Genomic DNA, 458,238 nt, shown 5'->3' with positions numbered 1-458,238 from the left:
GCAAAAAGCTAATGGTCTCAGCATCTTGGACAATTCAGGCATAAGCCAGAAAAGTTGGAAAACAACCTATCTCAGCGATCTTAAAAATTGCCCAGGCTGTGGCTATAACAAGAGTAAAGAAATGGCTAATCAAGAAAAACATGTTGGAGAGTCTCAAAGAAAGTTTCTTTTGCTGTCATGAAACCAGTGTTTCTCCAGCCTGACTGCACAGGAAAGCTTTTAAAGAAAGAGATTTGGGGGTCCCTGTGCCTGGAGATTCCTATTGAGGTGCCGAGTGGAGCCTGGGCAACGGTAGGTTTAAAACGTTCCACAGGTGATTTGTAGACACCTGCATAAGCTGCTAGATCAATGGACTCATTCTTTAACAAGGGAAAATCACTTCCACAACAGAAATCGTGAATGACATAAAGACTCTGAAAACAGAGAAAGTGTCCATGCAATTTGTGAGAATAGATTTTTTTTAAGGCCAAAAACAATGCACGGGTAATAGATACTCCAAAGACTACTCATTGGAACAAATTGAAAAGCCAGTTCCATGACTAGGTTTAATTCCCAGTTGATTAAGTAAATACTTCAAAACGAACCTATTACCTTCTGTTAACTGTACCAAACCGATCAACTCTCTGGTTATATCTTCACTTGTTTTATGCCCTTCTTAACTAAAAGCCAATTTCTATTTGAGCGCTGTAGAGTTAGTTTCTATTTCCCAAAGTGTATAATGGAATCACCCGGAGAACTTATTAAACTGCAGGTTCCCAGCTGCCCCCCCCACACACACACACAAACCCCCAAACCTCCTCTAGCCTCTCTTGCAATATTTTGAAGCCAATACTGGCTAAATTTGAATCCAAGTTGTACCCCGCGATGCAGAACATCTAAATACTATAGGCAAAATCTCAAGTAAAACTAGCTGTGCTTTTAGTTTTCTTTGCCATACTAGCTAAATAAAAAAGGTGAGTCTATTTTAAAGAATTTAAAGGAAATCTCAATTCTCTTTATTGGGGTTTTACCAAATTCTGTTATTTTGTGAAATAAAGTGATCAGTGTCTGGATCTTGGAAGGCTATTGTTGCTCAGAATTTTTCTATCAAGTGATATTTGCTGTAGTGGAGTATGACCTAGTTTTTAACTGAATTAGTGAGTTCCCCTCAGAACACTCTGCCAGCAATTGCCATCTTGCTAGAAAGTGACTTTATTTGCCACAACAGAAGTATGGAAGCCGATGTGTGAGCCTGAAAACTAGCTTTCCTCTGGCTCTGACACTTTTAAAAAATATATTTCACAGCATTTAAATGGGGGAGAATTTTTTTTTCACTTTGTAAACTTGTAGCTTTATCTACTAGGTAAAATAAGGGCAGTTTTCAGTGATATTTAACTAGCATGAGCAATTAAACTTTTTAAAAATATGTTTTATTGATTTTAGAGAGGAAGGGAGAGAGAGAGAGGAAAACATTGATGTGAGAGAGAAACATCCATCAGTTGTCTCCAGTATGCACCCCAACTGGGTCTGAACCTAAAACCTGGACATGTGCCCTGACCGGGAATCAAACCAGTGACCTTTTGGTGCATTGGACAACGCTCAGCCAACTGAGCCACACTGCCAGAATGAGTAATTTCAATTTTTAACGAGAAAAATAAAGCATTTATGTTATTCTCTGTGAGTGTCATCATTACAAAAAGAGGCAACAAGAAACAAAGAGATTCTTGCTTGAGGAATTTGAAAAAGAACATCCAGGCTGTCATTCACTTTCTGTTTTTCAGCCTGCTTACCTCGCATATAACCCGGCCATCCTATCTCAGGAAATGGATACGTTAGTATTTGATAAAAAACCATGACTCAGCTTAAGCAGCCCCCCTCCCTTACTCCCTAGAAATTGCTTAACAAGATTAGGTATATTTGAAAAGAAAAGAGAGATAAGATATAAGCTGCCGAGTCTCCAGAAATTCACTCATTGCTCCATTACAATCAGAACCCCAATAGACTGCTTTATAATTGCTAATTATGTTTTTATCTCTCTAGCAATAAATAGCTTCCCTAAACTTAATTGATTTCTTTCATGAAGACCTACAGTAACCCAAGATTCTAGTCTTCATTTGTCATATAAATCCAGCCAGGATAACATTTTAAATCTATATATCTGTGTTTTAATAACTGGTACCTTGTTTTCCATTTAGTGTAACTGTATACAGATTTAGCCTAACACATTGGACATATTTAAAACTTTATTATATTTTTATTGATTGACTTCAGAGAGAGGAAGGGAGAGGGAGAGAGAGATAGAACATCAATAATGAGAGAGTCATTGATCAGCTGCCTCCTGCATGCCCCCAGCTGGGGACTGAGCCTGAAACCTGGCATGTGCCCTGATTGGAACTGAACTGCAATCTGGATCCTAGGTTGATGCTCAACCACTGAGCCACACTGGCTGAGCACATTGGACATTTTTAGATATGTTTTTATTCCTTACATTCCTTATATTATCTATAAAGAATATAAATACTTTTTATATTTTATAATATACTTCAGACTTTAACCATGTGTATATAATGATATTATATGCCCATCTATACTTCCCCCAACATTATTAATGCAGTCAAAGCCTCCATGTACCCCTTCCAACAATTTGATTTTCTTAGATGGAGATATCACACTTAGCAAGCTTAGCCACAAAGGAGAGCTGAGTTCATGGAAGGAAACACCGTATTGTATACCTATAATAGAAAGCATAAGTGTAAATGAGCAAAATTTGTACTGAATAAAATGCTTGGAAGTTCTAAACTGATATAAGAAAAAGGTAACAGAGCTGGAAATTCCATGTGGTCCAACTCTGGTGCAGGTAACTTTTAGAAGACAACATGAGTAGTTTGGAGCAGGGGTAGGGTGAGGAGTGCGGTCTCACTCATTCAATAGACACTGCATGAGTCCTCTCTTTTAGCTCATTTTCAGTTCAGCAAGCCATCATAATTCCAAGTAAAAAGGGTTATATTACAAGTGGGGCACACACCACTAAAAGAAAGCACAAAGAAAGATCTCTGGCATGTCTCACCACATCACCTCCACCCCTCACCAGCCACTTTTCTGATTTTATTCCCAGCTCTCTGTCCCTCCATGACTCAGCTCCACACACACTGGCCTTCTTAACTATTCCTCAGATATACCAAGCCCACTCTTGTCTCCGCTGACATTCTGTGCCCCACCTCCATCCCCCACCCCCACCTTGCATTTGCAGGGCCCTCCCTCCCTCACTGAATTCAGGTCTGTGCTCAAAGAACTTACTGTCAAAGAAAACGTCCCAGGTCAAATGATCCAAAGTAGCGCTCCCTTCCACACTGTTCCTCTCTAACCCAGACTTTCTCAATCAGGGGTCCAAGGGAGCATCAAGGCCTACTACAGAAAATGATATCCATGACTGCTTTCTCCCACCTCCAAGGATGGTACACAGCTGGCATCATTCTAGCTGCATAGGAGAGAAGTTAATTCATTGTATATAAAGAGTGCCGTAGGGCATTCGAGCTTAATTCTCTGGTAGAGCTGGTAAAGAAGGGCTGCTCTAAACTATCATCCTAAGTTTTTTCCCCTCAGCTCTTACCAGCATATGACAAATTATTTCTTTTTTGTCTACACACCCCACCCCACCCCTCACTAGAGTGTAAGTCCATGAATTTTGATTCTGGTCCATGCTTATCCCCAGTGTCTAGAACTGGTACACAAAAAAGTATTTGTTGAATAAATCTCAGGATAGATTTGTGTGATGGCTTCTTATACAAAAACGTTTCAATTGTAAAAACAATTCATGTTAAAACTTCTCCCTATAGAAAAATGCATATTATAAATTACCCAAGTGAAATGATAAGACAGAAAATGTTGAATGGAACTAGGAAAGCTGACAACATTTGTCCATGTAATAATAACGGAAGGCTTCAATGATCAAAACACAAAGTAACCAATTGCTTGATCAGGATGAGAGATGCGGGTGGGGGTTGGAGGCCTTGGGCTGGATATTAATAAGTTGAGGACGGCTTTCTAAATCCCACAAGAAGGGCAATAAAACTTTCATCCTAAACAGGTTCAGAAATGGACCCAAGGGATTGCTGTGGGTAAGCCACTAAGCAAAAATTAATAACAAAATTAAATTCTACACCCCCGTGGGAGAGGGGAAACCAAGAAACCCATCCCATACATGCTAGATTTCTAAAAAGGGAAATGTGATAACTATAAGCCCCATTTAGGAGACAGTTGAAAGGGAGGACTTAAAAAAGTCAATAACCCACAAGAAAAGCCAATATACCTTTTCCTTGTTGGCTTTCCATAAAAATCATATCCCAAGGAATGACAATAACAAGCATCAGAGGTAGGAGGTAAAAAGGGAACTGCTAGAGCCATGTAAATTATCAGCAAAGAAGAGGGCATTTCCTCCAAAGTCAGTAAGGGAGTTCACGTGAAGAAAATTAAGAAACCGGGTTAATTATAAATGAGGAGAACAGTAACAACAACAATAAAAAACACTTTGAAGAGCATATTGCAAGTGTCTCTGAAACCAATGAGAGGAGATCATCTTAACACATCAAAGAGACAAAGTCAGTCAAATGGGAGATTTTTTTTAATTTTTTTTTTACTTCAGAATGGTGAGAGCTAAGAAATGGGACAATAAAAATCTCTAACATCACAGAGGTACAGATAGGTTGATCACCCAATTCTGAAACCCTGGAGTGCAGAGGCCTCTTTGAAACTCGAGTTTAGGAAGGTTTATGAAGACAGTACCTCTTCACTCAATGGGTGTAATTTGCGGTACTTGGAACCACTGGGAGTGATGTAACGAAAATATAGTTAAAATATATTTTGTCAAATAGATGAATTATAAAACCATAAATTATTAGCTTTTTTGGTTCACAGAAGATAGGGCAATTGAGCTCCTTATCCCATGCTCCCTAGAGCTGTCTTTGGTAAGGGAATATGCAAAATCCTCCTTGAATTTTGCTTTGCACTGCAGTGCTAACCCTGAAGATCAGATGAGCAATCTAAGGCCTTTGGGTTTCATGCGGTCCACTCCACCTTGAAATATGGCCTGGCGAAAACCGTGAAAGGGAGTAAGTACAAATTGCCAATTATAAAAATAGTCACAGGGATGTAAACTACAGCATGGGGGGAATAGACAATAATATTATAATAACTATGTATGGTACCAGATGGGAACTAGACTAATTCTGGGTGGTCACTTCATAAGATATATAAATGTCTAATCACTATGTTGTGCACCTTAAACTAATATAATATTATATGTCAACTGTAATTAAAAAATAATTTTTTGCCTGCCCGGATGTGGCTCAGGGGTTGAGCGTCGGCCTAGGATCCAGGAGATCGAAGTTCGATTCCCGGTCAGGGCACATGCCCAGGTTGCGGGCTCGATCCCCAGTCAGGGGCGTGCAGGAGGCAGCCGATCAATGACTCTCTCATCACTGATGTTTCTATCTCTCTCTCCCTCTTCCTTCCTCTCTGAAATCAATAAAGACATATTTAAAAAAATAATAATAATAATTTTTTTAAAAAGAAAAAAAATATGGCCTCTAGTCCAAGTACAGAACCAATAACTAAAAATATTACAGTGAGTGAATAATTTACTCACACCTGTTCCAGCTTTGGTAAAGCCCTCCCTGGGCACGGTAATTTAGGCATTCCTGATAACTGTGAGTTTGGGGACACTTCTGCCACCCTGGGCTAAGGCACAGGCAGATAAAACGTGGCCTAAGACAGAGGGGAAAAGGAGTGGGGAAAACACAGCTATGGCTTAAGACAAGGTACTTATTTATTTACTTAATTATTTATTTTTCAGAGAGACTGAGAGAGACATCAATGTAAGAGAGACACATCGACTAGTTGCCTCCGGCACATGCCCTGACCGGGGATCGAGCCTGCAACCGAGGTACATGCCCTTGGCTGGAATCAAACCCAGGACCCTTTAGTCTGTGAGCCGATGCTCTAACCACTGAGCAAAACTGGCCAGGGGAAGGCCAGGTATATGAAACAAAAGCTTGCAGGGCGAGGCAGGTGAAGAGTGCAGCAGAGGATAAGATAATAGGAAGAAGTGGGGATCATGTCATTACTGAGTTGTAACCTATTACTGCAATGTGAGAATGTAAGATGGATCATATCTCATCATTTTTTAAGATCTAATTTTGTGGGGTTTTTTTCTCAAAGAAATTTCGATGGGCCAAGGGAAACATATCTGCAAATCAGATATATCAGATATAGGCCACAGATATGCATAGCCCTTATCTAAAAAGATCAATTCCTCATCCTAAAATCTCTCAAACTCCTTCTCTGAACTATGTCATGTGATCACTGCTTGGCGTAAGGGAAGCTGGGAAATGTAGTGCTGTTTTTTTAACAGGGTACACTGCTGCCATGAATAAAATCTGGATTCTGCCACTATGCAAGAAAGGAGACTACACATGCCAAAGAGGAAAGATGCCCCATGCTTTGCAACACTAGGTCTAAGAGAATTCCACAAACATTCACCTTGTCAGCAACATCCTTTCACCCTGCTTTTGAATGATTCTTGGAAGTGTCTAGATCAATCCATTAGACTGAATATAATGTGACCTGTACTGTTTTATTATAGAACTACATTGCAATAATTGTGCCAAATGTGGCCATTTTCAATATAGCACAGGTCTGTGTAAAACAGACAAATGGGGAGGAAAGATGCTAGAAATTCCAGGTGCACAAATTAAAACTTGAATCCCTGCTTTTGCTAGGGCTTTTATAATATGACAGATAGACTTCTCCTGTCATTGCCTCAGTCTCAAGACAAGTAAATGTGTTAAAAGTCATTAGATTTAAATTACTTTAGGAAATATCCTTGCAGTCAAAAGCTGAATGGATCACATACACATTTCTCGTTATCATGTCAATGACTGTCTTATTTGAAGAGTCAGCTGTATTAATTTTAAAATGCAGAAAGAGAAGGCAATAGTCTTCTAGTAATGATGCAATGGCCATGGGTGAGGATTGATTAAGCCTTCAGGATTGCCTCTGCATTTTTGGAGAAGAATACCAATTTCAGGTGTTCTGTAGTCTCAAGAGATCTGGCTTCAGTGGATTTCACCTAGAATTCATTTTCTACTTATTTTATGATGACCGTATTCCATGCACGGGGAAGAATATGAAATCATTTGCCTACATTTTACTTTTTGTTCATTTCTGGCTTTCGTTTGCTTTTTCATTTTGTGTGTGTGGGGGGGGGGGGTTGATACCTATGATGAAGTGTTCTTGATTGACCATCTCCAGTTATCAAGATTTTCTAGAGCTAATGATGCCTAAGAAGTTTGGAGTTTGTCAAAAGCAACACAAATCCACCTTTGAACATTAAACCCTCAGTGCTGGAGCTGTTGACTGGGCCGCACTGACCAACTCTTCCTGTGGCATCATCTGTTTTCATTGAAGAGGGTTGCCAGCTGCTGCAGAGCCAATATTTGTATCTCCACCTAGCCGAGTCTCTTTGAAGTTCATGCTTCATTACTCTTCCAGCGAGAAATGTCAAGGCCTTGCCCCTTCCTGCAGCTTTAGGGAATGGCTTTTCCTCATCTTTATATTCCAAAGCAGGAATCAGATGAGATCTAGTTTTTGCTTGTCAATCTAGTTTCCCTTATACGGCGTTTGCCTGCAGCACCCCAAGCCAAATCTCATGAAGCAATCCTTCATTCAGGCTTCTCAGCCCATGGGTCAAGATATAAAAGGCCCCTCCATTCTGGATGGGCATTGCTTTGGGCTGAGCCTGTGGGAAGTACAGCTGCTGTGGCTTTAAAATATCCTGTCATGTAACAAGAAGTCCAGAGGTGGATTGGCAGAGTAGCTGCATAAGGTGACTGTTACAGGTCAGATTCTTCTGGAAAGCAACTGTGATGAAGACTGCATGGGAAATTTATTGAGGAATGCCCTTGGGATTAACGCCTGTGGGATGATGAAAGGCAGCAGGATTCAGTAAGAGGAAGAAGTTGGGCTGTGGTGTGGTCACAACAAGGCCTTAGCCAATCACATGGGAAGCTCTAAGGCTGGGCCCTCAGAGTTCTTCTGTGTTGGGGCAAGGAAGCAGGCCTTCATATCCTCTCATCAGCCGGACATTGAATGCAGGCCGTCTGCCGGGAGTGTGACCTGGGATGGGCGTGTCTGTCTTCAGCTGAGGACAATTCCCAGTGAGGGCTGACCACTGAGGGACATCAGCTATCTACAGTCTCAGCAGTGGGGATGAAAGACTTCAGTCCCGAAGCTGATCTAGGCAGTTATAGCACAAGGCACACCACAGTTGTCAGTGTCCCAGACTCCCTTTTCCTTCCTGATCTGCTATTCTAAGCACGTGGCTGTCATGCTCATGATTGCTTCATGATCTCAAGATGACTGTTTCATCCCCAGCCTTACATATGCACACTGGACAGGAACAAGAAGGAAGCAACATGGAAGAAAAGGTGGCACTTATATCAGGAAAGCAGCTATTTCCCAGAAATGGCCCACAATCCTCCATTATGTTTCATAGGCCAGGGCTTGTCACATGGCTATGATAGCTGCAAAAGATGCTAGAAAATGTGTGCTTTAGCCAGACACATTACTGCATTGACCAGAGATCAGGGTGTGTGTGTTTTTAAAAAAGAAGAGAATGGATATTGGCGTTAACAACTACAGTTCTCCCACACCATCTGATTTTCAAGAAGAGTTAACTCTCATTGGCAAGGAATTAGTGACTCTTTATAAACCTTAAGGAATTTTTTCTATCCAGTTATAAGAACTTGTCTATCTTAATTGTATACTATAGTACTACCTCCTTCTGCAGTCACTGGAGGTTAGATTTCATTTTCCAATAGTCATGTGTATCTCAAAATAGTAATTCTTAAACTTCTTTCTGAATGATTCATCACTTCTCTTTCTTGCTCTTTCTGTCTTTCACACATGCACATACACAGACACACACAGTTTCACTACTGCTGTGCTGTGGAGAGAGAGTGAGGATAACAATCATCACTAGGTTCTGGTCAGTGCTGGATCAGCTAAGTTCATCTGGAGATAAGGGAAAAGACTGACCACTGTCAAGAGGAACACACAGAGAATAGAGGTATAAGAAGTCTGAGATGGGGAATCCTGCCAAAGAAGAATCAACCATGAGCAGGGTCACCAGATTTAGCAAATCATAATAGAGGACATCTAGTTAAATTTCAGATAAACAATGAATAACTCAGTATATCAGCAATGGTCTGAATGTTTATTTCCCCCCAAAAATATATGTTAAATCTTAATGTGATGGTATTAGGAGGTGAGGACTTTGGAGGTGATTAGGTCATGAGGGTGAAGCCCTCATAAATGGAATTAGTGCCCTTTTAACAGGGACCCCAGAGAACTCCCTTGCCTCTTTCATCATGTGAGGTTATAGTGAGAGGATGTTCATCTCTGACCCAAGAAGTGGGCCCTCACCAGACACTGCATCTGCCAGTGTCTTGATCTTGGACTTTGCAGCTTCCAGAACTGAAAATTTTCTGTTGTTTAAGTCACCTAGTCTATAATATTCTGTTAGAGCAGCCTGAATGGACTAAGATTATGTCCCAAATATGTCATGGGACATACGGATCCTAAAAATGTATTTGTTATTTACCTGAAATTCAAATTTAACCTAGTATCCTGTATTTCATCCAGCCACCCTAACTAAAAGAACTGGCATCACCAGCACAGGATTAGATCCTGCCATTGTGCCCATTTCTGTAGTCACTGACTTCACCCTTCCCTTGGGACTTTCCCACAAACCTCTAGCCTGAGAACCGCTGTCCAATATTTCTAGAGACTCATCAATCAATGTGGCTAAAGCTGAAGCTCTTTTTGTGCAACAAATTACTTTTCTAATATATCCTAGGGCACAGACCCCCTAGGCTACATGGGTAAGTTTCAAGTGGGTCTCTGAATCTACTGAAATTGTATGGAAAATTTTGTGTGTATGGACTTACGTACATTGTTCTAGGGAGGAGGCCCATAGCTTTTATCCCATTCTAAAGGAAGTTATGAACTCCAAACAGTTCACCCCCAGGCAGAGCAGCCTAGGAATCCTTCTTGGCTATTTTATATGGGGACAGAGATAGAAAAATCAGTCACAGATGCTTTAGAACTCTTCTTTTGGGGAAATTTGGAACAGATATGAGGAGAATCTTCCTCTTCTTGACCAGTCCAAAATCAATTACAGAGCTGGACATTAGTCAGGAGGTGTCTCAGCCAAGCCTCTCGGAAATCACCCACACCGTCTTCTCAGCACCTCTGTGGGCGAGGTTTCTCTCCTTTAACTGTTGAGCTGTTTCAAAGAGTAGAATAGATATGAGAGGTCACCACACTCGCTTCTCAACCCTTTGTCTTTGGAGGGGACAGATTAAGAGGTGTGTCTGTGGTCAAGTCCTGTCAACATGATCTCGCCATGACTTCTTTCCCTTAAGCGTCTTGTCCATTCAAGTGCTTGACAGTGAAGACCTCCTATTCTAATTCTTTGCTTCTAATCTGCTCTTCTCTTTAAGGAAATGCCGCAAAGTAGCCAGCACAGAGGCAGCCTTGGAATCTAATGTAAGAAAGCAGAATACCCCAGGCTTCATTTTCCCTTCAGTTCCCAGGGCCATGGCATGTCTAACCCTCGAAGCACCGTGCTCTCCTGACAGCAGTTTTCCGAATTCCTGTGTTCATGAATGACAGGCTCACTGTACCACGACAAACTGCCAGGAAAGCCCACAGACACATTTGCAGGATTCTCCAAGGGTCCCTGGCACAGCACCATTAACTACATTCCTAAGTGGGTTATGTCCAACATCCCATGGGCATCTTAAGGGAACCACATCTTATTTGACCTTTCCCCCCTGGGTCTAGTTCAGTGCCGTGAGTACAGTAGGGAGCCATAAATGTTCATTGAATTACTGAATGAAGGATAAATGGATGGGTGAATTAATGAATGACTGAAAGCTATATAGGAACAAGGAACCACAAGGAACAAGTTTTAGGTGTCTTGGGTGTGGAATAATGCCAACCTGCCCTCTTCTGGATGCAGGCTTCTCCCCTGAGAACTCAGTGCAGGATGACTCCATTCCTCCCCAGCCTCTAGAGAGAAGCATACTTCGAATTTGTATGCTGCTGAGGGATTTTATTATCTTTCATTTGTAATACTCTGGTGGATTTGTTTGAGAAAGGAGAAGAGAAGAGATTCTAAGATCCTAGATCCAGTTTTAAAACACAGCCTATCAGGGTCACTGACCCAGAAGAGACTTCTAGGTGAAAGTGCTTCCTGAGACATCCCAAATGAACTAGTTAAGTAAATGGAATAATGAGTTTTGGGGCTAGAAGAGAATCCTATGTTCCAAGTAGAGAAATTATATATGGGTGCTGTAGTCCAGGGGTGAGAGACATCTTGGCACAATTAAGACAGATCAGAGTTAGTAAACCAAATTAAGAAGTACTTAGGTGTGGACAAGTTCCTTAAACACCCCCAGTCCTACTTTCATCCCCCTGTCCCCAGATTGGGCCCATGCCTCAAAGGGTCCATGCTTTGAAGGGCCTTTTTTGAAAATTTTTAAGTCCCCTCTGGTGTTTTGGACCAGTTGGGTATGACAGTGCCATTTGGATGGGGCACCCAGAGCCCAGACTCTCTGTTTCTCTCTTCAAAGTGCTTTTACTGTTCTGCCCCATGGGAGGAGGGGACACCAGATGCCCCAGGACTCACACTATGGGGTTGTGTTGGGGCCTCAGGACCAGGCCCTGGTTTCAAAATGGGATTCTGACAAACAGATCACTCCTGCTGGCAGGTGCAGTATTTTTGGGAGGATCACATTGATTGGGCTGCTAGCATGGTGCTCACAGGCTGATTTTTATGTTTCTACAGACAGGGGACTCCCAAAAAAATGTTTTCCCAGGGCCTGTACACTTTATGGGTAGCTTTGTTAAGCAATTTGGACTTTACCCCAAGCATAAGAAGATGAAACTACATTACCCAAACGATCATTTTGTCTAAATCTTTTTTAATTAAAAATATTTTTTATTGTAGTAAAATGTATATAACATAAAAGTTACCATCATCACTATTTCTAAGTGTATAGTCAGTGGTATTAACATTGCTGTGCAACCATTAAACGTCTCATTTGATATAGTAAAAAACTAAAGCCCAGAGAGGCCAGCTGACTTGCCCAAGGTCACAGCTGATCTGGAGAAGAGCTCTGCATTGTGCGGTCAGTGCTTTCCCCGCCCTTCCAATGCACTCATTTTACACATAATGAAAGTGAGTCCAAAAAGGCAAGGTGGCCTTGACCAAGCTAGGAATAAGGCTAGTGAAATCTCCAGGCCTCCTAGGCCAGTGGCCTGCTTTCTCCACCTCAGTACTTCAGGCTGCCCTAACCTCCCTCACCGTTTTCCTTCTTCAGCTCTTTCCACCAGAAATTCTAGGCCTCCTTGCACCAAAATGCGATGTGACTTTCACACAGCCAATTATCACCTAAAAATAATTTTCTAAATTGGTGCTCAGGGGGTGTAAGATCCATTGGCTGCAATATGTCTTCACACCAGACTTTATCAGTTGTGGATTAAAGAAACTACTTGCCACCATTTCCCATCACTGCCAAAGTCCTTCAAACATTGTCCTGGCTGTAAATCAAGTTTAAGGAATTGGTAGAGTAATTTATACAATTTCCAATGCATTATATATACTGGGCTTAGTTTGCTTAAATATATGGTCAGCTAAGAATGTCTGGCATATGGTAGGTAATTAGTAAATATTTGTTGAAAAGGTGAATGTCGGGATGTTCATTGATTTCCCCTCCCCCATTTGAAAAATTAAGGTATAATTTACATGCAGTAAAATGTATCCTTTTAGGTGTACAGTTCTGAGAGTATTGGGAGGTGTTTATAGTGATGTAACTTCCACAACAATCAAGATGTAGAACAATTCTGTCATCCCCCAATTTCCCGTGCCCCTCTGTCGTCAGTCCCTACAACCACTGATCTGTTTTCTGTCCTTCTAGGTTTGCCTCTGCAATAATGTCATATAAATGAATCACAGTAGGAAGCTTTTTGAATCTGGCTTATTTTACTTAGCATAATGTTTCTGAGGTTCTTCTATGTTGATGCTTGTATCAGTACCTCATTTCTGAATACCACTCTGTATTGTACCATGTAGTTCATTTATCCATTCCCCTGTTGAAAGGGATTTTGGCTGTTTCCAGATTTTAGTATGCATTGAATTTTAATTTCAGTTTTTGTTTCAAGGCCTATCAGCATCTGGGGCTATAAGAAGAAGGCTACGTTTAGCTCATATTAGTTTACATGTTTGTATGGTCTGTATTAGAACTGATAAAGATATTAGAGTTAAGACAAAGCCCAAGTATAACTTTCTGACACAGAAGCAAGAGGTAGAAACAGATACTGAGTGGTGCTGGACCCTCATCCTGGGTCTGCTTTGGAATCTTGGTGGCATTTGGCCTTTTTCTGTCCAGCTGGCATCTTGTGAATATCCTGCCCTCACGGGGGGAAACATGCTAAATTCTGAGACTTGTCCTGTTTTCCCAAGTTCCTTTGCAGCTGCAGCACCGTCGCATGACCTCAGATCTGCCAACACGATGCCACAAAGGAGACTTTGGTTTGTAACAGGACCAAGGAGATCCGTTTTCGGGGAGGATGGCAGTAGGGGCGTCTGGCTTCTGGAGGCAGTGATATGGTGGCAGCCTGGCACTAGGCTCGGCATAACTGACGCCCGTTGTCTGTGATGTCTGTGAGCAGTAGCGACACTAAGCTGAAGGGGGGTCATTTATTGCAGCTAAGGACGCTCTCTCAGCAGAAACGGCCAGTAATGGAGCCTCTGTTATTGTTGTCTCTTCTGTAAAATGGATCAAAACTTCCAACTTGTTGAGGGTGTTTCTCCCTATATCACACAGGTATGATCTTTTTGGAGATCCATCTGAAAACTGCACTCAAGTCTCAGTACTTGCTGGGCTTCCCCTATAGATGCGCTTTTATTCTTACAGATATCATGAATCATGTTTGGTGTTTCCCTTACCTTTTGGCTGTTAGTGAGATGAGGCCAAATACATGGCCCAATATTGGCAGTCGCTTAGACCTTAAGACATGTAATTTGTATTTCAAATTACTCATGCTATCATTTAATTTTTCTACTTTCTTTTTAAAGTTTTTTTATTTTTTTAATCTTTATTGTTGAAAGTATTACAGATGTCCCCTTCCTCCCCATTGGTCCCCTCTACCCCGCATCCACCCCACCCCCAGGCCTTCCCCATACCAATGTCTGTGTCCATAGGTTGTGCATATAATCATATAAGTTCTTTGATTAATCTTTCCCCATCCACTCCCCCACCCCCACCTTTCCTCTAAGATCCCTCAGTCTGTTCCATGATTCAGTGTCTCTGGATCTATTTTGTTCATCAGTTTATTTTGTTTATTAAATTCCACATATGAGTGAGATCATATGATACTTGTCTTTCTCTGACTGACTGATTTTGCTTAGCATAATATTACTAGATGAATGAATAAAAAAGCTGTGGCACATTTACTCCATGGAATACTATGCAGCTGTAAAGAAGAAGGATCTTGTACCCTTTGGGGCAGCATGGAGGGACCTGGCGAGTATTACACTAAGCGTAATTTTTCTACTTTTTCAAAATCCTTATTTCTGGTTCCCTCACTTTAAAAAGTTAAGGAAAAAAACAAAACATTATCCCACCACCCAGATAACTTGCTGTATGCAATATATGCACACATATAAAATTATTACCTCAACATACATAATAAATCAAACTGTAATGAAAGGTACAAAAAAAACCCCAAAGTTTCCTACTTTTCCTAAAGTTCATTTTCCCAAAGATAACCATATTTCCTTCCAGGAAAAAAAATGTGCATCTCTGAGCATTTATTTGAAATTACATTTATTTCCATATCTTCCCTGTTGTAAATAATGCCACAATGAACATAGGGGTGCATATGTCTTTTTGAATTAGTGTTTTAGATTTCTTCGGATAAATATCCAAAAGTGGGATTGCTGGGTCATATAGTAGTTCTATTTAAATTTACACAAAAGAGATCATACTCTATATAAATTTTCTGCACTTTTTTTTGTGTACCAAATAATATATCTTGGAGATCTTTTTGATATCAGCATAGAGAGAGGAGCACTTCTTTTAAATATGTTCATAGTATTCCATCTTACTAACCTATCAAAATTTACTTAACTGATCCCCTGAATGAAGAACCCTTTGTTTTTCTCCAGTTTCTTCAGCATTACAAAAAAATTGCAATGAATATTCCTAAATGTATATCTTGGTAAAAATTTTGCAAGTAAATTGCTAGCAATGAAATTGCCAGACCAGTTGATACTTGACTCTATTGATGCTGCTAAATTGCCCTTCAGGAAACTGGCACCAATTTTCACTCCTCCATGTGTTATATCAGCATTATCCCTTCCACATACTCTGATCATCGCTAGATATCATCGATCTTCTACATTTTTGTCAGTGGGGGAAAATGGTACCTCACTCTAGTTTTAATTTCCATTTATTTAATTAAAATGTTCAGAGTTTAAATAAATCTTTGCATGTATATATTTTGGAACCTATTTCAAAGTCTTTTTGAAATAATGTGGACTATTAAATAATTCTATATATTGCATTTATTTAGAGCACTTAAACAGCACTGTCCTGCTTCTAAATCAGTAGTGCTCCATCTTGCTGCACATTTGAAACGTGCTTTTTAAAAATACTTTTGCTTGGGCCTAATCCCAGACCAATTAAGTCAGAATCTTTGGGGGTAGGACCCAGCCTTGACATCTTTAAAAGGCTCCTCAGGTGATTTTACAAGCGCAGGCAAGGTTGAGAACCACTGCTCTAAATGCATTATAATGGACGCTACAAATAGTATAGTTGGAAGGTTTAAGGCTCAGGTCCTCGGTGGTACCAGTTGAATGTATAAAAGTGAAACATTTTCCGAGGGTCTTCTGACATACTCATAATGGTGAAGTGACAGTCCCCTTGCTCAGCCACCCACCCTCCTCCTCTACTCCACTGCACACCCATCTGTGCAGCCAGAATTCCAGTAAGAAATGACAAACTCGCGCTCTACAAATTAATAATTGATATGACCAAACCACCGAGAATCACTGGCAGAATGGTGATTAATATCTTTATGATCAAAGGTGTAAAAGCCCTTCCAGTTGAGCTATGGCTATAATTAGCTCATCCGCCAGTGGAGAAAGGAAAAGATTATCATAAAGAAGGAAAGCCATTGCCACCCCATGTGAAGGAGGCCCTTTAAAGTTTTCCTGTCATTCTTCAGCTTCCCTGGTTCCTGTGACAAGTGTGTCACAAGCTGTCATTTCATTTGCTGGAGCTAAACCATGATGGATTTTTCTGCCAACTCAGCAAATATCTCATAGGAGAAAAACTCGCTGGGGAAATGATCCAGTTTATTGATTTATTTTGAGTTTTCTATGATGTCAGGGAAAGATCAGATAAAGTGATAACAATGACTTCTTACAAGAATTCTGAATATATTTTCATTTTAGAATACAAAATAAGGTAATGTGAGCGCGAAAACAATTTTTGAATTCTTATAATTCAGTTGCTTTTGATTTCCTGATTCATGCTAATATCTATTTTTTCCTGTTCTCTAAAGGAATTAGATTAAATTTTCAAACAAAAGTTGATAATGGGAAGGAATTAGAACATTGAAATCTGTTAAAATACATTGAAGAATTTAAAACTAAGACATCACCACTAATATTACAATTTTTGACAGGAAATATTTGGAATTTTAGTTTCTCTCTTTAATGGAATTGTGTTATGATTTATGTACAGTAAACTGCACATTTAAAGTGTATAATTGAATTAGTTTTTAACAAACAGACTCCTGAAACCACTGCAATCACGATAAAGAACTTATCCATCACTTTCGCAGTCCCTCCTTCTATCGCTGGCCTCCAGGTAATTTCTGCTCTGCTTTCCATCTCTATAGATCAGCATGCATTTTACTTTCATATGAATGTAACTATACAGTGTGTGCTCATTTAGCGTGGCTGCTTTTGCTCAGCATAAAGTCTGGGAAATATATCCAGGGGGCTGCACGTATCAGTCATTCACTCGTTTCTGCTGCAGGGCACTGCTCCATTGCATGGATGTACTCCATCCAGTTTGCTATCCTTTCAGCTGATGATGGGCTTTGGGGTTGTTTCCAGTCTTGGGCTACTGCGAGTAATGCTTTTATGAACAGTCTTGTACAAGTGTCCGTGTGGAAATAAAACAGACAAGATGTTAACATTAGTGTGTATATAGTTTAAGTTTTAATGCATAGATATCGTTTTGTTGATTTGGGGGGCATTTTCTAAAACTCAGATACTGTGATTTTCGTGGCAGATGAGATGCCCCTCGACTCTGCCAGTCCTCTTCATCCCTAAACAAAACACCTTTCAGGTAGTACACGCACGACTCTACCGGGTGCCATTTATATTATGATGTGCCATCTGCTCCACTGCATGTGGCAATGCGAGTCCTTAACTAGTTTTCTTTCAGTGAGGCCAGAATATTTCCCCTTGCCTGTCCATCCCCTGGTATTCATCCTGATGGGCTCATCTTTCTAGAAGTCACTCCCATCATTATCTGTCGTGTTTAAGAATACTCAGAGGCCCGTCCTTGCCACGTCCCCACAACCAGGTAGTGAACGATGGGGCCGTATCAGTCCAGCCTCTCTGCCATCCACAGCTATCATCACATCTCATGGGTGCTTTTCCCAACCCTGCTCTTTCCCTGCCTGTCCAAATTCCTTCAAACCCTCTTCTTGTCCTCACTTCAGTGCCTGAATTTGTGGACTTGGTCTTTCTCTGGATACCTAAAGTCCTGTTATACTGTGCTGTGTATCCTAGCACTTGCTCTTTAGTTATTTCCACACATATGCATCATTTCCTGTATTATATTTCAATTTCCCTAAGGCCATGGACTGTATCACTGACTTTATATAAATAAAAAATGACAAACTTGCAAAATAGATGGGTGTCTGTGTGTTCCCCCGAACCCTTACTACTATACCACTGTCCCAATGGTCACTAACCAGACCATCTTTGACTTAACTTTGAGCATGCGGATGATTTACTCCACTTAATGTGAGATCCCTTTATTTCCCAGTGCTCAGTTAAGCTGGACCGAAATTGAGCCACAAGCCACACTCTAGCTCCTCACTTTGAATTATCATAGCCTCTCCTTGGATGGAAAAGTAAGATGATGATTATCATAAGAGTTTTGCAGAAGCAAAGGCCACTAACAGTAAACCTTTGGAGTCCTTGATGGGCCTGCATCAAGCACAGGTGTATCCCATATCCAGGGAGAGGCAGAAAGGGGGAAGGACAAGGAGGGACCTGCTGATTTTAAGAATTCCTTTTAGCAGAGTGTATCGAGTCCGAATAGATGGAAAGGCTATTTTTAAAAGCCCTTCACTGTGTGCCTGATTTATGGGCAGACACTAAAAATATTAATAAGTAGAAATGGTGCTGATCCACGAACATGATGAGCTTTCAATTTCTGGAGCCACAAGGTGACAGACTGCCACGAAGATGCTTGCATCCTCTTAATATCCTAGAGGGATTCAACTTTTAAGAAGAAAACACTGGTATTTTAAATCCCACTTTGGCATTTAACTGTGTTAAGTCATTCTGTTACATTGGCATTACTTAGATAGCCTTAAAAAAAAGAATTAAAAAAAAACAGATTGTACTATGCCTCACAGAAGCTCTAAAATAGATGCTCTAAGCCCGAGGGAAATTATGTCTTATGCAAATTATTTCCCTGATATTGGCTTTCTTCTGGGTCCCCTAAGCCCAACTTGCATACAGCTATATTGATACAGGTCAAAGGTTGATAAACAATGACTGTATTATTGGGGCCAAGGCAAGAAAAATAATGTATGAAGTAGTGTATCACTGGAGGAAATTTAATCAAGGAAAACAAGAGTTGGCAAACAGAATGGTTCCCATACCAATTTACCAACCTGTTCTTGCCAGGAAGACCAGGTGCAGGCCTAGCCACATGACTTGGGCACACCATTATAATAATTAAAAACAGAGAAGCGCAAGCATGACATAACCTCCTTGGAGAAAGTCTGGCAGTGTCTAATAAGGCTGAAGATACACGTGCCTTAATGACCCAGCCAGCCTATTCCCAGGTATGTACCCTGCGCTAATGTGTGTTAGGTGCACCAAGAGACATATAAGAATATTCACAGCAGCGTTCTTTGTAATTGCCTTTGTGGAAACAACCCAATGTCCATTCACAGGAAAATGAATAAACAAATTGTGGGATAGTCTCACAATGGAATACCACACAATGATATTTTAGGTATGCTTGTTACATTTACAATTTTGTTTTTAAAGAATGAAAAATGGTAATAATTTATTTTGGGATGGTTGACAAGATTATTTTTGCCCTGCGCATGTCAAGGGAATTTAGCAACAAATCCACTGTTGTATATCTATGAGTGTGTGTGTTATTTTTTTTACTTTTTTAATTTATTTTTTTAAATATATCTTTATTGATTTCAGAGAGAGGAAGGGAGAGGGAAAGAGAGATAGAAACATCAGTGATGAGAGAGTCATTGATCGGCCCCCTCCTGCATGCCCCCTGAGTGGGGATCGAGCCCGTAACTGGGCATGTGCCCTGACGCGGAATCCAACCTCGATCGCCTGGATCCTAGGTCGATGCTCAACCACTGAGCCATGCCTGGCTGGGCTGCGTGTGTGTTTTAAAGTTGAACTGTTACTCACTTTTAGAATTCTCCTCGAAAATATCTATTTAGTTCTGTTCTCTAAACAAAGTGATTACAGTTGTCAAACAAAACTTAATAGGATTATAACACGGGAATCTTTTTAAAAATTGAAAACTATCACAGTCCTGTATCTAAAAGGAGGGAAATAAAGGTAATGTTTGGAAGCTGTCACTTGAAAGCTGTCCAAGGATTTACATTTTCTAGACTACTCAGCAGGGACCAGCCTGTGAGACCAGGGACCCTCATGTGTGCCCCTTTCCTTTTAGTTGACCAACCATGTCAAGACACTTCCTCTGTTACTGACTTCTAAGGGACATTGAGCATGAAGAATGCACAGGTCATTGATCTAACTATAGGCCTGAGAGAGGGACACTCCGAGTCCCTGACCCTGCAGGACTGCCGTCTACTGAGTATCCGTGGGCAATACTGATTCAAGGTCTCACTTTTCTCTCCCTTAAATTGAGGTCATAATCTGCTTAGTGTGCTTTGCTATCTCAGAATATGGAATTATTGTGTCAAGACCAAAAAAGTTAATTTCAATTAAAAATGTCTACTTTTATGGGTAGATTTAACACATTCATGAGAAGGTTTTATTTTTCAGCTTTTGTGTCTTGGGCATTTTGAAGGATTTTTCATTTTAAAAACTGACTTCACTGGCTCTCTCCTTTTCTTTCTATATCCTCTGGAGTTTGGAATTATATTTGATGGGTGAGAGAGAAAACAAGAGAGTTTCTACCTAAACAAGAGGGGAGGAGGCAGAACAAGGACAGAGATGCAGATGTTTTTATAGGTGGATGTACTTTGAACTTGAAAGGTTTAGCATGAGACTCTATGATGCCAAGAAAAGATGTCACTTTACAACTTAAAATGACATTTGACTCTCTATACATTTTTTCAGTGCTATTTATGTATGCATCCTTTTTTTTTCTTCAAGATAAAAGGAACAATGTCAAGCTGGGAGAGATCCAAGTTAATTATGCAGAATGGATTCAGAGAAATTATAAGAAACCTCAATACCTTAATATACAGAGTCAAGATGTTTGATTTACAGAAAAAGCTCAGGGATCAAAGACAAACAGGCCTAGGTTTTCCTTTCTATCTACAACCAGTTTTGAGTTATAGACACTGTTGAGGGTCTAAAGGAAGTTGTGAATGGTACCTAACCCCAGAAAAATGTACATAGGCAAAAAATTTTACATGTACTACCAGAGAAATCACAGATATGCTGAAGCTCATCCATCTACTGCAACCCATGGGCTACAGAGCCGAAGCTCTAAAATAATGCCTAAGGTACTCCAGCTGATAGGATGTGGGGACCAGGAGGCATCCCCTTTCCCTTCTAGGCAACTGGGGCAGGTGTTTTGTTAAGAGAGCAGGAAACAGAAGAGCAGGCACCATTTTCCACCTGTGTTTTCCAGCTACGTGAGCTGGGCTCTTCCTCTTTTCTTTTTAAAAATTTATCTTTATTGTTGACGGTATTACAGATGTCCCCCTTTCTCCCCACACTGACCCCCTCCACCCTACTCCCCCCCCCCCCCAGGCCTTCACTGCACTGTCGTCTGTGCCCATGGGTACCGCACATATGCGTCTAAGTTCTTTGGTTACTCTCTTCCCCCCTCCGCTTCCCTCTGCTATTTATCAGTCTGTTGCATGCTTCATCATCTCTGGGTCTATTTTGTTTGTCAGTTTGTTTTGTTCATTAGCTTCTTCTTAAAGATCTGGAGACCTGGACTCTAATTCAGAGAGTCAGTGGGTTGATTAAGACCCCTCCACATCTCTCGCAATACTGGTTCGGGGGCCTCTTCTTATTGCAAGGCACAGTTTTACTCGTTATGGCTCAAGGTGAATTCATGGTGAAAAGACCTGGGGAAATTAGCAAAACAAGAACCTCACCCCTGTGGCCGGCCTCACTCAGCTAGACTGCACACGGCCAAGCCTCGCGGTGTCATGGCCATGGAGACTTATTCACGGGTTGGAGCCCTGGAGGTCCCGTAGGCCTCAGAGAGGCTCCAACATGACCCCTGTGGCTTAGCCCAGTGTGCACCCGCTGAGTGCCTCTGTTTCTCGTCCCACCTCACTGTGCTCTGCTGGTCCACTCTTGTAATCAGCTCACTGACTCTCTGAATCAGAGTCCAGGCCTCCAAATCTGATTGCTTCAGAGGATCACTGTCTGCTGTAGATGGGCGCTCTTAGGGTCAGATTCTCTCCCCTCAGCTAATTGCTTCAACCACCTTTGACTTGGAAGAAGTGTCACAGGAAAGGGCTGGGAAAGGCCAGCCTTCTCAAGTTGGGCCTGTCTTCCATTTCCCCCAAAGATCTCATGACCCTATATGAAAATAACTCTAAGTTTATACCTGTCAAGCTAGGACTTGGAGGCAGTTCTAAACAATATGAAAATAAAACCCGGTTGCACCTAGGGCTACTATATGCCAACAATGAGTCAATGGTAAGCTGAGACTGGAATTCATCATATGGATAGAACAATGAGTTGCAACTGGTGTGCCTCAAGAATTTTTAAAATATGTAGTACCTCACTGTTTAGTTGGAGCCCTCACCTTTTTTCCCTTAGGTTGTCAAAGAAAAAAATGACAACAGCCAACACAACAATAGCCGTCAGTATGAATGAGTCAGAGAATACCTTTATTCCCCCTTGGTCAGATCAGCAAAAAATAATATATTTTTTGGTGTGCTGCAGAATTTTAGTAATTCGTTTATATGTGCCATGACATGAAAAAAGTTGAAAATTTGGGGGAGAGAATATTCTGACTGTGGACTTCTGTGTCCATTATTAGTGTTACACAGAATAGGCCTTTTGCTGAAAAGAACTAAAATGTTAAGCAAGCTTTGTTGAAATATTTAAAAGCCTTACTTTAGTGATTAAAATGTATCAGTGTAGGTCCATCAGTTGTACCAAATGTACCACCCTGGTGGGAATGTTGATAAGGGGAGGCTGCGCAGGTCTGGGGGCAGACAGTACATGGGGAATCTCTTCCTCTCAATTTTATCTGTCAATCTAAACATGTTCCCAAAAAAGGTCTATATAAGAAACAAATAAAGCAAAACAAAAATAACTTTAATAAAAAGACTTACATTGTTATTTTTCCTAGTAGACCATCTATTCTCAACCAATAATATATTACCACTGGTTTTCCTTAAAGTTAAGTGGTATCTGTTGAATTGTACTGAGAAAGGAAAAACAATATGAAGAGTAACTACAGGGAAATCCAGTTAGGTTTTTCCCAAGTAATATATTTGCAATAAACTTTATAAAGTTCTTTAGGAATGGGAAAATTGTGCCTAAAATATCCATGAGAAATGAGAGGGTTTGATTTTAGCTCCTAATGATGTTGGCCAGCAATTCCCAGAATGCGGAAGAAAAGAGTTTTATGAGATTCTTAGAGGGGAAAAGGTGCCCTAAAGACAGAGCCCCTTTCAAAAAAAGTGTAGGAAGTGTGGGCAATTCTTTATGTTCTATGTCCCACGTAGAGCTAATACACATTTGTGTACTAAATCTCTGAACAGCGCTATGGTTAAAAAATATAAGTTGAACCCAGTATTTCCCAACTTCATTTGAAGATCCAGTTTCTCCAAATAACACTGATGAATATATCTATAAATACCCAAAGAACACATGTTGGGAAATACTGCTCTGGATCAATGTTTCTCCTTTTTCCATTGAAATATATCTGTCCTGTGTTCCATTCTTTCAGCTCCACACCTGAGAGCTACTGCCTTGAGATGAAGGGAAGGAGCGCATCTTACAAACTGAGATCTGTATTTCTCAGTTTGTATATTTTCATATGGTCCTCATGAATGAGTCTTCTCCAAATATAAAATGAAGATGACAATCCTCTTGCATATCACATGGCAGTGTTGTAAGATAAGGTACATGGGAGGTTTCTAATTATCAGAACATACAAGGCATTATGATCATCACCTCAGATCAGGAGATCAGCAACCATCTGTTAGAGTCTCTTCAACTTCATTTTTCCTCATTCAATTATCTCTGTATATTACTGCCAAACTAATTTCCTAAAATACACTTCTAAAAATGTCAGTCCTCTACTCAATTACCCATAATTGCTCCTTATTGCCAAACACAGTGTTTGAAAATTGAGTTCTACAAAGCCATCGAGTTCCATGTAGCTGACTTGGATCATCTAAGGATGAGAAAGGTACAGCTAGACCATGGGTCCCCCACTCGCACTCTACCTGTCTATGTATTGGAATTTCCAAATAACATTTCATATCAAAATACTTCATCTTCTAAAAATAAGTCAGAAAACTAGCAAGCCCAAGTTGATCTCTCCTGTGAGATTTCCAAATCTCCAGACCCAACTTTATTTTCCATATTTTTGCAACAGCTACCTTCCTTTCCAGCTGGATATCGATGGATTGGTTCCTCGAGAGGGTGGATCAGTGCTGCATCTGTGCACTATTCTGGGAACACCACACAAAGAGAAGGGAACAGGGGGTTGTGGAATTGTGCAGGACACACAGCAGGGTGGAAGCCATCACACTTACAGACCAGATAGATATGCTGCTTCATTCTTCATTCAGACACCTCTCAGGCTGCAGGGGGAAGCTGATGGAGAGGAGGGGGGTCTGTGTGTGTGTGAGATGGGAGGAGTGGAGCAAGACAGTAATGCATGGAGTTTGAAAGGTATGGGTGATAGCAGACCTTAAATTCTGGTGCCATCTAGGCCATTGACCGATACCATGTTAAATGAATTAACATATGAAAATTACTTACGAAAGTGCCTGGGACCTAGTCAGTGCTATATAAGTGTTAAGGATTGTTATTATCAGCAATACTACTACTGTTGTGGCCAGTATTATTCAGTATAGGGCACGAACAAAATAGGAATGTAGCTCTACCAGAAAAAATTAGCTGCAGTAAGAAGTTGGTGCCTCGCCTTGACCCTGTCTGCACCCTGTTAAGCTCTTTCAAAGCACTTACCACAATTTGTAATTGTATATTATTCAGGGTTTTTTAAAGTCAATATATTATTTATGGTTTATTGTCTGCTTCCTCTATTAGATTTTTAAGTTTCATGAAGCCAAGGACTAGGTCTGTTTTATTCAGAATCCTATACCCAGTGTTGGGCACAATGCCTGGCACAGTCAGCATTTAATATGTAATGATGAATGAATGAGCGAATAGGTGGATGGATGCCAACTGGGTGTAAAGCAGGCTTCCTCCAAGATCCACAGCCTCAGAGGGAGAAGTTGGAAAAATCTTCAATGCCCAAATGTCCCAGGTAAAAGAGAGCCAGAGAGGCAGGCTGAATTCCTGGGTGTTTAAATCCTAGACTGAGGAGAAGACTCATATAGTCCAACAGTGGGGCTAGCACTGTGGGCATCTGGCTCAGGCAACCTGTTGGGGCTCCTGGGAAAGGGTGACAGTGGCCTGAAGTTGCCTGGGTTCTCCTTGCCAATAGATGGGATGGGGTTAGGAGAAAAGCTTAAACTGATCAATTTCTCAAGTTCTTCACATTTTCCTAATGTGAACCTCCTTCCTCTTTGACATAAGCTCAACAGTATAATTTTTGCCTTATCGCCTATTCCACACTCTACTGTCTTTAAGACAGTGACTAGTTTTGAGTCATAGATTGAACTTTAGTTACAGACATTTTGGAAGTTTAAGGATGCCAATTACACCTTGTATGCGGTCTGAGTTCTTAATCAATTGATTAATATAGCAAGGGGCCAAATGAAGCATTGAACTCATTTGGTTTAATACTTACAAGGTTTGATAAGAAAACATGGCAAGTCCTTCTCTCTCCCTTCTCTGCTCCTATCTAGGGATCCGCAGAATCCTAACTTACCCACCCACATACAAATAGAGAATTTGAAAGATAGTCTGTTGATGCAGGTGCCACTGGGTTTTCTTTCCACATGAAGAAAAAACAAAAAACTGCACAAGCTCCAGTTACCTATTGTATGTAGTTTGCCTCAGCCTTTCTTCTAAGGGAGGAAAACTCAGCCCAGTCTGAGTTTCAACACAGTGGCCTGGGAGCTCGCCACACTTTGTCCCTTGGGGAGGAAAGGGTGAGGGAGTGTAGAGTGAGAGATCAGAAGTCCTTTGACACTTTTCCTTCTGGTGGTTGGCATAGATGTCCTCTCATGAGCGTATGCGGAAAGCGAATGAAAGCCCCTTTTGCACTTTTACATCTCACACACATCTACACGCACGCTTGTTTGCTGAGCATCTTGTCAACCCTCTGGGTTAGCCACTATTTCAACATACGCAGCACACTGTACTTTCCAAGGATGGCCACGACACTATCTCCCATCTCCCAAGGCTCTCCTGGAGCCTGGGCTTTCCTTCATCAAGACATAGAATCTACGTCTCTTCCTCTCGACTACCTCAGCCAGCAGAGAGTGGCAGAAGTGACGTTAGGACTTCCAGGGCTAGATCATAAAAACGTCATGCTCTTCTATCTTGTTATTTTGGGACACTTCCTCTTGGAAACTCAAGAGCAAAGCCCAAGCAGCTAGCTTGTAGAGAGGAACTGAATCCCTTCGCCTACAGCCCTGGCTGAATTCCAACCTGACAGCCAGCGTCAGCTTGCCCGTCATCGGAGTGGGCCACCTTGGAAGTGGGTCATCCAGCCTCCAGTCAAACTGGCCCAGCTGATGAGCCACACCTGTCAAGCTCTGCCCACAATTCAGATTTGTGAGCAAAATAAATAACTGGGGGAGGGGGGAGCTGTTGCACAGTAATAAATAACTAATACAATATCTAACCAATATAAATCTTAAAGGCAAAAGTACAAAGATGAGCTGTGGGAATTAGAGTGAGGCATCTTACTGAATAACACGAATGACTTTGAGTACGCGAGAATAGATCTTCTGTCTCTAAAGCAGTCCAACTACTGTTTGATTATTAATATAATAAGCACACTGTGCTGCCTTAAGTTTCAGTCATTAAAAAAAAAAAAAAGGTTTGGGGGGGACTACTGCAATTAGTTCCTGTACTTGGGAACTTTGTAAAAGGGATTTTATTCAACCAGGGATAATAGATGAAGTGTAGAATGTCAGATCTGAGCTCAAAATGTCTTTATTTTTTTCAGAGTGCCTCACAGTGGGAAGTCAAGCGATCTTCTTCACATACCCCAGTCTTGTCACCAAATCCTGCCTGGATAAGGGTTTCAAAAGGCTAACTGTAATTTTTGACTTGTGGGACTTCTGAAAGGCATGTGGCCTCTGTCCTGGGCCATTTGTACATCTCCCTTCCTTGCTTTTCAAATGGCCTGTTAGAGTCCTGCAGGTGTTTGACAGGTCAAGAGAGTCACAGAAATAGACTGTGTGAAAGCACCTCCCTGTGTAGACTGGAAATGACGCTATGAATGATCGGGACAAGAATGAGCCCAGCAGTTTACTGGGAATTCCAGAAGCATCCCACGGTCACCCCTCTGCATAGACCAGAGGGTTCAGAGAAGCCTAGGAAAATTGAGAGGAGAGAATCCATACTTATGAGCCCCCCTGCATCAAATTTCAACCACTATGAGGTTCAACATCATTTTTTCCCCAGGCATAAAGCTGACAACTTCCTCTGCCGATTCCTATCACTGAAATCACCATTTTTTCTCTCTCTCATTTTTATCTAGGTTATTAGTCAGGCAAAATGTCTAAATTCTCCTTAATAATTATTTATAGAAAGGCCACACACACACACACACACACACACACACGCAAGCGTGCACACACTCACACACTCTGGGTTGGAATTCTTTGGTGAGCTTTTAAATTAAAGTCATAAGTGAGAGACAGATGGAATTTCACAGAAGAACCCACCCATATAACCACAGCTGAGATCAGCAAGTAGCATCTGTAGTGCCCTAGAAGCCTCCCTCATGCCCCCTCCCAGCCATTACTCAACACCACCACCTGCAAGGGTGACCAATGTTCTACCAAATGTTAGAATTTGATGCCCAATATTGTCTCCTTCACGAAACAATTCAGTGTAGTGTATGTTTTATTTTGCTCAGGGTTACACTGATCCCTTGGATTACTTCCTCTCTCTTCCTGATCCCTCCTCCTAATTCCCAGGGCATGGGATGCCACCCTTAAATTTCCCTTAGAATTCAATGGAGAATGATCTCGTGAACCAAGACAAAGAATTAAATGTCAGGAGAAGACAAAGACAAAGAATTAAACATCACGGAGAAGAGACAAGCATTTCCACTGTGCCCTTCTAAATTCCTGACCCAAAGAATCTATGAATATAGAAAACTGTTTATTGCTTAAGTTGCTAAGTTCAGCAAGCTTATTACATTGCAGTAGACAACCAAAACACAAGCTCCAAGTAGGGGGACGTGCAGTACAGAACGTCAAGAACAATTTTCTCACCCAGATTACATTTGATCACATTATTACGCGAAACCTACTGGGCAGCTGCCCAAGGTCTGGAGACAGAAACTGTACCAGCATTATACCCGCGTGTAGGAGTATTAGAAATGGGTAATGGCCCTGATTCACTATCTCCCACTTAACCAAAAATAAAACCCCTGCCAACTACTCCAAAAGCCAGATTGAACAGATGCACTCAGCAATCTGGTTCTTCCCTTTATTAGCATTAATTACAATCATTTTGTTTTTACTGGCTTTATTTTTATTAATATCTCCCCAACAAGCCCTCCCAAAAAATAGAACGAATGCCTTCGTACACGGGCAAGCTTCCACGGGCTCAATGATGCAAGCTAGGTACGTCTCAAGATAGGCATGACTTAACCTTCTCCACATACCCAGCACTCGTGTCAAAAATGGGTTGGGACTAAGGGTTCACACTGATTGAGGAGCAAGCGACTTCATGTGTGGACTCATGACCACCTGTCGGACTATGTTCCACTTTGGGATTACGATTCTTGGCTCATCCTCCAACCCTGAGCTATGGAGCAAGCTTCTCATCAACTTCTCTCAGTCTATTTCTCACACTGAAAGAAGAGAAAAATCCACTGAGTGATGACAGTCAGCATTGCCTTATATTCTCAGAGCCCAAAGGAAGACATCAGGCAACAGTTCTGCTAGACATAGAATAGACTGGTTCTCTCTTAGTCCCCTTGTGGTTTGAAGGTTATAGAAAGCTGCATTTCTATTCATCCATCCATCTACCCATCCAGTAAACACTCATCGAGAATCTGCTCTGTGGCAGAACCTTCACTGAAGGCGAGACATACAGGGATGAATACTAGAAAAGACTCCGTTTTCAAGGTTCAGCCCAAACACGGTTGCCTCTGTAAAGTTGCAGTAACAACAGTGCTGTGTATTCATTTCATTTTCCTCCTGTGCTCTCTGGAAAACTAACCTCCCAGTTTCCCTTCCAGTTAAATTTGAGTCATGTGACTAAATTCTGATCAATAGAAAATCTGGTAAATGTGACACCTGTATGACCATCCTAGCCATAAATCCTCTGAGGAGTTCTCCCCGTGCCTTCTTTTCCTTCTGGGGTGGTGCTTGAGGCCATGTGTTGAAGATGGTGAGTTCACATGATTGAAAAGAGCCTGAGTCCCTGAATGACCCTATGGAGCAGAGCCACCCTTTATTCACTTTTATTGTGTGAAGCCACTGAGATCTAATGTGTTTGTTCCTTCAGTTCTTTACTCCCTCTCTGTGCCTTCCCCACAATTAATACGAAAGTTTCTTTAATTGCTTCATGATTCAGAGTATGCTCAGGAGACAGAAATAATACCAGTTGTTTTTAATGGTGGTAAAATACACATAACATTTACTATCTTAACAATTTTTAAGTGTACAGTTTGGTACTGTTAAGTATATTCACATTGTTGTGCAACCGATCTCTGGAACTTTTTCATCTTGTCAAATTCAAATCTGTACCCATTAAACAACTCTCATTTTCCTATCCCTCTGTCCCCTGGGAATCACCATTCTACTTTCTGTTTCTGTGAGTGTGACTACTCTAGCCATCTCATATAAGCGGAATCATGCAGTATTTGTCTTTTGCATCTAACTTCATAGCATAATGTCTGGATGGTTTAGCCATGTTGAGACATATATGTCAGAATCTCTTTCCTTTTGAAGGCTGAATAACATTCCATTTTATGTATATACCACATTTTATTCATCTATTTATCTGTCAATGAATACTTGGCTTGCTTCTATCTCTTGTCTATTATGAATAATGCTGTTATGAACATGGGTGTATAAATATTGCCTGAGGCCCTGCTTTCAATTCTTTTGGGTTTATACCCAGAAGTGGAGTTGCTGGATCATATAGTAACTCTATTTTTAATTTTTTGAGGAACCGCCATACCATTTTCCCTAGCAACTGCTCTACTTTTGATTCTCACCAACAGCGCACAAGGGTTCCAAGTTTCACATCCTCGCCATCACACCAGTTTTTTTAAACAGAGAGAATTTAATATAAAAATTGTTAACTTGGTAACTGAAAGAGTAAAAAGGAAATACTAAGGTTTTAAGAAGGTAACAACTGCAGGAGGCAGCTAACCCCCCTAGGGCACAGATACTTAGAGGAGTCTCCTGTGGGGCCCAGATCCAGACCTCGGAGGAGTGGGTGTAAGCAGGATGGTACTGTACCTCTGAGAGGTGACAGTGAGGCTGGCTGGTTCTTGATGTTGGAGAGACAGCGAACTGGATTCAGCTGCTGCTACAGGAGTGAGCTGCCATTGTCAAAGTGCTGCTGCCGGGCTGAAGAAGCATTGCAGGAGTGATGCGCACAGGAGCAGGAAGCAAGAAGGTGAGGCAAATCCCCTTTTCCTTCCCCTGCTCTGCAGTCTTCCTCTAGCGCCCCCTATTGGCAGAGCCTAACACAGCACCTGAAAAAGCGGAAATGTATTTTGCTGAGTGCCAGCCTCAGCATCAGAAAGCAGGGTACAGGAGAGGGTAAGCAGGGGATAAACAGCAACCAAAGGAGACGACTTTGGGTGGTGAACACACAATGCAATATACAGTTGATGTATTATTAAATTGTACACCTGAAACGTATATAATAATATTAAGCAGTGTCACCCTAACAAATTAAATAAAAATTAGTAATTTTTTTAAAAAAAGAAAGAAAGCAGAGTATGGAAGGGCAGGTTTGAAGCTGAGAGGCAATCGCTTAATAACTGGCCCACCACACCAGGAGTGACCTCCTTGCATTGCACTCAGCACTTTCCCTGCTTTGAATGGGAGTTTATTGGAGATGCCTGAACTCTCATCCCAATATACATTCCTTTAAGATCAGTGGTTAACTGATCTCTGTATATCTTCCTGATGCCCCGGCCCCACCAAAGCCTAGCACAATAATTATACATAGTTGGCATACGATGATTTTGTCCATCAATGATTTCATGATCGCCAGTAAGTAGAATGGCAGTGGTTAAAAGTAAGCAGGAAGTGAGCCCAGATGAAGCCCAACCAAAGCGAAAGTCACTGCAAACTTGTGGATTAAATGATATTTGGGCTGAGGTACTTAAAAATGTTTGTGAAAAGCAAGGTCACACCAACGCTTAATTAGATTTATGTAAGATTTAAGATGTAGCCCAGCCGGGCGTGGCTCAGTGGTTGAGTGTCGACCTAGGATCCAGGTGATCCGGGTTTGATTCCCGGTCAGGGCACATGCCCGGGTTGCGGGCTCGATCAATGACTCTCTCATCATTGATGTTCCTATCTCTCTCTCTCCCTCTCCTTTCCTCTCTCTGAAATCAATAAAGATATATTTAAAAATTAAAAAAAAAAGATTTAAGATGTAATTTGAGGTATCCCAAAAACCTGCAGTTATCTTGGTATTGGAATCTTAACTCTGGCAAGAAAAGAGGTGGAAAGCCAGAGAACAGGGCCTGTCCCAGGGCCCTCATATCCTCACAGGCAGCCTGGTCTTCCCAGGCTCTCTTCATGCTCTATTCACAATACTCCAGGCTGGTTCTCAGACTCTACACAGAAAGATCTGGCAGAGACCTGGGAGAGTTGGTGGCCCTGTTATTATTTCTGCTTAACTAATTATCCCCAGATTTAGTGGCATAAAACAACCATTTTATTATGTTCATGGGTTCTGTGGATCAGGAATTCAGAATGAACACAGTGAAAATGGCTTTTTTTTTTTTTTTGGCTTGAATATGTCTTGAGTCCCAGCTGGGAAGAGTCTATGGCTGCAAGAGACTTCCTGGGTGCAAGCTAGAATAATCTGGAGACATCCTCACACGCCTGGAGATTGACGCTGACCATCTGCTGGGACCCCAGCTGGGGCTGTCGACTGGGGTGCCTACTTGTGTCCTCCTGCAAGGCCTGGACTCCTCCCAGCATGGCAGCCTCAGCATGGTCAGGCTTCTCACATGGTGGCTCCGGGCTGCACAGCAAGTGTCCCAGTAGGTAAGGTGGAAGCTCTCACGTCCCAGCCTCAGAAGTCATGCCATGCCACTTCCACCTCATTCTACTGAATACAATTGTGTCACAAGCTCACGGATATTTAAAGGGTAAGAACACAGACCTCATCTTAATCAGTGTCAATATGACCCACTGCGGAAAAGAGTGTGGGATGAGAAGCACTGTTGCGATGTTTTTGGAAAATACAATCTGCCACAGCTCTAAACCCATTCTCACATTTTCCAGACGAGGGTCCTGGGGTCTGGAGAACTTGGCAAGCAGCTTGCAAAGGCCCTGCAGTCAGTTCTCAGAGGTAGCAGAGATCCCAGCTGTGTTCATTTGCTAGGGCTGCTGTAACCAAGGTCCGCAGGCTGAGTGGTTTTAAACAGCAGAAGTATATTCCCTTCTACTCTGAAGGCTCAACGTCTGAAATCAGGCTTTGGCAGGGCCCTGCCCTCTCTGACTGCTCCAGGCCATAAGGCTTCCTTGCCGCTTCCTCCCTCTGGCCGTGCCAGCACCCTCGGAGCGCCTTGCAGACACTGCACTCCAATCTCTGCCTTGTCGCCACCTGGAATCCTCTGTGTGTCTCCCTCTAGGCATGCCCATCTCTGTGTCCGAATTTACCCTTTTCATAAGAACAGCAATTATATTGGATTAGGGCCCACCCTGATGACCTCATTGCAACTTGATCACCTCTGTAAAGGCTCTTTCCAAATAAGGTCACATTCTGAGGATTTGGGACTTCAACAGTATTTGGGGGGGCACACGGTTCAACCTACAGACCATCCTTCATGAAACCCATGGCACAGGAGAACTTAGAGATTCACCTGGCTGAGGCTGGGAACACAAGCAGCAGCCGTGCTGAGGGAATTTCTCTGCCAGGTAGGCTTGGGCCAAGGCTCTGAAGGGGCTTCAAAGAGAAAAGGGGACTGGAGTTGTTTGAATGCGCTGGCTTCATGTCACTGAAACATCGATGGCAAAAATAAATGGTGGGTGGAGAGTGCCGCTGGAGGGGATGCTGGCAATTCCAGTGAGAGATCAGCTGCTGGGCCCATTCCCCTTCGCCCATGCCCAGGGGTGACGATGAAACTGCAGAAGCCACTGGGGCCCCAGCAGCTCCAGCTTGGCTGACACACAGTCCACTGGCAGGCAGAGGTGGCCGGCGGGGGATGAATAAGCAAAGGCTATTCTTGCGCCCCGGCTCTGACTTGGGAGACGGGCTTTCCCTTCCTTCATCAACACAGTGACACGAAGCACATGACACGGAGGAAGACAGTAAGGCCGTGGGGCTTTAACCAAGCGGGAAGGAGCCCTGGGCTTGGGGGAAGCTGGATTTCACCTTGTCTGCCAGTGTCCTTTCCCCCAGGGTTCAGGGGGATACAAAGCGTTTCGCCACAAGCTCATCGGAAGAAGCACAGCAAGAATGGTTGCTCTTTACTGGGGGCTACCGCGGGCCTCACACCTGCTGAGTGGTCCGTCTACACCGCCTGCGGCTGCTGCAGTTCTCACCGCCCCTCTACCCCCTCTATTGTTTTCTTTCATCTGGCTTCTGGTGTCACTTTTAGTCCCCAAACTGCATCTTTTTGCTTTTAATTTATTGATTTTTAGAGAGAGAGAGAGATGTGAGAGAATCAAATCCAGAACCCTTTGGCGCATGGGCTGATGCTCTACCACTGAGCCACCCCAGCAAGGGCCACATCTGGGTTTTTACCAGAACAGCGGATCGGGAAGAGACGGTCCTCTTCATGTTCCCGTCCCATGACGAGATGGTCCTCTTCATGTTCCCGTCCCATGACACGATGTTTTGGACTAACGAGCGCCCTAGGTCCTTTGATGCTCCTTCCGTTAAAGGCCGAGTAGGGTCTGTCTACCTTCCCCTTGAACCCGGCTGACCCGGGCCAGTGTGACAAATAGATGACAGCAAACGTGACCTGGGAGGCTTCTCGCAGATCTCACACGGCGGGCTTCCTGAGGCACTTCGCACATGCTCATGTTACAAATCATGCCACACATCACACACGCATGGTGTTAACATCACACAGAGCTGCTGCCACGGCAGAAGGCACTGTGCCGATCGTGAGCTTCAGTCAGACGGACCTGGGTGACGTTCACTAGCTGCGTGACACTGGCCAAATTATTTACCTCTCAAATCCAAGTTTTACCTACACACAAAACAAAGATTGTCACAGCAACCTCGTACAGTTGTATTGAGGATCAGGGTAAATAATGAAGAGAGGTGATGAGTAGTTGAGCGAGCATTCAGAAACTACTACTATTCTTACCCAGAAAGCTTTTCCTTTATAAACCAACTCACGATATTATTTATTGTCTTCTACTTACATTTTAATTGGTCTGAAACAAAAATTATGATTCTAAACACATCCTAAAGAACGTATAAATTACAGCACGCAGAGTGAAAGGCCGTGCTCGCTGCTCCTGTGAGTTCACCCGAAAGTAAACATTTGCCCTGTCGCAGGAGAAAGCACACGCCGCACACACACCTCCCTCCACTGAGGCCCCGCCTGCCCAAGAAGACAAACATATTCCATGTAGACCGCGCAGGTCTTCCAGCTTTAGTCTGAGGTCATCTCTTCTGTCCCCAGAAGCTTTTGAAAAGAGAAGCGCAACAGAGAAAGAGGCCTCAGCCATTTCCACAGTGCACTCAATAAGCCAGGGCCGTATTAAGCTGCTTCCATCTCAGGAACCCTGTGTCAGTCCGTCAGCAAAACACTGTCGTCACCAGGAGACTGAGGGCCTGGGCACGGCTGGCTCTGCGGATGCTGAGCAGCATAAATGGCCTCGGGACATCAGTGCTATTTTGGCTTTGAATTTGCTCAGCACTTATACCTCCGAGCTTGACTGCTGAGCAGCATCTGCCCTTCACTTTCTCCAGGGTGGGGGCCAGGATGGAGTATTGGGGTCCAAGTCTTGCTCATGTCTAATTCCCGGCTCTAAGGACAATACCAAGAAAACACTCAATTAATTGTATTAACTGAATGAGAGATTCAATGGATTCATGTGTAAATTATCAGCTGGGCTTTGTTTGTTTTCCACTTACATTGACCTCCACCTCTGACATTGTCACTCGGCACTTCTTAAATTTGGACTAAGGAGTGGGCAGAAAACAGGATTTACCAAGTCCCTACCATCTACACATGGTACATTCTCTCACTTCGTTCTCCCAGCAACTCTATTTTATGATGCAAAAGGGACATTCAGAAAAATAAAGTGATTCTCCTAAGTGCCCACAGATAACGGGTGGCAATTTCAAGATTCAAATTCCAATTTGCTGACTTAAAAGCTCATGATCTCTCCACAATACAGTGACCTTTCTCAGAATTAGAGGGAGGTGCTGGTTGGTGTAGAGAGAAAAAAAAGGGGGCTAACCTTTGAATTAAACTTTCTGCTGAATAGCATCCAAATAACTTTAAAACATATTTTTATTGATTTTTAGAGAGAGAGAGGAAGGGAGAGAGAGAAAAAACCATCAATGTAAGAGAAAAACATTGATCGGCTGCCCCTTGCACGGCCACTAATGGGGATCAAGCCCACAGCCCGGGCATCTGTCCTGACCAGTGATCGAACCAGCAACCGCTTGATGCATGGGACGATGCCCAGCCAACGGAGCCACACCAGTCGTGGCTCCAGGTCACTTTGACAAATGGGAATCTATTCCTGTCACAGACAGTCTGGAATGGGAACAACCATTCACTCCACGAAACTTGATGGAGCAGCCCCTACATTCCTGGCACCGTCTGAGACAGATAAATTACCCCCCAGAATCAGCTCTCAGGGATGGCCCAGGAAAGCTCCCTTGACCTCTCTCTTAAGGAAATTATTCAAAATAAATCTGTGTAACATACATAACATTTTTGCAGCAGTAGCAGTGGTGGCATTGAAAGAATAGCGAGTCCAAAAGAAAATGGATTTAATTTTAGACTTTTCATTCACATCAGAGGAATATGCACAGGCATCAAGATGGCTATCGGACGTGGGACAATGGTAAGAAGGCTGAAATTCCTAATAGTGTCAGACGCGTGTGACGTGCGCCTCTGCAAAGCCCAGATTGCTGACCCGCATGCGCCTCTGCGTCGCTCCTCCTCAGTGTCCTCCTCACACTGGCCGAAGCTCTCATGGCCCATGGCCCGGCAGACTGCTGGCCCTTAGTTGACAGATGCTAAGTGCAAGTCTCTGCAGAGAACAGCACTTGAATGTCAGCAACTGTTACTGGCCCCAATTCATTTCCTGCCTCACCTGAGAAGCTGATGTGTGTCCCTCACATCAATGTTTCTCTCTCTCTCTCTCTCTCTGTTTCTTTCTCCTTCCTTCCCCCTCCCTTCCACTCTCTAAAAATCAATGGAAAAAAATATCCTCGGGCATGGATTAACAACAACAAATAATTAAGATGGGAGGGAGGTGTGGGTGACTGTAGCACAGGCGAGCCCCGAGTGGAAGGAGAGGAAGCTGGTTTTCAACATGAAGGCCCACCGGTTACGGGGGACCACACGGGGGCTGGCTGTCGCCTGACTTTCTGTTGGAAAAGCTGCTTGTGATGTGATGACTCAGCTCCTCTCCTGCGAGTGGATCACTCGTACATTTCAACCGCCGATGACTCTGCTCTGTGCGTTTAGAGCTTCCTCCATTCCAGCCTCATTCTTGGGACGTTATTTCATCCTTAAACTTTCCAGTTTCCTCCCGGTTTCTGCTGACTCTTTCCCCAGGCTCGTATTCTTCAAAGGTGCCTTCCAGTTTTTCATATGCCTTTTGAACAGAACTGAGCCTGTCAAGGAGTTCACACTTTTTTCTGAATCAATGTTAGCAAGCTCCGGGGCAAGTTTTTCCCCCTGTTTAATAAAAAGCTGGCTTTTTATTCAACCTAAATTTCCTGAACAAAATATGAGACCTGGGAAAAATGTGACTTGAGCTCCCATAAGAAGCTGTAGAAGTGAAAGTACAGGCAGGCCCTCAGGCAGCGTGGCCACTGCCTCGCACAGCTTGCCGGGGATCAGCCAGAAGTAAGGCTTCAGGGAGGTTCACAGCCCCTCCGGGGCATCCACACCCCCTGAAATCCACTTTCAGCAGCAACAGGTCCTCTTGGTGGGAACCTGTCTGCCTCAGAGCAGCCTGTCTATTGCCAGCTAGATGACTGCACCCACATCTTTATCTTTTACCCTGGGAGTTTTCTCAGGTGGATTTAAACGTCCTGCCTTGTTAGCATCTCCCTGGCACCCTCCTGGCTGCAGGCCCACCCTCCATGCTGATGTGTGTTCAGATAAGCGAGCTCATTTTAATACAAACATAAGCACATGTAGCGACTTCAGAGCTGAGGCTAATTGGTGCCATTGTTCCACTTCATTGAAATGAACCGTCAGGGTGGATGGACCTGTGCACACTCATCCAATTGAACCCTCCTGGCCGTCTCTGACCCATGAAACTGGAAAGGACTTTCGCTGCAGCCCAGCTACTCCCAGAGTTTCGTGCACCGTCCCTACTCAACACTACACTAGATTTCTTTACTTGTTTGTGTCTTTTTTGATTGTTTTATCCTATAGTTTACCTATAGGATCTTCCTCTTATGGGGTGACCATTCTTGGTCCGCCAAAGCAGCTGGCATGTCCAGTAAACAGAGTGAACAGATTCGGAAGGAGAGAGTGGAGGGGATCTCTGGAGAGAAACAGCACTATCTGCAGGACTGAATCTAAGACACACAGCTCAACGGACGAACAGTCTTTTTCAATTATCTTCCTAAAGGCATATGTCATGAATGTAGGATGCACTGTATGTGTTCAACATTCCCTGAATCCATGAACGAAAAAAATAAATCAATAAAACAGGAGCCCTTCTTACCGCCTGGTTTCACCTCTGCCCTGCAGATCCGTGCCTGCCCCTCGAAGCTAAATCCACTGGGCTCTCACGGCCTTGACCCCCGAGCAGCATTTGACAAGCTGACCGCTCCCTCCTCCTCGACGGGAGTTCTCTTGGCTTCACCGACAGCAGTCTCGCTAGTTGCCTGGCTGATTTTCGTTCACTGGCTGATTCTCCTTCGCGTTCCCAGCCTCCATGGTTCTGAGTGACCCAGGGCTCAGTCCTTAATCTCTTTCTCTTTTTTAATATACACTATTCCCTTGTTGATCTCATCAACGTCCGTGACTGCTGGCTCCTCCAGGCATATCTGCAGCCTGGTCCTCTCCTCTGGACTCCCAGTCTGTTTATCCAACCACCTAGTTCTATTTCCACCTAATGTACAAACTTAACCTGACCATCAGTAAGCTCCTCATCTCTGCTCCTCCTGCCACCCTCCTGTTTCAGCTAATGGCCCCTCCATTCCCCCTGTTGTTCAGATCCTTGGGGTCATCCTTGCCCTCATCACCCAGGGGAAGACAACACCCTAGAGCCCGGTGGAGCCACGTGACAAAAGGAACCCACTTTCCTGAATGGCCCACAGCTGCCCAGCAAGGCGGGGCGACCTGCCTCTGGAATGCGACAGGCAAGAAAGAAGTTCTAAGTCATCTAAACCACTGGATTCCTTCGTCACAGCAGCTTACTTAGCCTGTGCCCTAACACAAGAGGTGAGGGGCTGGAAGTTGTGAAGGTAGAAACCATTCTTTTAAGGAGTCTGAGCATGCAAGGAGGAGAGAACCGAATAAGACTGTTGCTGGAATGTTTTATTGAAAAGACTGTAGGAAGGCTTGGCTCCAGGGGAAGCTGCTGAAATGCAATCAGTTCACTGAGATACAAGCCTGGCTCTGAAACAGTAAATCTTCTGAGCATCCCCCCGAGAATTGGAGCCCCTCGGGACTTTGGGGGTGGAAGGGGAGCTGGGAGGGCTTAGCTATCTGAGCCCTGTTTAAAACTCCATTCCTTCTTGTTGAGGTAATATACACGGTGCACTTTTAAATAGTGGCATTGATGACCCAACAGAAGGAAGCACAGATTGAGGTCTTTAGTCCTTACATGGGTGAGATTTTTGCACTGAACCCTCTGTTCAAGCCTTTAACACATTTCTGTGGAAATTCTAAAAATCCTATCAACCACCCAGAGTAACTCTCCTGGAGATACTGTGTACGGCCCAAAGGGGGCAGACCAGTTTCCTGTAGAGTCTGGGGAGCTGTGGCTGTGGCTGCTCCTCTGCAGGGACCTTTGGAGGTGAGGGAGTTGATATGGAGACATCTGTGGGGACTCAGGGGGACTGCCCCTCCCAGATCCATAGCTGTCCGGGGTTTCAATTGCACAAGCCTTGCATTTCAACACTTTATTTCAGGGAGCTGAGAGCACCCTAGGAATGCATGTTTTGCCTTTCCTAAGGTTTGATCAGCAGTCAAGAAGGGAGCAGCCATGAACAAAAAAGAAAACTCTGCAGGGAAGTGACAACAAAGTGGCAATCCTGACAGATGGAGCAGGAGCGATCAGACCATGGAACACCACATACCAGACACACACACACACACACACACACTATGCAAACGCAGCTGCCCGAGTGGCTGGGCCCCAGGAGTAATTCTACTAAGCCCTTGTGCCTTGGCACTCCTGATACAGGCACCCAAAGGGACATTATGTTCGTATCCTAAACACTGATGGGCGCCACCACGTGACTGCAGCTGCCACCCCCTCTCAAACCTCTCAAACTGAGAGCTGGAGGGAGGAGAGGAAGGTAAAAATGGCAAGAGTTAAACATTTTTCTTTGGAGTAAATGGAACTGTGCCGACTCCCAGAGCTACCTGCGTCGCTTTGACTCATTTGCCAACACACTTACATAGCGGAATTAAGATTAGCATCCTTTCCACTTATTAAATTGAAATCTCCTCTGTAGCCTTCGTGCAATTTGGCACCGATATGAAAGACTGCAGTCAAAGAAGGTGTAGCTGGGTAAGATGTGTAATCAAATGCTAAAGATAATCATTGTTATTAGCATAATGCCAACTATCCATCATAAGGTGATAGAAGTGAAAAGCATGGAAATTACATCCTGAATCAAGGGCCTGACTCTGACTAGACAATGTGAGGACAATTTCACTCTAGAGCCCACGGTCCATCTTAGAAGGATTCCACTGGTGGTGGCAAAGGGATTAAGGTGACAGGACACCCGAGTGGCTCTATACAGAGCACTGAATATGCAGAACGTCTCTTTCAATAACATAAGCCAGTGTTCAAGGCATTACCATGTGTTGAGATAAAAATTTTTACAAAGGAAAAAAATATTCTGAAATTCAGTAATCCTTTGCCAGCTGCTGCAGTATCGTGATTGGCAAAACTTAAGTTGGCAATCACACATTTTTATAAAAAGTAGGGGTTAGGAGAAAAACTATAAAAATGGTATCGATATGCATTTTTAAGCTCAAAATAAAAAGAAGTTCTAGAAAGCAGCCATGTTCCAAATCAACCAGAATTTGTGGCATAATTGGTTCTTTACTCTTCAGAGAACATGGCCATGGCTCTGTGCCCTGAAGAGACAGGAGTGCCCACACATTTTAAGTTACGTGCATTCAATATCTCTGCAAAGTTTTTTGTTGTTTTGTTTTTTGTTTGTTTTTCTCTGCAAAGTTTTAATAGCAGCCCTTCTGGCTTGAAATTGGATGCCTTTAGTACTTGCATTCTTCTTAGTTTTAATTTTGCAAGTCTCAGCAAAATACTTTTGTAATCCCCAGGCAAATTCACAAATTCTGGTACTGCCCAAGGACATATTTTCTGGGCTGACTCTCCTATCCATAAATTGGGGATTGGAACACGAAGAGGCCTCAACCCATAAACTCTCTCATATAGTTTACAGCATGGGGTAGCAGGATTTGTTGTCTTCTTTGGGGACTGTATTAATCAGGGTTCTCCAAAGAAATATAACCGATAATTTATATATATGAAATATCATAGGAATAGGCTCACATGGTTATGAAGGACAAGGACTCCTGAAGTCTGCTGTCTGCAAGCTGGAGAACCAAGAAAGCTGGTGATATAATTCAATTTGAGCTCAGACATGTAAGAATTAGGGGGCTGCTGGTGTAAGTCCCAGTCTGAGTCCAAGAACCAGGAGTGCTGATGCTCAAGGGCAGGGGAAGATGGATGTCTCAGCGCAGGCTGAGCGAGTGAATTCACCCTTCTTTTGCCTTTTTGTTCTGTTGGGGCTTTGGGTAAACTGGGTGCTGCCCATCCATACTGGTGAAGGTTACCCTCCCTATTTAGTTCAAATACAGGTTCAAATACTAATCTCTTCAGGAGACCCCCTAAATACACACCCAGGAATAATATTCCACCAGCCATCTGGGCATCGCTTAGCCTAGTCAAGTTGACACATAAAAATAATCATCACAGGGACTACAGTGAACTGCTCAGATGTTGGCCAGCCCCTTATATCACGAGTTAAAGCCACGCAGCTACGGCTCAGAACTTCTAATTTTGAGGCCAGAGATCTTTTTTTACTATGCCCAAGATGGCAAATACATTTCCTTTTGAGCACCAAATCTGATTGGAAAGGGCTGCCTGGAGCCTCTATGGAGAAGGTGTATCAGGATTTACCAAAAAGGGGCGCTGTGATTGACGGGGGGGTGTCTGGATGGCTGAGCGATAGGGAGCGTGAACAACAGGGAGGGAGTCTATTTGCTGAGCCTAATCAATACTGTCTTCTCTACAAAAGTTATTTTTTCAGTCCAGCCCCCTACAGAACAATTAAACTATGATTTTATTTACAAATAACTTTCCACCAATACATCCAGTTGACTCTTACGTATCCTCTGGATCTGCTCAAACGTGGTTTTTTAGGGAAGCTTGCTCTGACAGTTTTTAGGTCATTTTCTGTTACACATCCCCATTGTACTAGGTTTCAACCCTTTAGCTCCTGTAACTCAGTTGAAATATCTATTCATTAGTTTGGTTATTGGATTAATAACTATGTATTTCGGTCTCCCAAGTAGTGAGCTCCTGAGAGCCAAGGCCACGTGCTGTTTTGTTTACCATTGCCTCCTCCGTGTCTGTCATAGTTCCTGGCACTTAGCAGATGCTCATTAAACGTTTGCTAACTGAATTGAAAAGCAGGCATTCATATATTTTTCTCTGAGACCCAGGCCAGTCATGTTATCTTTCACTGCATATCCGTTCAGGAGACTAAGGCACATGCATCCACACCTACCTGATCCAGGTTACAAACTTGGAGACACTGGAATTTGAAATCCTGGGTTTATGAGTCTCTATTTTGCTCTCAACTACAGTTTCCTCTCTGCCTATATCACACAAATGACCTGTGCTGCTCTCTGAAGGTGCTCATTTTAGGTGACAGGAAATGGTGGCAGAGCCAGGAACAGAAACAAAACTCTTCCCGTTTCAATGGAGGCAACATGGTGTAGCGGAGGGAGGGCCAGACTGGGGTCTACAGACCCGCCCGAATTGGTCACCTCGCCCTGCCAAGTATTAGCTTAACAATCTTGGAAAACTAAATTCATCTCTTTCCATCAGTAAAATAAAGGAGTAGAGTCAGTAGTTCTTAAACCTATTTTTTGTGTGTGGAACTGTTTCTTCCATGACATTTCAGAAATCGCAGGCAGGGGCACAGAAGAAGGGGTGAAGGGGGCTCCTCGGAGCGGAGGCGGGAGGAAGGGGCTGCGCCCGAAGGTTTGCTCGCCGCCTCTCCCGTGCCTCCGGGGAAGCTCCTGGAGCACACACAGGCGCCCCATTTAAAAAAAGTTAACATTTTGAAATGATAAACTGACAGGAAGTTGAAAAGATAATACAGAGGGATCCTTTATACTTCACCAGTTCCCCCCAGTGGGCCCTTTTAAAAAAAATGTTCAGCACAACATTGAGAATGTACTTCATTCCACTGACCTGTATACTTAAAAATAGTTAAAGTGATAAATTTTGTTATGTACATTTTATCACAGTGAAAAATGTAAATGCAAAAGCCCATTGGCTGACTAGTAGATAATCCTCCTAGGCTCGTTCAGCTCCAAATTCTACGACTGCACGGATCCTAAACGTTAGGTCACCCCCACGGCGCTCTACAATCCTGGACTTTCAGGGCTTGAGCGTCACTTAGACATCAGCCCGCGGATGACACAGCTCCGGCCTTCCGCCTCTTGAGGGCTTCTCTCTGCCATGGAGTTTAACTAGAGTCTTGAATCAGGCCTCTAACAAATGTGCTTCACAGAGTGGTTTTTATTATTTCTTTATTTTCATTTTTTCCACTAGTAATTCCCTGTTGACTTTTTTTATGAGCTGCCGGAGCTGGTTCTTCTGGCTTACTTAACTCACTTTGATTTATCTGGTGGCGCAAGTGCACTCTTCTCCATCCCTCCTCACAGTGGGCTTGACAGTCCTGCCTGATTTTCCATTTCCAATGTCATATTACAGAGTTCTTTACGGCCACACCACAGCACACAGGCTGGGCGGAAATGGCCATGGGCTCAGTAAAGCTCATTTCCCTTGTTCTTTTGTTCTTTTCTTTCTTTTAAAATATTTATACATGTAAACATTCACATGTAATTTCACATGGATTCAATACATACTGTTTTAAATGCAGTTTTTAAGTTGGTTTAGCTTTTCCCCTCCCATGCATCTGTACTCTCTCAACCTCCATCATCTCCCCCAGACACAAAGTTGCCCATGTTAGCCACCTACTGTATATGCTTCCATGCTATTCTTTATGCTCATGTATTCCTAAATAAATGACTGCACATAATGTACATACATATTCATAATGTATATATTTATACACATATACATATAGAAAGGTTTTGTCATTATTTTGCAAAAATTGGAACACATATTTTTGAATCTTGCATTTTCTCAACCATAACTCTTTTCTAGTGGCTGCATAACATCCTGAACTGTAATGTGTCCTAATTTATTCAACCATTCTCCTATCGATGGGCAAAAGGTCCTACTTTTTGCCTCTAAAATAATGCTGCAAGAAACATCTCTGTATACATGCTCTATATCTGTGCTTTCATTTCCACGGGTCAGATGCCCAGAAGAAGTATTTATGCTTCAAAATGTATACACATTTTAAATTTTAACTGATAGTATCCGAATGCATTCCAACAACAGCTCAGTTCGTCTTCTCGCCAGCTTTGTATGGTTAGTACACTTGGCCCTGCTTTCCCATCAGCAAGAGAGGTTGTCAATCTTTTTAATTTTTGCCGTCTGAAGTGGTGACACTATATACCAGCTGGAGAAAGCTTTCCTCTATTCCTTGAATAATGGAACCTCTTATTTTACAATGAGTTTCATGTATCCTCTTGTTAATTTTTCATTCTTTTGCATTAGAAATATCAACCCTTTGTCTATTCTCTTGTTGCATATATTTGTTCCACATCTATTATTTATTGGTTGACTTTGCTTATAGTGCTTTTTTTGTGTGATGACACTTACTGTGTGCCAGGCATTATTCTATGTACTGAGGATTCAACAGTGGACAAAACAGACAAAAGTCCCTTCCCTCTAGAATCTCACATTGTAGATAGGAAACGCAGTCAATTAAATTAACACAGTCAGTTAATATGGTTTTTGAAAGTTGTATGTGGTCAGATAGGCCTGGCTTTTCTCATAGCCCTCTCGATTGCCCGTCTCAGTTAAGAATGCCTCTCCCATCCCTCAGTTGTGTGTCTGGTCTCCTAGAGTTTATGGCTCTTTTTGGTTTTAAAACATGGCTCTTGTAAAGGTTATCCCCAGATTAAAATTAGGTAATATCTTTAATTCTGAGAATTTTGTTGATTATTTAATCATAATTATATCAAGCTTTCCCTTCCTGTTCCAGTCTTCAGAGATGCCTCTCTATGTAATTCATCAAGGGTGCTGCCATATATCGGAGTTGTCATGAATTATTAGATTCAACCATATGAAACTGCCATTTTCATAGATAAAATGGTTGACTCACTGCATACATATGTTTCAGTCTATAGATAAGAAGTGGAAAAGGAACATTTTGTGTACAAAATTTTAGTTAATTTCCCCTCCAGCACTTTGAGGTAGGTGGTATTAGAGTCATTTTAAAAAGAAGAAACATTCTTGTAGAATTAAGGCATTGCTACCTCAACGTTATTAAGAGGAAGAACTAGATTAATCTCCTTTGGTTGATACAAAAACCTACATGTATTTCTCTTTGGCATCAGAATTTAATTCAACAGGAACTTATAAAGCACTCTCTCTATAGGACTTGGAATAGCCCTGAGGACTTTATATGCATATGTGCATAACCCCAGGACACAGGCCTTAGTGTGGCCAGGGACTGGGGAGGGGGGTGGAGGCGGGGAGGGGGGTGGAGGCGGGGCGGAAGGGCTCACTGGGGAGAAAAGGGGACATCTGTAATATTTAGAATAAAAACAAAACAAAACAAAAGGTGCTGGACAAGTTTAGTACCTAGAACAGTAACCAGTACAAAGAAATACCCGATAAATGTGGGCTAAATGGAATCCTCTATCCTGTAAGAGGTTACACTGCAATGGGAAAATAAAACATACACAGAAATCAGTGTAAGAGAGATTTCAGGTGTCTGATGGCTGTTATAGATGAAACATGCAAGTCTCCTTTATTTTATTTTTTAGGACAGTAAACATTACTTAGATATATGCATAACATAGTACCTAGCACATAATAGACATACAGTAAATACTGGTTTATTCAATTAATTAAATAAGCCAATTCATTGTAAAAATATTTGGCAAATAACATATAGAAAAGAAAATTTTTAAATAATCTATAATCCCACCATTTACACACATACCGATTTTAAAAATCCACTCCCATCTATTTTTAATTGCATAATTTAGGTAATATAAATATTTTCTATCCATTTTAACTAGACTTTAGATATTAAGTAGTTGTCCATGTTGTTAAATATTCTTATTAAAACGATTTTAACAGCTCCAAGTAATTTTTTGCACAGGTGCACTGAATTTAACTTACTCATCACTTCTTTTCCCCATAAACATCTTAGTTGTTTCCAAATTTTTGTTATCATAAATAATACTGCGATAAGCTTCTTTGGACATAGATCTTTGTCTGCTTCTCTGAATATTTTCTTAGGATAGATTATTTAAATTGGAATGGCTGAGTCAAAATCTATGAGCCTCATTTGGGCTGTTGCTACATATCACCAATTTGCCCTTCAGAGATATGGTACCAAGAAATGATCCATTGAAAAGTATATTGGGATACGGGTATGAATTCTGGAAATACATTTTAAAACCAACTTGTGAATACTTAAATTTACAAAAATCAAGAAGTCATTTCATTTCTCCCTCATCTTGATGCTCCACTCAACTCCCTGTATCCATTCCAAAGTATAAATAACCATCCATTTTTTTGAACCAGTTGCTCTCACGCTGGGATCCAAGATGTGCCCTGACAAGTCCATGGACCCTTGGGTATTCTATACACATTTAGTGTGAGTCTGCAAATGTGTGGAGGTTATTTTCCTCTAGAGAAGATACCCATATCATTTATCAAATTCTCCAAGGGGTCCATGACTCAGAAACAAAGAACTTTACCTCTACAGCGATGTAAACAACTGAGCCATAATCTCAAATTCCCTATAATTTTTGCAGCAGGTGGGAGGAAATGTTAGGTTCCAAAGAATTTCTGCCTTTGAACTGCAGGCTATGTAAAAACTAAAATAAACATGAGATAGTAATAAAATATGTGATTAAACAGTGTGGGCACAAATTGGAGATATTTGCTTGCAGACAAATTGAAACTTGGACAGCAGATTAGTGAAGTAGCCACATTTTATGACCTTCTGGTCTTTATTAAACAGTGCCATTTCCTCCCCCACTTTCATAGAGAGCATTCTTCTTAAACCAGTACTTCAAAGCTACAGGCCTTTTTCTCATTTTACCTCTAACTCAGACTAATTACAAAGAAATGAATATTTTATCATTTTTCTTATGATAACCAAAGGCTATTGAATTTTAGAGTCAGAACCATTTAATTCTATCATTAAAATATACTATTGAAAATGACTCCCTTCATATGTAAAAATGCACGAGCATTTAACAAAATTTCATGATATTTAAACTATGAAACAGGATTTTCTTCTAGAGAACCAGTCACACTGAGACACAATTCAAAAGGCTGAATCCTTCATAGTCACCCTGATTAGGTATCCCTCCTCTTGGCTATCTTCCTTCATGGCTACTTTTTAATTTGTTTGTACCTAAGTCTAAACTTGGCCTGAAATTCCCTCTTCACCCTTTTTCTGAAAAAAAAAAAAACAAACAAAAAAACCACAAAAACCCACTCAGCTTCATCTCTCTGCAGCACAATAGCACCCTTGGGTGTTCTACAGAACCGCAAATGTCCTTCAACCAAATGCCTGGGCAATGCATTGTCATGGGACAGCTTTCTCCTGATACTAATGACAACCTCTGAGGGTCAGGTTGGTGTGTCCCTCCCGGGGAGATCTAATAAGCAATGAGCAGCTCGGATCAGGGCAGCCCGCATCCTACCAGACAAGCTCCAACACGAACTAGCAAACAAACAACAACGACAACCAGAAACACTCACACCAAAGACAACCAACCAAACAAACGAAACCACGCAAGCATCGAGAAAAATTTCCCCACTCAGCTCAACACACCAAATAGCTCCGAGGCAGTCACCTGTCCTGGGGCCTGATCGCTCAGCGCCATCCGGCAGGGACAGGGTAAGAAATCGTGAGGGTGGCGGCAGCCACACACGCCTACCCGTGGGGGTCCCACTTCATCAGCCGTGTTCGTTGCCAACTGAACCCATTTCTTGAGCTCCTTACCTCTTCTGCCTGCACAGCCTCCCGCCTCCCTCTCCACAGGGTCTCTTCAATGTACAGATGTTCTTAAGTGATAAAGCTGCGGGTGAGTTACTTGGTCCTTATGTTATTTTAAGAATATAAGGAGACATATTATGGAAGTCTTGGCTAATGTTTCTAATTTACTACCCAACACAATGTATCACTTCATTCTCAGATGGAAAAATGATTACAGTGATGTGGTTCTGCTTTAATAGTTACTATTTATTTACTTTGTGGCCCTTATATGTGGTTAATGTACCTTGGGTTCATTTAAATCTTACAATCTTGTGAGATATATGTTCTTGTGTCTATTTTACAACTGAGAGAACTAAGCCTCGGGAGGTTAAGGAACAGGCCTAAGTAGGCCAGGAAGCAGCTGACCTTGGATTTAAAGCCGAATCTTCTTGACATTTGAGGCCATGCTCTCAACTCCGACTGTACTATAGCACTTTCCATAGGACCTCACCTCTGGAACTACCCCCCATGAGGGCAGTGAACTGGCAATTTGCCCTGGGTAGGATCGTCCAGCAGAGCGAGTCCTTTGAAAGGGTCCTTGTACAATCTTATGTAGAAAATGTGTCAGGATCCAGTCAGGGAAGCAGAACCATTCTTAACGATGTGGAGTGTGGGATTCGTTCTTACCCCGTTGTGGGATCTGGTAAGGGGTCTCTGGAAGGCTCCTGCCTCTGCAGGCGATGGTGGGCCTGAAGCATCTGCAGATCAGGGGGGCCGGCAGCAGGGAAGAAAAACCGGAGAGAGACGGGGAAGAAGGGCCAACTGGAGTCCACATCTGTCCCACCCCTGCCGACCCTGATGACAGCGAGCGCAGAACACGCCGGGACCCTCCGCGATGCTGCTGCGCACGCCCCTGGCTCGGGCCTTGGAGAAGCTGAAGCCGGGGAGCTGGGGGCGCTGGGGGAGCTGGGGGAGCTGGGGGAGCTGGGGGTGCTGCAGGGCCGGCTGTGAACCCCGGCACCAGATCAGGGGCGAGGCGTGAAGCTGCAGCGAGCGGTACATGCTCACTTGCACTGACCTTGCCGCTTCGCTTCCAAAGCTTATGCAAGTTCCCCTTGCGGCCAGTCCTAACCCAGAGCCATATAAAGGGAATGGGGGGAAATGAAATTCCAGCTCAGTTAAATTGACACAGTACAAAACCACGAGATACTTCCGACGGGTTTCATGATCAGAGACTTCTATTCAGCACACACCCACGCTGCCAAATCACCTTTTCTACTCAAAATGCCTTTCCTCCCCTCCTGAAACCCTACCGACTGCATGAATGAGACAGACTGTCCCTGATATCACGGAGCTTATAAATGAGCCCAGACTGCTCTGAGAACCAAAATAGTAAATCCATACTTAGGGGTGAATTTGAAACAGGCTTATCATGAGTGAAGTCCTTTTAATTCCATGGGGGTGTTAAACACATTGGTGACCACTGATCTGTGTTCTGGGAGAGCCTCCCGCTCTGTCTTTCACAGAAGCCGCGGAGAAAGCACCCTCCCACTGCAATCAGCTTCATTCAAAGGACTGATATCCTAGGTGGCATTTTCCCTCCTGCACGCCCGTTTTGGTAATACATGATGGAGCCTATGCTAACATCTCTAAGTAGAAAAGGTTTCTCTGATTCCAATCAGGAGTTCTCACAAGACGTTGAATGAGTTCAAGCAACGCGAGTGACACGGCTTTGTCTTTTAAGAAGACTTATGTGGGGAACAGGGAAGGGCTCGAACAGGTGCAGGCTGGGGGAGGGCTGACAGAGCCTCGGAGGTTGGATGAGAAAGATGATGGTGAAAATGGAGAGAGGTAGGTAGAGTCCAGGAATATTCGAGAGATAAGAGTCCATAAGATCTGGTGATAAATTAGATATGTCACGGCAGGAGGAAGAGTTTCAAGAGTGGCTTCAAGGTTCCTGGCCCTTGTGAACAGGGGGATGGAAATGCTAGTCGCTGGGATACAAAACATGGGGTTTTGGGGGGAGATCATGAGGTCACCCATGGACATGTTGAGATACTCAATGGGAGGAGCTTCTGAGGCATCCAGATGGAGATGCCAGTCGTAAATCCCGGGCCTGGAGCTCAGAGGAAAACTTTGGGCCGAAGATGTGAACTCAGGTGTCAAGCATAGGTAAGTGGTAATTAAAGCAACGGAAATTAAGGCATTTTCTTAAAAAGAATGTGGAGTGATTATAGTGTAGTGAACTTCTTTTTGGCCGCCTTTTCATTTTGAGGGGAATTATCCCTGCAGGGAAACCCATGGGATTAGGATTCCCTTGCCTACCCCTAGAAGGTTAGGGAGCAGGTAGAAGACCTAGACTCGGCCATAGGATAGTTTAACTCTTTATAGCTTGACACAAAGCTGTAGAGACTGTTGGGAACTCACTTGTAGCGGCGACAGTGGGAGTGGCAAAAGCCCAAAAGTTGGGTGGGCAAGTTTTGCCAGTGCCAGTGTCCCAACCAGCGTGTCCCTGTGGTGTGGTCTTGGACGTGCTCTCAGCTACTTGGTGTCTGTTGGATTCTCCACGTTTTTGAAGCTGGGCCTTTAAACCTCCTTTTGAATCTATGAGTTGAGTGATATCCTATTAAACTATTTTATTGCTTAAGTTAATCAGAGTTGGGTTCTGTGGCTTTCAAATAAAAATCCTATTTATATAATGTGTGTCATACATAGGTAAAGTAATCCCATAGGAATTAAGACATTACATTGCAACGACACATTTATACATCTGCCTCTTACATCAGACTAGTGTTTTAAAACTACCTCTTGATTCAATTAGTGGCTTGTAATATCAATTTAGTGGGTCGCCACCATTATTTCTACCAATGAAATATAATAGCATATTATTAAAAAATTAATAGGAAAGGATGGAATAGACTAAAAAAATCAGAATCAGTATTGTTTTTGGAAACCTGTCTTGGCTCCATGTATTGAATGATGCACTGGTTGTGAATATAAAATGTATTACCATGAGCCACAGAGACTCCATCTTCTCTTAGGAGAGAGGAAGCTGCCAGAAAGTGCCAGTCCTTCCTTAACGATGAGAAAAGGCTGGGTAATCCACAAAATCCTAACTATTCTTGAGCCCATCCCACAGGTGAGGCTGCAAGACAACCATGTGAAATGAATGACAGAGGGTGAAAAGAACTTCAGAAGTTCATGGGACCCATGAACTGATTCCCTTTGGGCAGAGCGTGAGGGAAGGAAGATAAGGTCATTGAGTCCCATTAGAGGACAAGCGAAAGCAAGCAAGGGACGTGTCCTGACGAGGTGGAAGGTGAGTGGAGGCATTTAAATACCCTGCCTGTCATTGGAGACCATGCTGCTATGAGGTCTTCAGCGAGGAGACTACATTTCAACCAGAATAATGTAATTGACAGTTTATTAAAAACAAGATTTATAAACACCCAGGCAACACATGTTTTCCTTTCTACAGAACAGATGTTTTCCCAAAAAGCTGTGTGTAGTAAAAAAAAAAAAAATTAGTAGTAAAAGCAATTTCCCCTCATTGTCATCACTTAGCGATATTTTTTTCTTAATTTCTCACGAATTTTCAGTTCGTGAGAAATTTCTCACGAATTTTAAGATTTCTCTGTTACCCTCCTCTCCAAAATTAATTAATCATGAAAGCATAAGGGATTTTTTGATTGAAGACAATTTTTTCTGTAAAGAGAAATGTTTTTAAAGTTTCTTAATTTATATTTATTATATATATATTTAAAATCTCTTAATTTGTATTATTAAAACCGAGAACATCAAATCTCACATTAAAGAACTATAAGTGGAAATTCTTGGGTAATAACATATTTGTTCTAAATATGAATATTTACACTAAATATGAATCCATTAAGGAAGAAAGAAAATGGAAAGAGGGGTAGGATACATTATTGTGTGACCACCATGTCAGGCCCTGTTTTAAGCTCTCGGGACAGAGCAATGAACAGAGATCATTTTTATTTATTAATATTTGCCTCTTGGGATTACGGTGCTATGGAATAGCCAGTTGGAGACACCTGAAAATTCATAAATGGCCTTCAGGTCGACAGAGCCACATGAGCAAACACACTGAAAATATTCTTATAAACTTATTTCTTGCACAATCCTTATAGCTTAACAGTTCTCTCCTTATTAAGGTATCCCCCTTAATCTACTGTTAAAAGACATGTGCTTTCTGCCCTTAGGAGCTCTGCAAAGCAGCACAGTTTAAAGATCATGCAATGGACAGAGGGAGGGCATGTGTTGTGATCCCTACTGAAGTCTTTTCAGCCCTAACAGCGCAAGAGAAAAATCCCCAGCAGCACAAGTAACGCTCGAATGTGATGCGCACATTGTTGATGTGCAGAGAACACCTGTTAGGTGCGAGACTATGCCGGGCACTTTCACGGAAGCCACCCCCTTATTCCAAAGATGCAACGTTTTCAACCCGCAAATTATTGAAAACATGCCAATGAGGCAGCTCGATTCTACCAGGAAGAAAAATGTGTATTTTTTCAAATGAGCCTTAATAGACACATTCCAGTTCCATGTAATTTCAAAATCAACTTTCAAAGATGGATGCCAATAAAATTTCAACAAGAGGTTACTAATTTTTTTTCTGTGATTAATTATCCTTCTGATATAGAGAAACAAAATCACAAACTAGAAACCAGTGGCAAATTACCAAGAGGTCTTAGCTTTCCCAACACAAGTATATTAACAAGTATATTCAATCTTTTATATGACATGAGCCCGTTCTTGGCTTGAATTTTTGGATCTCTCTGTTACACTTAAGCCAGAAGGAGAAAGCCAAGTCGCAGGACATTCTGTAATGGAATGGAGAGTCAAGGGTCTTTTCCCCTGTGACAGCAATAAAGGAGGTCAACAAAGGGGCATTTTTCAGTTTCTTCTTTTGCTCTTTTATGTTTTACAATTTTTCTAGAATGAAAAGGCATTGCTTTTATAATGCGGGGGAAAAATAAGAAAAGGACAGGACGATGGAATTATTTTGGTAAAGTCTATTAGAATCTCAAATATAAAGACTTACAAAAAACAGTTACTAAAAATCAATTATTGATTTTTTAATGTAATAAAACAACCACAGCTATGTCATGCCTGGACTCCTTCTGCTCATTTACAATCAAAGAGTCCTTCAGGGCGAGTTTAAGGTATTAATTGTCCTTGCTGCTAGCTTTCCCCGTCTCTCTCAAATGGTGCTAATGAAGGTTGATTTATATGTTCAAGTCCATTTGGCCAATACCTGGTCTTGATGTAAGACCTTTTGTAATTACAGGGTTTTTTTAAGCAGCCGTGAGCCTTGACAAGACTGTTTCTCTCAGAGGCAAACGATCTATCCACTCTTTCCCCAAAGACCCAGAACTCTGAATATCTAATTCACCATCTTCATGACTAATGGGCTATAAGAAAGAGCCAAGATGTGTAGAAACATTAAAAAAAAAAAAAAAAAAGAAGCCTGCAAAAGATCAGCTGTATAAGCAGGAATTGAATTCCAATGACTCACAGGAGAAATCTAAAAAGAGTCGAGAGAAATGACGTAGGCTTCGGAGTCAGGCAGGCCTGAGTTTGAATCCCAGCCTTGTCACTTACAGTTAAGTAACCAGCAAAGATTTCTAACCTCTTTGAACCTCAGTCTCTTCATTAGTGAAATGAGGCACAGAACAAAGTGGCTTTGAGGATTAAGTGAGATGACATCTATAGCACAGGCACACACAGATGTAAATAGAAACCTCACTCTCATTTTGGAGGGTGACCTGGGGATTTGAAATGACACACGAAAGACACATATCACAGCCTGCCACACAGTGTATGCTCAGTATATGGTGTGGTGATGAGCGTTCCATAAAGTCCTCAGGTCTTCACTCATCTGGAAGTGGGTAGGCTGAGCCATTGCCCCAGGGGATACAGAAGGCCAATTTCAAAACCCAGAGTTGCTGACAAATGATGTTGGTCCAGGTCTGGCTAAAAATAGCAAAACCCCAGGCAGACAGAAAGGAAATATTCTCTTTATACTTTTTATATTTCTATTTCTATGGGCCTCAGATGAAGGGGAGCATGTAAACAAGTGCCCAAGACCAGTTAACATGAGACCCAAAGCTGAACGTCATTTGCAGGTGACCGAGTCCTACAAACTCTGTCACCTATATCTGATGGTTATACCAGAGCACTATGAGCTCTAAAGTTTAAGGGGCCCTTCAATAGGACCAAATGGAATGAACTGTAGGCACCATCCACCCTTCCTCAGTAGAGAAGGGATGAAAATGTCGATGAGATTTATTCATTTCATCATTTATTCAAACCTACAACCTGCTTATTCTGTGCCAGGATGCCAAAATAGGGATGCTGAGACTTTCTAATGTAGGGAGGCTGGTGAGTGATTTACATTCTCCCCCAAGGGCCCTCTCAGTATAAATGAATGGATAACTATATATGTGACATGGTTACTGTTGCTTATATATTAGAAAATTAAAGTTCTGAAGATGGATGGCAGTGATAGTGGCACAACAATGTAAGTGCACTTAATACCACTGAACTGCATGCTTAAACATGTTAAGACTGTCAATTTTATATTATATATTTATATAATTTTAAAAATTAAGATTCATTTTTCTTTTCTTAACATTATGCATTGACATCCACATAGACAAATAATTGACAATAAGACAATAGTCCTCCCTGACAACAATACAAAACAAAGTTTACATGGAAAAAACAGTCATCTCAATTACATTGAGATGAAAAATAACAGGCATTAGGAAAATGTGGGTGCAATACTTCTGTAATTCCTTGTCAGCGATGTCAGTAAATTTAGGTTTTACAAAGTCAAGTCACCTCCCCCAACATAATCAAGCCTAAAATGGCTCCAAGCTATTGAGAGAACATGGTAGTCGGTACTCAACTGCATATCAGCTATACTTGGCCAAATTTTGCTTTACACTCATTATGAAATTGTAATTTTTAACTAATGCATTTTCATTAGTATAAGAGAATTCGAGATTTCCATTTTAAATTACCCAACGTAAGCAGTGATCCTATTAGTAGTTCCTGGAAGTGCTAATACATAATTTCTATTCATAGACTTATTTGAAAATTCTGCCAGCATCACAGAACTAAGAATACACTAACATTCAGATCCTATCAGTAGGACAGGACACTGAAGGGACACAACAAGGACTCAAACATGTCCCCAGTGATTACTTGCTTGCCAGCACCCAAATGGATCTCAGAACCATTTCCCCTAAAGCTGTACTTCTGGGCAGCTTTGTGTCCAACCCACAGGGCCAGGGCCACATCCCCTGTTCCTGGGTTAGAGAATTTGGGCCAAGTTTGAAGGGGAATATGTGGATGAGAGACTGGAAAAGTCATTGTGGGGTCATTCCCTAGAAAGTTGTATTTTCTCTGCCAATAGTGTGTAGATATGAAAGCTGGCTCCATGTCTGTTTGAACATGGACATTGTTACTTAACTTCCAGATTTATCAAAGTGCATAAACTGCATTGCATTTTATATCAGGAATTTTTTTCCTAAGAAAAATAACAACCCACTGTGAATGGTGAGTAGATTTCTGGCAAGCGAAGAAGATGATCTTTACAGGCTTCGGTCATTCTCAGAGGCCCCATCCATCGCAAGCACAGCTGCGTCTTTCCCCAGACTCAGTTTTTCAAGTGGAGCTCGACGGCCACCACCGTCGGAGCCACCAAGCTCCAACTCTGGCCGTCAGCATCTTCTCAGAACTAATGGTCTCTCTTTTCAGCCCCATTTGATTCTTTTCAAAAAGTCATTGAAATCATTCATAGTGGAAAGGGAGAAGTGTTTTGTCAGTGTTTCGAACACAAAGGAAGAACAAAATCATCCATGGTTTCCAGGACCTGAACTTGCCCCGTTTGTACACCTGCAATTGCACTTAGATACCTCGCCCTTGTGAGATTGCTCATTTTAGTGTTTAGGAGCATGGACATGGAGCCAGACTCTCTGGGTTCAAATCCTGGTCCTACCACTTACTCACTGGGTAACACTGAGCAAGTTTACTGAACATCTTTGCACCTAGATTTCCCCATCTGTAAAATCATGTTAACAGTATCGACCTCACAGGTTGCTAAGATTAAATGAATTAATGTCTGTAAAGTACTTAGAACAGTATTTAACAAGTACTTACGTGGTCCATCATAAGTGTTATAGAAATAAATCCTCACTCCGCCCTCACACAAATCCATCCTACTTTATCTGTTACCGGGTCTCATTGATTTCTCTTTCTCCCCAATCTGTCCTCGCCTTCTGACTCCCAGAGCGAGGGTTTGGTTCAGACCCTCATCACTTCTTGCCTAGGCGACTGCAATCCCCCCGCTCCCACTGAACACCAAGGACACCTTTCTGCAGTCTAACGGCATCACTCTCACGCCTCCAGTGGCTCCCCGTCAACCTGCGGGGGAAGGTTCAGACCCACGCGCGTCACCCCGGGCCCTTCACACTGGGGTCCCAGCCTGCTTTCCTGGACTCATGTCAGCGCCCTTTCTACCACCCTCTGCACCCCAATCGTATCGACCCCTCCCGCACGCCGTGCCCGCCGCAGAGGAATGCTTTCGCGTGCGGGTCCTCTGCCCTGGATGCCAGCCCACGCACCCGCCTGCTTCCTAGCCTCCTGCTGGTGGCGCAGTCCCCCACCGCAGGTGGCTCTTCTCAGTGGAATCATTCCCGACGCCACCGGCGCAGAATCACTTTCTCTTTCTCTGTATCCCACAGCTCTTTCCATCTTGACAACTAAGCTACTTATTACATTGTGATGTAATTACATATCTATCAGACTAGAAGCTCTTTGAGCACAAGGATGTCGCTTTCTTATCATATATTCATTTATCCAATCATAGTAAGTAAAGCTGGGGACAAAATTATAAACAAGCCCCCTTGATCCAAGTCTTTGTGGAGCTTATAATCAAGCCAGGAAATAAATCAGCAAACAAAAAAATGAAATAATTACAAAGTACAGTGAGGACCGAGAAGGAACATACATGCTGACGTGATGGAGAAAAACAGGGAGTGACATTTCTCTGTCCTCAGCGCTGATCACGGTGTCTGGCTCACAGGCCCTCATCAATGCAGCCAGATCAGAAGAGACGTGCGATTACTCATTTTGGATCGATTCCATTTTCAACTCTAATCCCAACTCCCTTACAAATATATCTGTAGCGTGAGACAGAATCACTATGGCAACTCTTTCTTGCTGCTGTGAAACGGTCACACAGCCTGGCCATGCAGCAAGCTAGATCAGGCAAAGTGCTGATGTATTGACCTTGGCATCCGAGTGATGGAGACGTAGAGGGAAATTCCGGCCCTTCAGAAAGGACCGTGAGTCTACATCATAATCAGACAGAAATTTGTGGGTTCTTAATCTTGGCCCCACAGTAGCACCAGATCTGAAGGACATCTGCAGTGAGCAGTGGTTCTCAAAGTGTGGTCCCTGGACCACCAGCAGCATCCCTGGTAAACTGTGAGGAAAGTAAATTCTCAGGGCCTGCCTCAGAACTCCTAAATCAGAAACTCAGTTGGGATTTGCCAGACTATTCTAGAATCTCTCACTTGAATTTGAACTAAGAGGCATCAAACGGACCATCAGTTTGCAATGAGACATAAAGCTGGGAAGCGATGATGTCCCACTCTGTATAATTGTTAGAAGAAAACAAAACTGCTTGAAAAACACTGTATTTAAGTGAGCTATTTAAATATTTATATAGAGATTTGCATTTCAGTATTTAATAGAGGACACGCAATACATCTTAGTGGAAAAAAACATTTTTTAAAAACCTATATAGCTCTTCTTACATTAAGTCTTAATATGAAAATTAAAGCTTAATCCAACTTTGAATTTGTCTTCAGATCTTATTATATGTGCTTTTCTTTTTCTTCCTTTTTTTGTTAAGTCACTAGCATGTACTCAATTATGTCTGGGGCTGGAATGGGTAACGGCAAGATTGTGGATAAAGGGCGCCATCAGCACTGGCTTCCCTCTTAGCTATTGGCTGTGAATACACTAGGTTATCTCTTTTTCAACAGTTTTGAAAATGAGGGTCTGGCCTTTTCTTCTCAACCAGTGGTTACTGATCTGACAGCTATCTTCCCAATATCAACTAGCAAAAGAAAGAAAAGCTAGGAACAGAATGCCGGGCCTGCTCTCCTTTGCACAGCTCTTATCTCCCCTGACCTTTTCTCCAAGCAGCAGGAGGAGCGGAGTGAGCCCTGCAAACCACGGCTCTGCCTCGCGGGGAAAGCTGCTTTCAGCCCTCCGATGGGAGTCATTTTCTACTCTATTTAGAGAATAAAGATGTCTTTTTTCCCTCCTGTAAGGTGTCTCCTGCTGCTCTTCCAGATATTGCTTGAAATGAAATTCAACGGTGGCATCTTTACTGCTGAGGCTGCCCACGCAATTTGTAGCTTTTATGGGTTAGGCCTAAAAAAAGGCTTTTAAGAGGAACTTCAGGGGTTATTCTAATTCAATCATCTTGAGGAAGAAATTTGCTTCTGATACAACTGTTCAGTAAGAGTTCCTTCACACTAATGTTTTCAGTATTTCGAGGCTATACATGTGTGCCCGATGCGGGTGTAGGAAAACATTCTGGAACAGAAGCAGTTCTAAACAGATTTATCAGTGTATAACCACAGGGGCTCGAGCTTTTGTGGGCTCCAGAACCACGTGGAGGGCTCATGACAAAGATCCCCGCCTCACCCTTCCCCTCCCCCCGGCCCCCGTTTCTGATTCAGCTGATCTAGATGGGGGTGGAAATCCACATTTCTAACAAGTTCCCAGGTGAAGGGGGTGCTGGTGTTGCTGGCCCAGGGACTACCCTTTGCGAACCACCTTTCTAGAAGCGCAATTACTCTACCTGTGGCCCAAATTCTCAGAGTCACTGTTACTAACTGCGGTATTCAAATAAATGGCTGTCCGTGGGAATCTCCTGAATGAAGAAAACTCTGAAACCTTAACTACTCTAAGTGCTATCTCCCTTTTTTTCTTCTTTTTTTAACACGGATTTTTGTTGCCTAGGGAACAGACCGAGCTAGAAGAGGGTTCTTAACCAGAATGTTGTCCAGTTCAAACTTTTGTTTCCTACAAGCCCAATAAATATCTTCAAGCAGGTGATTTCTTTTTTCCATGTCTCTGCTACCCAATCTCTATATAGGATTACATATATTCATATGAATATATATATACATATCCTTATCACATAATTCTTTTAAAATAATAAAAATATAATTAAATCATTTTATAGGAATTTAAAACAAGGTAAGGGTGTTACAGGACATATGTTACTGATTCTCACATTTGTCCTTTGTGTGGACATTATAAAATTGCATAGTATTTTATCTTCTCCTCTCTGTGCTTATGGGGAGTACACAGTCAGAAAAGTATCATCATGCAATTAACAGGATATTGTAACCTGGAAAATTCTTAGTATAGGTTTGGCTTTATAAACTAGAGGTGCTTCTAAAAAATTGAGTATAAATGAACCTGGATGTCAAATCCAATTCTCTTACCTTTGTTTGTTTTGAGAGCAAATGAAGTTTATTGTTGACACTACTGATCCAGTGACACAGGGTAGATTCAGATGTTTTCCACAAAGTATTTGTTGATTGATAAAACAGTACAATGATGTTATAACCATAGGATTTAAACACTTTACATTTTCACAAGTGTCTTACCAGTTTTTATTATGAAATTAAAGATAGGCTCCTTTGGGGAATCGAATTAGCTCTAAAACATAATAAACTCAGACCTAAGAATATAATAAACTATTTAAATAGAAAGATGGTAATTTTCTGATAAAAATAGGCATAGCCAATGTGCACCACAGATTATGAATACTAACTAGTTAGAGTCACCCTTATGCGTGATACACTTGATTAAAGGTCAGGGTTGGGGGAACTGTCAGGCTAGCTGAAAAGAATTTCCTGGATGAAAACATCACGATGAAAGTCAGCAATGACAAACTGCAGCAATAAACCGGTGCTTGGGATAGCACATCCATTAAGGACACTCCTGTGTCTATGGAAGGTCAGGACACCTGAAAATGCTTCAAAGCTAGTCAGTCTGGCACAGTTTATCAAGTTAGTTCTTTAGAATTAAAATCTTAATAGAGAATTTCTTTTTATTTATTTATTTATTTATTTTTATTGATTGATTTTAGAGAGAAAGAAACATCAATTTTTGTTGTTCCACTTATTTATGCATTCATTGGTTGATTACTATATGTGCCTTGACCCGGAATGGAACCCACAACCTTGGCATATCGGGATGATGCCCTAACCAACTGAGCCACACAGCCAGGGCTGAGAATTTCTTTTAACAGCAGCACAACAAAGTGGTAAGACAGGCTCATAATCAGACAGCCTCGGCTATATTCAGAATTTTGCAGCACTGAGGTGGCATGACCAGGACCTTGCTGTCACAAACCACAGCCTTGGCATCACTTGGGAGCTTGTTGGACATGCACATGCCCTGCCCCAGCCCAGACCCACTGAGTCAGAAAAAGCAGTTTTTAAGATCCCTGAATGATCCATAGGCACATAGGTAGTGGATGTGGGATGCGCTACCCAGCTCCCCCTTCGGGACGGGGACACTGTATTTCCCAGTGTCTGAGGACACTGTCCTTCTCTGGGGAATGTTTTGGCTACAGAGAGCTGCTTCCCCAAGGTCATGCCCCATTTTCCAGGGGCAGCCGTTCTCCAATGACTGGTCAGTGTGGAAGTCTCGGCCCTTCGTCTTATTTGGAACCACTCTGCAGGGCCACCTCAGCTTCAGATGGTGCTGACGAGCACTGTTTCTAAGACTGCCTTCTGTCCAAGTTCCTTTGCTGCCCAATGCCACTTTCTTCTCTCCCCTCATACAGGTATTTGTCCTGAGAATATTTCTCATTATACTTTCTGCACATAAGGCCCCATCTTGGGCTCTGCTTTCCGGAGAACCCCGCCTGCAATGACGTTAGCATTTGGAACGCCTGAACTGTGGCCATGGACATTAACCTAGCACTCTTCAGTTTCCTCATCTGTAAAATGGGGAGAGTAACAGTATCCTCTCGAGGTGTGCTGTGAGGGTTAAACTGCCTAATATCCGTAAAGTACTTAGAGCAGGGACCGGCTCATGCAGTGTGAGATCGGTGTTAGTTATTGCTACAGAGAGGCCTGTGGATAAAGAGCGAACATCTGTTACGCTCAGATACCTTGTTCAGAAAACACTAACGAGACCCAAGATGGCAACGGGCTGAGTGCAAGCTACACTGACACTCTCCCGGGACCAAGCTGGATTTACAACTAAAACATAGAAAAACCATCCTGAACATCATCCTTAAAACCAACTGAAGACGAGCTGGAGAGCACCCTCATAACCAAAGAGGAAAAGTGGAGACCGCAAGGAGACTGGGAAGAAGTGCAGACGCGAGAGGGCTGGCTGGGCCCCCGCAAGCAGCAGCTGAAGGTCTTGAGGGACATCTCAGCTGTGGGGGTTCCCACTGAGGACTCTGGGGTCTACACCCCAGGCTGGGCTTCCCTGCCCAGAGCACCAGAACTGAGAAAGGTGCCCACATAACATTTGGCTGTGAAAAGCAGCCGGGGAGAGGCAGCTGGAACTGCAGGCACCCTCTTAAAGAGCCATTGCACGACGTTTCATGTGCAGCCACTTACCTTGGGCCCCCGGAGGCGGAGTGGACTGGAGCTGTGTGGGGAGAGTCTGGGGAGAGTCATTCCCCTAGACTGTGGCGGACATCATTCTTGGGAGGTGAACTTTCGGCTTTTGCCTGAGGGGGGAAGCAATTGCCCCACCCTGCCGGAGAGCCTCTTGCCCAGCCCAGAGGAGTTTCTACAGCCTGAGGCTTGTTAAGAGACTGATAACAATCAGCCGCCCCACCCTGTGGAGCTTCTACAGCCTGAGGCTCATTAAGAGGATCAGATTAACAAGTCTGCAGACTGAGGCAGACCTCATGGTGTTTTGAGTTTTTGCCTGATCTGTTTTGGGACCCACGGCTTAGAAAAGCAGACTTTGGTGTGCATCTCCGTCCTGTCCAAATGCATCCAGCCCCAGCAGTGGAGACCTCAAGCCTGGGGTTGTTGATAGCCCCAAATAGGGTACTCAGGGCCAGTCACAAACTGCATCTGACATTGGCCTGTAGCAGAGACCCTCCGAAAAGACTGAGAATCCTAGCAGATCTACCTAACATTTATCCAAAACGGGGAGACCAAAAAACAAGCCCCAAATGAAAGCACAAGAGAAGTCTCCAGAAAAAGAGCCAAATGAAACAGAGATAAGCAACCTCTCAGATACAGAGTTTAGAATACTGATTGTAAGGATGCTCAACAGCATTAAGAAAGATCTGGAAACTATGAAAAATGACCAGTCAGAAATGAAGAATGACACAGTAGAAATAAGGACTACATTAGAAGGAATAAACAGCAGATTAGAAGAAGCTGAGGATCAGATCAGTGAATTAGAAGACAGGGTAGAAAAAAAATCACTCAATCAAAGACCCAAAACCAAAAAACAATTAAAAAACAGGAGGACAGTCTAAGGGAGCTGTGGGACAGCATAAAATGTAACAATATTTGTATTATAGGAGTGCCAGAGGAGGTTGAAAGTAAGCAGGGGTTAGAGAACCTATTTGATGAAATAATGGCAGAAAACTTCCCTAACCTGGTCAAGGTAAAAAGCACACAAGTTCTGGAGGCACAGAGAGTCCCAAGCAAGAAGAATCCAAAGAGGCCCATGCCCAGACACATAATTAAAATGTCAAAAATCCAAGACAAAGAGAGAATCTTAAAGGAAGCTAGAGAAAAGCAAACTGTTACCTACAAAGGAGCTCCCATAAGGCTGTCATATGACTTCTCATCGGAAACGCTACAGGCCAGAAGGGAATAGCATGAAGTATTCAAGGTAATGCAAAAGAAGGACCTGAAACCAAGACTACTCTATCCAGCAAGATTATCAATCAAGCTGGATGGTGAAATAAAGAGCTTCCGAGACAAAAAAAAGGTTAAGAGACTTTATCACTACAAAAACAGCATTGCAGGAAATGTTAAAGGGACTACTATATTAGATGTAGAAATAAAAAGAATGAGAAACAGCTATAAAGAAACAAAATGTCAGTAGGTAAGTATCTTTCAATAATAACCTTAAATGTAAATGGATTAAATGCCCCAATAAAGAGATGTAGGGTGGCTGAATGGATAAGAAAGCATGACCCAACTATATGCTGTCTACAAGAGACCCACCTCAGAAGAAAAGACACACAGGATGAGAGTGAAGGGATGGGAAAAAATTTTCCATGCAAACGAAAATGAAAATAAAGCTGGGGTAGCAATACTCATATCAGACAAAATAGACTTCAGAATGAAGACCATAATGAGAGACAAGAAAGGTCATTATATAATACTAAAGGGATCAATCCAGCAAGAGGATATAACCCTGACAAACATATATGCACCCAATACAGAAGCACCTAAATTTATTAAAAAACTTCTAGAGGACTTTAAGGGAGAGATCGACAACAACACAGTCATACTTGGGGACTTTAACACCCCATTGACTTCACTGGATAGGTTTTTCAGACAAAAAATCAACAAGGAAACAGTGACCCTAAATGACACACTAGTACAGATGGATTTAATCAACATTTACAGAACATTCTACCCCAAGGCTGCAGAATATACATTCTTTTCAAGTGCACACGGGACATTCTCAAAGATAGACCACATGTTAGGACACAAAACAAGTCTCTATAAGTTCAAGAAGACTGAAATCATATCAAGCATCTTCTCAGATCACAATGTCATGAAACTAGAAATCAACTACAATAAAAACACTAAAAGACATTTAAACACATGGAGACTGAAAAGCATGTTTTTAAACAATGAATGGGTTACCAAAGAGGTCAAGAAAGAAATAAAAAACTTCCTGGAAACAAATGAAAATGAACACAACAACTCCAAATCTATGGGACACAATGAAAGCAGTCCTGAGAGGGAAGTTTACAGCACTACAAGCCTATCTCAAAAAACAAGAAAAACTTCTAATAGACTCTTTAACCCTACAACTCAAAAACTTAGAAAGAGAACAACAAGAAAAGCCTAGAATAAGTAGAAGGAAAGAAATAATAAAGATGAGAGCAGAAATAAATGACATAGAGACTAAAAAAACCAATACAAAAGACCAATGAAACCAAGAGCTGGTTCTTTGAAAAGATAAACAAGCTTGATGAACCTTTAGCCAGATTCATCAAGAAATAAAGAGAGAGGACCCAAATAAACAAAATCAGAAATGAAAGAGGTGAAATAACAACTGACCCAACAGAAATACAAAGGATTGTAAGAAAATACTATGAACAACTATATGCCACCAAGTTGGACAACCTGGATGAAATGGATGAATTCCTAGAAAAATACAACCTTTCAAAACTCAATCAGGAAGAGTCAGAAAGTCTAAATAGGCCAATAACTGCTGATGAAGTTGAAGCAGTAATCAAAGGGCTCCCAGCACACAAAAGGCCCGGATGGCTTCACAGGGGAGTTTTACAAAACATTCAAAGAAGAATTAACACCTATCCTCCTCAAACTATTTCAAAAAATCCAAGAGGAAGGAACACTTCCAAACTCTTTTTATGAGGCAAGCATTAGCCTAATTCCAAAACCAGATAAAGACACTACAAAGAAAGAAAATTATAGGCCAATATCCCTGATGAACATAGACGCTAAAATCCTCAACAAAATATTAGCAAATCGAATCCAACAATACATTAAAAAGATCATACACCATGACCAAGTGGGATTTATTCCAAGGATGCAAGGCTGGTACAATATTCGCAAATCAATACATGTGATACATCACATAAACAAACTGAAAGATAAAAATCACATGATCTTATCAATAGATGCAGAAAAAGCATTCAATAAAATCCAACACCCATTTTTGATAAAAACTCTCAGCAAAGTGGGAATCGAGGGATCATACCTCAAAATAATAAAGGCCACATATGACAAACCTACAGCCAATATCACACTCAATGGGCAAAAACTAAAACCATTTCCCCTAAGAACAGGAACAAGACAGGGGTGTCCACTTTCACCACTCTTATTCAACATAGTACTGGAGCCAAAAAACACCCCGAATAGCCACAGCAATCTTGAGAAAGAAGAACAAAGTTAGAGTGATCACAATACCAGATATCAAGTTATCCTACAAAGCCACTGTAATCAAAACAGCCTGGTACTGGCACAAGAACAGACATACTGATCAGTGGAACAGAACAGAGAACGCAGAAATTGACCCATGCCATTATGGTCAATTAATATTTGACAAAGGAGGCAACAACACACAATGGAGTAAAGACAGATTTTCAATAAATGGTTTTGGAAAAATTGGACAGATACATGCAAAAAAATGAAACTGGACCACCAACTTACATCATACAAAAAAGTAAATTCAAAATGGATAAAGGACTTAAATGTAAGGCATGAAACCATAAAAATCCTAGAGGAAAACATAGGCAGTAAAGTCACAGACATCTCTCGTAGCAATATGTTTGCTGATACATCTCCTCGGGCAAGAGAAACTAAGGAGAAAATAAATAAATGGGACTGCATCAAAATAAAAAGCTTCTGCACAGCAAAGGAAACAATCAACAAAATGAAAAGGGAGCCCACTGTATGGGAGAACATATTTGCCAATGACGCATCGGATAAAGGGTTAATATCCAAAATTTATAAGGAACTTATACCACTTAATAAAAGGAAGACAAACAATCCGATTAAAAAATGGGCAATGGACCTAAATAGACACTTCTCCAAAGAGGACATAAAATGGCTAAGAGACATATGAAAAAATGTTCAACGTCGCTAATCATCAGAGAGATGCAGATTAAAACCACAATGAGGTATCACCTCACACCTGTCAGAATGGCTCCATCAACAAGTCAGTGAACTACAAGTGCTGGCGAGGGTGTGGAGAAAAGGGCATCCTAGTACACTGCTGGTGGGAATGCAGACTGGTGCAGCCACTATGGAAAACAGTATGGAGGTTCCTCAAAAGATTAAAAATTGACCTGCCATTTGACCCAGTGATCCCACTCCTAGGAATATATCCTAAGGAACCCCAAACACCAATCGCAAAGAACTTATGCACCCCTATGTTCATAGCAGTGCAATTCACAATAGCTAAGATTTGGAAACAGCCCAAGTGCCCATCAATAGATGAGTGGATAAAAAAGCTGTGGCACATTTACACCATGGAGTACTATACGGCTGTGAAGAGGAAGGACCTTTTGGCCTTTGGCACAGCATGGAGGGAACTAGAGAGTATCATGCTAAGTGAAATGAGCCAGTCGGAGAATGACAAGTACCACATGATCTCGCTTATATGTGGAATATAATAAACAAAATAAACTGATGAACAAAGTGGATCCAGTAACATAGAAGCTTGGAACAAACTGAGGGATCTCAGAGGGAAGGCGGGGAGGTGGTGTGAGTGGGGAGAGATTAATCAGGGAACTTGTATGTTTATGGGCATGGCCCATGGACGTGGACATTGGTGTGAGGAGGGCCTGGGGGTGGGATGGATGTGGGGTGGAGGGGATTAGTAAGGTTAAAAGGGGGGCATCTATAATGGTCTCAACAATAAAGATAAAGAAACATTAAAAAAAAAACTACCACTAATATGCAAAAATTAGGGTCAATTTATTTATTTATTCAGACACTTTACAAGGGCTGATGGAAAGGAAGTACAGGAACACAAACTAACATGGTGTCTGAATTAGGATCGAGAATATCAAGCTAATAAAAGCAAGTAGGTTACACTGTTTTTAGAACATAGGCAATGAAATTCTTATTTCCCCTCAGGCAGAGAACAGTATAAAGCAGAGAAGAGCTCTACGACAAGAATCCAAAAGACAGTGATACATGGAAGCATTAGAATCAAACAATTTCAGGAGAGCAGGAGATCTTCTCTATCTCGTCCAACGATTCATGCAGGAGTAGATAAATCTAGTTGCCAAATCTAACAGATGTGTACACACCTCCTCTTACTTCTCTTGCCTGCTGTTTTGAGAGGGTTGACTGTTCTGCCTTCCAGAAACCAAACATACACACACGCACATGCACGCTCACACATGCACACTCACACACGCACACTCATGCATGCATGCACATGCACACTCACACTCACACTCTTGGAGTTAACGCCCTTGGCCCTGGTGTGTTTCTCCAGGCTTTGGCCCATCCATGCCGGGCTTTACGAGTCAGCTCTAGTAGGAGAGGCGGTTCCTCCTGTCCTGAGGCTCCACTGGGCTGTGAGGTCATATTTGTAAGGCACAAATCACTACGGCTCAAGTCTCCAACTCATGTGATGGTATAATCTAGTCTTTGCCAGATATCCCTTCAAAGGTACTTTTGGGGATTTTCTAATTAAAAAAAAAAATTACTAGAGAACTTCTTAAAAATATAATTGAGAAAGACTCAAGTTCTCAGAATGAGGAAGCGTGCTATATCTGAGGAAGGGTAAGTTTAAAATATGTATAAATGCTGCCTAGTCGCATCATAATAAAATTGCAGAATATCAAAAACAAAGAAATTCTTAAAAATAATCACCATGAGAAGAGAAATTAACTACAAAGGAACAAGCAGACTGACATCAGATTTCTCAGAGAAGAGAGAAAATATTGTTAAGCCGGAATTCTGCACTCAAGTAAACTAGCACTTAATAGTAAGGGTGAAAAGTCCTTGCCGAAAGTTCTTTAAATGTATATAAAAAAGAGAGAAGTAGAATGCAAGAAGAGATGTAGAGCAAAGACACTGGTAGGCATGCGAGTCAAAATAAATAAGCATTGACTGGTAAAATAATAAATAATAATGGAAGTTAAAATAAAAATTCAACTAAAATACAGGACCTCAGTGACATTACAAATTAGAATCAAGAGGTTCTAAAATGTTCAGGAGGAGAGTCGATGCACTGATCAATTTGACTGTTAAGCCATAGGCAGAAAGTAGACATTTGCAATGCACATAATTAAAAAAACAATTTGCACACAAAAAATAGACCAAGAACTGTAAGCTAATAATTAAAAACAATCTAATAGAAAAGTGGGAAAGGATTTTTTTAAAAAAGGCAATTCACAGGGGGAGAAACTTGAATTGCCCATAAATAAAGATACTTGACTTCATTATGAATTCAGGGAATGCAAAATAAAACAACAAGACACAATTTAATGCCCATCAGATTTATAAAAGTTTACAAATCTTTTTTATTAAAGTTTAAAAATTACAGTGGACTTCTTGTTAGGAACAATGCAAGGAAAGTGTAGAGGGAACTATTTAAAGCAGGGGTGGGGAAACTTTTTTCTGCCAAGGGCCATTTGGGTATTTATAACACCATTCGTGGGCTGTACAAAATTATCAACTTAAAAATTAGCTATGAGAAAAGCTCCTAGATTTTTTGAATTTTGAGTCCTGCCTGTGGTTGCCTTGGCAGGGCTGGATGTTCCCCACCCCTGAAAAGAGTTGAGAAAAAACTCACCAGGCTAGAATTCTATAACCAGTGAAATTATCCTTCAAAAGCAAAGGAGAAACACTCTCTCAGACGAACGAAAACTGAGGGAATTCATTGCCAGATCAGCCACCCTGCAAGAAATGTTGAAATGTTAAAAAAAAAAAAAATGTTCTTCAGAGGGAATAAAAATGATGAGTCAGAAACTTAGATCTACATGAAGAAAGACCATCAGAGAAGGAATAAATGAAGATAAAAGCACCTATTTTATTTTTCTTATTCTTAGTTGATCTACTAGATAACTCTTTGAGGTAATGATAGCAACATATAGGACATATATGTAGATTTTTTTTTTAAAGGACAGTAAAGTTGTGAGAGACAGGAGGGCGGAAATGGTATATATCTCAGCACCTTTGCCTTGCTGAAAGAAACTCTTTAACTTTTGCTGTCCCTCACTTTGGAAAATGGACCTTTGTAACTGACTTGATAAACTACTGGAATATTTTCACTTTGGGGTCTGAATTTAGTCTTCAGGGATTTTTCAGACATCCAACCTTTCCTAACTTTGATTTGCAGCACAAGTATCTCCACAATCTTTAAGAAAGGGTCAAATTCTGTGCATTGTCAAGTCAATCTTTATTTCTCCATTTTCCATAATCCTATGTCTGGAAACTAGAAGGAGCTGAAATCTCTGCAACTTGAACTCAATTCTTCTCAGATTTTCTTTTCGTAAAATTGGAAATCAGGTGTGCGTGGAGGTTACGCGTTGTTGGAAGGTTTTAGGTGCGCTACACTCAATTACTATCATTTTGGCTGGATTGGCTATTAGATCGCTTTTATCACTGTGTCTAAACTACATTTTATTACTTCTAATAAATTATCAGTAACAAATCATGTTTATTTAGTTCTCAGTAGAGTCTGGGTGTAATAACATAGTACCCTTAAGTTATTTACACTTTAAGCTTTGAATCAAACAAAGTTACATTTGAACAGTTTCCCTTAGAGCACATTTTAAATTCCTGTTACTGCTAATGATTTACTCTAACTGTTTTATCCACAAATCAAAAGTGGTAGGTAGGCTAGTTTTTCTTTTTAAAGCATTTTTTTCCTTTGTAATTTTCCATAAATAAGAATAGAATTGAAAATCTATCGCCTTAGCAATCTTTAAAATTATATAGTTATTTTGCCCCCATACCAGGGAGACAACATCACAAGCAACTTCCTTTCAAACACCTGCTAAAATATTTTTATTTCCATAAAGGTTATACTTTTTCTGCTGAATATTTATAAAAATAAGTAAACACATACACTACAGTGAGACAGCCTCTTTTCATGAAAACACAAAGGAAACATGCATTAGAAGTAAAACAACAACAATGAAAACAAGACTCCAATTCATTTCATTTTCTGGATGGATTTGTGCAGAGTAATTCACATTTTTAAAAACATACTATTAGCAAATCGACTGTTTATTCAGGAACTTTTCAGCTTTAAATGTTTTTCCCTATAAAATACTGTAAACAAACGGACTCCTTGTGATTTTGACAATTGGTTCTTCATTCTCCATTCCCTAGGACTCAATTAACTAGGTTTTCTACCTCATTCACATGGCACATTATGTTCAGTTTGGAATTATTAAGAGAAGAGGGTTATATTCACCATTTATTGGGTAGTAAATGAAGAGTCCTGCATAGATGTTATTTCAAGTCAGCCCCTCTTAATGTCAGTAATTTGGGGCTAAGTGGGTTTATACTGGGTATTTAGATCTGCTCCAAAAGAACAAATGTCAACAGTGCCTGGCACAGTGCTTGGTTCATATAATTACCATTACAATAAGATGTACAATTCATGGTATAAATGATCATCTAAGGAATACAGGCTGCTTGTCCCCGAAGATCCCCCAGTTGGCTGTATCATTTTGAGGTTTTTCATGGGCAGTGACTGAAAAGTGTCCTGACAGCGCTGGCCCTGGGCTCTGTATCACAGGAACCGGCCTGGTACATTTCATTTCCCAGGCTCCCAGTCAACTGGCTCTGGCTAACAAGAGGCACTGGAGGGAGAAGCCAGGGTACATCTCCCCCTCTGCTTGTCTCGAGCAGCCATACCTAGGCAGCTAGGTCTCCTTCATTGCTCTTGTCCATGGTAGACAGGCCTACTGAGGTTCTGGCTTCTTCCAGGTAACACCATCTCCCTTGGTCCCTCCAGCTTAAGGGTGAGAGTAGCTTCCTGCTATGGCTAATCTCTAGGCTGTTTCCCAGGTTTGGGTTGGCTTCAGAGGTCTTCTTTCACCTTTTAACGATCCCCCGCATCTGGTCCAGAACACTTAAGTAGCTTCAGTTTTGCTAGTTAGAGCTGACTAATACATTGACTAACTTGAGAAGGTAAAAGGCATTTTTATTGCGAGAGTGCTGGAGTCATTTACAAATTGAAGAAAGATCTGAACAAATAAGGCTTGGGAATACAGGAACCAGGACAGTTTTAGGAAATGCAGTGTCAGAAATTCAAGGACAATCTCTTGAGTATTGCCATCATATGACTCAGCTCCAATTACGTTCTGCTCATGTGTATCTCCACTGGAGATTCAAATTTCTAGAAGAGGAAACTTCATCGGTCCAACTTGGGGCACAGGCCTACCCCTATGATGGTGGTGGTTATGACAGAGAGAGCCAAAAATTCCTGAAAAATGGAAGGCAGAACTGTTCCTCAGAGGATGGGATTCTGAACAGACAAAATAAAAGATGTCCATTTCTGTAACCCTGATCTTGCCATGGTCAGATTTTGGTCCTGGACCTTACGGGCTCAGGACACTGATTTTGTGGGCATCCTAAGAATGAGTCCATGTCCCAGCAGCAGACTCGTATTATTAAGGTTTGCAGAGATTGAGTCTGTCAAAAAACTAATTTACTCATTTATCATGAAAACTACAACTGTCAGGTGAACTAGATGTTTACTGTGGCCTGACCAGTGCACTCTTTCTTTTTCAGGCCAACCACATGGAACCCAAATAGGAGAAGATTCACTTGTGAGCATGAACTCAGTCCAAAGATATTATATAAGTCACTTCAAAGAACACATGTCTTAAATGTTGGGACATCCTGAGGGGAGTCTCTCCAGTAATTTGAGATAATGTTGCTGTTGCAGGCTGGGTTCTCTGGCAGCAGATGCTGAGACTGTTTGAGGTAACTGTATTTGTTAGGGATCGTATCTCTGAAAGGAAGAGGGAAGAAGCAGGATGGGGTAAAAGCAGAAGCTGAACTTTGAGGCAGGCCGAGCAAAGCCTTGGCCCACACAGCAGAGCTCCTGGAGGAAGTCCTACCTATCAGAGTTGTCTAGTGTTGGGTGGAGAAATTCAGGCCTTTGCATTCCTGCCTTGCTTGGTCACTGAGTATGGCCTGGCCCAAAAGGGTCAAGACCTTGGGCTGGCAGCTCCCTGTGGTGGAGGTAGACCTTAAGGAGCAGGGTGGCACATCTGTGTGTGTACCAGACTCACTGTGAGCATTCTCTTGGCTCTGGAATCAACACAACTCAGGGCCACTTAGCCAAAAACTCTGCTCCTCTTTTCAACAAAGCCTTCGTGATTTGCCAGCTCTACTTCTTGGATGGTGCTTCCATGGGCCCTGCAATGTCAGCTTTGCACTCCCCCGTTTTACCCCATCTCTTTCTAAAAGAGGGTATACAATGGAAATAATTTGTGCTTGGAAATATCCAATCACTTTGAACTTTATCACGTTGAGATACCTGCTGGACAACTGTGATTAATATTTTGGGTGTTTCCAAACTTTCTACGCACACAGGGAAAAATCTCTTGTTTTACTCTTACTCCTGGCAATCCACCCAGTGTGGTGGGTGTCACAACACTGACTTTGAGGGCAGCTTTGGTTGCACTGACTAAGCATTAAAGATCAGTTTCTTCTTCCCCCCTTTTCCTATTTCCTTTCTACTTTTCTTATATATGGGTGTAACAGAACATTCAAGAACAGGCTGGATCCTGTGATAAATCCTACCTTGGCCTGGTGTCCAGTGGCCCTAGATTGAGGTTGTACTCAGGCTGGATGCTGCATCACACCCTCTGGATTCAGCAGAACCTGAATAAATTATAAAGAAGAATAATCCTTATCACATCAAGACAAAAGAATCATAGACAAACTACATGTGTTAACGTGGTGGCAGTGTTTGCATTTCAAGATACGCAGTCAATGGTAATTCTAGTCACTGTCAGTTTAATAAATACAGTTATTCTTTTCTTATCCATAAAATCTACCATAAAAACCCAAGTTGAAGTTGACACGTCATTACTTGGTGAAGTCATTCTAAACGCCTCAGGCATGATTCACAGCGCAAGTTATTCATGGGTTGCAAAGGGAAAGGGGGGATTGGCTGATTGTATCTCAGTTACTTTCAGAAATCAAATTACAAGCTATAGTACATACATATATGTATGCCCTAGAAGAAAAAAAATGGACTACTTAAAGTTAAATATCAAATTAATATATATTCTATCCCAATTCAGTCCAAGAAGCACTTCTGATGTTGTTATTTCTCTATGCCTGTCATCATCATGAACATTACCCACAATTCAATCTGCCTCCCTTCCCTTCCCTTCCCTTCCCTTCCCTTCCCTTCCCTTCCCTTCCCTTCCCTTCCCTTCCCTTCCCTTCCCTTCCCTTCCCTTCCCTTCCCTTCCCTTCCCTCCCCTCCCCTCCCCTCCCCTCCCCTCCCCTCCCCTCCCCTCCCCTCCCCTCCCCTCCCCTCCCCTTCTTTGTTTGCATAATGTCTTCTTTCCAAACAGCCAATCTATGCTCTTGTGAGCATTTCAACTAATCAAGACAACAAATCTACACCTTGCGGCATTTCCCTAGGCTGAAGGAGAGAAGACGCCCAGGACTAACTTCCTCTGCGATCCGGGGCCCCGTCTGCCTCAGGCTACAGCACACAGGCTTTGCGTGTGTGTGTGCGTGTGTGTGTGTGCGTTCTCTGTTCATACAGGCCTCCCTTTATGCTATTTTGTTGTAGTTACACAGAAGGAAGTAATTTCAAAGTAAATTCAATAGTCCCAGTTCGGATCTGAATGAAAGACAACGCTAGTATTTCGGGAAACTCTAGGCCCTCACATAGAAATAGAAATAGCCAGAATATTCAAAATACTCAATGGCCCTAAATTTTAAAAAATCGCTGCATTAATTCCTCATAAATTTTCTCTTACCATGAACAGACACCCCCTCCTGCAGGCTGGATCTCACCAGCTTGGTTACCTTCTTTCATCTTAAAAAAACCAAAGCCTGTTTCCAACTTTCATCTCTTTCTACTTACTGTCTTCCCCGCCCCTTTGCAACCATCAAATTATTTTCAAAAAGAGCTTTCTACGCTCACTCTCTCAGTTTCCCATCCAATCCAACGATCTTGCCAGTTACTACAAAATCTATACCCAGCAATCCTAAGAGTGCTTGGCCTTTTGGGAAGTGCTGGAGAAAAACTACCCAATGATTAAATGAACCTGGTTGTCTGTAAGCACACATCCTTAATTCTTTCTTTTGCTTACCCCCCCCTTCAGTCGCCCACCAAGTCTTCTGGCTGATGCTTCCTGAAGAGCTCTGGTACCTGTCGCCTTCTCTCCATTCTCGCTGCCATCACCTTAGTTCTAGTTTGAACGACCAGCAGCCCTCACCTTGGTTGTTGTTACAGCTCTTCAGTGGGTCTGCCCACCTCTGGCGTCTCAGAACACAGCAGCCAGAATGGCCTCTCACAGGACTATTTCCCTGCTTTAAAAAATGCTACTTAATGGATTCCTACAGGCTCCAAGATCACATTCAAATTCATTACTAGTATATACATCATTACTCTGCCCTTCTCCCTGATCAGAATCTAAACTTAGAACATACTGGACTGTAATTTTCCACACAGGCCCTGTTTCGCCTGCCTCTAGAAATTTGCACCTGCTCCAACTTCTGTCCAGGTGCCCTTACGCTCCTTTTCCCCCACTCTTTCTACCTGGCTAACGCTTACCTACTATTTGAACTCACTGATTCGCTTTCCCCATGACAACCCATACTCATCTGCATATCAGCGCTTATGCCATTATTTTATAGTTTCCTGTTTGCTTGTTTGACTGGCCTATTGAACGAGTCGAATTTGGCTTTGTTTTCTCCCACCAGTGCCGTCAAACACTGGCAGATCTCCCTTCTCCCTGATAACACCTGGGGCATATCTCACTGCTCTATAATATCTTCAGGTATTAAAGAACAGCCTTGCTTTCAGATAGTAAGAAATGCAGTCCAATTCAGTATCAGTATTTCCATCTTTCATCCAGTTCTCGGTTTCCGCCTGTGGTATCTCCAGGACCGGGGTCAGGAAGAGGAATGAAAAGAAAAGGGGTAGAGATCTATTTATTTAACTGGTACTGTCTGTCGCTCTCCTTCGGCTGTTGAATGCCCACCCCGAATACTGGCTCTCTCATGGGGCACGCTGCTAGATTCCTGAGTGATCCTCGTGGGGATGATCTCACTAACTAAGCTGTTCTGCAAACCTCTTCACCCGTCAGCTTCTGCCTTCCAGCAGGATGCCTTCAGGGATCCCTCACCCTGGCGATCAGCCCTCTGAAACTGGAGCCTTTCACGATGGCCCCAGCTTGGCTCCCTTTCCACACAGTCTGCTGGGCCACCAGCACACCTCCTGCACCCTGCTCTCACAAGCTCTGGAAGTGTGGGCCACTCCTTTTACAACCATCTCTCTTTTTGAAGGACATTGCTATTTCCTCCGGCAGCCTCTAAATGAGGCCCAGAGCAGTCTCTATGCCTGTTGAAGGCCAGGCCACGCATTTCTTGCGCTCCTGGTGCCCCGCAGCTCCAACTTGTCTTCAAGGGAGACAGTAGGTAGCTCCCTTTTCTCCCTCATGGGGAATAAAGAGGAATCGCCATAAAGCTAAGCTCTGTACTCCTATGAATTAGCTTCAAAGAAGATATTTTTTTTCTTAACTATCTAGGCTTCTCTTTAACAGGCTGAATTTAGAAGAAGGACCAGGAGTCACAGGCTTGACTTCGCTCTCTCTTGGCCATTCCCATGGAGACAGCCCTTGTCCTCACTAGAATATGCAGGTACATTGAGGCAACAGGGGAAGTCCTGCTTGACATGGTGTTGTGTCTGCTTGTCTTCCTTTGTGGACCAGGCTGTGGGCAATGGGAGCTTATAGTCCCAATGTCTGGCACAGAGTAAAGCTGTGATAAGTTGCAGCGAATAATAACTAATTGCTATATATATTGTGACACACTTATGATAGAGTCATCAGCAATATGGTTTGCTACACAAGTAGAGACTAGCCAGGTTACTTGAGGATGTTGAAAAAGATGCATAAAAGTGAAATAGTCTCTAAAAGTATGTGCCTTACATCATTCATGAGTCTCTAAGGAAAGGCATAAAGTTTTCTTCTCTATTTTCAACTAGCTTGTTATAGTATTGTTTTGTAGAGGAACACACTGAACATAAATAACAAATGTCTTTTTAAATTCTCCACCATCTCTTTAAAACATCAAAATGAAGAGTGCTGCTCATATCAGACTTGTCTCAACTTAGTGTTTAAAACAGGAATGGTTTTAGTTTCAAGTAAACTGTTATAAAAGGCAATTTCCAAAAGTATTGTCTAGGGCTTTTCGTGGTTGGAAGTAACAGAAACCCCTTGGATCCTGAAAAGGGAGTTTATTGTAAACATAGCAATGGCCATCATGGCCAAAACCAAAGGCAAAAATGTAGCTGATTTAGGAACACACCGGAGCCCAAGACCACTCTAGAATGTTCTGATGAAGGCCCCCAATTTTCTCCCATTCTGTTTCCCAGTTATTTTGTTTGGTAGTCCACATGGCTTAACAGCACTGCTAATGGCCTCTGAGTTGACATATTACTAGTTTCAGCATCCTTAATCTTGCTTGCTCTCAGTCTTACTTCCAAATTCCTGTTTGGATCAACCATGCTTTTGCCTTTACGTAGATGATGGCCGAGGACATTTCCTAGACATAGAAACAGGTGCCTGGACTTCTAATAGATAAATTACAAAGACAGATATTTCAAAGGCTTTGCTCTCTATGTCAAGAACGTTTTCATCTCCGGATTTTGGCTATTGATTTAGCTATTGAAAAGAAATTATATTGACTCTATTACTCTGAAATAACTTATATTCTATTCAAAGATTTGGAAATCTCCTTGCTCCTTAACAAGGAAACTTATTTTTATAATCTCATTGTCACTTCTACCATTAGTTTTTGTTCATAGTTGCTGTTGTGTTTGAAATCAGAAAAGAGAAATAACAACACAATGTCTCTAAGTATAAATGAATCTCAAAAGCAGATTTGAAACTCAGCCAAACTCCAATTTTACTGTGTTTCTTGTTTGATCATAACTTGCTGGAGGGCTCAGCAGGAGTTTAAGCAGAAATTATACTTGACCCAGAAAAAGCTAACCATGTATTCTTTTTCATTTGAGGATATATATAATGTAGACATGTGGCTATCTGGGCAATGATCCTAATACCTTTTAAATTAAATTAGGCTCTATGACTTTTAAACATTAATGAATAGGCTTCTCCTTTGTATCGCCATGTTAATTTCTGTGGAACACGCTTATTTTACCTCCATCAGACTGTTCATTAACATTCCTGGTGTCTTCCTCCAGCTCTCCTTCCTCCCCTGCTGTGCACATATTCGCAGAGCACATAATTCTAGTCTGCACCAAGGAAGCAATGGATCCCAGGGTTTTATAAATAGTGGGAGTGAGGAGAGTTCAGAGAGGAGGGGGGCCCTGGGGAAAAAAGTAGAAATGCTATGGGTAGTTGAAGGCACAGAGTTCTTTCCATTCCTAGTAGGGTTCATTCCTATAATTAAGTTTCTTTTCTTCATTCCCAGGTAAACATGGTAAGTGCAGCATAATCTCAGAAGGTATCAGGTGCTGGGTGAGTGTTACGAGAAGGTACAACCACAGGGGTATGCAATTCTAACAATCTTATTTACACTAACAGTACCATAAATAATGTTTGAGTTAATGAATTTTGTTTATTTCCACTGGTGCAATCAACAAAATGCAGTGTTAGATCAGGACACATTTAACTGCTATACTCACAACATATAGAACACCCATAATTTGCTAAACATGGGGCTGAATGCACAATACCCCCCCCCCCCCGGGTCTTCATGTTGATGAGCATTTGTCTGAATCATTCAGAGCAGTAATAATAGCCATGAAGCCGAACCCTAATCCTCTCAATCATTTGGTGAGCAGACCTGTTTGTAAAATAACAGTGCACAGCCAGTCATTTGAACTGAATCTTTGCTTTCAAGCTTCTCATTCTGATGAATGTAAAGGAGTGGAAATTTTCGAGGAGGCTGTCATTTGTACACTGTCCAGTTACCTGATTTTACAACTTTCGTCTCCCTCTATTCCCCAGTACTCCCAAATGAGAACCTGAAGCTGACTGTAACACACACTGTGGTCTTGTTCCAACACGTTTTCGTTTTTTAATTGTAGGTCAGATGAAGTTGACCTATTTCTATTTACGGGGCATCTGTCACTGTAAAAATCCTGGCTAAGAAAGAATGGATTAGGCTACGGGAGACAAGTCAAGATAAACTAATTTTCTCTCACTTTCTTGGGGCCAAGAGAACAAAATCTCTCCCAAGTGAGAGGGTTAAGGGTTTTTCCCGAAAGAGAATGGTTGTTTCTCCTGCTACTAGTCCTGAGATAAAGAAAAGCTTGAGGGAGGAGGTTTGACAGCCTGGAACGGGAAAGAGAGGAAATGCCTCATCTCTCTGGCCCTGACCCAGAGCCCTGGGAAAGCAGTTACGGTGGAGGGGTGAGGTCGGGACCTGGCAGAACCCTGCTGTCGCCTGTGGCTGCCCAGAAACTATAGCAGGACCTCCAGCACGGAGGAGGGGCCCCCGGGAAGGCCACAAAGACACCTGGTGGTGGACAAACTTCTGGCAAGTAGGCCAGTGGGTGCATATATATATAAAGCTGAAGGTATTTGGGGTATATCCAAATATATATTATTATTTGCTATCATTAGTCAATGCCTACATGAGGATTTTTTAAACCTTTATAAGTAAGTATTAAGACACCATTTTCCACAGTTTATTTAATCCATAAATAATAGATGCCCAAAATCCAAAACTTGCACTGGGCCATCGCCCACTTTAGGCAACACCTTTGGTGAGCTGTCATTTTTATTCAAGGCCAGATTCTGTACTTTATTCCACGAGCATCCTGCCCCTAAGAAGCTTACAATCTTTGAAACTGTGTCAAAGATTGTATTTATGTATGCATGTATTTATGTATGCATGTATACTAGACTGTTAAGAATTTAAAAGTTGTGTAGGAACAATTTCTTTTAAATATTTTATCCAATAGCTGTGATGTGGCCATTAAAATTATGGTTTCCAAGAATATTGGTGGCCTGGAAAAACATGGTAAGTGAAAGAAAAAACAAGACACAATTTTGTGTATATAGTGTGATTCCAATTTCTAAATCAATACTATATATTCATAGGAAAAAGCACTAGAAAGAAATGTAATAAGTTGTTAGTACTGGTTCTTGCTCAGTTGCACAATTAAGATACTTTTTATTTTTTCTTCATATTTTTTCAGTTTGTATTTTTTAATAATAATGTTTTACTCTGTTAACACAAAAAAGTGATTTCTAAAAATCTAGCTTTAAAGATTCTAAGTAAAAAGGTGTGGAAAATAAACAAAGGAGAGTAGATCTAGGAGAAGGTATACTATAAGCTAAACAGCAATTGGATTAAGATGGTGAGATAATAGATGACTTCATAATTTCTCAATTTCCTTTAATGTCTATACCTCTTTTATAATGTAAAAGCCTAAAAAAATAACTCTTTAATGTATTAAAATTCTAATAAAGCATTGAATAAAAATTAAAACAATAAAAACTTCAATCTAATTGGTAAATAGAGTAAGCACCAAGAAAAATTATAAAATTCTTTCTCTACAATAGGAATATATAGGTAATATAACAGAACCACACTACCTCGGCACGGTATCTTGTGAGTGAGGCGAAGTAGCCAGGTACTAAAAGATACCTGGAACCAGGGTGGGAGCATGAGCCAGCACAAGCCCCGGGCCAGCCTACCAGGGCTTCACCTCTGAATCCATCGCTAACTAGCTGAGACACCTTCGTAAATCCCTGGATTTTCCAGGTGCTGTTTTTCTCACCTGGAAGGAGCTGCGGTGGTAAATGCTACTCTCAGGGCTGTTGTGAAGAGCATGATCAGTATATGCGCACAAAAGGGTTTTTAACCTAAGCACATTTTTAAAGTGCTAGCGGTCCGCCACCAACTCCTACATAGTCACATAACTGATACATGCTGAATGCAGGAAAGGTCTCCATCTTCCCACAGCTGGGCCCAAAACTACCCACCATATGGATTCTGAGTATTAATTATATAAAAACTAATTTTAAACTCCATGGTGACTCTAGAATCCTAATTACTCCTGATTTGTTATTTTAATAAATTTAAAAAATTGAGGGGTGTGTGTAGAAAACTGTCTAAACGACATGTGCAAACTCAGTGAATTTTCACAAAGTGAACACACCCCATGTAACCATTATCCAGATAAAAAAATAGCCCTGGCCAGTTTGCTCAGTGCTGAGAGCGTCAGCCAGCGGACCAAAGGGGCCCAGGTTTGATTCTGGCCAAGGGCACGTACCTCGGGGGCAGGCTCAGCCCCAGTCGGGCGCGAGCAGGAGGCAGCCAATTAATGTGTCTCTCACATGGATGCCTCTCTCTCTCTCTCTCCCTCCCCCTTCCACTCTCTCTAAAAGCAATGGAAAAAATATCCTCCTCGTGTGAGGAATAAATAAATAAATACGTGAATAGGTCGCTGCCAGCTCCCCAGCGGCCACCCTCGTGCTCCCTCCTAGCCACTCCTCCCTCTCCTCCCCAGCGGGAGCCATTCTGACTTTTCAGGGCAGAGGCTGGTTTCCCTTTTACAGTGGAATCCTCAGCCTCGCGCTGGCGAGGCTCACTCGCGCCCTGGAGCGGTGGCTTGTTCGCTTCCCTCGCTGTGCGGTGTTTCCTTGTGCGATCGCGCCGCAGTGGAGGCCACCCTCCTGCAGGGGCGCGGGGGTGTGAGTGGCCCCACGCGCAGTGCTGCCGTAAACATTCCTGCGCCTGTCTTTTGCTGGACACACGCACTCGGTTATCTTCGGCATATAACAGGGAGTGGAACTGCTGGGTTCCAGGATATACTTAAATTCATCTTTAGTGGATGCTGCCAGATAGCTTTCCAAAGTAGCTCCGTTTTACTTTTTAAAAGATTCCCCCTTAACAGCCCTTGGCTACTGCCATTCTACTTTCTGTCTCTATCAACTGGCATTTGATTTAGGTATTGGAATCTTTTAAGTATGTTTGGGACAACTTGGGTATGTAAATCTACTTTTCCCCGTGTACATTTTATGAAATCTAAATTCGGAGCAATTATTTCCAACGAAAATTTAGTATCCAAGTTGAGATGTGCTGCAGGTGTAAAATACACAGTGGATTTTGAAGACTTAATACACAAACAAGTAGAATATGAACGATATCATTAATAAGTTTTTATATTTATTACATACTCACTGATAGAATATTTTATTAAAACCAATTTTACCTGTTTCTTTTTTTAATGTGGCGATTAGAAAATTTAAAATGACACAGACAGCTCATATATTTCTATTGGACGGTGGCTTAGCACATTGTAAGCACTATACAAGGTGTTGGTGATCGCTGCTGTGTTGTTTTCTGTACTAATACAGATAACGTTTGCCTAACAGAATCATAAAAGGATGAAATGAGGGGCTATGCACAGCTCTTAGCACAGTGTGGGGCTCATAATAGGGCCTGAGTAAACGGTGCCTATCATCGGTAGGCAGGGAGGGCACTGTGTTCTGGGGTGACAGAACTGGAAAGCTAGTGGGGAGTGCACATTGCAGACAGTTTGGAAAATCTAGCTGAGAAATTGGGGCTTAATTCTCAATGCAGCCGAGAGCCACTGAAGCGCATGATCCGAGATGTGTTTTAGAAAGATAACTCTGACAGCATGTGTCCTCAGAGGGGGGACGTGAGTTTTAGAAACAGTCTAAGACGTTCAGAGAGAAGTCTGCTGAGTAGGTTGGGTGATCAAGCTGGGAAATGCTGTCTGGGGTCAGACACCAAGCCTCAGTTTGACTGATGAGTCTGGTTTCACGGGAAGCTTATGATCCAGCTTCGCGGGCAATTCCGAAAGGGAAGCGTCTCAGGCATTTTTGAAAAGTGACAGACAGCATCGAGGGCTTAAGGAGATCTCCTTCCACTGGGCCTAGTCCAAAATGTGTATGCTTTTGTGTGCTCGCACAATCAAGCAATAAATGGCCTCATTACACTTTAGTTTGTACACCAGATAAAGGACTCCCTTGTTACAGCCTTGATTTTTAAAATGTCATGATCTCAAACACCTGATCAGTCCTCCAAGTTCCTCTTTTGTATAAATTTCCCATCATTCCCTGGGAAATACCAAAGTATTGAAACAAACAATATCAATATCCTTTTATTAGCACTACCCTTAGATCAGGCAAAAGAAGCCCCTGCCCCAGGCCCCACACCTTTGAGGGTTCTGGGATGGCCCTTTTCTGTTGCCCTCCTCTCCTATATTAGTTATCTAACGTGGCATTTTTTAAAAAATCACTGCAAAATGTGGTGGCTTAAAATGAATAATCACTGACATCTTTTATGGTTTCTGTGGGTTGTGAATTTGAGAGTAGCTTAGCTGGGCGGTTCTGGTTCAGGGTCTCTCATGATGTTGCCATCAGATGTCAGCTGAGACTACAGTCATCTGAAGGCTTGACTTGGACTGGAGGAGACACTTCCAAGGTGGTTCACTCACAGGGCTGCCAAGTTGGTTTTGGCTGTGGTCAGAGGAGCTTAAATCTTCTCCACACGGGGAGCTTGCTCTCAAGATGGACTGGGTTCTGAGTACACCAATGGATCATGGCCAGACCATGTAAGATAGCAGAACTCTGACCCACAATACGCAGCAACCAGGAACTGAATTAGCTGGTACCTTGATCTGAGACTTCAAGCCTCCAGAACTATGAGAAGGTAGATTTCTGTTGTTTAAGCCGTCCAGCCTGTAATATTTTGATAGGGCAGCCCAAGCAGACTAACACACTCATTTGTGTACAAGGCCCGCCACCGAACAGACTAGAACTAGGGATGAGAAGAGAAGGGTAGGTGGGCCACTGGCTGGGGCCTCTTCTCCACTGCCATCTCATTCCAGCATGGAACCTCAAGGGATATAAACTCAAACCTGACCTCCAGGTTGTTATGAAGGTATAGATGTCAATATAGAGGAATTTTGCTGATTTTATTTTACAACTTGTTAGCTTGATTGATAACTTTTAAATACTCAGATATATGGTATGTAGACCTCCATTCGTGCTCTTGCATTGGACCCCACAAAAGTTAGGGGTGCACAAGGCTTTAGTTTACATGGTTTCTTACTCTGGGAAAGAAAAACATATGTGTATGCTATGTTGCATCACTATTATTGTTAACGAAAACATGAATTCCAAAGAGAAGGGTGCTATATGTCAGGTTCAATCTAGTGGTACAAATTGGATGGAGAAACTTGCTTTGCCTCAATGTACATTTCATAGACAGAGCATTTTTCAAGACTCAGACTCTAATGCAGATATCAACAGCACATGGCATTTTAAGGAGACCACTTGAGTCCCTGAAAAGAAAAGACGACCTTGGATAGGCTCTGGAATGAGGTACTGCAGTAGTCACTGTTGTGCTCACCTGGATCCCTTGTACTGGGCTGGAACACCCGCCTCTCAGCTAATTCAAGTGTTGGCTGTTCAGTTCAAAGCTTGCCCCCTTCTCTGAAGAACTGCCCTTGGCTGGCAGGAGCCAATTCATCCAGGAGGTTATCTCCCCTACATCCCCCAACTGACTAAGGCCAGTCCCTTCCCTTCAAGATGGGACATCTTTGTGGTGTTAGTTATGGTCCACTGATCCTACATATCAGGCCACAGTTAGACTTCACCCGAGACCACATCTTTCCTTAACTTCTTCCCCTGCCCTATCCTTATGTACTCCACCCCCTATAGGTTTCTCCTGAGAGCACTCTCGCAATAAATTCTGGGACCTGAATACCTGTCTCAGGCTCTGCTTCTAGGAAAAGTGACCTAAAACCATTGAATATGGTAAGGTGCAAGGGCTGATTACTAATAATATCTTTCACATCTGCCTCTGCAAACCCACTTTGCTGAGTTTAAACTCTCATCTAATTTAAAATTCCTCCTTTGTTTGGGTCTAACAGGTTTGAAATCCTGCAATGGGGCAGGAAGATGGGGTAGGGTTGGCTTCATCATGATTTCCACACATTGTTTACCTGTTCTTTCTCCTCTCACCCACAATTCTGCTTCAGGCTTCCCCAGGGGGTGAGATAAAGCAGGAAAATGAGAAAAAAAGATGTTTCTTTCCTTTCAAAGGTACAGTTGCAATCTGGTACCAATGCCCCCTGGCGGGGTGGATGTCCAAATGCTAATTCTTCTCCCTCTTAAGGACATTTTTTGAGTTCCTTAAGACACTTCCTCCACCCCACCTCCTGCTGACACACGCACACACGCTCGCATTCATGTGCAACCTCCAACTGCAATTTTCTGGTGTGCTGCTGCTCCTTCCTGCTGGCCATTTATGACTCCCCACCTCCACCCTCAGTCTTTGCACATAGCAGTCATCCTCCAGCCCCTTTCTGCCCAGGTCACCTCACCTTGGAAGGATACTCCGTTGAGAAGTATCCTTTTCAAGACAACTCATGGCAGGATCCCTTCCATGGTGTCCATACCTTTGTGGGCTCCCTCCCACCCCAAAGTGGCCTCCTTCCCTATGCCCCTCTCTATTTTCCGCTCTGGCCTCTTTAGCTACAGCCTCTCCCCTGTAGATTTTCCCAGATGTGTGTCAGGGAACTTTCCCCACATCCCTAAATTCTAGGAGATACAGGCCAAGCTCCCTGGGTGGCTTGCTTGACACATTCTTCTTACTTGGCTTAAGTGACAGAGAAGTGCCTCTGTTCCTTGGAAAGTGGAAGTTCCGCAGCCTCCAACAACTCTCTCCAAAGGAATCACTCCCCTCCACGTACCTTCAACCTCCCTGACTGGCACAACCAGGCTCTAGCCTCCCCCTTTGCAACACAGATGATCTACACAGACGCTCTAGCTGGTTTAGTGACTCGCATTGGACAGAGGGAGTGCTTGACACCCACTGTTTTCAGCTCAGAGGCCTCAGCTAAACAAACTTCTGAGGTTGTAACATCCTATTACCTATTATAGTAATAGCTAAGTTTATGTCATGTCTGCTACGTGTCAGTCCTGTTCTGAATCGTCTCCCTGCATTAAATCACCTTCATCCCATACTGCTCTACAGATAGGTACAATTTTCACCTCCATTTTACAGATCTGGAAACTGAGGCACAGGGGGTTCCAGATTACCCAGGGTGCACAAACCAAATCAACATCTGAGCCCCAATACACATGCTCTAAGCCACCTTAACAGACTGCCTCCATTCAGAACTCAGCTCGAAGGCCTCACATTCTGTGCTGAGTTTGTTAGTTTCTCTGAGGGTGACTTTTCTTTCAAGTGACCCCTGGAACAGCAACCCTCATGCACTGAAATGCTCCTGGAAACATTCTACTGTTTTTCCACCTGGTTTATCTTTAAATAAAAATGCTCATCAGCAGCTGGCACATGAAGACAGTGACTACAGTTTTTTATAAGTTGAAAAAAAATATTTTGGGCTGTCCTTTGAAAAGTCTCTCTTTCTAGATCAGCGAGTTCTCTGAGGAATGTTCCCTAATCCACAGGGCTGCTGACGGTGAGTACCCGGATTCCTGACCACACAGAAAGCGACCCTTGTGCCTCGGTGACTTTGGGTTGCAGAGCGAGCCATGCCCTTGGCCGGGGCAGCTGAGAGTCCTTCTGGAGCAGGAGAAGGACACTTTTGTCACTCCCTCCTTGTTTGGTTACTATTGTCCGCAACTCCCTGATCCCAAGGGCCTTTGTGGACTTAACACATTGTAAATGCCTGCATCACCTTGGCGACAAAACCAAGCCTCTCTGTCTTTTTCCTTACCCTCCATTCCCACAGATGATCAAGCCTGATCACTTCTTCACCTCTCCACCTTTTTCAGACACCTTCTCCGAGAAGGGGCAGACTCTCATCTTCGCCTACCTGGCGCTTCCCGCCTTCATCGTGTCCTTCCTCACCCGCTATCCACTGTCCACGCTGTCGCCACAGTGGCCGCTCCGAGCTACCGCTCGCTTCCCTGTTCAAAACCATTGGCCGGCCTTGCTCGCTCTCTCCCCCGAAGCGCTGTGCCCTGCCTGCCGGTCGTTCCCCTCCTGGCCCTTCCTCAGGCTAACGTCCCCTCACCCTTTAAGGTTCAGGAGGCCCGTCATTGCTCCCCATTCTCCTGCGAGGCTCCACCACGTAACCCCACTATCCCACTACCCTTTGTACCACTGCACTCAGTGCCTCGAGTTGTAGCTGCCTGTCGCCCTCACCGGGCTGTGGACTCTCTGGAACAGAGGCGTGTTCCATCCCTGTCACCCAGCAGAACGCCTGGCCCATCCTAGCTACTTCAATATTTTAATTCATCCGTATTTTCTCTGGGTCCAAAAATGTCATTGATCTAGAGCAGAACACAGCCATGACCCAGCCACCTACTCTGTTCAGTGAAGCCTAATGGAAATAGGCTGAAATGCCCCCCAGTGCCCCAGACAGATGCCAGGGTCTTCGCTGGGCACCGGTATCTGCATGTGGCAGACACTGAGTTGGGTCAAGTAGATGCTCACCAGCTATTTGTGGCAGAGCCATTCTAACAGCCATTTCTGTTTCCAAGTGAAAACTGCATATGGCAGATGCTACATTAAGATAATTATTTTATACAGAGTGTAATCAATTTGCCTGTATACTTTCTCTCCAGAAAATGATTCCGTATAAAGCAAAGGCTATTATTTTGGCCTGGCTAAGAGGCTTTTTCTGGCATGGAAAAAGAAGTGCTCTAGAAACCTTGCCAGAAATTTCCAAATATCACTAAGTCTTCGAATATTGCACTATGCTGATCGATTTTCATCAACTTCCATTTATGTAGTTGACTCAATTTCTTTGCCAATCATTCCCTTCTTTTTTTTTTTTAAGAGTAGTTTATTTATTGATTTTTAGAGAGAGAGGAAGGGGGAGAGAAAGAGAGAGAGACAGAGAGAAACATTGATGCTAGAGCAGAACATCAATAAGCTGCCTCCTGCATGCCCCCTACTGGGGATGGAGTCTACCAACCTGAGCATGGGCCCTGACTGAGAATCGAACCAGTAACCTTTCAGTGCGCTGGGCAACACCCAACCAACAGAGCCACACTGACCAGAGCGCAAATCACTCCCTTCCTTAGACCCAATATTTCTCCATTTGCAAAACAAAAATGGTGAATGGGTTTTTTTAAAGATCTCTTTCCAGCTTTTAAATAAGACTGTGCCAAGATTTGTATTTATTATTTCACTTTCCATTTGGTTTCTTGTTTTAAGTCAACTGGTGGTAGAGAAATTTAGCAGTAAAATGAATAAATTAGGAAATTATTCTTTGTATAGAAATTATTTGCTGCTGTATAGGATTTACCTTTAAGTATCAAATTCCCTAGTTCATTTAAAATAAATTTTGATGACAAGTACTTGACCTTCACACTGCCTGCATTGCACAAAGCAGCATTTATATCCAGGACCGGCTACATAATCTGTGGGAAGCGGTACAAAATGAAAACACTGGGCCTGTTGTTTTTAAACTTAAAATAAATGGAATCATATGGTATGTCTGCAACTGACTCCTTTAACCCAGAATTATATTTTGAAATTCATCCGTGTGTTGTAGGTCTTCTGTTCTCACTGATATAGTGCTCTGCTGTATAAATATACCAGAGTTGAATTACCATTCCATTGATGGGCATTTGGGCAGGTTTCGTTTTTGGCTGGTCATGTGATTCTATAATTTACTAAAAACTTCCACCATTCCTAGTTCTCAATAATTTTAGTAAGATTGAAATGATGTTTACTTTCTTTGATTTTTATGAACAGTGAGGTTGAAATGTCCTTGCATAGGGATTTCAAAAAGCCTTGTACACATCATTTAATCCTAGAGGGAAGCAATGAGCAGAGGAGAATTCTTGTCCCCCTTCTAGCTCAGCTTCTGCTTGACATTTCAGTCACAGGTGACACTTACTAGCCTGCAGAAGAAACAACTGTCATTGTTCATTAGCATCTGACCCACTCTGTCAGTGATGGCAGAAGTGGCTTCTGAGTATATCAAGAAGAGAGCCCTCCAGGGTTCGGGAAGATAGAACACACCTGGTCAGACCAGGGGATGGCGGAGTGATGGGAACAGGCGACACCTGCCAGGAGCTGCAGGCATTTGTATACTGGACAAGGTACAAGAGATGGTGGTGGTGGTAGGTGGGAGAGAGCACTCCAGGCAGGCAGGTGAAATACAGTCTCAAGAGATATGGGAATAGACCAAAAAAATGGATAAAATTTGGCAATGTAGGCAGCTGGTCTATGGCTGGACAGTTCATCGGAGGGCAGCACATAGATCCTCCCCAGAAGGAACTCAACAACAGAAGTTATGAAATCAGGCCATCACTTCAGAATCTGGGCAGAGGCTGTTCTCAGGGAGAGCTGGGAGGCACTGCTTCCCCCCGAAGGAACTCACAAGAGCAAGAAAAGACCAGACCAATGGACAAGTGACTGCAGCTCAAGGCAGGTTACCCAGGCAAGGACTCGGGCCACCTCCTGGGACCTACCTGGTAAACTTGTCACCAAAACCAAGACACAGAGTAGACTCATTGGTAAGATTAAACAGTGGTGCCGCCCACTAATGCAATAAACAATTATTGAACTCCTGCCCATATGTCAAGCTCTGCACCAGTGGATGGTGGTGAACAAAACATACGTGGTCCTTACATCAGTTAGGATGCTTTTGGCTGCAAGTAGCAGAGTACACAACTAAAAGTGCCTTAAGCAAGGGGGGTTAATTAGTAATCTCATCTACAAAGTCTCAAAGTAGACTGTCCTAAGGTTGCCTGAGTTGCTCACCAATGTCAGGACTCTGGCTGGACTTATCCTCAGTTTCTCTCATGGTTACAAGGAGCCTGCAGTGGCCCTGCAAATCACATAATAGCGCTGAAAGTAGGCAAGAATACAACTTCTTCTTTGTCTGTTTTTTTAATCTGAGAGAAAAATCTTTTCCAAGAGCTTCCCAGATGAATCCCTCTTTTATCACCTTGGCCAGAACTGGGTCATATGACCACAACTAAGCCAGTCACTGGGAAAAGGAATGGGATGACCACAGTTGCCTAGACCAATCATAATGCAAGCCCTGAAGCTTGATGTGCTGTGCCCTGACACCTGAACAAACTCAGGGCCACAAACTCAGCAAGGAAGAAGGATGGCTCTTGGGTAGACCAAAACATTGGATTTTCAAATTCCTGAAAACTAAAGTCAAAGAAAACACTTGTCTTGCTTCTTTGTATGGTACTTGCTTTGTAAGTGTGGAGCATTTTCTAGTTGGGCAAGTGAAAATTTGTAAAATGATTTGGGTTTTTCACATGGGGATAATGGTGTATTACATAAGCCTAATAAGAATAATCCGCAAGTGGATACAACTGATGTGTTATTTTATTAATCATACTGAAGTCTAATATTAGCATAGAATTAGAAATGAAGGAGCTCAGGAAAAAATTCAAATCTGCAACACTATGCCCACATGCTCCCAGGGAAAATGATCATTCATAACCAGATATGTATTTAACGCTTTCGTATAACCCTGATCCTCTCAGCTCACTGAGTTTGGATGACGCTGTTAAACAAATAGGCCTTTAAACAATAGACCCCAAAAGCATAGGTATTCATGGGAAACGTGAAGAATATCTCACTTTCCCTCCATCTATAGAATTTGGGATTGTTGAGATCTGATCATGACCTATTTTGAAATATAAAAATATATGATAAAAACCTCATTGAACAATGTTTGAAAATTGGTTTTACATATAATGTACAGTGGTCTGCATGGGGGACTGGTTCCAGGACACTTGGGGATACCAAAGTCCACAGATGCTCAAGTCCCTTGCACCATAAAACAGCGTAGAACAATGATGCAGTCCGTCCTGCGCATCTGTGCATTCCCAGCACTGTTTGCCATCTGCAGTTGGTTGAGTCTGAGGATGCAGAGCTCACAGATACAGAGAGTCAGCTGTGTTATCCATTTATGCCCCATATCGCCATCTACCATGCTGCCGTATTGATTTGAGAGAGGAATGGTACTTGTGCATTGGATTTGGAAAATTATAAACGTTTTGAAACTTGTTTTCTAAAAAAAAAAAAAAATCAGAATTGCTTTCTCTGTTCAGGTCTTACTGATTCGTGGTCGGGTCTTCATACACTCAAGTAAAACTCAGTTGAGTTTAAAGATTAGGAACAAACCTGATGCCAGAGGTTTGGTGTGTCTACACTTAAGATGCTCATTCCTGTCAAGGACCCTGGCCCACACCCTTCCTGCCGCCTGGAGGGCCCTCCCACCTTACTCTCAGTCTAGCTGAAGCCAGCATTCCCTAAGAGGCTGCTCTCTGGTTGCTTGGCCATAAAAGCTTGGTGAACAAGTTATCTCCTCCTGCAAACCCTAACAACACTCGCAACACTCACGCATCCATAGCACGTCATTCAGCACCTTCCTGCGCAAAGATACATCTGTTACCACGTCAGATGTAGTCAGTCCTATGAGGCAGTTCCGTTTGCTGGGAAGAGGAAGTGGGGGGGGGGGGGGTGTGTATCCAGAAAGTCACACTGATGAGAACGGGCAGGGAGCGAGTATTTCAGAGCAAAAATGTGATTATCTACTAAACCAAAATAACACAATCCTTACAGTCATGTTTTAAAAGGTTGGTTTATACTGACTAAGACAAAGCAATGCTGTGTGTTGCTATGGCAGCCTTTACTGAGGCTCTGGGCTTGGGTAGCAGGGTGCAGATGGCCCTGGCTTTTAGTTTTCTTCCCCAGTTGAAACATCTAATTCCCAGCTTCCAGGCCTTTAAGTCCATTAAACACATAAATGCATCAAATCAATTAAGAAATATTTAAAGATATTCCTTAACATTAACCACCACTGCTAAGCAGCTAACAGCAGTCCATTCCAAATATTTACTGAAGGGCTCCGTACAAAGCCCTGGGGTAGAATCAGAATGTTTAATTCACAGTCTTTCCCTTAGGCATTTTGCAACCCAGAGAGGAGAATGGGAGAGAGCTACAACAGAGGCAGTAAATGCTGCCCCTTGTTAAGAAGAGAACCATGAGATATCAGAGGAGGGCCTGGCCAATACTGACCGGGAAAATAAGAGATGGTTTCACAAAGGAGGTAAGTGTAAAGATGTAGAAGAGAGAATGGGAAGGAGAAAACCAGATTTGGAAAGGTTCAAGCACAACGTAGGCTCCACCTCACAAAGCCAAAGAAGGCATGGATTTCATCGGAAGGGATGAGATGGTCCTATAAGCAAGTCAAGAATAATGATACTAACCCATGGCCACTGGATTTAGTCTTCAGTAAGCTGTTTAATAGAAGTTCCCATTTGAACAGAGAAGTGGAAATAAAAACCAATTGTAAACCAATCCCAGAATTATTAAGACACATTTGACAATGGGAGAGAGTCAGTTCTATTTGTAAGCAGAAGAAAAGAATTTGGAGTCAAGAGAGAGATACAGTGTATACAAAGGTCTGAAAGATCATGTGAAAAGACCACCTTGCTCTGCCACCATTATAATTAAGGGTGCACATTGCATACACAGTCAGAGGGGAAAATACAAGCAAGTTGGCACCATGAGATGACCACAGAAATGAAAAAATCAGAAACATGATGTCAAAAATCCTAGTCTTCAAAATAAACAAATCCTGAGCCCCTTCCTGAAAGTTAAAAACAACTTTATCTCTGACTTTTATAACTTTGATGTCTTCAGATATATAACGATCCTTGCTGATATCATAATCAAGTGAAGAACTCTTTCTGAGCAATGAAAATAATAATCAGACTGATTGCGACTTCATAGTATTTTTCTTTAAATACCCACTTAATCCTTTATTCAGGGTGTCCCGTTCTTCTGAAGGTTGGGCAGTCTTGCAGACATTACAAGGAACATTCCTTATTGCTTGAATCTCCCTCTAGGTTTTCCCTTGACAGTGCTATGTGGCTGGGATTGCCTGAAGTGAGACTAGAGGAGTTCAGTAGGGGTCAGCTCACAGAGTCCTGCAGGTCACATTCAGAAGCCTGCCTTTTCTTTGAGATCAAGGCAGAGGCCATTGTGGGTAGTGGGGACATGATCGCTTACACTCCAAGACCATCACTCTGCCTGCAGGGTAAAAAGCGCATGAAAGAGGGACAGGGAAAGTGCAAGTGGACAAGTTAGGAGGCCACTGTGGCAAGCGAGTTGAGAGAAGATAGAGGCTTGTCCTTGGGTGGTGATGGTGGTGGTGGAATGGACAGAAGAGAATGGAATGGAAAGCCCGTTAGGTGGTGAAATGAACAGGACTTGGATTCAGGTCTGGAAATCAGCTGGATGGTGAAGCCGGGCCCTGAACAGAGAAGTACTGGAAGGGGGGTCTTGTGTAAAGTGTGAGTCTCGCTTTCCAGGGATTGAGGGATTCCTCGAATGAATTTTGAACCACACGGTGCCTTTCCAGCATCCCTGAAGCCTGGTGTGTAATCCATTAAACCCTCTGGTGAGATACACAGAATTCATTCTTTTACCAAAGCCACTGTTGTATCTTCTTGGAGAACTCATACAAATGTATACATCTCCCCAGGGCCAAGACAGATGAGGCACTAAGCCACAATCCTCCTCTTTAAAAAACCCTTTCTGTTTACATGGCATTTAAAAATTCACAAGGTGCTTTAACACAGTGCTATTCAAAGTGTGGTCTCCAGAAGGCAGCATCAGTACCACCAGGGAGCTCGTTAGAAACGCAGACGCTCAGACCTTCTGAATCAGAAACTCGGTGTGTATGTGTTGGGGGGTTGGCAGTCGTCTCTTAACAAGCTCTCCAGGTGATTCTGTTGCACACTCGAGTTTGAGAAGCACTGCTTAGCATATACCATATCTTCCTTGCTTAACAATAATTGTGAATGGTGAATATTATTGTCATCCCTGTTCTAGTAAGAAAGAACTGAGGCTCTGAGAGATCAGTGACCTGCTTAAATGTGCAATTGGTGGTGGCAAAGGTAGAAATCCAGTCCACAGATCTTCTAAATCTACATTTAGAGTCCATCAGAGCCTCTTACTTGAAATGAGTACAAGGACCTTGACTAAACAGATGTATAAGTGTTGATGGGGACTGAGGGTGGGAAGGTGAGTTTAGAAGAAAGACAGAAGAATATCCTACTTTACACCAAATAATAACCAGATTATGTTCTCTTGCCTAGGGAGGGTCTCATAGGTGGGTGCAGTGGTATGCTGGAGCTGGCTGATACTAGGTCATGAAAGCCAATAATGCATATCTCTTCTAAATTCTGTGTTGGGGTTGTGCTGGTAGGTTAGAATAGACTGGGATGGGAGAATTTACACCACAGAAAATGGCAAACACTACAGATCAGGGCTCCTCACCCCTATGCCCAAGAACTAGTTGTTAAATATTTACCAGCACACTCCTGAAGGGGAGTCAGAAGATCTCAGAGACAAAGTATAAGACAGGGAAGGAGTTGATGGAGACATGGGGCGGGTTCACTGTGATCAAGGTAAAGTGTTGCTGATTATTATTATGAACTAGATGTTTCTTCTATGGATTACTATAATTGGCAACAAATAAACCAATCTTAAATCATAAGCTTCTAGCCTAACTAACCAAATCAAGATGGGGAAAAACTTACTGAATACACTTATGTGTGAGACAAAATAACAAACATTTTGATACAGGGGTCTCTTTTTCACTAAATCTAAACAGCAACATGGACAGGATTTTCATAATAGAGAGCACTTTTTCAGTCCCTTTTCCTGGCATCAGCTTGGAGCCACTCTTAAGAACTCTTGAACAAAACGATGACAAGTGCCATTAGCAAGACCCGCAGAATCTGAAGAGAAATGAGCTTTTGCCAAGATCAGGTTTGAGTTACATTTTAGTTAGAGTTCAGATTGAATACAATTCTGAGCATTTTTCTGAAAACCCAAGAAAGAGAAACTGTAATTACATGGAAACATAGATTCATTCTGAGAGGCTCATTTAAAATGGAACTTATCTTAGCTAAAGTTTGAATTATACTTTGATTTAGAAAACCAAGAATGAAGACTTCTGACATTGGGGTTTTAGCTCACAATATCGCACAACTTGGCTACTGCAAGCAATTATAGGAATCACTTAGACTCCCTTTAAGCCTGCTGAGTCTCAGCCTGGGTTACACATCAGAATCGCTTGGTGTTTCAGGCCGTTGTATACACTGTATCTCTTCTTTATGGTGCCTTGGCACAAGCTGTTCCCACTGCCTGGAACAGCCTCTGTCTTTCCCCCTAGTTATCTCCTATTTTCCTTCAGATTATAGCTCAATTATCACTACAACAGAAAAGCCTTCTCTGATTTCCAACCTAGATCAAATCTCCCTAATGTTGCCTTGCATAGCACCATGTACCTCTGCCTTGGGACATTTATCACAGTTAAAGTTTACATTTGCTTGTGTGTCTTAAAACTTAATATCTAATTTCCCCAGTAAACTCATGTGGGAAGAGACTTTGCCTATTTTTGCTCCATCACTGCATCCTGATGCCAAGGTAGAGTCCATGGCCTACAGTAGGTGCTCAAGAAACGATTTGAGGACTTCCACAGCAGAATCCCTTTTGATTGTTATCTGGTTCCCTATAAGGTAGGTAGAACATACATTGTTTTCCACATTATTCCCATTTGACTGATGATAAAAATCAAGGCTCAAAAACATATGTCGCCACAGCCTACATGAGTAAGCAGAGGAATGGAAGCTCAGTCCCTCCAATGGCTCTAAGGTTCTGATGAACCCTTCCCAGTGAAGGGTCAGATGCACTGCAAATTCATATAAAATATTTCCAGGTGTGGGGGAATGAAAGGGAGATGTGGACTTCCACAAGCTTCCTCAAATACCTGGTTTGGAAATGTCAAATCAGACAGTCCTGAGACCTTGAAAAGGCCAGAGACTATGAACTCGCAATTATATAACCAACACAGAAACTCGCAGATAGCTGTTCTTGTTTTCTCTGCTAAACGATACGTGGACATCAAAGCAGACTGACAATATTGCTTCTTGTTTAAAGCTTAAAGTTTAAGGAGTAGGCTCCTGTTTGACTTCACATAATAAAACGTTAATTGAACTCCACAGTTGAAAGAAGTAAGAATACATTATTTGCATAATGGCAGATGTGTCAGGTCTTCAATAAATCTTTGATATCGAGACTCCGTGCAGAGCTCCATGGTTACAGTGGCTGGAACATCTGAAGCAGCATTTTCTCCAAGCTTCCTTTGAAAGTATCAATTCTGGACTTAATCCTATGGGCTGCTCTGTACTTATGGTCTGTGATTTGATGGGGAAGCACAGTTTGCCCTAGTTTTGGCTTCAACAGTGTCTCAAAAACTCTAGTCTCTGCAATTGATATTCACCTACAATGCAAATGACATACACTTATGCTTAATTGCCTCCTTGTGTTGCCCAGAACTTAGTGCCTAAGTTGATTAGAAGGAGATGGTGCTGATCTCATTCTGCTTCAAGAATTCTCTGATTTCATTCCTGATACCTCCCTGCTGACGCTGCATCCCTGTGGGTTCATGGGGGGAGGGGCAAGTGAGGGAGAATAGCATCGTTTTGGATGAGTGGAGACAGGTGCAGTGGGAAGTTGGGGTGCTCCAAACAGTTGTCCCAACTCCAGGTCCCCTGGGTTAGAAAATCCAAGGACATAGACCCCCCCCCAAAGGATAGCATGGGTCATAACAGTTGTTTGGGCATGAACACCCCTTGTCAAGTAATGGGTGAAGTGTACTTCCAAAGGACACTGGGACCTGGTGGGGGCATAGACACAGCCGGCACACTTCTAAGGGCACATAAGCTTATAAAGTAGAGAGGTACCCATAAGGGCCCCTGAGGCACCATGGTCTCAAGGACAGTTTTCCTTAAAATGTTCAAATGACCCCAAGATGCCTGAGAATGTAGCTGCAGATGCAAGTTACACAAAGTAAGCCTTACAAAGAAGACCAAAACCACTATGGGGATGAAAATAGCTGAACAAAGCGTTCAGGAAAGTCTAGAATTTAAATGAAACTGCTTATTTAATTATTATTATTATTAAGGTTGTACTGCTACAGTGTGCTCCTCAGCCACACTCCCCATATATTGTGGGAACTGCCCACCTCCCCAAAATCCGCATGGGGCAGCAGGAGAAGAACCCCCCCACCTGGGCCAGCGAGATCCTTCCTTGGACACGTGGAAGTGAAATGGGAGGTTCCAGTTGGTCTAGCTCTTCTGTCTGTAATTGGGGAGATGCAAACCTGGGAGGTGCTGGCAGTGGTTATTCTGCCATGTGGACTGGAAAATAGAAGACAGGTGGTTTGGACCAAGAAGAAAGAATTAAGCAGATGCGCAGAGCAAAACGGGGACAAGAGACACAGTGGAAAAATTTCCTGGTTCCCAACGGCCTTCTGCTCCTGGGATCCTGCCACCCAAATGGCCCCTGCCCTTGGGCTGTCTGAGATACCTTGAATTTTTATAGTCATTCCGGCTTTCACCTGGGCTAATCCCAGTGGGATTCTGCTGTATGATATTCCTGGTTATAACAGAAGCCAAAGGGTGTCGTTTCTATGTACAATACTGGTTACAAGTCAAGAACGATAGCACTGTGGAAATAAATGAAGACCACCCACTAGAGAACAAAGAGAGGCTATTTATTCAGAGGCTGGCATAGCAAGGGAGTCGGCCACCACCACTTGCACTTGGCAGGAACTCAAAGGCAAGCAGTGGAATAGGAAAGCTTTCTCGTGAGGAAGGAGGACTTCAGGGATGCCCTGTGGGGAGGGTGTCTGCATGAGATGCTGGAGGTGTGCTAACTAGAAACCCTGCATCCGATCGGATTTGTTTGGGGAGCATGTTTGACTTTCTATAGTTGGTCCTGGAGGGTGGGGTGGGAGGAAAAAAAATAGGGAAGCTGGCACTGACTGACCGAGCCTGACGCTGCCAGGTCAGCTACCGCAGAGGTTGTGGCTCGGGGTTCTGTTGCCGTCCATGGTCTGGCCGTTACCTGTTAGTATATTCAGTCTCTCAGAACAAATATCCCTGAATACCTCTTCACTGATGAAATACCTCTTCACAGGCTCGCTCCCGGCTGCAAGTTAGACTCGCCCGGGAAGCTCTAAAAGCACCACCCTGGACCAGAGAAACCAGACCCCGCGGGAGGGAGCCCGGGCATCGGCATTTTCAGCAGTTCCCCAGGCGATCCCAAAGCACAGCCCCGGTCAACAGCCAAACAGACGAAGAGCTGACCCAGCCCCGGGAAGGCTGCTCCCTTCTCCAACCACCCTCTTCTCTGGAAGACACATCACCGGCAGGGCTCACGAAAACTCGGCAGAGCGGGAAAACTCGGAGCCGTGAAACAAGAAAAGTGGCTTTACCAGGCACAGAGTAGCCACTTACTGGTTTTAAAAATAAAAGCATGTTCTAGAATGAACACGTTTCCTAATATTTGTGTGCATTTGTAAGGCTAGTCCCTGCTAGCAAAGGCTCCATGGGATTTTTAGGTCAAGATCTGGAGGATCTTACATACTAAGAGCTGTCGCTTATTTGTCACATTTCATGTTCTAGACATTACGCTGAGCATTTTGTCTGTGCACTATCTCATTCAGGCTAAACCATAATATCTCATAAGTTTAAACAGAAATGCAGATTTACTCCAGAGAACAGTATTTGCTCCCAAATGATCATCGACTTATTTAATTAACAAGCATTTATTAAGCCACTATTATGTGCCAACACAGTAGTCTAGGTTCTAGGGATATGATGGTGAGGTAATCAACATGGGTTTTGCCCTCCTGGAGCTTAAAAAATAGTGTGAGAGATTAACAATAAAATAGTCACATGATCTAGCATTACAATTTGTATTAGGGTTTTGAAGGAAAGGTATAGGGAGCTAATGATTGGCAAGCTTTTCCAGCAAAGGATCAAAGAGTAAATATTTTAGGCTTGCGGACCATACAGCCTCTGTTGCAACTACCCAACCCTGACACTGTATTGCAAAAACTGCCCTAGACAATATGTAAATGAGCAGATGTGGCTGTGTCCCAATAAAACTTTATTTACAAAAAACAGGAGGCTGGCTGGATTTAGCCCAAGGGCCACAGTCTGCAGACCTCTGGATTATAACACTGAGATTTAATCTACTTTGAGGAGGGAGGAAAGATAATTTTTTAAGAAAATGACATATGAGAATTGATTGCAAAACTTGTCTTCAGTATTCTGGCGTCCAGTGTATCTTACAATCTTTAAGTACCAAGATGTTCGCATTGTTGTTATGAATATTCAAGATGCTGTTATGCTGGCATCTTGAGAAAACGTGATGCCAGAATCATATGTCTTGAGAAATACCCAGAGTTGTGTTCTGTATTAAAATTTTGAATCAAAGTTGCAATCACATTGAAAGTGTTCTTTATCCCTCCAGGGTACAAAAGAAAACAGTGGAAATGACAGCAGACAAAGACCCCAAAAAACAGAATAGGAAGGCAGTAGTTTCTGTATTTACAGATAACTTTCCATAACCTATCATCAAGATGCCTTTAGGGGGGGAATCAGCTTCGAATGGGTGACCATCCCACACCTCTGGTCCCCCCACCCCCACCCATCCCCCCACCCCCAGGTATCTCAGGCCCCAGGGGTAGCAGGACCTTGCCTTCCCACCAGTGTACTTTTTCAAAGGGGGCTTACTCTTGCTAAGGGAACCAACCTGTGTATTTTGACTCCTCGATTGTTACAGTAAGTGCAATCTGTTGTGCCAAGCTACGCTCTCCATCCCATTTGCTGACAGGAAATCAGTGAGCCTTCCCAAGCTTCCACGGGGGTGGGGGATCCATTTCATCCCCATAAAGGGGGTGCCTCCAAACCCATGCAGTATTCACCTTTCCTCTCCTAGACGCCCTTACATCACCCACAGAATTCTCACGTCCAAGTCTGACTTTTACCTTTGGATTCTGTTGGCAATGGGTCTTCTATAGGGTGGTCTCCAGACAAAATAAACACGATGCCTGGATGCGACCAGCTAGTGTTGGATGATGCCGTCATTCGTTCACTCTTTTATTCATTCACCAAACATGCTCAGTGCTCACTACACATCAGCCACTCTGAGAGACAGAGAAGAATACACTATACACTCCCATCCCTCCTCAGAAGCTCAGTATTTAGTGGAGGGAAGACCCTTCAAAGGACAATTAAAATACAACAATGACTGTGTTGCATCCTGAATTTTAGATCCTATGTGACACCCTGTGCAATATGTGTTTGATTTTATGGCAAACATTATATTCTACGTGTTTGTAAAAAACATTCAGCATCAAAAATCTTGGTGAACAATTAATTGTTGGGTCTTTCTCTTCCCCCCCAAAAAATGGAAGCTGAAGATAGAGCAGCCACCTTAATATCTGGCTAATTTATCATGTCATGGAACAGGTGTGGAGAAAAAAATGACTGTCTGAAGCAATCAGGAAAACAATCACGTTAAAAAAGAATTAATAAAGGGAGCCCACTGAGAGGACTGAGGTGTTTTATTTTGGCCATTAATAATCATAAATAAATGAGCTGAAGGTTGCCAAAATAATCAAAATGATTAACCTTCTGCCAAGCCAGAAGACAGTCCAACGCAGCTCTTAGGATGTGTAACAAATGTAATTCAAGAGGCCACCTCCAAAGAGCTTAGTTCAAAGACATGAGATGTGGTACTATGAAGAGTTACAATAAATTAAGGTACTACGAAGCGATACAATAAGTTAAACAGCTCCATGTAGACCCGTGGTTCTAAAACCTGAGCCCGCATCAGCATTACCTGGAGGCTTGTTAAAACTCAGATTGCTGGGACAGCTCTGAGTTTTAATAAGCCTCCAGGTGACAGTCTTGTGAAGGCGTAGGGTGGGGTGGGTGGGGGGTGCAAAGCAGAAGGGGTCAATGGGGAAAAAGGGGGACATCTTGTAATACTTTTAATAATAAAGATAATTTTAAAAAAACAAAACACTCAGATTGCTGAATGCCACCCCACGCCCTAAGTTTCTAAATCAGCAGATCTGGGATAAGTTACCTGATTCTGCAGTTGCTGCTGGTCAGGGACCTACTGTGGTTATGGACCACGGGGAGCTTTTTACAAATTTGCAGGCCTTCACAAAACAATTAAATCCTAATTTTTCAGAGGTCTTTTTTGAAGTTCCACAAGTGATCCACTGTGTAGCCAGAGATGAGAACCACTAGGTAGGGTAAATGCCAGCCATAAATATTAGTAACTCAGAAATTATGTGAGGATGATTATGTGGCGAGCAAAATAAAAAATGAGAATTTAAGCCCTCAGGGCCTCAAATCAAAACCCCGAAAGGGACCTTCAGAAATGGGTGTCATATTTTGGGGTAACTTAGAGTTTCAGAAGTTTCCAGTTGAAAACAATTTAGCATAGGGATTTTATTTAAATCTAATTTGCAATAGAGAGAGTGGGGAGTGAATGAGCACTTTGCATTGGGTAGCTATGGAATTAGGTAGCCTGGAAAAAATGGACACATCTCCTCCGAGTCCAAAGGGTGGGTTCCCGAAACATCTCGAGCTGCCCCAGGTCCCAGCACCTCTCCACCTCCTGGCCCCAGAAGCCCAAGCCCACTGGGGGGTTTGCCTGGCAGACCCCATCCGTCTCTGTCCCAAAGGTGCTTTAGAATAACTAGCCCAGCTCTGAGTGACCTGAGCCCCTGCCGCTCTTAGACGAGAGAGTGGTCCAGGTGGCAGGAGCCTGTCCCTCAGGCAGGGTGTGGCTGATGCTAAGACCACGCTTCCCTGTCCCCTCCTTTCACACCTGTGCCCATTTCCTCTGCGGAGCTGCGATGGCATGTTATGGGCATGTCTGGTGTGAGGGCAAGTTCTGTTTGTTTAGGAGGTTTGGGGCCTCTGTCTGTTTCTTTGGCCCTTTATTTTGGGCCCTTTTATACCTCATAGGATTGTGAAGAAGGTGGAGTAGGTAAGGAGTCAGGCATTTTACAGAATTGTGTGTGTGCATGTGTGTGTGCGTGTGTGCATGGGTGTGTGCATGTGTGTGCGTGTGCAAGCACATATACTCTGAAGTCACACTGCCTGGGGTCAAAGCTCAGCCCTACACCTTCCTAGCTGTGTGACATTCAGGAGGTTACTTAACATCTCTGAGAGCAGGGGCTAATAATAGAACCCTCCTCATCTAAGTTGGGAAGCACAAGTGAACTGTTTATGTGGAAGCCTTAGCCCATGGCCTGGTACCGGGTAAGCACTCCATCAGAGCCAGCTATGATTACTGCGCAAATACAATAGATTATTTACCCACTTGAAGGGCTACCTGAAGAGGAATGGACTCTCACAGCTAGAAGTTGGTAAAAGGGCCTCATGATCAGATTGGCCTCTCACTATAGGCCTCTTACCTGTAACTATGAGTTGAGTTAAAGCTGCAGTAGCAGGAAACCATCTGGAACCTTCGGATAAGCAGCAGTGAATCATTTTCTGGCCTCTGAGGGACTCTGTGAGCCTTCATCTAGGAAGTGAGAATGCCCCGTGGGCAATTAAAATACAGTCAAGAAGATGAAAAAAGCTCCACTAATTAAAACATAGCACATGTGGTCACGGGGGACTCATCAACCTACCTGTGATTTCACACTTGCCTTATCTACCCTGCAATTTCAAGCCCTAGCCCTGCCTTCTGGGACAGGATACAGGCATGTGAGGTTCCAGGAGGGGAAAAAACAAGAGAGAAAGGCCCTCCAGACATAAACTCTTTAATTCTGACATCAGGCAGCAAGCAAGCCTTCTTCAGCAAGTGAACTCACACAGTCAAAAGACCTGTGCCAAATCAGTGACTATTTCTGTCTTTAATGACTCCAAACATACAGAAGAGGGAAGACATGGCTATGGGAATGCCTACATTTGCAAAGCTCCTGGAAACAGAGAAGTAGGTCTTCCTAGACCTCCATACATAAAAATCTGGGCTGCCAGTTCTTCTAGATTCTGATTCTTCACATAAAAAATTAAATAATTTACTTGACAAATGCATATTTTACTGATTACAATAAACTTTCAGCATCCCTAAATGGATGGGAGAAAGGTTTTCATGTCTGGATTGCTGAACAAATTAGAATATAATAAATAACATTTTCAGCTTTAAAAATGAGCAGAATAAAATAAAATGTTGCATGACAGATTATAGTTGTTTAGACTAGGATGGTAAGAACTTTCTGTTGGAACTTCCTGTGCAGAAGAAGTGTCCTATATCTGTGCTATCTAATACGGCCATTAGCCACAAGTGCAGCCACATAGGTAGCAAAATGTGGTCACTACAACTCAGACACTGAACACTAAACTTTACTTAATTTGTTGTTGTTGTTGCTAATCCTCACTCGAAGATATTTTTTCCATTGATTTTCAGAGAGAGTGGAAAGAAGGAGGGGAGGGGGAAAGAGAGAGAAAGAAACATTAATGTGAGAGAGACACATTGACTGGGTGCCTCCCGCATGCACCTGGATAGAGACCAGGGATTGAACCTGCAACCTAAGTATACGCCATTGACTAGGAATCGAACCCTGAACCCTGAGCAACACCGACCAGGGTGTACTTAATTTAAATTTAAATAGCCACATATGGCTAGTGGTTACCATTTTGGAAGATGCATAAAGATCAGAGATTGGGTTGAATCAGGTTACCCAATGATGTGCCTTGCATGTGATAGTTCAGAATTAGCACGAGTTATTTACCTATTATTTGTCTTCTCAAAACAGAAAAATAAAGTCAGAATGCCCAGCAGCCACTCCCCAAACTCATACAAAACAAAAACTGGTTATCTGAGCTTTCTGATTAGCTTAGATTTCAGATAAAGAGGCATTTGCCATGTATTTGACTGTCAAAAAGTTACAAGAGTCATAAAATTCTAGAATTAGAAGAGACATTAGAGATAAGGCAAAGTGTTCAAAACTCAGATTGTTTGTAAATATTTGGGGATATTTGGGGTTGTCACAAAGACTAGGAGGTACTACTGGTCAGAGGCCAGAGATTTTAAGCATCCTATAATGCGCAGGACAGCCTCACACCTGGAAGAATTTTTTTGTAACTGTGAGCTGAGCAAAATGCCAATTGCTCCCCCACTGAAAATACTTTCTGTCCAATTGTTTATTTTTAAAATTAGGTATTTGCTAAAACAGTGAACAAAGTAAGCATTTGATTTTCAAAACAATAAAATAAAATTAGGAATTTGCTTCCAAGAAAATTAAGTGATCTGCTCTGAATCCCATAGCTAGGGAGTTTACCTAGACCATAACATAGGAAGCCAGTGGCACCTGGGGGTAAAATGTATTTGTGTAATTGCTCTGCAAGCTGCACTAGATTGTTATGAGAAATGAATGAATATGTAGTAAAAGAAGATGTTTTCTTATAGTTCACTGTCCTTAAACTCAAATTAAAATTGAAAGAAAAATTCTCACACCCAGGATTTATGATGCCTCCATAGACTGGCACCTGGGCATAAGAGCTCAGACCTCCCTTTACTACTATGGCAGAGTTGAGTAGTTGTGACAGAGCTTGGCCTGCAAAGCCTAAAATATTTATACCTGGCCCTTCCAGAAAAAGTTTGTCAACCTGTGACATCAATTATTACTCTTTAGTTAGTGTGTTAATTAAGGTAAATAGCCAAGTGCTATGGGAATCAAGGAATTAGTAACTACATGATCCAAGGAAAGCTTCCCAGAAACTTGTTCTTGAAGGATAAATAGTTGAAGAATATAGTATGTTTGGGCTAAACTGTGTCACCTGCAAAACTCACATGTTGAAGCACTTTAACCCCCAGTAACTCAAAATGTAACTTTATTTAGCTGTATAGGGCCTTTAAAGAGATGATTAAGTTAAAATGAGGCCATTAAGATGAGCCCTAACCAATCAGATCAGTTTATAAGAAGAGGTGCTTTGGACACACAAGGAGACACCGGGGACACACAGAGGGACAACCATGTGAGGACAAAGGGACGTGAAGGTGGCTGTCTACATGGCTAGAAGAAAGCCCTCAGAAGAAACCAAACCAGCTGACACCTTGATCTGGAGTTCTGTTGTTTAAGCCCTAGCAGTCTGTGCTATTTTATTATGGTAGCCCTAGCAAAACAATATAGAGTAGAAGAGAATATTATTATACAGCAGGAAAATCAACGTGGCCAGAGCCTCGGGGAATAAAAAGCTATGACATTTTCAACAAATGGTAAAAATGTGTCGTTGGAGAATTGTGACTACTTATACTGGAAGTGAGGAGAAAGACACAATGGAAGAGGAATTCTAAATGCTAAAGCATTTATTTATCCCCTGCGCAGATAATGAGCTTGTAGGATTTGGTTTCTAGAATGGTGATTCTGACGGTAGATAAGAGAACAGTGCCAGAAGACCAGTCGGGAAGCTTGAAATATAGGCACCAGAGATAAGGAAAACCTGAACTATGGTACTGCCCAGAGGCACAGAATGGTAAGCGAATTTAAGGGACATTTCCGAGGAAAAACCAAAAAGATTTTCTTGGCCCGTTGGCTATGGAAGAAAAGATACAGTAAAACTCTGGCCTCAGTAAAATTAAAAGTACATTGAAACTGGTCCTCTACCCAGCTGTATACTCATTTCTAGCCCAGGAATGACAGAAAATGCTATTTCAAAAGGCCAAATAAACTGTGCTTTTTAAGTTTCAAGAAGGATACAAAATACTGAATGACTTAACTTAAAAGAGTTTCTAGATAGAGAAAATCAGGTCTCTTATAAATTAAAGCAGATTGGTATCTGAGCCCCAGTCCTGCCCTTGAGATCTGCGACACAACACAACATCCTTGCTTCAACTACTGTTACTTGGCTTTCTGTCATTTGCAGCCAAAATAGTCTTCATTAATACAATCAACTTCTAAAATTATTTATCCAACTGCTATATTACTGAAAGATTTCAAAGGGGAACAAATTTGTAATGGTGATTGCTTATGAGTCACCAAAGAAAATAAAATGATCAAAGTAGAACAGAAGATAGAAAGAATTCCATGATGACTAATTACCCACATAATGCAACTACAAGAAAAGGAGTGATTCCAGATTTTCTCTAATTTTTGCCTGTCCTGGCAAAAGGATAGAACCATATGGTAATACACTACTTACTCAGAAGGGAGCAATAGTAGTACAAAAATAATTTGAAGCATGCTATCAAGTGACTAGAATCCCAACTTCAGCATACCTAGTAGATGGCAAAATTTTAGGGATTCCCTCCTCCAAAGCTTGATCTACCAGGACCTTTCAAGGAGTCTACATATTGTATCTCAGAAGTGTCCAATGTGGGGACAAAAGAAGAGCCTTTATCCATCTGCTCCTCTACCCCAATGGTCAAGGGTGACTCAAATAAGCTTTTGGGTTGCATATCTATAAGTACAAAGCAGTATCCCATGATATGATACCAGAGAAGCCATAGGGCAAGAAACTAGAGGTACATGGTCATGGCATGAACCCATAGCAAGTCTCAGTCTAACTGCCCCTGAACAAAGAGCAGATTGAAATCTGCAGGAACTTGTTTCCACAGAAGTAGCTCAAGCAAGAGGTTGACCTCACAAGTATTTTAAGTAATGCACAAAAGCTGTCCAATCAAATAAATAAGATCAAAGAATTTGAAATAAAAAGATTCATATTCAAGGCAACTTTTAGGAATGCATTTTTTGTTAAAAAATGCCATACATCTGCTCATGAACATGCTCCCATCATCATCGTGTTAACTAGAAAGAGGATGAGAATTTCCTCTGTATTGTCTCTGCCACCAAAGAGAAATGTACCAGCTCTGTCTAGCATACTTTCAGCAGCTGAGAGTAAGAAAGACAGATGGCATATTTATAAAAGATGGCTTGACTATTTGGAGGAGAGATAAAAGACAGCATCATGAGCTCAACAAATACAAGATCATGCACGGCTAAAAATATACAGCAGCAAACTAAAAAAAGTAGTAAGAAGGTCTTGAGTAATCATTATTTTTCATAAAGAGCAACTAAGAGTCTCTAGGTCAAACCATTCTCAAGGTTTAAAAGCATCAAGACTCCCTGGGGTTCAGCTTGAAATGCTCTATGGACATCACGTTCATGTGGCCATCCCATAGGAGAGATGCAAATATCGACAAGACGCTCTGTACAAAAATGAGGATTTCTCTTAACACAAAATTCACCCAAGACCTCAATCAATGTACAGCCCAAAGATGTGGAAAAAAAGAAAATTTTTAAAAAGTAAAGTCTTTGCATTTAATCATTTGATCCTTGCCAGTCTTGAAATAAGCCATGGCTGTGAGAAGACCATAAAGGAAAGGAGGCCATGGTGTTCAGGAAAACGAGGCAGCTGGCAGACGTAAAAAGTAAGGAGTGTGTTTCCCATAGGGTTTCCATGGAAATTGGAGGTTAAACTCTGAGTTTACTTTGCTGCAGGTAAATATTTTATACATAGTGTTCCATAGAGTGGAAGGAGCTCCCTGGGTCCATCCACCAACCTGAACCACAAGGATTGACATAAGGGCTGTCCATGCCCTCAAAGGGCTCGCCACACACTGGAGGCTGCTGGACTCTTAACCAAGTGAATCAGCAAGTGACAAGATCAGGCCAGCAGGCAGTAGGCAGAATATCCAGGGAGAAAGGATTTTATCAGCGCTGGTGTAATCACCTTGGAACATGCGAACCTGAGGTTTTGTTCTGCCCTTCCATAAATTACATTCACCGTTAAGACCAAGCCATGAGGTTTACTGACTTGGGCAAGGAGGCAGGCCCACTTAGGGCAAAGATGTCTACAAATGAACAGGAGAGGAACTGGCATAAAGGAAGTTTCCACCAGACAGAAAGGGCAGGTGGCTCCCTATCTGAAAGGGGAAGAAAACGCTGGGGGAGGGGAGAGTGTAGAAGGAAGAATGTGTCTGGTCCCATGAGGGCCCAGTGCTCCTTTCTCTCTGATCCTTACCTCAGGTAGTGGGAGCAGACGGTGAAAGAATAAAAATCTAAGGCAGACAGAGAGGAAGCAATAAGAAAACGATTCAGACAAGCTTACAGGCCAACGGGGGTGGGGAGATGAAAAAAAGCAGCAGAAGATAAGCACTGTCAAGCTTGCGTGGCGCTGCCAGGGAAAGGTAACTCCAGGCGGAGGCTGCGCCGGGGCAGACACTCCAGGCAAGGCTACTGGGTGGGACTTGGCCAAGACCTGAGGTCTGAGGGCCTGTGGAGCATAGAAAATCTAGGTAGGGTTGAGTCAGCAGAAGTCCCAGCCATGAACTTCTGCAGTCAAAGTCAGCAGGGTGTCCAGGGACCAGGAAAGGCACAAGGACAAATGAACTACCCTCTATATCTAGATACCAAGTTGGCTGGGGAAAAAATCCAGAGAGGACTGAGCTTTGAAAAAAATTATGTATGTGTATATGACTATAATCATTAATTGGCACATTTAAGTCCCCTTGTCAGCCTCCAGCAAGATGCAGTCTTGATGGGAGAATGAAAGAAGTGAGAAAACAATGCATTTGCACATCTGAGTTGTCATTCAGGATAGATTAGGTTATGCTGAGGTAACAGCCCCCAAATCTCAGTAGCTTAACACAATTATTTCTTGCTCTTGTGACATGTCCATTTTACATTACCAGGGCCATGAGTGGCTATTACTCTCTAGTCCATGCTATCCTCACTCAGACCCAGATTAGTGAAGGCTCCATCATCTGGAACATTTCAGGCTCTGATGGAAGACGAAAGAGAGAATTGGAGGGTTTTAGAGCAGTAATTCAATACTTTGGTTCTCATGTCATTTCTGCACACAGCCCAAGACAGTTACATGGCCCTCTCTAAATGGAAGATAGAGGGACAAGAGTAACCTCCCGTGGACCAGGAAGAAAGAGAAACAGGACAGGGTTAGCGTGAAGTCTCTACCACGTAAGGCAGAGACTTGCTCTACTACATAAATTATTATTTCAATTCTTTTTGAACGTTTGAATTACCCCAAAATGTAAGTCCACCGCCCACCCAGGTCATCTTTTCTTTTCAAAACTTATTGCAAAACCAGTCTGGGCTTCTTCATCCCTAACGCAACCTCCCTTCCAAATCCCCTCCCCTGTGCCTCCGTGAAATGACCCATTCCTAGGGAAACTAACTTCTCTATTCCTGATTCCTTCACTTCCCCTTGACTGCCAAAAACTTTCCAGCCTTTACCAAGCCAACCTGGACCCTCAGTGCTCTCAGAGCGCTCACCCTTCCCTTGGGTGCCTCTGCCCCTGCAGCCCCCATGCAGCCAAACTCCAACATTTGTAGAAACTTGATAGTTCATCATTCTAAGGTTCCAATAGTCAAAGCTGGTTAAAACAGAGCCAATCAATAAAGTTCAACCTCAGCTGTATACTTTGAAAATGGCAAAAATCGGGTCCATTTTAACTGCATTAAAGTTTGAGATCAATTCTAATATTTTATGACCTAGGTATTTTTTTAGTTTTTAAATAGCTTTCTTCCTGTTTTGTGTCACCTTGCTCAGGAGAGCTGATAGGGAGACTAGAACTTTCTTTGATTGGACTGTATATGGGCAAAGCTGGAAAATATCACCTGATGTCAGCCCTCATAGCCTAGGCACTGTTTGGGATTTGCAATCATCTCCCCAAACTCCCCAAATTTGGTTTGCATATTTGCATGCACTTCACTCTGAGCCTTCCTAACACCAAGGATTTTAGTCATTTCCCTCTCAGTCTTTATCTAGAGCTTGTGAATCTTTTAATCTATCCTCTAACCTGGACCTAGCCACCAATCTCTCCTAAGAATGGGCCCAAGGTACTGACTTTGTTTGTGGTGTAAGAAGAGCTTTCCTGCTAGATCTAAATCTACACAGGCAAATGGTACGACTTAACCTGATTCTCTCTGCACATGTCTGGAGGGAAAATGGTGGAAATTAAGCACAGGGTAGATTAGGGAATTCACTGGTCTCTTGTCAGGGGAACAGACTCATAGGAAAGCTTCTCTCTTATCTCCTATGGTTGATGCCTGCAAACTCCCAAGGGCCTCTGGTAATTGTTTGCAACTCTACCATATGTCAGTTCCCATGTCCTTCTGAGAGCCTTGTCATCCAGTAAACTGTACAAATATTATCCTCATGAGACTGCAAACCTGAGATACAGATACACACAGACCTCTTCCTGAAGCAACATTTTTATGGTCTGCAAAACAGGAAGGGAAAAAATGGAACAAAACATTCCTAAAATTAGCAATGAAAGCTCTTACCTCAATCTTTAATCTCTTCTCAGAGGCATTTACCTCTGCTCTACTTCTCATGACAAAAGCTCTTTGAATCTAAATAGCTTACATTCCTGATAATCACTAAATCTTTGGCAGACTGTATTTTCCCAAAGATAGATACACCACTGTGTGTATCTTATCCTATATGCTCCTCTCACAATGTGATTTACACTCCCCACCCTGAGAGGGAGGACCTATATTTCTTCCATTGAACCTGGGTGAGCTCAAGACTACCCCTACCAAAGAGTAGGGCAGAAGTGATGCTGTGTGACTTCTGAGGGTAAGTGAGACAAAGGAGATAGTGTCCTCCTGTTTCTCTCTTTCAGGATACTCACCCATGAAATCCAGCCACCATGCTGCAAATAAGCCCAAACTAGCACATACAGAGAGACTGCATGGAGAAGCCTATGTGGAAAGGAACTGTGGTCCCAAGTGGCACCTAGTAGCAACTGCTAGTTGAGTGCATGAGCCTTCAGATCATTACTGCTTCACATTTTCTATTTGATGTCCCAGACCTCACAGAGCAGGATAGGCAATCCCTGCTATGTCCTGTCCAAATGCATTACCCACAGAATGTGAGAGAAGAATAAATGTCTTTTTCATTCCACTAAGGTTTAGGGTAATTTGCTATGCGGTCATAGTCACTGGAACAAAGTCTTTGCAGGTATTTCCTCTCTCATTTCATCTTTAGATTACTCTCAGAGTGACTTTTTCAAACAACCTAAAGATTGTATAATAACATGTAGGATAGCGGGAGGATTATTTCTGCCCATCCACCTTTCAACAAAAGAGGATTCTGTTTCTCTGTAAGATGAAGGCAGTTCTCAAGGTCACAGATGAAAACAAAACAGTCGGAATGTTTCTTATCTTTACTTCTTATAGGAAATGGAACTTTTGAACTAAAACTCTGTTCCTCACATTGATAAGGCTCCTGAGCCCACAGAAGATATATTTGTTTTTGTGCCTACTTGGCTTCCTCTTAATTTCTAAAGAGCTGAAAAGAACAGTTTCAAAAGGAGACCAAGAGTAACATCAAGGCCCATTAATTTGAAAGGGATCTAGAATAAATGGTCTGCAGGGCTGGTTTTTATCCAAAAGATAAAATTAGTAAGAATCTCTTTAGTAAGGAAGAGTAGGTGAGGAATAAGTGAGAAATGTCATAAAAATATTAAATAGTAATAAGAGATAAAACCTCTCCAATAACCTTTCTGTAATTGAGAGAAGTTTTCATTTTAACTCACATTTTCATCAGTTCCAGAGAGACTCTAACTGAACTTCTCTCCTTTTTCCCATTACAGCTGACATTCGATATTATTTTATATCAGTTTCAGGTGCACAGCACAGTGGTTAGACATCTATATAATTTACAAAGTGATCTCCCAGTAAGTCTAATTCCCACTTTTCTGTCTACACTCCCAAACCCTCAATGTACTTATCTAGGCTCTAACTTTGAATCTCCTCTCTTTTCTGACAGCTTCTAAATTTGTATTTTCAGCCCAGACCTTATCTCTAAACTCTAGACTCATATAATCACCTGCTATCCAATATCACTTGATGTCTAACAGGCATTTCAAACTCTATTTCTCCAAGGATGAAATTCTGATGTTCCTTCCCAAACCTGTTCCTCTTCCTGCCTTCTCCATCCAAGCAATAGAAACTCTCTCCTTCCACTGTTTCAGGACAAAAACCCTAACATCACCTTGACCTCACTTTCACAAAGCTCAGTCCATCGCTCAGTAAATGCAGTTGGCTTCAGTCAGAATCCAACAACTTCTCATGACCTCTGCCACTACCTCGTCTCTCATCTAGATGGTTGCAACAGCCTCCTAACTGGTCTCCCTGTTCCCGCTCTTGTCTTCCTATGATCTGTTCTTACTCCAGATGACAGAATTATCCTACAGCAATATAAGTTAAATCATGTGCTTCTTCTGCCCAGAATCCTCTAATGGCTTTGCAGCTCACTTATAGTAAAAGCTCAAATCCTTAAAATGGAAAAAAAAAAAAAAAAAAGAAGAAGGCCTGCCATGATTAGTCCCCAAGTCTACTCTCTTATTTGGCTCACTCTGCTCTAGGCTACTGGCTTCTTGACTCTTCCTAAAAGATGCCAAGCACCCTCCTCCCTTCATGCTTTTGGACTTGCTCTTCCCTTTGCCTGGCACACCCTCTACCCTCTACCCTCTACCCCACCCCATCTATGTGGCTTATTCCCCATCTCCTTCAACTCATCAGCAAGGCCTTGTCTCACCACCCTGTTTAGAACAACAAATCCCATGCCCTGGCACTCCAGGTTCCTCTCCCCTGTTTTATTTTTCTTCAAGGAACCTATTACCCTCCACCATTAAATAAGTAAACAGACATGTTTGTTCATTCACTTATAGTCCATCTTCCCCATTTAGAAGGTAAGTTCCATTACAGAAGGAATATTTGGAGGGGGGTGTCTATTTTGCATATTGCTGAATTTCCAGTGGCCAAAATAGTTTTTGGCACATAGTTACACAAATGGCCAGAATAATATATACCTGTTGATGAATGAATGAACAAACAAAGGAATCATTGGACCATCATTAATTCACAGCCAAGCACCATCTGTGCTGAAGGCAAAAGACATGTGGAGGGCTCTGCAGAATGCACACACCTGCCTGGCCAGCTCTTGGGTGCACGGTAATGGCAGCAAGACTTGAGGGTCTTAGGTCACTCCTATCTCCACCCCAGGGAACACGGCATTGCTCCATAATAAGTGCAAGCTTTAGTGCTAGACATCTGGTTGGATTCTGGACAACTTACTTAACCTCATTAATTTTTTGTTTCCTTATCTGCAAAGTAAATATAATATCAGCTATTTCGTAAGAGATGCAATAAAGATTAAACGAGCTAACATATAGGATAACGTTCTGTAAATTATAAAGGGGTAAATAAATATAAAAGGTTATAATTATCTAAGAGAACAACCTTTTTGAGCCTACTTAGCAATTAACACAAAATGACATATTCAGTGTAATTGATGGGTCTGTGATTAGTCACAAAAATGGCCAAATGCCTGGTTGGTTACTGCTGTGAGACTTAGAGGCCCAAAGGGGAGGGGACTGACAATTTTTAGAACTTACAAGTGGTGGGTACTTCACATATATTATTTCATTTTATCCTAATAAAAAATCATGAAAGGTAAATATAATAACAGTCATTTTATTTTTATTACTTTTTAAAGAATTTTTTTATTGAGAGAGATGAAGGGAGAGGGAGAGAGAGAGAAATATCCATGCCAGAGTGAGATATGGAACATCAATCGGCTGCCTCCTGCACCCCCTACTGTGGATCAAGCCCAAAACCTGGACATGTGCCCTGACCAGGAATCAAACTGGCAACCTTGTTGGTGCACAAGGCAAAGGTCAACCAACTGAGCCACACTGGCCATGGCACAAGAGTCATTTTAAACTGTTAAGTGAGGTTTAGAGAATTTAAGTAACTTGCCAAAACTCACATGGTCACGTAGTTAGGAATTACAAAACTATTTCCAAAGCACCAAGCCATTCTCTTAAACTTTTAAAATGAAACCTCTCTACCCATGATTTTTTAACTGTGTTAAAGATAGGTTTTCCACATAAAATGTGAATGGAAGTGACATTATAGAAGAAGGTGAAACCTTTAATTAAAATTCATAGAAAATGAAAAAAGCCTGATACACAAGAATATATACTCTATAATTCCATTCAGATAAAATACTGAAACATACCAAAAAAAAATAAGCTATAAGGATAATATCAAAATAGTGATTGTTGTGTGTGTGTGTGTGTGTGTGTGTGTGTGCGCGCGCGCACGCGTGTGTGCGTGTTGGGGGTGGGGATAGCAGGGATTTATTGGGAAGGGGCTAGGGGAATTTTATAGGGAGACAGAGATTTCCTATATTATCTTGATAGTGGGTTAGATGGTTTGATCAGTCAAAACTCATCAAACTCTCTACTACTTAAGATCTGTGCCCTTCGCTGTACACAAATTGCTGTCTTAGTCCATTCGGGCTGTTATAACAAAATACCACAGGCTTGGGAGCTTATAAACAACAGAAATTTCTTCCTCACAGTTCTGGGGACTGGATGTCCACAATCAGGGTGCAGCATGGTCAGGTTCTGATGAAAGCCCTCCTGTGGGTTATAGACTGCTGACTTCTGGTTGTGTCCTCACATGGTAGAAGTGACAAAGGAGCTCTCCCTGGGATCCCTTTTATAAGGGCGTTCATCTCACTCATGACCTAATCACCTCCCAAAGGCCCCACCTCCTTACACCATCCCATTAGGCATTAGGATTTCAGCATATGACTTTTTGTAGGACACGATCATTCAGACCATAGTAACTGCATCTCAATTTTAAAAATTTAAAGTCATAGAAAAATGATTTTTAGATTTGAAACCCAAGTGAAATATAATGACACTGTTTTAAGGGCTTATATTAAGCCTCAGGAAAATCCAATAATGTAGGTTCAGTAATCAAACTCCTCTTCGAGATGAAGCTGAAGTACACGATATTAAGTAATGTCCATGGCCCGAGCCACCAGGAGCAGCGGGGCTGGGATTCGGACCAGTCATGTAATTAGCCAGCCTGCTACATTTGTCTCTGAAGAGCATGTGTTATGGCAGCAATGAAGCTGGGGGGAAATTTTGTTTATTTTTTCCCCAAATACATATTCTAAGTTTTTAGTCTCAGCATCACATGAATAAAGAGAATGTATGAATGCTAAGTGCCAATCCAGATCTTATTCAAAGAGGTGTCTCAGCAGGAAATTATAAAGAGTGATGACAATCCGTGGAACCACAGGGAGAGAATAGTGATTAGATTTTGTATCCTATGCCACAATCCATTTCCTTTCACCTTACTTAAAATGTTCTAAAAATATTTTATCTTATCTCCACAGGAATAAATGAAGTAAATATGTGGTTTTGAGTTGTAGCAAAGAAGGGACGTTATATTGAACAGCCACCATACCCAAGATTAAGGTCATTTCAAACAAACCCGATTTAAAACTAATATGGAAGCTTTAGCCACATCACATTGTGTGGTCTATTTTTAATGCATCCCCCTATATACAATAGCTTTTATTTAGTGTGGGAGAAGAGTCGAGAACAAAAATGTCACAGAATAGATAGGAGCCTTATTTCCCAATAGTCCCTTCCCTTAGTGATTAAATTCACTACATCTTCCTTAGTAAGGCAAAATGGTAGGTAATTTAAATTCAAACAACCATGCAGGACATGGCTAACTTAGCAGCAGACGGTTGCACAAAGGAACTCATGAGCATCGGGGAAGAAATTAGCCACCATAAAGAAACAACGTAAGATAAATAATAGAGTCTTGCTTACCACACAGGCCTCTAACTATGGAGAATGAATATTTCCTTGATATTTTTCTCAAATGAGACATTAAACAGAAAGGCCTTGGAAGAAAAAAGCATGTATTTGGGTGAAAGAAGCATAAATAAAATAGTTGCATGATACAAATAATGCTAATACCAAAACTTCTGCAAAAACCTAAACTGTGGTGCAAAGGAGTTGAAGTCTTTTACAGAAGGCCTAGCAGCAGTGCAATCCCCTAGATCTTTCTGCAGTGAGAGCAATGTTCTATCTCTGCTCTTTCCAGTGTGGTAGCCACTGGCCACACAAGGCTAGGCGAGCACTTAACATGTGGCTGACGTGAACAAAGAACCAAAAGGGGTTTTTTGTTTTGTTTAGTTCTTTAAAGTTTTTATTGATTTTTAGAGAGAGAAGAAGGGAAAGGGATAGGGAGATAGAAACATCATCGATCGGCTGCCTCCTGCACGTCCCCACTGGGGATCGAGCCCGCAACCCGTGGCATGTGCCCTGACCGGGAATCGAACCATGACCTCTTGGTTCCTAGGTCGACACTCAAGTACTGAGCCACACCAGCTGGGCTAAAAGTATTAATTTTACTTAAGTTTAATTCATTTAAATTTAAATAACCCAAATGTGACTAATGACCATTGAATTGGACAGTATATCTTTAGAAACAAGCAAGTATTTGAAACTGAACTTATCTTCAAAGAAACCCCTGAAGACGCTGTCATTTCCCACACTGACTTTTGAATGTTAGTCAGACATATCCGTGTGCTTAAAAGAGTTCTATTTGTTGCTGACACCTGCTGTTCCCAGGGGGAAACTTATAGCCATGTCTAATGCAAGCTTGCCCCATAGTAATGAAATGGATTATGACATTTGAAAACGCTCTCACTCCTCCTTTTGGCCCATGAGATTCCCAGGGCATGGCCTTACACACAGTTGATGTAGACCTTTATCTGATTCTTGGATTCTAAACCAAGAAAATAACAAGGTCTCCTGGTGGGTTCCTTGAGAAGGAAATAAAACAGGCCTGACAGCCTGGCCTCCCTTCTGCAAGAGCTTGTCACTCTTATTAACAGATGTCTTCCCTGTGGTCAGCTCCTCCACACACTATAATGCTACAGCATATAATCCACTATAATCTTCTAGCCTTCTGCCCTCTTCCAAATAGATCTAGCTCTTGGTGGAAACCACCCGTGGAGTCTAGGCAATGAAATTCACTTCAACTAACAAAAGCACCTTTGTTATATATGAAGTCATAAATATAGCTAAAGGTGGAACGCAGATTTCATTTAATCAACTAATAATAACTGCCTGGGGCAGTTATTAATAATAAATTAATAATGTCCTGAAGTACATCTAGGCTTAGTGGAAAACTATGCTGTAATCATTTAGTAACATCTTCCAAAAGTTCACAAACAGAGACGTGTGGCTTCTTTGTTGTCTACCTGCCATCCCTACGTGAGGCAACGTGGGGATACACAGTCAAGGAAAACATAATCCAAACACATTTGCCAATAAATATCCTACAAGAAAGCATTATAGGTACACTAGGATCCCAGAGATAATAGAGACCAATTGCAACTGGAAATATTGTGGATGGCATCATGGAAGAGGGGGCATTTGAGCTGGGTCTTGAAAGGTGAGTGGATTGTGGAGTAAATAGCGGCGCAAAGGCATTATCAGCAATAGCAGACAGCACGTCAGAGGACGGGCAATGGCTGTGTGACAACAGCAGAAAGAGGTGCACTGAAAGATACTACTAAAAAGAAAACAGGGAGCCAAATCCAGAAAGACAGTGGATACTATGCCACAGACTCTGTCTTGCAATGATAAGCAGCCAGCAGATTTTTTTTCAGCAAAGTTGTAGCATGGTCAGATCTGTATTTAAGAAGACTAGTTTGACTGCCATGAGCAAGATGGATAGATGAAACAAGATGTCAAGTGTAGCAAGTTACTCTATTAATTTACTTATAATAGAAGCTTCACAAAATTCCAAGATTGAGTCCAGAGGGCTTATAATGACATCACTGTTGGTTGCCACCCCAACAACCATTTTTTCTCCTTTATTAGTTTATAAAAGCTTAATTTTGTTAAGGCAACAAAATGCACAAAGAAGTTGGGTCTCTCACCTTACTTCAGAAATTGAATCATTCTTGGTCCATAAAACTCACTGCCCTTCGCTAGTGATTTTTTCAGTAGGCATAGAAAAGGCATTTGACAAAATTCAATGTACAGGCATGATAGAGGATAACTTTTGGGAGTGATGGATACGTTTATTACCTTGATTGTGGTTTCACCGATATATGCATATGTTTAAACTCATCAAATTGTATACATTAAACATGTGCAGCTTTTTGTATATTGCTATACCTCAATAAACTATTTTTTTTAAAAAAACTCCCCTCAAAGCAGGAATAGAAAGGAGTTTCCTCCATCTGATAAAAGGCATCAGCAAAAGACATGCAACTAATGTTTCCCCTGATGTAGGAATACTGAACGCTTCACCCTGACATTGGGAGCAAGGCAAGGGTGTCTACTCTCACCACTTACATTGTGCTTAAGGTCCTAGTTATGCTTTAAAGCAAGAAAAAATAAAGAAAAGGCATAAAGTTTGGAAGGAAGAAGTAAAACTGTCTTTACTGTCAACAAGACTATATGCATAAAATATTTTCAGGAATCTACTAACCTAGCAGAACTAATAAATTTAGCAAAGTCACAGGATACAAGATCAATATACAAAAATCAGTTGTATTTCTAAATTTTGGCAATAAGCATTTAGAAAATAATCTTAAAAATACTATTTAAAGTATATACTCAAAAGCATTGAAAGCAAGTACTGAAACAAATATTTGTACACCCATGTTAATAGCAGTATTATTCACAATAGATAAAAAGTGGAAGCAACTTGAGTACCCATTGATGGGTGACTAGATAAACAAAATATAGTATATACATACAATAGAATATTATTCAGCCTTAAAAAAGGAAGGAAATCCTGACACATGTTACAACATGGATGAACCCTAAAGACCCAAGAAGTGAAATAAGCCAATCACAAAAGGACAAATACTGTATGATTCCATTTACATGAAGTACCTAGAGCAGTCAAGTTCAGAGACAGGAAGTAGAATGGCGGTTGCCAGGAGCTGAAGAAAGGGAACAATTGGGGAGTTATTGTTTAATGAATACTGAGTTTCACTTTGGCAAGATAAAGAGTTCTGGAGATGGCTGGTGGTGACGGTTGCACAACAGTGAGAATGTACCTAATATGTATTTTACCATAATTTAAAAATTAAAATACTATTAACAGAAGCATTAAATTACATATATTCCTAAATATCTATATATAACTTAGGGATAAATTTAGCAAAAGATATACAAATCCCATACACCAAAACCCAAAAAACAATGCTGAGAGAAATTAAAGAAGATCTAAATAAATGGAGAAAAAGAACAATGCTGGAGACTCCCCCTACCTGATTTCAAGACATGGCAAAAGTACAGTAATCAAGACAGTGTGAGATTTCTGAAGGACAAATAACCTTGTGGAACAGATTAAAGAGTCTAGAAATAGACCATACATTTATAGTCAATTGATTTTGGACAAAAGAGCTAAGACAATTCAATTGGAGGAAGAAAAGTCTGTTATATAAATGGTGCTGGTGCAACTGGGTAAGTATATGGAAAAATGAATTATAAACTTAAATGAAAAAGTTGAAACTATACAGCTTCTAGGAGACCACATATGGTCTGGGGTAGAGCCCAAGAATTTGCATTTCAAACAAGTTTACCAGGTGACGTGCATGCTGCCGGTCCAGGGACCACATTTTGTCATTATTTTTTAACAGCATGGTGCAAGAAAAATAAATACAAGTGCTGAAAATGTTTCATTCAAATGTTCCCCTTGAATGACTATAAAGTAAAATAGTAACTCCTTAGGAATAAATTGAAATTATTAATAATTTAGGATTAAGTAGAAATAGTAGAAGCTGTGAAGAAATATGTTTTTCAACCATGCTGAATTTAGGACTAGGAAACCACAGGTTTTTAAGGAGCCTACTGGGATACTCTGCACCGAGAGAAATTTATTATGTCAACGACATGCCTTAACCCAAAGGAAAATAATCATGCATATAATATGTACCATTGCTTATGTGCCCAACATCTTCATGGGCACATAAGATATTCTAATATAATTCAGCCTGGTGGCCCATTCTTGCTAGATCGTGCTTCATGATGAAATATCACAGCCACTTCCTTGTATTAGAAAAAGCCTTCTATATGGAGACTTTCCTGTTACTCTTCTGCTATTTGTTTGCCATTACAATCACTCTCTGTGTCACGCTTCTCTTTGTTATCTCCTCTTAAATTTTAGTCCTGCAGTTAGTGTATGTCCAAAGAGACCATACAGATGGCCAATAGACATATGAAAGGATGCTCAACATCACTAATCACCAGAGAAGTGCGAACTAAAACAGCAGTGAGATATCATCTCACACTTGTTAGAATGGTTATCACCAATAAATCAACAAACAAGAAGTGCTGGTGAGAGTGTGGAGAAAAGGGAACCCTCGTGCACTGTTATTGGTGGAAATGCAGATTGGTACAGCCAATATGGAAAACAGTATATTTTGAAGACAAAGAATTAAAAATGGAATTCCCTTATGATCCAGTAATTCCACTTCTGGGTTTATATCCAAAGAAACCCAAAACACCAATTTGAAAGAATATGTGCACCCCTATGTTCACTGCAGCATTATTAAAAAACAGCCAAGATATGGAAGCAACTAAAGTACCTATCAATAGACAAGTGGATAAAAAAGCTGTGGTACATATATACAGTGGAATGTTATTTCGCCATTAAAAAAAAGAATGAAATCTTACCATTTGTGACCTCTAGATGGACCTTGAGGGTATTATGCTAAGTGAAATAAATGAATCAGAGAAAGACAAATACCATATGATTTCACTTATATGTGGAATCTAAAAAACAATATAAACAAAGAAACAAAACGGAAACAGGTTCACAGATACAGAGAACTGACTGCTGGTTGCCAGGGGGGAAGGGGTTTGGGTGACTGGGTGAAAAAGGTAAAGGGATTGAGAAGTACAAATTGGTGGTTACAAAATAGTCACGAGGATTTAAAGTACAGCATAGGAAATATAGTCAGTAATGTTGTAAGAACTATGTATGGTACCAGGTGGGTACTGGACTTACCAGGGTGATCACTTAGTAAGTTATATAATGTCTAATCACTGGTTTGTACACCTGAAATGAATATAATATTGTATGTCAACAGTTTCTGCCCTCACAAAGCTTAGAGGTCAGCATTCAGGCAAATTATTGCCTGCAGGTAGCAATTTTTAGGGTGGTTCTTAACCTAAACAGCACAATGGAATCATCTGAGAGTTTTAAAAAGTACTGATGCCTAGGTCCCACCCCCAGAGGGTCTGATTTAATTACTGGGAGGTGTGGCCAGGGCATTGGGATTCTTAAAAGTTTCCCAGCTGATTCAATGTGCTGCCAGGGCTGAGAACCTCTCAGAGGGATAGGAGCCAACATGGATAACAGAGTGGGATTTCAACATTTTAGTGAAAGTTATGGATGCAAACCTAGAGAATTCAGTCTTCGCTGTTAACTAAAAGAGATAAACCAAGATGAAAACATGATTCCTTGAAAGGTATTTTTCAGAAAGCTCTGGAGGCTGTCTTTGTAGAATGGCATTCTAACGACATACCGACTGGCAGTCTGACCTGATGCTAGGCAGGTCAATGCCTGAATTCTGCCAACACATAGCAAAATGCTGGGCTTATTGAATAGAAGTCCTCTTAGGAAGGACTTCTAAATGTGAACACCCCTACTACTCTTCCCTTCCCCCGGCCCACAATGCCTGTCTGTTTTTGACCTGCACATCTCACTCAAAGCTAGCATCAGCCTGAGAAATGACCACACACTCAAACTCTGGAGGCCATGGGTAAGAATTCCAGCCCTGGAGCTTAAGAATCAAGACTCAGTGGATTGAGATGCATTTCTTACCTCTATCTTTGCCTTCCAGTTGCTTCCCTGAGCTGTGCATCAAGTGACAAACGCTTAGGATGAAACAGAATCAGAAATACCTCAAAAAGATATGACCCAACAGAGAGTCCAGAGCAGCTATTGAAAAGGAAACAGGCACCACATGCTAGGCTGCAGCTTAAGTTTATCTAGATTCACTGGATCACAGAGAAGCAGCAAAGCACATTCCATCCTCATGAGGGGGATAGGATGTGTGTTTCCAAAACAGTAGCTGATTTTAATGAGAGATTTGGCTTTGACTCTGGAAATCACTAGCGGCTAAAGAAAAAGGTACCGAGCATGTCAGAGCATATTTCAGCTAAGCAGCGTGGAATGTGGCCAAGAAGGCTAGAGAAAAAGTGACTTAGGATTTCAAAACTCAACAGAGACAACCCACACAATGGAAACATCTCAGTGGAAATAACAGAGCCCCAAATCATAATGTAGAAGGCAAGAATTCTTGCCTCTGGTCTGTCATGAGCAGGTGTGTGATCCTGGTTAAGTAACTTCTCTGAACCTGTTTCCTTATTTTTTAAATGAGGGGACTTTGGAGGAATTGAGCAAAGAAAGAAAAAAAGAGAAAGAGCTCCTGGACACAGAGAACAGTATGGTGATTGTTCAGGGTGGGGGCAAGGGGGGAGAAGGTATGGGAGAACAAATGGTAATGGAAAAAAATAAAATAAAATAAGGAAAAAAGTAAAATAAAATGAGGGGACTGGACTTAAATTTATCTCTGATGAGATGAATGGTTGACATGGAATTTAATATCTGTGTAAGGGAGACAGAAACTATTGGAGCCTGAAGATTGCTGGGAGGAAGTAGCCAAAATTTGCATTTGGAGCCCAAAACATTCCTAGGTGATGAGGGTGGGAAGGGATCAAGACCCCTACACTCTGCCTCGGAAAGTAAAACTAGTCAAGGTGGACTAGGGTTGCCCTGAGCAAGGCCCAGAGACAGGAAAGGGCCATAAGACTCCTCAGATAAACTCACCAAGGGCAAAAAATAGGACCGCCAGCTCGGCCTCTGCACAGACTTAGCAGTTCAAAGGGGGGCTGCAAGTCAGTGCATACTGGGACTAGACCCAACCGGGAACCACATAGCAGGCGTGAGTCCTGGAGAAGTGGCTGTATGAGTGAATATGAGGAGCTATAATGATGGGAGTTCAAGAGGGTTTGCACGGAGCCCACCCCTAGATGAACTTGCCCCTGAGGGCTGGGATCGCCTCTCTGGCCCATTGAAGAAGAGCAGTGGCCCAGGCAAGGGTCTATACTAGTGGCTTCTTCTGGATCCACCAGCCTCTGTTGGGTGGCATAGTTCCCTGGCCTTGAGGGAGCCCATCTGAGTTAGGACTCCAGAAGTTGAAATGGAAGTGACCAGGATGGCTCTAGGCATATCAGGAAAAGGGGCTTCCAGGGAAGGGCACTATTTCCTGTTTATTGGGCATATCAGGGCTCACATGCTCAACTTTGGGACCCCACCAGAGTGGTGCCTTCTTCACATCCCAAAGTATAAGTTGAGCCACTCAGTACAGGCCTATAAGATTCCTTCCAGCTCAAATATATTGTGATTTGGGTGTATGATTTGAAGCAAAACCCAAAGACTGGCTTTAACTCACAGTTTAATACATAACTATATCCTTAAGTTGGTAGACAGTGGGACTCTTGTCTAAAGAAATTTGTAAATTAGTGATCTATTTATGACCATTAAATAGCCTAAAATCAACACAGAAGGCACATTACTTATTAACGATCCATGAATTCACCCCATATGCATTCATTAGAGATCATTAAATGAAAGCCCAGAATGCAAAAGATAATTATATAGTTTGAATATCTAAAATTTCTTCCTATAGAGGCCACATTTGTATGTATATGTAAAATAAAAGTGTGTTAGCCTGATATTGAAACTAGGGCACATGCTTGTTTTAGTGGGAAATGATTGCCATATTAATTTCCTGCTTAAAATTGCCTTCAACAATAATCATTAGCATTGTAAATGTATATGCAGTTCAACCCAGGAATCTTACTTGTAGAAATTTATCCTGGTGAAATTTTGCACATGTATACAAGAATGTTCATTATCACAATACAGCTAGCAGGGGAAAAGTTGGAAACGACTGAAATGCTTGTTAATAAGGGATTAATTAAATTATCAGTCATCCATATGCTGGAATATTCTGCAATTACTATAAATAGTCACACATACCTTTACAGCAGAGAAATAATTTTGTGTTAGTTGCAGTGGCCGTCATCCACAGATTGTTTGTTTACCCCAGATCCATTCCCTGCTTTACCTCAAATCTATTTTGAAGTTGAGGCCATCATTGTGCCAGGAGGGCATGGTTATGAAGAGCACTGGTCACAAAAGGACAATTCCTAACAACTGGGACCCAAGACAATGACTTGGAGAAAGGTATTCTCACTTCAAAGGGCACACTTTTGAGAGCGTTGATAACAATGTGAGAATAACCTGGGCTGTGCTGGGAACATAGGGCCATCCTACTTGTGGACCGTTCCCCTCGGGTCACCTCATTTTCTTGTGAACCAAAGGCAAATGTCATCTTTCAGCAGATAAGGGCCTTGCTCTCACGGAGTTGAGGCAAAGGAAAATGGAGACTAGGAAACAATATAACGAACAAGCTCATGGGAGACCCATCAGCCTTCGAGGAAAATTTAAAAACTGGGTGAAGTGATGCGGGGTAGAGCAGGAAGGCCTGCATGAGGGGAAGACGCGTGGCTAGAGACCAGAAGGCCCAGCCAGGGCTGGGCACCCCAAGATAGGGGGACGGAGTGCTGCTCGCAGATAGCTGACCAGCAAGAACAAAGGCCCTGAGGCCTCTGCTGTGTTGAAGAAACAGACCCCGTGAAAGGGAAAATCCACTGGGGGTTTTAAGGAAGGGATGGTACCCAGTTTAGGGAGAGGAATGAGAAAGAAGGAAACTGGAGGGAAGAGGGTGGGTGATGCGGCTGGCAGAGATCACGAGTAAAGGCAGGGAAAGGAAGATGGGAGCCTGGAAAAAACAATCCTTGCCCCTGCTCAGACTAGAGGCGGCTTAGGGTTCCCGAGTATTGACAGCCCCGGGCTGGCTCAGCCAAGGGGAAAGGAGTTTCCCTAAACTCCAGGGAGCTCAGAGGGACGCAGCAAGAAGACCCGAAACTGAAGCCGCGAAGCCTCGTGGAGGGCAGGCTGACGCAGAGGCTGACGCAGAAGTCACTTTTAAACGTGTTTGCTCTCATTACAATTCATCTCGGGCTAAGCCCCTGGGGCTGAGCTGACTTGAATCTCTAAGTAGAAGCGGTAATTGGGGTTGTTGGGTATTTCTCTGAGTGGAAATACTCCACAGTGATGAATATTTGGCAGTTCCATCTTTTCTGAACTCTGCATTGTGTTCCATTGATCTTTGTGTCTGTCTATCTTTTTGCCAGCAACACACTTGGTTTATAAAGACTTTATACTTAGTTTTAGAATAAATCTTAAAATCAGGCAGTGTGAATCTTCCAACTTTATTCTTTTTTTGAAATTGGCCAGGAAGAAGGAGGTTTGATATGCGAGTTGGGAGGGCCAACCTCAGGTGTCTGCCACGAGAGCTGAGGGGAGGTTTTCAAAACAAAACAAAACACAAGCTTGTGATTAAATCTTGCCCCCCCCCCCCCCCCCAATAAACTCAGCAGAGGAGCCAGCGATAGAGCCCAGCTTAAGCCACATCACTGTCCTTCTCAAGGCTGGCTGGGAACCAGGTCAGGGCCTCCTGCTCCGGCCTGTCCCTGCCGCGAGAGTTAACTTCCCCCAGCGCTCCGCAGAACTCACACAGTCCCTGGGAGTCAGACGGACCATCTAGAAAAACAAACCTAGTCTATTGCTTAAGGACAAGAGTGACATTATGATGAGACCACAACATAGCTCTCTTTAATAAATTTAAAAAAAAACAACACCAAAAAAAACTACTGGAATTCAATCCATGTTTATGAATCGCCCATTTCAGTCCCCGAATGGGGAAAATTGGGCAATTCTTCTTTTCTCTCATTCAACAAACATTTATAGGGCTCCTGTGTGCCAGGCACTGGGTGCTTTTATTTCTCTTCCTTTTATTATTGCTCCCTGTCCTGTTTTCTTGAATTATTTGTCTCTCCGTGTGTGAGTGTGTGTGTGTGTGTGTGTGTAAAAGTATGTCAAACCTGCAAAGTCCTGGGCACCACAATTACAGTTTTCTCTGATCTCCCTGTCAGAAAGCACTGCTCATACCCCCTTGAGAAAGCAAGCATGGGAAGGTGTAAAAAATCAGGATGACAAACACTGAGCTACTTCTTACAACTTTCATGTGCTCATTCACACATTATTTATTCAATAAATGTTTACTGAGTCCATTTGCTAGATTCTGCAGATATTGTGGTGAACATATAGACACGGTCTCTACCCTCGCTGAGCTTACATGTGTTGTGGGACGATGTTTTTGAAATATTAACCAATGTTATTTCTCCCAGTAGTTCAGTTTTTTCTTTCCCTGCTCCCACTCAGGTAGCTAGGCTGAGTACGAGCTGTATCTCTGCCAAGGACCCTAGTGAGGAGAATTTGTTTGCAGCCAAGAACCAGATGATAGCCAAGGGTGCATCTGCCAACGCAGCCTATCACCCACACCTGGGCCTATGCCAACCGTCCCTTCCCCGGGCATCCAAACTCCATGCTTGCTTCTTCCTGGGCACATAGTCAGACTCTGTTTCCCAGACTCCCTTGCAGTTAGAAATAAAGCCATATCATGAACCAGTGAGTTCTGACCAATGAAATGTGAGAGGGAGTGATACACACCACTTCCTATCCTGTCCATAAATACTTCCACTGAAATCCTCCATGCTCCTTCCCCTTTCCTGGTCTGCCAGAAAGAAATGACAGGCTCTAAGGACCTAGGGGACGGTGGAGCCAAAAGATGGAAGGAGCCTGGATCCCTGAGTCCCTGCTTGGAAGAGTCCCACTCTGACCAGAAACATTTGCATTTATAAACATAAGTTAATTTTTATTGTGTCAAGCCACTAAAATATTGCAGTTTTTTATAGAAATTTTAATCTACTCTGAAAAATATTCTGAGCCACCCCCAGCTCAAGTAAAACTTTCCTGTCCCTGGACTTAGTTCACTCCTTATCCAACTTACCCATAAGGACAAGCACCCCACTGCAAAATACCAAGACACAGTAAGCACCCCCCAAAAGGAAGGTGAGGACCTCACAATCTGCCATGGTGGTGTGATGGTAAGGAAGGGAAAGGTCCTACTCTTATACTTGTGAAGCAAAAAAGAACCCGCTTAAGATTTTTCCCAAGATAGGAGAGTGATTCAACACACAAGTGTCACAGAGTATAGAAGGGTAGAGAAATCTGAAACAAGTAAACGCAGAGTTATGTGTACAATCACAAATTGTGCTGAGCTGTGGGAGGAATAGTACAGTTAGTCTGGGGATTATAACAAGTGGGGCTATAACTCATATTAGGGAGTGGGGATGAGTGAAGACTTCTGAGGAAGGAACAGTTGAACTGAAACCTAAAGAGGGCATCAGAGTCAAGCAGATTAAGAGTTGGGGGAACAGCATTCTAGGCACAAGGAACAGAATGTGCAAAGGCCCTGAGAAAGGAAAGAGATTGACTCAGCTGAGTATCTGAGAGATGGCAGTACAGCTGTGATAGGGAGAGGAGGAAAAGGGTACGAGATGGGCATGAAGAAATAGGAAGAGGCAAATTCATACCACCCACATAGGCCTGGTTCTTGATTTTACGTATTATTACAAGAGCCTGGGAAGAATTTTAAGCAGGAATCAGGGTGAGGATTGCATTTTTACAATATTGAACTGGTCAAGATAGAGATTGGTTGGGAGGGAGTCAAAAATTAGAAGAAGATGCCCAGCCAGTGTGGCTCAGCAGATGAGCATTGACCTATGATCCAGGAGATCACAGTTCGATTCCTGGTCAGGGTGCATGCCCGGGTTGCAGGCTTGATCCCCAGTAGGGGGCATGTGGGAGGCCGCTGATCAATGACCCTCTCATCATTGATGTTTCTATCTCTCTCTCCCCCACTTCCTTCCTCTCTCTGAAATCAATAAAGACATATTTATTTATTTTTTTTAATTGGAAGAAGAGAACCCATGTAGAGGAGGCTATTTCAGAAATACAGGCAAGAGTTAATGGTGTGTTGAATTAGAGGAGTATATGGAAACAAACAGATGGGTCTAAGGCATGCTTGGTAAGTTAAATGGAAGAGTAACTCTTGCGTTCAATATCTTTAAACTCTAGTGAGAGGTGGGATCAGGTCATAAGTTCTAAGCTGAGCTTTCTAATAGCTGAGAGAGATGGCAAACAGTAGCAGCAGCTTCTCCTATATCTGAACCACCACTCTTTGAGCAGATGGTTTGGAAGAGATTAGAGGAGATTAGAAAAAAGCAGGGCTTGGAGTCAGAAGGCTGTCGCCCAATTGGGTAGGTGACTGTGTGCTCACTCAAATGTGTTGCCATGCCAGAAGGGATAGAAGGATTCTGAAGATGGGTTTGGGCTCAGTGGGGCAAAGGCAGGTGGGCATAAACTGGTCAGTCATGCATTTGTCTCCTCTGTACAAGTACTGAATGCCTCCAAAATATACATATAGATCCTATTGAAAGGAAAGTTGATGCTAAGATTAAACCTCTCTCCCCTAGCTGTCGTGTTGTAAAGTAAGTGCCTTATAATCATGTGGCCTTATTCTGAAAGATAAATCACTCTGCATTGCATCCAACTTAAAATAACAAAAGAAAATTGTAATCATACTTTATGATTTTATAGAATAACATATTCATATTCTAACGTCCAGTTGTGTTCTTTAGACTAACTAGAAGGAATATTATTTGAAGAGTCTGGTACATGAGGGCCTCTAGACACCTTAACACAAGAATTCTAAAAACATTAGGAAAAGATAAAAACCTACTTGGGGAGTATCTTCTCTTCAGAGCTCAACTGGGGAGTCACATCAGGCTAGAAAATGGTTCTGGGATGAAGCCAAGCTTTGAGCTGGCAGGGAAAGGCTGCATTGAAACAGAATTACATCGTCTCTGGGAACCCAGCGTTAATTGGAGTAAACCAACGTCTTTGTTCCCGAATGCTCCCATAAAAAAGAGCATTTTAAATTACCAATGTGGTTTTCTTTTCCTCACCCCCTTTCCTGCCCCCAGTGTGTGTGGGGGAATGTTCATTCTTTTTATATAATTTCTTCTTTATGTCACCAAATGTCTTGTGATAGTATTACACATGATAGATCTGTTATTGAGAAGTTGCCAACAACCAAAAGATAATTAGCTTAGTTTTCCAGGCATATAAAAAAACAGAGTGGATTATGCACAATTCATTGAAAATAGTGTCCACTGCTCATATCTCAGTGAAATTTGCAGGGGTTGTAAACAATCCCATGTCCTAAAGAGTGCTTTGCGCAATAGAGCTTTTTGCTGAAAGGCGATGGGTCCTTAACTTTTAGGGAAAAGAAGAAGGGGAGAACTACACAGGGTATCAACAGACATTCATGAAATGTGTATTTGGTCAGGCACATTGCTAAACTCTGAGAATATAAAGAAGAATGAGACCTAAGAGAATTAACAGCCTAATAAAGAAGGGAGAGGAGACTCTATGCAGCAACCCTATGGTGAGCAAAAAGAGGTTAGTGTATGTATAATAGTAGTTCTCATAGTTGTGGTCCCTAGATCAACAGCTGGGACCTTGTTAGAAATGCATATCCTCAGGCCCTACATGAAATCTACTGAATCTGAAACTAGCAATCATCAGGAGAAGTTTCTCTCTCTCTCTCTCTCTCTCTCTCTCTCTCTCTCTCTCTCTCTCTCTCTCTCACACACACACACACACACACACACACACACACACACAGGAATTTGTTACAGGGCTTGGAAATCAAAAGCAGTCTAGAACCCCCAAACATGAGCTGGAGCCCCATCGGGATGAGCTGAAACCCGTGGTAGTTCTCACTGCCTCTGGCCCTGGTGGTGTGGGTGCCCTGCAGAGCTGGAGCCTCCCTCATTGAGCTGAATACATACATGCGCCTCGCCTAGGGATGGGAGCACGGAGGAGGTCCAGCAGAAGGTAGAGCAGCTGTAGACTGGGCTGCTGCCTCCCAGGCAAGGGTGAGCCAACAGATAAGCAGCAACACGTGAGAGCTATGAAATGGCTGCTGATTCACTTCCACCCTCCAAATCCCCCATGAGAATCTCCTTTGTGGCTCAAATATCTAGAAATAGAAATGTAAGGAAATTCTGGGAAATGTAGTTCAGCCTAGGCAAGTTAACCCATCCCAAAACCATGAGAGAGAGAGAGAGAGAGAGAGAGAGAGATTTAAGAAAGGTTGAGGAGTCAGTTAAGAGGGACAGTTAATGGAGCAATATCCCAGCAGAAGAAGGAAGGGAAAGAGTCTGTGCTTTGATGTTTAAAAGGAGAGACATTCCTTCCAGTAGCATAAATCCAAGAAAGCAGGGGAAGAGGAAAAGGAAGGGTGGGCTGGAGTGGAGAGGGAGTGGTGTAACTTGTGCCACACACACTTGTTGGAAGAAAAGGCAAAAAAGCAGACAACTGGAGACCACACATAGGGGAGCACAGATAGCCCCTCTCAAAGACAAAGAACCAACTTGTGTCACTCTATCATTCCTTTTCCAAATGATATTTTTTTAGTTTTCAATCACAGTTGACATAAAGTACTATGTTAGTTTCAGGTGTACAACCCAGTGATTAGACAGTGTGTAACTCACTAAGTGATCACCCTGATAAGTCAAGTGCCCATCTGAGACCATACACAGTTATTATAATATTATTGACTATATTCCCTGTGCTGTACTTTATATCCAGGGACTGTTTTTATAGACTTGAGGGGCCATCCTCTCAAGTTCTACTCCATGAACTCCCTCGCTTGTTTGATCTCCCACAATTTCTACTTTGTTGGTGACTGAACTTGGGTAAACCATGTTGCACACTTTGTTCTGCACTTAGATCTCTGAATACTGCTGGCTGAATAACAAATAAAAATGCTCATTGTCTTCACGATAATAAATGCACATTTTTTTACCCCTACAGTAGGTTCCCACTATATCTTTTCAATTTAGTACTTTGGGTTTCTTTGAATAAATACCCAGGAGTGGAATTGTTGGGTCTTTCTTTGTCTCCTGTTATATAGCCTTTGTTTTAAAGTTTATTTTGTTTGGTATAAGTATTGCTACCCCAGCTTTTTGTTTGTTTGTGTCCATTTTCATGAAATATCTTTTTCCATCCCTTTACTTTCAATCTGTGTGCTTTTCAATCTGAAGTGAGTCTCTTATAGAAGTACATGTAAGGGTCTTGTTTGTTATCCATCCATTGCTGATAGATATTGATTTATTACCATTTTATTATTTATGTTTTTATTCTTTTCTTCTTCTTCTTAAAGAAGACTCTTTAACATTTATTATAATACTGATTTGGTGGTGATGAACTCCTCTAGATTTTTGTTTGCGGAGCTCTTTATATGTCCTTTGACTCTAAATGATAGCTTTGCTGGCTAGAGTAATCTTGGTTGTAGGTCCTTGCTTTTCATCACTTTGAATATTTTGTGGCAATCCCTTCTGGCCTGCAAAGTCTCATTTGAGAAATCAGCTGGCAGTCTTAAGGGAGCTCCCTTGTAGGTAACTAACAGCTTTTAAGATTCTCTCTTTGTCTTTAACCTTTGCCATTTTAATTATGATGTGTCTTGCTGTGGGCCTCTTGTTTGGAACTCTGTACTCCCTGGACTTGTGTGTCTATTTCTTTCACCAGCTTAGGAAAGTTTTCAGTCATTGTTTTTTTTCACATAGGTTTTCAATTCCTTGCTCTCTCTTTTTTTCTTTCTGGCACCCCCATGATGTAAATACTGGTTCACTTGAAGCTGTCCCAGAGGCTCCTTGTACTATCCTCATTTTTTGGATTCTTTTTTCTTTTTGCTGTTCTAATTGGGTATTCCGTGCTTCTTTATCTTCCAAATCTCTGGTTTGACCCTGTGCTTCATATACTCCATTGTTGATTCCCTGTAATATATTTTTCATTTCAGTTAGTGTATTCTTCATTTCTGACTGGGTCTTTTTAATGTTTTCTATCTTCGTCTTTATGTTTCCTTTCTCTTTGTTGAAGTTCTCATAAGTTCATCTACTCTTCCCCTAAGTTCATTGAGCATCCTTATAACCAGTGTTTTGAACTCTGCATCTAGTAGATGGCTTGTCTCTATTTTGTTTAGTTCTTTCTCTGGAGTTTTGTTTCATTCTTTCATTTGGGACACATTTCTTTGTCTCCTCATTTTGACTGCCTCACTGTGCTTGTTTCTGTGTATTAGGTAGAGCTGCTACATCTTCCAGGCTTGGTATGGTGGCCTTATGTGTTAGGTGTCCTGTAGGGTCCTGTGGCTCAGCCTTCCTGGTCACCTGAACAGGACACTACAGGTGTGCCTTCCATGTGGGCTGTGTATACCCTTCTGTTGCAACTGAGCTTTGATTGCTGTTGACACCTCAGTGGACGTGATTTACCCTCAGGCCAACTGGCTTAGAGGACCACCTGCGACCACCATGGAGGACCAGCTTGCAAGGGCCCACCCCACAAAGCAGGTCTTACTTCAACAGGGCTCTGGTGCCTGCAAAGTCAGCCCCTTGAGAGTGTCTCTTGTGGAGGAGGTTGGATGGTGCTTTGATGTGATCTGAAGCTGTCCACCAGGTGCACTGGCTCTGGAGTCTCCTGAGAGGTACAGGCCAAAGTCAGCCACCACCTGTGCCCTGCCTGTGGCCACCTGGCATGAGCTACAAAGTGCCCTGCAGATGGCTGCTACTTGTGCTGGGCTTGGAGGTGCCCAGGAGAGGCCAAGCTGCAAACCAAGGTTGGTTGTCACTAGTGCCAGGCCTGGGGCCACTTAGTAAGTGGTATGTGCATGCCAAGGCCAGATGTTGCTTGTTTGAGAGATTTTAGGAAAGCCTGTACCATGAGCCAAGACAGGTCGTTGGTATGGAAAAGCCACTGAAAATGGCTTGGGTGGACTCGCAAGTTGGGTGGGGCAGAGTGTCAGGGAATCACTAGTGTGGGGCAAACTGATGGAGACTCAGATATGGCGCCCACCTACCAGCTCTGTGGGGGGAGGGCCTCAGAAAAGAAACAATGGCCTGTACCAACACTTCTGTCTGGGAGAAAGCACCCCTCTAGCTTTCACCCTGGTGCCAGAGTACTTAGTTCCTCCCTGTATGTCTCTGGTGCCCCCATGCTGAAACTCAGAGCAAGTGAGTCCCCACCCTTTCATTCTGAGGGTCCTCACATAAGAAAACTTCCAAGAGCAACCAACTCAAAGGCAATATGCAGTCTTCTGTTTGTGCATAAAGGATGAATTGAGGTTCTTCCAAAACCCAAACTATGACATAATTTTAAAATATGGTTATTAAGCACCTGCTTGTTCATCACTGTGAATTTAAGGACATTTACAGAGGTCACATCTTAGCATATGGTCTGCTTCTTTCTCACTGATGCTGTTGGCAGCAGAGCTGCTCACAGCTTGATGTGCTGTGTTAGCACCAGCATGAGAATTTAAGGAATAGCATGCTGTGCCAGCCAGCCCATCAGAGATTGTGGCAGAGACAGGCCCTAACGAGAACTTTGTGGGAAGGCAGAATTCTTCTTTAAAACTTAAAATTAAAAGTTAAGGATGTACCCAAACATCCACAAAACTGAGTCTATTGTGAATGAATGATTTAAACCAACTTCAGCCAGTTTATACTTTCAGTCTTCAGTTCTTCTTGGGGTAGTGATTTTTCTTAGTTGACTTTCTACGTAAAATAGAACAATTCCTCTTTTTATTAATGTTAATCCTTCTGGTTTGAATCTTCAAAGAAGATCCCCAGTTCTAATAGATAATATTTGACGAATAAGTCCAGTTCAAACTATTTTTATTTGATTTTATAAACTTTTGGTCATGTCTCCATGAAATTGTATTTCTAGACTAGGAAATGTTTTTGTTTTCTCCTGAAAGGATCTATTTGGAGAAAAAAATTAGACTTAAATACAGACTATTGAACTTCAATTCCAGTTTTTCCACTTGCTTGGACAAATTATTATCTGAATCCGTTTCTTCATCTATAAATGGGAATACCAACAAATACCTCACATGATAATTATAAGGGTTAAATAAGATAATACATACATTAGCAGAGTATAGACTAAGCTTCTACAACAAAGAGAGCCTAAAATATAGGGGGGCTTAAATAAGATAGGAATCTTTTTCTTATGTAATAATCCAGAGGCAGTGACTCATAAATACCACTGAAATTTTCATATGAGGTGGGCAACAGTAGGTTTACAGTTGTGAAATACAAGAGTTTATTCTCATATTATTATTTATTAATTATTGTATTATTTCCCATACATATGTAAACCTACTTTTGCCCACCCCTGTATATACCTTTCATTTGTGGATGGGCCATCTCCCAGCCAGCGGTGGAGGAAGGAGAGTCATGGCAAACAGCTTCCTTTTTAAGGTGTGACCCAGAAACCACACACATCACTGTTGCTTATATCCCATTGGTCAGAATGTTGTCACATGGCTGCATCTAACAGCAAGGGAGGCTGGGAAATGTAGTCCTTATCTGAATAGACTTATGCCCAGTTAATAGTGGGGGGGAAGTGTTTTCTTATTAAAAGGAAAAAGGACAGAATGGATATTGGGGGATAATGAACAAGTTTGTGTTAGCTACTTTCTATTACATAGATTTCTTTATTTTTTAAAATTTTTATTTATTTATTTATTTAAACATATCTTTATTGATTTGAGAGAGAGGAAGGGAGGGGGAGAGAGAGAGATAGAAACATCAATGATGAGAGAGTCATTGATCGGCTGCCCCCTGTACGCCCCCTACCTGGGATCGAGCCCACAACCCGGGCATGTGCCCTGACCAGGAATTGAACCCCAATCTCCTGGACCCTAGGTCGATGCTCAACCACTGAGCCACACCCTGCCGGGCTCTATATTTTTTAAAAAACAACACACTTGACATTTTACTTTTGACCTCCCTTCCTACTAACCAAAACCCCCTATATAACCAGCAACTTCGAGGAATAGAAGATAAGTTGTTTGAAGGGACAGAACCATGTCTTATTTATCTCCACATGTTTAGAACCTAACTCAGAATTATTCTGAATAAATGTTTATCAAGCTGAATAAATAGTTTATCAAGCTAAAAGCGTTCACTTGGGTTAAACCCCTTTACTAATATGTGGACTATAGACTTTCCAGTTTTAATGAGCAGTGTCATACCATATATATGACATTGTTGGTTTTACCTACCATATGACCCAATAGGTTGCATAGTGAAGCACTTCAGTATGTTCTTGCTATGTGACATTTTTTAGAAGAAAAGAGCAAAAGCACAAAAACCTGGCTCTCAAAGCAGGGTCATGTTCTCTCAAGTTGAGTATTTAAATCAAACATGACCCGGCCGGCCGTGGCTCAGCTGTTGAGCGTCGACCTGGGATCCAGGCGATCGGGCTTGATTCCGGGTCGGGGCACATGCCAGGGTTGCGGGCTCAATCATTGATGTTTCTGTCTCTCTCTCCCTCTCCTTTCCTCTCTCTGAAATCAATAAAGATATAAAAAAATAAAATAAATCAAACATGAGACCATTAACTTAAAAAGTGTTTATCATCCATTTTCTTGGCAGGCAGAGGAAACCTAGTACAGAAGTGGAAACTGGGAACCATAGCCTGGCCTACTGAGCTCTGGGGTACTATTCTGTAATCCCTCTTTCTTTATAACTAGTCCCAGAATGGAACTGTTTTGCCTGAGGTTAGGCAAACCAACTGAAAGTATTCACAGAATCTCAAATCTCAAATTCTGCCAGTTACCTGTAGTTGCACAATGTGAGTAGTCTCGAGGGGGAAATGACTTCACTACAAAAAAGAAGGAAATCTGGCTGGAGAACAGAAAGGAATTGAACATTACTGGGCACCTACCCTGTGTCTGACATTGTGCTAGGGCCATCCAAACACATTATCTAATTTAGTTATGCTAACAACCTGGAATGAGATAGAAAATGTTATAGGAAACATCTCTTAGGGTCAAAGAAGTTAAATAAGTTATAAAAGATCACTGACATTGCACATTGGGTTCCTAAGAAGCAGATGCTGAGGTGGAGATTTGTGTTCAGAAAAGTTGTTGAGAGTATTCTCAGGGTCAATACCTGGAGGAGATGTCAGGTAGCAGTTGAATATAAAAGTTCAGGGAATAGGTACAGATTGAAGATACACATTTGGAAGTCATCAATGAGTACACAGTGTTCAAAGCCATAGAACTGGATGAGATCATCCAAGGAGTGGTTATAAAAAAAGAATACATAAATGTCGCTCTGTTCATAGGGTCGTTGTTGGTGATGTGTGTGTGTGTATGATGTGGTTTAGCTGGATTAATACCAAGAGTTTTATTTCTTGAGTGCCTAGTATGTCCCAGATGCTGTGCTAAGAACTTTATATCCCTTAACTTACTTAATTTGCTAGTAAGTGAATTATTTTCTCCATTTTTAAGATGATGATACTGAGAAAGTTTATACTTGCTCAACATCATAGAATTAGTAAGTGATAAAACTAACATTTGAACCCAGAGCCCATGTTCTTAACCTATATACTTCCTCTCATATAACCTAATATAAAAATTGAATTTCTGTTGGTCATTCTAATGCATGATACGCACTAAATGAAATGTGTGTCTCCCCCCCCCACGCCACTACGTATCAGCTTGTGCCTTGGACAATATCGTGTTTGACCACGGCTTTGAGATCATCAGTCTCAAATGGGCGTGTTAATAATCATGATGACTCTTCGACCCAACTAATAGAGCCATTATGAGGGTCCAATGAGGGGACGTCCGAAGAAGTGGATCATAGCTCCACACTTGTTAGAGAGCGTCATTGCTCTCACTTCACAATGAGCCTGGGTTTTGTGAATGTGATAGAACCAGGTCAAATGAGTTCTGCCTGTGAAATGTACACTCCAGTTGCACAGAAGTATTGCACTTTAGAGAAATGCTATTAGAATATCTCAACATGCAATTATCTTTTAAGTTTATGAACTACTATAGGAGGATTTTAGTCAGATAAGTATTTGCTTCCCTGTTTCTTTTTTTTTTTAAATATATTTTTATTGGTTTCAGAGAGAGGAAGGGAGAGGGGGAGAGAGAAACATCAATGATGAGAGTCATTGATTGGCTGCCTCCTGCACGCCCCCTACTAGGGATCGAGCCCGCAGCCTGGGCATGTGCCCTGACCAGGAATCGAACCCCGATCTCCTGGATCCTAGGTCAATTGATGCTCAACCTTTGAGCCATGCCGGCCAGGTGCTTCCCTATTTCTTGATTTAAATATTAGGAAATGTTTCTGTACACACTATTCATTCCCATAGCCAGAGGGAATTTGACCCAGTATCTAATATGCTGTGTGTTTTAAGAAGTAAACAGAGAGACAAAGTGCAGAGTTTGAAGTCAGAATGCCAGCATTAAGCTCTGACACACTGGCTAAACCTTTATGCGGCAAGTTTTTCAAATGCTCAGCCTAAAATATTTGTTTCTGCTTTCCATAGTATCTACCCACAGATATGGTGGGGTGTACAACTCAGGCAGGAAACCTCTCTGGCCTTGGGTTCTTCACTGACCACCAATCAGCAGAGTTTTCATTAAGGAACTTTTCACTCAAAACACTATGAGATGGAAAATTGGCTAAACATCCACTGATCCCTAATGATATGTTTATCTTTGTACTCTACACACTAAAGAGATAGAGTTGTGACCCTTTCTCTCTAGCAGCCACAATCTATAATCAAAACCACAGGTAGATGAAAATAAATTTAAACAATTATAAACAAAATTTGAACAAAAATGAACAATATGAGGATGACCATGATTTTTAGCGTGTAAAGGAAACTCATGTATTACAGAATCATCAGAGAAGAGCTCACAGAGGTTAATTGGAGGTAGCTGTGTCCATTTGCACCAGTTTAGCAGTTTCAGTAGCCACAGACATTGGATGAACTGGGACAAACATTTCACTGCTCTGTGACTCAGTTTCCTCATATACCAAACAAAGGCATGCTTCTCGTTTCTTATATAATTCACAGGGTGATCGCTGGGAAACACTGAGAAATATCTCATGGTATTATTGCAGATATAGTTGAGATTAAATGCAGATAAATAAAATTATATGTCACAGACACTTATATTTATGATAATTAAAAGATGACACAATGAGCCAATTTATCTCTGCAGCATAAATTTAAGGTAGATAAAAATAAAAATCTTATGACAAAGTAGATTCACACAGAATTGTGAATGAAGCTTAAGGGTTTTTAAATATTTTGGTCAGCATTTCTGATGTATCAGGAGTGGGATGTTGAGAAATAAATCAGTAAAGTGTTTCTAGCAAGCAAATAAGGACTTTTTTTTTTTTCTGAGAATTAAGTTTTTTAAAAATCAGGTCAAAATTAACTGTGTTGCTGCCAGGATTTTCTGAACCATTTATTTTCCCCTGTGTTAACTAGACAGCAGAAACTCCCATAGTCAATCCTAACTGAAACAAGCAGAAGGAATTCTTCCCTCTAATTCAGTCCATGAGTAGGGGGCTGGGATATGTTTGTCAAATAAATGAATCGGTAAATGAATGAATCAATCGACATTTATATGTTGAAAATAAGCCTGCTCTTTGGGGAAGGAATGATCTGTAATTATTACTGTATTTGTCACGCATTTTTCTGTTCTAAAATTGAAGTTATTAAACAGGATTCTGGAAATTCACTTTGAGACAGTTCCCCAAGGGACAAGTCATCAAACAGGACTTGGGGATCTCAGCAAGCTCAAGGCCTGTCAGTCGGTATCCTCAGCTCTACCCCTGTGCTGATAGCTACAGGACTCCCTCACAAGAAACAGGAATTTACTGTAAGTTTAGTAAGTAGCTCCGGCTGAAGTAGAATGAGACAAGGAAATCTTTGCTGGGGGCAACTAAGAACCAACAAGAAACTGGTAAGGTCCTTGGGATAGGGCGGGAGAGAGCAGAGGTCACCATTAAAGTCCCCTCCTATGACTGGGCTCATGGCCACAGGTGAAGAGAGAAATAGAGCCAGCCTGTGGGGAACAGGCTTCAGCCAGGCTGGACAGGACGGGAAGAAATGGACAGAGGTGACATCTCATGGTCATTTCCTGAAAACCCGGTCTTTCACCTCCTATTGCTCCCTCATTCAGCAAATATCATGCCCATTCTTCCAGTCTTTTAGCTCAGAAAGCTGGGTCTCATCCCTGCTTCCTTTCCCCCCACCTTCCTTTCCCCCACCCTCCAATTCTTCTTAAATCTGACCATCTCTCTCCATCTCCACCAAGACACTAGTTCAAGCCGCTCTCATGTGGATTTAGATGTAGCCTCCTAAACGAATATCCCCTGAACCACTTTTTGTCCCCTATGATCCGTTCTCTACCTGCAGCCAGTCTGGGCATCTTCCCAGAATGCAGATCTGATCATGTCATACCACTGCTCAAAGCCCTTCAGAGACTTCTCACTGCTTTGGGGATAAAGGGGGAGCCCCTTAACGCAGTCTCCAAGCCTGGAGTGCTCTGGCTCCTGCCCGCCTCCCCAGCCCCCTCCGGCCCCACAGTGCCCAGCAGCAATCTGTTCTGGCCTTTGCGACCTTCTTTTCAAGCCCTTTGCACTAACTGAATTCCATCTTGCCAAAGGGCCCTTTCATCTAGGAATTCTAGCTCATCCTTTCAGACGCTAGCTCAAACCCCTCCCCAGGCAAGCCCTTCCTGGCCTCCCTGGCCAGCTGAAGCCTCCCTTTTCGGGGTTCTCCTTATGCTGGGAATCTCTCCCACATAGTTCTCCTCACAGTTATAATTTTACGTTAATTCACACAAGGTTTTTATTACTATTAGTATTCTCTCTAGGTTCTCCAAGATCCGTGAGTGGAAGGTAAGGGTCTGTTGTTTTTCTCACCACTGGACCTCGAGCTCTAAGAAAAGAACAAGCAGTCTGAGCATTGTTGAAAACTAAGTGAATGAATGGCACAGAGATGGAAGCCGGAAAGACCGGGGGACCATCTGTGCATCTGTCTTCCTGTTCCTGGTCTCCTTTATGTGTGACCAGGAGTAATTGTAAAACATAACTTATTTTGTCACAAAATGCTCCCCTAGCCCAGCAACGCCTTGGTGAATGCCCTAAGATTTGACAGATGCAGGGTGAGGCCCCTGGTTATAAAAGGCTTTGGGCACTGTCAATCCAGAATCTTTAGGTCTACATTCATGAAATAAGGATTTTTTTCTCCATTAATGTAAGGACAATTTTAATGGCAGGTCATTTTGAAATGTGTCGAGTATAAAATTTCTGAAATCTAGGACAATGGGAAAATATTCTCATAATAGTGTTTATCACTGTAGGCTAGAATTGAAAGAGGAAAGATATTTTTTAAAGGCCTTTTAATAATATAATTTAGAAGAATCATTGTTAGAAAAAGAATTGTTAATCAAATGTAATATCTACATGTGTTTTCTGATGAAGAAGAAACCCTCTTTCAAAGGTTTTCATAGTAACAGCTCATAAAAGATAGAACAAGTGAGGAATCATATCTTCTCGTTGCTTTAATTCACTCTAATCATGTTTCAGACCAAGACCCTCTATTTTTTTATCAAAGTTCTCATATTATTTTCAAATAATCCACAATAAACATTTATAATATGCTTTCATACTCCTTTGGTTCTAAAGCCAGTGTTTGTTGAATGAAGTCTGCTCTTAAAGCGTTTCTAGAAATTTCAAGAGGTTTTGTTTTAAAGCACTAAATCTATTGAAAAAATAAACAAACATGCTTTTATATGCAAAACACACACTCACATACACATACACACAAATTCACATATCCTCACAGTTTTTTGTTTGTTTGTTTGTTTTTTAAATATATGTTTATTGATTTCAGAGAGAGGAAGGGAGAGGGAGAGAGAGAAATAGAAACATCAATGATGAGAGAGTCGTTATTGATCGGCTGCCTCCTGCACGCCCCCTACTGGGGATGGAGCCTGCAACACGGGCATGTGCCCTGACCAGAAATCGAACCGTGATCTCCTGGATCCCAGGTCCATGCTCAACCACTGAGCTATGCCAAATCGGCCTCACAGTTTTAATGTCATTAATAACTCATTTATTGAGTGTTTTCTGTGTGCCAGCCCCGTGGGTAAGCGCTTCATAGATATTTCCTATCACCCACTGCAACTTTGTGAAGCAGACTATATTTCTGTTCCCATTTTATCACACTTTTTATAATTCTGATAAACTACCGAAGCTTGAAAGCATTAAACAAATTGCTCAAGGCAATATCCATTAAGAGTAATAACCTTGGTTAAATAAAACATTAGCCTGAAATGGAACAATTAATACATGAACAAACTAAATTGTTAATTGTTGATTGGTTTTAGAAGAGTTGCTGAGGGTTTGGCTTTCCCATGCGCACATATTCAAGGTGACCTGAAATACTGTCAGAAGGAAATAACTACAGAACAAACAAGATGCCGATTAATACATCACCCTTTTCATCCCAGATAAAGATTTCCACTTATCTCACTCATATAATTATAATTCAAAATAACCCTGTAGGAATTATCAATTAATAGTTTGCTGTGAATAAATGTTCACTTGGTCTCTGATTAATGTCCTGGAAATAATGAGTTGGTTCCAGTAGAGTGGTCTTTCCTGGTTGCTGAATTTCAAGAGGCGTAATCTAAAGTTCAACATAAAATAGACATAATCATCAGGAAATTGGGTGATGGTCACCACTCTGAATGATCCCTGTCATCCTGGTAGTTTCCATTTCTCACTAGAATTCCAGTTAAATTCTTAAATGGTCTCATATTTGGAAGTTTTGTCTTTCCTGATTTAACAAGTAGCCCCATTCAGGGGCAAAATTTGCAAAGTAGTTACCATGGAGAGGTCACATTACTTCAATATTTGTCAGGGATCATCTTTGACCCTGTAGAACACGTGTGTCCTCATTCCACTCTACCGCTCTGTGCCAGCAAGACCCTTGACGTCGCTCTTGACGCAGTCAACACCATTCTTTTCTTTAAGCATCATACAGCACGTTGCCAAAAAATAATTCTGTGGCATCTACCCTACTAAACTGAGACACATGTCAAGTTAATGTCACAGTTAGACTGGCGATGCACTAGAATTTTAGAATAGAGTCTGCATTTCTTCACTCTCATCATCAGTTATGCAATCATATTTCTGATTTTACAATTCTTTTTTGGGAGTTGGGATATATACTTCAGAGTCCCCTGAGCACTGTTGGAATATCTCTCTTGACCTAGAAAGGCGAAACTATAATAGTTTCCTGCTGACTTAACTCCCCCAAAAAGAACTGTTTCATAAATTTAGTTATTTAACAACATCACTATTTCTACTTTTATTAAGAAAAATGTGACAAAAGGAAACCACCAAGTTTTACCTTTGTCTAGTGCTTCTATAGATGTAACTCATTCTGAGGTCATAGAGGGAGCTCTGGACCAGCTGCCAGAAGTTGAGTTCTAGATGTCACGCACTCTGCCATTTGTCCTTTCAACCTCCTAAAGAACTCATAGATACCCTCCCTCCACAGCCCAGTTTATTCATCTCTGAAATGGGCTCATAGTAAAAAGCCTACACCAACTCATTTACATCAACTGCACAAATAGTTATTAGTCCAAGTTTTCAAAAAACAAACAATAGGCACTTAATTCGATAAAATGTAAACTGTGATTGCCAATGGTAATTGGCGCTGTGGTTTATTCTGCGAGAATGGAAGCTATTTTAATGTTCTGTAGGTGAGCATGATGGGAAATAAGTGGGTGACTTGGCTAAGCTAGGCTCGCTGAGTTAAATATATTGACTGTACTTTCAAAATCCTGTATTCAATATCTTACTTCCTGATTCATTTTCAGAAAGATTCTCAAAAAGCCTCAGATTCCTTTATCTTCCAACATATTTATATGGATACTTATCTATGGATGAAACATGTTTTCAGAGGAAGTAACTGGATAACTAGCATTGAGTTGGTTCATTTTTTAAATTATAACTACCAGAACTATATTTTGTCCAAACAACAGTCCATCTAACTTAAAATAAACCTAGGTGATAACAAGCGTTCCACACGGCCTACAGAAAGGAGTTTATTCCACAAAGTTCAGTGGCGAGGCCCCATTCGTCACGCTCTGCAGTAGTTAACATGAGTGTACATGGCATGCTTATCACTGTAACGCTAGAATGGTGGGGGGTTTTTAATTCATCATTTCAACGACTTAGTTTGTCATAATAAAGCATTGGCTTAAAATGCAGCAGTAAGCTTCCCTTCTGACTTAAAAGATGTATGCAGCTCTGACAATTCTGAGCAATGCTTTTTGCTTTGTTTACCTGGTTCTAAAGTGAAATGACAATTCGTTTTTCACAAGTAAGCTGAAGAGTCTTGCAACAGATAGTTTTCCTTTGAAGTAAATTTAAAAGAGGTTTTCAGATGTACGTATTTTTTCTTAAGTAGCAAATGGAAGATATCTCCAAAAATGTTGCCTTCTGGCATCTGGTAGAAAGCCTTGCAAAGCAGGATCCACTCTAAAAGCAAATGACAAGCTCTGAGCGTCATAACTTGCACCTCTTTTAAACACACAGTTTTCCACATGCTAGAGTTTGGTGGTTTCTTTCTTGTTTATTAGAAACACAATAAAGTCATTGCTTTTGAACATTGCTCTTGAAAGAATGCATTTTTATGCTAAAAAATACAAATTCTAAAGTGTCCTGTTTTTCATTTTGAGGTAGCTATGCTTTTTCAAATTTACTTCCTTTACTCAATATAGGGTTATGAAAAAACTCCAGAGTAGAAGTTAAGAGACTTCAGGTCTGGTCTGGGCCCTAGCATTCGTTTTTAGGAAATTCTAGTCTTTGAGAAAATGATGAAACTCTTTGGGCCTCCATTTTCACAACAAATAAAACTAGATGGATAGTCTTCCAATCTTCCAGGCCTACCACTCTCTGAGTCTATGATTTCATAATCTAAACGAGGCAATTTTATATAAGCAAGATGGTGTGAGTCCATAGGGAATATTAGTTAATTCTGGTAAAACTACCAACAGCAGTAGCTTCCCGTGGAAAGGTTTCAGAAAGCATAGCTGTGTCTGATAGTATCAGGTGTCTTTAGAATGCATTCTCTTCATTAATTAAGACTTCTTTTTCTTCCTCAATTTTCCTAGGGTATTATATACAATGGCAACTGAATCTGCTTCCAATGAACTATCTTTTATTTTAGGGAACTGTTTATCTTAAATATAATAAATTTACTTGTATTATTAAAGTGAAATGATACATGCATTTTTATTAGATTTTTATTTTCTACATGCACATGAAAAGAAGGAAAACGGGTCTATACCTAGCACACAATACATACACTAAAATAGTTTACAAGCATAATATTTTGCGTTGAATTATCCTGTACTATCATCCAGGAGTCACACAAATTTTTGCTATTTATCCATAGGTATGTAGTGTTACCTGGATCTTATACAGGGGGAAACAGGCAGAGGATAACATGGAACCTACTTAGGAATACACAGTACCTCTGAGCAGGTCAAAGGTGAAAATCCCAGTGAAAGCCATTACGCTTAGCTCATCACTGCTATTTTGCCCCCGTCTCTGAAATTTCATAATTGGTATATTTATACATATCTTCATAGCACTGACAAAAATATTGACTAGAACCACTAACAATATCAAAATTCATGAGCACCCCTGGTCGGGTAGCTCAGTTGGTTAGAGTGTCATCCCGATACGCCAAGGTTTCGAGTTCGATCCGCCATCAGGGCACATACCAGAATTGACCAGTGAATTCATAAACAAATGGGACGACAAATCAATGCTTCTTTCTCTCTCTCCCTCTCTCTATCTGTCTCTCCCTCTTTCTCTAACACCTATTTTTAAAATGACAAGCAAACACTGATGATAATATGAGTATGACAAGCAAACACTGATGATAATATGAGTATGAAATAAAACAAGAGAGCAATACCATTAATATACATATTTCTGAACCAAATTAATAGGAAATAAAGGTAAGAGCCCTATACATAAGTCATGGACAAGTGAACAGAGTACAGCAACTGACTATTCAAAAATGAGGAAAACAAACTTAGTATATCTATTTTAAAAGGTCAAACTGATTCATAATAAAAGATACAAATTGACACTGCAAGATAAATAAATATCTTCTTTAACATGTAAAAGGAAAACATATTTACAAGGGCTAATATGCAATGAGAGGGTATGATGAGATAGCTATTTTCATATACTGCTAGAGGGAATTTATGTTGTCACATTCTTTTCTAGAAAGCAATTTAGGAATATAATGTATATTCAGAGTCTTAAAGAAGTTCCACACTGTTGGGCCCAATAATTCACCTCCCAGGAATGCACCAAAAGAAATATCCAAAATGCACATGTATATGCAAACAAACAATAAAAAACACACACACACATTTTTACTGCAAATATTATTTACACAGAAAAAAAAGAACCGCCTAAATGTTAAAGAATAGTTAAATAAATTATAGCATATCCATAGCACAGAAAGTTATACAGCTTCTAGTATTATTCATGAAATATTTTCAATGACGTATGAAAAGGTTGAAAAAATAGAGTGAGACCTCCAGTATGTTATTATTCAAGATAAATCATAGACATAAACATAAAACCATAAAGCCTTTCACAGAAAACATAGATTGTTTTTATAACCTGAGTGTGGGCAAAGATTTCTTAGGCAGAATGTAGAAAGTGATAATCATAGAAGAAAATTAGATTTCATCAAAATTTAAAACTTTTGCTCATTAAAAGACATTACAGAAAAGAATAGCTGGTTAAACGTCATCCTGTGCACCAAAAGGTGGCGGGTTTGACTGCCAGGCAGGGCACGTACCCAGGTTTCGGGTTCAGTCCCCAGTCGGGGCACATGCGAGAGGCAACTGATCGATGTTTCTCTCTCTCTCTCCCCCTCTCCCTTCCTCTCTCTCTCTCTCTCTCTCTCTCTCTCTCTCTCTCTCGTAAAAATCAATAATGGCTGTACCAATTTTCATTCCCATCAATAGGGGGCAAAAGTTTCCTTTTCTCTACACCTGTTATCTTTTCTTTTTTTGATAAGAGCCATTCTAATGGGTGTAAGGTGATATGTCATTGTAGCTTTGATATGCATTTCCCTGGTAAATAGTGATGTTGAACCCCATTTCATGTACCTGTTGGCCAAAATAGGCAGGTCCTTTGCCTATTTTTTAATTGGTTATTTGTTATTTTGCTATTGAGTTGTATGAGTTCCTTATATATTTTGCATATTCAGCCTTTATTAGATATATTCTTTGCAAATATTTTCTCCTAGTCCTTTACATTTTGTTGGTTTTGTTTGTTGGTGGGTTTTGCTGTAGAGAAGCTTTGAAATTTGATGTAATCCCACTTATTTTTACTTTTGTTGCTTATACTTTTGCTGTCATAACCAAAAAAATCACTGCCAAGACCAATGTCAAGGAGCTTTTTCCATATGTTTTCTTTGTGTCTTATTTTTTCTAGCTCAAGATTTGTTGATTTTATCTTTTCAAAAATCCAACCCTTTCCTTTCTTACCTTTTCTATTGTTTTTCTCTTTTCTATTTCACTTATTTCTGCTCTACTCTTTATTATTTCCTTCTGTAGATAATCCTCTTCATGGTGTCTAGCAGGTCACAAAGATGAGCAGAAGTAATAGCCAAGATTTCACAGCCCATGGATGGATATGTTCCTAAATAATTTGGGTGAATATACTAAAAGCATGGTTCTATAGAATACATATTATGATGGTGTTCAAATTGGTTTCATCCTGTACTAAGCATAAATAGTACTCTGTGTGCTGAACTGAAACAATAACCACCTTGTCTAATGTTGTTTCTTGGGAAAATACGCTTCAAATACTAAATATCAGGATATTAAATTAGTCATTGGAACACAACTCATTTATGGATTGAGGCTAAAACTTGTACATAAAAACTATCAGTGTTATAATAAAAATTCCAAGGTGAAATAGCCCAGGGCAACCCTACTTTAGAGAACACATTTTATGAGAAATGGATGCTTCATATTTATTTATTTATTTATTTAAAAATATATCTTATTGATTTCAGAGAGAGGAAGGGAGAGAGAGAGAGAGATTTTATTTATTTATTTAAAAATATATCTTATTGATTTCAGAGAGAGGAAGGGAGAGAGAGAGAGAGAAACATCAATGATGAGAGAGTCATTGATCGGCTACCTCCTGCACGCCCCCTACTGGGGATCGAGCCCACAACCCCGGCATGTGCCCTGACCAGGAATTGAACCCCGATCGCCTGGATCCTAGGTCGATGCTCAACTGATGAACCACACCCAGCCAGGCTGGATGCTTCATATTAAAATGTCTTTACCCAAGTTCCTTTCCTACTGTATTTCTGTGTGTTCGTTTCACCTCTGTACTTGCCTAGGCCATAAACCCCTCCCCTTCACCAATTTCTGCAACAAAAAAAAGGAAGAGAAAGAACAAGAAATAAAAACTCCAATCACAGCAAGTTTTGTGACGTTATAAATTTATTGAAAATGTGGGATATTTGGGGGAGATACTGCACAACATTCTACCTTCTCTCTAAATGCAGATGCCTGGGCCACATCCACAGATATTTTGATTCAGTAGATTTGATGTGGTGTCCAGGACTCCAAATATTCAACAAGCTCCCCAGGTACTTCTGAAAATTAACCGTGTTCAAAAACTACCCCTCTAGTTCAGGGGTCAGCAAACTATAGCCCTAAACCATACCTGCCCTGCCATCTGTTTTTGGTTTGTTTTTGCTCTTTAAGAAATTAATTTGAGTTATTTTTGAAATATAAAACCTAGTTGTATTTTCCCACCCCATCTTTGTAAGTAAAGTTTAACTAGAATGCAGACAGGCCCATTCATTTATATATTGTCATGGCTGTTTTCATGCTATAATGGCACAGAGTAATTGAGACAGAGACCATGTGGCCCATAAAGAATAAAATACTTACTATCTGGTCCTTTATAGAAAAAGTTTGCAGCCTCCTGCTCTTGTCTGTTTCATTCACTGTGATGGGAACTAAGTGAGGCAATATAAGGATCACTACCGAAAGCAACACCTGAACTGAATTCTTTACAGATAGTCTTCATCTTCGTATGAGAAAGAGGATTCTTCTATATACAGGGGTGGGGAAAAGTAGATTTACACTTGTAATACAAATAAATAATACAATTAATAAATAATAATACAAGAATAAACTGTTTCATGTATTCACAACTGTAAACCTACGTTTGCCCACCCCGCACATAGACAAACTACCAGCCAAATTAATTCTTTCCTGGGCTATACTGTCCCCTAGTGGTAGAAATGTTAAATCACAGATGCTTAACGGATTAGATGTTCCCTATTGTTAATTACACCGTAGGTAATTCCTGAAATCAGAGTTATAAACTTTGTGGCAAGGGACTTCAGGAATCAGAGTTCACTTGATAGAACTGAGAAGGATAAACAGTCTAGGAGAAGGTTAGCAATTTTAATGAGAATTAGAACCCTTTCCTTCTATAAAAATTCCTTTCTCTTTGAAGACTATGTAGTTCTTCATACAGCAGTGCCAATTAGATAGGTCCTTTATCCCAAAGTGATAAATTTTCTCAGGGATATTTTGGCCATTTGTGAAGCCATATCTGTCTCTAAAATTGAAGCACAGTTCTACCAAAATGGTCACAATCACAGGGGCACTCTCTGTGATGAACTGTGATAAAGGGAAAGAAAATTTAAATAGGAATCTGGATGCATGCAAACATGTGAAGGTTACCAAGGGGGATTGCACACATGTTGGCAATAATGAGGCAGCAAAGGATGAACCCACTGGTTTTCCCCCTTGACTATTGATTAAAATCCTCTGGGGAGCTTTTTTAAAATAATGACAGCCAGATCTCCACCCCTGGAGATTCTGATCTAATTGGTCTGAGAGGCTTAGGCAGACGTATTTTTTTTAAGTTCTCCAAGTGATTGTAATGTGTACCCAAGGTTAAGAATCATCGTTTTATAGCAGTGCCTCTCAAATTTTAAGGTATCTTCAGATCACTTGGGGATCTTTTTAATCTGCACTGTGATTCCGTAGGTGACGGCACCTGAGAATGATTCCTAACGAGCTTCAAGATGACTCCGAAACTGCTATCTGTGGACCAAGTTTTGAGTAGCAAGGAATTAGATCATCCCTAGCCACAGTTTTTATGCCATTTCAGTGGTTCTGAGATCTTAAATTACATAAGTACCACCTGGGAATTAACTAACCATGCAAATTTGTAAGCTCCAGTCTCAGAAATTAAAATTCAACGGATCTCAGTTTTTAACTGTCCCAAGTGATTCTGAAATTCATAGTCTGAGAACCACACACACACTAACCTACACAAATAATATTTATTTTACAAGTCACATTTTTTAAAAGGTGGCAGCATTATTTATTCATTTTACAAGCTACCTTGACCAAATGTGAGGAAATTTTTCTCTTGTTCCAGCTGTGAGAAGAAATTACTCCCCAAAGTCAGTGGCTTAAACCGACAACAATTTTATTATATCCCATAATTTTGTGCGTCAGAAATTTGGGTAGGGGTCGGCTGGGTGATTCTTCTGTTCTCCCTGAGGGTCAACTGACGTCACTTAGTTGTAAAGAGCTAGCAAATAGGCTGGTCTGAAGTCCAAGGTGGCTTCACTTCATGTCCGTCAGCTGGATGGCCGGGTTTAACTGGGTTGTGGCCTCCACATAACCAACGTCTCCAGGCTGGCAGTCTCAGTTGGGGTGTTAGGACTCCTTACATGGTGGCCCAAGGCTCCCAGAGAGAGCCCCAAGGCACAGGAAGTGGACGTTGCCATTTTCTCAAGGCCTGGCACAGTGTCATTTCTCTATAGTCTACTGGTCAGAGCAGTCACAAAGCCCAAACAGGTTCAAAGGGAGGAAGTCATAAACAGGCTGGAGTCACAGGTGTGTGACCGCTTGAAGAACCCTGTACTGTAGGAGCTCCAACCCAGGGGGCACCACACTGCTCTTTGCTAGTCCAAAATAACCAAGCAGGGGACCAGAGGGGAAAGACATAGCCTTTACTACTTACATCTGGGGAAGACCTTCGGGTGGCTGGCGGGTAGGCTAGGGGCTTATCTAGCAGAGGGGAGAGAGACAGATAGAGGGAGCTGTGCTGGGAAAGGCCTGCATGCAGACCACGGACAAACAGAGAGCCTGGTGAGGCTTGTTCGCTACCAAAGACGTGGGAAACACTTGGGGCTGTGCTGCTCTGCTCCTCGTGGTCATGGCCACTGCCCAGGCAGACATCTTTCCCCGGACTGGGAGGGGGAATTGGGCTATATCCTCGCTTGACCCTCCAAACCCCAAGGGCAGCTGCCTAGGGCCCTGATCTCAAAAGGGCCCCACGCTTGGTTTAATGCTCTACTGCTGCCATCTTTAAATTCTTTAAAATTTTTGAACAAAGGGCACTGCATTTCATTTTTCACTGGTCCCACAAATTATGTAGCCTGTCCTCATCATAAACTTCACTTTTCAATGGGAGGTGTGTTAAACAGCCATAAGCTGCCTGCCAGAGACTTCATTCCTCACCATACTTGTGTGTTCAGATTATCCTTTCAAAATATGGACCGAGGTATATGAGTTAAATTGGGCATAAAAAGGGAAACAAATTATGAGGTTGTAAATTAGAAAATCCTATGATGTTTTAGGATTAAGAAATATGTTGAAAACCAAGTACACTGTTATACTGAGTACGGGCTATAACCCTGTATCTGATCACCTCTGGGCTCACTCAGTTATTAACCAACAGTTATCCAAGGTCAGTATGCATGCTGAATTTATACAAATTGCCCTTGATGAGAAAGATAGCCAGTAATTACTATATAGGGGTAAGTCTCCATGCCCTCAGAAAACCTGGATTTGTGTTTGGGGGTATCTGCAAAATTACTTAAAGGTTATTAAAGGCAGTGACAATTCATATGCTTTCTGAGAACTGGGGCCACAACTGACATCTGTTTGGGTCATCAGTCATTTGTACTACATTATGTTTTCAGCAGCTCAACAAGGGTTGCTGGTGAGGAATCTAAGCAACAAATGGCGTAATAACAATAACAATACCAACTACCAAAATAACAAAGGTTGATAAAATGCAGACGCAACTAATGAAACTCAAGATCAGGAAAACAGTTAAGTACTGTTCTCTGCACAAAGCAGGCAAGGATTGTTGAAATAAAACTGCTAATGTGATAAACTATTGAAAGGTGTGATTATCCAGGGTAAGTCCCTTAGTGGAAGAAGCCAGGCTTTGAAAGGAGTGAGGGTTGGCGGAGAGTACTGAAAGGAAACAGAAAGCATGTTGGTATTAGGAAGAGAAAAATCACCCTGGATGTGGGCAGAGGGGTGCTCCTGGGTAGATGAGAGGGAAAAGGAGAGAGAGATTCATTGCTTTGGGGCACCCAGTCCCAAGCTGCAGAGTCTGAATTTACTCCACAAACTATGGGAAGTGTAGTTGTCTGTTATGAGTCTGTAGGGGATGGGGGTGGCTTATTTATGCAAGTGTAATAATGGAGGTCTGCAGCTGAGGCACATTCCAAAAGAGGTGCAAGACTAAGATGCAGAATTTTTCAAAGGAGGTAGTCAGAAACCTGGGAGAATGATCCTTAAACCACAGATCCACACTGAGGGTACAAGAACTGGAAGTTAGAGATCAGAAAGCACATTATAAGGGAGAGAGTTCTTGAGGTACTGTGATGGTGAGAATGTTTCCCTTTATCCCAGGAGGCTACCTGAAGAACTTAATATGTTTCACCTGGAGTTTGAAGACCACAGTGGCCTGGCGTCTGGTTCCTTCCTGGAGAAAAGGTGACCAGCTACTTGGATGGAGGGAGTTAGAATTGGCCTGCATCCCCACAGTTCTGTGGGGCAAAGATTGTGTTTCCTATTGTGGTAGACGTCGTGATGACTGAAAGACTTGTTCCTCCAGCCTCTGGAAGTGATGCCAGCAGACAGCCCTCAGCCGTCAGTCCCCACAGGGATTGTTTTGGCTGAAGAGAGTTGATACCTGGCTGCTACAGGGATATAAAGCCCCAGCTCCCCACCCCAAGTTAGGACAACTCTACAGGACGATCTCAGCTTCTGAACTTCCGGGTTGGTTGATGTCTCCATTAAGACTGCAGCAAAGCTCAACTTCTCCCGCTGCCCATTTTGCTTCTTTTCTTCCCTTTCCATAGGTGTTGACCCCAAGGGCACTCCCTAAAAAGTATCTTGATTGGTTATGTCCATCTCAGAGTCTGCTTCCCAGGAAACCTGACCTGTAACACCTGTGGGTGAGATGTGGGCTCCCGGGAGAAATGAACCAGGTTGGATGTTCTTGGGTCTGTCCAGGGGACACCCTGGAAGGATGCACAAACATCCAGAGGCTTCCTTCCAGCTGGGGACGCAGTGAGCAACAGCTGGAATAGAGCTGCACCAGACTGGGTCAAGAGAATTGAAGATTAAAGATATCCATTTATGAGGGGGGAAAAGGCCTTTGAAGAACTTACAAAACCATCTGAGAGAGACCAGCTTTAACAGTTTACCTAGAGTCCAGCCCACGCGTGTCAATCAGCGAGGCGCCTGCCCTCCCCGCCAGGGCTCCAGTCCCCGAGGGGTTGGCAGGAGTTGGCAGGGTGAGGGAGGCGGCCAGCCCCGCCCTTCCTCTGACTTTCCAGTCTGAAACAGGCCCTCTTTTCCTTTTTTATATCACCTACCCCCCCCCAGTACTGTAATACTCATCTCGCCCTTTATGTGTTGAGGGGCCCCACAGTGTCCCTGCTGTGCAGTCTCCAGCCAGTGTCGGTTGTTGCAAAAAGTCAAAAAACCGCACCTCGTCTAAGGACGGCTCCTGGCGGGCTCGGGCTGTGCAGCCGAAAGCTTTTCCTTGGCTGGTACCAAGTCTCGCGGTTCATTTAGCTGCCTGCACGGTGAGGGGCGCGAAGCGAGAGGCGCGAGCCTGCGCGTAATCAAGTCCGCAGGCTTCCCGACGGCCCTCAGGGAGGAGCGCGGGGTCGGCGGCCACAGGACCGGACGGCAGCGGCGGAGCCGGAGCGACTGGAAGCCCAGGCGCTGCTCGCGGAGGCCCGCGCCGCGCAGGGCGCCGCGAGCCCGGGGGCGGCCGAGAGAAGCCGCGCGTGCGGCCGCCCCGAGGCCCCGACGGGGGACCGCGCTGGGCCCGCCCCCGCCCGGCCCCGCCCAGTCCGTCCCCTGCTGCTCGCCCCGCCCCATCTCTTCCTGTGCCCCGCCCCCTCCCGGCCCCGCCCCGGCCCCGCCCAGCCCGTCCCCTGCTGCTCGCCCCGCCCCGTCTCTTCCTGTGCCCCGCCCCGTCCAGCTCACCCGGCCCCGCCCCGGCCCCGCCCAGCCCGTCCCCTGCTGCTCGCCCCGCCCCGTCTCTTCCTGTGCCCCGCCCCGTCCAGCTCACCCGGCCCCGCCCCCTCGCTCGGCCCCGCCCCCTCTTGGTGCGGCGGGCAGCGGCGGCCATCGGCGCCATGGGGACCGCCTCGTCGCTCGTGAGCCCCGCGGGAGGGGAGGTAATCGAGGACACGTACGGGGCGGGCGGCGGAGAGGCCTGCGAGATCCCGGTGGAGGTGAAGCCCAAGGCCCGCCTGCTGCGCAGCTCGTTCCGCCGGGGCGCGGGAGCGGCGGCCGGGGGCGCTGGGCCCGGGTCGCTGCCCCGCGCGGCGGGCGGCGGCGGGCTGCTGGGCGCCAGCTTCAAGTCCACCGGCTCGTCGGTGCCCGAGCTGGAGTACGCGGTGGCCGAGTACGAGCGGCTGAAGAAGGAGTACGAGATCTTCCGGGTCAGCAAGAACCAGGAGCTGCTGTCCATGGGCCGCCGGGAGGCCAAGCTGGACACGGAGAACAAGCGGCTGCGGGCCGAGCTGCAGGTAACTGCGGGCCGGGGCTCGACGAGGGCGGCGGCGCCCGGGAAAATGAGGCCCGCGCCCTGCCCCTGGCCCGAGCCTCCGGAGACACTGCCAGGCTGGACTCTGGACGCTGACCCCGTTCCTTGCCCGTCCTGTCTCCTCTCCAACCCAGCTAGATTTGAAAGTTGAGCAGGAACCACTGTGCATTTTGATTTGAAGAGTCATATTCTCTTGGGATCTAAACTGATTCCTGTACTAATGCCACCCCTTTTCTATTTCTGGTTCATTCATTCAGTCGCCTTGAAGCAGGTAGCCTGGAAGTGTCCCGAAGCAGCAAATGCCAGTCCCCACGGGGCTCCAGGGAAGTAGGTTCACACAGGGCACACACACACAAAAGACTTGATGACATCTGTTGAAGCAGCTCATCAAAATCTTCCCAGGAGTTCTTCACTCCCCCCCCCCCCCCAAATTGTACATACCTCCAAGGTGGGGTGTATGTCTCAGTTTCTTTGTGAAGCTCCCTTGCTCTTGGGTTTTAATGACCCTGAACTGAGTAAGACATGCAGGCAAGGAGCACATGGTCTTGCAGAATTATCTTTCAAGTTCAGCTTAGAAATAGTACTTTTTGTTCTCTTAAAGATGGGCAAAGTAAGGTGTAAGATTAAGAGCTGGTACAGTAAAGAGAAAGTATTTTCCATTGAAAGCTTAAAGTTGAAGTGTCTTTATTTACTATAGTTCAAGCATGTTTGCATTTTTTATTGTGTTTCAATAAAAAGGCAATATGTAGTTCTTGATAACTGGTAAAATATTGAGTACATTGTTAAAATTCTAAGATATGTAATATGTATGTAAGATAATGTAAAATTTGGGAAGAATATTATTTTTGTTAGAAATAACAAGGTAAATTATTCCAGGCACTTCAAAAAACTTATCAGAAGATACTTCGGGAGAAGGAGAGTGCTTTAGAAGCCAAATACCAAGCAATGGAGAGGGCAGCTACATTTGAACATGACAGAGATAAAGTTAAAAGGCAATTCAAGGTATTCCTTACATTTTTATCCCCAAAGTGATGCAGAATAAAAACTATACATTTTCAAAGTTCAAATAATGCTGTGGTGAATAAATAATAGTGATGTAGGAGTCATGAAAGTTAGAAGAACTAGAGTAGAACACTTTTTACATTTTTGCGTTGAACCTGGTAAACTTGAGATAGTTTCAAAGAAAAGGTATAAAAGTGAACATTTTACTATGGATTTGGGAAAAAAATGGAGTGTTTCTCTATGGGGGAAGGTATTTGGAAATGTTTGGGGATGTTTTGTATGGGAGGGCATTAGTGGCATTTAGTGGAAGGGGGATGACAAATTTGCTAAACATTGTGCAGAGCACCGGACAGCCCCACACCACAGGCATGCATCCTGCTGGAATTCCAGTGGGCTCCGGTTACAAAACAGTGAGGTGGAGGTGCTCGGCTTATTCATCCTACAAAAGAGGAGATCAAGGGCCCGAGATCAAGGCCAGCTTTTTGCCTTAAGAGTCGAAGACACAACTTTTTTTACTAAGAAAAAGTTTCAAAATTTGAATTCTTCTTTCAAAGATTTTTAGGGAGACCAAAGAAAATGAAATTCAGGACTTACTGAGAGCCAAGCGAGAGTTGGAGAGCAAACTTCAAAGGCTACAAGTTCAGGGGATCCAAGTATTTGATCCTGGGGAGTCTGATTCAGATGACAACTGTACAGATGTTACTGGTAAATGTATTTTATGTTTATAATATTTTGAGCTTTTAATATAAGTGTAATACTATTGCAGAGCCAACTTTCAATCCTTTTACTTATAAGTGATTGCTGTTATAAATAGAGTTGCACTTGCTCTCTGGTTCCCAACTGTTACAAAAGCTCTTTTCCTTGAAGTCCATGATGTTGTCAGGGGCTGAGTATCCTTCTGTTTTGTTGCTCTGCCAACCTTAACCCACAGCTTTTCTCTCTCTAGTCTAGGCTGTCTCCTCCAGGTCCCACCATCACATCTGTAATGTAGCCAGGGGACGAAAGCTGTATAAGTCACTCCTACTCAAATCCCCTTGGCCAGAACTCTACCTAGGATGACCAGGAGGTGTAATCACTGACAGGAGAGGCTGTCTCCACCTGCAGTTTGAGGCTCTTACTAAGGGAAGAAAGGGAGAGTGGATACTGGCGGACAGTTAGTCTCTGTCACACTGTTTTTCCACATAATGGTGTATTCTTTGCAACTATCAGTTAGGATGTCTGTATAGTAGTATTTCATTGAATAGTTCCCAGTACAGTTCTGTGAACTATTCAAAAAGTTTTTATTTTATAATTGAACATATAAAATATGTCTTTTTCTGGAAATAAAGAAAAGCCTATAATCACAGAATGAAAGGGTCCACCATGTTTCAAGAAAATATTGATAAAGTGTGACTGATATTGAAAATAATAGATTCTATTTAAAATGTGGTGGGAAAATGCAGTCACTCTTACATTTATAAAAAAAATTTATATTCTTACAAACGGATACATTTTGGAATGAAGTACGACAACTGACAATTCCCTTTTAATTTGTATTTTAGTACCACTGGGAATGTGACCAGCATCCTGGTATTTTTATTACTAACTTTTGAGAGAGAAAAAATAGAAGTGATTCTTACTGGCTTAGAGTGACTAAGAAGATGCTTTTATGCCCCCACATTAATCAAGTTAATATTTCCTCCTAGGTCTTTCTTCATATTTTGATTTAAACATGAAGAAGGAATGTCTCTCATTTGAGATTCAAAGACCTACAAATAATCATCTCAATTTTGCCAGAGATTTAGCCCAACCTCCAGTTTACTTATGGTTAGTCAAGGATGACATATAGACAATCTGACAAATATAATTTACATAAAAAATCTGTAAGTTCTTAAGTACCTATTGATTCAGACAATTTTGTTGCTCTGGGAGATTAGAGGATGTATTCTTTACATCCTTAGCTTACAACCTAATGTGTTACCAACATTAATTACTGGTGTGCTAGTAATAGTATTCCTTTGAAATTCTTTACTTCAAATTTGACATTGATGCCTAAACCATATAGTTAGAAATGTTTTTAAGAACTTTTGTGTGGGGGTGTTTTTAACTTCTGTTATTATAATTCCTTTGGTTATTTTTTTTTAATTGAATTTATTGGGGTGACATTGGTTAATAAAATTATATGGGTTTCAAGTGTACGGTTCTATGATACATCATCTATAGATTGCATTGTATTCTTGATTTTTTTCATCTTCTCTTTTTAATTCTCTCTTTGAATTTGAGATAATAACCAGAACAATGTTAACCTGTACCTTAGAACTTGCCAGACGTGGATGGCAAAGTATTTTCACAATCATTAAAGTTTGAATATTTGTTTTATTTATGATCTTGTAGTTTGTTTTTTTAATGAGCAATCCTGTTCAGTATACCTGGTAAGTTTTTGAACATTCAGATAAAATCTCTTGCTTTAACAGCTGCTGGAACCCAGTGTGAATATTGGACTGGCGGAGCCTTGGGAAGTGAACCTTCCATAGGGAGTATGATCCAGCTGCAGCAGTCCTTCAGGGGCCCTGAGTTTGCCCATAGTTCTATAGATGTGGAAGGACCCTTTGCAAACGTCAACAGAGGTAACACACGCCATTTGCCAATTACCTTGGCTACTGGTAGTGACTGTTTATGTACTACAATCTTGTGCTGGGACAACTCCCATCAACAGAACATTCGATTTGTATACTGGGTGTCTTCCATTGTCAAACCGTCATGTACTGGTACTGTCCCTGACCAGGGCTGATGAAGTTACTTTATGCACATCAGGATCAGATGTGCTCCCTGGCCAGACTGTCCATTCACGTTCTAATCATTGAAATTCTGGTGTGAATTCTCAGATGTTTTCGTTGAGCAGTGAGAGTCTAATATAGATTAACTGAGAAATAGTGGTTTTCAGTCTTTCTCTCTGCATCTTTGATGATGTGGAAGGTTAGAGCAGGCTGCAGAGTAGATACAAAACCTCAGTTATGTGATGTAGTATTCTTAGTCAAAAGAAGGTTTTCATTATTTTTATATAATTTGGGTGTTTAAAACAGCTCTAAGATCTGTTTAGAATTTCAGTACAAATGCAGATCTGAGACGTTATAAGTAGCTTCACTTTTTTCCTTAAAACTGTAAAATTATTTATCTATTAGCAAAATTAAAATTGTTTTTTAATTATGTCTTTTGAATTAGCCACATATTTCTTTAAATGTTCTTTCACACTAAATAGCATATGGTTAGTTTTCATTTTATACCATTCTTGAACTTTCTTTTTGACTCAGTATATTTCATGTGTCATAAATAGGTAACCATGGGTGAGCCTGGGAATGCAGGCTCTCCTCAAGCAGCAAACTAATTGAACAGCCCACATGGCATACTTCCTTGGTATTTGACTGGAACCACCAGTACCCCAGCAAAGACCACTGATGACATTGATTGTGTTAAGCCCCAGAATAAAATTTGACATTAGAGAACTGATTGCCTTCTAATATGTTATTCTAGAAACTATGTCATTAGAAACAAGTGAGATCAGATTCCATTCTATGATGCCTGTTGTGTTTTCTCTGACTTTCTAAAATTCATCTTGTCAAATGTTTTCTGGTGCTTTTTTTTTTTTTTTCATGAACTTATGAGAAATTTTATTTTCAGATGACTGGGATGTTGCTGTAGCTAGTTTATTACAGGTTACTCCCTTGTTTTCACATTCTCTATGGAGTAACACTGTCAGATGTTACCTCATTTATACAGATGAAACCCAGCCTGAAATGGATCTTTTCCTTAAGGTAAGGACATTTATAAATTCTGTATTCACTGATTTAAAATACAAGTTAATTGTATCCTACTTCTGATTCTACTACATCTAATCCAAGTAGTTTATTACCCGCCAGATTATGTCTTAAATATAAAGCATTTTGGGGGCCTTTCTTAAGAGAAAATATTGCTCAGTATTACCAGTATTTTTAAATTAAGGTCTGGGAACGTTGTGCTTTTGAGGGCTTCCTAACACATTCTCCACAATGTTTAAGACCCTTGTTGATAGTGCCTGCTTTAGTTAATATCTGCCAGTTCTATCCTTGAATCTGTTTCGGGTTGTAGCAAAGTTTAATCCTTGTTATGGTTTTTTATTTTTCAAAGCAGCCACTGGGGTTAATCTAAGGCAAGGGTTGGCAAACTACAGCCTGTGGGGCAATTCTGGCCTGCTGTCTATTTTTGTATGACCCAGAGCTAAGATTGGTTTTTACATTTTTAAATGGTTGAAAAACATCAAATGAAGAATATTTTGTGACACGAAAATTATATGAAATTCAAATCTCAGTGTCTCTAAATAAAGGTTTATTGGAACACAGCCATGCTCGTTCATTTACACTTTGTCTGTGGGTATTTTGAACTACCGTAGCAGAATAACTTGTGACAGAGACTAAATGGACCACAAAGATGTCTGCCTAAACAGCCAAGCTGTCAAGCTGTTATTAATTCGTGAAAATATTTGCCATCTGGCCCTTTACAGAAGACGTTTGCTGACTACTGTCTGTTTGTTCTAACTGAATTTTAAATAAATCTGCATGTGACATCCTCTACCTGCTATATTAGCATCCTCCAGATTGTTTAATAAGTTCATTTAGCTTTCCTTTTTGATGTTTCTCTATTTTGGTAAAAAGATAAATATTTTGAAAACCAAAGCTTTCACTCATTGAATATAGGTTATTACCAAACACATGTTGAAGGAATTGCTAATTTATTATAGAATAATAGTCATCATTAGTAACTTAATTTGTTATGACCAACATATTTTTATTTTATATGTTTGTTTAGTGTTCTAATAGATCGTGGTGGGTACTTTTTCCTATATACAGCTATTTATAACAATAAAACGTAAATCATTTGTAATAATAATAATAAATACAGAAACAAAATAACTTAATATTTTTCTCCCATTGTGTTAAGCTTTATTATGAAGTAAATCATTTTCTGAGCTAGAAAACAGCCAAGTTATTAAGCTATTATTATTTTGTTTTATAGAGAAACTTGCCTTTCTCTTTAAGACTTTTTTAATATTACTTTTTTTAAATCAGAAAATATCCCACATAACCTGTTCTAAAGCACACTTTTTTATTTTAAGTAGTATGCAACTGACTAGATCTTTAGTTTATATGTTTTAATTTGTTTTTAGGACTATTCACCTAAACTTAAAAGAATGTGTGAGACAATGGGATATTTTTTCCATGCTGTACATTTTCCAATAGATGCTGAAAATCAATACCTCACTGTAAGGAAATGGGAAATTGAGAAGAGTTCATTAGTTATCTTACTCATTCATTTAACTTTACCAAGGTAAGCTGAAATTCTGTGATTTATTACAGGAGCTGATCCATTATTGGGAGCCATGTTTAACAGTATGTTTGAGAGTTTTTTATATTAGATTTAAAAATATTAAACTTCCATATGCTTTAAAAATTAATTTAATGCACAATTAAATTTAATGTACCCTCACTGTCTGATAATGAACATATATTTTAACATTAAGCTGGAACAGAGCTATAAAAACATCCATTTTTGGGAAGCTTCACTTGTTCTGCAGCTGCGCCTTTTGTGGCCACTTGTTATTGCAGTAAACCCCTATTATTGACGCTTCGGTTGACTGTTTGCTGCCACAGTGCAGTATAATAAAAGAAATACTGATTTCCAATCTAGCCTTTTATTGGAAGACTGTGAAGAAGCTTTTCTGAAAAATCCTGAGGGCAAACCACGATTAATTTATCATCGTTTGGAGGATGGGAAAGTCAGTTCCGACTCTGTCCATCAGTTGATTGATCAAGCTTCTAACCTGAACAAGACCAACAAAGCCAAGGTAAAATTTGTAGGGTTGCTTTCGAAGAACATGCTTGGTAAAGGCAAGTGCTGGAGCAAAGGCCACGGAGTGACCTGGCTGTTTGGAGAGAGGAGGAAGGCGGGGTGGCTGGAGCAGAGTGAATGAGGGGAGACAGCAGGGAGGGTAAGAGGCGGTGATCGTGAGGAACCTGGGAGACCATATGAAAGACCTTGGTCTTTTACTCAGAGTGGGATGGGAGGCCGCTGGAGGACGTTCAGCAGCAGCAATTTTATTCTTAGGAGGCTCTCCTAGGCTGCTGCGCTGAGAGTTGACTGTGGTTTGGGTTGTGGGAGGTCAGAGTTGGAGACGTGTGGCAGTCGTCCAGCCAGAGATTCTGGTGGCTCGGGCCAGGGTGATGCAGGGCAAGTGATGGGAAATGGTGCGATTCCGGATGAATTTTCACAGTCGAATCAACATATTTCCTGACATTAATTGTGGACTATGAGAAGGAGGGATAGATAGCACTATGTGGCTAAAAAAGTATGACCTGTGAATGGACAACTTGGATTCTTTTCTGTGTTTTTTCCCCAAGCTTTTTTTCTTTTCTTTCTTTTTCTCTTTTTCTTTTCTATCTACTGTTGACCAAGGATTAGTGAAAGAAGGAGCCTCTTTATAGTAACCTTTCCTAAGAGCACTGGGAAAAGCAAAAAACTGATGATGAGTGGAGAGGACACGCTCACCCCTAGATTTCGCGTTGAGATGTACTTTAGAATGGAGATCACAGGCTTTGCGTGACTGCACGCCGAGCTCACTTGGTAAATGATTGTAATGTTAAGAATGCAAAAGAAACAACTCTAGCTTTTAAAAAGAGTTTTTCGTTCTCTTTATTTCAGCCAGAAAATAAGATCAAATGTGCATATAAGCATTTCTCTTATATCATTCAGTATTGAAAGGATAGCTTGAGATCAGCATAACATTAAACCAAAGAGCCTAAGCCAAAAAAGTGCTGTTTTTAAATTATAGTTAATCTCCAGAACCATTTCTTTGTTTTAATTTTTATATTATCAGCTTAGTCCACGTCTCATGAGAAAAGATATTAATTCATCTTTTTTATCTCTGTTCTACAAATCTTTTACAAATTAGTGTGCTAGAAGGGTGAATTTATTTTATGAAAATAGGATAAAGTTAGATCTCTCTACCATATTATAAATGTAAATATAGGCTAAACTTCAATGCCAGTTCACTTGATATGCTTTCTAACCATTCTTATTCCAATCTTACCAGATATTATCATTTATTAATAATACACATATTCTTTACAGATAGGGCATTCTTGTTTTTAGAGAGAAAGAGAGAGTGTGCAGGAGAGAGAGGGGGCAGCCGATCGATGCTTCTGTCTCCCAGAATCATCGATCGGCTGCCCCCCACATGTACTCAGACCTGGGATCAAACGTGCGACCTGGGCCCTGACTGGGAATCAAATCCGCCGCCTTGAGGTGGACAGGACGACCCTCCAGCTAACAACCACGCTGGCCAGGGCGATAGGACATTCTTTCAGCAAACTCAAAAGGCCGTTGTACATAGCCAAATACCATTTTGCTTTTTTGTTTTGTAGAATTAGCTTTACTAGCATAAAAATTGATTTTGATCTACTTTTAATGTTATGTATATTGAGTGGTACAGAAATATGTAATATGAGATTTGGACACATAAGCAAAAAAAGTGTACTGTTTGTTTTATTACAACATTGTTCACACTAAGTCCCTGTGTGACCTTGGACAAGTTACTTACTTGCCTCAGTATTGTCTTCTGTAAAATGGAGGTAATCACGGTGTTTCCCTCAGAGGGTTGTGAGAATAAATGAGCTAATACATGGAAAGTACTTAGAACAGTTTGTGACCCACACATAAGCACTAAAAAAGCGTTTCCCACTTCCTCCTATTATTGTTTTTCCTTGTTGTTGTTAAACTACTTTTTTTTTTTCTCAGATCATTGATCACTTGGGAGATCCTGCAGAAGGTGTATATAAAATTTATATTTATGTGGAAAAGATTATTAAACAGGTAAATATGCATTCCCTGCAAGATTTCATCTAAAATATTTAAGACCTCTTAAATATTTATGTTTTCCATAAAATTGGCTTTTCCAGAGAAAATCACTTGTTTGTTTTGTGAAAACAGTCGTCAGGGAGAGTGCCACTGCTTGTGTTGGGAATTCATCCTGTGGAGTCACTGTGGAATTACTAGTACCATTGTCTCTAGTATCTTTATCTCTCCTCTGTTTGATGCTTCAATACCGTTAAGTGTACAATGGACTATGAAAGGACTAGTTAAAAAGTGGCAGCAAGTGAACTGCACATACTTAGCATCTTGGCCAGCTGAAGGATAACATATTTTCAATGATATGAAGACTTCAGATCAAAGCAGAGATATTTGATATCAAGAACCTCATCTAAGTAATTACATTTTTATAAAGATGTAAAGCAGTGTATTTTTTAATATTTGCACAATCTTTAAAATTATTCACCAGCCAGATATAACCAAAGACAATGTATAACATTTTTCAGAAAACAGATCCCATAGGAGTAAAATACCCTTCTATTTTTAGTAAGAGAGAGGTCTTTGTTTTTATTATTTTAATATTTCTTTTCTTTATTTTAAAACTAGCATTCATTTTTATAGTTATAAGTTTATCCTTGTAGATACTATACAAAGGCTGTGGTTTTGGACTTGCCCTCCTTAGGAGGTGAAGCCCACCTTAGGCCTGCATGCTAAGGCTGCTGCAAGGTCTTTATGCGTTTCATTCATTTTCTTGTGCTTGCTCTTGGCGTTCAGGACATCCTAGGCTTCGAGAACACAGACCTGGAGACTAAGGATTTGGGCAGCGAAGATTCTATTCCGGAAGAAGACGATTTTGGTGATGTTTTGTGGGACATACATGATGAACAAGAGCAAATGGAAGCTTTTCAACAGGCTTCAAATTCAGCCCATGAGCTGGGATTTGAGAAAGTAAGCATTTGGAGTATTGTTCCAACAAAGATCAGTCTCCATTTAAAGGCTGTATTTCGATTGTGTTTTCATGTATAGTCAAGGTTAACATTTGTGTTAGTGTCTGCCCTCGTGGTTTGATTATCTGAGACGTGTTTAGGTACGTATCATGTGAAAGATATGTGAGATCAAATATACTTATGAACATCAAACATTTTTAGTAGCAGATCAGGATTTACCAACCACATGTTCATTATGCCACCATCTGCAATTCACCAGATCAAGATTAGGATATCTAGGAAATTTGATAAAAATAGTAAAGCTACCTCTTCTTCCAGTTCTTGGAGAAACCAAAATACCAAGTTCAGAAAACAAAGCACAGTAGTTAATGTGACAGGCAGATCACTCCTTCAGGATTCTTAAATATCTAAAAAACAACTAACAATTTGAAGTGCTCAAAGAATCTATGTCCAAGGTCAAAACATTTGGAGTCCTTTTTAAATTAATGTAAGAACTAACCTTTTAAAGAATACTGTACAGTAGGTATCACTAACAGGTATATTTTTATAGACCTTTTATAATTTAAACTGTTTATCCTAGTTCAACCATTTCCTAACTATGGATTTTGGTAACTTTGACTTTCTTGTCTATAGAGTGAGAATAATGAATAGTACCTACCACAGGGTTGTTAGGTGGATTAAACCAGATAATGCACGTAAAGCACTTGGCACAGTCCCTGGCACATGATAAATGTTAAATTGTTGTCATTTTATAAGAGAGTATTATTATTTTATAAATGAGGAACCTAAGATTCAGATTATAGTTTGCCTAAGAGCACACAGGGAGTAGATTGCAGATCTGGGATTTGAACCAAAGACTTCTGGCTCCAAATCCTATGCTCCTTCTTCTATAGCAAAAAGTCTTAATTTGGGAACCATGGGTCTGCAACTGGGCTTTATGTGGGACAATGAACTAAATGGTTCGGATTTGCAAGATCATAAATCAATAAAGCCTTTGCTTCTTCAGCAGCATCGTTGATGTCAGAATTATTTGAGTTCCTGGAGAAATATATTCTGTATTTAGATTTGACAAACAGAAAAATTGGTTGAGAAACTATTCCAGGTAACCATATATTGTAATTGCTGGAAATTTCTGCTACTCTAAAGCTAGCCACAAACAACTGATTACAGATTCTTTTAAATCCTTAGCTCATTTAGAAAACTGGTACAGTTAATAAACATTTCAGCTCCCAAGATAACATTGGAATCTCCTTAGTAAGTACTGAGATATTTTGGTGTTCTGAACCAGTTTTTAATGCCTGGGGAAAGCCTGGAAAATATGGTTCTTGGACTTTGCCTAGAACTCACTCAGTTTCAGAAAGATCTCAGGTGGCCTGTCCTAACCTAATCTCTGTAGCTGGCTGGGAGACTGCAAGTCCTCAGGTGAAACCTGCTCTTGCTTGGACCTGTCCTCAGGAATCCCTGGGAACTGAGGTGGTCTCCAGGGCAGGTAAAGTTTTGACGAGGAGATCAAGGATGCCTGTGGGTACCCCCTCAAGGCCTTCTGTGGTATTTTCTGTGGTTTAGGGGCTATCAGGGTAATACAGTGGCCTCCCTACAGCATTGTGCAAAACATCTGAATCTTGTAAAACCCCATGGGGCTCTTAAGTATTGCCCCACCTTCATTATTTATAGCAATACTATGTGTAGCAGAAATTGCAGCCCATTTGTATTTTACCACTTTGGGCATATTTAACAAGCCATAAAAATAAACAACTATGAGGGTGCTATTGACTGAAAGTAGATTTCATTTTCTCATGCAGCTTTTCTCCAGTGATTCAGAGGATAATCAGATGTTGACTCTATTTGCTATTCTAAGAGGCATGTGCTTCTCACAATTTAAATTCATTTTTGTTTCTAGTATTACCAGCGGCTCAATGACCTAGTGGCGGCACCAGCACCGATTCCACCCCTGCTCGTATCTGGAGGACCAGGTTCTGGAAAGTCTCTCCTTTTATCAAAGTGGTATGATGCAATGCAGTTAAATTGTTATCATTGTGTCATGTGAATTAATGAATTCATTCAACAAAATGTAGTACTGCATGCCTGCCTTCCTGCAGTTTGTACTAAACATTACAAAAGCAAAAAGGAATGAAATAATAGATTCGTGCCCTTAAGAGTACACAATATAGATATTAGAGAGAAGATACAAAAAGAGAAAGGAATAGGAAATGTGAGCATTTGTGACTGTATAGATAAATGATGTAGGTCAGAGCTAAGGGAGTGGTCAGTGTCTCATGGAATTAGGTGAGTTCTAGAGGGGATGTGCCTTTATTTTCAATTATTGGCTTCATCTTAAAAGTTTCATTGGGATTGTAAATATGTGAAACAAGACAAAGACTATTTAGAGTGAAGTAAGTCATGAAGAATATAAAAATAAAGAATAACCTTTACTATGAATGCAAACTACTTCTTCAAATTATGGACTAAGGTTCATATAAGCTAATAAATTCTTTCAGTTTCATTTCAGTTCATCATATTATTTAAAGATAAGTAGTAAAAATATTTTCTTTCATTCATAATTATTTATAATGAAGAGTTAGCATATGTTTCTTTTTTATTGTCTTTTTATTTAAAATTATGTTTGGAATACACTGTTTTTGTGGTTAATAAAGAAACTTCTTTTTTATTCTAATATATTTGTAATTAGAGGTTAATGCTAATTCTACTAATACTTTAAATTCAAATGTGCACTATTTTGGCTTATATTAACATCAATTTATAATTAAAATGAATCTATAATTTTTTAACCGTTAATTTTAAAAGATCTAAAAGTGGAGTAAAAATGGAAATTTCCCATATTTATTCAGAATTGACTATGTGATTGCTCATAGGTAGCATTTGATGCTTAAAGCACTGTGAATTATATTTTGGTTGACAGTAAAGTAGCTTTATCAGTCTTATAAAACCTGTTTTTCTTTCAGGATTCAATTACAACAGAAGAATTCCCCTAACACACTAATTCTTTCTCATTTTGTGGGGAGGCCCATGTCAACCAGCTCAGAGCCTTCCCTGATTATTAAACGACTTACTCTCAAGGTATAGTATTCCATCTTTTGGAAGTATCAGAATTTTTATTTAGATTCAGACTTTGTTGGGGCTAAGTACCTGACGATAAACCAATTTCAGTATTACTCATTTGTTTTCAGGTTTTGCATAAGGTTAAAAATATTACTCAATACAATTGGTGACTTAATTTTGGTTCAAAACACAGAGATAGGCATACTTCTCAGCAACTGTGATAAAGTGTAACTCCTTCAGTCTGTGTGTTCTCATCTGGTAGCTGATGCAGCACTCTTGGTCAGTATCTGCTCTGACATTGGACCCTGCTAAGCTTCTGGAAGAATTTCCCCGCTGGCTAGAAAAACTCTCTGCCCGCCATCAAGGCAGTATCATCATCATAATTGATTCTATAGATCAAGTTCAGGTACTGTTTTCACTTTATAACCTATTGATATACCCAGAAAGAGACAAAAATATCAATAGTGACTATAGCAGGCATTTAATTTGTATGTTCATGAGAAGAAAATATTGATGTTTCTTTTATTTCTGCTTAATTTCTAAAGAAGGAAGCATGTGGATTAAAAAAAAAAATACTGTATGCCAGTACATGCTCATATCTTACTGAGAAAGACCAACTGAATTTTCACAATTAGCAAAAACTGTTCATTTTGACATATTTTTAGGGCCTGGACATTTCCTTAAGCGTCCAGAATTCAGATCAGCAGCAGTAGTCTTTTGCCAGTTGTTCTACTATTCTAAGATAAATCATCCAAAAATAAGATTTTATCCTTAATAGTAATGAGAAACTTAAAGAGAATTTTCATTTTACTTGGGGAGCAATTATTGGGTTGTTTTGAAATATTTTGAATTAATAGATTGAATTTTGTTTTTATATTTTTAAGCAAGTTGAAAAACACATGAAATGGCTGATAGACCCACTGCCAGTGAATGTAAGAGTAATTGTTTCTGTGAATGTAGAAACATGCCCTCCAGCATGGAGGTACGATGCTAACTTGAGTTCTTTCAGACTACATGAAATGTTTTAAGTACAAACAAGCCAAGGTTTTTGATGTGTGTTTGCGTTTTTCGTATTTTTTATAAAAGCGGCAGTGAGGATGGGGAGAAGTGGACAATATCAGGAAAAAGATGCAATGTGTAGCATTTGGTGGGGGTTAAATCTGGGATGTGAGAGAGAAGGCTGGGATGACTCCCAAGTTTCTGACCTGAGAAATTAAGTAAATGTGGTCCTATGAACCGAATGGGAAGCACAAAGAACATGCAGCTTTGTTTCTCGGCATGGTTAGTTTGAGTTGCCAGTTATAACTTGAGCAGTGATGCCTAGTAGGGAAATTTATGGATGAAGAAAATAGGGAGAGAGCTCACTCTAATAGTCCTCAAGAAAGGGATGCAATGGTTGAATTCTGTGGGGCAGTATTTTTCAACCTATTTTTGCCCCCACAAGAAGCCTTTGTAGTAATTTTCTTCCTAATCACCACCCTGCCAAGAAATTTAATACCATGCATATACTATATGTTTATGCATATAAACAGATGTATATTTTTGTGCTTTATATATAAAAAAATAAGATTTTTTTCACCCCCACCACCCTCCAATAAACAATTTTCACCACTCCACTGAGAGTGCATTCTGTAGAGTGATTAAATTTCAATTGGATTGCAAGTAACCTGTGGGCAAAGACTGTGTCTTGTATTACTCCTCATAGGTACTAATATCTATGCCTAGTTTAACTGATAGTATAGTACTTAGAACTAGAAATATTTTACCACCTCACTATCTAATGTCCATGCTATTTATAAGTCTTTGTTGAGATTAATAGCTGAAAGTAATGCTATACATGTTAGAATAAATGAAATAATATTACTTAATAGGATTAACAGATTAGTTTTACTTATTTTATAAAGGCAGAATAAAAAATTAATTCTTGTGATGGATTTTGACTTGTGGGTAGAGTACAGCTGTTGTGGTATTATTAGAAGAGAATTTCATTTTTCTTTTCTTTAAATAAAAGGTTGTGGCCTACACTTCATCTTGATCCTTTAAATCCGAAAGATGCAAAATCTATTATAATTGCGGAGTGCCACTCTGTAGACATTAAATTGAGTAAAGAGCAGGTAAGTATTTTTAATTGTGCTGCTATCTTTTACTCTGTCAGCTTTCCTATAAGACACCTTATATGAGGCTTAAAATGCAATATTCTCTATTGTTATAAGGAAAATCAGAGTTTAGTAATTACTTTGTTAAATATGTTTGCTCTTAAATTTATAGCAGATATAGAAGAAGCAAGAAAAAAGATTTTGGTCATAAGTTTACTTTACTATATTATATTAAGCAAGTATTTTAAAAGCAAAAAGTATTTGCCTGTCAGCCTCACCTGTGGCCCACCACCACAGGGCAGGGCTGCTGCTGGTGAGATGGCAGGAACCGCGTCATTCCTGCAGGGATACTTGTTGAGGGCTCGGTAGTAAAGACTGCTTAATCCCAGGGTGGTCTTGTATTTTTGTTTTGTTTTTTGGTAAACTGGTGCAGGAGAAGAAGCTAGAACGACATTGTCGTTCTGCTACAACCTGCAATGCCCTTTATGTCACCCTTTTCGGCAAAATGATTGCATGGTAAGTGGTGATTATTTTACATGATCTTCTGCATGTTTTGTGTTTGCTGTGAAACGGAGGACTGATCACTATGACAATCTCTTGGGCCACTCCGATTCTGTGTCTTCTCGCAGTGACACTAACATCCTGTGAGAATGTGACTTATAACTGAAGATCCAGAGCTCTGAATTACCATAACTTGTCAAATATGTTTGTGTAACTTTCATCACACTAACCTTTTCCCTACTGGGGGTTGCAAAAGGCCATCCTTGCCCTCATTTGGAGCCCACCCATGAGTGCTCATTGTCACTTGCTTGAGACCCCTGGCTCTGGGAAAGCGAGGAGTCAACTGAGGCGTACAAATGTTATTTCCTGTGCCCTTGACTATCAGTGGGTATAGAAATTTTTAATTGTCTCTGTTGTTAAATCCTGATAAACCTTTCATCCAAAAGTAGATTTTCAGTTTTAGATATCCCGTAGTAATCTGTTTTTAGATAAGCATCAGAAAGTTTTACTACTTTTATTTCTTCAGTATTGCCTCAGCCTACTTGTCTGTCCATTTGAAACCAGAGGTAAAAATGATTAAATTTTTTCATTCCAATAGATAGTAATCCTAGCACAACTCATATTCTAGATACTGATTCTAGTACTCTTGTCCCTTAATTCCACATTCTCATCTTAAGCACCAAATGTGAAATGAAAAAATCTTCTAAAACTTTGAATTGCCCACAATATTTGCACTGCTTTCCCACTGTTCCCAGAGCTGTGCACTGAATCTGGCCTCTGAATATCAGTGGCTTGAATAAGTACAATTCAGGAGTGCAAGTCATTTCCTGTACATTTCACAATGTTTATTGAAATTATTTAAGAGGGACTATGGACCATTTTTGGTTTTGGTTTTTTTTTTTCTCTTTAGATATCTTTATATTTAAAAAAGAAACTGCTGGTAAATATTATGTAATAATTTAAAACAATACCCCCACCCCCACCCCCTGGTTTACTGATTTTCTTTAGCCTGACATTTTCTAAATTCTGGCTCTAAAAATTTAATTTGCATGGCTGACTAATAATATTTATTTATAATTCTTTTCCTGCTTCTAGTATGTACGTAGCATGCTTCTAGATGATAAGCACCATGTCTTGGCCATTTTTATGTTCTATAATGCATAGTAAATATTTAAATTGAATAAGAACCAGCATTTGTATATTGAATTGAATTAAGTGTTATACTAAAACTTGACTCTAGCAGCCCCATAAAAGTACCATTTTTCTGTATTATGTTTTATTGAGTTCTTGTTATTATCAATTGCAGTATAAAAAATAGGGACCACATGGTTTTTAATCTACCTCCAATTTTTCACAGATGTTGACAGTCTAAAGAAATTAAATCTATTCTCAATTCCAACAGTGCTGGGAGAGCAGGCAATTTAGATGAAATCCTTCATCAGTGTTTCCAGTGTCAAGATACTGTTTCATTATACAGACTTGTTCTGCGGTCTATCCAGGAGTCTATGGCAAATGATATGGATAAACAACTCATGAAACAGGTAAAATATAATAAACTTATCAAAGGGAGAATATGTTGCTTGTTTGTATTTGTGGATGAATTGAAGTAAATAGTAAATTTTGGTAAATCTATGCTTAAATATGTTTCAAGCATATACAGGAATGTGTGCTCATGTCCAGAAGAGATATTGGGAAATTTGCATTTTCCTGATTATCACTGAGATGTTTATCTTTTCATATTTATTGGCTATTCCTGTTTCCTCCTATGTGACTTCTCTGTTCAAGTCCTTTGGACATTTTTTAATTGAGTTGATGGTCTTTTTCTGGTAGATTGATATGTAGGCATTCTTAAACGCTCTACGTCCTGAGTGCAAACCCTTTGTCATAGAGTTTGCAAGTAAATGTCTTTCCTCATCTTTCCTTGTCTTACCTCTTAACTTTATGGTATCATTCATTACACAAAGTTTTATTTTGATGAAGTCAGATCTATCAACAGTTGCTTTTACGGTTTATGCCTGTGTATCTTCTTAAAATCCTTTGCTATCATGAAAGTGTTCTCATATATAGTTTCCCCTTCAAAAAATTTGACATTTTGTTCTTCATGTGTAAGTCCCTAACTCACTTTTATTTATTTTTGTTTATTGTGTGAGGAAGGAATCTACTTTTTAATCTTTTGTTGTATGGCTGTTTTACTAAATAGTCCATCTTTTCTACTGATTTGGAATGCCATCTGTCGAGCATCAAGTGTATAGATCCATGAGCCCGTTTCTAGGCTTTTCTGTTCCAATTTTCCTATTCCTTACCAGTACCCGTGTCTTAACTATTAGAACTTCAAAGTGAACTTTAATATTTGGTTGGGCAAGCTCCCTCTTAATATTATTCTTCACAACTGTTTTGGCTAATTCCTCATGTGTATTTTCCAAATGGGCTCAGCAAGTGCCATGGAAACTCATTTTGGAATTTTTGGAATTGCACTGAATTTAGAGATTAAGTTGAGGAAATGATATGAGTCTTCTCCTTCATGGAAAGCTGAATAGCTCTCCATTTATTTAGTCATCTTCTTTAAGGATTTTCAGTAACATTTTACCTTCTTCCCCATAAAGGTCTCACACATCTTTTGTTAAGATTTCTTTCTAAGGACTGTATAGTTAAAATATTTTGTTTTAATTTTTATTAAAGTATAGTTGGCATGCAGGTAGTATATTCATCTCAGGTATACAACATAGTGATTCAACATTTATATACCTTATGATGTGATCGCTACACTAACCACCTGTCACCATAGTAACCATCTGTCACCATGCCAAGTTATTACACTATTATTGAGTATAACCCCTGTGCTGTACACTACATCCCCGTGGCTTATTTTTTTTATAACTGAAAGTTTATACCTCTTATTCCCCTTTACGTTTTTTACCCACTGAAAATGTGGAAAACAGGAAACCCTAATGCACTGTTGAAAGGGTTGTAAATTGGTGCAGCCACTATGGAAAACAGTATGGAGATACCTCAAAAATTAAAATGGAACTACCATGCAACCCAGCAGTTTCACTTCTGGGTATTTATCTGAAGAAATCAAAAACACTAATCTGAGAAGATGTATGCACCCCTATGTTCACTGCAGCATTATTCACAATAGCCAACATATTGAAGCAACCTAGATGTTTGTTAATAGATGAATGTATAAAGATGTAGCACGGAGACATGGGAATTTTACTCAGCAAAAAAAAGAAAAAGAAATCTTGCCGTTTGCAATACCATGGATGGACCTAGAGGGTATTTAGCAACCTTGCTGAACTCTTATAGTTTGAACCTGAATCCATTTTTATGTTCTGTTCTGTTCCTGGAGTTTTGACTTTCCCTCATGTCTGTGGACTGATATTTTTCTCGTGTATCCCTTCCCTGAAGGTAAAGGCCTTCTAAGGTCCTGGTGTTGGCAAGCACTCTAGTTCTAGCTCCTTGCCTCATGGGGCATGCGGACTCCCCTTCCATCCTCACTGCGGGTGTGAAAACGCAAGCCCTGAAGTCACCGGGACAGCTTTCTGTCCCCACTTTGCCCAGGGACAGCATGCCTAGCCACTTAGCTCTCTGATTTTCACTTTCCCATTATTTTTGGCACCTGGAGGATTTCCCTTTCTTTTCCCCAAGCTCCACTGTGCTTTTAGATATGTTCTGTTACATGTTGTCTGATAGTATCAAGCATTTATAGGAGGGCTATTTTCTTCCACCATCTTCCCAGAATTGAGACTTTGTCATTAGTTTTAATAATACATTTCCTGCAGTTTTAAATTTCACTAAAATTTTTCTATATGTGTCTTGTCTTTGGCATGCTCTATTTTATATATACACTATTGTCAACCTTAAAAATAAAACAGCCAGTTTTTTATTAGCAAAATGGGTTTATTCAAGAATAGCAGAGAACTGTAATTGCTGACAAGCAAGCTATGGCAAAACCTTATAGGCAGGTCCAGATACCAAAGAAGAGGGGCTTGCTTTTCGGAGGTTTTAGGAGGAATTTGGGGGGAGTTGTTTTGAACAGAAGTTCTTGGGAGAAGAACAGGAGTTCGGGGTTGTGACAGTTTCTCACTGGCTGCAGGCAGTGGTTAGTGCATTGCTGCTGGGGCAGGAGTCTTCCTTTTTCTTTTCTCAGTTTTTTAAAATGTATTTATCTTTATTGTTGAAACTATTACAGATGTCCCCCACTCTTCCCCATTGATCCCCCTCCACTCTGCTCCCACGCCCCATTGTTAACTTGTTTTTCTACTAGATTCTCTGCCTCATAAATGTTAGTCATAATGGGGTGAGTGAATCAGAGTTGATGGAACTCTATCCAGAGACGTCCTGGGCTGTCCTGACCTCCCTTGTTCACAGTTTACACAAAATGTGTTTGCTGACTTACGGTTGTGGCTTGCTCAAGTTTCAACACCTACAGGTAAATGTTACTTTAATAAGGTTTTGTTTTTTGAGGTTTTTTAACTTGCAAATGTCAACACATCATTACATGCTGCATTACGCTATATTATACAATATTATTTTAAGTGTTTCAATTAGACAAAATTGAAATCTGAAATTTGGTAGTACAGAATTTTTTGCAATGATTTTAGCTAAGATGTAAAATGTGGCTGTTATTTGGCTAATAATAGTTTATGTAGTATCTTTATGACATGGTTATTACTTTTAAAGGTAGTTTCTTTCTGGAAGAGAAAATATACTTTCCCCACTTTATGATTTATTGAATCGCAGGTATAGTTACATATGTATTAAGAGCTTGGACTGTCTGCCTCTGTTCACAACTGCGCTCTTTAGAGCTTAACAGCCATGTAACCTTGGGCAAGTTCTTTAAGCCTCAGGCAGACTCTTCCAGCTTACCACAGGGGTTGTGAAGAGAACTGAGATCGTCCCTGGTCCTTGTGAGGTACTAGACATGATGTCTGGCACAAAGTCAATGTTCAGGAAATAGTGACTAATGTAATTCTCCTCTTCAGTGCCACGATTGATTCATATATGTATACAAATGGAAATGCAGTCTCTCATTTGAGTATGCTGTATATTTGTAGGTGTGAAATGATCATAATTTCACAGCCTTATCTTTCTCCTGTGTTATTCTTTTTAGTACTTTTTAAATCCACATCTTTAAGATTTTTGTTATTGAAGTATAATTGACATACAGCATATTAGTTTCAGATGCACAACATAATGATTTGACATTTACACTTCTGACATTTTCAATGTATTAACTAAAAGTTTGAAATAAATGTTCGAGTTCTTAAAATACTAGTACAGGAATTTTTATTCCTAAATGAGTTTATCACATAAATCCATCCTGAATTTAAAATATTTTAATTCCATTTCTGTTATACAATAAGATTGAAATGATTGTAAATTCCATTTTACAAATTCATATTACAAAAGGACTGCAGTATTTTTTCTTTTTATCCCTAGGCTTGGGAAACGGTGAGACTGGAGTACATGGAAGATGCCACCATTATGTCTTCCTATAGGCAGAAGCTAATCAATTACTTCACCATGCAGCTAAGGTATTATAAACACTCATATTGTCCTTCTGTGACTTCTGCTACGTTACCTCTGTGTCCTTATTTCTCTTTCTTAACTTATAACTTAATGTATAAAAATTTAATTATTACAAAAAAGATTAAATTCTCTCACTATTCTGTTAATGTCAAAAGGACAAAAGATAATTCTATAAGTCTTTTAACACTATGCTAAAGATTTAAACTTAAGTAAAATCAATGCAGGCTCATTTTATTACTTTTATTTTGTTACAGTTAAGTAGTTTAAAAATATGAGAGTGTGTGTGTATCTGTGTATCCATTTGGGTCCATTGAGGGTTTGGTTTTTTTTAAATAATTCAATTTTAGGAAAATATCTTTAGAGTTTGGTTGATGTCTCAGAATATAACTTTATTTTCTTAGATTGGTCAAATTTCTGCTTTTAATAATTAAAGTGTCAGAGATATCTGTTAGTTGTCTTCTTTTAGCATTTGTCTGAAGCCTTCTGAAGTGATCTCACTGAAGGAAGATACTGTTGAATGTTGTCCCTTCTCTTACATAGTCAGGACCCAGTGACGTGGAGAAGTACAGACGAACTCCCGTGGCTTTTTCAGCAGCAAGGAAGTAAACAGAAGTTGCACGATTGTCTTCTTAATCTCTTTGTGTCTCAAAACCTTTATAAAAGGTAAGTAACTTATTCGTAGAACACTTTTCCCCATAAAAACATAAACAGCTGTTCAGATTAACAAAGAAAAATAGCACTTTTAACTTAAAAATCAGTCCAATTTCAGTGCTACCTGAAATATAAAACAGTGTGGGAGATATTTAAGACAATTTGCAAATTACCATGAGGTCTACTTTTTCCAAGAGGAAAAGTAAAATGATAGAGTATGGCTGCTTCATAAAATCAGAGCTAGAATGATCTTGAGACAGCTTTTAAACAGGTTTGACTCTAAGTCACACAAGAGAGGTGGTTTATGACATCTGATTCTCAAGGCCTGCAGATACCTCAAAGTGTACCTGGGCCCTATAGAGAATCTGACTGGTGTGGACTTAAAGAAAGGATTACCCTTTTTAAATAAATATATTGTCTTTCCTGGTATATTTGAGTTTGCCAGTGTCAGAACCACACTTTCTATGAGCCAAGCTTCTGACCTGCTAAGCCTCATGGGGGACGGTTTCTGTCTCACTGAGAAATTTTGACATTTCTCATAAGAGCTGCAGAGTTTGTTTTTTGCTCCTGAGTGAACAATCAGATCTCTCTGTCATACCTTGTAACTTATTTGTCTTCATTCCAATTTTTTGTGGTTCCTTTGAAGTCAGATTCATTCTTTAGTTCACCGGCTCTCCCATTCTAGTCAGTATCACCTATAGGTGATGAAGCTTACCTTTATCATTCAACTCCCTGATGAAAATACAGAGTAGATATCCTATGACGCTTTGCCTGTGTTTCATTAGTTTCTTCCAATTTCCATCACTTAAAATAGTTTCTTGGGTGAATTCAGCAGTTAACTACATATCATGAAGTGTCTAAAAAGAATTCTGATAAACTTCTGTTGATGAGTAACGATAATGATGTTAACGGTAACCCACACTATGGAGTATTTTCTCTATGCCGTAATCTCCTGAGGTAGCGTCTCCTGTAACACCCGAGGAGTGTCGGTGTCTCCCTCTGCAGAAGAGGAAGTTGAGGTGTAAGAGGTCAGACATCCTGTTGAGGATCACACAGCTGGGAGACAGTGGACTCAGATGACAGTCTGAGTCTACAGTCTTACCTCCCTACACTATACTTGCCTACTAATAAACTATCAATAACTTGATATGAAAATGGGCATTTTTGCTTGATAATGGTTTTTAAAGTTTGTTTTTCACTGTTATTTGTTGAAACAGAGGACACTTTGCCGAGTTGCTGAGCTACTGGCAGTTTGTTGGCAAAGACAAAAGCGCAATGGCAGCCGAGTACTTCGATTCGCTGAAGCAGTATGAGAAGAACTGTGAGGGCGAGGAGAACATGGTGTGCCTAGCAGAGCTCTATGAAACGCTGGGGCGCTTTCTCAAGGACCTGGGCCTGCTCAGTCAGGTAACTTTAGCAGGAGTCACAGCCAGTGTGGGTTTTCCTGTGTCCTCTGTTCTTCTTCCAGAAATCAATACAGCTTTCATTTGCTGTGCTAATCAGACGGTAGATCATACAGCCTTTCATTCACTTCAGTTGGCCTTTAATCTTTTCTTCCCCAGGCTGTGGTGCCTTTGCAGAGGTCTCTAGAAATTCGAGAAACGGCTTTAGATCCAGATCACCCAAGAGTAGCTCAGTCCCTCCACCAATTGGCAAGTGTGTACGTGCAGTGGAAGAAGTTTGGCAATGCAGAACAGCTGTATAAACAGGCATTGGAAATCTCTGAAAATGCCTATGGTGCGGACCATCCACATATTGCTCGTGAACTTGAAGCACTTGCAACTTTGTACCAGAAGCAAAATAAGTAAGACTGAGCTCACTAATATTCTGGTTTTATTCTGGTTACAGTTCTGAATGTACTCATGTGGTAGGCTTTTTGTGGCTGTGTACCTTCCCTTATCCTGTCTTTTGAATCCATCATGTTCAAATACTATAAGGTGTCCCCCAAAAATGTATACACATTTTGTCTGTAGATTCTATAACATTTTGAAAATGAAATGTATTTTATTAAACACTACCTTTATAATTATTCAATGTGTATACATTCTGGGGGGACACCCTATATTTGTTGGTCTGCGTCTTCATGGGGTAAACAAAAATTAGAACTGTAAGATTCATCACTATCTGAAGATGAATAGAGCATAGAGTGTGGAGTTTGCCGTCATATAGCCGAGTTTGAATCTGGGATCCTTCACTGACAAGCTCTGTAACACTGAGCGCACTACTAACACAAGGGGCTGCAAACCACTGCCCCAGCCAGATCCAGGTGGCCGCCTGCTCTGTCAACAGGGTTTTACTGGAACACAGCTGCATTTTTTCATTTACGTACTGCCTATGGTTGCCTCCTTGCATCACCCATAGAGTTCATTCAGTAGTTGTGACAGAGACTGCATGGCCTACAAGGCCTAAAATACTGTCTAGCCCTTTACAGACAAAGTTTGCTGGTCCCTGGTATAATAAAAGTATCTATTGGGCACCCACTGAATGGTCTTTTTCTCTATCAGAAATAATTTTTGATCCATCATAACTGATACATATTGGATTTTTTTCTTTTAACTTTTAGAAATTTAGTATGAATTTCACATTTATATTTGTCCAAAAATTAGCCTTTACAGAAGAAGGTGATATACCAAACTAAAACTTTAGATTTTCATTTAGTTAGTGTGAACTTTAGAGAGTCAGAGTGAGTTAAATCAGTTAAAAACCTGTTAAATGTCTGCTACTTGGAGGACTAGATTTGTTTTGTTTGATTTTGTTTTATGAAGAGTTGTGTTAAAGATTTTTAATTCCATATGACTATCACTTCCATACGATAATGCTACTTTAATAGCCAAAAAAAGCTTTACACTAAATAAGGGGTGCTTTCATTTCACTGCGGTATGATACTTTGGACATGTTTCTTTTGTTTGACTTTCTTTCTTTTTTTTTAAGATATGAACAAGCTGAACATTTTAGGAAAAAATCCTTTAAAATTCGTCAGAAAGCTACAAGGAGAAAAGGCAACTTGGTAACAAGAGATTTCTTTCCTGTTATGTTTTGAACCAAATGGGAAAAGAGCATCTCTGACTATCATAATGTACATACATAAACCTCACAAGTTTAAGAACTTTAGATTTTAAAGTGACTTCTAGAAAAGTACTGATTAATATTTTGTTTATAATGTGTTTAAATATTAGTGTTTTTGAGAGGTACAACTTAGCAGATTCTTAAAAGGTAGAACTATATATGGTGGTAATAACTTTGCAACTTATATGTACCTCAAATCATCACACTGTACACCTTAAGCTTACACAGTGTTGTATGTCAATTATCTCTCAATAAATCTGGGAAATTAAAATTTTAAGTGGAAATTTAAAGTTCATTTGAAGGTTAGACTTTGGAAGACGGACTTGAAAGCTGCTTCAATTCTGTTTTTTAAATGGTTGGAAAAGGGAGTAAAAGAAATTTAGTTAACATTTTATGTTGGATTCAAATACAAAGAAATTCTTACCCTTGAAAACGAAAAAATTATTCTCACATTTCTAAGCTACTGATAAAATCTAAATAGAGCATGTTTGTTTTAACTTAAAATGCCATGTGCAATTTTTTAATTGAAATATATTTGACATATAACAGTGGAAATTTAAGTTGTACAACATATTGATTTGATACATTTATATATTGTACTATGATTGCCAATGAAGTGACAGCACCTCTACCACATCATATAATTATCATTTTTTGGTGGGAATAATTATGATTTAGTCTCTTCCAAAGTTTGATGATTATAATACAGTATTGTCTGAATTCATTATACTGACCTCCAAGACTTCTTTGTCTACTAGTTAAGTGGTCTGTGCAATTTAAATACGGGATGTGTAAATGCTTAGCAGTGGGGCTGGGTAAATAGCTGCAAGTTAATTCTGTTTCCTGATCATTATGAAGCACTTTGGAATTCAGTTCTCTTTGCTAAAGTGTCTCTAATCATTTTCACAATAGTTTTTAATGAATTAAGGAATGTGATGCCATGTGGAAATGTGTATTTCCAATAACCATTAATTTAGTGTGATACTTACAATAATTATAATCTTCCCAAATGGAACAAAAGGAGAAAGGATTTTTTAGAACCTCAGTATATTGTTGCAGAATAAAACATTGCACTTACTTAGTGATTGCTGTGAATTTTGTGTTTGCTCCAGTATGGATTTGCCCTTCTGCGTAGACGGGCCCTACAGTTAGAAGAGCTCACGTTAGGTAAGGACACACCTGACAATGCTCGGACCCTCAATGAACTGGGTGTTCTCTACTATCTTCAGAATAACTTGGAGTAAGTACAACGCATTTATAATGAAAACAAGTGTCCATTTTTCCCCCTGGATGAGACCATGCCAGATTTCATGTATGATATGTTAGGAACATAGCCACACTTAACAGAGGCCATGGCTGTTTTCTTTCACATTGTTTCTTTCGTAACTAAAAAGTTATTCTGTAGCTTCCCTAGTATTTTTATATGTTTATGAAAAGTGAGTTTATAGATATCGTAAATAAGACCTCACAGTAGTTTTGGACTAAAGGAGAATAAAGAATATAGATGGATGCTAGTTTTTTTTCCCAGTTTAATTGGACATAGACAAAATGACACTGTATACTTTCTGAAGTGTTTGGGGCTTCTTTGGATGTCAGAAATATATAACAAGTTTGATACTTTGGATAGCAAATAAAATGTAACACATATGTAGTCTACTTCTCAAAAGGTTATTTTATTAAAAATTATTAAGTACTAACCCCAAAGGGAGAGTTAATATCAAAATCTTTTGTTTGAGTTAGGTCTAATTAAAGGTATGAAAAGTTTGTTTTGGAAAACATTTATGGGTTCATCTTTTGGGAGAAGTGGAGAACTGAGGCCGTCATCCAGATATTTTAGGCCCTCACACTGTCAGGAAAGGATTTTTAACTTTTGGAAAAGAGCAGGAAGGGAAGAGCACTGGGAAAGAGGGAGAAAGGATTTTGAGCTGAATCCTTCATTTTAACTCCCTTGTATTTAAGAATAAAAAATGCTTCAGTTCTCCTCTCCTCCTAAGATGAGGGATCCTGATTTCTAGAGAATAAGCTGTTTAAATCATTTTGGGATTTTGTTTCTAGAACAGCTGACCAGTTCCTGAAGCGTTCCTTGGAAATGAGGGAGCGTGTTCTGGGCCCCGATCACCCTGACTGTGCCCAGTCTTTGAATAACCTGGCGGCTCTATGCAATGAAATGAAACAGTATGAGAAGGCGGAAGAACTTTATGAAAGAGCGTTAGACATTCGGAGACGAGCCTTAGCTCCGGATCACCCTTCTTTGGCTTACACAGTGAAGCATCTTGCAATCTTGTATAAGAAAATGGTAAGTAATCCTTGGCATGCTTACATGTGTTTTATAATATACCAATTAAACCATAATTACTATCAGCAAAATCATTTGTCTTGTGATGGATAGATTATTTTCTGTGAGCTTTTAAATCATAATGATTTAGTTGTTTAATAAATAATTGAGAACATTTAAAAATGTTATTTCAGACTTAACTAAATTAAGATACTGGTTTTGTTAAAATACATTCTAACTACAAATGCATTTGTCAGCATTCTAATTAAACTTACTATGTTATATTTCAAAAGTTCTGAAATTCAGCCATTGTTACGTTTGCTGTGTTAAGCTTCCACAAGCATAAATTACCCAATTGTCGCGGCTGAAAGAAGAGTTTTTATAATTGATTAAATGAACATTTTAATTTCACTCTTTCCTTTGTCTACAACTAAATGTAATGAACTAACCACCATTCTTTTGCCATAGAGTTCTAGCCAGAGTGGTATTTGAAACTTTTAACGCTTTTCTCCCAAAAAATGCCAGAGAAGTTTGCTTTTATTTAGTACAATAACAGAGCAGCATTAGACTGTCTCTAGACTTTGTGAGACCCTTTGCTGGTCATCCAGGCACTGAAGTTGTTTTAATAAGAGGGCTCCATTGTTGTTATTTCTCCCCAACAAGTAAAAAAGAATTGGAAAAATCTGAAAAGAACTTGGTGGGAAATGAGGGCTTTTTTAATGCCATCTCTAAATTAATGTATAGTATCAAATATATTCAGGGTGAGGCAAAAATAGGTTTACAGTTCGTAGGGAAAATAATAATAAGTACAAGAATAAACTGTGTTTCGTGTGCACACAACAGTAAACCTACTTTTGCCCCATGCTGTACTTTAACTGTCAGGTTTTCACTTTACCAGAAACAGTGAATAATAATGGGTGATCCTAAAGGGCTTTCTGAATTAGCAAAGAAAATGGTCTTATATTCAATATAGCTTTACTTACACATTCTATTAGATTTCAGCTATCTATAAACTGAACCATTAAACTGGGAGGTAATGCTTCTGAATTTTCTCAAAAATTACTTTTTAATACAAAATTTTATTTATGGGAAAGCTCTGATCAGATAGTATTTATTGCTTTAATATTTTTCTTAGATTTCACTTTTGTGTTTTAGGGGAAACTGGACAAAGCTGTACCTTTGTATGAGCTGGCTGTTGAAATCCGGCAGAAATCCTTTGGCCCAAAGCACCCTAGTGTAGCCACTGCCTTGGTGAACTTAGCTGTTCTCTACAGCCAAATGGTAAGTTCCCACACTTTAACTATTTAGAAATGAATGGTGTTATAGTATGATATAGGTAAACAGGAATTAGATGTGGCACGGTAAAAATAATTAAAGGAAACTGAAGGTTCTTTATCTACTAATGCTTCCTTTAGTATTTGAGAAATTATTGAAGTCACATTCCTCTTAGTGTAAAGCACCAATGGAGTGTTTAGCTCATTGCATAGGCTGTTTTTAAATTCTGGAGACTCCCTACATCTCTGTATCTAATAGTCTTTTTAAGCTTCAACATTTGCCTGTGATGGATGAGAAACAGGTGGGCAATAAAGAAACACATTTGTGTTTATATAATTGGATAAGTGGTTACCAACCCAGGTCTAAAACCAGTTTCTTGTTTTCTATTATACTGCTTCTCCCCGTATGATGATTCATAAATTAATCTGTTTATCCACATCTTTTAGGATATTAACATTTCAAAAGAGCTTACTGAACTTGGTCAGCTTAATCTAGAATACATTAATAGTAATTTCATAAACCCAGTGTGTTCAAGTGAGTGTCCTTGATTTTTTTAAATAAGAAAAAGCACATTGAAGCCTTGCCACTGTATGAAAAAGCATTAAAGATTTACGAAGACAGCCTGGGTCGGATGCATCCTCGAGTTGGAGAAACACTAAAAAATTTAGCTGTGCTCAGGTAACAATTTTTTCACTTTCTTCATAAAGCCAAACTACCTTTTAGAACACCTTTTAATTTGACTCATCATGGAACAACAAAAACTACTATTGCTGAATGTTTTTTCTTGGAGGTGGAAGGGTTGTTTCTGGTTGATTTCTGTCAAGAGATACAGTAGTCATATCTAGAAGCAAAATGAAGGCTTGCACGGTGTATTCTGCAGAAGAGTTTATCATGGCAAGTAGTGAAGGATGGTTTACATGTACAACCAGCTGGATCTGGAATAATATGAATAGTTTGTTGTCCTCAGAGCTAATTTACCATTAAATACGTGTTATGTTAACTTTTGCTTTGTGTTGTTTAACCCAGGATATAGAGAATATCTAACTTCCCTTAGCAATTTCACTGCATCCCTCACAACATGGTCTTAATGGTTTCCATATGAGACACTGAAATGTTCCTTAGCAGTACAAACAGGAAGGAAAAGAGTTTAGGGATTCTATTTTTCTGGTCTCTCTGAGTAAATACATGCACTGGGGGGGAAATGAGGAATTACTCACTTGGGTCTTTTTCCTATAAGGTCATTTAGAATTGTTAATAGGTTATATTCCGATTTTAAGAGTTGGTTTTTTCTCTCTCTCAAAGCTATGAAGAAGGGGATTTTGAAAAAGCTGCTGAACTATACAAAAGGGCGATGGAAATAAAAGAAGCAGAAACGTCACTTTTGGGTGGAAAAGCTCCTTCCCGACACTCATCAAGCGGAGGAGATACATTTAGTGTAAAAACAACCCATTCTCCTAATGTTTTCCTTCATCAAGGACAAAGGTAGTAGCAGCAATTACAATTCACTGCACATGCACCTTAGAATAAAATAACGAAAAAACATGTGGAGCATTAGAATTTAAAAGTATTAAAAATGTTTTTAAGAAAATTTATTTTTACTTATTTTTAATCATACATATTTGTATGATTTAAGTGGTATTTGTATGAGATTGTATTGGACCGCACTGAAGTCTGAGTCATGAGTATGTCCGTCCATTTTAGTTAAAGAAATTAACTAAAGATGCTGTAGGCACTAGAACCCTAAGATGACGTGAAGAATAGGGTGGTCTCTGTGCTACAAGAGCTGGCCGAGCATGTAAGACAGGAGCTCAAGAATTCACAGTTCTTTTCATCTCTCCAGAGCTATTTTACCTCACCATTCCTTATGTTGCTTTTCAGCAGTAGCCTGGCCTAATTCTCTACCTCAAAGAAAAGTTTCAAGGAATAAAGGGATAATGTTTATGAAAAGTGTGAATTGTCTTCTGTAAAGTAACTAGTAACAGAAATCTCTGCTACATTTTTTTTTTATTCTACCTTTTCCTTGAGCAGACTGGATCAAGCCCTCTGCTTTCTGTGCTTTGTACATTGTATATTATTTTACTGTGTAGTCTGTATCTGCATAATCTGAAGTCATTAATGCGGTAACAAATCAAGCTTGTTGGCATTCTTTGAGCTTACCCCAAATATGGACATGTCATTCTCCTCTCTTCCTTCTTATATGGCCTAAATCTGTCTCTTCATTTATCTCAAACTCAAATTAGTCTTCTATTTTATACTGAAAATTAAATATTTTTTATAGATTTTGTAAATATTGCCACATTTTGGATATTATTTTGTATCATGTATGTATTTATATATAATAAAATCTCCAATTTTAATACTTGTAAGATTCCAATATGAATTAATTATTAAAGGCAAAAAGATATAATAACCATACTTCACTGTTTTAAAATAAAAGTGCGATTTCAAGTTCCCTTTTTTCCGCTTGTTGATATAAGAGGATTACATTTACATTAATTAAGAAATACATTACCAAAAGGACTTGAATGTTGTCACTACTTGCTGAGTAGTTTGCTCAGCTTGAGCTTTGGTGACTGTATAGGATTTTGCTGACTTTAAGGCCTGGCCACTCACAGCGTGGTCCATGAATCACCACCTGGGAGCTTATTAAAAATTCAGACTCTCCCCAGACCTACTGAATCAGAATCTGCAGTTTCTCTAGATCCCTGGGTGATTCAGATACACAAGTCAAAAAGCAATGGTCTAAGGCACTACAGTGGTGACTTAAAAGAAATTAGGTAAGATCTTATAAAGTGAACATCCTTCTTCCCCCTTTTGAGAGATGTTCAAGAGGAAATAAGATCAAATATGACCATAAGACATCTTTCTGGGTTTGCCAGTGAGGAAAGGAACGCAGTAATTTAATTTACAAACATACCAGACATTGATTTTATAATTAAGCTATCAGAGTTTAAAATATTATTTAGTGATAATAGTAATTTAATACATTATAATATATTAAGTTTAAATGGATTAAAAAAACTGCTTTAGGAAATAAGTTAAGATCAATATACTAGAAGAACCTTGTTACATGTCTTCCCGCTTCATGACATTGGAAACATGAGTGGTAGGGGTGCTTGCTCAGATAATGGTTACACATGCATTTTTTTTAATTGGTCTCCAAACCATTGGAAATTTATTTCAGCCAAGACTGTCGAAGCCTTCATTATTTGTATGCAAGTGCAGGGAAAACCAGTTTATCCATTTACGATTTAGTGGTCATGAAAATGACCCTCTTCTAGTGAATAAACGCATCAGGCATCTCAGAGGCACTGCAGGCCCCTTTAATGCCCACTATCTAGAACAAGCCCTGGCCAATATTTCATTATCTGGGGAATCTAATTTAATTGAGAAAGTATTCAGAAGGTAATCCATATGATGGGTATAATCTAGATGATCTTAGCCTAAATGTATCCCTTGCTTCTCAATAAAGTACAGTAATTCCAGATACATGTCCCACAGATGCAATGATTTCTTTTCCTTGGTCAGTGCAGAAATATAACTTGTACTTCCTCAAAGTACCTTTACCTGTCTGTCCTTGAAAAAAGCTTCCTTTTGGTTGCCTGATTTTGAATATATAATTCACAAGTTTACAACTCTTCCAATGACTACATTTCAGTTTGCCATCAGGAAACATCTGACAGAATGTTTTTATTTTAAATTCACTGTTGGCCAAGTTAGTAGAGTGGACAGTTCTCTTGTAGAGAACCATTCCAAAGCAAGGAGTACATGCTGCTAACTCAAATCAACAGGCTGTGCCTCTTGTACTTTTCCCTGTATTTCAGGACCATGTACTACTTTATTGTTCATGGCCACAGATCACAAAGTATTACTGGAAAGAAAAGGAATGTACATAGCATCAAATTTCTTCCCATCCCTCACAAAAGGCCAAAACATTTCAATGACTACATTTTCAATAAGATCTATAACTGCCTAAGATAATCCTTTGAAATTTCCTTACTAGAATGAAACATGAGTTTTAGGAGAGTTATGGATTTAGTTGACGGTGGGGTAACAACAAGCAACAGTCATAGTATTTTCAAAAAGTATAACAAATCAGAGAAGATTATACATCAACTGATATTGCCCTAAGTTTTGCCAGTTTTAAAATGACATTTTTTAATTGCAAAGGAATAGGCTTTGCAATTAAATATAGGCCAGTCCATTACCTACATATTCTTCATCTTGGCCATGAGATCTTCCAAGCTTTCACCAGAATCTTCCACTGTTACATCAGGTACAGAATCTTCTTGCTATCAACAAATGAGGGAAACAGTGAAAAAATAACCATATAAAATTCTTGATGCTTAGAAATATATAATCAGTAAGCTTTAACCATGTTCAAGTTTAAAAAGTAAATTTTCTTTATGCCTTCTAATTTTTAGGAGAGACAAAGTCCCTTTCTTTCCACACCAGTGTCTTGATTTACAAGGCAGTAATTTCAATATTCCTGAGATATCTACTGAAGTGGTACTTCTAAATGGTATTGTGGTTAAAACTACCAATTTACAAAAACGTTTTGATGTAATCAAAATCTATTTTACTTGATCCATTAATAAGTGAACATAAATTTTATATTTATGTTTTCAAACAGTTTAAATGTGCTGTGCATATGTTCATATTAGCACTGGATACATCTCTCACACATCTTAATGCCTAAAATAAAATATCTAATACAGGAAATACTGCGTTGGCATTATAAAGTAGGATGAAAATAACAGATAAACATTTTCTCTTATATGATATTTACTTATGATAAATCAGATTTTCAATGTACCTTTTGGGGAACTGTATAGGCCACTGTAATTCCTTCAGGTAAGTCAGGAACTGGACCTGAAGAATTTTTCAGTTCCTCTTCTGAAACCTCAGATACCAACTCAATACCTGTAGAATTAATTTGACCTTTAACAGTTTTTATGGAACTTAATAAGCAATAATAACTCAAAACTTATATAACCTTAATTACAATTAGATTTCCTCCCATAAAAGATGTGCTTTATGCTCCCATTTCAATTTATGAAAGGATTCCTACCCCACTCATTGTCTTCATGTATTATCTCTTCCTCTTCTTGAACAACCTCCTGTTTGGGCAGTGCTGCTACCTTTTTCTGTAGAAATCAAACAGTGTCAAAGTGTTTTTACTCCTCAGTTCTCTGAAGCATTAATCAAGAATTCAGGCAGGCTTTTTATCCTACCAAAAGCAAAAAAGGACTTAGAACAGAATTTTCATTTTTTAAGCACGGTGAATAAATTAAATGTTTAAGAACCCAGAATCCAATTATATTGAAATCCAAATCTAAATAATTTTTTTAAGTTACTATCCTATGCAATATGTTCTCTCACACATTCTGACAGATTGACATATACCTTATATTCTTCCTGCTGTTTCCTGCAATTTCTGTCATCACACTGAGGATTTGGCTTCATGGACATGGTAGGAAAAAAATCTTGCATTGCATTGTATCCGAGGTAAAAACTAACAGTACCAAAATTTAACAGAAACCTAGAAAAACAAACCAAAGTAACTTTAAATAAATAAAAGGAGAAAAGTATTAAAAGTAACTGGATTTTTAAAAAATGATTTTGAAATAGGTAATGATTTTTGTAACAAGCAAGAAAGAAAACAGAAATGTATTATCCTGTTACAGGGCCTGACTCATAAAAGATATTTGTTGAATGAAAGCAGGAAAGAAAAGATTACTTTCATCAACCAAAGAACTCTCATTTTTTTAACTAATAAAGATAAAATGCTGCCAATTAAACTTTGGTATGTCAACAACTTTAAGAAGCATACTGATTTTAGAGAGGCTAAAATGTGGAAGTATATCTTTAAAATCCCTGAGATATACTAAATCTAACTAATTTTTAAAAATCTTTCTATTTAACTTACTATAAAGTTTATAATCGTAAATGTACTGCTCAATAAAATTTTACAAAAATATTCACCCATGTAATCACTACCAGATCAAATCTGATCTCAGATTCTTTTAAGAGGCTTATATTTAGAGGAAAAATCATGTACATAAGATAAACAACAAAAGGAAAAATATTTGCAAATTTATGTTGTTGTTTTTTAATTTTTAAATTTTATTTTTGTTTAAAATATTACAGATGTCCCTTTTTCTGCCCAATGACCCATTCCACCCCGTCCCATCCTCCTCCCCAGTCCCTCTCCCCACCATTGTCCGTATCCTTGGGTTGTGCATATATGCCTATAAATTCTTTGGTTACTCTCTCCCCCTCCACCCACCTGCCCTCCTCCATCCCTCTGACATTCGTCAGTCTCACCTATGCTTCTATGTCATTGGTTTTTTAAATTGATTTTAGAGAGGAAAAGAGAGAAATATCGATTTTGGTTTCATTGGTTTTTTTTAATATTTTTATTTAATGGTTGATTTTTAGAGAGGGAGAAGGAGAGGGAGAGAATCATTGATTTGTTGTTCCACTGATTTATTCATTCATTGGTTACTTCTTGTATGCGCCCTAACTGGGGATCAAACCTGCAACCCTGACATATTAGAATGTTGCTCTAACCAACTGAGCCACTCAGCCAGGTATAAATGTATATTCTTAATATATAGCAAGGAAAAACAAAAAACTGAGCAAAGAATATGAGCAAATAATTCACAGAAAACGGTAAGTGCCCAAATGATCACAAAAAACAAAAGAGATACCCATTTTTCACCTATATTGACCAAGATTAAAGAGTTTTATGTTATCAAAATATATCAAAGGTGTGGGTGAACCAGGTGCTCCTACACTGTGATAGAAATGTACAATCCCTCTGAAAGAGAAATTTAGTAATATCTGTCAAAATAAATTTGCTTAAACCCAGAAATTTCACTCATAAAAATTAAAACTGTACAAAAATCTAGTAGTGCAAAGATATATGACAAGATGTTGTTTGCAGCATTATTAACAAAATGGGTAAGTAGCCTAAATATCCATCAAAAGAGGGCTTATAAATATGACACACCTGTAAGAGAATACTTTATAGCCATAATTTCCCCCCTTTTCAAATCATTCTATGAAATGTTTTGTTTAGATAGGGCCTACTCAAGTTTGTACAAGCTATCTGCCCTTATATAAAACAGCTTTAGACGGTTGCCTTAAAGAGTTCTTATGTATACTTTTTACAATATTTGCTGGTAATGGACACTTCTGATATCAGAGCACCTCCCTATAGCACGCTGCAGTTTGTTCTTATATTGGAGGTTTAGGAACCATAACTAAGTTTATTAGGGTTGTAAAGTGACAAAAAAATGACCTAAGAGGGGGACACCTAAAGGGGTTCTACTTTTAATCGTGAGTTGATTAAAAAACTCTTTGACATTCATTTTAGCTGTAAAGAAACCTTTGTCCTTTTTAGTTATAGTTTAGATCAGCGATTTTCAACCAGTGTGCCACAAGAATTTTTAAAACATGCAATACCTGACTATTTAGTCAGAGGCACTGACCTCTTTTCCCTTAGACTGTCAAACTAAAACACAAAAACAGCCAACACAACAATAGCTGTATGATGTGAATGAATCAAAATTTTACCTAAGTTTTTGTCAGATCAGCAAAAATATATTTTTTGGTGTGCTGCAGAATTTCAGTAATTAGTTTATGTGTGCCATAAGATGAGAAAGGTTGAAAATTCCTGGTTTATATGGTATGGTTACTGGATATTTGTTTTTGGGTAACAAAAATATTACCCTCTTTAATGCTTAATCACATTCATATTATTTTTAGTAAGAGTTAAACAAGATAGTGGAAACAAGTGAGTTTATGCCCAAGGCTCCAACCTTTGGTCAAACTTGCAGAGACTAATATTATTTGGTTAATGAGATGTATATAAAATACACCAGTACCACTGTACCATTTAATAAGAGCTATTCCAAATGCAGAGAGTAACACAAACATGTATGTGTATTAATATATGTAATAGTAATTAATATATAGTTGGGTCTTGAACAACATGGGTTTGAACTGCACAGGGTCCACATATACATGGATTTTTTTTTCAGTGACTATATAGTAGACCCTCTGTATCCCTGGGAATCTGCAGAAGCAGAAGGCCAACTATATATGCATTGTTCTATACCACTTTATATTTGGTATCCATGGGGGTCCTGGAACCAATCCCCAATGGTTACCAAGGGACAATTAGTTAAATTTGGGGGGAGTCAAAAGTTATACATGGGTTTTTTACTTCGTGGGGGTCAGTGCCCCTAACTCCTGCATTGTTCAAGAGTCAACTGTCCATTTAAATTATGTCTGTTGAGATATATTACGTACAAATAAAAAGTATATGCATATTATATACAGTATGTAAAATAAAAAGTATATTTAAAACTAAATTTAAAAAACTAAATTTAAATACTTAGCTGGCAATTCCTATACTTAAAATACTTCATGAAATATATTTATTTTTATCAAAAGCACTTAAGACTTCAGAAAAATTAAACCTTCACTCACTTTAACACATTTTGTACCAAGATCCCAGCAACCACTCCCATAGTGGTAGGAAGACTGGCTGCACAAACACCTTCTCGTTTCAGAGTCTTTTCATCAATATTTGCAGCCACTACAAGTGGTGGGGCACACTACATGAAAAAGAATAAAAGAAAATGTATTGCCAAGAAAGGGAAAAAGTATATGTTCCAAATAGTAGTCCATCATATTCAAAGTGTGTTTTTTTCTTTGAACTGTAATACATTTTCAATGTCCCTAGGAACTCTTGTACTTAACAGTGAAAAATAACCCAAAATGAATTACGCATACCGCAAAACAAGCAGATTCTCCAGGAATTATGAGCTGTATGTGCCCCGAAACTGCATTTTCACTGACCCCAGACTCCATCCATGTTTGTCCAAGTTCATTACAAGCCTTGGTAGAATAGGTAAAAAAACAACAACAAAGAACGTAAAAGAGCAACAAGTAATTTACCATAACTTCTTTTCATGAAAAACTGGGGTTTAAATGTACAACCATTAATTTTTTTAAATTAATTTTCAGAATAAAAAAGGAAAGCCATAAATAATGGAATTCCTTGGCAACTGCCACTCTCTGTTTAAAATAAACTGATAGGTAAGCAGTCAATAGATGTTGAATAAACATCTATTTAATTAAATTGAAGCATAGTTTATTGGATTTCTTATTAATGTAAAACTTCATTTTTCTAAAATTATTTCAGCAAAAAAAGTCACTTGAAAAGCTGAAAACATAATAATTTAAAAAGAATTCAGTTTTATTTTTGAGAAACCACACTTAAAGGCTATTTATATATATTTATACATTTACTGAAAAGCAAAGTAACAAAAGTTAAAACCAAAGTCAACCAAGAATACAGTATTATAAGACAGTCATTTACTTTAAAAATTGTACATCACAAGTATCTGCTATTTTAGTTTCCTCTATTGGCATAAGAGAGAGCAGGATATTGAAACATATGCCATGATAGCAAGGCTAGACAGGTCCCACAGCCATTAGAAAACATTCAAAAGTAGGCTAAGGGAACATTAAAAATAAATAAAACACATTATAAAAAGGTGTAGATGTAGAGCTACTTTTAGGATGGGGAATATATACTGATAGAATATACAGGATAACAGATAAACCCATGAATATAACATTGTACCCAGTAGGAATACTCACTGTATTTATTGCCATTCGAGCTTCAAAATTGTCCACACAGCTAAGAACTAAGTCAACAGGTTTTCCTTCTAATCCACCATTACTAGGCAAAGAAAATAAATTTGAAAAAAATCAAGACACAAAATACATTCTAATTAGACTTTGTTTAGTCACTCATGTACTGTTTCAGTAAATGTTTAAGTATAATTATGATATAGTATTTAATATTAAAGATCCAGTATATACAGGGTATCCCCCAAAAAAGTATATACTCTGTAACAGCTGATAGCTCAATTTTGAAAATGAAATGTATTTTAATAAGCACTGCCTTTACAATTATTCAAAGTGTGCATATACATTTCTTTGGGATACCCTATATAGAGTACTGAGTAACTATTATGAATGTAACATCAATGATACTACAGTACTTCTTACACAACACATACAAGGATGCAAGTAGAAAGTCTGTTTACAAAAGTTACCATTTACCTATCAGCTTTCAGACTTTTATTCAAAAATTAACTGAATATGATTCATTATTTCAGTGGAGTCTCGGCAGACAACCATTTTCAGACAGAAATGTATTCTAGAACACAGAATGAGTAATTGAAGATTCCTTGTTATACCATTATAACAATAGGGGTTTTTGATTTTTTTATTTTGTTGTTAACATTGTATTTTGGACAATATATACTTTTTACTGAGCTCCCAGTATATAAAATAAATAAACTATTAACTATTACACAAAAATTAACTTTTATTTTTTTAAATATGTTTTTATTGATTTCAGAGAGAGGAAGGGAGAGGGTGAGATAGAAACATCAATGAGTCATTGATTGGCTGCCTTCTGCATGCCCCCTACTGGGGATCAAGCTCATAACCTGGGGATGTGCCCTAACAGGTAACAGACCCAAGATCTCCTGGTTCATAGGTCGATGCTCAACCACTGACGCACGCCAGTTGGACAAAATTAACTATATTAAAAACAAAAATATATTTCCATTCTACCAACTCACTGAATTAATCATCAGCACATTTTCTAATAATATTAGTTTGAGCTGGACATTGTGCAAAATATTCATAAATAAAATTTTACCTTATTCTACCCATGAAATGTTGAAAGTTTTCTACTGTGGTTATATTATAGTTGTGTACTTCAAAAAGAACATCAGGATTAATGTTCCTAAGAGACAGAGAAAAAAGATTATAAAAACTACTAGTAGGAATAGTAAGAGAAAGTGGGAAAGAACTAAAGCGCATTTAACAGAGATCCGAGAAACGGAATCCAAGCTATTCAGAGGAAACCCTAAACCCTCTTCTGCCTCCTTGTCTCGCTTCAAGGACCAGGTTCATAATGTGTAGACTACCAGGTTTACGAAAATGCCCCACAGCCTGAGTGCTGGGAATGAAGCCTGCCTGCCTCTGCTGGCCACAGAGCAGCCTAGCAAAGAGCTGCTCTGCTCATGCAGTTCGGTGCAAGTTTGTCTGGGCTCACAAAGAAACTTCTCAGGTTAAGGGTTGGCCATTGCAGCCTTTAGGCCAAAACTCACCTGGCATCTTTCTGTAAGGTCTGTAAGCCAATAATGGCTTTTACATTTTTAAATGGCTGCAGGAAAAAAGTCAAAACAACATTTCATGAAATGTAAAAAATATATGCAATTTTAACTTCAGAGTCCACAAGTAAGTTTAACTGCAGCAGAGCCATGCTCATTCATTTTTATATTGCCTACAGATGCTAATACACTACATAGCTGCCCAGTTAAGCAGTTCCAACGAAGACCGTATGACCCTCCATGCCTAAAATACTTACTATCTAGCCCTATACAGGAGAAGGCTGCCAACCCAGATCCAAGAGGTAAGAGAATTCTTTATGTAAGTGACACCTCCACTTTTATAGAGAAAAATTCAGGTCCGTTTATACATTAGGTTAACTCATACCAAATATACAAGATAAGATTTTACTAAATACGGTCTTAATTGCTATTCCACTTACCTCAAAGTATGTTCTGCTGCTTGAACTTTACTTAATCCTGCTTGATGAGGCTGGAAGAAAAGTCTATTCATATTGGCCAGTTCCACCTTGTCATAGTCAAAGAGTAGTAACTAAAAGGAGAATAGATATTCTGATGAAAAACATAAAGAATGAACAAGTGGGCTTTACATTTGATGGGTTTAACAGTTGGACAGTAATAATAAACTCGTGGCACATATTAACACATTTAATGCTCATATGAGGCAAGTATGTACTTAATATTATCCTCATTTCAGAAATGAGATAACTAGGGCACTTGCTTAAAAGCCACTCAGCTAATTTGTAGAGGAAAGGGGATTCAAATTCAGACATTCTCAATCCAGCATCTGCTCCCTAGCCATAATGCTGCACTGCCTCTCTAAATGATTTGCTAAGAAATTCATGTTCATTCCATTTCATTCCTATTTTTGCTAACAGCCAAGAACCCATTAGATAAATAAAATTTTTCAATAAGATAAAAACAAATGCCATAACTTAAAACTATAGTATAGTGTGACTCCTTTTGTGAATATGACACTACATATACACCCATACCATGGCTAAAGCATTATTCCAAACAGAATTAGAATTACTAACCAATCACTTAATTGTTTCCTGCTATATATTTAGGCATATAGTGTTTACTGCCTAAATATGCCTGACAGTGTTAGGCATGACACATACCCCCCTTTAAATTGGCCAAAAGATCCCATTTCTTATCAGTAAGAACAGGTTGGACCCAAGGATTTCCAAGGTCCCTTCCTTGATCTAAAATTCTGTAACTTTGTAATATAATTCTCAGTATCCTAAATTTAGCAATAAAAACAAAAATGAGATTTTCTTCTTCTCAATCAAAAAACTAAAAAAAAGATAACCCAGTCTATATCAACAACATGTAGGTAATCCTTAAAATCCTTCTAGAAAAGATATCACTTATGCCCCCTATGATAATTTTCTAACCCTAGAGTCTCAAAAATATTATTTAGTTAAGCTCATTCCACATTATTTATTAGATCAGGCCACGCGTTATATTAGTTTTGGCCTCATAGCTGGTTTATGAGTAAGTTGCAGGAAATCCTAAATTTGGGGAAAAGAGGTATGAGTTGTAACTCTGCCACTAATTAGCTTAAATCATGGGTAAGTCACTTTCACTTTTTAAGCCTGTGTCCTCATCTGTAAAATAAAACAGCTGATATGGATCTAGTAATCCAGGGTGTACTGAGGATTCCAGAAACTTTCAGTAATAAGACGTGGGCTCTGGGTATTCAATCCTCCACTTCCCTATTTAAACCCATGAATTAGCTTCTTGTTTACTCATTTTACACATAAGAGAAAGCATTCTGAAACTTACCTATGTAGATCCTTAGCATACAACCTTGAGTGCACACTGGACTCACTTGGCGAGTTTTTAAAAATACAGATGTCTGGGTCCGATTTCCAGAGATTATGATTAACTTATCATGGGGTGCAGTCAGGACATCAGAATTTTTTTTTAAACTTTTCAGGTAATTCTAATTATAGCAGTATTTGATAATCACCGTTCTAAATCCTTGCTACTCAAAATGTGGTCTGGACTAGCAGCATCAGCATCACCTGAGCTTGTTAGAAATACAGGAGCACTTTCCCAACTTTAATGTGCACATGAATCATCTAGTGATCTTGTTAAAATACAGATTCTGATTCAGCATGTCTGGGGCTGGGCTTAGGAGTCTTCATTTCTAAAAAGCATGCAGGTAATGCTGATGCTATTACTTCAGGGACCAGACATTGATTAGCAAGGATCCAGAGATTCTTAAAGTGCTGTTCCTGGAATAATATCAGATTCACCTCGGAAGTTGTTAAAAATTAGAATTCTTAGGTACACCTGAAACCTACAGGATCAAAACCACTGAGGTAGGGCCTGGCAATCTGTGGTTTAATAAGTCTTCGAAGGGATTCTGATGCACACTCAAACCGGAAAATCATGGATTTCCATGATCTGTACTATCCTTGGTAAGTCAGCCAGAGGTACTTACATCAGCTATAAGCAACTGTTGGTTGGCTTTTATAAGCCTCTTCGAGGACTTTTAAATTGTTAATAAACATTTTTAGTATTTTGGTGTTGTATTTTCTACATTGATAAATAAGTGCCAACTTTGAAACTACTTTCTTTTCTTAATTTGGCACATGGAGTGAAGTAACATTAAAAAATACTGAAACTTAATGGGAATATGCATGCTTTATCAAAATGACAAATTAAAGGATATATATTTGTGGAAAGCTTATGTATTCAACCACTATATATCTAACATCATGGACTCAAGCTTTATAAGTCTAAGACTGGTAGACTGATACCTGGTATAAGGTTACTTCTCCTTCCTATCCACAATCTAAACCAATTTTAGAAAAAAAGTAATATATATATGTGTATGTGTGTGTACATATATATGAGTTAAAAAATATATGGAGCATTCTCCAGTTCAATTTCAAACACTTAAGTCCAAACTGCTTATATATTACCACAAATAAAGAAGCTCCTGAACACAATTAGGTAGTCCTTGTTTAATTAGCAATAATATTAGCTTCTGTTTCGGTGGGGTTATGTCTTAACCCTCTCAGGTAGAAAGAACAATCTGAATAACTACACTACAAATCAATAAACCATTAGTAATGAGGGGAGAAAACATTCTAATTTGTACCTGCTTTACTCCAGAAGTGAGTAGTTCTCTACATAATAGGCAAAGAGAAATGTTTTTACCTTACCAATGCCACATCTTGTCAGCATTTCAGCAGTCACACTACCAACTCCACCAACACCTACTACTGCTACAGCAAAGGTACGGATTTTCTGTAAAATGCAAAATTATGTATGTCTCGGTTAAAAAGTCTCCATCAAAAATCATTTTAATTTATTGAAACCATCTTCAAAAACTTGGAAAGGTTTATCATACCTCATAATCGCTTACAATTCCCATTCGTTTCAATGCCATCAGGCGGCTTAAAACAAAAGGAAAAAAAAGTTTTAAAGGTTACAATCTTAGTGACATAGGTAAACATACATCACAGAAAATAGATACCAAAAGTCAATCATTACTAATTCTTTAAAAGAGGAGAAATCTTTCAGCTGGATTTTACCAGATGAAATTAAATCACTGGGGCAGCTTTAAAACCACTAATGCCCAACTCTGGAGCCCTTACCCTTCAGCACTGCGCTATACTAGGCCTGCTGAATTTGCTGAATTAACAACCCTTCCTAGGAAACAAAGAAAGGAAAAGGGGACCGAACTGGTAAAACCCAGTGGCTTTAGAGCTAATCAAGCTCTCCCCACCCCATCCCCAATTGAAAGCCTTCATGAAACTCGAAGCTTATGTTTAGCAGGTTTTATATCTGATGTCATCTTCTGAAAGTTGTTACTATCGGTTTTATGAGGCCGACTAATAGAGTAGGGGCGGTAGGAAACCGGGTACGTGTCCTGGGCAGGCGCAGGAGCAGTCCCATATGGCTGGTTCCCTTGTTTGCTTTTTGTTGTTGTTTCTTTAAGAGAAAGAACATCTTTTAACCAGTACTATAGCCCGGCTTTACCCGTTTGGGAACAGGACCCCCAGAACGAGAAAAGGAAGGTGGGGGGCCGCGTGAGCCGGACCTGGGGGAGCGCCTCACTCCTGGCCCCAGGGAACCGGGCACCTCGCCTCCCACGCCCGCCTCCGGCCCGCGGTCACCTGTAGGGGTTGGAGTCCACCACCTCCGAGCTCATCTTCTCGATGCGGGCCCGGCAGCCTCCTCCGTCGCCGCCCCCCGGGGCCCGCCGACTTCTTTCTTGGGCCAGTTCCCGCTCCAGCTCCTCCACCCGCTGCTGCAGCCGCTCCACAGACTCGGCCATGGCTGGGACTCCGGCCGCCAACGCTCCCAGCCCGGGCCGTCGCCGCCGCCGCCGCCCCACGTTGACAGGCTGCTGGGCCCGTAAGGAGTATATAAGGTGGCACCTAGCGGCCCTCCCAGCCCGGAACCCTGAGGGGGCGCTGCCGGCGCCTCACGGATGGACACGTCTCCGCCGCTCCCGCGGGCCGCCCCAGCGCTTCCGCGGTGCCGCTTCCGGTTGCGGTTACCACTCCCCCTCTCAGGAAAAAAAAACCCACAAACCAAAACAAAACTACCCAAACCCACTCCTTCTAGCTGCCTCCTAGTCGAGTCCTGAGAGACCAGGCCGCAGCACAGCGGGGGTCCTAAGCGGGCGGTCGGCCGGCGACGTTGCCTTTTCAACCCCGCGGCTCGGAGAAACGCCAGGACCTTTTATTTCTGGGTTGGAGGTCCGGACGGGCCCTTTTCTGAAGAGGACCCGATAGATCTTCCGCCTGCGGGCGCAGCACTTTCAGAGGTAGCAGAGGCCTCTGCGTTCTTATTTGCCGGGAGTGACTAAGGCGTCTTTGCTGTCTGTAAAATTGACGTCTCGAATTCCGAGGCTGGCTGCTCATTTAAAATCCTAACCCGCAAGAGGTTCTTTGAACATTTGCCTACGGGGGCCGAAATCACCAGGATTCAGCTCCGCAGTGTAGCTCAGCAACGGTGCCTCCACGTGTGGGATTGGCTGGAGCCGGGCTTCGAGCCGCCTACGGGCCTTGCCCCCTGGCTTTAAAGTGACCAGTCCCGGCGCAGCGAGTGTCTTCGGATCCCGTCTCTGCGGTCATGACGACCCTCGCCTCGGGCGAGCCGGACGCGGCCGAAGTGCTGCCGCTGCACAAGTTTGACTGCAGGTCCCTGGAGGCCTACCTCAACCAGCACTTGCCTGGCTTTGGGGCCGAACCCGAGGCCAAGCTGACAGTTGCCCAGTACAGGTATCGACGCCAGCCTTCTCCTCCAGTGGAAGCAAGTCTGTGCATGGCGCTTTTCTTCCTTTGGCCCTGGGTCGGTTCCCAATCCCCCCGCCCCAGTTTCTTTTCCTGTAATGACTCATTGTGCAAGCGGGAGCTGGCGTCACCCGCGCCTTGCCTTCCATTCGGGGTGTTTGCAGTTTGAGGGCAATAATGGAAGCGATCATAGTCATGATTCCAACGATCTGAAGGAGTTTTTGTTAAAGGATACAATTACGTATCTCGAGGATTCCCTGAGGCTTGGAAGCTCTGTGGGATATACAGAGGCCTTTTCAGCTTTCGTTTTATAACCATTAGATCTTTTTTTTTCCCCTGAGAGGCGTAATTCCTTTATAATTGGCCATATTCTCGGAGGCAGAGTTAATGGTACCAGCTGAGGGATTCGAATTCTGTCACTAGATCTTCCACTTGGCAAATCACAACAGCACTTCGGGCTTTAGTTCTTTTTGAAGTGAGGGGGTGGAACTGAAAGATGATCCTGAGAATACTGTTCCCTACCTTGAATCTGGATCCACTGTTTCATACCTTGAAATGTGTTTATAATAGAAAACACATTTTATCTTCTCTCCCTCTCCCCCTCCCCCTCCCCCTCCCCCTCCTCTCTCCCTCCCCCCCCCCCCCCCTCTCTCTGTCGTCTCCAGAGAGGTAGGGAAACAGCCCTGGCTTCCAGAAAATTAGATCAGCCACTTACTGACTGGGAATTTAAATGTCACATAAGCTCTCTGAGAACTAGTTTCCTAATCTGTGAAAACTGTTCTCTGAGTGATCCTGATAGTTAAATGAAGTCCTATAGGTGAAAGGCCTTAAACGTTGCAACAGAACCATATGCCAGTGGCGTTTATCACTGGCATTTATATTCCTGATTTCAGTGAAAATAAAAATTGTGACAAAGAACATGGATAGAAGAAAGTTTTGAGGTATGGAATTAAAAGGCACCTGGTCCCAAAAGGCAATGGAGGTTGAAGGGGAAGGTGGAATAAAAAACAGCTGAGATTTTTAGTCTAGAAGTTTTGTGTTGTAACAAACTAAAACAGATCAAAGTTCAAATTTCAACTACTCCGTTTGCTGTGGGAACCTGGACAGTGATTTAACCCTTTTGAGCACTGAGTCCTCCTTTGGCAAAATGGAAATAGTAATATTTTTATCTCCTAGAGTTGTTGGAGCATTATCTAACTGAAAGGTACTTAATTCTGAATTAGGTTGAATGTTAAATAAACCAGGATTTTGCTTGATAAATGGAATAAATTTACGGTGTGAATAGTACAGGCATACCTCGTTTTATTGCACTTAGCTTTATTTCACTTCACAGATGTGTTTTTTACAAACTGAAGGCAAGACCTTCCAACAGCAAAAAGATTACGACTCACATTATTGCTATACTCACTTCATTGCAGTGGTCTGGAACCAAATCCACAATATCTCTGAGGTTTGCCTATGTAGTATATGGATGGAACTATCCCACAGAAAAGACACATTTCTTTCCAGGACACATGAAAAAGTTAATGAAAATTGAAGACATTTAGGCCACAAAGGAAGTTTCAAAAATTCTAAAGTGTCAATCTTAAAAAAAAATTCAAAATATAAATGCCAAAAGTTTAGAAATCAACTGAAGAAAGACAGCTATCAAATACATGTTTAGAAACTAATTAATTCATGGATTTAAAAAGCCAATAATCTACAGAAAATAAGAAAGTTTATCAAAGCTCAGTATGCAAAAACCAATTGCATTTCTGTATTTTAGCAACAGTTAATGTAATCTTCAAAAAGGCATAATTAATAAGAGCATCAAAAACATAAATAGCCTAAATATTAATCTAATAAAATATGTGTGAGACCTTTGCAGAGAAAAATCATAAAACTTTATTAGAATCTTAAAAATAAATAGATGCCAGTTTCTGAAAAGAAAAATTCAATAGTAAATTCTCTTTTTCCCCAACTGATGTATAGATTCACTACAATGACAATAAAAAAATCTTAATTTTTTTCTGTATTTTGAGAAATTACCCCTAAATTTTATGTGCAAGAGCAAAGGGCTAACAACAGCAAAGAAATTACCCCTAAATTTTATGTGCAAGAGCAAAGGGCTAACAACAGCAAAAACACTCCAAAGGAGGAAAAGTAGGAAATTTTAATTAAGAAGCCATGATATTAACACAGAAATAGACCAATAAAATCATAAAGTCCACAAAAAAGACCCACATATTTACAAAATTTTGATATATCACAGTGTCTGGCATCAAGAATCAGTGTGTATAGGGTGGACTTTTCAATAAGTTATATAGGTATAATTGTTATCTGTATGAAAACAATGAAATTAGACCCTTTCATTACCTCACAAAGCTCCAGGTGAGTTAGCATTAAAGGCAAAACTAAAACCCTTTGGAAGACATATAGGAGATTATCTTTGATAATTATCTTTGATAGAGAAGAAAATCTTTAAAAAGCACAACCATAAAGGAAATGATTGATATGTTTTCAGTGAAAGACTCCTTAAAGAATGTGAAATTTAAAAAAATGTTTGCAATGTATACATATAGTGGATAAAAGATTAATAATCAGAATGTAGGAAAAATTCCAATACCCAACAGAAAAATGGTTAAAAGACTTGAAGATACTCAAGGTCATTGCACTGTAGTAATCAGTGAAAGGCAAATTGAAACAATGAGATACTATTTCACACCTCCATATAGCCTTTTTTTAAAATATGACAATTTCAGACAAGTGGTCAGGATATGGAGCAACAGGGACTCATATCCACAGTTGGTGAAAATGTGAATTAGCATAGGAAAATAATTTGGCATGATCTTGTAAAGATGAAGATGGAAAGATAAACATGCCCCATGAAATAGCAATTCTATTCTTAGGTATATACTCTTGAGAAATTATTGTACTAGAATATCAGGAGATAATCTACAAAAATGTTCATTGCATTGTTTGTAATAGTAAAAATACAGGAAATGACACAATGTTCATCAGCAGAATGGATGAATAAATCGTAGCATATTTATACGACGGAATATCATACAGCAGTGAAAATTATTCAGCTGCAGATATATACAACAACAGAATAAAAAAAATGAACAAATAAGCAGTATATTGTTTAAGGACATAAACTTCAAGGGAAAGACAAATTTAAAAATTAGAACAGTAGGTACTCTAAGGGGAGGCGCACACAGGGCTTCAGAGGAATGGTCATTTTCTTACAGTGGGTAGTGGGAACACTGGTGTTTGCTGTGTTATCATTCTTTATGCTTTGCACATTTTGTAAGTACTCTTTTTTTTATCTATGCAAAATTTATTTTTAGAATTTTCAAAAATTAAATCACATTGGAAATAAAAATAGTTAGATGATTCTTATCATATTGATGTCATCAGTGGGTTCCAGACCATATGGAGGCCTGACACATGGAGTTGTGAAATGTAGCCAGTGCTGTGTTCACAGTGTTGGTGGTGATTTTCCCAAGGTGGGCTTCTCCCCCATCTTCCTCTGTTTTGTCTTTGTTAGAACCATGGTAGATCCCTAGTCAGAGGAGAAGCTTCTAATTTGGTGGGTTTCAGTTGTTGTTGTTTTTTGGTTTTTTTTAAGATAAATTTTGTTACATAAAATTAAAAATTTAATTATGTAAGTGTATAATTTAGTGGCTTTTTAAAGTATATCTTCAAAGTTTTGCAACCATCACCACTCTACATATATTCCAGAGCATTTTCATCATCCCCAAAAGAAACCCTTACCTTCCAATTCCCATCCACTAGCAGCCACCAATCTACTTTCTGTCACTATGGATTTACATATTCTGGGTATTTCATAAAAATGGAATTATATAATATGTGGCCTTTTGTGAGTGGCTTTTTTTTTTCACTTAACATGTTTTCAAAGTCTGTCCATATTGTAGCATGTATCAGAACTTCATTCCCTTTATGGCTGAGTAATATTTCATTGTATGGCTATACCACATTTTGTTTGTCCATTCATTTGTTGATGGACATTTCAGTTTTTTCCATTTTTGTCTGTTGAGAATAGTGCTGCTCTGAGCATTCTTGTACAGGTTTTTATGTGAACATGTTTCAGTTCTCTTAATATACAGGGGTGGACAAATATAGGTTTACAGTTGCAAGTACATGAAATGCAGAGTTTATTCTTGTATTATTTATTCTTATATTAGATATTTTTTTATATGAACAGCTGTAAACCTACTTTTGCCCAAAGTTATATACATAGGAATGGAATTACTGGGTTGTATGGTGACTTCCATGAGAAGCTTTTAATTTTCCTGTTATATTTCACCTGGGTCATTTACCATCATGAAAGGCCAGTGCTTCATAAAAGACTGCATCATCAAAAATGCGTTCAATCAGATGTTTGGCATAAAAAAATGTTTTCACAAGTTTCATTACACCTTGACTCTCTGAAGCATCATGGATAAATTGTCCCATGTCAAGATAAAAAACATAGCTTGAAGTGGTCCCATTTCCTGACCATTGGTAATGATCCCCACTTTCTTATGCTAAAAGGCACCCACACAGGATTAGATGATGCCAAGATCACTGCTCTTTGATTGTTGGGAAGGATGGTCTGGCTTGTCAGAGAAAGATGCTGCTGAGTTCAGTCTGACCTCTTGTTCTTTGTAGATGGACTCTGGAGGCCTAGGGAGAAACTTCTAAAACTATATTTTTTTCACTTTCCTCTATTACCTGTTACCTCAGGGACTGATTCTTCTATTTGTTTAGTTTAAGGCCTCTCTCTTTCATGCTGTTGTGTTCTATAAAAGTTGGGTGATTTTCAACTGCTCATATTGTAAATGAAGGTGCAGATTGGATGGTTTGGGTGTGGTACCTAGAGTGTATTTCCTTAGTCTCTGTGAGAATTTCTGTTCAGCTTGTGTGGAAAGCCAGCACCCTGGTGTCTGTGAGTTACCTGAACAGTTATCCACTAGTTACTTCATTAGTCCAGTTATCCACTCTAGCACTTATCAGAATTCCCAATGTGGAGAGCTGTGCTTGGGTGCTAACCTTGGTGATGCATGTGGCGTTATCTCTCCAATGGCAGATGAAGGGACACTAACCCAGCTGTTCCAGCATCCTTTCATTTTCTGACTGATCACCTACAGCCATTCTTCTCCCGGCCTTTCTTTACTTAGATCTGGGCATTGGACACTTCTGACTCATGATTTGCCGGCCGTAAGGTCCTGTCTTCTACCTATGTGGGTCATAGACTCTCCAGCTGCCACTGTGTTGCCATCTGCTTTTTATCATCCAAAAACTCATCTTCTAAACTTCTGGTAGCACCACTCTTGGCTTTCCAACATTGAAATGGATGTATTTTCATTTTGTGTTTCTTCTGACATTTCAGCAGGAGTTGGGGATGAAGGAAAATATATCTTTGTAATTGACATTTTCTTTTCTCTTATCTAGGTCAGGACAGTCCAATCCAACCTTTTATCTCCAGAAGGGCTTTCAAAAATATGTACTCAGAAAAAAACCACCTGGTTCACTTCTCCCTAAAGCACATAAGGTATGGTATACAAATGCTATAATACATTCCCTATTGACAAATAAATGCATTTTATACACACAAAAACAATTTAAATTGCTTTTAAAAGTCATCTCATGATCATTAATAATAGAAAATGAATTTTATTTCTTAGATAAAAATTTCACTTGAATTATATTTCCTGTTTTTATTTTGAAAAAGGACTTGAAGCTGAAATTTAGTCTATCTTTAGAGTCTTAATCTTGGACAACACCCAGTCCTCTTGTGGATTTTATTCCTTCCTGTATAATTGACCAGAAATATAGTCATCTAGTGAATATTTTCAGTGCTGCTCATTTATAGATGTTTTGTACTTTGGTTGTATATTTAAATTACGTTTTTAAAAGCACATTATATCTTATAACAATATCTGTTCATAGAATTATTCTAAAATATTTTCTATAACAATCCCCTGATCTTTGATGATAAAAAGAAATATTTAAATAATCATTTTATAGTATTCTCTAAATACTAGCCTTAGTGAGAATTATAAAAGATTTTTTAAATTGAGTCTTTCTGTTTTCAGAAAACATTATCTGTGAATTTTTAGAGAAGAAAATAGCAAAAGATAGAAATCAAAGTCCTGGAGAACATTAATATTTATAATTAGACTATTATTATAATCATGTGTAACAGGTGCTTCCCAGGCCCAGCTTCTTCCCAGTCCATTGAAGGGTGGGCTTAGTATCACAGTAATGAAAAATGCTGATTTTTTACTTCCTTGAGCCCATATCAGATTCCCAGAAACATGAAGTAACTTGGATGCTTAAGATTAAAAAAAAATTGGATAGCTTTTTTTTAATCCTTACCCAAGGATATGTTTATATTGATTTTTAGAGAGAGAGAGAGAGAGAGAGAGAGAGAGAGAGAGAGAGAGAGAAACACCAGTGTGAGAGAGAAACATCTGTTGGTTGCCTCCCACTTGCCCCCAGTCTGGGATCAAACCCACAACCTTTTGGTGTATGAGCCGCCTGGCCAGGGCAAGTTAGGTAACTTTTATTTAGCCTTAACATGGCATGGCTGAAGGAGAATCCCTACCTCTCCTGAGATTTATGCCCCAATAAACAGCTCTACTTGACTTTCTTTTTGGTAGCATCCTACCATAAGACATTAGAACATAACATAATGCTCTCAGCCCAAGGATCTAGAGTACTTTGTTTCAAGTCCTTTTATTTTTCTCAAGTCTGCATTGAAAAAAAGCAGTGCTCCCACACTGTCTTCCACTTTGTGACTCCCTAACGCTTTTGTCCCCTCCCCTATCCCAACCACTCCCATTTTCCAGCTGCAGGATGGTTATAAACACTTCTTTCTATAGCCATTGGCACCACTGGCTTCTCTCACCTCGGTCCTGGGTTCAATCACTTCCCTGCTCTAGTTATTGCAACGGCAGCTGCTTTATCCCTGCTGTCAAAGTGAGCTGCATGGTTTCTTCTCAGGAGGAGTCAGTCACCACTGCCTGAGTCTGGAACAAGGAGACTTTGCATGCAGACGAGTCAGTATCACAGTTTTATAAGCTATGTCCTCAGGTCCTGAGTGATAGGCCCATTCTTCTCACTATTTTATTTGAGTTCCTGCTTCAGTACCAGCTTGCCTCTCATTGCCTCATTTCCCAATAGTTATCTTGAGCTTTACAGCAGCCTCAGTTACCAGGAAGGATCCTTGTAACCCTACCTTGGAAAGAAGTACCTCCCTTGATGTCCAGAAGGAGCCATTGCTTTTTCCTTCTGCCAATACCCACTGGCCTCCCTCAGCATCCTGTAGCTGACTGTGCCCAAAGCATTAGAATAAAGACTTGCCCGAGCCCCCTTGGGAGACATGAGAGAGACAGAGTGAGCCAGTGATCAGGGAACTGCTGAGAACAAAGAGATGTTTATGATAATATCTGTGAAATATTGTGGTCAGGATCTGTTGCCTTCATACTGCCAGAGCCAGGATGAAGTCCCATGAATATGCCTATCCTATTTAGTCTAATAAAATTATCATATTTCATTGCTGGCCTAATTTATGATGATAATAATTGAACTAAGACTACATTTAAGGAAAGTAATAAGGAAATTGTTATCCTCTGGGTCATTTTAAAATTAAATTCTAGCTTTAATGTTAGCTCACAAATAGTTATTAAATTTATATTGTTCTGATTTTTAATAATTTATCACCCTATTTAGATTGATAGAGAATTTAAAGTCCAGAAAGCTTTGTTTTCTATTGGATTCCCTGTTCCCAAGCCTCTATTGTACTGCAGCGATGCTTCTGTCATTGGAACAGAATTTTACGTGATGGAACATGTGCAGGTAAATTAACACTTAATTTACTTTGTTGTTGCTTTTGTTTTCAATTAAGAAATTAGATGTTAATAAATGATAGTTTATTAATCAGCATTCTAGGTAATTCATTTGTTTTGCAAGTTTAAACTTTTAATTTGAGCACAGTGTTTTCCTCTAGGTGTCAGTAAAGAGCTATATGTAACAGTAATAACCAAACTGTCCAGAAGGTAGGGGGAAAAAAACAACAAAGTGAAAATCAATCTATTAAAAAAGATAAATTTAAATTGTTTAAAAGATTTTTCTTTTGTAAAATATAACTTGAGAGTTGTTTTTGTCCTGTAAGTTCATCTTGGCATATCTTCATATTTTTCCTTTGTCATATATACTCTTATATTAGACATGTTTCACAAATGAATGTTTTTCTAGCATATTCTACAAAGTATTGGTTTTGGTTGCAAAACTGTTATCCTGCTATGTTTTGTAGGCAATAGAGGATGGGGACTCTGCAAAGAGTTACTATGAAAATATTCAATTTGTTTTAAATTATCTATTGTAATTGCTTCCATAGGGTCGAATTTTTCGTGATTTCTCAATTCCTGGAGTTAGCCCAGCAGAACGTTCAGCCATATATGTGGCCGTGATAGAAACCTTGGCTCGATTACATTCTTTGAATATAAAGTCATTGCATCTGGAAGGATATGGTATAGGTGCTGGGTACTGTAAAAGACAGGTAAGGAATCCATATACAGAGCTCTTTTTCTCAAGTTCTTGGAAATAATATTCATTATTAGTCAAAATAAAAACCTATTACTTTATGCTTTTCTGAAACTTGGCTCTAACATTTAAAATACTTTTTAAAAAAATTGATTTTAGAGAAAGGGAGGGAGGGAGAGAAAGAGAGAGAGAAGGAGAGAAAGAGAGAGAGAGAGAAACATTGATTGGTTGCCTCTCGCATGCACCCCAACCAGGGATCAAACCCGAAACCTGAGTATGTGCCTGACCAGGAATTGAGCCACCACCTTTGGCTGACGGGCGATATTCCAACCAACTGAGCCACTTGGCCAGGGTGGCCCTAACATTTAATATCAGCCTTCAGTTTGACTTGTTTTAAGCATAAAATAATTTTATATTCTTAGATCAGGTTTTGTTTAGCAAGCTTCTGTAACTGACAGAATGTACATGAATGCAAATTTAAAGCTGTTTCAGCCTTTCCACTTAATTTACCAACATATTTTTTATACAGTTTTTCCTTTTTAAGTTAGGTTAACAGATATTAAGCATGACTGTTTAATATGTGCTAAGTACTGTGTTAAATATCAAGAAAATAGAAATAAGTCCTTTCCCCAAAGGAACTATGGTCATTTTAAGAATGAATCTTACTTACATGAAACTTGAAAATGGTATAAAAGAGTATGTAATCTAGTAGTAAGTCGTTTGGTACTCATCACAAGAGCTGCTCCATTCAGACGATAGATAGCAGTATGCCCTTGCTTAAGTGGGAAAGCTTCCTGGGCGAGATATATCTTATACTGTGTATTTTAGGAAGAGAAAAATCTAGAGTGATAGGGAAGAGGTGGGGGGCACTTAAAATCAAAGGAGCAGCAAGACCAGATATGTGTGGGACTGGTTTCCTTTGTACATATGTCTTTTAGACGGGGTTGAGGGGAGAGAGAGAAGAACTACGGTTTAGAGAGTACTCACTGTATGCCAGGTCTTTTTAATCTTTGTAACAGCCACATAAGTATTATGTCTCTTTTTTAATCTTTGTAAAGCCCTAAGACATAGGTTTTATTACTCCCATTTTGCAGATGGGGATACATGTTTACAGGTGTCAAAACACAAGTAAGTGGCTTAGACATAATTTAAACCCAGGTCTATATGATTCCAAACATAAAGATCTTTTACTGCACGAAATTGAACAGAGATTACCTTGGGGAGTGGAGAGATAGATATAAGCAGATAAATAATATGGTCTCAGTTGATGGAGCACTTTGAGAATAGGTTAATTTGTTTACATTCGAATCTAAGAACAATAAGTCTTTCCACTTCTCATACCTATTATATATTTAGAAGATTCTGTAGTCAATAAGAAAGGGTATTTAAATGAAAAATAAAACCTCCCTTCTTCTTTTAGCCCACATATTTCCCTTTTCAGGGATTGTTGCTTGTGACTCTTCCATAATTTATTTTTCTAAACCTATTTGTATCTGTGTGTGTGCATTTTTTTTTCTTCCTCAAAATAGTTGCTTAATAAAAACAAGATCCCACATCTCTTGATTCCTAGGCCAGTGTTGTGTGTGTGTGATAAAAATCTATGTAAGTAAAATGGAGCTAGATGGAAGAAAGACTTAAGTGTTTAAGTTTTTAGGCTGATATTAGTGTCTTAGCATCACTTACAGCCATTTGTCTTGAGCATTTAAAAATATAACCAACTTTGATATAATTGAATTTTGTTTTTAGAATGACTGGATCTTACGTTCCACCTTTAGCTCTGTCATTTTTCTTTTTTATATACCTCTAGGTATCAACCTGGACAAAGCAATATCAAGCTGCAGCCCATCAGGACATTCCTGCCATGAACCAGCTCTCTGACTGGCTAATGAAAAACTTGCCAGATAATGACAATGAAGAAAATTTGATTCATGGAGATTTCAAGCTAGATAACATAGTTTTCCACCCTAAAGAGGTACTGTAAGCTACATTTACAATAAATTAAGTGGGTCTGATAGGAGACACATGTACTAAGTAGATGTTCCTCCCAGAGTGCTGGAGGAGCCCAACCCACTCCCACCTTTCCCTACATTCAGAACTGTCTTCACCACTCAAACTTTTATAAATGAGTCCGACAGATCTTCTGACATAGGTAGCTGCCTACCTTTAAGGATGGGTCTAATCCTGAGTGGTATCTGATTTACTGTTTAAATAGGATTTGGGAGCTTACATGTATGTTGCTGTTTTCTTCAGAGACATTTTTCTTCTAAAAATATTTAGCTTATCCATGTTCATGTTTTTTCTTCTGGTTCACTTGTATTTCTTTTTCCTATTTCGTGAAGAATTTTAAATTTGATTATTATAAGCTCAGAGTGGGAAGGATTCCAAAAGCCCCTTTTGAGACATGGAAAAGAATTGCAGGAGATTAACGTAAGCTTGCTCTGTTTAATGTGCACAGAGTAGTCTTTATAAAGAGTACAAACCAATAAAAACTGTAACCCTCCTCCACTGGGCACTGACAGGGAGGCCTAGGATTAGAGGAGACGATGGGAGTGAAGAGATGACTTCAGTTCTCCTCTCATTACCTGTACTTTGGGAAGACACTTGGCCCTTAACATTCTGACATTAATGTGAAAAATTTACAGTTCCCTGAATCCTGCTTCTTAGACAAACGTTTTCTGGGCTCATTAGTTTTCTCAGAATGCTAAGATGTTTTAGGGCAGGAAGAGCTGCTCTAAATTCATGGGTTTTTATATTTTTTCCCTATAGGAAAAGGACAGGAGAAAAATAGCATTATAAATTGCATTGTTATCATAATTGAAAGTTCAAATACAGTATAAACAGATGTGAGCACATTCACCAGCAAGACAAAATTTTTCCTAGAAAAATTTGGATATTAAAATTATGTATACATAATTATATATGTGTATGTGTAACCTGTTAATGGCACTAATGAGTTCTGAACTCTGACTTTGTTAAGTGTAGAGTAGGAGAATTGAAAATGCTAATTTATAACCTGGAAAAATTATAAAAGCTTATAACTTAAAACATAGCAGGATCTGACCTCTATTTGATCTATATCATTGGATTCATTATTATTTTAGGAGCCTATTTTTGAAAAAGTCTGAGCCCTCTATGTGTTCCATAACTATAATTCTGTTCTATTCACCACTTACGCAAGGAAGGAAAAATGCAGACCGAGATCTCCTGAATTGCGTATTATCTTCCAAGATGTTTACATTTTAGGATTAACATAATATGCTGAAAGTAGGTACAGTAAGTACCAAAAAGTTATCCTCTCTTTATATTTCATCTCACATTAGAAAATAACTTCTTATAGGATTAAAGTTGACAAACAGGTGTCATCTTCCTTTAGACAAGCAGAATATTCAATAGCTGGGGAGAGAAATTTCTTTTTAAAAAAAAGAAACAACTGGTAGTGGCACAGCTTTAAGCTATTTAGCTGTGCTACTAATTTGTTACCTTTATCATTACCTTTTTATGTTTTAGGATTATATAGTAACAAGTAAGATATCTTCTACTTTTATCCAGTAATTCTATAATTACTGGTTAAATCAAGTTTAATCAATTTCTGCCTCCTATAAATATTACAGCTAATTTTTTATGGAAGTAACATATGGTTGGCAGAGTACAAGTCAACTAGCTTTTATTCATCACCAATTATGTACTCTGACACATGTTTTTTAAAAGGAAATACAATTCTTAATAAGTTCAAAATACCGATGGAGATAAAAGATATTCAGGTAATGGATGAGAGCAATATATACCCAAGTACTAAAGTATATCACACACGTGAACAGTGAGAGTTGTCAAAGAGGGAAACCGCTGTGGACTGGCATGAAGAGCTATAAAACTTTATACTTCAATTTAGTCAATAGTTTGTCTTTTCCACTTCATTTTTAAAATTTTATAAGTAAATAGAAAATTAGACTATGTTTCTTTTGTATGAAGGCACTCCACAAATTGGAGGTGAATGTTCTTACCAGTATATATTTATAGGAATATGATTGAAAGCTTTTTGTTTTTCCCATGAGGGTAAGGATTTTTTTTACCTTTGCCTCTAGAGCCTATATGGTAGATCCTCAATAAACGAGGAACTATTAGACTGAGAGCTCCTTTAAGGCAGTGGCTGTGTCTTATTCATTTATGCAGCAGGTGGTTACATGTTTCTGAATGAATCCATGTTGAGGGAATTGATTTTAGTGATCACTAAAGTTACTATTTCCATCTCATATATTTAATGCTTAATTTTTATTCCCTAGCAGTGTGACCCTGAAGCAAATTATTTAACCCCTCTCTGTTCCTTAATTTTTATTTTAACTTTTTATTTTTAAATAATTATAGACTCAAAAGAAGTTGTAAAAATAGTACAGTAGGGCCCTATGTTCCCATCATCCAGATTCCCCAAATGATTTCAAACAACTGTAGTATATTATCAGAGCCAGGAAATTTACATTGTGTGCCTTTCAAATGGGGGGCGGGTGGGAGGATTTCAAGGTTGCTGTTTTTTCTTCTTTTCTAAGACTGACAGTCTCTATTCTTCAGAAAAATACTAAGGTAAAAGTAAATTTTTCATAATATTTATTAAAATTTAAACAATAGTTGTAGGGGATGAAATTATAGGAGACTTAAAAGTTATACATTTCTGTAATGTTAAAGGTTTGAGGTTTTGTGGTTTTTTCTTTTTTTGCAAAACAGCATGTTTTATTTTTATCATCAGAAGACCAAACAATTAAGAAAGAAGACAACAATTTTAAGTGGTAAACCTTCCAGGAATGTGCGTGGTTAGACAGTAAAGGGTTACTAAGTGCATGCAAACAAAAGCGTATTACTCAACTTCCTAATCCCTAGTTGTTTTCCATTTACTTATAGGTAAAGTACTGAAGCATGTTCAAGTGTGTATTTCAGCAGTGCAATACACTCACTGAAATGTTTAAAAGAAATCCAGTGTTCTGGAAAATACTGTTAATATTCTAAATATAAATCTTACCCATCTGGCAGAGAAGTGTGTAAGATTTTGGAGTTTTATGTGCATACTGAAAGACAAATATTCTTCATTAGAAACAGATAAACCATAAATATTTCATCTGCATTAATTAGTAATCAGATATATTTAAAATAACAAATATATATGTGCATGTATGTGTGTGTATATATATATATGTATATATGTGCATGGATACATTTATATCCTGCCTGGCCCATATGGCATGATCAACCATTAAAAAATTACCTTCGTCATTATCAATATACACCTACCCTCACACACACTGGTTCTTCAGAACTCATCTGCCTTGCAGCCTTCTGTATATTAATTAACTTCTGAAGAAAAAAGTGATTTATTTATATGGAAAACAAAACTTGTACAGTATTTTTAGTGGTTTTTTTTTCTTTTTAATTTTCCCCATTGTCTCTAAAATGTCAGTGTAGTTGGAGAAAAGCATAGTTGTAAATTTTAATTGTATTCCTAGGAAAGCTATGGAAATTGGGTTTTCTCAACTTTTTAACTTTACAGGATATTTTAAAAATTCTCTTTAGTAAATGCTCTGTGGTAGTAAAGTCAGGTTTTGAACTCAGGCCTATAGACTTCAGTGCTGTGCCATTCCTTCTACATTTACTGCTTCTCATCTCCACTGGAACTGGTCAACTTCAGTGACCTAGAAACTGAAGCCCCTTTCTTTGACCACGCCCTCTTCACTTTCTACTTCTCTTATTTCTTTACATGTCTCCTGAGATGCTGAAAATTTGATTGCTCTTATTCTAGAGCCCAGGAACCCCCTATGACTTCATCTGACTGCTTCTCCTGCCTGGCCCATATGGCATGATCAACCATTAAAAACTACCTTCATTATTATCAATTGAATTAACTATTTCTTTTTTATTATAGTTTTAAAAAAATATATCTTTATTGATTTCAGAGAGAGGAAGGGAGAGGGAGAGAGAGATAAACATCAGTGATGAAAGAGCCATTGATCAGCTGCCTCCTACACCCCCCCAACTGGGGATGAAGCCGGCAATCCGGGCATGTACCCTGACCTGGAATTGAACCACGTTTGCCTGGATCCTAGATCAGTGCTCAACCGCTGAGCCACGCCGGTTGGGCAGAATTAATAATTTCTTGACTGTGCATGTGTACAAGTAATACAAGAGTTATAAAGTTTCCTGTCCTTAGGTATCTTATTATTTCCAAATCTTCTCACCTCTTGACTTGACACAATCTCCAGCGCTGAGCTTGAGTCATCCTGTTTTTGCTGCAGAATAGCCGTGAGGACAGGTTAACTGGGTCTGGGAGAAATTTATGCTGCATAATTTCATCTAAGCCTTAAATTCACCTTTTTGTAAAATCTGTAATTTTTAAAAATGGCTTTTATACAAGCCCTCAGATTGCTTTTCTTATCTAGACTCCCACTCTTGGCATATGGTGTTGCCTTGTACTTGACTCATTTTTGTCTTTCTAGTCACTTCCTAGCACAAGCTGCTTTCTGGGGATTATATGCACCTTGAAGTTCTGATGTTGAAGACATCTCAGCCCTCTACATAATGTAATATCTCTTTCATGCAGATTGATAGGTGACATTTTTCTTAAGCCTCATTGTCAAGAAAATTTGTGACCCTTGAGCAGCTGGTTTGTCTTTAATCTACATACACTATCAACATTGTGGCTGATCATGCTTCACACTTTATTTTGTCCAGAGAAAACTCAGAGCAGACATTACTGTCTACACTAACTATATTTGACTTATGGCATTTCATTTTATGTAATAACCTTACTGCTAGTTTCATCTTCTTATTAAAAGTTCTATTATCTCCTTCCCTGCCTTCTTCATCTACTGGTTGTCCTGTTGGCTTGCATTTTTCTTTTGTTTTGAGAAGGTAACATCCATACATTTTAATAAAATTTAATAATACAAAAAGCATACATGGGAAAATAAAACTCAATGTAGAACATAATCAAGAAAAAGAAAAACATTTAGTTGTGCTGAGGTTTCAGAAAAATTGTCAGAAGTCATTTTATTAGTAAGTTTTTTAGCAGCAAGGTCAACCAGTAAATGTTCCTCTCAATCACTAGGAGTTACACTGAGCTTGTATAGCTCTGTACACAAAAAGGCATAGACAGGATTTTAATAAATTGCTAATTAGCTTACACTAATTGTTACAATTTTGTTAACCATCAGTTTTCTTACTGGCCATTGTTTTATAGCTTTGTGTAATTACCTAAAAAAGTTTCAGATGTCTTGAAAGGTAACTCTAGAGGGGATTCCCAATTTTCTCCAAGAAAAAGGTAAACAGTTATAGCCTAAGTGTTTCATCATCTTTTCTTTGGATGTTAAGAGCACAAGAACAAATAGAATGATAGAGAAAAATGCATCCAGTGTTTTTCTTTAGCTTATCAAATCTGGCTAGTGTAGAAGTTTATCATACAATATCACCACAACAATGACAGGTCTTATAAAGTCAAATCATGGAGGAGGGAAGGGATTAATTTTTCCCATAGTCCTAATCACAAATTTTTAATTGCCTGTTATTGCCAGGCTCTGTACTTATTCACTGAATAAATACATATTGGTCACCTACTATGTGCCAGGTACTTTGCTAGGAACTGACAAACAAAACAGACATACTACCGGCCTCAGTTAATTGTCACACATAACCCTATGCAAGGAGGTATATGTTGTGACTAAGAAAATTGAGGATCAAGAAGTGAACTGGCTTGTCCAGAATCACACAGCCAGTAAATGGTGGAGCTAGGGTTTGAATATAGATCTCTCTGATTCCAAAGTCCATATTTTTCCACAAAGCTACAATAATGTGTGCAGAGGAGCAAGGGACTGCAAGTATACACAAAGTTATATAAAGGCATGAAACCCAACAATTTACACTGCCCAGATGATCTCTGCTGTTTTACCTCGCTTGGATAATCTTACCTAGATTATTGCTGCAGCATCCTCACTGGCCCTGCTACAGTCTGTTCAAACATATCAGCCAGAGTGTCCCTCAAAAGGCAAATCCTACTATGTCTCTCCAGAACACTGTACAGAACACTCCAATGGAGGTTCCCTTCTCTATACCCCATCCCTCCCTCCTCAGTCTCTTGAAGTAACCACAGCCATTGCTATTAGTTTGGTGTATATCCTTTCAACTTTGAGTATTCACTTATAACCTTTTTTATTTAAACAAAAATACTATACAGCCCTGGCTGGGTAGCATAGTTGGTTAGAGCAACATCCTGAAAAACAAAGTTGCAGGTTCGATCTCCGGTCAGGGCACATACAAGAAGTAATCAATGAATGCATAAATAAGTGGAACAACAAATCCTTGTCTCTTCTCTCTCTCTCCTCCCTTTTTCCCTCCCTTCCTCTCTCTAAAAAAAAAAAAAACTATACATGTACTTTGCAAATTACTTTCCCCCCTGTATTTACAGTCCTGTTTTCTTAACATAAAAATATATATTTTGTTGAAATATATTGTTACAAAGTAGAATGAAGAAATTTTGTTTTATTGATTCCAAATTACATGACTTATCATGTTGCTATATAATGGCAGATTTTGAATTCATAAAACAAACAGCATCTTTTATAATAATTATATCTTTGTATTTACACCATGAAATAATTTATTTTAAAAACTACTATTGCCATAAGATTATAATATTTGTTATGTAATAAGATTCACCACCAGACAAACTCTTAATTACTTATGGCATAGATTCTTAAATTATAAGTAAGTAATTATTAGAATTTCTTCTTTACCACAGTTATTCCCAGTTGAGAAGTTTCAACTGTTTTTGCCTCCACTCATTAGGCTGCGTAAAGTAAAATGCTGGAGAACTGATGGCCAGTAATGGAATCAGAGGACTCTACACAATCAAGGCTAATTAGTTAGTTGTTAAATGAGGTGTGCCACTGTGGGTAAAGACTACAAACTATAGTCTCAGCTTTGCTTTTGATAGAAAATATTGTTTTGAATGTATCCTATTTCACTTATTTCCTTATTTTAGTTGTTTTCAATTTAACATGTCCAGACCTTTTTATTGTTCATTACAGTCTCGAGTTATCGCTGTACTGGACTGGGAGCTTTCAACCATTGGCCATCCTTTGTCAGACTTAGCTCATCTCTCCCTGTGGTACTGGTGGCCAAGGACATGTCCAATGATAAATCAAGGCTTTTATTTACAGGAAAACATAGGTATGAAAACATAATGATGCCTAAATTGCTATTAATATAAAATTATCTTTATTATTCCTCATAACTTAAAAATGCAGTTATATTACAATTTTAGATAGCTTTTATTTGTTTTTAAAATGTTTCTAAATCATTTTATTCTTTATTGGTTTATTTTCTGAATATAGCATTCCACTTTTAGTAATTTATGACAATGTGTAATCCTTTGTATGTAGTGTTCTTTTGGAAATCAATATTTAAAGCATGCTTTGTTATTGTGGAATAATGGTTATTTAATTTAATTTTATAAACATATGCAATATTATGACATTCTGAAATACTCACCGTGAAGTTTTATTAAAGTTTACAGTACATGCTGTTTTAATAGGGATGCCACCAGTGGAAGAACTGATTTCAATATATTGCCGCTTCAGGGGAATTAGTTCTGATTTTCCTAACTGGAATTTCTTCCTTGCCCTTGCATTTTTTAAGATTGCTGGAATATTACAGGTAATTAATTGTTTTTAACATGTTTCACCATTATTTATTAATGTACTATTGACAATATTTTCTGTCTTCCAGGGTTTTATACCTTTTACCCTTACATCATTTGGCTTTTCATAATAACAAATACCAGACATGAGTGAAATACAAATCCAGAATTAACAGAATAGGAATTTTGCAAGGAAAAAAGTTGAGTAGCAAAATGTGTGATCATTTTTTGGTATAATAAACTTAAAAGATGGAGGAAGGGAGAGAGACATAATGACTAAAAGAGAAAAGCTTGTGAGAATTGGCGATTTCCTGAATATTCAGTGTAAGAGCTAAAATCTTTTCATGATATCTGCTTTAGACTATAAATCCACATATTAACCAGGTGTGATGATAAGGAAAGAATTATCTTTGAAGCTCCCAAAGTCTAGCATAGTACCTATTATATAGTGGTCTCTTAAAACGTTTTTGACTGAATAGATGAGTAAATTTTTCCATTTTCTAATGTCATATTTATGTGACTAATTGAACATAAGTGCAGTTTCTTAAAATTGCAGCTTAATCTAAATAAGTGCATTCTTTATTATAGTAATTCAGTTCCCATGTACTTTTAATCTTGGATATTCATTTAAGAAATTGAAATATGTTATCAGTGGCAAGGGGCTATGGACTAGAGGAAGAAAAGCTAAGAGAATTTAGGAACAAAGGAGAATATGAAAGGAGGGATTAAGGACAACTGTGGTTGTATTTCTCTGTCCTCAGAGTTCATGCCACCCATGACCAACCGAAATCGTCTTCTAGGAAATAGCTGTGTTATGTCTCAGTCTGTATTTTACAATCATACTAACCATGTTCGTTAATCAAGGTGATTGGATGGGTTTCTCACAACAGGGTTTATGCTATGTTTCTATATCTATCAGTTTCCATAAATAGGATACCAAATAGGTTTTGAATTTAAAATGGATTTTCATTTCAAATAAAAGCTTGACATAGTTATGATTGAAACTAACGTCATAAATTATATACAGGGTGGGGCAAAAGTAGGTTTACAGTTGCTCATATGGAAAATAATACAATAGTTAATAAACAATAATACAGGAATAAACTCTGTGTTTCTTGTACTTACAACTGAAAACCTACTTTTGCCCCACCCTGTGGTAATAGCCTTAGAGATTATTATAAATATTCCATTCTAACTATAAACATGAAATTGGAAATAATGGAAAAACTGTTAGTTATATGAAGAATTACATAAAAAAATAAAGTAATGAAATTCAGTTGATTGTGTTTTGGTGGAGAGGCAGCGAGAGGAGAGTATATATTATTTTGGAAGCACAGAACATGGAGAATTAAGAAAGAAAAACTGGTTAGCATTCAGCTAACACTCTCCAAAGGAGACAGTTTCACCTAAAATAGGGGTCAAAAAATGAGACAAAATATTCTTAGAGGTCATCTCATTCCTTTTGGTTTTATGGTATGATTTTGTTTTGGTTTCTTTAGATTTTCCCTCACTCTGAAGGGGGAAAGCATTGATTTTTATAGGTGATATAACTTGCCAATTTGGTATCTTTGGTAACTGCTGAGCTTATTTTCAAGTTTGGTTTCATTCCCAGTTACAATTCTGTTAGGATGAGAGTGTATTAACCACACGATACAATGGCTCTTTCATTTGGGAGTGTGTGTGGGGTAATAATTATTCCTTCATGTAAATTAATAGAAATGATACTCTCATATATATGTTGGTACCTTGTGAGTTTAGTGACTCACATAGCTGGGAAACTGCAAAGACTGGATAGCTGAAGAGCAGTTTTCAATGATTTTCATTGCTCTATGTTAATTTACTTACAGGGAGTATATAGTAGATACCTTCTGGGAAATAATGCATCTGAGACTAGCTTTCAGTTTGCCAATATTGTGCAACCTCTGGCAGAAACTGGATTGCAACTCTCAAAAAGGTAAGAAAATAGATTTCCTTGGCTAATTCAAATTAGAGCCTTTATTGGGTATGTGGAGTTTATAAATTTTAGGGGGATATGGATTGTTTTTATTTCTTACACCAGGATTGGTGCTGCCAATCACAATAGTTTGCTTGGTAAATGTCTTATCTGCCTGAAAATAAATTGACTTCAAATATAAAGAAAATACCCATATTTATGATTAAAAGTATTTTTGACAACTTGAGTATATAAACTTTTAAGAATAGCGATACAACTCTCAAATGTTTCCTTCTAATATTTGTTACTTACATATACCTATTTAAAATTATAAATTATATAAGGTGATATATTAAATTTAGAAATATTGCTCTCTTCTACCATCACATGCCCTGAAATTTTAATCAGATTATTTTGTAAGTGTCTTTGAAATCCATGTCTCCATCAGTGGAGCACTTTTTGAGGCATATAATTAATACGCTTTACCAACCACACTCCCATAGAAGTGATGTGATATATGCCACTTACTGAATTGATGGATGATACTGTCTCTGGAAATTCTGCCCAAGCCCTGGGTACTTATGGCATAACATTAGGACATTGTGTTTTTACAGTTCACTTCATGGATGAATATTTGTGATCTCCACAACATAACAACTGACTGTGTTGCTCTTCATAATTATCTTTAGAGTTCTTGTTTATAATTATTAGATTTATGTTCAATTTCCTTGGTTTCTTCCCTACCCCAGCCCCTTTTTTAGGGATTCTAACAGGTGACTTCAATAAAGATTCAAAACGATCATTGATTGAGGTCATGCCAAGCATATGTTTTCCCCAAATAATGTTTAAGCATTAAAGTTTGATGTTCAAAATAAAGCAATTCTGCATTCACCCCATAATATAAAAGACTTAAAACATTTCCAAATATGGCAACTCCTGCCCTGGCCAGGTGGCTCAGTTGGGTGGAGTATCATCCTGTGCACCAAAATGTTTCAGGTTAGATTCCCAGTCAGGGCACATACCTAGGTTGCAGATTTGATCCCCGGTGGGGATACAAACAGGAGGCACCCAATTGATGTTTCTCCCTCACATCAATACTTCTCTCTCTTCTCTTCTCTTTTCTCTCTCTTTTCTCTCTCTCTCTCCCCTTCCTCTCTCTCTACATATCCTTAGGTAAGGATTTAAAAATGTATATATATGGTAACTCCTTCTGAGTACTACTTTGGGGGAGCTAGGGAAGGCTTCACATTATATTCAGAAATATAATAATTTTGGATATCTTCGTAACTTTTTTTCCCCACAAAGAACTTTCAGAACTACACCATCACAGACTGATACTACCCAAGAGTTGTTTGTTCAGACTAGGAGAGGCCAGGAAGTTCTTATGAGGGTGAAGCATTTCATGAAACAGTACATCCTTCCAGCTGAAAAGGCAAGTATGGTGTGAAAAGAATGTATTTGTGCTCAAGGACTATGAATTACTTCTGCTATCTGCGCTTCTAGGAGTACCATGGTATCATATCTTTGCAATCAGTCAGTCCTTAACAAGATGCCCCTCTTAACTTTCGCACTGAGCTGCTACAGACTTGATCCTGAAAAATCCCAAGCTTCTAAAATATGCCAAGGGAATGCTACAGATCAATCTGTGGAATTAAAATTAAGTCAAAAGATATTAACTTTTTTTGTAAAGTTGAGATCGTTAGTATATTAGAGTAAAACACTACCTTGGGGGCCTTATAACTTAGAATTTTTTTTTTTTAATGGGCCCCTTTGAGAACTAAGAGAACTGTAGAGGAAACAAGACAGAAAATTTTGCATATCTTTGCAAGCTGTTCACAAACACTACTACATGCTACTACTTTAAGGTGTTCAGTTTCAATCAGTTCACCGAGGGTAAAGAAGTAACATGGTACATGCATTCATTCCGTTACCAGCTAATTATCAGGAATCTAATAATGGGTTAGGTACCTGGAGAGCCATTGAAAGTAAAAGAAAGAACAGGACGGACAGGGCTTATTCTCCTACGGAGCTTATACTTTAGCATGAAAGAAAGATATTAAATATGAGATGATAAGTGCTGTGATGAAGAGAGGAAAGCTGTTATGAAAATATGTAAGGCAGGTGGGTGGGCTATGTGTGTGGGTAGAACGCTGGTGTAGAAATGGTAAGGGTTTGAGCCTAGCCCATGTCTGCCATGAGTTAGGTGGTCTTGGGCACACAGCAGTCTCAGAGCCTCAAGTTCATCTGCATTGTGAACAGGTATTACTAGATATACAGTAAACTCCCATTTTAATCTTCTAGGATTCTGAAGTCTAGAGCCAGACTGGCAAAACCAAATAGGAAACTGAAAAAGACCAAAATTCTTTTGACAAAAACCTTCAGTCAATATGTGTTTACAGGGTGGTTAGTGTTATTGCTCAAATTACATGAATATTACATTTTTAGTAAAGATCTAGCATGAGATTAACTTTGCTTACAGAGTGGAGTATAGTATTTTAAAGAAAATACTATATTTTCTCCCCCCCACTTAGGTTTTGCCAGGTAGGTACTCTGGCTTTGATGAAGGGAAGAGATGATCTCTGATCCTCCCTCTTGCCCTGTTTGGGGCATTTGGCTTTGCCTCCTGACCCCTATGTGGCCCTTTAAAAACTAAGGCCCAGGCTGACGTCGATCAGCCTGCATCCCCCAGACAAACTTGGCCCCAGTGCTCTCATACCTGAAGAGTCAGCCTGGCTTTATTCCTGGCCTCTGAGGAATTTCCTTAATTTCCTTCCAGCATGGCTATGCATTACTAACTGTATTTTAAAAATTATTTTAAATATGTTACCTGCAATTTTTAGTTGTACCACCCTGGGAGGGGTTTCTATGACCATCTAGCGTGCCATGTTGCTGAAGGAAACATTCAGACTTTGGTGTAAGATTTTGGGAGTCTATTAACTAATATTGCGGGAGCGTAATTTTGTGAGCAGCAAGCCTCTAGAATACTTTACACTTCTGGTTTTAGAAAGAAATAGTATTGATTGAATTGCCTCTGAAAGAGCTGCTTCACCTAAATATGTTTTCCTTGGATAATAACAGTTTATGGCATTATTCACTTTGCAATAACTTTAGCTAATGACCTTTTTTCTTCTTATTACTTTTAGGAGGTAATTGAGTTCTATGTTCAAAATGAAAATTCAGCAGACAAGTGGAAGAAACCATCAGTGATTGAAAATCTCAAGGTAAGGAAATAAGAAACCCTTTAGCATTGGAAAATTTATATGCAGGAGTTTTGTAAAATCTTATTGTTGGTGCTGTTACTGTTATATATGTAGAGGATAATTATATCAGTAATAACTTTTTTAAAAAAAAGTTAAAAATAGCATCTGCAATATACAAATTAGATTACATAGTGCTTTACATATGGTATGTGATGAAGACAGCCTCTTACAGCTGTTCAGAGGAAAAACACCATCAACACTGCTCACTGGCATCAGCCACTAAATCGAGACTGAAGTCAAGGCAGGCATTTGTCTCACATGGGCTTAATTTCATGTTTTCAAATCCAAATAGCAACATATGTTAAAAATCACAATGCAAAAAGTAGTTATTTGGCTTAATTAGACTCAAGCATGGGAGCTTTTGTAAGAGCTATGTATGATTCAATAAGGACTTGAACAAATTTAATTTTTCAGCCAAATCTAAGGAAGCTTAGAGGAAAAGTCATTTCTTTAAGTTAAGAAACTATTGATTTTTGATGAATTAATAGCTACTTGTTTTTGCACACTAGGATACAATGAAACAATTAACTTCATAAGTGTTTTTAAATTTCAAAAAGCATAAATGCCAATATTATTTTTAAAAAAACACTACTTTTGGTCATCGCAAATTATGATTAGTCCGCATATTCATTACCTCGACAGGAAATGGCCAAAGCAGAGGGCCTCTGGAACTTGTTTCTGCCAGCGGCAAGCGGTCTCAGCCAGGTGGACTATGCCCTGATTGCTGAAGAAACTGGAAAATGCTTTTTTGCTCCAGATGTCTTTAACTGCCAAGCACCAGGTTACTATGTTACTTAAAAACAGACGTTCTCAGATATTTTGAGCAGTGTTTATAATTTCTCTATTTTATGACAAGATTGTTTTTCCTACAAGAAGTCATTGGTTTATAAATTTGTCTATAATTTTACTTTTTAGTTACTTTGATTTAAATATTTAAAAAAAGGATCTAATGTTCTCAATTGATTACTCTTTTGTTTAACATAATGACGTTAAGGGTTTTAGTGAACAGGATCTGCCACCAAAGGGACTGGCAGTGTGAGGACTGCAGTTTCCTGACTGGGTATTGTATGTTTCTATGGCTGGTTGGAATGAATAGAGAATTCCAAACCTTTTGGTTAGCCTCACTCTCTTTCCATTTATTCACCATCTATTTATAGATTATCTACTATGTGTCAAGCCCTGTTCTAGATCCTTGAAATATATCAAGGAATAAAATAAACAAAGATTCCTGCCCTCATGGAGTTGATATTCTAATGGAGGGAGGCAAAAATGCGTAATAAATATAGTAAATAAATAAATTATGTAGTAAGTTTGAAGATAGAAAGTGCTTGGAAAAAAGAAAACTCAGTAGGGTAGGGGAGCTATAGAATGCTGAGGGAATATGGATTACGATTTAAAATAGAATGGTTGGGCTAGGCCTTATTTAGAAAATGACATTTGATAAGACTTGAAGGTGAGAGAATTAGCCATGCTGATGTCTGGGGGAGAGTTTTCTTAGCACATGCACAGGCCCTAAGGCAGCAGTGTGATTGGTGTGTTCCAGGAGCAGCCAGGGAGGCCAGTGTGGCTGGGAGAAGAACAGTAGAGGATACCAGAGAGGACAGGGCCTTCTTCATACATTGGGCCTTATAGAGCCAGATAAGAGCTTAAAACAGTGAAATGGAAGCCATTGGGGATTTGAGCAGAGCAGTGACAAGATGTAACTTAGGTTTTAAAAGGATTTTGGCTACTATGTTGAGAATTAACAGAAGGAAGGAAGGAGGGAAGCAAGAGTCTGTTGTAATAATCCTAGTGAGGGATTATGGTGATTTGCTCTAGGGTACTAGCAGTGGAAGGGGTAAGGAGTGGAAATCTCGATTCTAAATATACTTTGAAGGCAGAGCCAAGAGGATTTCCTGATTGGATCTGGGGTATAAATAAGGGAGTCAAGGATGCCGCTAAGAACTTTGACATGAAAATTGAAAGGATGAGGGAAGGAGGCCAGCTTTTCTTTGAAAAGATAATATGGAGTGTAATCTATAGAAGGTGTTTTCAAACCTGGATTTGCAGAAGACCCACCTAAGAAACTTAAAAATAAAATGCAGATTCACAGGCTCCATCCCTGGAGATTCTGGATCCTTAGGTCTAGGGTGGACCCTGGGAATGTCTTTTATATTTTTTTAAACATGATACTCTGATGCTGCCAATCAAGAACTAGCATTTGATTTCTAGTAGAAGGCTGATATAGTGTTCCTGCACAATAGGCCTTGGCATTGCCTTTTGTGCTTACTGTGTGGCTCTGGTGCTAACTCTCCCAAAGAGTGAATGAAGGTGGAACTGCCAAAAAGAGGCATATTGGATATCTGAGAGAAAACACCCTGGTGTTTTAGCACTGTGTCTTCCCTGTTCTTTGACTCTCATTTCTTTGGAACAATTGAGATAGTTCATAGACTTCTGTTAAAGGTTAAACTTGTCCCTGGTGTGGTTTTCCCCTCTTCAAAACCCTGATTTATCAAATTACTGTTGTACTACATTTTAATCTAATAATGAAGCTATTGTTAAAGTGAAGAAATATATTCACAAAGTTTCTAAAGATTCATCTCATTCGTGTGAAGCTATTACATCATGCTGCATAGGTGGCTTAATTTTGTGGAAAGAGAACTGGTTGTCTTTTGTTTAAAACTTTTTTTACTGTTACTCAGTAATAAGAAATATATTTTATATTGTGACCCAATATGTAGCATATGTCTTCACTGATTAATGGATGGGGAGAGGGAGATATATTATTGAAAAAAGGCTTCATGAAACAAGTTTCCCTTACTGCATGCAATGCATTTGCATATTTTCCACTGAGTCTAATCTAATACATTCTATTTTGATTTATTTTAATTTTCATAGATTGTTAGCCATAGTCCATTAAATTGATTTTACAACACTAATGGGTCATAATATAAAAAATAATGCTATAGAGGACACCCTTTGCAGTTGCAGCTCTGCCACTATTTCTCCATTTGACCTGTGCACTTAATTTTCACTAAATGGTCGTAGGGGTTTTTTTTAGTATTAAAATTTCCTGAGTCTGTCAGTTGTACTGTCTAAATGATAGCACTAAACTGCTAACATTTTAAAACTGGCCAGGGAAATACATTTTCTTCGATCAAAGTATGATCAACAACTCTCCTCAGCAAACCAGATGTGTCAAATCATAAGTAGAACACTAGGCATCTTCTTTTTGCAGTGGAGACATCTTCATGCAGGGCTTGGGGCGTTGTGTTTTGGAGCATTTCCAAAGCAGATAAAAAGGGTGTGTAAAGTTAAATACTTTGGGAGGTTTCTTAGGTGTAAAAGATGAATTTCTACTCAGGCTTCCCAAATTATTTCCCAAGTAGTTATAAAAGCTTATGGGAAACATATGTCATCTTCCAGTTTGTCTTTTTTTGTTTTTTGCCCTTCAGTAAGTTATACAATATTGTATATTGGAATCTTGAGAATAGCAATTTTAATTCTAAAGCTATTACTAGATAATTTGGGCACCACTGGGCTGATTTGCGGGAGAAAATTGTAGACGTTAATTTATCTAAGGCTCTTTTCCCAACCCATAAATGATAGCTTTGTTTTGCCAGCTTCTCAGAATAAACTGGTAATTTTTGGAGAGTTTATATTCAATATTTACCTCATTTGAACTGTAACAAGAAACATTGAAAACAAGTGAAGAAAACACTGAGCTTCATTAGTTCCAACTCAGGACTCATTTTCTCCCTCAGTCAAAAGGAATTTTCAGCTTGTGTTAATCTACTAAGAATTTTGCATTTTAATATAACGTCAGCTCTGTTAGAAGTGTCTGAACAGAGTACAAACATATTTTGAGAGACTTACCTTAGACTTAACTCAATTTCCATAGGCATTTTAGTGACTATCCTTAAAGTCATTATAAGAGGTGATATTGAAAAATTCTGTAAAATCTTGTAAGTAATCAGTATTCAAGGGAAAGGTTTTAGAAAGTATTTTTAGAAATGCGATAGGAATGAAAATCAAAGAAAGGCGTCTAAAGCATTCTGCTCTATGGCAGACATGAAGCTTTTTTTTTTAAACCTGAGGGTGATTCTATGGTGTTATCATGTACTGAACAATGCCCTCTGAGGGTTGGAGAGGGTCTTTGACGTCATTGTCACTTTCTACCCAGGGCAGGGATTCTGTGTTTAGCATTCTTGAGATATGACCTAATACTTTTCTAGACAGTATGGGGTGCACAAAAGTAAGAGCAATGTTAGAGGTGAAGAGACAGTAATTACCATGTGAGTTAAGGAGGAGATAGTTCCGACTGGGTAATCGGAGATTCTCCACAATGAAGGCGGCTCAGAAGCAGGAATTGACTTAGAATGATGGGTGGGATTCCACTGAGAGAGGGCCTGGTCGGAGCAGACGTGAGGAAGTGAGACAGCACAGGGTGTGTTTGAGGAACTGCTATCCCGTTTTCCAGGAGTGTTGCAATCACTCCTGGCAGAGTGTATTTACAAGATACCAGGCAAGGGTTAGGCCAGTAAGTTGTTTTCCTCTGTCCTAATTGAGTTAGACCTCATGAAAGCCATGTTTTGTCCAGATGAAGTGGACAAGTGTCTGTGATCCAGAACAGGTTGCATAAACAGGCACTGAATGCCGTGTACTTACCGCATGCCTTCATTGTAAATTTGCTATTATGCTTCAAAATATCATTAGCAAACATTTGTTTTAAAAGGATGCATGTCTGTACTATATACATAAAGTTTGGACTTCACATTAGTAAATTTTTAAAGTCGAAACAAATGCTTTTCTTATTACATGTAGACACAGGGAACATGGAGCTGCTCCACATGTACGGAAGCGAGCAGCAGAAGCAGCAGTGGCTCGAGCCTCTTCTCCAAGGGAGCATTGCCTCCTGCTTCTGCATGACAGGTACGCAGGCCACAGCTCTCCCTGTGCAGCCAGCCCCCGCGTTGTTACGGATGAGCTGAAGAATGTGGGATGTGGCTCTGCAGTTCCGGCAAGTTTGCCCGTGGTCAGTTTTAAGTGCTGAAACTTTTAAATGTGCAGAATAAAATGACCCTCCCCTTAGGGAGGACTCTGGATGATGTTTCCCGGTGGCCTGCTTTAGGCATTAGCAGCAGAGTAAACCTATTTCATAACCTTTTGACTTGTATTTCTAAAACTGCCAACTATAGATATTTAAGATTTTTTTTGCCCTTATGTAGGAAATATTTGTCTTGTGATAATTTTATGTTGACACTTAAGAAATACTTAACTCTGCATAAACCCGGAAAAATAGAATTTCCACCAATGCTGGTCATATAGCTCAAATTATAATCATATGGGGGAATAAAGCTAGAGCATGTTAATAAAAATGGTTTGGTACCATTTGTACATAGGAAACAGTAACTAAGAACTCTTGAAAGGACAAACACATTATTTCATAATTGAGTTTAAAATTAAACTATATTTCATCTGGCCATAATTTTGGCCAGATTTTATTGTCTTCTATAACACTGCATACATTTATAATAGCAAAACCGACCTCCATTTAAATCAGTAAGAGGCACTTATTGAACACTTGCCATATGATGTGGTTATCTATAAAGCGCTAATTTGAGGTTACAAAATCAGTAGAGTACACAGCCCCCTTTCTAAAGGAAATGAGTCTCTAATTTTAGAAAAAGAACACATGAAATATGTGAAGGACCCATTTAAAAGAGCATTAAATTACCAAGTGAAGATTACTGTGGTTGAGAGCTAGCCTGTAAATTCTGAAATGCCATGCCAAGCAGTTGTGTAAGAGTCCATGGAAAACTTCCTGAAGACATTAAGTGTTGAGCAGGCTTTATGGAATGCAAAATAAATAAGTTGGTGAAAGCATTCCTGACGGAATTTCCAAGGCACAGTTAGAAATTGTTTGAGATAGTGAACTGCATGGTACGGAAATCTGGCTTGCAGATATTTAGCACAGACTTCCGTTGTGGGGAGCAATGTTTTTAATCTACTTTTGATGACTGGGAAAAGGATTGAGTTTTATCCCAAGTCATGTATCAATGAGGAAGCCAAGAACACAATTCAGATTGCTGATCCCCACTGTTCTAAATACTTCATTCATTCATCTTCCAATGCACGTGTACTGAATACCTACTATTTGTAGGTTATGGGAGAACCAGGGTAGAATGGGGGAACGATAGGAAGATGAGAGAGACAAAGATGCTCTCTCTGTCCTCTAAGTCTCTTTGGTAAACAGTTGGTATCAGCCTTCCTGTAAATTCAGCCTTTGCTTATTTATAGAGCCGGATGTAGCATCCAGTGATGCCACAAATATTGACTGCAGCATCCAACGAGATGGCGACAGCTATGTAGTCAACGGCAAGAAGTGGTGGAGCAGTGGTGAGTACTCGGACTGACCCTTTGTGCTGCATGCTGTGCTGGAATAATATGAACATAGTTATGTTTTATGATCACAGTTCTTTCAATTCTGCCTTAGCATTTTCAAATTTAGAAACAGCTGATAAAAAGAGAAGTAACTTAAAAATAACGTGTCTTGATTAGGTGATGTTTATTTTAAGAGCAGAAAGCATCGTGTTTTTTTTTACAGTTCGTGAAAGATAAAATTCATATTACTGCACAATATTTTTGACCATTATAATTTCTATCAAAATTAAAGTTTAATAGGGACATATCACATGGACTATAATAATTTATATATAATTGTTTTTAAAGAGAAACTGTACATGTTATTAAAATAATTTATTGTGATACATATTTCCATTGCTTAAAAATACAAGTGTTCAAATGAAAATTAAGAATCTTTATACATAGAAAAATGCATTGTTTGGTCAACTCTCAGTAATACACTCAGATAAATGGATGAACCCTTTAGAAAGTTATAAAAATAACAGATTATATTAACAATCAGATATGATTGCCTGAGGATTGCTTCTGAGTATACATGATAAATCTAATGGGAAAACCAGCTTATTACTAAAGAAAGGTGATGTATGCAAGCAAACTGTGTGTTTAGAAACTTACCATAAGTGTATTAAAAGGGCCAGAAAAGCTTTTTATGCACTTTTTGTTGATGATTGTTAGTATGAAATCACTTACAAATTAAAAAACAAGAAGGATAGATTAAATTTTGCTGTATAGTTATTCAAATATTGAAATCATGCAGGGAAATCATTCTTACATAATTTAAAATAATTATAAATGCCCCTTAATATAAGCCTCTTTATTAATGTTTTAGATGGCCTAACTTATAGCATAATGTTTTTATTATTTATGCCTGTTACTATTCTTTTCCGATATTGCTCATTTTAATTTTCATGTTTTATGCACTGATTATTCTGTTTCCTGTTCTTTGTGGCTTCTACCCTGCCCCCTTCCTGACCACAACCTCTTCTTTGTAGTAAGTTGCCACCACAGTGTTTGAAATTTGAATTTCAGAATAATGCAGATGTTTTATCTGAGGGAGAAGCATCACCCATGTGTATTGAAGCAAGATACAGGGCAGTTTTACATTTAAATGCTGAATGTACTGGTTGGCTGTGTAGGGGCTTCAGAATCGAAAGGAATCTCCTCCACATTTTGTCTTTGTCTTCTCCAGGTCCCATATTTCTTGGCAACTTTCATGATGTAGTTTTTAAAAGAGGATCCCATAAAAACATATAGGACTGGGTTGAGGCAGCTGTGAAAGAGTGCAATGCTCTCTGTGATTTGGATGGCGACGTCCATGCGTTTGCTTGTGTCGCAGTCGGTGATCAGGGAGTAGATAATGTCTATGGCTTGGCAGAACTTGACGATGTTATAAGGCAGCTGAGTGACAATGAAAACTATAACCACTGTGAGCAGAACTTTGAGGGGTCGAGATTTTTTAATGTTTGGCATCTTGATGAGTGTCCTTGCCGTGATGAAGTAGCACACTCCCATAATGAGAAAGGGTATCACAAATCCGATGCAGATTTCCAGCATTTGAATTGATGCTTTCATTGATGTTTGTAGGTGGTATGGGAAGATGGGAACGCACATAGCCTTGTGATTTACGGTATAAAACACCAGCTCGGGTATACTCAGTAAGATGGCAGCCGTCCAGACACAGAAACAGATGAACCTGCATGATTTTCCCACTCCTGAGTGACTTGGGGCTTTAGTTACTGCCCAGTATCTGTCTATGCTGATACAAGCCAAAAACTGCATTCCAGAAACAAAGTTGATTGTGTACAAGGCCGACGTGACCTTGCACATGATTTTCCCTAAAACCCACCCATGAACTGCATTAACTGCCCAAAAAGGCAGTGTGAATAGGAGGAGTAAGTCTGCCACCGCCAAGTGCAGGATGTACACATCTGTTTTGGTTCTCTGCTTCTTGTAACAGGCGTAGATCGCCACTACTGCGGAGTTTCCTGCAACTCCAATGATGAAGGCTACTGTGAAGAAGGCCGGCAGGAAAACTTTTGCAAAGTTTCTGACCTCTTCTTTTACACAGACCACTTCATACTGACTGTAGTCATGAGTGCCGTTTATTTCATTGTCCTCATAATAGTAATCTGTTGATAGGTTGTGTTCCAAAGCCATGGCTGCAACCTAAATGGCAAAAAGTATACAGGATGTTCATTTTAATGTTGCTTAGAAGGAAACACTTTTTTTCATCGAGCATATGTTTTGTTCTCTTACTAGAGAAGAGATAGTTGCCATAACATACACGAGCATGAATCTGCCATCCTTGGAAATCCTTTGATGGAAGCCACGTTAGAGTATATCCCCAGGACTAGCTTCTTTTCTTTCTTTTTTTTCACTTTATTTTTTCCATCACCATTTATCTCCTCTATGCCCTCTTCCACCCCCTATGTGCAGGAGCTGGGATTTACACAGGGAAGCTAAAAATAATACCATGGGGAATTTTCTTAACCATTAAACCCTAAATAAACGTCATGACTTCTTTTGTGAAAATAGTTCTTAAAATATGAAAATTTAGTCAGATTTCAACTAAAAGGAATCAAAAATGTTATAATTTTTACATATACAAGTTTGTGATTCTCATGCAGTATATTTACAAGTTAAAATAAAAATAATTTTAATTACTTAAATTTATTTTCTTTTTAGGTTATTTATTTTAAAATAAGTTTCATAAGTTATCTCAGCATTTATCCTCAGTTTCATTAGTTGGCAGTTTCATTAGTTGGCAGTCTCTAGTTAGCCTTCCTCCAAACCCTGTCACTACATGCTTATTGTATACTGTTTGGTGGCACTGTCATTTCACTAGTCACGTAAGCCTTAAGCTTGTGCCAACCTGACTTCTCTCTTACATTCATCCATGATTTCTCGTCAGCCCTTAAATTCTGATTTTACCTTCCAAATAGATCTCGAATCTGTTCTTTCAGTCTGTGCTCTGTGACACATCCACACAATTCGACCGTCGTTGCCTCTTACCTGGTCTACTGCAGTATCTTCCTAACTAGCATCCTACTGTTCTTGGTCTTCCTGCCACCTCCTTGTCAAACACATTTTTCTTCCCGCCATTAGAGTGCTGTCTCTACAATGCCAGTCTGTAACTCCCCTGCTTAGCTCCTCGCCTGAAAGACACATCTCTTCACCTGAGACTGTCCAGGCTCCTTAGCAAGATATCCAAGGCTCCCTCCATAATGTGGTCCTACCCATGGTTCCTGCCACATCTCTCTACTAGGGGCCCAACACCACAGAAAGTACTAGTACTGAGTTGCCAGTGGTCTGCTGGCACACCCCGTGCTGGAGCGCAGGTACTCATTCTGTTCCTTTATCTCATATACTATTTCCTGCCCTTCCCCCGAAGGGCCAATTCCTACTCAGTTAACTTGGATGTTACCTACACAGAAGACTTTCCTGATCCAAAAGCTGTAGACGTACCTCTTAGAAAACTGACCCCATTCTAATTAAAAAGATGTGTTTCCCAGACTACATTTTCCCTCTATGCCCTAAGTTCCCTAAGACTGTAATTAATACCTTATAGAGTGCCTGGTGCACACTAGCTGCTCAGTAAGTATCTGTCAAATATAGGTTTTTACCTGCAGATATAAAGCTGTTACTCTCCTGCCTCACCAGTGTTATTCTACTGTTTTGGCTCTTAATACCCAGTAGTAGTAGGATAAGCTTACACAGAATTCACAAGTTTTCAAATGTATTTAATATTGTCTTTCAATGTTTTTATCAGAGTGCTGAGTTTTGTTTAGCTTTTTTCTTAGCCTTTCTGTCTCCCTTTGGTTATTTTTGTCCTTGGAAGAATCCCAAATATTCTTATAGAACCATGAATGAAAACACTATTTTCAGAACAGTGTGACAACTTATGGTACAATTTCAAAAGAATATTCTTATACTTGCTAACATTTTTGGGATGAGTAAAGCAAAGTAAAGAAGCCCTCCCTGGAAAGATACCATGTAAAAGAACTACTTTTATTATGTAAAAAGCAGGTGCCAACAACTTAAAATGACTACTATTATCCTTACTGTTATTTGAAAAGTTCCAATCTGGAAGAGTTCCCTGGTTTCTATTAATTATTAACACAATGATGAACTTTGCTCTTTCCTTCTCTTTTATCACAGAATCTTGAACTTGATAAGGAACAATGTGGCCAAATAATGTAAGATATTAAGGAAGGATATTTTAAAATCATAATTAATCTTGCTAAAAATGTGCATAAATAGGAGTAGGAAAGGAAATTATTTCCAGAAATGATCCTCTGGCTGAGGCATAGAATCACATTTAGATGTCTCTGTAATTACCACAAGAACAAAAAAATTAGTGTTTGTAAAACAAAGCAAAAAAATTGGCATAGCAAAATCTGCTTCTCATTAATAAAATTTCATAGGCAATAGTGGTGTTAAAATAATACATATTTTCTTCTTGTTATATTCAGATAATTGTTTTAAGGTTCAAGTGTATAAGTGTATAGCTGTTTTCAAATAGCTCTTCTTTGCACATAAACTTAGTTTAGACTTTTATGCATAAAGACTCCCTCTGCAGAAGTAAATATACAAAGTCTTTGAGCTTTTAAAATAAATCATATCCTAGTCAGAATGAGAAAAGAAAAACCAACCTGTTTCAGTGGGCAGACGGGAGCAGTCTTGAGTGCAGAGTGAAATCAAATGACCTCTCTTAACTGGGGCTACTTTTGTTTTCGTTTTATACCCCGCCTTTGTCTTGCATCCAAGAGGGCTTTCCTGAAATTTAACCTCGTGAGCACTTGATCTTTATGAATAACCCATCCCATGAAACCAAATTCAAGTTCTTAAGCATCTTAGGATACAAGCCTGGGAGAATTTCATCTTGTTTCAACAACTACAGACCTTTCCAAGTTTCCACTTAGCTGAAGGCAACCAGAAGTGCTTGTGCTTAGGAACTGCCTCCAAGCCAAAAGAATTCACCGAGAGCATCCAGGCAGCTAAGGAGCACTTGTAGGCAGCACCAGAAAAGGGCCCTCTAAACTATCTGCCCTCGGGAGGAAAACGAAAACGATTTTCACCCAGAAAATTATCTTTCTGAAGGCTAAATTATCAAAGGCTAAATTCTAAGTAATCATTGGGCATATCTAGAAGTTAACTTTTTTATGCCCCATGAGTATTTTACTTAAGCTATGAGGCTCCTCTTTGCTTCACTGTCCTCCTGTCCTGGACCTCGGGGTGCGCCTTCCCCCCCCCCCCCAACTTAAAACTCTCTTGCCTTCTTGTACCTTTTTCCTCACAGACCAGCATCCCATCCTAGGTCTTAGTAGGTCGTTTATTGTTTCCAGGTTTCCGAATGAATGACAATTAGAGAAAGAAGAGAAACTTATGCAGATGTAGCCCTTGTGGCTTATTTGAGTGGGGCTCTCCTCACATTTGCATAATGGTTCTACTTACTGTGTACTCGCCAGGCCAGGGCAGACTCCACCTGCAGGAGTTACTTCAGACCCGTGCCATTTTCCTCCAAGCAATTCAATTCTCAGAAAAGAGGCTTGGGCATGGGGCCCTTGTCTCCCTTCATCTTCCCGAAGTACATGCCTGAGGACAGGCCGGGTTCTTGCTATTCCCCAGTCTCTGAGGAAGTCTTTGGCTTGCAGCTAACCCAGCACACCAGGAAAAAGCGGGCCTGGATCGGTGGCATTTGCCCTTTTCCATTGTGTAAATAAATGCTCCTACCGTGACCTATTTTAAGCTGCCAGCGTGAAGTCACTGAAAGCAATGCTGCTGAGAGGCGAGCAGAACCAGCTCTCCCGAGCAGGCTCAGGCACACTTCTCCCAGAGGCGGCACCGCCTCTGTTTACCGGAGCTGATGTTACTCTGGTCTCTCGCTCCTTCTGCGGGACACTGCTCCCCATGTCATCCCTGTCCCTGCCCTCTCTAGGCGATCTGGTCTTTCCCCTCTCTTGCCTCTTGTCCTTGTTCTGATATACACTGGGGCAGGAGGGAAAAAGCGAGCAACCTTCCACTAAATTCTTAGAGTGGCCTACAAAATCCCTCCACCCTCCCTGCCTCTGCCCTTACAGCGCAGGACTCGTCCTCTGCCCCTTGCTGTGCCCACCACCCGCTTGCTGTGCCCACCACCCTCTTGCTGTTGTGGAACATACCAGGCACATTTCCTACTCAGGGCTTCGTGCTGGCTCCTCTGTCTGCTGGACTGTGCTTCCTCCTTCAGCCACTTCCAGGCTTTCTCCAGGCACCACCTCCTCACTGGGCAGTCCCTGGCCTTTCTATTTGAAATGCACCCCGTGCCCAGACTCCAAACCCACCTTAACCACAGCACTTAGTGGGCACTAACGCACCGTACCAGCTGCCTGCGGCCTCTGCCCTGCATCACAGTGGGAACTGCATCAGCGCAGGCACTTGGTTTGCTTCTGCACTGGCAGGGCCCAGGTGCTAGAATGATGTCTGGCACATAACAGGTCCCCAATCAATACTTTCATTTAATAAGCAATCCTACTTCTCCTGCTTACATGACCCCATTTCACTGACCCTTGTTGCTATACTTCGACAGTGCTTAAGTAACTTATCTTCTACAACGTGCGAAGTCAGCAATGGAGCTGGGATTCTGCGCCCAGACCTTCAGTCTCAGGCCAGCTCTGCTCGATCATACTCTGAATTATATCTTAGTTATTATTTGTGGGTTATCATAACTTGCCTTACCATTCAACTATTATAGGACTTTTAGAATGTTTCCAATATTTTGCCATTACAAATGATGTTACAGAGAGCGTATTTATAAATGCTGTAAGGAACTGAACTTAATCTAATCTTACTGAAAAGTACTGAAGAACGTGACTGTATAATTATCTTTTTCTTTTTACACAATCAATAGCATTCTTACTATTCATACTGTAGAATAATCCTAGAGTTTTCAGATAAGTGTAGTTTTGATAGATATTGTAAAATTATACTCTATAGGGATGGTATGACTTTGTACTCCACCAATAATGTAAGAAAGTGTCTATTTCCCTAGAACCTTCCAATAGAATGTGTTATTTGACACCACTTTACTCTCTAAATGGTTTCTAACAGCCCCCCCCCCCCCCCCCCCGCCCTAGCCAGTCATGTGTGGAAATATTTTCCCCAAATTGTTTTTTTAAAAATGTATAATAGTTTTATATAGACAAGTCAATTTATCTTTTTCTTTGATTTCAGTTATCATTTTTAAGGTTTAAAATTTATTTCCCATCTAGAGATTTCTTTAAAAATTATTTTTTCTTCTGGTTTCTTATGGCTCTTTTAAAATTAAAAAAAAGTTTCAATTCTGATCTATTTGGAATTGATTCTGATCCAGTGGTATTGTGTAACTACAGCTGCAGCAGTAGCAGGAGCGTGTGACACTTAGTGAATACTTATTACATTTAAACCTTCCTGGAGGTAGAATAAGTGAATTTCAGAGTGTTTCCCCCATTAAAAATCATCACACATACTTTTAGAGAACACATAAGATTGGTTTTTTAAAAACTGTATGATTGTATGATAAACATTTTTAATAAGTGGAAGTTTCATTGTAAAATGGGACTTAATTCATAATGGGTTTTTATTCCAATTTGGATTAAAGCTAAGTATTAGTTTTAAAGCTGAGACCAAATAAAGTTTAAGTATTTCACCTCAGAAATGCAGTGTTGGTACAAGAAATAGCTGAGACTTTGTGGATGGCTAACTGTGCTTCATATTACATAATTGTTTACATCACTTTATTGTTACAGACCGCATCCACACCCAACCGTCAGGTTTCTTCCCCACCTGTCATCTTCCCTTGTGTTAGAGAATGACTTCGTTTAATAACCAGGTGGTTTGCCCTGGCCAGCGGCACTGGAGGGTCGCCAATCCCTGTCCCCAGTCAGTTGGTCAGTCCGGTGCATGCGGGAGGCAACCAATCAGTGTGTCTCTCTCACATCGATGCTTCTCTCTCTCTCTCTTCCCCCCTTCGCCTCCCCCCTCTTTAAAAATTAATGGAAAAAATATCCTCACTCCTCGGGTAAGGATTAAAAAATAAATAAATAACCATGTGGTTTGTAAGAGTCTAAGAAATTAAAATCCATCAGCAAATATCAGGGAGGTGTCGTTTTGCAGCTTGACTTAATCCTGGCACTTGAACAGCCTTGAAATACCAGTTTGGATTAAAAACAAAAATATTTTCTCTCTGTCATCCATTTCATTCATGCAGGTCTGTGACACAGCAGATATATTTAAATGTTTTCTGGTCTATTCAGGAAACTCTAATATATTTCATTTATGACATCTGGTATCCTGCTTATTAACTAAAATGATATAAAAGAGCAAAACTCTCTTTTAGAAGGACATTTTAGCGGCTCTATCTGCCAAATTCTACTTGTAACTAAGATGAGATGATATATTTGTGAGGGTTTTTTCCCATTTTAAGAAACTTCAAGGTTAAATAAAAATATTTCAAAATTTAAAATTTATGCACTCACCCTTACTTCCTCTACGTAATGATCCCCAAAGGAGGGCCAATTGAGAGGTTTTATTATTTTTTTAATCAAAGTTGTTTTAGGTTAGATTAAGCAAGGGGGAATCAAAGAATTATTTACTTTTTTTTTTTTTTTTTTTAGTTTCTTCAAAATTTACCAGATTCCTGAAATCTGTTGGGCACTCACACAAAACTGAGGCAACAAGTTTTCATATGACACAAAGGGCAAGGCAAGACATGCTATTGTGAAATATTAGAGAAATATATATATAATCTGAGTATTAGGGAAATGGGGCTTTCGACTAGGGTTTAAGTGAGTTGGAGAGATTCTACTTTTGAAGGATTTAGTTTCTGATTATAAGTTAAGATCCATGAAACCGTAAAAGATTTACCCCAAATATTCTGTATAACAAAGATAGAAATTGAGAAAGAAAAGATCTCTAATGAAAACGAACCCCCAGTCATACTATTATGTCCTACTCTGATTCCAGTGTGGTATCTAATGGTCAACTTAATGTTGATTTAAAAAACTGCCCTGCTCTAAGCCAGCTGAAAGGCTTTTCCTTTCCTCCAGCCACGGTTGGAGTCAGACACGTGCGTGCGGGCTGCGAGCTCGGAGGCCGGAGCGGCGGCGGGGCTGGGCCCGCATCAGGCTGCGCCCCGCCCCCTCGCCTCCGTGCGCGCAGTCACGGTGCGGCCCGCGCCCTTCCCCCCTTCCTCCCTTTCCCGGGGGAAGCTCTTTCCCGTGGTTTTACAGCCCGCGGAAGCGTCCCGGCAGGCAGCGTGCTGCAGGGCTGTGGGCCGTGTACCCACGCGGCAGAGGGGGGAATGCTCCACGCCGCGGAGCTGCTCAGTCCACAGGAGGTGGGGAGAGGCGAGCACGCGCAGCCTGCTCAGCCAGGCTCCCGCCTCCCGCCCGCAGCGGGCATCTGCACTTTTGTCCGCAAGGTGGTAGGCTGGTTTTTAAAGAGTTCTTAAAAAATAATAAATTATTATTAAATTAGAAGTGGTAACTAATCAGAATCTAAGAGCTTACTGCTTCCCATCCCCTCCCACCCCAATAGAAAATACCCCAGAGAAAATTCTTCTAAAGTTTCTGTTTTTAGTTCTCTGGTTTCTGCTATTAAGTAAAATGTTTTCCCCCCTCCCAATTTATTCATTTTAGACACTCTCCCCTGACTCTCCATTGTGAACAGCGACAATTTCGCTCATTTGTATTACAACTCTCTGACTTTTCCTAATACACATAGTTCATTGTTCCTAATTTTTTGATTGCTTTTAAAAGTTTTAATGATCTGTAACTCTTTCCTCTGCATCCTCATTGGGCAGCATCTCTTGAGGCTTCGCTTTATAACACGGGATATGAGTGCCTGCCGCCTCTCTCTACCTTTATCCCTTCCTTCCATACTGTACCTTGTAGCAGCCACAGCTTCTGCGTTTACATCGGGAGAGCTCGCATGCATGCTCTGTCTAGCCACCACAGTCATGGTTGACCCCAGGGTGACTCTAAACTTTGGAAACCAACACATAGCACTTGCTTTATAGGACTATGTTAATATTGTTCGATGCTGGTCTAAGTAGTGTGATAGATTGTGTGCCCTTCTCTCACTGAGGTAAGGTAATATCACCTTGGCCATTCTAAGGAGCATCAAGGTCAACTAGAATAGCTTTTCTTACACTCTGTATTACATAAATTCATGCCATATTGTAGTTGGTTTTATATCTGAATCATGGTCCACTTGTACATTTGGAAAGTATTTCCCTGAGAGTCTAATTGCCATTTTTCTTGCACTGCATTATTTGCTTTCATCATATCTCCTCCCCCTTACACATAAACACACACATCTAAGCTGTACCTTTAATTCATTCTTTTCTGGAGACCTCTCAGTCTTTACCCTGATGCAAGTCTAATCCTCATGACTCTGTAGATGACTTTTTTTCTCTTTGAAACCATTTAGGATTTTCCCTTTATTGTTGATGCTCTGAAGTGTCACAAACACGTATTTGAAGATTCCTCTTGCCAGGCAGTGGTCCTTTTAATCTCAAGATTTTTTCAGTTTTAGAAGATTTTCTTCTACAACTTTCTTTGATAAATTCTTCCTTTTAGTTTTTTTTTATTGGACTGTTTTCTCTGTTTTGGACCCCCTTTTATTTTATTCTGATGTTGGGCTTTATGTCTTTGCTCTCCTATTTTTAGTCTCTGACTTTTTCCTTTGCTTATGGAAATTTTCCTGATTTGATTTTCAGCACTTGTATCAAACTTTCTTTTAGCAATCATGTTCGTCTCTAAGTTTTTATTTTCTTGCTCTCTGGTTGTCTCATACCATCCTTTTCTGGTTTTATAGCTGCAATACATTTGGCTCTCTCAGACTGCAGTAACTGGAGGCTTTTGCTTTGTTTTGTTTTAGGTTCTCTCTGTTTCTTGTTTTATTTTGTTCCTCTGTGGTCCATTTTGGTTTATTTTGGACAGTTATTCTCTTTGATGCTCTGAGCTCTATCCACATACTACAGACCCTTGGTTTTCTGTGCATACTTCAGAGAAAAGGAAGAGTAGATGGTGGAGGTTTTCTTTGTTATTAACACCAAGCTCTTTCCCAGCCATGTTTCTCTCCTGAGTAGGAATTCTGTAAGGAAACAGGGCTGGGACTCACTTTAGAGGAAGCTGATGGGAAGCTAGCTTTTAAGTCTCAGGATGACAGGTTTTTTGTGACACACTATATACTTTTCTCCTTAGGCTGTCAGATGCCTGCCTGTGCGAGTACCACCTGATACATTTCCCCACTTATAAATCTTGGATTAATCTCCCTTTTGTAGTCTCACTTCTAAGTCATACCTTCTGACTCTCCCTTTGAAGCTCCTTACATCATTTTCTAGACTCTGACTTCTCTGCCCATTTCATTGGTCCACTTGCCTCTGTTTCACAGACATTCATTGAACTCTCATCTGTTGCTCACCACCACCACTACCAATCCTATGCCTCACCTTCTATATTTCCTTTTCTGTTAATGGTTTTACCTTCATAGTACTTTTATATTTTTGTATCAATGGGATCTTGGGCGCAATGGGAGACAAACACATATTTCTGCCATCTTGAATCTTTACAACTTGGTTTTAGAAAAGCTTATCAATTCAGTTTCCATTTTGAAATGTAGCACATTTTAGATTGTTTCCATTGTCTAGTTTTCTCTGTTTAGTATCTCCTCGAATAGGCTGGAAAGAGCTATAGTCCTGCATTCTATTTCATTTGTTTTTTCTATAGAACAAGAAATTCAACTGTACAGTTTCAAAATTTCAAATGCAAGTGCTACGGTTTAAAGTAGACCCGTTCTCTCTAACTTCACGCTTTAATTTTTTTAACCCCCGCTTGCCTTGCTCTGTGCCTTGACTAATCATCTTTTCTTCTAGCATTGTGTCTTTACTGTCTTCTTCCCAATCCCCTCTCAATCTGGAGTTAAGGCATCTCTCTCCTCTGGGCTCTGCCCGCCTTGGCTCTCCCTGCTCACCGTTACACGAGTGCGCCGACACTTCAACGCCACCGCGTTTCTCTCCTGTCTCTGCTACACGTGAGTCTCCTCGGGATACCCTTTGAATGGTTTTGAGACACAACAATTTTCAACTCCTGTTCAATGTTGCTTTGTCCCTGCTCCCATTCCTTCCTCTCCCCATATTATACTGAAATAAATCCCAGACAGCACATCTTTTCCTTCAGATATTTAGTATGTTTCTCAATAAGGGCTCTTTAAAAAGTGTCAACTATAGTACCATTCAAACATCTGAAATTACTTCATTATCATTATATATCCAGTAAGTATTCACATTTCTAATTGCTTCGTAATTATCATTAATACTTTTTAGTTTATTTGACTGAATTAGGATCCAAATAGGGTCTAAAAATTACTGTTGGTTGATATGCTTTTAAAAGTTGTTTTTAATCTGTAAGCTCCCTCTCTTACTGCAATTTAATTGTTTAAGAAACCGGATTATTTGTCTCCTAGATTTTCCACAATCTGGATTTACTGATTACAACCCTGCACTGTCCTGTAATGTGTTCCAGGCAGTTTATCCTTTTAAACTCCTGGGATTTTATGGTGTTCAATGATTTGACATCATTCCTAACGTTTCACATTGAATCTTTGTATCATTGCAATTCTCTTGAAACCACTTTTTATAAGAAGTTAGAAAAAGAATGTAATAATTAAAGTTTATACAGACGTGTTTAACTCAGTCTGACCCAGTTGTTTATGGCCTTGTAATTAGAAAGCCAGTTAAATGGTAGTTTCCTTGTGGGACCAGGTTCTTAGAGTTACTGATGAAAATGAAATGTACTTTTTTTCAATAAGGGCCCTTTGGGAAATTGCCTTTCACCTCTGAACCGTAATAAAATTTGCATTAAAATGAGAGAAACTCTATTTTCAAATTTCTAACCCTAAATAAATGAGAACCTAGGCTCAGGTGGAATCAGAGACTCGTATATGTGAATAGCTCCAAGCAGACCATCTTCAGCTGCTCCAGAGTATGGCTAGGGCAAGCGATGTAGTCTGCAATAGATATTGAGACCCTCACTCAAGCAGACTCCCCCGCGCCCAACCCCACTGCTGGGGAAAATAAATGTGTTTTTTCCCTCAGCCACTGGTTGGGGAGTAAATATAGAATTTTAATACTTCCTTATCCATGTGTCAGAAAATATAAGATCTAAACAGGGGGAAATGCACTGGGAGGATTTCACCACCTTTCAGGCACGCTGCAGCCTGAGTGCTGTGAGCAGGAGCGCTGTCATCTTGTCTGAAGGGCTGCAGCTGCTTCATGGCTTCTTCGAGTTCCGGTTACTTCTGTGCAGTTTTCCTTGATGGGAGTCCATTCTTGGCCTTGCCAAGTCATTTTTCTTGAGTTGACATACAGCTTTTTGCATAAGCATTATTTTTAAAATAAATCAAGGATTTTCACTATTTGATTTTTGCCAGGGATAAACTTGGAAGGGTTAGAACTTGTAGGGTACAATGTCAGACTAAAAGTTTCCTTTTATGATGTATTCTTCCCATTTTCCCCTTTGTTTCAGGAGCTGGGAATCCAAAGTGCAAAGTTGCTATTGTTTTGGGAAGAACTAAAAATACTTCGGCAAGCAGGTAATAAACAAATGACTAAGAATCTGTACAGGAAGACCAGTCAGTTCTCTCTAGCCACTTAATTTACCTAGAATGCACCATTGGGTGCACAAATCATAATGTAAAATATAATATTAAATGTCATATTTGTTAGAATTATTTTGCTGAAAGATATATTTAGGAAATATTTTGGGGAGTGCTGCTGTACATTCTTCACTGTGGAATTTCCTGTATTAAAAAGTGTTGCTACTTCTCAAAGCCTTTTGGGTCAGATTATAAGACATAAAATTTTTCAGAACTGTCTGTAAGTAATTAAGTGATGTTTAGATCAAGGGCAATAGTCCTGAAATGTTTAACACTGTATATCAGTTCCCACTGTTGAGCAATGAGACGCCTCCATTAAATAGCTTTTACTTATTTTCAGATCCTTGTTATTGTTCCAGATCCCAGCCAGCATCCGACTGTGCTTGATGTATGTTTTTACATCCCATTCCAGACACCACTGCTTATCTTACATGATTACAAGAAAGCAATAACAGCAACCAAAAAATGACAATTGTGATTCCGCCTAACATCTGTTTTATTTTCCCACTTAGCAGACTTCTCCTAACATCTGTTTTTCTTTTGACCAGACACAAACAACACAGCATGATTCTTGTTCCTATCAACACACCTGGAGTAGAAGTCATAAGGCCTTTGTCAGTGTTTGGCTACATGGGTAAGGGCTCAGTCAACATGACCACACTGGAAGACTGGAGTATGTAGTTATACTGAAGGGAATAGAAAGCATTTTAATGTAGGACATGTGTTCTTAGAAATCTTTTGGCCCTAACAACTGTCTTAATATAAATGCCAGCAAATAAAAAGAGGGGTGGTGCAGCATTCTACCTCATTTTGTTTACTTATGGGACAGGATGGATTGTATTCAAGGAACAACTCTGCCAGTCTTCTGTCGGTAACCCGGGAGAATAGACTAATGAAATATATAGAGAATCATAAAATCTAGGCAGTCCACAATAAAATTCATTTTTGCTCTCTTAATCAACCTATAAGAGCTGTTAATAAGCAATGAGTTTTGACTGAATTGAATGCAAACTATTCCTACCTTCTGTCCTTGCGTGTAATTTCTAAGCAGCAAGGATACTTTTATTTCCTGCCACCCACGTCAGGCTCATGTCTGTTGTTTCCTTGCTGCTCAGGTCATTCACTCAGTAAGTATCATTCACTCAGTAAGTATCTGAGTGCTGAACACTGTTTTCAGTGTTTAGTGTACATTAGTGAAAACAAGAGACTAAGATCTCCACCCTCCTAGAGCTTACATTGCTGTGGGGAGGAGACAGGAATTAACTACAAACATGTAAGTAAATTAGGTAGCACTGCGATCATACAGCAGGTGATAATGTTATGAAAAAGTTTATTGAACTCCCAGTTCTGTGGTGACCCGGGCTTTCTCTTTATTGTTGAATGTGGCTAATGAAAATGTTCAAGTCACAGATATAAGACCTACAGTTTTACAGACAGTTGACGTGGTCACCCTCTGCAGGATGCAGCGATAGAATGGGGAACAAGCTCACTGAAGCAAACCATGCATGAAAAGTTGGGCTGCAGACTAGCAGCCTGAAAGACTCCCCAGATGAGTTCATAATATCAATTGGCTGCAAATACCCTCCATTACAGAGCCTATGTTAAAACTTTCAGGATGAGAAATTCACCAGCACCTCGCCAACTCCGTGCCCAAGGCCAAAAGAAACAGCGTGGAGAAGATTGATTACTAATGTCTCTTCTGACAGGAAAAGGGTGTGGAGTTAGCATGAAATTATCTCCAGAACTTGGGGAGGAGCAGTGCTGTAAAGACAAGTGTGAATGTGTTCCCAGTTTCAGTGAGGTGCCAGCATTTTCAAGAGGGGGACAAATGGTGAACAAGCCTAGACTGGGAACAGACATCTCTGAAGACCCAGCCTGTGCTTCATCTCTAAGGCTGAGCCAGCTCTGTCTCTCTGAAGCAGCCTCTTCACATCTTCAAACCAATGATAAAATAAGAAACGTAAATTACATCACTCACTTTCAATTTTTGAACTATTAGAACCTTTCTTTTTCAAGCAGAATTTTCTTTGGAAGACCACATATAAAAAATTTCAAAGAAGCCATAATAACAATAACAAAACAGTCTGCTTGGAGCTGTGGAGCCATCTTCCCTTTTAATAGCTCTACAACCTCAGAGGATGAGTTAAAAAACCCTGGATCAAATGAGTTCTAAAAGCTCTTCTAACTTGAACATCTGATGAGTTTTCTGGGTTCTGGGATGCTGGGGGTTCAGGGCGCAGGTCTACCTAGGAATGTCTGTGACATGAAGCTTTTAAATCCTACTCTCTCTGAGTAATTATACTTTAGCAGATTAATTATATGGGACTATTTTTTTGGCTAACCCATTTTGTTCTTTAAAATTTTATTTTCTATTTGATAGATAATTTGCATGGAGGACATTTTGAGATCCACTTTAATCAGGTGCGAGTTCCTGCCACCAACTTAATACTAGGTGAGCTAAGTTTGCAAAAAAGATTCTACTGAATTGTATATTAAAATATTTTCAGGTCTAAATATGGAAAAGATATGAAGTCTGCCTTAATTTAGATGCTTTCCCTTCTTACTCCATTTACCAGGGAACATTTTTCCATTTTGTGGATTTTCTTACATGGAATAATGTTTTATTAAAGTGTTTGATTGTGGTTTTGTATCACATCAATTGAAAACATAGCTAAAAAATTACAGAATTCAGAGCAACACACTTTTTCCTAAAACATGATCGTCAGGCCTCTCCTTGTTTTAAGAAAACCTCAGTACTCTCTGACTTCAAGTCTTACATACACATTAGGAACATAAATAACTTTGAACACTGTATGCTTGGAATGACTCTGCCCTCTTGCTTACTGGAATCCTACCCAAACTTCAGAGAATCTCCAATGGAGCTCTTTCTGGAAGGCTTTTTTGTTCCTCATGCCGGGGATCCACTCCCTAAGCCCGGTGCCTGCCAGGTCCCAAGGTCACAACCCTTCCCTCCTTTGCCCTTCTCCATACCCTTTCCCCCCACGGCCCTTGTTTCCTGTTCTTGATTCTAAACTAGTGTAGGAACCATGTCTAATCTCGCTCTGTAACCACTGTGGCACTAATAAATAGCTTCTGCAGAGTAGCTACATACTCAAGAGAGAGTTCTTAAATTTGATCACAGTGTTGAATGATGGTGGTGTAAAAACATCAAAATCAAAAGTTCTATAAATGTATAATGAAACTAATTATAAAACTGACATTTTTCCCTACCAGAATGTCACTTATACTGAGGGCAGCTCACCATTTTCTCAGGATTTGCGTAAATAACACAGTAAGTTGGCTGTGGCCACTTTCATGTTCGTTTTTCTTTCTCACAGGTGAAGGGAGGGGATTTGAAATTGCCCAAGGCCGCCTTGGACCTGGCAGAATCCACCACTGTATGAGAACAGTAGGTTTGGCGGAGCGCGCTTTGCAGATCATGTGTGAACGGGCAACACAAAGGGAGGCCTTTAAGAAGAAACTGTATTCACATGTAAGGATAATTATTTATTTCAATTTATTGTAGCCCAATGCACTACACTAACCTAGAACCAAAACAGCATTACTTGGTCAGAGAGAGATTTCCTCTACCTAAACAAGGTGATTCTTTCCCCCAAAGTGTATTTCTGTCTGTATTTAAAATTAGTCTGATGAGAGAGATTTATCTTTGTGAAAGATTAACTCCTAAAATGCTTCAACACCTCAGCAGGCAGCGTGGGCAAGTCCTTCAGCTTTCTCAGACTCTCCTCTAGAGAACCTGGTCCACTGGTCCTCCCTGTGGACATGTGAGGGCTATCATGGGAAGAGGGATTGCTTTGATTTTTGGCTTTCTGGAAGAATTAGGATAAGTGTAGATAGAGGGAAATAGCCTAAAACTCAGTGAAAGGAGAGATTTAAAAATGGAATGGGCTGCTTCAGGAGGAAGTGAGTTTCCTGTCACTGGGGAAATACAAGTAGAAATGGAACCGACATTTGGTGGGATGTCCATAATTTTTTTGAATTCTCATCTATAAATTACATACTGTCAAGTCTGTTGTTTACAAAGCACAGTAAACACTGTAATTACATGTAGGCAACATAATAAAAATTAGAGAACATTTATCAAGAGAGAAGAAGGTATCATTTCAGACTTCCTTGAAAAATTTTTTTAAGAGAAGTGGGATATCCAAATCATCCCACAAAGAACCCTTCTAACTTTTAAGACAAGAAAATTATCATTAAATATTTAATATTTACAATTGCTGACATGTTGGTGTTAGGTCAAACTTGTGATGGTAAAAATGTACTTGTTTGCTGGACATGTGTATTGTAATACATTGGTCCCCTTATAAAGTGCATTTGTGACCATCTTATGAAATTTTGCAGTATATTTTTACTTTCAATTTCTATAGGCTATGTTTACTTTTTGTGAAATGTTTTCAGCATATCTATGTTTAGTCATAACATTGTTCTTATAGAAAAATACAGCCTGCTTTATGGCACCCATGTAGGAATCATTCGTGGGGAACCCCTTGGTACATGGTGAGAGCAAGGGTTTGGCTGTTGGATGGGCACTGTGGGAGGAGGTAGGACGGTGTGAATTTGCAGGGCCCTGGCTACAGCTTCACACTGCTGCTGGAGTAGGAGCAAAACAGTTGCTCAGGGCATCAGCTATCACTTCTTAAGCTTTTCTCCTTTAGAGACAGTATCCAACCCCTGGAGCTGGGTGAAGGGAGGGCACAGAAGGGTTGATGGACAGGCATCTCTGAACACACAAAAGCACTCTGCTCAACTGCCGCTTTCATGAGAGATTTTTTAATACTGTGCTAAAGGGAAATTTCCCTCCTGCTTTTTAAAATTAATGTATCAAATAGAACAAGCCTGGGCTTTTCAACAGTATGACTCCCTGGAAACTTCTTGCATTTGGCACAAAGAAAATGATCTGGCAGAAGTAAAAGAGATGTATGAGTATATCATAAACAAAAATCCGGGCCAGCCTTTTTTTTTTTTCCAGTTCATGAAAGTAACATTCCTTTTCCTTGTATTTGGAGACTCCTTCCAGCTGCCTTCTAAATGTACCAGGCGCTAAAGCTAACAGTTCTATGTCAGAGTTCTGTCTTAGTAACTAATCTGGCAATTCCTTAGAGCACTCAGTGTCTACCCACTTAATACTTTCCAGCAAATCTAGGGCCTGTAGAGACCCAGCTGCAAACACTTTCCTTCATTCTGAAGCTAAAGTAAATGCATCTGGTGTCTGTTCATGAAGTTAGGACCCCCCAGTTTTATAGGCATCAACAGGACACTCACTGACCACTGGTAGCTCGTTTGAAGTTGTTAATTCAGAGCCTTGGTTCAACCTCTAAGGCAGAGCCATCCAATAGAAATATATTGTGAGTCACAAATGCAATTTAAAATTTTCTAGTCAGTACGTTTTAAAAATGTATAAAGAAATAGATGTTGATTTTAACCCAATATACTTAACCTAATATATACAAAATGTGGGTTTTTTTTTTACTTTAAATCATTTTTATTTTTCAATTACAGGTGACATACAATATTATATTAGTTTCAGGTGTACAACCCAGTGATTAGACATTATATAACCTACTACGTGATCACCCCAATAAATCTCATACCCATCTGACACCACACATAGTTATTACAATATTATTGACTATGTTCCCTATGCTGTACTTTACATCCCCATGACTATTCTGTAACAACCAATCTGTACTTCTTAATCCCTTCACCTTTTCCACCCATCCCTCTGCCCCCCTCCCATCTGGCAACCATCAAAATGTTCTCTGTGTCTGTATGTCTGTACCTGTTATGCTTGTTTGTTTATATTGTTTTTTAGATCCCACATATAATTGAAATCATATGGCATTTGTCTTTCTCTGTTTGACTTATTTCACTTAGCATAATACCCTCTAGGTCCACCCATGTCACAAATAGCAAGATTTCATTCTTTTTTATGGTGAGTAGTATTCCATTGCATATATGTACCACAATTTCTTTATCCATTCATCTACTGATGAACACTTAGATTGCTTTCATATCTTGGCTACTGAAAATAATAAAAGAAAATGAACATAAGTGTGCATATATTTTTTTGAATTGGTGTTTTGGATTTCTTCAGATAAATACCCAAAAGTGGGATTGCTGGACCAAATGGCAATTTTCTTTTTAATATTTTGAGAAACCTTCATATTGTTTTCCATAGTGGCTGCACTAATTTACAATCCCACCAACAGTGCCCAAGGACTCCCTTTTTTTCCCACATCCTCACCAATACTTGTTGATTTATTGATAGCCATTCTGACAGATATGAGGTAGTATCTCATTTTGGTTTTGATTTTCATTTCCTTGATGATTAGAATGTTGGGCATCTTTTCATATGTTTATTGGTCATGTTAAGCTGTATGAGCTCTTTGTATATTTTGGATATTAACCCCTTATAGGCTGTATCATTTGCAAATATCTTCTCCCATTCAGTAGGTTGCCTTTTTTGTTTTTTTGGTGGTTTCCTTTGTGGTGCAAAAGCTTTTAGTTTGATGTAGTCCCATTTGTTTTTTTGCTTTTGTTTTTGCCCCAGGGGACAGATCCAAAAAAAAAAAATTACTAACACCAATATCAGAGTTTATTGCATGTTTTTTCTAGGGGTTTCAGGTTAAGTCTTTAATCCACTTGAGTTTATTTTTGTATATAACTTAAGAAAGTGGTCCAATTGCATTGTTTTCATTGTTTTGCATTTATCTGTGCAGTTTTCCCAACACCGTTTTATTGAAGAGACTGTCTTTATCCCATTGTATATTCTTGCCTTTGTTGATTAATTGACCATATAGGCATGGATTTATTTCTGGGCTCTCTATTCTGTTGCATTGATCTATGTGTCTGTTTTTATGCCAGTATCATGCTGTTTTGATTACTATAGTCTTGTAGTATAGTTTGATATCAGGTAGCAGGATACTTCCGATTTTGTTCTTTCTCAAGATTCTTTGGCTGTTCGGCACCTTTTGTGATTCTTATAAATTCTAGGATTATTTGTTCTAGTTCTGTGAAAATGCTATTGGTATTTTGATAGGTATTGCATTGAATCTATAGATTGCTTTGAATAGTATAGACATTTTAACCACATTGATTCTTATCCATGAGCATGGTATAGCCTTCCATTTAACTTGTCTTCTTTGATTCCTTTCTTTAATGTCTTATACTTTTCCGAGTATAGGTATTTTACCTCTTTGGTTAAATTTATTTCTAGGTATTTTATTCTTTTGATGCAATTGCAAATGGGATTGTTTTCTTCATTTATCTTTCTGATTGGTTGCATTTTTATACAATAACAAACTATTTCTTAATATTAATTTTATATCCTGCTACTTTACTGAATTCATTATTAGTTCTGATATATTTTTTGGTGGAATCTTTAGGGTTTTTTATATATAGTGTTGTGTCATATGCAAATAACGAGTTTTTTAATTCTTTCCAAATTAGATGCCTTTTATTTCTTTTTCTTGTCTGATTGCTGTGGCTAGGACTTCCAATACTATGCTGAATAAAAGCGGTGAAAGTGGACATCCTTGTCTTGTTCTTATCTTAAAGAAAAAGCTTTTAGCTTTTCACCATTGAGTATAACATCTGCTATGGGTTTGCCATATATGGCCCTTACTATGTTGAGGTATTTTCCCTTTATTCCCATTTTGCTGAGAGTTTTTATCATAAATGGATATTGGATTTTGTCAGGTGCTTTTTCTGCATCTATTGATATGACCGTACGATTTTTATCCCTCATTTTGTTTGTGGTTATCACATTAATTGATTTGGGATAGTGAATCAACCTTGTATCCCAGGAATAAGTCCCACTTGATTATGGTGTATGATCTTTAAAAAAAAAAAAAAAATTTATCCTCACTTGAGGATATGATATATTGATTTGAGAGAGAGAGGAATGGAGACACAGAGAGAAACATCAATCGGTTGCCTCCCGTATACACACTGATTGGGGTTTGAACCTGCATCCTAGGTATGTGCCCTGACCAGGAACTGAACTCACAACATTTTGGTGTACAGGATGATGCTCCAACCAACCGATCCATCCGGCCAAGGTAGTCATAGTATATGATCTTTTTAACACATTGCTGAGTTCAGTTTGCCAATATTTTGTTGAAGATTTTTGAATCTACGTTCATTGGGGATATTGGCCTGGTTGCACCAACTCATTACTTTCAGGCAGAGGTAGAAGTCCAGGATGCCATTCAGTTTCCATTAATGCCTGAGGGGAAGAGTGCATTTTTACTGCCTGGTAGGATAGAAGTCCAGATTCCCCAAGTGGTCTCCACTGACACCACAGGGAGACTGGAGCTTGTTGCTGGCCCAGCTCCTTACTTGGCATTCTCATATCACCCTGGCAGGGGTGCTGAGGTACCTCATTAGAGCACTGATGAGGGGTGGAAGTCTAAGCTGGCATGAGTAGGGACAGGGCCAAAGTTTTTTCTGTAGCGTTTGGCTTGGGTAGAATGGTTATTCTGTGTAAGTTTTCTTTCTTGCTAGGCTGCCCCTACCCAATTCTTCAGCTGAAGAGAATAGACTTTTGTTGTAGCTATTTTTCTGTACAATTTTTTGTGCTCATTAGCATTTCCAAGTTGCTGGCTTCTTCAGCCTTTAAGTTTGGGATCTATGAGGCAAAAAGAAAACACAGGGAACTTACCACTAAGTTGTTCTTTTAGTCTGGAAGTCCCTAGCAGGTCTTCCTTCTTCTCTCTCCTTTCAGAGTCCTCTTAGTTTATTTTATAGATAAGGCCCAGGTTTTCAGTTGTACTTAGCAAGAGAAACAGGGTAAAGAACATCTTAGTCCATTTTCCTGGAAGTAGGAGTCCCTGGCAATACCATTTTCTCAATCTGTGTCGGTACTCTGTAAACCACAATGCAGAGCTCTCTGGGAAAAGCTGCATTGGAGAATGGGCCTGGAGCTAAGGCTGAAGTGGAATCTCCTTCACTCCAGATCTGGGCCTTGGGACCCACACATTCAGACATGTGTCCGAAGCACATAAATGTAACAACTTAGATGAAACAGACTAGTTCCTCAAACACAATCTACCGAACTCGTGAAAGGTGAAATAGATAATACATATGGTATACAGAGTAAGGCTTGGGGACAGCCTTTGGACTAGACTAGTGTTTTCACCAAACTACAAGGCTTTGTTACATGTGACACAAGACACTGGCTTACCCATCTTTTTCTGTCCTTTGCTCCCCTGCAGGAGGTTGTAGCTCACTGGATTGCTGAAAGCCGTATTGCCATTGAAGAGATCCGCTTATTGACCCTGAAAGCCGCCCACACCATTGACATTCTGGGCAGCAGTGGCGCTAAGAAGCAGGTGAGGCCCCTTTCACCACCACCTGTCAAGCCTTCTCCAAAGTCTCCCTTCCACTGGGCATTCAGGTCTTACGGCGCCTGGATGGCATTCAGACTATTGGAAGCTTCTGTGTGACTTTGGTTTAAGGATTATAAATGTATGGCACTTGCTAGTTTTCCTTTCACTGAGCTGCTTTAGGAAATGATTTTCAGGATGCAAAATATCTTCAGCATTCTTGAGACGTGGCAACAGGGAGTAGGGAAATCCTAGACTTTATATGGACTTGGAATTGTACGCACTATGTCCCTTTCTGCTGGCTTTATGGCCTGGGGCACAGGAGCTAACCTTTCTGCCTATGGCCTAGGGTTCTGGTGGCAAGTGACCAAGATGATATAGAATGCATGGCACTGTGTTGCCACATAGTAAATGTTTCTGGCTTATATAGAATAAGAAAGTGATTGCTTAATTCTAAAAGCCAATAAAGTTGCTAAGAGAAACAGATTAGTGAAGACTCTTGAACATTTTTTATGATCCCTAAGGTGATGAATTTATCAGCTGCCTGAAATTCTTTCGGAAACAAGGAGAGTTATAAATAAATTAGTAAAATGTGATTTGGAAGAGATACCTCTTTCCAGAAGGTCGTATTGACTGAAATATGGCCATGAGCTGCATTACAGCGGATCTCTGTTGGCTTTTATCAAAGATCCTGTTTTAGTGGTGAACGCCTGTGGGAAAGTTCCCTTGTTTCATGTCACAAGGAAAATACAGATCATTTCAAATTCTGCCACATGGTGTACTATCAAAGAAAGGGATATTGTTTTGCATCTTGCTTTTGTAGATCGCGATGATTAAAGTGGCTGCCCCTCGGGCCACTTGCAAAATTATTGACCGGGCGATCCAAGTGTGCGGAGGCGCAGGTGTTTCCCAGGATTTCCCTCTGGCTTACATGTGAGTGGGTGCTACTTAATAACCATCTGCATTTGATAGGCTTAGAGTTAAAAATCTACAGCTGCCCTGACACTAACTGTTTAAGAAGAAAAAAAAAATATTAACTTACTTTAAAGTATACTAAAGGCTACATAAGGTACTAGTTATAGACAAGACTTTTGGCTGCACAGGAGGTCAGCGTCCCAACCCTCACATTGTTCAAGCTTCAACTACAATATTGGTGCTTTAACATGGAGCTCAGTACCAAAAAATAGTTGCCGTTATGATTACAATGACCATTTCACTTAATTGTGTTCACTTTCACACTGGGTTCCTGGGTGGGAAGAAATAGCATGGGGGTTCACCCTGAAGCAGGAAGGAGAGGAGGGGGCAGAGACAGCTGAAGGGAGCCCAGAGCCAGGCTTAGGTATGTACTTAGGATGGTTACCACCTCCCACAGGGAGGCCTCGGCCCAATCTACAGCAGTGCCTGCCAGTGACCATCCCATGTTGATTCTGGTTGGTGGGAGTCAAGAAGGAATGACACTCTCCTCCACTGCCACCCTGCTCATACTGGAGAATGGCCTCACCAATTCTCCCATCAAGTTTTGACCTTAAGAAAGAACTAAACATACAGTATTATATACTTTTAGTATTAAGTATTATATTTTTTTCGTATATAAGTATTATATATTTATACTTCATTAGCAACTTCTAGTAACCTTTAGCAAACCAAGACTGAGATTAAGCCCACTGCACTGGACCATTCCCAAGAAGAGAATTTAAAATGGCATTTCTGAAGTTTTTAGAAGTCCTCAGGCTTCTTTATTGGATTTTCCCTGTGCTGTTTTTTTTTATCACTGCCTTGGCCAGATTTCAAAAATTAATAGTTTTGGCTTAGAAACAGAGTGACTGATGTTAAAGCACCATATTCCTCTCTGATAACTCCCGCCACCCTGTTCCTTTTGTTTTTCCAGGTATGCCTCCATCCGAGCTTTGCGCTTAGCAGATGGACCTGACGAAGTCCACCTCTCGGCAATCGCAAAATTGGAGCTTTGGGACCAAGCCAGAAGCTTGAGGGCCAAGGTGTAAGGAGGCGACACCGCCTCACCTCTAGACACACTGCTTGAGCTCCAGAATTTGACTCTTGTTCTGTTTCTGTAGCAGTTTGAGCACAGGATTAATTATGCACTTTTGGTAAAGATTTGCGGATCTATTTTAATCAGTGGGTTTTATAATTCAGGGGTCACACAGGATTAATCAAGTTAATAAGAAATTCTGTAACTGTTGTCATTCAGTCTAATACCTAACTCTTTTGCCTTTACTTTTTAAACACTCAACTAGTAAAGAGATCGTGAAGTAAACTGGAGAGCTTAAGCATAGGCACACAAATATCTTTACTTTTTGATTCTCATGAATTGTTCCATTTAAATAAATATTCAAGGAATATTAATCATTACTTTGTAAAAAATATGGTGGGATCTCCTTTTTAACACTCATTTAGGGGTTGGTTTAACACTGTCATCATGTTTGCATTGGAGAGGGATGCATGACTGATGGGTCATTTTAGACTTCATATCATCACAAGCTTCATAATTCAACAGGAAGCATTTATACATAAAACTGAAAGCAGTTTAAACTTTACTATAAAATATGGCACATTATGAGAAAATGTAATTAAGAAAAATTTTAGTTATGTTAATTGGAATATGGATGTTTAAGGTACAAGAAAGTTACTTAATTTTGAGATGAGATTAAAGACAGTCTGCTTTAAATGCCATCCTGTTAAGAGCAAACTTGCTGGTGGCCATTTAAATCAGCTCTGCTCAGTGTGGCAGCCAGTGGCCCCATGAGACACTTGAGCACTTGGACTGCGGCTGTGCAACTGAGGAAGTGAATGTTTTACTTTATAAAATTTTAATTTAAATCATTTCTCAACTTAGTTACTGGAAAACTTTCAAGTATGTTTGGAATAACTTGGCTATATGAATTCACTTTTTGTAATGTAAATTTTATGATATCTAAATACGAGCAAGTATTTTGAATGGTTAATTTTGCATCTGAATTAAGAAACAGAGTAAGTATAAAATACACACCAAATTTTGAATACTTAGTGTGAAAAAAGAGAAACATTTTATTAATACTTTAAAAATACTGATTAATGTTGAAATGATAAAATTTGGATATACTGAATTAAATAAAATATATTTTGCCTGTTTCTTGTTACCTTTTTAGTGTGGAAACCATTGGAATAGTTAGTAACTGGTAAATTTTCAAATTAAAGTGTTTCTAAAAATTATAAAACTGTTTTATTAGAAAGCTTATATAATATCACATGAAGTTATTGATGTCCAGAGATTGTTTCAATCATTTAAGTATCTTGAGGGGGGACAGACATTTGACAAGACCTGGGTTCTGGTTCCTTGTGTGTCATGTGGGCTTCTTACATTTGTCTTTGAACCATGACCTCTCTGCACCTCATTTGTCTTTCTACTCACTGGAATTAACTTTGAAACCTCAGGACCCTTCCCTTACCTACTCAGGGTTTGTTGTGATAATCACTGAGGCCATATGGAAGCACCTTGATATTTGTGAACCACAATAAAGTACTTTACAAGGTATCCTTCTCTAAAGTGGATAAAATCTTAAACCAAGCTATTTAACTCCCTACCTTTAATTCATTCAGATAAAATGTTATGAAGAATATTAAGGGTTGGTCACTATGCTGCAGTCTACCTGGGACAGTCAGCGAGGTTCACCATGGATTTGAAGCCAAATGGCTTTAAAATATGAAATTGCCCTGTAACACCCATATTATTCTGGATATTATGGAAGGAGTGAACTCACCAGTCAGCAGCAGGGACCTCGTGACTGCCCAGCAGGGAAGTTACCGTGAGGCTCTATACAGAGCTCATGGAAGCCGCGCGAGGCTCTATATAGACTCATGGAAGCCATGCAGGGCTTATCCTGGGTAGTTGAGGTGGTTCACATTTTAACCCTTGAGAACACACAATAGAAAGTTCAGCTGATCATGGAAGAGCCAATTTCCTCATCAACCTGTGGTTTTTCACACAGCTTTCCCAAGGTCAACATTACCCGAGTTCTTCCCATGATTGTAGTACATGCCACAGGCCTGCTCATATTTTGTCCAAGAGAACTGAAGTGGGTGAAGAGCAACAGAGTCCAAGCACAGCGTTTCGTACTTTGATAGAAAGGCTGCATAAAGCTCACAAAACCCACTTTCCTCATTCTTTCTTAATTAAACTACAACAGTTTCTGGGAAGTTCAGAAGGAAAGTACTTCTTACACAGGGTTCTGAGGGGATTTAAATTAGTAAAGGTCTTAAATAAAGGATATTATAAAGTGAAATGTATTTAAGAAAATGTCTTCTATGAACAAATGCCCTGTTTTGATCAATCCAGGCAGCCTTGGCCCAGCTTGACTCTTTCACTCACACTTGATGATCCCTCCCCCAAGAAGTAAAGTGGGTGCAGACCAATCAGAAGAGATCTACTGAGGTTACCAGAAGATTGCTCTTTTTTTTTTAATTTATTTGCATAGTGGTGTCTCCTCTATTCCTGGAACCATACCTGACCTCCAGCAGGCACTCAACAAAGGTACTACTGAATGGCAACTTGCAGGCCCAACCAAGCCATTTCCAGTGGCTTTTCCATACAAATGGCCTGTCTTGGCTCATGCTGGAGACTTTCCTAAAATCTCTCAACAATCCACAAACCCCAAACAAGCAGCATCTGGTGTCAGCATGCCACATACCTCTTGCTAAGTGGCCCCAGGCCCGGCACTAGCAGCCTCTGGCGTCAGTTCCCAGCTTGGCCTCTCCTGGGCAACTCCAAGCCCAGCACAAGTCGCAGCTATCTGCAGATCACTCTGAAGCTCCTGCCAAGTGGTGCCAGGCAGGGCACAGGCAGTGACTGATCTTGGCTTGCAATTCCCAGAAGGCCCTAGAGCCAGCACACCCCATAGACAGCCTCAGCCCATGCCAGAGCACCACCCAGTCACCTCCAGGAAAGACACACTCGAGGAGAAGAATCACTGAGCACCAGAGACCTGCTGAAGCGAGTCCTGCTCTATAGGGTTGGCTCCTGCATAGCAGCTGCTCCACAATCCTAGTAGCCAATGGGCCTGGAGGTAAATCCCTCCCATTGACATGCCAACATCAATCAAGACTCAACTAGCCCTGGCTGGGTAGCTCAGTTGGTTAGAGATCATTCTAATACACCGAGGTTGCAGGTTCGATCTGTCAGGGCAAATATAAGAATCAACCCATGAATGCATAAATAAGTAGAACAACAAATCAATGCTTCTCTTTCTCAAATCAATAAAAAAACAAAAATTAAAAAAAACTCAACTACAACAGGAGGTTGCACACAGCCCACAAGGGGTTGGGGGAGCGCACCTGGAGAGCAGAGCTTGAGTGACCGGGGATGCTGTGCCAATGGGCCCTACAGGATACCTATTACATAAGGCCACTCTACCAAGACTGGGAGGTGTTGCGTCTCTACCTAATACATAGAAACAAACACAGGGAGGCAGCCATAATGAAGAGTGAAAGAAACATGTCCCAAATGAAAGAGCAGAACAAAATTCCAGAAGAAGAACTAAACAAAATGGAGACATGCAATCTACTAGATGCAGAGTTCAGAACACTAGTTATAAGAATGCTCGATGAACTTAGGGGAAAGATGGAAGAACTCAGAACTTCAACAAAGAAATAGGAAACATAAAAATGGAGATAGAAAACAAAACAAAACAAAAAAAGAATACAATAACTGAATGAAGGATACATTACAGGGAATCAACAGTAGAGTAGATGAAGCAGAGAATCAAATCAGTGATTTAGGAGATCAGGAAGCAGAAACACCCAATCAGAATAGCAAAAAGAAAAAAGAATCTTAAAAAAATGATGACAGTTTAAGGGGCCTCTGGACCAACATCAAGGGTACCAATATTTGCATCATGGGGATGCGAGAAGGAGAAGAGAAAGAGCAAGGAACTGAAAACCTATTTGAAGAAATAATGACTGAAAACTTCCCTAACCTGGTGAAAGAAACAGACATACAAGTCCTGGAAGTGCAGAGAGTCCCAAACAAGATGAACCCAAAGAGGCCCACACCAAGACACATCATAATTAAAAATGCCAAAAATTAAAGATAAAGAATCTTAAAAGCAGCAAGAAAAATGAAGTCAGTTACCTACAAGGGAGCTCCCATTAGACTGTTGGCTGATTTCTCAACAGATAATTGGTAGTTACAGGATAGTCATGGGGATGTAAAGTATAGCATATGGAATATTGTCAATAATACTGTAATAACCATGTATGTGTCAGATGGGTACTAGACTTATCAGGGATGATCACTTAGTTATATAATGTCTAATCACTGGATTGTACACCTGACACTAATGTAATACTGAATGTCAACTATAATTGAAAAATAAAAAATTATTAAAAAAAAAAAATGAATGAATGAGCATGGATGCTTTCTTGATCCATGATTTGCAATCCATGAGAGTTTGACAAAGCATTTATTTACAGGTCTACTACTAAGAGAACAGAGAAGAAAGCCTGAGCCCCAGCCCCTGAACACAGAGGTTGGACAGCAGACCCAGAATGGAGAAAAACTGGGGCTGAGACAGGACACTGGTGCTCAGCGGTAGGGGTTGCACAACAGCTTGGGCAAATCAGTTGATGAAACAAGATCTTTAATAAGTATTTAACAATCCAGGGAAATGCACATCTACTTTTTAAAAATTTCCTGGTGCGGTGATAAGCTTTAGGTACAGAGGGAAGTCAGGATACCTAAGAAAAACAAAACCATTCTTGGTGGTGGCCAGAATTTTCCAATTTCCCACGTAAACAGGATTCTGGGAAGTGTCCTCACTTAATTCAAGGCAGCCAAAAAACATTTAGGGTTTATGATCCTGCCACAATGTTTTTATTTCTTTTTCAGTATCTCTTTCTGATTGTGGCGATTACGTGTTTATCGTGAGAATCCACGAACATTCCAGTGTAAGAATGCGGTTGGTATAAGTCCTGTGAAACAAGGGCTTTTCACTGCCTTATCTTTACCCAAAAATATGTAAACAAACAAAGGGTGATTATCTTGGCGTGGTGTCTCCCTCAGGACACCCAAAGTAAGTATTGCTCAAATGGAGACTGGGCATGTGGTCAGGGCCTCCAGGGGCATTTTACCAGCACTCCTGCGCCTGCTGGGTTGATGTCTAACACCACCCTGGTGAAGAGGCGTAGTTCACTTTTTAAATAGGTGAAAGTGGAGACTGCAGACGCCTCCTCTCCCCACTGCGCTTACCTCTTTGACTTCGATTTCTACTGTTTTTGTTTCTTCCTTACTTCACACCGCCACATGGGCCTTCTGCTGTTCCTCCAATACCCTAGATTTTTAAAAATTAGAAACAATATTTATTGTTAAAATAGGGCACTCTTAAGGGAAAAGAATGTGCATGAAGAGCCTTCCTGGATTTTCTGTTATCTCAGCATGCCGAGACTATTGATTCAAAACTTTCCTCACTGTGTAGATGGAAAAGCTCTCCACCGATCCTCGTTTTACTTTTTTTTTTTTTTAATGCAATCAAGTAATCAAATCAAAACCCAACTGTTAACAGACTATCTGTCTGTAGGCACATATGCCCAGTCCATCTGGACAGACAGACAGAAGCGGGCCTCAAGTCCACATCTTCACATGCAGGCCAGGATTAGAGGTTCCCTGGAAATCAGGTGGGTATTCCTAACTCGGGACAGAAGTCCCATCTCTTGCTAAGCTGGTTGAAAACATGCACAGTGTCTCCAGCAAGAGGCTGAAATTCCCTCATTAGCAATAAGTATTTTGGGTATAATAGGGCAGCTCTTTGGCCACAGGTGTTATCTGGTCTAGAAGCTACTCAACTCCACCTCCAAACCCTCTAGAGATCCCTTAAATTGAGAAGAATGAATTCTGTCAAATGTTTTAAAATGGCACACCAAGTTATACACGGAAGAGGCTGTCGTTCAGGCAACAGCCTCACCAAGTCCACACACCGCTCTGAGCCCAGCACCCTCCACCCCTCGGCCCTCAGGATGGCCTGGTCCTGCCCACTGCTCCTCAGTGGCCGCTTCCAGCATCCAAAAGCCTCAAGCAGCCTTCAGCCTCACAAGTCAGAGGTGGCCTAACTAGGGGACTTCATAACAACTTCAAGGCCCAGGTCCTACGGTCCTACTTCAAGGCCTTGGCACTTGCTTTTCTGTTTGCCTAGAAAGCTCTCGCCCACTCCATATTCCCAAGGCTTGCTCCTTTCCTGAAAATGTAACATTCTAGGTCACCACATCCAAGTTTCAAACACACATTCCTTATGCTCGTCCAGTTTTGTTCTGAGAACTTTCACCATGTACCATACTCTCTCTCTTTCCTTTTTTTTGGCTGATTAACCCGCTTCCTCCACTATAAAGCATGCTTTAGCAGGGAGGGGTTTCTGTCTGTTTTGCTCACTGCTATGCTATAGCCTTAGTATCCAGGACAATGCCTAGAACGTGCATACTAGGTCCTCAATAAATATTTGTTGAGTGCATGAATGGAACTCCTCCAGCTGGAGGGCAGGAGCCCCATGACATTGGCTCAACCTTTATATCAGGAGTATGGTGGGGATCAAATATATGGTGACGGAAGATTTAACTTTGGGTGATAGGCACACAATGCGATATACAGGTGATGTGTCACAGAATTGTACATTTGAAACCTATATGATCTTACTAACCAGTGTCACCCCAATAAATTTAATTTAAAAAATGAAGTATGGTAGCAGAGTCTCATTTACTCACTGACCATATAGATGCTTTAAAGAAGACCTAAAGGCATGCTTCTCCACCCTGGCTGAGCATCGGAATCCCAAGGGAGCTTGACATGGACACAACTGCCCCTGTCTCAGCCCCAGGCCCAGGCCCAGGCCCAGGCCCAGTGTTGTGACTTCAGTGGTAATAAAATATACCAGGGATTCTGGTGAAATGAGGGTTGAGAGTGGAGACTCACTTCCTGCCAAATCCTAATGAGGTCTGTTAGGATGTTTGACTGCAAACACCAGAAAGAGACTGGCTAATGTTAGCAAAAGGGAATCTGTTAGGTGGGTGTGGAGGTGGAAGCCAAGGCGGTCTGGAGGATCTCACCTAGACAAAGGGAGGGCGACCCCTGCAGGGCTTACCTTCCTCTTGACCTGCCCACCAGTTCTCTGTCCTTGGCTTGTCTACTCAGGCTCTGAAGAGCATTTGGTTGGCCAAACTCAGGTTACAGGTCCACCCCGGCCTGTTCTAGAACAGGAAGAGAGAAGAGAAATATAATGCAAGCCACGTGGGTGATTTAAAATTTTCTAGTGTCACGTTAAAAAGAGTACAAAGAGCCCAGCTAGCGTGGCTCAGCAGTTGAGCATCGACCTATAATCCAGGAGATTGAGGTTCGATTCCCAGTCAGGGAACATGCCTGGGTTGAGGGCTCAATCCCCAGCAGGGGGTGTGCAGGAGGCAGGTGATCAATGACTCATCACTGATGTTTCCATCTCTCTCTCCCTCTCTCCCTTCCTCTCTCTGAAATCAATAAAATATATTTAAAATATATATATTTAAAAAAATGAGTACAAAGAAACATATGGAATTTTAACAATATATTTTACTTAAACTAATCTATCCAAATATTATCATTTCAACATGTAATCAATATAAAAAGTTATCAAGATATTTTATACTTTTCCCTCCAAATCCAGAATATAGTTTACATTTATAACTCATCTTAATTTGGAAACTGAATTTTCAAATGGAAATACTTGAACTGTAAAGTTAACTATATAGAGAGTTAATAAAATTTAGTTGAAAAAGTTGATTAACATACTCAAATTGTTCCAAACGTTCTTAAAAGTTTTCAAAAGCTGAATTGAGCATCAGTTTTTAAATTTAAATAAATTAACTAAAATTTTAACTTTAGTTCCTCAGATATATTTCAAGTACTCAGTGGCTACTGTATTGGGCAGCACAGCTCTGTCCCTTTAGCGTCCACAGTTCAACACGTCATCTGGATACCCTCCCACCAAAGTCACACCCAGTGGGGGAAAGGACGGGACATTAATAGAAGTGGAGAATGGACACTGACCAGCCAAAACAAACTGCCGCAGGGTGATTTATCTCTCTCATACTTTTGTCTGGGGAAGGAAGAAAAAAGTTAACTCCAGTACATTTCCTGAATTTAAGATAAAAACAAAACAAAACTCAGCATTATAAGGAATTAATTGCTAAGTGTTTCTAGTTTACCAAGAATCCTGTGCTAACCATCCCTGAAGATTATCTGAGGGGAAACTGGCATTTGTTCAGGGCAGTTAGGGTTTCCGACTGGAAACAAAATGTTGGCTCTAATAGTCAGTGTCTTAAGGTTACATGGTTGACTTATGGGCCAGAGTCCTCTCAGCTTGGTTGCAATTAATAACGATCTTCTCATGGAAAAAGGAGACATTTTTTATAAAATTCAAAGTTGTGGTCATCAATTATTCCCTCCCACTGATCCTCTGCAAATTTGTTTACAATCAGATTTTTGGCTTCAGAGGAAATGGTCCCCAAATGGCTTACTTGCTGCAATTCATTCCGGTTAGTCCATCTGAACTCCTAGCTCAGGATGCGAAATGAACTTCCCACTGTCAGGGGCCAAGCGGGGATCCTCCTCCAGAGGGGTGGCCCTGCAGGCGGCCCTGTTCCGCACCTGGAGGGAGCGCCCCTTCCCTGGAGCCGAGGAGCAAGCGAGCTCCCTGCCCCTGCCTGCTCACAGGTGACCCTGGGGGCCGCTCTTCAGCCAACAGACCTAGTGAACCTGGAAGTCCACCCTCCTCCTTTGCTTGAAGTTTGTTTTAAATTCTAAATCCTGCAGAAACTGTCGGTAAGAAGTCTCTTTCCAACCCTTCAAGACAGCTGAACGGAGCAAGCAAATAATTGGACACGCAAACCCACAATGTATTGTGATCCTCACACACTAAGTTAATGATTTTCTCTATTTTTAGCCTTTCTTTTGCTGGCAAAGTTCGAGACAAAAACCATCCAGAAGAAAAGACACAGCAACAGCCACTCACAGAAGCGTTAAGGTTTGGCCAGAGTGCAGCGTGAGTGCTGAAGGACCCGATATATTTCCTTCCTACTCAGTGTTAGCTCTGCTGCCTCGTGAGTCTTTAAAGGATTTCTAATTTATATCTAGTTGAAGCCACACAACTCTAGACCAACTGGAACTGAAAGGTTAACTTTGGCGTTGAGATGGAGGATGCCTGCGCTCCTGGGCCAGCCAGCCCGTCCAGATGAGCGCCTCGTGGGGGGCGCACTTGGAACCGGCCAGGCTGTCCTTGCCCTTAGGAGGGACTTCACACAGCTGAGAATTCAACCCCCAAACCCCACCCACTTGTACGAGATAGGGCCAGATTTTTATCAACCACACAACCTTGAGAAAATAAACTGGTACTTACACAGGACAATGAAAGAAAATATTCTCAAAATTTCCCTGTTAAGATCCCATTTCCACTGTAGACACCTGTGTGAGATGAGTCTGAAGCAACATCAGCTGAAGAACCTAGAAGCAGGACGCAAGATAACAGGTGGGACTTCTCATTCGGAAACCCCAGTCCCAGCCCAAACCTCAGTGGGTCAGATTCTCAGGAGCTGGCCTTGATACTCAGAAGTCAGGAGACTGGGCTGGGGCAGGAATTTGTAATTTTGGAAACTGGCCACAGGGCGCTGACTCAGACAGCCCATGGCTTTATTAATGTCCATTGTTAAAGGCTATTTGCTATCACCATCCATTTTGTACCAGGTGAATTGGGCTGTTTTTTGTAATCATTAAGAACTGACTTATACAAGCATAGCCTAATTCATTCAAGAACTACTTAGTGAGTGCCCATTACATTCTAGGTATAATGCTAAATTCGGGGGGACTCTAAAGAAGGACATGACAGCCGTAACCCCTGCACTCACTAAACTTACTTCCTGTGGGGAGATGGTCAGTTACACAAAATGCTCTCTTTGAGAGTCTACATTATCAGAGAGTCACGGAAGGCTCCCAGACCTGGAAATGAGAGGTGTGAGGAAGAAAGAAAAATGTTCTGGGCAGGACAATGTGTGTGAAGGTCTCTGGGGAGAAGGTTGTCAAGTTCTAGAAACTGAGAATGATGCCTCATGAAAGGCCCCACAATCCAAGACGAGGCACTGGACTTGGTCCTAAGAGCACTGGGGAGTCATGAGAGGGTATTAAACATGGGAATGCAAGGATCATATCTGGGTTTTACAAATATTACTCCATGAAGAATGGACTGGATTCAGACTATGTTAGAAGTAGGGAAACCAGTTAGGATCCTGTTGCAATGATCCAAGAAAGACACATTAGAGGCCTACGCAACAGTGGAGATGGACTGGAGACAGATTCTAGAGATATTTAGGATATAAACAATTGATTTAAAATGGTGTGGCGAGCTCATGTTTCTTGCGTGGCAACTGGCTAGATCCAAAGGTTCACTCGGTTTTATTTAATGGATTTTGTATTTTTCACTTTAACCCTCTGATGTAGCTGGGATGTATGTGCATGTAAGAAAATGAGTCCTTTCCTATACACAGTGGGGTCTACATAATGGTTGGCCAGTTGCTTGATGAATCCATTTTTTCTCTCACCCAGATATATACCCTTGCTTAGGGGAAAGGCCATCTTTATCATATGCTATTTATCCTATCCTTGGACTGATTTTTCAGACTGTTTGGTTCGACTGACCTTTTGTTTTAGTGCCCGTACCACACTGTTTTAATTTTCTGTAGTTTTTTTTAATATACTTTAAAATTTGGTTGAGCAATTCCTTATCCGTTCTTTCCCATATTTATATAGTATTCTCACAAATGAGCCATAAAATCATTTTGTTGAAATTTTGATTGAGATTGCATTAAATTTACTTCAAGGACACCTCTGCAATGTCGAATCATCCTACCCAAGGATAAGACGTCTCCCGATTCAAGAATTCCATTTATGTCCCTCAGTAGAGGGCTAGCATTTATAAAATCTTGCACATTTTACATTAAGGTTATTCCTAAATATTTTATGTTTTTCTGCTGTTGTGGATACTATTTTTAATTATATTTCCTACACATTGTTTGCACATACAAAAGCTGCCTTTTAGTTTTGGATTTACTGATTTTTATTATGTATTGATTTTTAAAAACATAGTTTTTACTTATAATCAAAGATGCGCATGTTAGAGTTCAACGGTCAAATCATCGTTCAAAGTCAGTGATAAAAATATCAGTAGCTCCTCTGCCCCACAAACCCTTCCAACATGCTAATTTCCCATTCCCATAGGCAACCACATATACACTTTTAATAAGCATGGCGATCTATTTCTAAGTAATGCAGCTATACTACGATTCATCTCCATTTTAATTCTGAAAAAATTTAGTATCTTCAGAAAAGTTACATGAAGAGTGTAACTGTTACAGAAGGCAGCTAGTTAGTATTAACGAAAGAGAAGGAGCCAGACATCTAATGAGGATGGATTAACTAGGAAGCTAGTTTCACAGAAACTGCAGGGAACAGCAGCATTGCCCTGCCAAGGGGATTAATGCCCCTCCTCCCTCTCTCCCAGGGAACCACGGTCCGCTCCCTCGGATTAACGGGGTAGGGGGTGACAAAGAGTGAGGGGGAAATTCCTCTGCTGAGACATCTGCGGTGGAAACCAGATGTGAAGCAAAACTATGAGGCAAGTGCAATGGAAGCCAAAATGGTGACCATCAAGGGAAAATCTGGTAAAAAGACCAGACAGGACAAGGGCACAAAACCCTGGAAGATCCCAGAAAGGGGGAGGCACCAGCACTGCCCTGGAAGGATCCAGGAGAAAGGCTGGATAGTTTGAAAGAAAGCTTAACCCTTCCCAAACCCAAGGAAACAGAATCAAAGCTTAACAAATGCCTAAGGCATTTGCATTCTCTCCCTTCAGCAGCCGCAGGGCCAAAGCACAGCACCCACCCCGAGCTGGAGGACAGAGGCTGGGCTGGACTATCGGAGCGCAGTCCAGGGTGCGCGCACCCCGGCTTGGCAGGGACAAGCGCGGGCCTGTGGCCCCAGAGGCTGGACTTCTGCAGGGAGGTGGAGCGGGGCCACGGGGCCACGGATGAGACACCGGGCACGGCGTACCTGGGGCAGGCCCTTGTTTCCACTCCCGATGCCTCAAATCCCATGCGTGTATCCTGGAAATGCAATGAACAACTGTATGCCCTTACCTAGATCCACACTCTCTCTGCTGCTGGAGTTAGCTGCAGACATGCCACTTATCCCTAATGCAAGAACCACACTTGGGAAAGTTGACCTTGATAATAAAATACCGCTATTCATATAGCTTGCTATTCTGCTTCTTGTGAATTTTTGTTGTTATAGCCGTTATTGACTTAATTCTTAATTTAGAAAACTCAGTTGTTTTTCATCTTTTCCCTCGACCAAAGTTACGCGCTCTTTCACACACCGTTTTCCCTTTCCCAACATAATCGCACTGGCATCATAATTTTGTGCGCGCCAGTCAGACCTTACCTTACCATGTCGTATGTACTAGGATTATTTTGCTGTCCGGCTCTTCTGAATGCTTCTCTCAGGTACGTCAATGTCCTTCTTCTCAGTATATTCAAACACACAGCTTGTCTACAATTTCATCTTCTTGAAGAATTTGTTTCCAGAGCCTCTGATCTGCTCGTCTGGTCTGGTCTGGCTGTGCTCTAAGCCAGCGGCAAGGTGCTGCCTGAATTTAGAATCTCTCTTCACCACTGTCTGGAGGATCCCAGCTTCCTCTCCCGGCTCCCCCGTTCTAGTGGAGAGCATCCTTTGGGAGTTTCTTACAAAACATTCATGGTAAATCTGAGACCTCATGTGTGAAATGCCCATTTTTGTCCCCTCGTTCGGTTGGTAGTCAGGCTGGATCTAGCATCCTGGGCTGGGAAATCATGCTCCCTTAGACTTCTGAAGGCATCATGCTCCGTCCGAATTTTTAGTGTTGAGAAATCCAGTGTTGTTCTGATCCTTCTTCCTGTCCAAGGAATGTTCTCCCGTTCTCCTGGAAGCGTATAGGAACTTGTTTTCATATTGCAAAATTTCACAATGACCTGCATTGACAAGGGCTTCTTTTCATCCAAGGGGCTGGGCACTCGGTACATACTAACTGGGCACATACTCTTCCTTTCTGGGGAAGTTTTTGAAAATTCTTTGTGCCCTCCACCCATTTAGTCAGCTTGGGCTGCTATAACCAAATCCCATAAACTGGTGGCTTAAAACAACAAACATTTATTTTTCAAAGTTCTGGAAGCTCAAGTCCAAGATCTAGGTACCAGCAGATTCGGCATCTGTCCAGGGCTGTTTCCGGTTTCCCGAAGCCGCTTTCTCACTCTTTTCTCAAACTGCTCGAGAGAGCCTTCTGGGGCCCCTTTTATAAGAGCACTAATCCCACTCAAGAGGGTTCAACCGCCTCCAGAGGCCCCACCTCCTAATACCATCACCTTGGGGGTTACGAGTTTGGGGGGCACACAAAAACATTCAGTCCGGAGCGGTCTCTCTTCATGGATCTAGGTCTTTTGGGATAACGGGCCTCCAGGACTGGGCCTCTCATTTAACTTTTGTCTCCTCTTTTTTCATCTCTATCGTATATTCTGCTTCAGGAAATTTTCCTCAACACCTCTCAGTGCCTTCCATTGTTTTTTATTTCTGCTGCATTACTTTTTTTAAACTTGTAAGACGTGGTTTTAGTTCTCGGAAACAAGTATTTTTTAAGTGGCATCCTGTTTTGTGGCTGTAATGTTTACCCCTTAAGTGTATAAATGATAGCTTTCTTTTCCAATGTTTTCTTCCTTCATTGTTTTCTCCAGATTGCTTTTTTTCTTCTTATTCTCCGTTTTGGCCCCTTTCAAGCGTTTACTCTCCTGTCTGGCGGTACACACCGGGGCACTTTCAACGGAAGGTCTGACATCCCCAGGGTTTCCCACCAGGCTCAGCTGCTTTAGAAAGTCCCAGTCGCTCAAAGGGTGTGATTTCATCCAGCTCGGCAGCAACTAAGCTCAACTAAATACTCTGAACTCATCTTGACCATTTTAGGGCTGACAAGATTGTCTCTAGTGAACTCTTGCATTTAAAGCCAGGAAATCTGCTCCATCCTGTCTTGGAACACCAGGAAGCCAGATGAATGTATACAGAGGGCTGTTTTGAGTCCTGTAAAAGATTAGAGTGTGAGACTGGCATTTGAGCTTAAGTTCTAGTTGAAGCAAAGTTACTGAATTTATGCACAAACATTTGTAGAATTGCTTCCATATGACCTTCGTTTTTTAAGACAAATGACTCACTGCTTCACTACTTTAAGCCACATCTTCATAAACTCTTCCCCGAAATAGAGAGACTGAGGACATGGGGTTCCTCTTTTCTGACTCAGACATTGCCAGACTGGGGAGGGGCCAGGAAATGAGGCACACGTTCCACACAGACAGACGGTCTATTTTACATTTGTGGCCATCGGAGAACAACTGGAAACACAGTAACCACATTAACCTTATTATATAAACCATATACCTTTTCAACATTAAAAATATAAGCATAAGCATTAATTCTTATTTGTATATATAAATGAGACTTTCATGAACAGTCCTGGGGCCTTTCTCTTCTCTTGCAAAGTTATTTCCCTAGTCTACGGACCACCACTGTGACGGGGTGTTATGATCCCCACTTAAGGTCACACACTGAGAGCAGCCTGGATGGCTTCTGCTCCAGAGCCCAAACCAACTCCAGGGTAACTACCTGTCTCTCTCTTGCTCTCAGTTAAACAGACCAGGTGGCAAGGCCACAAGTGAGACACAATTCAACTTGAAGTCCACACAACCACTTGGGGTTGATGTGAATGAGGGTGAAATATTTAGCATCAACGCCTAGGCCCTCAGGCATCCAGCAGATTCTGATATAGCCTGAATACTCAGAATTCCACACATTAAAAACACACACACACTGGAAAGACGGGCACCAGGAGCCAGGCGGTTACCTACCTCTAACCCAGTGCCAATTCCACGTTTTGGTGTGCTCTACAGACCAGCATTGGGGGTCTGCCACCCCTCTCCGCCCTCTAGCTTCAACACAGGCTGTCAGTTGTTTCTGAAGGAGCTTAAGCTGAATCTAGACCAAATCCAATCAATGGTCAGGTGGCTCTGGTTCTGATCAGCCCCTTGTCCTGCTAACCGAAGAGCAAACTCTCCTCTCCCCTCTGCTACTGGTCCTCCGGTCAGCTCGGGCAGCCGCCATCCCCGTGTGCTCACAGGATCTCTTTCTTGTGCGCACACAGGGAGAGAACAATCTCGGTCATCTCTTCTTATAAGGGCACTAATCCCATTGTGAGGGCCACACCCTCAGGACCTCATCTAACCCTTTTACCTGACAAAGCCCCACCTTGAAATACATTGGGGGTTAGAACTTTAATATAGGAATGGGGGGGGCAGCCCATAACAATAGCTTCCCTGAAGTCCTGCCCTGCTAGCTACCCTCATAAAAGCAGCATGTGTGCGCCCGATGTGAAACTACCCACGCTACAAGAGCACTTCAGTCAGTTAAAACACAACCGATTTAACACTGAACTCATCAAAGAGAAAGTACATTCATCGACAATTTCTTGTAACCACTAATTTTCTACCTTATTTCAAGGGAACTAAATTTCAGATCCCCCCCCCCCCCCCCCCCCCCCGGCAGCAAACTGGCAACCCTTGGGGTCAAATCTAATCCACAAGTACTTTTTGTATGCCTCACTTGGTTTTAAAAACTATCAATGGATTGCCCATATTTAAAATCTGATTTCACAAGGAAATAAGCCAGTCACACAATGATAAATACTGTATGATTCCACTTATGAGACTTAAGAGTAATTAAAACATGGAGACAGAAAGTAGAATGGTGTTTGCCAGAGGCTGAGGAACAGAAGATGGGGGGAATGTTGTTTACTGGATTTAGAGTTTGTTTTACAAGATGAAAAGTGTTCTGGAGACGGATGTTGGTGATGATTGCACAACATTATGAATGTATATAACAACAGTGAACTGCAGACCTAAAAATGGTTTAAGATCAGCAATTTTCAACTGGTGTGCCACAAGAATTTTTAAAACATGCAATATCTGACTATTTAATCAGGGGCACTGGCCTCTTTTCCCTTAAGTTGTCAAATAAAAAAATGACAACAGCCAACACAATAGCTGTCCAGTGTGAATGAATCAAAATTATACCTATTTTTTGGTCAGGTTGGCAAAAAGTGTATTTTTTGGTGTGCTGCAGAATTTTAGTAATTAGTTGATGTGCGCCATAGATGAAAAAGGCTGAAAATGACTGGTTTAGATAAATTTTATGTTTTGTGTATTTTACCACAGTACATAATAAAGACACAGTTGACCCTTTAACAACACAGGGGTTGAGGCGCCAACACCCCACACAGTTGAAAATATGCATGTAACTTTTGACTACCCCAAAACTTTACTAATAGCCTACTTTTGATTGGAAGTCTCACCAACAACATAACAGTTATTTGGTATGTTATATATGTATATTAAACATATATTTGGTACGTTTTATGTATTATATCCTATATTTTTACAATAAAGCTAGAGAAAATATATTTAGAGCATTGTATTGATCGATACTATGAATTTGTCATCTGTTTACAGAATGAATCCTCTATTAGTACCTACATCAATATTGTCTTATATGATACAAAACACTGTAGATGTTATACATTTTACTAACATGACATCCAAAATTAAAAGATAATGTGAAAAAGAAACTCCTACCTATTTACAGGTAGAACGATTCCTGCACTGATAATGAAGCAGCAGCAATGACTGCTCTACGGCAGCCTCGTGTAATTAACACAATTGCTCACGCAGCACGGCCTACACACTAACGAAAGCATCGGTCCAAAATGCATATGGCGCACAGTAGCACAGTCCTAGTTATAACCCAGTACTGGGAACACTGTTACATTAAAAAAAAACCCACTTACCTGTGATGATAGGCTGATACGCAGCTTTTCCAATTAGAGAGAGTAAGGTAATGTAATTCTTTGAAAGCAAAGTTAGGGAACAGTAAGAAAATTAGCACATTAATTTTATACATAAAATCACTCACCTTACGCCCATGCAAGGACAGGCTATCCACTCTCACGCGCGTCTTGCGCTCGATGCTCTACACAATGAATACTTAGGCCACGATGACAATGGTGCCACAAAGTCTCCCAGTTCCTGCCATACAGCTATTAGATTTGCACACAAAGACACAGACACACCGTTTAAATAGCTGACTAGTTTATTAACTGTACGACATGATGACCACTCACTGTCCAGCAAGTGGAAGTGGGTCAGCGTGGGAGCTGCCACCCTCGCCGTCTCCCCATGTTGGGCGGACCGAGCAGGAGGAAGGGCCAGGCTTGCGGCGCAGGGCCAGAGGTGGGAGAAACGCAGGAGGGCCGAGGGGCGGGAGAGGCAGGCACACTCCACTGAAGTTCACGGAAGCACATGGTAATTTCTAACATTTTTGCTTTTCTCTAAAAACATTTCTCTAAAAATGTTTCTATGTGGTTCCAGTCCTTTTTCCACCATTTGCTTTCAGTTAAGTGCCCATATCATAGAAAGGTCCACGTCATAAAAGAAATCAAAAGCAGCCCTGGCCGGAGTGGCTCAGTTGGAGCATCGCCCCATACACCAAAAGGCGGCGGGTGTGATTCAAGGTCAGGGCATGTATCCAGGTTTCGGGTTCCATTCCTGGCCAGGGCTCCTGCAGAAGGCAACTGATCGATGTTTCTCTTTCCCTCCCTCCCTCCCTTTCTCTAAGATAATTAAAAAAAGGAAGAAAACAAGTTGCCAAAAGCAGTCTTGATCCCTTCTGCCTGGTTGTCGAATGTCAATTTGTTTTCTGGCTCTGCTTCTTCTCTGTCTTCTTCATCATCTGGCACTGGTTCAGGAACACGCAAGTCCATCAAGTCGTCTTCTGTGAATTCTTCTGTGTGGTGTCTATTAGCTCCTGAATTTCTCCAAGGTCCATATCCTGAAACCCTTCACCACCTACCTTTGCCATACTCACAATTTCTGTCATGATTTCCTTTTATTGGCTCTGTGGTAAATCCTGTGAAGTCATGCACAGCATCTGGGCACAGTTTCTCCAGCAGGAATTTGTTGTTTCGGGCTTGATGGCTTTCACCGCTTTCTGTATAACAACGATGGCATCCTCAAGGAGTAATCCTTCCAGAGTTCAATGGTGTTCTCTCCAATAGGGCTCTGTAGCCAGAAGATCAAAAGGGACTCAAAGCCATGTTTAAGTAAGAAAAAGGGCCAGACCAAACTCTAGTGCCCAGGCGGTGAGTACGAAGGAACACAGAAGTCAAGACAAGTGGTCCCTTTTGGAGGGAGAAGCTGGGATTTTGATGAAGGCTGGAAAGGTTCTTCACCTGGGTAACAGTTTCAAGGGTGATTTGCCTTGTAATGACTCAATCTGTTCAGTAAGATTTTCTGTATGTGTTTTAGTTTACAATAAAAAAAAGTTTAAAAACAAACAACTCAGTTTTCCTAGTCACATACACTTGCTGGGGATGGCTGCCATCTTAAGATTGTGGCTCAGGGCACAGACTTTGGTGACAATAGATGTAGTTTTGATTTTTTTACTCTGTTACTAGTTGTGTGACTTTTGGTAAGTTGCTTTGCCTCTCTGAGCCCGATGTTCTTCATCTGGAAGATGGGAAACTATATCATCGAGCCCATAGATTTGCTCCAAGGATTAAATGAGGTCACTCATGTATGACATTTTATACGATGCATGGTATATATGCAGATGTTCAGTAAAGGTCAGTTGTTACTGGTACTCAAACACCGATGATTATACAATAATTTAATGGGTCCTTAAATACCATTACATATTCACAATATTTATAATCTCTCAGTATTTAAGGAAAAAATATTTGCGTTGATTTAAGCTCTCCCAAAACACCTACTCCCAAGTTAGCTGTTATAATCTCTTTTTGTGAATATCTTTTTAGGACCACATATTATAGAAATTAAAACCCTACTTACACATGAAAATGCTTACATGGATGTATTACTTCATAATCTTTAATTTGAGAGATGATAAATCGGATGGAAAATTGTGAACTGGTGATTTATGATAGGACTAAGTCTCCGTTCCAGCTCTTCTTACACATCCACTGTGGAATAAACTCGGTTCTTGCTTTTGAAGGCGACTTGGAAGTTGGGGTATTTCCTCACTCTTTAGGAAGCATCTGTATATGTTACATGCTTGTATCTCTTGTAGTTTGTGATCACACTAGAAGACCTATATAATGCTGAGGTCCGTGTTATTTGAAATATCCTCACTCTTTAAATTCCTCTCCTCTTAAAAATACTGGAATGAATGTCTCCCCCACACAGTGGAATATTTATTAACAGTCCGACCCATTCCTGAATATTGTCTGGAAAATAAATGAGATGCTATCTGTTCCTGGAATTTAGATATGGCTAATATATTAATGAAGGCAGTTAGAAATGATCAGATATGTCAGGGTAGCTGTCTGAATGAGGAGCTGTGTATGTAAAGTCTGTGTTTCCTATCACTACTAAATCTGTCTCAGAAATACAGCTATATGAGGTAATCAAAGGGAAAGATTAAACCAGAGCAAATATATCTCATTAACAAAGCAGTCAATTCCATTTATTTTTAAAATTTTATGTACACATATGAATGATCTGTATAATGTACATTCAATATAGAAAGCTTTATATATTTGATAATGTATAGAACATTTCACAATTACACTAATCTCTTACATAACATTTTGACATCTGTTTTTAATTTTTTTTTGCTCAAGCTCCTTTCTCATTCAATTTGGTGAAGCCAGTTATACATACCGATGTGGACTGTGAGCTCTCGGAAGGTTAATGATTGAGGATCAGTGAACAGATGCAGGGGCAACCCCTAATAGTGTTCGACCGTGGGAGGAGGACAGCCACGTAGACGCGATTCAGGAGAGGAAAATGCCCTTTTCCAAGGACAAGTGACTTAGCCCAATTTCTGTAGACTGTAGTTCAACCCCACAGTCATGCTAATTCAAAAAAACATTATAAAAACTAGGAAGAAAGTTTTGTCTTTTTGATTCACAGTCTTGTAAACAGATATAAAGGAACAAAATGTGCTTACATACATCAAGAAAAAAGTTCTCGTGTACCCACTTAGGTTGATCCACAGAGTGCTTTCTTATAGTGTGATACAATTGGAATCACGGACTTTTCCTAAATAAAAATATATTCATAGAAAAAGGAATAACACTGTCATGAAATCAGGAGGAAGGCAGTTAAGAGTTTGCTTCACTGTATCAGCTGGAGGAATGTGGACTGGGCACCGACTGGCCTTTCAGCGCTAATGTCTCTCACAGAGGTTTCAAGTCTGATAGCCAAGGTCACCTGCCTCTTGGTCTACGGGAGGAGGCAGATTAGACATGACTGATGAGGATGTCCCTGCGGTAAGGTAGCCAGCAACTCCAGGTCCTGCAAGAGAGAAAGGAAAACACACACCTTCTAGAGAGCAGAGTCTTGTGAAAACGTGACCTTTATAAAAATGTCAGAACCCCATTAAGGACCCCATCACAAGAAAATGATGATCTATTAGAATTATCTAAAGGTACAACTAAACCTTAACAAACAGCTACACAGCAACCATTTTCATGGTTTGCCTTTGTTATGTGACAAAGTTAAAATGGATGGTAGTACTGCTGTGGATATATGGAGAAATTTTCCCTTCTCACATCTGGGAAGTTCAATTTTTCAAAAAATCCTGGGCACTGAAGGATAGCTATGTCAAATAAAAGTCACACGATGAAATTCCCAACAAAAAACACTTCTGTCCATCAAGTTAACCTATTTTCATTTGGTGCAAAAAAAAATGCTATTGTAACAAGTAACACCAAATGAGCAAGGTTTGCTACACCACGGTCTCAGAAAGAAAAGGAAGGCTTGGGACATGTCATAGGTCAAGACAAGAGTGTTATAGGAACAGGTATCACTATTTTAGTTTTATATGTCTTCTTTGATTCTAAACGTCTCTATTGTATGAAAATGCTCTAATGCCAGCATTCATCAAGATGTGTCCTATGAGCACATAATGGTTGTAGGCTCTCTAGTTTCTTTTAAACATTGCAGACATTTAATTACATCTCAGACTCACTGCACAAACTCTACAGAGTACTTGGAAGAAACACTGTAGCATAATACACATACTGAGCAACACTTTTAGCTGAAATCATAGGAAACAAGCAAACAGCTAAGGAACATTGAAGGGTTAGGACTAGAAAGACAGTGGAAGTGGCATGCATTTAGCAAAATGGTTCTCTACCTGCTTCAGAGAGCTACACAGAAGTTAGCAAGCTGCCTGGCAGAGCAGATCTAAAGCCCGCTCCTGAGGTGAAGGGGGCTGCTGCCAGTTAGAAGGGAAGGAGAGACACCTGAGGGGAAAAAAGAAACATAAGCAGCAAGGGAAGTTGTGAGGAAGTGCACACAGCAGAGCAGTCTGATGAGGACTGAAGCATAACAGGGACTGATGTAGGCCTACAAAGGGCACAGTTCAGATCATCTTGTTTTTCATCATACAAGCATTTGTTTCGAGGATGTGAAACGGCATGTACTGCTGAGCAGACACTGTGACACTGTGCAGAGACAACTCAGCCTCCGTGAGCTGCAACATGCCACACAAGCACCTAGGCCCTCGAAACCTTCAACTCATAATTCTTTGAAAAAGAATTTTCTCTTTTTAATGCCCATGAACCTGCATCTATCAATCCCTGCCTTCCACCAATCCGGACGCCAGGCCTTCCACAGCCTGCTCAGGAAAAAGGCCATCGGGTCAGCATACCCCCTCTCACAAGGTGGTCCAGAGGGGCAGCACCACGCTGTTCCACCACTTCCCACCACCTATCGCTCTTGCAACCTTAGGCAGCAGCGAGATTACCAGGAAACTAGCAAACGAGGTTACCAAAGATGTAACCCTAAAAAATAAAACCCTAAACACTCCAGATCAATATAATTCCTGACCACTTATGATTATGGACTCAACTTGGTTTATATCAAACAAGTAGATGATGAGACCAAATCATGAACACTACATACAGAAAAGAGACTAAGGCTGTGGTTCTCAAACTGTGTGCTGGGGCACCCAGGCAAACTCAAGGGAACTGCTGGATAGTTTTAATTTGAGATACAGAGACACCTGTTGGACACCATACAAACAACAACTTTCAAGGTGTTGGACATAACTACTTAATAAACTTAACTATTAGGTTTTCTTTTTGTCTAGGGATAGATGGAAAGAAAAAGTGAAATGAGAAAGTTTGGGAACCTCTGGGCTAAACTCTAAATTGTGAAATGTTGTCTTAAAGGATTATCCAGAATATTCTAGCCCTATCACTTGCCTCTTTAGGAGAAACAAATCAATTTCTATAAATGAAGTCTGAGACACTCTCTCCCTCACACCCCTGGCCTTAGTGAGGACGTGTCTGGTTTTTAGGGGCCAGGAGTTACAGTCTGACCGTTAGGATGGGATAGCGCAGTGTGTTCTCCAGAGAAAGGTAGGAGTAAAGAGCAGAAATGTGACATGTGGCAACAGTGTGCAAGGCTGTCAGACTTAAAAAGAATGAGAAAAGATGGAAACTTAACAAAGATTATACCACAAAACAGAACTGGCTGCCATAATGGAATAGTGGATGGAACATGAGCTTTGGTGAAAATGAACATGGGATTCTCAGCGGGGAAAACAGAAAAAGGAAGCTCTGCCTCAGCAGCCAATGTCCTACAATAAACTGACACTGTCCTCAGGGAATCTTAACGTCGCTCACATCCTGTCTTGGACAGGAGTAAAAAGAAAAGCAAAATGTAATAAAAATCAACTCTGCAAAGAACTATTGGACTGGTTTGAGGAGAGGCTCAAGAATTGTACCTCTCTCATTTTAATGGCCTTAGGAAGCCAAGTTAACTATCCCACATGCCTCTAATTAAATAAACATGTATAAATAAAGGTTTTTCATCTCCACTTCTAGCTCCTAACTGTTGGCATGGCTGCAGGCTTCAGCAATGGCCTTCAGGATGGTCACAGTGCCACCAGGCCCTTTCCAGGCTTAGATCTATACCATCTCCCCCTTGACTGGCTTTGTGTGAAACTTGTTGCCCCTTGATCCAGCCCAAGGACTGCAGAAATCTGTAAACAGCAGCCTTTCTTCTCTCCTAACCCTCCTCCACCCCACAGCTGCTGCTCACACATTTCAGAAGCCACCCCAGGGAGCCAAGTCAAAGGAAATGTATAGACAGGACTCCTGACTCCCTGTTTTTCTTGACAGTCACGAGGGAATTCGGATGCGAGTGAGGACCAAAATGGTTTCTAAAGGAAGCCTAGGTCTCTGAAGACAAACCCCTCTCTCTTCTGTGTTCCAACCACAGCCTATTACTAATCAAAGACCACGTGCAGTCTTTTATCCCATCAGACAGGCAAGCCAGTGAATTCGAGCTAGAATGGAGAGCAAAGAGAATGAGAAGAGGCCTTCCTGCAGGGGCTCACGGTCTACACTTACTATTTTTTAGGGCCAAATTTCAAACAAGTTTACACTTAGCTAGAATAAGGCATATTTTCCGATCATAACATCTTACATGCGAAGTAATGACTTGTAATGCCCACAAAAATGAGGTAGTATGTAAACTTTAGTAAAAAGAGCTTAAACAGGTAAAATTTTTGTTGTTCCTAATTAGAAGCTACAGCTCTACCCCAAATTGGAAAGAGATATGGAATATACTACGGCCTTATTCCAGGGTCTTCTCTCCATGGAAAAGTTAGAGGGAAACCTGTGGCACTGTGCTCTCAATGTGCAAACACGACCAGCAGCCAAAGCACCGTGCTTATAAATCGCAGGCTCTGCTTATAAATTCTAGTAGATTAATATTAAAGTGGTCACAGTGGAAAAACTGTTGTATCACAAGTGAGTCTAAAATTAAACCAAGCAAAACTTTCTCCAAAGTCCTTGTTTTTGAATATTCAAGATTCAGTCTTCACGATGTATAAACAGCTATACTAACAACCAGGGTAATTAAAAGTTACACTGGTTTGAGAAACACTAGGTAATGATTTCTCTCAATTTACCGACATCATCTCTGGTTAGAGGAGGATTTAGTGTTGATACTTTTTTTTAATATACTGTTGAGCCCAATGAGGGGTTAGAAGCACTGACTTCCCACACAGTTGAAAATCCAAGTACAACCACACCTGTCTCTCCTACACAGATTCCCAACCTTGACCTTGACCCTTGAACATTGGTTTGAACTTCATGGGTCAGCTGAAAAAATCCACGTATAACTGGACCTGCACAGTTCACACCCACATTGTTCAAGGATCAACTACAATTTCAGGCAGATGGCAAGAACCACCTCATATTCTTAAGGTTAATTTCAACTGAAACCTTTTATACCAGACACTGTATTTCAATTTCAGCACATAGCAATACAGTGCTGGGACTTTCTAAACAGAAGTCACTGTGAAGATGAGTATTTTAAAATTATTTTGCAATTAGTGTGTCAAATGGACAAATGTACTGAACTTCAAAACTATATTACCTTTAGATGCCTCAGCAGTAAAAACATCCTTTCCTTTATGGTACCCACATATTTCCTCCCATGAGAGGATTATCCAGAAGTATTTAGTAAAAGTACAGATTAATCACCGGAAACTTAAAAGAAAACTATTTCACATGTGAGTGTACACATTTGAAATCTCATCTGCTATTCCAACAGAAATAGAATGATGCTACCATGTTTCTGATACTGTTAGTTCTGATTAGATATTTCCCCACAATTTTTACATGTTCGAGATAAACATTTTAATACAGCCACGTTCCAAATGTAACCTATGACACCATTACTTTGATCAAAACTGAACAGCGCCCATGTTTCAATCAGCACGCACTCAGCACAAAGTCCTTTGCATGCTGCCCAGGGCTACGACCAATGGTCTACCACATGCCCACAGTACCTCCAGCACAGGGCGTAGCTTAGGAAACCCTCTAAATGTTATTTTAGTCTAGTCAGGGCAAAAGGAAGGTCCGATTGGCTTCTGCCATACATCTTAGGGTAACCAATTGGTGTGATTTACCTGTGAGGTATCCTGCTGTTTGTGAGTCAGAAATAAACAAATCGTGTTTCTGATCTTTGAAGGCACTCCAGACTGAAGAACGAGAGAGGATTTCATTCACCTAGGGACGTAAAGCAAACTCTTTCAACATAAATAAATTAAGGACTGGATACTGAAAGACTGTATTAAACAGAAAAAGCAAACTTCCAAGACAAAAGGCCAGCTGAGGAAGACCCAAAGGTGGACTAAAACCTAGCATTCCTCCGACACTCTATTCCAGCTACATCTCATTAAACCAGGCCCCAAGAGGCCCCTAAGTCAGGCTTCCCTCTAAACTTGGATTCCACTATTTAAACCTACAGTTTACTCATCTGTATGAAATTTGGGCAGGAAGATTTTCTTGTTATGGTAACAACTGGCTGATAGTGTGGTATGGGCTCGTGAAGGATTCCCAAGGACAGGGTATGGGGAGAAGATGCTGCAAACTCAAGCTGAAACACACAGCACACTTTCAAATTATGGGCTGTGACCTGTTAGAAATTTATGAAATCAACTAAGAGGATTGTGATCAAATACTTCAGAAAATAAAATAGGTTCATGTAGAAAGCATCAGAGTATCACATGTAAAATGGATAAATATTGTGTATGTAAATATACATACACACGAGTATAAATAATGTGTGTGTAAGTGTCTACTAAACTAAAATGAAAGACGTATTTCTTTCTGTGTGACAGATTTTTAAAAAGTTCAGAAAATTCCAACTTAAAGATTATCTTTGGGTGCGAATGTTCACATCGAATATTGAGCACTTCGCATGTGACACACAGTGGACACACGAGAAAGTCTGTCTCTGAAATGCTTACTGTCTTGTAGTAGAGACAGCACCAGGTAATTTAGTGTAAGCATTAAAGTAGAGCTACACATGGGGCCATGTGAGTCCAACAGATTCTCTATCCCAACCTTGGAGAGAAGCAAGTGATTGGTTGTGCAGGTGGTGAAGGAGCTCCTATTTTGGAAACTATCACACTTCTTTCCTCCCCTTGGGAGTGGAAGGTGGGTGTTAGGTTTACTCTGCTAATTTCATCAGTGAAAGTCCTGGGACAGGTCCAGGGGAAGAGAGCTGCCTATATGTGGGTTTGCTTGGCATTCAGAGTACCCACAGCAAAACCCAAAACGGACAAAATACTTCACATAAACTTATAGTTAATGACTGCAGCAACACATGCTGTCTCTCTTCTTTAGTATCACTTTAAACTGTTCAAATGATGATACTGAAAGAATGGACAATGGCATAAAAACGTTTCTTTAGTTGGAACACACAAACAGTGAGTGGATTCACTAAAGGAAGACTTTAAATCGATTTAAACCTACAAAAAACACACACTGGTAGGTAGAAACAATCCAAATGTCCATCAACAAATGAATGAACAGATAAACAAATTGTGGCACATACACACAATGGACAATCATTCAGCCTGAAAAAGAAAAGCACTGACACATACTACAACATGGATGAACCTCAAGAACACACAAAGTGACAGGAGTCAGACACAAAATGTCACACGGATTCCATTAACATGAAATATCTGAATCAGAATTCATAGAAAACAGAGTGGTGGCTTCCAGAGGCTCGAGGGAAAAATGGGGAGTCACTGCTTAATGGGAACAGAGTCTCCTTTTGAGAACTAGGTAAGGTGGTGGTTACACAACACCGTTAATGCACTACGTACCAATTAACTATCCACTGTAAAATGACTAACTTTATGTTACCTAAATTTCACCTCAGTTTTAAAATAAGAGAGTATTAGTAGAGAGGGCTATCAAGTAGCACTGAGTGGGGAACTCTTCAAAAGCAACATAATAAGTGAAATCAAAGAGGAAAATTAAATTACTGACTGGCTTGAAATCGGCATATGCATGAGCTGAAACACACTAATATATATCTTTGAGACAAAAAAGAAAACTAACACATTATATGTGCTAATAAAGAAAGAAGATGAAACTAAAATGATGTTCTGTATCTTTAATATGGCATTATGGGATGTTTCATGAATGTGGTTGTCACTATCCAACAATAACTCCTACAATTGAAAGTTCACTTAATCAGCAATAAATACTCATTATTCTTCAATGCTGAAGGATTTCAGCATTTTTCTTCTTGAAAGGTACAACATGCTATCACTATACAGAAAGAAAATCCTCCTGGGCGACCACCTGAGTATATGGTTTGTGTGCTTTTACTGGTTACGAGGCAGCTATGCTAGTCCATCCTTGGGTCTTGGGATTGGCTCCAGTTATAGCCAATAGAACCACACCTGTAAGTGGATCCTGAGCAGGGGTGCATGTATCATGCTTGGCCTAGACCCTTGGTTCTGGGAATGCCTTGCTGTAACTGGCAGATCAAAGCCAGCCCCGTGCAGACTCACCTGTTCTCCATGCTGCAGGCTTCGCGTCATCGCCTTGAGAGCTTTAACAATCTGTGCCTTAGTGGCTGCTGGACTGTCCAGATTTTCGAGGCCAATGCCTTCAAGCAATTTTAAGAGGTATGGGACCAAATCTGCTTTCAGGGCCTAGAAGACATTAAGTATACATATATATTGGAAAAAAAAAAAGTAAACCATTCACTGAAGAAATAATTTTACCCCCAGAACAATACCTGGAAGAAGAAAATCTGCTTTATTTAATGCCAGATGAAAATTTAAGTATTTAATGATAAGGGCATTCTTATTCAGTAAGATTTTAATCCATGCCATCAACTGTTCTAAATACACATTGATTATTTTATTTAATCTTCCCAATGCCTAATGACATAGGCACAATTATTACTACTAATGGAAAGAAATCAATGCACACAGGAACCTGAGCAAAGCAGAACCTGAGCTTTTAGCCACTGCACTGGGCTGTCCCCTCTAATGACACTACACTAACAGGCAACAATATTTGAAGTATCTTAGTATCTTTTTCACATTTTCTTAAAACATCAACCTTTACATTCACCATACATATCCTATCAGCCTGACAAAAGCTAAATAATACTCTGGCTTCACACGATTTCAATGCCCACTCTGAAACTCAAAGGGAAGACGTGGAAGTAATAAATGCTTAGTGAGTATACCTTTTTACCAATATTATTCTTATAACAACTCTGTGAGGTAGTCATAACTTTACAGATGAGGAATCTGAGCTTTGTAAGGTTAAGTATCATGCCTGAGGTTACAGAGCCATCAAGTGGTAGAACTGGCTCATGTTCTTCCCAATACAACCAACCCTCCAAGCGAATTGTACCTTCGAGCGTCAGAGCGCCCAATTATCTCCTTGAGATGTACTCAGTACCTCTAACCTGCCTAAATGAGGAGTGGGTGGGGAGGAAGAGGAGACTTGAGATTTTGGATGGGGGCTGAGAGAATAGGAGGGTCAGATAAAAAAGATGCAGGGCCTTGCATTCAGGCTAAGGGTGTCAGCTGTCACTTGGTCATCTGGCAGGTAGTGAGGAACTGTTAAAGAATTCTAAGACAAGACTGGCCCAGTTATATTGAGTTGTATTTTAGGAAGATCGCTGTTACAGTAGCTTTTACGTCATCGTATGCTTTTTGTTCCTTCAGCGTCGTCTATTCTACATTGGTGCTCACCAAGTCTTATTTTCATTAGGTGGGTAGTCTCTTCAAAAAGGACAAGCAAAATCTTGGCACGTTTCTTAAATATGACTTAAAAAACAAAGGAATGAATTAACAAAACAAATCCTTCTGAAGGGGGTGCCGCAAATTTTACAGAGCAAGCTGAGGAGAGATGCTTTGACAGTCAAACTTTTACATTGAAACACTGGTAAGATGTTGGGCAGCTGGCCCACTGTGTCTGTGTGCACAGACAGGCTCATGCCTGTATGTGCATGTATAAAATAAAATCATGCAAGTACCACCCACAAGTTACCCTCTGCCAAACCTTAGCAAGGGAAACCAAACAGTGCTAAGTAAGTAGTAAAAACCTACGTGTCTGGTATGTCTGCTTTCCTGGAACAGCACTGAATCTAGAAGTCACTTACTTGTGCTACTAATTCATTCTGCTCCTTCTGAAACATTCGATTAATTGCTTCACAGGCTAGACCAACAACATCTGGTCGCTTTTTCATTCCATTCATCAATGGGCCAATGGTCTCTAAAGATGCCATGGCTCGAACACACAGCTAAGTGCCCAAAAAGAGAAGGTTACTTGTAGACTAACGACAGTGTTTTTATAGCATAGTAAATACCATAATAAAACATGATAAACCTACATTCAGTTCAAGTTTAAAATGAACTGAATCAAATTCAGTCTTCTATTAATTGTATCACTACATTGGCTTCAGGAACTGCTACAGTAACATGTAGCTCACATGCCGAAAGGCACAGAATAGGAAAGGGATTCATACCACAATGTACATTAGTCAGGAAGAAGGAGCATAGATAAGTTCTAGAACCATAATCTACTAAATGGATTCATCAACACTGTACCTCATTTTCAGACAGGGCATGGATAACCCGAATGGCACTCTTAGGAATGGCATTATTCCTATGATTCATCGCCTGGATAACTTTGGGAAGATGGCCCAATGGTGGGACCTGATCAGCCAACTGAGGCTGTGCATTGAAGAGACACACTGTAGCCATCGTCAAAGTTTCCAGAGTTTCTCCCTGGAGGGTATAAAACAAACAGTCTATGAAATACAGTCCTAAACACCTTTGGCAATTATTTGGTGTTCAGAACTAGGGATCCACAAATTCTATGTACTGATACTTGAAAATTGATTCACAAATCCTGTAAGAATGAACTTCCCCATCTTAATTAAAAGGCATGAATTTAAAGGACTTTAAAAATGTGTTATCTTAATCTTAGCAGCCTTTCACTGGGCAAGGTCACATCTCATTTCTATTGCAGGTTTAAGAGACCATCTCCCAAAAGACAGCACCAGAAATTTTTAGATAATGTTATAGAAATGTCAGTATCACAGGACATCAGTAATTCAGGAGAACGCAGAACTAGTGAAGTGTTTCCCCCAGCTCTATTAAAATCCTACTATTTAACATGCCTGGATGCTATAATGCACTTTCTATTGTGCATAATGGATTGCAAATACCTGTATCATACCTGTATATGCAAACATCCATCCATAACATAATCACCATAAACGAACATGGAAACTGGATGTGCCAAAAAGAAAAGTGACATAGGAGAAAAAGGTAGTGTGTTTTTCCCTTTCCAAGTTCCTACTCTGAAGATTTCATTACTTAAACAAGCTATAGCTAGTAAAAATCCCAGTAAAGAGAAAATGTGACTGTGGAAAGACACATGTAAATATTTCTATACTAATGATTTTTGAAATTTTGCTAATCTAATAATAACAGTAACTAATAATTTCTAAGTACTCAACATGTGCCAGACATTACGGAAACCACACCACATATATCAAAACCCATTAAAACCTCAGCCTTTGGGGAAGGTGCTGTGATCACTCAGAAATGAGCCAACTGAGGCAGTCCTGAGGTACTGCTCAAGGTCATAGAGCTTAGACAGTGATAGAGCTTGAAGTGGGGTTCTGGACCACTGAATAAGACAACTTGGGCTCTCAATAACCTCTCTGTATAGCCAGTTTATAACAACAATTACGTACATACCTCAATTATTTTCAATTCTAAAGGTTCAATTAACAGAACCTTAAACATTACCAGGGTTTCTAACTCACCAAACCTAGACCAAGACTATTTTCTCACTCACTCCTGCTTACAGGTAGCCTTCAGCTTTGAGCATGGACAGAGTTCACCATGTAGTAACTATCCTCCTGTCAATTTCTTTCTTTTCTTTTTTTTTTTTTTTAATAAATCTTTACTGATTTCATAGAGAGGAAAGGAGAGGGAGAGAAAGATAGAAACACCAACGATGAGAGAGTCATTGATTGGCTGCCTCTTGCATGCCCCCGATTGGGTATTGAGCCCACAACCCGGGCATGTGCCCTGACGGGGAATCGAACCCTGATCTCCTGCATCCTAGGTCGATGCTCAACCGCTGAGCTACGCCTGTCCGGGCCCTCCTGTCAGTTTCTATAACTAGGTCATCCTTGCAATATATAAAGAGCCAAGTGAAGAACATGGCCTAGGTGATCACACTTCCACTTAGGTTTCTACAATGAACATTCAGGCTTCTCCTTAAAATTATACAATTATTGCAAATGGGCTGGCAGAAACCTTCTTTCCGAGCTTCTAAATGGTCAGAAATAGCATCTTCTCAGTATAACTACAAATATGATTCAAAAATAACCATTTTACCAAGGAGTTTCACTTTCGAATGTGTCAAAAAAAAAAAAAAAGCCATATTTGATTTAAATATGGTTGCTACATTGAAGGAGGCAGCCAATTCTTAATGCATAGCCAGCAAGGATGGCGTTTTAACAGGAACACCAGCAGTGCATTTAGCAAACTATCTGACGGCTGTGGCTTACATGAGGACTGGTCTTCTCCAGAAGCTCAGTTAATTTTTCTAGTAATGCGATGAGAAATTCTCTAGGTTTTCTTAGAACCCAAGCTGGTTGTGCAATAAAGATTCTCAAGAAAACGCCTCCAACAGCAAGTTCACCCTCTGCTTCTCCAAACACCATGGTAAAATCTTCAGGCAACTTTAAATAGAGAAAGAACCACAGTCAAGTCACTTAGTCATCAGTAGTTGTACATTAAGCAATAAATGCAAACTCTATTAAAGTCACTGTCATGAAATTAAGCAGTCCCTAGTCATTAATATAATCAAATCATAATTATTATGTTTTATTGTCTCTTAGTAAAATTTAGGAAAGGTTGATTACTTACCTTAGAAGTGAATATTCCTTGTTTTATGTTTAAAATCTTATTTGCCAGGGGAAGATCTTAGTGTCTTAATGACACAGTATCTAAGAGGTTGGCATTAAACTGATTCAGCAGCAACTTAAAAAACCAACAACAAATACAGTAAAATGTAAAATTTCTTTCTCTGAATGAAAGTATATTTACCTTCCAGTTTACGTCAGGGTTGTCTCGCTGATTTTTAAAGTGCCTTGGGGGGAAAAGAGGGGATAGCAAACTTCAGTCACAGGACACATTTCATTACCTTCAGAGGAAGTGTTAGAGAGGTGATAGACAAAGTGGAAAATGAGTGCCCTTCCCTGAGATTCTACCTGAAGGCCATCAGTTATGAGGTGTCTTTACTTACTCTAGCATCATTTCTCTAACTGTTGTGGACACTTTATCTCTGGAACTATCATTCCAAATTAACTCTGGATTTTCATGAGTTCCTTCGAAAATATGGACAGCAGCTTCAGGGCTGTCTCTCATGGCATCCATAAAAACACTTGGCAGAAATTTCATTAATGTAAGTCGAACCTATATGAGGAGGTTTAGGAAAAAACAAAAAAAACCTATTGGAAACATCTCAATATTTGGTTTGTTTTACATTTCTCTAAGATAGACTATTGCTGTAATTTGTGTTATGGCTGATATGAGACATAACTATTACCCAAAAGCCCTAACGTGGGACAAGAGATAAACCTTGGTTTATGCAAAGGTAACTTGAACGAGCCTCACTATGACCTGCTCCTACTTATCTAGTTTCATTTCCATTCTCTGCCTCAAACTTAAGAAACTTCAAGAAATTCAGTATCCCTGGTGTGTCAAGTTCCCAGACCACACCCTGCACATGCTGTTCCCTCTTCCAGAGCACCCTGAACTGGCCTGTCCCTCCCAACTCTATCCTATGTCCCCCACCCTCGGAAACAAATTTTTTTTCTCATTTTTTGTGTCCTACGAGGATTTTTAGTGCCTTTATTTTGCTGTACCAGGTTTTATATTATACTGTTACTTTTTCCAAAAAGATTTTAAAAAGCAGCTTTAAAAAAAAATCCCCCCAAAAAAACCACACACACAAAAACTGAAAGTTAGTATGAGGCACAAGTACAAAGGCAAAATACAGGCTGGGAAGGTAAGTTTTCCCCCTCAGGTTCTCTCTCCTTCATATCATTAAAGTCTGCGCTCAAATCTTGTCTTCTGGAAAATTCCCCGGCACAGGTGTCTCACTCACTGCCTGTGTATCCAGCAGCCCTGACACATAGCAGCTATTAAAAAACTTGAATAAATGAGACTAATATGAAATCAGTACACAAAGGAAACATATAATTGCTAGTGATAGGCTACAAATTTAGCTCTGAACTTCCTAGCAGCCAATGAACTACAGGAAACATCAGTTCCATGACAAAATCTATGAAATAGGAAGTATGTCACTTTTCTCGATCATGACAGAATTTGAAAGCTATCAACTGGTGTATACACTATCAGATGTTTAAGTAAAAAAATTCTTACAAAACGTAAATCCTCTGATCATAAGCCTTCAGAGTTATGTCCAGGTTACTCAGCTATTCTAGAAAAGGGGTTGGCAAACCAGGGGCCAAATCTGGCCTGCCCCCTAATTTTGTCTATAAAGTTTATTAGAACAGAGTGCACCCATTTGTACAGCTACTGTCTATGGCTACTTTCTGGTTACAAAGGCAGAGTTGAGCATCTGCAGAGATCATATGACACACAAAAGATAAAATACTTACTACATGGCCCTTTAAAAAAAAAAAATTTATCAGCGTCACTCCTACCTCACACCATGTGTAAGAATTCACTCAAATGGATCTAAGACATAAATACAAGAGCTAAAACTATAAAAATCTTAGGAGAAAACACCGGCATGGATTTTTATAACTTTGGATTAGGCACTGGTTTCTTAGATATAACATCAAAAGCACAAGCTACAGGAACAACAAAAAAGATAGTTTGGACTTCAAAAGACACAATCAAAACAATGGAAAGACATCCACAGAATGGGAGAAAATGGAATATTATTTGGCAATAAAAAGGAATGACACACAGACACTTGCTACAACATAGATAAACCTTGAAAACACTATGCTAAGTGACAGAAACTAGTCACAGAAGACCACATAGTGTATGATTCCATCTCTATGAAATGCCTAGAATAGGCAAATCTATGGAGACAGAAAGTAGGTGAGTGGTTACCAGGTTCTAGGAAGACAAGGAATGGGGAGGGAGCACTGAAGAGAATGTCACCCACCCCAGGTTCACGAAGATGTTCTAAAGTTAACTGTGGTTGTCCAATCTCTAAATATAGTAAAATCACTGAATTGTACACTTCGTATGTGAGAATTGTGTGCTATGTCAATTACATCTAAATAAAGCTGTTACAAAAAAGGGAAAAAAAGTTTACTGACCCTAGTTCTAGAAATTCTTGCTGCAAAACATTCAACTAAGGAGCTGACACTTGTATTTTTCCTATACAGAAAATTTAAGTATAAATATATTCACCTCAATAAAATTTGTTCCTCATTTATTTCAAAGGTCAAAAAATTTACTGAAGAGCTCAGTCAATAGCAGCACATATTTATTTTAAACACCTAAAACATTATTTAAAACATGTAGTATTAAATATTATAATTATGGGCTACCCAACTCTAGCTTTAAGAGAACTCAATATTAAATATCAGTATCCATACAGAATATTCCTATAGACCCTTCTATAGGCGCACAAATGTAACCTCCTTCATCTCCTCAACCCTGCTGATGACAGACTATTGACCTTATTCCTGAAGTACAACTGTGTAAGGTCTTGTGACGACAGACTTTCCACACGTAGACTGAGAGATCAGACAAGAAAGAAAGAACTGAATCTTCTTTAGTGATGTAAAGCCAGACACCGGAAGCAGGGGCTCAGGAGTCTTAAATCATGGTGCTCCGACATGACTCTGCTGCTTGTGGGCTGGCGCAGACATGCTTCCGTGAGCACTATGTCTTGTGTAACTGAGCTAATGACAGAAGGAGATGGACAATAGTTGTGTCTGGATGGAATTCTATTTGGAACTATCCTCTGTCATAACTTAAATATACTTTTGTTCTTTCTGCAAAGGAGATAAGCAACTTATTACCATAATCCAAACTCTCTTAAAACTTCTCAATTCCAGTGCAGGCTTCCCCAACTACAACTTTCCTCAAACTAGTAATATATAGGAACAATTTCAAGCATGTCAATCTTCTAATTTTCACATCATCATTTCCTTATCCTCACCTTCTTGGACTTTGGTAAACTTCATGAAATCAGTCTCCAAGTAACAGAACTTTAATAATTTATTTAGTTCTAAGAATCTATTTTGTGCTCACCTTTGGACCTATTAGTTTATCTGCTGTCATTTTAGCAAAAAGTTCTGCTGTTTGGGCTCGAACCTGTGGATGTGTTGAATTGCAGAACATATCTAGTAAATAAATCAAAGCTCCTACGAAGGAAAAAGAGAATTAGTATTTATATTATACATTAAAAATATAACCTTTCTAATCAGTGAATTCTTTTTCAACCTTTAACTCAATGCAACTGATTTTTTCTAAAGCTGTAAGCCTTACAAAGCATTCTTCTAGTTTACAGAAATATCCAAAGCAGCTTCATCATCACTGAGTATGACTGGACGAGAAAGCACTCCACACATTACCTTTTGCCATTGCTTCTTTGATTATTTTTGTACTTGATGTCAAAGCATAAAGAGTTTCCAGAACAAGCTGACGACCTGCAGAGGAAAAGACATTTCAAGGAATGCCATCGCCAGGGAGCTTACATTTACTGGGTATCACTTCTGAGCCAGGCACTGAACTAGGTGCTCTAAACAGGATATCACACCTCTATCTTCACAATACCCAGCAAGATGGACATTATCATGGCCTCGTTATGAATGAGGAAGCTGAGGCCTGGTTTAACCGGTCCATGGTTTTGCATCCAACGCGTAGTTATAGCTCGGTTTTGTATGGAGGCCAGTCTGATTCCAAAGTGCACATTCATAACCAACTGCTATACTGTCCTCCTACCTCTCACTGTTCACTGCAAAAACAAAATCTTCTCACATCCTGACACCAGAGGACACTCTAATCAGGCATCTAAGATTTTTATCTGGTAGTACTGTCTTAGAGAAATGCCCAGGAAACAGTGGTTGCAAGACACTATTCCAATCTAAGACTTACTAGAATCCTTCTGGACCCAGTGCACCTCCCACTCCTTGTCATGGAATTATACTGGGCTACTGGACTAGAGTCTTCTACAGCCAAATGGCAATGAGAGACAGGTGACCAAAGAAATAAAGAGCTGGCAAAGAGGTTGGAGACTGCCAAGTATTAGGCTGAGACTGAAACAACAAAGGGTGATTATCTGGACTGGACTAAGTTACCAGGCAGGAGAACAAAACTAATTAATACATGCCGTATTAAAAAAATTCAGGTTGGTATATTTTTAAAAATTGACCTCATTTTGGTGACAAGAGTCTCTATTAGCATTAAATCATTAAAGGACAAATAATGCAGAATTCAACTCTAGGCTAACCACAGGGTAATTTTTATCTTCAGTACTTTTTTCTATCATCCAAGACCAATTGTATTTGTTAGTAAACCATGGAGTATTAGTCAATCCTCAATTACTCATGTGTAGTTTATACTCAGCAAAATGAAATCCCTCAGTTATTTTCTTTTGCTTTTAGAACTCTCTCACCTCTGACTTTCAACTTTTGATAGGAAAATTGCAAAATAATTTTATTAATTTAATGGTAAAACATAATTAGGAAGACAAATCTAATATAAAGAATAGCACTGAAAATATTTTGAAACCAAAACATGGGTAACACGATGTTGGCGGCTCTGTGCCATCTGCATAACCGCTCTCCTCTATAGGTTGGCCATGCAATGGTTCCCAAATTCCACTTGTGAATATACGTACTCGATGGTAACGAATGCAGAAGAGCCAACAAATTGGACAGAACCATTGATTCAGCAATATTGTTGACACAATCTTGGTTAGATGTCACTATATTCACAACCTGTAAATTAATCAACAGGTTAGTAAGAATTCTGGAAATAATTTCTGACCTAAAACAAATTAAGTCAATTTAGCCAGACCTACAAAATACTTAAGGCTTCACAAAAGTGAGAAAAAGGTTTGGAGGACAAAACATTCAATATTTAGAGAGAAGTTTAATTTTAAAAGACTGGTTTTGACCTTTTGGGAAATAATAAAAGTGTTAATGCTCATGTCTACATTGTGTACATTAGCTTCGTATTAATTTAGAGGTAGGAACTCAGTAAAAGGATCTAACATATATTTTAGCAGCAATTCACAATCCTGAGGTTTGTTAAAAAGCCTTCAGCCCTACATGCTGCAGAACTAAGGTGTACACTGCGCTGTTTCCCAGTTACAGATGCAGGGCTGAGAGTGTTGGGAAGACGATGATCCTTACTTCTGGGACTTGGTTTAAGTAAATTAATTCAAATTTTAAAAACATATTCACTTGGCTTAATAGTCAAAATGAAAAAAACCAGACACATGTAAACTTCCATTCAGCTGCAGGTGGTGATTAATCAAGGCTCAAACCAAACACAGAAAGTGGCAGGAAAGGTAACATGCTTAGTACAACGCTCTTTTACCTCCAAAGCCAACTGTTGCACTTGACCAGCTCCGTGGACTCGGAGAAGAGAAAATATTAATTTAAAGTGCCCAATGCATTCACTTTCAGAGCCTAGGGAATAAGAACAAAATGTTTATTTTTCTATTTCCAAGAGATGTCCTAAATTGCAAACCTCCAGAAAACCAATATACACTGCTGTTTACTGTCAGTTATGAGTTTCTAATAACCTTTCCTCAATGTTTGTAGTGTGAGGTAAATAAAATATCTCTAAGCTGCAGTAAATCTTAAGCAAAGAGTAAGCTATTAGCGTTCCCTATGTCTTTCTTGTTGCCATTTCCATCCCCACTTCTAGCCTCAGGCTGAAAACAAGAAATTTAACAAATAGAACCCAAAAATAAAAGGTGGTAATTACATTCTTTATCTCTAGAGCTTAGAGCTATGACCACCCCCATCTACCTCGGCCTAATTATATTTTGGGAGAGTGTGACATCATTTGGCTTTTAATTAAGACTGAGTTAGAATTTTGCCACCTGAGGACTACATTACAAATAAACAATGATATGCATATTAAAGGGCTACTTGTGAAAATATGTAAATTTAAACTGTATTTCCATTCCTATCCACCTCGAATCCCAATCCTACATATTCACTAAAATTTTGTTGTAAATGAAACAAAAGCATTAAACATTAAGGTTTTGTTCAGCATATATTTCCTTTTATTATACTGTAACATATAGTGTAATTTGTAATCTTTTGAGGCTCCATAAGATAATTCACTATAATCCCTAAATTCATTTGTAAACGACTTCTTAACAGGTGAGAATTATCATAAGTCCATCAAGGACACATAAATCATACTTCTAAATTACAAGTGACCATGTGATCCTGATACATGAACTTTACAGATGTGATCAAAATAGAAATTTTTGTGCAAGCCCTTCCTCAATTTTTATAAGTTCCAAGTCAACAGCCTGCTTTGCTACAATTACTTTGTACCTAATACACCACTAGTAATGTTCTACTATGCCAACTCCAAACAATAAAAAAATGAAATTTTCCTCAGAGTTTTTAACACTGCCTTTAATAACATCCCAATGTATACCATGGAAATGACTAATTTTCCTAACACGATTTAATTACTGTTGTTTTATTGGAATAATTTGTTTGCAATAAACAAAAAAAATCAGAATTTTAATACTGTAATACATACTGAAAAGAGCAAAAAAGTACCTGAAAGATAATTATTAAAAGTAACTTAAATTCAATTTGTATTGTTTTAGGTTTTATATTCTACATTTGTTATAAAGCTAGAATTGGAAGAAGCATTCAGATTTTCACTCATCTATCTCCCCGGAGTCAGGCAAGAGTGATAATGTTTTTGGAACTATCCTCTTAAAGATGTTTTAAAATGAAAATGCTCACATTTTTATCATTTCAAATTTTATACAACAAAAACTTCAGGCAGTTTTTCAAAAATGTGAATATCCACATGCACATGGCATTGTGTTAAGGACCAGAAGAGGCAACAATTAGATCACTTTATCCACCATCAGGTTATTCTGCCCTTTCAATTCACTGAGATTCTTACAAACATGGTGTCTTGACCTCTCTTTCCAGCCTCCTGTTTACAGATAAAAATATGGTGAGGTCAAGTCCTCTTAAAGTTATATCAGGTATAGCATTATAACTAAGTAATTTTCCCTGATAAAACTGAGAATTGGATTTTCTGGGACCTCTACTATAAGGATCTACTTGATCAAGGGTATAGTCACACACCTGGATTATACTTTATGACATTTCTCAGAGCCTCCAAAGCCATTTCCACTCTTGGCAAGCGGTCTCCGTGTTGCTCTGACTCCACTTTTGCCGCATGCGTGATAGCCATGAATGTATGGAGGTACTGGGCCTGGGAGCCTATGTAATCCAAGAGACTTGCAGCAAACGCTTTTGGAACCTGAGTGGAGAAATATTTATACACATGTGTGCCCTCAGAAATAACTTATAAAAACAACAAAGACTCAAGCTATGAAAGTGATTAAATTATACATACACATATATACAACTATTTGTAAGCCTTGGCCGATATGGCTCAGAGGGTAGAGCATAGCATCATCCCCTGCAGTGAAGGGTTGTGGGTTCGATTCCCTGGTCAGGGTACATACCCAGGTTCTGGGCTCAATCCCCAGTTGGGTGCGGTATAGGAGGCAACCAATCAATGTTTCTCTCTCCCCCTTCCTCTCTCTCTAGAATCAATGGTAAGAAAAACATCCTAGCGCGAGGATTTAAAAAAAAAAAAGGGCGCAGGCGGGATAAAACCCAGTTGCACTATGAAGTGTTTCTCAACATTTTCTGTCCCAATATATTAGAGATCAGATACACTCCCATCAGTACTTTAGTATAACAATTCTGAGATTAGAGTATATCTTCTCTTTGCCAATAATTAATAACATTGTGGTTATATATTTATATTTAAGAATTATACATATTTAGAATATAAACTCAAAGAATAGCTTTCAAAGAGTTTATAAATCACTGGATTATTCTGCTTAAGAGCTAAATGACACACATTATGGTTTAGTAAATTCCTTTTTTGCTAAGAGCAAAGTCTAAAACAAAGCTTCACTTCTTCCCTCCTTATAAATCAATCAATCACCAAATCCTCCTTGCCATCCCCTCCAAATAACACACAAAACAAACAAACAAAAAACCTACAACAAAATATTCCTACATGATCCCCAAACACTAAGCAGCAGCAGCAGCAGCTCCTCATTTGCTTCTGGAAGTGATTAGGGAACATCACAAGAGATGAGGTGGTGTGACCCCAATCATCTTTAAAAAATCTTTGTTCTCCGTCTATATTTTCTTATTTTCTTCTAATACTCAGCCAGAGAAGGACTTCTGTCTGGTGATCTGATATTCTATATGATGGAGCTGAGTGTGTAAGTGGCCTTGCACTTCCATAAGAGACTAGGAAATTGAAGGCATATATACATGACACAGTAGATAGTAGTATGCATAACATAAGGAACAGCTGGGCAAGGAATAACTTACTAATGAATCCATAAAATTAAATTCTTCAACATTCAAAATAAAGAAGCTCATAAGTTATCAATGGTTACCCCATCACATAGCCAGGCTGGTATAAATCATCTGGCAAAGAACAGGAATTATTTTTATGTATATAGCATGATGAACAAGTAGCTTTCAATAACAAATGAGCAAAAGTATCAGACAAAACTAAAAGTAGAGAACTTACCTCTAGCTGGAAAGTAGGGACTTCGTTATACACTCTAACAAAAATCTCGCCTACAATAAGTTCTTTGGCGTGATCACTATAGACAAATTCTGATCCGTAAGTTTTGTCACAATCACCCTTTTAAAAAAAGAAAATAAGACTGTTAGATATGAATCAGAATCATTAGTGTTTGGTGTATAAATCTATCCACATATTCAGCTTAACAACTTAACATATAAATAGCTTAAAAGACTCATTCATTTTCCAGAGAGAAAAAATGTGGTAGGATACACATACAGCATTGATTGCAATTGTAAGGTTTATTAACCAATAATGTGGACTTTGGAATAGGAGTAGAGTTGTTATTTTCTAGTCCAAAGATTAATATTATAACTCATTTAAAAATTTTAAAAGATCACAGAGGTCAGCCAATGAAGTGTCTTGGAGCTAGTGCTCATAAAGTATGATACTTGGCTCTTCTCACTCCATTCAGCCTGAACTTGGCCTAGTCAGATATGGGGTTATAGAGCTAAGTGAACACATTTGGACTGGTCTTAAAAAGTAATACATTAAACAAAGTGCTGGAAAACAGGGTCTCTGAATAGGTTGACAAACCAGGAAGTTTCTATTTAAGGAAAAGGCATAAAAGAGGAATGGGAAAGCCCTGGCCGGGTGGCTGGGTTGGAGAGTCATCCATACACCAAAAAGGTTGTGGGTTCGATTACCAGTCAGAGCACATACCAAGGTTAAGAGTTCAATCCCTGGTTGGGGCATGTACTGGAGGCAACCAATAGATGTTTCTCTCACATCACTTTCCCTCTCTCTATCCCCCTTCCTCCCTCTAAAAATCAATAAAAACATATCCTCAAGTGAGGATTTAAGAAAAAGAAGAAAAAAAAGAGGAATGGGAGAAAAAAGTCCTGATGAAGATTAAGGTTGAAATCATACAGAATTTAGGTGGGACTAAAATAACATGTAAAAGTACACAATAAACTGTAAAGTGCTGAAGAAAGAGAAGATGTCTCTGGTAAAACAATGGGCCATATATAGAAAACCAAGACCTCTTTTCCCTAGCTTTGCAATTCTCGAAACTTCCATCTATAAAGAGCTCTGAACAACTATCATAAAATGAGTCCAAAAACAAATTTTGAATAACTGAGGACATAATAGTGATGGTTACTCTTTAATAAATACCAAATTTGCAAGCATAATTATCTTTTAAACTGTCAAGACCCAACCATCTAGTGTATGTATCATCCAGTCTTTCTCCTTATTTCCCATCCTACTGGTGTTTTTTGTTGTGTTATTTTTAATAGTTTAACAGCTTCTCCACTGGAAGGTGTCAGAATAGGAGAAATTATTCAATTCTGATACCAAAAAGCAATTTGGATTTACTGGGGAAAAGAGGCTGAAGAGAACAATTAAAGCAGGGCTTCTGGGTACAAAAACTAGTTAAAATAGAAGATAGCTACATATAAGTGATAACAAAAACAAAAAATCCTAATGTATTACTAAACACAGTAAGAAGTGTTCTTAAATGGGCCAAATACTAGGTGGCAAAAAGTTATATATAAACTTGATTAACACCAAAAGGAGAAACAATGGGCTTCTGTTTTGTCAATATTAAAGTTACATTTCCAGAGATTCCATCAGAGTAAGTTACCCAAGAATTTTATAAAACAGTAACTTACTTTTTTAATCATGTTTTCTTGTTGGGATTCAAGAAATTCAAGTAGTTCTGCCCTTGTAGAATTGTTCCATATCAAATAGGGGTTCTCTGTGTTGCTGTTAAGCATCTTCAAAATCTAAGAGACAGAATAAGTTTTGCAACATTTAGAAAAAAAATATTGAAGTTATCATTCATTATAACTGTCTTAAGTATAATGGAGCTCAATAATAAGGATCTCAAAAATTCGAACAAGTTAGATAATATTACCCATTTGCACCTGAGAAAAAGCAGGGCTGAGAGCAGGCGAACTATTTGTTCTGGGTCTCACAATCCTTAAGTGGTGAAAGGGAGGCTCAAATTGGAATCTGTTCAACTTCACATGCTTAACACTGGCTGTACTTTGGTGCAAGTCACACAAGATATTTGTGTTAAAGCATTTAATAAGCACTCAGTAAACATAAACTTAAAAAGAATTCTACTGCCTTTATACACATATATTTGAAAACAAAATCTAGGTCTTTATGAGGCATACTCCTAGGAGGGGAAGTAAAATGTATGGGCAGAGTCGGTTCCGATTTTCTTGGCCAAGCCCTGATTCAAAACTGAAGGAAGTGGTTCTGCAGGCACTGCTTCTGAAGGCTTCCCTGCCCAGTGTGCCTTCCCTTCGCTTAGCTCTCCTCGACAGTAGACATACACAGAGGCATTTGACTCTCCTTCGTATGTTTTAGTAAAATTTTACATTTTACATTCACGAGCTCTATTCCAGGAGGAAAGCAGCGGGTTATTACATCCATCTTATACAAAGACATCCAACCCTTGTTTCCAAAATGTTAAGTAAAATGACTGAAAAAATGTATCCGTAGGAAAACTGTAAAACTTTAAGAACTACAAGTTTAAAATAAGCACTGAATGAGTCTAGGTGAAGTTCAGACGAAGATTTTGAAATGCTAAATGGTGTTTTTTTGCTGTAGTAGTTAATCAACAACTTATTTTCAGTCAGCAAAACCCATCACGTTAACAAACATAAAACCCAGAGAAAGAACGAAGATCAAGGACGGCATCTAACGCTCTCCCCTTAATCAGAGGTGCTGGGAACAACGCCCCGCGCTGAAAACAGGCCGAGCAGGTTGGATGAAAAGCAATAAGCTGTTATAAATTCCAAAAATACACTTAGAACCCTGAGGACTTTTTCCTCACAAAAATATTAGATAATCACTAGAGAACACAAAATAATATAAAAATAGCCTACAATTTTGCCACTCAGGGATAATTACACTTAAAACATATTGGTACAGATTCATCCACCCTTTCATTTCTTTTTAATACCAGAATGGGAGCTGGTCTTTTCACTTGAAATACTTTAAACATGTTCTAATGCCTTTAAATATAGCTTTATAATTTAAAGTTTCACAATAGTATGTTTAATGGATTTCTATAGGGTTAAATCTCTAATGCTACAGTCATAGGTTGTTCCTCAGTGAGCCTCACAAAAGAGGCCAAAGTGGGGAGATCTGCCAAGGTCATGCTTATTTTTGTCATGAATGTGTGTGTGTGTGTATTTACTTTTGGGATTTCAAACCTTGGTCTAAACAAGTTATAGCTTATGAGAAACAGCTAAAAATAAATTCTGGGTCTTCTGCCTCTCAGTCCTCTGCCTATTGGGAAACACCATTCCAAATTTCCTCTCTTGTCCTGTCCCTTTGTGACTCAAGATTAGTTAAGAATTATGGTGGCTCTGCCCTGGCTGGGTGTCTCAGTAGGTTGGAGCATCGTCTGGTGCACCAAAAGGTTGCAGGTTCCATCCCGTGTCAGAGTGGGTTTGGCTCTCTCACATTGATGTATGTTTCTCTCTCTCTCTCTCTCTCAAAATCAATTAAAAAACACATACATATCCTCAGGTGAGGAAAAAAAAAAATAATCATGGTAGCTGCACAAGTGAGAAAAATGCAGTTAATTTATCCTTACAGAAAGACTGCACTTGTAGAGATAATATCATTAGCATCGATCCACAATAAAATGAATTTCTTGGTTGAGAACAAGCATGTAAACGTTTTCAATTTTTAGTTCTCCTGCAGCAATCAGCTTTGTTATGTTCCTGCATTACTTAAAGGACCTTGCAATACTCATCAAAACTCATCAACACCCAGGCTACCTCTGAAGCACCTACCTCAGTAGCACTGACCACAGCGAGTTTCCTAGCAACGTAGGGTGTCAGCATGCCAGACAAGCTTTTCCTTATGGTGGGGTTTTCCGGGGTTGCTTGTTCTCCAGGCAGATATCCTCCAAGGCGGCTGAGAGCTTGGACACTCAGTTTGGCAAGGCTGTTGGCTACTTCCTGTTTAAAAAAATTAAGACATTAAAGTAGATCTGTTATCTTACAGATAACACAGTAACTTTGTGAACTCAAACTGTATGGAACATATGTTAAAAACAACAGTGTTAAAGTTACCTGCTGGTTTGTTTCTTCGCTTTTCTGAATGCCACTCTCTTCTAGTGTGTAGTCGTAATTAAACAGATAACCAAGCATATACCACAAAATTCCAGCCTGAAACAGGTGTGTCTGTAGCCAGAAATCTACAGCAAAAGAACTGACACACTCTACCCCAAGAGCGGCCACCCGTGGAATGCTCTGAGAGAATAAAAAAAATGGAATTGATTAGTTAAAAAGAAGCTCCCAAGAGAAACTGGATGTGAATGTGTGTCAATCTAGCTATCTTATTATGCAGAATATTTACCTCCTCTTACATTTTCATTTCCAATATCCTTTAAAGCCTAAAATTAAAAGTGACCCTATGACAAAACACAGAATTATTATCTTTGAGACTAACGCTCAAAAACTTGAGAATACTTTTCATTTCATTTCTTGAAGTTTTAATTTTTAAAAATACTGACAAGGCATTAACAGTAACTCACATGCCAATGAACTTAAGTTTATCAATATCTTTAGTGCAGGTATACGAATTTACTTCTTTATATCAGAGCTTGTTCTTACTAAATACTTCTAAGAACATCAAGTAAATATAATTGAGGACATATTTTCATCAGATCCCTTTATTTCTAGTTGCCTTATCCAGCATCAACACCCCAATCCTATTCTACTCCAATACAACTCTCACTCTGTCTAGTCATCTAAGAAATCTCTCTCCTTGCCTCAGCAGTACTAGATTAAGGGAAAACAGTAAGCTCTCAGATCCCTAAAGGCTTTCTTCCCTCGAGGCAGTGACCTGGCTAAGTTTCAGGTCTTATGTGGTCCTTTACTTTCATTAGATTTATTATCTCTTTCTTCCCTGCCTTTCTCCTAATGTTCAGATGAGACCCATTTCTCTTTAAACTATGTCACTCTAGTCTTATTCTTTGTGGGCCAGCTTAGGAACAAAAGCCTTCACTTACAGCAATGCTTCTGTGAAAAATGCTCTTAAGAGATCCAAACAATTTACTTAAAAATAATTAGGGGTTTGCCCTGGCTGGGTGGCTCAGTTGGTTGGAGTGTCATCCCATGTACCAAAAGGTTGCGGGTTTGATTCCTGGTAAGAGCACATGCCTGGGTTGCGGGTTCGATCCCCACTAGGGGCATGTGTGGGAGGCAACAGATCAATGTTTCTCGCATCGATGTTTTTCACTCTGTGTTTCTCCTTTTCTCTCTCTCTAAAACTCAAACATATCCTCAGGTGAGGATTAAAAAATAATAATAACAATAACTTGGGGAAAACAACTTGTTTATAAATTGGAGACTGGCTACTAAAAAAGAAGACCCACTGCTGACTCTACCCTGAAAGCATGACAGATGACCTCTACCTTGCCAAAATACAGCACCCGACAGAGATCCTTGATGATGCCAGGCATTTCTGTAATCTTCTCTCGGCATTCTTCAAACTGAGCAGCCACACTGTAGCATTTACTTATGTGTCCACACACCTGCAGACAACATAACAAAGCAAAAAAGAGTCACATGTGCATTCCTTGCTTTAGACAGTAGGAATCAAATCGGCAGAGATTCATGAATAATGCTTAATGATATAGATAGTGCTTTAAAATTAAAGAGAATATTTCTATTAAATCACTAGTATTTCTGGTTAAGATTTCCTGTAGATGCAGGGTTGGCACATCATGGCCACTATGGTACATGGGCCAAATCGACCATGGCCTATCTTAGATGGCCAGGGAGCTAAGAATGGTTTTTACATTTTTAAAGAGTTATAAAAACACACACAAAAATAGTCAAGATGTAGCCCGAAAGCCTCAACTGTTTATTCTCTGGCCCTTTATACAAAAGTTGGCAGGCCTCTGGATTGAAATGCTTTTACCCAGCGTACTAACACGGGAGAATGGGAATTCTATCTGTGCCTGCACTCAGAGGCCTGCACTCAACCGCTCCACGTTCTAGGTGTGGTGGGCCACATAAAGGATGCGTCCTATAACGCCCTTAATAAATCCCTGACGGGTTTCCTATCAAGTGTTCAATGATTGTAACCATAGCAGAAAATAAGCCCATTAAATACTCGAGAGGGGGAGGGAAGTAGAAAAGGAAAACAGGGAGGGGTGGCAGATGAGTGAAGTAAGAATGGCCAAACAGCAAATATGTGACACTGGGTAATGAGGACATATGGGTTCATTATACTATTATCTAATGTAAGGGGAAAAAATAAAGCCAATAGATCACAAGTGATTTAGTGCAGTGGTTCTTAAAGTGTGATACACAGACCATCATTATTACCTGAGAATCTGATTTAAAAAAGCATATTTTCAGGCCCCTACCCCAGACCCACGGAATCAGAAACTCTGTGGGTAGGAGATGGGGAGGTGTGGCTTGGCAACCCATGGTTTAAAGAGCCCTCCAAGTGGTTCTCATAGATGTTCAAGTCTGAACTACAAGTATAGTGTAATTTTCTTGGAACCATATGTTTAGCCTCACCTGTACTGACATGTCACTTGGTTTACTAGAACGATTCAAGACAGCCACACAGCGACTAAATGCCTCTTGTAACACCTGCAGAGAAAGAAGCCAGCCATTAAGTTCCCATTCTGACTTGAAGTCTGAAAAGCCTTTTCTAGTAGTAATAAAATATTAACAATCCTTCAATATTAGATACCTGAATAAGTAAATGGATGCTCAATTAATATTTGTTAAATAAACAAGTAAACAAAGGACTCCTAAAAGTTTCTTTTCAAGTGGTCCCAATAAGCTACTTTTTAAACAATAGTAAGTTCACCAATTTTGAATCTAATACTTTCCAACTCACATTATCAAATAAAGCTCCATTTCTACCTTTAATTTGGTACAAGAATATAGGGACTATAACATTGTTATCCGTTGGCATAAATTAAACAAATTATATCAACTGCATTTGTACTTGGTGAATTCTCTATTACCAAGTCATACAATGTGCCTAGACTAGCTTGAAGGTAACCACAAAGGTCGTTCCTATCACCTCAATTCCATTTTCCCTTCGGAGTTCTTCAGCATTGAGGGCTGAGCAGTTGACAGTGTGGAAAGCCAGCTCTACCGCAGCAGGCAACAAAGGTGATTCTTTTGAAAAGAGGAGGTCATCTGAAGTCTCCATTGTTATAGTCCTAATCAGCATGGGGTATCCTGCATATTTATAAGGCTGTAAATCTGAAATAACCAAAGATTAGTGTTGGGGAGATAACAAGGAAAACAAAAACTGATCATGCCATGGCTTTAAGTTAATTTTGACACTCTTCAATTACATTGCCTTAAAAAAAAAAAAAGATAAAATATTCAACATCTTAAATGTCTCCTAATTAAAACAATTACAAATCCTTTGGATCTTTTATTTTCTAGCAAACTCATTTGGTTAATTTCTCTAAAATGTTTCCACCAGTAAAAGAATATTTTCTGGTAGATTAACTGATTTTAACGTTTGATCCTCTGCAGAATATCAACTTTCTGTGTTGCCCGTGTGATCTTCTCACCTGATCACAGACATCAAGATATAGTCAACACACCAGAGACTGTATTAACAATCATGACATTCATACTTCTTTGTAAAGAAAAGAGTGAAAGACATTTGACTTAAATGAGAGTATTTTATATTCTACTTTCTGAATAACAAGTGTTCTTTTCTATTTCACCAGTTATTGTAAAAGGAACATTTGAAAATACTGAATATAATTTGTTCTAGAAATACAAAAAAGAAATAATTTATTAACTGTATTTGGCTAATTTCATGTTTTAATAAATAAATTGAAAAATAAGAGCTGAAAAGTACAGACGCCCAATTGCTCTGTTCTTTTCACTAACCTATAAGGCAGGAGGAATATAAAAATTGGCTGTGACTTTATAAGTGACCCTATAATCCCACTTGAAATCAGCATAAAGTTTTTGCCTTTGAGTATGACTGATGATCTGCCTTACATTAACTCATTTCTAAAATGGCTTTAAAAAATAAAACTTCTGAAACTGGTCCTAGTAATCCTAAGATATACACATATATATGTAATAATAAAGAACAGTGAATACATTTTAAGCCTATCATATCAGGTTCCCCCACCCCAGAATTCACTGGGTATAAACCTCCCAGGGAAAAGTGGAAAATACAGCTTGACAAAACAGTCTGAGCTTGGTAACAAACCAATGCTGAGCCACAACTGCACCTCACCTTGTGGCTAGTACAGAGTTATCAGCCATTAAAAAATAACCAATGGTTTGAAAAAAGACATCTTTAAACTCATTCTAATTAGTAATAAATGCCACATAAATAAATGCTTACAAATGTGTTCAATTCATATGCAAAAGTGAGTGAGTTGATACTCTTTAATGACCCAATTGCTAGATCCTCATGCTGTCCCCTTAAATATGTACTTAAACTACAACTTTGCTTGTCTTCAATAAACCAGCACTCCACCTGCTTATGTCAGATTCCCCGTCCTCTCTTCCTTTTCTCCCAACATCACCCTTCAGAGCAAATGGATCTCCCACTTGGTGCTATAAGCCAAGTTCAGTACCCAAGCCAATGGACACCTGCCATATTGAACCTAACTCCCCACCACAGAGTCTTAAAAGTTTTTAACATACTCCCAGCTTTTTGGCTGCCACTGTGAGGGTTACTGCAAATGGCCTACAAACATGCTGGAAATTCCCAACAACCCTGTACCGTGCCATCACAACTATTTAATTTATATAACAGTGTTTTTCAAAATGAGGTTTTTGACAGCTACCGTAGGAAGTAAGAGGTATGATGGGAAGTATACAATTATTTGAAAAGTTTCTATTGCTTTTTAAAGACCAAAACACTCTTGGCAATTTCAACCTTTAGAGGCTTTTGGAGTTATGATAGGCAGAGTCTTTTATATGTGATTTAAGAACACTGAGTCATCCTTCAATCTAACACTGCCAGATCCCTTTCAGATCTCAATGTGTTTGCTACTAAATGGCTAAACATAAAAAATAACCAAGTACTTCCACAGAATGGAAATGTCCTTTAGGAAGGAATGATAAAAACTTGCTGGAAATGCAAAATATTGAAAACATAGCTAAGAAGTGGAAGGTATAAAATAAACATTTTGGGCCTTCCTATGAAAACCTACCCTATTGCTGTATCTAAAATACAATTTCAAGAGCCTTTTGCAATAATAATTATAAATCTAGTAAAATAAGCTGTAGAAACAAGTAACATGGTAGAATTAACTGGAGGGTAAATTAAAATTTAAAAGCAACACATGCCTGCATGGCTAGCATGGCTCAGCAGTTGAGCATTGACCTATGATCCAGATCAGAGTTTGATTCCTGCTCAGGTCAATCCCCAGTAGGGGGCGTGCAGGAGGCAGCTTGATCAATGACTCTCACCACTGAAATCAATAAAGACATATTAATAAATAAGTAAATAAAAGCAACAAATGCCTTACCTTCTTTATGGCGGTTGAAGAGAATGCTCTGGGTTTTCAGAATTAAAATTATATTCTCTGGATCCGGTCCATCCACTATTTTTGCTGATTTGGTACATAAAAATTCATATGCTTTATTTACTTTTTCAAACATATCCTGTAGGTAAGCGGAGATAATGAACTTTTAATTTGGGACATCTCCACTCACAACTGAAACAGAACACAGCTGGTTTGTATTTTACCAACAACTTCCATAGTTACACATTTTGTTTTGTTTTACAAGAAGGATTTCATTTCAACTGTAATCTAGCTGGTATACTTTTAAGGTGAAATCCCCTCCTCCCCCAAATAGCTAGTCAATGATCTAAATACCATTTACTAAAAAATGTCTTCCTCACTGGTTTATACCATAAGTATGACATTAAATTGCTACACACTAGATAGTTTGAATTATTATAAAAATAATTATAAGAGCTACTATTTATTGAGTACTACGGCATGCCCTGTGCTAAGTGCCTTACGTACATTATCTCATTTAATCCTCAAAACAGTCCTGTGAAATGTGTACCATTATTATTCTCATTTTTTAGAAGCTGTTAAATCACTTGCCTAAAGGTCACAAAGTCAACTGGTGATAGAGCTAACACACCTAGCCTAAATCCTAAATTCCGAAATCCATGCTCATAAACTACTACGCTATATTGTGTTCCTTGATCTGTATGTTGATTCTTGTGCCAGTTATCACATTTACTGTTACAGCTTTATAGAGAATTGTAGCATCTGGTAGGTTAAGTCTAGCAATTTAATACTGATTCCAAATTTCTTCCTATCTTAATTGTTCTCTCTCCCAAATGAATCTGAATTGCTAAAACTTTCTCAAAACTATCCTAGGCTTTTGATTAAAATGTCTCAAATATATTAAAGTGGCATATTTTCAGTGCTAACTACCCATTCAGGGATATTATTTGTCTCTACAAACAACACTGAACTTGCAATTAGTGGAAATTACTCCAAGTTTCTAATAGACAATCAGTCCTAGTTTTCGTGGCTCTTATCTGATTTCATCTTTTACGAATTGGTATTTTAATAGAAAGCTAGAAGAGGCAGGACCAGGGAATGCTGGTGGCAGCAGATGACTAAGCCTGAGCCCAAATTTGTACTTTTTCAGTTAGATATGAAATTGGATAGCATTAGGGAAAAAAATTACAAAAGCTATCTGGATGGCAATGGCATCACCTACAAGTGAATTAAATTCAACCACGATCCTAACTTTCAATTATTCACGTGATTGCCAATTAGAATTAATTCTCACACAGACATGGGTAAGGAGAGAATAAAATCCCTAAGCTACTAGTCTCAAGGGTAGTGCTTTTGGTAAACTGAGGGAGGGACGTTCACGCAGAAAACATGGGCTAGAAGTTAAACACACACTGGGCATATATTATGAGGCAGATACTGGCACAGAGGATGGGTATATTTGTTTTCTGTCTAAAATACTAATAGAGTAAAAGGAAGTCAACCCAAAAGTCCTAATTCCAAAGGTAGTACATACCCTTCCTTCTGGATTCTTATCAGGGTGGTACTTTTGTGCAAGTCTGAAGTAAGCTTTTCTGATCTTGCTCTCATCGTGCCTGTTATATACGAAAATTGTTTTAGGACTACAGTAAGGTGCAAGAAAAAATATTTACACAATCATCTAAAATGACATTTTAAGAACCTTACTTTATTGTACATGATCATATACTAGGTGTCAAGTCAAACTCAGTTAAATTTAAGATTATACTTTATATGTTATCTTTACATATAAAAGATGAAACCTAAATTTTTCCTATGCAAGGTTATCATTCGCTTACAATTAAAAAATTATATTTGGGGTTTGAAGAACTAAGAAATTATTTTAAAAGTAATTTTCTAAAATATCACTTTGAACTCTATAATTCTAAGTTATTTTAACATATCAGCCTTGCCAAAAATGTAGAAATTCAGTCTATACTTAAAAAAATGTTTTTTAAGCTATTTTTCTAACATACCTATTCTAGTATAAAACTTCACTGATAAAGTGAATCTGCAATCTTTCCAAAGCATCTGTCACTTAGTGTCTCAGGCATATTGCTATAAAATCTCTTCCTCACACATAACACAAACTGCAAGAGGAAGGGGGAAGATAATACTGAAAATAACTCACGATCCCTGTCCTTGAGGGAGATTAAGAACTTCATAAGCATCGTCTATTGACATTGTAGGTGGCTTCTTTTCTACTTCCTTCTTCCAGGCATCAAGAGTATCTTTTAGAAGCTTAACCTTAAAGACAGAGGATTAAATTTATATCTATTAAAATAAAACTATTTCAGAATTTAATTTGTAAGACACAAAATTCTTGTGCTATATTAATTTAAATTGGCATTTCTAGGCTATCCATGCTATCCATTTAACAGCTTTCTGAAATACAAATAACCAAAATCTCCTTCTTAGCACTGTTGAATAGTTAGGTAGCAAGGTATTTGTTACAGGGCTATATTCCTCTCTATATATGTAAAAAATGTTTTCATTGATTTTTTTTAGAGAGGGGAAGGGGGAGGGGGAGGGAGAGAAGGAAAGAGGGAGGGAGAGAGAGAGAGGGCGACAGAGACCTAGATGAGAGAAACATGCCTCCTGCTTGCCGTCTCCTGGGGATAGAGCCCACAACCTGGGCAAGTGCCCTGATCAGGAACAGAACTGGCGACCAACCTTCAGGTACATGGAACAACTCTCAACCAACTGAGCCCCACCAGCCAGGGCTATTTTTAAAGTAATATTTATTAAAGAAACTTCACAAAGTATAGAAAATTTTGAAATTATTAGATAATATGCTACAGCAAGAAAGCAAGCAGTATATGGTGGCATGCTTCTTAAGGTGGTCCAACAATTATTGGTATGCAGGCATTCAAACAAAGGGGTGGTGAACACAAGTAATGTGGGTAGCAGGTGAGGAGAGAGCTAGCATTTACTGCATGCCTATATGCCAAGGAACTAGGGTGCTTTACAGACATAGAAGATTTAATTCTTGCATAAAATCTCAATAATACATGAAAACAAGTTAAGACTGAGATAGCTACATGTTTCCCAGTTAGTAAGTGATGAAGCTGGATTCAAACCTAGGTCTGACTAAAAAGCCCATACTTTTTCAACTATCTCAAGTTGAATCTAGAACAAATAGCAGAGTCCACCTGACATCATGTGGCCATCGCACTGTAAAGCGGCAGTGCCTGCTGGTACAAATGGCAATTGTCCGGAAACCTTTTGATGGTAAAGATAATGGTATTCCCTCTGCTATAACAACAGTCCAATAATGGGAGGCCAGGCCTACTTTATTCCAGGCTTCCAGTAGATATCCATGGGCTCAAGCTGGAGGGGTTGCAAGGGCACTGTGGACAGGCAGGCAGTAGATACTACTATACAAATAAGTAGGTCACGCTTACTGCCCCTTATGTGTGCCAGGAATTGTGCTGTGTTTTTTATGTGAATTCTCACTTAATCTCCTAACTACCACATAAGATAGTTGCTATTGTAAGTAGTAGTAGTACTAGTAGTACCATAACAGTACTACTGTTATGTCAAGCAATGTATACAATGGCCAAACTGAGACTCAGTCCCATAGTGCCTAACTCCAACATCTGTGAGCTTAGTCAATGTGCTATATAGACAAGCTTCCACCAAGCTATTATAGTATACAACTGTGTTATATACATGGAATTAAGTTTGTTTTGTTTTTGTCACAGAAGGTCAAGATTATAAAGTTCCTAATACTCCTTCAAAAAATTATCTTTCAGTTTGGTGTGTATCCAAATATACTGAACTATCCTCTGAGTTACACAGTGCTTAAAATAAGAGGAAATACTTAAGAAAGGTAATATTCTTATCATTGAAGGAAGAAATACCCAGCAGTGATCAGAGGCTATTTTTATACTTTAAAAGAAGGCACAAATTAATCTGCTAACTTACCGGGTCTTTAATTGGCCAATCTGGAAATCGGAGTGTATCACAAAGTTGTTTGAGGTAATAAATATTACAAAATAGCTCATTTTCCAGTTGTGGATAGTTGATAACTGGGATGGGACAATATTGATAAAGTGCTCTCGTGTTACTCTGAAGACGAGGTGTGAAATCAGCAATATGAGCAGCGATCTTCTCTATCATGAGGCGCCTAAAATTATAAAAATCTTCAAGCATTATGAAGGGATTATTTGATTTTAAAGAAAAGGTTAGATAATCAGGCAAGATAATTACATGAACCTTCTTTAGAATAACTCGATTATTTAGAATCCCCTGAGGATGTTACTCAGGGTATTCTAAACTTACTATATAAAAACTCTCAATGGATATAAACCTATTTGTAATACCTACCTACAAAGAAGACCATAGAGAAAAAGGTTGATATTGCTAGTCCTTCCTGCTGAAAAAATCAGCCATGAGATGGTCATATGGTATGAAATCTGCATGAAGGACATGGGCAGAGCCAGGTAATTCAATTAGCTATCACCTCAAAGCAGCTCACTGCATGGTATTTACTTGTTAACTTATCACAATCTGGGATCTGGCCCTCAGCAAAGTAGAAACTTGATTTGATCAGTACTCAGAGTTACATCTTTTAGATGGGGGAGGAATATTAATTAATTTCAGGAGAAAAATATTACACAGAAAACCTGTGTTGTAAACTTATTTATATTCCCATACATTTTTTCCCAATGAAAAATATGACTATCATACAGAATATATTCAAACTGGTGGCTAACACATGCCAAGCCTACAGGTCAACCTATGGGAGGATCCAAATGATAACCAGCAGGTGCCACTGTGAGTGTGAAGTCAGCCAAAGGAGAGTGAATGACTGACTCAGAAGGTCAACTGCCATCCAGCTGAGAGGACTGAAGGGTTCTCTAGAGGTGGCCTTGACACTGAAACTATGAAGTGTCAGGTCTTTCCTACATTGACATGCTTCTGGGCCTCTTCTTTTACCAGGTTTCCACAGGCTTGTTCTAAGGCATTCTTCTCCTAACAAGGACATTCATTAGGAACCCTAATCTCTAGATTAAGGTAAAAATGTTTTGGCTACGAAGAACATTCTAAATGTTCTAAAATGACTTTGAATATCTCTGTTATGTTCCATTTTATATGGGCATAGTTTTTAATTAATGAAGTACAATTCTATTTTCAAATACCCAGGAAGTGTGTCGTGATTTTATCTACACATATTCCATAAACATATATTAGTTCATTGCCTAAAATTATACCTGTTCTACACACTGACTTAAGAAGCACTAGTGATAATAGGGTCTACCTTTATAAAGCTCTGTTAAGGTCACAGTAATTTTGTCAAAACATGTCAGAATTGAAAAAAGCTTAATGGTCTTGTCGCTAGGTATGGCACCAAGGACTACTACAGCTTTAGATGACGCAACCCATGGAAGCAGGCTTCTGAGTAAGGGTCAAACCAGACAGCGGGAAGCAAAGATTCGGAGTACAAAAGACAACCCACTGGCTACTTACCTCATTTCGCTGCTCCAGATTGCTTCTGGAGTGTCAAATTCTCCAAGAAAAATCTCAGAAAACTTCTCAGACGCATAATTTTCTAAGTAACAAACCATTGCTTCTGGTAGGATGTGCCCAAGTATACTTCTTTGAAAAATATCTTGTCCTTTTGACTTTAAAATAAAATAAAACAAAACAAAATATAGTCAGAGACACTAAACCTATCTTTCAACTTTCTGGCGAACATTTAAGAAAAGAGAACAACTGGAACAAATTGCTTTTCTGCTTTGGAAATTCAGACAGAAACATGGCAAAATGAGAAGTGAAAGGCTTCTGGTATAAACTGGCTTGGCAAGAGCTCCAGGTGGAACTACCACCACCATCCAGCCTGCAGCCGTCTTAAACTCCTTGGTGGCAGGGGCTGCCAACGGCCTTTGACTATGTATAACAGTAACGGACAACACAAGGAAGATGCGAAGACATTAACGTCAATTATTCTGTTACACTGCTGGCTGCAGCTCCCACCTGTACCTGCTTCTGTTTTCAAAAACAAGTAAATCCAGAAAATCAGGGTCTTAAAGAGTCTGTCCTCATGACGGGTGGCTAGGATTCAGATGAAGAATTTCTATTCAAAGTATTAAAAATTCCAGTCTCTGGGCTGGCCAAGTGATCATACTTAATCTTATTAAGTTTTTAAACTCATTTCTTTGCCTGATGGAAATAAAATCCTAAAGACAGTAAGTACTTCTCTTATTTCCTTTTAGGCAAACTGAGGATGTCTTATTTCTCTAGGATCTAACAAAGAGACAGGGAGGAAAAAACCCAGACATGGTTTTACCACTTAGTGCAAAGAAAAACTAGATTATGAAAATTTTTTAAGCCTTTTGCTAATAAAAGCCATAAATTTACTACCTGTTAGACTTCTGGGTGAAGGATTGCTTGTTCTGTTCTTTACAATACTATTATTTAGTAATTCCTGCATCCAGAGTTCTGCTATAAACACTGCTTTGTTGTACTCAAAATATTGTTAGGTGAAATGACTTCTAGAGTTTCTCATATAAAATTTGAAAAAAGATTACATATGCATAACTGCACACACAAAGAGGAAAAAAGAATTATGCCCCAAAATGCATAAAGCTACACTAAGGTGACATCATTAGAGGTAATTTTTTAAAACTCTTTTATATTCTCATTTTCTATTTGTATAAAGCTGTGAAAATTACACTGACATGGGCGTCAATGTTTTTATCAGAGAGATAGACTATCTTCTAGGGCTCACTGGCTACCCTATAAAGCATGCAGTTTGGTTTAGTGTCAAAGTGGCATAGCATTCCTTGGTTAGTCTCCTCAACAAATGGTCTGGTTCAGGTTTATTCTTCTGCTCTCGATAAAATCTGAAAACAAACAGTCCATGAAAAAAGCCTAATGAAACTGAAATTCAGTTATGTGTGGACAATAAATATCTCTGAAAATGTAGATATAAAGTTTCAGGTTGTCAAAGCTACCTGAATTAGTCTCATTTTTTTCTGGTTTCTTATTTTTCCTCCTCAGTAAAATGGCAAGAACACTTGAAAGCACTTAAAAAATTAAGTAGCCTCAAAAAACAACCATCACTTCCACCACCTTGGAATCTGAATAAAAAGAAAGTTGAAGTAGTACTGAATGTTAACTGATTATATGAGACTCAGGTATGTCATGAATTATTTATGAAAATTAACCCGAATTTTACACAAAGGGAACAAGTTATATTCACAGTGATGTCATGTTATAATCCACATCTTCAATTTCAATATTAAGTCTGATGGGCAACATTTATTTTCATTTAAAAAATATTAGCTTAGACTTTCATGTGCAAGCACTACAATGTAAAAAATGAATAAAACAGTATCTGCCCTCAAGTGCTAATAATTTAATAAACATACACAGCTCAAGGAACTTTGTTGCCAAGACAGCTTCCCAGTGTGAAATTATGCAATCAGAGGATTCATCTGGCTTACCTCCTCTGACTTGAAAGCTTGTTTGGTATGCGTGTACTTCAAAAATCTAGGGGGAAAAAAATTACGTATCAGACACAGGAAATGATTTAGCTTTAGTAACCTTGGTTTTCTAAACATGAGGTCTATATATATATATATATAAAAGCCACAGAAGGCAACTTTTAAATCCTGATCGCCAAAATGTTTAATTTCTAATTAAGGCAAAAACTTAACAGAAAGGTATTTAAATTATGGTCATATTAAGGTTAGATAATAATGTGAAAAATCATCCAATTTAAAAAATATTTATTTATTTTTGGTTTATTTATTGATTTAAGGGGGGGGAAGGGAGAGATAAAAAGAAACACCGACCCGTTGTTCCACCCATTCATGCACCCACTGGCTGCTTCCTGTATGTGCCCTGACCAGGGATTGAACGAGCAACCTTGGCACATCGGGATGATGCTCTAAACAACTGAGCTACCCAGCAAGGGCTAAAATTACCCAATTTTAAGAAAAAGGCAAAGTGTAAAATTGCATTCACAATATAAATATATATATTAAAATACTAGATAAAATTCTTTATATCAGATGTGGTAAAGTGGTATAATACTGAGTAATTTCCCCCTATTCTTCTAATTTCTAAATTTTCAGACATATAAAATACTTTTACAAAAATTTTAATAAAAGCAATGGGTACACACACACACACACACACACACACACCCCAATTAATCACTCCATGTACAAGTCAAACAATAATTTTAAATAGGTTATCATTAGAGTTCTTACCGAGCCACAGGAAGCACATTGGAACCTGTGTACATCATGATAAAGAAAAATACTCCACTAAGATAAAGACGAGGTAACTGTGGGTTATCTTGCATGATATGACATAACAAAATAGCAACCTTCTCAACAAGGATAGGGTCAAAGGTCAGCAGTAGCTAAAAAAGAAATAAAATGTTTTTGTTACTGGGTTGTAAAAACTTGCAAATCAGCATTCATTTTAGGTTTATGCATTGCTTATGCTGAGGTCATAGTTTCTAATATGCAGTAAGTTACAAAATAAAAACCCTGGGGATTCAGTAAGCTTGTCTATCAGACTAAAAAGATTTGAAAATGATTCATTTTACAATATTTAATGCAGAGATATAAAATATAAGAACTGATCAAAACTTATTCAGAAAAAGTCCAAATATGTCTGAAGCTGTTTTGTCATGATTTTAGGTAAAATTGTTTCTAGTGCAGGAATCTTATGACAAAAGAAAAAAGAAAAGCAGCTACTCTTTGGGTTATTTTCAGTTCAGTTTAGTGAAGCATCCCCCAAAGAATACTTGAGAACTCAAGGAACAGAGCAGAGAACGCTATCAGTGAAACAGCACTAAACGATAAATCTACAAGTGCAGGTAGAAGGCAAAAGGGTAACCAAATACAAGTACTATTTCTACTACCAGAATGTACCAAAAGATGTGGTCTCTAGATATCTGAGCTGGCAATACTAAAGGGAGTATGTGAGATCACAGTAACAGAATCTGAGTAACAGAATCATACAGCATTGCTAGAATAAAACACTTGATAAAGAAATTCAGTAAGTTTTATCTTAATAAAAGTGGCATTTCAATTTTCTATAAACAATTACTTCCAAAGAATCCCCAGATTGAGGTCATATGTTGCTAGTAAAAAAAAAAATTATGAGTAAGTATTAGCTCAGATAGGAGGTCAAAGTTTTAGACTCAGATATGAGACTGAATAGCTATGTATCTTTAAGGGAATAATTTAAATTTCTCTGTGTTTTGGTGTCTTACCTGTTCAAAAAGGTATTGAAGTGTTTGGTACTATGACATATTTTGCAAAGGAAAATAACACAGGATTTTCCCTACTGTTAATAGTGGTTGTAATACAGAACTTAACATCACTTTAACAAAAATATGGAAATTAGTAGACAAAAACCCCAAATACTTGAAATTATGAGTATACCAGAAGACGTAGGGAATCCACTGCTATCTTAGACTACTCTAAAAATTCTGAAGCTATAGCAAATGGTAAAACTGGTGACTGCTCTTAAATTTAAATGAAGTAAAAAAGTCTGTACCAACCAATACAGATCATGGTCCTGAAAACTCCTACTGCCTAACCATGCTTAGAAAGATTAAGGTCTCCCAGGGTAATACGGAAAATTAAGGAAAAACAAACAGCTTCTCAAAAATATTTTTTAAACTCAGTATTAAAAAAATATAGGAGGCAAAGATTGTTAAAAGGAGGTACTTTTATCATTAAAATTCTTCTTTTAAATCGCTTAATTATTTAGATATTACTAAAAAAGTTTTGTTAATTAAAAGAGATCTTTGCCCCACAAAGCTTCACGTTATGCTGACCACTGCTTTTAAAATTTTTCAATCATCCTTTCCGGGCCTGAAATTCAACAGCGTTTGTATTTACTTCTTTCCTTTCAGTTTCATAAGTCTTGGGAAAACATTTGTGAGAGTTAAATTTTCCAGGTACGGTCCTTCATCCACATGCCGAGAGGGTCTAGAATAGAAGATGAATGCCTCTCGTTGCACCACCTTACACATGCAGCAGCACAGTCCTCTAGTCTGGGGGGCCAGGGGGGTAGGGGAATATAAGAAACAATGACTGCAGTGCACTTTCATTTGAGCACCTGAAAAGAAATGTCCATAACAGAAAAGCACCCACAGCAAACCAGAGCACATCACCTTTCAGTTATTACAGTGGTATGATTTTAAGAATGGGTAATTAGTAAGACCTTTTGAGAATAATTCTGGAGTCCAGAGGCTTCCCATGTTTAGCTTCTTAGATACAAATCTTCCACATTCCACAGTCTATTCAGAATATCAACTCAATTAGGATTAAGTGAAATAAATGTAATTCAGGGTTCAGGCTTTTTGAAAATGGAATAGATTACAATGAAACAATGACTGGGGCTCATAGTAAAATTAAATAAGGAAAATGATTCTAAAATATTATTCCAAATTTGATAACATAAGAGTAACTCACCTGAATAATATGGGGAAGGCAAGCACTGTCTGATAGCAGTCTTTTCACTCTGGGTAAAGGCCGAATGATGGCATTATCTTGATCCCTAGAAAACATTTTCTAAGGTCAACTTTTAATACTTTTATTAAAATTTGTATGTTTAGAGCATATGACATTCTACTAGGCATGAAGCATGTTACCTTACTTTTTTGTTAATGAAGACTAAGCTCTCATACAGCTGGGAACATGATTAGGTATTTTGGTTTAAATCTATTTGGCTGCTTAATATGACTTCATTTCCTTCCATAAGATTTCCTTGAAAAACAGTACCCTAGAAGAGCCAGAGACTCTTATTTATTATTTTTAATTGATTAAACTTGGTGTTGTCCAACACTGTCAGTGGAGATTTCCCCCCAAAGGGCATATCAAACTGTGTCACATAAATTTACCGTAATTTACCTACTCTCAATATTTTCCAAGTATAGCCTTAATTTAATGCTACATTATGTCTGATCTAAATTTAAAGGAGAACTGGAATCACGAAAGCCTCAAGTGTTATAAAATTGACAGTTTCTCAGTAATTCCCATCTCAAATATCTTTAGTATAGTAAAACGAAATTATATATATGCAAATATTTGATAAAGATTAAAAAGTTTCACTCAAGGGTCATAATTACAATTATCACTGGGTAACAAATTCTCACCTTCATTTGTCAGGTGGGGCAAAATGTGGGCCTAGACTCATGTTCTTACACCAGGAATGGCTAACCTGACAGGTCAGGAGCTGGTGCCTGCCACTAACTACAGACTACAGTATGCTTATTTCAAAAGTACATACCTGACAACTGTTACTGTTGCTAGAATGCAGCTAGTAAGCCTCAATTTAATACCACTATTTGAAGTCCCCCGGAGAAAGATGCTTTATACCTACTTTATCAATACAATTTACAAATTATTTATTTCTTTTTCAAAAAAGCTCCAAAATTCAAAGCAGCGTTCCTCCAAGGCCATAAATGGGACATCTTTGCTCTAAGTCACCAGAGTAATCCCATGCCATCACAGGGAAAATATCCTTACAAATGGGGAGACGATGATATTTAAGAGTCCCTGTTTACCATGGAAATGTTCAATTACATTTTACCTGCTTGGGAAATATCCACACATTGTGATCAACATGTTCAATATAAGGGTAGCAAGGTCAGTTTCATTTAGCACAGCCTGCCCACTGGCTAACAGACACCACTTAAGCTGAGGAATTGCCTGTAGTGGTCGCCATCCATCCATGCCCTGAGCCCAGCATCTGGTCTTTGCATTTAACATTCCTTTGGTCCACAATTCTTGCATCTAAATGAAAGCAAGGGACCATTGATACAGACAGACAAACAAAGCAAAATGAAAGGGTTTGCTTTCTATTTTATAGTACATACATACCAAACTATGAAATAAATATGCAAGTTCGCTATTAAAGAATAACAACAACTGTTGACAGGCCTCCAGGAACCCAACTCTGGCTACTAATATAAGAAAATAACCTTTTAGCTGGTCAACCTGCAGAGTTTAAGAAACACTGGAAAAAATAAAATACTAGGCAGAGTGTAAAATGACCCAATTATACAACAGACAGTGTAGTCTTCTATAAAACTATTTTTGGTTAAATTCGACTGAGACTGGGAGGCTAAGAATGGGAGGGCAGGATCAAACATCAACAGATGTTAAGATAGAAATTGCCTTTGGACTGTACAGGCAATTTTTAATAAATTTCACACTGCATGTTAAAATTTCCTGTTCATACCATAAAAAAAGCATTATAGTTTGACATAATTATTAAGGTAGCAACTGTTATATAAAATTCATTGAAAGCCTGAGTGCTACCTTCATTAGTACTTTTAAACACTAAGGTTTGAAGACACGACTGTATGTGTGTTTGTGTGTGTGTGTTTCTCTAGAAATGGAAGTCATCTAATCCTTCATGTGGAAATGGAATGGCAGAGCCCTTGGGGCTGATGATAGTAATTCAAATATTAGCTTTAAAATATTTGATAGCTTTAAAAATGATAACTTTAAAATATTCTAGTATCTCCAAGTGTGCTAAGCACAGGGGAGTAAGGCAGGCTAAGACTTTCATGAAAAATTTCTCTGAGACACATACCTCATGAAATCCATACGGGCCACTCCTTTCTTTGTCTGCGTTGCCGAAGTACCATTCCTTTTCACTCTCTCTTTTCATATCTGGAGCAGCTTCAATTACATTGCTCTAAGTTTTAAAATAATAATAAAAAAATGTTATTTTTCAAAGCAGAAAATTAAGGGGGCAGTTGTCATAAAAAGTTACACAGTATAGTACTAATTTCTTGGGTTTTATTCCTTTAGAAATTCACCTAAAAATTTAAGAGACCTTATTTTAAGAGGTAAGGGTTAGATGCCTAACCTAATAGTCCAAAAAATAGTGACTTTCTTATTAATATGCATTTAAAGTAAATGGGTTCCTACATTCACCTGACAATCTAAGCTAAATTCAAAGACATCTACACTCCTGGGGGTCACTTATAAATTCTCAGGGCATTAAAATTTTAGTAGCAAAGAATACTGCAAATAGCTATAAAAATAAACATATACCGTTAACCTTAAACCACAATGCTCAAAATACTAAAGTTCTTCTTTTGAGAGAAAAACTCACTCTAACTAAAAGTTTCAATAAGCATCTGATCGAAGAGTTAAAATGCTAATGGGGCCCGGCCGGGCGTGGCTCAGCGGTTGAGCAACAACCTGGGATCCAGGCGATCAGGGTTCGATTCCCGGTTAGGGCACATGCCCAGGTTGTGGGCTCGATCAATGACTCTCTCATCATTGATGTTTCTGTCTCTCTCTCTCCCTCTCCTTTCCTCTCTCTGAAATCAATAAAGATATATTAAAAAAAAAAAAAAAATGCTAGCGGGAAAGTTTTAGTGGTTTTAAACACTTAGTTTCAATCTACTACCATCACTAGACAATTCTTCTGCACTTTTACATATGAGTGTTTATGAAAATCTAAAATAAAATTTTTATGTAATTAGTATATTAAAATGTGGTTTTTAAATACACTTGTAACTATCAGCTTTCATATAGGGAGGGATAACGAAGTGGTCAATAGCAGAGACTTCAGGGTTCAAACTTAGGCTCTGTCCCTTATTCATTGGCTTTAGTCAATATACTAAGCTTCTCTGTTCCTTAGTTTCCTCAGCTGTGAAATGGGAGGGCTACTGGGGACTTAAAATTAACATATTATGGTACCAGAATAGTACCTGGTACACTGTCATGCTATACAAGCGTCATGATTACTATTAAACATATGTGATAATAGAAAATGCCATAGTCTAAATATTCAAAATGACGCATCTCCTTGCTAAGAGATTAAACAAAAACAAAGCATAGCATACACACACACACAAATCTCCAATGAGCTAAGTATAGATCGCTTCTATAAGTTAGGTATCAGAAGAGGCCTTTCAGTAGAGGTTGGCAGCTCTGTCCTCTTACTGGCTGGTTTCAAGAAGGTCTCCAGATTCAATGTATATTCTTAGTGGTTGTCAATGCTAAAAGTTCTAGTTACATAAATGACAAATACTGTTTAAATCCTTAAGGTTGCGTTGCCTCAAAATAAGACACACTGGAGATGCAGTTACTTTAAAAGACAAAAGACACATTGAAAAAATAAAACTGGGTCATCAGTTCTTAAAATTATTCTAACATTTTTGTGTGACTTCATCTCCCAGGCATTAGTACTATAATTATTGTAGAATTACATTCATGGCCACATATATTGACATATTTTCAGATTTTTATGATTATTTTGATCCTAAAATTGTACTCCAAGAATATAAAACTTGTAAAATCTAGATAAGCATACATACTTGCAGTGGTACCGTAGCTCGGTTTACGTGGAGATGTGCAAGGGTAAGCAAGTCCACGAGGATTCTAATTCCATTTGAATCCATGAGATCCTTAACATTTTTCTAGGAGACAAAAACATGTTTACATAACCTAAAATCTTTCTCTCCACCATGTACTACTACCTAAAAGGCTCTCCAAGAAGAGAATATTTGAAATCTCTTTGGAAAAATTAACATACAAGTGGTATTAATTGGTATTTTTCAAATTTTGTGTTCAAGGAACATGAATTTAGATAAAAATAAAAAGGCCAAAGATATATTACAAATAGATTACATTAAAAAATTTTTACTTAAATAAATTATGAGCAAAGAACAAAATAAAAAATAAAAAATAAAAATAAGCAAGTGAATTAAAGCCTGGCAGGAATAACACCCATGTACATTATCCTGCATTTTCCCAGGCCTTTTTGTTAATAAAAAGTTGTTCTATAATCAGAAATAAAAACTGGTATATTAAAAAACCTTTTAATGTGCCAGTGTATTTTTGTAAACTTAAGATAAAACTGGTAATTTGTTAGAAGTTTGGAAGAGATTATAATTTAAATTTTATTAGAACTTATTAATTACACTTCATTTTAGAGCATTTGCATTATTTACTAAAAGTAAGAATAAAACTAAGTTAGTATTAGTATCAAAAATTAAATTTTAAAAACCTCAAACTTCATTTCAACATCATGCAATGGTGAATTGTTATATATTCCAACTATATAATTCTTGTTAGAAATCAGCACAAATCTATTAAAAGGTCTTCAAAAGAAAATGTGAAGAACTAAAGTAACTCTTCATTTTATGTTTTCAAATTACTTGAAATGTATACTGATAAATTAAAATGTATAGTGATAAATATATCATCAAAATGTAGACTGAGGTTAAAAACTTTCATTTTTTGCTGAGCATTTACTTTACTTAAAATCCGACCTTAAAGATTCCCCAAATAAAATCAGTAATGATCTCAGCTCTCATTATTCTTCACTGAGGATTTTCTTACCATTAATTTAATCAATGTCAGTAATATTAGGATAGAATGTAAAGAATATATGGCAAAAATGTTTCCCTTTAGGAGCTGAGAGCACACAAAGCTTTTTGATCTAAAAAGATTATTAGAAAAGAGCCATGTCTGGATAATTAACTCAAACTGTAATAATTTATCTTTTTGTTACACACCAGGTGACTTTGGAAATAACAGCATTTACGCAGAAATCCCGTACCTTGTTAAGGATCAACTTGTTGAGGAAGAGGATCAGTCTGTCCCGTTCAAGCTTATCTGTGCACTATTGAAAAAGTAAGGGTTTTGTCAGAAGGGGACAGAAACACAAGCTCACACACTACCATCACCGGACGACCATCAACCAAGAGCCAGTAAGAAATAAGGTCACCTTTTAAGCATTAAGAAAATCAGAGAACACTGTCAATTATTATAATTCCTCAATGTTTTAGTCTCTGCAATTTTATATACCCTCTAATCCCTACAAAGGCAGATATTTTAAAAGTCATAAAGAGATTACTATATAACTTTAAGAATATATGTAAAAATTGAAATAAATGAATTAGCACAAATACTACCCCTGAATTAAGTAAAAATTCTAAAGACTTGATTAATGATGTTTCACATAAATCACACTGTGATGAATACAAACAAGAAGGAAAATGTACCTGCCTAAAATGCAAAAGCTATGCCACAGGGACTCGGGTTCACTAGAGTAACAATGAGCGAGAGTTTGCCGTAGCAGCAAACAGTACGGAATTTCACCCGGTCATGTTATTTTTTAGGTATGCTTTGTGACCTTATTCGGAATCAGTTTTCTAATCTACAGCTGATGCATTTATTACAAGCATCAATGGCCACTTGCAAAACTGGTGAAATGGTTCTAGAGCAGTTCTCTAAAACTTACATTAGTAAGTACAGGAAGAATGCAAACACAAATGAAAGAACGCAGTGCATACACTGAAACAGCTAGGTAAGTCAAATCTGAGCTGCACGATGGATGAACTGATCAATCTGTTTTTCCGCCCACCACGCTCAAGTATAAAATGACAAACTTTCTAAAATATAAAAAAGGTGCTAACTGGTTTCCCTTTTATTGGTTATCATTGTAGTACTGAAGAGTACATACAACTCTAAAAGTCACTATTCCTTTTACATGCTTGTCCAGCTCATCCATACTTAAAGATTGACAAACAGGTTGCTAAAGTCACTCAAAAGCAGCAGCTGAAAAAAATAAACTGACATGGACAGCCCATTAGTTATTTTCCTATTCATCTAACTTATATATAGCTAAGTATAATGTAAATTACAGGAAAATTCATGAGGAAAGTTATGGTAACAAGGCAATCAAACAGAATTTAAATGTAGATGTGAAAATTTAACATGTACCCTGATGATACTACCAAATAGCAGTTTCCTCAAATGATATCCTTACCCTCTCTAACATTCCAATGATATATCGTGTATCTGTAAAAGGTCCTATTTCTTCATGACATCTGCCATAAACAATAGCAAGGGCTTGTAAACATAAACACTTCATGTTTACTTTTGGGGTGAGCAGGAAACGATGATAGAGCTCATTGAAAAATTCATACCTAGGTTTAAAAAGAAAGTTCACAATAAAATTAGCCATGAAACTAACAGTGAAAACAAATACATAGTAGTCCTCCCCTTTATCCTGGGGGGATATGTTCCAAGATCACCAGTGGATGCCTAAAACCAGATAGTAATAAACCTTGTATATACTATGTTTTTTCCTACACATACACACGATGATAAAGTTTAATTTATAAATTAGGCAAAAAGATAAATGATAAAATAGAATATACTCTAATTAAGTTATGTGAATATGGTCTCTCTCTTCCTCAAAATAGCTGATAACTGAGATGGTTACTAAGTGACTAGAGGGCAGAGGGCAGAGAGCAAACGCAACCGTTGATATGAAGGACGAAGGGGTGATTCCTGGGACAAAGCGGGGCAGCACAAGGGTTCACCATGCTACTCACACGGCGAACAACAAAAACTTCTGAATTGTTTATTTCTGCAATTTTTTGTTTAATATTTCTGGACTGCCACTGACTGTGGGCAACTGAAACCACAGAAAGCAAAACTGCGGGTAAGGGGAGACTACTGTAATCAGACATGAAAAGGAGCTTACGATCTCTTAATTGATCCACTTTCTTCATTCTCATCTTCCTCCAAGAGTAATCTCAGGTAATAGTCTCCGATTTTGATTTCCTCTGCCAGGCACTCATATTTAACCTTTATTTATAAAAGCAAATTCCGTACTTTAGTTTACAATAGATTTTTGGCAATTTCCACATAATCATTTATTAAATTGTCAGAGCTTTTTTCTTTTCTTGATAAAGCAGCTTTTAAATTCAGGGGGAAAAATTAATCATTTCTTAAAATAGCTGGTAATTCATTATTATTGTGACTATTTCAGTTAAATGTTAAGAGTCCGAATTATATACCAATTTTATGAATGTAAAACTTAATGAAAATTCACAGCACTACATTGTGTCCGTGAAGCCTTAAGAGAAGGAGAATGTGTGTGTGTGTGTGTGTGTATTTTAAAATAAGATGGCTAGGGAAGGCCCACTCAGATGATGCCATTCAGGAAAAGACCTAAAGGAGATGAGAAAACAAGTTGTAAGGCTATCCAGGGAAAAAATGTTCTAGGCAGAGGAACAGCAAGTAAAAAGAGCCTAAGTCAAGAACTTGAATATGGTGTTTTCAGGGAAGCCAGTGTGGTTGGAGCAAGAGTGAGATCAAAGAAACAATGCTTGTAGTTAGGGGGTACACAGATCCTGTTTTGTAAGTCATTTTAAGGACCCAGGTTTTTGCTAAGTGAGATGGGAAACCTTAGTAACACCAGAGGGCTTTGAGCAGAGAAATGACATAATCTACTCACATTTTAACAAGATCACACTCCTGCTATGCTGATAATGAATTGTAGGGAGCTAAGGGTGGAAGCCAAGATTGCTACAATCCCATACAAAAAAGAGGGTTGGGTACTGGAAAAATTTTGAAGGTGCACTGAATAGGACTTGCTGACAAATTGGATTTGTAGTATAAAAGAAAATTATTTCAAGGTTTTGACCAGAAAAATAATGAGAAGCCACTATCCAAGATCAGAAAGACTGCAAGAGAAGTAGGCTTGGGGAAAGAATGAGAGCTAAGTTCTAGATGTTTGTTAGATATCCAATTACAGGATAAAAGTATGAAGCCTAGGAAAGAAAGTGGAAGCAGGAGATAAAAATAAGGAAGCCACCAGTTCACAACAAACATTTCAAGCCATGAGAATAGATGAGATCACTGAAACAATGATTATAAATGAAAACAGGTCCATGAACTGATCCTTTGGGGCCAACAAACATTTAGCAGTTGGGGAAATAAGGAAACATGAGCAAATATGGAGGAGTGGCCAGTGGAGGAACAAATCCAGGAGAATATGGATTCCCAAAACCAAAGTAAAGAGAATCTTTCAAGGAGGAGTAAATGAGCAAAATCAAATCATTACATGTTTTGGGAATGCAGCTGGGTTAAAGATCAAAGGCTACAGGGCCACAAACATGTTCAAATTTACAACTGTAATAAGTTTAAATTGTACACATGCAAACAACATTATCTACCACAGTGTTTCTTGTTCTTGTTTTGTCATTCCTCACATCAATATTTTAATGGAACAGCAAAATATGGTCACATTCAGAACCAAGTTACCAGAAAAAAATAAACAAGCTACAAAGAACAAGGAGAACAGGCTATGTTTCCATGGAGAAAGAATCTAAAGGGAAAAAACAACAAGCAAAGAACAGATCTGGATGCACAGAATCAAATTTATTAAAACTGCTACACGATTCCCAGGTACGAAACTGAGTTAACAAAATTGTGTTTTTTGAAAATTTTTGTCTCATGCAAAGATTAAAGTTTTCCAAAGTGTCCTTCATAAAATTAAGAGGGAAAGGTAAGGATATATGTTATATAACTATAAATTTAAAACACTCCCAAAATAATGCATGCTTATTTAAAAAAACTAATATACTATAAATAGTAAACTTTTTTGTATTTACCTCAAATTCATGGTGGTTCCAGGAGATCACACTCGTACTACCAAGCTCTCTATCAATATTAAATGCTCTCATTTCAGATTCAAGACTATCTCTTAATTCTTCTCTTGTTTTGAAATTCCAAATTAGGTTTGATTTGGCATGGTCCTGGCCAAACCTAGACATACATATAATCAGAAAATAGTAGGAAGCAATAAACGTGAAACAAAAATCTATAAAGAAAATAGTACAATTAATGAACTTCAGCAAATAAAACTTCTTTAAATTAAGTACAGTAAAATGTTAATGGTAGAATTTTGGTGCTAGATATATAGGTATTCACTGTAAAATTCTTTTACCCTCTCTGCATGTTTGAAAGTTTTCATAATAAAATGTTGGGGGAAAATGAACTCAGACTATAAAACAAATCTGTGTGACTTTCAAAATAAGGAACTGATATTTCAATTTCAATATTTATTGCTAATATAAATTCCAGCCAGAAAATAATTATAATCAGATATCAAATTTCAAGCTGGGGAAGATAAGAATTTCTGGATTACTGGGTGTGAAGTATGTGGGATGAGCAACATTCTAGGTTAGAACCTTATAAACTACCTATGAAAGAATATTGCTAAACTGCCAAGCTCTGATTGATATTTTCAAAATATTTTCCTTTTATTCCTGGAATAATTTAACCATTGTAATAAATTTGCACACAAGTCTGGACTGGGGATGAATAGGCTTCATATCCATTCACTTTCAGTCTGTAATCCTCCTAGAAAGTCTGGCATCAGAGTTCCAAGGGAGTTCTAGGGGGCACAACCCAACTGAGGGATTCCCAAGGAAGAAAATCAAGGCATATTCTTTAAGGCCATACTAAACACTACATGTACTATCTACTTTAAAAGTAATGTGAGAAGTTTTCAAAGTACGTATTTTTCTTTTTTAGCCAAAGTATAATCAATAGGTCAGCTTCCAGACTGAGTACTGTGAGTTATCTCAAAACAAAGTTTCCAAACTCCCCAAAATGTTTTTTTCAATGAGTCGTTGGGGGGTGTGTGTGTGTGTGTTGGGGGAAGGCAGAGGAGGTAACGGATGGGAGTAAGAAAGGGTTACCATACTGGAAAAGCTGGAAAAGTACATATATGAGGTAAGCTAACACAGATATTCACCATCCATTAAGACTCCTATATTTCCATCATTTACCTCTTTTAAGACTCCACTTCCAACAAGGCTTGAAGAAATTATAATGCAGTTATTTCTAAGCCATTAACAGTGTTTAAAGTAGCCATCTATAAGCCTTAATAAAAATTTAAAAGTAACTTAAGCTCTCAGTCTACCAACACTCTACAAAAGGTCTTAATTTTACTGAGGCATCACTAAAAGGTCATACCAATCTTAGTAGTTACAGTTTCTGATCTTAATACCATAAAAATACCTGTAATATAATGCACTAGTTTCCAACAAAAAAACACACAACAACAATAAAGCTGTTATGATTCTTCTCTAATGTAAATGTCAAATTTAATCTATGTTGGAAAAAAAGGCCTGAAGTTTACCTGTAATAGAAAAGATCCCAATTTGCTTCTATTTTTATTCTTTGTCTTCTCTTTCGAAGAACTACTGGCTTTTGATTTGTATTCTGGAAAGAAAGAAACTTCATAGTGCTTAATCTGGGGTTACCTAGTAGGCTCAGTCAGAAGATCATTACTTTGTAAGTGATAAGAAACATTTTCTTCATCAAATTTGGCAGAAACAAAACTACTGAAATAAAATCTGTAAAATACGGACATACATTAGATTATATCAAAATATAATACTTGGTCAGCACATAGTTCTATAGTATAGTGTTGCTGGAATATTTTCATGTAGCCTAAACATACTGTTTCAACACCAAACTTTGTTAAAGTTTATAGTGATGACTAATAAAATTTATAACAATCAAAAACAGTGACTCATTTTAAACATTTACATGCAGTTAATACAGAAGCCATGGGAAAATAATAAATGCAAAAGATTATAGGTTATTAAACTGCTACCAAAGCCAAGAAGAGCAAGAACAAATTGAAATAGCTAATGGACAAGAAATAAGTATCTACATTCAGACATATGTGAAGTAAGACTTGAATTTAATTTACTAGACAAAGAATATAAAAAACAACTGCACATGCCAGGCAGTTGGATGAATTTCACACATGTAGCAGGAACTTAAACTCACCATATTATTTCTGTCCTGAATTTAATTGTAAAAAGAAAAAAAAATAAAAAATTTTTTAAAGAAAATAAAAATAAGAGAGTCTAAATCGAATCTATATACAAATTTTACAAGGATGTCACCATTATAAATCATCTTCACTTTAAGACAGGAAACAAAGGCCCACCTGCTTCTCATAGACTCAAACTTTAGGCAATTATAAACCCATTTAAGAATTCAAAAAAAGCTATGGACCCTATTCCAGAGAAAGACACATACATAAATAAGGTTTACAACTGGAGGGGAAGATTTTAAAGATTTCCTGAAGTCTATATACACTGACTCCAAGTCAAACCTGTAGATATTTCAGATGTAAAAATTCTAATCTTCAATGTGATAGAAACAAAAAGTAGAAAGTAGTATATAGATTAAAACATCAAACACTGTAACTTCATTAAATAAGAGGCAAATTATATAAAATAAAGCAAGAAAAGACAATAGGTGATAGAGAATAAAGATAAAATGAGTAATACATTTTAACAAGTAAATGCTGTTTGAAATATAAAACCTATTAACTGTAGTAGAAAATGTTTTCTACAAATTTTATTTCTATGCACTATCATAAAAACTAATGTAAGGTAAGAGTTGAATAAAATTTATAAACAATTAATGACAAACCTTTTCTTAAAATCTTAATTAAAAAGTACTTTCTTTAATCTTCCCTGCCCTCAGGACAAGATGCTAGGAGTCTAGAGTAATGAAATGTAAATACTATACAAAAAAGGCAAACAGCTCTCTAAAACCAGAGCTGAATGATCTAGACTTAGGCTTAAAGCCATAAATGGCTAAACAAAATCCCTAAACTGAAAATAACATAAATAGTAAGAAGTAATTTTATTCATTAGCCAAAGGTTATTACTAATCCAGTACAATACATTAGCTATATATGGAACTGACTTCATAAACATTCTGATTATAGGTGAAATGTAGTTAATTTCAAAGACTAGCCAGTTAATCTTGACAATGGTTAATTTTTAGACTTTAGCTTTTAAAGCATAAGATCATTCCAAAATGTGGTGTTAATATTTACGAATGAAACAGTCACAAAGGTTATTCACTGTTTCATAAAAAAATTAATGTTAAAAACAGTATTGCAGCAGAAAGAATTAGTTTGCTATCAAAATAATTTCTTGGCCAGCATTTATCTATTTAATGTCATTATTTGCTCAAAACTTTAGATAACACCCCATGTAAATGAAACCAACAGACCAATAAAACATGATTGATATTAAAAATGCATTCCTTTCACTCTGAATTGTTGTCTTTAAATAACAGATGTTACCCACATTTCTAGCTAAAGTAGCTTTGGAGCACTCTCCTTCTCAGGAGCACACCTGTGCCTTTCCTGTCCTTCTCCCCGAAGGTGCATTACCTTTACCTTTGTCTCCTAAGATCAAAGAGCCCCTTCTTTTGCCTCTGTAACTTTCTCCTAAACCCATTTCTTCTACTGCTCACTTCTGCTTCTGTGACTTTCTAAATAAACTTTCTCTTATAGTTTAATAGATAGAGATAGATAGATGATAGATAGATAGATAGATAGATAGATAGATAGATAGATAGATAGATAGATAGATAGATAGATAGACAGACAGGTAAGATAGCTCTGGATTCAAGCTTAGGCTGGATAAATGTGACATGTGAAATCTGATACCAAAAACTTATTTTCAGTATAATTATATCCAACAGTCTGGAACAACTGTTGTTTTAGAAATGGGTTTAACCACCTAAAGCCAGAAGTTTGTAATTTTTAATAACTGCAAAGCTCATTTATATCATATCTGTAGAATTTCAATTGTTTAAATGCTATAGGGATATTACATGATCAGATATGTAAACAGGGTGTGGCAAAAGTAGGTTTACAGTTGTGAGTACACAAAATTTATTCTTGTACTATTATTTATTATATTATTTTCCATCCAAACACCTGTAAACCTACTCTTGCCCACCCTGTGTAGTGTTATTTTCTTCCTTACACATCAAAGTAACCCTGTAAGTAAAGGAGGCAATGTTATTCTGATTTTATGAAAGAGGAAAGTAAGGTTCTGAAAACCCATAATGTGCTATATGGGTTAATAAGAGGATGATACCAGGCTCAGATGTAGGTTAATCAATTCAAAGTTCAGTATTCCTAGCCATTTGAGAGCCTGTCTAATGACTCTTTATATTGTATATATCACTCATACAAATTAGCATTAACGCATTATGCTCAAGTTCTAAAGAACTTTCAGTCTCAATTTCCGACAGACACACAAGACTCTTAATATTTGTTCCATTGCACCTGATGTGCTATGTTAAAATATTCTGAAAATTCATAAAAAACTTGTTTGTTTTAGAAAGGCAGTTCTATTACTTTCCTTGAATAAGGAAACAGCTACCATAAATAAAGAGATGGTTAAAGGAAAAGAATTTAAGTGTGGCCAACAAAAACCCTGAGATCAAGTCAAATTTTACAAGACACCTTAAAATCATTCTTAACCATTGCACATTCCATCCTAAATAGAAGAATGTACGTTACTGAATTAGGTTCTGCAGCACATATTACATACTGAAAAATGAGACTAGAACTGTTCTAGTCTGACCTTCATTTGAGAAACTAATACTGAAAATTTTAAGTATACACAGTAATTTAAAAATGTGCATCCCATTTCTAAAACACTTGTCTAGCTAGCTCTGAATTAAAAAGCTAAATAGGAGCACTGGCTGCTGTGGCTCAGTTGGTTGGACCATTGTCCCGTGCACCAGAGGTCATGGGTTTGATTCCCTGTCAGAGCACATACCTAGGTTGCGGGTTTGATCCCTAGTCCAGGGTGTATGAGGGAGGCAACTGATCAATGTTCTCTCTTTCACATCAATGTTTCTCTCTCTCCCTTCCTCCCTCCCCAAAATCAATAAAATAATAATACCTACTTTTACTACATGTGATGGTTTCTGACATATATATATATATTTTTTAATCCTCACCCAAGGATATTTCTTCCATTGCTTTTCAGAGACAGTGGACGGGAGAGAGAAAAACATTGATGTGAAAGAGACACATCAATTAGTTGCCTCCCACACGTGCCCTGACCAGGGCCAGGGATCAAGCCTGCAACTGAGGTACGTGTCCTTGGGTCGAATCGAACCCAGGACCCTCCAGCCCACAGGCTGATGCTCTAACCACTGAGCCAAACCGGCTATATTTTTTTAAAAAGCTAAACAGGAAGGGCACCTTTATTTTTATAGCTACAAAACAAAGTTCAGACAAGGAAGGAAATAGATATAAATAAAAAAATATAGAAACTGGAAGTTATGGAAGAAAATTAAGAAATTAATATTAAATACCTAACTAAAACCCTAATCATTGATTCAGAAAACTATGAATTAAGAAAAATTCATATAAAACTATGAATCAGAATTAGGCAACATTTCTTCAAGTGTTCAGTCAGAAATACCTGACTATCATCTCAGTGAACAGCTAAAGTAAACCTAGCATATATAAAAGTGTTAGAACTTCGGAAGCAAATTCTCTTTTTACCTCTTTTTGCGCAATACCCATTCTATCTCTCCAATGCATCAACACAAGATCCACTTTTTCTTTGGCAAATTTTTCAACTTCTTTAGCAGCTTTTCCAGCTAGTCTTTGCCACTCTGGAACTTTATTAAATTTTCCATACTGATCCTGTAAAATAATGTTGAAATCCATTACAGTCCTGTTTACAAATTTATTATAAAAATGTAAGTAAAGCTTAGTCACACTATTTTACATGATTAAATAAATACTGAATGGTAGGGGCTCAGTGAAAAGACAATTTCTGTAATAATACTTTTTTCAAGAAATCTTAAGCTTCTACTTAGTTTTCATGATGATTCCTTTTAGAGGGATGGCAAGATGCAAATGGGTGGTGGTGCAGACAGAGAAATGTGGTGAGGACAGAAAAAACCAGACATACAAGACAGTAAACAAAACATCTTGAAATATGTCAAGTAATTTTTTTTTTAATATACCTTTATTGATTTCAGAGAGAGAGAGAGAGAGAGAGAGAGAGGGAAACATCAATAATAAGCGAGTCATTGATTGGCTGCCTCCTGCACTGGGCACCGAGCCTGCAACCCGGGCATGTGCCCTGACCGGGAATCGAACCCCAATCGCCTGTACCCTACTTCGATGCTCAACCGCTGAGCCACGCCTGGCCAGGCATTAAGAAATTTTCTGACACACCAACCTTAATAATTAAAATAGCTTTGTAAGGAAAGAAATGAACTAAATTAATTTTTTCAGTGTTGGCCCCTTTCACCAAACATTTATCAACAATGTGCAAAACATCACATCACATATTTGAATTTTTTTTTAAATCCATTCCCAAATGTGACAATAAGCTAAGTTAGAGAAACAAAACATACAAAATTATTACTACTCATAAAATTAGATTGTGGTGATAGGTGTACAACTCTGTAAATATAACAGAAATTATTAAATTATATACTTAAAACAGGTGAGTTTTGGAGATATTTTTTTTCAAATACTATTATTGAATGCAGTGAATTCTTGGTATATTTCTAAAATTTTCAGTTTACATCTGACAAAAGTACTCTTTCATTCTGAAAAGACACTCAGGCCAATCATATTTACCATTGCTATTTTCACATTATCTCTAACATGCATCCGATCAGCATCCTTCTCAGGAACTGAATCTGAGCTGTCCAAGTATGCCAGCAAGCCTGGAGGCTAAAAACAACAAACAAAAACAAGACATCATCCATTCTCAAAACAACTGCACAAAAGAAAATTTAGCCTTCAAAACCCAAATAAATTCTATGATTTATAGAGGGTAGCATTTATTATAAGACAACTCCTATAATTATCTTTTAAATTAAAATCAGACTTTAAAAAACCCTTTTAACAGTATAAATAACTTACCAATGAAATTTTATTGGGAAAGAATATATAAATCTTTCCAGTTATGCAACTGACTTACCAAAATGCGCTTCAACAAGTTTGTTGCAGTTGCATTATCAGCTGTCCACAGTCCCACTAAATGTCTACTTAGCTGTCTGAAAAAAGCAGACGTTGAGAAAGGTTTGCTGCTTTATCTCAGCTAGAACAGAAAGGAATTTTTAAAAACAAAATATCACACAAGAAATATGACTACAGTAAAAGATCATTCTGATGCTAAATACTAAAAATTAATATTTTATTTTGGAGATATATGACATAGTAATGCAAATATTGCTAATGTTTTAGAATTTTCTCCAAATTAAAATGCTTCCCTGATAAACATTATACTGATTTTCAACAGACCTGAACATGAAGAAGTAGGTTCTTACCTCACTTAAAGATAAAAATAAAAAATTAGATCCGATACAATTAGTTTGTACAAGTCTTGATATAGAGATCAAAAATAAATATTAGACTTGATATACAATTAGTTTAACAAGTCCTGACATAGTGATCCTAGCATTCTGGCATTCTCTGGAATTCTGAACATGAACAAAATTCTACAACTCTGTTCTAATATAACCCTTTTGGAAAGGTCAGAAATAGCAAATATTTTCAGTTTTGGAGTTTGGACAAAGACTTAAAGCTCTTAGAGCAAATTATTCTACTCATCCCACTTTTGAGCTAACAGCATATTTTGGTTCAAAATGAAAATCTAGATTCATATTGACTCTATGGCTTAGTCATTTATTTATCTTAATCCTCATGATGACTTTTTTCTCCTAGGCTGGAAACTCCTCATGAGCAAGGAGTATGTTTTATTCACTGCTGTCCCTTCCGTGCTTTGGTAGGGGTTCACATGCCATTTGCTATAAGAATGGGCATAAAATCTGTGAGGAAAATAACCAAATAATCACCTGCAGTTATGTATGTATTTATACATGGTACATTCCCAGAAGACAAAAGTTGATTAGGAAAACCCAAATTATACTTTGCTTTGTCACCAAAAAATGAACATTACTAAAACTGTTCGTTCCTGTGCCTATTTGAAAGCTAATACAATAAAATAATTATAATTACATTTGTAATTTCCTTCACTGGTGTTTGGTAGGTATATCAATGATTCCTAAAAAGGCTTTAATTAGGGATAAGAGATAACATTTTATAATAGCAATTTGTAAAAGATAAAGCAGTGCAAAATGAAAAGTGGTATTTTTATAATAATTTTGACAGCTTTTCAATGCTATGATTGATCACAGTAGGAAATAAATGTGACCGAGTAACTATAATAAAGCAGGACACAACAAGCAGACATCTGACATGGGGGTTCAATGGAATAAGACATCTCTTATAATGAAAGACGGTGTCTGGTGTTGCTAATCAGGCAATGCACCAAGGAAATAACCTTCCTTTTATATCTTTTTGTCCTCTCAGGCAACACAGAAGACTACTTTTGTGATTAACACATACAAGTGACGAATGCAGACAGCTTCTCATAATAGTATAAACAGCAGAAAACTACTGGCAAGGCAGCACACTAATATATTTAATAACTGGAGGTAGGTGATAAAGGAAATTTATAGTATCATAAAGTAAACATAAGTCAGCAATTTATGTAAAAAGTAAAAAAGAACATGATTAAAATACTTAAACTTTTTTTTTTATTATATTAGAGTCATGAGTCATCATATGGTGTGCTAAGTATATTTGAAAGGGTCACATGTTGGGAATCCATACAATTTTAAAGGACTGGAATTCATATAGCCTGTAGTAAACAAATATTCATGTGTTTCCTTATATTTGAAAAACTGTTATAAAAATGATGATTTGCCAAAGGGAAAATTTTTACAAGACATTTAGGATAGGCCTATGTTAGGCTGTTTAGATATTAAGGTTTTCTTTATTCTTAAGAGTACCAAACTGACCAAAGATATTTAAAAACTGATTATATGAGGTTTTCACATGGGGTGATCTGCAGGCAGGGTGGCCAGATGGACGTACAAAGAGAAAAAGCCTGGGCATGTGGTTCTAATTCAGTCAGTTTCTAGGCACTCTCTTCCATGTTCTAGTCCTGCGACTATGGGTATGAAGCCTGATAACAGGGTAGCGGGGAAAAGTAAACACAGTTCATTATTTCCTCCCACATTATCCTGCGGCAGAAACAATGATCATCTGGGCACAATCCTTCTATAAGGAGAGGAAAAGGAAAATGAGGTGAATTAAAAGAAAATATGTGTGTAATACAAACATTTGGTTTGTTATATGAAATATATCTGAATCCACTCTCTAAACAGCAAGTTAATTTAGCGCAAATTAAATTTAACCTACCTATTTGTAAGCATCCTTTGATCTGAGCTTATTGTAAACATCGCAGTGTGCAAGTGTCGAGGTAAGGCACCTTCACTGAGGGCAAGCTCCTGCATTTTGGTAGCAATTTCTTTGTCACCTTCCTTTGGAAAAAGGGTAAAATGATCCCTAAAGCAGCAATCTGAATAAATCTATCCTAATTTTGCAAAACTAATTTTACATTTCTAGATAAAATAATTATTCAGTATACAGTAATAAAAATTTAAAATGCAACTTCAATTACCCAAAAATAACACAGATAAGTAGAAGTATAAGTAATTTTTAAAATATTAGTTGCCTTTGGAATGAGGTTTAAATGTTTCTAGGAAAATTTATCTGATGAATTATGCTTTGCTTAATTTAATATAAAAGTAGGTTCATACCTTGAGTATATAAGAGCCACCAAGAGAAAAGGTAATACAGGGAAATCAGCAATTCTACGAAAGGCATCTGCAAACCTGGCTTGCTTTTGTTATTAACAATATGGTACTTTTCATGGTAAACAAAATTCTTTATTTTTTTAAAGAATGATGTGATATAGTGGCAGTTCTTTTTATCTTGTATGGACTCACTTTGGCAACAGGACAGATAGGACGACTAATCAAAGGTAACCACAGAACTATAAATTAAGCAAGCAGTATTATATTTAAGACAATCTGTGGAAGAGTAAAAATGCTCACGTTACTGAAAAAAGTACAAGTATGTAGTACAACTGAATATGTAGTATGTATACAAATATACATACAGTATGAATATGTACATATATCATTTAGACATATAAACATGTAGTATATATGCAAATATATACATAGTATGTATATGTACATACATCATTTAGAACAGCATACAGTCTGAGAGGAAATTTACCAAAATGCTAATAGTTATCTCTGGATGTTAAAAATACAGGTGACTTATTTTTATTTATCCCTTGTATTTTTTTCCAAACACCCTAATGTTTCTTCAAAGATCATATACTGCTTTTACAATCAGAAAAAAATATTTTGAGATACTTGGCAGGATTTCAGTTTAAATAAACAGACATCAGCTCTTGTCATTGGCTATGAATCTGACATGTGTGGCTTTTACTGAAGCCAAAAGTCGGTATTTTTATTTTATCTGGCACTCAAATATTTCTGCAAGAATGGCAATATATTGCTGGAGCAGGGTCAGGAATACACTTTTGTTTGGTCTCTTGATCCTAACTGTCCTGGGTTACTGCAAGCTCTGTAAATGAGAGATGTGGTACTCAGCTAAAATGAACATAGAGCCCTGGCCAGTGTTGCTCAGTGGTTAGTGTGTCAGCCTGCACACCCAAGGGTCTCCAGTTCGATTCCTGGTCAAGGGCAAGTACCTGGGCTACGGGTTTACTCCCCAGCCCCAGTTGGGAACATGGGGGAGGCAACCAATCAGTGTCTCTCTCTCTCATCAGCGTTTTCATGCTCTCTCTCTCTCTCTCTCTCTCTTTTTCTTACCACCCTCCCTTCCACACTCTCTCTGAAAAGCAATGGAAAAAATTCTCGGGTGAGGATTAACAAAAAAATAAAATAAAATGAAATGAGCATAGAACCTATTAGCTAGAGAGGGAAAATTAGCCTTTAGTTAGATATGCACAATAAAAATGCAAATAAACTTCAATGTTGTACCAGTTTAATACCTAAAAATAATTTTTAACAGCTACTTGAGTATGCTAATTCTGTGCTCATTATTTAGCTAAATGAGATACAATTGCTGATTTTTATTATAAAGGTGGCAAACATTCTTACATTTATCCAAATTACTACACAACGAAAGAATGCATTTAGATTGATGTTACTGTAAATATCCAGTATGTACATTTATAGCCACAATCTCAATTTTTGAAAACCAGAGAAGGTTAAAGCCAGAGATTGGAAAAAACAATATCCTGTGTTTAAATATCATGTCCTCATCTCTTAGAGGTAAATTACAAATGCACTTTAGCATAAGGAACTAATTTTTGTTACCATTCTTATTTGATGCCACTTTGCTATAAACTAACTCCCATGAACAGATTTCTATGTAATCTCAGTACTTAAACATTTCAAAGCCATCACCACCAACTCTCAAAAAAAAGCAAGAAAATTCTAACTTTCAATTCTTTTAAACTTAAAACAAGTAATGCAGAACAGAAAGATTAAAAAAAAAAAAGCTTTTTTTATTCTAAACCCACTTAAGAATTTGAAACAGTTTATTATTGGCAATTGTCCCTGAAACGGTTTTAAACTAATTTCTGAATAAAGATTTAAAATGATTTTCCTTACACAGAACAATTGCCAATAAAATATTCAAAGGCAATTTTGTCATCTTCAATTAAAATAGCCTATCAACATTCAAGTAAGTTTACAATTTCAAAATTGTTCTCTTACCTCTATTATTGCCTTCATAACCAATCCTGCTCCCTTTATAATTGCCATGGAAGGATGCTTTATAATAGGAGAAAAAACATATCACAGAATGAAAGAATTTTATTCCAGCAAACAGGAGTGGGCAAAAGTAGATTTACAGTTGTAAAACAATAGTATAATATTTAATAAATAACACAAGAATAAACTCTGTTTCATGTACTCACAACTATAAACCCACTTCTGCCCACCTCTTGTATTTAGTTTTTACTCTTAAGGGTGATATATAATTTTATAAAGGTATAAGCCATAAAATTAGTAAAGGATACATAAAATTAGTAAAGGTATTCTTACAATATAGAGCCTTACAGATACTAAAAACACAGTTTACATTCATAGGAAATAGCTGACACTTATTTGAATAATATGTATTATACTTATTTGAATGATAATTATGCTTATTTGAATGATAAATGCCAAACAATAATGATATTAAAATAGAAAGTGATATTTATAATATAAATAGAAAATAAAAATATCACATATAGACACATACATATACACATAGTAAATACTACAGTATCATATGAAGTAACAAATGCTTTCAACTGTTTATGAACAGCGCTGATAAAGCTCATATCTGAGAATTCGTAAAGAAAAGAGAATTTTGGGTCTATCACAGAAAAAAATGAGTTCTTCACCACTTCTAATACGGAAAAGATGGGCAACAGAGTCAAAACAGTGATCAAAAGCCATCAACAGAGCTCTACATAAAATACCATTTTATAGGCATTAAATGTCCTAACATGATAATGTACTAGGCTATATTTATTTATCAATATTACTACAGAAACACACACATATTATTTTAAAAACAAGCTGATCCCAAAAAGGGGTCCTCTTAGATTAGTTGTACCTGATAAGAAAAATACAAGCTCTCACCTGAAAGAGTTTAAAGAGGGTTCTTCCATTGGAGGCTACCATCTCTAAGAGCATATCAAACTGCTGCCCTTCTGTTGTCTCACTATACGGAGCGCAGAGGGCAAAAGTGAGGAAGTCCAAGAGTGAACTAATAACTAGGGCGCCAGTCCCATGATCCTGAAACCAAGTAACATATTGCCTTGACTAAGAGAGAACTTGATTCAAAACTTAGCAGTAATATGTTTATTTCTGTTATTCTATGTGTTAGAAGTAAACATCTAATTTCTCAACAAGAGATTCAAAATCTGTAGTACTTGTTTTACTAATGTAGCAAATCCATTGTTTACCATATCTCAAAAGGAAATAACTTCAGTGAAATTTCAAAAGAATAACAAAGACTCCCCAAACATGTAAAAGTTAATGCGTGCTTGTATTAAAAGCAATCTCTGCGTGGCCAGCGTGGCTCAGTGGCTGAGCGTTGACCCAGGAAATCACAGTTGGATTCCGGTCAGGGCACATGCCTGGGTTGTGGGCTCGATCCCCAGGAGGGGGCGTGCCGGAGGCAGCCAATCAATAACTTTCTCTCATCATTGATGTTTCTATCTTTCTCTCCCTCTCCCCTCCTCTAAAATCAATTTTTAAAAAAAAAATTAAATGAAATAAAAGCAATCTCTGACAACACCTGCAAAACTGGCAATTTGTTCATACTCCTTCTAAGGTGTTACAGATTGCCCATTTTCAAAATTGTTGAACAGTGACTGAAAAACAAAGATTAGGCTTAATTTTTTTCTTTAGAATAGCTTATTTTATAACAACATTTTAAAGAAAGACAAAAATAAAAATAAAAATCTAGAATACCATTATAAATACTTAAAACACTTTGCAACCCATCCCCTCCAGATGAATACAAATAGTCCTAAAACAGTATTGTATTATTATTGTATTATTACTGACCAAGCTGAACTGTGACCAAATACTAACCAAAATTGGGAGCTACAATGAAAAATCAAAAACAAAGCAAAACTGTTCATGTTGCAGTTCTAGAATACTTTCCAATAACATATGGTATCTCTCATTAAGAAAATTTAATTATAACTTACCACATGGGAATTAAATTTCTCCAGTAAGTTTTCCAGAAACTTCTTTGAAGAGAGAAGAGAAGCTTTGTTTAGCTGTTCTTGTCTTAAGTCATAGTCATCATGCATGGGCTATTGATGAAAAAACAGTGATAATTCATGAGCACTACCATGTTGCTGGCATCACATACAAGTCATTCATAAAGAGTATTTTTTATACAAAAAAAGAACTGATAAGACAAGGAGGCAATAGTGATGATTTCCTCGGATCTGATGAGACTTTATAATATGCCCATCAAGTTACTACAGATAGCACTACACAAGACACTCCTTCAGAAGTCAGAGACCTCCTTTTTATGAGGCAAGTAACACCCATTCCGACTTCCCCAACTTTATGATTTAAATTTGAAATAAAAGCCAATATTTCTTTGTCTCAAGGTGATTTTCTTTTGACTATTGGAATAACTGAGAGTGTAAAAAGATTCCAGAACGCTGGTGAGAAGTATAGATAAAATCCTAATTCTGTCACTGACTAGAGCTGACCTGAGGCAAGATTAAATTATTTCAACACTCAGTCTCCTTTTCCTCAGCTATAAAGTGGGTACTTGTTTCAAACGGCTAGTATGAAGCTTGAATGAGGTAATTCATGGAAAATACATAGCCAAAACCAACTGCAATGAGGGCTCAATATCAATATGTTTGCTTCATACTATCATATTTTATGTTCTGGTTATCCCACTAATTCTTTTAATTAAATTATTTGGAATAGTGAAAATAGTAAAATTCACACTTGGGAATAAATGCAAGGTTATATACACATGATTACTTTTACTCTACACCACTAAAATTGCCTAAAACACTTTATATAAGAAATAAAGTACCATATACTATATACAAAATTGAGGAAAATTGGAAATTTCAAAGTTATACTGAACAACTGCTTCTCCCCCATATATGCTGTCACCAAGTTAGATCTTTGTCTCTCAAACAGCTTCCAAATGTGTCTTCTTTAGCCCCTATCCTACCTTGGCAACCCTACATGGTAATCTGGTTTACCTGTCTCGTGAGTTTATCTGTAATGTACTCTCCACATACCACCCAAGAGCTTTCTAAAAATTCAAACCTCACAGATTACTGCTCCCCTGAAAAACCTTTCAGTTGTTCCTTACTAAAGGATACAAATCTAGCTTCTGTGTCTGATACAAAAGGTTTCATTATGACTGTCTCTGCATGTATCTTTAGCTGAAACTTGTAACCCCCTGCACCCCAATATGTACCTTATGATCCAGCCATATTCAATTATTTGCTGCTTCCCAAACACGCCTTTGTATATGCTAATCTCTCTCCCAGGAAAGCATTCTCATAGCTGGCAAATACTTGCCTGTCCTTCAACATTCAGATCAAGTGCAACATCTTGGAGAAAGACTGGCCTAGAATCTTTTACTTTCCCCTCACCACAAAACCAAAATTAAGTGCTGCTTTATAGTGATTCTATGGCCCCTACCTACTTCATGTTGTACACATATTCCTTCCTTACTAGACTGTCAGCAATTTCAAGGAAGAAAGGAACTGTCTTAACTTCTTTGCATTTCTAGCACAGTGCCTAGTTAAAAGGATGTGCTAAACAAATGTTTATTTGCAAAAATAAATGGCTGTTAAGAGCAATATAAGAATGAAAGAAACACTGAATTTCACTGGTAAAATTAAAATCTGGGTGTGTGGAAATTTAAACCATCAGTCAACTTAAGAAAAACCCTTTTCCTTATGAAAAATACTACTTACACACATAAGGGCACAGAGCATGTCGACAGCTGCATGGATCACACCATTGTGGCCCCTCTTGAGAGCTTTCACTACCTTCACTCCCAGACGCTCCCGAAACCTTGTCGAACAAAAACCAGGCATATGATAGCCATACCAAAGCATTATTCCATTATTTTACTATTAAAATATAAAATAAGTCATCAAGTTTCCATTACTGCATTACCACAGCAATGACATTTTGAATCCCACCTACAGAACATTATCAGTTTTCATAATAATTTTTTTTCTTTGAGAGGGAAGATTTTTTTTGAGGTTAATTAAAACGAAAAGGCATGTAATTTCCCGTCCAAATCCATTGCAACAAGAGTCAGTATTATTACTGGTGAGTATGATACCAATACCCCCTTCGGTTCCACTCACCTTCCCTTTTTTTTTTTACTTCTCATGAATAATAACTACCGTTATCACTACATAAAAGGTATCAGGTTTAATCAGCTATAAAGAGGTAAACTGTTGATTATCTGTTATTCTGAATTGTTAAGATTCTCTGAAGAAGTTATGTTTCAGAAGACAACTTACCTTGGAAGCTGAGTAAAGGCTAGAAAACCAGCTTTGGAAGCCACAAGCCTCCTTACTGCCTGGAATTGACTCTCTAGCTCTGGATTTGAGGCTACAACATCTCCCTCTTGGGACAATAACGCTGTTATGGCATTATTGATCAGTTTTTCTTTGTTTTCTGAGAAGAGACCCTAGGTAAAGAAAAATTATTTCAAAAAAGCTTCCACACTAAAAGTTAATGACAATGAATAATTATGATACAATGTGTCTTACATCCTGCGTTACTGCATGCAGAACACCACTGTATGAAATGTTAGCATTGAACCTGAATACAGCATCTGCAAAGTTGCCATCTGTAAGGAGATAAAAAGGTTAAAAAAGATTGTTTTCATTCCCAATTCTTAAATGATTATTAAATACATGTATGGAAATGCAATTACATTTAAGTCAATACTTACTCGGAGGTGTAGCCAGGAACCTGAGATGAAGGCTCTCTACCTCCTCATCGACAGGCATGCTTAGCAACCCCCATCGCTGACCTTTATGGGTTGGTGTCATTTTTACACAAACATCTCTATTACCAGAGGCTCTTACTCCATCCAGCAAACTTGCTAATAAGGAATCTCTAAGCACGGTTAAAAATAAAAAGGTTTTACAATTGACAATTAAGAGGCATTTTGAATTAGAAGACAACACAAACCCTTCAGCAAGTAAACTGCTCAGGGGAACACTGGTACAAGGGAAACACGGGCTTTAGGAGAGGGTCTGCAGTTCCAATACTAGCCTTTTCACTTTGCTGTCACATACCTTGTACAAGTTACTTAAACACTGTTGTAGCTTTACCATTTTTCTGGATCTTTTTAAGATTATTTTTAACAATTTTGCTGAGGTATAATTTCCAAATCACAAAATTCACCCAATTAAAATGCACAGTTTAATAATTTTTAGTAAATTTATACAGTTGTTCAGTCATCACCACCATCCAGTTTTGGTATACTTCCGTCACCCCAAAAAGTTTCCTTGTGTCCATCTGCAAAAAACTCCCCAGCCCCAGGGAACCACTATCTCTACAGTGTTAACTTTTTCAAGAAACTTTGTTAAGAGACTAAAAGAGAAGCCACCAGCTGGGAGAAAATATTTACAAAAGATCTACCTGATAAATAACTATTACTCAAAACGTACAAGAAACTTAAAATTCAACAGTAAGAAAAACCACGCAATTTAAAAATGATTCAAAGTCTTCACAGAGACCTCACCAGAGATATACAGATGACAAGTATACGAAAAGAAGCTCTACATCATATGACATCAGGGAGATAAATCAACAGGTGAGATATCACTACACACCTACTGGAATGGCCAAAATATGGAACAATGGCAACACCAAATGCTGACAAGGATGTGGAGCAACGGCAACTCTCATTCGTTACTGGTGGGAATGAAAAATGGAACAGCCACTTTTGGAAGACAGTCTGGCAATTTCTTACAGAACTAAAATCCTCTTACTGTATGATCCAGTGATCACATTCCTTTATATTCACCCAAAGGAATTGAAAACTTATGTCCAACAAAACCCACACACTGATGTTTACTGGAGCTTTAGATTCATAATTCTCAAAACTTGGAAGCAAACCAAGATGTCCTTCAGTAGGTGAACAGATTTAAAAAAACAAAAACCATAGTACATCCAGGCAATGAAATATTATTCAGAGCCAAAAGGAAATGAGCTATTAAGCCATGAAAAGACATGAAGGAAACTTGATTGTGAAAGAATTATTAAAAGGCTACAAACTTGATTCCAACTATGACATTGTGGAAAAAGGCAAAATTAGAGACAGTAAAAAGATCACAGTTTGCCAAGGTTGGGGGGAGAAGGAAAGATAAATTGGCAGAGCACAGGATTTTCAGGCAGTGAAAATACTCTATATGATACTATAATAATGGATATATGTCATTATACATTTGTTCAAACTTATAGGTTAATCAGTTGTAACAAATGGACCATTCTGGTGGGGGATGTTGACAATGGAAGGCTATGCGTAGGTGGAGTGGGGGTAGGAGGAACATGGGAAATCTGTACCTTCTGCTCAGTGCTGCCGTGAAACTAAAACTGCTCTATAAAATAAAGTCTATTATAAAAAACCTCACAGGAAGAAAGCCAAATGTGAATATGTAGCCATATGTACATTGCTTATTTTACTTACCATGTTTTTAAGGTTGTTTTTATTGCTGAGTAGTATTCCACAGTATGGATGCACAGCATTTTTGTTTATCTGTTCACCAGGTGATACATATATGGATAGTTTCCAGTTTGGGCTATTGTAAGTAATGTTACTATGAACATTCACATGCAAGTCTCTGTGTGAGCATGTGTTTTCTTTTTGTAAAATAAAAAATACGTATTTATTGATTTTTCAGAAAGGCAGGCAGAAGGGGAGAGAGAAACATCAACTGGCTGCCTCCTGCATGCCCCCTACTGGGGACTGGGGATCGAGCCTGCAACCTGGACATGTGCCCTGACCAGGAAAGGAACTGGCAACCTCTAGGTGCATGGGATGATGCCTAACTAACTGAGGCACACTGCCAGGGCTTAATTTTTCTTGGGTAGATATTAGGAGTGAAATTGCTGGGTCACATGATAAATACATTTAATCTTTTACAAAACTGCCAAACTAATCTTCAAAGTAGTTTTATAATTTTACATTTTCACCAGCAATGCATACGAGTTCCAGTTTCTCCACAACCTTACCAACAATTGGTACTGCCTGTTTTCTTGATGTTACCCATTTTAGTGGGTATTTGGTGATTTTAATTTTCTTTTTTTTCTAGTGACTCAATCTTTTTGTGTGTTTATTTATCATTTGTATACCTTCTCTGGTGAAGTGTCTATCTGAATCTTACTGGGTTTTTTCTTTAGTATCAAGTTAGAAGAGTTCTTTATATATTCTGGATGCAAGTCCTTTATCAGCTATGTTTTTCAAATATTTTCTTCCTGTCTGTGGCTTGTCTTTTCCTTTTCTTAATGGGCAAAGTTTTAAATTCTGACAAAGTCTAATTAATCAACATTTTTCTTTTATGAATCGTGCTTTTGGTATTATATCTAAGGAATCTTTTCCTAATCCAGACACAAGTAAACTATTTTACCTTTTGCAGGTGAGAGTTACTGGGAACAATGGGACACTCTGCCTAGGGCCACTATCAAAGTTAAGCAATACAATGTACATAAAGACTCTTCCTCTGATTAGAACACCCACACTATTTTTTTCAGAAGTTCTCCTCCTTGAATTTAGGACAGGAAAAAATATAACCTTTTGCTTAAGATACCATTTTTGTAGACTTTAGATCAAAAGCTTTCTAAGGTAAGAAACTGGTCATACTGTAGGAAATAAAAATACTTCAATAAGGCTGTATTATAGATAGTGGCAAAAATGCACAAGTACTGTTCCCACTAACTTTTCAAAACAGCTTTAGTCTTCATCTACTTACAACAGCATTAAAGAACTACCTAGAATATAAACAATGACAATGGCTCAATATATATAAAGGAAGATCCAATCATTCACAGAACGTCGTGATAAATGCTTTTGCCTTACAGGAGGAGTTTATGAGGTATAGCATCTCACAGGTTTTCATATCAACAGCCAAGCCACAGTAATATAAAGCTTAACTTTCAGAAATACACTTTATTTTCAATATTTCATTTAAAATCAAGTCACCATTTTTATTCTCTTTAGGAATTTGAAAACTAAATGGTCATTTTAAATATACAACAAAATAATGTTGCCTTTTCCTAAATTACATAAAGTTCTGGATTACAAATCTTTGTTTTTCCTCTTTGATGAAGCACTTTGCCTTGCACATACTATAATGGCAAAAGCCTGATGAATTTTAAGAAATACCTCTCTGTTGAAGAATATTTCCGTATTTGCCCTTTTATAAATTCAATGGTAAAAAGTTGTGGATTTTCTGAGTCACAAACCAATGCAAACACCTAATGAAAACAAAAAGCAATTTCAAAAAAAAGATGTTTAGTCTTACAGTATTTCGTTAGAAAAACGCATCACTTTTACAAAAATCAGTATTTAAAAGTGTGACTTGTTTACAATATCAGGATTTAAGAGCTGCTTGCTTAAGTTTCATTCAAGTTTTCTTACGATTGTTAAATAAAAAGTTCCATCCACTGTATACTCTGAAAATTTTGAAATATTTGTTGTTCTGAAGAATAAATAATGTGAAGAATACAGATTTTTCCTGTTTCCCATTCTTTAAGCATGAAAAAAGTATACAAAGGAACTTATTCTAATTTATCAATGGGAAGAAATCTCATGTAAGCTAACACTCATGAAACTTACTTCTCCTAAAGGCTTCAATGTTGCAATATTATAGGTTGCTGGATCACGTTCTACCAAACATGTTTCTGTAAGCGCTAGCAATCTTTTTACAGGTTCCTTCAAACAAAATTGAGACATATTAAAAAGTTACTGAAAATGTTAAAATCAGGTGAACAAATTTTTATTTTTAACACACGGGTCTTACCGAATGTCTAGGTGATATTTTTTGGACTACAAACTCTGCTAAAGATGTGATGGCTTCATCACTGCTGTATTTTCCAAAGCGGAGATTCAAATATTGCTCAAATTCTAAAGGTTCTTTTCTGATCCGCAATGAAATACCTATGTAGTTGCCAGCATGATCTATTGCACTCTTGATAATTTCTTCTCTTTGCTCTGATGCAAATAAATGCTGCACAAATTTTGAAATTTAAAGAGTCAGGGTTGAAATAACTAAAATGTAACCATATTGAATTAACTTGTAGGAAAGAGACTGAAGTAGCAATTCTAGAGGAAATAAGGTAGAACATCTTATCAGAAGTAAATAAACAGTGTGTTGTGGATGAAACATTATTACTAAATCAAAATCACAAAGTTTGGTGTATAGTCTTGCAAATAACTCAATGGATGGAAATGGTAACTACTCAGAGTGTGGTTTTCATCGCCATGTGGAAAACAGCACTCTGGAGCTTTCAAAAGGGTCCTGAGGGACCCCAGCTAAGACCAGTGGGCTTGGTGGGTACTATACAGGCAGGATTCCAGTTTCAACCAAGGTAGCTCTGGTTTAATGTTTTCATATAGTGGGCTTTCTTGAAAGATTACCTTGAAGAATGTTTAAATGTTTATAAGTCATTGGCCTATGTATATTACAAACCAATCTCCAGGAGTGTATTTACAAAGGTTAAGAATAAAATATTGCTATTTGCATTTGGTGCCTGGAGACCAGAAATGCTAAATGTCCTGTAAAGGATGGAGAGTCCCACACAAGAAAAAGAAAGGTCCTGCCCTGAATGTTAATATCTCCCTTGTAGAGAAACACCAGGTCAAATTATGTTTTAAAAAGTTATTTTATTCCCAATAGTTCATCACAGTCACTATGGATGTAGAAGGTACCAAATAAAAGTTTGTTGACTGAATCTGTCATGCTATTATAACTATAATGAATTGACTCATTTTTAGCTATAGCTAGTCTTTTAAAAGACTGGTTATGCTTAGAAAGTAGATAATTAAAATTAAAACTGCTTGATGCCACTAGGCAATAAAAAATGTTGGCAATTGAGGAGTATCACAATTCTCAGCCTTAATGTTTACTTTATGAACTATAGGGCTTGGCTGAAGTACTGTGACAGTTATCCTGTTAAGGTCTGCAAGGCCATAGTCCTGTAATTAGGTATGTTTTCCACCAAGGGGTTAACCAGTACAAACTTCCACTGCCCCGGGAAGAGACAAGCCTTTGGACAGCATTACCACAGCACTTTAGGTCTCTTTAGGGTGGGAGAAGGAACAAATTTGATCTTTTGGATGTGGATTCAGAGGTAACAAAATGTCTACAAGTATATTCCTAGAGGAGAGACACTAGGTCAGTATCCATCATTTGAATAAAGAGTGAAATCTAGGGTGGAAAAAGGCTATAGCTTTGAAGAGGGAACATAATTGCAAATCGGACTGTCTAACCCCCCACTCTTTTTACCATCCTTTTGCTACCCTCTAGCCTCTTGTATATCTAAAAGTTCCAGGCTTGCCCTGGGCTCTGCCAGCCAAGTAAGGATAATTTAGGTACAGAATACTAAATCTTCGGGGGTGGTGCAGGAGGGTATAGGATGGGTAAATGGTAATGGATGGAGACTTGATTTGAGGTGGTGAACACAATACAGTGTACAGATGATGTATTGTAGATTGTGCACCTGAAATCTGTATAATTTCGTTAACTAGTGCCACCCCAATAAATTCAATAAAAAAAGAAAAAGAACACTAAATCTTGGTGTAGTGTTCCCAGGCCTCTAAGGTAGCTACAGGAATTAAAATTCTCAAGAGAAAGGATTCTTGAGAGTAGATTCAACTGAGCCTTTCCATGTGGACACCCTCTCTCACTACTGCTCATCTTTGAGATGTGGGCTTTCACTGAGGAAGTATTGATGTTTCTTATAAAAAAAGACATTAGAAGCTGAACATGATCTATAGCTCAGCTTCTAATGCTGATAAACAAGGTCTCAACATTTTATTTTTTATTTATTTTAATATATCTTTATTGATTTGAGAGAAAGGGAGAGGGGGAGAGTGATAGAAACATCAATGATGAGAAAGTCATTGACTGGCTGCCTCCTGCATGCCTCCAACTGGGGATCGAGCCCGTAATCTGGACAATGTGCCCTGACAGGGAATCAAACTGTGATCTCCTGGATCATAGATTGATGCTCAACCGCTGAGCCAGCCAGGCAAGGGTCTCAACATTTTAAATGGCTTTTGCTGTCCCCCACAATTCACATATAATTCATAATTTTAATATAAAAATATGCTAAAATTCCAAATCTGAAGTTTCAATAAATATTCAGATTTCAGATTACAAACAGCTGTGCAAAGGGGGGGAAAAAAGCTATAAAAAAATAGATTTTAAATTACTTTTCGAAGAATAGACACTTGCCAGTAAGACATTAATACTAATAAAAATAATTCTAACCTACCATTTATTGAATATAAAGCCACACGCTCTGCTAGTAAGTATCTTACATAAATTATCTCACCTCAACCTCAATGTCAAGATAAAAAACACAAACAACAAAACCTATGTCACATATACTATACTCTCCTTGTTCTAGAGAGCTACAAATTGAGATTCAAGCTCTTAGATACCAAAGCCTAAACTCTTAATACCGTATTCCCTCCCAAAAGAGTCACATGAAATTTCAAAATGAAGCGGTAACCCCGTTTTCCTTCAAATGCTCACATCCCCTTTTAAATGACTTTTAAAGCAGAACTTACCAATCTACTAAACCCTCCGTAAAGTATACAGAACCCTCCTTGATAGTCAGAGAGATCCACAAAGCCCTCAATATTTCTGTAGTCATAGGAACAGAGGACTCTGTTAGTTGCAGGGTTAATCTGGTCAAAGCCTCCAGGAGTTACTTCCAAAATGACAGGTTTTCTGGTATCACTCCAGTGATGCTTATAACAGTTATATCTCTAGAGAAAAATAATATTAATTTTAGGTTCATATATACACTTACCATACAATAAAGTTACATTTACTGCACCAGTCGCTGAAAAACAATCAGAAATCTAAACAATACTATAAATATTTAAAGCTACTATTCAAATTGTTAAAAACATTAATTTTAGCTATTTGGAGATTTGTGTTTATTTCATTAAGAATGTTCACTCTAATAGAAGAAAATATGTCCTTATTAAATTAACAAAGTTTTTGGTTATAATATTTTGTAAAACAATTTTAAGTCACTCTTGAAAATCTATAAAAAGAAAATAAAGGAAATTTTAAGTAGGAATGTTATTCTGAAAAAGTTTTATTGAGGAAAAGATTCAACTTTTGTTGATGGATTCTTTTAGTTAAGTTAGATATGGAAAAGGGCTAAGTCACATTTCGGGGAAGTGACAGTATTCAATTTAAACAACATGAGTTAGTTCAGTCTATTAATATAATGATTTCTTTCTACACACAAAAAAAAGCCAAAGTCTCAGTCTGACTTTAAGCTTTTCTAATCACACCAATGGGAAATTCTCTTTAGATTGACCTCGTTAGCAAGTAAAATTGCATTCAGACCATAACATTCTTTCATAAATTGAAGTACCTAGTATCAGAAATGTTAGAACGGTCAACATCCATTCATGACACAGTTTAAATTCTTAAAAAGAAAAAAAAAAGGTTTAGCTGAGGCTGCTAACCAAAATTTATGGTACAGAAAAAAATTAAATAGAGGTAAAATGAGGCCAAGAATACAAGGATAACTAATTGTTAGATGTGAGCTAATACCCCCTTGCTCATCCAAAAAGCCCATTTTCCAATGCTGAAATAAGAGAGAAATTCTCTTGTATGTGTTCCGAAAAGAGTAAGGCATTACATACTAAACCCCACATGAGGTTCATGGGATCGTATGGAACCAAGTCCCCTCAGAACTACTGACTGAGGGCATGATACACATCACAGTGCCATGAAAGGCGCTCTGCAGAAGGCTAAAGGGCCTGCGTTAACCCAGAAGCCACTTACAGCCTTGACTCTGAGCTACAGCAGAAAGCGGCACCACACCTCTCCCAGGAGAGGGGAGAAGGGAAGCCACAAAAAGCTGGTGCTTTTCTAATCAATCTTGTTTACATGTCCAAAACCCACTCTGCAGGATATTCTCCATTCCTCCCAGCAGATAATCAACTGTCATAATGAGACATGCCTGACAGAACACATCATATCCCTCAGGATTTTGAAGGCCAAAAAAGAGATTTCAAAGACCCTGATTTAGGGTACATCTAGGGGCAATTTTGAAGGCCCGAGGGCCAAATTCATCTTATGCAAGAGCACAGTCTGGGCAGCACAGCACTTGTGGGGAGAGGACCGCTTATTCCCAATATAATACCAGGTAGGCTGTCCTTCAGGCAATCCTCTAGAGATACTGTTTCTACCACAGTCCTGAAAAGTATTAAGAGGCTGAAGTTAACTGATATAAAGGAGAGCTTATAAACAAAATCAAATCTATAAGTACGCTTTTGGAAGCCGTTGTCTTCTAAACAGCTGAGATGTACAGAAAGCTCACCTGCTAACATAATTAAAATGAGAACACCGAATTATGATTTATAGAAATCTGTATCTCATCAGGAACAAGAAACAAGCAGCTTGCCATTGCCATTAAATTATTTTAAATGGTTCCAGGGCAACCAGCCAAGATCAGTAAGGCTTCTGGGATGTTAAAACAGTAGATGATGGGGGCTTTAAAAAGATAGGGGAATGGTACTGCCAGCATATCAGAATTCAGTTCCTATCTTTCCCCAGAAGCTTGAGCTCTGAACAGTGCTATGAGTTTAGGCATTATTCTGCCCCCTCCTAACCCCAATAATAAAAGCATACTTCTTGTGGGGAAAAAAGTATTTCAAGGGAGTGAAAAGAGCATAAATATCCATTTCCTCAGCCCAGAAGTTGCTGGTTTAGTTTAAATGCTGCTGTAACATGACTGGAGGCCTGGGGAAAAGTTAAGAAGATTCTAACAAGTAACCATGATTTCCCCAAAGCTGTCCGTGCACCATGCAAAGCTACATTACCAGCCAGATCCACTGCAAGAAAATGTAATAAGACAGTTTTGATATGCCCAAACCTTGCAACTTCCATATTTCTGAAACAGGAAACTCCTAGACCAAAAAACAATTGCACTTTCCAACAGGTATTATCAGCAGTGTGATGCTTACTGTTGCTCTTTAGAATACTGAGCCAAGACTAGCTGAACGGTGACAGCGTCATTTTTAATGCTCCATAGTTTTCTGCCTAAAGATTTTTCCCAAATACCAGCTTTAGCAGTCATAAATCTAATTCCTCATATTTGAGTTTCCTGTTAAACTACATTCATCTCTATCATGCAGTATCAGGCAACATTAAAATTGTGTTTCCTTTTTTTCCTTTTATCTTTGCCAGAAAAAGAACACAGATCATGGAATGATTTTTACAATAAAGGGTAACATTTAAACAAATAAATATAGAGATTAATAAATGTTAAATACTTACCCTTCCTGTGATTTTTCCTTCTGAAAAATCAGTCCTAAATCTCTGAAAGAGAAAACATAACCAGAGTTGGTAACAGGTAGGGAAGAATCCAGAACAAGTATTATCCCAACTGGTAACCCTGATATTTTAAAAGGGTATTAAATAGAAAGTGTGTGGAACTTTACTGAAAAACAAGACACAGTAATTAAACATATGACTGCTTTGTTCTGTATATACACTTAAAAAGGCTAATACTATCAACTATGCAGGATGTTCCAGTCTTTCAGCTAGAGAGAAGTGATCCTGCTAAAGGTTGAAAAAGAACCTGAGCAGAGCAGGACCAGAGGCTCGGAACATGAATATTTTACTTTAATATAACTTTCATTTTAAAAAGAGAAGTTTAGTTTATTAACATGGAACCTTTCTTACCAATGCCTCTGTGAGAAGTTCCGTTCTGTGCTCTGTAGAAAACTTTAAAGTCTCTGACTTTCTTCCACTGCCCTTACGAAAGGTGAGGCTGAACTCCGCTCCTTGTCCTTTGCCAACAGGGCTGATGCTGCAAATATCTCCGTAAGGCCACTAGAAAGAAAGAGATTTGTGAACCGGCCTTATAATACAGTGAAACAACACAACTACTATTTTCACTACTTTAACTTGATGATCATTAAATAAGAAAATTTTACAAAATAATACTGAGGTCTAGAAGTTATGTCTTAGAGTAATTCTATAACACCAGAATTTTTAAAGGTTTTCAATCATCAGAGACAACAATAAAAAGAATCCTATCTGTATTCCAATTTTAATGATTAATGACATTAATCCAAAGCAACTAAAATAAATACTTAGGAGAGAAACTGGAGAATAAAATCTTATCATTACCTGCAAATCTGTTAAAAACAACACAAAGAGGAATCTGTAAAACATGCCTAATTTAAAATTAAAGTGAGCTACAATATATATAAATATGTTTACTTATCCGTGTTCAGATTAGTCTTGACTTTATAATCAGTAGTCCTGGTTTCATGACAAGTATTTTCCAACCACTACCCTTGTGACTGCACTTATGACTTATGTATGCCTGTGGTACACTAACAATGCAGCCTTAAAAAATATAAAGAACTAATTTACCAATTTTACATAAACAAGATGGCTACAATCTATGGTAACTTATCAAAAAGTTATACCATTTAGAGCCTAGATATAAGCACATTCTCTTCCTGCCTCCCTTTTTATTTATTTTTGGTTCTGAGCATTGAGCTGATTTCAGGCCAAAGAGTTATGGGTCATATCCTGGCTTTTAATAGCTTCTAACATGATTACCTGATTTGTTACTTCTAAAGTATTGGGATTATATGTAGTAATCGCATGGGTTCCAACTGAAAAGACACGCTTATACCTACAAAGGAAAACAAGTACTTAAATTTAGTCTTAAGTAAAAGTAACATTTTATAAGAAAATATGTATGACATCAACACAAAAGGAACATTTCAATAAATAAACAGAAATGTGTTAGTTGGCTGTGACTAAATATAGCTTAGTTTTATATTCTCACATTTTTTAACATTCTAAAATATTATTGCTATTAAAACCTACCTACCATTCATTTGACTGTGAACTTGTGCGATCCTTAAGTTGAAAAATATGATCTATGCAAGCAATCTTGTGTTGTTAATATACATGAAGTTAGCAAATCACCACCTGATGCCAAAAGATTCTAAATGGAAAAACTTTAATTAAACACACACACACACACACACACACACACACTCTGCACATTTCTAATTCTTTCAAAATATCCTTTTAACAAAACCATGATACAAAAAAGGAAAAGCTATGACCTGCAACTGGTCAAAGCCACATTAATCATTCCTATTTAAGCAACTACCTATTACATTTAAGTGTTGCAATTTTATAGAAGTCGGAAGCACACATCGCAGACAAGCAATTTTCACTTCTCACTTCATTTCCTTCACTTAAAGTAACAAGTATCTAAAGGAGACGAGGAATGCATAATGATAAAAATGAAACTGAATTAGAAAACCTTATTTAAAACTGAAGAATTCCTTCCTTGGAAATAAAATAGGTAAAACATTAGTCTAAGAAAAAACCCAAAATTTAGAATAATTTATAACTATAGACATACAAAAATGAAAAATAATGTGTATAAATCTATGCTGATAAATCTGAAAACTAAGAATAAATCAACCCCAATATAGGAGAATTTAATAAAGCTGCAAAGAGTTACATCCTAAATGCACCAAGCTCAAACAAGGAGATAAAACTTTAAAGGAACAGATCAAGTCCCATGCTTCTTAAATTGTTCCAGAAAACAGTCTAAGGAAAGCTTCTCAATTCTTTTAGTGACACTAAAACATGATAAGACAACACAAAAAAAGAAGGAAAAAATACATCAATCTATTTTTTTAATTAATATCAGCAATAAGAATCAAGTAGAATATTAAAACAGTAATACACCACGACCAAAGAAGGTTCATTTTAGGAAAAAAGAGTTTAATATTACTAAAATAGAGATACTCCACTAACTGTGATGAATTTTATTAACATATTTTTCTAAGGGATTAAATGATCAAAAATGGATGTTAAATATAATCAAATGCCTTTTTGGTTATCTATGGAGAGTATGTTTTTCTGAGTTAAACTATTAATACAGTAAGACAAGATATATTACCTTAAACCAATAGCCTTTATCAGACTCAAGGGTAACACTAGGTGTATCGCCATTAAGATCAAGAGATCATTTTTCTTTGCAGATAGTGAATAAAATGTATTTTCTTTCATAAAAACATGAACTTAGTCTTTTCCAGATGTTATAGTGGTTATGAATAAAAAGTTGGTGCTCTATGGGGTTTAAGATGAATTTGTTGGCTAATCCTTTAAAATGATCATACTAAAAGTAGGTTTTTATTACAAAAATAAAGCTATATAAAATCAAATTACAAAATAAAGACTAATGCAAACAAAACATATATGAGACACTGATGACAGAAAATGCCATGCACATATGTAACACAAAGATACGTGAAAGCAAACAACTTTTCACCCAACTAAGAAGTTAATAGTCATTATTGACTTTTCTTACTGTTTTTGTTTCCTTTTTATTGAGGAACTAAAGTTACACACATCAATAAATGCCTACAAGAAGAGTAGGCATTGCTTTTTCTACTTAAATTTTTGTAACTCACAGATTTATTCTAATGTGATAGCTTATTAAGAAATATGATTTATATTACCCATTTACTATAATGTTACTTAGAATCATGAAACTAATGCTATTCAAAAGATAAAAAAACTGTTTGAGGCGACTGCTTTATTTATGGGGTTTCTGCCCCCATAGCAGTCAGTGATAAAGATAAGAAAGAGTCAATGTGCTGTGGTAATAACAGCTGATAAAGATCAGAAAGGCCACGGAAAGGAAAGAAAGGCCACTGAAAGCAAAGCTGGGGCAATAATCAAGTTTTGGATTTGACAGGTGATGTTCAGATTTTTTAATAGGCTGAATAAACTTATATTAACTTACACTAAAACAAACACACTCCTGTTACTTTAACTCCTGCAAATAAAAATGTTGTATCACTCTTCAACTTTCCAGTCCTTATGAATATTGCTTTCCACTTTTTAACAACTTTTTATAACACGATTTTTTTTCATATGGTAACTTTAAAAAATATAAAACTAATACATTGGCTCAGATACTGTACTTAGTATTACCATGAATTGACCCAGTATTACATGAGCACCTATCACTGTACTTGGTTCAATGATACAGCAGTAAATCAGAGAATCAGTCCCTTAAAGACCTACATTTTATTTATTATTTAGTTAACTGAGACATCTGAAACAAACTTCAAAGTCGTAAGAGCTAAGATACTTGTCAGTTATTGTTGGAAAGTTAGTTTTAGACTTGAATACTCTTAACTAGCTTGTATCATTTAGGCATGTATGATAGCGTCAATAGAAAGAGAAACCACAAAAATATTGGCTGCCATCACAATGTCATACTTTTCTCCAAAGAAATTCATATTATTCAGTTCTCTCACGCTAGAGAAAATTCAACGTTACTTCCTATTTGTAAAGTACAGAAAAAGCTTATGTTTCCTATAAAATAACAGTGGTCAAATTTCTTGAGGTCATAAAACCTTTGTATATTACTTCTAAAATTAAGATCCTCAATCCTTTTAGTGGCTAGTCTATTCAATGGCGCTCATGTAAATCAAAAGAGATCTTATCTACTCAGAGTTGAAAGAAGCTTTTGCTACTAGTCTAGTTCCCATAACATGTAGCTTGAACCTTTATAGTACCCTGGGCAAAGCTGGCTAGTTTTAATGGTTTGGAAACTAACCTTTCCAAAAAGTAATTCTATTCATTCCAGTACTGCAGATATTGACCACTGTTCTTCAGAACTTATTTTCTAGAAATCGGTGGCCAAAATTTATTTTAAAATGGTTGAAGGAACTACGTTGAACTAGGAAAGAGAATTCAAATTGAAAGTCTGATTGACAAAAAATTAAGTTTGTTCTTTAGAATTAATGCATCAGCATACTTTAATTGTATTAAAAACAGAAGTTATATTATGATGATTGGAGCAATCTATCACTTGAGGAAAAAATAAGAACCATTTAAATATACAAGATTTTTAAGGATCCTTAAAGAACTAGGGAGACTCAAATTACCCTAGATATGCCAATTTTCTCTCTAACTTTGCTCAATGAAATTAACTGAAGAAAAAATTTCAAAACAAGTATTCTACAAGGAAAACAATTATGCCATCTATTTTAGGAACTCATATAACTGAGCTGCTAAAAGAAAAAAATTAAAACACTCAAATCTTTCAAAATTATAATCAGTTTGCCAATGAAAACCAGAAACGCTACAGAATTCAAAATTAGTTGCACCATTCTAAGAAGTTACCACACTGTAACCTAAAAAATGAAGTTAAGAACAAAAACTAAAGTTATTGGTTCTGTACACACATCATGTTTTATCTCTCTGAGGCCTAGTCTGGAATAATGTACTCACCTATTTGTCAAAATGTGGCACATTCATTTTAATGTGGCACATTCAAAAGAACCAGAGACTAAACTTTTTTCTAATGGTCAACATGTGCTATTCATTGACTACTCAGTGCATTTAAGGTGTAATTTTAAAATCTTCACACACTTCATATCATGTTATCTAATCCTTACAGCAATCTGAGGGCCAGGAATTGCCATCCATTTTACAAAAAGGAAACAAAGCAACTACACCTTGATCTGACCCAGCAAGCTACTGAAAAATGTCACTGCCCTGTCCCAAGGAAAAGATCAAACCCAGTTTTTAAATTTCATTACACACCTAAAAAAGATTACAAAATGCACTAGTGGTATGTTTTCTCTGACAGTCAAATGGACATGAAAATGTGTTGATCACACACAGGCTAGTCTCTGGGTGATAAAGTTGTGAAGGTAACACTATGTTACTACTGCATAACCTAAGTATTAATTGATAGTAATCAAGAGGGTGGGTAACTGGTTTATTTTCCTTTTAGTTGCTATTTTTAATTCTCACCAAACTCCTTGCCAAGCCAGACAAAGAAAACCAGAAATGTCAAAAGAAAAAAGAACAATAATTACTCTAAATGTAGCATTTGGATTTGAAATATGCACAGATGCTTTTCAGAAGAAAAGGCTGAATGGCATTACTGAGTTGTGTACAACTCAAGATACTGAAAAAGTAATGTTTACAGTAATACTTTATAGAAGCACAGGAATATAAAACCAACAGAAATACTTACTTTCCCCTCCACGAATGTTTTGTTGTGTAGAAACATGCCAAATCCTTATTTTCCCTGATTATGTTCATTTTGTGCTGAAACCTGGAAGATAAAAATATGGGTGAATTTAGTACAGTGTTATCCTTAGAGTTTTTCATGAATTTCCCATACCATACTTCCATAGCCTGCCATAGGGTACTGAGTTTGAGGCACAACTTTTTCTCCTAGACTATTGGTTTTCAAGGAGAGGGAATGGTCTATTCACCTATCACAGCCTTCAGCACACCACATTGTGACTGTCTGCTCTCTTCCACTGCTTTGGGCTTCCTGAGGACAAGTCCTGACCTCTATCAATATCCCAAGTGTAAATAACCCAATAAAAAATGTTAAAGTAAATGAATGTTTAAATCTCACATGTCAAACAATGCTTTGGCAAATGACAGGCACCTGAAAACGTCTGCCAAGGGTCAAAGCAATACAAAAGGCTTTTGTTGAGGTGCTAAGTGCCAGCTGTGTTTTTGTCAATTTAAAGGCAACCGATTGTAAATGAGTAAGATTTAACAAATATAACAGTATTCTCATTACAAAAGTAATGCATGTCCACAGTAAGAAATCTAAAATGTTCATAAATTAATAATCTTTCATCCCCACATCCAAAGATAATTATTCTAGCCTCCCTTCTATTTAGGAAAAATAGGTGGCTTTTTTTTTTTTTTTTTTTTTAAACAAAACTGAGATTGTCAATTGTTCCGCTTAACCCATTTTCACCATGGAATTAAATGTCAATCTTTCCCCATGGAATTAAATATTCTTTGGGAAAAATGATTTTATGGCTACATGATGTTCCACTGTATGAATATACTAGAATAAGTGCAGAAATTGAGAGTATGTGTTGAAATTGAAACTTTTATAGCAGTCTGGTTAGTGAACTACTCTGGTTAAACAGGATGTAGAGCAGTTTAAGACTGTCAAACTTGTCTGATGAATCACACATGGTATGACCTCATACCATGTTATGTGCAATATGTGACAGACTATGTTATGTGCAATATTTTACAATTAGTTTGTTGACTATAACCCTGAAGTTTATAAAATCCAGAATCCAATTGTTTGATGAAAAAATTTTAATTTAGTTAAGTTTACACAATAAGTTATTTGAACTGGCTACTAATAAGACTGATGATAAAGTTTAAAAATACTACATCATTTGCTTCATACTGAATAAAAATTTAAAATGAATATGCCATTTATTTCTTCTTTTGTGGCTTGGCTAATTTTTCCTATCCTCAATAATTAGAAATGCACTCTAAAAAATATTTTAAGATTCATACCGAAGTGTCAATAATGCAAACTGAATGGTTGGAACTGTGATTCAATTAAGCTTTCTTTTATAAGTATCTTTCTTTATACACTGGCCTAATTTTTTTTAACCAGCAAATATTTTTTTCATAATTAAAATAAAATCATATTCCTTCAAAAGCACTTTTATAACAATTTTTGAAACAATCACACCATCAAATTCGCCCTTTTAAAGTGTATAATTCAGGGATCTCTAATATGTTCAGAGTTCTACAACCACAACTATTTTTGGAACATGTTTTATCCCCCAAAAGGAAACCCTGCTTGCAGTCACTCCCCTATTCCGCTTTACTCCCAGCACCTGGCAACCACCAATCTACTTTCTGTCACTACGGGTTTGCTATTTTGGACATATCATATAAATGGAATCATGCAATATGTGGTGTTTGTGACTGGCTTCTTATGCTTAGCACAATATTTTCAAAGTTTATACACGTTATGGCATGGATTAGTTTCCTTCTACTGTGTATATATAATACCACCTTTTGTTTATCCACTCATCAGTTGATGAAAATTGGTGTTGCTTCTACTTTTGGCTATTATAAATCACACTACTCAAAACATTCAGTTTGCATGGACATGTTTTCATTTCTCTTGGGAATATGCCTGAGTAGTAAAACCATTTTACAGACACCTCTGTTTTGAAATTGCTTTCTTCATTCCTCCTACTTTTCTTTGTATTAGCAAGTTAGTGAAGACTTCTGTTACTCTATGTAGAATGCCCTTCCTCGAGATATCTATATGGCTCACATCTTCACCTCAAATCTGTGTTCAAATGTCACCTTTACAATGAGGCCTATCCTAACTATCTTGTTTTAAATTGTAACCATCTTCCTCATTCTACACTCTCTATTCTTGTCTGACTCCTGCTCATTTTCCTCCACGGCACCTTTCATTTCATAGTTTAATGTGAAAGTTATGTTTGTCATTCATCTAAACCTACTAGAATATCCAGAGAGGCGTTTTTGTCTGTTAAGCATGCCTATGTTTGTGTATATATAGTATGTATATATATGCTATATATCCCCTGACCCTACAAGAGTGCCTGACACAAAACAGGTGCTCAGTAAGTACTTGAGTGACTGAGTGAAATGGAGCAATCCGATGGGAAATTCTGATGTCCAGTTCAAACCTGATGCTCTAAAGAGGTACTCCTCCCAAATAAGGTGTGGTCAAACTTTCTGGAAAAGCATCAATTCATGCTGAGGAATAATAAGAGAACCACAAGTAACAACAAATTTAGAGAAACTTTATTGTTACCAGAGAGGAAATTTCTCTTAACAGTCAACTGACATCTTTCTCCAAGCATGTATGGAAATAGCTAAATATAGTCCTGCCAGTTGGTGTGTTTTGTTTTTTTCTGGACTGTGTATCTGGGATGGCACAGGCAGCCAACCAAAACTTACTAAACCATCAAACATTATTCCAACTTTCTGAATCATCTGCAGCAAATGATACTGCTGAAATGAAATATAGGATTTCTGAGAACATGCCCATAAAGTGAAAAATATAGGTCTACAGTTATTTCCCTTATATACTATAGCTGAAGACTGGAACAATGGAAGAAAAAGGAGAACAGAAAAGGTGAATGACTGATTCCAAGGAATGGAGTTTGGAATCCTATTCCATAGTTTAAGACATTAGAATGACTGACTCTGTACCAAGGGCCTATCTTGGGAAAACTGACATGGAAGAAAATGTGTTTGAGTAAAGACTGGCTGACATCATTACGAAACTTTAAAATTAAAATGAAAGTGCCCTGGCTGGTTTTGTTCAGTGGTTAGAGCTTCGGCCCTTGGACCGAAGGGCTGGGGGTTCAATTCCCAGTGAAGGGCATGTACCTGGGTTGCAGGTTCTCCCTGCCCAGGTCGGGGGCGGGCAGGAGGCAACCAATTGATGTGTCTCTCTCACAGCAATGTCTGTCTGTCTCTCCCTCCCTTCCACTCTCTCTCAGGTGAGAATTAACAAAACAAAAATTAAAATGAGAGGAAAATAATAAAGATTTTTAAATGACAGCCACAAAGAACTTAGGGTATGACTCAGAAGGAATAAAGATGTGTAATAAATCCTGAGGGGTCCAGGGGGTGTGGGGTGGGGCATGAGGAGTGGGGAGAGAAGCAAAATAATCTCACAGCAAAGCAAATTTAAGAATTAAAAGATCTAAAGAATGACTTCATAGGTATCACTGATTTGAGGAAATACGTAACTAGAACCGATCTTTTAGGAAAAGAATTAAAACAAGTTTAGGGAAGGAGCATCATCCTGAGCACCCAAAAGGCTGTGGGCTCGATTCCCAAAATGCAGATGACATCATCTGTCCCAAGGCGCTGCGGTGAGAGCTAAATGAGCTAACTGGAAGAGGTCAGTGTGATGCCCAGCCCAGGAAAAGCACTCAACACTACGAACTGCAACCACCTCAATCACTACTGTGCTTTAAATATACCACCCCAGGTATGCAATAGTTTCAGTATTTCTATTACCTTTCATTTTCAACATTACTGAAAGGCCCCTGTACATCTTAAGGCTTTTGGGGGGGGAATGTTATCATTATTAAATTCCTTGATTATCTCTAAGTCTTCTTTATTAATTTCAATCCTATTCAATGTATACCACCAATGTTTATCACCTAGAATTTCTACCTTTAAAAGTACAGTGTTTTTTTGGTTTAATCAGTGCTCATAATTTTTACCTACTCATTCAAAAACAACTACACCAATATGTCAACTTTCTTGAATTGGGTGGAGTACACAAGAAGTCAGTACTTTATTGTTATTTTATTCTTTAAAATTTATATTTCCTAAAACATTTAAAAGGAAAAAAAATATATGATCAAGATAATAGTGATAGGTGAAATTTTTGAAAATTATCTTGTCAACTATAACCTAATACTTAAGCGTCTCTTTATTTCAACTTTATTCCTACAAAAGACTACTATTTTGTAAGTCAATCTTATTTACTACTTTTTAAAAATCCTACTTAGACATTTGTAATCTTAATTATGAGAAATGTTTCTTTACATGAAACCAACCTAATATTTTAAAATTATAATGTATGTTTGAAGCCTACAAGTTAACTATGGTTTAAGAAACTTTGGGAAAAAGAACTTCACCCCATAAATATAAATTAACCTCCATTCAATATCTTCTCTGTACATATTTCTTTAACAAACTCTAACGGTGTTTCTAAAAGTGCTGCTCATAGGCAAAAACTCTTAACCAACCATAATTCCAATTAATACTGATAAAAATCTTCACAATTTTTATTATCAAGTAGCTCAAGTATCGAGCAGGTGATACCAATAATCACTTATTGGCACATTCTATAAATAAACTGTCCAACTGAAAAAATGTAAAAACTGTTGGATGAGACCTTGGTAGCAGCCATATCACCATTTGCCATCCTGGCGGTTGTTGAGATGCTATTCAAATTAGCAAGAATTTATCTGTTCAAACTAATCACTTAAATATCATCTCCTTCACTTCTGCAAGTGTCCCACTTCAAATTCTCAAAGACCTACCCATCTTTTTCATGAGAATAACTCAAGACTGCATGCCCATTTTAACTGAATCATATTGAAAGCATCTCCAATTTTTGCCTCTAAGCCGCCTTCTGTTGTTTTCATTCTATACCCTAATATTACAACGCCAACAGAACTTTTCTGCAACTTCTCAGTTTGTTCTTTTGAAAGAACTGTATAAGGGTTAAAAAGTGAAAGGGAGGGCAATGCAGCATTTTGGCTGGATTCACCTTTTTCAATGAATTCCCTTGCTTAGTGCTTTCAAACACCATTTAATGTTCTCACATTATCTAATTTATGACTGGTGGTAAAACTGACAATCCATTTAAGATCATTTATGGATAAAATGAAAATGATCTTGTAGAAGATATGACTTGGACACAAAACTGCAGAACTTGAGAGTCTACTGAGCAGATGCCTATATTATATTGACACTAAGAACAGAAAGAAGATTAACACCACAGGCACCCAGGCAGATTACAGCTGGGCTTAAGCAAAATAATTCGCACACAGAATAAAATTAAGCGTATGTGCATGGTTTATGTTAGTTAAGTAAAAACGTGAACAGAACACTCATTTAGCCAAGAATGAATGAGTGTACAGTACTCAAAAAATAATACATTAGTGAATGAAGAAACTCGCATTAATAAAGGTTATATGCTTTAAACCTATATTTTGCATGACCGACTGGGACTGACACAAATACAAAAACTTCCTGAGAGCAGACAGGATACTCATTTTTCCACTTTGAGTCCACAGACGAAAAAATAAACTCTTTCATCATTAACTTTGCTCTCATGTAATGAATTAGAAACAAGAGTTTGTCTTGAAATCCCTCAAAAACTAAGATGGATGGAAAGATGGAAAGGTGTCCCACTTATAGTAAGTATAGTAAAATGTTAACATGAAAATTTTGGAGGTGAGTATATGGGTACTTAATGTAAAGTTGTTTCAACTTGGCTGTAGGTGAAAACTTTTATGTTGGGGAAAATTGTCCTTGCCTTTATTTTCTGACCTAAGTCTCCTAGAACAGAAATAGTTTTTCTGTTACATTGTAAAACTGCATCTGAAAATGTGGTATATATTCACATGATAGGAACTAATTTATGAACTTAATACTTTCTCATGCAAGCATATCTTATTGAAAATGCAGGGGGAAGAAGAACTATTGCTAAGGCAAAGGCTAATCCTTTAAGTGATTAATTCTGTGTAATAACTAAGGAGAGAATCCCTTATCACTGGCTTCTTAAAGACCTACTTTTATTTGTAACTAGATACAAAATCTGAGTGAATTATATCACCAGATTAGTTCAATTTCAAAAAAAAAAAAGGTAAAAAATATAAATGGTTAACAGAACATTAATTTTTACCCAGATTAAAAAGCTACAACTAGGCTGTCTTAGAATGTGCTATGTATGGGGGAAAACTGTTACAAACTTTAACCTGTTTTTAATTTTTAGCTTCATGTTTTAATATGTAACTCAAGTACAAGCACAAGCATTTCCCTCTAAATAAACAACAAATCAGCCCTTGCCAGCTTGGCTCAGTGGTTAGAGAGTTGGCCCTCGGACTAACGTGTCCCGGGTTCAATTCCAGCAAAGGGCACATACCTCGGATACAGGCTTGATCCCTGGCCCTGATTAGGGCGCAGGCAGGAGGCAATCAATCGATGTGTCTCTCTCACATCGATCTTTCTCTCTTTCTCTTTCTCCCTCTCTCTATTTCTCTCTCCCTTCTACTCTCTCTGAAAAGCAATGGAAAAAATATCCTCAGGTAAGGATTAAAAAATAAATTAATTCATTAAATAAGCATCAATTAGTATGTGTAATGTATACAATAACCTATGTTAAAAAGCTATAAAACAGATCACAAGGTAAGATTTTAGTACATTTCATCTTAGCTCTCTTGCTGAAGAATCCCTTAACTCCAGAGATAATGTTGTTGAGAAAGCCAGTGTGATATCAAATTTAACCTAACAATTTTATCTCCAAATAATTACTCAGAAGTTATAACACCGAAATGTTTACATTGTCTGTCACATCAAAATACTTTTTAGAAATACTTCCACCACTGTAGTAGGGTAGGGCAAAATTATCTAAGATCCCCCCATTCCTTCTCTAAAAATCCATTCCTTTCCAAATAGGAACTAAATTCATGAAATTAAAGGGCAAGATAAATTCAAAAGCAACCCCTATATCTGAAGGAACACTTTTAGTAGTATCTTAATGGGGAGAGGGGCAAGCATATATACCATAGCAGCTAATTTTTGTTGGTCTACTCAAAATAAATCAAATACTGAAAAAGATACCAGTTTCTTCATATTTTAATCATATATATACTGATTTCATCTGCGGGAGTAATTCTTATTTCTCACAAAACAGACATGAATCTGGTTGAAAAAAAAAAAAAATAACATTGTTTCCAAGGTGCCTGATTACAACTCTTTCCTTTCCAGAACTAAAAATGCCTTGAAATAGTCACCTAAAAACCCTTCACAATGTGTCCAGTTAAGCAGGTCTGTGAAATCAATGCTATTGATCATTTACATATCTGTTTGTACATATTCCTGAAACTTTTTAGACCTAATTTCTGTTTCATTTTATTTTTGAAGCTAACTTGACTTATGCAAGAACAAATTGTATTAGTTCAATAAACTCATCAGCTCATGAACAGCCACTTAATAATCTTGCTCTATTATTGTAAATAGACCCTATTGGGTAAAGGAGATTTTCAGTGGTCATATTTTAACTTGTAGCTGTTTTTCTATCTCCATAGTAAATGCACAGTGGGGAACAAAATTCCCTAAGCAAACAACAAAAATAACTTAAAATTTTACACTAATCATCCTAATATCCAAATATTGTTCTTTATATTTAGTAAAAGACAAACAGTTTAAATTGCTACAATTTTCCTTTCACCCAACACAAAGTAGCAACATATAGGTTTCTAATTTGGCTAGGAAATAGCCCTATCATTATTCCTAACTCCACCACAGTGCTTCACAGTATACAGAACACTCACAAATCTATCAGTTAACTAAAAAAAAAGGAAAATTCCACTTTTAAAATTAAACCCAGAGCTCTAAGGTTTGGGCAGGGAAATGGTTTATCTATTCTAAGATTTGATAAATATCCAGAATACATTCTGTATCTTGACTAGAAGTTTGAGGAAGAGAGAAACCCCACACGCTAAATGACTAAGGAATACGAGTCTGAAACCCATGTATAAGAATTTAAATTTTAATAAAATTACTATAGAATTTATCAGAAAAAGTCTCCTACATTCCTAACCTTATCAATCCTTCTATTATTTTCTGACAACTCTACCTGACAAAATCAGAACATCAAAACAATTATTTTAGATTGCCTCAGGGGTTTTGTGAACGCTGCTTAGGGAGTGTGATCTACTTCTAAGAGCAACTTAGAGTGCTGAAACTACAAAATCCCCCTGATTTTAAACTATTTTAGAGATCGCTCTTTCCGTAAGTAGTCCATAAAAGAGTAAGTAAAACTCAAACAGGTAGCTGGTTCAATAAAGTTAAGAGCATCTTTAAAGAACTACTGGCAAAATAACGTTTATCTTTACCGAACGAACCCCACTTAAATGTACCTTTGCACAGGTAACTGTTTTAAATTAGGAAAAATGATCACAACCATGTTGGCTTAAGTTACTTGGGATAAAGATAGGCCCTAAATCTGTGATTCTCAAAGGAGTTCCTGTGATTAAAATTCATAATTAAGAACTATGATTGGCATATGCTGAATAGTGCTGATGCAGAAAAATGTGTTGAAAAACAGATTAAAATTCTGAATTAAAGTAATGGTTGAGGCCCCATAAGAAACACTATTATTAGAAACACTACTAGTATTTAGTGGACGGGGCTAGATACCCCTCAATGTAAAAGACAATCCCACAGACTGAAGAACTGTCCTCAATTAACTTTCAAATATCCAAGTGGTCATTCATGTAAATAGGTAAAAAACCTATTTAAAATTAACTAATCCACAAAGTATGTTTTCCAGTTTAATATGCACATAATTTTCCAGGAATGTACCTATGTAAATTAAGAGATTATACTTTGCATTCTCTTGGCTTTTGTTTGAGTGTATCTATATTCTGTCTGCATTTTTGAAAGGTATTTTTGCTGTGTTTTTCATTCAGTACTTTAAAGTTACCGTTTGTCTCTTTGTTTGCATGGTTTTTCTGCTGTAACTTTTACCTTTGTTCCTCTGTGTGTAATGTTTCTCTTTTCTCTGGCTACCTTCAAGATTTTCTTTGTCCTTTGTTTAAATCAATTTAAATATAGTATATTTAGGTGTGTTTTGCTTACATTTTAGGGGCCAGGTATTTATTCTGCTTGGTGTTCTCTAAGTTTCTTGGACCTGTGGTTTGATGGCTGACATTAATTTTGGAAAATTCTGTATTACTTCCTCACATATTTCAATATTTCTTCTCTATTATGCTCTGGGATTCCAATTATGGATATATTAAAATGTTTACTATTATCCCGAAGCTCTTGGATTTTCTGGTTTTTTTAAAACTTTGTGTGTGTGTGTGTGTGTGTTTCAGTTGGGTAATTTCTACTGACATCTAAAAGTTCATTGATTCCTTGGTTGTTCAAATCTACTGATGAGCCCAAAGGTTTCCTGCATCTCTTCACTGTGTAATGAAACTTCTAGCATTTCCTTTTGGTTATTTCTTATAGTTTCCATCTCTCAACTAAAATGAGCCACCTGATCTTTAATACTTTACACTTTTCTGTTCATACCTTTAACATATTAGTCATTTTCAATTCCCTTATCAGATAACAGCATTTATGTTAATCGAAGTATAGTTCTGATAATTGTTCTTTCTCTTAGGAATTTGCCTGTTGCATGCCTTGTAAGTTTTTGTCGAAAGCTGGAAATGTACAGGACAGCAGAAACTAAGGTAAATAATTTTTGTAACTAGAAATGGGCACCTTTTCTTTGCTAGGTCTTTAGTGCAGGGTGTAAATCTGTTTAGGAGTTGGACTGGGATTACGATTGGCTGTTATGATACCCTCAGTGTATCACAAGCTTCAAATACCTGCATGACAGCTTGTGGCTCCCATGGCGGATGGTTTACTAAAGCAAGCTCTGATTCTTTGTGCTATGCCTCTTGGCGTAATCCTGTTCTGCTCCTAGTAGCATTCTGCAGTTACTTGTTATTCAAAGCTTCTTATCTCAGTGGCAGGGGATTGGGGGTACAGTCTCCGTTGTTCTATGATTAACATTCAGTCTTATGCATACTCTAAGTACCTGGATCTCAGAGGTGTGACCCCCTGGCTGCAGTCTGGGGCTCAGGGCCTCTTCCCCAGGAGAATATTCTTTCCCTCTTCTTTTGTCTTCCCCCAACTCAATAAATGTGCACTAACAGGGCCAGCAGAGAAGCCCTTCCCCTAACAGATCAAGGCTTTTGTTCCATAGAAGAGACAGAGGGGAAGAATCAAAGCCATTTTGCCCCTCTTGAAAGCTTTGCTGCTGTTCCCCTCCTCTATGTCAGCACCACAACAGATACTCTCCAGGGCGGTTTCCAATCTTTTCTAGGAGTAACTAGTGAGGTCTGTGGATAGAGAGATTGAAAGAAGGTACACTGAGCCTTCATCACTGTCAGCTATTCTAGATGAAATCTTGCCAGTGAACAGTTGTGTCTAAAGGTGAATGTGAATTCATGTCTACTCTTTTTCTCCTTAATTTTAGGCCAGTGGTTTTTTTCTGTGGCCTCAGCTCTTCAATAGATTTCAAAAAACAAGTCATGAATTTGAAGTTTGTGCAGTTCTTTTTTGTTTTAACAGTGGCAGCAAAGCTTCCTCTTGTCTCAGAGCCAAAGGCAGTGGTGATATTATTCCTAAACTATTTCAGGGTAGTAAAAGAGGTGTTACAAATTACTTGGAATAAAAAGGAGGTTTTTGTGGGGTTTGATCCAGTTGAGAAGCCCTGACTTAAAGGATCTCTTTCAAAACAACTCCTCTGTAATTAGTTCTAAATATTACAGTCAACATTTAGGCCTAAACTATTAGTAGCAACCAAATTTTTGCTGCAGTTTATCTGCATAGCCTTGCTTGTACTGGCATAACCTGGATATACTGCAGGCTTGGTTCCAGACCAACGCAATTAAGCAAGTATCACAATGAAGTGAGTAGTAATCTTGCTGGTGAAGAATCCTGCCTTCTATTTGTTAAAAAAACCTGCGACGTCTATGAAGTGCAATATAGAGAACCGCGGTAAAACAAGGTATGTATGAACCTAACTAATTTTAAGTACCTCAATCAGGGAAGCAGGTGAAGGTTATGTGTAATGAGAGCCTCAAATTCACCCATGTAAATAGAACTGGTTGCGGAATGGAACCCAATTACTTAAAGCAGATCCTTTTTATTTGTACAATTTAGTATCTATTGAGAACCAGACTACACTATCAACCTTTTTACAAATTTAATGAAGGCAGTATTGTTAGTCACCTAGGCAACCAGCCTCTATTTATTTGTGGATAACATTAAATTCTTACATAACTCATGCTTTCCACAATTCCACAACTTTTTCACCAATGACGTGAACAAATTTTTGGGACTATTTACTTACTACTGACACTTAAGAAAAAGGAATATCCATTGCCTTCCACTGGAATACAAATGGCGATACTTTCCATATACTGGACTATAAAGATTCTTTACATTTCTCTTAATAACTTTCTGACTCCTCTTTTCCTCCCTTAATATGTGCTACTTCCTATTTCCAAACTAGGAATATAATGCAATATTATCTAAACAAGGTCTTAATGTCCCATTGTGACATTAACAGCAAAACACAAGTTTGAGACATAGCCTCTAAAACATTGCTTCACAGTACATTTAAAATGTTAACAAGGTTTTCTGTTATATGATAAATTAAGTCGAACAATAAAGCACTTTCCAGAAACCAAATATTAGTGAAATCAAGTCTTTTTAGGATGCCACATTTATGACAAGTAATTTTCTAAATTTCCTTCTTTTTTTTCAGGCAAGTCCTGTTTCATATTCCATAGACTTACAGGATACTGGTAATATCCTGCAAAACCTGACCGCTGTGAGCAATTTCCTCAAACTCTGCAGACAGTACTTTCAAACCTGAAAATCTATCAGAGCCATAAAGTAAGAAAGAAAATACTCAGTAAGCAAGACAATCACTGGGGCAGGTCCTGAAGAAATATTCTGAAACTTTACTCCCCCCCCCCCCCCCCAAGATAATGCACTCCAGGGGCTCAAAATAACCCTACAACATAAAGCCCTTTAGAGAGTAGCAGCAACAGCATCAGGTAGAGGCCCTTCTTTTTGAGGGGAAACAGGGCAGGGTCAAAGGCAAAAGCAGAGGGAGCAAATCATTACTTTAGGAGGCCACTGCCACATTCGGGGGCCTTTTTTTTTAAAGCTTTTCTTCCCCCCTAAGCAACTGATAAAGGAAACAATCTCAAGGCATGAGTGGTTAACTGAATACCTTAAAAATAAAGAGACAATTTAAGGGCAGGCACTCTCCGTAAGTGTAGTAGATCAGATCTGCGTTTAACAGTCGCTTCACTGGGCGTCTAAGTCCTACTTTACCCACTCCAAAGGCCGCATTCAGAGGCAAAATCACAACAGCGGAGGAGAGGCCGCCGCGAATAGGTTACTATGCAGAAAGGAAAAGCCTTGGGGGAAAACTAGATTTTGGAAGAGGAGGAGCCTGGAAAAGAAACGACGTGGATGCTCCCCATTTCCCAACAAAACGAAACAAAGCTAAACAAAGAAAGCCAAAGTATACGCGGGGCGGGGTGGGGGTGGGACGAGGGCCGCCGACTCCGGAGTTGCATCTATCAGGAGCGGCGTCGGACGAGGTAGGAGGCCGGCAGGGAATCCCGAGGGCGGGGCCCAGAGGGAAAAGGGACGCGAAGGGTTAAGGATGTGCACAGGGGCGTGAGGGGCCGCAGGGACAGACAACCAGAAAACAAAGCGAAAACAAAAAGCCGAAAAGGGCTGACCGAGAGAGCGCCCAGGGCGAATGTCAGTAGGACTCGGGGGCTGTGAGGGGTCCGACGGGACGAGCCAGATTAGCTTGGAAGGAAGGTAATATGCTTTCCCTAGCAGCCGGGGGCTGCGGCGGCTAAGACACGTCCCTCCTTTTCCCTGCTCTTTGCCGCCGCCGCCTCCCTGCCCCCCCCCGAAGTCCCCGCAGGGTGGGGAAAAGGTAAAGCAGAGCCCCAGAGTCTGGTGTCCCGAGTGGTTTACCTTGCGGGAGGCTGGAGAGGCTCCAGCGCCAGCTCCCCCCGCCGCCGGCTCTGCGTTCAGAGCGGGATGAGGCGACCTCCGGCCTCCTCCCCTTCGCCACTTCCCCTTTCCCCCGCCGGGGTTCCGTAGCTCTGCTGCCGCGGGTTCCTGGTGCCGCGGCGGCGCTGCCTCCCCGCCCCCCTCCGCCTCCTCCCTCTGCCTCTTAGAGGCTCACTCTGGAGGCCGCCATCTTCGCTCGGGCTCTGAGCGATCGGGCTCTCCCACGCCTGCGTCGCCCCGGTCCAGGCTGTCACGAGACTCGGTCAGCTGATTTCAACTCTTCCGCCTCCTGCCCCGCCCCCTCCCGGCCATTTCCCCGCCCTCCCTGTCCCGGCCGCCCGGTTTCCCAGAATTTCAAGTCGCCCCGCCCCGCCCCGCCCCGCCCCGCCCCGCCCCGCCCCGCCCCGCCCCGCCCCGCCCCGCCCCGCCCCGCCCCGCCCCGCCAGCGGGTACGCATGCGCAGAAAGGGAGAGCCCGGCTGCGGCTTCCGGAGTCGGCGCCGCGTGCCGGGAGGACCCGCCCTCGGGCACGCGCGAAAGGAGGCCACGCCCCTCGGCACGTGGTTCTGGCCTCGGAGGGCTGCCGCGGGGCCGGCCCCCGGGTTGCGCTTTTAGCGCCTGACGCCGGTGTGGGAGCCTTTCTCCCGCTTAGCCCTTGACTCCACGGGGCCGCGGAGCACCCGCCGCCCGCTGCCGCCCCGTCGGGCCGGGCTCGCCTTTCCGCTTGTTCGTGACGCCCCCAGAACCGCAGTGGGAAGGATTTAAGTTTGGGTTGGTCTGGGCCGTCGCCAAGACCAAAGCTTGGGCGGTGCCTTCGGCCTTTTGGCGGCGCCGCCAGAAAGATGTACTGATAGCTCCTTTTAGTGTGTGCTGGTCACGTGTCGGGAGCTCACTTAGGCTCCAGCCCCGTCAAGGTGGAATCACCCTCGTTTTGCCGGTAATGCAACGCCCGGTCTCACGGGAGCGGACTTGTTTGAGCCCAAGCAATCTGACCTCAGAGCCTGTGCCCCTGATACCATCTCCCTGAACATACAGGCGCTGGGGGGGGAGTCAGGCTAGAGAAAGGGGGGGAGGTATTATTCTTATGTATTAACCTGTCGGTAAAGGTGTAATTAAAGAAGGTCAGCCTCCACTCTCAGACCTGAACTCTAAAGACCGTAGTTTCGAAAGTGATTCTGTTACAAACTTCAGAGTATGCATGGTGCAGGACGGCTTCATGGATACATTATTTTACGAGGGTTAAAGGTCCCTGATAAGGGGGTTGACACTCTGCAGAGCAATCCTGACGCTGTGGTTTCTTTGGAGCCCCTTTCAGCGGCGGGCTCGTGCTTTCGACACGGGGACTGCAGGCCGGGAAGTGGAGAGGAGACACTCGTTCTTCCGAGATGCTGCTGCTTGACTTCACTGACCCTTCGCCCTACCTTGGGGTAGAAGAAGACTGCATTTACCTTAGGCTTCCCCATCGAAGGGGTGGTACCAGGAATGGCTGGGTGGGGGAAGATAAAACCTGGCATAGAGGAGAAAGAGGGAAAAAGGGAGCGCTGAATCAAGAGGTCTTCTTGGCTTAGGCCGCGGAAACAGAAACCTGTGTTTATTTTATAGGTTGCAAAGCCTTCCAATCATCCCAGAAGTAGCTGTGAGGTGTATTGTTTCTATTTTATAGATGAAGCGGACCCAGAGAGCCTAAGAGACTTGCCCAAGGTGGCCCAGCTCCTAAAGGCTGAGCAGAGATTGAGTCCCAGGACTTGTAACATTAAGGCCAGTGAACTATTAACCTCCACACTGCCTGTCTGTTCAGTATCTGGGACAGATAAAATTGATTATGAGAGTTGGGAGGAGCCTTTAGGCTTCATGAATTGTCCCTCACTGCCCATCCCATGTAGTGGAAAATTTCCTGCCTCCCAAGGCCTTTTTTTTCTTTTTCTTTTCATTTCGCAGTTTTAGAAACCAGTGTCTTTGTATTCAGTTTGTCCTCTCTTTCATGAATAGGTTTTTGTTTTTGTTTTTTGCACTTTCTTCCTCTATGTGACATCCCTTTAAGTATTTGCCTATACAGCTAATTATCCTCTCTCTCTCCTCTGTTTATCCTTCTAACTACCCCAGCCACAGCTTCCCATCTTCAAAAGCTGCGTTCCTAGTGCTTTCAACTGTTGCTTACAGGATGTGGTTTCAAGCCTTTTCACAAATCCCCTGGTTGCCGTTAATTAGGTTTGTAGTGTCCTTAAAACACTAAAATTAAACACAAGAGTCGGGAAGGATAGGAGGACTTGTCTTTTCTTTCCCTATTCTGTTAAATCAATCCCATACCCCCCCACCCCCTTCTTTTTAAAGAGTAACAAATATAGCCTGGCCCGGTGTAGCTCAGCGGTTGAGCATCGACCTAGGATCCAGGAGATTGCAGTTCGATTCCCAGTCAGGGCACATGCCAGGGTTGCGGGCTTGATCCTCAGCTGGGGGCGTGCAGGAGGCAGCCGATCGGTGACACTCTCATCATTGATGATTCTGTCCCTCTCCCTCTCCTTTCCTCTCTCTCTGAAATCAATAAAAAAAAGATATATTTTAAAAAAAAAAGTAACAAATACAAGGCAGGATCCTCAAACTCCTCTTTCTGGATTTATCTTTCTACTAAAATCCAGGTTTGCCTTAGCTTTTCTGACACGTTCATAGTGCGAACATATCAAATTTACAGTCAGGAAAGGCGAACAACACAGATGATGTCCTTCCAAATTATGTGATATATATTTATAATATTTCACAGCTTCTTAGGTATCAATAGCTTTTATCAGTGGTATAAGTTAGTGTATAGACAGGCAAGGCTTAAGATTTTAGGGAACCCACAAGACCGTCCAACGTCTGCTTATTGAACTCCATATTGCTGTTAAATTGCCTATCTAATTACATGAATGCCCAGATCCTAAATAAATGCTTAAGAACTCTACATAATTCAGCAAGATTTGAACTGTTTCAAATGCAGTAGCTACTAACCCATGTGACTACTGAATACTTGAAATAAAGTTAAAATACACACTAGATTTAACATGAAAAAAATGTAAAATATTGCACTAACAATTTTTATATTGATTACATGAAATAATATTTGGATATGTATTTGGTTACATAAAGTACATTTGTTAAAATCAATATCACATGTTTCTTTTTTAAAATGTAGCTACTAGAAAATGTGAAATTTTATATGTGGCTCCCATGATGTTTCTGCTGGACAGTGAGTGCTACAGAAAGTCTTGTGCAGATACACAGTGTCAGAAAATACTTTTCCATTGAGTTGGCAAGCTTGAAGATCCCACAGAATCCTCTACTGGACTTCATTTTAATTTCTTATGTGGTGGTGGTTTGTTTGTCTCCAGTAGTTTTTCTCAAGTGGATTTTGTTGAAAAAGGCAGCCAACCATTCCTTGCTGCTGTGCCTTTGCGATTATGGTTTCGAACATCTCTGTCACTGCAGATTTCTGGGAAGACAGCAAATCCAGTTTCACAAACCAGACCGGAGGGGGTGGAGACTTGAATGTCCCATGAGGAAGTTTGATTCCTTCTAGCCCAGAATGCCATCATGGTATTACAAGTCACCACTGATAACTCATAGCCCTGGGGCTCGCTCAAGCCTCTAGCAGCTTGGACTCTGAGAGGTAATGTAATAAACTCTAAGATACAACCATTTGAGGGGCTACAATGAACCATGTAGCACTCCAAAAACCCTAACAAGCCCCTGGATTGGAGGTTGCTTATCTGATTTTGCACCAAAACCTTGACTATACATGTCAAGTAGAGTCACCACAATCTTAAGAATCAATAAGTCAAAATTTCCAAAGAGGTTATGAAGATGGCAAAAAGATTTATTGAGAATAGTTGAATGCATTCTGTTGAATGGGAATGATAGAGATTTACAAGTGAAATAACTTCAGAACATGTAGTGGGAAGCTAATAAATAATTCCAGTTCTTCCTCCCTGAGGAACTGATAATGATACCAGCCCAGACCACCTTCAAAGCGCTAATTTCATTTCTGTCCCATTTTTATTTCTGTTACCCCTCTTTCCTCTTTGTGACCCAGTACAAGACACGAACAGAAACTGTCTAGGATCATTAAAGCAAGCTGTTGCAGAAGCTGGACTGTTTACTCAGCATTTGGCAGAAGAATAGAAGGCTGTTCGGTGAAAGCCTTGATTTCATTTTTGTTAGGCCAGCAAACAATAGCGGCACACTGGCTTTGCTGCTAGAAAGAACAAAGAAAACAAACCAGTACCTTTTGCTGACATTTCTATTTCTATTGCAAAAAGAAAGGGGTGGGGTGAGGTATTTTCTCCCTTTTCCACCCTTTTCTGGCATCAGGAAGTTTTAAGTAGCCAGACCAAAAAAAACATGGTTCATCTCTCTAAGTGAAGGCTTAACAGTAGAATCCATAAAAATCAATAGATACAATAAATGTCTTTATCCCAGCTCTTCACTTCTGACTCTTTTCTGTGTGCTCCAGACTCTTTTCTCTTCCAGCTGTGTTCCACGTTGTTATCTGCTCAATACAGTTCTCTTTATAAGAGAACTATTTAGAGAGGAAAGATGTTTACTGCTTTGTGACCTTCCTGCTGCCTTAAGCAGTGTTCTGGCTTCCAGTTCAGAGCTGACCGTGCTGACAAAGGCCTTCAATGAGCAAGTCCCAGTGCCGTCTCAGCATCATCTACCGTTTTCTTGCTTCTGTTTTGCTAAAGTATCAATGCTGCATATTTCACAAGCCCAGGTTTTAAAAGACAGGGAGTTTGCCTGCCCAGTGTGGCTTAGAGGTGGAGCGTTGACCTGTGATCCAGGAGATCGTGGTTCGATTCCCAGTCGGGGCACATGCCTGGGTCGCAGGCTCGATGCCCAGTGGGGGGCATGCAGGAGGCAGCCGATCAATGACTCTTTCATCACTGATGTTTCTATCTATCTCTCCCCATTCCTCTATCTGAAACCAATAAAGAAATATTTTAAAAATAAATAAAAATAAAAGACAGGGAGTTTGAATCCAAAACAGGACAGAAATCTCCCTCTGATTTTCTGCCATCTCTGGCAAAACCTCCAGCACTCGAGGCAAGAGGTATGCTCTAGAGAATAAGACGGTTGTCAGTTTTTTCTCTTTGGGTAAAATGTTTTGATAATCTCCCGTAAAAGACGTTGGCATTATTATATTTTATAATTTTCAGAATTATGCCTGTTCTGAGCCAGCTCTGTCCTTATTAAAAGTAGAGGGCTATGAAACAGTTTGGCTTGGGTAGATTTTTTTTAAAATTTTTATTGCTTGTCAGTGGGAGCTATTTTTGCTTGTTTCTGATTCTGTCTTTTTGTTTCTTCAGTCACTCCTTATTGTCTCTCTTGTCCCCATGACCTCTCTTAGGAATTTCTGCTGCAATTTTCCTTCAATTGGAGGTTTCTTTAACTTAATTTAAAAAGGGAACTAGCTTTTCTAAAATGCATGAAATCCAAATAGAAAAGGGATTTTTCTTGTGGAAATTACCAAATATGTAAATAGTAATATCACCTGTATTGAGATTGTAAAACTTGTCTGCCTTATATTTTAGAATCATAGAATGCATGTCATTTTCATTTAAAATGGCAACACTTTTCATGTATGTTCACCATTCAGTGCTCATTAAAGGTGTGTGAGGTAGGGTTCACACACCTCAGGCACATCAAGTGCTGTATTCAGAGTGACCAAGAAATTCATCCTGGCAGGGCTCCTGCTGAAATCAGAAAAGAACTTTGATGATAAAAATGGTACTGGCTGTCCCTTGTCATTGATGGGTGAAGTCACTGTCCACACTTAAGAGAGGGAGAAAGACAAGTGATAGTCTCTCTGTGCCTCAGTTCCCTCATCTTAAAATGAACAAAAGTAATACATACTTCATAGAGTTATTGTGAAGATGTCTATGCACTAGTTCTAAAGTGCATGGAAAAGTACCTGGAACATAGCAAGAGCTCAGCAAATGCTGCTGGAAATACTAGTACTACTATTGGAGTTTTTTGTTTCATTGAGGTACCAGTGAGGCTAAATTCAGATCCCTAAAAGATGACACTTCAAACTTAAATTTTTCTTTATGTTTTTTAAACCTCAGTTATTCTTTGATGTTACAAAAATGAGAACTAGAAAGCATCAACTGTTCCATTATTCGGAATATCTTATATGCATACATAAATACATATACATGAATAATGGGTTTATGTATGTATATTACATACACACATGCATATATCCATATATATCTGTATACATATATATAGATACATGTTTGTATATATAGTTGATTTTTTTTTTTAAATATCTTTATTGATTTCAGAGAGAGGAAGGGAGAGGGAGAGAGAGAGAGATAGAAACATCAATGCTGAGAGGGTCATTGATCAGCTGCCTCCTGCACGCCCCTACCAGGGGTTGAGCCCGCAACCCGGGCATGAGCCCTGACCGGGAATGGAACTAGGATTTCCTGGATCCTAGGTTTGTGCTCAACTGCTGAGTCACGCCCCGGGCTGCATAGTTGATTTTTACACAAATGGTAGTGAACCATACCCATAGTTCAATATCTTACATTTTTTATCAACCATGTATCTTTGCCCGGCCAGGCGTGGCTCAGCGGTTGAGCGTCGACCTAGGATCCAGGCAATCAGGGTTCAATTACCGATCAGGGCACATGCCCGGTTGCAGGCTCGATCAGTGACTCTCTCATCATTGATGTTTCTGTCTGTCTCTCTCCCTCTCCTTTCCCCTCTCTGAAATCAATAAAGATATATTTAAAAAAAACAAAAACAAAAAATATATCTTTGAAATTGGTCTATGTAATTTGCCTCATTCTTATGAAGGCTGAAAATTATTTCATTATGTAGATAAAACGTACTTCAACTTCTCTCCTATTAGGAGACATTTAGGTTCTTTCTAATCTTTAACTTTTACAAACAAGGCTGGAATGAAAACGTCCTTGGATATAGGTCATTTCAAATAATGTGCAAGAATATCTCTTGACTTTTTATTTTTCAATTTTCTATAGTTGTTTCTTATTTTGTAGTAAATTGTAGCCTTATTATTTAGAGTATTTCTAGTTGTATTTTGTAATATGTATATGCAAGATGTTTAATATGTTACAAGCATGTAACAAAAATAGAGTACAGGCATACATGAGTAATGTCTGGAAAGATTTCCTGTGAATAGCGACCCCCAATTCTGGTGTTGATTCTTTTAAGTTTCAATCTTGTAACCTAAGTTTCTTACCCTTTTAATGGTAATAGCTTCCAGTCATGTTTTATCCCAGATCTTCAGGCTGGGTTGGAAGTTGGACTCATTGGCTATTTCCCTTGATCATTTCTCATAACCTATATTTTATAGTTTTTATCTCCAGAAATGAGGATGGTGGGTTTTTTTTTTCCTTTTAACTCTCCAAAAATAAGAAAGTACTTCAAAACATTTTGAAGACCAAAGAATTTCCAACAGCAGTAAAAGAATCCTGAGAAATTTGATATAAACAATCACTGTTGAAAACACAAATTTAAACTCACATAGGAAAAAGGATTGTATTCAGTTGCATTGAAAAAGAGCATGATATAGGCTGAGATGTATCAAGTTTAGTGCAGCACATTAAGCTCAAGGTGGGCATTGCTTAGATTCAGTTGTATACCTGACAAACAATCTTAAATAATGTCAGCAGCTGATGCCTAATTGAGCACGTACATTTTCTAGGCACAGCTCTGATGAGCTTCAGCCCGAGAACTGAAGAGTCCCAGGTTTGATTCTGGCTCAGGGGACATACCTTGGTTGCAGGCTCAATGCAAATAACCTACGTATCTCTCTTACATCGGAGTTTCTCTCTCTCCCTCCCTCCCTCCCTCCCACTCTTTCTGAAAAGCAATGGAAAAATATCTTCAGTTGAGGATTAAAAAAACAAAGAATTGACCTGTGATTCTGCATGTCATGATCAGGTCCTTAACAAAGCATGAATCTTCATGCACGTTTAATCCATTTCACACGGCTCAAGACAGCATTCTCGCATCTCCACTGAAGTAGCCATCACATCTGTTTTAACACACTGCTGAGCCCATCACATGATTTTAACACTGCTTTTCAGAAATTGTCTGAAAACAAGTTAGGAATTACATTATGCAATTCTTATTGTTAATAATAGATATTAGCCACTAATCATTAAGTATTTACCATGTACCAGGTACTTAGGTGCTTTGCACGCATCAACTCTTTGACAAATTCTGTGAAATAGATAATACTACCGTCCCCATTTTACAGATGAGCAAACTGGGATTAGAGAGATTTTCCAAGTTTGGAGCAAGTAAAACAACAAGTATTTTTTTTCAATATTGTCATTTTCTAGTTGCTGCATACCTTAGGTAAAACTGGAGGAGGTGGGTAAAAAGGAAGACATCAACAGAAAGTCCCAATGGTCATCAACCACTAGCATCACTTCATGTGGGATAAGTGCTAGAATCTAGGATTGACTGTTATCACCAGGAAGAAGAAGATACTTAGGATCACCTAAGAGGGAGAAGGAATGCCCAACCCCTCCAGGCTCTCCCAGTTTGCATCCAAAGCTTGAGTAATGTCTGGTCAGGACCAGGAACCTCTTCAACCGGAGGGTATTGGAGAAAGGAGATGTCTACAGAGGCCATTTCTTTTCTTCTCTAAAGTACTTAGGTTGCTTTTCAAAGTGGGACCCTCAGGCCAGATCAGCATCACCTGGAAACTTGTTAGAAAAGCAAATTCTAGGATCTTGCCCTACACCTACAGAATTAGAGTCCCTGTGGGTGGGGCCCAACAATCTGTTGTAACAAGCCATCCAGGTGGTTCTGATGTACACTCAACTTTGAGACCAACTAGACCACAACATGGTAGCAGTTTGGAGCATGTACTTTGGAGCCAGACTACATGGATGTGAATCCCACTTCTTTTTTTTTCTTTTCTTTTTCTGTCCCCCACTGCCACAAATTATGCAGTTGAGTTACCCACATTTGTGGAAATCACAGGCGTCAGCTCAGCATATCCAGAAGGCAATGGATAAGCCTCACCCTCGGAAAACCACCTTCGTGATCAATAGTATCCCCGCTGCCAGGTAAGTATGTGAATCCCTCTTCTTATCACTTACTAACTCCTTAAGAAAGATGAATTTAGGCAAGTGATTAAACCTTTCTATGCCTTAGTTTTCGCATCTGAAAAACGGGGCAAGTAATAATATCTTTCATGTTTATTGAAGTTATAAGCCAGCTAATATTTGTGAAGCACTTAGAACCATGTATGGCATGTAGTGAGTACTCTGAAAGTGTTTTCTATTATAATGACTCTTCCAGGACTGTAGCAATGCCCTACTTAATGCTGCTGGAATCTGTAAGTCCCAGTAGGGGAGGAAACACATCAAATAAGTATTGCATTCATTTATGCACTCATTCAGCAAATATTATTAAAAATCTACATTTAAGGCATGATTTTATGCTCTGCATATTTTAAGGTATTTACTCATAATCTTAAAAGACACATATAAAAGCGCATTATATTAGTCAGCAGACCAGATGATGGTCCCTGGGTCAGCATGGCATGGATAGAAATGATTTTTTTAAAAACTTACATTAAAGAAAAGATTATGTTTAACCAAAAACAGAATAGAAAATACATATAATATCCCCCATCAGTTAGGATTTCTAACCTTGTCTTAACTTCTTTCCTAATATTACTTTCTAGGTGATCATAGTGGACTGACTAGTTCGGTTCTACTTTGGTTTTGTTAGTCATGCTTATTTAAGAGGAGGGTATACAACCCAGTAAGGCATGTTATATCTTTTATTCAGCTGATTTTTCTCTTCTCATATTATTTCCACTTAACTTCTTTGCCTGGAAATCTTGGTGAATGGAAGCTTTGCCTTTATGTATTAAAAGCTATCTCAAATATTGGATTGTAGGGTTGTGTTTTGTTTTTGTTTTGTTTTTTCCCATTTCTACCTATCCCACTCTGACCCAGGTACTATTATCATCTATTCTCCTGACTAATATAATTCATTCTTAAATATGGCTCTTAGGATTATAACTTAGTACCTAGAAGTGTGCAGCATAATGTTTTAAGCCTATTATATTTTCAACAAATATTTGATGAATGAATGTGCAGATGAGTGATGTGATGCTTGATATGGTATATTTATTTACTCTCCTATTAAGATTATGTATATTTTTCTATCATTTTACTTTTTAAAAAATATGTTTTAATTGATTTTAGAGAGAGAGGAAGGGAGGGGGTGAGAGAGAGAAACATCAATATTGATCAGCTGCCTGCTGCACGCCCCCTACTGGGGATTGAGCCCACCACTCAGGCATGTCCCCTGACTGGGAATTGAACTGGGACTTCTTGGTGCATGAGTCGATGTACATCATACTTGAACTGAATTTCTTTCTTTTTTTTAAAAAAATATGTCTTTCTTGATTTCAGAGAGAGGGAGGGAGAGAGAGAGATAGAAACATCAATGATGAGAGGGTCATTGATTGGCTGCCTCCTGCATGCCCTCGACTGGGGATCGAGCCCACAACCCAGGCATGTGCCCTGACCTGAAATCGAACCAGGATCTCCTGGATCCTAGGTTGGTGCTCAACCACTGAGCCACGCTGGCCAGGCTGAACTGAGTTTCGTGTAGATGGCATAGAGTTAGGTGTGTTTTTTTAATCCTTTCTGACAATTCTTGTTTTTAAATGAGCATGTTCAGATCATATAGGTTAGTGTTAGTATTGATATATTTGGGTTTAGATTGTTGTCATTCAGGATTCTGATGTTCTTTTCCAATCTGCCTATTGCTATTTACTTTTTAGACTATTCAAATAGTTTTCTGATGCATGCTGTCCAGGTTTTGTGGTCATATCCAGCAGGAGAGGAGGTGGGAAGTATGCTTACTCCACCTAACCCATAACTGGCCCTCCAGGAGTAATTATTCCCAGAGTTCCTCTAAATCTGGGGATCGGGTTCCAAGTTTCTGACGGTCACATTAATGTTCCTATTAGATCTCAGAATATCGAATTTGCCATTTAGCCAACATATTCATATAAATATTTTCCTTCAGCGATTACACACAAACACAAATAATGATAATACCCTCGTGGACTCCCAGAATGGGCAGCTCATAAAGTTCTTCCCAGCTCACTGCTGCCGACTCAGAAGGTCCCTGTAGCTCAGGGATGCTTGAGGTGAACATTCATGGTGCAAACGTTTTTTTCAGCTAACTATCTGTGTCAGGTCCTGTTCCAAGTATTGAGAATGTAGCAGTGAACAAAGAAATAGCCCTTACCTCTGGCAGGGGGCGGGGTGGTAGGGGAGGAGGACAGTGGACACATTGAAAATAATTGAATCAGATCGTTTCAGTTAGTGATAGTGCTGTGAAGAAATAAAACCTGGGTAATGGGTTAGGGGGTAGGGAGAGCAGAGTGACTGCTTTACCCAGGCAGTCAAGAGAGGCTTTCTAGGAAGTGACATTTGAGCGGAGACCTGAATGTTGGTAACTAGGGAACCTGGGGAAGATGTGAGGGGCGGAAGTTTCCAAGGAAAAGAGAAATGAGATTGCAACGTCTTGGTCTACCTTTTTTCTATCTTCTCTTCTGCTATCCTGACCATAGAATTTAAATTTGGATGAAGGAAAGTTGTGATTTTTTCCTGCAACAGCTGGAGACCTTAATTGAACTTCCAACTGTGCATAGGTCATAAGCTACCCCAGAATTTGACTGATATGACCCATTTCCTCAGTGACATTTTTCGCAGATGGATGACAGCCCAAGTTCTGGCCCAGTGGAAGGAAACAGTGGTGGTGAATTTTAGCTAGGTGTGATGTCTAGAACAAAGGAGGCAGATCGTCGGGTGGTGGATAGAAGAATCCAGATCTGTTCTCATTCGTTCATAGGAAACACTAAACATAACTTGTGTTTTAAATCATATTTTTAAACTACGAAAGCAAGCGTGCAGAGACCACCTATGGACAGTAGGTGTCAGACTATACCTGCAGACTAGTGGTTGAGTCCTTTGTGCAACCTCACAAATATTTGGGAAAGAAGATGAGCCCCAGCTTCTTGCATCATAATGATTAAACCATTCAAAGGGTTTATATCAGGGATGCATACAAGTGTTGGAAGGTGGGAAGTTTCTGTGTTCTGATACCACTGAAATTACCTCCCCACAGTAAGTAGACATATAAGAGGCTCTGGACCCTGAGGAATACTACTTTAGTAATTAAAACATCCCAGCTTCTGTCCTGTAGGATCTAAGCTGCCACATGTGGTTCTTACTGACACTGTTGTGTTTCTTCAATTAAGAATTTTGAAAGAAGTTAGGGGGCGGGGCTTTAAGTCCTTAGCACTCTCTAGGTTGAAATACAATAGGGAGTATACTCAGGCAGTGTAGTAGGAGAAGGCAGTAAAATCTTGAAAAGTGCACTTTTATCAATAGCATGCTTTTGTGATGTCAGAAAATTCTGTTTGGTTTGGTTGTAGAAAAGTCTCCAACATTGTGGATGCTCACCCCACACATCTCTGAACTATGGGGAAGTTCTGAGTATGTAGGGATACATTTTTTTTTTTTAGCAGCCTTCCCTAGGAGTCCCAAGTTATTTCATGATGCCAGCGTTACTCTGATGCAAAAAGCGGACAAAGACATTATAAGAAAAAATAACGACAGATCAATCTCTCCCATGAACGTAGATGAAAAATGTTCAATAAAACATTACCGAATTGCACTGAGGGATATATCAAAAGAAAGATACATTACACTAAGTGGAGTTTATCCCAGGATCAAAGGCTAGTTTTTTATTCAGAAATCAATGTCATCCACCCTATTACCAATCTAAAGAAAAACTTCACGAGCATATCAACTGATGCAGAGAAGCATTTGAAAAAAATCCAACAACCCATAGATAAGGGGGAAAAAGAAACTTTTAGGTCATAGACCTAACTATAAAATGTTAAACCATAAAATTTTTAGGAAAAAAGGACAATTTTGGATTTAGTGATGAATTCTTATATGTGACATCAAAAGTATGATTCTTAAAAAAATAAAATAGATAAATTGAGCTTTATCACAATAAAAAACTTCTGCTCTGCAAAGGACACTGTTAGGAGAATGGAAATATAAGCTGCAGACTGGGAGAAAATATTTGCAACTTATATATTGACAGAGGACTTTTATCCAGATTATGAAAAGAACTCTCAAAACTCAACAATAAGAAAACAAATGCCTAATTAAAAATCCGCCAAAGACATGGATGGACACTTGACCAAAGAGATAAAATGGGTGGCAAATAGACACATGAAAAAAAAAAAGTTTAACATCATTAGCTATTAGGGAAATGCAAATAATCAGTGAGATGCAGCTACATTTCTGAGCAGCTAAATTAAGAATTCCTGACAGCACCAAGTGCTGGTGAGGATGCGGAGCAACCAAAATTCTACACATTGCTATAGGGGGGAAATGCAAAATGGTACAGCCACCCTGGGAAGTTGTCTGATAGTTTCTTATAAAGTTAAGCATAAAATTACTATGTGACCCCCAAATTCCATTCCTGGTAATTGCTTTAAGAGGTGAAAACGTAGATCTGCACAGAAGCCCGTACACAGATGTCTGTCATAGCTCTATTCGTAATTGCCCACAGTTTGAAACAACACAGATTTCCTTCAGTGGGTGAATGAACTGAATTGAATATAAAAAGGAAAACGAATTTTACTGGGGAAAAAAATTTTTTTTAAAGACTCTAATATGTTGATAAAGTAATCAGAGTATTTGTTAATAACTCACGCTTTCCCTTAGCCCTACATAGCAAAAATATTAGTGCCGAAACCTCCAACAGAATTTCCAGATCTCTCCCTAATGTTTGTGTTGCAAAGTCACTGCCAAATCATGTAATCATAACTGAATAGTACTGAAAGTCCATTATAAACTCCTCAAAGAGCATGTGAGCCTTAACGGAAAAATAACGACAAGGGCCCAGAAACCAGAGCACGAGACATTAGAAGTCGTCAACCTGATAAAAACCGAATGTTACCAAATTAACACAATGATTTTGTAGACCAGTGTTTTCTAGATCACAATTAATGATCCTTTTCAGAGGAACATGCTGAAATGGAAATATTGCAACTTGCCCCGTTAAAAGTACATTGTCCCCTTGGAAGGCACATACAGTGCTGCCCAATTGAGAGCGGTCAAATATTTGTGAAATAAAATGGACTGAGGCAAAGCATCGCTGGCGTTAGATGCTGGTCCAATGAACGTGAATTGATGATCCCAAGTCTGTAGTCCTCTCTCCTTTGCAAACTCCTAGGTTTGCAACTCCCACGAGCCACATTCAAGCATTTTGGTTTCATCTCCACCATTTGGGCCATAGCTTACGGTCCTAGCTATGTCATTGCATCAGGTCAAATTTAATCGAGATAATTAGATGTTTTGTGAGTGTAGGGCTACTTCCCAGATCTTTCAGTGACTTTGAAGTGGCCAAGTAGGAATACTATTTTCCTGAATAAAGTGCAAAAAAAAATCCTCACTTTCATTAAGAGGCATCACACTTGAAATTACCAAAATAAATGGACATTGAATTTGGATGGTACCACTCATGAAAGAGCTTGCTTGGACAATGACCAATCCAGAGTACAAAATGAAAAAACAAATTGTTCCTAGACCATGAGAACTAGATGTGAATTCTATGTTTATCTACTCAGGACTTTTCATTTCTAGATTATGAAACCAAGGTTTAAGATTTAAAAAAAAATTGTTCCAACTTGGCCTAAAGCTAGCACAGAGCTGAGGCAGCCAGTCAGCCTTCCAGTCTACTTTTCTATGTGTCTCACCAGTTGAGAAATTCAGATCTATTTATAGCTATTAAAATACATTATCATTTCATCATGGCCATGAATAGCCCTTATCAAAGTAAACTCTCTTAATTTTAAAATGAAATAAAGAAATCAGAACTTTAAAAATATCCAGCTCTGATAGTTGAGGTAAAAAAAAAAAATAATAGAACCACGGGTACATGGATTTTCTGATCATTCCCTGTTATAAAAATTGTGGGGAAAAATGACCTGAGCTACAACTAAAGTGGTTGGTATTACAGTTTCTGAGAATTAAATACCTCTTTTTAAGGCATTTTCAATATAGTATTTGTATGTATATGTTGGCTATCAAACACTGGGTAGGAATTTCTCTTCCAGAGTGTGTGTGTTTGTATTAAACCTACTTAATGGCTGAAAAAAGATATATTAAACCTTCTGATTGGGTCTTATTTCTTAAGAATTTTCCTATATAATTCTACTTCTAGTCTAATCCTCCCCACTCCCCACCCGTTATCTAGTCTTTTTTAACCTATGTCTTTGCCACACCTTGTAACCTTTTGATGTTTGCAGGCAAAAAGCTGATTGGAGTTTGACTTTTTAGCGGAATGAGAGGTTTGCGCTTCGATGAGGAGACCTAACCACGCCAACTGGGCGTTCGTTCATCAGTCAGTCCAGCAGCTGCCCCTGGGTCGAAAGGAAGAGTGTGGGCAGGGCGAGGCCCACACGGTGAAACTGTCCTTTGAACGTGGCGTCCCTGAGAGATGCGGCTTCACGGAAGGTTGGTCTGGCACGTCCCCTTCAGCTGCCTGTTCAGATGCCCCGATAGGAGTCTCTCTGCCAGCAGGGCCCGTAGCGGACAAGGGTAAATAGCAGCACCACTAGGATACCAGACACCAGGCAAAAGGCAATGGCAAGGACCAGCCGTAGAACTGCGGGAAAATAGGAGGCGAGTTAATGTAAAATTAATGGATTAGAAAAATATGAAGATCACTCATCAGTCGGTGTTTTCTGCCTTAATTGTAAATGTCAGTGGCGTTTCTGAAGCAGCCTTGAGGTAGCATAGTGTGGTGAAAAGAGCACTGGACGAGGAGTCAGAAGGTGTCCTCTGTCCCAGTTCCAGCATGACCTCTGATCTTTGGGCCTCAGCTCCTCCACTATAAAGGGAGGGCAGTTGACTGAAGTATTTCTAAAATCTTCCAGGATTCACTTCATGTATTTTTCTACAATTAAAATTGTTAATTGTTATGGTCTCAGGGTCACAGAAATTTCTGAATATTCAACTGCCATCATTAATTGGGTCAAAAAGAAATGGAATATCATCTTTAGGCATTTGAATTTGATTTTTGATAAATATCTTTTAGAGAAGAAACCTTGAGCACATGCTGATTATGGCAAGCATTTTTTAGGACAACTGTGTATACTGTTGCTAATCTGTACCTTGATTTACACATATCCCTTTGATAGCTGACCAGTCAGGATGCAGATATATGGGGTTGTTTTAAGTGAGATGGTATCCATTTTTTTCATCTGGAAAGTCATCTTACCCCCAGCACACACCCTAGTCCACTATAGTATATACATCATAAATATCAGTTTGTACCATCTCTAAATGGATGTCTGATTTTCATTGTAAAAACATGGGATTGCTTGTTGGCATAGGTGATGGGAGAGGAAACATCTCTCTGACCCTGGCAGCTCTGTCTACAGAACCCTAGTGCTCCACAGAGCACAGTTGAAAAGTCAGTTAGCCTAACTTCACCTTTGTAGAGATGATAAAATGAGAAGTGGAAAGATTAGGTAATTTGGCTAAGGTAAAGCAGATCGTTGCATTTGGGTTGCAGTGTATGGGATCTTACCAGTGGTATAATTTTAAAAGCCATCTATTCACTAAAGACTTCCAAATTTAAATCTTCCCCAAACTGAAGACTCATGTGTCCAGCTGTGTCCTTGACATATCCCCTCGGACATGTAAGAGGCATTCCAAAACTGAACTCCCCACCCCTGTGCACCCCTACCCCCCACACCCTACCAAATCTGTTCCTCCTGCAGCCTTCCCACTTTGGTTGATGGAAAGTTCCATCTCCTAGTGTCTTGGTTCAAAACTCTTGGAATCTTCCTTGACTTCCCTCGAAAGTCACATCCTATACCCAGTCTGTCAGGAAATCCTATTGGTTCTATCAAAAAACTATATCTGGAAACCAATGATTTCTCCCCTTCTCTGCCGCCACCCTGCTGTGAACCACCGTCATCTTTTGCCAGGATTACTACTTAGCTTCCCCTGACATACTCCTTAGCTTCTATCCTTTCTCCCCGACAATCAATCAATTTTTTTTTTAATGTTTTTATTGATTTCAGAGAGAGAGGGAGGGAGAGGGAAAAAGAGAGAGAAACATCGATATGAGAGAGAAAATGGATCTGCCTCCTCCTGCATGTCCCCTACTGGGGATCCAGCCTGCAACCTGGGCATGTGCCCTGACCAGGAATCAAACTGGCAACCTTTTGGTGCATGGAATGATGCTCATCAACTGTGCTATACTGACTAGGGCATAATCAGTCTATTTCTAACACAGCAGCCAAATGACTTCAAGTCAAATCATGGCACTCCTGTACCTAAAGTCTGCAGTGAATGCTCATCTCACTGGAACGCAAGCCCAAGTCCTGAGGATAACAGTTTATGAGACTCTTCATCACCTGGCTTTTTAACCTCTTGTCTTTCCTCTCCTATCCCTCTCCTTTCACTTATTCTGATTTGGCCGCACAGGCCTTCTTGTCAATCCTCAGACATACCAGGCACACTCCCCCTTCCTGCTTTTGCTGTATTGTTAACATTGTCTGGATGCTCTTTTCACATATCTCTGCGTCAGGCAACTGCATCACCTTCCTTGCTCAAATCTCATCTTCTCACTGAGGGTTTTCATTTAAAGGTACAATCTATATACCCTCTCCCCACACCCATTTCCAGCCTGGTGCTTTCGATCTTCACCTTCCAAAGGACTTATTTATCATGTTTATTATTTATTGTCTATCTCTCTCTCTCCCTAATAGAATGTAAGCATCACAAAGGCAGGACATTTTGCCTTTTTTGTTCATGAATGTATCCCAAGCACCTACAGCAGTACCTGCCCCATAGCAGGTGCTCAGTAGTAAACATTTGTGGAATGAATGAATGATCTAGAACTTCTGGGCTCCCTCTTAGTCCAGTGCTTTTCTCATGATGTCAGGAACCCTCTTAGCATCATGAGAAGGTGAATGTTAATCAAGTTAGATCCTGGTGTCTGGGTGCCACTAGTACTAAGGATGCAGTTAATATAAGTTGGAGGGAACTACATGGAATTGAGGAATGAAGGAAAGGGCTAAATGAGAATGAGGGAGGAAGGCAGGGACTGATGATTCTTTAAAAACGAATGTTCGTGACTGACTTCCTGTATTTGGGAATTATTTTCAATGATTTTTTTGACTATGTTGTCATGGTGGTTCCATGGAAGAGGCTTTCCCTCTCTCCTTCCTAGGCATGCAGTGAGCGCACACCATATGCCAGGCCAGCTGTGGGTTAGCTTCTGGGGTTCCATGATCCCTGTTCTTAAGATTCAGTACCTCGTGGGAGAATCAGGCAGACAGTCATGAGACAGTGTGATAAACAGTAAAGTAGAGGTGTAAAAGATATTGGAACAGATAGCAAGTTACAATCGACACAAAATATTCTATTTGGAAGGGAAAGGGTATGGAAGGTCTGAGAAAATGGTAAGGTTTGGGCTAGCCTGTAGGGTAAATAACATTTTGCCAGGAGACGGAATGAGTAGCTCAAGATCACATTTGAGAAATAATAAGCAGTTGCATGTGACTGGAGTATAGGGTATGGTGAGATGAGACCAGATACATAGGTTGGGGGTCCAGGTTTTAGAAGGTCTGGTATGCCAGGGGGCAAATGGAAATCATCAGCAATTATTACACGTGGAAGTGACATGGCCCAATTTGTGTTGTTTCAATAAAACCCAAACTATGGGAAAAAAAGGGGATGATGGAGACACTGTATACCTGATTGAGAGCTATTAAAATGCCTTTGACAAGATACTGCACTATGGCCCTGAGGATGCAGATGAGGGGGTTCAAGAGGTACTTCTGAAGTCAAATTGACAGGCTTTGTAATGAGCTAAATATACTGGTAAAGAAATTGTGGTGAAGGTCCCCCTGTGGGTTCTACCTTCTGTCGTTGAGAAGGTGACTAGGTTATGAGTTGAGGTTAGAAGCACATTTAAAAGGATCAGTTTGGAGTAGAGGAGATAATAAATTTTGTTTCAGATGCAGGATTGAGATGTTTTTATCCTGGTAAAGATGACCAGCAGGCAGCTGGAGAAAACAGGTCTAGGATTCCACATGCAGATGTGGAAACGAGGGCTCTGGATGTACAAGGTGGAGGCCTGGGACTCACTGGTTTATGGTGAGCGTGAAATGAGAGAGCCAAGGACAGGGCCTGGGATGAAATAATGTATTAGAGGGGTGGGTGGAAGGGTCCAATCCAAGAGAAGCTAATCAGGGAGTCTGGGAGCAAAGAGAAGACTCAGGAGAGTCTCTCGCCCCCTCTAGTTTATTTTTTAAATTATATGCTCCCTATACTGTAAAGGATTTGGTGAGTTTGACAGAGTAATGTTCTAGAATCTGGAAAAGAGCGTGATCAATTGTGTCTTACTGCAAAGAGTCTGGTGCGGGTGATGACTGAAAAGATGTCCTACAACCTAGGAACACATGAAGGCTGCCCAAGACAGTGTGACTTGGAACCACTTTTTGGAGAACGATTTTGGCAATATGTATGAAGAGCCTTTTCCTCTTGCCGTTAGCCCCGAGTCCCACCTACTCTCTCTTCCCCCTTTGAATAAGTCTGCTCTTCTCCATCACTCACTTTGGATTATTGCAACAGCCTCCTGACTGTTCTCCCTTCCGAAGCCAAAGGGGTCTTTCTAAAACAGGAAGCCAGGCACACCCCGTCCTCTAAAACCTTTTAATGACCAGAGCTGCTCAACCTGACCTAGGAGACACTTGGTGCCTGCCTCTCCAGCCTCTTTATATTCCCACCGGACAGCCTCTGCGTTTCGCCTCTTGGCCTTTTATACGTTTTCTCTCTTTAGTCTGTAACACTCTCCTCTCTCATCTTCACTGGCCTGGTTAATTCCTTCTCTCCTTCAGATTCCGGTTTGAACATTCCCCCTTTGAGAAGCCTTTTCTGACCCCTGAGGCTCAGGCTGATTCCCTCTGCTGTATGTTCTTGTAGGTGTCTGTATGTCTGTCGCAGTGCTCGCCGTCAAGCTCTGTCTCCCTCTCCTCCTCACCTGTTGTCTCACCTTCCTGCTGAGGTCTACAAGCCACACGGGGACAATTTTCTTGTCTTGCTGCTGTTTCCTCAGCAAACGTAATGTCTGCTACATAGGATAATAGGTATTCAATAAATACCTATTGCTTATTAAATATTCATAGTCTTTGACCCACTAATCCTATTTTGGGGAATTTGTCTTAAGGAAATGGCCCAAAAGACAGTGCGGGGTGGAAAGGGACTATGATATAAGAGAATCTGGTGTTGGAAAGTGTTAGGCTTGAATCCTGACACTACCACCTGTAGCATGTGATTTTCTGAGGTTCAATATTTTTCTCTGCAGAATGGGGATATGTGATGTTGGCAGGAAAAGGAGAAGAGGCTGCTGAATTAGGCACTGCTGGCTTTCCAAAAGGAAGTTTCAGAAAACATGAAAGATCAGGGCACACACATGGGAGGCAACCAATCGCTGTTTCTCTCTTACATCGATATTTCTGTCTAAAAATCAGAAAACATATCCTTAGGTGAGAATTTTTTAAAAATTTAAAAACATGAAGGATGAACATTTTACAGAATAGTTCAGGAGCAAGAGGGAAATAAGGAAATAGAGTTAGAGAATACAAGTTATTAGTTTGAGAAAACTGGGATTGAAGATAGTGAGATGGAGCAGGCATTGGAGGGCACTCTGATGAGAAAAGAGTTGGGCGTTTTTATCACAGAAGGGATGGAGCAGTGAAGCTAAGAGATTCACTGAGGTCCAAGGAAACTGAAGAGTTGGGATCATATGCACAAGGAAAGGAGTTAGGTTACTCAAGGAGGAACATGTTTTCCTGAGGAACAGCAGTAAAGGCAGGTTAAAGCTATTGAGATATTTTAAGGTAGTGACAGGAGAACTTAAAAGGGTTTTCATTGGATTATCTTGGTCTTCTTAGGACACCCTCTGAGAATTAAAGAAGCCAAGATGGAATTAGAAATTTCAGAAAAAGAACGAGACCTTTCTGTAGAAAACAGGAAGAGAGTCCAGTAAGGGTAATACGTTTACCAGGCAGGGTTGAAAGGTCCAGCCGAGGTTGGAATAGGAATGTCAACATTCGTAGTTAGAAATGGTGACAATAGGCTTAAGCTTCACTCGGCAGATCAGAATGGGGAAACTGTGTGTTTGACTTGACGTAGGGCTGGATATTGGTGTGGTGGGCAGGGTATGAGGTAGGGCATGGTTACGACAGTCCCAACTGCCTAGGTTAAGTGCAGGAGTGGAAGTGAGTTGATATATAACGAAGCAAGTTCCTAGTGTCTTTTATTAATGATGAGACGTGTCTTAGGAAACTGATTATAATGGCAGCAAGGATGAGAAAAATATATTACAATCAGATGGCCTCACTTCTGAGGTAGGAGGGGTGCTGGGAGGGGTATCATCGAACAGGGCCTCTAAACAGCCGTGGAGAACAAGAGCATGCCCAGGTGACTGTGCCGAAAGCAGAGGTCAAATAACAGACATGTTGATACAGACATCTGTGTTTATAGTTAATGACGACGTCTTTATAGTCTAGTCACATTTGAGGCTCATTCATAGCTTCTCTCCCCTAATTATTGAACAACTGAGTCCAGGCTTCTGACATCTGGGTCCAGCCATGAGGAAGCCAGGCTAGGTATGGAGGGCTGAATATTTATTCAATTAGCAAATATTGGTTGAAGGTACCAGGTTCTAGGCATTGTCGACTGCCTGGAGATTCAGGGAGGAAAAACGTATGGATCCCATCTTCGAGGCTCATGGTTGACTCTTGGGCATGTATATATGTGCTGTAGATTCTCAATTTTATAAGGGGAAACAGGAACTACCCACCAGTGAATCTCCTTCCTATGAAATATCTAGAGTGGAGTTTGAGATAGGGGTTGGGAGAGTGCCAGTGAAGGTCTGATTGTGTTAGTAAAATTTGGGAATTGAAGAAGCATTTTCTAAAAAAGAATTTTATTATTTTTAAGTAACATAGTATGAAACTTAGACTTATCATGAATTTTCCAGCAAAGGCTCTGATTAATTTAATTGGGTCTACTAGTTGAAAACACTGCCTACAGCTATGAATAGGGTTTCATGGGTGGAAATGCCCTATGGTGTAGGGTTGGCAGGCATTATGTAGATCTAGAATATGTCCTTATTTAACATCTTTGTCTGCTTCCTATATTGGCTTTCTCAGAACACCCTAAATGTCCTTAATTTGGCCTTTAAAAAAATAAATTATAAAAATTCAGCAGCTAGAACCATTAATTAAATTTATCTGGGCATCCTGTACTTTTATTTGCTAAGTTTGGTGGCCCTACTAAGGAGTCATTCGGTCCCTACAACCTTCCAGGCTTCACCTGCTCATAGTGTCTCTGTCAAGGCAAGTGGCCACCCAGCCGAATGGACACTCCCAGTCCCAGAAATTTCCTAACAGGAACACAGTCTGTCTTCCTGAGATGTTTACCTGCTGCCCTGAGCATCACTGTGCAGAACATATAGAACAAATGTGATCCTTTTTACTTAAAGAAGTCCAAATATTAAATTCACTCTGTTGGAGACCACCTCATGTTATAGGCTCTTAACAAACTTTCTATGAGCTAAAACCAGTTGTGTGCTGGTAACTAGATCTAATAAAACAAATATAAAGAAAGAACACTCTGATTGGTGGCATATGCCCATTTCTGTGGTGAAAATACTCCTGCTGTGACACCATGGCCAATTTCCAACCACCAAAATGAAGTCATCAAACTCAGAGTTGAGAAGCAGTGCCTACGTTCCACTCAATCTGTTTTAGCTGGCTCCTGCACACCATCCTTGAGTTTTCATTAACATATTTTGCTGATTTATGATATTTCACTCTGTGTGGATCTTGAATTGTCGATAGTGGTGTTTCAAGGAAAAGACTTCTATGAACATAACACAGGCAGATTCGATGAGAGGTGACAGAAGGAAAGGGTGTGTCAAAAAAACTCCCAGGTTACTGGGTATTGCTGCTGATCAAGATAGAATCTAAGAGTAGGTTCATGGAGGAAAGGCAACTAATTTATGCACTCTGAGCAAATGTTCATTGAGTGCCAATCCATGCCAAGCACAGGCACTTCTAGGTGCTGGGGAGAGAGAGAGCAGAGGACACAATAGATAGAATCCTGGCCATTGTGGAGATAACATCCCCTTGAAGGACACCAGTGGGAACCTCTTTGAACCCTGAATCTTATGCCGAGTAACTCCTTGATCCATTCCAGCTTCGTGCCACTAAAACATTTGATATATGCCTTTCAAGTACCTGGCACCACACAATTAGAAACCTCCATTCAAACTGGTTTCAGATGGGTCGGTTGTCACCTCCTGCAAGAAGCCTTTCCTGACATTCCTTACTACCTCCCTCCCTCCAAATCCAGGTAGCTTTTGTTCCCATAGAAACCCTTGAATCATAAGACATAAACCTTAGTTATTCTGTGTAATAGGTATCTCTTTACTTCCCACTACATCAGATATTGCCCAAGGATTTCTTCATAGCAATTTTTATCTTAAACAGATGAAGCAGAGCCATCCATCAGTTCAGCCTTCATCCGAAGAGTAAAGTCCAGACCAAATACATTGTCAACGTAAAACATTCATTTAAGCCAGTCAAATACAAGTAAAAGCTTTATATATTTTTCTTCCTGTTACATTAAAATAAAAACAGAAAAACAAAATAAGTTCCTAAAATGTGCCCTCCAGGAATTTTATTATAATTAAAAAAGGACATACTTTTAAAAATTCATTGTAAAAAAAAAGTAATGGTATTGAACTTCCTAATGATGTATTTATTCACTATTTTATACTTGGCTCACTTCTGGTGGAAAGTTATATGCATGAAGGAGAAAGAATAATTAAATGATGACCCCCAAGACCAAATATTTACTTGGGAAAGAAATAATGCAAATAAACATATCAATCAATATCTCATGTCAGTCATCCCACAGTCTGCTGGGAGAGGGAATGACTTTGCCCTAGACTCTGGCACCCAGTAGAAACCATCTCTAGAAACCATTTCATCTTTAGCCATAATTGTAACACAGCACGTTCTCTGGACGTATTGCATCTGCCACGTGGCAGATCTACAGGGTTCTAAAGAGTCATCATTTGAATGTGGTTCCTTACAGAGACAGTGGTTTCAGCAGGACCCGTGGGTGCTTAGGTTTTCTGAAGATACCAGGATCCACAGCCCCACTTTCAACATTCCAGTAAGTTTCGATCTTGGAGGCATTCAGGACATCCTGACATTTCTAATTTTGCTCCAGTTTGAAATGTGTCATCATACTTCCTCTCTTACGTCAACCTCAGCCTCTCACCGTGGAGCTTCAGGAGCAACTCCACTCTGCAGGGCTGTCATCTGAATATCGTGTTCTCATCAGATTACTTATTTGCTGTGATATATGCACTCCGGGAGCTGCCAGGTGTATTATATACAGCAAAGTTTTCTGGCAAGTTTGCTTTTAGTTTTTTCAAAAGTAACATGGATTTTCCAGGACCAAAGGATACAGAGAGTTATTTAGATATTTATTTTTCAGCTCTCCACCCAATATGTTTTTAACAGAAATATTAAAAGATAGGATCAGTTTCCTGGTGTAGATCTCTCTACTGTATCTCATTTCTTTTTATTTTAAATATATCTTTATTGATTTCAGAGAGAAGAAGGAAGAGGGAGAGCAACAGAGAGATAGAAACATCAGTGATGAGAGTCACTGATCGGCTGCCTCCTACTTGCCGCCGGCTGGGGATTGAGCCCGCAACCCAGGCATGTGCCCTGACCTGGAATCGAACTTCGATCTCCTGGATCCTAGGTCGATGCTCAACTGCTGAGCCACACCCGGCCGGGCTGTATCTCAGTTCTTTGCTTCTCATGAGAAGGCTGGAAGTAATGAGTAGGTTGGTTCTTTGCCATTAGCCTAAGATTAAAGTCTTCCCGTCTGCTGTCACCGAGATTTGTTTAAAATCTTTTTCACTTTAGACTCTTAAAGAACGGCCTCGTTTAATTCTGCTCAAATAAAATCTCCATATCTATAAAGAGCGAAAGGCCCTATGTGGCCAATCATGTAGCTCATGGCAGCCCCATGAACTTTGACTGAAGTTTTATCTCTGATTATATTATGGCGTTGATGCCCTTTTATATTAACACTGAAAAAAATCAAGTCGAGGTTTATGGCAAGCAAGTGGGGGCAGGGCCAGGTAGAGAGGTAGGAGTTGCCTGAAACTGAGGTCCCTGAAACATGCAATTATCACCCAAAACCTATTTTTTTAAAATCTGGGGGTAAAGGCCAAGTTATATTCTCAAAGCACCATCCACCCTAAGGGTGTTCTGCCCTGTCTGCGGGACTCCCATGCCCCCTAATCCACACCATCCTTAGTACCTTGATGTTTGCCGGTGATCATACACTCCTCAGACCACTTCTGGGGGATCACAGAGGCAACCAGCTCAGCGAACTTGGTCAGAGGACAGCTGTGGGTGCAGCCTGGCAGCGTGAGGGGGTACGGCTCACGGCCGGTCTCATTCCGGTAGGACATCTCCACGAAGTACTCCCTGGCGGAGGAAGGGAGAGGAGAGCGCTGTCAGTTCCCTGCTGAACCGCCCCCGAGCTCCTTTCCCCCTGGCCTCTGACCCGTGGGCTGCGGGCCTAGTGGAAGAATTGATGGGAACCAGTAGATTTTAACCAATTCAGGGGTGGGGGAGGGGAGGTTGTGCAGGCAGGCCTGACCCGGAGACTGGGAATGGGGGCAGGCTGGTCTGTTAGATGGCCAGGGGCATGGGAGGTGGGGACCAGGTGACTTAATCAGAGAAGAGGCTGACCGGCCCTGGCTGGAGGAGTCTGGGGTGACTTGGTGGGTCTCTGAGTAAGAACAGGGGGCAGGTGGGGCTTGGGGTTTCTTTATCCTGTTCTTCCCCTTTTATGCTCCCATTTGCTCCTTTCTTTCCTCTCTTTTCCTCAGTACTTTGCAGTCTTTCCTCTGAATGAACCACCTCCCCTCTCCTTAACCAGGCCATAAACATGGAACTGAGGAATACATGACATACGTGCTTAAACATGTAACAAAGGCTGTATCAAAATTATTCCTCAGAAAGAGGGAGTGGGGATAGATACCCAAGTCCTCACACTCTCTCATATGAAAGAGGGCTCTCTCCATACTTGATTTCAAATGGGGAAGGTCCATTGGCTAAACCAATCTCAGTACGGCTAGCATGAGGTGCTTGTGAAAGTCATTTGCCAAAGAGCAAGGAGAGAAATTCAAGTAGGATTTGGTGATTCCCCCACCCCCTCAGGGGTGTGTGTGTGTGTAGTGACCTCACAATTGCCACTTTTGGGTGTTGTTATAAATAAGCCCTTTAAAACATCACTTTAAAAAGCCATATAAACAAATATTCCCTTATAAGATATGTTTTTTTAAAACTTCCCTAATATATGACTGAGTACTTTTATTGTGAGACAGCTTTTCCAGTGGCGGCATCTTCATTTCAAAATGATATGACCAAAGTCCTTCAAGACTCGTGATTCTCTTTCCATAGAATAGAGTTATGGCTGAGAAGTGACTACATTTCCCACAGCCCCTTTCACCTCGGTGGGACCAAGTGACTAATTTTAGCCAGTAAGATGTAAGTGTAAGTGACCTGTGCCACTTCTGGGCTGAGGTGGTTCATTAGCAGGTTGCTTTTCCCACCCAGTCTTGTGCCTTTCTACATGCTTCCTGCAGATGAGCCCAGCACTCTTGAAAACTGTAGGTCCAAAAGATGGAACCCTGCATCCCTGAGTCACCATGTGTGGCTCACTGGTGAGTAAGTCACCTCCTACTGGCCAGGGACAACAACATTGAACTGTCAGATGGGTGAGAAATAACCTCTATTGGATTAAGTAAACCTCTGAGAATTTGAGGTTCATTTCTACAGCAGCCAAAATTACTCTTATTAGTTAATATATCTGATAAACAGTTTTAGGGGATTCAAAATTGGCTCTAGCGGTGAAGACACAAGTTATGGAATATAGTATATGATTTTAAGTTTATGTACCTAACTAAAAATTAAATATTTTAAGAATATCATTAAGCTAACAATATCAATAATAACAACACTTCAGGTCCAGCGGTATTAATTTTGAAAAGCACCTCTTGGACACTTACCCCTTCTCAAGGTACAATTCCATGAGGTGGCAGGAGGCATAGGGAGGAAGGAGTCCATTGTAAACATCTAGCGCCATCTGTAGGCCACTCACAGTGGTGTCATGCTACAGGGATTTGAAAACAATTCATTTTCGACCTTTATTTCTAGTTCAGATTTACATTCAGTAGGTATGCATTAAGCACTTGTAGAACACCATGATGGTTTGTGATTCAGTTTAGTTTCACGTACCCCCAGTGACTTAAGTAGTAGAGGGGGAAAGAATTTTGGTTGAGCATCTGCTGTGTGCTAGGCAGTGAGATTTGCATACATATCATTACTTCTATTTAAAAGATGAAGAAACAGACCCAGAGAAATGAACTCGCTTAAATGTCATATAACCCCCAAAAGGAAGAATGTACATTTAAGCCATGTCTTCTGATTTTTTCCTGTGCCTTTTCCCAGTAGCCTCTGTGTTTTAGCTTGTGTCATTGATTTTCATTACATTTTAAAATATTTTGGAACATATTAATGCTAGATTATTTTGTGTATAGGTTAGAATAATCTATAAGTTTTTAAATTGGGGAGGAATATATGAGGTCGTAAATGTTTAGAGAGGGTAGAATATGAGGAAGTAGAGTGTGTAGGTTAAAAATAATTGTTCAGTGTTTATCCCAGAGTGGCTGGGAAGCATAGGGTCTGGTTTTGTCACTGATTAGCTATCTAATTTTAGGAAATCCTCAACTTCCGAATCTACCAAACAGGTATAACATTTGTTTGCCTGAATAATATTGCGGTGCACACATATTCAAAAGCGGTTAGAACCAGTTTACTAGAGAAAGAAATGGAGTTACAGATACATGACTTCCTGTAAGTCATATGCTAGAACTGGAAACCAGATAGAAACTAAGGAAACGTGTAATTGACTTTTCAGGCCTCCCTTTCTCGGGGAAGCACTATACTCCATGAGCCCTTTCTCTAGTCCATGCCATTTAGAACCCCTGATGATAAACAGAGCTCCCCGTACCTTCAATCGCCTCTTCCATCTTCGTGCAGAATGAAAACATGGCTTTCTCCACCCAAACCACACCTGTGAGATCCTCTGACATGGAGACAGCGGGTGGACGACTGAGGCAGCATACAATGTCCAGTTTCCCTGCTCATCCCAGACTCCATGGACCCTGCACGGTGCCTGCAAACTTCCCTCCAGCCATGTCTCTTTCCCTGTCTCCCCTGCTCCAAGATGCAAGTCTTCTCCCAGATCTCTCTCTGCTTTCTGTACCCAAATACAGCTCCAACGTCAAGTTGCAGCTCTCATTCCCTCTTCCACCCAGCCCTTTGCCATCTGGAGTTTTCTGCTTGGATGCGCCCTGGCATTTCACAGCCAGTTGTCTAATTGGTACATTCACCTGGCCCAAGACCGCTTCTGTTAATGGTTCCAATCATTGAGGCTTGACATACTGCATTTACCTGTGGCTTTACCTCCCACATCATTGCCCTCCACCCACATTCCAGCTCATCACCAAGCCCTGCACACCCTGCTTGTCCTCTCCTGTTGATTCCCTGGTTTGGAAAAGAAATGAATGCTTGTCTTCTCTGAGGCACCAAGGCACTGGCTTGAAGGGCATTTCTATAGTGCTTGGCGTGGTGTTTCCGTATATACTCGTCAGTGTTGGATTGCAAGTTCCTCAAGAGCTGGAATTTGTATTTAATTTTAAAAGCTTTGAAGAGGTATTTACCATCTGCTGGGCAATAGGGAAATGATAATTAAGAAGATGAGGCCCCCACCTCCAAGAGGTCACACACCCCAACAAATGAAGGTTGAGTGGAGACAAAAATACTTACAGCAGAGTACATGACAAGCTTCCTGTGGTTCCATGGCTGCGTTGCTTTCTTCATGTGACTGAGGATTTCACCAACCAGGACACCTTAAAGAAGACAGATCAACCATGGAGCTGGATCAAGCATGCGATTCTATTTCAGTTAATAAGCTTTCAGTTAATTCATAGTCTGATTCTCTCTGCCATGATTCTCAAGACTTAAGAGAGGGAAAGAATTAATTTTGGCTGAGCATCTGCTGTGTGCTAGTAGTGTGATTTACACACATTATTTTACTGAAGCCTGACATACCCATTTATAGGTGAGGAAGCTGAGGCCCAGAGACATTAGTGACTCACACAGCTGGGGAAGGAGAGCTGGGCTGGCACGCCAGGACTCTACGATACCAGATTTTGTTACAGCTCAAGTTAGGAGGCTGAGGAATGTGGAAGGGATTTCAGATGGCTTTTCCGAGACAGTTGTTAGCAATGCTCTTCTCCAGGGCAGGCCTGAAATGATGGTGTCATGTGGACTTCTCTGTCTTGGTCTCTCTTGCTTCCACTCTCTGGCAGTCAGACCTGTTGGAGACCATGGGAGAAAGCAGCTCTCTGGTTGTCTGTCCAGTTCATGGACTGTTTCCTGTGGACCATTTCTGCAGGTTCCCCTGGGTGTCACTTTTAGGGGGGCATCCAGCACCTTTAGCTTTCATGTGTCTTCACAGATGAGAGCTTCTGCCCTGTATGGTTGTCGCCGCTGAGGTGGCGAAAGGCCAAGGCATGACTCAGTCTCCATCCTGTTGCAGACACTAAAGGCTGAGGGTGCCTTGTAGTGCCAGGTGCTGTTTGGGGGACATATGGCCTCAGGGACTTCCACCACCATCACCTGAAGGCCCCTTGTGTCTCTGTTGGTGGCCTCTCTATTACACATGTGCTCACTTGTCTTGAGAATGACCAGTTTTTTTGGTTTTGTTTTTATAATGAGCAGGACATTGATGTTAACAGACACATACTGAGCAACTTCAGTGGGCCAGCAGTTTCAATGGGCTAGGTGAATCAGACATGTTTCCTGTCCTCAAGAAGCTCATAAAATAATAAGAAGAGACTTTATTGGTCTGTATACCAACATGCCCAATAAAGGATAATTATGGAGGGAGGTGACCTGCTTTCTATAGATGCTGGGACTTCTTTGATTAAAAACGGAAGAAGCTTGATGTTACATCTCTTACAGGTCTTCATCTCTCTGGCCCAGGGAAGGTTACCGTCAGGGAGCCCTTTAGGGACTTCAGCTTGATCTTCATGCCACATTGGTACTAAACCCTGAGGCCAAGTCTCTGTGAGTCATGACAGCCATCTCCAATCAACTTGTCCCTTGTCAGCAGGTGTCTTGGCAGCAGCCTTCAGTGTTGATAATGGAATGATACTAGCTCTTGATCTGGAGCGATTGTCCACCTTGTCTTCTGAGAAATGAGGGGTAACTATCACAAGTGTCCCCAGGCTCAGGCATCCCAGTAATGATGTGTTACAGGAGGGTAAACTGAGACTCGAGAGGCTCAGCGACTTGTTCAATATGACACAACCGTGAGCAGACAGGCTGAGCTTCTCTGAACCCAGCACGTCCTACTTCAAACCCTCCCTCTTAGCCTTTAGACTGTGCTGTAACATATGCTAGCTGCTCAGTTCCCTGTTGCATCATTTATTAAATCTGCATAAACTAGACAAAATGCCATTGATTGAAAGACATAAGCATCACTTCCCTCACTCTTGGGTCACAGCACGGATTGGCAAACTTTTTGTGTTAAGTGCCAGATAGTAGATGTTTTAGGCTTTGTGGGCCATAGGGTCAGCCACCACTGTTCACTCTTGGGTGGAAGCACAAAGGCAGCCTCATACACGACCTAAGGAAGCGTGTGGTTGAGTTTTAATAACATTTTATTTACAAAAAATAGGCAGTGGGCTGGATTTGGACTGCAGGGCGTAGTTTGCCAACCCCTGGTCTAGAGCAAGAAGAGGTTTCCATTAATATGAATATGACCAGCCATGTATTTCTACATGAACTGTAGGGATTTTCTTGGGGTGTGTGTGTGTGTGTGTGTAGCGGGAAGGGGGGATATTACCCAACTTGGTCACACCTGAAACCAACTCTTTCCTCTGCAGGATGGCATCCGGTCTCTTCAGCATTCAACAAGCCTATAGCTGACAAGTCTCTCTTGCCTAGTGAGACTGGAACAATAGGCTGAGCTTGTGTTTTGGCAGGTATCACTCAGGAAGCAATTTGTTGACTTATCAATAGCACTGGACTTCCTCCAGAAAATAGGACAGGTGCATTCACACCAGTGCCAGCCTTTAGAGCCCAAGGCTGAGAGGACACCTTAGGGGAGGGCTCTCATAGACAGAATCTAGTTTAATACATACATGAGATGGGACAACTGAGACCCAGAGAGGGAAGTGACGCCTGTGAAATACAACTTCTAGTAGCCAAATGAAAAAACAAACAAAACAAAAAAAACACACATTAGCAAGCTACTAGGATAAATCTCATCTTTGGTTCATACAGACCTCAGCATCCATTGTTAGGCTATTGTCAACCCCTGCCTGGATTTTCCTGCTCTTTTCTTCACCATCTCTTGCATCTAGAAAAGTGTTTCTAAAACTTTCATGTACATGGGAGGTTCCTGTGGGTTTTATTAAAACGCAGGTTCTGATTCAGCTGGTTTGGGGCGGGGCCCGAGATTTTGCATCTCTAGCCAGATGATAGGTGCTGTTGCTGGTCCTTGGGCTGCATTTTGAGTAGCAAGGGCCTGAATTCCCTAGCCCATTGTGACTAGGTTGGAGGAAATAAATCCAGAGTCCTGCCTCCACCATCTAATGGACTTGGTAGTGAGTCATAATGCTGGCATCTGGTGGTCTACGCGTGAGGCCTGGTGCTTATGTAGCCAATGTGGCCCAACTTTCACCTTCTGCGTCCTTTTGTGTTTTAGTACTTGAGTAAGATTGAGCTGCTCCCTGGGCTCTGTCCTTACACACAGTCTGTATCCTGCCTGGTAATTTCCCCCAGCATACCAGGTCCCATCAAAGGCTCATCTCTGGATGCTCTCCCCAAAACTTTGGATCTCGCTGCTCATGCCCTTAGCACGGAGTAAGGACTCGTACATTGCTGTCAGGTTTGCCCCTGCGCCGTGTGATCAAGATTTCTGTAACAGCGGGCCTGCAACGTCATCCCATCACCAGTGACCACTGCGCTGAACCATTTGCCACAAGCTACTTTGTACGCCTCATATGCTCGTGACCACCATTCATGAGCTGTCCTTCTGGGTATAGCTTCCATCGCTCTTTTTTCCAGCTATAACTGACTCCTCTCCTGGCTGGTGATCTGAATTCTTTCTCTAGCTATGTAGCCCTGAGGGGCCTTCCTCCCAGTCTGGTCCAGCCACCAGGATGCTTGGCTGCTCCGTATTTTCCTGGGGTTCTGCTAAACTTGTCCTGACCCCATGGCAAGTAGCCTGGCCATGGCCGGAGTCCCGTTGGGATTGGCCTGTTGTCCTCAAACTGTCTACAGTAGATGACTTGAAGCATCTCCTGTGGCTTAGAATTGCCTCATTGTTCCGGCAGCCGACATACTGGACCTTCTCTCACTCTCCATCCTCTGTCTTAGTGCCTCCATCAACCTGAACCCGACGCGCCCTTTGGTGTCTTGGCAGCCTGCCCGATGCCCTCAGAGGCCTCAGCGTCTGTCCCCATCCTGCCTGGTCCTGGCTGCTTTCTTCCAAAGGGCTTGGCACCCTCTTTCCTGGGTCTGCCTTCATAATGATGAGCTGTCTTACGCCACGAAGGCCCATATCTAGCTGAGAAGCGGCATCGCTGAGAAATAAACACTTTTCAACACCAGTGGAAAAATCTAAGGTGAGTCATAAGCCTGTCAATTGTAACAGACACTCATCTCTGGGGCATGATTAGCCTGCAGACTATGTTTGATTAGCTTTCGAAATAGCCCCCACCAAGGGTTTCGGGAAAACAGGCCACTGTCATCCTACCGCCCACTTGAAAATTTCCTCATATGGGCCACGGGACACATTGATTTTCATGGGGCTCGGATACAAAAATCCTTGATTCTTTGATATGAAGAGGAGGGAAAGTATCATTTAGCTCTAGCCCAAAGCTTTCATTTTCCAAATGGGGAAACTCAGGCCTGGCGTGGGTCCTACCAACAATTACAAGAACACACAATGTTTATCGTCAGCGCATGATGTACCAGGTGGCCTTCATCCGAAGCCTTTTGAATATATTCCTTCGCTTTAATGCGTATGACCCATGACGTGAATGACATTATTATTCCCCTTTTGCACGATGGAAACTGGTACAAGGGTGATTAGGCGACTTGTCCAAGGTCACACAGCTGTGGCGGTGCAGCCAGGGCTTAGGCCTGTGCCATGCAACCCCAAATCCAACCTGCTCCTCGCGTTTTAAAAAAACATACTTACCCCCCTGCAGCCTGCTTTTCTCTTTTTGCTTGTGAATTCCATAGAGGGACAGGAGGGCCAACTCCGACAGTTCTTTGAGCGTCGCCATGGTGTCCTCCGTGGCCCAGGAGGGTAGAGTGAAATTGTGAGCACCCTACGGCAAAGGCAGAGGGAGGCAATGCGTGCACTTGTTTCCAACTGTCCTCTTTGTTGGCTTTTTATCATCGCTCACCCCTCAACTACTGGGTCCAGCCTTCCTTGTCCTGCCCTTTCTTTCTAGGAAAACTGTACATTGTGATAAGCAGTGGTATTGATTTTTCAGAAGAAAAAGCCATAGAAACATATTCGCCCATCCTACCAAGTCCATGGCTTTGGGCTTAACTCTGGGCCAAAGGGTGATTCGTACTTTGCAGAGTCTCGGTGCAATAGGGAAGCAGTGAAGCTTATTTTTTTATGAAAGGTTTAGGGGGCTTTTTATTAACCTGGGGGGGAAGGTAAAGCTGACAGGGTTAGATGCTGTTTCCTTAAAAGCTGAGTGAGCAGCCTGAGGGGACGGCTGGGAAAGGTAATGCATTTTCAGAGCCCCCAAGAACATACCCCTAGCTTCTAGTTCACGGCCTCTCGAGGAAAGCCCGAGTCCTGCACACAGTAGGCATTTGGTAAATATTTGCTAAATTGATGACTGAACTGTACAGCAGGGCAGCTAAGAGACCGTGTGCCAATATTTATCATCTGCCATAAAGAGTGAATTAAGATTGCCCAAGTTTCAAAGGCAGGGCGGGGGTGGGGTGGGGAGGGACCAAAGAAAAGTGGGAAAACCAGAGAGAAAGAGGTGACAGAGCCACACACCATGACCACATTATGGACTAGCTCAGATCAAACTGCAGCAAGAAAGAAAAAAAATCAAGGCCGGAACCAAAATGTAGACTCTCTTCTCCATGGAAGAGTGTTTTGTAAATAGGCTAACCCATCTCCCTGGAAACAGATGCTGATGAAAATGAATATTAGGAAAGGAGTGTGTGCTTGGGGCAATGAACTTGGACGTGGAGGGGGGAAGACTGTGTCACCTGCTACTGAGATGGAACCACGAAAGGAATTGCTGCCCCCAGATGCTCACGATGACCACAAAGTCAGGAGTGGGTGTGAGTGGTGCGGCTGGTCAGAATTTTGGCGCCGGATTCCGTGAACTGGCTGGGAACCCGGGGTTGTGGAGTACTCCTTTCGGCCAGCAGGCGGAGCATGTGAGTGAGAAACCCCCTGTGCCCTTGGAAAGCTCAGTAGTTAATATAGCTGCAAAGGTTATTTCATATGCATTAGATGGCAAGGAAGAAATTCTTTCCTGATGAAGCACTTTCAATAGCCTGGCTTAGAGTTGGTTTGCCTTTTTTTTACATCCAGAAATCAGATGTGTGTGTTTTTTTCTCTTACTGTACAGTAACATTGTATTTTTCATTAAAATCCATGGCAGGAGCCCAGCATTCCCGAGTGACTGAAACATAAGTAACAAGGCATAGAAGAAAAGCAATTCTGTTTGCAATGTTTTAAAGGGTGAAAACATCAATAATGGTGAGAAGAAGTCAGAATGTTCTAGTTAATATAAAGGCTTGAATTATGTTGCAATGTGAAAGAAAGTATAATACATCTGCAAAAAGGCAAAGAAAAATGTATTCATCTATTTCAGAGTAGGCATAAGTCAAAATTAGACTGCAAGTTCATTTTTAATATATATTTTTTCTTTTACCTCACAAAGCAAAGGGTCGTAGATGTTATTCCAAATTCCATAAATGTCTTTGTTGAGGTATCCTGTAAGTTTTTGCAGCTTTTCTATAAAATCCTGAAACACACACAGAGGGAAAAAAATTTCTATGCCAGGGTTTCTCAACGTCAACATTATTGATATTTTGGACTGGATGACTCTCTGTTGTGGGGGGCTGCCCTATGTATTACAGGATGTGTAGCAGTGTCCCTGGCCTCTACCCACTAGGTGCCAGCATCAGCCCTAATCCCTCCGCTGTAACGAGCCAAAATGTCTCCAGACATGGCCAAATGTTCTCTGTGAGGCAGATCACCCTCGCTGAGAACTGCTGTTCTTTACGGAAAAGTGTGCCAGTAATACTGGCTTTGATAATGCCAACCCGAAGAATTTTACAAATACTAATTTATCATCTCTCATTATTACATTAAAAACGTGAGCAAATGCTGGCTTACCGCCACACGCTCCTGGTTTGTTCTGGAATCAGATCGAAGCGCACTGCCTCAAAATCCCTTTTGGAAGTAGGTTACGGATCACTCACATATAAACGAGTGACGGAGGTGAGAAGGGGAAGCATGTCCCAGGACAACGCAGCAGAAACGGGACCTGGTATCTGGCTGTACGTGTGAGATCGGGTGGGATGCAAACATCGCTCGAGGTTCTGCCTTGTTCTTAGATTGTCACGATAATGAAACCCACCGTTCCGCCATCTGCCTGATGAAAGCGGCAGCAATTTCTCAAAGCATTTTGGAAGGTATTGTTTGTCTGGTGGATAAACTTTCTAGGAAAATATAGTTTGCGCCAATATTAACCCAGGCGTGTTTCCACAAAGTAGCGTTTGACTAGATGAAGATACCCAAACGTCACTCAGATCATGAGAAAAGTACTACATACAGTGCAATGTTGTATAATAGTGGGACCTTGTCTAATGCCTGATTTTAGAGGGGACACTGCTGGTGGTACCATTTCACTTAAACAGCGTGGGAAATATCCTTCAAGTTGTCTATACACTGGTGGTGAGACTGTGGAGAAATAGGTCCCCTTGTGAATTGTTGGTAAGAGTAGAAATTGGTATGACCTCATTTGAGGGTAATTGGATATTTTAAATTGCTCCAGAATTTCACTTCTGGAATATTTTTCCACTTGTGAAATTATTTATATCCCCAAGTTATTCACGCAGACTGTAAAAATAAAAGCTTGGAAACGACCCAGATTTCCATCAATAGAGACTGGTGAAATAAATTATGGTATGACCATAAATTCAAATACACAGTAGTGAAGAGAGAAAAAAAAAAGAGGAAACCATGTACAAATATAGAAGTATTTCCAAGATAGTCCATTAAATAAGAAACCCCAGATGTCCAATCCTGTAAATAATATAGCACTTTTGTGTAATAAAAGGGGAAACTACTAGAATGTATCCATATTTATTTGCATATGAATAAAGAAAGTGCCAGCAGTTACCTGTGGGGTCTTTGAAAGGCTTTCTACAGTATCCCTTTATATATATGTGTGTGTGTGTGAGTGTGTATGTGTATGAACTGTGTACTAGCCTTGAAAGGAGCATTTCACAAAATTGTAACACAAAATAAAAAAGTATCCCTTGTGTCTGAACACAGTGGTCCCAGCCCCGCAGCCTCACAATAATGCAGATCACTGTAGACTTGCATTTGTTCTGAGCCAGCCACACACTTTCACCTGGCTCCTCCCAGGGACAAAGGTCTAAGATTCAAAAGGGCCTGGCCCCTGTACTGGCCTGTGGCCCCAGCACGGGGATGGGGACCCGGTCGCGATGACTGACCTTCAGCCAACATTCTGACCCGTTGCCGTAACCAGCCCCTGCAGACACGTCCTACCCACACGTTTAAGAAGCTTCAGCTTTGCCCTTGGTCTCGGCCCTCACACTCTTGCACACCACTAAGTGACACTGTTTGTGTGTGTGTGTTCGATTTTTCTCCCTTTTTTTAAATTGTTGACGCTATTCCAGATGTCCCCATTCCCCCTCTGCCCCTCCTTGCGGCCCCCCCCCCCCCCCCCCCCGCTGTCTGTCTGTCTGTGGGCTACGCCTGCATGTTCCAAATGACTCTGCGTTTTAACCTTGTAGGGGTGCAGCCTCTTCTGGAATTCCTCCGATTTCAAAGTCTCGCTCTGAAGCTCTTGAAAACGAGGGCAGTGCCGGAAAGGCAGGTACAGCAGCTGAGGACAGAAGAAGCATAAACCTCCGTTAGTCCGAAGCACTTCACCAAAGAAGCTGCGGCCACATTTGAGACATTAGGTGCAAAGAGATCTCAGTAAAAGATTCAGATGTGTTCTGAGCTGACTGGAAATCCTACAATTGAGGGGAAAGGGATACTGCAAGTCTTAAAAAGCAGGAGAGCCCGGCCGGGCGTGGCTCAGCGGCTGAGCGTCGACCTAGGACGATGCTCGGGGTTTGATTCGGGCGATCGGGGTTCGATTCCCGGTCGGGGCACAGGCCCGGGCTGCGGACTCGATCCCCAGTCGGGGGCGTGCGGGGGGCAGCCGGTCAGTGACTCTCTCATCATTGATGTTTCTCTCCCTCTCCCTTCCTCTTTCTGAAATCAATAAAGATATATATATATGTATAGCAGGATCTACACCCAGAACCGAAACCTCTTTCTGGTTTCATGAACTGGCCTAAGGGACTGTGCTGTTAATATGTGCTCGCACTTCCTGCTTTTCCATGTGAAATAATAACCGTTCCCTTTCTTTCTCTGCAGCCCCTTCTACGTCTAGGTGCTCACGAGTACCGAGAAATGAACTACAGGCTCCAGAAAGAGCCTTGAGAGATCACTTAACCATTCGTTGCCTTGATTTCTGCAAGTTCGCAGACTGTTAAATCAACAGGAAAGCCTATTACGAGGACATAGCTGTCATGCTAAAACGAGTTTAAATCCAACAACCTTTTGCAGCTTTTAACCCTACAGGTCGGTGCCTCCCCGGTTTGCCTTGCTGCTCGCTCTTCCCACCTGCGGCTGGTCCTGAACCTCAGCCCCCGGCGGGTATCGCTAAGCCTTGGGCGGGCCTCTTCTTTCTCAAAGTTTGCATTTGCAAAGCTGACCTCAACTTCCTCATTCTGAACCGTTTCTCTTCCACATCTCTCTACTTCTGCCAGTGGCAAAATACATCATCCCGACTCGCAGGCGCATTACTTTTGCTTGTCTGCTTTCAGAATATTTCCAGAACAGACCCCTTGTCTCTGTCTTCATTGTCCCTTTCCCGTCCAGGCCACCGTGGCCGGTGTTTCAGCCTCGGCGAGAGCTCCCGGTTTGGCCGGTTGGTGTCCGCTCTCTGCCTTCACCTCTCACTCCCCAGGAGCAGCTCCACGAATCCCTCGTATTTTATTTTTGTAAACACCTGTCTTTTTCAAGCATCGGTCAGGTCATGTCACTCTGTGGTTTGTAACCTTCACGGGCTTCCGTCTCCAAACTCACAGTTAGCCCCTAGTTTCTGCTCTTCCCCACTGCTGTCCTGACTCCTCTCCGGCAGTGACCTCCTTACTGTCCCTTCAGCACCCAGGCTTGAGGTCTCTGCAGATTGCTCCCTGCCTGAGACACTCCCCCACTGACTCCCACCCTAGATTTTCTAACCATCCCGCCCCAGCCACCACATTGCCTCGTTTTATTTCCTTCAGGGAGCTCATCGCCATCTGAAATGACTTCATTTATTTACTGCTTTATTACCTACTTCCTGTAAAATATAAACTCGAGGAAAGCCAGGATCTTGACTCTCTTGCTCACTGCTGTGGTGTCAGTGCCTGGAACAGGGCCTGGCACAGTAATAGCTACTGAGAAAACATTTTTTTTTATATACAAGCTGCTTCCTGCCTGTCATTTCTGAGTCTGGGTGTCACTTGTCTTACCTGTGATTCCTTCCCCTAACATCTTTACCATCTAATTTCAAGCCTTTGTTTCCTTACTGCCGAATTGCTTCCACTGTTAGTCTCAGAGGCTCAAGTATCTTTTCCTCCCAAGCCATTGTCAGACAAATGCCCCAGAGCACCACTCATCATGTGTGTGTGGCCCTGAAGAAGGTATACTTAAAAATTTTAATTAATTGTATTTTTCAGTCACAGTTGACATTCTGAAGAAGGAATACTTTTATGTCTACTTATTACTATTAAAAAATAACAATTCCTCTGAAAAGGTTAAAGAGCCCTTGATGAGCCGCACCCATTATAAATAAACTTGAGAGTTTCTTTCAAAGCAGCTTGCTTTACAGCACTGGTTCTCAGACTTGGCTGTCCACTGGAATCATCCAGGGAGATTATTTTAAAAATACTGATGCTTGGATCCCAACCTCAGAGATTCTGATGTGTTATGGAGAGTGCCCTGGAGGAAATTGCTCTGGAATTGCCAGGTTCCAGTGGTCATGCTGAGCAGTGTGTGGCTTTGGGTCTATTCTGTTTAACTACTCTAAGCACTTAATTCCCTGGCTATCAAAGGAGATCTTTAATACTGTCCATTCAAGGTTGTTCTGAAAGGTAAATACAATGACACATACATACTGAGTAGCAATTATATATTCAACTCTTTTTTTTTTTCCTACCTAGAAATGGGAATTTTCGTGTGTGTGTGTGTGTGTGTGTGTGTAGACAGAGAAGGACCCATTGCCAAAAGTTGAAAGAGTGGCAAAAGAAAATAGGTAATAAAGATCCAAAGAGAAATTCTGTTCCTACTCTCTCTTGCCTTGGGCTTTCTATGTCCTACATTGTCCTTTGCACCTTAATTTAGGAAAGAATTAAGGCTGCATAGCCCAAGGAGAGTCCAGACTCCCAAACCTGCAAGTACTGAGCAACCCACCTTCCTCCTTCCAGGCCCAATAGAATCTCCTGGTTTTCCTGAATACTGACCTTATCTTCCAAAAGAGGGACTGTGTGCACTGGGATGGGCTGCCAGGGTAGTTTGGGATTCCAGATGCTGATACCTTCTGGGGGAAACAAGGCGGCCAGGTTTGTCATAGCGCTCATCAAAGTCCGGTCAATGTCTGTGCTTCGAATATAAACCTAGAGTGGGAAATCAAGGCAGAATCCAACTGAGAGGAACTGTGCTTTTCCCCTGCGCAGCTAATACCTGAGAAAGGACAGGATACCCACACCCAAGTATTAGCAGACATTGTGATAGCATCGTCGTCATAAGATCTATTATGGGAGGGACAGTATTATGAGCATCCCATGCTATAAAGCAACCTGCTATGCCAATACTTAAATTGACAAAGGAGACCAATTAAGTGGTGGTTACTTGCCACTACTTGCCAAGCTCAAGTATTTACTATAGGTGTCCATAAAATTTTGAACTTATTCATTTTCATAATCTTTTAGGAATAAAATATTTATATAAAGAGGAGTACATTTCTAAACAAGATATTTGAGTTGCAGAAGTTCCTTGGGAAACAGGCAAAATGCTTTGAGAAATGCAAAATTATGTTAAATTCTTTCAGAGGGACAAGGTTTCCACTTTCAGCCCCCCAACTTGCCTGTTGTTGTTTATAGGATTCATTCAAGAATTTTCCATATCTTTTCCTTATATACTCTCCAAGTTCATATTGCTGCTCCATGCCCAGCTAAGGAAAAAAATAAAAAGCAAAAATGACTGAAAGTAAGTTCTGTGGCTCTAAAACATATGCAGCTCATCTCCCCTCATGCGATGAGCAGAGTGAACAGTGGTATATTTTAATAGTTCCACAATAACAACACGTCTTTAAATGAAAATAAGCCAAGAAAGCTGTAATTTTTAATCATGGCTTCCTGAGAAAACTCTTTACCTTCATTACCACTTAACATAGAGCCTTGCACAATTAATAGCTGGTGATGAGCCTGACTTATGTAAACGATCCATCTCTGGTGCGGTAGAACATTAAATGGTTGTCTCTGTTGGCAGAGCATTCAAAGGGCTGGTTGACCACTTAGGGGTTGGTGGAAGAAATTTAACCACCTGTTAAGAGGTTGGATTTGGTGAATCTGAAGATTATGTTCAACCTCTGGGTGCAATGTTTCATTGTTTGTACAGTTTACTTATGCCCGGCACATGAAAAACTAGAGCCTGTTCCTCAAAGTGCGGTCTGTGGATCCATAGTATTAGCATCTTTAGGAATGTTAGAAAACAAATTCTTGGGCCCCACCTACTTTGGGGATGAGCTCAGGAATCTGTTTTTAACAAGCTCATTAAGACTCTGATGGCCAGTAATCACTGAGAAGCATCACTTTAGCTCAATGATCCCCAAGCATTACTGTGCATCAGAAGCAAAATGTATCTCTGGGTACTTGTTGAAATGCAGATTCCTCAGCATTTACCCCAGAGATTCCTGCTCATTAAATCCTGGGTGTAGCCCTGGAACCTGCATTTTAACAAGTGCCCCGAATGATTCAGATCCATGTAGGAGAGCACCTTGCTTTGAGAAACACTGCATGCAGGTCTGTCTTTAATCCAGAGCTTCAGGAGTCAAAGAGGATGTGGTCACTATGGCTTCTGCTTGGTTCCACTCCCTCATTTGCTTGTCACTCCCGGCCACCACTATCATCACCACCCCTCTAGATGTGTGCTTTGAGGTTTACGAGTTTTCCAGATGACCTGGGTAGCTGAATAAGCTGATACTTTGGGTCTAATCATTGTTCTAACGTAAAACTGACTTTTGAGAAAATAGTCATCTTCTATAGAGCAGTGGTTTTCAAACTTTACAGTGCACAAAATCACCTGGAGGACTCTAAAACAAAGGTTCCCAGGCTTCCACCCCAGGGTTTCTGCTTCAGTGGGTGGGGCTAAAGAATTTACAGTTCTATCAAGTTCCCAGGTGATGGTGACACTGCTCATCCATGGATCGCACTTTGAGAAGCACTGATCTAGAAAGCCATCACTTGTCCTTATGTAGATTGGAAGTACCTGGCCAAGGGCAAGATTTGACCTCTAGAACCTTGCTACTTCAGGAGTGTCCATGTACCAACACCACTGGCATCACCTGGAAGTATGTTAAAAATGCAGAATCCCAGGTCCCATGTCAGACCTGCCGAATTAGAATCTGCATTTTAACAAGATCTCTAAATGATTGGTTTGCACGTGAAAGCTTGAGAAAATGCGGTAGGAGAATCTGACGGTTAGTCAAGAAACTCTTAGGCAAAGAACACAGATCCCACAGTCTGCAAGAATCTTTTGGTCTTACTGGAAAAACACAGCAAGGGAACAGGAGTCTATATAAAACCATGGTTATTAAGAAGCAGCCCTGAATTGTTGTAGCATCTTATTTAAGAAGCCACAAGCTGGGTAGGGTATGGTGGGAAGTGGTCTGACCTGGGAGCCAGAAGATGCTGGCCTGAAAGAGCCTCTCTGAGTGTTCCTCCTTTATAAAACATTGTAGTTGAAGCAGGGCAGTAATTCTCAGCTTTGGCTGCACATTAGAATCAACTGATCAATTGAGGAGCTTCTAAATATTCCAATATCCAGGCCACACTCCAGACCAATTAAATAAGAATCTCCCAGGCAGACATCAATACTTTTTAAAGCTCTTCAAATAATTCCAATGTTTGGCCACAGTTAAGACCCATTAGTGTTGGAGATATCCAACTCTAAACACTCTTTGACATTTTCTTAATATATTTAAAGAGTGTTTTGATTAGAACAGAAGCAATATACCTGCCCTTACGGCTCCCAACAGAAGAGCCATCCATTCTTACAAGTGAAGGGTGTTGGGGGGCACTGGAGCAGAGGCTGCATTCGCCTTTGCTCCCCAGTTCCCCTTCTCCTCAGATGCTCCGTAGGAAGTGGGGCTTCCTGTGTATAAGTGACCACTTACAAGGGAGGCTCCATCCCAACATATCCAGCTGACAAGAAATCAAATTTGGTTACGGCACTTCCAGAAGAATCATGTTTCCCCAGCCCTGTTGATTACACTTATTGATTACGAGGTTATTTTCTACTTTCAGGGGTAGAGCCTGAGAAACTCAGGGGCTGGCTTGTAAGTATCTTTGGGCTCTCTTCTAAACTCCTGTATTCTTCTGTTGTTCATGCACATCTCTTATTCTTCAAGAAAACCCACAGGGTGAAAAAGACCCAAACAGACAATTCTATAGACTTTTCCTACAGTTACTAGTCACTAAGGGTGTCCTAGACAACATCAGAAATTAACTAGGATAACCATTAGTTCCTCTTGTTCCACAATCGAAACACATTTTAGACTTTCAAGATCCCAGGTAACTGTGCAAAATACTTTCCCAGATCTGAGTAACTAAAGTGGTTGTATAGTTTCAATGGGTTACAAGCCCCACAACGTTTAGTTTCCCCTGAGACTTATCACCAACTCTAGCTAAAAATCCAACCAACCTGAGTGAGTTGGCCAAATCCTTGAGGCCATGAGGACTCTTTAATGGGGTCATTAGGAAAGGTTCCAATGGGACTTCGGTCTCCATGCCTGAAAACCTGAAAATAGATTAAGACAGTAATGTTACAAATTTCACTTAGGTATTTTGACTCTGCTCGTCATAATAGATGTTTTTCTAAACCACTGGTTCCCAGCCTTGGCTGCTCATGAAATCACCTGGGGAGTTAAAATAAATTCTGAGGATGGACCCACCCCTAGTGATTTTCTTTTAATTAGTTAGGGATATGGTCAGGGCATCACATCAGGATTTTAAAAACCTCCCCGGGTAAATCTTAGGTTAAGAACCATGTTCGAAGATCACGAACACTCTTCCTTTGTTTCAGGCACTGCAAGAAACAAGATTATTAGCCACTGGGAGGCAGGCGATCCACACATGGAGACGGGTTTGTACACTGATGACGAGAAGGTACACAAAGCTTAGGAAGTTCACTTTATTGCAGGCAAACTCCGGTGAGAGTTATTCCCCCCTTAATTGTGGTTATAGTACTAATGGTGTTAAATTTTCACCTATAATAAAATAGTGGCTATTAAATGCTACAAAGAATTTGCAACCATTTTGAGCCAGTGATTCGTTAGTTTTTAAGAGGTTGGGGGTAAAGGAATTGCGGTGGGGAGATGAGAAAAGTGAATTCTCAATACTTTTAAGGACATACTTTGGATGTGATGACATGTCATGCTATTTCGATTGCCCATTTTACTTTCTGGGGAGAGCAGCCCGGACTTTTGAAAGCTTGGCTCTTTGATTTATAGTATGTTTCTGAGCAGTAGACCAAGCCAAGCACTAGGCTGTTTTATAAGCAAAAGAGGGGGGAAGAGAAACGCTCAAGAATTACAAGACGACATCTACACTGATGTTGGCAAACATTTCATTACATTACCCGAGATTTCCCGCCCTCCCCACTTACACCACCTAAGATGCTCCATTGAACAGAAAGCCGGGGGCTGCTCTTTTGAAATTCTGTAAAACAGTTCAGCAGACACTGAGTGAGAAACAGTCTCAAAACTTCAGCCGTCTTCGAGGTGGGATCTGGGACAGCGAGGGGGGCTCCAAGGCCTGGGCTGTGTCTTTGATGTCCGGAAAATACCAGATCTCTTGCCCCCCTCAACCAGTGATTTTTCACCCGGCGTGCTGTGACGCACAGGTGTGCCTCAAGAATTTTTAAAACATGCAGAAGCTGACTCTTCAGTCAGGGGCACTGACCTCTTAGGTCTTAGATTGTCAAATTAAAACAATGACAATAGCCAACACAACAATAGCTGCCTGGTGTGAATGAATCAAAGTTGTATCTTTTTTTTTGTCAGACTGACAACAAATCTATTATTTAGCAGAATCTTAGTCATTCGTTTACGTGTGCCATGCGGTGAGAAAGGTTGACAATCGCTTCCCTAAAGGAAAATCTCAGCAAACGGAGGGCTAGCGGTGCAGCGGGCCTTCAGCAGCCGCCTTGGCCAGGGGACGGTCCCTCGTGGCAGGAGGGAGGTGCACACTCTCTCCTGAGCGCCTGTAGTTATTTATTAGTCCCTGCGGGTGGCTTGGCCACGACCAGAGATGATTGAGGCTAACCATCGGTGCTTCCCTTTTCACAAGGGAAACGCACTTTAGACTTTTAGATCCCCGAATAGTACATGCAAAACACTTTGCCAGATCTGAGCAACTGAAGTTGTTATATGGTTTCAATAGATTAGAAACCCCACATTGTTGTTTCCAGGGTTTTTCAACCTCGGTCCTGTTGGCATTTGGTTTGGATAATTCCTTATGAGGCGCTGTCCTGTGCCTTGTAGGATGTTTAGCAGCATCCCTGGCCTTTGCCCACGAGATACAAGTAGCATCCTCCAATTGTGACGACCAAAAAGGTCTCCGGACATTGCCAAGTGTCCCCTGGGGGGGCAAATCGCCCCCAGTTGGGAGCCACTGAGTTAGTTAAAGAGAAGTCAGATGAGATCATTTACAATGTTTCCCACCAGCCTGTAACCACAACAATAATTCCTCAACATTTTTTGAACTCTTGCTTTATCCTAGAAACCGGACTGAGAGCTTTCTATACGTTTAATCCTTCCATCAATCCTACGAAGCAGCTATTCTCTTCAGTTCATAAACAAGGCAACTGACCTTAGTTAAGTGACCTGCCCAAGGCCACACAACGTGTAAGTGGTAGAGCCGAGATCCCAACGCAGGCCGTGCGTCCAACGCCAGCCTTCTCAGCCTCGTGTAAGAGGCTCATTTCTCTGCGGTCAAACACTCCCCTCAGCATCGCATCAGCTAAATGTGCACGATCTGGGATACGGGCTTCTTTATAAACTCTGCTCTTTTCCTCTAAGTTTGGAAGCTCTTTGTGTGTGAGTGTGTTGCATCAGAAGAAACCAAAACCTTGGTGTAAACCCCAAATATTATTTAAAAAGTAAAACTGAGGTTATGCAGCCAAGTGACAGAATGGCCCGGGGAGAAAAAAGTGTGGTCCCCTTGGAGGAGTGTGTGTAAAACAGCAGAGCACTGGGACATGAGCAAGCTTTCTGACTGTTCTTATAGCTCAGAAATAGTTGTACTCCCCTACCTTTTAGTAGGTTTGAAGGGTTTGTGAACTCTTTGGAGGGAGAGTTGCCCAGAAACACTTAATAAACCATCCTCCAACTCCAGTGCTGAAAATCAAAGTGTGTGTGTGTGTGTGTGTGTGTGTGTGCATGCACACACACACAAGTGGCATTCTTCAGCTTCTGGAGTTTGGCCAGTTCAGCTGGAGACCCTAGACTGCCTAGGTGCTCTTTTAAGTCTGTGGTAGGGCTCAAAACTTAACTGCTACTCTCCCAAATTTGTAGTCTCTGTTCTCAGTCTAGCAATCACACTTTATGAAATCCTTTAGAGACCTAAAAATATACTATTTGCAGTACTAGTGGTAATTATAATAGGAAGACATCCAAGATGACCCATCATGCCTGTGCAACCCTTCATGGTTTGGGACGGTCCTTTCCCTGCTATCTCTTAGGTTCTTACCACCCCCGTGAGGACAGGTCACACTATTGCTGTGCTGAGCAAGTAAGGAAACCGAGGCTCAGAGAGATCAAGTCAGCTGTCCAGATCTCTTAATTCTCACAGTTGCCAGCTCACTGTTTTTCCCTCCACATCACATTCATTTCGCTCTTTTAAATCACAGGTAACTTTTTTTAAAGAACCGCGGTGTGCTGCCCCCAGGAATGATCCTGCTCCATGGAGTCTGCTGAACAGATTCGGTGAGTTGCATTAGGACGTGATCCTGATGAGTGCACTGGGGACACCATGTCCAGTCCCTCCCTCCATTCAGCAATCAGTTGCTTTAAAAAAAAGTCAATCAGAATATGTTACTTGATTGCCTAGAATCCTCTCATTCTGTTAAAACTTATTTGGCAGAAAATTGTAAAGATAGTCAAAGGTAGAGATTTTTATGAGCCCCTCCCTATGAGTCCACCACTTGCTCCCAGAGTTGTCCAGTCGTGTGTGGCCAGTCTTGTTTCACATTTACCCTCTTTCTCTCAGGCATTATACCCTTTCCCATGGCTCTTTGCATAAAATTCTAAGTCCTTACACTGGCTCACAAGATCCTATCTTATCTGGCCTGCACACCACGATGTTCTCACCTGACAATTTTGTTAAACATCGTTGGCCACCCTGCCCTCCCAAGGGGCCATCTGATAAAATGAATTTGTTCCAGCCTCAGGGCGCTGGTGTCCTATCTGCCTTGAATGTCCTATTTCTGCTTCATCCCCTGGTGCACACATACACTTGGTCACTAAATTCAGGTTTGTCCTGAAAAAGGCAACCTCTGAAGAGAGGCCGACCTTGACCACCGGTTATAAAGTAATTCCTGCCCTGGACTAAATTAGATTCTAATAAAGCACCATGTTGTCCATTCAGGTTTGGAATTCAAGACACATCACAAGTCTTTGGGGTGATTCTGGAAATCCTGAAAGGGACCTTGGCTCAGGGCGTGCAACCCCACTTACTAGGGTGCACCTCAAGGTGTGAAAATCCCTTGATGCACAACGCTTGCCATGAGTAAAAGACTATTTTCCTCTTTTAGGAACTGAGGATTAAGCCATTGGCAAAAAGAAGTAAAAAGTAAAAGGAATTTAGGCAGAAATAAATGACTGCCGCTCTGAGAGAAGAAGGAAGCTGACTGGCTGTGAGCGGACTCGGGTGGGAATACATCCTGCGCTCAGTGAGGAAGGCAGAGGGCGGGCCACTCGGGAGGCTTTTCTCCAGGGCCCGGGAACAGGCAGAGGCCTGGGGGGGGGGGGGGGGGGGGGCTGTGTTCCCCTGTGTGGAAGCTGTGTAACATCCCAGGAAAGCTCTGGGCTTTCAGTTGGTTTGACCTGGGTTCAAACCCCTGCTTTGTTAATACCTAACTGGGTGATCCTGGCAAAATAATTTACTATTATCCCCATTTTACTGACGATGAAACTGAGGCACAGGCAGGTTAAGTTATTCACCGAAAGTGCCCCCGCGCTATAGTGTGCTGTGTAGCACGCAGTATTATACATTTCTCTGGTGTTTATGGCTCATATTCCTTTTTAAGAATTTCAGATATTGAATACCTCATATGTCCCCTATCTCCACGGCATCATCCTCTTTCCAGCAACCGAGAGTAGAAACTTCAGGGTCATGGTGGTTTTTCTTTCTTCCCTACCACTCACATTCAGCCCACAGGGATTCTGCCTTCACAATTTTTTAAAGACATTCATTCTTTATTTTCCAGAAAGTCTACAGCTTTCTGGTCCAACTCAGATCTTCACTGTGCTTTTCCTGAACTGTGGTCACATCCTACTCTGTTCTCCCCTCCAGCGTTTTCCCCTCCTCAAGCCACACTTCAGGTGTGTCACCTCCAAGAGAAGATAAACTAGAATTCATAGGTGGGGAAGATTTGAGTACAAACCAGTCTGAGGTTCTAGTAGAGATAATTATCTAACACCTTATGTTCTCTTTTCTTTGTTCCCTTTCAGTTACACGTGTTTACTAAGTTTACTTATTAATTTTGTAAAGTCAAATATAAAATTTTTATTTTATTACATTTATAAGCTCAAAAATAATAAAGGATTATCTAGAACCTTGAGAACATCATGCTAAGTAAAATAAGTAATTCACAAAAGGAGAAACACTGTACGATTTCGCTTATATGAAGTATACAGAGGAGTCAGATTCATGGTCAGAAAGCAGAATGGGGGTTGCCAGGGGCTGAGGGGAGGGAAGAGTGGGGAGTTACTGTTTAATGGATGTGGAGTTTCAGTTTTGCAAGATGAAAAGAGTTCTGGAGTTGGATGGTTTTAATGGTAGCCCAACAATGTGAATACACCTAGTGCCACTGAACTGTACGGTTAAGAAGGTTAAGATGGAAACATTTTATGTTCTGTGTATCTACCGCAAATGAAAAAATAATAATTAAGAAACAGCTAGATTTTATCCAAAAAGTTGGAGAGCTTCTGTTTTAGGCTGATGACTTCTAATAGCACCTTACCTTTGTATCATGGTTCACACTTCCATGTGTACATCATGTCATTTGCACCTAAAGACAACTCTGAAATAGGAAGCATGGTTATGGCCACTATCCCCAATTTTAAGTTTGGGGGACTGAAGACTCAGCTGGATTAAGTGGCCTGTCCATGGTCTCATGCCTGGTAAGCGATGCTGGAACTTGAATTAATGAACATTTAATGTTTTCCTAGGTATGGCTTTCCACTTTTAGTTTAGCGCATGGCATTAGAAAATTCAGAACAGCCCTGGGCTGCCCACCTGAGGAGTAACCTGCCCATGTTTACTGTCCAGGGGCGGGAGGAGGAGCCCTGGAGGCTGCTGTCCCTGGAGAAGCGTGATGGCCCCAGCAGCCCTTGGATTTGCCCCACCACAGTGTGGAAGTTACCCATCCCATGTGGAGGTGAGGTGCTTAAGATTTGGAGGCTATTTTCTTCGAGGATATTCATGAGTTGGGTAAGAACTTCACAAGGTTAACCATAAAGAATGGGAAGAGCTTGTACTCTGTGACTCATGAAACCTGGGTGGCGTGAAAAGGAGTTTTTATCTGTCGGAGAGCACCTGAATTTGTGGTTTTCCCCTTGCTTAGGGGCGAGAGAACGCTTTCACGTGGCATCTCCCCATTTATGGGTGGGACAATGATGGACGGGATGACAATAGGAGTGTGGGCATATGGATGGAACAAGATTGGCCATGAGTGGTAATTATGGAAGCTGGTTGATGGGCACGTTGGGATTCACCATATTTATTCTGTCTATATAAATTTAAAAATAGCAATCCTCTAAGGATTTTCTATGGTATACTCTCTGGGAAAAAGGAGGTGGATTCCGTAAGTCAAATTTTAGGAAATACAATTTACAAAATCCTTTCCTGGGAAGCCACCGCACATACAAGATGTATTAAAGACTGTGAGGAGTCCTGCATTTAAGAGACCTTTAAACCCAGTTTAAACCATGTTCCATTTCCAAAGATGACTTGACTGTTGAGACCCATTTTACCAAGTGATGTCTATCAACAACTCTCCCAACTAGCACTCGATGGGACACACTTTGGTGAACTTGTTTTAAAAGATTATGTGGTGACTCTGTTTATAAGGCAGAACAAGAACCAGGGACAGTTTCCTGCCCTTTCTGCCAAGAACAGCTTTTCAGCGTTGGGGGAGATTTATTTATTTTGGATCACAGAGGAAAAGCAAGAAAACCACCTGCTGATTATGAGGTAAGCCAGCACACCAAACGTCCTCAAGGAGATCTCAGCTCCAGGTGCTGGGTTTTACGCACCCACCGGGAGGGAACATATTGTCCAGCGATTCAGGGCATAGCCTCTGGGATCATACAGCCTGGGTGTGTGACCATGGACAAGATGCTTTATCTCTTAGTGCCTCAATTTTTTTCATCTATAAAATAGGGAGAGTGGTTGCCAGATTTAGCAAACAAGAATACAGGATGCCCAAACAGTGCACGGAACACACTTACACTAAAATGTTATTGGCTGTTTATCTGAAATTCAAATTTAACTGGGCACCCTGTGTTTTCCTGGCAACACTACTTTATAGGATTGTTGGGAGGATTACGTGAAATAATCCATAATGAACTCTCAGAACAGTGCCTGTCACCTAGTAAGCACTCAGTTAACTAATGGTTATTGTTGTTAATATTACCACTTTAATCAGAGGCATCTTTCTTTTTTTCTGATTCTCCTGATAATTTTCTAAGGATTTCCCTGGGTATATAATGGAACCATTTATAGTCAAATATTCTCTATAATCAGTAGAAAGAAGAAAGTACTATCTTCTGGCTTAAGCCCTTATATAGAAGTCGTTTTATAAGGGCCAAGAGAGGTGTATTAAGTTGCCCTTCATCTACCATTAATGGAAGGAAGCTGTGGTAGGAAAACTTGTTGACATTGGCCTTGTGTGATAATTTTTTTGTTGTTCTTTTGGGTTTTTGGGGGGCTCCAAGTGAGCTACATTTGCAAGGTTTTTCTTAGGAAAGAATTAACTTGGGCAGATGTTAACCAAGAGTGGAGGGGAAGAAAGGAAACCCATGACAGTTTGGTAGCCAAGGGACATTAGCCTGGGCTGTAGTGAAACATGGAGGTGAGGCTCAACCATGTGCAGGTAACTGAGAGTTCACTGTAGTCCCTCAAAGATCACTGCTCAGCCAGCTTGTCACAGGGGTCCAGTGTTGCAGCTGCAACTTCTCTAGAGTCCCTACACTTGCTTCATGCACATGTTGGCAAGGAACCCACACATAGAATTAAAAGTCCAACTCTCATGGATTTCCCAATGCGAACTAAAAGTCTAACTTCCCATGGAAGGTACAGTACACAGTATTATACAGCTTTTTCAGCACAAAAGCCCGACAGCTGGTGAATCGTTTGTAAATAAATTGATGGTATATTTCTCTGGTTCTCTCACTGTTGACTTATGACCTCTAAGGATTTACTGGACTAAGAATCATGACTTGCATAAACACATGATTATGAACTTTTCTTGCAGAAGGAAAAGGGGTTCTGACTACACTAAGCTGACAAAATAGGAACTTCATGTGTAATTTTTAAATAAATTATGAAAATATAATAATTAGAAAAATAAATTTTGAGTATTCTTACAGAAAGGAAATCTACTTATTTATCAGCATACTTTCACGATCAAATAAAAAAAATGCAAGACGGAGAAAGAGATCGAGAGAACCTGTGAAAGACAAGGAAATGGTCAGAGGCAGAGAGAGACAACGGGTGAAACAGAGATCCAGAGATAATCAAAGACACAAACAGAAACCAAGAGAGAGAAAAGGGTTAATTCCAGAACTCCTATGTAAAGTGGTAAATCCCCTTTACTTTGCACACTCTCTGTTTTTCAAACAATGCCAGCAGTGTATTTTCTTTCCCTGACAACAGGCATTAGGCGGCCCCCCTTCTTGTCATGACTTGTCACACTTAGGGTGGAGAGAAGCGTGACCTCAGTGGTCAACCAAACCTATGTAGGAGGAAGTCCTCCTGGAACGCTTGAGTTTATGTTCACTTTTATGCTTCAACCACTGTTATGTTTACAAATCCCAATTTCCTGATCCACAGAAGGGCTCCTTCACTCAGAAATGACTGTTTTTCAGTTGGCAAAGAAATAATCCTGAAACGGAATGAAGCCGGCTCAGGCCCTGGTACCCACCAGCCAGCCGTGGCTTCTCCCAGCCCGAGTGGCCGTCGGAAGGAACCTGCGGCCAAGGCAGTTGTGAAGACTGTGGGCAAATAAACAACATCGGCAACGGCAAACATGACCCAACCCAACACCTTTGTGTCGGGACACGTCAAAGGTTCACTCTCAGGAACTTGCGAAACCTGATTATTTACCCCCTGAGTTTGGTCCCCCCGAGACAACAGACGCAAGGGTAAAATGAAACCGGGCGCTTGGTGCTCAGAGGCCTCTGGTCACAGTTTGGAGAGAAAAGCAAGGAGAAAACCCGACTCACCAGCGTGGAAAACTTCAGCTCTTTGGCTGCCACACCTTGGTCCAGCCAGAGCGCGAGCAGGAGCAGGACGCCAAGGGGAAGGCCGGCTGCCCGGGCCCCCGGGAGCGGGAGCGGGAGCGGGAGCGGGACGGCGCTCATGCTGGGCGAGCGGCTGCGGGCCTCGGAGCTGCTGCTTCCCCTGCAAAAGCCATTAGAGGGGAAGCTATTTAATCGCGGATTAGGGGGGAGGAGCGGGGAGGGGCCGGCTCCTAGCTCGTAAAACCTCCAGGTAGCTTGGGGCGGGGTTTGGCTTGGTCGGCTAATTTGGGGGCTGGGTGGTAGAGATCGTTTCTGGGCTGAAGCTGGAACAGGGGACCCAGGACAGGAGAGCTGTTGCTCAAGGTCGCAGAGCATGCCAGTGTGTTTCTTTTTGCATTTACCTTTATCTTTACTTTAGATGGGGTGTGATACAGCGTCTGCTTTGTGGCTGTCACTTGGGAAAGGGATTTACCCCCATTTGGAAACCTCAGGCCAGTCATTATTTACCCTTTGGGGATCCGAAACGATAAGGAGTGAACTACGGGAGAAACTGCAGGTGTTATAGAATAAGAAGAAGCTAGGAAAATTCCAGAGGAGGAACAGGAAAACTAAGATAGGTAAATAGCAGTTTACAGCCACCTAGGAAATAAATGGTTTGCACCTCTCCCCAGCCAAAGGGTGAATATCTTAAATCACCCGACTCAGGGAGGCAGATAACAGAAATTCAATTAAGTGTCATTTGCCAACCACACCCAAGGACAAATTAGGAGAATAAATCTCATTTTGGTACATCAGCATAAAGATGATGAATATTCTATTACCTGTCCCTAAGACCTCTCCTAAACCCCCAGGCTTTAAAACCCCTGAAAATGAAGGTCCCAGCAGCTCTCCCTCCCGGAAGCACACCCTTTCCCCTCGCCTTCCCCCACAGGCACGTGTCCCCTAATCCTTAGGGGACCCCATGAGACTTGCAACCAGGGGAGCAATGGGCAGTGGAAGCTCGTTGTAGGCTAACCCCCTGAACCTGTCTCCAAGGCCCCCTTTTCTTCCACTTCTCAGTGAGCCAAAGCTGCCCAGCCTGGGCTCTCCTATTGCTCCTTCTAGGCCCTTCCTTGTTTCACTGTCCTAAGTATGTTTTTGCTGCAGTCAATAAATTCTTGCTTGCTTTTCTACACTTTGTCTCTTGATTGAAATAATTCCTTCAAAAAGACAAGAACCAAGGTCTTGTCGTCTCACCGGTAACACAGGTACTGGCATATTTGGGGCCTATTATCCAGGCCAAACATAGCTCCGTTTTCTAAAACTCTATATAGCCGATAGAGGTATTCCTAAGTTGCATAAAAGTAAAAGCAATTTTATTTTGAAAATATTTAGGCACACGTGAAGGTATTTGGGGTTCACCTGTGCTATCTCAAAATTAGGGTTAAAAGTTTCTTTCCTAACATGACACAGTCCAACAACAACAAACTAACCTACCACTCTTCATTGTTGGTCACCAACTTTGGCCATGAGCCTTACATTCTGGGTGAGTCACACCCTTGGCTCTCCAGCCATGACCTCATCGGGGACACTATGGAAGAGGCTAATCTGGACTAAGGAAACTTAGCTTTCCATTTTTCTCATCCTGTCAGCCCCAATCATAGGCTAAGACAGGGTTTTCACGCGGAGCTCTTGTCCCAATGCTTCCAGCCCCTCAGCAGCAGGAGAGCAATGCTTTTCCCCACGACCTGTTCTCTGTGACAAGAGGGTGCTGTTGTTAGTGATCATAGGATGCCCCAGAATGTGGCGTGTGGGAGAGCTGTTGCTTCTTCCTGTGTGGGGAAATATATGTGAAGCATGGATGCATGTCTGGTTAGGGTTAGACATTTAAGGGGACTTGTGACCCTCTCTTTGCCATGACTCTCTCCACCTGCCATTCTCCACTGTCATTTTTAATAGGTGAGATTTTGAGGAGATGTGTACAGGGAAAAGGGCTGTCCAGGGTAGAGGTGAGGTTGCCACACTGATCCCCACTGTGTGCCCAAGCAACCTGAGAAAGGAAGGTCCAGCACCTGCTTAGGGTTCACGGGCTTAGTTCCAAATCATGTGCCTTACATTGTACAAGACACCCGATTCTGTCCCATGTCTTATCTTCTCAGGGATCAGCCCGGCTCCTTGTTCTCTGATCTTCCCTGTCTCACCCGCTGACTGATGTCTGACACTAATCCGACTACAGCTTTAGTGCTTCCTGATGATCACTCTGGGCCTGTGGCCTGCCTGGGCCATGTTGCGCTAGGCTGGATAAGCTCTACTTCTGACCCAGGCCCTACTTACTTTCTCCATGTCACCTCCGCTGGGCTCCTTTCAGCCCTTCAAGTAAGAACAACAGCAACAACGTGTTATAGAGAGAACCAGAAAAAAGCTGCTTGAATTTAACACATCTCAATTCAAACTTAATTCAAGTGGGAATAAGTGGGTGGTTTATATTTCTCTCTCAGTCGCCATCCAAACTCCTACTTTGAGCATCAAATCCTAGGGGGAGCCCGGCCGGGTGTGGCTCAGTGGTTGAGCGTCGACCTAGGATCCAGGCGATTGGGGTTCGATTCCTGGTCAGGGCACATGCCTGGGTTACAGGCTCAATCAATGACTCTCTTATCACTGATGTTTCTATCTCTCTCTCTCTCCCTCTCCTTTCCTCTTTCTGAAATCAATAAAGATATATATTTTTTAAAAAATCGTAAGGGGAGGAAAATCAGAAATGCAAATCTGCCACCATGAAGTGGAGCTTGAATATCCTTAACTCAGATAAAACCTATTTTGGTCTCTTGAATCTTGCATTCACAAGGCCTTTGTAAAGACTTAGAGTCACCTGGAGTAAACACAAGGATATGGTAGCATTGAACATGAGAATTAAAAAAATATTGAGAAGTCTTTACAGGCATTCCACTGAAGGGTGTCAGTCATTTTATAGTCAATGATTAGCAGAACTTACTGCCTGAATTATCTTTATTTCCTTGTGATATTTCTTTCATTTTATGTCAAGTGTTCAACCTTCAATTAGTACAGTGTTAGGAAGTTCAATAAGTGGAATAGATTGTGTCCATCGAAAAGCAAACTCCTAGATGGAGATTTGCATGTAGGAGACTTATTAGGGAGTGCTCTCAGGATCAGCAATAGTGAGGGGAAGAGAAATAGTAGGGTTGAGAAGCCTCCACTGATCCTGCTCGGAGTTCTAACGCTTGGATGGCTTTCTGGAGTTGTTCTGAATTGGGGTGAAGGGACAAGGCCTTTTTGCCCCTGCATTAGCCAGTCACTGGATGCAGGCTGCTCCTGGCAGGGAGTTTGACTATGGGTAAGGTGGCTCCGTTCTGCCATGGCAATTCTCAAAGCAGCTGAGTGATATCAGACAACAAATTCCCAAGAGCTGGGAAGAATGAATTCTTCAGCTCATGAAGGGAGACCTCGTGTAACGCAAAATCATGACAATGAACAAATATTTATTTGGAAGGAAATAATTCATGATTTTTGGTAGATCTAAGGCTATCAAAGTACTGAGTGTGCCTCTGATAGCAAGAGACTGGGTTGGAGTTGAAATCCATTAATAGGTATATTGGTTGTTCATCAGGTAGAAAGCCTATGTTAAAACTCTGACTTGCTACATCTTCACAATTATAGTATTTGGCTTTCAGTGCAATATGGACTTTGGGCACTCAATAATATTGATTACCAGTCAATATAAAGGCAAATTATTGCATTAGAACCTTGTTACAATGTTAGCTGCTTTGAGGCAAATTTAAGATAAGAACTTTTAGAGTAAAAGTTCTCCCTTCAACCAGTCATTTTGTGTGGTGTGTGTGTGTCTATTTACCCTTGGCATAAAATGACTATTGTTTAATATTTAGACAAGCATCCCCCATATCACCAATGACTATGTTATTGAAGTATCATAAAAGTAAGCTATAACTGAGATAATCTTTCCTGTACCTATTTAACTATAACACATGTAATGATCACCTGGGAAGCTTAATAAAATACAGATTACCAGGCCTCACTCCCAGAAATTCCAGTTCAGGAGGTTCAGACAAGATCAGTAGCAGTGTCCTGCCAAGCCTTATTAGAGCATGAAGTGAAAGGAAAAATCAGTAATACTGATCCTGTCTTTATTTAAAATTTTGATATTTAAAAAATGATACTGTTTTACATTACTTTTTGTTTTTATTGATTGAGATGGATGGATGGATACGAGAGAGGGAGAGAGAGAAAGAAACAGAGAGAAACATTGGTTGCCTCCTGTACACTCCCCAACTGGGGATCTAACCTGCAACCTAGGTATAAACCTTGACTGGGACTTGAACCCAAAACCTTTTAGGACAATGCTCCAACCAACCGAAACACTCGGTCAGGCGCAAGTAATATTTTAGTGTGTTCCATGCAATGTTTGGGCATCCTGTATTCCTGTTTGCTAAATCTGGCAACCACTCTCCCTGTTTTATAGATGAAAAAAATTGAGGCACTAAGAGGTTAAACAACTTGTCCATGGTCACACACCCAGGCTGTATGATCCCAGAGGCTATGCCCTGAATCGCTGGACAATATGTTCCCTCCCGGTGGGTGCATAAAACCCAGCACCTGGAGCTGAAATCACCCCATGGAGCTTTGGCGTGTTGGCTTGGCTCATGATCAGCAGGTGGTTTTCTTGCTTTTCCTCTGTGATCCAAAATAAAAAAATCTCCCCCAACTCTGCTGGAGACTTGGGAACATGGAGAAGTGTGGGAGGAGATGAGGTCAGAGAGGTGAGAAGGTGTCCAATCACACCTTGATTGGCGAGGATATTGGGCTTATTCTAAACGCAGTGGGGAGACAAATGAGGAATTTTAATTGAGGAATGGAGATGTGTTAAAAATTACCACGGCTACTTGTCAAGAAAGGATTCCAGAGCAAAGGAGGGAGGGAAGAGAACAGCCAAGGGCCTGTGGCATGGGCACGGGTAGTTTGGATCAGCGTGGACCTAGGGGAGGTGGAAAAAAATATGGAAAAACACATATTTGGAAGGAAGAGCTGCTCAGTCTTGGAAACGAGGTGTGAGGGGCAGGGGACACCCAGGCGGACTCCTAGGCATTGAGCCTGAGAATTGGATCAACGGTTGTGCTATTACCAAAGGTCACGCATCAGGATGTTTTGGGCCACAAGCTGCTGAAGAACCATCTCAATTTTGATATAACAAGTAGTATAGAGTTAGAATAGTCCAGGTTTGGTTAATTTAGGGGCCCAGGGATGTCACCAAGATCCTAGGTTAGTTGTTTCACCTTCCCCTTTAGATTAGCCCTATTTATGGTTTCAAGATGGCTGTCACTATTTAGGCGTAGAGTGATTCTGCTATACCTATAATATAGCTATAATACTATGCAATAGGTGTGATAATTAAATTTTATTTTATAGATGAGGAAATTAAAGCACAAAGATTAGGTTACTTGCCTGAGGTCAGACAGCTACTAAGCGAGACCAGCCTGGATGTCTGGCTGCAGACCATCCCCTTAGCCATAGTATACCATGGGGAGTAAACAAGCAACATTTTAAATGTTTGAAATGTCTATTAAAAATCTAAGTAGAGCCCGGCCGGGCGTGGCTGAGTGGTTGAGCGTCCACCTAGGGTCCAGGTGATCGGGGTTCGATTCCCGGTCAGGGCACATGCCCAGGTTGTGGGCTTCGATCCCCAGTCGGGGGCAAGCAGGGGGACTCTCTCATCACTGATGTTTCTCTCTCTCTCTCTCCCTCTCCCTTCCTCTCTCTAAAATCAAAAAAGATATATTTTTAAAAAATAAAATAAAAATCTAAGTAGAGGTGTTGAATGGTTATTGGCTAGGCAAGTCTGGAGTTTAGAAGAGAAAGCGGGACTGTTGACCTAGATGTGGCCATCCTGGACATAGAGAGTATAAAAGGCCCGGGACATCATCTACAGAGGGTGTCAGAAGAGGAAAGGAAAAGCCAGTCCCTACATAGAGAAAGTCGGTCAGTAGTGGCCTAGGCCGGGCGTGGAAACCAGAATTAGCTGCCAGTGAGCAAGAGGGATCTTACGGGGGCAAGAGAAATGTTCTAAAACTGGATTGTGGTGATGGTGGCACAACTGTATATTTACTAAAAATCATTGAATTGTGCACTTAAAATGAATTTTATGATATGTAAATTATTCCTCAATAATGGTGTTTTTAAAAAGTAAACAGAAAAGCACCGGGAACAGAGCACTGTGGCACGCCAACAGCTAGGGTGCCTACGGGAGGGGCCTGGGAGGGTGTGCCGGGGAACTGAAAGGGGACGAAGACGGCAGTGTCGCCGGGCCTGGGGGAGAGAGTATTTCACGGAGGAAGGAGTCACCTGTGTCGGAAGCCAAGGGTCTCACGAGAAGAGTGAGGACAGAAGCAGCGGCCAGTGGATTTGGCAAGGCGAGGCCGTGTGTGACTCCCATAGGAGCCGTGCCCCTGGAGCAGGGGAGACGGAGGGACAATCAGGACCTACTGAGAAGGGAATGAGCGGTGAGGACATAGAAGAAGCAACTGCTGATGACTCTTTGGAACAATTTTGCATGAAAAGGAGCTGAAATGGGGAGACAGATGGAGAAGCGGAGGGAGCAGATGTGGGCCCCCCCCATTCATGGGCTGAGTGTGTCGGGTGAGGCCGTGGAGCACGCAGAGGAAGGGCCCTGAGTGGGCAGAGGGACTGGGCCCCGGGCCCGGGGCGGCTGGGTAGAGACCAGACAGACATTCCTGCATTCGGGTGGGAGTGAGGTCGGCTCCAGTCTGAGGGCCTCTGCAGTCTCAGGAAGAAGTAAGATGCGACGCCACCTGGGGCAGTGAAAGCAAGGGGGGGGAGTGTTTCCAAGGCTTGGGGAGCAAGGGGCTGGGAATACTGTCCCGGACGGTGGAGAAATGAGCATGGCGTGGACACAGTGTCATTACCCGCTGTAGCCCGCTTGAGGCCTGGGCTGTGCTATTTCAACATTGTTTACTTACATTGTTTTGTTCATTTATCTTTTATCCAGCGCAAGTTTGTTAAGAGTACCTTTCCAGTTTTCGGTTTGTTTTTTTACCTCTTATTTCTTTTCTAATTGTACTTGTTGTACTTAAAACATCATTTTAAATCATAGCTGTGACATGGGAGCACTTATAACCCACTTCTGACTTTAAAGGAACTACTTCTAATGTTTCACTCTTAAGCAGGAAGCCGGATTTTTTAATTTGACACAAACAAACACACACACATACAAACACACATCCTTCATCATTCCCATTTACAGAATGAAAGATCCTGCTTCATTGAGAGTCTCTAAAAATTATGAAAAGTATATTGAATAGGTATTGGATATTCTACAAATTTTTTTTAACATCTATGGAAAAATTTATTTTTTCTCCTTTGATCTTTTAGTGTGTGGGACTTTAAATTTCTGCAGTTAATTCCTTTTCACCATGTTGCATTTTTCTTTTCGTGCATAACTGCGTTCCATTTCTACCATTTTATTTTGGATTTTTAAATAGTATTCATAAAATATTGGTCAGTAGTTTTCTGTCATCATTTTCAGGTTTGGGTGTCGATGTAAATGACTGGCTTTGTACATTTTGTTTGAATACCTTCCTTTCCTTTTCATGCTCTGGAACTATTTTAATAACATGAGAAATCTTGTTCCTTGTAAATCTGACAGTTGATTGACATCCCCTGTGAAATTGTCAGGATTTAGTGGTTTTTAAAGGGTAGATGTTTGACAATTTTCTCTGTTTGTGGGATTTGGTCTTCTTGGTTTTTTCCATCTCTTTTGTTGTCTGTTTTTGTCATTTATATTACTATATAATTTATATTTAATATGAGTTTGACAATTTATATGTAATCCATTTCATCCAGCTTTCTTATAATGTTTTTAAATTCCCTTTATATTTGTGTGTATGTGTAGATTATTTTCTTACATGTAAATTTGTTTAAAAATTATATTAGCCAGTGAACCATCTATTTGCTGTTGGTCCAAGGTTCAAATTTCAGGTGTATTTTTAGTTCTGTCTCTGTTTTTTTTTTTGTTTTCTCTCCCTCCCCCCCCCCCAATTCATAGCTTTCTGCTTTAGTCTTTTTTTCTTTCATGTTGTATCATTTGCTTTTGCTTTCTTCTAAAATTCCTTGGTTTGAAAGTTTGACTCTTTCTTGATCAATAATAAAAAGGTTTAAAGTTATGAGTCTTTGTCATGGCTTTAGAGGTTTCTCATGCACTGTGATTTTATTATTGTTATTTTCAAATTAGTTACAATTTTCTATTTGAATTTTTTTCTTGACCAAATTGAGGGAGGGCTTCCAATTTTTTTGGTCGCAAGGCACTTTGTTTTTTATTCATTTTGAAAGGTAAGCTAAAGTTTTCTGCTGTAATTGTATTTCTGCCCACTTCTCATTGCATTTTTTTGAAGTTGCCTTGTATTTATATGCTGTGATATTTGCCATATAAAAATTTATGATAATGGGATCTTTATTGTGAACTGTACCATTATTTTGATATAGTGACCATTTTCATATATATTTTTCTCTATCAAAGTGGCATACCTTCCCCAATTATTACATGGCTGAGCCTTTTCTTCATATTATAATGTATAATCTAAACTTCCTCCCATTTTGATACTGTCCATCATCCAAACAACCCATATCCCGTAATAAACAGCTAGATGAATTCGTAACTTCTATATCTTGATCCATAGCTTCAATTTTATTGGACGGTTCCAGATTTTTTTAGGTCCTTTCTTAGCATCAAGACAAATGAGAATGTAGAGAATGTATTCCCTATAAAACTAACCAATCAAACACACAAACTTGTAACTTGGACAACAGAGGGAGCTAGGCAATAGAAGGTAGGTAGGCCCTAGAGTTGTTCTGAAAGAATCACCTGGGATACTTGGGGGGGGGGGGAAGCAAAAAAAAAAAGAAAAAAAGCAGAATCTGCTCCCAGAGATCCTGGTTTGGAGGGTTAGGTGGGGACAGAAATGGAAATTTCAAATTAGTACTCCAAGTGATGTTGCTGAACATGGTCATCTGTGCATCTCTCTTTAATAAACACTGACTTAGGGAAAGAACTCTGGCTAAAAAATAAACACAAAAATCCCGGAGAAAGATAAAAATCACCTGCCTTAGGCTGTTTGCCCACGTTGAACAGTTGGCCTCCCAAGGAGCATGAGCTATAATCCGAGATCCTTTTCCCATGGGTTCCATAGCCTCACAAGACATCTCTGCAAATCTACACCTGCTTTGATTCCAGATCCCCTGGAATCAAATCCTCTTTTGCCCTCTGTAAATGTTTGGTATCCTTTCTTTTCTCACTTTAGTCTCTGACATGACACTTACCTTTCCCTGCATCTTGACATTGAAGTCTGTCTCTAATGCAGAGGCATAATGCCTTCCAGATGGTCTACACTGATTCATTATTTCCTAGGAGTGAAACACATAGGTAATTTGTATTTACTGTTTTTAGGAAACTTGAGGTTATATTGAATTTTTAAAACATAACAAATTAGTGTTATGTGGAAATTTTTCATTTTATTTTCCTTCCAGAGAGAGACTCAGTTTACTAGGCTGACAAGAGTTGCTGACTTTTCTTCTTGCCCCCTTCCCCTTCTTGTCTTGCCCCTTGTATTAGTTCCCTAAGGCTGCTATAACAAAGGAATACAAACTGGATGGCTTAAACAACAGAAATTTATTGTCTCATAGTTCTGGAGGCTAGAAATATGAGGTTAAGGCTACTTTAAGGTTGGTTACTTCTGGCAGGTGAGGGAGAAGCTGTGCCATGCCTCTCACCTACATTCTGGTGGTTAGCTGGTGATCTTTGGTGTTCCTTGCTTGCAGATGCATCAACCTGACCTCTGCCTTCCTCTTCAGATGACATTTTCCCATACAATTTTTTGTATTTCCACTTTTTTTTCCTAAGTATTAGCTTAAGTATATTCCTAAGAATATATGTATATATATATATGAAAAATTATGTTAATAACTGCATTTCTTATAGTGTAATAATTTAACATTTATATATTTTTTGTTTTTCCCTATTCTGAATTACACTGAAATGAATGATGTTATATATAAATCTTATGTAATTTTAGATTATTTCTTTAGGATATATTCTAGAACTGCAACTACTGAATCAAGAGTGTGAATTTTTTAAATGATCTTCATAATATTGACTAACTGTTTTTAGAAAACTTCTTTCCATTTTTATCACCACTGGCCATGTATAAAATCCCAGTTGAAAGCATATAATTTCCACATTGTAGTATTTTCTTCCTTCCCTTCCTTGCCCTTCCTTCCCTTTCTCCCTCCCTCTCTCTTCTTTCTCTTTCTCTAATTCAATATAAGAAAAACAGTATTCTATTGTTTTATAATTGAAGGTATTCCTTCAATTATTGGCAAGTATAAAAGCTTTATTTTAAATTTCTGGTTTCTTAGCCATTTAAATTTCTTCTTTGGTTAATTGTTAATATCTTTACCTTTTTCTTTTTAACAGGGTTTAAATATGTTTTATATTGATTGATCTCTTTAAATATTAAATTGTTATTTTATACATTGCAAATACTTTTCCTAGTTATTTGTTTAAATTTTGTTGATGAAATTTTTGACTTGCTAAAGTATTCAGTTCTTACATAGTTATTAAATATTTTTTCTTTCAACCTTTTTAAACTTGGAAAATGGTTAGCCAGTTATTTACCAGAGCTCCAATAAGAATAATTGTCTGAAGCTAAACTCAGACAATTAAATCAAAACTCTTTCTAAATGTTAGTTAGGTAGGACAAGAGTCTCAAGGTCTGGATGGTCCTTATTAAATGCTATTCCCCCTCCCCCCTTTAAATGCTATTCTTACTTAATGTTAAAATGTAGCATAGAATTTTGCAGATGCAGCTGTAACCAAATTAGCTTGATGAGAACTCAACCAGGTAAGTTTAACCAACTGCAAAGAAGAAATGAATCTGTAATTAAACATATAGTGTATATAAGCAATGCCTAAGCCTCCTTTCCGGGAGACAGAGCTTTGGATGTGAACCCCCTGTCACCTTCTAAATAAAACTATCTAACAAAAACCACATCTCATTCTTGAGTAGAAAATCCCAAGTGATGAACCCCTTTAGTTCTGTAACATAAGGGCAATACATAGCATTTCCTGTAAGCTTGCTGTTGTCAGGCCCTGTGACAAGGGCGTTACAGACCCTGTTACAGGGGCATTGGTTACACTATCCTTACACCAACACTGAAAGTGTTGGTTCACAATCTGGGGAGTTTCCAAGAAGAAATCTGAAACTGCCCTGCCCCTTCCCTTTGAAGGGTATGGAGAAACCAGGAAAGAGGCTGACGACTTCAGATTGGTAGGCGGCAGGGTTAACAAGCAAGGGAACTTCCCTATGAGCTTGTCTCAGGCCACCGCAAGACCGGTAGATCTCCACCCCTGCCCACCAGAGTCTTAAAAGTTGATAAAAAGACCTGAAGGGGTTCAGTCACACATGCTGTCCAGATGATCTCAATCACACATTGCTCTCTCGAGGCTGCCTCCTTGACATTGGCTCCCACTGAGGGATTGGCAGGCAGAACATACATTCCAAGGAGTGAGGGTGTGAGGAGTCTCCAATGGTTTGGATGGAGCTCTCAGGTCAACCAGAGGTCGAATCCTCTCCATCACGTCTTGCAACAGAGAGGTAGTTGTTCTCTCCAATGCACAGATGAAGAAAGAAGAGTTTGGAAGTCAACAGACTTTCTCAGGAAACAGGATATTAAGAGCCAGAGTTAAACCCAGGACTTCCTGAATATAAAACTGGTACTTTTAAGGATTCTGCCGTATCTCTGCTAAAAGGTATATGTGAGCCAGAAGTTCAAAGTAATGACAATTTTAAAGACTATTATCTTGGTATTTAAGTTAGCAAGAAATAATTTCATTTACTATCATGAATTTATTTAATAAATAGTTGTTGGAAACTGAACTTTAATGGGCATGGTGGTTGGCCAATATTGGTGACACAGAAATATTTACTTTTGGGAAGTATTTCAGAGTGAGGCAAGTGAAGTAGGATAAACTAATAATCACCAAACATGGGGTGGGCATGAAATGCTCAGGAGAGAAAAGAGAGGAATTGGATGTGTGTGCGTGAGTGAGAGAGAGAGAGAGACATGCTTCCCTTATTCTCTGAAAACCTACATCACCTCTAAGCAAACCTACCCCATAACTTGAGTTCCTTCCTCATATGACCACAAGCCTTTGTATGGTCCCACCAGTTCTTATTTTCACATAAATTATTGTTTGCTCTCCACTCCCCCTGCTTTCAATCTGAACTCACTTTTCTAAGTAATAAATCTGCTGGGTACCTTTTGGACAGAAACAGAACAGGTGGTTTGGAGTAGAGAATGTTTCTTGAGTTCCCAAATGGACCAGTATAAAGTCAATCTACGTTGGCTCCAATGGTCGAGTTAAAAGAATACTGACCCTTTAGAACATGTTTGCTCTGTATCCCTCCCTCTACCTGAGTTACACTTCCTAGTGAGGCTACAGTGAGGGGCTGGCTACCTTACTTCCTAATACTCAAAATGTTTTACTGTTTTGACTTAATATAGTACAGTCTTCTGAGTGCTTTCCCATTATCACAGGCTTGGAAGTAAGCTTATAGGCCCATTAATCTAATCACCTGTCCAGTTCCCAGCTCTCTAGAGAAGGAGATGCTTTAGGGACTAAGGGCACAGGTGTAGATTTGATTCCTGATCTCACTTTATGCATCCTGGGTGTCTCCAGGCAATCTCCTTGACCTTGTGAAACCTTAGTTTTCTCACCTATAAAATGGGGATGATAATAATAGTGATGAACTTATAAAATCTGGGGGGCTTGACTCAATAAATAACATAGAGGGTGGAGCAAAAGTAGGTTTACATTGTTCATATGGAAAATATACAATAATAAATAATAATACAAGAATAAACTGGGTTTCACATACAACTGTAAACCTACTTTTGCTACACCCTGCACATAATATGTTTATTATCTTAGACAATTGATTTTTTGACATTTAGTTAAGAAATATTTATTGAGCGTCTGCTATGTACCCAGACAAGTTTTAAGTGCTAGGGATACAGCAGTGGATGACGATTATACCAACATGGCAAAACAAAGCCTCTGTCTTCCTAAGGCTTACGTGAAAGTAAAAGAAGCAGACACCCCAACCACATAAACCTATGATATAACTTCTGATAATAATAATTCTATGAGAAAATTAAGCAAGATAAAGGGGAAGAAACAGATGTTATTAGATGAAGATATCAGAGAGGTCTCTTTAATAGGTGAAACTTGAGCAGAGAGACTTGAATACAATAAGGGGGTGAAAGGTGGGTCTTTCTGAGAGAAGAGCGAAGCTTGTGAGTTGAGGAAGGGAGAAGATCTAGAGAAGATAGGGAACCATTTGATCTTTCCTGCGGATTTTACGTTTCCTGCAGAACTTGATTTCTGTGACTACAACTGTGGTTTTAGACTGTACCTCATGGTGGATTGTTTTATGTGGGTTATAATGCTGATGAGCTGATTGGGTTCAGTGACCTGAGAAGGACAGTGGAGATTTGATCTAAGCTCCCAGGTGTAACTGTAGCTGTCACACACTCTAGCAGGCCCTGCAGAGCTTGGGAGCCCAGAACTAGAAGCTGCATAATAAATCAGCTGAGTTACATGGTAGAGATGACAAAGATCTCCACTTTACTTGGAAAGTAGTTGCTAAGACCGAGCCACATCTTAGAGCTGATAAAAATGTACTATGTAAAAGTGACTTCCCACAATAGGTAATAATATATTACAGGTGGAATTATTTTTTCTTTCTTTTTTACCATTGGTTTTTCTGACTTTAAAAGTTAAAGGAAATGTTGATTAAATGCCTTTTGTGTTCTAAGCACTTTACATATATGTCTCATTTAATCCTCACAACAATCCCAAGAGGTAGGATTTAAATCCACATTTTATGAATGAGGAAAGAGGGCTCAGAGAGGTTAAATAATTTGCCTAAGATCACACAGCAGGACCAGCATTTGAAACCAAGGTCACTGCAATTCCAAAGCCCATGAGTTTTCACTCACAGAGCATTGCCTTGCTCAAGCAGGGAGTTTTAGTCATATTAACCAGTAGGAGATTTTATTCTGACTTTTAAATAACTTCTCTCAAAGTAGGGTCCTTGAATCTTCATATTGTATTGTAGCTTGAAGAAGGCAAAATTAAGAATATTTGATAAACAGCTGTTTTATAAGTTGATTTTGAAAGAAGTTCAAAACGCTGAAGGAAGGTGCCAATCCAATAATAATTCTCATACAACAGAGACGTCCTCTTTTGAAAGGTAGACTGGCTCTGAGAGAAACACCCTTCAGCTGCCTCCTGTAGCCCCCCACTGAGGATCAAACCCACAACCCGGGCATGTGCCCTCACCAGGAATTGAACCGGCGACCTCTTGGTGCATAAGTCAACTCTCAACCACTGAGACACCAACCAGGCAAGACTGACCCTGTTTGACAAGCTCTCTCACATGCGGCTTTTCCATCTCTCCATCCCTGCTCTGCATTTCCTGCACTTGAATGAGGAGCCACAGAGAAGATCCTATTAAAAATATTATTCCTCAGGAGGAAATAGCATTGTTCAGCTTGACTATTAGAAGAATCCGGATCTGAGCAGGCAAATTAGATAAAATAGGCTTTAGGCCTTTCCCGTATTTGTGTCTTGCTCATTCACTTCTTATATTCCCATGAGTGAGTGGTGTGACTCCCCCAGTAGTAGCTTAACCCAAGATTTCTTCATCTTCTGAATCCCTTGCATATTAAGGTCACCAAATCCTGCCAAGTACAGTATCTCAAATCCAGAATCTCACTCTAATGCAATTAATGTGAATCTGGGGTTCAGACCCCAATCTAGCCACTTGCTAGCAAATTAATGAACTTCTCTGTTTTCTTATCTATAAAGGATACTATCTAATTTTCCTTTGGCTTCTGTAACACATTGCTACAACCTTGGTGACTTAAAACAACATAAATTTAGTATCTTACAGCGCTAGAGGTCACAGTCTGAAGTAGGTCTCACTAGGCTAAAGTCAAAAAGTTGGTAGAGCTGCATTCCTCCTGGAGGCTCTAGGGGAGGCTGCATTTTTCCTGCTTTCCCATCCAGTCTGCCTGCGTTCCTTGGTTCGTGGCCCCCTTCCATCTTTAAAAGAGCAATGGCCGGTTGAGTGTTCTCAGGTGGCATCACCCTTACACTGGTTTTTCTTTCGCTTCCCTCTTCTGCTTTAAGGACCCTTGTGATTAGATTGGGCCCAACTGGATAATCCAGGCTACTCTCCCTTTCCAAAAGCCAGGTGATCAGCAATCTTAACTTCATCTGCAATGTTAATTGCCCTTTGCCGCATTCACAAGTTCTGGGGATCAGGACATAGACATCTTTGGGGAACATTTTTCTGCCTACCACAAGTACCTATCTCAGGGCTGTTGAGAGGATTCAATGAGATAATTGCAATGCGCAATGCTTACCCTGACGTAAGGACTCAGTAAATGGCAGCCGTATTGCTGTCATATCAGTTTGTGTCTTCAGTTTCTCCCCCACTTCCTCCCACTGCATTCAGTTATATTTTCAAGAGACCAATCTCATCACATTCTCCTCATTGTGAGTTCTTACTCTGGGCCCCCTTCTGCTCTCCTGCTGTTTTTTTATATATCAATTCACTATACTCTAATTGTTGCTTTATCTGCCTGTCTTCCACCAGAGTGTAGTGATAGAACCTGTTAGGCATGTAGAGCCCCAGTCCTCCCACCTCCACCTACAAAATCTGCACTCTAACAAGATCTCCAAGTGATTCATGTATATGCTGAAGTTTGAGGAGAACTGTTCTAGAACACAAATCTTGGTAAATAGTAGATGCTCAATAAATGTTCACTGGATAAAATAATGAATAAATACCAGGCACTTGTGTTAGGCGTGGAGAGTGCATAAATGATAGACATGGTTTTTCACAGCTTTCTGAATGCATTCTACTGTTACATGTCTCCACGTCTTTGTGTAGACCCCATCATGATCATGGTGGAATGATTTCAAGGTGGGAGCTTGAACTCCTGCAGAATTACACAGGGGCATAATGGAACACAGATTGATGAGGATGTTTGTCTGTTGGCTTATCATATTCCACAGCATCTGGGATAGTGCCTGGCACATAGTAGATGCTCCATAAATATGGTTCCATAAGTGATCCATGAATCCACTGGGAAGCTCCACCACAACAGGGAAACCATTTTCAACTCAAAGCCATGCAGGAAGCTGCTCTTTCCACCAAAAGACAAGGTATTACCATACCTCCCTCCTCAACCCACCACGGGAGGTTGTTCCTTCCTAAGAACACAGGCAGCTGTCCTGGAGGTAAAATGTTCAGGTAAGAGACAGAGCACGAGAAAGCTGCAGGGCCCCTCACCAAAGACAGAAGCCATTTGTGGGCCAACAATTCACATAATAAGCTGAAGCATCCTTCATGGCAAAAACATTGCCAGAGTCTCTGGTATGAGAACGTGTTTTGAATATATGTAGAGGCGGCCACAGGAAGTACAGGTCCTGAGCCAAGAAAACAGCGCCAATTGCACTGGGATGAAAACAGCGTGAGACTCAGCAAAGTGGATCAGCAGATCGTGAACAATGAAAGGAAAAAAGGAATCTGAAGTAACAGAGTCCCAGTGGCTAAGGACTTTTACTACTTCCTTTGTAATGAGAAATTGGAAATTAATACCGGACCTCTCTCGGTTGATTTGTTGCTCATGTTACTAGAGCTGCTGTGTAATAAACGATATGTGGTTCTCATTCCAAAGTTTGGGCTCAGTCATCCTCAACTAGTTGTTCGCTGCTGTGATTAAGCACTGAATTAGATGATGCCTACAGGGATCGTTCTAAATAGGTATGCGGCCTGGGTGGACTCAGGCGACATGTGCTCAAAGCTGCAACACCAGATCAACACTCCCCATTTCCCATGGCTTTAACAGCGTTTTTCTCTTATGGTGCAATTCACAACACCTCTGCACATGCCGTTCTCTTTCTAGAATGTACTGTGTTGCCTTTTGTTCTAAGCTCATCTCTGTACATCCTTTAAGAGCCAGTGTAAATGCCAATTTCTCCAAGTCTTTCCTGACTCCCCAACAAATTATATTGTCCCTGCCTCATCTGTGTCATGGCCCTTGTGCACACAGCTATTATACCATAAAGCCACTTGTTTACCTTTTTTTCTCTCCAGATAAACTGGGAACTACTTTAGGTATAGACTACACCTCACTCTCCTTCCATCTCCCCCACCCCTTGACGCTCACAAATTGCCACCAAATTATAGTAAGCACGTGAAAAATATTTGCAAAAATAGGTTTCCTCGCCAGTTCTTGGAATCTCTCAAAGAAGGTACAGTGACTCGCTGTGAGCAAATGCCCGGCCTTAACTGTTTAGCCGAGTAAACAGACTGGGACTGTACCTGATTGGCAGCCACCGTCTTTGTGCGGGACAGCTCAGCCTGCTGATCAGCCAGGCTGCTTAGAAGAAAGATAATAGATAATGTTCTCACTTGATGGATGGATCATAGTTCTACCCTCCCTAGTGACCTAGTTGCCAACTGCTCTGTATAAGCTAATAGTATTGCAACACATTGGCTTGTAAATTTTATTATAATTATTATCAAGAAGTAATTTGGCCCAGCCGGGCGTGGCTCAGTGGTTGAGCATCGACCTAGGATCCAGGCCATCAGGGTTTGATTCCCGATCAGGGCACACGCCCGGGCTGTGGGCTCGAACCTCAGTCAGGGGTGTGCAGGAGGCAGCTGATCAATGACTCTCTCATCATTGATGTTTCTATCTCTCTCTCTCCCTCTCCCTTCTTCTCTTTCTCTAAAAAATAAGTTAAAAAGAGCATGGGGCAGGGCCAGACTATGACTCGTTGCATCTCAGTTATCATGGCTGAAGCTTGCAGATACATTCCACTTCCCTGCGCCCTTGTGTGATACCATTATGAACTGTCATTTTGCAAACTTGGACAGCACCGAGCTTGCTTGCAGAGGAGGCCCAGCTCCTGTCCACAAAGATTGAGGGTGATACCACTTGAAACATAATTAGCATAATTAGTTTGCCAATAACCAATAGGTTGCTATTAAATTGTCAGGAGATTTCTCCTTTCTTAAGGTACAGTTAAGTTTTTTTGTCTGAAGCAAAGGTAATAAAGTTTTCAACATAAGCAGATCAAACAGACTTATGCAATAATGAGTGATGGGAAAAATTTGGGATTTCTCAGCCTGATTATTACTTTGACAGTAGCAAGGACTGGTAGGGCCAATCTAACGAGATACTACAGTTCCTCCATAATGGGTTGGCAAGTGCCTGTTGTCCCCATGCCAACCCTGGCTGTCCACTCCTTCCTTTGGGCTTTCCCTAGAGCTCCCATGACTCATCACTCAACAACCTTTCCCGGGACTGTACCTCTGGATTCCCAAGGCCTTAAACAATGTGGTTGCATCTCTTCTGATTTGCTGGTGCTCCTGCCCTACTACTTGTCAGATAGTCAGTCCTCATTATTGGCAGATTCTACATTAATGAATATGCTTACTTGCTAAAATTTATTTGTAACCTCAAGTCAATACTCACAGTGCTTTCGCAGTCATCTGTGGACATGTACAGAAAGGTGAAAAATTTGACTTGCCCGACATGCGCATTCCCGCTGAACAAAGAGATGCCCTGCCTTCTAGTTTCAGCTCTCATACTGTGCCTTTCACAGCGTGTTTAGCGCCATGATTTTTGCATTTTGTTAGTGCTGGTGACTGCACTGTTTAAAATGGCCCCGAAGAGTAATGCTGAAGGGCTATCTAGTGTTGCTGAGAGCAGAAGGCTGCGATGGGCCTTCAGGAGAAAGTGCATGGGTTAGATCAGCATCATTCAGGCATGAGTGACAGTGCTGTCCGCCAGGAGTTCAATGTAATCACCAAGGCGTATTAAATACGGTGTCTTTAAACAGAAACACACGTAAAGAAGGTTCTGTGTTGACCAGGCGATGAAGATGCTGTGGTCAGGGGCTCACGGGGATCTAGCCTGTATTTCTCTGAGAAGCAAGGGTTCCGTGCTCACTAACAGTGTTTGCGGCGAGTGTGCACAATGTAACTGCTGTGAATAGTGACAGTCGCTGCAGTTAAGAGTATCACCCACTTTATATGTGTTTAATCTAATTCTTTACCTGTGATAACTTTGTTGAAAATGTAGAGTGCCATCACCTTCCCTTCCCACTGGATTGTGAGCTTTAAAGTGCTTGCTGGGTGGGAACGGAGGATGGGATGGTCGTGCAGAGATAAATCTCTGAAAGGGTGTGTGTGTGTGTGTGTGTGTGTGTGTGTGTGTGTGTGTGTGTGTGTGTCTTCATCTTTATATTCCCAAGGCAGCATTTACTAAATGTTTCCTGCATGTGGTTAACTGACTGGGCGTCTGAAAGCGGAAGCCCCATGACTCAGTGATGGAACTGTGGGGAGGGACAGAGACCCAGTTAGACCCCTGGCCGATGGTCCTTGCAAAATTCATGATTCCTTTAGCTCCAGTGCAAGTGAGAGACCATGGTCCCTGCTCTTAAGAGCACAAAGCCATGAGCAAGACAGACATGTAGACAAGTGATTCCCACTCCGTAATCATGGTTATATTCACACGGTTGTAGGAGAACTGTAGGAAATTCGAAGAGAAAACACCTGATTTTGGAGAAGGACACATTTAAGCTGAGTTTGAAGTATAGGGAGGAGTTCTTTAGGCAGGTAAGAGGGTGAGGTTAACTAGGGGGCCAGGCGTGGGGAGGATTTTAGGCAGAATGGACAGAATTAACGGAGGCATGAGTGTCAAGGGGGTGTGGGGGGAGGGAGGAGGTGTGTAGGAGTTTGGGCAGACAGGGAGGGGACAGAATGTTGGGGAAGGGGAGAGGAGTGGTGAGTGGGCCTCATGATCAGGGCTTTGGACTTTACTTTGTATCCCATAGGCGAGCAGTACAAGATGAGAGTTTAGGAAAGATGGCTTGGGCAGCAGTGGGATGTGAACAGGGAGACTCTGGGCCAACATTAGTGCTGGTGATTAACACCCAGCTCAGCCTGGCTCTCCAGAAGAATCTCTGTGCCTTGGTGCCTCAACACAGATTTCTACCATGGTCTGTTTCTCTAAAGTTAACCTTTTCAGACTTGAATGGGCATGCAGATCTCATTGATAGGCAAATTCTGAGTCAGCAGGCCTGAGTGGGGTCCAAACGTCTGCATCTGATGAGCTCCCCAGTGATGCCAATGCTGCTGATCCACAGACACTTTGAGGAGAAAAGTTCCACCTTGCTTGTATACTGGAACAACCTTTTTTTTTTTTTTTTAAAGACTGGTGTCTGGTCCCATCCCCAAGACTCTGACTTAGTAGGTATGGGGTATGGCCTGGGCAATGAGAATTTAAAACTTGCCCCAGGTAAAGTATTTTTATTTGTCTGGTTTGTTGTTTTAAAAATTCCACTGGAAGATACTGGAATCTGAAACCACCAGCCATATGGGGTGGGCAGTGAATAGGGGATTCAGTTTCACCCTAGGCTGGCGCTGGCTACGGGAGGCTGAAGTGGACTGATGGAATGGGATTTCCCCCTCAGTGTCTTCAGGGCCTGTGGTCCCTGGGAAGGTGGAGAGGCCCTAGGGAATCTCTAATAGTTGCCCAGTAGTGATGGTTTTACCTGTTAGCCAGATCATTTCCGAAGAGCAAGGAGGGACACTGTTTTCCTAGCTTCTTAGGTCTTCCCTTTCACGCTTTTCTTCCTGCCTTCAAGGTTTGCTGTGATACAGACATTGGCTTTAAACTTCCTCCTGGAGGGGGGCACTAGCTACCTTCTCCCATACTCTTATTTATATGGCAACGAGCCTTGTTATTTCATACATGTGATTTCTTTCCTATGAGTTGAAGTGCTAGCTAGAACCCCCAGTATAGTGCTGCAGAAATGTGGTGAAAGTGACTGATGCCACTGAGGTGTTCCTGATTTTATAAGATTTCAATGCATTACCACGTTTGCTCTTATTTCTGGAGGGGAAGGGGCTACTCTTTATTAAGTTAAAGACATTTCCTTCTATTCTTGATGTTAGGGGTTTTTCTTCTTAAAGTTATGAACATTATTGATGTTCATCAAAGGTTGTTTTTTATCTTTTGAGACAATGACAAGCTTTTCTCAGTAAGTTTATTAAGGTGGAAAATCACATGAAAAGATTTTCTAATGTTAACCATCCTTGCATTTCTGGGAAGAAACCATTTTGCTTATGTTATCTCTATCTGTTTTACATATGACTGGATTTATTTTGCAAACATTTTGTTTACCAGTTTTTGCCTCTGTGGCGATGATTGAGATTGTCCTGAGATTTTTCTTTATTCACTTTTATCAGTTTGGACATTAAGGTTATGCTAAACTTATTAAATAATTCTTTGTTTACTTATTCCCTGGAAGAGTTTATAAAAGACTGGAATTATTTGTTTCTTCATTTTTTTTAAAACTTTATCTTTATTGCTGAAAATATTACAGATGTCCCCTTTTTACCCCCATTAATCCCCTCCACCCCACATCCATCCCACCCCCAGGCTTTCCCCATACCAATGTCTGTGTCCATGGGTTATGCTTATAAACATATAAGCTCTTTGATTAATCTTTCCCCACCCACTCCCCCACCCCCACCTTCCCTCTGAGATCCCTCAGTTTGTTTCATGCTTCTATGTCTCTGGATCTACTTTGTTCATCAGTTTATTTTGTTCATTATATTCCACATATAAGTGAGATCATGTGGTACTTGTCTTTCTCTGACTGGCTTAATTCACTTAGCATAATACTTTCTAGTTCCCTCCACGCTGTTCCAAAGGATAAAAGATCCTTCTTTTTTACAGCTGCATAGTATTCCATGGTGTAAATGTGCCACAGCTTTTTTATCCACTCATCTACTGATGGGCACTTGGGCTGTTTCCAGATCTTAGCTATTATAAATTGTGCTGCTATGAACATAGGGGTGCATAAGTTCTCTGTGACTGGTGATTCAAGTTTCTTAGGATATATTCCTAGAAGTGGGGTCACTGGGTCAAATTGCAGGTCAATTTTTAATCTTCTGAGGAACCTCCGTACTGCTTTCCATAGTGGCTGCATGAGTCTACATTCCCACCAGCGGTGTACTAGGGTTCCCTTTTCTCCACACCCTCGCCAGCACTTGTTCATTGATTTGTTGATGGAGCCATTCTGACAGGTGTGAAGTGATACCTCATTGTGGTTTTAATTTGCATCTCTCTGATGATTAGCGACGCTGAGCATTTTTTCATAAGTCTCTTAGCCATCTGTATGTCCTCTTTGGAGAAGTGTCTATTTAAATCCTTTGCCCAAATTTCTTGATCTTGAATGTTTGATAGAGCTTGATGGTTACACTATTGGAGCCTGTTTTTGTTTGTTTGTTTGTTTGTAGATTTTTAACTAATGACAAATTCTATAACACTTATAATGGGTGTAGTGTTCACTTGTTTCTGTAGTGTAAATTCTCCCACTATGGTTGCTATCAAGATATCAACAGTTAACTATTAGCTCACAAAATCCTTTAATACTAAATAATTGGCTCCTGAGTTTCAGTGTGAGATATCTCCAATATAAATCTATTATTTATAGGAATGTATCTTTTGAGGTCTTTATTGAAATTGCATTATATTTCTTTTTTAGAAATTTGTTCATTTCATCTATTTTCAAATTTATTAGTATAAAATTGTTCACAATATCCTCTTGGTATCTTTTAAATCTCTACATCACATTTAACTATGCCTTTCTCATTCAGTATTATTCTGGGGAGCTTTTTTCCTGATTAATCATGTTAATGGTTTATCAGCTTTTGTCTTTGTCAGTTCTCTCTACTGTACGTTTGTTTTATATTGTATTAATTTCTACTGATATTTATTTTCGTTCCATCTATTTTCTTTAGGTTTATTCTGTTACTTTTTTTTTTTTTTAACTTCTTAAGTTGGATGTTTCGTCAGCCTGTGTCTTGGTAGGAAATAGATGGCATATTCAAAGAAAGGGTTAACTGAAGAGAGTTCAATGAGAGTATTTACATAGATGTGGCAAGTTTAAGGAAACAAACAAGAGATAAAGCACCCAGAATTCACAGCAGTAGGAAGCCATTATTAATCCTGAGCCTGAAGTTGAAGGGGAAGTTACAGTGCTTTCAGATCCCCTGATGAGATCTGTAGGCTTAGGAAAGGGCTGCCTAGGAGAGCTATGAACTTAGGCAGAGCAATGTAGCTTTTGCCAAAACTGTGGCTCAATGAGGAGGGAGCAGAGAACAAATAACTTGATCTCTCTTCTTACCCTCTGATGTCTCCCAGCATTACCAATTAGGTAAACTAATCCATTGGGTAAACTCAGCTGGAAGCCAGCTGAAAGGTAGCTGGAATGATGTAGTCCTTACAGGTAAGCATTTTGGGTCAGAGAGTAAGGAAGATAAGGGCCACCAATGGATCTAGAGAGACTTGGCTCATTTATCTTAGTCCCTCTCCACCCTTGCCAATTTGTGTATGTAAGGCTATACATTCTCCTCTAAGTACTATTTTAGCTGCATCTCATAAATTGTAAGATGAGGTATATCTATTATTGTTTATTGCTAAATATTTTGTAGATTCTTTAACCTATGAATTATTTAAATGTAGGTATGTTGTTTTTTATTCCCAAACATCAGGGGTTTTGATGGTTATCTTTTTGGTATTGATTTCTAACTTAGTCATGTTTTGAACTGAGACTGGTCTGACACTATTTCTTGAAAATTTTTTGAGACTTGCTTTCTGACCTAGTATAGAATGTCTTCTGTGAACTTGAAAAGATTGTTTATTTTGAAATGTTGAGTTGTAGTAGTCTATATATTTCTATTAGTTCCCATTAGATTAAGTGTTTATTCAAATCTTCTGTGTCTTTACTGATTTTTGTTTTCTTGATTTATCGATGACTGAGAGAAGTGTATTAAAAATGTATCTTTGCTTTCTGTCAATTTTGTTAATACATTTCAAAAATATTTTATTAGGAAGATAGAATTTAGAGTCATTTCCCCCCCCCCAGAGTATTCAACTCTTTGTACTGTGTAGTGACTATCTTTATTTTTATTTATTTTTGTCTAAAGTCTATTTTGTGAATGTTGCTCTCTCCTTTTACCTTATGATTCCTGCTAATCCTTCAAGTTGAAGCTCATGTGTCACTTCCTTAAGGAAGCTTTGTTGACACCCCAGACTACGTCAAGTTCCTGTCTGTATGGATGACTTAGTATGTTCATTGCCTCTTTTTAGTTACTTTCATAGTTCATAAATTTATATTTTTAAGTGATTATTTGATTTCACATCTGTGTTGCTCAACTGACTATAAGGCCTATACTGGCAGGGAGATGTTTGCAGTTGCTCACCAGTGTGTCTCTAGCACCCAGAACAGTCATAGAAATGAATAAGTTCTCAATAAGTATTTGATGAATAAATGTAGTAAAAGCTTATTATAAAGACAGTGTATAAAATGGTTAGGGCTGCCATAACAAAATCCCACCAACCGGGTGGCCTAAATTACAGAAATGTATTGTCTCACAATTCTGAGGCTAGAAGTCCAAAATCAAGGTGTTAATTTCTTCTGAGGGCTGTGAGGGAGGGACCTGTTCTAGGCCTCTTTTCTGGGCTTGTAAGTGACTGTCTTCTCCTTGTGTCTTCACTTTGTCTTTCCTGTGCAGATCTCTGCATTCCATTTCCCCTTTGTATAAGCATACCAGTCATATGGGATGAAGCCCCACCCGAGTGACCTCATTTTAACTTAATTGCCTCTGCAAATACCCCATCTCCAAGGAAGGTCACATTCTGAGGTACTGGGAATTAGGATTCCAACACATGAATTTTGAGGGGACACAATTCAACCCATAACGTGTGGTGATGGGCTACTTTCTTTACTGGCCACTGACGTTTGAGAGGGATGGCAAGTTCCTGATGGCGTGTGTGTATATATGGGGGCTACGTTTTAAAGGAACAAAAGCAGGGGAGGCACCTAGCAAGCAAGTGATAGATCCAGAACACAAACTCTTTCACCTGAAAGAGGTTTGCTTCTTTCTATACTTGGATGTTTAATTTTTGCTTTCATGGGATAATGTAACACTTTGAACACATGGGATTTAAAAAATGAAATATCAAGCTAGGGACGTTTCCCCCAATTTCTTACATAATCTATGAATAAAATATTTTAGGGTAAAACATGTTTGGGAAACACTTCAGGCACCCACTACCACGGAGTGTCACAAGGCACAGTGACACGTTAAAGGCTCTGATAATCTTGCAGTAATGTGACCTGATTAATTTTATTGAATTTAATATTTCTTTTACTTATTTTTAGCAAGGAATCCCCTCAATTTTACATAATAATTTACTAATGTGCTATATCATTTGACCAACTAGGTTTGGGAAATCCTGGCCTGGGGTTACTTCTGTTGGTGGGAGGGAGATGGTATCCCCAGTGACTTCCTTTCTGTCTTTCTTCTCCCTGGAATAGGGTAATCCCACCTCCACCCCCTTCCTGTTTACATTTCATTGTGCTTACACCTGTCACATTAAGGTTTTGTATGAATGGCAAAGGCCTGGCTAGGGTTCATAGTTTTGGCTGCTGTCACAAAAGAGAAGGCATTTATTGTTTACAAGGAGCCTTCCAGGAAATTTGTTAAGAAACCTTCCTCCATGCCACTGCTCTGAGCAGCTCTACCAGCCAAACATAAGATCTTTTCTGGGTCTCTAAGTGCCCGAGTGATGATTTGAGCAGGAGTCATGCGTCTGTTGCAAGCTTTTCTTTGTTAAGATCCCAGTTTTAAGAGTATCAACAGTATAAAATATCATTCCTGCGTGGGAGGTTGATTTTAAAATGACAGATGAGAGTAAAGCCAGATGGGTATTAATTCCCTCATAGCGAATGCCACAGGTGTTTTTCCAGAACTGAGAGCAGACTTATTCTAGAGCCTCTGCCCCTTCCCATGTCCCTCCCACTTCAGAGTGGAGAGGCAAATTGCTTTGGGGAAAACCCCAGCCAGGTGGTAGGCTTCCTGGAGATGGACAGGTCAACATTTACGTGAGTGTGATTAGGCGGAAAGTGAATCACTGCATTTTGGCATCATCACATCACCATCTACGACAGACCAGCAATTGTCATTTTCTTTAAGCAGCACCTGGACAGGCTGCTTGAGATTATCTATGTAGTCCCAAGAGGGCGGAGGAAAGAATGTGAATTGCCTGACTTTCGGCCCCATAGCTCAGTTTCCCTTTGTTTTAGGTCCAGGAGTCAGTTTTGACTAACACATCCCCCACAGGAGGTAAGGCCTAGTCTAAAGGATCTTGGGGAGGCCAGGATCCAAGGGGCCAGCTGAGGTTTAGGGAGGCTCTGGGGTGAATTTGGTCCAGGAAACAGATGTGAACTTGAATGAACAGCTCTCCTGGGAGACATTTTAGGAATGTCTCCAGAGTCCCGTTGGCTTCAGTAACACCTGCCAGAGATCGATTGCTTACTATGTGTCAAGCACTCTAAATACTTTACATGCGTTGTCTTTTTAAGTTGTATTTTTCAATTACAGTTTACATTCAATATTATTTTGTATTAGTTTCAGGTGTACAGCATAGTGATTAAACAACCATATACTTCACAAAGTGATCCCCACAATATTTCAAGTGCGCACCTGACACCATGCCTAATTATTACAATATTATTGACTATATTCCCTATGCTGACTTTACATTCCTGACTATTTTGTAACCACCAATTGATACTCCTCAATCCCTTCGTCTTTTATACCCAGCCCTCCAACCCCTCTCCCTTCTGGCAATCATCAGTCCGCTCTCTGTATCTATGAACCTGTTTCCATTTTGTTTGTTCATTTATTTTGCTCTTTAGATTCCACATACATGTGAAATCATATGGTATTTGTCTTTCTCTGTCTGACTTATTTCACTCAGCATCGTACCCTCTGGGTCCATCCATGCTGTCGCAAATGGTAAGATTTCATTCTTGCAATATGTGTATTCTGTAATTTATCTTTATTCCATAGATGTTGAAACTAAGGATCAGAAAGGTAAAGCCACTTGCCCAAAGTCACACAAAGCTAGGACTCACAGCCAGATCGGACACCTGGACGCTCGCTCTGAACCACTGTGCCAGCTGCCTGACTTCATGTGTGCACTTTCACAGCCGTCTCCCTCCATCTCTGCTGCAGCTGTGGCAGTGTGAGCAGGGGCAATTACTCCCCTGTTGCCCAAGAGGAAAGTGAGGCACAGAGAGCTTGAGTGACTTGCTCAAGGTCCCATAGGGATTAAGTGATGGAATTCAGATCCGTATAGTCTCCAAGTCCAGTTTCTTCCCACTGCCAGGCTGCTCTTGGAAATCTGCTGTTTTCTGGCCTCCGCTTCTTCTCTGTCCTGAAGTTGTGATCACAGATGTGGTGAGCCTGAAACGGAGTCAAAACCCAGTTAATTATGGAGAGTACCTAGTAAAGGCCTTAGGATGAAACATTATTATTATTTTTGTTGTTTTAATGCTTATTTCTTTATGACTGAATTTATTGGGGTGACATTGTTTCTGAGCACCTCCAGTAAACAAAATCCATAGGTTTAGTTTGAAATACAGTTTTTCCACTGACTTGCTTTTTTTAAAAATTGTTGACAGTATTATAGATGTCCCCCATCCCCCCCCCCCCCCCCCCCCCCCCCCCGTTTATCTCCATCTGCCCAGCCCCTACCCCGCCCCAGGCCTTCACGACACAATTGTCTGTGTCCATAGGCTATGCATATAAGTATGCCCAACCCTCCCCCAAACCTGCTTCTTAATGCTCCTAATTGTGCACAACTAACAAGCTTGATGTAATAAAACTCTGACAAAACCCTGAGCTGCCTAAGCGAAGTCAGCTTTTACTTCATGGTCACTGGTAAGGCCAGAGAGTGGATGCAAATGTAGCGGTGAGGGAAAGAAGCCAGGGGAGGGCAGTGCACAGTGAGGAAGCGAAAGCAAAGGACTGGGAGCCTCTAAAACGGAGCAGTCTGAATTAGCTCATGAAAAAGAATTCTTTGTGAATTTAACTTTAGAGATTTAAAAGAAAAAAATAAGAATAAAAATCCTGATAGACTGTAGTCTGGTCAAGGTGCTTATCTTTCCTTTACCTTTTATTGATATACACAAAAATATTTATAGACAAAATGATGTCTGAGATTTCATTCAAAATAATCCAATAGGTGTGGCCAGTGGATGGGGTAAGTAAACAAGATTGCCACTTGTTGATAATAGTTGATATTGGGTGATCGGTACATGGGGGTTCATTATAGTACCTGCTTTTGTAGGTGTTTGAAAATTCCCACAGTAAGTAGTTTTTAAGAGGCTCTATTCCGTTGCGGCTAGTGAGTGCCATCTGTGGGTCATCCATGGGAACTGTCCTGTAAGGGAGGGAAACTCCCCCGAGGATAGAAGCACAGGGCCCAGCGACTCAGAGAAACACTTGGCGACTCAGCTACTTCAAAAGACTAAACAGCGGGCAGCTGATGCACCTGCTTCTACTTTGGAATCAGAGGGTTAGTAATAGTATGAAACATACACTTTTCATGTCTTTCCATGTTTTAATTCATAGGCACAGGATTTAGAAAATCTGATCAGCTATTAGTACACACTAAATGCTCATGAATAAAAGAAGGTGTCTTCCCCTGGACAGCAAAGCAATTTTTGCAAAAATGGAATGGATCATATTGCAAAATTCATGGGGTCTGGCTCTCAAAGTGTTGATTCAGCCACATTTCCAAAGTTACAATTTGCTCATCTGTAGAAACAACTAACACATATGTTTTCTTGTCTTTTTTCCTTCCCTCCCTCTCTGCCTCTCTCTTTCTCTGTCTCTCTCTCCTTCCTTTCTTCAGACCTTAGCAAATCAACCATTTGGAGGGTCACTTAAATTCTAGTATAAATAACTTTTGACATTAGAAAGAATTTTTCTGAAATCATTTTCTGCACTGATGTTTCTTAATGTACTTTGCATAATTTGGAATCTGTTACAATAGTTTTCCGGGGTTCAGTGGCTCAGGGTTGAGCTTTTGTTGTATACTGCCCCATTCATCGATCTGATTCTCTTCTGCCCAAATAGCCAACTTGCAGGTTAAGCACCATTTTTGACCAGGAGAGAAATGGGAAGACAACCATTTAGGGTCCAGGGTGTCCGCAGGACTGGCTTCTTCTGAAGTCTCTCTCCTTGGGTTGCATATGGCGGCCTTCTTGTGTCCTCACACGGCCTTTTCTGTGTGTATAAACATCGTGATGTCTCTTCCTCCTCTTATAAAGACACCAGTCCTGTTGGATTAGGGCCCAATGACCTAATTCAGCCATAATTATCTCTTTAAAGGCCCTATCTCCAAATTCAGTCACATTCTGAGGAACTGAGGGTTAGGCTCTCAATATATACATTTTTTGGGGGGGTGTGCACAATTCAGCCCATAGCAATGTTGTTGTTGTTGTTATTATTATTATTGCATTTTTTTGTCCGTGATGAGGCAAGACGTGAGGAATTTCAGTACCCTGCTCAGGATCTCACAATGTGGAAGCGGCCAGTTGGATGTGAGTCTAGATGAGCACACTCCCCCCCACACTGCGTGCTGGTCTCCTGCTCGCCCCTTTCTTCACGTTAACAGACACTTTTCCTGTCTTTACCCCCTTTTTGGGGAGCTGGACATCAGCCTCTCAGCTCACTGCTCTGTTGTTTTTGAGACTGACACAGACTTATGTTGTCGTTTCATTTTAGAATTAAATGAAGATTTATTTCTTTTTTAGCCTAGCCTACAATTTTTGAGTTCAGTTGTGTGTATTTCAGTAATAGCCTAAGGCATGTAACTGCTCATTTCCCCAGGGAAACAGACGTGGGCTAACTCAACAAGTCAGGCCAGAGGAATAACAAATTCTTGTCCTATCTCCCTTGTCTCTGGCCTGGATTAACTCTCTTAGCCGGCTCTTCGGGAACTCTGAGCCTTCTTGTTTTGTTTTCTACTTTCCTCCTTAAGACCAGCTGCTGGGGAACCTCCCTGTCCCCCTTTCGTCGCCTCCTCCCTCCTCCCCCTGTGGCCTGTTTCCTCCTGTGGCAGGAGGATGCCCCGAGTCCGCCCTTCCTGAGCTTGAGGCTCGCTCTGCGCCTGCCAACCGCGCGCATCAGCGGCAGTGCAAGCCTGCCGACCCCCAAGCGGCAGCTTACACCTCAGGGGAACCCCGAGTGGGTAGCTCCCGTCTCATCTGCTGTCTTCTCAGCACAGGAAATGCTTTCTTACCCACTTACTAACCATATTCCGAATAAAACTTCCTGCTCCAGATGGCTGACCGAACATGCCTGTTTACCTGTCTTCCTTTCCAAAATCCCATCAGAATGAAGAAATATAAAAATTTAGTATAACAGTGCCTGATAGGCCTACTTTTTACAGTTAACCTTCAGAACACATCTGGGTAGATAGTAATATCAGCCTTTTCAAAGAGCAAGCCCAGCTTCAGAGGAGGTAACTACCTGCCCCAGGCAGGATAATACGAGCGGGGCAGCTGGCACCTCCGCCCGGAGTCCGATGGCCTCATTCTCGGCTCTGGTCTGTCCAGATGATTCTGTTTAGCAAGTCTGACCATCTGATCAGGCAGAATTGACTTCTGGTTGCGTAAGAACCGCTTGTGTGGAGAAACCACTTTGTATCTAATTTAAAACCCGAAGATCAGTTTTTATTTGCAATAGATCTCCATTTACAATGTAGGATGCATCTGACTTCACCATTCATCCCTCCAGCTTATCAGCATTTTTTGAGGCGCCTGAGATACCCGAGGCTCATTAAGCTGGCTACCTTAGGCAGCTCTGTAATATATTTAGTATTATGACAGAATCTATGCTTTCATTTGGGGACTGAAATAATAATTCAGTTTGATATGTAATTTTAAAAAAGCCTTCTCACCTTATTGGTGTCTGGTTGAAAGCAATGCCAAGTGTCCAGTTTCTAAAGGTGATAAGCAGAAACAGGCTGGACCGGCTTCTAGGGAGACTTTGCTTTCATCCCTGAATCCAAAATGGTTTTAGATCATTCTAAATAAAATGGAAGATTCAAGAGCAATTATGCAGAGAGGAAGTGCATCTAATCCATGGCTTTGCTGATGTCGTTAAACAAGTATTTATTCAGGAGAAAAACGAGCATGCATCCCTGTATTGGTCTAAGAAAACCACTTATAAGTGAACACAGTAGATATCAGAGTCAATTCTACAAATCAAACCAAACCAGACCAAGCCAAACAAACAACCAATACCTCAACTAAAGAACTTGAGAGCTGTCAGATAAGATGGGACCCCGCAAGATGCGTCCAATAACTGAAGGATTTTAATATGGTGACATTTAAAAATAATGAATTTTCTTATTTGCCATATGCTTTTTGAGGAAAATTTCATATTTGCTTAAATTTATTATAGAATTGGGAAATAAAATTGCCTGTGATTTTACTATTTCTTGTGTTCTGCATGTGTATAGACAATACACATACTTACACACATGTACTATGTGTATCACATGTACTCACACAATGTAGCTGTTGGCTACCATACACACCCACACACCCATGTATATTCAGGATTATACCACACATGCTATTTTATAAGCTTTTTTTTTTTTAACATATAATGAGTTTATTTCCATGGCAATGCCCGGGCATACACATTATAAAGCTCTTCACGGTCAGTTCACAAGCACTCTGGCCCTCAAGTTTATCCATGTTGCCACAAATGGCAAGATTCCCTTCTTTCTCGTGGCCAAAAAATATTCTATCATATATATGTAGCACCTCCCCTTTATCCATTCATCTTGACTATTGTGAATAATGTTGCAGTAAACATGGGAGTGCAGATTCCTCCACAAGATAGTGATTTCATTGCCTTCAGACAAGTACCCAAAAAATTGCTGAATCATATGGCAGTTCTATTTTTAATTTTGCAGAAATCTTTATACTGGTTTTCATAATGGTTGTACCAATGTAGGTCAGCCACCAACAGTGTACAAGGGTTTCCTTTCCTCCACACCCTCGCCAACGCTTAGTATCTCTTGTATTTTGATTGTAGTCATTATAACAGATGTGGGATGATAGCTTATTGTGGTTTTGATTTACATTCCCCTGATAATTAATGATGTTGAGCACCTTTGCATGGACTTGTTGGCCATTTGTATGTCTTCATTGAAAAAATGTCCATTCAGTTCTTCTGTCCATTTTAAAATCAGATTATTTGTATTTTTGTATTGAGTTGTGAGTTTCTTACATATTTTGGATATCAACCCCTCATCTGATATATTGTTTATGAATATTTTCCTCCATCCCACAGGTTGACTTTTCATTTTGTTGATGGTTTATATTGCTGTGCAGAAGCTTTTTAGTTTGATGTAGTCCCACTTGTGGTTTTTGCTTTTGTGGCTTGTGATTTTGGTGTCCTATCCAAAAAATCATTGCCAACCAATGTTAAGGAGCTTTTCCCCTATACGAAACTTGAATTTTAATACTCAATGGGATAATCTTCTTTGCCACCTTCAAGTCACTTTCAGCACAATCTCTTGCAAAACCCTTTGTTACCCATCGTATGTCAAAAGTGTTCACTGGGATATGATGCAGGGGCAGGAAGGAATGCAATGACTGAAGCTAGTGCTCTAACAGGTGTCGTGGTGGGAGCAGTCCCCTCTGAGTGCTGGCAGTAAGTGGGTGCGCTGTCTAAAAATAGTAACAGAACTAAAATTGGTCTGCTGTTTAGTATCACATGTACCAGCAACTCTAAAGGGTGTCAGTGATGAACTACTTCTCTATGTCTCAGCCGACCGCTTTCACCCACTCCCCACTCGAAACACCACTGCCCAGCAAGCACAGATGGCCAGGCTTTTTCTTCAGTGAAGGAAGCACGGTGCCTTCTGGATAAGAGCATTGAAGTAGCATGTAGGAGACCTGCACTGTCCAATAAGGTAACTGCTGGCCAAATGTGGCTACTTACATTTAAATCAATAAAAATGAAATAATATTAAAAATTCACTACCTCAGTCTCACTAGCCACATGTCAGGAGTTCATCAGCTCCATGTAACTAGTGGCTACCATGTCAGACAGCTGGTTGGGGCTGATGTTTTCTGTTATGTGTCCTTGGCAGTCGAATTATGACATTAGTTTGAGACATGGGAGGGGAGGCAGGGCGGGGCTGTGGAAGGCAGCGGTGCTGGGGTGACAGCTGGGAAAGGGCCTGTCTCCTGGAAGCTGTACGAGTTGTTCTTTCTCACTTCCTTTTTTCTTCCTTCCGTTTTATGATTGCAAACTGGTGGTGGCAGGACAGCTCTGGCTATATTTGCCAGGAGCAGATGTCCACAATAATTTATAATTTCAGAAACCGAAACTCACAGAGGGTGGCACCATGAAATGCGGAAGAAGCGAATGAAAATTTTGTCAGCCAGATGAAATCTCTGCCGATCTCCTGACTTCTGAAAATTATTGACATGACCGGATACTGGAACTAGGACGCCTTTTAATAACTGAAAACATTTTAGGATTTCGAAGTTTAGATCTAGAACTTCAATTCTCCCTGATCTGCCACTGCCTCCCTCTCCCCTCTCCCTAACCTTCTTCTGGAGTTTCTGGAAAGCAAAGAAACATGAGTGAAAGCCGGACAAATAAAAATTCAAGACCTTGTGGAGGCCAAGGGCTTGGCCTGTGATAAAATAACCCCATCTTTACCGAGTTTCGTTTAAGATTTGTATGCCAACCGTGTCAAAGAGAAGAATCATGTCTCTGCTGCAGGAGCCACCATCTGTCCATTTCCATTTTTATTTCCTAAGCTCACCACCCACTGCCTGGGTTGCCACACTGCCCTCCACAGGTGCCTTATCACCTGATCCTAGGATATGACATCCAAGACCTCACACCAGTGAAAAGGAGTTGCTGCCACCTCCCTTCTAGTGGTCAGCACACAGTAGGTCTGGCACTGCTAAAAACGCAACTCCCACTGGAGCTGAGAGAGAGGGAAGAACAATATAAGAACGGCAGAGCCCCTGCAATTCTTTCCTTAGCTCTCAGTGCCACCCCGGGGCAGGGCTGAAAAAGAAAGGAATGGGGCCTCCCAGCTCCGGGGCTATCAAACCACCACAGCCTGATGCGAAGTGGCCATCCCAAGCTTAGGATCCTTTAAAAAGGTCTGAAAAATCGACGTGGCCTGGGAACTTGGCGGAAGAGAGGCTGCCCAACAGGTTCAAACCTGCAAGGTTTCCATCGGAAGCGCCCGAGCAGTTGCTCAGGGTGAGAGGTGATCATGCAGCCAAGAAACAGAGGTGACTCCAATGCGGTTGTGTTTGGAAGTTGAAAAGGAATCTGTGGTGGTTGGACCAGGGTAAATAACTTACTTTATGGAGTAAGAGGCTCTTGTTTGGAGCCTGTTTTCTTTGTACCAAATGACCTTTTGGAGTTAGCAATATTCCAAGTTCCAGGCAAGTTACATCATATAAGAGTGTAACTCGCTGGCCATCTGGTTTCGTGTGGCTACAATCAGCTACGGCCATGGCTTGGAAGAGCTATCTCACGCAGGTTGTTATTTATAGTTTCCTTTCCCACAATATCACTTTCTGTGATTTCAGTTACCTGTGGGCAACAGTGGTCCAAGAATATTAAATTGAAAATTCCAGTAATAAACAACTTATAAGTTTTAAATTGTGGGCTCTTCTGAGTAGGATGATGAAATCTTGAGCTGTCCTGCCTCGTCCTACCTGGGACCCTGGGATGTGAGCCACCCCTTGTCCTCAGCTTCCTGCCCGCTCCCTGCCTGTTATCACTTAGTAGCTATCTTTATTTTTTTTAAAATAAATGTTTTTATTGATTTTAGAGAGAGAGGAAGGGGGAGAGAGATAGAAACATTGATGAGGGAGAAACATCAACATCGATCGTCTGCCTCCTGCACGCCCCCTACCAGGGATCAAGCCTGCAACCCCGGCATGTGCCCTGACCGGGAATCGAACCAGCGACCTCTTGGTGCGCAGGTTGATGCTCAACCACTGAGCAACACCAGCTGGGCAGTAGCTATGTGATTATCAGACCAGCTGTCACGGTATCTCAGTGCTTGTGTTCAGGTAACCCCTACAGCACCCTAATTCTGTTATGTCACAATGGCTACGTCACTCACCTCACATCGTCTTATCGCATCGGCATCATATCACCTTTTATCATCACAAGAGGAAGGGTGAGTAAAATACAATAAGATATATGTATATTTTAAAAAATATTTTTATTGATTTCAGTGAAAGGAAAGGAGAAGGAGAGAGAGAGACAGAAACATCAATGATGGCAGAGTCATTGATCGAGCCCACAACCCAGGCATGTGCCCTGACCGGGAATCGAACCCAATCGCCTGGATCCTGGGTCGACGTTTAATAGCTGAGCCATGCCCGGCCGGGCCAATAAGATATTTTAAGAGAGAGAGAGGCCACATTCTTTTAACTTTTTAAATAGTACACCCTTATAATTGTTCATTTTTATTATTAATTATTGTTAATCTCTTACTTGCCTAATTTATAAATTAAGCTTTATGATAGATAGGTATGTACAGGAAAAAAACCATAATATATATATAGGGGTTGGTATTATCCAGGTTTCAGGCATCCGCTGGGGTCTTGGAACCTATCCCCCATGGGTAAGGGGGGACCACTGTACTTATTTTTCCCCAAATCAGTTTAATGCAACCGCTATCTGTTGAGAGCCAGTGATGAGCTCAGTTCTGTGACGTCGTGAAGGGGAGAGTCTCAGTTGCTGGCAGCCTTGACAGGAATCCAACCGTCCACATTATATTGATGCTGCCATTTGCGGAAAGCTTGATGAGTTTTACCTGAAACTGAGGATTGTTTTATGTAAGACACGGTCGACAGGAGAGACTTTGGGTATTGGAAAGTCTGAGAAGAGTTTCTTGGCTTAGAGAACTTAGTTCTCAGGAGTCGGGCATGTTTTCATAATAAACTTCTAAGACTTTTAATGCCCAGACTCCTCCCAGGCAGCATTCTCTCTAATTATAGATCCCCTGAATCATTGCAGGTTTTTAGAACCAGAATGTTGAGAGAGGGATAGACTATAAAAACAAGCTTATTTCACTGGGGTAGGGGGTATAGCTCAGGGGTAGAGCATTTGACTGCAGATCAAGAGGTCCCTGGTTCAAATCCAGGTGCCCCCTGATACATTCCCATTTTTGGACTGACTTTGATTTTATTATTTTCTGTAGCTCGTCGCTGGCTGACTAATAAAGTCCCTTGTGTGTATGCCAGGCATAAGTCTAGGTTCTTTACATTAATTATCTCCTCCACTTCTTGCCAACATTTTATGAGATACCTACTACCAGTATCTCCATTTTACATGAGGCAACTGAGGCAAATAGGGATCTGGGTGTAAAGAACTTTGCATGTTGTGCTCAGAGACTTGGAGTGTTTCATGAAGGCGTTGAAAGGGGGATCACCTGGGTAGAGTTGGTTTTAAAATGGCTGTACCTGGATGGATGGGAGGGGTTGAGGCCTGGAGGCCACCTAGGAAGTGGTGATCCTGCTAACATAGGGATGGGGTTGGATCTAAGTGATGTCAAAGGTAAAATCAACAGTACCCAGCAAGATTAACTGGAATGGGGAAGAGAGGGTGGGGGAAGCCCAGAGTTGTGTTGGGTGTTTTGGCCAAATGATTGAATACACAGTGATGTCACCAACCAAGACAGGGAGGAGGCTGATGCAATGGCTAAATAGTCAGGGCCAATATTCACTGGACTCTGCACTGGAATCCTGGCCCTACCACCTCCTAGCTGTGTGAACACTCTGTGCCTCAGTTTCCTTACCTGCAAAATCAGTATGCTAACAACAATAATACCTGTCTTACGGGTTTTTTTGTGATGATTCCTGGGAAGTTAGGGGTAGAACTTTTAGTACCATGCCTGGCACACAGCAAGTGTCCAGTAAACAGGAGCTATTCTCATTACAGCAAAGCAAAATAGGAGGAGGTGTAGGTTTGGGCAGGAAGATGACAAGTTTTGGGGGGCATAACTGGGTTTGATTCCTGAGGTTCCTATAAGGACTCAGAGTGAGGAGGCTGGGGATGGGCCTCTCAGGGCTTCAGAGAGCTGGTGAGTTGGAGCCCGGGCTGCTGTTGGCTCCTCAGCTCCAAGGCAGCTGACAGGCCTCATCACGGAGGATTCGTTGCAAATACAGGGACTCCCTCGACCTTCCTTCTTAATCGTGGACATACACAAGATTTAAAATCCTCAGATTGGAATTCAAGGGAACAGGAATTAGGGGTGTTCAAAGGTGAATTTTGAACTTCTGAACACCCAGTTTGTGTATGTTTTGTTTTTTTAAAACTGTAAAATGAGTGTCACAGAGGAGGTCCCTTTGGAAAATCTGATGAAAACCTGCACAATTTTTCCTATGATTTCAGAGTTGTACATGGACCTGTGAAGTCCATTTGTGGATACCCAGGTAAGATTCCCTTGATGTCCAATACAGGGTGGTGGCCCATAGTATTTAAAATATTCATCGATGTCCTCAGAGATCTATGGGCAGTTGGTGGTATATTTTAAAAGCTGGAGAATTAGACTGAGAATACAGCACTGAGCTTTAGGTGCTGGGAAGAGAGTGAGCACACAGGCTCTGGGAAAAGCAGTGGGTGGTATGGCTACAGGGAACTGAGATGAATTTAAATCCAGGAGGCATCTCAACTGCAAAGGTTATGTAGGATGATGTAACTCATAAAAGTGGAATAGGTGTTTATAGAGGACCTGTCACGTCAGGGGGTATAGCTCAGTGGTAGAGCATTTGACTGCAGATCAAGAGGTCCCTGGTTCAAATCCAGGTGCCCCCTGTTTATTTTTCCCCTCTTGGCAGTTTCATTAAAAGACTGGATCCAGGGTGAGGCCAGCAAGCTGCCTAGAGCTCAAAATTTAAAGAGATGCTCATTGTCAGGTTTATGCAAGCACCTTGGCTCATTCATTCCCTCCCAGCAGAGCTTATGTTCACATAAACTCACCCTTCCTCCAACACACACACACACACATACACAATCACAGCCACACACCCAGAGAAACACACACACAGCCACACACCAGATGTCCCTCAGACCCTCACACCATCACACACACACCCCAAGAGACAAAAATTAGCACCCTTACACACCTGTGGTTTCTCACATGTGCTCCTAGTCTCCTTTCCTGCATATTCAGTCTTATCAACCAGACCTTTTCTATTTTCCTTCCTTTAAATGTTTTCTCTTTTAATCATTTTAGATTTTCAGAAGAGTTGTACAGAGAGGTCCCATGTACCCGTCACTCAGCTGCCCCTAATGGGAACATCTTGCTTGATCATGGCATATTAATCAAAACTGTGAAATACACATCGGTGCAACTCTGTGAACCAAACCATAGACTTCATTCAGATTTCTCCAATTTTTCTACTAAATGTCTCTTTTCTGTTCCTGGATTCAATCCAGGACACTATGTTACACTGAATTATAATGTGTTCTTCCTTTCCTTCAGTCTCTGAGAGTTTCTCGGTCTTTCCTTATGG

At 39.9% G+C, this 458,238-nt stretch overlaps 6 protein-coding genes, 3 long non-coding RNA genes, 2 other non-coding genes and 1 pseudogene across 16 annotated transcripts; 6 read left to right on the top strand and 6 right to left on the bottom strand.

Annotated features, from left to right (window-relative positions):
- Positions 1-151,996: 151,996 nt before the first annotated feature.
- Positions 151,997-182,402, top strand: NPHP3 (nephrocystin 3). 2 transcript variants are annotated; one of them, XM_016224351.2, is made up of 27 exons: positions 151,997-152,392; positions 153,286-153,411; positions 153,966-154,116; positions 155,865-156,017; positions 157,069-157,202; positions 158,591-158,751; positions 159,112-159,268; positions 161,218-161,292; positions 162,064-162,237; positions 164,137-164,240; positions 165,200-165,314; positions 165,559-165,702; positions 166,181-166,278; positions 167,308-167,410; positions 167,826-167,908; positions 169,296-169,434; positions 172,161-172,325; positions 173,336-173,430; positions 173,966-174,088; positions 175,294-175,483; positions 175,639-175,880; positions 177,008-177,083; positions 178,255-178,382; positions 179,198-179,438; positions 180,573-180,698; positions 181,255-181,370; positions 181,995-182,402. In XM_016224351.2, the coding sequence occupies exons 1-27, from the start codon at positions 151,997-151,999 to the stop codon at positions 182,176-182,178; spliced, it is 3,999 nt and encodes a 1,332-aa protein (XP_016079837.2). In that variant the 3' UTR covers positions 182,179-182,402. The 2 variants fall into 2 exon arrangements, with proteins under 2 accessions (XP_016079837.2, XP_016079839.2); XM_016224353.2 differs by lacking the exon at positions 151,997-152,392 and having other exon boundaries at positions 153,147-153,411; positions 167,805-167,908.
- A 2,457-nt stretch (positions 182,403-184,859) lies between these two features.
- On the bottom strand, positions 184,860-196,235 carry UBA5 (ubiquitin like modifier activating enzyme 5). Of its 2 annotated transcripts, XM_016224354.2 has the most exons (12): positions 196,060-196,235; positions 195,291-195,336; positions 195,098-195,187; positions 192,343-192,452; positions 191,446-191,532; positions 190,371-190,452; positions 189,498-189,602; positions 189,192-189,319; positions 186,099-186,234; positions 185,764-185,839; positions 185,509-185,615; positions 184,860-184,984 (listed from the first exon to the last, which is right to left on the bottom strand). In XM_016224354.2, exons 1-12 carry the CDS (start codon positions 196,218-196,220, stop codon positions 184,901-184,903), a joined length of 1,212 nt encoding a protein of 403 aa, XP_016079840.1. In that variant the 5' UTR covers positions 196,221-196,235; the 3' UTR covers positions 184,860-184,900. The 2 variants fall into 2 exon arrangements, with proteins under 2 accessions (XP_016079840.1, XP_016079841.1); XM_016224355.2 differs by lacking the exons at positions 195,291-195,336; positions 196,060-196,235 and having other exon boundaries at positions 195,103-195,183.
- A 279-nt stretch (positions 196,236-196,514) lies between these two features.
- ACAD11 (acyl-CoA dehydrogenase family member 11) lies at positions 196,515-252,614 on the top strand. The gene is made up of 20 exons (XM_016224365.2): positions 196,515-197,172; positions 202,621-202,720; positions 204,904-205,029; positions 205,571-205,732; positions 207,524-207,688; positions 214,779-214,920; positions 215,285-215,406; positions 217,237-217,343; positions 218,628-218,754; positions 220,466-220,543; positions 221,225-221,363; positions 225,386-225,493; positions 226,862-226,960; positions 240,535-240,601; positions 241,213-241,298; positions 243,045-243,116; positions 244,003-244,157; positions 249,904-250,020; positions 250,838-250,947; positions 251,903-252,614. The coding sequence occupies exons 1-20, from the start codon at positions 197,024-197,026 to the stop codon at positions 252,015-252,017; spliced, it is 2,346 nt and encodes a 781-aa protein (XP_016079851.2). The 5' UTR covers positions 196,515-197,023; the 3' UTR covers positions 252,018-252,614.
- On the bottom strand, positions 227,113-232,218 carry ACKR4 (atypical chemokine receptor 4). The gene is made up of 2 exons (XM_016224366.2): positions 231,640-232,218; positions 227,113-229,153 (listed from the first exon to the last, which is right to left on the bottom strand). Exon 2 carries the CDS (start codon positions 229,142-229,144, stop codon positions 228,092-228,094), a length of 1,053 nt encoding a protein of 350 aa, XP_016079852.1. The 5' UTR covers positions 229,145-229,153; positions 231,640-232,218; the 3' UTR covers positions 227,113-228,091.
- Positions 252,615-259,074: 6,460 nt separating the features above from the next.
- On the bottom strand, positions 259,075-264,719 carry LOC107546070 (uncharacterized). 2 transcript variants are annotated; one of them, XR_001604095.2, is made up of 4 exons: positions 264,512-264,719; positions 261,420-261,523; positions 260,072-260,120; positions 259,075-259,239 (listed from the first exon to the last, which is right to left on the bottom strand). It is a non-coding gene; the product is annotated as an uncharacterized LOC107546070 (long non-coding RNA). The 2 variants fall into 2 exon arrangements; XR_001604094.2 differs by having other exon boundaries at positions 259,075-259,234.
- A 6,932-nt stretch (positions 264,720-271,651) lies between these two features.
- On the bottom strand, positions 271,652-367,023 carry DNAJC13 (DnaJ heat shock protein family (Hsp40) member C13). Of its 2 annotated transcripts, XR_015715701.1 has the most exons (57): positions 366,928-367,023; positions 353,816-353,896; positions 349,345-349,420; positions 348,454-348,603; positions 348,046-348,087; positions 345,309-345,509; positions 342,535-342,741; positions 342,351-342,446; positions 341,898-341,989; positions 338,457-338,623; positions 338,272-338,351; positions 338,020-338,189; positions 337,459-337,558; positions 335,701-335,808; positions 334,622-334,777; positions 333,704-333,760; positions 331,302-331,423; positions 329,014-329,089; positions 328,668-328,763; positions 327,573-327,716; positions 323,364-323,446; positions 321,829-321,982; positions 319,914-320,017; positions 319,191-319,350; positions 317,979-318,041; positions 316,732-316,833; positions 314,991-315,095; positions 313,983-314,185; positions 312,863-312,947; positions 310,637-310,791; positions 309,866-309,911; positions 307,887-308,041; positions 306,342-306,543; positions 304,546-304,661; positions 303,913-303,991; positions 302,382-302,517; positions 299,945-300,129; positions 299,428-299,502; positions 298,311-298,430; positions 296,965-297,144; positions 296,683-296,850; positions 294,538-294,651; positions 292,868-292,984; positions 291,388-291,565; positions 289,631-289,722; positions 288,927-289,026; positions 287,659-287,733; positions 287,336-287,448; positions 284,337-284,506; positions 284,138-284,180; positions 283,597-283,770; positions 281,615-281,794; positions 281,167-281,307; positions 279,554-279,697; positions 277,148-277,247; positions 273,356-273,464; positions 272,430-272,511 (listed from the first exon to the last, which is right to left on the bottom strand). XR_015715701.1 is itself a non-coding variant. In XM_016224334.2 (56 exons), the coding sequence occupies exons 2-56, from the start codon at positions 353,881-353,883 to the stop codon at positions 272,405-272,407; spliced, it is 6,732 nt and encodes a 2,243-aa protein (XP_016079820.2). In that variant the 5' UTR covers positions 353,884-353,896; positions 366,928-367,023; the 3' UTR covers positions 271,652-272,404. The 2 variants fall into 2 exon arrangements, 1 of the variants encoding a protein (XP_016079820.2); XM_016224334.2 differs by lacking the exon at positions 273,356-273,464 and having other exon boundaries at positions 271,652-272,511.
- A 529-nt stretch (positions 367,024-367,552) lies between these two features.
- LOC107546085 (uncharacterized) lies at positions 367,553-375,609 on the top strand. The gene is made up of 3 exons (XR_001604099.2): positions 367,553-367,902; positions 370,428-370,608; positions 375,317-375,609. It is a non-coding gene; the product is annotated as an uncharacterized LOC107546085 (long non-coding RNA).
- Positions 375,610-375,866: 257 nt separating this feature from the next.
- LOC148091422 (U1 spliceosomal RNA) lies at positions 375,867-376,059 on the bottom strand (annotated as a pseudogene).
- A 3,673-nt stretch (positions 376,060-379,732) lies between these two features.
- On the bottom strand, positions 379,733-419,732 carry ACP3 (acid phosphatase 3). Of its 2 annotated transcripts, none has more exons than XM_087824934.1 (11): positions 419,595-419,732; positions 410,570-410,665; positions 407,733-407,819; positions 407,110-407,262; positions 404,337-404,435; positions 402,228-402,320; positions 400,508-400,640; positions 396,019-396,140; positions 394,236-394,339; positions 392,477-392,646; positions 379,733-382,706 (listed from the first exon to the last, which is right to left on the bottom strand). In XM_087824934.1, the coding sequence occupies exons 1-11, from the start codon at positions 419,730-419,732 to the stop codon at positions 382,588-382,590; spliced, it is 1,314 nt and encodes a 437-aa protein (XP_087681060.1). In that variant the 3' UTR covers positions 379,733-382,587. The 2 variants fall into 2 exon arrangements, with proteins under 2 accessions (XP_087681060.1, XP_016079822.2); XM_016224336.2 differs by having other exon boundaries at positions 396,058-396,140.
- LOC148091421 (uncharacterized) lies at positions 402,853-413,815 on the top strand. Its single transcript, XR_015715700.1, has 3 exons — positions 402,853-402,993; positions 404,344-404,514; positions 413,777-413,815. It is a non-coding gene; the product is annotated as an uncharacterized LOC148091421 (long non-coding RNA).
- Positions 419,733-455,801: 36,069 nt separating the features above from the next.
- Positions 455,802-455,873, top strand: TRNAC-GCA (transfer RNA cysteine (anticodon GCA)). Its single transcript has one exon. It is a non-coding gene; the product is annotated as a tRNA-Cys (tRNA).
- A 1,592-nt stretch (positions 455,874-457,465) lies between these two features.
- Positions 457,466-457,537, top strand: TRNAC-GCA (transfer RNA cysteine (anticodon GCA)). Its single transcript has one exon. It is a non-coding gene; the product is annotated as a tRNA-Cys (tRNA).
- The last annotated feature ends 701 nt before the right edge of the window (positions 457,538-458,238 follow it).

The sequence above is a fragment of the Miniopterus natalensis genome, chromosome 15, assembly GCF_054644295.1.
Source record: "Miniopterus natalensis isolate mMinNat1 chromosome 15, mMinNat1.hap1, whole genome shotgun sequence".
NCBI lineage: Eukaryota > Metazoa > Chordata > Mammalia > Chiroptera > Miniopteridae > Miniopterus > Miniopterus natalensis.
The sequence above is the reverse complement of the archived record's forward strand: the minus strand, read 5'-3'. Positions and strand labels throughout refer to the sequence as shown.

Bases quoted from the DNA above. Each gene is read 5' to 3' on its own strand.
- UBA5 (XM_016224354.2), bottom strand. From the start codon at position 196,220: ATGGCCGAGTCTGTGGAGCGGCTGCAGCAGCGGGTGGAGGAGCTGGAG. The intron at 189,320-189,497 runs GTATGCGTAATT...TTTTTCATGTAG, and splicing joins GAGAATCTGCTTGTTTTGCG to TGTGCCCCACCACTTGTAGT. The intron at 184,985-185,508 runs GTACATTGAAAA...ATTTGTTGATAG, and splicing joins CCTATACAGTTCCCCAAAAG to CAAGAAGATTCTGTACCTGA.
- DNAJC13 (XM_016224334.2), bottom strand. From the start codon at position 353,883: ATGAACATAATCAGGGAAAATAAGGATTTGGCATGTTTCTACACAACA. The intron at 328,764-329,013 runs GTAAGTCAGTTG...TGTTGTTTTTAG, and splicing joins ACTTGTTGAAGCGCATTTTG to CCTCCAGGCTTGCTGGCATA. The intron at 294,652-296,682 runs GTAGGTGCTTCA...TCTGTCTCTTAG, and splicing joins CTGTGGTCAGTGCTACTGAG to ATTTTGAAGATGCTTAACAG.
- ACKR4 (XM_016224366.2), bottom strand. From the start codon at position 229,144: ATGGCTTTGGAACACAACCTATCAACAGATTACTATTATGAGGACAAT.
- NPHP3 (XM_016224351.2), top strand. From the start codon at position 151,997: ATGGGGACCGCCTCGTCGCTCGTGAGCCCCGCGGGAGGGGAGGTAATC. The intron at 172,326-173,335 runs GTAAATGTTACT...TTTTATCCCTAG, and splicing joins TCAAGTTTCAACACCTACAG to GCTTGGGAAACGGTGAGACT. The intron at 174,089-175,293 runs GTAAGTAACTTA...TTGTTGAAACAG, and splicing joins TCTCAAAACCTTTATAAAAG to AGGACACTTTGCCGAGTTGC.
- ACAD11 (XM_016224365.2), top strand. From the start codon at position 197,024: ATGACGACCCTCGCCTCGGGCGAGCCGGACGCGGCCGAAGTGCTGCCG. The intron at 202,721-204,903 runs GTATGGTATACA...CACCCTATTTAG, and splicing joins TTCTCCCTAAAGCACATAAG to ATTGATAGAGAATTTAAAGT. The intron at 205,030-205,570 runs GTAAATTAACAC...TTGCTTCCATAG, and splicing joins ACGTGATGGAACATGTGCAG to GGTCGAATTTTTCGTGATTT.
- ACP3 (XM_087824934.1), bottom strand. From the start codon at position 419,732: ATGAGCGCCGTCCCGCTCCCGCTCCCGCTCCCGCTCCCGGGGGCCCGG. The intron at 410,666-419,594 runs GTGAGTCGGGTT...ATCTATTTTCAG, and splicing joins AGCTGAAGTTTTCCACGCTG to GTTTTCAGGCATGGAGACCG. The intron at 400,641-402,227 runs GTAAAAGAAAAA...CCTTTGCCGTAG, and splicing joins ACGACCCTTTGCTTTGTGAG to GGTGCTCACAATTTCACTCT.